The 576,716-nt window shown below is 38.7% G+C and overlaps 14 protein-coding genes and 1 long non-coding RNA gene across 26 annotated transcripts; 8 read left to right on the top strand and 7 right to left on the bottom strand.

The window, feature by feature from the left end:
- The first annotated feature begins 55,118 nt into the window (after positions 1-55,118).
- Positions 55,119-112,760, top strand: klf7b (Kruppel-like factor 7b). Of its 2 annotated transcripts, XM_052148942.1 has the most exons (4): positions 55,119-55,621; positions 89,438-90,047; positions 101,057-101,180; positions 107,493-112,760. In XM_052148942.1, the coding sequence occupies exons 1-4, from the start codon at positions 55,520-55,522 to the stop codon at positions 107,542-107,544; spliced, it is 888 nt and encodes a 295-aa protein (XP_052004902.1). In that variant the 5' UTR covers positions 55,119-55,519; the 3' UTR covers positions 107,545-112,760. The 2 variants fall into 2 exon arrangements, with proteins under 2 accessions (XP_052004902.1, XP_052004903.1); XM_052148943.1 differs by lacking the exon at positions 101,057-101,180.
- A 48,104-nt stretch (positions 112,761-160,864) lies between these two features.
- creb1b (cAMP responsive element binding protein 1b) lies at positions 160,865-179,156 on the top strand. Of its 3 annotated transcripts, XM_052148809.1 has the most exons (9): positions 160,870-161,009; positions 167,468-167,539; positions 167,646-167,754; positions 168,085-168,231; positions 168,434-168,534; positions 168,619-168,758; positions 168,991-169,164; positions 176,746-176,899; positions 177,079-179,156. In XM_052148809.1, the coding sequence occupies exons 3-9, from the start codon at positions 167,656-167,658 to the stop codon at positions 177,221-177,223; spliced, it is 960 nt and encodes a 319-aa protein (XP_052004769.1). In that variant the 5' UTR covers positions 160,870-161,009; positions 167,468-167,539; positions 167,646-167,655; the 3' UTR covers positions 177,224-179,156. The 3 variants fall into 3 exon arrangements, with proteins under 3 accessions (XP_052004770.1, XP_052004769.1, XP_052004771.1); XM_052148810.1 differs by lacking the exon at positions 167,468-167,539 and having other exon boundaries at positions 160,865-161,009; XM_052148811.1 differs by lacking the exon at positions 160,870-161,009 and having other exon boundaries at positions 165,525-167,539.
- Positions 179,157-179,926: 770 nt separating this feature from the next.
- ccnyl1 (cyclin Y-like 1) lies at positions 179,927-193,713 on the top strand. The gene is made up of 10 exons (XM_052148435.1): positions 179,927-180,928; positions 185,479-185,553; positions 185,900-185,934; positions 186,014-186,114; positions 186,359-186,394; positions 186,533-186,584; positions 186,951-187,070; positions 191,095-191,261; positions 192,955-193,117; positions 193,297-193,713. The coding sequence occupies exons 1-10, from the start codon at positions 180,775-180,777 to the stop codon at positions 193,411-193,413; spliced, it is 1,020 nt and encodes a 339-aa protein (XP_052004395.1). The 5' UTR covers positions 179,927-180,774; the 3' UTR covers positions 193,414-193,713.
- A 203-nt stretch (positions 193,714-193,916) lies between these two features.
- LOC127658889 (frizzled-5-like) lies at positions 193,917-198,343 on the bottom strand. Of its 2 annotated transcripts, XM_052148433.1 has the most exons (3): positions 198,180-198,343; positions 197,824-198,040; positions 193,917-197,708 (listed from the first exon to the last, which is right to left on the bottom strand). In XM_052148433.1, exon 3 carries the CDS (start codon positions 197,458-197,460, stop codon positions 195,682-195,684), a length of 1,779 nt encoding a protein of 592 aa, XP_052004393.1. In that variant the 5' UTR covers positions 197,461-197,708; positions 197,824-198,040; positions 198,180-198,343; the 3' UTR covers positions 193,917-195,681. The 2 variants fall into 2 exon arrangements, with proteins under 2 accessions (XP_052004393.1, XP_052004392.1); XM_052148432.1 differs by having other exon boundaries at positions 197,824-198,343.
- Positions 198,344-206,683: 8,340 nt separating this feature from the next.
- LOC127658986 (pleckstrin homology domain-containing family M member 3-like) lies at positions 206,684-269,442 on the bottom strand. Its single transcript, XM_052148580.1, has 8 exons — positions 269,412-269,442; positions 261,182-262,056; positions 255,090-256,031; positions 244,042-244,187; positions 243,533-243,726; positions 224,502-224,565; positions 214,159-214,316; positions 206,684-209,659 (listed from the first exon to the last, which is right to left on the bottom strand). The coding sequence occupies exons 2-8, from the start codon at positions 261,633-261,635 to the stop codon at positions 209,488-209,490; spliced, it is 2,130 nt and encodes a 709-aa protein (XP_052004540.1). The 5' UTR covers positions 261,636-262,056; positions 269,412-269,442; the 3' UTR covers positions 206,684-209,487.
- Positions 269,443-281,890: 12,448 nt separating this feature from the next.
- idh1 (isocitrate dehydrogenase (NADP(+)) 1) lies at positions 281,891-301,600 on the bottom strand. The gene is made up of 9 exons (XM_052148817.1): positions 301,444-301,600; positions 300,179-300,308; positions 291,956-292,247; positions 289,081-289,186; positions 288,613-288,790; positions 287,412-287,563; positions 286,968-287,108; positions 284,409-284,571; positions 281,891-283,009 (listed from the first exon to the last, which is right to left on the bottom strand). The coding sequence occupies exons 2-9, from the start codon at positions 300,298-300,300 to the stop codon at positions 282,916-282,918; spliced, it is 1,248 nt and encodes a 415-aa protein (XP_052004777.1). The 5' UTR covers positions 300,301-300,308; positions 301,444-301,600; the 3' UTR covers positions 281,891-282,915.
- Positions 301,601-307,053: 5,453 nt separating this feature from the next.
- kcnh3 (potassium voltage-gated channel, subfamily H (eag-related), member 3) lies at positions 307,054-457,195 on the top strand. 2 transcript variants are annotated; one of them, XM_052148849.1, is made up of 15 exons: positions 307,054-307,187; positions 395,517-395,750; positions 403,262-403,396; positions 406,972-407,111; positions 407,556-407,808; positions 408,880-409,037; positions 409,254-409,461; positions 415,545-415,922; positions 425,477-425,676; positions 426,939-427,188; positions 445,845-446,059; positions 452,144-452,400; positions 453,244-453,344; positions 453,917-453,969; positions 455,149-457,195. In XM_052148849.1, exons 1-15 carry the CDS (start codon positions 307,112-307,114, stop codon positions 456,073-456,075), a joined length of 3,585 nt encoding a protein of 1,194 aa, XP_052004809.1. In that variant the 5' UTR covers positions 307,054-307,111; the 3' UTR covers positions 456,076-457,195. The 2 variants fall into 2 exon arrangements, with proteins under 2 accessions (XP_052004809.1, XP_052004810.1); XM_052148850.1 differs by lacking the exon at positions 307,054-307,187 and adding an exon at positions 389,738-389,874.
- Positions 447,404-488,112, bottom strand: armc8 (armadillo repeat containing 8). Of its 5 annotated transcripts, none has more exons than XR_007972500.1 (23): positions 488,040-488,112; positions 485,840-485,916; positions 480,479-480,550; positions 480,198-480,340; positions 479,985-480,082; positions 479,737-479,829; positions 479,358-479,438; positions 477,796-477,871; positions 477,140-477,230; positions 476,992-477,052; positions 476,704-476,904; positions 475,732-475,827; positions 475,141-475,223; positions 474,153-474,234; positions 473,986-474,072; positions 473,728-473,820; positions 473,150-473,299; positions 472,873-472,968; positions 469,501-469,596; positions 469,234-469,306; positions 466,961-467,054; positions 462,905-466,876; positions 447,404-447,512 (listed from the first exon to the last, which is right to left on the bottom strand). XR_007972500.1 is itself a non-coding variant. In XM_052148853.1 (23 exons), the coding sequence occupies exons 2-23, from the start codon at positions 486,057-486,059 to the stop codon at positions 466,843-466,845; spliced, it is 2,007 nt and encodes a 668-aa protein (XP_052004813.1). In that variant the 5' UTR covers positions 486,060-486,161; positions 488,040-488,098; the 3' UTR covers positions 462,178-466,842. The 5 variants fall into 5 exon arrangements, 4 of the variants coding, with proteins under 4 accessions (XP_052004813.1, XP_052004812.1, XP_052004815.1 ...); XM_052148853.1 differs by lacking the exon at positions 447,404-447,512 and adding an exon at positions 486,030-486,161 and having other exon boundaries at positions 462,178-466,876; positions 488,040-488,098; XM_052148852.1 differs by lacking the exon at positions 447,404-447,512 and having other exon boundaries at positions 462,178-466,876.
- Positions 488,113-489,971: 1,859 nt separating this feature from the next.
- On the bottom strand, positions 489,972-491,093 carry LOC127659186 (uncharacterized). The gene is made up of 3 exons (XR_007972501.1): positions 490,975-491,093; positions 490,353-490,512; positions 489,972-490,265 (listed from the first exon to the last, which is right to left on the bottom strand). It is a non-coding gene; the product is annotated as an uncharacterized LOC127659186 (long non-coding RNA).
- A 1,938-nt stretch (positions 491,094-493,031) lies between these two features.
- Positions 493,032-503,257, top strand: dbr1 (debranching RNA lariats 1). 2 transcript variants are annotated; one of them, XM_052148860.1, is made up of 9 exons: positions 493,032-493,386; positions 493,587-493,711; positions 494,567-494,647; positions 494,730-494,815; positions 495,340-495,564; positions 495,652-495,729; positions 495,861-496,006; positions 500,529-501,278; positions 503,113-503,257. In XM_052148860.1, the coding sequence occupies exons 1-9, from the start codon at positions 493,190-493,192 to the stop codon at positions 503,126-503,128; spliced, it is 1,704 nt and encodes a 567-aa protein (XP_052004820.1). In that variant the 5' UTR covers positions 493,032-493,189; the 3' UTR covers positions 503,129-503,257. The 2 variants fall into 2 exon arrangements, with proteins under 2 accessions (XP_052004820.1, XP_052004822.1); XM_052148862.1 differs by having other exon boundaries at positions 500,529-501,271; positions 503,113-503,201.
- rab5b (RAB5B, member RAS oncogene family) lies at positions 502,811-510,107 on the bottom strand. The gene is made up of 6 exons (XM_052148867.1): positions 510,014-510,107; positions 508,328-508,531; positions 506,153-506,304; positions 505,515-505,637; positions 505,059-505,152; positions 502,811-504,904 (listed from the first exon to the last, which is right to left on the bottom strand). The coding sequence occupies exons 2-6, from the start codon at positions 508,488-508,490 to the stop codon at positions 504,792-504,794; spliced, it is 645 nt and encodes a 214-aa protein (XP_052004827.1). The 5' UTR covers positions 508,491-508,531; positions 510,014-510,107; the 3' UTR covers positions 502,811-504,791.
- Positions 510,108-510,535: 428 nt separating this feature from the next.
- tbccd1 (TBCC domain containing 1) lies at positions 510,536-534,465 on the top strand. Of its 2 annotated transcripts, none has more exons than XM_052148859.1 (7): positions 510,536-510,895; positions 511,370-511,701; positions 511,865-512,026; positions 524,562-524,928; positions 526,273-526,459; positions 530,013-530,516; positions 533,413-534,465. In XM_052148859.1, exons 2-7 carry the CDS (start codon positions 511,372-511,374, stop codon positions 533,633-533,635), a joined length of 1,773 nt encoding a protein of 590 aa, XP_052004819.1. In that variant the 5' UTR covers positions 510,536-510,895; positions 511,370-511,371; the 3' UTR covers positions 533,636-534,465. The 2 variants fall into 2 exon arrangements, with proteins under 2 accessions (XP_052004819.1, XP_052004818.1); XM_052148858.1 differs by having other exon boundaries at positions 510,536-510,692; positions 533,413-534,464.
- Positions 534,466-536,862: 2,397 nt separating this feature from the next.
- Positions 536,863-539,439, top strand: crygs2 (crystallin, gamma S2). Its single transcript, XM_052148868.1, has 3 exons — positions 536,863-537,011; positions 538,000-538,242; positions 539,063-539,439. The coding sequence occupies exons 1-3, from the start codon at positions 537,003-537,005 to the stop codon at positions 539,333-539,335; spliced, it is 525 nt and encodes a 174-aa protein (XP_052004828.1). The 5' UTR covers positions 536,863-537,002; the 3' UTR covers positions 539,336-539,439.
- Positions 539,440-539,530: 91 nt separating this feature from the next.
- lcmt2 (leucine carboxyl methyltransferase 2) lies at positions 539,531-548,613 on the bottom strand. Its single transcript, XM_052148857.1, has 14 exons — positions 548,501-548,613; positions 547,821-547,945; positions 547,248-547,329; positions 546,952-547,141; positions 546,274-546,430; positions 545,739-545,928; positions 544,188-544,295; positions 543,989-544,076; positions 542,434-542,667; positions 542,061-542,288; positions 541,872-541,969; positions 540,888-541,075; positions 540,422-540,557; positions 539,531-539,691 (listed from the first exon to the last, which is right to left on the bottom strand). The coding sequence occupies exons 1-14, from the start codon at positions 548,543-548,545 to the stop codon at positions 539,536-539,538; spliced, it is 2,025 nt and encodes a 674-aa protein (XP_052004817.1). The 5' UTR covers positions 548,546-548,613; the 3' UTR covers positions 539,531-539,535.
- Positions 548,614-550,776: 2,163 nt separating this feature from the next.
- Positions 550,777-566,565, top strand: gtf2e1 (general transcription factor IIE, polypeptide 1, alpha). Its single transcript, XM_052148864.1, has 5 exons — positions 550,777-550,832; positions 552,738-553,344; positions 563,459-563,660; positions 563,923-564,161; positions 565,216-566,565. The coding sequence occupies exons 2-5, from the start codon at positions 552,897-552,899 to the stop codon at positions 565,674-565,676; spliced, it is 1,350 nt and encodes a 449-aa protein (XP_052004824.1). The 5' UTR covers positions 550,777-550,832; positions 552,738-552,896; the 3' UTR covers positions 565,677-566,565.
- Positions 566,566-576,716: the final 10,151 nt, after the last annotated feature.

Raw genomic sequence — 576,716 nt, 5'->3', positions numbered from 1 at the left:
CAGATTTTTAAAGGAGCTCCCTATGCAAAACGAAATCTTGAGAACGAAAAGAATATTTAATCGAGCACAGGACCATGCTGTGTTTAACAGGAGGAGCCCATTTCCATGTGAAAATATTATGCTGCATATAAACAAGAACATTAAGCGCGGCATTGGTGCGGAGGTGCGGGCTAATAATGAAATGTTTAAGGAAGACCTGAAATGGCCCAATTATGTTGATCACTGGGTGGGTAATGGTTAGTTTGGTATGAATGGCACGATGTATGTTACGGTTCCATGGATGCTTAGATGCATGGCTTGAAAGACGTGCCGTGAACAGCGCATTGCACTGTTTTGCACTGTTTGCAATGTAGTTGGATGTTTAGTCGCACTGCCAGAAAGACTCCGCAGTTGCGGCACCTGGACGGCACGTTTGTGCTGCTTAGGGATGTATTGAGCCAATAGTAAACATGATAACATTGTAAACTTAGCCTCTGTGGATGCCTGAACATCACTGTTTGCTAGTTTAAATATCCAGAACATATGTGAAGCAATGTCAGGAAACATGCTTTCATGTGTGTACATACAACATCATTTAAGGTTGGTTTGTCATGAAATTAGAAGGCAACTGAAATTACATATCCAGATAAATACCGTAGTCTGATGTTTATTTAATTTAAACATATGGTGTAGTGCTTTGTAGATTGTTTTCCAACATAAGGTGAGTAATTTCATAACTCTATAGTCATGGCATGGGGTGACTCGTCTCGTTTGACGAGGACGTATGAAATCATTTGGAGTTTGTGCCTGGGAGTTGGATTTAAAAGATACTATGTGGGGCCATTGCAATAGTGTGATGAATAAAATGTATTTTTTATATTGATTACCTGTAATAAATTCTACAGAAAAACTGAAATATTGTGAGTATGAAGCAAAGTGTCACACTTGAAGAATGGGAAGACAAGAGGTGCGGATCCAAATGCGGTTTTTATTTAACATATAATAAATGAAAGGGTAAACACAAAGCAAAGTCCACGATGGGAAAAACAGGCAACTGAAAACACAATGAAACTGATCAAACACGAGGGAATAAACACTGGAGCAAATAAGAAGTCCACGAGGGGAAAAGTAAACCAACACAAACTAACACAGAGCGGAACACGAGACAACAGGGCATCCACGACGGGCTGGGAAAACCTGGAGAAAGCACGAGAGGTTACAAATAGGCATAAACATGAAACGGTAACGATCGACAACGGAGAGAGGAAATGATGGGGTTTAAGTAGACAGACACAGTGATAACAAAACAAGCGACAGGTGCGGACAATAACGCTGTGACAGTGGTGATGAGGAGTGAGGAAGAAGGGAAGTGTCGTTTTTAACAGAGACAGTGAAACACAGGCGGACAACAAGGAAGAAATGACAGGGAGCGTGTTAGGTGAAACAGAAAACACGGGACGGATAACAAGGAAGGGCGACATGGAACGTGACTGGCGAGGGTGAAACAGAAAACACGGGACGGACCACATGGAAACGTGACAAGAGAAACAGAGAACACAGTGAGGACAACGGGGAATCGTGACAGAATCCCCCCTCAAAAGGACTGGATTCCAGACGGGCTTAAGACACAGACAAGAAACAATAGCAGGGATAAACAGATGTTCAAGGCGAGAGGGGCTAGACAAGGGGGAAAAAAGATGGACCAAAGGGGGCACAAGGGACACAGACCAAGGGGGCACCAGGGACATGGAGTCAGACTACGGGGGCACAAGGGGAAATTAGGCAGTCCAAGGAGGCAAAAGGGGCAAATAGGCAGTCCACGGGGGCACAAAGGGCAGACGGGCAGACCAGGGAGGCCGAGAGGGCAGGTGAGCAGTCTCTGGGGGGGTGTGCAGGGAACCAGGTCGGGTGGCCTGGGGAACGTCCCCCGGGTAGGGACAGGTTTAGAGGGCCTGGGAGCTGGCCACTGGGCAAGGGCCGGTTCAGGGGACCCGGGAGGTGGCCACAGGACCGGGACAGTTCGAGGAGGCCTGGGAGGCGGCCACAAGACAGGGACAGGTCTAGGGGGCCTGGAAGGTGGCCATCGGACAGGGACAGGTCCAGGAGGCCTGGGAGGCGGCCTCAGGACAGGGACAGGTCTAGGAGGTCTGGGAGATGGCTGCAGAACAGGGGCCGGTTCAGGGGACCCGGGAGGTGGCCACAGGACCGGGACAGTTCGAAGAGGCCTGGGAGGAAGAGTGGCCACTAGGGGAGCTGGCGGAGCCAAGGAGGACTTCTGAGATGGTGCAGTCGAAGACTTGGGTGGTGGCGCCGAAGGAGGCTCAGGCAAGGCCCCAGGAGACCCTGCTCGGATATCGGACTGCTCCAAAAACGTAGAGTGTTGAGCTTTGTCCGAAGACAAGAAAAAGAGATAAACGCCAAATAAAACAAAAGACATGTCTGACGAGAGTTTGAAGAGAAGTTGAAGAAAACTTGAAGAGGTTCAGAAGAGAAAGTAAGAGAGAAGTGTAAGAGAGACAAGAGAGCAAGAGGACAAGAGAGTTAAGAGAAGAGAAGAAGAGAGTGATTCCACACCAGATCCTGACTTTTAAGGTAGGAAGGCCACGCCTCCTTTGGGAGGAATGACCCAATGAGGAGCCTCAGTTTTGGCGCAAGAAGGTTCCCTTTGTCTTGTCAAGGCTCGCCATTTGCCTAATTTACAACAGGGTCTGGATGTGGTTTGAATCACTCAAAAGATGGTAAAACATAGCAGAATACATTTTAATGTAACCATATATATATATATATATTCAGCTAGGGCGAGTCGTAAGGTTTAATTTGATACCAAGAAACTTGTATTTGGTACACTTAAAGGTGAATATATAATACCCAAGCATACGGGAATAAAACATATTTCCTTAAAAATAAGCCATTTCTGGGTTTTAAATTAAAGGAACGTGTGTGTCTAAGAAAATCTCACATTCCTTTCTCATCTAAGGAGGGGGGTGTGGGGAGAGTAACAGTGTGTGGGGGTTTTAGGACCCTTGCAAGAATGTGTGCATTGCATTCAGCATTAATGAGTTCATGATTTTCCGTTCATACTCTACAGTTATATGGTCGAACTTGTTAAAGGTTTGTAATCCAATGATTCGAGCAAAAGTAGAGAAGACTTGTCTGTAAGAATAAAAAAAAATAATTAATTTGACCTGCGTGAAGCATTTATCCAGGGTAAGAGGAAAGACGTGTTGTAGTCTAAAGATGAGTAGAAGTTTGTAGGGTTGCTTGCTTCATGGTTATAGGCTTTGCGGTGAAGCAAACTCTGATGATGTGAGGAGAAAAGGCATGTTTGCAGAATGATTATGAATAAGTTGTGATGCAGCGTGTGGTAGAGCACGCCCTAAACAAGCTGCGCGGCAAGGTAATGAGGCTGACAGGTATCACCTGTATGGTAGAAACAGACTAAAATGCTGAGGGTGTTGAAATTATGGTTGAATTAAATAGTTAATCTTTGTTTCTCGCTTTCGAATAAAGCTGTAATTGAGCTCAAATGGTATGAAGCCAGAGCAGCGCCCATTCGCGGAGGCAGCTTGCGCTATGAACCACTCCGGGAAGAAAGTTTAGATAAGGGAACATATGAGCAGTCATAGGGAGCAGCTTCATACAATATTCTGCTTCGGCACAAAGAGATTAGGAAGAAAGATGGAGTAAAAGTATTTCAAGTGGTAGCAGTCAATGCTATAAAATGAATGAGCTGCTGGTGCATATTCTGTTGAAAAACTAGATGATTTAGATGCAAGATCTGTTCTGATGAAGGCAAATACTTTGCAGCGAAGTTGCATCCGATGATCCGAGTCACTTGCATAGGTCAGTTCATGAGCAATGGGTAGGGCCGAATTCCGGAAGACTCAATGCCACGTAGAGGTAAGCACCTGTTTATATACGCTTACTCTGAAATGTGATTAAATGAACTTGCTACTCCTGGACCTAGTTAATGAAAACAATTTTTTTCAGCTCGTCGCAATGCATTCTGGGAGTGAGAACAATACATACAATAATCACTTAGTTTTGGATTAGAGCTATCATTAATGTTGGAATAAGATGTTACAAGTCATTTGCATTACATCATCACATTCCTTTTGATTATGTAACAAGTAACGTGTTAATTGAATTTACACTGAATTGCTTTATCAAAGTACATTTACATTTATTAATTTATTAACAGAAAAATTTTACAGAAAACCCCAATATCCTATGCATGTGTGTGACAGTGTCTACCTTGAAAACAGATTGCTCCCAATATAATAAACAAAACTATCACAGCAAAAAAATAGATATACAGTTGTGGAGGTGAGAGAGTCTGGAAAGAGAGTAAGCTGTAAGGGTTCTCACCTGAGATTAATTGCTGGTAATTGCTTGTTTCTGGATTCACAGTGAGAGACAGGGGAAATAAAAGGGCCAGTCCTCAGAGTGTGAGAGGGAGAGAGCCCAGCTGACAAGCTGTTTGTGTTGGCCGATGCCATTTTGAAGATTTAAGTTATATGAAGCTATATTGTTGTACATTGAAGCAAACATATTATTTTGTCTTAAAAGTGACATTCCTGAGTTGGAATCCCTGTCTCCCACTTCTTAATTCCTTTTAACTTGTTATACTGGTGCCAAAACCTGGGAAAACGAGGAAGAGGATACGCTGCCATGGAGTTGTTGTGACTGGAGAGTGTTTTCAGGTCCCTGGCCAGCATCCACCAGGCCCAACAACAAGCCCTACTTGACCTACGCATGGAGCAGCAGCAGCATTTTGAGGATCACCTCCAGGCCCAGGAGGATGGCCAGCGGGTGCTGCGGAGGCTAGTACCCAAGGAGGGAGTGGCTGGCACCCTTTACCCGGCAGCAGTGAGCCCTCACGTGTTGCTCACAAAGATGGGCCCTCAAGATGATCCGGAGGCCTACCTTGAGCTCTTTGAGCACACAGCCATAGCCCTGAGATCTCCACAGACTACCCCAATCGAGTAGGGATGTACCAGATACTGGTGAGTGTCAAGGAGGTACATACCAATCCTGGCTGGATTCAGGTTGTAATCAAACCTTTATTCATCAATGCTTGGTTCAAAATGGGGCCTTAGATGGAAATAATCAGGTGAGATGCATACACGGGATAGTCAGGATTATTCCGTAATGACTGTCATAATAATGTCCGGGGACAAAAACAAAATGTCGAGGTGGTGGTTAGTCCTCGCCTCACCCATCCACTAATTTTGGGAACTAATTGGCCGGCTTTCTGATAAATATTGAAGGGGTTGTTTGTGGTTGAGTCCTGTAAGAAAGTTAGTCGTGTGAGATGGGCGAAGTGCTGGCTGTGGAGGCGTGGCCTGGGCCATCTGTATCTGCTCCTTGTCAGGCTGAGACCTGGGAAGGGGAGGTGTCATCCTCCCCTGCCCTTAGAGATTTCCGATTTCCATTTAAGCAGTCGCGAGACGAAACCCTGAAGCACGCATTTGACCAAGTGATAGTGATTGATGGTCAATGTCTTCAGCCAGGCATCGACCTCGCATATCCATATTTTTCAATTATAAAAATCAGTTGTATAGAGTGACACAGGTCGCTCAGACAAAAGAAAATACAACCCTGTTGTTGGTACCAAAGAGCCATCAGGAAATGTTATTCCAGGCAACTCATTATAATCTGATGGCAGGGCACTAGGGACAGGGTAAAACACTAAGACATCTCATGGCCCATTTCTAATGTCCGGGCATTCACGGAGATGATCGTGAATGTCAGCAGGTGAATCCGCCGGCCACTCCAAAAGTGTCAATGTGCCCCCTCCCATTGATTGCGGTCCCCTTTGAACGAATTGGAATGGACCTCATCAGTCCATTAGAATGGACAGCTAGCGGGCATCACTTTGCATTAGTACTGGTGGATTATGCAACGCGATATCCAGAAGCAGTGCCTCTGCACAACATCTCCGCACGTAGTGTTGAGTAGTGTCAGTATTATCTTCTGAGTGCCGATTCTGAAAGGAATCCACACTGATCAGGGCACTGCTTTTATGTCACGTACCCTACGCAAGCTGAACGAATTATTGGGTATTAAATCGATTTGGACAAGCGTGTACCATCTTCAAATGGATGGCTTGGCCAAACGATTTAATAAGACCTTAAAGAATATGATTCGGAAGGTGGTGCACAAAGATGATCGCAACTGGAATAAGTGGCTTGAACCCCTGTTATTTGCAGTGCAAGAGATTATTAGCCTCCACAGGGTTTTTCTCGTTTTAATTGTTATATGGGCATATGCCCTGACTGTGTTAGACATCATGAAGAAAAATTGGGAGGAGGGACCTTTACGGAGCAAAAAAGAAAATCAATACGTTCTTGACCTGAGAGAAAAAATTCCACACACTGGGGCGACTGTCACAGGAGAATTTGCTACAGGCGCAAGAATGTCAGTCCTGGCTGTATAACAGGGTAACTCAGCTATGGGAGTTTGCATAGGTAGATAAAGTACTTGTAATTACTCGAAATGACTCGCTAAGTGGCAAGGGCCCTTTGAGGTCACACGGCGAGCTTGGGAAGTTGGCTATGAGGTAGTGCATATTGATAGGAGCGGGGTATGTAAGATTTACCACCTTAACCTACTAAAACCATGGAGAGAGGCAGTCCCCATATCATTGGTAACAGTAGTTCCGGAGAGGGAGGAGCTCGGATAGGAGGTGAATCTAAATGCCAATCAGTTCACCCCGGGCCTTGTGGAGACACCTCTCGCGTTCACAGAGTACAGAGGTTGCCAGGTTGCAAAAGGATTGTTCTCACCTTACCCCGGCTGTAATAATCTCATAGAACACCACATCGAGACAATTGCTGGGGTAGTGGTACGTAGTCATCCCTACCGCCTACCTGAACACAAGAAACAGGTAGTACGGGAAGAATTAAAGGCCATGCTCGATATGAGGGTAATAAAAGATTCCCACAGTGATTAGGCCAGCCCGGTGGTGCTGGTGCCAAAGAGCATTGGCTCGGTCTGATTCTGTGTGAATTATAGGAAATTCAGCGCAGAGTCAAAAGTTGATGCATATCAAATGCCTCGTACTAATGAGCTGCTCAATCGGTTGGGCAATGCATGGTCGAGCAGTCATCTGGAAAGAGAGTAAGCCATAAGGGTTCTCGTCTGAGATTAATTGCTTGTTTCTGTGTTCACACTGAGAGACGAGAGAAATAAAAGGCCCAGTCCTCATAGTGTGAGAGGGAGAGAGCCCAGCTGACAAGCTGTTTGCGTGTGCTGGCCGATGCCGTTTTGATGATTTAAGTTATATGAAGCTATATCGCTGTGCATTGAAGCGAACAAATTATTTTGTCAATAAAATTGACATTCCTGAGTTGGAATCACCATCTCCCGCTTCCTCATTCCTTTGAACTTGTTACAACAGTATATCATTTTGATTTAAAAAAAAAAAAACCCTACAGACCAAGCCTCATAACGTAATGTTTTGTTCTCCAATTTCCCCATCCTGTACTTTAGACAGACCTTGTCAGATCTACTATGAGACAAAGCTTAAAACTTTGAGATCAGTACAGATACAAAATTCCAACCTTGTGATCACAGAAGGTATATGATACCATCACGACAAAAATGTAGCAATGATGGCCATAATGTATCTGGCCAAATAATATGCTCCAGCTATTTGAGATCAATATGTTGTTAATATGAAAACACAGTCAAGCAATTCGAAACGCACGGATAAAAAGCCCATCTCCATTATTGTTGTGTCAAAGAAAGTAATGTACTCTGTAAAATATAGTTGCATTAGTTGCCTCTACTACTGTAGATCACTCTGACCAGGCTTGACATATTCACAGCACTACAACTAGGGAAAGATTGTTGCAATTGTGGATTTACATAGCAGTTTTATACAGGCTATGACAAGTAGTTCATAGCATTGAAAATAAGTCAACCAATGCAATTAGTGTCCAAATGGCATAGGCCCCACTATTGGAGAATTCAGACTGAAGACTATTGAGACTATACGTCAGATTTGCCATAGCACTATTATGTCAGACTAAGACTGTTTACAGTATTCCCAGGATGTGGTGTGTCCGTATAGCTGTTGGATATATCTGCTTCAATGTTCTAAGTGAGTGGCTTAAATAAGCACTCACTAGCAAACATCAGCCGATGCTACATGCAAACTTTCAGAGAAATGGCCAAGCTTCTCAAGACTGGTCTTTAAGCACCAGACAGGGGTCAAATTAAACCAGTGAAGAACCCTTGACTCTCTTCTCATTAGGACGTCTTTCCAAATCCTCAGCATGCATTGATAGGATGCTGACATTTACTAACATAGGTTTGAGGAAAAAAGGAACCTGACTGTGGCTAGGCTTTTGATGATACTGCTGAGGATATTATCTGATCACTTTGAAATGTTTTTCTAACCCCCTTTACAAGTCAATAAATGCATATTTTTACAAGGAGGCCTCAAAGCAAATCAGAACATTTAACCACAGAAACATTATTTTCACCATGCCCTGAAACACTCTGCACGAGTAGATGGATATCCACGGACAGATAATAATCTGACAATTTGAGAACACGGAACAAAGATGAAAGGCTTGCTTATTGTCAAAGCTAATGCTTAAAATCTTGCCATTGCTTTGATTTCATACATTAATTAGTGTCTAGAAATCGACAGGGTGATTGGGCTGAACCAGTGACTGGTCTTGTTACAATGTGCTCCACAACAGACCTTATTTATATATATATATATATATATATATATATATATATATATATATATATATATATATATATATATATATATATATACTTAACCTGTGCACATACATGCCCCTGCTCTCATTCTTTGCTGCCAACACAAAAGGCAGGTTGTGAGAGATGTGATATTTAGAACTAACAGTGCAAGGCTGAGTCTGGATCGTTAAACTCCACAGCAATTAAACATTTATTGTTCAGTTTGTGGGCAGTTTACTTATTTATTTATTTATTTTTTATCAGGAAATCAGTGTGGAATGTTTTTTTTTTTTACACAAAACAGATATGAATGACATTATAATAATCACTACCCCCAAACCCAAACTAACTATTTAAAAAAAAAAAAAAAGTGTACTAATACTTCCTGAAAACTTCCCTGGTGCAAGGCCAAAATAAAAGCAAAGCCCAAAATTGAGTTAGAGATTATTTCACATTCACCTGTTATTAGGATTTGAGCTATTGCTCATCTCTCTGCAATAATTTAAGCATCCAATGTATGGAGGTTTCGCGATCTGATGATGATGCTTATTCTTATTCTTATTCTTATTCTCATCCCATCCCTTAAGTATGCCTGAAGCAGGAAGTCATCGGATCTATCAACCCAACGTTAATTACTGCTGCCCCACCACCCAACTCCCAATAGAACAGCAGCAACATAATTACCACAGGCACCACGAGTCCTCTAGTCCATCAAATTAAAGGAATACCTGAGACATCATTGGTCTTCATGCCATCCAATCATTCCTTTCCAAAAGCTTCCCTTTGGCCAGAGTAAGGAGGTTGGAGGTTTGGCATTGCTTCAAGTGACGTTACCAATGCTTGTGCCAAATGCTCATGTAATTCAATTTCCCATTTTGCTCAAATAGCAAGGACAGCCTCCTCCTAGCCCCATTTAATACTCTAATGTATCTTTTGCACTTACGATTCGGAATATGCATCCCTGGCTCATTATTTTTTATAGCCACACATTCCCTTTGTTCTCTAAGTGACTGTAATCACATTGAGGTCTCTTTTATCAGCAGTGATTGCATTTGATATCTGCATGATGGATAGGGAACATTACCATACATCCACACCCTCCCTTTTAACATGGGCATGAGACATGAAGGTATGAATGCAATCAGAGACACATTTCATGGATCCACAGCATTTAGTGATAAGCAGTCTCCATTGTGAAAATGACAGTGGCTCAAAGAGGTTCATGGAGCCAGTACCTCCATGAAGTTCATCTGTGAAAGGAGTTACAGTAGAACTCTTGCTTTTCGTTCTAATCCCTCTTTTACTGAGCAGCATTTTACAGTCACTGTTTCCATCTTCCCCGTTCACAGAGGTTGTCAACTTTATTGGGTTTCATAATTTTAATCGGATAGATAACAGGGAACAGCAATTCTGTGGCACACTTGAAAAGGATTATGGGTTGAGGAGTGTGTGGTAGGGAGCTCTGACGGCTCCTTGGATTCGGAATTTGCTAATCCCTTTAAATCATCTCTGTTAATCCATCTTCCACTTTCCTAGCCACTGCTTCTTCCTTCAATACACACATATAACCCTGCCTTCCTTTGTACCCCCCAGTGGTTGTCTAAGTGAAGCATTATTTAGTTCACTTAATTATCTCTTTTTAGCATCCTCCATTAGCACTACACTAGGGCAGTGTTTCCCAACCACTGTGCGGTGGCACACTAGTGTGCAGTGAAAGATTGTCAGGTGTGTCATGGAAAATTATCAAATTCCACAAAATATTTAAATAATATTTTTTCGGAATATAAATCGCAGATTTTTTCATCATCTGAAAGGACCTATGACAGTCTGAAGTGATTTATTTACCTAATTTATATGTAACTGATGTTGGCTGGTCAAACACACGCACCAAAACAGATGAAAAAATAGAGATGGCATAGCGACGGTCGCTCATGTGAGTAAGCACAGATTTATCTCTGATTTATGTCTTTTGTCTGCAATCTCCAGGTGAGAGGAAAATCAGGGCTAAAATCGGGTAGTGTAAACTCGGCATTATGTGATTTGTTTAGTTTTTTCTCTCAACAATGTGATTTTGTCCTAGTGCAAAATATAGTCAGGTGTGACTTTATTTCCAGAAAATATGGTAAATAAATACATAAATTAACAAGTCATTTGCTGTAGGGTTGCAAGAATTAATTGGTTTTTCATTACTCAATTCTCCAAATTAGCAAAGTGTATCAATGAAATAAAAGATTGGATGGCCAGAAAGTTCCTTCTACTCAATTCCAACAAAACAGAGGTACTAATTATTGGACCAAAATCCTCATATAATAAGCCGCTAAAATATAATTTGACTCTCGATGGATGTACTGTTACATCATCTTCAACAGCGAAGAACTTTTATATTTGATACCAATCTGTCTTTTGAAAATCAAATTACCAATGTTTGTAGAACAGCATTTTCTGCCTAAGAAATATTGATAAATTACGACACATGCCCTCTGTTGCTGATGCCGAAAAATGAATCCATGCATTCATGACCTCAAGACTAGATTATTGTAATGCATTACTGGGAGGATGTCCTGTAAGATCATTAAATAAACTTCATTTGGTTCAAAATGCAGCAGCAAGAGTACTGACTAGAACCAAAAAATATGATCAGATTAACCCCATTTTATCATCGTTACATTGGCTACCTGTTAAATTTCATATTAATAAAAAAATTGTGTTAACTACATACAAAGCTTTGAATGTTCTATCTTTGCAGTACTTAAGTGGATTCTACTGCATTATATTCCATCACATTCATTACGATCGCAAAATTCTGGTCTTTTAATTGTTCCTAGAATATCAAAATCCATAAAAGGAGGTAGATCCTTTTCATATTTGGCTCCTAAATTATGGAATAGTCTCCCTAACACTGTTGCAGACACACTCACTCAGTTTAAGTCTAGACAAAAGACTCATCTATTTAACCAGGCATACACCTAATTTATCCTTCAACTAACAATTAGGCTGCTTTGGTTTGATCTGCCGGAACCAGAAACAGTGATCATCATCTGTAACTCTGCAATAAATTGAATGGCATATATGCTAATAAAATGTTATTTGTGTCCCTGTTTCAACCTCGGGACTACTATCCTGAGGTCACCAGAACAGGCTGGATCCAGCTTTATTCCTGCTTTGTGTTGGACTCTACTGCTATATGTCGCTGTGTGATGATGACTAATAGCAGCCGGTGCCAGCCAAACATCACTTCAGTCTATTATGATGGACTTTAGATGATCAACTGATGCCAACAATAACCATAAGACATGGGATACTTCATATGCCATTGCCTGAACCTTGAACTTAGGATAGACCTCACCGAAATTACCGGCCAGGTTTAACTGCGATGCACCTAACTGATCTTTGCCTGCATCACCTCGGTTTAATGATGGACTACATTCTTGAAATGGAATACATAGACTATCAATTAATTTCCAACAAAACCCTTCATCAGCCAACTAACAAGGACAATTGTATATATGTGAACTTCTGCAGTTAATTCAGGATGGATTTCAAAGACATTAGTCATTAATCTTACAGTTCATACAAAATCTTTGTTTAAACACTGACCCTAAACACTTACTTAGTTTAATAATTTTAAACCATGACTTGCACTAATACATAACTAATATTGGCATTATATTCATGATGTTAGCCAGAGGGGAACTGGCCCCCACAGTGAGTCTGGTTTCTCCCAAGTTTATTTTTCTCCATTAATCTACATCTTATGGAGTTTTGTGTTCTTTGCCACAGTAGCCTTAGGCTTGCTCACTGGGTTTCTAAATACAATTATTATTTAATTACGTATTTTAAACACAATTCACGATCATATTTCATCAAAATACACAATGATGACTCAAAGACATTATCTATCTGTTAATGCCTAATCTTCTGTAAAGCTGCTTTGAAACGATGTGTGTTGTGAAAGGCGCTATACAAATAAAAATGACTTGACTTAACGAGGAAACATGCTACTAAGACAGAAAGAAAGCATGAACAAGTTCTTGAAGAGGAAAACTATCAATGATGATTATGTGGGATAGTGGTGTGCCGTGGGACTTTTTAAGAAAAAAGGTTGGGAAGCATTAGGAAATTCACACCGCCAAACCTCAACAACAAGTGTTGACAACATAGACATAACATCAGATTTGAACTCATCAATATATGCAATATATGGTGGGACCCTCATGGACATTAAACAGGGGAAAACATAATGAATTATTTAGATTATGTGCTATTTTACTGTCAGCTTTTCCTCTACTGCAATCTCACTGTGCAGTAAATATTCTTTCAGTTGATATTATGACATATTTTTCTACCCTTTTTCAGGTTTTCTAACTTAAGGTTAGACATACAGTATTTTTCTTCAAGCAAACACAGGCCTTCAATAGCACACTGCTGGTGCATGACAGCTTCAGTGTCTTCTGTGTATGGTATGATGATGTATCCCTGTTAAGACTGAACTTGGAGTCTATGATGGCTGTCTAAATATGTTTTCAGACACCTGATAGAAAGGCTGCTGCTCATCACATAATGAATCCTATTGCCAATTAAATGTTTCTTTAGGACTACCTGGTCACAGAACATTTACTGTATTATCGGTTTTTATGAAGGTCATAGACAAGAAGTCTGATGACACTCAATCCAACAAACCAGAGACTTGCATTTCTGCATGACTTTGTATATGGCAGAATTAACCTTATGCAGCAGGACAACTTGATGAATACTCAAGAAAACATCTGTTTACCAAGCTGTAAACCAAAACGTTGCAATGGCCACACCATTTTCCTACTAATGGAATCCCTTGGCCCAGCAGGCATACTCATCCCAATCATTACAATGGTGGACTGATAAACTGTGTACATGGATGCAGATAATTAGGCATCAGATGGCTTCTTTTGATGTTAGAGGAGAATCACCAATACACCAAAATCAAGATCAAAATGAATGCAAAACCCAAAGCTGTAAATTGCTGAGGTCTGGATAAATTTTCAGTTTTTAGGAGAACAATTCCTTTAACAGCCTATAGTCATTAGGTTGCAATGCATAAATCTATATATAATCAAAACTAAGTTTCCTACAAAAATTCACTCCTCCAGGCGGGGTTTCAAAAAAAGCATCATAACCTAAGTAGATTGGCAGGAATGATTGCTACAATCTACTTAGGCTCGCGATGCTTTTGGGAAACCAAGCCAATGTCGGTTGTGATTAACTTCTGTCAAATAGGTCTAATTATAAAACATGTCCATGGGTATACAGTGACAGTTTTAATTTAAGACCGGGTCAGATGGGGCATTAAAGTGGCTCAACATGCTCTCATGGGCTGGCTTCAATTAGGATGAAGCCATACTGGGGATGTCCAAAAAAGAGGACACTATGGTGGTGTTAGGGGTTTAGATAGTCTACGTTTAGTTTTTAATGAATGGCCATAGAATAAAATATAATAACATGAAATAACAACATATGAGGTCGGATGCCATAAAAAAATAAAACTAATAAAAATAACATCACTACACTTCACACTTTTCAATCCTCCTGTTGTGCCCAGGTGCACTTCCCTGAAGATCAAATCTTTATGAAAACCTCTCTCAGTTTTGTGCTTATCACATGATGTTTATTATGGCTATTATGTGAATTGAGACTGAGGGCTTGTTTCTCCCAAAATAATCACACTGGAAGTCAGCATTTTTTTTTCGAAAGTCGATACCCTAGTTTTGGACTCACTGACAAGCGTCATCTCTTATCAGACATTATTGCATTGCCTCTAGAATTTTTTTACTTTCACTGTGGCACAACCAGAAGCACATTGCATCAGCAGCATGGGAAACCCAGGTTTGGATCCTGTGTTGAAACCAGGCAGGATGTAATTGTGATTGTATAATCAATGACAAGCATGATTTTGGACATATCACCCAGAAAATGGAGCTCACACATGCCCATATCCCCAACAACACTACCAGTGGTGGCAGTGTTTCGCATTTCAGTAAGCACAGACTGATTTTAGCTAAAAAAAAGTCAACCTACTCTTTCCGATTTCACTGTGTGATCAATTAGTTTCTCCTCTCAAATGCCCTGTGTTCTAGTTCATTGTATTTTCTGACTTTTATTATCAGAGTTTCTCTCCCATGCACACACATACAGTGTGCATGCACAGAGAGAGTGGTCTGCCGAGCGGAAAATCATGTCAGCCAGAAAATCATGTAAGGACATGTTAAGATGGTTAAAATTAAAACTGATACACAGTATCAAATACACAGAATGTATAATATTCCTAACTGTAGAGAGCACATTAAAGACAAAGCCAATGAAGACAAAGCCAAATCCTGGACATTTTAGACATATTTTGAATTCCCGGCCAGACGCCTTTTTTTGTTCCAAAAAAGAGGAAATAATTGAGAAAAAGCGGACACATGGTCACTCTACTTCAAAGCTAGTGGTAAAGCATCACAATATTAATCTAAATCATGATGGTGTATTTCCGCCCTATTTAGCCGCATAAATCTAGCATACGTTTTAACTTACAACCTATGTAAAACCAAGTTGCAGAAAAATAGTCTCCACTGTTGTGATGAGGTTTCTAATATTGCTGCTGGGGGAGTGACCATAAATTCGGAATCTTTCTCTCAAATGACTGTTGTAATCCACTCCTCTCTATTTTTTCCTTTTTTTTTTAAGTTGTGGAGACATAATAGTTGATTATTCTTTTTTCTGTCGGAGCAAATAGGAACACAAAAAAAGAAATTTGCTATGGCCTCCCATTCAGTGCTGTAGAAGTTTACCCCGTTATCGTTTACCTCTGCATTCCAAAAACAAAAATGGGGAAAAGGTGTATTATTTGACCTCATTAAATTTAGTTTTTTTTATTGGCAAATTAGATTTTGAGATTAGATCTTTTCTTTGGGAGCAAATTGTTGGAGAGGAAATGCAGAGATTAAGCCTATAAATAATTCACATTATTTTGTCAAATATAGAAATCCATTCAAATTGGAGAAATTCAGAGGTTTTCTGAAAAGAGAAAAATGTTGCCGCGGGGCAGGGGTGCTTTGGGTGTTGGGGTGGAATAATAGGGTTCAAACCAGTGTTACTATGAACAAAACTTTAATACAGTGAAAAAGACACTCTATTAGCATAACATATATTAGGGCTGTTGATTTAACGTGTTAATTCAGTGCGATTAATTTGATAAAAAATAACGCGTTAAAAAAATTAACGCCATTAATCGCAATGCCCCCCAGAACGTAATATGGAAGATTCCAGAGAAATGCAAGCTTGTAGTACCACCTGTTTACTCCAGAAGGCAGTAAGTGAAACGTCTAGGTTACGTATGTAACCTCCGTTTCCCGATGGAGGGAACGAGACGTTGTGTCGGAGAAGCGACACTAGGGGTCTCTCTTGAGCGCCGAAATATGCCTCTGACTTATGAAAAAAGGCCAATTAGAAGTTGACAGACAGTATTTGCATACCCCGCCCCCGGACATACGGGTATTTAGACAGGCAAATACGGGAGTTAATTCAGGATTTTTCTGAGGAGCCGGAAATGGTCCGGCCACAACTGTGGCTCGGCTCAGCGACGTGGCGGGGAGGACACAACGTTTCGTTCCCTCCATCGGGGAACGGAGGTTACATACGTAACCTAGACGTTCACCTTCTCTCACTCTCTCGACGTTGTGTCGGAGAAGCGACACTAGGGGGGTCCCACTTAAATCATGTCATGCGCTGAGCCATGTACGTGAACTGCTGATACAGAAGCGGGCAGGTATTCTTACGTGCAAACGCGACCAGCTGTATCAGGCTGCACGTACCGCTTCCCCAATGCCCCATTAAAGTCATCAGAATCCTTCAGGTTATCCAGGTGAAGGGAACAAGGTGATGTACAGGGTAGATTAAGTACCCATAGTGGATTGGGTCGATGAGTTCCTCCGCTGAACTGCGGACCCATGAGGGCTAGAGAGGAATCAACGAGGGATCCGAGAGATGGGATCTCCTTGGAAAGATGGCACACTATTTTACCTTGGCTGAGGGAAAGGGCGCTAGGTGAAAACGATTCACCCGGCCAGTTCGTCAGCATGTTACCTAGTTCTACAGGCTCAGACCTGAGAAAACACGAGACGATACCGACTCAACCCGGAGATTGTAAAATCTCGCGGAGGTATTGGGTGTTGCCCACCCTGCTGCTCTACAGATGTCTGCTAGGGAGGTTGAGCCTAGCGGCTCGAAGGGGGGTCACTGGAGGCCCGTGAGGAGGCCCGTGAGGAGGCCCGTGAGGACCACTGAGAGATCCTAGGAGGGGAACAGGCATGGCCGGGAGGGATTTAGCCTCCGGGCGCCTCTTAGGAACCTAATAATTAAGTTGTGCTTACCCAGAGACTTGCCGTCTACAGTATCGTGGTGAGCCGCGATGGCGGCGACATACACCTTGGGGGTGGAAGGTGACAGCCTCCCCTCCAGCCTTTCCTGTAGGAACAAAAGCACTGACCTAACTGCGCACCTCTGTGGGTCTTCAGCTCGGGAAGAACACCAATATGCGAACAGGCGCCACTTTAAGGCATAAGGATGCCTGGTAGAAGGGGCTCTGTCTTGGTTGATTGTGTCTACGACGGTCGATGGTAGACCGGCTAGCTCTTCAGTGTCCCGTCCAAGGGCTAGTCGTGGAGGTTCCAGAGGTCTGGAACGCAAGTCAAAATCTGTTCCTGCGTGAGCATTTTGAACGGGAGTTTGAGCAGAGCCCGGTTGAAAACTCGCAGGTCAAAGATCGGTCGTAAGCCGCCGCCTTTCTTGGGTACAATGAAGTAAGGGCTGTAGAGACCCTTCTTTATTTCGGTTGGAGGGACAGGCTCTATCGCATCTTTGAGTGAAAGAGTGGCGATTTCCGTGCACAGGGAATTGGCATGTTCGCCGTTTACTGTGGAAAAACAGACTCCCGCGAAGGGGGGCGGGCCTGGCAAACTGAATTGCGTAACCGAGTCGAATGGTCCGGTGCAGCCAGCGTGACGGGTTGGGCAGTGAAAGCCACGCCTCTAAACTCTGTGCTAGGGGCACCAAGGGGACAAGTATTTTGGATGTAAGGGCTGTGAGGGGCGCACATGCCCGCGCAACCAATTAAGCCCGGGGAAGCATAGCGGACCTCCGTGCTCCATTTGCATGTCACATATTCTGCTTCCCACAGATCTCGACCTGGATGAAAGCATGGGAATTTTTTGTGCATATGTTCTGTAAATTTGCACTTTCGTTTGGGCATTGTTTCCAATCAGCTGTCATTTGCTGCTAATATCAATCAACTGTTTGATGCTGAACACAATAGCGTTTTGTGCGTTCGGTGTTCGGAATTTGGACAATAGTTGCTGTAAGACTCTTAATCGACCAATTGGTGTGTGAGAAGGCGGAACTTACAAAGAGGGGTTAAAGCAATGCAAATATGCGTGCACACTCAATGAAGTATTAGATCATAATGCAACTAATGCCGAATCCCGGACACTTTAGCAAATTTTGAAATCCTGGCCAGACACTTTGTTAAGGTCCGAAAAAGAGGACGTATGGTCACCCTAAGAATAGATAACAAGAGGGCAAATCACATATTAGATGGCAATCTCACAGATCCTGTAAACAGTAGGGAGAGGAGCAAGGTGTCCTCCTCGTGCACACATTTATTCATTATAATCCTGTCATCTAATCGTCACTCGAGCCATAAATCACTGCAAACACGGTGTATGGAAATCAGGGAGGCCACTTTTTTATAAATTCTATAATATTAGGGCCACATATCTTGCCCCCACAGAGACTCACACAAACATACATTCTCAGTACCTTTCTCAAAAGCATGCATATAGACCCATAAATTACAGTCATTTCTTTCTCACGCACCTCTCTTCAGATATGACCCGATGTTCCCACTACATCTCTATGGATTTCAAGCAATTTAAGCAACATGGAACCAGATTGGGACTCTTAATAGAAAACAAAGGCCCAGATGTACCAAAATGGATAGAAAATCAGTAGGGGGCTTTATCTAAATGAATAAACTCTCTGCTGGTGGGAGAGTGTGTAAAGTGTGCAATCCTTCCACACTGGAACTATGATGATCTTCCCCCTTTATTCTCTCTCTCTCTCTCTTTACAGGGTATCTGTTTATCCAGGCAGGGTAGCTTTGAACCCTGGAGCCTTTTTAGTTCTGAGGCTTGTGGTGGCATCTGCTAATGTCAATGCTAATGAAATGAACCAGGGGGGCACATGAGGAGCACGGTTATATTTTGGGCAGGATCTCTGCATTTATTTATGAATGCATTTATGCATGAGAGAAAACAAAGCCCCAAATAAAGTCATGAAAGCACCACAAGAAGTGCTAAGTCTGAGACTGGTGCGGAAACCACTTCAATTGGTGGCACTACATTAGCGAAGAAGCTATGAGATAAGCGTTCCTTCAGAGAGTATTGGAAAGCCTTTCTTCCTGAAAATGGCTGCAAGGAACAAAATTATGAAATGAAGAATTACAGAAATAAGCCTGGCTATTGCTTTCATCCAGGAGCAGCTCAGAATAGGGCCCAACGTGACGCACACTTGCTGGGCCCCAGGCACTAAGGTGCAGTCCACTAAACGATTTTGTGGCATGGTGAGGACAAAGGTACAAAGGAGTCACACAATGTCTGAATGCACGCCAGATGATCTCCCGCTGAACAAAGAAAAAATGTGCAGGTCTTACCATCCCCACTTGAGAATCAATATTTTTGTCATGTATTTGAAGTACTTTTCTTTGGTTTTGAAATAAGCAAATGCCAGCTGAAAGCAACACTAACCTCTCCACCCCAGTAGGAAGAATCCTTTTTATTAAGCCTCTTTCCTCACAATCACACCTAGTTTCAGTTCTCAAGTGCATCCCTCATGACCTTGCCATTGCATTCTAGATCAGAGCATTTGCTCTGTTGCTCTGCATAAGTAGCTGGTGCTAACTGGTTCCATTTAGCAATTAGCACCAGTTTGCACAATGAAAGTAACTACAGATCTCCCTAAAATATAAACACATCAAAAGCGATTCAATTAGCTTGCCCACAAAACACAAATGGGAGATCAGAGCATTAGGAAAATTAGAACGCGATGAAGGAGCAAAACAACACGCCGGAACATGTTAATTAGAAACTTTCAGGCATTACATATACGAAGGGAGATGGAATTGACCTGAGATTAGAGGATAATATCAGGCAATTAGATGGTATCTCTAATGCAAACAGCAATAACTCTAATGGTACAAGCCATTCTAGTGACTTAGTGATGTTTGATTGATTGATTGATTGGACTCATTTCATGTGTATGTGATAATCATTGAAATGCAAGGGAATTTGGTTTTGATGTCTGCAAATAAAACGGCCAACTTGTTTAACCTGACATTGTCCTATATTCCTATAATGTTGCTCAAACTTTTCCCTCAATATTACTGCCCAATTTACATTACATTCACATTTATGCATTTTGGCAGACCAGTCCAAAGTGACTTGGTGTCCTTACAAAAGTATGTTATTTTAGGTTAACGTGAAATGCATTTGGAATGTTTGCAGCAGCCTGTCTTGCAGCAATGTAATGAATTGGCCTTACTTAATCTTGTTTAAAAACAACATATCAACACTGTAAATGATAATTTAGAAATATCCATTCATTACCATCTACTACAATGCAATTTATTAACAGTAATGAGCAGTAACTGGGTTGAGCAATGTAGACATTCCCAACACAGCTGCAGCAGGAAGCGATCTACAATGGCATGCTCGTCATAGCACAAGGGCAAGGGGCAATCAGTGAAGAGTGTGTTTGTAGGATGAGTGTGTGTGTGTTGTGAAAGTCAGGAAAAGATTCGTAGAATCCTCTGTTGAAGCTTAGTGAGATGCAGAACAACGCCCAGCAAAGAAGAGCGAACTTAACTCCCAACACGTGGGCAGAGATGAGGTATCTTCTGTGGAAGACCAGCTGACACGCAGCAATACTGGAAGGCAACCACACACCCAACACGCGGGTAACCAACAGGTACATGAGACAGGAAAATGTGGCAGAGAGAGTAAGGTTAGTACTCAACATCAAACAACAACTAGCAAAGATACTGAGAACACGACGGGCTTAAAAAGGGAGTGAATTGAGGGGAACACATGTTGCTCCGTATGCTAATCAGTGGCATGACCAGCGTTCCCCCCGGGAACAATCAATGTTCCCATGGAAATGGCGATCATGCAAGCCGTTCCCATGGAAATGTCGATCATGCAAGCCGACTGCGCCTGCGAGACATGAGGGAGAGAAAATGACAAAACATAAAAAAACACATGTGATTGACACACGTGATTGCAAAGTGGTCTGAATCGGTTTGCAATTAAATCTGAATGTCTCAGAAAGCTCACACATGCGCTGCTGAATCAATTGATGTGCGCTCTCACTTGCAAAAACGTTCACAGATTATTTTAAAATCCAGAAAATAAGGATAACGCTGGTTCAAGTGGATCTACAATGGAAACTAAACCTGCAAATGCGTCCTATCATTTGCCAATGATGAAGAAGGTCTTTATTTATTTGATTTTTTTATTTTCTCCCCTTTTCTCCCCAATTTGGAATGCCCAATTCCCAATGGATTGTAAATCCTCATGGTGATGTAGTGACTCGCCTCAATCCGGGTGGCCAAGGATGAATCTCAGTTGCCTCTGCGTCTGAGACTGTCAATCCATGCATCTTATCACGTGGCTTGTTGAGCGCGTTTCCGCCCGTGGAGGCTTCATGCAGTTCCCTGTGGCATTCATGGCACAACTCACCACGTGCCCCACTGTGAGTGAGAACCACACATTTTAGTGACCACAAGGAGGTTAACCCATGTGACTCTACCCTCCCTAGCAACCAGGCCAATTTGGTTGCTTAGGAGACCTGGCTGGAGTCACTAAACATGCCCTGGATTCAAACTCGTGACTCCAGGGGTGGTAGTCAGCATCAATACTCACTGAGAGACCCTAGCCACCTGAAGAAGGTCTTTATTAAGTTCAACACGTGTGCAACTTGTGAACGGCACTGCAGGTAAACACATTATAACACCAGAGAGTATCACAACATTTTACACATCAAAAAAGTACCATGGCATTGGCATGTTTTTTGGACATGTGCCTATATCTGGGGCGCCATATTAAGTGGTATATGAATAAGTTAATCATATAGTAATGTACCATGGTATACTTTGAATTACCTTGAAGCACCATTTAAATACAGAATAGTACATAAATATGGTAATTGTATATCAAAGGAACACAATATTACCATCTGATACAATCAGATATCATATTGTTATTGGCCAGATGTGCTCACACACACACACACACACACACACACACACACACACACACACACACTAGTGTGCCATGAAAGATTGTCAGGAGATAATTGAAAATGATCAAATTCCACTAAATAAATAAATGCATGAATAAAAAAAATATTTCAGGGATCCAAACTCCTCACCTTTCTGAGAAATGCGCTGTTTTGAAACCATAATCGGTCACTTTTGTGTTTGTAAAGAGCAATGATTAATGCGCAAAAGTAAATGATATATATATATATACACATTAAGGGTCTTTCACATGACTCACGTCAGCACTGTAGAATACATTGAAGTCTATGCAGTGACGCCACTGTACACCAAAGTGTTTTTAACACACACATATTTGCTTCACTAATAATGTCTTTGAGAATACTAAGCAACAAGAAGAAATATTTAAAAACTGATTTAAGAGAAAATTTGTGAAGAGACATTGAATATCTCATAATTTATTTTAATATGACCTTATTGTTTCCGAATATCAGAGCATCCAGTTATTGAATAAATTTAAATTCAACAAGCAAATGCTTAGACCTAAACATAAATGATTCCTTTTATTACTTTCTGTTATCAAAGCAATTGCAAGCTTTTTTCTCTCTTCCAAATACATGTTTTCAATGTTTATCGTGCAAACCTCCCAAACTCGTAAAATCGCCCCTCTGTGACACTTTCTGAAACTTTTGTCATGTGAAGGGCAATGTGACACATGACGCAGGTGTTGAACGGAGCGTTGACTCCTCGACTCAACTCATGTGAAATGTGCTTTACAATGACGAAATAACATTATTGAAACTCAAAATTATTATAAGTTGTCTATTATTGTGGTCTTTTCTGATAAAAGCCATGCTCAGCAGTTTAAATAGGTAACTGTAGGAAAATGGTACTGTAGATCTACTTTGTGTTTATAATTCTTATACAGAAGTCAGTAGATTTGTAGCCATGCAAGTTTTAATAAAGTTTTACAAAATCATTATAGTAACACCTGTATAAAATCTAATGATCATGGCATTTATTTTGGATGATTTACAATTACTTATAACCATGTACTTATTGCTATCCTGTGCTTTGGTTGTATTCTGATGGCATTTTTAATACATTAGACATGACACATACCTCCATAGCAGTAAAGAATATCTTTAATTGGTGTGCAGCAAAACTAACTTGTTGACTGCAGATAGGTGACACTGAGTTATATGAATAAATACAAGATAAGCATATTTCTAATGAGTAAACATAATAATTAAATTAAGAATGGAATGCAAAGCTATAACAAATCATGTACAAATTTAAAATGCATGGGATTGAATAAGAGATAATAAATAATGTACAAGTAAGTGAATTTGGAATTAGGGTTCTTGTTGTTTCATGGGGTTCTTACTCGTCATCCTCCACAACATGGCTCACAGGCAGTGAACAACAGAAAGCACTCCTGTTTAGGGGCATAAAAGGACATGGATTCCAACTCGGATGTAAAGTGAGCATCTGCATAGGTTTGTTTAAAGAACAAGCTCCTGGAGCCATGTTGCAGCTGAATCACTGACATCTTGCCCAACTTTGGTGCCTTCTTGGTCTCAACACTGGAGTGGCCATCCTTCCAATTCAGCACATTAGCATTCTTCATTTCGACCATTTCCACCTTCCTGGAATTTTAGATTGACACAACACTCACAAAATCCTCCAAAGTCATACAACACTCCTCCAGGATGATTTTGCATCTTCTGCTCAACACCATGGTGAAAACTTTCAGCACACATGAAAGTGTGTCCCTTCTGAAAGTATTTTAGAGTGATATCCTCCATAGAGGTGGCATCACCATTAACAAGGCAGACCAGAGAGTATGGCAGGCACCAATTCTTGTTTTGGGCAGAACAGTTGTGCACCCAGAAGATGCTGTGGCCAATTCTTTCTCTAGTGCATTCACATAGGCCACAGAGGTGATCTCTGCTGCTCTTCACCCTGCCGTGCCCTCATTCCAGACCACAGATGATGTTTTTTTTATTTTTCTTGCCTACAGAGGTCTCATGTAATGCCACAATACGCTTTGTGAAGATTGATGTTTTCAGACTAGGCACACGAAACATGATTCATTTTTGAAGGTCCACACTCCTCATTGATGTGTCCTCTGGACAGTCACTCTCCGCATCAGCCTGGTATGTCATCCTGCTCTGCACGGCAGACTCCTTATGCCAATGCCACCTCTGGCAAGCAGTCCATGACATGGCCATCCCCATCATGGTCATTTTTCATGTGCTGATCCTGCAGTAGGCACTCCTCACATTCCTCCTCTCCAAGCTTTGCAAAGCTGATGTTCTTATGCTTCACATCTTTGCAGTAGCTTTCATAGGAGCAGCTTTTGCATTTTTCCAAATAATCAGCATACATGAGCTTGATGTTAATGTGGCTAGGAAGGTAGCAATGATGTGGAGGATTCTCCCTTCAATAGTGGCTAACTAATGGGTGGAAGGATTCAATATGTTCTTATACAGGCTGCATTTACAGTTTTTGGGATCACCTCATTTCCTATCTTCTTCCCCATCACAGAGAGGACCAGGCTGTCATTCGCCGGTTGGTACCCCAAAGTGGCCAAAAAGAACATTTTACAGACCTACTGTGGGACCTGATCGTCATTCTTTAGCCTGTAAACAAGGGACCTGCCACGGTAACTTGTTTTTCCATCCACACACAAAAGTTCCAGATCTCCTTCTAGAGATGTGGCTGGAGCGAGGGTGGGCTCTGGTGCTGGTAGTAGAGCTGTGGCTGGAGCGAGGGTGGACTCTGGTTCTGGTAGTAGAGCTGTGGCTGGAGTGAGGGTGGGCTCTGGTGCTGGCTGTGGTGCTGTGACTGGAGCAAGGGTGGGCTCTGGTGCCGGCAGTGGTCCTGTGGCTGGAGTGAGGGGAAACTCCATAAGAGCAGCAAGGGTGGTGTTAGGTGTGCTGCAGAACAGCTCATTGGAAACTAATGCCAGGAAACTAATATCCAGACAAAATCAAAACTGTCCATGTTTTTAATTTGAGTGCTGGATTTGGGCAATGTCCATAACAATCTTTTTTTTTCTCGCAGTGCTTCTGGACCACAAGAAATATCACCACAAGGAACTGAAAGGAATAGAGCAAATAATGATGATGATGATGATGATGATGATGATGATGATGATGATAATAATAATAATAAAGCATGGAAGGAAATGGGAATAAGAAATAATATTTTACATATATACAATACACATAGGAAATAATATTGTAAGGTCCATCAAACATTTGTATTTACCAATAGGGTATTTGATTAATCGATGTCTATTTTAACAAATTGGGCACAGGCCTACAAGGTAGTGCCACAGCTGGTTAATCAAGGGTTAAGTTTAACTACCATGCTCCAATGCACAGCTCCCTGACTGGTGGACTGGATTGGCCAATCTCAAAGGCTATAATGAAGAGTAATGTGACTATATTAATTGTTTTTCTGAATCTGACCGTAACTGACATCCAGACAAAAAGTTATACTTGTGGTTGGATACCATTTTGAAACCAATTGATTTATTGCAGTTTTCACAACATAAAAGGATACAAGACATAATTTAGCCTAAGTGCTTTTACATCGAATTGAATGAAAGAAGCCTAGCCTAAAATATCGACTTGTGGATTGATGTGAACGCCAGCAAGTAGCAATAATGCTCAGAAATCAGAATGCTTGTGGATTGTTGTGGATTAAACATCTGTGATTACCATGACTTTTATCTGGTTACTAGAAAAGGTAGGATAGATTTAATTGCGAACTGTTACTACTGATTTTATGTGTGATCATGCTACATGCTACGCTGTCATGGCATCCGAGTCCACATTCGTGGAACTAGACAATGTTGACAGCTGTCACTGTCTGAATAATCAGCATTATGGAAAAAATAAAACTTTGAGAATATTTACGATAAATTGCTGGCAAGTTATCTAGTCTTTGCTTGTTTACAGTGCTTTGTTATATGGAGCAGTTTGGTATATTCATTGGATAGCCGAGTAACCTATTTATGCTATAGGCTGCTAGCTAGCTAAATGAAGTAGATTACGATCTATCTATCTATCTATCTAATTCTTTGTCTAATGCATATTTAGTGTTACAAAATTTCTTACCTTGAACTTGATGTCGGAATTTCAAAGCCATCTCAATCATCATTTTCCCTCGAGAGGCCATCCTTAAACGCCGTAGTAAAAACACTCAACAATATTTGATTACTACACATTTATTCAGGTATAGTGTGTGTCAGATTGCCTCAATGACAGATGTATGACAATACACAGGCTACACTGTAATTTAAACACGGCAAACTTTAATGTAAAAACAAAGGCAGAGTACAGTCACTGCATGCCGGCACAGTAACTTCATTTTGACACAGGCTAAACAAAGGCAGAGTACCCTAACTCAATTTGAGTGTTCCAAAGCACAGTCAAAGAGCGGTAATTGGAGTTATGGAGTTCTGCCTTGGTTTCTCCTAGGCTTTTGGAAGTTACTGTTAAGACAACCCATTGTTTTCTCGAAAAAACAACAAATTGGCTCAAGATACTAATCCACATGATAAAGGATGTCTTGAATGTCTCAAAAATATACATAACTAATTTACTGTCTTTTGCCTTTGCACGGCAGTATAGATCTGCTTTGTTCTTTTAATGTTTAAACACAATAAAGTCTCGAGATTTCGGTCATGAATGACTCAAAATGATTCACTGACTCACTCATAGCACATGAAACATTTGTCGCCACCTAGTGACATTTCCAGAAGGGGTCACTGAACTAATCATTTAATAAAATTTAACAAATTCTGGACAATTGTAAACTTGAATAAAAATATAGCTGTAATTAATGCGTTTAGCTTATTCTTTAAAATAAATATCCCCAGAAAAAAAGTCCAGGGACCAGTGATTGTCTTCCCTTTTTCACACATCATGAGTTTGCATCCCTGTAATTTGTTGTAAATTGCAAGAACAAATCTGCAAATTTGTTGTTTTTTCATTACCCACTTAGCGCTCTTGCCACCTGTGACCTCACACAGCGTCTACCTATGTGACTTGGTTTTTTTTTTTTGTTTTGTTTTTTTGCATAGCCAAATTTCAAACATTACAAGTTTTTAATTAATTACGCTGCTGAAAACATGGACAAGACTGACAGACTGAAAACATGGACAAGTTCTTGAAAAGGAAAAATACTGACTATGGTTAGCCTGTGTGGGATAGTGATGTGCCATATAATGTTTTAGTCGTAAAATGTGTGCAGATGCAGAATAGTATCTGTGTCTAGCACAGGATAAAATTAATAGTATGAGTTTTTATACAGGAATGTGCAAAGGAAATTATGTTCAAAGGGTCATGGGTTTGTAGAAGTAATAGTATAAATATGAAAAATAAAACTTATACATTTTGATTTTTCATTTTGACCACATGGGTCTGTACAGGTAGCATGTATAAAATTATATATATATATATATATATATATATATATATATATATATATATATATATATATATACATTTACATGTTTTTTTTGTTTTTTTACATGCACATACATTTCATATCGCACCATACTGTATACTTGTATAGTGTACTGCATTATACTGTACCATGGCATAGATAAACATCATGTGATTAGTATTTTAGATGCTTTGTCTATGACAGTATTATCGGTGCATCTGGTTGAGGAAAAAAAGCACGCTTCTTTAGGCATGTAGCTTGTAGTGTAACTTGCTACTTTCTCTGAAGTGTAGCTTTTAGCTTAGCCTAACACATTTTTTGTTGTTGAGTAGCTTAGCTAGCAAAACATTTTTCAGTAGCTTGTCCAACACTGCCTGAGAGATGGCAGTAATACGTGGAAACTGTTGGAAAGGAAACAAGCTCAGATAAGCTTGGATGAGCAAAAGCATCTCTTTATCTGCTTCGTTTGTGCTGCTCCAGACACACTTGGCTGGACTGCAGTGGTTATTGATGTGGGTAGCAGTGTTTGGTCAATACCTGCAGAAGTGCTCTGGCTGAGATCTCCACCGACTCGTGTAATGTGTAATGTGGCGGGTGGGTTGCAGGTCAAAGTGGTGATTAAACAAAAAGAGATTTCAATTTGGTCATGACTATTTCATTTGAACTGACCTTTAACTTTAAATGTAAATTTCCACACATCTCAACTCTTTAAATGACAGTGAAAACTTGCATAACTAGCATTATCTGACCTGTGAAAATGTGAACAACTCATTTCTTGTTCTTAGGTTTTCCATAGCTTGAAAACTTTGGTACAACTCTACAAGAATCGCAGTGCTCTAGGGTAAAAATAAAGGTGCAATGAAAAATTAAACTTGATTCAGATTTGATCTGACAATGGTTTTGTCTCTGATCAGTGGGTGAATTTGAGTGTGGTGGTGAAGAGTTACCTGTGGGCTGACAGTCAAGAAGATATTGATGGACTGCTCCTTTGATCTGGGCAGTTTTTTAAGGCGCTCCAATGGTTATTGAGGTCGATACCTGGCAGCTAACATTCTGGGTGTTGTTGCCATGGCTCCCTTGTTGAAAGACCAATCCCTAAGCTACCGACCCCTGGTAACCTCAGTACAGATCCCAAAGGTGCCCACATTAGAATGAGAAAATGTTAAAGAAAAAGAAAATCACAAATTAAATCTCTTTAATATCACATTAAGGAGAGCAATTTAAGACTTTTTCTTCTCTGATTTTTCACTTGAGAAACAGTCCCCGGTTATTTTATGTTGAAAGAGATCTCAGTGTCATAAACTGCACTCAGATTTGACAAGTCTACAATCAAAATTCAGAAAATATTAATGCAAACACATATCATTGAATACTTTCAAGACTAAAGTTTCTGAGTTATGCTATCCAAAATTATTTGAAAGGTCTGTAATGTTACTGTATGTCAATAATTGTATGGAATTATAGGAGAAACGTCTCAGACAAAGTTGATACTTGATAGAAACATAACTGAGACCTCTATTAATTCACTTAAGATATGAAAGATGACAAGACACTTCATATTATATTTGCCTTAAAGAAAATAATGGCTTGGCTGTACAACAGACATTTATTTGATTTATTTTTTTGGTACTTTTTTAATGTCATTCCTAATTTATTATTACACAGGTGTTTTCATTTTAATATCAGGCAGTACAGGAAATGATCCCTCTTACAAGACAGGTCACATTAGCATCAAATTAACCTTAAAGTGACAATCTGAGGTTAGAGGACAAATGGTCAAACTCACAGTCTTGTCTTTTACTGACTTTCTCTGTCTGTCCTTCCCCTCCTTCCATGCCTGTTTAATTCACTGTAAGTGCATGGCCTTCTTGGCCCCCTGTGTGTAATCCATAGCCGTTTTTTCCATGTTGTTTCCTCTCTGTTTCTGCTGTTTATTTTTTTTTCTTGGCACAAGAAGCACAAACACACCACTATTGCTGACCCTGCTGACAATGAACTTTCTGACTGTCTCTCTGTCTCTCACATTGTCTTTCAGTTTCTCTCTTCTCCTCTCAAATTCACCCTTTTGAGATCTTGTCCAGGCTATAGCCTGTGACCTTCCCTCTTACCCCTGGGGAGCCATGAAAATGACTCTTTCCCAAATCCCTCCTGCTGAGTGTATCTATAATGCTCTGATGAACTCCACCTATGAATGATTTGCAGCCCTCTCTCCATCAGTAAATATAGGCCTTATCGATCCATGCAAACCCCGTCTTTGCTGCTATTTGTTCAAATTTTTCCCCCATCCACATTAGAAACACATCTGAGTTTCCATTTTCCGATGAAGGGTGATAAGAATCGCTAAAACCATGTCAATGGTCTTTGTTCCAGCAAAAACAATATTACAACTACACAGGTGCCCCATATATTACTTGACAGGCCTTAGGGGTAATGCACTGAATCAATTTAATTCCACACAAAGATGGATGTGGGATATTCCTACTTATTATCTCTGGCTTCTAACCCTATAGAATTCTGTGAAGTATTGAACAGTGCTATTGCAAAAATCTTCTGATTTAAACCAAGGAAACATTATCTAGTTGACAAAGATGAGGTTTTGTAGAAATTGCAAGAATGTCTTAAATGAGTAAGAATGGGTTGAAAATTACTAATCAATCAGTAATGTTTTCCATCATATGCTATCATTTTACAAAAAAAATGCTTATAAATAACATGTATTATTCAAATTGTAGCATCTGGACCAGTCAGACCCATTTATTCATTATTTAATGAATAAGCCAACAGATGTATCAAGACTGTAGCAAGCAGAGGCCCACGCAAGCTCCATTTATGTCTGAGCCCCCACTAATCGTTATCAGCAAAAGAATGCAGAAAGCGTGATTAACTCCTTTTCCCCATAGGAAATGGACACAAAGCCCAGAACAACAGACATTTCTTCATTAAATTATAGAAAAACTGTCTATAATTTCAAATGTATATACCCAGGACATTGTGTATAGTATCATTATTGTCTTGTAAAATGTTTTTGTACTGTATACTGTTTTATGCATGACTTATGACAGGACTACCAGCTAATGTAAAATTATTTAGTGTCATGTTTCCTATCAGATTCTGACAGCATGAATTGTATGCTTGATATATTTATCAGAGCATAAAGGGGCTTAAACTTACCCCAATCATGAAAATTAGTCAGCTTCCAAACAAAGGAACATTTCCCGCTTGGAAATTGCACCTTTTTCATTGGTCAAGCCAGACTCGAGAGGAGGGACCTCCAGCAGAAGTTAAAAGATACATCCTGCCTCTTACTCACTCTCTTTCCCCTGGCTCTTTTCACTAACTTTCTCTTCCCTCTGCTGCTGGTCGTGCTGACCACGAGGCCTGCAGGCCTCAACACCTCAAGCCATGTGCAACCACCTCGACCATAGAGTCAATGAACATCCCAGTTCAACCTAATTTCTTCATTCAACACGGAAGAAATTGATTGCAACTTCAACACCATCAACTCAAGGAACCATCAAGTCTTTCTCCTGCGATTGCATCTGGGCACTCTCTCAACAGCCAAGGCAATTGCAAGTATTGTACCAGTAGCTAACTGAACCTATGTTTAGGATAAGAGGTAAACCCCTTTGTAACAAAAGGTGCTTTTAAATTAAGAGCTCAATGGTTCTCTCAAATGGTAAAAATTACACTTTTCATAACTGCATTTCCCCTATTCTGTTCCGGTTTCATCTTATTTTCACTTTTCCCTTTCCCATGTATGAGTGATTTTGTGTATATGTTTTTGTTTAGATTAGTTATGTGTTCGTATTTTAGTTAAATAAACTTTTGTGTACATTCTTGCAAGTTGATTCTGCTATGCTTGTATATCAATGTAAATGTAACGATTCAATCTCAGCTCCATGCTAAGAAAGAGTTATTTTTGTGTGGCCACGAAAAATATCCTTTCTGAGAATTGATCCCTCCAAAAACCCTGCTAGGAAGCCTTCACGCGCCCCCGGACATATCAGACATCACCCCTGCTGTTACACACAAAAAATACTAGAGCCAAAAATACAGCCTAGCATCCAGATCAAACCACATGTCTCACTTAATAATGAGAGACAAGTGTGCTAAAGCTACATGCTATGTTTTCCCTAGGCATGTGGGACTTCCTACTGCAATGCTTCAGCATCCCCCCATCAAACAATGACACAGTGCGGCATCACCAAGCGACAAACCCACAAAACCCAATTTAATCATTTGTGCAGGGCTTGTTTCCCAGCATGAGCCCTACATCCAATTATGAATTCATTTATTTGCAATTTATTTTATGACAAACATGCACAGCACTCCAAACGTAATGGTACAAAAGTCTGTCATGTGGTGAGCATCTTGCTGAGTGACTGAAAAGAAGCAAAGTGTGATGAGATTGCTCCAACCTGTAATGGGAGTTCGGGGATGCTGGGTGAGTTCATGCTGCAGGCTAATCCTGGAAAAATCACTCAAAAAAAAGTCAAAGAAAAGACAAGAAACAGAAATGGCTTTACTGAAATGAGATCTCAAGGCGTAAAATAGACTGAATAATCATCACTAATAAGGGTCTGGTTAATGCTTCATATAATCTCACCAAATTAATATGTTAGACACAATTGGCACGTAATTAATTCCTGTGAGTACACCCAACAAGATTTATTTTTAAATGTCAATCATGCTGTAAAACCCAGCCCACCAGAAGGATTACAGTTTTTACAATCTATTCTTCTGACCACTAATTGTTGGTGCTGATCATTGTATACCATGTTTGTATAAACAGCTATTACCTGGGCAGTAAAAATCACTGTCGCATAATTCTAATTATATGGTTATGTGAAAATGCATGCTTATATTGACCATATGCACAGATCAGCCACAACATTAAAACAACCTGCCTAATACTGTGTAGGTCCTCCTCGTGCCGGCAAAACAGAGCCAACCCGCATCTCAGAATAGCATTCTGAGATTCTGTTCTTCTAACCACTATTGTTGGTGCTGATCATTGTATACCATGTTTGTATAAACAGCTATTACCTGGGCAGTAAAAATCACAGCTCACAAGGGGTGATCATCAAAAGGAAGGTCATTCTAATAAATGAACAGTCTGCCCATTTTCTTTTATGACTTAATAAAGAATGTCTCAATAGGACCATCAGTATTTGGTCTATCTCACAATATAGTCTCTCACCCTCTTTTTTTTGGAAGTGCCAGGCCTCGTGGTCGTGCAGCGGCCCAGTGTCCATGCGTCTGGCTTGGAGTCAAGAGTCAAGGTTGGGGACAGGAGAGGAGAGAGGCAAGGCGGAGGATGACTGGCCAGCTCAGAGGGGGGGACGGCTTTGATCAGGGAAGATTTAAGTTGGAGTGACAGTCCACCAGTTTACAGCTTTGTCCTGGCCCCACCTCACACGCCATCCGACTGCAAGCACAGGGCGTCAAAGCAGGGTGTGTGTGTGAGTCAGTGCCCCCAGAAGACATGCTCCCACAAGCTAACACTTACACACGTACTTAAACATTTGTTGATTAACAGGCACAAACACATTCACGGGCAAACACATGCAAACAGAAACATGTTTTAATTTAGTTTTGAGTCACTTCTTGTTTAAGACCCACCCACTTCCGGTTACATCAGAATACAGATACAGATCATTATGCCAGAGCATCAGATACAGATACAGATAATGGCTTCACACACACCGCTACTTTCAAGAAACAAAACGTAAATAAAGCAGCATAAAGGTAATCCATGCAACTCGGGAGGTTTAATCCATGTCTTCTGAAGCTCTACATTGTACTTGTACATTGTACATGTGCTCTGTGCATGTGTCAGTTGCTAAGTGCAATTGGGTTCTCTCATGAACACGCCAAGGAGACTGCATATGTCAAGATATATGTTGAAAAGGAATTACATTTTGGTCTGTTTCTCACCAAACCGATCGTATCGCTTCAGAAGACATGGATTAAACCACTCGAGTTGTAAGAATTACCTTTATGCTGCTTTATTTACGTTGCTGCTTTATTTACACCTTTGTCCTATTTGGAGCTTGAAGGTTTTGGACCCCACTGACAAACAGTCATCGTGTATCCTTCAAAATATCTTTGTTTGTATTCCACAGAAGAAATAAAGTAATACAAATTTGAAATGGCAATAAGGGTGTGTAAATCATGATAGAATTATCTTTTTTGGATAAACAATTCCTTGAAATGTTCTTGGGATATTAGCCATCCATTATAATTCTACTTAAATACCAGAAGTAACAGACATCATTGTCTTGCAGTGCATCATTTACACTGGCTTATGCATCTTTTCTTTTTTAAATTCTCAATGTAAAATTAGCGAGAGAAAACGTTTAAACTCACATACCTTCCATGGCAGAAGGATATATTGTCTCTTCTCCAATATTAATAAAATAACAAGCACAGGGGGCTTGGGGTTTAATATCAGTAGCTGGATGACTGTTATATTGCTTTAAAGAATGTATGTGTGTATTTGTGGCAAATGTCAGCACTCATATCTTGAGGCTCAGTGTGGTCCTCTCTTTGGTAACAGCAATATTCTGTATGGTAGGTGAAGGGGGTACAGTTACAACTGCTTTAAACAACTGCGTTCTACCCATTTCACACATGATGATTATGGCAATACTGGAGTTATCCCTTGGTTGAAAATATTTTGGGGTTTGGAAGGGTTCTTATTAAAGGTTTAACCAATATCTTTTCTTAATTATATCATAATTTACTCACCCTCATGTTGTTCCAAATTGGTATTACTTTCTTCCATTGAACACAACAGGAGCAGTCACCATAACATTTGATTGCCTATTTTTCCATACATTAAAAGTGAATAGTGATTGTGGCTAACATTCTGCCTAACATCTGATTTTACAAATGATGTTTAAATGATGAAATCATTTTGAGTGAACTACCCCTACATGAAGTCTAAACAACATACATTTAAATATATACACATTTCAAAAAGGATTTTAAACCTTTAAATGAAGCTAGCAAACAAAAAAATGTTGTTCATTCTGAGGTGGTAATAAAAGCAACAGTAGGATGCTTGAGCACTTTTTATTAGGATCATTTCTGGAACAATCACAAAACAAAAATACTGTCATTATTTATCACGTTATGACAGATTCATATAGCACAATGTTTTCACAGAATACTGGTGTTTTGTTTAAAAAGTCTTTAAAGGTGCAGTCAGTAATATTTTCCTCATAAAAAATTTTTTTTTGTGCTAATGACACAATTTGCGTCACACATACTGTGCGTGGAGCATTCTGAAATGCGAACACCTGAAGTATCCGTTGGCCTTAAGTTCAAGACAACATAAGTGCATCTTTAAGATGCTATTTAGCTCATTCTACTAGGGATGCCAAAAAACTAAATGGTTAATGCTGGATGAACCTCAACAGGCACAGAAACAACATTTTCTTAAGAAAATACTTTTAAGTTAAACCTCAGGAATGTAATTGTTTAATTTGCATACTGGATTCTCCATTATATTGCCTATGGATAGTGTGGCCAGTTAGGATGTAAGTTGGGATGTGGTTACACAACTGTACCAACACAAATATTCTTATTACTGCTTTACATGCCTCTGATCACTACTTTGTTCAATACAACATGACTCTCCCATCTATATTAAAACAGACTCTGCCTTTGGTTTCCTTTCACCATAACCTCCGTTCACTTTCACCCACATGCCTTTTCACCCACTGCTGTCTCTACCTTGCTTCCCTCACAAAAGTTATTTTCTGCCCTGGATATAAACACTGCCACAGACACACTAGGCTCTACTTTAACAAACTGTCTAGACAGCATCTGTCCTCTCTCTTCTAGGCTGGCACGTATTACACTGCCCAGCCCCTAGCTCTCTGACATTCTTCGAGAACATCGGACAGACCTCAGGGCGGCTGAGAGGAGATGGATCTAAAGATCCAGTAGATCTGAGTAAGTATATGTCTCTGCTTAAATCTTTTTCAGATAATGTTAAATTTGCAAAAACTTCCTATTAGCAGGACAAGATCAACAGCACCACAGACACTCGCAGCTTATTTAACACACTCCTCTGTCCTCCCCCTCAAAAAAAAAAACAGACGTCTTCACCAAATTTTTACTAATAAGAATACAGCCATCTGCAATACTTTCTCAGAACCACACCCACCTGTCCCCTTGACCCCAATCTTTCCCACCTTCATAAAGCCATCTCTCTGAGGTCCATCCTACCTGTACTCACACACATAATTAAATCATCTCTACTTAAAGGCATGTTTCCCACTACATTTAAGCAGGCTCAAATAACCCCGCTGCTTAAAAAACCTGCACTTAACCAAACACAAGTAGAACACTACAGACCAGTCTCTCTCATTCCATTCATGGTGAAAACACTTGAAAGAGCAGTTTTCAATCAGATCTCTGCCTATCTATCCCAGAACATGCTGCTGGATGACAATCTGTCAGGCTTCCAAAGTGGACATTCCACTGAGACTGCCCTGCTGTCTGTCACTGAGCATTGAGTGCTGGATCCAGATCATCCATCATGATCCTACTGGAACTTTCTGCAGCCTTTAACACAATCAACCATCAGAACCTACTGTCTACCCTCTCTACTCTGGGCATCACAGGAACTGTGTTTGACTGGTTTAAGTCCTATCACTCAGGTAGGTCCTTCAAGGTTGCCAGGAGAGGTGAGGTGTCCAAGTCACATCAGTTACTAATTGGGGTACCTCAGGGCTCAGTGCTTGGGCCACTTCTCTATATACACAACATCACTGGGACCCATCATTCAAGCACATGAGTTCTCTTACCACTGCTACGCCGATGACATACAGCTCTGCTTGTTTTTCCACCCCAACGACACCACAGTGACTGCTCAAATCTTGGCCTGTGCGGCAGAGATCTCGGCCTGGACGAAAGAACACCACCTGCAACTTCACCCAACAAAGACTGAGCTCCTTGTCTTTCCAGCCAACTCTGCTGTTGAACACAACATCACTGTTAAGCTTGGTTCAACTACAATAATGCCTTCCAAAACGGTCAGACATCTTGGGGTAACCATCAATAACCAACTCCATTTTACAGACCACATTTTAAAGACAGACCGATCATGTAGATTTACACTCTTCAATATAAGGAACATAAGACTCTTCCTCTCTGAACATGCCACACATCTTCTTGTTCAGTCACATTTCATAACTAGAGTGGACTACTGTAACTCTCTAATTGCAGGCCTCCCTGTATGCGCAGTTAGGCCCCTGAAAATGATCCAGAATGCAGCAGCATGTCTGGTCTTTAATGAACCAAAGAGAGCACATGTTACACCACATCTTCACTGGCTGCCGGTTGACATCATATCATATAGACTCTGATGTTGGCATACAGAACAGTCACTGGGTCTGCTCTAGCACACCTAAAATAATTTCTGCAGCACTACGTTCCCACCAGAAGCCTGCTGTGAGCTAATGAGCATAACATAAAAGGCACCAAAACACTTTCCTGGACTTTCGGTTTTATTGTACATCGTTGTTGGAATGACCTTCCCAACTATATCCATTAAGCAGACTCACGCTCTGTCTTCAAAAAATTGCTAAAAGCACATCTTTTCCATAAGCTCTTAACCATGCACTCATAATATATATATATATATATATATATATATATATATTCTTGTTGCACTCTAATCTGTCTTGGATACTACTATTCTGATACTAGTGAAACTTTGTAATGCAGCACTTTTCATACCACTGTCTCCTTAAGATGAATCGCTTATGATGTATTACTCCTCTTTTGTAAATCACTTTGGATAAAAGCGTATGTCAAATTAATAGATGTAAATTGTAGCAGAGATGCTACCAGCGCTGCTCCTAGAGCCTTCTTTAAATATTTACTCTCAACATGGTAGAAATAAGGCACTGAGCCGATGCAATGGGGAAGGTGGCAACCTCCACATGGTATATTCCAAGCATGTTCTGTATATAGATGGCAATTCATTGTAAGTGTGTTGCTGTGTGTGTTTTATCTTGAGATTCCCACATGGAAACATCAAGTTTGTGAGACATTTCAGGATAAAACGTGTGAGATAGAAACAGCGAGAAGGAGAAGAGGTGAGAGATAGAGAGATAGAGAACACACCAATTGTTCATAGACACTTTGAGTGACAAAGATGAAGTACACTAAAATGGGGGATAAAAGAGGGAGAGATATAAGTGAGAATACATGCAAAAAAATTATAAAAAAGTGTGATGAAAAAACACGAACAGAAACATAGTATATGCTTTGAAACAGAAAAGAGTCTAACAGTCTGAAAATTTTATTAAAGGCTTGATATGAAAGAAAAGAGAAAGAGAGAGTTTGGTGGGAAATGTAAGGGAGTTCTGAATGTGTCAGATGGATGGAAGTGATGCTTGGCTGTGTGGCCCACTCTCCTCTCCCCCATAATGCCATGAGCATGACGAGCACTCTCTGGTCAGCCTCACAGAGCATAGGCTATTAATGAGATTACAGCCCAGTGTGCTATATCAATAGAGCTGTTCTGAAAGCTCCTGAGCCTACATGCTAAACCAGAAAGAAGCAGTATACTCCACCTCTGTGTCAATATAGCAGAAACATAAAACCTATTCACACTGCACATGCCTCCTCAGATTTTTGAGTACATTTGATTTTGAACAAAACTTCCTAAACAAATAATAATACAATTTAAGTATATTTTATAACAATTATTGAGGTTAAAAAAGTGTTTGTCCTAAACTCAATAGCAGAAATGACTCATTCACATTTCTAAATTTTAGTAAGTCTAATCAAGTTGCGCGGTCCAGATCATACAACTCAAACTGAAAATTCATCATCTACGTATTCCCTCGTCACACGAAGCTAAACTAAATCACAAGTTCAGTTGCAATTTTGCATTATATTTATATATACAGGGTTTGAGAGGGTTACATTTGAAATGTATTCCACTACAGATTACAGAATGCATGCTGTAAAATGCAATAAGTAACGTATTCTAAATACTTTGGATTACTTCTTCAGCACAGGTAGAGTTTTTCAGTTGTTTTGACTATAAAAACTCTGCCAGTACAGTAAGACTACACATGTTAAAAATACATTCTCTGAAAAACCTAAATATCTTATGCAGTGTTGTTTCAAAAACATAATCAATCTAATTGATCTTGTTTTAAGGATTTATAGATATTTTTACAGGAAAACAATACAAAAATTATTATGAAGAATGGTATTTTTGTCCTTATATCAAAGGTCTTACAAGGAAAAAAAGAAATTATGATTCAATGTGAATTATTTTTATATAAAAAATGATCGTGCCTTGTAACGTGCATGTAAAATGGCTAAAAATAGCATTTTAGCTTAGCGTAAAGCTGACAAATTACACAAGGTTTATTTCTATTTATACTGCTTCAAACATACTTCTCTGTCTGCTCGTATGAATGTAACACATCATAAGAAATAGTTTCATCGCTTTTCAAATTCACTTTGGATCGCATCATTTATATGTATAAATGTTTTCCAACTGATATATATCAGTGTGGTGCAGTGCATAATCCGGGTACCCCTTCAATCCTTAACAGTTGTCTATGAGTCTGTTCATTTGAAGAAAATTATGTAATTCAGACTCGTCTGTAGCTGGACATGTGCAACTGTTCATCGTAGCCTCAGGTAAAGATGGAAGCACGGCATGCAGGAAGGGAAACTTTCATGTCTTGCATTCAAAGCATAGCCCCAACAGGGTCCTGTCCTGTGGAGCACCTATTCCAGTACAGAGTAGTTTCAGTACCCGTAGTGGGTCTGGTCGGGGAATTCCTCCACTGAATTCGTGGACCAGAGGGCTAGGTAGGAGTCATCCAGGAAGCCGAGTTAGTGGGGTCTCCTGGGATAAGAGCGCACGTGATCGCCTCAGTGGAGGGGAAAAACACTGGGTGCAAATGGTACACCCGGTCAGTTGTTCCGCGTTACTGAGTTCTACCGGCTCGGACCTGAGAAAACATGGGACGAGACTGAATCAACCCTGAGATTGTAAAATCTTGTAAAGGTATTGGGTGTTGCCTAGCCTCTGTTCTGCATATGTCTGCTAGGGAGGTGCCATTGGCCAGTGCCCACGAGGATGCCACACTTCTCGTCAATTGTGCTCAAACCCGCAAGGGGGAGGGCACGGCCTTGGTGTGATAGGCCAATGCTATGGCATCAACAAACCAGTGGGAAAGCCTCTGTTTGGAGACAGCGTTGCCTTTATGCTGTCCACCAAAGCAGACAAAGATCTGCTTAGAACATCAAAAGCTCTGCGTGCAGTCCACATAAGTACGCAAAGTGTGTACTGAACACAGCAACGAAAAGGCTTGCAGATGCGGCTCCAAAGGAGGAGATGGCAGGCGAGATGTGACATATGACGAGAGCGCACACCGCCTTGACAATTTATGAACGCTTCCATCGCGGTGCTGTCTGAGCGGATCAAGACATGCCCTGAATTAGCGGAAGAAACCTCCACAGGGCAAGGAATACAGCTAGCAACTCTAGACAGTTTATGTGCCAACGCAGCGGGGGCCCTTTTCAGGAGCCAGCTGCCAATTGCAACCCTGTTTGGAGGCGTCTGTGGTGACCAGAATGCATTGGGACACCTGCTGGAGGGGGACTCCTTTCTGCAGAAAACAGAGGTCTGTCCAGGGGTTAAAAGTCTGGCGGTAGGCGGGGGTGATGAAAAAACGGTGTGTGCCACGGCGCCATGCCCATCTCGGTACTTGAGTCTGGATCCAGTGCTGAAGCGGTCTCATATGCATCAACCCCAGTGGCGCGACATGCTGCGGAGGATGCCATATGCCCCAGGAGCCTCTGAGCCTCGTCGAAAGGATCGGTGTCGAGGCAAGATAGAGATGTGGAAGTACGCATCCTTTAGGCCTACTGCTGCTATCTTGATGACGGACGCATGTTAGAATGTGTCGGATGGTCCTGACCAACCAGCATGATGGATTGGGAAGTGAAAGCCATGTGTCCAAGCTCCATGCGAGGGGCACTAATGGGACGATTGTTTTCGACGTACCTAGTGAGGCATCGAATCAGGGCGGAGCAGGAAGAATGGCATCGGGAGTCAGAAGCTAGAGGTTATCTTGCTCCACCCGGCAGGGGGCGGGTTAGTGACTGAGGACGAGGTCCCGGCATTTTTGGGCCAGGTGACCCAGAGAAAGAGGAAATTACTCTTTTATTGAGAATGTGAGTACCACAGCCCGAAGGGGGTGCAGCAAAGTAAAACAACTGACCTGAGGATTCTCCTCCTGGCCCTCCACCAGGGGACGAGTGGTCTGTCTACCAGCACCAGAGCAAACATCTCGTTCCCTGGGCCGTCCGTCTCAGGAATGCTTGGGAGCCTTCCGGGTCCTCGAGGACATTCGAGAGATGGGGGGAGTGTGCTTCCTGCAGGGAACTCGATGCTGGGGCTGAGACCTGGGCCCAGGTTGGGGCGGAGCTTCGTGTTTTCTGGAAGCCACAGGAGGACATCCTCAGCAAGCAGACAGAGCATGGCCCGCACTGGTGGCGCAGCAGGGCATGATGTGAGAAATGGCCTCCATCTGTTTCTTCAACGTTGAGAACTTCTGGGTGAAGGTTCAGCCAAAGATGTCGTTCCTGGACCACGAGGGTGGCAATCGACTGCCTGAGTGTCCGCGCTGTGACCTTCATGGCCCTGAGGGCAAGGTCAGTTGCTGAGCACAGTTCCTGGAAAACGTCGGGTCAGGACTACCTAAGTGCAGATCTTTGAGTGCCTTGGCCTGGCTAGAGTGGCGTTCCTCTTTAAGAAGGAAAGCCACAACCGCAACGTTACCATTGTAATGTTCTCGCAGTGAGAACACGAACCATCCACAAATGCTGCCTCGGTGTGATCGCTGCCCAGACACACGAGGCAGTGTCTGTGACCGTCAGAGCGGAGAGAAATCGACCGCATCCATGAACTACACAGGGGCAGAAGGACATCTTTATAATGACACGTCCTGAAAAGGACATTCAACCCCGCTGTGAAATAAAGAGAAATAATCTAATTTAGGGAAATATTCTTGTGGCATGGGGGGCGTGGTCATGTGTCGGTCTGCGGGAGAGAGAGAGAGCGGTAAGGCTTGTCACCTGGTTTGGAATTACCTCTAACACCTGTGTCTTGTTATAGTGATACGGAGAGAGACATTTAAGGGACGCCAAATGTTGAGAGGGGGAGAGAGAATTGCCAGAAAGCACGACAGACGGGAGAGTGCGTCTCGATCATGCTCTATAAATTTATATGCACTTATATATCTGTGTGGGAAAGCACGATCAATAAAAGGTCTAAACTTGAACCTGCCTCGTTGTCTCCTGACTCCTCCAGCGCTCCAATCAGACCAGTTCACAGTGATGCCGAGAACCCGGGTTTGGAGGAGAGCGCCGCTATGGAGCCTTCACCGCTGGCCAAAGTCATCAACGCCCTCACCAGCATCCAGCAGACACAACACCATGCCCTCTTGGAGGTTCGCCGGGAGCAAGAACAACGCTTCCAAGCCTTGCTCCAGGCACAAGCCGAGGACCGGCAAGCGCTGCGGAGCCTGATCGCCGGAGAGGGGGCTGGTGCTGCATCCTCCTCGGTTCCCACCCCACCGCTTGCCCTCGCAAAAATGGGGCCAAGCGATGATCCGGAGGCCTTCCTCGACCTGTTCGAGAAAACGGCGGAGGTATGGAGGTGGCCTCCCGAGCAGTGGGCGGCCCGCCTATTGCCCCTACTTTCCAGGGAGGTGCAGCTGGCGGCACAACAACTTCCTGCCGCCAGCCTCCTGGACTATAGCCACTTGAAGAAAGCCATCCAGCAACGGGTCGGTCACACCACGGAGCAGAGTCGACAGTTATTCCACTCATTAAGCTTCGGGAAGGACGGCCGCCTGTTCGCGTTTGTGCAACAGCTCCGTGACGCCTGCCGGAAATGGCTGCTGGTGGGGGAAACCCGCGACCTCGTGGAAGTGGTCGACATGGTGGTGCTGGAGCAGTTCGTCTCTCAGCTTCCCTGAGGCATGTCGGAGTGGATCCAGTGCCACCGCCCCGCGTCGTTGGATGGAGCCGTCCAGCTGGCAGAGGACTACATGGCAGCGTTCCCAGGAGACGGTGAGGCAGTATCCTCTCTGTCTCTCTCCACCCCCTGTGCCTGCTGTTCCCTCCCCTTCTCCCTGTTCCCCTCACTCCCGCCCAGTTCCGGCTCCTCGTAGGTGGGGAGGCCCGCCCAGACCCCGACCCTGGTCCAGAGGACCCTTCCCCTTTTCTGCCCCTTCAAACCCCCCTGTCTCTCTCCGTTATTCTACCCAGGTTGGCGAGCCCGCCCCACGAGTGCAGAAGGAAGACCTGGGCCGGTCTGCTGGAGCTGCGGGGAAGCCGGACATAGCCAGGAGCGGTGTCCAGTGATGGAGGTGGGGACACTGGTTCGGATCCCCGATGCTCCACAGGCCACCCCCGATCGGGCAGGAATGTATCGCATACCGGTAAGGGTGAAGGGGGATACACATCAAGCTTTGGTGGATACAGGTTGTTCTCAAACCTCGATCCACCAACGCTTGGTGCAAGGCGGGGCACTGGATAAAGATAAATTGGTGAGGGTGAGGTGTGTGCATGGGGACATTCACAAATATCCAGTGGTTACCGTTGAGATACGATTCAGGGGGAAAAGGCATAGAGTCGAGGCCGCGGTTAATTCCTGCCTCACCCATCCACTAATCTTGGGAACCAATTGGTCCGGCTTTAAAAATTTACTGAGGGTAATGTGTGTGGATGGGTCCTACAGAGTGGTGGCGCGGGGTGTGGCGTGTGATACTATGGCTGGGGAGGCGGTGCCGGGGCCGTCAACGTCGGCTCCGCATCAAGATGACGCAGACGAGGGTGTTTCCGCCCTCAGGGGCTTCCCTGAAGGGGATTTCCCTCTGGAGCAGTCGCATGACGAGTCCCTTAGGCACGCCTTCGACCAAGTGAAAGTAATTGATGGTCAACAGCTCCAGCCCGGTGTTGCGCTCACATACCCGTACTTTTCTATTATCAAAGAGCGGTTGTATCGAGTGACGCAGGACACTCAAACCAAAGAGGTTACAACACAGCTGTTAGTACTGAAGAGCCGTCGGGAAACACTCTTCCAGGCGGCTCACTATAATCCAATGGCCGGCCACTTAGGTCACGAAAAGTCTTTGAAACGTATAATGGCCCGTTTCTTTTGGCCGGGCATTCACGGGGACGTTCGCAAGTGGTGTTCGGCGTGCCGGGAATGTCAGTTGGTGAACCCACCGGCCACCCCAAAAGCGCCATTGTGCCCGCTGCCGTTGATCGAGATCCCCTTCGACAGAATTGGAATGGATCTCGTTGGGCCATTAGAAAAGACTGCATGCGGGCATCGCTTTGTGTTAGTTCTGGTGGACTATGCAACGCGATATCCGGAAGCAGTGCCTCTACGCAACATCTCAGCACGCAGTGTTGCAGAGGCACTCTTCAAAATTATCTCCCGAGTGGGGATTCCAAAGGAAATCCTCACAGATCAAGGCACAACGTTCATGTCACGTACACTTCGTGAACTATATGAATTATTAGGCATTAAGTCAATTCGTACCAGCGTCTACCACCCGCAGACTGATGGACTGGTGGAACGATTTAATAAGACCTTGAAAAACATGATTCGTAAGTTCGTACACAAACATGCTAAAAACTGGGATAAGTGGCTCGAACCCCTGCTGTTTGCAGTACGAGAGGTCCCACAAGCCTCCACCGGATTTTCTCCGTTTGAACTACTGTATGGGCGCCGGCCACGGGGCGTGCTTGATGTCATACGGGAAGCTTGGGAGGAAGGACCTTCGGATAGCAAAAACCAAATTCAATACGTTCTTGACCTTCGAGCAAAACTCCACACTTTGGTACGGGTAACACAGGAGAATTTGCTCCAAGCACAAGAACGCCAATGCCAACTGTACGACAGGGGCACTAGGCTAAGGGAATTTTCACAGGGAGATAAAGTACTTGTGTTACTGCCCACCTCGAGCTCCAAATTACTCCCCAAGTGGCAAGGACCCTTTGAGGTCACGCGACGAGTTGGAGATCTCGATTATGAGGTTAAGCGAACGGATAGGAGAGGGTCACGTCAAACGTACCACCTCAACCTCCTCAAACCATGGAGGGAGGCGGTACCTGTAGCCTTGGCGATGATGGTTCCGGAGAAGGTGGAGCTCGGACCGGAGTTATCGCTCAAAGCAAATTCATTTACCCCGGTCCCTTGAGGAGACCACCTCTCGCTGTCGCAGCTGACAGATGTTGCGAGGCTGCAAGCGGAGTTCGCAGACGTATTTTCACTCCTGCCCGGTCGCACTAACCTCATAGAACACCATATCGAGACCACCCCGGGCGTGGTGGTTCGTAGCCGGCCCTATCGCCTCCCGGAGCACAAGAAAAAGGTTGTTAGGGAGGAATTAGAGGCAATGCTAGAAATGGGGGTAATACAAGAGTCGCACAGTGATTGGGCCAGCCCGGTAGTCCTGGTACCGAAGAGCGATGGCTCGGTCCGCTTCTGTGTTGACTATCGGAAAGTTAACGCGGTGTCCAAATTTGACGCATATCCAATGCCGCGTATTGACGAGTTACTCGATCGGTTGGGCGCGGCTCAATTTTACTCGACGCTGGACTTAACGAAGGGGTATTGGCAGATCCCTTTAACTCCAATGTCCCGAGAACACCGTTCGGATTACACCAATTTGTAACACTTCCGTTCGGCTTGTTTGGAGCCCCGGCCACGTTTCAGCGCCTTATGGATAAGATCTTCAGACCGCACATGGCATATGCCGCCGCATATCTAGATGACATTATAATTTACAGTAATGACTGGCGGCGGCATATGCAACATCTGAGGGCTGTCCTGAGAGCGCTGAGGCGGGCGGGACTCACGGCAAACCCGAAGAAGTGTGCAATTGGACGGGTGGAAGTTAGGTATCTGGGGTTCCACTTGGGTCACGGGCAGGTGCGTCCACAGGTTGACAAAACCGCAGTGATCGCAGCCTGCCCGGCACCCAAGACCAAAAAGGGGGTAAGGCAGTTTTTGGGGCTGGCTGGCTACTACCGAAGGTTTGTGCCTAGTTATTCTGATGTCACCAGCCCGCTGACTGACCTTACTAAAAAGGGGGCTCCCGATCCGGTCCAGTGGACAGAGTCGTGCCAACAGGCCTTCTTTAAGGTAAAATCTGCACTGTGTGGGGGGCAGCTTTTACATGCACCTGATTTCTCTCTCCCTTTTATTTTGCAGACTGATGCATCTGACAGGGGGCTGGGCGCAGTGCTCTCGCAGGTGGTCAGAGGGGAGGAACGGCCAGTACTGTTTATTAGTCGCAAGCTCTCCTTCAGGGAGACGAAATATAGCACCATCGAAAAGGAGTGTCTCGCGATTAAGTGGGCAGTTCTGATGCTCCGCTACTACCTGCTGGGGCGGGCCTTCACCCTCTGTTCCAATCACGCCCCCCTGCAGTGGCTCCACCGCATGAAGGATACTAACGCGCGGATCACCCGTTGGTATCTGGCCCTCCAGCCCTTTAAGTTCAAGGTGGTCCACAGGCCGGGGGCGCAGATGGTTGTGGCTGACTTTCTCTCCAGAAATGGGGGGGGAGTGGGCAGGCCGGATGTTGCCCCGGCCTGAGTCAGCGGTGGGGGCATGTGGCATGGGGGGCGTGGTCATGTGTCGGTCTGCGGGAGAGAGAGAGAGCGGTAAGGCTTGTCACCTGGTTTGGAATTACCTCTAACACCTGTGTCTTGTTATAGTGATACGGAGAGAGACATTTAAGGGACGCCAAATGTCGAGAGGGGGAGAGAGAATTGCCAGAAAGCACGACAGACGGGAGAGTGCATCTCGATCGTGCTCTATAAATTTATATGCACTTATATATCTGTGTGGGAAAGCACGATCAATAAAAGGTCTAAACTTGAACCTGCCTCGATGTCTCCTACTTTCCTCCAGCGCTCCAATCAGACCAGTTCACAATTCTCTTTTAGAAATGCTGTCGAAGTGACAAGGGGCAAAGCTGCACTGTTGTGCAGAGAAGGAGAAAGCCGCTGATATGCACCATAGATCCAACAGCATACGCTCTTGTAGAGATGAGTTAAACAGTCAGTGAATACAGCTCGCTGATCACACAACCGCTCGGCTCCGAAGGAAAAATCTGAATGGACAGATGAATATTTCCCTCCCTTTATACCTGTATGTTCATGGGAGGAACATGCAAATTCTGTCTGTCAATTTCTCATTGGACTTTTCTCAAGTTCAGTTCACAACGTCGAAGTGAGCGATAGACGGGGAACTATTTGTTTTTGAAGTTACAGTGCATAAAGTATATATATATATATATATATATATATATATATATATATATATAAATTTATATAGATTGACAGCCTTAATAGATTGATATATATATATATATATATATATATATATATATATATATATTAGGGCTGTCAATCTATTAAAAATTTTTATCGAATTAATTACATGGTGTCCGATTAATTAATCACGATTAATCACATTTAATCGCATATACAAATATTTGCTGAGAAAGCCCTCATATAACAATAATGAAATATATAATGATGAAATAATGATACATAGTTATCTTTAAATATTAAATATATATATATATATATATATATATATATATATATATATATATATATATATATATAAAATAAATTCAGATAATTAAAATGTATTACATTCTTGTGGCAGAAGAGTTAATCATTAATAAGACAATACAAAAAGCGGCTTTAGAATACAATGTATTGTTTACTACCATATTATTGAACATAAGCCAACCACCGTTTACACCTGCAACAGACATGCATGTGTAGCGTCTCGTGTGCGTTGCGTCATAAATATAACATTTTTAGGTCACTGTGTTAAATATAGTTTAATACTTAGAACACATCTTGAGATCCCTTATCAAAATCAAATCAAATCAAATCACTTTATTGTCACACTACCATGTACACAAGTGCAACAGTAGGGGAAATTCTTGTGTGCAGTTCCGAGCAACATAGCAGTCATGACAGTGACGAGACACAATGTACTTTGTTGTCATTGTATATAATTATTGTGTACACAACACAATAATTATATACAATGTACAGTAAACAATACACACAATATACAATACACAATATACAATACAATAAGTAGGAGTATATGAAATATATATATATATATACTGTATATACATACACATATATATATATACATATATATACATATACATACATACATATACATACATATATATATATATATATATATATATATATATATATATATATATATATATATATATATATATATATATATATATATATATATATATATATACATATATATATACACATATATATATATATATATATATATATATATATATATATATATATATATATATATATATACACATATATATATACAGTACATATATATATATATATATATATATATACATATATATATATATATATATATATATATATATATATATATATATATATATATACATGAAGTAGTATATTGAGGAGAATATGTTGACAGTCCAGTGTGAAATTATAGATGAATAAAGTGCAGTGCTAATTATTGATCGTGATAGATCAAGTGTTCAACAGTCTGACTGCTTGGGGAAAGAAGCTGTCATGTAGTCGGCTGGTGCGGGTACTGATGCTGCGATACCGCCTGCCTGATGGTAGCAGTGAGAACAGCCCATGACTCGGGTGACTGGAGTCTCTGATGATCCTCCGAGCTTTTTTCACACACCACCTAGTGTATATGTCCTGGAGGGAGGGAAGCTCACCTCCGATGATGTTTCTGGCAGTTTGCACCACCCTTTGCAGGGCTTTGCCGTTGTGGGCGGTGCTATTGCCGTACCAGGCAGTGATGCAGCCAGTCAGGATGCTCTCTACAGTGCTGGTGTAGAACCGTGTGAGGATGTGTTGGTTCATTCCAAAATTTGGATTTGGATTTTGGATTTGGATTTGGATTTGTTAATTCCTTAATTTGGATTTGCGCTCCATCAAGTGTTTTGACAGCAAGAACATAACGCATGTTTGTGTTGTTCTGCTGCTCAAGGGTGTTTTTCTTCACTGTATAAACTGCGCATTGTCACACAGCTGAATTTTCACTTACTGCCCTCTCGAGTAAACAGGTGGTACTACAAGCTTGTATTTCTCAGAAATCTTCCATATCATTGCGATTAATTGCATAAATTTTTTTAACGCGTTATTTTTTGTCAAATTTATCGCACTGAATTAACACGTTGAATGGACAGCCCTAATATATATACATACATGTATATATATATATATATAAAATAATGTTTTTTGAACTTGGGTTGCCTCAAATGCTAAAGTAAAGATTTACCACTGGACTATCAGTGCTCATGCATACAAAATGTAACTACTGACATTGAAAACAGTCTGTGTGCATGTCTAATTTCTAAATAGGCAGTGCATGACACCCTGGCTGTAAAGCATCCACTTGGAGAAATTCCAGACTGCATTAGTGCTATTCTGTTCTGGTTAATTTAAGTAAAGAAAACAAAGCTGCTACTGAATAACAAAGCAGGAATATTTAGCTCACAAATCACATAAGGGAAGAAAGATATGTAGGTGAAGGTATGTAATGGTCTCGGCAGGAATTTCTGGAAGAGATGTAGATGAGTAAGGCGCTCTGATTGTAATTGAGACTGAATTTATGAGATTCTCCTTATCTCAAGTTTCCTGGGCACTCCCGCACACAGTCAGAGGGACTGGATGAAAGAGAGGAGATAAATGTATTCCCTTTATCATCCAAAGTATTATTCCTTGTGCTAAATTAATCATTGTGTTCTCAAGGGTTTCAAATTAGAAAAACTTATTTTCAATGAGGACCTTCTCAGTACCATAGCTTTGTACCCCCCAAAAAAGATGGTAATGGTGCGTGCTGGGGGGTGGGGTACTTTTCATTGTCTTCTACATCCTTTGATCTAAAGCCTCATAAAAGGTGTTCTCTTATGCAAGAGCAAAGGGTGCTAGAAGTCAGGGTCACTTAGTACACAAGCATAGATGGAAAGAGAGAGAGAGAATAAAGAAAAATGTATCTGGATGAGACAGGATAGGGCAACACAGACACTGAGAACTAGAAAGAGAGAGATGGAAATCAAGAGAGGTACAGCATGAAAGCGAGAGAGAGGAGGGAAATCTCTCTGCACGTCTATAAGAGGGGCAGTCTAATGCGAGTGGACCTTTTCATCTCTGTGGCAGTACTCCAGTCCAACCTAATTGGGACAATTCCCACTAGTGATATAATTTAATTCCTACCTCAGCATGACTCTTATGATCTCATGCTGCAACCTCTTACTTCTCCTCTGATTCCCCTTCCCACACTCTGCCACATAGGCGACAACTGTACTGCCAAAAAGGGCTTGATCTATAACCAAACAAAAGTCCAGCATCAAGCATGAGATCAGCAATGACTAATTAATGTGACTGTAAAACACTGCATAGTGCATTACATATAACTTTCAGTATCGCTTTATCATAGCAAGCTTGTGTTTGCAAACTCAGCTAGCAGAATTCATCATCACTAAAAATAATTCTGTCTTTGGCTTCCCTTTTCTTCTCACCAATATTTATGTTCTGCTCGCTGCTCTCCTGTGTTGTGAGCTTGCAGCCATGAGCTCCCACTGTGCAAGAACACTTAAAAGGATGTCAGAGAGTCTAGTGTGATCACAGGTCACAGATGAGAGGGTGGAGGGCTGTGATGTAAGCACTGGAGTCTGGGGGGATATGTCAGATGAGGGGTGTTGGTTGAAGAGTGCCCCAGGGTCGGCGGGTAGGGGTTGCTCAGGGAGTTGGACCGGGTGAGCAGACAGGAGTGGCGCCAGGCTCTCCCCTGTGTGTGTGGAGCAGCAGGGTGCAATAATGGTACAACTGTAGCTGTAGCTGCTAGGATTTGTGAGAATCCCAGTAACACAAGGGAAAGCAGAGGAGAAGAGTCAGCCCCCATGTGTTTATGCAAACAAATCAGTTGCCATGACTATCCAAGCAGCAGCAGATTCACATGATATCACCTTGGCACCAAGAGGGGAAAACAATAATTGTAAGCAAGACTAATTAAGGTTGAAACAGAGCAGGATTATCTACATGACACCTAAATATTGAAGACACTGGTGATGTCGCGATTGAACACCCTGTTTAAAAGAATTGTTCATCCAAAAATATAAATGATGTCATAATTTACTTATTTTAAACCTATATGACTTAACTTTTAAGAATGCTGCTCTTTTCCATACAACAAAAACATTCCATAATTGCATGGCAGACCTTATGAAAATTACGAGTGGTGAGTTTATTCTAAAATAATATTTTGTGGTTTCTTACACATATTGCGACAGTTCTGAAGTTAAATATCTCGTGTGTGGCACTAAAAGCGAGTTAAATGTTCTCCCAAACAGATGAGGTTTTTAAGGTTAATGCTCTAATGAGTCAACCAAAAAATCAACCCTTTAAATCCAAAAATGTATAGCTCCCTACCCTAAACCTAATCGATAGTGTCATAAAAAAGCAAATATAACATGAAAATGCAATCAATGATGCAACCACGTCATTATGTGATACTTCTATTTCCAACTCAGGTGTCGACTCGCATGCTCTTCAGGACTCGTACCCCAGCACTTTGCATCGCAAGTGCATGCTCTATCACCTCGCACTTTGACAACACTCAAACAAGCTTATAAATGTAGTTGTTCATGTAATTCAAATGCTGAAATGTATCACCTTACAAGTCACGTGGAAGATATTAGATGTCTTAAGATAGCACTATGTGAGGAACATGTTGAAAAGTCAGTGTTTATGAACTGATGGTCTTTTACTCATGATTTGTGTGAAAGTGTATAAAAGTAATTGTTGTTGTAGCGCCTCTAGTGTTAATTTTGACAGGAAACTACAGCAATACGTGCAACAATCCATGTAAGAAATGTAGGTATATATGTAATTCTACAAATTAGAATGTAATTCTAATTAGGCCAGTTTTACTGCAAAGCAGACAAAGAAGCATATGACAGGAGAGTTCTGATACCACATGAGTGTTTGGTGTAAAACGTAAGTTGTAATTCCCTGAAAAACTTGCCCGCAACGGAAGCTCTAAAATCTTAATTGTGTCTACATTGTATTCGCTTGTGAAACATAAGACAACCAGTGGTGTTTTGTGCCACTGACATGGCACGATATGTTCTGACTAGTCCAGTTTGAATATGTGCATGTACAAATGAGATTTGAGAGATATGAAAAGGAGACAATTTTCAAAAAATAAGAATTTAAAAGAGCAGTGTGAAAATTATGCCTAACGTCTCTTTTTGTTTTACACAGAAGAAAGAAAATCAAATGAATCTGGAATGACATGAGGATCAGTAAATGATTACCTTTTTTTTTTCTTTAAGTGTCTGTGTGTACATCTTAATGCAGTTTCTTTAAAATGTAACTCTTCAGACTCAAAGGTAAACCTGTGAGGTAGGAACTGCATAGCAGCCGGTGAGTATTGCATCCTAGTCCATGACCTAGTTTGTAATGGCACTTTTCCACTGCACGTTACGGTTCGACTCGCCTCAACTCTACTCGCTTTACTTTTTCGAGCTTGCATTTCCATTGCAGTTTAGTGCCACCTCAGCGTGGGTGGGATTACAGGCTGGTCGTAATAGTTGCACCACCTCTACTGCCGTGACATCATCTTAAACACGACACAAACTGACCAAAACAATAACACGACCACTAGCTGTTAGCTACTAGCTCATTGTGCTGCATAAAGCAATTGTTGTATGGTGATTTTACACAAGTGTAACAGTTAAATTGGCCTGGTTGTTTTAGAAGCTAGCTTCCACTAAATAAAGTGAAGCTTTCAAGCAGAGTATAGAGTTAATGTAACAAAACATACCATACTCCATCGTGGATCAACGCCAGTCCAGGGCACTCTTCGGATAGCATCCACAATTCCTCGATAGTTCTGTAGTCACTTTTAAGTTTTATTTGTACTTTCCCTACACTGTTGGTAGGTCCGGTGGTAGCCGTGAGACACTTCCTGAGAGACTTTATCGTTTCACTCATTGTTAACGAGTGGACCGTCTGCACCTCGTTTATTGACCATGGCGTGGTTTTGCGCACAACCATTTATTTTTCCACAATTGGAAAGTCGCATGAACAAATGAACTGTTATCGCTGTTGCTAACTTTAAAACTAGCGGGTTGATGTCACATCTACTGTGACGATTCTCCCTGACCAATCAGTGATCAACAGGATTTTTTACTTCACATTTTATTATCGGCTTGGCGTGCTTGGATCCTCGACCCAGGTGATACTAAAAAAAGTGTCAGGTACCAGGTACTATCCACAGTGGAAAACCCCAAAAAAGCGAGCACAGTTGAGTCGAGTTGAACCGTGCAGTGGAAAAGCCCAATACGGTGTTGATTTTGCCCAGTGAGGACTAGGTTCTGTGGGAACCAGCTATTTCAGACTTGGCGGGACAGAGGGTTAGCCACAGGAGGGAGTTATGATCCAGTCAACAGGGCTTATACTGCCCAGCTGTGCCACTGAGCCTGGCAACTGAGACTCGCACCTGCCCTTAACCCACTGCGCAATAACACATAAGCACACAACTGCTTCTGCTTTCCAGCATCTTCAGTCCCTAACCAGAGCTCTTTGGCCAATGAACATGAGGCAGGGCTCAGTTGTGTCTCCCAGCATCTGACCCTCTTTGCTGCATGAGTCTGCAACACAGGAAATCACATACACTTTGACATTTATTTGCAAACACCTTGTATACCTTCTAGTGTACATTTTCGTTGGAGACAGAGAAGCTAGTGAGTCTTGCAGAACAGCCTGCAGCCCTCCATCCATCCATCCATCCATCCACCCCTTTACCCCCACTCCAGCTAATTCTCTCTGGCAGGGAGACCTGTAAGAATCAATAGGGAAAATGTCCTGAAACAGGCAATCTAGCAACCATCTGCCCTGGTTCTCCATGAGACAAAGACCAATGTCCCCCTGGGAAAGTGACGGAAGAGACAGAAAGCACAACGCACAAACTCAATTACTCACTGCAACTAAAACACTCTTTCACATTGCACAGTCAGGCTTACACTTTTCGACTGCCTGTCACGTTTACATGTACATAAACATTTCATTTTGTGTGTTTTTGGTGTCATTTCAGTATATAATGTGAATTTCAATCAAAATAACAATGTCAGTGTAATTCTGAATGCAAAGTTGTCTTTCAGCTAACTGTCTGCTGAAACAACATGTCATAATTATGTTTATACAGTTAGACAACAATTAACCTCTTTTGATTGCAAAAATGCTATGAGAAATTGCAACAAAAAAGGCGATTTAATCAATAATTGAATACAACATGTCCTTTCCTTTTTGTTCTGCTTTTTACATTACATCAAACATGTATTTTAACTATTTTTAACTGTATTTTTCCCCACATGTATTATATTAATTTTATTGCCATGTGGAACTAATTAATTTTAAAGAGAACCTTACCAAACTAATAATGGAGGCTTCCTAGTAAAATGAATGGCAAAGAAAACAAATCTTCTAAGTCAGCACTGTATAATTATTACCTTGAAAACATGCACATAAAACATACCGTTTTTAGAGGTTTTCTAAAAGAAAATTTGTTTAAGTGTCTTTATCTGGTAGTTTAAAAAGTGTTTTTAGTGGGACACAGAGCATTTGTCTATGTCGTATAGGCCTACATGCAGAACATGAAAAAACTGTTTGATAATAGATTTGAAAATAATTTTTCACCTGTGAAGCTCATCTCACATACTTGTATTGTGACAACAAATATTTTTCTTTTTCTTGGCTGATTGCTTAAAAGGTTTTACAATGAACCTCATAATTTCATAATCAAGGATTTACCTGTTTAAAATAAATTAGACTGACAAACATTACATTACACAAAACAAGAAAACAGGAGGAACAAACTCCTTAGCCCTGTGATGTTTATTTAAACTAGTGTATCCATAGTTAACTAATCCTATATCTTAGAATGCCACCAACACAGGTTCTACTAATAATATTAAAACATTAACCTAGATTATTTAATTTTGGCTATGATATGGATTTCAGAAATTGCTGTTTTTCCAAAAACTTTTTTTTTTTTTTTTTTACACTGTTTCTGGCTGGTGTGAAAAACATGCCAATGGGTCAATTATCCATTATTCAACAACCAGATCAGAACGGTAAATCAATGCCACAAATTGCAGAAACAGTTGCAAACTTCTGTTTGTTGCGTTCTCTCCGGCTGTAAGAGAGCCGCCAGCGCGTTGCCGCTGCTATATAGCTCTCTAAAAATAGCTCCCCTTTCAATGCCGTCTACGGCCAGATTGACAACAGTCACGAGCCAATCGCGCTATAATATTCAAATTTGGACCCTCCTTTTTGGCAATTTTAGCGCCGCCTTCCTTGGACCCCAGCGAGATCATCAACCCTATTTACCATACATGGTCACGCACGGAATTGATTGACAACAAGCGACTCCCCCCTCAGCTCACTTGGCTTCCTCTCGCTCGTGAGACAGCGTGAGCCCAGCAACTTGCTTTGGTGATACGCGACATTCAAGAGAAAACCTACCTGGAAATTACAGCTGGAAAGAGCCAGAGCAATGCGGAAATAGGTGGACTGTCCGTGTCACCGAGTTTGCATCCCTCTCCCAGGCTGAGGATCTGAGAACTCGCAGGGATTGCAATTAAGTGACAACAATTATTTTAATTTTTTCCTTCCTTTTTTATTATTGCGCTCTTGTATTCCTAAAATTACGTATTGTAAAATACACTTCACTGAGGATTTGTAGTATTGTTTTGCTTTCTCTGATTTTGGCCGAGGGCTAAAAGAAGAAGAAGAAGAAGAAGAAGAAAACACTTGGGGAGCAAAGCAACTTGCTATCTTTTTTCTTCTTCTTGAGCATCAACAATGGACGTGTTGGCGAATTACAGTATTTTTCAGGAACTTCAGCTGGTGCATGACACGGGCTACTTCTCGGCGATTCCGTCGCTGGAGGAGAACTGTCAGCAGGTGAGCGTTTGTGCGTGCTACTGAGTTGCTCTGTAGATGTCGTAAATAATGCGTGTTTGTGCGCATATGGATCTTATGGAGACATTCACAACTTCACTGACAGATTCCGCTAACTGGCTCTTACAACCCTCGCAGTGATGCAAGTTTTTTCTGCTTTTATAAAAGTCATACAAAATGAGCGTGGCTAAAACTATTTATTATTATTATTTAGCAGTAGAGCGAAGTGTATTTGTGTTCTATAATGTAAGGAATAGTTTATAATATGCCTTAAAAAAATTAGTGCACTTAAGGTAAGGTAAGATAGATGCCGTTGGCAGGATCAGATGCGTTTATTTACATTGCACGAGATGATTCATGTGCCTTACTCTTCTTGTAATTGATTGAATGGCGATTTGTTAAGGCGCACATAATTTGGTCGGAGAAAATATGCGCTTGAATAACAAAAAGCGACTTGTCATTAAATAATGCATTCGCATCTGTCAGATTGCTTCATGTTTTTTAGCCAGACGAAATCAGGAGCAGTTCCCGATCGTCATGTATTATTTATTACCTCAACCGCGAGGGTGCGAGTGAGGACGGAGAGGAGGATGCGTTCCAAAAAAATAAATAATAATAATCTAAAATTTTTTGAGCAAAGCTGACGTGCTTCTGTATGGCAATTTGCTGTTTCAAGTTATTAAAAATAATCACTGATAAAAAAAAAAAAATATGTATACATATATATGTTTTACATGTTTATGATATGTAGCCCAGTATCTGCGGTAATTAAGTCCTAAGCGAGATTTACTTGTTAATTAAACAGACGCGCGTTAACACGTCCCTGTGCCATGTTTTTTTTGGGGGGGGGAAGACCAAAGTAAACCAGGAGATTGCAATCATAGTGTTGTTGGGCAGTGACTGGTTTCTAGATGCAGATTACAGTAATATGGCTTTGGACATGCTGTAAATTAATGCCTAGACTTATGATTCAGAAGCTATTATAAGAAGGACTTGTGAAAATCAAAGTGTCGATGCACGCCTCAGCACGCATGCACTGGCTGTCTTCAGCTCATTGCAATTCCATCTGCTCAACTGCATGGAAATGCAGGTTATTTATCGCTGGTGTGTGAACTTGAAACAGACCAGTACTTCAAACGACACGTCTAAACCAACACAGAGATTATCTGGTCAAAATGCAAATGCAGTCAAATTGGCACGAGTTAAAAGGAAAATGCATGTCTGGTGATCTCATCTCAATGCTCAGAACATTAATATGTTCTGCTGGAATACAGACAGGTCTGGTTTATCTGCTAATTATGGTTTTAATCAATTTATAGCATCATGTTCATATCAAACAATTGGTGTGCTGATGTTCATTCCCCACAGTGTGTTGAACTGGCAGTCCAGCACTGATTGGATCATAGTTTTGCCTGCTGTATTACATTTATTTGGTCATGTGTATAAGAGAAAGTGAGAGAGCTGAATTTAGTTATTTTTCATTATTATTTTACTATTGATTGCTTACTGCTCTATTATGTGAGACTCTGAGAGAGAGAGAGAGAGAGAGAGACAGACAGACAGACAGACAGAGAGAGAGAGAGGTAAGATTGGTTTACTGGCCTTGGAATGATTGGAAAAGAAAACAAGCTCATTTTGTTAGTGTGTGCAACCTGCAGATGTGTTCTAACGCCACTGGCAAAGACAACAGAGAGAGTCTAAGCTAGCGTCAGAGGAGGAGGGGGACAACCACATTGAATGGGAAACATAAAAGTCAGATTTAATGGTAAGTGAGTACAGATTTAAAAAGGCTTTCTCAGTAGACCGGTGAATATAATTAAAATGAGTGAAAAAAAAATACAATTTCTGTCAATTTTTTTTGTGACATCACAGTTAAAGTTGGATGTTTAACATGCTGGGATGATGTGAAAGAGTAGCCCTCCTCGATCTGCCAGTGGAAGGTAAACAGCATCCTTTGAGCAGGAGACAAGATGGATAGCTGTGTTCGGCCTCTTGCGACTGGAGTATGAATCAGCCCTTAATGGATGCAATATTGGTCAATTGAGTTTTAGAGCTCAGGCTAAGACCAGGGATGGGACAAAGGGGCCATGAAGAGGAGGGTGAACAAGGTGATGTGCTTGGGGATGATGAGAGGTTGTCTGCCAAACAGTGATGAAGTCTTATCAGGGCCCAACTTGCACTGCATCCACTCCCTACAAGGGACGCCAGCAACTGGCACCGTCTCTCCCAACTTGAACAAAGACGCTATCTCTCACTGTCAAGAAGAGCCAGAGAAGAGAACATAGTTGAACATTGAGGAAAACAGCTCATCAACATTTCTTGGGGCAGAGAAGAGAGGGGTTATTTTGCCAGTGACCCGAAAGTGAGGTTAATTCAAAGAGCGGCTGTTTGTGCAACAAGAGAGCCCCTGTTGCCCCTCCCCCATGAGCAGTGCCAACCAGTACAACTCTCAGAGCTCCTCATTGGAGGCTGGAAGAGCAGGTGGAGTGGCCTGGGGAATGAGACAGAGGCAGTAAACAACACCATTAGAGGCAGTCAAGGCAGTCTGGCCAATTAGCAAGGATCAGCTAAGAAAAGGGTTGGGGAGCTGAGTCTGTATGTCTCATCTATCCATCTGTCCTTTATCAGCCAGTATGCCACGTGGGCCTTTGTTGGGGTGTAGTCCTCTGACAGGCAGGCCTTTTTTTGGACCATAGTGAAAATGGGATACTCTCTGTGTCTTTGTCAACCAAATCAGGCAGGACTGTCCTTACAGTGCTCTTCTCTTTGTCGTTGAAAGCTTTTTGAAAGTTTGCAATCAGTATTCGAAGCTGCACTTTTTTTTATTTATTTTTTTTTTATAGTTTTTTAGCCATGGCAAGTAAATAATCAGGCTCAGATTTTTTATCCATTCCTGAACCATTTGTAGGACTACTAAGTTATTTATTTATTTTTCCTTTTTTGAGTTGTTCTATCAATAGGTTTTGTTGCATTTCATTAAGGGTTGAGAAACAAAATGTGAGATGTAGTGAACTTATACTCTCAAGGCTCACTGACAGCTGGAGGGCAGACGACTGACCCACAGAAACACATCACAGTCAGTAGAACTGGAACACGTCTGAGCAGGGTCACGTAAGCCCCAGAGAGATCTGAGGCAAGATAGTGAATCACACTGCTTGCATATCCTGTGCTGTGAGTTTTCACAAAGGCATGGGTAGTTGGGTTGATGAGAGGTGGCTGGGGTTGAGGCAGAATATGTACATGATTCCATTAAAAATATATTTCCATTGAGTCTGCCTAGTTTTACAAAGGCCCATGGAGGCTCAACACCTGATGACTGGAGTCCACCAACCTCACTAGCCAAACCTTTAACTTTCATTCTAATGTCCCCCATGCAACTTACGGACCAGGCAGTTGGCCTGCTTTTGCTGTCTTTATTCTTTATTGTGTTTCTACACTGTCTACACTGAACTCGCTCCACCTGAAAGCAATCAAGCTTTCTCTTTGCCGCAAACACTGAAACGTGCATTATGTAATACTCTGAGGAGCACAGCTGCTTTCTCACAGTATATCTTCTGACAGCTCAGAGAATACCTAAGCCCTTCTCTGGTCACTTTCCGCAAGTGAGGAAGCTCCAGGAAACCAAGGTGATGGGCAAATTTAATTACCAAGTTCCAACACAGAGTTGATAGCACCAAAATGGCTTTATAGACCAAGATACTATACTAAGGTACATAGTTTATACAGGAAAACATATGTGTGGGTTTGGGCAAAGATGGTTCCTTATATTGCCTCAAAGCCTGTGTTTTAGATTCAACAAATTAACATTTTCCAGTGGTGGTGTCCTCACTTGCTGACTTTACATTGAGGTAAACTCCTTGACATTTGATCTCAAATCTGGTTTACTGGTCCCTCTGCAGAGTGATAACAGGTATCTCAGCACATGTTGATTTTCAGGCATGGCTTAAAATATAAGGACCCCCACTTAAAGATAAATAAGATGTCACAAATGTAATCTTATCTGGATATGCAGTACATCTGTGGAGGCTTGACTACACTGACAACTCATGTCTCCTTTAGATTTGACCCCTGCTGAACCAGGCTCCATCAGTCACTTCTTACTTTTTCTAATCCTATTAGAGAGTTACAGCTAATTTGAAGTTTTTACAACTTATTTGACCCCTTTTAAGATGATTGGTTTCAATTGGATCATCAATTGTCCCATATAATAGCAGGGATCAGCTTACAGGCAACACTTATGAGTCAGCTCTTAATGTATGTTGTATCAGTGTGACATCATAAACCAACCTATTGTTTTGTGTATTTCCTGTTACACTGGAAAATATTTATATGTAATATATGTAAACATGCATACTCATTTTCAGATACAATATACATTTCCAGAACCAAACGTATTTAAGATATTGGGTCTGTACAAAAACCTAATGGGCTCCATTACTGTCTCCTCCATAGACAGCTGCCTTTTATGGCTGCATCCTAACTGAAATGAAGCCTCATAAGAGTTTATTTAGAACACACTTTGTAGGCAGCAACTCCACATGCTATTCAAATAATACTCCTCACGTTCAGCACAGGGGAGACTCAACTCATTTTAATACAGGTGATTTGAGAGGAATGACACCATACTTTGATGAGCATAAATATACGTTATGCACATTTTGGGTAAAATAGTCAGTTTTTAATTATTTTAAACTATTTTTCTCAATACTTCGGAATTGAATGGATTCTAAGTCAATTTACAATCAAAATGTATCTATATTTGTCCACCATTTAGAATAAATTTTTCCACCCAGCTCACCACAGTGCATACTAGGATTGCTACCTTAGAATTAGGCCAAAACAGGGTATCTTAGCAAGCAGCTTCATTAAAATACCTACCTTTTGGAACAGTTTTCGCATCGGGAGCACGCCTATGATGCTTTGAAGTGCTGACACCTCACTAATAGGTTTTGTAACAGAGCCATTAAGTCTACTTTTTAGAGAAATCTAGCATACATACATACAATATATACATATACAAATATCCTGTAAATATATTTATATTGTGTATATATACAGTTACAGTTGAAGTCAGAAGTTTACATACACCTTAGCCAAATACATTTAAACTCAGTTTTTCACAATTCCTGACATTTAATCGTAGAAAACTTTCCCTCTCTTAGGTCAGTTAGGATCACTACTTTATTTTAAGAATGTGAAATCTCAGAATAACAGTAGAGAGAATTATTTATTTAAGCTTTATCACATTACCAGTGGGTCAGAAGTTTACATACTTTGTAAGTATTGTTAGCATTACCTTTAAATTGTTTAACTTGGGTCAAACATTTTGGGTAGCCTTCCACAAGCTTCTCACAATAAGTTACTGGAATTTTGTCCCATTCCTCCATGCAGAACTGGTGTAACTGAGTCAGGTTTGTAGGCCTCCTTTCTCACACATGCTTTTTCAGTTCTGCTCACAAATTTTCTATTGGATTGAGGTCAGGGCTTTGTGATGGCCACTCCAATACCTTGACTTTTTTGTCCTTATGCCATTGTGCTACAATTTTGGAGGTATACATGTGGTCAATGTCCATTTGAGACCGAGCTTTAACATCTTGTAATGTTGCTTCAATATATCCACATAATTTTCTTTCCTCATGATGCCATTTATTTTGTGAAGTGCATCAGTCCCTCCTGCAGCAAAGCACCCCCACAACATGATGATGCCACACCCATGCTTCATGGTTGGGATGGTGTTCTTTGGCTTGCAAGCCTCACCCTTTTCCTCCAAACATAACAATGGTCATTATGGCCAAACAGTTCAAGGTTTGTTTTATTAGACCAGAGGACATTTCTTCAAAAAGTAAGATCTTTGTAAAATCCACTTGCAAACTGTAGTCTAGCTTTTTTTATGATGGATTTGGAGCAGTGGCTTCTTCCTTGCTGAGCAGCCTTTCAGGCAATATTGATATAGGACTCATTTTTACTGTAGAAATAGATACTTGTCTACCTGTTTCCTCCAGCATCTTCACAAGGTCCTTTGCTGTTGTTCTGGGATTGATTAGCACTTTTTGCACCAAAGTATGTTCATCTCTAGGTGACAGAATGCGTCTCCTTCCTGAGCGGTATGATGGCTGCGTTATCCCATGGTGTTTATACGGGTGTACTATTATTTGTACAGATAAACATGGTACCTTCAGGCATTTGTAAATTGCTCCCAAGCATGAACCAGACTTGTGAAGGTCCACCATTTTTTTCTGAGGTCTTGGCTGATTTTCTTATTTTATCTTCCCATGATGTCAAGCAAAGAGGCACTGAGTTTGAAGGTAGGCCTTGAAATACATCCACAGTTACACCTCCTATCAGAAGCAAATTGGCTAATTGTCTGAAGACCTGACATAATTTTCCAGAATTATCTAAGCTGCTTAAAGGCACAGGTAACTTAGTGTATGTAAACTTCTGACCCACAAATGGCATGTCATGCCCAAAGTAGATGTCCTAAACAACTTGCCAACACTATAGTTTGCTAATATTAAATATGTGAAGTGGTTAAAATGAATTTTAATGACTTCAACCTGTGTATGTAAACTTCTGACTTCTATATAACTGTAAAACAAGACAAAAAGTATTGTTTTTCCAGTGTAGTGACTGGACAGGTCAACATTAAGCACTGTCTGGATTTAGTGGACACATTACAAAAGAATTGTCTTTTAATATCTCCCCACCTATCTATTCCCTTCTTTTGATTTAGATTGTATGTGGTGTGTGCAGTGGTTCAGAGCTAGTAACTGCAGCATAAGCAAGGCTAGGTTTCTTTATTGGAGCCCCAGACACGGCAAATCAGTCAGCCACCAGACAGCTGACAATAATTAGGCTGTAGTGAGGTGCAGCAGGGTCTTTCATGTGTAGGGCTGAACCAGGTCTCTCTTTGAAGTGGGGACCTTTCAGTCACACTCTGCTGTTACGTTTGAGTAAGGCTCAGACTATAGCGCTTGTGCAGGCTGCTTCTGATGCAACCTAGCAATTTTAAATTGACGTATAGCATTCCATCTCTTCATTTGAAACAGCTGTCACAAGCTTACATGACTAGCTGTGAAAAATATAGAGGAGAAAAAAAAGCAATTTTCATCTCAATTAATATTCTGAGATTTTACTTATTGTAAGTACAGTCTTATAATAAGCACAGTCTTAGCTCACCCTCATATACACTTTTTTCTGTGTTTACCAAATATCTTGCACCTTGAAATTTGGCAATTGCACTATAATTTATTCTGTGCGTAAGATGCAGATCAAAGAGGTCATCAAACTGGGTGTTGGTAGGTTTTTGAACAGTTAAACATAAGTTTGGTGAAATTAGAAACTCTGAGGATAATTAGCATCTGTAGAGAAAACAGCCTACAACAAATTGCTGAAAAAAATCTCTAAATAGAAACATCTCTTTAGATGTTTTTTTTTTAATTAATGGTAGTATGTGATTTTTTTTTGTGTTGAAATGTTTCACTTTCGAAGAAACCATCAGAATTTTTGCAAACAATCTGTGGTATAAAACACAGAAGTGTTTAGGCTAGAAGACAGCCAGATACATAAAAGAAGTGAGGGTAACAAGGTTTCAAAACTGAAAAATATGCATGTAAAGGAAACAGACCAAATTCTTATAAGATGGAGTAGTTGAATATTAAGCCAGTGTGACTGCAATTCAAGAAATCACTGTAGTTTCCGTCAAGTTCCTGACATTAATGACATCACGAATGAAAATGTAAATGATAAATAAGTAATGATGGGATGAGAAACACTGATTTGCTGAGGCTTTTGCAAAATATTCACCAAACATTTTGAACTGCCTGTTCATTTCAAGTAAGGCAAAAGGGGCCAGTCCTAATTCTGAATTCAGAGTTCATATCATCTGCACTGGAAATTATCTTGTTCTTGATTGGAAGTTCCAACAGCCAATCAAGCACTAATGGGCCATGCTTATCTTCACTAAGATTGTTTATTGTTAGCTTGAAATTGTCACCTACAATACATAGCTGTGGGCACAAGGAAACACTTGGTCACATATGCAGCCTAAATAACTGCAGATGATTCACTGTGTGCATTTGATTCACAGAATGTCACTGATACACCATATATTCTGGAAATCTTAGAAATGTTATTACAGGAATATTTCCTTTTGTTTTTTAGGTAAAAGGTTATGTGTCTTTTGACACTAAGGTCAAACATGCAAAACTGAATAGACCTACAGTACCCTCATCCACCCTTTCATTTTGCATACAGGGAGCGACATGCTAATTGTCCCCACGCCTGCCAGTGATTGCTGATGGAGGTGGTCTTATTATTTTGGGATCAAGAGCTTTTCTGGGGCCATGATTGAGGAGCTGGTGGATGGTGGGAATGGTGAGGGTCACCTGTCTGCCTGCTTCTTAAGAGTCTATCAGCCCTGGGAGATGAGATGCTGCACAGGGATGGACAGAGAGAGTTAAAGTCAAGAGAAAAATTAGTGTTTTGAATGCATCTTTATGCATGAGCCCTGTCCTCCCCTCTCGGTCTCGATAGAGAGGCAGTTTAGCCACTCAAGGATTTGATTAACAGGCCAAGAGGAACAAGCCTTTTTTCCTCTAAGTGCAAGTGCACACATGTGCATACAAATTTAGACTAACAGCCTGATGATATCTTTCACACCACCCAGAAAATACAGAAGATTGGAAATCAATACTTCCTCGTTGCAAATGTTACATCGACATTGTCAGAATACTCAGTATTCCTCAAAAATATTGTACATAAAACAGGAGGGCATATGAATAATAAATACAGGTATTTTGTGCATTCCTAACCAGCTATAAGTAGCCCTGCATACTGCCAAAGCAGATATAAAGACATGACAGAGGAAAGGCAGAAGAGGGATTCATGTGAAAAAGTGAGAGATGTCCCTCATGTTTATTCAAGTGCTCATGAGGTGGGGAGGGGTGCTGATGGTTCCACACTCTCTCTAGTCTCTGTTTGGCCTTCTGGAAATTCCATTTTCGGACACAGTCCAGATGGGAATGTGAATAAAGCATATCCAAGGCTGCTGTCAGATTGTCTTAATCTTTATATTTTGCCTACGACTGAGAAATTCATGTCACGTCACCTTGTTTGAAATCAAAGCACTTAAAATACTCGACCTTCTCTTCCATGTAGGCTACACATCAGAGTTACGCTTTACAAAAAGGTTCTGTTTGTTAACGTTAATAAATGTATTAGGCATCATCAGCTAACAATAAAGAATATTTTTTTACAGCAGTTGTTAATCTGGGTTAATGTTAATTCATGAAAATACTATGAAGTTCAGACTGTAATGCATTAAGTAATGTTAACATGTAAAACAAAATTTGTTTGTAAATGTTGAAATTGAAATTGTAGAATAATAAATGCTGTAAAAGTATTGTTTATTTTCATGTTAACTAACGTAGTTAACTAATGTTAACAAATATAACCTTATTGTAAAGTGCTACCAAAAAAATCTATCTATAAGTGCTATTTTCCATCACTATCAAATTGTCAAGACATGCAGAGATTGTTGCAAAAAATCGTATATATGCTGTCTAATTCCTCTAGAGAAAGTCTTTTGTCTAGTGGAGAATGTGATTTCAGATTGCTCTTTAGGCAGCGCAAGTCTGGATCACCCAACGCATGTTGTCAAGCTGAAAAACAGGAGTGGTGAGCTCATTGTTTGTTTTGGTGGTAGGGACAGACAATGAATAAGAACTGGTCACAAGACCCATTTAAATACAATGACCTACAACAGGGACTTTTCCACCAGGTATAACTAGTCTTTAGAGCATGTTTTGTGACCTAAAGAAAACTTTAAAACAACTTGAAGCAAAATGAGGGATTTAATGCACGTTGACTAGTTTAGAATGGGACGTTCGTGTTTACTTAACCTACGACTGTTTACTAAAATATAGATTTTTGTTGAAGTGTCACAGAGTGATGGAAGTTGCATATGCAGTGATGGATTTGTAGATAAAGGAATTAATTATTTCACCTTTTGATTTGGACTGAACTGTATCCTTTTGTATGGTTTTAAAGTGTAGAACTGTGTGTGTGTGTGTGAATATCATCTGTGGTCTCTCTCTCTCTCTCTCTCTCGGTAACATGACCTGGCGTCGCTCAAGTCTCCTGTTGAACCAGACCAGATTCACTATGCTTGCTCATTTCCAGTAGCTTATACTTTACCTCCTCTCTCTCTTTCATTATCTCTCATACTCAAAAGGCTTTTTCACAATTTTAACTTTGGCCCTCTTTGCCGCAAACTTTTTGAAGTTTGATTTGAAGCATCAATTAAAATCAAAAAAATTTGTGCAAATTAAGATACATTGTGAGGCATATCCAGTGTTTCCCCTAGGACTTTTGCAACAGCAGTGCTGTTGTGCATGCGTCGACCAGCCCGCAACACCGGACCCATATTTATGCACGTAAGTGAAGGACGTTTTAACAAGTACACAAACATTCACACTCTCAACTTGTAGAAATAAAGAACAAAAAATCTGTTGAAACTGATAAAATCAATTGCATCCAGTTTGAACTTGAAAGCATCATATTTTTAAACCCTACAAACTTAAACCATGGCAATCATAGTTCTGCCAAAAATACAAAAGTGACTACAACTATTGTTAATAAAATAGAAAATAAATATGTATATATAAACATACTGGTGTGAACTTAGTCTGGGAAAGATAGAAACATTCTGAAAGCTTTTAACACAGATCTGTATGAATTTCAGTAATTGCAATAAATATGATATTTTGGCATAAAACTATGTTTACCATGGTAAAAAGTTAAGTCAAGCTGACCATTATTCGTCATACTGATGTCTTTCTATGTAGGACTGAACTGTGAAAAATTATTACTACATGACACAACAGTACAGAGGGATTGTTTTTAAGCAACTGGCTTATCCCACTTTCATAGTCAATACTTGCAGATTTCTGCTTATATTTAACCTTCATTAAATTAGTAACTATTTTCCTGACTTACTTGAGGAACTGCTTTTTGTCTTATTCTGAATTTTCCCTGACTTTTTCTCGAGCTGCGAGAAAAAGTCAAGGAAACTTTTTTTTTTTTTTTAAATCTCGAGGTGCTGTTACATGAGGAGACATTGTCTAATACTGTTATGAAAAAAAGACTTGTTAATTTGAACTTTCCCACATAACGCATTGTGTGTGCTCATCGCTCTTCCTGATACTTGCAAAAACTGACACAAATAAATTAATCAAGGAATTTGTCATCTTTCTGTTTGTTGAGTGTACATGGAAACCACAGTGTCATGTGGTTGAGTGACAGCGAATCCGAGAGAGACATATAGGGGAAACACTGTGTAAAACAGTTAAAGGATGGGCAAGGAGGAGGCGAGAACCAGCTTGTCAACATAAATAATAATTTAATGAAAACTCAAACCAAAACCACATAAACAAACACACATGACGGACATGTCCGCTAACGATCTCTCTCTCCCGCATGGCCCTCTGCAGTCAGCCGTTAAACCTCACGGAGGCATAATTAGCCTAATACGGGATCGGGTGTGTAGGATCACGACCCGGCCCCGCCCTCCGCCCTGCCACATTCCTCCCTCGTTCTCTCGTACACCCCCCCCCCTTTCCCTGAGGGAGGGCGCGCCTTCCGCGCTGACTGCCGGCAGGTCATCCCCATCTACCTGGACGAGGGAGGGGACAAGGGGAGGGAAACAGAAATGATTAAAATGGGAGGGTACTCTTGTAACAGTGTAGTACCCCCACAAAAAGCTGTAAAATTTAAAAGAGGATAAAGGCCAACGCAGAGCGACAGTGAGAGAGAGAGAGAGGAGAGAGAGATGAAAAAAAAAAAAAGTTCTCCGATACGCCGCAGCTTGTTCCTCGGTCACTCCTCCACCCTTTATCGGATGACAGCCGCGCCTCTCCGGGCGGATCTGAGGCAGTCCTCCAGCCCCTGGCGGACGGAACACACCGCCGCGTTCTCAGGGACCAGAAGGGGTCTCCCCCGCCCCTGGCAGCGGTTCTCTCGCTCCAGGCGGTCGGCAGTGAGCCCCTCCCCACTTGCGGTCGGCGGTCTTAAACCCCGCCGCGTTTCAGCGGCCGGTAGGCGACTCCTCCGCCTCTGGCAGCGGCCCTGACCGCTCCAGGCGGTCGGCTAGGAGCCCCTCCTCCCCTCGCGGTTGGCGGCCATCGTCCTTGTTCAGGTGGCTGGGCTCCTCGTCCCCGGCAGATGGCCGCGGCTGCTCCGTTGGGGTGGACGGTAGTGGCGAGAACTCTACTACGGCGTATCCCTCCTCCTTCCCGGGTTTCGGCACCAATGTAAAACAGTTAAAGGATGGGCAAGGAGGAGGCGAGAACCGGCTTGTCAACATAAATAATAATTTAATGAAAACTCAAACCAAAACCACATAAACAAACACACATGACGGACATGTCCGCTAACGATCTCTCTCTCCCGCACGGCCCTCTGCAGTCAGCCTTTAAACCTCACAGAGGCATAATTAGCCTAATACGGGACCGGGTGTGTAGGATCACGACCCGGCCCCGCCCTCCACCCTGCCACACACTGCATATCATTAAATTGAGAAAACAATCATTAGATTATACACATTATATATTCTATGCAAATTAAAGGGATAGTTTACTCAAGGATTAGTAATAATTTACTCACACTTGTGTTGTTCTAAACCTGTATTACTTTCTGTCTTCCATGGAACACAGCTGGAAGAATGATAGGGACTGACAATGACAATCCATCCCTAACATTCTGCTAGGAATATACAAAACTCTGTAAATGACAGAATTGTAATTTTTGGTTTAAATATCCTTTTAATCTTAACCTTTTAAATAAAAAAATCACCCTTAATTGATCACCAGTAATTGCATGGGGAGAAAATAAAAAGGGCAGATGCCCCTCTGGCACCCATACACAGGACTAGTGTGTGTACAACCTGGTGGTGTGGAAGAGTGTACAAGCCTGGCTCTTTGCTCCAGTGAGCAGAGATGCTTCATGCAAACACACTAGAGAGTTGATGTTGTGCACTGTTCAGAAGGCAGTACCGCCCCTTCAAGTGCACACTGCAGGCTAGTGAAACACTGTCAGAAAACGTTTGTGGTTTTGCTCCTCAAAAGCGAGTTTCTAAGTGTGCCGTTAAAGGGAATCCTCGCGGCTTTCGGCACTTACCACTCCCTCCCCGTCTGTTACCAACTCAGTGGAGAAAACCAAGCCCATGTTTAACGGGGGTTCTCCACTTCTCCTCCCTGCAGACTCGCCTTTGCTTCCTCTCTGCCCCAAACGTCACTCCTGCCACATGGACAACTGCCAACATCCAACATTTATCAACCAAACAGCCTTACTGTAATAGTTACTCTGGTCACAGCCCCTGGTAATGGCTGCTAAGCTGGTGCAGGCCCCACATTACTTTGTTTTAAGCTTTATTTTAAGCCTTTTATTTTCGGCAGACCAGACCTTCTGTAAATTGTGACAGGTGCCATACTGTATGCCTGATATAGCTTTGGCTAAGAATGCAGGCACTGCTGTCTCTCCTCGAGGCGACTATGATCTGCTCTGCTGTGAGACCCACCTGTTTACCATTGCTGGCATGCTCCACTTTTCCACCAAACACATATGAAGTCCAGTTCATATCACTGAATTTCACTGAATATTCCTTAAATTCAATATATCATTGATTTATTTAAAATAAAAATCAGGAAAGTTTCAAAAAATTTAAGCTTAGAAAGTAAGATGCTCTTGTATTTGAAAATAATCTCTATATATAAAAAAAAGTGATATTGAGATCTTACATTTATGTTCCAGCAGAATCTAGATCTGCCCTACAAACATAATAACCTCCTCAATACATCCAACCTAAACTCTAAAATGCGCTTTTGTCCTGAAGGTTGTGTGCCGAGAGTGCTGCTGAATGCTATTGGGAAGGAGACAGAACAAGCGTGCTGCTATTAGTCGTTCCAGTTAGTTATGGCTCTGTTAAATGGGTCATCTGGTGAGGATTGGTGACCTTGGAGTACTTGTCCTGCTCACTGAGGCATTCAGCTTTCTCTCTTTCTTTTGCACAGAGACACAGACACCCACTTTCTACTGTTTGTGCCCAACTCTCAAGTCTTTATCATCTTGCCATAATTTAAACAAAAATGGTCATAGACATAACACTGCTATTCATTTTCTTGGTGTTTCTGCCATGTTACAGAGTTCTTTTGTACCATTTTCTCAAAGCACCTGCCTGGTATTACTACACTCTCACCATCCAGAGCGAATGCTGTGCAATCAGAGTGCAAAGATTACAGCATTTGCAAGGTGTTTGCAGTCAAGATAGCAAAGACTTTGGGAACGCAAGTCTGCCTTCTCTAAAGGGGAGGGTGAGCCAGTGTTCAGCTATATGGGCCGGCTGCTATTTTAATCTGTGATGTTGCCGGGAATACCTGGGGGAATAGCCAGGCTCCGTTGGAATGGGGGCTTGTCTGTGTTCAAGTGCCAGTTTGTGTATGTGTGTGTGTGTGTGTGTGTGTGTGTGCGCGATAAAATGTAAATGCATAGGTAAGTGCACAGATCAGAAATGTTATTTAAAGATTTGTGGTTGTATATGTTTGTCTACAGCGTCCCTACACTTAAAGACATGCCTACCGGGTACCTCTCTTACCCTTTTGGATTCAGTGGAGCAAGTGATGTATTTGTGTGCTTATAAGCATGGGTCGCTGCGCTGTGCAAACCCAGCAGAGACAAGCCAACTCCCTGCACCCCCTCAACAAGGCTTCTCTGCACTCGTGTGTGCATCACACTGACACTGCCTCTCTTTCATCTCCTTCCCCCTCAGGCTGTCCTCAGACAGGCCAACAGCTCAATTCTACAATTTGCCTGTGACTCATCTCGTGCTCTACAATATTCAGGATGAGATTACATACGTTGTCAAATGCAAAGTGCTAAATGCACCCGATTGCACAGTAGATTCCAGTAAAATTATGAGATAAAACCTCTTCCTAGCAACTATGCTGTCATTGCGTTTGTGACCTTGTGATAATCGGGGGAAATGAGAGTGAGGGCTGAGGAATTTTGGCAAGGTGTGTTGCCAAAGCTCCCGCACCGGGCCCCTTGTGGTGCAAACAGGTGTGACAGCGGCAGGGGCACATGCCGTTCAGCCATCCCACCCCATCTGTGAGCATGGTGGCTTCAAAAAGCCAAACTCATCGGTGAGCACAGAAGCCCCAGAGAGGGAAAACTCGCATCAGAGTTCGACACAGTCAAGCGCAACACTGGATGCCCACTTTCAGTATGGACACTTGGCAAAGATCTCTTTCTGCGCAGCTTCCATTGTAGTTGGGAATTAATAGACTGCAAAGGCATTCATCAAGTCCCAGTTAGGTTTCCTTTTATGTCACTGTAGCAGCCTTGTCAGATGCTGGTAATTGGGTTCAAAGTGCCATCACAGTAAAAGGCTGTGTGGGAGTGAGTCAGATGGGGTGGGCCCTCGCCGTCTCAGGTGACCTCACTCTTGGCCCAGCTGCTCCAGAGTACATGGAGGAGGGAGGAGGTGGTGGATGAGGTCATTCTTTCACTGGGAGTGTGTGGGCAGGATTTGCGTAGGTGTCTTTGTGTGCGTGCGTGTCTGCATGCATGAACTATAGACGCTTGAAGAGATAATGGGCGGAGATTTTTGAGTCTAGGTTTTTTAGGGTGATGCTGAGATAACAAGTAATGAGAATCTTTGCAGAGATTATTTGATATATATTGGTACCAAGACCTCTATTGTTTAAGAACACTTACAACACTGGTCACACTCACAGGGAAAGGAATTTCACCCAGACATAGTCTCGTCATCGCTAAGAATCGCCTGCTAGTTGTCTGTGGTTTGATGCAAAAAAAGGTTTTATGTATTAGTTCATGTTCAAATGCTCCCTCCCACTTCGTCCACCTCTCTCCATTTATGGCTGACTGGTAGAGTGGCAGGGCTTTGTTGTTTGAGAGATGAGCTGGGCTGATAGCCATGTGGAGAAAACAGGACAGACCGGAAGAATTGAGACGTCACAACACAGCAGCGGCTCCTGATTACATATTCTAAGCATGCACAGTAGTAGTATCAGATCATTGGAGGTATCGGTGAAACAGACATATGATTTGAGGTGTCTATGATACACTTATGCTTTTAGCCAGTGTTTTCAAAGCTATTTGAGGGTATTGTTTGATTGTAGAGTGTCCTGTTCTAATCAGTTATGATTAATCCTTGTAGTTCCAGACATCTAGATTAGCAAAGGCTGCGAGATGGATTTTGCTATTTTTTTACTGCAGTAGTCAAAGCCCTAAATCTCTACTCGTGATAGACAACATCTTCATCACTCCGGCTTATATTCTTGTGAAGCATCCAGCAAATAGCAATACTGTGATTTCTGTAAATTGGCCCAGACTTTCAAAGACAGAATTTATGTACACATATCAGCGGAAGGGAATGAAGACTAGAAAAGAGCAAAGAAGTTTGTTGTCCTTTTAAATACCAGTTGTGCATGTCTGTGTAATTACCACAGTGCAGGATAATTATAAAGAGGACAGATGCACGGATGAAAAAGGCATTTACGTGCACTTAAGTGAGCAATGGCAATTAACTGGGAAGCCTATCCCGTCACTGAGAAATTTGGCTGGAAATCCTCGCAGTCAGTTATCACACAAACCAGAAACGGCCTGCCTTCTCCTATCTTTTGGAGTTGAGCTTTACGAACAGGCTCGAGCAAGTGGTTTAATTTTTTAAGCGGCTTTGCTAATCTGCATTCTTCATTTTGTTTTGAGCCTTTCGTGCGTGAAAAATCCCTGCAGCACAAAGACTGGTGGGGCAGCTGCCAGATTGGGAGGGGGTCTTGAATTATTTTTATCATAACTGCCTTTGTCCAGCACTGCAGCCTGATCCAGCAGCTAAGTTGGAGATTGGACATGTTACCATATTCATGTCCCTTAGGGTAGCGTGCCTGCACTAGTCCACACTTACTCTGGCCAGAAAATTTGTCTGGGATGATTTTTTTATGTGTGATCATCAGCAGGATTGCAGCCAGAGCACAGAGACCTAGCGATGTTACATAACTTCTCACTGCTTAAAGTCAAGGCACCATCATAGCATCTGCAGCAAAGCATGGACCCCTGCATCCCAACTACGCAATTTCCTATTCTATTTCCTTTCAGCCGGCTGGCTGAGCCATCGTGCATTCTACTCGCATGGGACAGGAAGCTCAGATATGTGTAGTGTGTTTCCTCTCTGTTATGGCTCCTTGTCAATGCTGTCTCATTCTCCCTGATGCTCGCATCCTGTGGTTTAGTACAAATAATCACCCTGGGTTATATATAGCATAAGCAAACACTGTGATCCAAGCAGGGGTCACACTGGTTTTAAGGTTTCAAGCTTGGAATTAGAGATGTTAAAAGTGCACTGTACTTTGGAACCAAGTCCATACATTTAAAACATATGTAACAATACCAGTCTTTCTACAGCACTGGTAGTACTGGGTACTGATTCAAATCTGACTGCATGTGTGGTAACTTTGAAATGCTGTTATGTGTGCTAGTGCTGTTACAAATGGAGGCAGCGAAGCAGACGAGGAGATGCGGATCCAATCGCAGTTCAACTTTATTAAATAAACAAACAGGCAAAACACAAAACGGGAACAAAGGAAAAACCCTCAATGGGGAAATAAAACATAAAACTAGAAAACACGGGCAGGGAACACATACCAGGCTAACAACAACATTCAACGAACGACAAGGAGTGAACAAAAAGCAGGGCTTAAATACACCGTGAGTGATGACAGAATGAGACACAGGTGAAAACAATGAACAAAATGGCAGTGATGATGGCAGGTGGATTCTGGGAAGTGTAGTTCTAAACAATGACAAGTGAGACAGTGGAGCTAAACAAGGGACAAAAGTGAAAACTATGGAATGCAAAGGTGACAAAATGGCAGACAGAGGGCAACAGTGAAACAAGACAAGGAATTCCTAACAAGTGCTCTGTGAAGAGCAATTAATTTACTTAAAATAACAAAATATCAAATAACAATAAAAAGAGAAATCCACTCATTCCTATTGTCTGTAATACTAATATATTATAATATATGTTAATGTTCTGTATATTGGCATTGATATTAATGTATTATATCTAATAGTCGTGCAGTGAAGAAGACTATGCCAGTAATTTAAATTAGTAGTTTTATTTTACATTTGATTACTCTTTTCAGTGACTGAATACTGCTGTTAGATACCTAAAAGACCTTAAGTAAATGGATCCTATTGTTTTTATTTAATTTGTTAATATTTCCATTAAACAAGTGTGTTCCAATATACTGTAAAAAATTTGTTTTTTGCTATGCTATTGAAAAAAGTATCAAGGATAGTGAAATTTCATTTGTACACTCAAAAATATATTTAAATAAATTTTTAAGATGAACGCATTTTAATATTATAAGAAAATGTATTGTAATTGAATTGTGCATTTTATTACTAAATTAAATTATGATGTTTCTTATTTTGTAAATAATAATTCAATTTAATGAAATTTTGGTATAAATTGAAATGTATAAATACAAAAAAAAAAGAGAGTATTGAAATCGAGTACTGAAATGTTGGTATTGTGACAACCCTACTTTAAATACATTGAGGTCACTGCAATTAAGTGAAATACCAAAAGAACCTGTACTGTACTGTTTACTGGTATTGCATCTTATCTAGCATAGAAGAACAGTCCATTTATCAGAGTCCCTATGACTCTAAGGCCATTGAATAAGATTGGCCTCTTCACTTCTCCCCAGCTGTTCCTCGTCTAGGGGTTTTAATACTGCTCAGCAGAGAAGAGAAAGCAGGGAAGCCTGACAGTGACAGCGAGGTGTAGTGAGCACCCCTGCTGAGTCCTTGGCTGGGGTTCCATACTGCAGAGTAAGGCAGACAATTTAATGAGGGCTAACACAGTGAACCTGAGGTCCTTGGTATATGAAGCCAATGCAGTGACATAACTGAGAAAATGTGAACACTACCATTTCACACCAGTGCTGGAGTCATCACATCAGGGTAGTTTTAGTTTCTCTCCATGTAGCTTCCCGCTCATAATGCATAGTGCACAAGTGCTGAAGGAGGCCCAGCAATACGGGTAAATAAGCAGCTCTCAAGTACTCCAACATTGAGCATTATTCTAGTCTGCTTTATAGTTATGACAAATACATAGATCAAGATTAAGACAAGACAGTCCTTTAATATTCACCACTGAAAATTAAACTTCCCTTGAGAACTCTTGCTTTTTATATGAGGTTGGTGGGACCATGTTTGCAAGGATTTGGGTGATATGTCAAGTTATTTAACAAGAAGAATCTTTGACAGAACATTGCAGTGTTTTAACTGGGCACAGACAACCAAGTGGAGAGACTTCTTTACCATTCCACAATCCACCATTCCATCTTGTTGAAATAAAGACCCCTCTTTATGTCTCCTAGGGGTATGGACCTTTACCGGTGCCTGATAATGGGACTGCAGCTGAAATTGACTCCCTCTGAGAACTTGGCCTATAGTCATGTCTCTCGCCTGTTACAGAATTGTAACAGGAACCCATATACTAATACCCAGAGGTCCATGCATCTTATGAACCAAAACCCCCTCCAGCTCAGCACCCCACTTCCAGAGGCTGCACTAGGGAGAGGCTAGCGTGTGCTTTAGCCTCCCCAAGAAAGTCCATAGCACCCCCATGGCACCCCAGCTAATGTTTGTAACAGCCAGTAGATAATCCTCTGTGTAAAGATTGTATGAAGAAACATTTTTGCTGACAATATGCCCCGTGTCCCGTATTTCTGTCGCCCGTTTAGCAGAATGGTCTCATGAATGAATCATTCAGACAGCTCACACACTGTATCATTTGGAGTGTTTCTCACTCCGTAAAACAGAAATGTAATAAATAGAATAGAAAACAATCAAGTGGAATATTTACTGACATGATACTACTGGCAATCCACTACAACTCTCTCTCAGTAATGGTGGAGCATTGTAACAACTAGAGCCCTTCTACCATGGGAGCCTGCAAAGTTAGCACAAAAAGCATAACGCAGCGGTCCGATATACATTCTTACGGCAGTCCTCTGGCGAGGAGACAAGATACAAGAATATATAAACTGCTTTTGTGAGGAAACCGTGCATAACTTAATTAATTTGCCACCTGTCCACTAATCTTCAACTTGTTTTACACTATGAACAAGTTTACTATGATAAAAATTGTCTGTTTTTTAAGAGAAGTCACAGACAATTTTGCGACATGTAGGTGTCAGTTTACGGCTCTCCCCATTCAAATGGTGAGGGAGAACTTTTGAAAGTGCACCCTTCGTTTGACAGCGATGAATAATGTCTTTATTAACTTCAATGCCTGCATGTGCAGCTTTTGAACAACTCAAGGTAAAGCCATTTTTCAAACCAAACAGGTATCAAAAAGTATCATTGTATGTTTTTTTTACATGTACTTTGGAATAATATGTAAATACCATGGTGTACATCAATGCACCACAGTATTACCATCTGATACATAACAAGACCATGGTCCTGTCACAGCAGGCTATTACATTTTTTTGGATGTAGGATTAGTTGGTGCTGGATGTGCTGTGTGAATAAGTCTTTATTATCGATGCTTTGTAGCCAGGGCTGGACTAGTAATCTGGCATATGGAGCATTTTCCCTGTGGGTCGACGCACTTAGGGGCCGATCAGGGGCGGACTATCCATTAGGAGAACCGAGCGGGCCGGTGGGTCGGCCACGAAACCTGCCGAATGTGCCTCGATAAGCTAAAATGAGCCGCCGCGTTATGTAGAACGGACCACAAAACGATGCCGCGATATGCAGAAAAGGACAGCGAAACCGATTTCTCTTCGAGAACCAAGCTCAGCTCCCCGTCAATGATTTAGCACATCTTCAGCACCAACAATCAAAATTTGCCGGTGCCGCCCCTGCAGCCAGCTCCCTTTTGTTTCCTCCTGTTCTTCCTCTTGTTCTCTTTTGTCTCCTTGTGTTGTATCCCCCCACCCATGTAGCATTATCTGTGCATTGAGTAATGAAGATTAGCCTGCCGTCCAGCACATTACACCCCCCCCCCCCATCACTAGTATCCCTTTCTTAGGCTCTCAAATCTTATAACAAGCTGTTAACCCCCTTTAAAAATGTCCCCTTTCAATCGGCTTGTGATGGGGAATAATCCCACCCAAGCGATTTAATGAAAATCACTGTATCCTGATTAGATTACCCCAGTGCCGCCAGCCAGTGGCCATTAGCCGACCCTGTACACAGATAAACAGCAGCCCTGCTCTGCAAATCCTGTTAAATGAAGACGAGCAGTTTTCTGTGGCTCAGTTTGCCTCTTACCAGCCTGCAGTCTAACTGCCTTTGTCAGTGGGATTATCCCCCATTTGGCACATCTATGGTCTCATTCACATCTTGCGTTTCCCACTCTTTCCATTATTGCGCTTGCCTCATTGTTCTATCATATCACAGAGCATGTTTTTCTTTACCATATTTGGAAGGAATATTTAAGATGTGATTTGTAAAGAGCTTTAAAGGGATAGTACACCCAAAAATACAAAATAAAAATCTGTCATCATTTGCTAACCAGTGTCAGAAATTTACTTTTCCATTAAGTGTCAGTAATTGTCCCCTGATTTTGATTTTCAGTCACATATGTAAGATTATGTGCAGGACATCACAAAGCTATACTTTGTGTCATGTCTTCCTTTAATTTTTGTAATACTTAAATTGAATAAATTTAATTACCATTCATTTTTCATCTGAATAATTAGTCAGAATACTGTATATAATTTTTTTACCCATTAAATTAAATCAACATTAACTCAGTATTTTATTCTATATTATGTATATCTAGGCCTAGAATAGACTATAAAGAACTGCATCATATGTTACAAATATAAAGCAGAGGAACTATTTATGGGGGAAATTTTTGCCCTCACATTTTGGGTTTAGGAAGATTTTTTTCCAAAACCCTTTTAATTTCTGGCCCTATTGCTCACCCTCGTGTTTTTCCAAACTCACACGAATTTCACAAAAGGAGATGTTCAAAAGAATGAATGCCTCAGACACCATTCACTTTCATTGTATAGAAATAGAAACAATAAAAGTGAATGGTGGTTAACATTCTGGCTAACATCTCCTATTGTGTCCCTCTGTAGAAAGAAAGTCAAATGAGTTTGGAACAACATGAGGGTGAGTAAATGATGACAGAATTCTAATTTTAGGGTAAAATATCCCCATCATTCAAATTGCTAAATCAGTCACTTTCACAGACTTTCCCCTAGTATATCTGACCAGGCAATCATCGGTATCATAACGTGAATACTACTCATATTTAACACAATATAAAAAAAAAAACTATAAAAAAATGTGTCTCATGTACCCAATCTTGTTTAAGCAAATTGGAACTCGCCATCTCACAGACTTCACCTCATCCAGTCAAATCACAACTGCACTAGTTCTCTTTTCTCCTCTCAAAACAAGTTAATCTGTGCTCCCTCTGAAAATTAATCAGGTGTTCTAGATTGAGTTGTGTTAAGTGTTAATAGTGACTGTGGTCATGTAGAATCAGGATCAATGCTGCATTATTTCTTTCACAAACATTTGCTTATGAATTTATTGAGAGACACCATAGTGCCTTTTCTGTTCCTTCACAGCTTCTTTGTCCTTTAGTGAAAAAAGTCACACAATACTTTAAAAAGTATTCAAAATACTTAAAAAAAAGAGTTAAAGCAGTGTTTGTGTTCACAGAAATAACTCTCATCTGCCCCATACAAGCACACCCAAAGGCTGATTGGCATACAAGCCGCCTCCTCCATCTTTAAATGGAGGTATTCATTAGCTGCAGCTGCACTATGACAGACTTAAAGTCTCCTTGTGCGGCTTGATGCAGATGGAGAAGTCTGGAGACACTGTCTTTCACTGTCAATCCTAAATTATTGAAGGTGTCCCTCACATCTCTTTAAGTCACCATTTACTCTCTCATTAGCTTTGATGAAACATGGCACTGATACCGTGCCATGCCTGTATGAGAAGGGTCTGGCCTATAAAGCTTACAGAACAACTAAAAACAAAAAACAACAACAACAAAAAAAAAAACTCTCAGATATATAACAGTTCAATTAAGAGGATAGTTCACCCAAAAATTACAAACTGATTTGAAACCCATTTCCTCTGTGGAACAATACAGTTGAGCCTCTGTCACCAATAACTATTATTGTTTAGAAAAAAGAATATGCAATAAATGTGACTGAAGCAAACATTCTGCCTAAAATTTCCTATTGTGTTCCACAGTAGAAATAAAGTCAAAGAGTTTGTGTTCCACAGATCAAAGAAAGTCAACATGAGGGCGAGTGAATGACAAACTTCCATTTTTTGGTGAAATGTCCTTTTAATGGTTGCCCTGCTGTCCGTATTCTGCTAACCCCTAACTGAAATGCAGTATCATATTTAATTATTTACTAATGACGAACAGTGGGTTTGCAGTGGACAACACTTAGCTGTTAAATTAATGCATACTCCACAACTTCTATATATTTGTATTATTACATATTTCATACTTTAAATCTATGCTGGCTTGGTGATCTTTGGTGCCAGGTTTGTCAATGTTCTTAGTTAGATTTAATTGCTTGTTATTAACTTGGTTTTACATCCATATTTTAAGTAATCCTGCCTGTAAGGGTAGTGTGCAGATCAAGTTTGGTTATTATCTTGCATGATTAGCAATGCTCTTTGTTCCACATTACATGCTAACTCAACCGATATATTGCAGAAAAACGGGACACGTGTCCACAGATAAATGGCTTATTAATATTTTAAGTGTCTTGATGGAGTGGATGGCCATGGTGGATATTTCCTTTTTCATTAGGAGGCATACTTAAGCTGACCTCACAAATATTCTTGTCATAATAAACCTCTCAGTTATGTAATGAACACAAAAGGGGCCCTAATGTTCACCAACATTACATCTGTGCCATATAAAGCACATAAAATTTCACAACTATGGCTACTGAATGCTTTCCAACCCCTGTACCACTGAGTGACGAATCTCCCAAATATTTTCATTAGCTTTTATTTTCTCACCAAATATGGTTAGATGAATTCCATTGGCTATCTTAGATGACTAAAACGTTTCTATTTAATGCAAAGAAATGCAACAAAATATTTGACAAGTTACTTGGACATTTTCAAACTTAAAGGGATTGTTCAGCCAAAAATGAATATTCTCTCATCATTTCCTCACCCTCATGCCATCCCAAATGTGTGTGACTTTCTTCTGCTGAACACAAATGAAGATTTCTTTTAAAAATCTTCATTTATCTCAGCTCTGTTTGTCCATTCAATGCAAATAAATGGTTGCCAGAATTTCTAAGCACCAAAAAGGACAAAGTCGGCATAAAAGTAATCCATAATACTCTAGTCATTTAATCCACATCTTTTGAAGCGATATGATAGGTGTGGGTGAGAAACGGATAAATGTTTAAGTCCTTTTTTACTATAAATTCTCCCCTGTAGGTGGCAATATGCACGAAGAATGTGAGTCACCAAAAAGAGAAAAAGAAAATGAAAGTGTAGATTTATTGTAAAAATATATCTTAATTATTGATCTGTTTCTCAACCACACCTATCCGAAGATGTTGATTTAATCATTGGAATCGAATGGATTACTTTTATACTGCCTTAATGTGTTTTTGGAGCTTCAATGTCTGGCCACCATCACCTGCATTGTATTGGCTTACAGAGCTGAGATATTCTTCTAAACAATGTATTTTGTGTCCTGCAGAAGGAAGAAACACATCCACATGGCATGGCATGTTAGTGAGTAAATGATGAGAGAATTACAATTTTCAGGTGAACTGTTTCTTTAAATACTTCCGCAGACTCTGTTCTCAGTGCTCTAGTGCTCACTTGTCTTTCTGATACAGGGAACGCACAATAACATCCCAAGCCCGTTGTCTTTTCAAAATTCGAAACCCTACAATGTGGCTGCCATGGAAACAGCTACCAAGCCTGTTGTGCTCATCTCTGGCCGGGTTCCTGTCTGTCTGTTTCCTCTCAGTTCCCTGTAGAGCTGGTCTATGTTTACCAGCCAAAGAGAGACACAGGAATAGGAATTGCACTGTAGAGGCCCTCTCTCACAAGGCGCAGCTGGAAAAAGCAAGAAGCAAGACAATGAATAAAAATGGAGGGCAGGGAAAGGATAAGGATTTCAAAACAAATTTGCAAATCGCATTACACGGTTAACATGTAATTAGCTTTGTGTGAGAGTGTAAATATTGACACACAGTAATGAGTACATGGAGTTTACACTAATCTGAAACCCAAAGCTAAGCTTAGTCTATCTAGAGAGTGCACTGTACCAGAGTTGGAGAATAACTAACTTTTTATTATACTTTTTTTAGCTTGTAACGCAACTTTTGTATTGCACACGCAGCTTTATTACTGAGCGAGCTGATTCAATAGTCAAGCACACCCTCCTGAATGGTCCTCTCTCATTCTAGTGATTATGTCCATCCGTATCGTCCCTCTCTCATACTTGGCATAATTTTTATAGCAGAATATCTATTTAAATGCTGTTCCTTATTATGTTTTTGTAATTGTTTGGTCATATTTACTGCAAATGTATCTGTTAAAATTTGATCTTGTCACACATTATTTTTGAAACCTCACTGATTTTTTGCCTGAAAAACAGGGCACTTATTAAATTATACAAATATATAAATATTAAATACAAATATTTGTATATTTAAGAATTCATATTTGGATGGTTCATTGCATTATATTTGCATGGTGCTTTTCATGGTCATCTAGAAGAAGAGGGCATTTCAAGCTCTCAGATGCTGTCTTGTGTCAAGCATCTTATTCCTCAATTGAGTCACATAAAATTGATTCTTAACAGATGTTAACAAAGCTAGGATGAGAAAAAAAAATTACTCAATGGGAGTTACGAACAGAAGCCACATCAGGAGATCAACTCCAGGAATTACCCTCATCAATATATAATACTCCAAGATTAGAAACATGATAGATATCAGGCAGACAGATGACTTGCTCCTGATGAAAAGAGCATTAAGTAGCAAGATACCACATGTTTTGATCTGGGCCAGAGAAATATAATGAGATTTAAAATGAAAATCTCGGCCTCATTACTCTTGGGTGGCCTATTCTTTTGTTTTCAGATCCACAGTTCCAGAAGACACTATTAGCAAAAGCATATTTGACTTTCTAAAATATGACTTTGTCTTGACTGCCCCTGTTAGATTTCTTGTGTCTTAAAGAATGGTTTTCTGTGGGCATTGATTTTGGGCCAGTGATTCAATTACTCTATATTTGAGCAAGGTCAAGTTTAGTACACAGATATCTAAGATATTATGGTTTAAACTGCTGTCAATGTCTTCATATTAGTCATGGCAGTCATTACGTAACTGTGCACTCAGACTTCCTTAGTCACAGGTTTGGCAGGCAGACAGGCCACTAAACATAAAAAAAAACTCGAGCATCTCTCAAAGCAGAGGACCTGTGGCTTAGTTCCAGGTACTAATGCTCTAATATCACAGAAAGATATGAGCTTTGCTCAACAAATATGCAGAACTTAAATGTAAAATAGTTTCACTGTGAAGCTTAATCTATATATAGATATAAGAACGTAAGTTAACTTTTTTTCTTCTAAAGGATCTAAAACACTGCAGGTGGACAAAGCCTGCGTTAACACTACATGCAGTGTTTACATGCAAAATTAGTTTGTTGAGGAAAATACATAATGTTACATCCAAACCATATCCAAAGTCATGTCCATTAGCTTTAACACTCATCAATGCTGTTCAACTAGTCAAGCTAGTAAAGGTCAAGTATTTTAGGAATTTGCACGAACAGGAGATATCACCACATGAATGTCTTAACAGAACAGAAACATCATTGCATTTTGTCTGCATTTTGTCCTCATTTTTGACTAACTAAAAGAAGCATGTTTGCCCAGTATGTATAAATTAGCCTGAAGTATTTATTTTTTCCGATTATGATGAACAATTTGAGATGCCACAATAAAGTAGTAGTACTTCACACTGCTGTTCATTATATAAAACTTGACTTTTTTGCAATCAAGTTATGTTGTTTCCAAAGGATTGACCCTTTGGAATGCAGGTGTGATTTTGAACTTGATAACAGGCCGGTGACTGCATTTGAAGTGTAAGCCTGCTGAATCAGAGCATGTGACTCCCTTACAAGTCATGTGAATTACATTTACAGATGTACAAGAAGGATTTAAATATCGTCTGGTTCCCAGGCAACTACAACAATAATGAAACCTATATGTAAATGCAGGACACAAAACCAAGTCTTTTATTCTCTCCAGAGAAATGTGGGGCAGAGGTTTCTTACGCTAAAAAGCTGCTCAGTAAATCTGGCCCTTAGAACGTTTAGGCAGTCGGGCTGCCAGAGCCTCAGGCTTATTTGCAATGGCCCAGTGTCCAGTTTTTCCAGTTCTCCAATAGGACACCATCCTTGGTGAGTAATTGGCCTTTTTTAGTTTTCAGTCATTGTACTGCAGCCCTGGAGAGGCACATTTTAATGCAACGCATGGCAAACTCTGCATTGTTTTCCTTTGGGACTTTGGTGTCTGTTTTGGCAGAGGCCGGATATTACAGAGATCGTTAAATTGATAATTTTGAAAGTGTTGCCAAGGCTCTACTAGTGACTGATATTCACCTTGTATCCATATAACCAATCTCTTCGTCTTCCATGGCAATGCAGCAAAAGCAGCAGCAAAGAATTCGATGACTGGTGGTCATTAGCGTGTCACCGAAGAATGTCAAATGGTGTTTGAGGCTTCGAGTATCATATGTTTTACTAAAATTACAAACATTTTTAGATCAATCTCCACTGCTCAAACACAAAGATAAGTTGAAAGCATCTGATCATAAATGTGTAAGTACACCCTGTAACTACATGCTCACTAGCAAGACATTTTATTCTCAGCCTACAAAGTAAAGCGCTTACCTCATGACCTTTGACTTCAGTATACCAGATTGCCAGTAGCATCTTTTACATCTTAGTTGGTGTAGCTACTGTATACTGACAAGGTTTCATTTTACTTAGCAAAACAAATGCTGCATCTTGGAAGATGGAGCCTCTGAATTAACAAACGACCTGCAATGAGCTGCCAACCACTCTGTTCATCCAATGCACCAGTGGCCAAGGGCCAAGAGAAACGGGATTAAATTATACACCCATATTAAAAGAGCATATCTGTCTTGTCCCTGCTAACAGCTGTCAGCATTTATCTCCCACATGTGTTTGTGCCATTCATTCATTTTGTAATCTGTGTTTATCAGAATGACTGGCCTGAATTGGGACAGAGGGGACCAAGGAGTGGCGCCCAGGCACTAATTGCCTTGCCATCCTAAAGAGTGTGTTTGTGTTTTTTCCAGAGAAGCACATTGTTTTGGCAAAAAGGGGGAGGTTGAATTGTAGGAGGGGGTCAGAGGGATGACACAGGTGTGAAAATAGGGAAAGAAAAGGGCTATTACACAGCAGGAGAGTCTGAAAAAAGTCACTCCATCACAGACTGCTGATTTGGAGGGGGCTAGGGGGCAAGTCTGCTTTATGTAGTGGTACAAATGCAAGAAGTGGATGAAGGGCTTAGGGAGGCCAGTGGACGCAGTGGGATTCTTTTATTTGTCTTGGGTTATTCCAATGTTTCCTCACCTTGTTTGCACTTTGTGGTGAGCAGCACACAAATGCTCTCGCAGCGATTGTTTGTTGTCTAAATGTTGCAGTTAAGTGAGACTGATGGGTTGTGGGAAGGACTGGGTAGCATTTTTAGATGTGTGTCTCTATAGACTCTATACAAGTTGCTGACATCTCTTTTGTGAGACGGAGATTGTGATGAAAGTGGTCGTTTATTGACTAGGCTCGCTTTGATGGGGAGCACTGCAAGCAAGATCAAAGGGATGTGTTGTAGCCGATCAGTATTGTAACACAATGATGTTTCCTTTTCAAATAAGAGCTTTTCTATTGGCTATTAACTGTTTTATTGGGACTCTTCTTCATGCTTTGTTGGGGCATTTGTTAGGGAGTAAGCTTGTAAGCGATTGTAGTTCATTGGTTTTATGGCCACTAATCAATTGGCCAACTATATACCAAGCAAGCTCTTGCAAAAACAGACACACACGCACTGGTCCACAGAAAATAACAATCTGTGCACTGCTCCTTGCTGTAACTGTATTGTCTAAATGTCAGTAATCCAAGCACGGGTTGCAGGGGGATGGGACGATGACAGTAGATGAAGTGAAGAGACTCGGTGTGTGTGTGTGTGTGTGTGACAGCTGTTTTCTTCCACATTCAATTCCCCCTTTCAGGACCCCTGTCACAGTCTCCCCACCATCACTCACCCCCACAATCCAGCACCAGGACAGCAGTAACAGCTCCCCTCATTGAGCTGAGCTAGAGAGGTGCAGGGACCAAACAGAGAGATGGTTAAAAGGCATGCAAAATCCGTGAAATCCTATCCAAGACAGTGTGGGCCTCAGATGACTCTGATGTCCACCCTGCTGTGATGATGGCTAACATGTCATTGGAACAGATAGGATATGCCTCTGACTGCAAAATTGTAGGCAGCTTGGTCTCGATGTCTACACATCTCTGTGTATGGACAGACAGATCCTGGAGGGAGGCCCTTATGGGAAATAGAATTTTGCAACACTTCCTGAGGTTGATGGCGAGTGCATGTCACTTGGCTCAAGAAATCTCCAAGGGTTCCTTGGTAATTGTTGTGTCATTACTGAGGTAATATATATATATATATATATATATATATATATATATATATATATATATATAAACGTTCTGGTGTGCAGACTGGGCAAAAAGCCCTTCAACAAATGAAAAAGAATGCCAATCTTGCAGTTGGATGGTTATGGTCTGGGGGACATATTAGAGTTAATGCAGTACCCTGGGATATTGTTACAAACATTGCAGGGGAGGTAATAATAGCACATTATAGACAGATTTCATTGCCAGGTCATTGACGATGCTTGTGCTCTATTCAGTGTAAAAATGCTAGAGCTTGGGGCAGGTTTACGGAAAGGGACTGTATTTTTGTACTCACATGCACTCATAAAATGTTTTGTTTAATGTGTTTGAAGAAAGATTCATTAATGCAGCACCTTCGGTTCATCAAAGAATACTCTTCTTGTCAAAAAACATTTTCACTATAAAGGGTCCTAGAGCTGGGCATGATTCTTTTAGAGAGTAAAAACAATCTTGATGTTACACATTGTAGGTTTATCAGATCAAAATATGGGTTCTGGTTAGCCCCCAATATTTTGACAACATGCCCTGAACTGACTTATGTGAAAAATACCTTGGTCCTAAGTTAAGCATTTCGGTAAAAAAAAAATCTGCCTTCATTATGTAGTTGACCCTTGCCTAAATCTATTCCAGTGTGATTTGATTACATTCGCTTGTCGTCAAGAGCTACAGCAAAATATGATATGTGAAAATTTGCTTTGGGTAGAATTCATTAAAATTATTCTAATTTAAGAAGATTTTTAACTAGGTGTTTGAAACCAACATACAAAATCTCTGCTAGAGAAAACACATATTTGTGAAATTTGACATTTGACTCTCTCTAACTTATCATTACTGAGATATAGCCCATGGGACAACTAGCCCTGGTCTCCTCTATACATACTACACTTATAACTCAACACTCTTGCTCTTAGTCACAACATCTTACATACAAATAAACAGATGCACACACACGTAAGCATCCCATGAGCAAATTAACTGAATAAAGAGCCTCTCTTTGCTGGGTCGTTTGAGTGGCTAATTAGTCATCAGTGCATGCTGTTTAGGGAGAGAGTGAGAGAAGTGCAGGTGAGAGATTGGTTTGCATCAAGAGGTAGAACTTCAAACAACATCTGATGAAAGCCAAAATGCTTGAATAAAAATCTATTTGTATGAGAGAAAAACAATCATAATTTCAACTCCAAAAGTAGAGCGACCGAGTGAGGGAGAAATGCTGCTTTGTTAGCTGCGGGTGGAGATATAAACACATTAGTTTAGATAATGTGCCGACTTTATTATCCAAGCAAGGAGCAGAGACAGGGAGAGGAACTGACTCGGAGATTGCCGATAATTTCCCCTTTGTGTCTAGCTTGGACTGCAGCCACATTTACTAATAACAGTTTTGCGATTCTCCCCCTCGCCTCTCTCTGCCCGCTCTTTGTCTGACATTGCCTCGCAGCACTGCCTGTGAACCCCCTGGCACTGCATTTATAATAGATGGAAGAGCAGTGATCAGGATATGAAGGGGCTCTCGACACCAGCTAGTCCAAAGATCAGTGAATGCCGGAGCAGAATGAAGTTGATCCACCTTGTCTCCATTTTCGTTTCTGTGATACAACAATGCACCTATAACATGTGGTTGCTCAGAGAAGTGTGAAAATACTGCTCTGAGATTTGTCTTAAAAGCACATATGTCAACTTTATTTGATCCTTCTGTTTTTCTCTCACCTTCTGTTTTTCTCTCACCATCTCTCTGTAGCATGTTGCTTTAAAGGGATAAATCATCAAAAAATGAAAACTCATTTACTCACTCTCATGTTAGTCCCAAACTGTATTACTTTTTTCTTCTGTAGAACACAAAATGAGCTGTCAGGCAAAGTGTTAGCTTTAAACAGAATGCACTATTATTGTATGAAAAACAAATATGGAATGAAAGTGAATGATGACAAATATTATGTTTAACATATGTTTTGTTCCATGGAAGAACGAGGGTCATACAGGTTTAAAACAACATAAGGAGGAGTAAATTATTGCAGAATTCAATTTTTGGGGGGTGAGATAACCCTTGCATGAAATTAGTTGAGTATGTCCTTAGAGCATCTATTAAAGTAATAAGGCGTACCAGAATTGAATAATTCTAGTATAGCAGCTAGGATCTGTCTAACACATGGATAAAAGCCTCAGTCTGTATGGATAATTAATGTGCTTTGCAGGTACTGAGCAGAATCATAAATGGACAAACAGCTCACAGGGAGAGGTTGCAGGGATAAATTATAGCTGGTGCAGTGAACATTTTGTTATTTTATAATAAGTTGAAGGCTCTCCTGTGTTGCATAACATGAGAAAAATTGTAGCAACAGTATTAGCAGTATCATTCTTTCAGTGTCACCAGCAAGGTCAGGGAAAGTGCAGAGCAACCATTTGGCTTCTGGTTAATTAAATGGTCAATATTTGACTGAAGCAGTAGCTGGAACTGTGTTGCATGATAAATGCAACTGAAAGGCCTTTCTGGTGTTTCCTTTGAAAAGGTAACCTTGAAGATTGCCTTCAAATTTATGTTCCAAATTGGTATGCCTTTCTTTCTTCTGTGGAACGCAAAAGGAAGTGTTAAGTGACAGTAAGTAAGGCTCAGTCACCATTAACTTTCAATCTTTTTAATCTTTTTTCCATACAATGAGAGTGAATGGTGACTGAGACTGTCATTCTGCCCAAATCTCCTTTTGTTATCCACTGAAAATTTGTTGAAAAATGAGGAGTAAATGTTGACAGAATTTTCCTTTTTTAAGGTTTAACTATCCCTAGTAGTGCATTTATGGCAACTTTAATGTTCAGCTGACAAGGAAAGCACTTGAAGGTTTAGTCTACTGCCATTTGACTGCAGAATAGCTTCTACTCCAACATACCAAAAGAAAATCTCTTATATCCAAACTGGCCAATGTGACTGGGGAACAGTATTGTTAAACCACTTTCACCACGTCTTGACATCAAAACCACAGAAGGAACTTATAATTTATTTTCTTTTAATCTTTTTATACCCTTTTCTCCCCAATTTGGAATGCCCAATTCCACTACATAGTAGGTCCTCGTGGTGGTGCGGTTACTCACTGATTACACCAATCCGGGTGGTGGAGGACAAGTCTCAGTTGCCTCCGGTTCTGAGACAGTCAATCTGCGCATCTTATCACATGGTTGCTGTGCATGACAGCACCAAGACTCCCAGCATGTGGGGCTCATGCTACTCTACGCAATCCATGCACAACTTACCACGCGCCCCATTGAGAGTGAAAACCACTAATCGCGACCACAGTGAGGTTACCCCATGTGATTCTACCCTCCTTAGCAACCGGGCCAATTTGGTTGTTTAGGAGACCTGGTTGGAGTCACTCAGTACACCCTGAATTCAATCTCACCAGTGGTGAGTAGTCAGCATCAATACTCGCTGAGCTACCCAGGCCCCCCCAGAACTGATCTGAAACTGAAGGGTTTCTTGCATAAATAAATAAATATGGTTTTCTTGAGTTGATTTTTGAGTGTTATCAGTGCATTGTTGTGCATGTAAACGCACTCACTGAAAGTGAGGGAAATAGCTTCAAAGTTTTTTGGTTGTCCTGCCAAATGCTGTCAAATCTTAGCATAGTTCAGGCACACCTGTCTGTTATAGGATAGAGCATAGTCTAAGGCCACGTCCACACTAATCTGTTTTCGTTTGAACCCTCCGTCTCTCAGTTTCCTAACATCATAATTTTCATTGTTGGTTATGGAGTGTTCTCTAGAGTCTCAGTTTTCAGTTGAACAAAAGCGATTCCTTTGTGCATGAGTGGTGTAAACATAGCAAAAATCAATGCATTTCAAATGAAAATGTATTAATATGTATGTGGCCTTAGAGACCCAACTTCAATCATAACTCTTTTTTTTTAACTCAATCTAAACATCAGTTAACATCAATGGACTTCTGAGTATCCTAAGGTTTACAGTCTCATGTTTATGAATTTCCCTTTCTCTTTGCAGACATGTTTGGAGCTGGAAAGGTACCTGCAGACTGAGCCCAAAAGGCTTTCAGAACTCTTTGACGAGGAGCTCGACTGCCTCCTCACACCAGCCTTAATGAAGGGAGACAGTGACGAGGACCTGATGGACCCTTTGCTGCCCAGCTTATCTGATGAGTCCAGTCCACCACCTCAGCTTGTGTCCCTTCCAAAGAATCTCCATGCCCCAGCCAGTATCAAGAGTACAGAGGCAGGGGTGAAAGAGACCAGTGGAGGGGTGAATCCTGCCCAGCTAAATGCTGTCACATCCCTCACACCACCTTCTTCACCTGAGTTGGGACGTCACCTTGTCAAGCCCACACAGACTCTTACTGCCACAGCCGATGGCACACTAACACTCAAACTGGTGGCCAAGAAAGTGGGTCTTGGGGCAGCGAAGCTAGTGGCGACACATTCGCTACCTTCACCATCAAACCACGGAGCACTGAGTGATGGAGAGGGAGGACCGGGAACAGTTGGGAGAGGGGACATTCCTGAGAACAAAAAGAGGGTCCATCGGTGCCAGTTTAATGGCTGTAGGAAGGTTTACACAAAAAGTTCACATCTAAAGGCACACCAGAGGACACATACAGGTGACTTGAACTGCACCAGAGATACTGAATCATATGTATTTTTTCATGTCTCGTAGTATTTAGTATTTTTTCCAGAGAAACCAAACTAAATGGAATACCAAACCTTACTCTGTTGCTTACTTTGAAGCAATGTTGCATGTAATGAGATGAAGTTCAGAAATCTTATTTGCCAAGGTTCTGATACTATGGAAAGGTCACAAGAGATCTTGTGAAGCTAACGCAATTTTTGCAGCACAGCCCTAAAGCAAGAATTATTTTTTCTCTCTTCCTACACCTTAATCTCAAACTAAAATGAGCCCAGACACACCTTTCAAAACCTGCCAGTGCAGCCAGTAATTGCAAGATGATTGATAGACAGACTGGGCTAAATCTAGTTTCCCAGCTAATTCAGGCTTTCATGCTCTAGTGCTGCAATTGCTGCCCTCTTTCTGAACCTGATAGTGTGTTGCACTCTGCATCAGCTCCAAAATCCACTGTGAACGGTGGCCTCAATGCAGCGTATCTGGCTGGCCCCTGTGGCCAGCTGTTGACTCGGCAGGTTCCAGTGAGCGCTAGTGATTCTAGCGTATAGTTGGCACTCTTGCTGTGAATGAGGATGGGGGAAAATAAGATACAGCAAGAAAAAAAGGGGAAATAAAACAAAACCCTGAAGAGACATTTTGGATTGCTGGCTCGTCACATAATGTGTTTATTAAGAGACAGATTAATTCATTTAATTTCTTAATCCTCTTTTTTTTTATTATTATTTGCATAGATTATAAAAAGAGGGATTTTAAATTATAACAGAATTTAAGAGAACACTACATGATACATGACTTTTGTTTAGGAGCACTTGTGCCCCTTTGGGCACAGTTGAAGTTCAGCTTTTTAATGTCTCTAATGTAATATGTCGCAATACAAAAAAAAGTACTTTATTCAGTACAAAACTGAATTAAGAATTAATATAGACTTATAGATATATTTTATATTGGTAACACTTCAAAAAACCTTAATTAACAAACATTGTAAAATGCAGATCATAATAATAGATCACTATTTATTACATTAAAACATTTTTGTGTTACATTAAAAAAGTATTTTATACATAAAATATATGTGTATTAAAAATATATTATCAAAATGTCATAACTATGACATTCACAACTTTTTTACTTTTTTTATATGATGATCTTGTGACAGGAACAGGACGAGATGGATTTATATGCAGGAAAAAGGTTTAATAATACAATTAAATAAAACACAGGGCAAATCCAGATAGTGAGGTCAAAACAGAGTCCAAAGTCAGAGCCAAGAGATCCAATAAACAAACAGACGGAGCAGGGCAGGCGAGGAATAAACACAAGACTGAACGCTAGAGATAACTAGAAGAGTTTCTAAAGGAGTTAGCAAAGCAGGATAACTACATGCAATAACCAACTAAATAAAAGTGAACTGGCAGGGTATAAATAGAGTCAAAAACAGCACAGGTGAAAATAATATTCAGGAGATTCGAGTGTGGGAACTGGAAGAAGTGGGGTGGATTGTGGAACTGGATTCCATGACAGATCTCTTATCCTGACATTTTTGTTCATGTTTTATTGTTACAAGTTATGACAATGTTTTAACAATATATCTTCTCTAAGGTGCACATCAACTATATATACGTTTTAGATGTCTGTATAATCAGAATCAGAATTCTCCTTATTGGCCAAGTAAGTAGCACTTACTATGAATTTGATTTGGTGTTTTGCTCCAAAGACAATTAAACGTGCCACATCAAGTACTCACATATACACAATATACAAAATATACAGGTACATAGAATATACAGTTATTACATACAATATACATAACTCACAAAATAATATAACAAATATAAAAATACATTGGAATACAATGCAAATACAATAGCCATGTGTGTGTAAGTGACAATTGCAACTGTAGTGTGAAGAAAGAATAAATAAATGGAGGCTAGCAACAATAGTATATGAACAGTTAACAAAAAGAGGTCAACAATGCTATAAATGCAAAGTGCTAATGGACGTGAGTTCTTATCCCTTGTTGCAACAAATTCTGTTCTTGTGATTCTGTTCATTGGTGAAGTTCAGTTGTTAATGAGGGCCACTGCTCGGGAGAAGAAACTGTCTTCCTAGATGGCAGGATCTGGAAGATGTGATAAGCAGGGTGTGATGGATTTTTTATGATTCTGTCAACCTGATTCCACGATCTTCTGAAGTCTGTGATAATCTCTACTGTCTTCTATGTTGTTATGGCTGCACCAGGACACCAGGTGATCCACCTCCTTTCTGTATGCAGATTCGTTGCCATTGCTTCTAAGGCCAATCAGCATTGTGTCATCTGCAAATTTGAGGAGCTTTACTGAGGGTTTGTCAAGGTATAATCATTTGTGTAGAGAGAGTAGAGTATTGGAGACAGCACACAGCCCTGTGGAGCTCCAGTTCTGATAGTCAGTGGGCCTGTCATGAACTTTCCAAGCCATACCTGAACCTTGGTGTGGAAGTCACTTATCCACCTACAAGGGTGGCATCAGTAACAGTCAGTCGAGAGAGCTTGGCCTGTAGAGGCTCTGGAATAATGGTGTTAATTGCAGAGCTGTCTACAAAAAGGATCCTGATGTAGATTCCTGGGCTGTCAAGGTGTTGGAGCATGAAGTGTAGACCCAAGTTCACTGCTTCACCAACAGACCTGTTGGCTTTGTATGCAATTTGCAGTGAGTCCAGCAAAGGGTCAGTAATGGCTTTGAGGTGAACCATCACAAGTGTTTTGAATGTTTTCATGACTACTGATGTCAAGGCAACTGGTCTGTAGTCATTCAGGCTTGTTATCCTTTGTTTTTTGGGGAATGGAACAATGGTCGTGGTTTTAAAGCAGGCAGAAACTGTGCAAAGGTCCATTGACTGGTTAAAAATCTCTGTAAACATAAATGAAAGTTGAGAAGCACAGTGTTTCATGCTTTTTCTGTTCTCTGCTTCTGGAATAGCTTGAAAAAGTCCTGTACTTTGATTGTGAGTGGGAGATGGGAGGCAGTAAGATTTGAATGAGATGATGGATGATTGCTGGTCTAATGGGGGTTGCATGGGTGTGGTGTGATGTGAGATATCTATTATATAAATTCATGATATTCATATGTACAGAAGTACTGTCGTTTTGACTGTGAAATCATCATTCCAAAAGAAAGTCTTGTGTTTCATGTGCATTCTTTTTGTGAGCGCATGAGTCCGGTTGTGAGTTACAGCCATACGCGCTTCAGTCGGACTTGTTCATGTCTGGGGCATGGTCTCTGGATCCTGACTCCCTGTCTGGTTCAGTTTTAGTCTGTGTCGAGATTCGGACTCACATGCTCTATGTTCTTTTTTTGTTTGTTCCAAGTTTGTTGATGTTTTCTCCCTCATGTGTTTCAGGTGCTGCTGGCATACAGAATCAGCGTTTCCATGGGAATTCTGATTATGCCAACTTTCATCTGGCAAGCGGCACCTATCCCTTGTTTGTTCCTGCCTATTTTAATCCCCTCGTGTGTCATGTAATTTGCTGGATTGTTGAATGTAGTTTAATGTAGTCTGTAGTATGTTTTGTGTTATCATTATAGAAAGATGTTTGATGTGAAGTAACACTCTCTGCCTAGTTGGCCCTGTCTTATGTATCTGTTTGTCAGCTGATCTTCAATGGAGAATACCTCATCTCTGCCAGCGTGTTGGGAGAAAGATTGCCTTTGTCTGCTGGGTGTTGTTCTCTGCACCTCACTAAGCTTCAACTGGGTATTCCTATGAATTTGTTCCTGACTTCCACTATGCACACACTTGTCTATGAACACACTCTTCACGGGTTGCCACTGAAGCCGGTGCCGGGATCCTCGGCCATCGCCAGCACAGTGATAATTAATACTTATTCTGAATAAATCCTTTGAACTGTTCCTCTGTTCTTGTGTCTCTTTGCCTCTCTCTTGCTCCCTGACAAGTACTTGTTCAGGTCAATTGCAAGTCGTTGGTCAGCTATGGAGTAAGGGGTTTTCCTCTTTTTGTAGTCCGTACATTCCTGGAGATTTTTCCATGCTGAAGATGGGCTATTGGCTGAAAGCTGTTTCTTTATCCTCGCAAGAGTATTTTATTCTTTCTTCATCCTCTGCTTGGCAGCTATGATACCCTTCTCTAATTTGTACTTAACCACTTTGTATAGGTTTTATCCCCACTCCTGTAGGCTTAGTCTTTTGCCTCTGATGCTGTTTAAGTTCTTTTTTAAACCAAGGCTTGTCATTGTTAAATGTAATCCAAGTCTTGGTGGGAATGCAGCTGTCTTTGCAAAGACTGATATTTGACGTCACTCTTTCTGTGTACTCGTCTAGTCTATTCATTGCGTCCTTAAAAATATTCCAATCTGTGGAGTCAAAACAGCTCTGTAGTTATTCTATGGCTCCGCTGGCCCATCTCTTAACTTTAATGATTACTGGTTTGGCAGATTCAAATTTTATGTATGTTGGGATGAGATTAACAATGTTATGATCAGAAAGTCCCAGTGCAGCACTTTTGTTGCGTAACAGTGATCTAGCGTTCTCCCTTCTCTCTTGTTGCATGTGATATGCTGCCTGTAATTAGTGAGTTCTAGATTCAGTTTTGCGCTGTTGAAATCGCCCATAATTATGAGTTGGGAGTCCAGGTGTTGTCTCTCTATCTCTGTTATTTGATCAGCCAGCTGCTGCTGTGCCTCTTGCATACAGGCTTGTGGTGGAATGTAGACACTGACCAAAATAAACAAGGTAAATTCCCGGGCGAGTAAATGGTCTGCAGTTTATAAAAAATGTGACAGTCCTATTAAAATCATATTCTCCTAAACTGGAAACTCTATGGCACCAGCCTTCGTTACAGATTCCTCCACCTCGTGATTTCCCCGATGACTCAGCTTGCCGATCCGCTCAGTGGAGTTGAAATCCCGGAAACTGGAGCACATTGTCCGGTATTGTCTTGCACAGCCAAGTTTCAGTTAAACAACACAGAAGAAATTGAGAAGTCTTTATTTGTTTTAATGACAACTTTAAGTTTGTCTATTTTATTGCACAAGGAGCAAGCATTGAGAGAAGTATTCCTGGCAGCGGTGTATGAAAACCCCACTGCCAAAGGCACACCAAGCCCCCGATCTTCTGCCTCTTCTCCTGTGTCTCACAGCAAGTGATAGAACTGTTGCGCTATTAGATAGGATCTCTAATAAATCTAATGGTACAGAAACATTTGGAGTCGTTTCAGGTGATATTGTGTCCCTGATGCTGAGAAGTGTCTCTCTGGAGTATGATATTGAGTTTTGTCCAGCAATCACAGAATTAACAAACAAAAACATAAAAAACAGGTAAGAGCGTCACACCGAGGCTGCCATCCGAGGCACCATCTTAACAGTCCCATCAGCCTTAAATTTTTTATGTAACTTTAAGACATTATCTGTTAATATTATTAATGTTATGTAATGTTCACAGAGTAGGCCTATCGGTTGCACTTTCTTATACAGTACGTGTACTTTCAGTATACTAACTGTGTTCTTAACCAAGAAAGTACTGTGTAACATTAGGTCAATGCATCTACTTAATATGGATTAAGGTTAGATTTGGGGTAATATTTAGGGTTAGTACCTAGTAATTACTGTAGTTGTTGTAATTATGTAATACATACATATAAAACAACAGTACTGTAAAATAAAGTGCTACTTGCACTTATTGGCTGAAAGGGAGACATTAAGTGTGTGTTAATCAGCTGACAAATTATCAAATCCTACTATGATGAAGGCATGGCTTTCATATTTATTAAAGGGATAGTACACCCAAAAATGAAATTTCTCTTATAATTTGCTCACCCTCATGCATGCAAGATGTGTATGACTTTCTTTTTTCACCAGAACACAAAAGAGATATTAGAAAAAATATGGCATCTGACCATGGTTTTTCCTTGAGCGGTGGGAACAAGTGACGTGACAAGCATGGGAGCAGGCCATGCCAGCTGTGGCCTCTTCTTTCTCTATGTTCCTCCTCATAGAGTGTTAGATGAGGCTGGGGCCATCTAGCTAGCACATGCATTGTGGAAGGTGTTCTTTTCCAGTCCTATTCTTTTAGAGGTAAAAGCCCCAGCAGAGACCACATCCTGCCCAGTCTGGGAAGGTGAATATGTGGCAATTGCAATGGCACAGCGGTCCCAGGGGGGGTCACTAGAGTGACTTGTTCATCATCCTCCAGTACCTGTGCAAGTAGGCTCACTGGGGAAAATGCTTACTTGTGCAGCCCCCGGGGCAGCTGTGTGTCAGTGCATCTGTCCCGAGAGGAGCCTCCGATTTGAGGGTGTACCAGAGTGGGCAATGGTAGTTCTCTTGGGAACAGGTGTACCTGTGCTTTGTCATAATGGTCCCAAATCAGCTGAGCAAAGCCAGTCGCGACAGCGTGTCCGCTGCTGTGTTGAGGCTGCCCGGGATATGAGTGGCATGCAGCGACCTCAGACTCCAAAGGAAGAGATGGCGGGCGAGTTGTGACATGTAATGAGAGTGCACGCCGCCTTGGAAATTTATGTACGCTACCGTCGCAGTGTTGTCTGAGTGGATCAAGACGTGCTTGCCTCAGATCAGCGGGAGAAACCTCCGCAGGGCAAGAAATACAGCCAGCAACTCTAGGCAGTTGATGTGCCAACGTAACTGCGGGCCTGTTGCACACAGCATCCCAACCCTATTTGCGTCTGGACACCTGATGTAGGGGGACTCCTGTCCGCAGAAAACAGAGGTCTGTCCAAGGGTTGAATATGTGATGGGCAGAGGGGGGTGAAGATCACACTATACAGTATGTGCCATGGCGCCATGCCCATCTCACGACTCGAGTCTGAAGCCAGGGCTGAAGCGGTCTAATATGCATAAAGCCTAGCGGCGCGACCGCAACTGAGGATGCCATATGCCCCAGGAGCCTCTGGAACTCTTTTAGTGGGACCGCTGTGCCTATTTTGAATTATGAAAGACAATTCAGCACTGACTGCATGCGCTTGTTTGTAAGGCACACTATCATTGAGACTGAGTCTAACTCCATGCAGAGAAAAGAGATGCTCTTAACCAGGGAGAGCTTGCTCTTCTCTCAGTTGACCTGAAGCCCTAAATGGCTGAGGGGCCTTCGGTACCTCTTGCCAGATGGTAGAAGGGTGAAAAGTTTGTATGAGGGGTGCGTGGGGTCATCCACAATGCTGGTTGCTTTGTGGATGCAGTGTTTTTAATAAATGTCTTGATGGAGGGAAGAGAGACCCCGATGATCTTCTCAGCTGTCCTCTCTATCCTCTGCAGGGCTTTGCGGTCCAAAACGGTGTAAGTCAGGGACAGGTTGTTGGCTCTAAACCAGTCCGTTAGCTGCTGCACCTCCTCTCTGTATGCTGACTCGTCGTTCTTGCTGATGAGACCCACCACGGTCATGTCACTTGATGATGTGATTCGAGCTGTGCATTGCTGAACAGTCGTGAGTCAGCAGAGTGAACAGCAGAGGACTGAGCACACAGCCCTGGGGGGGCCCCAGTGCTCAGTGTGGTGGTGGTGAAGATGCTGTTCCCGATCCGGACTGACTGAGGTCTCCCAATCAGGAAGTCCAGGATCCAGTTGCAGAGGGAGGTGTCCAGGCCCAGCAGGTTCAGCTTTCCAATCAGGTGCTGGGGAATGATTGTATTGAATGCTGAGCTGAAGTCTATGAACAGCATTCGAACGTATGAGTCCTTTTTATATAGGTGGGTGAGGGCCAGATGGAGGGTGGTGACGATGGCATCGTCTGTTGAACGGTTTGGAAGATACGCAAACTTCAGTGGGTCTAGTGAGGGGGACAGCTGTGTCTTAATGTGCCTCATGACGAGTCTCTCGAAGCACTTCATGATGATGGGTGTGAGTGCGACGGAACGGTAGTCGTTGAGGCAGAACACTGAAGACTTAATTGGCATGGGAACAGCCCCTTAAGGAAGGAAAGCCACGACTGCAACAATGCCATGGTCAACACTGCGAAAAATTATTTTCAAGACAATATTTTTGTCTTGTTTTCCAGTAAAAATATCTAAACATTCTTAAAACGGGATTTATTTACATGACGAGCAAACTGGCATGATATTTTAAGTCTAGTTTTTAGAGAAATCTAATCAAATTTAGTGAGATTTATGCTTAAAACAAGAAAAAACTGTCAATGGAGTAAGAAAAACAAACTTAATTTAAAAAGACAATAAGTTTATTTTGCTTACCCCATTGCCAGATTTTGTTTCTTGTTTTTAGTCTAAAGTTCACAAACTTTTGTCAGATTTATCTTAAAACAAGACTTAATATCTTATCCCATTTTGCTTGACATGTAAATAAATCACATTTTAAGAATATTTACATAATTTTACGGGTAAACAAGACAAAAATACTCGCAATGAGTACATGAACCATCCACAAATCCTGCCTCGGTGTCATCGCAACACAAGGCAATGCCTATGGCCTATATATATATATATATATATATATATATATATATATATATATATATACCATTGTGCAGGATGTCACACAAGGATTCATTTGGTAGGAAACGTGATACTAAATAATTTTACATTAGTTGGTAGTCCTGTCATAAGTCATGCATAAAACATTATACAGTACAAAAACACTTTACAAGACAGTATTGATCCTATACACAATGTTCTGGGGATATACATGTGAATTTATAGACAGTTTGTCTATAATTTAATGAAGAAAATTCTGTTGTTCTGGGCTTTGAGTCAATTTCTTATGGGAGAAAGAATTGCTCTGGCATGCAGCTAACCTCCCCTGGAATGTCACTGATGTGCACTAGTTGCTGGACCTTGTAAAGATATTGTAAAGGTGTGATAATGATCAGTGGGGGAACAGATATAACGGAGTTAGATTGGTGAGACATATGTTGGCTTATTCATTAAATTATGGATAAATGTGTGTCTGATTGGTCCAGATGCTACAGAGTTGAGTTTGTGAATTAAAAATATATTTGTAAATATTTTTTTTATTTGTAAATCTAATTTTATTTATGTGTGAATTCATTGAATTTTTGTGAAACCCCTTAAATATATTTGTGGATCTCATTCAATTTGTCTCTGAATTAGAATTAGAAAAACTTCAACTTTCATTTGTTTCTTCAAAAGTAAATCTTAGAAATTTTGGTGAAGCTGGTTTATCTTGCTGGTCAAGCTAGTTTAAGGGATAGTCATAATTTACTTTCTCTCATCTTTTTCCACCCCTGTATGACATTCTATAGACTTTGAAACACAAGTAGAGACGTAATGTCAGTCTCAGTCTCCAGTAACTCGTATGGAACAAAGATGCTGTGAAAGTAACTGGTGACTAAAGCTAACATCTTTTGTGTTCAGCAGAAGTAAGTCGTACAGTTTGGAACAACATGAGAGAAGGTGAACTATCCCTTTAAAAAGCCTGATGGAGGCAACAGCATATGCTGAGGATGAACACCTACAACACGGCATGTGCTGGTGAGCAGCTATGCTCATCTTTCAGCAGGGATGTTCCATGAACTTTACTTTCACACACCATTCCTTTACAGTGCATTCAGTATCAATTTAGTAAACAACTATTTCCAATTGAGCAGCTTTCCTTTTAATGCAGCTTTACTCTGGTTAGGAAGACTGGTGTACACATTGTTTGCCGGAGAAACTGGCAGCTCTTGTGCTGTGAATATGGCTTTGTTTTCCATTAAGCGTCATTAAGACCCCAATTATCATTACCTCCTCCAGATCTGAATCCGTGCCATTGACACCCTCCCTGTTCCCACCCAGGCCCCAGGCTGCAGCCCATTCTATTCCCCAGAAACAGTCTCACTGCGCCGGGACTCTCTCTGTGGGTACTGAGTTCCCACTTCCTCCCACACTCAAGGTCTTATTTAAATATAAGGCATAAAAGTGCAGCATGTGGAACAATTGCCATCTCCTTCCCCATCTGTTTAACTAAATTTAAATTTCAGAGCCCATCCGGAAGGTAGAGGACATTTAGTGGAAATGGTTTCATTCTGGATACTTGACTTTGGGTGAGGAATCAGTTATGTTATGTTGACTGTGCACATTTAGCCAGCCCCTCTACCAATTTAAAAAAGCTAGAAAAAGACCCTTGGACTAAACAGGCAGTGTATTTGTATGAAGGTACCTCATAAAGAAACCAGTTTCAGAAATGTAACCAAGGCAAAATTATGTCACAGATAATGTTCAAAAACAAATTGTGACCTTTAAAAATAACTAAGCAAATATTAAATGACTACAATACTTTTTTTCTTTAAACCAAAGAAAGAAATTGAATTATACATAAAGAAAAAAAAAGGCATTTATGAATTTACTAACCACTTTTAACCACTCCATCAAATATTTTTCTTTAACCAACCACCGTACTGTACACACAAAACCGGCAGTGGGGAAAACATCTATGCTGCCTTAAAAACTGACCAAATTGAGGCACCTTTGACCACATATGCCAAGTTTGAAACCTCAGTTTTCACCCTCCTAACATAATTTTGTTAGTTAAAGTAATATATGTGGGTCACGGAGAGCGTTTTCGAAAAGTTTAAATTTTCAATGGAAAATGCCATTCCTGTGTGGATGTAAAAGTAGGAAAATCAATGAGTTTTCAAACTAAAACAGATTAGTGTGAATGTGGCCTTAGTTCACTGGAATTACGCAAACATTCAATTTGGGTGTGCCTTAATGCCTTCCCATCTCTGTAAATTGCCTAAGAAGGCAGCATTTTTCAGGTATTGGACCCATCCATTGAGATCCCAGGAGATTTGGATGGCAGGGATTGGTCGCATTTTAGAGAAAGAGAAATAACTGATTAGTTGGCTGAGTAACAGGGATGCATGATTGAGAGAAACAGTAAAGAATGATGTGTATTATGGATATGCTGACTGTACCTATGATTGCACAGTGGCTGCCTCGTTCCAGAGGTGCACCATCTGCGTACAGGTGTGTGTGTGTGAAGAACAGGTGGAGCAGGGATTAAATTATGTGCGTTTGTGCGTGCAGGTGAGAAGCCTTACAAATGTTCCTGGGAGGGCTGTGAATGGCGTTTTGCACGAAGCGACGAACTGACGAGGCACTACCGCAAACACACCGGTGCCAAACCTTTCAAGTGCAACCACTGTGACAGGTAAGAGACAAACTGCCAAAGCAGCAAAGCAAGCCTACTCTATATTTATGCACAGATTTTACTGTTTAATTATTTTTCATATTCCCTAACACTTCTACACACTTTTTAACACTAGTAGCCCATTTACAAATTCCTCCAGTTATGAGACCAGAAGACTAAACCCTCTCCCTCAAAAACATTGCCCCCTACCACTCTTACTTTCTCTCTCTCTCTCTCTCTCTCTCTCTCTCTCTCTCTCTCTCTCGCTCTCTCTCTTTCTTGTTTTCCTTTTCTCTAATTCTCTCTGATGGCATGCACATAGCAGCACTGGATTGGGCTCAATTGACGTTAACACGGGCCTAATTCCCTTCTGAATAACTTGTTCACAGTCTGGTCCTGTGATACCCATTACCGAATTACTACGAATATCTTATTCTCACATTCTGTTCCACTTTCCTCCATCCTCCCATTGGTGATGTGTGTGCCCATATTCTGGCTTGAGTGCAGGGAGAATTAGGAGTTGAAATCATGGGTGTGCATTCCAAGGTAAGAGAGTTACATAACAGTAATATAAAAGACCTAAAGTAGAGACACAGGATGAAATGGATGCACAAAGAGATCTGAGAAAGACACAGCATTAATTACTTTGACTGCATACAGAAACATCTGCTAGTAAGTTATTTTTGTAGGAAGTTATGCAGAGTTACAGTAATTCCAATTTGTAGACTATCCATCATAAATAGTTTGCGAGATTATGATGAGTATGTCCCAAATCATTGTATGTTGATTATGTAGATATGTTGATAAGTATTTCAAATGTCCCTGGATGGTGTCCTATTTGTGTACTCTTTGTCTGTGCTTGCTTTTTGGGATAATATCGCACACACATTTCATCTATTCCAGCCTAACATGCTGATAAGTAATCCATTCATAGGTTAAATCCCCTCAAAATTGTAAATACTGTGGCACTAACAAATTGCTCTTTTGGGGTGTCCCGGCCAGCCCAATACACCAACATTGACTCAATCAATGGTGTTTGGGGTTTGTGATAGGACTTCCAGTTTCTCCAACCAATGGCAGATGGGGTAGTTTTCAGGAAACCTGTTTGAAAACCCAATATAAATGTCCTCATTTTTAAATGTTTTATTTAGTGAAGCTAGTGGCACAGAAATTCACCTTTATTAATAATAATGAACCTTAAAGTAATGGACACTAGATGCTAATGCTTGTATGCCAGTGCAAACAGTAATCGAAAAAGGGGTCTGTAGACATTGCATAATGTCACTATTTTGGTTTACTGTCTTGCTACTGTAGATATTCAAAAAGTATGGATTTTCCAATCACTAGTTAAGTACATACTTTTAATGCATAGAAGTGTGCAAATTGATATACAGCCTTCTCACCTCCCCAAGATATTTAAATCTAAAAGCCCATGCTATAGGGAACACAAAAACGTGTGTGTGATGCACTCACGGCCAGGCCCCCAATCGGGCAAATTCATGGAGAGGGATAAAGACGAGCCGGATGCAGCAGTTCAGGAGAGAGAGAGCCACACACAGCTGCCGTGTATGTTTATGATTGTATCATTTCTTCAAGGTTTCATTAAATGGGGGGCCTGGGTAGCTCCCTTGGAGTCACAAGTTCAAATCCAGGGCGTGCTAAATGTCTCCAACCAGGTCTCCTAAGCAACCAATTATCCCGGTTGCTAGGGTGGGTAGAGTCACATTGGAGTAACCTCCTAATGGTTGCTATAATGTGTGGTGCTCGCTCTCGGTGGGGCACGTAGTGAGTTGTGCGTGGATGCCGCAGAGAATAGCATGTGCAACTGAGATTTGTCCTCCGCCACCCGGATTCAGGCGAATCACTACGCCACTATGAGGACTTGCAGCGCATTGGGAATTGGGCATTCCAAATTGGGGAAAAAAGGGGAGAAAAATAAATGTAAATTCTTTAATTTGATTGTTCGTCCGGTTCCCGCCTCCTCCTTTCCTATATTAACCTCCCCTGTTACAGTTTGATGTGAATTGCAAGGCAGTGCGGCAAACATGTTTGTGTGCGTGTTTGTGATAAAGAGGAGCAGAGACAAATTTGCATTAGCATGGAGAGGAAGAGTGATAGCCTGTCAGGTGACAGTATTAGGAAGCTGTCACTCGGGCCTGGCATGCAGGCAGCAATTACACAGTGGAGGCCGCGTGCCCACTGAGCCAGCTCCAGGTGGAAGCACAATTAGACACGGCTCCCTGTCTTGCCATCGGCATCAAACCAACCTTGCCACAGCCTTTTGAAAGTTGTCCTTTGAAGAATTCTCTGCTACTCCATCAACATGAATCTCCGCCGATCCCAGTGGACGAGTCGCTGCTGGGACAGCCTCTGTTCTGCAGACTGCTGCTAACACCTGAATGGCGTCGTTTTCCCTTGAGTGCAGCTGAGCAAGTGAACACTTTGGGGGACGGCATGGGGAAATCTGTGTCCCTACACTCATTACTCAGTGTTTGGCAGCTATTGCATGACAAAAGGTGGAGGAACAGGCTTGGATACAGAAAGCTACATTGACAGTTCACCCTCCAGATGCCAGGTTTAAAGAGGGCATCTTCCAAATTTGAATTCTAGCCTAAACAATTTAGCTCTGTTGCAGAATCCCACACGTAGACCCCAGAAAGCCTTTATGAATTCAACCCTCCTGGTACTCACTTTTATTATGGACTTAATTCTAAACCTTGGGTGAGAACATACATTTTCAGTTCTGCAGTTGCATTTTGGGTAAATGTCAATGTAAAGTGCAATAGCATTACACAGTAGAAGTAGTATTACAAGAGTGAATGGAAATGTTGTAGGGATGCGAAAGTGTCCTTGTGCAGTGTTCTAATTATTCTTCACAGGGGTAACGGCCAAGATTAATGTATTGGCAAGTTGGAAGGAGACAATATTGTATTTTATAGTCTTTTGGCAGGAAGGATGTCCAATAGCACTTCTTCCATTTGCTTCAGTTACTTCAAAGTCCTTAATGTTGAAAGTGTGTCCAGAATTGTCCATTACCTTGAAATGGCCAAGTAACACGTGTTTCTGGATCAACATCTTTGTTAGTCCTGGAACATCATTCATATGAACCAATAAGATTTCCAATTAGAAAAGGATAGGTTTATGGTTAATTGGATCTGTATGTCATGTTTATTCCTTTGTTTCATGTTTTTCATGTCTTTTATTGTCAAGTTTAGTTCCTGTTAATTTCATGTGATTTCCTGTTCCCTCATGTGATCTTGTCATTTACATTTACATTTATGCATTTGGCAGACGCTTTTATCCAAAGCGACTTACAGAGCCCTTACTACAGGGACAATCCCCCTGGAACAACCTGGAGTTAAGTGCCTTGCTCAAGGACACAATGGTGGTGGCTGTGGGGCTCGAACCAACAACCTTTTGATTACCAGATTACCAGTTATGTGCTTTAGACAACTACACCACCACCACTTGTCATGTGTTTCCCCTGTTCATGTGTCTTGTTTTCATTGGTTCATTGTTTGATTACCTTGTTGTTAGTCTTGTCTTTCCATTGGTTAAAGTTAATTTAGTCTTGTTATCTTGTTTATAGTTTAGTCTTGACATTGGTCATCTTTGCCATGTGTTCTACAATTTCCTTGTATTTAAGCCCTCAAGTTTGCCATTGTCTGGGGTCAGGTATTGTGAATGTAACTTTGTTTTTTTGTTCTAGCCAAGACAAGCCAAGTCAAGTTTAAGTCTAATCAAGTCATGTCATGTTACGTTTATGTCAAGTCCAGTTTTAGTCAAATTCATGTTTTTGTTTAGTTCACGTTTGTAGTCAGGGGTTTTGGGATTCCATGTATGAAAAATAAACTACACTTGGGTTCATCTTCACGTCATTGTCTCTGCCTGTTTCCAGCATTGTTACACTGTAATTCCCCTCTGATTTCAGAAATGAAAATTCTGTCAATATTTACTCACACTAATGTCATAACAAACCCACATGGCTTTCTTCTGCGGAACACTAAAGGATATATATATATATATATATAAATATGTATAAAAAGGAAAAATAAAAAAGCAGCCATCACTGATTTCCATAGAATAGCAGTTGATAATGACTCACTTTAAAGCTTATAGCACCCCAACGGGCATAAAAGTTGTCAATGAGACTTCTGCATTACATTCCAAGTCTTTTGAAGGGATATGATCGATCTGGATGATGAATTGACCGAAATTTATAGTAATTCAGTTGTTATTACCTGTCAAATAAAACCATTGATCAACTCATGTAAGCAGAGCCCAAATCAAATATGGCAACACATCGAGTACATCAAACCTCATTGTTTCTTATTTGTCTCATGACCAAACTTGACTGAAGAACCAATGAGGTTTGATTATAATGACATTCTTGAAAATATCCATTTGTATTCCACTGAAAAAAGGTCAAATGGGTTTGGAATGACATGAGGGAGAGTAAATGATCACAAGTTTTAATTTCTGGGTGAACTATTCCATTAATAGCATTATGTTGATGTGTAAGTAATGATCTCTGTCTCCAACCTCCATACCGTTTCTAGCTTCTCAGCAGGGTCTAAAATGCCCTTAATGCCGACAGAGCGAGTTATTGTTCTCACATTTATGCCATCCCGGATGTGAATGATTTTCTTTTTTAAGCAGAACACAAATAAAAAAAAAATTTAATAATTTCACAACTCTGTAGGTCTATACAATGCAAGTGAATGGGTGCCAAAATTTTGAAGTTTAAAAAATCACAGGTAGTCAGTGTTAAAGCAATCCATGAGACTCCAGTGTTTATATCATAGTGGCATAGTAGGTGGTATATCACCACCTACTTGCAGGGAAAATAATTTCTAGACTTAAATATTGATCTATTTCTCACCCACACCTATCATATCCCTTCTGATGTCATGGATTTAACCAATGGAGTTCATTTTATGCTGCCTTTATGTGCTTTTTGAGTGTTAAAATTCTGGCACCCATTCACTTGTATGGATTTAGAAGTTATACACATCTGGAATGGTACGAAGGTGTAGGGAGCCACAATGTTTTGCATTGATTTAGTTGTTGGATATTTTAAGCCGAGAAATAGTTGTGTTCTCATTCTAATGCATGATGCACAATTTTCTGAAGTGTTGTGATGATGGGAATATTTTGCCTTAAATATTGCCCTACAAAGGTTTATACTTTTCTATCAGGCATTAGAAAAGGCCAAACCAATTCTGCCCTACACCAGCCTTCCTTTAATTTGTTGCTGTTTTATTATATTACATTTCTTTATATATATATATATATATATATATATATATATATATATATATATATATATATATATATATACACCCTCCTCCCACCCCAATTTCCATCTTGGCTGCTTCTCATCCTAAAGCTAGTTAACACGAGTTAACACGCTGGCTCTTGACTAATTAATAATGGATACAGCCAGAGGCAAATTTAAATTATAATTCTCCACGCCTTCACGCCTTCACTCTCAGTTTTTGCAGAGTTTTTATTAATTCCAGTTAAGATTCACATTCAAATCTATGAATGTATTATAGTAATCCTCGTAGGCCTATTAATGTTAGGCAGACATGGCATCACAACTATTTTCTATATGCTGTTATGTATTGCACCTACCAGCAGCAGTTGTGCGTGAGCTTAATTGATTATGACACAAAAAAGCCCTCAGCCCAGTACGAGAAACCAACCACTATGGCTCAAGTGCTACATGCAGCTGTACAGTTTAAACAATACCATTTCACCACCAGCTTTGAAATTATTTCCTAATGCAAACATGCTCACCATGATTTGTGCTTGCACTCCCCAAAATTATTTCTCTCACTAGCAAAGGCTAGGCACAGACTTTCTTTCTAACTGCATTGGCAAGAAATGGGTTTGAAACGATCTGTCACCAGTTTTAGAGCAAGAAGCTGGCTTTGCTTAATTTTTTTTTCCTAAACGCCAAATGTTGTTTTCTCTGTTCCATCTGCAAAGCCTGTGCCGGCTGCCACACATCTTCCCAAGAAATTCTTCAGTGCTCTTTAGTACACTGATAACTGTTTTCTACCCTGCTGGGGGGTGGGGGGGGGGGGGGGGATCAGTTTAGGCTGGTTTACTAGTTTTCCAGCCTGGTCAGGCTGGTATTTGGACAAGGTTTTGGAGACCAGCTTTCTAACCCATGAACACCTGCTTGGCTACATGGGGAGACCAGCTAAGTGTCTCACTACCATCTTAGAATGGTCTAAGCTGTTTGTTTTCCATCAGGGTATACTTTGTACATACATTAATTGAATCTAACAGTTCTTTTTATTCTCTCTTTTTCTCTCTGTACAGATGTTTCTCCAGGTCTGACCACTTGGCTCTGCACATGAAGCGCCATATCTAAGATCGAGGGGAAGGGAGAGAGAAAGAGAAAGAGTGAGAGGAGGAATACACTAAAAGAGCGAGATCAAAGAGAAGAACAGGTGTACCAGATGAAAAAATTCACAACAGACATTGGGTGCACACAAGGGGTCTGGCCGCAAACTTCACCACAAGGAATATGCGAGGCAGTGTAGGCAAATGTTGTTGGATTCTACCCACTCCAGCCTTTTCATCAGCGATTAGCCATGCCTTTCCAAGCCCTAGCTTGGAGGTCAGACACTGCCAAACACCACATTTTTTTCCCTTCATTATCTTTTGTACAGTAACTCACCACAAGCATGGGACAAAAAACCTGTGAACGCCACACCATGTACAAAATCCAAACGCACATCTCATTCATCACGTAAGATGAACAGTTCTACTATAGAATAACGCTCATTGTACATTCTGGAACTTCCTTCTTTTCCTTTTCAAACCAAGGACACATCACATTAACAAACCTGCAGCCATGTCATATACAGCAAGCAACCAAACCCAGAAAACAACATTGCCAATACTTTTTGAGGAGTGACCAATGGAACTAGCAGTCAAATGTAATGCCCGGTTCCCAAAAGCAGGCTCTGCGTAAAACTATTTAAAAAATAACGCAGCATCGGCAATGCTCAGGATGTGTGCTGATTTCTTGTACTCTTCTCTGCTCTTTACGTCTGTCACCTCACAGGCTACTGAAACGATGTGCAGCGACACTTTCTTGCCTTTATTATTTTTTAAAGACGTGTTAAAAAAATTGTTTGTTCTCCTGAAATGTCTTAAACTTCTGAAAAGTAAAAAAAAAAAAAATGGCTTTGCATACACAAGCCTAAATGTGCACATATGGGTAATAGGGGGGAATTGTAAGCCCTTCTCAGTATGCACAAGGTTCGACTCAGTGGCTGCTATCTGGCAGTGAAAGCAAAAAGTTTGAAAAAGACAGAAACACAAACCCCAAAAAGATTGGGATTGTTGGCTTGGTATGAAAGGACAGATGTCTTCGGTTTTTCATTTTGCTTTGCTCTGATTTGATCTGGGAAAAGCAAACCGAGCGCAACATGGCATCAGCACAGATCTTGTGTGATGCTCTTGACATTGGAAAAGCTCTTTGGCTTTGTGTTGATACTGGCACCTGTTTGAAAATATAGTCCTCTGTTGAGCCAGGGCTATGGGGGATGAATGGCAGGACGTTTGACTCTCAAGATTGTGGAGCACCAGCTGGGATCAGGATCCAAAAGAACTTGGTGGCATCAGCCCAGACAAACTTTGCCTGTTCCATATCCATTGTCTGTGCTGATTTTTTCAATGTTCTATTTCTTTTTTTCATACAGTCAAAAAAGTAAAAAAAAAAAAAATCAAAAACAAAAAAAACATAAAAACAAAAAACAACTTGGAGGGAAAAAAAAACAGAAAACAAAAAAAATACTTAAACATAATCAAATCTCTTTCACACACAAACAATACTCCGAATGATGTTCATGCTCTTGGCTTTTCCTGATAAAAAAAACAAAAAACTCTGAAAAAGAAAAATGCAGAACAATAATTACCAAGATATTAAACAGCGTTAAACACTGCATGGCAGCCTATTTCAGACAGATACACTCGTCACTTGCACACATACATGCACAGCTTGCCTCTCAGCATTATTTGTTTTTCACCCAAATCTTCACAGCAGTGTTTTAGCAATTGTTGTTTTGTAGGATTGCATTCCATACAGATTGTTGATACATTCTGGTAAATTATGATAAACCGGGCCTAGGTCTAGCTCTGTGTTAACAATCAGCTTCTAAATCATGGGGACAAAATATATATCATTGTCCCCAAGGTTGTGAAGCCTGCCGTGGCATCGCAATCAGGGCGTTTCCCCACCAACCCTCCTCTTCTGCATTGATATAATGGCTGCTGAGGGTGGAGGGGAGATTGAAAGCCATTATGGAGTCCTCGCAGACTTTACTAAACGATCCCAGAGTATCCCTCAGGGGACCATAGCTACTCAATCAATACAAAAACTCTCAGTGCAGAACTGCCTAGGAGTGAAGGATTGGTGCCTTTCTCTTGGTTTGAAGCCTACTAAAGGCAGCTTTTCGGTCGCATTTACAAACACATACAAGTGCACGTGCGGTCACTACATTTTACTCTGAAACATTCAATTGATTTATAACCTGGGTTTGTTTTTCCAAGCTAATTGTCATTTTGTGTAGTGAAATGCAAAGTCATGCCAAACTTTTGATGAAATGGGGGATGTATTGGTTCATGTCCACTAATCAGTTGTGGTTCGTAGCACTTTCTGCGAGGAGCGGCACTTGTATGTGATGATTGTATGTATGAATTTCTGTAAAGCCAGTGAGCAGGACATATTGCTACAGTGTCATAATAGAATTATCAATAACTTGCCACATTTATGGATTTCTGGGACAGTGTACAGCATTCTCAATGTGTCAAACCAATTAGAAAGACTGATATATAGAAAAACAGCTTTGAAATTTTGCAAAAGGGTTAAAGATCCATTTTACACACTGTGTGATGAAAAGCAACATTTATTTCTTACTGATCTGGTCTCCTGTGACTCTTCAGTGTTTTTTTCTTCAGATTGTGCTTCTTCCTTCAGTCACCATATGGGATACAACAGCAGGAAAGCAGATACCAAAAAATAGCATCATATCATTTTTCTGACACTGATGAACAATGAAGTTCACAGTCTTCAAACCAACATTTAAAATATACATATAAATATAGTGTATTTAATTACAGCTCAAAGCCATGTTGAATTCAAAATTAGAAATGAAGATATCTTTTTTTGCCAAGATGTTCCACACATGACCAAATGAATATGGAATAATAGGCCAATCAGATTCATTAGCAGGCAGCATGCCGTGCATATCCCTTCACATATCAAGTGCCATTTGAAACCCCCATTCTCTCACTCTCAGAACAACAGCACAGTCAATCGCACAGGCATCCAATGCATACTTTGACTTTGATATTTACGCATTTGCAAATAAACTGCTGGGTGTTGAAAGAGAGAAAGAGCGATTATACTTTCAATTCTATTCTAAACTCACAGTATAGTATATCCCCAATTCTGTCCTACACCAGCCTTCTTTTAATTTGTTCTTGAGCATCTGTTTGACCATTGGATTGTCTCTAGTATGTGTGCTTGTAAAATATGGTCATGTTGGTTTGAATTTTAAATCAAAGAACCCTAGCCGTGAAGTTGCAAACAGCAAATTATTCTAATCGGTTCTAGTTTATTGCATAGAGTCAGTGGAGGATGTCTTAAGAAGTACTTTCGAGGTCATGCATGCCTTTAGAAACAACATTCTGAACATTGCCGAAACACTGGTTAAAATGTTGATTGTCTTAAAGTGATAGCTCACATAATTCTACATTTTAACACAATTCTGAATTCCGAGTGTTTTACATGACAGTTAAGAATGTTTGGAAGCAATTTTGTGAACTAGTTATTTGGGCACTCTTCCAGTGAATCTCCCTTCCCAAGCTGTTTGCTTTATTGCTTCAAAGAGGCTTATGGCAGCTTTTTCAATTTTATACAAAAAGATGCTTGAAACATCACAAGGGGATATTATGAAAAGGGTCAGAGGTGACTAAGACAACTTTTCTGTTTTTAATGTCCTTTTTTGGAATACCATTTCACTCCATAACTAATACTGGTCATAGTTACCGCTAGTATAGTCTGTTTAATGACACAGCTGTTGATTGTCTACATAACATTTTGTAGCATTTCAAGATGCACTTATCAGAAGAACATGTGAACAACTCTATATTCAGCCTATTCTAACATAAGAATGGTTTATTGAACATTTTTACTCAGAAATTCACTCTGCTTGTTTCATGAATAAGGTCCATTGCTTTCAATCACACTCAATGTATCAAAATAAAGTCTGCTATTCTGTGTACCTTGCCAAAAACTCACTGAAATACGGATTACACTCACTAAGTCAACGAGAAGTGAGAACTGTAAAGGTGGGTTTGTTTGGCCTCATATTTCTTGAGATATGCTGCATCTTTAAGTGCATCTGTATCTGTGTTTGTCCATATTTGATGTGTCAGTAAGTAGGGGACTCACCAGGACTTAACCTTCGGCTTTTTACATTCCTCGCTCCCCACCCCATCTATCCCACCCTGCACGTACAGAACCACAATAAACTATTCCTAGATCAGTTCTTCAAAACAGTCTTGCTTCTCTGCTTTACTTCAGTTCCATTCTGTAGTTGTAGAGGGTGTGTGTGTTACCAGCTGTAAGGGAGTTCTCTCTTATCTATGAATGTCCCTGACATCACTAACCAGGGAGCAACCGGCCAACAACAGACCTCAGTGACTCTATGCTTTGCATGTGCTCTCGCTCTTACTCAAACATGGCTCTTAAAGACAACTGCCACCAGTTGGTAGAGCAGGTACAATTCTGGGGGGGAGAACAGTTATGTGCTATCTTGATTTATATATATGGAAGTTGGACAACATTTTGCCTTATACAGGCTGAAGCATGTCGTTTCTTGCTAGAGCAGGGACCCTCATATCCACAGTCATCTCTTTCCCTTGCCACATCACTAACACTCCACCACCTCACTTCCTGTAATATTCACACTCTTCTTCTCCATTTTTCTATTCAGTTCTTTCCTTGTGTGTTTTTCTTTTTTGGTTCTTTTGCTGTACAAAGTGCTTAACATATTATTATTTGTATGATATAATGTTAGTATGTAATGTTCTTTATTAAGGAAGAAGATGAAATTTATTTTTGTTACTGGTCTGTTTCATAATTCTTTTTTAAATTGGTATTGTAAGATATCTATGCAAGAACTGTTCAGTGGAGCATTTTTATTTAAGAATGTAACTAAGTGTAATAAATGGTAGAATCTGAACACCAGAGTGAGGGAGATTTCGTTACCTTCGGTGGGGTCCTTCAGAGTTGACTCATTACCAAATTATTGGAAAAAAAATCCACAAAAACCAACACCATGTTGCAATGGCTCTGTGTACAATGGCTCAAAATGACTTTTTGTGTGGGTGTGGGTGTGTGTGCGCGTGCATGTGTGTGCGCGTGTTTGTGTGTGTCAAAGGGTTCATTGGAATTGGAAAGCCAAGCACCACCATTCACAACAGAAATACTGTGAAGTTCCATCACAATGTACTTATCGATGAATATCGGTGTATATTAAAGCAATAAGCTAAGAGAGACAGTGATTTTACCACAGCTCAGAGGTGTTCGAAGGTGCAAAGCATACAACACCCACAAAAAAAAAGAAATTACAAGTAAGATTTTTTATTTTTTTTTTGCCACAGTTTTTCTAGTTAAATTTTAATTATATAAAAGTAAGTAAAATCAACATAATTGCATGACAATATTGATTGAAACGAGAGAGTAAATTTAACTTAAAACATTTCAGTAACTTTTTTTCATGGTATTTAAATAAGCTAATATGTATATTAACATTTCACCAAAACATTCCTTATAATTAACTTTTATTATTAACAAGTAAAACATTGTACCACATGACATATGGAAGCTTTCCACAGGAAAGCTCCATACATGCTATGTAATCTATTAGACATCACTGGCAATGACATCACAACATAGAGCTGCAGACTTAACACTTGTTTAACAAAACATGATTATGGTAACAATTAACAGATCATTTTTTGATTATGAATGGGTAATTTTGAGAATGAAATTCAGACTTCACAAAATAAGAAGTTACCAAATGTAACAACAGAATCAACAATACAAATGGAGTAAATAAACATTTAAACATAACCATGCAAGCTCATTCATTATTCAAGCCGGTGCATGCTGGGAAAAACAGCTTTGAAATGTTAAGTAATATGCTGTACTTATTTTATTTAGCAGTGAAATTTACTCAAACGAATAAATATGACAAGGTTTGCTAGTTTAAGTTGATACATGATGCATTGTAAAAATAACAGTAAATCATAATATTTAGTTACGAACTAAAGCATTAATTATTACATGTTCGAATTGAAAACAAATGTAGAATTTTTTCAAGTTCACAATCAAGCTCATTTAATTTAGGAAGTCCTTAATCTCTTCTGATATATTTACTTCAATACCAACAATTAATTTTTTCAGTGCAGCAACAATAGGATAAATGAGACCAATAAATAAATACATGTATTAATAATAATTAATTAATTAATATTAATTAATCTAATAAGTAATATAGTCCATTATTCTTAGGGGTTTCCACTTATTTTGACCAATGAATTTTCATGATTTTTCCAGTCATTTTTTATTACCGTGTAAGGATAAAAAATCTAATAATTTCATATAGATTGCACTAAAAAAGCAATATCTAAATATTAAATATTTTAGATCTTAAAAATTATTTACAATTATATTCACTTTAACATTTCCAACATTTTTAAATATTTAATTCATTTTCACGTTTTTTCCAGGCCTGGAAATCACAATTTAAAAATTCCCTGATATTTCAAGCTTTTCCATGACAGTGGGAACCCTGTTCATTTCACATTCATAAAACAATTACAGTGTGCATATAACAGCTATACAGTGGCTTTGAATATGGCTCATCCAGTCAGAGATACCGTTTTTTTTAAATGACATATAGCATGCAGAGCTGATGGGTTTATTGCTTCTAGGATCAAGGAAATAACAAGAATCTGTAATTCACCTAAATGCTCTTCACTCCCGCAAGTCACTACATGTTGTCCACCGAATGAATGCAAAAAATAATTTATGTATGCATACATTCAAGATGGCGCCGTAGATGCCTGCTGTGGTGTGGAGCTCTCTAGCATTTTTGTTACTTTTGTTTGTTTGTCATGTTTTTTGTCACTCTTTCCTGATCAGTTTCACTAGGGATGAACTGCTAAATATTTGGCAGAGCATACCTGATAATTTGTTTACCAGTGTTTGATTATTCAGATATTTTGTTAGACATATTAGTTGGAGGTGCAGCGGTGCTCTACAAGCGATCCAAAAGATGCACATGAGGGAAGCAAGCCGGCACGCTTGTGAAGCTTTGTCAACATGGCTTCAGGACTCCGCTGACGAGTATTCATCTGCTGAATGTCCGCTCCCTCGCCAAAAAAACAGTCAAACTGCTTCTGCTCACTCAAACAAATAAGAACTTTTCTATCTCCACTGCTCTGTGTTTCATGTCAACATGGCTGAATGAAGCCTCCCGGACAGCACGTTTCACCTGCCGGGCTTCCAGCTGTTCAGAGCGGATCGCATTATGGTATCATCGGGGAAAACGAGAGGCGGTGGAACATGCTTTTACATCAATGAAAGTTGTTGTACAGATGTAACAGTGTTGAAGAAGATGTGCTGTCCTAATTTTGAAGTGCCCTTCATCAACTGTAAGCCTTTTTACACACCACAGGAGTTTTCCTCGTTCATTCTGGTGAGTGTTTATATCCTGCCACAAGTATGAGTAAATGCAGCATTGCAACAGCTGGCTGATCACATTACGGACACAGAGCCACAACACCTGGACTCACTTATTATTATTCTGGGAGATTTTAATAAAGCTAACCTCACCCGTGAACTACAAAATACAAACAACACATCATATGCCCCACCAGAGACAGATATATACTGAACCATTGCAACACCACTGTAATGGATGCATATCGCTTTGTACCACGTGCAGCTTTAGGACTCTCTGTCTAGTTCATCATCTCCCAACCTACAAGCAGACACTAAAAACAGCTAAGCCTGTAGTAAGGACTGTAAAGAGGTGGACTAATGAAGCAGAGCTGGAACTACAAGCGTGCTTTGACTGCACTGATTGGAGTGTTTTTGAAGCTGCAGTCACAGATCTAGTCGAGCTCACTGATACTGTGACATCATATACCAGATTCTGTGAGGATATGTGCATCCGAACTAGGACATTTTTATCATTCAATAACGATAAACCATGGATTACAGGAAAACTCAGACAGCTTCTTCATGCCAAAGAGGATGCTTACAGAAGTGGGGATAAAATATTGTATAACCTAGCCAGAAACACACTGACTAAGAGGCTAAAATAAGCTACTCTGAAAAGCTGACAAAACAGTTTTCAGCCAATGATCCTGCATCTGTGTGGAAAGGCCTAAAAAGCATCACCAAGTACAAGACACTTCCCCTCGCCCAGATGGTGTTTCACCTGCCTGACTGAAAGTCTGCGCTAACCAACTGGTCCCCATCTTCACATAGATATTCAATAGATCACTGGAGCAGTGTGAAGTTCCCTGCTGCTTCAAATGCTCCACCATCATTCTGCCCCCCCCCCCTCAAATAAAATCTAATTACAGGACTATAAAGCAGTTCAATGGAAAGGAGGAGGCGAGAACCGGCCTGGCGATATAAACGATATTTTAATGATTAACTTCAACAAAAGACAAACACACACACATGACGGACATGTCCGTAAACAATCTCTTTCTCTCGCACCACCGTCCGCAATCGGCCTTTAACCCTCTCGGAGGCTTAATTAGCCTGATAAGGGACTGGGTGTGTATAATCACAACCCGGCCCCACCCTCCGCCGTGTCACATTCCTCCCTCGTTCTCTCAGGCAGGGGAGCCTTCGGCATGACGTACATCCCCCTCCCTCTTTCCCTGGGGGTGGGCGTGCCCTAAGCCCCGTCTGCCGGCAGGTCATCCCCGTCTAGGGGGGGTACTCCCTGTAACAGTGTAAAACCCCCCCAAAAAACACTGTAAAATTTAAATGGGAGGGAAAAGGCCAACTCGGATAGGCAGTGAAAGAGAGAGGAGAGAGAGATGAAAAAAAACACTTACTCGCCAGTTCTCCGATATGCCTTAGCTTGTTCCTCGGCCACTCCTCCACCCACTAACGGACGACAGCCGCGCCTCTCCGGGCGGATCGGAGGCAGTCCTACAGCCCCTGGTGGACGGAACGCCCCGCTGCATTCTCGGGGGACAGAAGGGGTCTCCCCCACCCCTAGCAGCAGTTCTCCCGCTCTAGGCGGTCGGCAGCGAGCCCCTCCCTGCTCGCGGTCGGCGATCTTAGACCCCGCCACGTTTCAGCGGCCAGTAGGGAACTTCTCCGCCCCTGGAAGCAGCCCTGACTGCTCCAGGTGGTCGGTTATTAGCCCTTTCTCCCCTCGCGGTCGGCGGCTGCTCCGTTGGGGTGGATGGTAGTGGCGAGAACTCTACTATGGCATATCCCTCCTCCTTCCCGGATTTCGGCACCAGTGTAAAGCAGTTCAATGGAAAGGAGGAGGTGAGAACCGGCCTGGTGATATAAACAATATTTTATTGAATAACTTAAACAAAAGACAAACACACACTTGACAGATTTGTCAGTAAATGATCTCTCTCTCTCGCACCACCATCCGCAATCAGCCTTTATCCCTCTAGGAGGCTTAATTAGCCTGATAAGGGACTGGGTGTGTATAATCACGATCCGCCCCCGCCCTCCGCCCTGTCACAAGGACTTAATGACTACAGAACTGTCTCTCTCACGTCTGTGGTCATGAAGTAATTTTTATTGCTGGACCCCTGCTGGACCCCCCTTCAGTGTGCTTACTGAGTAAACAGGTCTAAGGATGTTGCTGTCAATATGGGACTGCATTATATCCTGCAATACCTCAACAGACCTGGGACTTATGCAAGGATCCTAGTTGTGAACTTCAGTTCAGCCCTCAATAGCATCATCCCTGATCTTCTCTCAACCAAACTGACCCAGCTCTCCGTGCCCACCCCTATCTGTCGATGGATCACCAGATTTCTGAAATATAGGCAGCAGCTAGTGAGACTGGGTAAACTCACATCAGGGACCCTCACTGTTAGCACTGGTGCTCCTCAAGGATGTGTTCTCTCTCCACTGCTCTTCTCAGAGACGGGATTATCCAAGTTTTATTACAAATTAATGACCCTCATCAGTGTCTGTGACCCACTCCCAGAATTCTCTCTATGGGCCATTTTGTGCAACACATCCTTTAATTAGTCGTCACAAGCCTGCCAATGACTAAGCCTCCATTTAGAAGCTCATATCCATGACTCAAGGATTAAAAGGGCTAATCGAATAACTAATGGTTAATTAGAGAGTAATTATCTGAAAGAAAAGGTACATCTACAGCACATTCTCACAGGCTTGTAAATGTCTTCCAGTGAGATTTCCTCCATCAGCCTCATTCTATAATAGCTGATGCTGGTAATTGAAATTCACATTGTCATCGCCTCCAACCAACAACGAATGTGAGATTCATGCGTCATCCCCCTCCTAATACAAGCCTTATTTTTCCGACTCACTGACAGACACTCGCCAGTTTTTTTATTTTTTTATCTCAACAGCAGTAACCTGATACACAGCACATCTGGTGTCAACTGTGTAGAGCACCCAATTGATTGCATTGTTAATTTGTAGAAATGGATGTGCCTGACTGTTAAATAACTTCACCTAAGCTAATCAGGGAAAAGAATGTATTCTGTAGGCTGTAAATTTCCAGCTCAGTCTCTTTGGAATTGTGTCAGTGGCTTAATGTGCATATCCAGCCCCCTCATTCACCAGCCCACTCACCCCCTCTGTTCTTGGCACAGGGGTCGAATCGCTTGGGTGGAGGAGAAGACATTCATCCATACCAAGTTTATTAATGAATGTGTCCCTGTGCCCTTGTGTGCCAAGACAATTGAGCTAAAATTAGTGTGTTGATTAAATGAAAATGATGCCACTGATGTGATTATTGCTTTAATAGGGCTAAACCCCTGTAACTGATGCTAACTAACAAAAGGTCACTTAATTAAGGAAGTGATTGCACGCAACATGCTATCTTAAACCTCTTGATTGTGTAGTAGTAAACATGCTCAGATATTCCCTAAAGACTGCATTCTTGGATTTGGGAAAATGTTACAACAACACGCAAATGCACAAACAACTCTTTGTTAACAAAAACCTACTGTGGCAGTACTATGATACAGTGATTGCATCAGATGGCAATCCCATAGTACTTTAATATACCACAGTACTGAATGATTAACTTAATAATTTACAGTGGTATTTACATGGTTCTCAAATGTAATTCAAAGAATACCATGGTTTTATCATGGCACGTGTCCAAAAAGCTTTCTGCTATTTGTATATATCTACTTAAAAAGCTGATATGAAATGAAGGCTAAAAAAATAAGAATGTGAAATTGAGGTCTTGTTTCACATTTATAAACACTAGAAGTAAAATATGATTCCTTTTATTAATGGTCTTTAATTTTGAGTTTTGACTCAACTAGCCTATGTTTTCACAAGTCATTTACTGCCATGGAGCAACAAAAATGTATTGAAAACAGTGAAAATGTCAAAGGATTCATAAAAATGTTCTTTAAAGCCCTTTTTTAAAAATTAATTGTATAAGCTATAGGCTATAATTTAATGTCTGCATTGACGTCTAAATTGGGATGATCACATTCTGCTAAACCTCTCACCTTAGGATGGCAATAACTGCTCTTTTGTTTAAACATTTCTTCATTAACTCACATATAAAATATCTTATGTTATGGCACAATAAGCAGTTTCCCATAAAAGCAAGCAATTTATTCCTAACCATGGAGGAAGGGAATAATATTAACTGCCCTACAGGAAATGAAATTTGGAGTGGGATGTGGCATTAAATTGAAGAGCTTCATGAGAGTCCCAGCACAGGAAATACTTGCCTTCCTGACAGGCTGGAAGCAGATAATGATGACAAACGTGGTAGTTTAACCAACATGTGCTTTGAACAATACCACCCCAGCCAGTTCATTCAATGTAAGTTTGTTTATGGGCACACATATTGGTAGTGTTATCAAAATAGGGTTTATGGATTGCATTTGATGATAATTTGTTGAAACATGGACAGCTTGATTAAAATTTCAATATTCTGAATGAAGTAAACATTTGACAATGACACAGTATGCAATATTATCTGTGGCACAGACAAAAAGAGAGAGACAAATCCCAGTGAAATGGACTTCCTCCTTTCAAGAATAGAAGGGGGGGAAAACTATGAGCAGCAGTGCAAACACAACACGATAAACACTTCACCTGATTATGAAGCACACGTAGACACACACTCACACACTTTTCTAGTACCATATCTGTTGTGATTGTCTGTCTGTCCTTTGCTACTCTTTTGCTGTAAATAGTTTTCATAAGCCCTGTGCCAAATGCAACCAACAATCCAAGAGAAAAAAATATTTATTGTTTGGAAATCTGAAATCTGAAGTTAGACTGTCTAAGATAAACATCACTATTACAATTGCTATAAGCCCGGGTCACACTCCAAATTTCACTCAATTCATGCATCCAAACGAAGGACACCAGAAACACAAGCTCATGCAAATAAACTTTACACTTTTCATGAAAAAATAAAGTGAAGTATGATAAAACTCTGACCTACAAATCTGCATGACGAGAAGACATGTGGGTGTGACCAATAGAAGGTCAAAACATCAGACGCCAACCTCTTGGAATACATATGTCAAAACTGCATGTTTACATTTTTGCAGGAAGGTAAGTAGATGATATATTTTCATATTTGTAATATAATATTTGTGATATATTAGTTAAGGTCATAAGTCCTTGCATGTGACATCAAAGCCTGGTCTGTGTTTCTCCCCCCAAAAAATCTGCATGCTCAAAGCCACACTAGGCTGCCCTTTTAGTATTTAACTACAGCCATACCGTTTGCCATACCATATTTCTTCTGTTAAAACTCCTGTGTTATTTGAGCTGTACAATTGTTGAAATTGTCATTTTTACAGTCATTTTAGGGTTTTATGGTTTGTTGACATTACAACGTCATGGTACAGGTAACCTTCCACCTTGCATAAAATCCATTCCAAACATTGAAGCCATTTTAAATGTAATATGTTTGAAATATCACATGACAACCATGACAAGACAAAATAGAAGTCAGACAATTTTATGAAATCAAGAGTGTAAAACTTGTGTACATTTACGTGCATCCAACAGCCAAAGTAAAAATTTACTACAAACAAAAAATACCTCTAAATGATCCGTTGGGAAGTTCGTAAAAATAACATCTGGCTCTCTCATCATCTTTGAGTCTGATAGTCCCCCTCAGGGAATAGCAGTGGTGTCTTCACATTGCAGGCACCTTGGTTTGCCATCATGAAATATTGCTGTTTACTTCTACTTAAGATCCAGCAAGGTCAGGGGTCAGCAAGAGGGGTCACATACTCAGAACGTATTAGTCAGATCTTACAGTTTATCTGAAAAAAAAAAAAAAAAAACACTTTTCAGGATAAGAGAAGCAATTAAATAAATAAAATTCCTGCAAAAAAATGCTTTCATTCCATTTCCTCACAGAAAATCTTACTAGCAATCTGAGTCCAGTCCACTGGCCCATACTCAGGATCTCGCTGCTAAGATTTTTGCTCATTTTAAATGAGCTGTTTGGCGTTACTGAGTTCTACCGGCTCGTACCTGACAAAACACGGGACGAGACCGACTCAACCCTGAGATTGTAAAATCTGGCAAAGGTATTGGTTGTTGCCCAGCCCGCTGCTCTGCAGATGTCTGCTAAGGAGGTGCCATAGGCCAGCCAGTGGCTTAGGTGCTGAGAAAAGACTCAAAGCACTTATCTTGCTCCGCACACCCGACAGCGGGTTAGAGACTGAGGAAGAGGTGAGCGAACTGCGTCCGGGGAACCGAGACTGTAAAGTTTTGTGGCCGGGGTGCCGTGAGAATGGCGCGCACCGGCTGGATGACCCAGGGAGTGAGGAAATCACTCTTTATTGAGAATGTTGGTGCCGCAGCCCGAAGGCGAAATCGCCTTCATCGCCAGCCAGGTTGTCCTCAATTTACGACGCGGGGGGGGCGGCTGAAGAGACTTTCTCTCATGAGAAAAGAAAGCCGCGACTGCAATGTTGCCATGGCAATGTTCTCGCACTGAGAACATTAACCATTCATAAAACGCTGCCTGCGTGTGATCGCAGCCCAGGCACGCGCGGCAACATTGTTGACCGTCAGAAGTGGAGAGAAATCAACCGCCCCCAGGAACTACACAGAGGCGTAAAGACATCTTTAAAAAGACGTGTCCTGAAAAGGACGTTCAACGCCTGCTGTGTATAGCTCTTTTATGAGTGGGAACTCATAAAACTATTTTAGAGGAAATAAACTCTTTTTAGGAGGAGAAACACTCTTTTAGGCAATGAAAGCGCTGTCGAAGCACCCAGGGGCGTGGACTGCAAAGCGTGCAGAGAGAGAACGTCAGCTGGAAATGCGGCGTAGATCCAACAGCAGTGCTTATCGCCAGTAGAGGTGAGTGGAACAGTGGTGAACTCAGCTTGCTGTTGCACAACCGTTCGGCTCCGAAGACAAATTCTGACTGCCATACATGCAAATTCTGTCTGCCAACTTGACATTGGTCTCAGGTTTGGCATTGTAGGAAGACCCCTTGTGTCACTTCATTCGAAACAACGTCGAGTGAGTGACAGAAGGCAAACTAACATCCAATGCCAAATTATGTCCAATTCACAAATTAATAGTTTGTTGGGCATGGTTCTTTTTAATGAATCGGCTGGACAGATTGGGAATCAGTTTGAAAACAATGCAAAATTAAATGTTCTTTAATTTTTGTATTGTTTTATAGTTAAATAAACATCCTTTAAACAATATATGTTTATCTTAGAAAAGAAAACAGCATAAAATATTAAATATTATCTGATTTCACAGAATAGCTATGGCAAATGTTATTTTCCACTGGCAAATAGAAACTGGCAAATGGTATTATTTTAAGTATAAATCTAACACAATTTTGCCAGGGTTAGCCTGTGCTTAAACCAAAAATAAAAAATAATTATACATAAATAATTATATTATTTAATCATTTTAATCAATTTAACACAATTTAACAGAGATTTGTTGTATTTTTAGTTAAAGAGAATAAATAAAAATATGTTGAAAATAATTGTATTGTTTAGCTTGTTATTAGGCCCAACTACTTTTCAGGGTATGGCCACTAATTTGTAGATTTAACCAAATTTCTGCATTACATATGCACAACCCTGGAAATAAATAAATATAAAAACAGATATCAGCAAAATTATGCTTCACTCCAATTATTGTTGTCCAGCCTATGTAATGAGACAAAAAAAAAATCCACCACAAATGGACCTCATCGTGTCTCTGCACTCTGCACAATTTTAGATTTGTATCAGAGTACTTCAGTAAATCTGCTGAGATCCACAATTATGTCCTATTTCTTACTCTGCTGAATAGTCACATTAACAAGCATCAAATTGCCGATACCGGTGCTTCAATTGCTATCTACTGACTGCTCTGACTCATTAATGTCATACAGACTATATATCAGACAGTTGCTGGAGTGTACAGCTTTAATTATTCAGGGTAAACACATGCACATCTGAAAAGGACTGAGGATGCTTATCTCTGAGAGCAGCCTGTTGTTCTTCCACTTTCCCTTTTCAGTGCATATGAATTCGGTCCATGTCGGGAGGAAACTTCATCACCCTGTGTCTGTGAACAATCTGTGGATGCCATATCTGTATAATGTTTAATGTGTATGTTCATTTATATCATGTCTTTTATTTTGAAATTCTAGTTCCTGTTTCATGTTATGTGTTCCCTTGTCATGTGATGTCCTGTTTTCCCTGTGCATGTCATAGTCTATGTCATAGTCTAGTCAAGTTTATGTCATAGTCTAGTCAAGTTCATGTTTATGTTTGTTATTGTTTAGATTCAAGTTTTGGAGATCACATATGTAAATAAATTGCACTTGGGTTCCTCATTTCTTTGTCAGTAGCAACGTTACAATCTGCAGCTTGTTCTGCGTCGCAGCTAATCTACATTGATATTAATTTTATCTTGAAGTCTTCTTGTCTGTTAGTGGATTACATAAATTGTTTTCCTTCGCATTCAGTTCACTTTCATTTGCATATTTTACAAACGGCAATGAGTGATTCCTGCTCTTGTACCAAGTTTATCTGACTCGGGTAATGACAATTTGGATAATACATCTTAAATGAGGGATATTTTAATTTCAGGGTCGGGCTCAGTCTAGCTTCATGAAACATGACCTTTAATTGTGGTGTGGGCATATGTAAACATTTAATTTGTGGTGTTTACTAAGGCAAGCAAATTACTATTGCTCAATACTTTCAGATTTGAACAAACCCTAACCCTTAGTATTAAACTTCTGCACGTAATTTGTATCTCACCATTTGTGCTGTGGACATGAATGACACATTAAATTATGCACCTTGATAAGGATAGATGTGCTATAACTTTACTAAGCAATTGGACTCACAATTTACAGATGACGGACAATAAAATGGGACAAAAAATCCCACAGATTCACAATGCAGGAGAGGCCCAAACCATGCCTTGAAATCAGAATATTACAGATACATGGGAGTGAGCACTTTTGACTTTTGCAAGTAACACCTTAGCAACTGCATAGCAATGACCTGATAACCACCACAAATCCTCAAATATGGTAACAGCAGGTTTTACCAAGGCAAGCACCAAGAATATTTTCTTCCTAAAATGTAAAACTAAAATTTATAAAATCTCTTTTACAGAATTTGAGGGTGATATGGGCACCTCCTTTAACTTTAGTTCAAAAAGAGTTGCTTGAATTAGGCTTCAAATAGTTGACCAGCCTTTGAACAAGAACTTAAAAGGAGCCTTTTTTCCCTCACTTCTTTTTTTCATTTTTTCTTTTTTGAAAAAGAATCATAGGATTCTAAAAGAATCACACATAATACCCAAGACATGGTTCCTCTGGAGAGAAAGACTGCACTGCCTATACAGCCACCTCGACCATGAGGTGGAAACAATGTTCCTTTGTCACCAACCTAACCTCAGAGCTGATCCTCATGGCAGAAAAAGTTTAAAAAGAAAAAAAGCCACATTGCCAGTCGTCTTGTCTTTCATCCTGTTTTTCCTCTCACTTATCAAGCCAGAGAGGGGAGAGGAAAGGGAAAACACACACACACACACAGTGGTGACATTCACACGTGTTTCCTTTTTCTCAAGGTCTGTGCATATTGTTGTGGCCACAGGTGTGGAGCAGAGTGCAAAAACTGCTATTTATTTCTTTACTAGCTAGGTCAAATACACTTCACAATACTGGCCTTGGTGATAATTCTGCATCTGAGTCTCAGGACATAATCTGTGGCTGTGCTGTCACACATATTGTTAGTTGAACTTTGAGGCATGACGTAACTGAGGCATTTAAAAAAGATTTGAATGAATGGAAAAAAAACTGCTGAAATACTTTTTTACTAAAAAAGAACAATAGGAAAAGAAAACTTAGAAGACTGCATATATTTTACATTTTTGGAAATCATGACATAAGTTGATCCACACCTTGCCTTAACAGAGATATCTAAATATTAGTGCCAGACTGACATGTATACAGTGTGCGTGTGCAGTACATACTGTTTATGTAATATACTGTATACTGTATATTGTATATACTGTATATGCAGATAAATGAGATGTATATATACACAGTCACTGAAATTAAATGAACACTTCTGATTGGCTGACAGACCTGTTTCAAATTTGTTAACCACAATACAGTTCTATATCACTGCTTCTTTCCTACCAATAAATAACACCTTAAAAGCTCCTGACATTGCACAGACTTATGGTTTTACCTCTTAGCAGGAAGAGGTCTCTATATCACTAAGACCAGAATGTTATGATGAGAGAAAAGTAAACTTTCTTTGAAGAAGTACTGTATAATGAATGCTCCGGTCCAAATGGATGTAATTTTAAATTACTTTAAGGGGTCAAACCACAAGGAATCAAACTTTCCTTTATTTACTGAGTTAATATGAAAACTTCCTGCCTAGTGCAAAAAGATAATTTATTGGAATTGAGCTGCAATAACATTTGACCACTTGAACATGACATTTCTGTATTCAGAAACTTGGCCTGCCAATTCAAGGTAAAGTTGTAAGGCTTGATAGGTACTAATCCAAAACACCAGTAGAACCAATGATAATGTAATGTTTAATGTGTGTGTTCATGTATTTCATGTATTTTATTTTGAAAGGTTTAGTTCCTGTTCACTAGTCATGTGATAGCTCTTTCCCTCCATGTTCATGTGTCTTGTTTTCATTGGTCTGTTAGTATCTTGTTATCAGTTCTGTCTTTTCATTGGTTAACTGTATAGCATATTTCAAATTCAAGTCAACTCAACTTAAGTTTGAGCCTAGCCAAGTTCATGTTTATGTTTCAAGTTTATAGATTTAGTCATGTTTATAGATAGGGTTTTTGGTTTTCACGTTTATTAATAAATTGCACTTGGGTTCTTCATTTCATCGTCTTCATCATTGCCAGCAACAACGTTACAGAACACGACCTACAATGAACCCAGCAATCGAGCTCCTCCACACGTCAGGGGAATCGTCCCCTGGAGGGGCTCTGGCCTGCCAGGTGGAATTTAATGAGGTTGCATTCAAAGACTGTTTCCAATTTGGACTAAATGAGCCTATCTCCACTTTGATGCCAGGCGGTAAGAGTACCCTCACCCTTGCTCAATATATAGACCTCGCCCTGCAGATCATTGGTTTCACATTCACTGCAGGGGAGGCGGCTGCCGAATCGGAGTTCCACGACATGGCCGCCGAGCCAGCGTCCCACATCATGGTCGCCATGCCAGAGTCAGCTGCAGGCCATGTCACAGCCATGCCAGAGTCAGCTGCAGGCCATGTCACAGCCATGCCAGGGTCAGCTGCAGGCCATATCACAGCCACACCAGAGTCAGCTGTAGGCCATGTCACAGCTATGCCAGAGTCAGGTCCAGGCCATGTCACGTCACAGCCACGCCAGATATAAACACCTAGAAGCAAATCAGAACACCCAAGCAGCCATATAGCAACATGCTAAAAAAAAAACTCTGAACACCCAAGCAACCCCACATCAATGTAAGTTTTAGACAAACCCCACCACAATACTCAGTGAGATACTAACCGCCTCCCGCAGAGTTACTGTATCCATATATATATATATATATATATATATATACATACATATTGAATATAAGCCTCAGGGCTTTCACAAAAGTGTATCTTAAGTGTACGTGTCTTTTTCAATACGTTATTCCTCAAGTGTTCTTCATGCAAGTGGCACATCCTGCCGTCAGACGAGCATGAGAGCTGCATTCGTTGCCTGAGCCCTGTCCTGAAAGATTGCCCTCATTGCAAGGGCATGAGTCTCAGGACATTATACTATAGGATCGCCCTTGTTTCTGGGGACGATCCAACCTCCCACGTCCTCCTGACTGCCTCCTCTGTGTTAGATCCCAAGGGTTCACACAGGGAGGCCGTGAGGTAGAGATGGATGTTTTTCAGGAGGACCTCGTAGCAGCGCAAGCCCCACTAGCCCCCTAAAGCGTCCGATATAGCATCCTCGCCTGTGCAATATGCACGAGATGAGCTCAGGCCCTCTGTTGGAGTTTACAGCCTCATTAATTTGGCGGCTCTGACGATGGGGATGACGATGTATCCCTCACATCATCAGGTGTGTGTGTGGTCCACAGAGTAAAAATTATGTGCTGGTAGATCCCAATAAGTGTTTATTAAGGTGCAAAAGCATTTACAGTGGAAATATTTACATAAGTATAAACAATAACTTTAAAGAAAATTGCAACAATGTGCAAAAAATGGCTAAACCAACAAACGGCCCATGTCCACAACACTGTTTCATCAACCTCTTCTCAAAACAGAAAAAAGAAAAGACAACCTGAGCTCTATAAGTACCCTTTTTATAGGGTCTAGCTCCTCCCTTAGAATGAACCAATGTGGGGAAAAAAGAAACAATTACATGTTTAAACATACAAAATGGTGCCTAGAATATCAAGCAGCAACATGCAATATGCAACTAGTCCACTCAACAATTGATAACAGAAGGGAAATAAACAGCAAAACAAATACAAAACCTGCTTTTATAAAAGTTCCCCCTCTGACAAAAATTAATGGTATAGCCCAATTGGATGGGTGTGGCCAATGCTTTAAAACTGGATCAAACCAGGAGAACTGTTTGGCTATACAGCATGTGAACCAGAAAATGAGCAGCAGGCAGGATGATTGTGGATATGTTACATGAAATAAAGGTAACTGACATTTGATAAAGTGTTGTGGCCTTATTTGAATATGTACCTTGATTGTACTGTAAAGAAAACAAAACCCAGAACACAAAACCAACTGGCACAATGACTGTTACTTAACCGCAAACAATCACAAAACACATCTGATTAAAAAAGATTGTAAATGCTGGCATCAAACAGTGAATGCGAGATGTTGATTGTAACGTCATCAGGTTAGCCTGTGACATGGAAAATTTTGCCTTTCCTTCCATCATCAAAGGCAAGGAGCATGCAAACGCCACTAACAAGGAGTTTCTTCATGTCCTTGTAAGGGTGGTTGAGGAGCTTGGTCTTGAGGGATCCCCTCCAGAAGAACCACAAAAATCTCGCCTGGATAAATGGTTTCTGCAAACCAGCCGTCGTCAACAGACCGTGGCTCAGAGACATGCACCATTCTTTCCTGAGGTCCGCATGGAGCTCACAAAGACCTGCCATGTGCCCTACTCGTTGCATACTCAGGTCGGAGGGGCGGCCATCCTCACGATAGTGGATGATGCCGAGGGGAAAGGCTATGCAAAGCTTCCTCCTGTAGAACAAGCGGTTGCAGTCCACCTCTGTCTGACGTCCGCACTGGCTGGAAAGGCTTACATAGCAGCGGAACAAGCTGGTTCAGCACTCCTCGGAATTTCGGTGCTCCAGGTTTTTCAGGCCATGTTCCTCAAGCATATGGATGAGCAAGGCCCCAATCCAGAGCTTTTCAAGGAACTCTGAACTGCTTCTGACCCACAAAAGTGACTTCCAAAGCCATCAAGAAAACAATGAACAGCCTGGTGGTCCTGGACAGGCATATCTGGCTGACGCTTACAGTCATAAAAAGCAGCCCTCCTTGACACCCCAGTGTCATTATCACAAATATGACTCTTGTCCTAATCACCAAAATTTTAGACAATTTTAGGCTTGTCAGCCTATAAGCAAAACAATGAGGGGAAAAAAAAGAAAACCGTTCATAGAGGAAATATTTCAGACTGCCAATGGATAGAGCAGATGTGAGTTCTATGATGCAATTATTTCATTATCTAATTGTCAGGGCACATATAAGACCGACTTATTCCATCTTCCAAAACAAAACAATGCCATGGGCAGGGAAGGGGTCATGATATGTGTAATACATTTTTATATATTTTTTTTTTAATTCAATGCACATTTTCTGCCCGCTTTCTGCCCAATTAACGGCCCAAAAGCCGCAACAAATGTCTAGATTTATGTCTAGTGTTCCAAGAAGTAAAAATCTATATATGTTATGGTTGTTGTTGGTTTTTTGTCAGTAAACTAATCTCATTTTAATTCCTTTTTGTCTAGCATTTGTTTTCTAAGACAATGATCAAATTAAGTGGAGGATTAGAGCTTATCTCTGTTTCTGTAGCCTGCAGAAGTGAATGGGCTCTAATTGTCTCTCTAAATTGCCAGGCTAATTCACCTGTAGCTGAGAATGGTTAGATGTCAGTCTCACACCACCATGACAGACCTGCTATGGAAAAGATGGCCCTAATGAAGATACTGGGTAGAAATATGCATCATGCTGACAGGAAGGAAATACACATCCTGGAAGGATTATCAGTCCCTATAGGGATAAGAGGGCTCCGGGGTTTCAGTGTTTCTCTCTTTCTCTCTCTCTCCTCGGCCTATGTTCTTATGGGCTTTGGGTGCATCTCAGCCCCATTATCGCACACTCAAAGCCTGAACAATTCACAGATTACTGCTTGAGGGTGGCTGTCTTTCATATCACAGACATGCTGGTCTGAATGTTGTCTACCCACCTGAGTATTGATATGAGTGGATTTGTGCATTGTATCAAAGTGAGACTAGATCAATATGAAAGGACATACCAGTACAAGGCATTTTGTAAATAGCAGTTAAGGTTTAAGTTTCCACAATAAGGCTGTCTTTCATATCTTCTGACAAACCTCAGAGAGTTAGTCATGGAAATTGTCATCATCTAATTTTTTTGTACAGTGCATACATATAATGTGGCCACAGTGGGAAAATACATGTTATTTCCTGTTCAGAAGTTAAAGGTGCTGTAGGCATTTTTTGTTTTACCATGCACAAAATGTCCCTGAAACCTGATATCAATGAAAGAGGTTACTTAAGAAATCCCATCCTAGGCTCTGTAAAGATACAAAAAAAAACAGCAATTAACAATAAGTAATCACAGCAAATCTTAATAGAATTTCATACTTTCAATATTAAATGTTGTAATAATATGTCATCTTCTTAAATTATATATATATATATATATATATATATATATATATATATATATAAAAAAAATTGAATTGTAAAATCCTTCAAAACATCATTCAAAAAGCATCCAAAGACACAGCTCTTCCTTGAGCACTTGACAATCCCTTTAATGCACTGTTTTCTTCTTATTAATAAAAAGATAAAGTCTCTCATCCTCCTTGCTAGGGGTACTTCTCTAAACAATTTTGAAATTTGTATTACAGCACTTGTGTTACTACCTCCTCCCTAGGATGATTTGCTTCTAGGTTGTTATAGGTTATTGCTTGTTCTCCTCATTTGTAGGTCAAATTGGATAAAAGTTTCTGCTAAATTAATAAATGTAAACGTAAAATGATGTTCAATTTTCAAAGGGTTTACTAATATTATAATTATTTTACGCATCACATCAGAAAGATACTGTTATATTCAGATACTATAATATAGAGTATTGATTATGTCCAGAAAATTATATGAAAATTATTGTTATTCTGTATTATCCACATTGAAGTACTGCTTAATTACAATTATTTATAATTATGATTGAAGTTTATTCAGATCAACTACAACAGGATAACATTAAACTTTTTGATCAGGTATTACAAATGGCTACCTGTTGAGGTCTATGGCACGACACCAGAAATAATCGACAACAACATTTGAACTCTTATTGTTTATGTTGCTCTTACTTATAAAACCATAAATTGAAACTAGAACTATGGAGTGCCCCTCTCTGACACCCTGGGTTACTCTGTGTCCTCTACTTCTCCCTTGAACTGATTGTTTATGCATGGGACACAACATGGTGCTAATACTCCATGATCCACCACAGCAAACAGTGGGCTATCAAAATATATAAGGAGCCACCTCTGTGTGCACTCTGCCAAAAAAATTGGATTGAGTAAAATTTCTCAAAGGGCTCCCACACTACAGACCAGCCTCCAGAACCCATCCCTAGCAATGGCTGCTCTCTTCCAGACAGCGGGAAGAACAAAAGCCCAGGTGTAGATCAAAGAGACACTTTAAGACCCTGCAAGCCTAAGTGGGAACCTCACGGGATGGACAGACTGAGCCACGCCTGCGTTGGGATTGATCGAGGATCACGAAGGATGCCATAATGTGACTCCAGCTCGACCTCTGGACTAACCTTTAGACGTGTGTGCAGATGAACTACTATTATTCTCTTAGGCTAGTGCAGGTGATTAACATGTCTAATTCCTCAGTGACAGTGTGGCTGAGGAGTGGGAGACGGGGGTGTTTGCTGGCAGAGGAGTGTGAAATCTGCTAATTAACGTGACCTGCCTTTGATCCAAAGAGACTACACAAATGACATCTGAATCAAGAGGAGTGCTAGGCAAATGGGTTCTGCACCCCACCCAGGCGTGCTGGGGATTGGCGTGTGGCTTCAACCCTCCATCATAGAACAGATCCTGCCAAAAACCAAGATGTCACAGGGATCAGCTCCAGTGAGCTATGCAAAATTATTCTGTTCCCTTCTAAGGTCTGAAAACAAACCGGTGCAATATTGCATCTCCTTATGCAAGAGTTTCCTTTTCTCTATCTGCCAGCCTTCCATCTTTTCATCTACCTCAGTCTCCCCCATTCTCCATGAACATGTGTAGACCAGTCACCAAGATTTGCTGCTAGTTTGCACCAGGTCTGGAGCAGGCAGTCCCCTCCCCTTCCCCACAGATGGCCCTAGAGGCCTGACAACGTGTTGTTGTGCTGTGCACTCAAGCACAGTTGATTGAGGGAGGAGGACATGTCTCTTCCTTTCTTGCTTTCTCCGTCCACCACATGGGGCTCACCAAAAAATTCCACCTGCTACTCAAGCATCAGTAGTCACACGCTCCGGACAGATTGCGGAGTGAGAAGTAGCAGGAGGGAAGGGAGGGTGGAATAGAGGGATTTTGTCAGATGCAATTATATTCTATTTTTTTTTTCTCTTTTCAAGAGACTGCTCACTGTAAGCCATGCCAGATGATGATTCTAGGCTTTTTTCATGGCTCCATTTGTGCCTGGCATTGCATATCTAGTAACACAGAGCCAATTCCCTAAGCAATGTCACTGGAACACAAATGGGGTGTCTCCCAGACATGCCACAATAATAACTGTGTACCTGCCCTCTTCCATTCACTATTTTGGTCTATTAAAAATTGTATACAGCTCAATACTTTTCACTGCAATATTTTGTACTGCAAAGCTAATACATTTATGCTAACTGGATATGATAGTGAGGTTATATGGCAACAGTGTATCATCTTACATTGAAACGTTTAACATTGCTTACTTCACTTATTTTAAATAATTGTATGTTGAATATAATATATACTATAATATATAATATTATGAATATAATCTGATCTGACCATTCAGACTGAGAAACATAAAAACATAAAAAAAAAAAAAATCTATTTTATACAAATTCCAAAGCAAATGTGATCTGGATCGGGCTTGTAAAAATCTGATTTCAGCATGAGCTATTTTATCACGATATACATATTTTTGCTGAAATTCAGATACAAAATGGTTTATATATTACATAACTATGAAGGCATATTTTTGAATAATCAAGGAAATAAAAAGGTACTTAATCTAATTTGACAATTATATTTTTGGACAATTCATGGACACAAACCAAAACTTACTATTATTCATAATAATGAATGAATGATACATTTTGCATCAGTGTAAAAACAGCTAATGGCTGTATTATGCAGCACTTGAGTAAAAAAAAATAAGATTCATAACCACAAAACAGGCATTATAAATTCATTTTTGTTTTTGTAAAATAGCCAATACACACACAACTGTGACTGCACATCAATTTAATTCTATTTTAATGGGCCAAGATGCAATATTGCTGGTCAAACGTAACCCATCATACATAACAGCCCTAGGATTTTTTTAAATGTTTGATTTTTGCTGCCAGTCTGAACAAGGCCTATGATTCCGGTTATCAGGTTCATTTGTAACATTGACCTATCCGGAAAAATTCTATTCTATGTTCTATGTCTATCTGCTTTTAAGAATCTGTAGGGGCTGTCAGATCTTTGGCAGGCTGTCGGGAGCAGATTAAGGACATTATCTTGGCATCAATCCGGTCTACAAGCATAGCTTCTGGAAAAGGTTTCACATGGCAACCCTATAGCCACAGAGCACACCGCAGGTGATGATGTTGGTGCCCAGGTTGGGGCTGTGTCTAATAGCTTGTGCCTATTCATAGATGAGACCAGTCTATTCTTAGGGGATGTGCTGCAACATTTAGGAATATTAATTAATGCACAGACTAAAAGTAATAAATTATTAATTAATAGCACAGAAACTCTTGGACCACAGGTTATTTTATAATTGAAGAATCATCTTTACTGTGTACTTTGCTTCCTTTAACTCTCATCACAAAACTAGAGGATCAATATTCAAAATGCTTGATTAGAGGAATTAGATTAGAGTTTTGTGGATTTTAATCTGTTTCTTTGCTTTGAGGTCATCAATATGATAGTGTACTCATAAACATTGACAAAATTAACTTTTGGCATATATATGTATTTAAAATGTAGTCTTTCTCTTCCAGGGAATCAGACCAAAAATATTGGTTACTTGTGCTGCACTATACAGATTTCTGTCCAATCATACGGTATGCTCTCAATGAGGATGTCCTTTACCCTGCAATGGACCAGCAAGTAACAAATCACGCCCTGTGTTCCAAACGGGATAAATCCACCTCTGAAGGGCACTTCAAAGGGAGAACAATCATGGCTGCCATGTTGAAGGGTCATTCCAAACTCAAGAGCTCATAAATAGCAGCTTCGAAGGGCCCTTCAAAACAGGCGTTTCCATAGGGTTCAACTGATGTACACTTTGCTGCCAAGTGGACTGGAACCAGACCATACATCATAAATCTGCAGTTTTGTAAATTAAACCAGCTGCACCTCTCAACACACTCTGGTTCTATGAACAAAAAGTTTACAAAAGGGTTTATATAGGCTTTCATTATAATAATAAAAAATTTAAACACTGAAACCCCTGACTTTCTGTTTGAAACTGGCTTTTGCTATTTTCCTGTAAATTTGCTTGTTCTATTAATCTAATAAAGAAGTTGAAATAAAAGAAATATACCCAGTGGCATTTTATTTAGTTAATAATTGAACACATACTGAACATTTGTAAACTGGTTTTGTTTTTTGTTTCATATTTTTCTTCATATAGTTGTTATGTATACCTTGTCTTGTTTCACTGTTGCCCTTTTGTTTGCCATTTTTGTCACTTTTGCACTCCTTAGTTTTCACTTTTGTCCCTTGTTTAACTCCATAGTCTCCTTGTTAGCGTTCGTGTTCCCTGTCATTGTTTTCACCTGCCCTTGTTAATTTGCCTTTGGTTTCTGTTAATCACCTTGTCATCTAGTTTGTGTTCTGTTTGTTCATTGGCCCCTTTGTCCCATGTTTTTGTATTTATATCCTGGTTTTTGGTTCAGTCCTTATCTGTCGTTGAATGTTTGTGAATGCTGTTACCCTGGTCTGTGTTCCCTGCCCGAGTTCTCCATTTATGTTTATTTCCCCACTGAGGGTTTTCCTTTGTGTTTTTGTGAACACTAAAGTAAGCTGCATTTGGATCCTCAACCTTCATCTGCCTTCATTGCCTTACATTCGTGACAATAGTCTTAAAGGATTTATTTTTGGTTTGCATTTTAAAAATAGTTAATAGTAAGGCAAAATCATCTATTAATTTTTGATTAGGTGCAAGTTATGGTCATTGCCTTTGTGCGACTGCAGCGGCCCTTTGGCTTGGATAGATGTTGTGTGAAATGTGTCCTGAATGACTGATATTTTTGAGCCCTACACTCTTCAAACCTCTGAAACTCTTACTTTGGAGGACAAACCATCTGAAAGGATTAGGACATAGGGATGAGCCCTTCGGAATGGAATGCACCCATTGTTCATGGCTATTACAAAACGAAAGCCTATCGGCTTTTTAAAGGAAAGGGGCATGCCCTTAGATAAGTCCCACTGCAACTTCCTGTTTCAATAGGAAAGATGCCAAAACAGGGCCCAAAACTGTGCCTGTCAGGCCATTTCTTGTGGTCTTTACAGATTAAGTAAATAACTGCAAATGGTGTAACTAAAAGGAATTGCAAAAATAACTTCTTTTTCACTTCAACTGCCCTCCATCCCAGTCTGTCAAACAGGAATTTGCACCCCAAACTCACAGCATTGGTTAAGCCAAAAGCTAATATTTCAGACCATCTTAAACTATCAAATATCAAATCACAGAGCCAGTGTTTATGCTCTTTAGAAAGCCAACCCATAACTGTCTTATTAATTGTATGTGCACAACTGGGAAAGGGAAGAAAGTGTTTTAACATTAAATAATACACTTTATCTTTAAGTAGTGTACTTGAAGGGATTGTAGTAGGTTTGCCCAGTCAAAGAGAAAAAGAGATGATAATGGAAATGTCTTCCATTGGGAAGGAAGATTACTGAAGAATTGCTTCTCATATAAGACAGCACCTTTCTCTGCATCAAACAAGCATGCTGAACCACATAGTCCACAGCGAATGAAAGGTTTTAAGAATATCAGAGTCCCAATACAGGAAACAGTGTACTGTCTGATTAACATGTTTTATTCTAGCTCTTTTTAATTAGGAATGAGCAATTATGGCTCATGAATGCATAGCACACATGGCTCGGAATATGAATATCACATAAAAACCCCAAAGCCCAATGCAGCAATAACACTGGACACACTGTGCTGTAATGTTCCATATGCTAGTTAACAATACAGACAGTAAAATGTAAAGGACCCTCTAAAATAAATCCTGGTGATTAACTGCCTTAGCAAGCAGATTTCAAATTGTTCATTTAGTGATAGTGAATACAGAAGCCAATAATATAAGGCATCTGTTTGGTGTGAGTGTCTTCTCCTAATGAAATGTTGAATATTACACCTGCTGTCTCCTTCATACCAGAAGGGATGTTTCAAAAATATTAGACACCACAGGATTATTATAAAACTAACATTGTATGACAGATGAAATGCAGTCACTTTCCTCTTCGTAGGTCATTTTTGCTCTGCATTGTTTCACTGTTTACTGCAATGTATTAATTTATGGTGTGCCTAGGCAGAGAAAGGTCTGAATATTTCCAATTATTGGGAAAGTGTCAGGCAGAGTAGCAATAATTAAAACCCAGTTGGCATTGAAGATAGTCAGTGCTCGCATAGGTCAACCATCAACATGCTGCAGACCTTTGTCTGCTCAGTAGTCACCACATTTAATTTTTATCTTGATATGGAGCCCTGTGATAATTACCAGGTAGACCAGTTGGAAATGTAGCAGTTGTTACAAAGAAAACATGCCTAAAGGTTGTTGTGTGATTTTACATTTCTACACTTAAAAAGTACCCTGCAATAAAATTTGTAAAGTCTGCTGCCGACCTTCTGTTGATTGCACAGGTGTCTCTTATCACCTTGTAGTTGAATTGCTCTGTAGACTCTATGATAAATAAAGTCAAACCATATTTCTACTCTAGTGATAGCCTTGAATCACACCTGAAACTATATGTGGTGGCGGGAGCATGGCCAAGCATTCATCCGGAGGGAGAGAAAGCGGTATGTGTGCACACACTTGAGGGCTATAATGTCTAACACTGGTTTATGATTGCAGTATGCACTGGGGAGAGTGATAAAAAGGACCATGCCAGAGATGAGGGAGAGAGAGCTACCATCTGAAAGAGACTGTGTTGTGTTTAAGCTAAAGAGTGTTATTTCGAAAATCCCCTTTGAATTTGTTTATTAAAGTTATACCTCCGCGTTGAAGTTTCCTGTGTCCTCCCTTCCTTGAACGTTTACACCATAGTGACAGAAAGCTTTCCAGATACTTTGCTTTCATACTCTGAGATACCCAATGCCCAAATACTGAGCACACAGTCTGCCATTTTCCATAATTTGACAGACCGCACAAAATAACCTTTGAAACACAAGCTCATATATACAATGATGTCACTGAATGCCAAGCGCACTATACAACTTGCAGGAGGCCAAGATGGCGTTGTAGAGTGTGGTTGTGTAATCCCGTAGTTCTAGCAGTGTTAGTAGGAATGTGATTAAATCGTTACTGTAAATGTCAGTCAATTTTGACATTTTGCTTTAGCCAATGTGAATACACAATCATTTGACATCTGTTTTGTGTAAATGGACAGAAAGAGACATGTTTTTTTTAAGTTAAGTCCCGGTTGTCGCCAAAGTTGAGCATGTCCCATAAGATCGGCAGTAACAGGTCTGCTGACCCTTCCATGTCTTCTATTGAGAGCCATGATGACATATTTTGGCAGGCACGTTGTTTCAAGTAAATTTCCTCCCTCCAAGAAGACTAAAATGGAGCATCTCACCAGAGCATCATAATGAGATTCTTCGTGCAATCATGCCAAGACCTCATCTGGAAGGCTGCAAAGGATGAAATCTATATGAAGAAAATTAATCTTCGTGTTTCGGAGGCCTTTATTCCTGCATACATTGCTGTGAGATCAAAATTATGGCTTATTGCAAAGAAGTCATGAGGAGAGGGTATCGAGGCATCTTTCACAGGTCTGATTCCATTAATCAACAGACAGAAAATTGATGCAGAATTAATGCTAAAACTTTGGAAATTGGTAAAACTGTACTAAACATAACAAAGGGAACTTTAACGTCTTAACATTATGCTGGACTGTTTTAATAACCTTGCTGTAGATTCATGTTCTCATAATGTCACGTTCGAGATATTGTGACATTAAAGGTGAATCACCTACTGTCTATACTAGGTAGGTCAGTCAAACTTTCCGAGCCAAAATCGGTTTCTTGTTTTGTTTTCTGTATCTCGTCTTCTGGGTTTGAGTCCCAACTCAACTGTGTGGAGTTTGCATGTTCTCCCTGTGTTTGTGTGGGTTTCCTCCGGGTGCTCCAGTTTCCCCCACAAGTCCAAAAAACATGCAGGTTAAGAGAATTAGAGACTCTAACTTGCCTCGTAGGTGTGAGTGACAGTCCCCCAGCCACTGGGGGTTGTATCAGGAAGGGCATCCGGTCTAAAACCTGTGCCAAGTCCAGGCGCGTCATTACCCATGGGCATCCGGGGCTTCAGCCCCGGATGTTTTTTTTATAGCCCCGGATCTCAAAAAATTGAATTTATTGATAATTATTATTATTTTTTAATAATTTTGTATTTATTTAAAAAAATGTACCGGTCTTTTAATCTATCCTTCGAATCATGTATTAAAGACGATTAAAATGTGTTCAAGCAAATCAAAGTTACTATGGTTACAGAATGCTTGTATTTAGAGTGCGCACCAGAGGAGAGAGCCTGAAAGAGTCATCGGTTAACTTACAGCTTTAGGGCTTGACTGTCATTGTTGTTTGTGGCTTCTGGTGGTAGCTATTATGGACATTAGACACTTTTAAAAAGTAAAATAAGGAGTCATGAACGATACTGATGGAGGCAAGAAGAGTTATCTACTGGCTCGTTCCTCATCATTAAGCTCAGGTCGGTGAAGGCTCTTAAGCAAACCCTGGTCTAACTTACTAGCCCTGTAAGTTACTCACTGTGGTATTAATGCAGAACATGTACTGTATATATAAAGTACGTGGGACCTTACTATTTCGCCTATAGCTAATCCATTTTGTGAGCCATAATCCGTTTCTCGTGAGGAATGTAGATGAAGTAGCCTATACATCTGATTTGGCGATTGAAACACGATGTGTAAATTAACGTTATTCAGGGATGTAGTGGAGGCTAAGCGCACATAAACGCCGTTCACGCACCTCCCAAAATTCGGAAATAGCGTTTACCCACCTCCAAAGTGGGTTTATCCACCTCTAAATTGCGTTTATCCACCTCTAAATAGATAGTTCCTAAGCCATTTTAAATTAAGCTTATGTCGTTTTAGTTTCATATTGTTCATTAATAGTTTCATAGGTTGTTTAAACCTAAGACGAAGTCTTTCATAATGCGCTCCATGCTGCGTGCATCGATATTGACTACTACCAGCTATATACAGCGTGCTGTCTTGTTGACCAATCAGCAGGAAGCAGCAGACTGCATCAAGATTCATCCGTCACTCACTAGCCCAAACGTCTAATGTAAAAATGGATATCCAGCAATTTTTTTAAGCGCCGTCAAGACGACAGTCCTCCACCTCCTGAGGCCAGCAAACGGCCTCGGCTACAATCCCAAAGTGAGTGAGCTCGGAAAACAGTACTAAACTTCATGTTTTTGAGGTTAATTTGGTTAGATTAATAGATAATTAGATTCATGTCACTGACTCAACAAGTCACCTCTACCTTTTCCCATTATCCAATGTTACAAGTAAAATTCAGGATACATTATCAGATAAATAACTAGATGTAATTATATGCATTCTCTGGCATTTAAACCACTGAAAGTTTGTGACAACAAGCTCCCTTTTGTAACTTTAGTCAGATAGCTAGTTAATGTTATCGCTATAGCCGTTCGTGGGTACGGTAAACGTTTCTATGTTAACAGCGAGTTGGACCAATCAGAGGCATCGCTGTTAAGCTTAGGACTGTGGGTAGTAGTGTAGTTTTTCTCCATAAGATTGCGCGGATAAAAACCTATTTTTTACAGTCTATGATAAAAACATGTTTTTCTTGTAACAATGTTGATTTCATACAGAACTATAGCTTCTACAGAAGCAGAAACTTTCGTTTCACAAACACATAGCTTGTGGTCAGTCTACCTCAGATGCAGGGCCTGAATTTCATTCAGAGGGGCGAATCCCCTCTTAGGTTATTCTTATCGGGGGAATTTTTAATTTGAGGGGGGAGTTTAGACTTTTTTTTTTTTTAAATTACATTTATCTCATCTAAATGCTCATCTATAATCACTCATTGCATTTTTACAATGGGGTAATTTTGTTCTTAAGAATTTACACTACACAAGGAAGCTTGATTTCAATCTTTGAATTAAATTGGAAAAAAAAATAGCACAAATAAATACAATAGAATAAAGATACCAATAATTAATAAAGAGAAAAGTTTTTGCTTAGGTCTAACATTCAGAAATACTACAGAGACTGAATAAAGTAAACAAATGTAAAATAACACTGGGTAGTATTTTAGTCCTGACTAAATTAAATACATAGGCTATTAATCCTGATTCCTTAAAATGAAAGCTATGTTTTGTTGTTTTGACAACCAAATTAATGACAGACACATATGGCTGCTGTCACTGTAAGAGCTAGTGCACGGATCCGGTTTTCATTATACTGTCACGTGCGATTTATGCTTATTTAAGACATAACCGACTGTGTTTAGAGGATACTCACCAAGACCGAAATTGACATAATTTTCACATGTTTTTGACTGTTAAAGCTAAGCTGTCTTTTCTCCATTTTAACTTCATTTTACAGACATAGGTGAGACAGACAATTATGCAGAGAGCACAGAGAGAGGAGATACAGAGAGGAGAGAGAGATAGAGAAAGGAGATGAGGAAAGAGGAAAAGAGGAAAGACAAACAGAGAATGAAGAAACAGAGACAGGACAATTCGAGAGAGAAGGAACAGAGAGAGGAGATACCGAGAGAAGATGCCACCCACACATTTGGACTGAAAAGCAACACAGTCAGTTTATTCATTTTTGAGTCTCTTTAACAAGAACTTAGATTAATGTATGAATTGAATAGTGATTGTGTGACCTATGATGAGGGAACAACCAGTGATACCCTTGGTAGTACCATCAAATGATAGCCTATAGCGATGTCATCAGGATACACATACATCGGTAGGCTCCATCTCTCCATTGACTGATTTCATTCATGCTTCAGACGCGTTACGCTGGGGGGCGTTCGCGTCCGTTCCCTTCGGGGAACTAGGGTTACATACGTAACCCGGGACGTTTTGTCGCCGTTTTTTTAATGAAACATACTCTGAAAATGGAGAATTAACAACAACAACTCATTCATTGTTTCATTCCTATCATTGAACTTCAAGTCAGATGACTATGCTGCGTTCATACCGGACGTGAATAGCGCGTCAGGCGCGAGTGCTTTCTATGTTAAGTCAATGCAAAGACGCATTACGCGCGTAAAAAATTCCTGCGGCGCGAATGAGGTGTAGAGCGCGGCTTTGCATTGACTTAACATTGAAATCAATCTATTTCTGATTTCTGGTTTCACAAAATCTATTCGCGTCCGGTGTGAACGCACAGTCACCGTTAGGTCCACCAAACCTAGCTCCTGGAGCAAATGGTGAAACTCCTGAAACCCTCCTGAAGGTCTGGTGGATCCGAGTACAGCGACGATGTACCCTACGCAGTGGTTTCTGCTCTCCAGAGCAAATACGAGCAGTGACTCTCTCGATTAATGCTAATGCTAATGCTAATGCTAATGCTAATGCTAATGCTAATGCTAATGCTAATGCTAATGCTAATGCTCGATAAACATCTAAAAAGATGTCCGCCTCCGCTATAAACACAAAAACAGACAGGGTATATATATACACACAGGATTAACAAGGTGACGGGAAACAGCTGTGTGCAATGAAATGATGAGTGGCAGAACAGAATGCTGGGAAATGTAGTTAAATGTGAATGACACCGTGAGAACGAGGACCTCTAGTGATAACCCAGGGAAACACAACCAGACACTGTGACAAATATAGGACAATAAAACAGAAGAAGAATACAGTTGATAGAGTTGCTGTGGATAGATAAAAGTAGAGGGCTTGAACTTGTCGTTTACTGTTGCTTTACAGACGAGCCAGGGAGGAGAGATGAGGGAAAGACAGGAGAGAGCTCTAAAGAGACAGATTTAGGAAGCCCAGACACAGGTCCAAAGCAAGTTAAAGATGTCCAGTTTCCTTCCAACCATTTTGGACTTCAGAAGAGGTCCTTTCAGAAGAGCTGGTACAACACTTTTAAATGGCTTGAATATTCAGTGAGCCAAAATTCCGCCTTCTGTTTCTGCTGCAGATTGTTCAGCACGCAGGAAGGTAGGCTCAACAAAGACGGTCTGGCCTCTAATGGCTACACCAACTGGAAGAGGGCTTTAGATTCGTTTAGGGACCATGAGAAGACTGTGTTACACAAGGCCTCCATGGTGGCATGGATGAGCTACAAAGCAAGCAAGATTTATGGTGACGTTGCTGAGCAGTTACAAGCTGCTAGTGTCGCTGAGGTTAGCGAAAGAAGGGAGTATCTCCGCCGCATTGTTTCAGTTACCGCCTTTCTAGGCAAACAGGGCATTCCCTTTCGTGGCCAAGGTGAAACGGATGACAGCCCTAACAAAGGGAACTTCCTTGAATGTATGCAGCTGCTGCAAAAGTTTGACACTTTCCTGCAGGGATACAAAGCTCCTGCCAATACTACATACCTGTCACCTTCTTCTCAAAATGAATTAATTGGATGTTGCTCCATGGAGGTGACAGCACAAATAATTAAAGAAGAAAAGGAATCCAAGATGTATGCGGTAATGGCAGACGAAGCTAAGGATGGGCACACAGAACAACTTGCTGTTTGTGTGCGATACGTTTCACTGGAAGGTGACATCAAGGAGAGATTGACAGCAATCACAAATGCTGTCGAGCAAGTTCTTGTCTCAAACAACATTGCTGAACTGAAAGTGGTGGCCCAAACATATGACGGTGCAGCAGTGATGAGTGGATCTGTTCAAGGAGTGCAAGCTCGTTTCCAGGAAAAGCATCCAGAGGCTGTCTATGTGCATTGCTATGCACATGACCTAAACCTGGTCCTTTGCCATACTTGCAAGGCCATTCCTGAAGCCAGTGATTTTTTTGATCTGCTTGAGAACCTCTACTCTTTTTACAGTGTGTCTATAGTCAACCATGATCAGTTTGCTGCCATTCAGAAAGAGCTCCATATTGAACAGGGAGAGCTTGCACAAATATCAAACACCCGATGGTCATGTCAGTTGCGCTCTGTTAATGCACTCCTGAAGAATTTTCCTGCCGTCATGAAATCCCTTCAGATGATCAAAACACCAACAGCACTGGGTCTGCTTTTAAAAATATCTAAACTCCCTGTGGTCTACCTGTTGGTTGTGTTCAAAAAGTTGCTTGGCATCACTGAAGGGTTTCACAAGGTTCTTCAGAAAGAAACCATTGACTTGGCACAGGCAGTGCACTACAAAAATGCTGTCCATGACACCCTGGTCAGCCAGCGAACTACACAAGTGGCTGAAGACATCTATGCCATGACAAAGACAACATGTGAGGAGAACAACATCCAGGAGCCCTCTTTCGGTCCAAGAAGGAAACAGAAGAGGATGGAAGACTTTGTTGTGGAAGTCTCCTGTGGATCCAGCTCAGACCTGCTCAGTATTTCAGAACATCTCAAGCAGAGGCTTTTCTATCCTTGCATCGATCGAATGACATATGAGCTAGGAAATCGTTTTTCCAGTGTTGGGAAAGAGGTCATGATTGGCATTCAAGCATGTCACCCAGCCTCTGATACCTTCCTGTGCATGCAGTCTCTAGAGAAACTGGCCTCACATTACAACATTCAACTAGTTCCAGAAGAGGTCTTGATGGCAAAAAGCTTTTTGAGCAGGAAAGGACCAGAAGCCATCCCAGACATTCTGAGTGTGTTCAAGATCCTTGATCCCATGATGTTCCCATCATTGAAGGTGAGCTTACAGGTGGCCATTACCATTCCAGTCAGTAGCTGCAGCTGTGAGAGTTCGTTTAGTGCTCTTCGCCGACTACATACTTGGTTGAGGCGCACCATGGACCAGCAGAGAATCAATGATCTGGCAGTGTTGTCCATTGAGAGAGAGTTGATTGGAGGCCTTGATAATGACAAAGTGATTGACACATTCGCCCAACTGAAATCAAGAAGCCACACCCTTATGCTTCCTCCCCAGAAAAAATAGAAGTGCCCCCCAACAACACACACATTCCGAGGAATGGACGCTCCCCGAAACCGACGCTGGACACATTGCACCTTTCCCCGAAACCCCTGTTCCCTACTCCCAGAGGAATGGACGCTGGATACAGTGCCCCTCTTCCCTATTATTTATGTTTATAGCTATGTTATTTAAATGTATATAGTTCTCTTTACAAACCTATACAGAGTGCCTGTGTTTACTGTCTGTTGAATGCCCTCTTTACTGGACCTGCACTGTCTATAGTTCCTTTTCCAGACTTATACAAGCAGACTGTTGGAGTGATTTATTTGTGTGTGTGTGTGTGTGTGTGTGTGTATAGATAGATAGATAAATAGATATAGATAAATATAGAAAGATAAATATCTATATACACATTATATATATAGTTTTATATTCATTTTTTTAAATATTATTTAATATTCATGTATTATTTATTTGTGTTTCTGTGAATAGCTGTTACAGTTCTACAAATAAAGCATTCTATCTTTTTACCTATCATTTAAAATGCTAAAAAAATGCACCTGAATGCAGGAAATGAAGTGTTTAATGGCCAACATTTCATGGGGGAGGTCCCCCAGACCCCCCATTTATATTATTATTGCTTATTATTATGTGCCTATGAGTAGAAGAAGTAGTTACCAAAAGCGGGCGGGCGGGCGGGCGGGGGTGGGTGGTGGGGACTGGGCTAAGCCCCCAATGTATCAAGATCCTAGCAATGCCCCTGGCCAAGTCAAATATGCAGATCATGCAAAATATGCATTAGGGTGACCCCTAATGGAAGCAGCTGAAAGAAGAAGTTTAGCCTCTCTTAATGTTGGGAATTTAAGAGATCCTACCAAAACAAAAAGCTCTATTGTTTTTGTACTGCAACCGGAGTAATGCAGGCTTCTTCTGCTTTTTCTTTTCTTTTCTTTTTTTAATTTGTGTGAATTACCAAATTTTGGAAAACTGAGAGTGGAAATTCACTTTTATAAGCCTCTAATTGGTTGTTCTAACCGCTTCACTAGTACCTTAATTTTGAAACATAAATTGACATTTTAGAGTGTCTTATCGGATGTGGGTGGATGGATCATAGTTAGGGCTGCACAATTAATCTTATTTTAACAGCGGTCACAATTTCTGTTTTTAATTAAGCATATCCATCTCCGATATCAGTTAGCTAACAAGCAGAAATTATAAGTCAGATAAAGTTGCCAGTTTTTGGTTATTTTCATAGGCTGTGTCTACAGATGACAAACCAAATCACAAGGTCTTTTATAGTCCATATTCACTACAGCTGACCCTCACATTGGCACTGAGGTTTGACTGGCATGATCTGAATGGCTTTCGATAAGACTGATTTAAGCTAACAAATATTATCTGTGTATTTCTCCAATGAAAATATAACTGGCATTTGTCTGCTTCAGTCACTTCTTACAGTAAGTGCAGTGTACAGTTTAAGTGTAGGTCTTTTTTACAACTTAGTCCACTTTAGACAAAACATCTAGAGTTTATTATCCACTGTACTAACTTTGAATTAATATCCAGTGAGACTTACACTTCACACCTCCTCTAAGATGTAAACTCAGTCTTGTGCAGGGTTTTGGTCAGCACAACATGATTCTCAGGTCCAAAGAGTGCACCTAGTTGTGTAACACCCCAGTGCTGCTCCACAGAGGCCATGCATTATGCAGCGATTGCATTTCTATGCTTCATCCTGTGCGGCAGTAAAAATAGAAATGCAGACCTCGGTGCTCATGCTTCGTTGTTTACGACTGTGCCGTCCTCCCTCGCTCCTGAGCACACAAAGTAATTATTCAAACACCTACACATACATACCAGACATATTAGATCAGAAGGAGTTAGACCCCACAAGGAGACAGTGTCCTGAATGTCAAAGTTCCCAAGTCACCAAGCATTTTATAACTTTCTTATTAATACAACTTACACCTTTGTGTTCCCCCTCAGTGCATGAGGTGTAGAGGAAGGAAATAAATGCAGACAACTGTAAAAGGTTGTCTACATCCACTGGGTAATACATTTTGTTGTACTTTTTTTTTTAAATAACCTGTTTGACTGGTAACAGAATGGATTTACATAATACATATTCAAGTTCATGTCTCTTTGGGAGTTGCGAATGGCTACTTCGATTTAGCACTACCAACTTTGTGTGCATTTTAAACAACAGAGAAGGCCAATGAGATTTCCTCCAGGATTACTAAAAGTGCTCTGTTTACTGTTGTCAGCATTGCAGTTCTAGTGCCTATTACAAGAAACAGCACAATATAAAAAGCAAGTGCAGCTTCAGTGACAGCTACACTGAGGCAGCGTTTGAGCCCACGCATCAATAAAAACTGTGGCTCTTACTTTCTACAGATATCAAGTCTACAGATATCAAGACAGCAGAAACACAAACAAGAGAAAGAGACAAGATTGAGAACTGGGGTACATACCCACTGGATGAAAGTAACAGTCCATCGCTTATTGATGGAAACAAACTTTTCCTATAAAAAATTAATTGAGGAAAAATGAACATATCATATGAAAATAAAAAACTGCAATTTTGATTAGAATATAATTATTTGCATTACTCATATATACTATATACAATTATATATTTTTATATTTATATACTGTAGTATACACTATATCACTGACATACTGTTAAATAGGAGGGTCCCTAGTAGTGTGCTCATCTGAGAAATCAGAAGCTCAACTTGCCACCAGTTCCTTACTTCCTCGTACAACATTTGCTGAATTTTAATTTGGTGATGTGCAGGGTTTGCAGTATTGAAAAGGCCTTAATGTATCCTTCTCTATTCTTTGCTCTGATGGAGCACTCTCACTGCACCATCAATGGAACAGTTCCCCCAAACTCATGCACTGTAAGTGCTGTTTATCCTAATGGGTCCTCTTAGGCTGGGAGGACGATATAACGGTGCCAGACTCAGACAAGAGACTGAGAAAGAGTGAGCGTTCACTCGTGGGATGATGCGCAGCAGGAGCTCAAAAAGAGAAGAAGGTGGAGGAGGGAGGAGGGGGAGAGGAGGAGGGGAAGCAAGAGAGTGTGTCAGTGGCCAGCTCTGAATCTAGTTCTTTCTCAAGGTCAAACTCAGAGCCGGGTACCAACACATAGGAAGAGTTATACAAATGGAATGGCGAGAGAGAATACAAACAGCAGTCATATAATGTGCATACTTACACAACCACATTTACTCACGAATCACAGTTGTGAGAATAGCTTTACAAAAGATACTTTCTTTTGGATTTATATTTTCAATAAATTGCCTATTGCCTCTGTGTCTTATGGGCGAAGGAGCTTGCACAATGTGGGTAATTTTAACGTGCTGGCGCTGTATGGAGCTAAGTTCATGACTAAAGTCTTTGAAGCATAAAATCAATGGGAATTCCTCTAATAAAGAAAATGCATTGTATTATCAGTGCTTGCATTTAAATGTGTTGCATTTACAGTGCCTACATTTTGTGAGGCTGAAATTTAATGTATTTTTAAGCATTTCACAACTAATTTCATTACTAAAAATTTGAAAAATAAACATTAAACTTACAAAGTTCATTTCCAAAATATTCAGTTCATTTGAAAATACCATCAAGATTTTTCAAAAGGTAAAATTCAGCCCGATCTATTTAGAAAAAAATTCGCTTCCTCAAATTCAGTGGTTCAAATTTGGTTTGGAAATTCAACATTCCACACCTGGGAATGGCTGGAAAGTCTTCATAGACCCTAGAAGCTTGCACCCCGATGGTCGACCCACAGATGATAAATGAAACATTGCAAATGCACATTTGATGAACAAAGCAGTGATTTGGTAAATACAGTAGATCGTAGCCTCCAGCACAAAATAATTACAATAAGTATTTAATAATGTAGTTAATTCATTTGATTATTTAAGAAAATATCTTTGAAAATTTCTCAGAGACCTAAATTACAAGTATTTATAAAGTTATACACAAATCTATGAATGAGCAACACATACGATCAGATTTCAGCACTTCACAATGGACATCATCTCTTAAAAAGGTGTAGATGTAGGTGTAGGTGTAAAAGTGCAGGTTTGGGAAATGCACATGAAAAAGGAAAGAACCTTCGCTAACTTCACATGTAAAGAATGCTCTTAAGAGCTAAGACCCATAGTTATCGGAAAAGCATGCAGCCTTTGTTTCTCATGATCAATGCACTTGGCTGATAGCGCTCTCCGTTTCAGTTTTAAGTGCTTAGAAGCAATGGTAGCTTAGAAAGAAATGGAATCCAAAGAAAATAGTTCAAATCAAGGTACATAAATTAAGAGAAATTTCAAGAGATAGATTGCCCTGGCTCCCTCATTTCACATGCGTTTTGTGGGTCGTGGTTTCAGGGGCAGTCATTGCCATATTTACATTGAACAAGAACTCCATTGCACCAAGTCTTATACTTGTATTTACTAAATCCAATGTAACTAAACACAAATTTTGTTATCCAAAGTCGTTTTGGATCTGTTTTACTTTACCTCAAGGAGAAGTGCCCTGTCAACACTCTTTAATTAAGATGCAGCTGACCACAGATTTTAAGCTGGGCTCACTTTTTGTTTTGCACTTCATATAGTAGTTAAATAAAATCAGCAGATAGTCAGTTAAATAATAGAAGTCCATTGAATCATAATCGGTTGTTACATGAGATAAACAAATGATAAAATAAAAATGGTACTTGTGTTTAATTGTTGATTTGTTTGTCTTTGATTTGCCTACAAGAAAACCTGATGCAACTTTATTTATTGTTTTTAATTTCATTAGAATTAAGTGAAATATTTTTGGGTATGGTTTATGATTTGCATTGACAACATGTCATCTATTGAAATCAGTTCATTTTAAAATTAGGTTTAATTTTGCAGTTTATTTTAACCTGACAAATCTACTTGTGCACTCATATGCTCCCATGCCCTGGCTTTCAAATAATATCTCTTTATGAGATTTTCAAAGGGTCGTGTAGTTCAGGAATTTTAGTGACATGTATCTTTTCTTCCATGTTTATATTATAAATTGTTGTATGATTGGCTATGAATAATAAGACTTTCAATGACTGCTCAGAAAAATGTTAAATATATTTACCTCTCACGGCACCTGCTTGCGCGCAGCCTCCATGCCGCTAGCAAAACCGCCCGCGATTTGCCATTTTCCACGTGCCTCTAATTGAAAATGAATTAGATACTCGTAAAAGTGAACGTTCTAAATGCTTGCTAGTGTGTAACGGCCTTTAGAACATTCACTTTGAAGCATCAAGTGTAAACAGCTTCAAGCAGTCACGGCACATTGCGCACCCGGTGTAGACAGCAAAAATGATTATGCCAGACAATTGAACAGAAGTCAGAAAAAAATTACAGGCTCAGATAAAAGAGGATGTAGTCAGCCTATTACTGCTCATATGTGGCTGTTGTTTGTGTATTGGATGTTAAGTAGCCTACTGCGATAGAGACAAAACGTGATCAATTATCTGCAGAGTGAAACAGAAATATTCAGTGAAAAGTGCAAAACAACCAATTTCAATTCACCAAAACCATTTCAATTTTCTTATTTGAAATAAAAACTATTGTCTAACTACATCTTCTAACAGGAATATGATGTTTATCATGTGAACAATTTTACATGCAACAAAATGTAGTTTATTTTTATTTGCAAACTGTTAGTATATTCTTGCAGATTTGATTGTGTGGACCAGTGCTGCTCGTTATAGTAACATCGTTATATTTGTGCATAACTTTAAAAACATTTGTAATTTACCACCCTGGACATGTTTAAATATATATTCATCCTAATTAACTATATAATTACATTTTGTTTTGCAATAGTTTTGTGCAGAATGATTGTGTATTTCTTTTACACAATCAATGCTTCGTTCATCAGGTGTTCATTTATGTGCATTAGTAATGTTTACATTTCACAAATTGCTCTGTGGGTCAAGATGAAAGCTTCCAGGATCAATTAATACAGTGGAGGTAGTCCTGCCAATGACATTAATGGAATATAACTCAACTTGTTTTTGAGGAGTGCCAAACAAGGAGGCATGTGGAACATTTAAGGACATTCACCAATCAAGAGGTCTGCTCTTTATTCCTAGAGGTTATAATGGTGACAATGGTGGTGCTGCAAAATGCGTGGTGCGGGCGAGAGTGCCCGGGTGTCAAATGTCTTTTTTTGTCAAAATTTGTTCTGCTCTCTCTGATTTGATTTTATCTATTCATCCATATATATATATATATATATATATATATACATATATATATATATATATATATATATATATATATATATATATATATGCATAATTATTATTATTATTAACCTTGGCTGGGTTTCCCAAAGCACTAAGTAGTTAGAAGCACTTAAGTAGTAATTAATCTCTAAGGTGCGTTTTCCAAAAGCATCATTATTTAAGTAGTTCGTAAAAACGTTTGTAAATTAACACACTTGAACCACTTTTAAGTCCATCTTTTTGGCATCTTTCACAATTCATCAAAGACAATGGGACATTTAATAAAATGTATTAATATATTTTGATCATTGGAAAGCCACTGAAAACTATTTCAGAGGATAAAAAAGTGTTGAAAAAATCACTATGAAATCAATAGTCAGTCTCCGCAGTCTGCGTATGATAGGTCTGAATTTACAAGACATGTAATACAGCACAACATTATATTAGCTTTCATTGATAAGCATAATTGTAATGGCAATAGAAAGACAACATGTTCTTATTAAACAGATTATTTAAGAAGACATGTGAGTAATGTGACCACACAGTTTAAAAATTTAATAAATATGCCTAAATAAATCATTAAAATATGGTTAACAGAGGAGATTAGAGCAAGAGTGTGCAATGAGAGATTCCCCAACTTCATCCAACTCTTCTTTTTTCCTCCAATGGCTGGTTCAAACCTGCTCACCTACAGTCTTTTTACAAGGCAGTAACAAACTGCATGATGCATAATAATGCCTAATTTCTTTAATTAAATTCTGTAATAGTTAGGTAATACATTTTTGCATCTCTGTCAAACAACTGCATGTTTGTCAGTATTTCCAACACTTTGAACTGGACAGCTCCTGTAACAAAGCACTTAAGTTCTACTTTATAACAAGTAATATGGGTAATAAAATAACGAGCGACATCAGTAAAGATGATCATTAAAACTTAAGTTGCAACGTTATTGGAAAACCCAGCCCTTGTCTATTAAGATGCTCTTAGCTCTGTAGGATTACTCCAGAGCACTTGTAAATCTACGAGCATTTTCAAGTACTACTTAAGTTATGATGGCTTTGGGAAACAGGAGGCACAACTAAGATGAATTGTAAGTTGTATCCTACAATCTAGATTACGATGCTTTTATGAAACGATATATGTGTTCTTCTAATAGTTTATTTATATTAATAGTTGACAAATAATGTATAGTTAATATAATAACATTATAATGAATATAATATATAATGAATGTTAATAATACGATTTATTAAAATGGTTGCATTTATTCTTGTAGTTTATTACAAAGCAGGAAATAGGAAAATGCATATTCCTTGGCATGTTGGAGTTTCAGAAATGGCTAGAATTTATCTGAACATGAATATTAATAGTAATACAAGTATGTAATTATTATTTCAAAATGTGGTATGGATATGATATTGATTATTTTGCACTCTCTTTATCATCTTTGATTATCATCTGCACTTGCATGATGCCTTAGTAAAGTAAGACAAATTATATCAGACAATAGACATCCTCTGTTTGATAAATTTGAGATATTACCCTCAGGTAGAAGATTCAGGATGCCAGCAATTTTTAAAAACAGGGGGAAAAATTCCTTCTTGCCACACACAGTAAAATTATTAAATGATAGGTAGTGTGGGTGTTCACTGAGCGGGTCTCAGTGAAGATTAGAATTTGTTTTTATTTATTTTATATATAAATCTGCATATTTGTTACATGTATATTGTTGGTCTTATATGTACGCATGTTGAAACACAAGCAACAAAAACTTCCCTAAGGGGATAATAATAAAGCAATCAATCAATCAATATTTTAGTTTCTGTAATTGTAAATCACTAAACAATTAAGTCAAGAATGTTTGAAGGTGAATTTAATTTGGTCAATGCTAAGGGTTAGTCTCAGTCTCAGACAGCAGGAAATGGCCACAGACCATTCACAGCAAGCATGATGTAAAATGCTGCATAAATTGCAAGAGCTGTCAGAAAATCCATTCTCATTGGCTGGCAGCTCTTATGAGGTACAAAGGTTTTCATCCCTTTACCAGATAACAAAAGGTTGTTTAGAAGTTATCAGGCTACAACAATGAGCACCTCTGTGGAAGAACTATAGTCGAAAACTACTTGACTTTTGATTAGATTTGCCAAAGCTTGCAAAAAAAGAAGCAGTTAAGAGTACTGTTATAAACAGATTGTTAAAGCAATTATTTGAATGAGCTACCACTTTGTTGTACGACATGCCACATTAAAAATTCTGGGTACCTCCAAAAGAAATTGCATAAGGCCTCTCAATGGACCAGTCCTGAATCATTGCTCATGATTGCTGAGTCATTGCTGATGATTGCTGATGATTGCGTGTAGGTAGACATAGGCATAACAAAGTAGGGTGACCACAGTTTATTAAATTAAGATACAAATATTCCATTAATATGGTTTGCTGGAACAAATATATATATATATATATATATATATATATATATATATATATATATATATATATATATATATATATATATATTGTAATATTGTACCTGTTACGGATCCACCTGACCTTCCCGCAACAAACACTCAACCGTCCCGCTCCCCCAATACTAATCACCCTCACCTGCCTTCAATCACCATGTCAATTAGCTCCTCTATATAACACTCCCTTCATTCTTCATCTGGTATCATTGCAGTATGCTGACTCACTTACCGTCTATTTAGCTGACGCATCAGATGCCATTCCAGTGCGCTCCCTCAACGATTCCTCTCCAGCGATATTCAGAAGTTTATTCCAAGTCTCCTCTCCTGCAACTCCTTCCCTTAGTGTGATTTTCCAGCCCAAGTAATACTTCAACCTGCAAATACAATAACCACCATCAGGTACTGTTGTCTGTTCCTGAATCGATTTGCTCATTTTTCACTGACCTGCTAATTGCTGTCTGTGTTTGTGTTTATTCCAATTAATACCTTCATTTGGGTTCACCATCTTCATGTCTGGGTTACTGTCACAGTACCATGGTAAAAACTGAGCCTTGTTTATTTGCGTGTCCTGAACTACGTCCATATCTGTGTATTAATGTCTGGCACTGAAGTAAATGGTTCCAAAATAAATGAGAACTGCTACACAGTCGAGGACTTTTAAAATCAGAAATGTAATCGACCGACATAAAGATTAAAATGAACTTCTCTAGGATAACAGTATATTCATTTCTAGCAGGGACATATTTGCCTATCTTCATTTGTATAAGTCAAAACTCTGTTTTCAGCTTCTCTAATGTTAGATAAAAAAAAATTAAAACCTGTTCCTGGGATAGGCAATGAGTATCTTCGCGACTTTACGTAGGATAAGTGGGAATAAATGTATATTTTACAAAAATAAAAAAATATGCATATGCTTAAATGTTTGAAATTAGTTTTGTAGACAAAAATATAATTGTTCCACCATATAAATGTATTTCATTATAAAACTAAAATTGTATTTTAAAGTTTAAATTAATGACTTGAAACAAATAATAGAAGCAGCCATTAAGTGCCCAACATAGATGAGAACTCCTTCAATACTGTTTAAAAATCATCCTAGGGTGATACCTCAAGAAGTTGGTTGAGAAAATGCCACGACTACATTTCTGCTAAATCTAGACAAATTGTGGCCACTTTGAAGATGCTAAAATAACAGTTTTGATTTATTTTGTATTTTAGTCTCAACATAATTTCCATTTCTATTCCATAGTTGTGATGACTTTACTATTATTCTAAAATGGGAAGAAAAAAATTATAATAAAGAATAAGTGTTTCAAAACTTGTGTGTCTAGACAGGCCCCATTTCCAGCAGCCATCACTCCAACACCTTTTCCTTGAGTAATCAAGTTAAATTGTTAATTTGGTACAAGAAAATCCCTTGCCATTATATCAAACACTGCTGAAAGCTATTTGGTTCATTAAATTAAGCTTAACATTGTCTTCACGTTTGTTTGAGTTGTCACAGTGTGCAATCGATGTCTTAAGGTCAAAATTGGCAAAAAAGAAACTGCTTACTCCAGAAACTCATCAGTCAATCATTGTTTTGAGGACAAAGGTGTACACTACAGACAAATGACAACTGACTCTAACAAGGACAGAAAGAGATGTGAAAGGCCAGATGTACTTCTCTTGTTTAGTTGTATATCAAAGTCTCTAGTTTGAGAAGTAGATGCCTCAGCTGACAGCCTCATTGAATTCTACCCGCTCAACCCCAGTTTCATGTACAACAGTAAAGAGAAGACTCCGGGGTGAGGGTATTATGGGAATAATTCATATATAGAAATATATGTATGTGAGCGCATGCAATGTGAATCATAATAAGGGTCTCTAATGTTGCCAAAAGTTTGTTTCTTTTGCTGGAAACTGAATGCACACAGAATTATCATTTTTCTATTTCATAAAATGCATCACATTTCTTTCCCTAAATGTTTTTGAATCAATTAATTTAAACCCTGGAGTAGTTCTTTTTGTCAATTATTGCAAATTGTCCCTTAATTTACCAGTGCATTTGTCTTCTGGATTTTGGAAAATAAATATGTAAAATGTAATCACATTTTATGACAAAATGTTAAGCCTAATATTTGGATAAATGAACTGAATGCAATATTTGGATAAATGAACTGAATGCTAAAAGTGTCATTTAATTTGTTTAGGCTAATAAATTCAGTATAAATTTAAGGCAGGGCTAAATAGAAAATAAATATAGCACTAAAAATGTTTACATTTGTGAATGGAAATTGTTGTTAAATTTGCAAATTAATTTCACTTTTTTTGTGCTTCAGTTCTTGAACACAGCTTTCCTTGGCACACCCAAAGCCTTGTTTCTGACTATGGCTTTCTAATGACCCAAATATATCAATACAAGTTATTAAACATCCTTAGTCTCAGATAAAATGTGAGAAAGATAAATTTAAGTTGCACTTACAAGCGGTTCAAAGCCCTCTTTAATTTATGGAGTTTTTACTTTGCTACTTTGATGCTTTTTGGGAAATGCGACAAAAAGAATAGTACTAATTTAGTTCTAAAACTAACATTTTACGTAGTGCCTCGGGAAACTCAGCCATGGACAAATAAGTGAAATGAGACAAAAAAAAGTTTCCAATTTGGGACTGGTCACCCTACTGCTTTATACGTAATGTCTACCTAGCAATCGGATCGTGTAAAAATAAAATATGTATCTATTTTCTACCCATGAACAATTTTGAAAAACAAACTATCAAAACATATAGGGCTGTTCTCTTTACCTGTATCTGTGGTCTTCAGCAGTCAACACCCGATTACATTGCACCACCTACTGATGAGAAGAAATAGCACCAGGTTGAGATTGTGCATCGGTACTATTCTGCTTTTCCTGCATTTCCCAGATGTGGAAGGTTGAATTTCAAAACGAATTTTAACCACTGAATTTGATTAAGCAAATTTTGTTAAGTGAAATGGAATGAACTGAATATTTTGGAAACTAACTATGGAAGGTAAATATTAATAATTTTTAATACTTAAATTAGTTGTGAAATGTTTCCAAATGAAATATTCGATGCTTAAAAAAAATACAGCCATGTTAAATTTCAGCCTCTCAAATTGCAAGCACTGATAATACAATGCATTTATTTTTTCGAATAGAGCAATTCACCACGCTTCAGAGACTTTAGTCATGAATTTAGCTCCATAGCGCTGTGATAACCGAGCAAATAAATGTTTTTAGTGATTTCAGCATATATCATAAGTTTTTTTTTCCACTATCATCACTCTATAGGTCTACTCTCAGCCCACGCATCGTCGTAAAGATAATTTCACATTTTGTCACTTTTTCCCCTGAAGACATCCAAGCACAAATTCATGGGTGTTCATTAACGAGATGGTCAATTCCCCAAACAATGTGCTTTATGTCAGAATAAAAAGCTGATTTTATGGCTTGTAGCAGTAAAGTGCTATTAAACAGATAAAGCACACCAAACGGGCATCTGGAGGATTATAAAAAGGGCTGCCACACGAATAAACTCGCACACCCCCGAACCCTATGCACTGAGAGAGCGGGGTTATTGAGTGCACTTTACCAAACTGTGTAAATGCTGCCCCCTTGAGGTTGACTTCAATATCAATATGGCCCATGCAACACTATACAATTGTCTATGTAGAGCAAGTTTCCCCAAATAGTTTTGACCAAGGGCAAAATTCTGTCAACAATACAAAGCCAATGGACACCGTTTGTGCTGCTGCTATTATTATTATTATTATATTTATTGTTTTTATTACTATTGTTTTTGTTTTTTTTAAATGTTCACAATATTAGTAGCCAGTTTTATTTATACAAAAAATTCTTAATTTTAAGTTTTTAATGAACAACCTGGTTCTCCATATCCATAATCCATGTGGATTACAGTACCTTTTGTTATATTATCCAGGCATTAATCCAGAAATTATAAAAAAGTAGTTGGTTTAGGGAGACCATTTGGAATATAGAGCCCTACTCGTAGTACAATAAATGTGCAAATAGATTATCTACTCTCAGAATGCATCAACACCATTGAAATAACATAATGAAACCATTATGCCAAATTAGGTAAACAAATGCTTTAACAGTGTTCAAAATATTAATCTCAGCTGAAGGTGCATGAAGGAGACCACCTTATTCCTATGCCCATGATGCTTAGCGGGAAATGTGGGGAGTACTTCTGCAAAGATGTAAAAACACTTGTAGTTGCATGGTAGTTCATTTATTTATTCGTTGCAGTGTTGATCATTCATACTTCTAGATGTGTGAGCACAGCCTGACGGAGCTTAAGAAGGACAATATACGGATAGCCATCTTTTGGTTTGGGAGGACGATTTAAAGATGTGGCCTCTGGATGTATGTAGAGCTACGAGCTGCACATTATCCCTGAGCACTGTGAGGACATTGTAACGTGTTCTAGCCGATAGACTTGAGCAAAACATAATACAATACTCACTAAGTTTGTTTATAGCTGGTTTTTGTTTTTTCAAAGATTCAAAATAAAATGTCTCCCATCTCAACATGACTGATCGCACATTACATGTTGGTAATATGTCTGTTTCTAAAACCATTTGTAGCATTTGCTGTAACACAGTGCCATACTGGATTATTGAAGAACAACAGATATTGTAATGAATGCACGTCACAGTACTGAGATGTATCTCGGGTGATCCGATCATCACGTGGTTAAGCGAGAGACATCATTGTTGGTCGCACAAATGCATCTCCCATGTGCACTTGTGATCGGATTTCTATGGGAATGTTTCATGAAGAAATATAGCATCACTACATCATAAATTAATAAACCAAAAAATAAATGTCTCAAAAGCATGCAAAAATGGTGCACCAGTTACAGCTGAAATTTGTATCTACTGTAAGCGCACACGAAGACACTGAATATGATCCGTAATCCTCCATATAGACAGAGGAAACCCTGTAGAGCTTTGAGTCTTTTCTCAAGAAAGGTTCACTGCTGCCCTCGTGTGTTCGTTGTGCTTACAAAAGCAGCTTGTAACTTCTCAAAATCGGAACCTTGTGCAAATCACAATTTGAGGGACATGTAATTGCATCTTAGGTAATCGCAATATAATTTTGGAGATGGAAATGTTTCATATTAACATACAAATGGAAAGAGATTCACAAATAGAAAGTTGGTTCACAAATAAATTGAATGAGATCCTCTAATGTAAGGAGTGTCACAAATGGTGAATTCACAAATAAAACAAGATTTGCAAATAAAATTATTTACAAATATATTTTTAACTCAACAACTCTGTCCAGCATTCATTTGTAAATCGTGCAGTTATTTGTGGATCGCTTCCTGTGCATTTGCAGATGCTAACACACATTTGCCAATTTTTAAACAAATCTACAAAGAGGTGGATTCCAACCATTTTCTACTCAAGCCAATCAGATAACGGCCACATTACTCCGACCAATCATAGCAAGTTCTATGTTCAACCAATCATGCTTTGTTTTACAATCAAGGTGGGATCCGTGTTACAGCGCTCTCATGAGCATGGAATCAAGCACATAAGCTCCAAGGCCACAAACTTTTAAAGAAACCGATGCCATCAGAGGAATACTGTGACTTAAGTTCGTATAATTTTCTCTCTGCTATAAAAGTGTGTAGTGTCTTGTTAAATGTTGTCAGCTTAAAATTGCCCATTTGTAGAGGGTCCTGATCATTAGCTTTATAGCTAACCTGGCAGACTGTATGATTCTGCTATTTTTATTTGAACCAAGTTTCTTGACTGAAATGTGTCGTCAACCTTAACTCTTAATGTCACACTGCAGATCCAATCAGACATACTACTAGACACAACAAAAGATCAGTAGTTCACATAGAGACTTTTATAAAACATTTATCATATTAGACGATCTTAGGAGCACAAACCATAAATGAATACTCTATATTACACAGTGTACAAGATGTGCTATGCCAATCATTTAGTTTCACATTATGTTAATGTATTTAATAAAAGCAGTTGTAAGGTAATATTTTGCGTGAATGTTTTAGGAGGTACTATTATGGAGTCCTTTTCATAAAATACAGCTTCATGTTCTGACAGTGATAATTGGCTCATTGGTTATTGCCTTCTTTTTCAGACGTTTCCCCTGTTTATTGCCCATCAACTTTGAGGACTTGACTCACCTGCTCAAACTCAGTGGTTCCAGCTCCAACACAGGACACTTTTTTTTTTTTTTTAATGTGTAATATGAGATTATTTTTCTAAATACAGAGTTTAAATAAACCGTAACTATCTTTGGGTTGACTTACTTAAAAATGACAATTGTGTCATTTACTCACCCTCATGTTTTTTTTTTTTTAAACCTGTACTATTTAGTTTCTTCAGTGGAATATAAGAATACATTGTAAAATGTAGATGCTGCTAATGAGGCTGAAATGAAAGCGAAGCTGTCAGTCCCTATCATTATTCCTGACATCTCCTTTTGAGTTCCCCTCACAGTCCTTCGGGTTTGGAACAACATGAATGGGGGTATAAATGATGACTAATTTTATCTGACAAAATATTTTTTGTATTTTAGTTGATAAATCTTGAATTTAGTTCTATCAAGGCATTTTGATGTAAATACGTTTTGTAAATAATTGTTTGTTTAAAAAAAAAAAAAAAGATTTACACTTAAAAGCAAGTCTGTTGACTAAAGGTATAACTTTGTCTTTTTGTTACAAATTACAGGTTGTCATGCATGTAACTACAGAAGACAAGACATTTGTGTACATGTATTCACACACACACTGGCATTGAACATTCCAGCTGGAGTGCTTGCATTTTGCTCGAGTTTGTTGTACATGAACATCTTCTTTGGTCATGGTGTTGTATCAGTTGTCTGGGACAGATACTCCAAGTCAGGGTAAGAGCATTCTGCACAAATGATTGGAAAAAATAACAGTAACCCATTAAAAACAAATCCATTACTGTATAGAAAAGAACATGTTACACAAACAAGATTGGGCCATGGATCTTTGTGATGTATTACCACCAGTAGCTCAAAAGTTCCACAACTGTTTCCATCTTTTTGTGATGTGGAGCAGAGAGCACCGGTTCTCCAGTATCCTTGCAACTCTTATTATTGCCCTCCTGTATCTCAGCCCATATACTTCCTTAGTAAGTGTGAGTAACACTGGACTGGTCTGCCATAACACTTAAGTGCCAAAAATATAAATTATTTGAAATATTTCTTCAATTAATTGTTTTTAATACATTAACAATGTGAAACCAAATTATTGGCATAACAGCTCTTGTACACTGTGTAATATAGGGTATTAATTTATTACTTTTGTCGTGTCTAGTAGTATGTCTGTTTGGATCTGCCATGTAACTAGGAGTTTCAGTCAAGAAACTCGGTTCACATTAAAATAGAAGACTCATACAGTCAGCCAAGATAGCTATAAAGCTAATGATTAGGACACTCTACTAATGGGCAGTTTTCAGCTGTCGAAGTTTAACAAGACCCTACACACATTTAGAAGAATATGAAAGTGTTAGTAAATAGTTTAAAAAAAAAAGGACTTAAATATTTATCTGTTTCTCACCCACACTTATATTGCTCCTGAAGGTATAGCTTTAACCAATGGGGTATGGTGTGTCCACCGTCTCAGGCATGGGAGGCAGGTGCACTAACAAGGAGGCTAAATGCTACAGCCTTTAGAGTTGGTCACTAGTGCGCCTCTCGAGGCCAGGGGAGTGAGGTTTACACAAACTATACACACATACCAGCTGGCTACCGTTATAGATGGATTAATTTTATACTGCCATTTTCATGTGCATTCTTGGAGCTTCACCATTCACATGCATTGTATGGGCCCACAGAGCTGTGATATTCTTCTAAAAATCTTTGTGTTCAGCAGAAGAAAGAAAGTCATACCCATCTGGGATGGCATGAGGGAAAATGATTAGATAATTTTCATTTTTGGGTGAACTATCCCTTTAAGTTGACTTTGGTAGACTTAGTAATTTATCGTTAATTAACTACTAATTATGAAACACACCTAAATGTATATTTTGCGAGTGTTTAATTACAGGCCCACATTTTTATTGTCTTATGTCTCAATAACATCACTTGAATCTAATTGTTGGTTCTCAGATATCTCATCAATTGTATCAAAATAGTATGACTACTCATGCATCATTAATAAATATGTGTTAGAGATTAAATATATTTAATTTTATGTCTCTGTATTCCAAAATTGCTTGCATTCACAAATGTATTGTGTTCACAAAACTCATGTTGAAAAGTCCTATTCGGAACATTTCGTTCAGTTTCGGCCACATTTCGTTAACACTCGTCTTTTTCCGCCAATCACTCGGCCACTCTCGCTCAGTGAGTGCAGTGGGGTTGATGATGATCGGATTTTCGTTTCGTTCTCTGTTGTTGTTCTCGGTGACGCGACGGAGGTGTAGCCTGACGCGGTCTCTTACGTGTCGGCCTGAATAAAAGTGGAGCTCCGAGGGCTCGAGAGTGACGGGGGAGCCTGTATCGGTAAGAGAAGACAAGTGTCCGGAGGGAAAGTGCTCGTCTCGAACGGCACAAGGGTTTGGTTTAGGTTCGCCCCTGTGGAAACAAAGAGATCATGGCGGCTGTAGTTGTTGCAGGCTGAGGGAGGGGAGGTAAACGCAAGACAAACTAATGTGGGAAATCTTCATGCATGGGTTGAAAATTACAAAAGAAAATGCAATGAAACATGGATGCTCAGCCTCTCTAATTGTCTGTATGATTGTGCACAGAGTAACTATGTGCGCTATATTTTATTCTTGGATTTTTTTTTCACGTCCTGTGAAGACCAAATATGTGCTGCTGCGTGAATTCAGGGTGTAATACTCTTATATCATACTAGGAATAATTTATCTTCTCCAGTGTCCTTGATAGATCGTGCGATTTATTGGACGCGCTATTGATTTTGCAATCCTCTAAGACTAGGTTATTATTGTTTCATGTTTTCATGAAATGTAATTGCCAGAAAGCTGTAGCTACACACCCTCAAACAAATACACACTCTAGTTATCCCTTTGCCTTAAGCACGTTGCACGTGGCTAATAACGAAACATAATGTTGTATTGCATATTTTCATATTGTACTGCACAAACCTATCCAAGTAAAAGTTGTCATGATCATGCATTTTGAGGTGAAAGTTGTATTGGCATTACTACTGGTCTGTTCACTCTGTATGTGTGTGTGTGTGATTTTAGTAGGCTGCCATTGGGATTAGTTATTAGTTATTTGAATGCTCTGCAGTTCCTTGTCCTAGATTAATCTTCAAGAATTTGAAAAGTAGAGGGAGAACTATACATGACCAATCAAACAACAGATAGACTTATCGTCATGAGATCACATTACTGTCTTTTCACGTTTCCTGCCATGCTAGGCTTTCTCTCTCTGTCTCCCTCCCTCTACCCCGTTTCATTTTTATTTCCAGTATTGGCATGATTTTTCAAATAAAAACAAAAGTAACAACAACACTGACTGAGGTGGTAATTTAAAAACAACAATATGCAATATAGGCTAAAATATAATACAATAAAACACCTTAGAGCATGCAGCTTTTATATATATATATATATATATATATATATATATGATATATATAAAATAAAAAAAAAAAAATGATATGCAGTTTTTAGAAAATCTCGCTCTCTCGGCATTTTAAGCACTTCCCTTTTCTCAAAACACTAGCTTTTTCTTGTCTTTATCTTCAGCAGTAGTAGTGTTAGGCTTTGTGTCAGTTAAATCTGAGTGCTGAATTCTTTCACAGGTTTATTTATAATTGAACGGACGTTATAAGTTCTTTTCACACCGCGCTTAACCCTGGGTTATCTTCATTCTAAACCAAGTTTTTAACCACGGGTAAAGCAACTTTTAACACTTGCAATTTTGAAAGGGGGTTAGCACCGCTTTTTACCCTGGGTTATGATACCCTGTTTTATCGCTGGGTTAACCATGTTTTGCGTTGCCAAAAGTATACAGTGTGAAACGGTGTAGTGTTCGAATGTTTGAGAAAGTTGTTCAGTAACAGACAACCAATCATATCCTACCTCATTAAATATTTGTGCACTTTGTGCAGTCGCTGAAACATTCACCCGCTGTTACCGTTCACCGTCTGAGGGAAACCGTTAAAGTGTCCAACTGTGGTGACAAACGCGATAACTGCCGTGATGAAGAGACAGTTTTCAGAGCATATTTCAGAAGACGAAAGACAAACAGCTGATTTGCTTGGCAACATTTCCAGAGAGGAGCAGAGCAGCTCCATTGACAGGGTTGCGTGTCGGTCGCGAGCTGTTTTTGTCCAATCAATGTTATCGACACCGCAAATATGCAAATAAATTAGATAACCCAGGGTTTATAAATGTACAGTGTGAAACATCGGAACATGAATACCCAGGATCAATTATTAATCCAGGTTAAAGTATGAACAGTGTTGTATGAACATGAAACTGGATAACCCAGTATTCGGTTTACCCAAGGTTTAGAATAACCCAGGGCTAACGATTTCAAGTGTGGAAAGCCCTATAGTGTAGCATTTATAGTCCAACATACCAATATATATTTATACTGAACTCTGCAAAAGTTTTAGGCACATGTGAAAAATTTTGCATAGTGCGGATGTCTTTAAAAATAATGCCATGAATTATTAATATAAATGAAAGTTTTCATTTATCAATTAACGTCATACAAAGCTAAATTAATATTTGGTGCGACAACCTTTACCTTCAAAATAGCACCAATTCTCCTAGGTACACCTGGACAGTTTTTCTTGTTTGTTGGTAGATAGGCTGTTCCAAGCTTCTTGGAGAACTTGCCACAGTTCTTTTATTTAGACTGCCTCAATGATGTTGAAATACAGGCTCTTGGAGGCCATACCATCTGCTGGATGACTCCTTTTGCTTCTATTCTATTATATTATATTTGCAAAGAGACTGTTGAAATCTAAAATTGATATCTGCTACTGAAACACTAAAAGCAGAATATAAAATAGGCATCTTAAGATGATAAAGTTTTTGTGAGAAATCTTAAAACTATATATACAGATATATATATATATATTTATTAGGGGTGTAACTATACACTCAGCTCACGATTCGATACGTATCACGGTACTGGGTTCACGATACAATACGGTTCACGATATTTTGAACAAAATTAAAAAAATGAAACAAATTAAAAAAACAGATTTATTTCCAAAGCATTAACATTTTTCAATAACTTTCTTTGTTGTATTTTAACCTTCTGTATGTAAATTAACAATTGACTAGGTGTCACTGAACAATAAAACTGAATTTTAACATGAAATTAGAATTAAGATAGCTGAAACCTAAGAGAGAAATTCTTAAAGCAGTAAAAGTGCAAAAATAAAAAACAAAACATTAAAACAAATATTGTCCTGTTCAAGTAAGTTCAACTCAACACAAACAGCTTGTGGGTTTGTTTAGGTTACTTACAGTTACAGTACACCAACATGCAAATGGAGTGACAAACACTCACACAAATGCAAATGCACAGTTTCTCACACACTTAGTAATGCATATATACCTGCTCTAACTGGTTCGATTTGTTCTTCAACTGGAGGAAAACCTCTTCGTGTTGTTCAGGGAGTAAGTGGGGCAATGATCAAAATCTGGGGTCCAAGGCAGTACTCTCTAACAGATAATTCTGTTCCTCTGTGTGTCTGATTGAGAGGTTTTGCAGGATGGCTGTATTCATGTTAGCTATAGTTGTAGAGTATTTCTCGTCATGCTCTGTTTGATCATGGATTTCAAGGGCACAATGAGTGACAGGGCGCTCTCTTCATTAGACAGGACGGTGGTGACTTTTTTAAGTTTAAGAAGGTTTACTATTTCTTCAGCATCACTGATGTCGGCGCTATCCAGAGTATCAGTTAACGGGCATTTTTGCGCACCTCTGTGCTCAACAGGGCAGACGTTATAGCCACTTGTTGCTCGAGATAGCGTTTCAGCATTTCCATTGAGCTGTTCCATCGTGTAACAACATCCATGATAAGATTATGTGATGCGATCTCAAGCATCTTATACTTTACCAGGAGCACAGCTGTTGCTGTGGCACTGCGGTGAAAGAAAGCCACGACTTTTCTCACGTGACAAAGCAAGCGACTGACACGGAGCATGCAATCTTGCTTGCGACGCAAGATTCAATGTGTACAAACCCCTTAATATGAGGAGACAACCCAGCTTCTCTCACTGCCACCTGTGATATATGTGATGCAATGATTTACATGTAATGTTTACTGTGAAATGAGAAAATGAATTTGGTTGTAGTGGAATTTTATTGTAGTGTGTGTGTAAAGAGCTCAAGGGCTGCATCTGTAACTGTTGGCAGGCTTCTGGGTTTGGAGAGGGGCGTGTGTCGCGGTTCATTCTTCAGGAACCGTGACACAGGATCATGGATGTTTGTATCATGATTTTGGTTGTGGTTCGCATATCGTTACAGCCCATTATATATACTAGGGCTGCACGATTTGGGGAAAAAAGTCATGTTGCGATTATTGAGGCTAATATTGAGATTGCGATATAATAAACAAATGGTATCATGAGTCAATTTGCTTGGTTATCAAGGAAAATGCACAAATAGATTACTGATAATGCTGAAATGTGTATTTTTCAACTCAAACATACAAACTAGCAAAAAAACAAAATGTATTTGGGCACATGTATACCCAAATACTTGAAACTATGTGAAGATGCTTTTAAAGGCAATGATGCCAGTGGGTACTATGTGGCAGCACTATTAAGCATTAGGCATTAATTCACTTTTATTCAGATTTAATTTATAGCCAGGGGAATAGAATTGGCCAGGACATACAGCAGAAGTCATTTGCGTATAAAGACAATTTAGGGACAGTCTAGGAGAGGATCTAAACAACAGTTGAAATCCCTACCTAGAATAAGTTGACTAAAATTTAAATATGGAAAAATGTCTCATTATCCCAATTAGGGTACCAAATGAGCTCTGTTTATCTGGCCTGTAAATATAATAAAGCACCCATTAGGGTCTGAAATGACCTTGGAAACAGAAAACTTATTGTGAACGAGAATAGCTACACCCCGCAACTTACTAGGGAAAGTAGAGTGGTAAAGCTGGCCTACCTAGCCCCTTTTGATCTTTAGGTGGTCTGCTGGCCTAAGGTGAGTTTCTTGAATAAAAGCTACTTTGGTATTTAAATGTTTCAAGTGATTAAGAATTTTATTAGGCTTTACCTGTGAATTAAGCCCTTTAACATTCCACCTGGTGAGTCTTAGTGCACCACTAGGTGCTTTTGTTTTGCTCAGTGAAGACATAAAACACTGTTATAAACAAAGTGACCACCCCCAACAACCAGCATCCCTTGCTTGTAACACATTAGGACGAAAAAGTTTACACCCAATCAGTGACAAATGTAAGTGAAAAATAAAACAACCTAAACCCACCCCTAAACCCTGTTCCAAAAGCTTCCAAAAGTTCAGCATCAGGAAACACTTTACCATTTTAATCAGAAAACTCCTAGACCTCCCTACATTGGGCAACAAAACGTCATGAACATATTTATACCAAAATTGTTGGATACCACAGTCGATTGTGTAAACAATTGACTAAGTAGTCAATTGACAGTACACAATCATGGAGTATAATAGATAGAACACTAATAATAAAAAGCAGAAGCATTTTAAAACTATGTGCAGAAGTCAGGTGGACTGTAGAAGAAATGGACGTTATCGTAAGTGCTACAATGTCTTTTGTAGCTGAGATGTTCCACAAATATCAAGAACACTTTATCAAAAAGTTAGCGTTTAGACTAAAATAAAGTACCTAAAATAAAAATACCTTTTACATTTGCCCATTTAAATTACCATTACTGAAATGTGGTTAACCATACCAGCTTTTATGCCAAAGGAGAGGAAAAAAGGCCAGAGAAAACTAAAAAGACCGGCAAACTGGCAAATAAATGAGGGCAAGTTGACACCAAAGTAAAACAAATGTCCATCAACTCCATTCCATGTCCAGTATTTCAACATAAACCTTTCTGTGTCAAGACTCCGAACAAAGTTATTGGCTTCAATAGTAAACAGCAACCATTTCTTCTCACTGTTTGAAAGTGTAATGCACAGTCTGGCTGGGAATAGATGAGCAAGCTTGAATATTTGTAAAGTTACAACATAGTGTCTTTGAACTCGGCATGCAGCTTCAGAACGCCAGGGCTGTAATCCTCGAAGATCCAGATCCTGTGTCCTTTATACGCCTTTTTTGCAAGACTTGTGAATGACCATATCCTTAACTTGAAAGAGCTGAAATCGTAATGGGACAGGTCGCGGTCTCTGCCCCGGGGCAGGTTTGGGCGCAAGGTTTCGGTGAGCTCTGTCCATCTCGGGTGGTGAAGATAGAACCTGAGGGCCAAGAACCTCAAGGAGCTGGGAGAAGAAAGTTGTTTGATGCCGACCCTCAATGAACTCCGGTAAGCCCACAATACATCCTGCCATCAGCTACGACCCTCAAGGTATGAAACGTTAGCCCGCAGCCACTCATTATCTTTTTGGAGCAAAGAACATGTGGCCTCAAGCTACTCGAGACATTGGCCCACCCGCTAGACTTGAGGGATCCGATGCGTTGATCATGATCTGCAACCAAGGATTTTATATTGTCCAGCTTTGTTGCCAAGCTCTCGAAGATAGGCTCTGAGCTCGTCATGCAGGGTGCTGATTTCAGCTAACGTTACACTGGCCCCAGACGATGAAGTGTCTTCTCGGTCCTTTTCCACCTTTTTGCCCCTTCCCTTAGACATTTTGTGTGAAATAAAAATTCAAGAAACTGTTAACAAACAAAAGCTCCCTGAAGAAAACTAAAAATAGTAAGGTTTAAAGAGAAGCAAGTGAAAAGTTAGAGGGAGCGGGTTGCGCACACGTCGTCTACTCGGGTGCCATAAACGGAAGTCCTTTTCTGTTTCTCTTAAACAGATTTTCCAAGTAGCAGAGAGTGTGGACAGGAGTTGGTGGATAGTGTGAAGATTCTATCAAGGCGTTCCTCATGTTGGTTTATATGGTTAAATTGCAATAACACATACAATTTTAATTTGAGACTGTAATGTAAGCTATAATGAGCAAGTCCCTCTTCTTCTGCCTGCTTTCTCACCAGCTCGATTACCATGGAGACGGGAGCCGATGCCCAACAGGGCGCAGAAACTGCTGTCTCTGAGACTGAGTGCCATCAGTTCACCCAGGCTCAAATCGCCACTCTTGCACAGGTAGGAACACAATTGATAATTCACTACACCAGGGATAGTCAACTGGCAGCCCTTGGGCAAAATCCAGCCTGCCGATCATCTTTATCTGGCCCTCAACTGATTATGATCTCATCCCCTCACTCTGAAACATCAGAGCGAATTCCAAGTTTGCAACTTGTTATTATAAGCTCTTTGAAAATGTGAATGCTTTTTTCGGAAGTCCGTACATTGTAATTACAGTAAATGGAATGTATTTCGAGAGCTGCTTAACGTTCAGTCAAAAGCCTCTTTATCTAACATTGAGAGCAGCGACAGGACTGTGTTTGAATGTGTGTGTGTGGTGTTGGGTAGGTGACAATGTCTGCAGGACATGGTAGCGCCACAGCACCCACAGTCACACTGGTGCAGCTGCCCAATGGTCAAACGGTGCAGGTTCATGGAGTAATCCAAGCTGCTCAACCTTCAGTCATTCAGTCGCCACAGGTGCAAACTGTCCAAGTAAGACACCTTAACACCTCCAATATATCTCTAAATGTTTGTGATGTGTTTTCTATTAAATTCTATTTACCTCACAGAATTAAATTAATGTGTAATTATGTGACATTTGTGCATACGTAAATACCTAAATTGTACTTAAATAATTTCTTATAATAGTATATTATGTGTGATTTTGCATGTGCAAATTATGTCTGTTGATCAGATTTCCACTGTAGCAGAGAGTGAAGACTCGCAGGAGTCAGTGGACAGTGTGACTGACTCTCAGAAACGGAGGGAGATCCTTTCTAGGCGGCCCTCGTATAGGTATGTATGTTTGTATGTATGTACGTTTTTCAAGGGTTTTGCATCATGTAAGAAAATGTTCCTGCTGCTATCTGTGATCTATAGGAAAATCCTAAATGACCTGTCATCAGACACCCCAGGAGTTCCAAGAATCGAAGAGGAGAAATCTGAGGAGGACGCTGCACCTGCCATCACAACAGTGACTGTGCCAACCCCAATATATCAGACCAGCAGTGGCCAGTACAGTAAGTCAAAGTCTGTTTGTTTTCTGAATTTCTGTGAGATAATTGGAATTTGAAACTGCATCTTCCACATGAGCATCAAGGCTCAGTGTGTCTGCTCTAAATGCTAACTGATATATTTATTTTTATATATATATATATATATATATATATATATATATATATATATATATATATATAGTGCCATGTTAAAATGTAATCGATTGTGACCTGTTTCATGCTGTTTCTTCCTTAGTTGCCATTACGCAGGGTGGAGCAATTCAGCTGGCAAATAATGGCACAGATGGATTGCAGACTCTAACCATGACCAATGCAGCAGCTGCACAGCCTGGAACCACCATCTTGCAGTATGCCCAGACCAGTGATGGTCAACAGATACTGGTGCCCAGCAATCAAGTGGTGGTACAATGTGAGTTGTTGTAACTGCCTCTTATTTTTTGACAAGAATATAAGTATCTTGAATGGATGTTCCTTTAAGGTGCAATATGTAATATATTTACTGTACTGTTAAAATTATTATAATATGTTCTCTGAGATTTAGGAAACACGCTAATTTGAAATACTGGCTTCTCCGAAAACAATGGTACAGCCAGTCTATTCTACTTTGAAATGTCTGATCCGGGCCAGAATTTCTGTGTGTTTTGGCCTGTGTTATCCTGCCCACTGCCCATTGCCCATTTCCCAATAGTATTTTGACACCCCGGGTTGCCAGATTTGAAACAAGTTTGAGGGCAAACACAGCATGCTGCAGCCATGGAAGCAAGCAATACATTTAGCTAACATTGACAGAGTTATAAAAATCTCTATAAAAACTTGTTTATAGTTTGCAAACAATAAAAACATTGCAAACGTATACATTAGCTGAACAACTTAGTGTAAGGCTTGTCGCTTGCCATTGTCAATTTGCTCGTTCCTGTTGCATGTCCTCAACCTGTCTCCAATATTTTGAATTTGGACTGCAGTACCCATGTTAAACACTTGATGTCAATGTTACATATTGCTCCTTTAAAGAAAACATGAAATAGTAACATATTGAACTTCTGTAGTGTGAAACAGAATATTCAACGTGTAATATTTGTTCAAATGTTTAAAATACTCACTTTTACAAAATTATAGCCACATGGCATAAACATTATGCATGTAAACATGATTTTAGTGTGATAAAATCACTTGTTAACATTTTCTGTGTAAATTTATAGCCAATTTTACAACTTTTTTGCCATGACGATGTAATGTCAACAAACCTTAAATGACTGTAAAAATGTACATTTAAACAAATTTATAGCTCAAATAATACATGAGCTTAACAGAAGAATTAATTTAAGTGCTTTTATAAAATTAGAAGCTTTACATTTCTGCCTTTAAAACAATAAAAAGGTTGCCACACTTGCTTCCATTTTAAGTGCCTCACTGTAACGTCCATTTTTTCTTTTTTAAATGAAGTTTCATAACAAAGTTTGGGAAGTGCTTGTTCATTTAATCCGACTAATCACATCGCCAGAGTAAGCATATATAAACAGCTGCTTACATCCATGCTCCAGCATTTGGCCCCACCCAGTTACCCACGACAGATCCACACGACAGTTTTGAATGACACACTACACTGCACAAAGCATTTGCCGTCATCAGATAAGCTGTTCCATCGCAATCGTAACATTATTCACCAAGCTGCCACAGCAGCCACTATTCATATTTCGCGGCTACGCTTGCTGCCAATGTAACTGTTCTTCTCAGTTTCCTCATCAAAGCAGACCTGGCTTCAAGGTTGCCTCCCACACAGGCCACTTTACTGTATACCTGTTGTACAGCCCCCCCCCCAGGTCCTCTCATCCTATTTCCACCCTGAACGGTCCCTATAGTATGTGGCTGCCTCAGCGAATGGGTGCTGCTCTGGCTTCATGCCACTTGAGCTCTATTACAGCTTTAATTTAATGTGAGCAAATCAAAAGATTAACAATTTAATTCAAACATTATTCCAACTCCAGCATTTCAATCCGGTTCTCCCGCACAGGTGATTCCCATCAGCCTGATTGCCTTGCAGTGCAGCTGATTTAGGATGTGTTCCATTCAGTGATCATTCCCATGCCCTATTCCCTTTGAAGACTTTACCATCAACCGTGAGATATTTGGAGGGCTAAGAAGTGGGGGGATCAACATTTCGGAACTAAATTTTTAAGCCTTTATTATCAGAAATTCCGTTTGAGGTTATCTTTCAACATGACTCTCATGATTGTTCTCCCTTCAAAGTGCCCTTCGTGGCAGGGGCAATAATGCAACAAGCGAACTTCCTTTCAAATGACTGTACTCTAATTAATTGATTTCCAAATCAGTGCAGACATTTTAGCGTGAGCTTGCTGTCACAGCAGCATCTGCTCTTGACCATGCTACAGCTCACTATGGCTATATACAGCTTCTGTCCGAACAGACCCGAGCAGAATTCAGCTCCGTAAGCTGAGGGTCACACTCTGCGTCACCACTCGTTCATGAATCATTCCGCAAACATTCAAGCTCACCTCGCCACACAGTTCTGATAACTATGAAGCAAGCGTGTCTACAAACTTCTAATCATCTCTAGACTATAACATGGCTTTCTCTCCTTCCGACCAGGACATATGTTTCATGCAGGTTAAATCAATCCATCATTGAAATTTTACTGACAAGTCTTCTCCACTTTTGCCCGTTTGACAAGGGAAAAAGTAGAGAAGCTTGAACATAGAACTTAATTTCTCTATGACTTTAAAGTGTTTCAGCAATCTCTCATAAATTTGCGCTCCACTCAATCTTAAATAAATTTTTGCTTCATCTTCACAATATTTAGCTTTTTATGTAGACTTTATTACAGGTTATCAATATAAATAGTCATATTTATTCACCACACAACTGCAAAACGGCAGCCATATAGTATTTATTAAATCCAATTCTCAGGCACAAACTCCAAATGATTACTTATGTCCTCCCACAAAACTAGATGAGTTACCTCAGCCACCAATACAGAGTTAATTTAATTACTCGCATTACGTTGGAGAACAATCTACAAAGCTCCAAACCATATGTTAAATTAAATAAATATCAGACTATGTATTCATCTTGGTACTTATTTTCAGGTGCCTTCTAATTTAATGACAAATCACAACTTTAAATGACGTTGTACGAATGCATGTATTCTGACATCGCTTCACAAATGTTCCAGATATTTAATCTAGCAAACAGTTAAATTTAAGGTGTCTGCAGACACTACATTTAATTATGTCTCCCTCAACAAGCATTTGTACAAGCGTGTTCACAGGTGTCTTGAAACAATTTATTGTACCAAAAAATAAAAACGTCTGCACCCAATAATCCCAAAGTTCGAAATATCTTCCTGGAAGTGCTTTTACAGGGGATCCCTTTTTTCAAATGTGGATCAACTATTCGTCTGTTACTCCAATTGGCAATGCCGTTTAATGCTAGACGTTTCTGAAAAATGCATGTTTTTCATATTTCTGTTTACATTTTCCGTAATTGTTATATTATCCATAAACCCGTCCCTCTATGAAGCAGCAAGTATTGGTAGCCCTGCTTCCAGTGTTTCCAACAATGTACACCCACTATCAGAGTGCTGGGCTAGACCATTATCTCAGCAAAACGTAAATGCCTGCCCAACCTTGAGCCCCGGCTAGCCACAATGCTAGCTGCGGACCGCTGCGATCTGTGTCTGATCACGCTTCAGGTTCCTTCGGCCACATTCACTAATGGCTCTAATACCAATCCACTGCAACATCAGCATTTTACCATGCTTCTGCCAAAGCCTCTTTTGTCTATGTTTCACCGCAGCCTTAACAAGCCCTGACTTTGCAACTGCAAGCCCTTTTCTCCTCTAACTCATACGTACCACCATGGTACCTCACTGCAATGACATCACAACCACTGTACCTCTGCTATTGGCCCAATACATCGCCAAATCAACGCAAATGTGCCGCAATTGCGGCATGTCTTTCAGGCCATGTGTCTAAGCATCCATGGCTTCATAACATGACGTGTTTTTCTGCTTAATTGTCGTATATTGTGCCATTCATACCAAAGAAACCATTACCCAACTAGTGATTGACAACAATCGGGCTGTTTCAGGTCTTCCATAAACAGTTCGCCATAAGCCTGCATATCTGCATCAATCAATTTAATTTGAATATAGCCTACTATATGCCCTCCCGTCGAATGTCGTGCTTGATGAGTTCTCGTTTATATGCAGCATAAACTTTCCACACAAAAACACGGGCTCTTCCTTTTAAATGCCGTGTGGTGCTGTGCTCGAGGATTCAGATTTTTAAACGCAGCATAAATCACTTTCACAAGAATCACGTGTTCTACAGTCGAATGCTGGGTGGGCCTACGCCTGTAGATTCAGCTGCTGGCAGCACTGAGAGAGCTCAGTAAAATATAGAATAAACCGTTCTCACATGAATCGTATGCTCTCCCATTGAAAGCAGTGGAGATTCAGCCCTTTCATACTGCAAAGGCTCTCGTTTTAAAGCAACATTAATCACTTCATTTGAAGGCAGCACGGGCTATCGCATTCGAATGCAGTGAGAGTCACCACATGCAGGCTGTGGGCAAAGAAACACAGACATTGGACAACATATAATTGGAAAAGAGTGTTATGGATCATAAACCCATTGAGCTTTTGTGGGATCAGCTAGACTGTAAGGTGTGTGAGAAGTGCCCGACAGCACATCTATGGCAAGTGCTACAGGAAGCATGGGGTAAAATGTCACCTCAGTGTCTGGACAAACTGACAGCTAGGCATTTTAAAATGTCACCTCAGTGTCTGGACAAACTGACAGCTAGAATGCCATGGATCTGCAAAGCTGTCATTGCTGCATTTGGAGAATTTGTTGATGAGAACATGTTTAAGAAGTTGAAAAAGAAATGTTTTCAAACTTTAATAGAAATGTTTCACATTATTTATGTCCTGACTATACATTGTGATCAGCTGAATGTCACTTTGGTGAATAAAAGCACCAATTTCTTTCCATAAGAGCAAAATCTGTACATTATTCCAAAAATGTGGCTGCTAGTGTACATGCATACAAGGGCTCTCCCGTTCGAATCGCAGTGAAGGTTCTCCCGTGCGAATGCTGTGTGATCAAACTCACGCTTATTTGTATCGTGAGCTCTCCTGATCATACCACTGCAAATAATCCCCTGTTTGATCGCAGGATGGGCTCACCAGCTTCTGGTGGTTCAGCAAAGATGGCGGTGAAGCAACCTCTCTCATCAACAATCCGCTGGAGAACAGAGTAGAATATTTTACAGTTCATGTAATCCCCCCCTCTTATAGGTGGCCACTGGACCTTGATGTGGCATCCATCAATTGCCTCAATGACCCCATCAAGGCCACAGAGGCGGTGGAAGGCAGCAGCAGAAACAGCTTTTTCACACGCATTTGGCCAGTAGATAAAGTTTGGCCCCATGCCCGTCATGATGGTCAGCACTTGAAGAATTATTTGATGCGCTGACGACTGTGACACATCGAATTTGTCAGACATCTCCCTAAAGCTGTTTTGATTTGCCATATAACAGAAGAACATTAACACCTTCTTGGTAAGGCCATTCTCTTGCAACTTTGTCATGAAGTAGTAAAACTGTTGTGATCCTCAAACGATGAGCAAAAGTATTGTCATCCATGTTCAACATGACCTCCCACTCTGTTCCCGTCTTAAGGATCACTCGCTGTGTGGCTTGCAGCACAACTGAGATCAGTGCCCTGATGAAAGAGCAAAAAAAGAGCCAAAAAGTAAATAACCCAGTTATAGCTGCCATCACTGTAGACTACTGTTTTTGTTGTTAGACTATTGTTTTGTTGTCAATTTCAGCGGATCCAAGGGCTATATAAAGGGAGGTTACTAGCTTACACAGTTTTATTAACAAATCTAAAGACCTAATAATGTATCGAGCATATTTAAGTTTAAGAAGTCAAGGGCTACTTTACTCTTGTTATCATGATTTAACAATTTTGTCCCTATGTTAATATAACTTTGCTTCCTAGATAGCCTTCTGGTTAGAGAACATTAATTCGGAATATAGTAAAATTTTATCATTGTGTACTAAAACCATTCAACAGGTGACGCCATCGCCACCACCCTCCATCTGACCCTCACCCACCTAGATAAAAAGTACTCATACGTTCGAATGCTGTTCATAGACTTCAGCTCAGCATTCAACACAATCATTCCTCAGCACCTGATTGGAAAGCTGAACCTACTGGGCCTGGACACCTCCCTCTGCAACTGGATCCTGGACTTCCTGACTGGGAGACCTCAGTCAGTCCGGATCACCACCACACTGAGCACTGGGTCCCCCAGGGCTGTGTGCTCAGTCCACTGCTGTTCACTCTGCTGACTCACGACTGTGCAGCAATGCACAGCTCGAACCACATCATTATGTTTGCCGATGACACGACCGTGGTGGGTTTCATCAGCAAGAACGACGAGTCGGCATACAGAGAGGAGGTGCAGCGGCTAACGGACTGGGGTAGAGCCAACAACCTGTCTCTGAATGTGGACAAAACAAAAGAGATGGTTGTTGACTTTAGGAGAGCACAGAGTGACCGCTCTCCGCTGTACATCGACGGCTCCTCTGTGAAGATCGTCAAGAGCACCAAATTCCTTGGTGTTCACCTGGTGGAGAAACTCACCTGGTCCCTCAACACCAGCTCTATCACCAAGAAAGCCCAGCAGCATCTCTACTTTCTTCGAAGGCTGAGGAAAGCACATCTCCCACCACCCATCCTCACTATATTCTATAGAGCAGCTGCATCACTGCCTGGTTTGGGACTTGCACCGTTTCGGACCGCAAAGCCCTGCAGAGGATAGTGAGGACAGCTGAGAAGATCATCGGGGTCTCTCTTCCCTCCATCAAAGACATTTACTCAAAACACTTTATCCGCAAAGCAATCAGCATTGTGGACGACCCCACACACTCCTCACACAAACTCTTCACCCTCCTGCTGTCTGGCAAGAGGTACCGAAGCATTTGGGCCCTCACGGCCAGACTGTGTAACAGCTTCTTCCCCCAAGCCATCAGACTCCTCAATACTCAGAGACTGGACTGACACATGCGTGTCTTGAGTTGCTCTTTAATTATTGTCACTTTATACCTGGCTGCTACCTCAATAACTGCTATGTCCATAGAACATTATCTCATAGTATGTTATGTTTACATTTGGCATTTTTAGAAACTGTCATCTTTTTGCACTACTGTGTACTGGTCGGCGCTGCACTGTCTCTCACTGTGCCCATTTTCCTGTTAATTTTTAGTAATTTTATTGTACTATCCTGTACTTTTTGCACACGTTTGCACGTGCACTTTAGGTATGTTATTTAGTCTGTGTAGTCTCTTATGTGGTTCTGTGTTTGCACTGTGTAGTTTTATGTAGCACCATGATCCTGGAGGAACATTGTCTCGTTTCACTGTATACTGTACTAACTGTATATGGTTGAACGACAATAAAAACGACTTGACTTGACTAAAATGTATGTTGCACATAAACCCCGTTATACGTTTGTATTTCCATAGGGCATTACCATTTGTTTACACTGCTGGTTCAATTAAAACGTGGTTAATATGTTTTGATACAATCAAATACACGGAAACATTAACATACCTTCTCTGCTTTCTGTCATCTTCCTTGAGGTCTCTTAGGTGAATGGCATACTTATTTTGCCATTTGTATAACTCCAATTTACTTTCCTGGATGTGTCCATCTTTTTTTCCGACTTGTCGTTTTGTGCGTAAATGGAACGCATCCAACCCGGATTTCTTGTTTGTTTGTTTTTACGGATATGACGTTGAACCGAGTCCAGAGCTCCGACTTCCGAGACAAATGGAATAATGTTTTAACGTTTAAAGCTTTATTAATCCCCATGGGGCAATTCATTCAGACTGTCATGCAGCATAAGTTCACTTCTGTTATTGCCTGGATTGATTGTTGGCTATTACATCTACCCTACAGCTGCTTCTGGAGATGTTCAGGCCTATCAAATCCGCACTGCACCCACCAGCACTATTGCCCCAGGTGTGGTCATGGCCTCCTCCCCTGCCCTGCCAAGCCAAGGAGGTGCTGAAGTGGCCACACGCAAAAGGGAGGTTCGTCTCATGAAGAACAGGTAAAAACACAGTGCAGCATCCTTTAAAGTTATAGTAAAGCCAAATTAAATCAACCTTATTACCATTGGTCAGAAATTATGGGCCTTTTGATACTCTTGTTTTTTTGTTTTTTTTAAGAGGCTTAACAGCCATCACAGAAAATCTGCTCCGTTGACCTTAAATTCCTTTCCCCCTCTAGAGAGGCTGCACGTGAGTGCCGTCGGAAAAAGAAGGAATATGTCAAGTGTCTGGAGAACCGTGTGGCCGTTTTGGAGAACCAGAACAAAACACTTATCGAGGAACTCAAAGCTCTCAAAGACCTGTACTGTCACAAATCAGAGTGATAACTGTTTCCTTTCATTCTGATGGACTTGTGTGTACAGAGACTAAAGGGCAAGTCAGCCAGATGCGGACGCATGTTTTCTAAATGTTTTCATATTTTACATTGCTGCAGATTGCCTGTATGAACACACAAATACGTGAGGGAACAGAACAAAAGCCCTCCTTGCCAAAAAAATCTCTTTTAGATTTATTGGATCATGTCAGTAAAGACAGATAAATGCTGAAAACTTGGTTGTGGACTTAAAAACACAAGTACGTTCCAGCCATCTTTACTCCTGAACTCAAACCACGACTTGGAGGAGGTTTGTGGGGCAACTTTTAATAGAGGTTTTAAAGGATGAAAAGGAACATGATTTAACTGAAATCTCTATAATAGGTATAAATCATTGTGCAAGATTTTCGCTTCACTAAGAATGGAGTTAGCATCATTCCCTGTTGAAATTCAAAAGGATTAACGTGTCTGACTGTTACTTTTATTTTGTGGATTGTGCTCTTTTGTTTTAATTTCATGTTTTATCTATAATTATCAACAAGCTTTCAAAACTATATAAAAGTATGAACATTGATTTAGAGAATATATGTCATTTATTAACTGGTATATTAGTGTTGTATACAAAACATGATTATAGAATGTATATTTTGATTTTGAACAATTTTGCTCATTTTAGATGTCAAACTGAAAATTTGCCAACTAATTTAATTACTAACCATCCTGCCATTGCAGTAGCAACAGTTGCACAACCACAGTGGAAAGTGGTTATTGTATATGTGCCATTTGGTCACTGACACAAAAAATATATAACGGTTACAAACAGGAATTTCACACACCAACATAAATTAGCTTTTTTATGACTCTTATCAGGTTGAGACATTTCTTCAGCTTTATGTTGAATGAATTTGGCAGATCACTTTTGTGTTATCCTTTGTATATCGTAGAACTATTGGATGGAATAATGCATTCTATCTCTGGCATTACTAGGCCAAAGCATGTTTATAAACATTACATTATTGATTTTTTTTTTATTGTGATATGGTAAATTTTTCCATTTCATGACTACAAATATCACTACAAATTGATGTCTTTGTATTTGATAATGTGATCACATATGTAAAGAATACATGTGACTAGTCTTATTATGGCATAAGCATTTTGGCAGCTATTTCATAAAAAAAGACATTTACAAATGATTTCTCTTTGTTTCTTTTCGTCCTTAATTTGTTTGTCCAAGCTTTTTTATTTCACTAAATGTTGGCCTTTTATTAACATTTGACTTTTACAAGTTGCCTCAGTTAACACACAATATTTCAGTCCTGTCTTTGAACTTGGTGGAGGATTCAAAAGTTTAAATAGCAATGCTGTTTAACAGCAAAGGGATAACACTTTCACTGACTTTTGACTGGAATATGACATTTTGCTGTATTTTCTGCACTGAGGACTGAAGACTAGTAAATGATAAGTTTGCATATTACATAATAAAAATGCCTGTTAACAATTCCAAGACAAATTGCTTTGTAATGAAATGTAATTTTGTCATCTTTCCTGTCTATAATGTCATTTACGTGCCCAACTCCAGCATGACAAATTAGAGAAGCAATCTCTCCACAGCACAAACTCAGCCCAGGTCTGCACTTTAGCTGTGCTTCTACAAGCTGACACCACCTGCACACTGAACCTGATTTACTTTGCAAAACCGATTATTTTCTGAAACGAGAACTCCTAATTCTGAATTGGCTCATTTAAAACTGTTCATGAATGTATTTGTCTCAACTTTTTGTATGATAGCGTTCACCTTTTGGACACTATTTACAGTGATGGTATGGTTTTATAGTGTTTGAAAAGTCTAGATATGTATTGTTTATACTCTTGTGTTACACAACTTACATTTTTAAAAGCTTTGCACTCTATAACTATCATTACAGTTGTGTATACTTGTTGCCCCCTTTTTTTTACAAAACAATGTAAATCTTTAATAAACTAATAATTATATTACTGAGATGAGTCATGTGGTATAAGTGTACTCTTTTATGCTGGGATTTAAGAATGAATGTGATCATTGAATTATTTCAGCTTTGATAAGATTAGGAATATGTATTAACATTGTTTGTTTTTGTGTTTCATGTTGGATGTATTTTGTATTAAACTTAACAGAATTATGAAATTGACACTGTGTTCACAGATTCACTCATTTTAAGAAATAATTTGTTTAACTTCATAGGTCACATTTATTACAAGGACTGTGTTCGGAAACTCATTCTAACATTCCATTCTTACAATTATGAAGAATATAATATGTATACTGTGCACAGAACGCAAACTCTCTGTATGGACAGACACTACTGAAATCGTAGTGTAGGCCTACTGCTTTTTGGCAGATGTCATCCAGTTATTTGGATGACTTCTGCCAAAATGTGCAGAATATAATCAGAGCACACTGCATGGAACTTCAACACAATGCACCTTATATTTCCAAGGTGATGAAATTTTAAATTGTACGCAATAGTTATTTCATACAGTGCAGTGAGCAGTACACTACGATTTCAGTGTAAATGGGCGGGGTTTAACTGTCTGGCCCGACGGTGTAAGTGACAGGATTATTCACCAATCCTTGAACAAGTGTTTATTTTGTTTGGATGGCTCACCCAATTGCAATTGTTGGAATGCCAAAAGGGGTCGGAACTTTAATAGCGTCACTCGGAGCAGATGGCGGAGGTGGCGGGGAGCGGGTGCTGCTGCTGCTGCTGCGCTGGCCGGCGGGGAGGAGGGGATAACGGGGGACTCTCCACTCCAAAGGGGCGGTGGACGAAAGCTAATAACTTCAAACAAAACCCGAGCTTGATTTAATCTGGACAGAACTTTATTAATCAGCTGCGTTAAAAGGCTCATATTCTAGCTCTGCGGGCTCGAAGGCCTGAGGATTTGAGTGATTATTGGATAGAGTTTCAGTCAACACACAGACAAGCCCTTTAAATGACGGATAAATGCTCGGAAGACTATGCTGTAAGGGGTGTTTCTTCTGTTGACTATCTGAACTGTCACACCGGGTTCATTTATGACGGATTCGGACATTTAAACCACTGTTAAAAAGAAGGTTTATCTCACTTAGCTTTGCGGTTCTAAACTCGCTCATTCACAATTAATCTATATTAGCAGTTAGCATACACGGCTAATTTAAAGAAATAAATCCGTATTCAATAATCTCGGATCGATATTTTAAATTGAAGTGCTGTCAGTCCCGTGTTTTATATCCGGTTGTATTTATAACTTAGGTGCTAAAGACAGATCTTCTGCAACACTGTTTCTAAATTCATGCAGTTCTAATTAATGAACTGGCACAGTAGAGCCTCTAGCATCTCGAACAATCAGACAGTACACGCAGCAAATGCTGACTCTGTTCTGTGTGTCCATTTAAGCTCTTCATGGACTTACATTTAGGTTGAGTTCATTCATTGGATCCATTGATTCACATCTGATGACAGAAGTAGTCCAGTTGTGAGTTTCACAGCTCTGGGTCACAGAGGAACACTTCTGAGCAGGTAGAGTGAGTCTGTGATCATGGGGAATACAGTGTCCTGTTGCGTGTCCCCCAGTGGAAGCCCAAAACTGCCCCGACATGTGGAGTGTCTGGAGGAATATCAGATCAATACAGACCTGAGTGATGACACCGGTCCATATCTGCAGCATATCAGTGACCGAGAGGTTCCCGACGGTAGGTTCTGGTGGGTGGTGAGGTCTCGAACAGTAGTTATTTGTTAAAGTTCTAAGGTCAGGGGTCTTGGTTTAGGCCTAATTTATCCTTGTGATTGAAGATATAGCATCCTGCCGAGTTTAGGTCCAGCCCTGATCAAACACCCCTGAACCAGCTTATCATGGTCTTTGGGTTTACTTACATTATTGAACAGGTTTGGAGTTAAATTTACAAGAAGGTGAATCTCCACCAGCTAAATTGAACACCTCTAATTTTGGACTGATCAACTGAAAAGTTGCAGATTAAAATCCTTAAAGCTTTGAACTATTAAATATTATCATTGTGTCCCTGGTCAAGACACAACCTCAGGATACTCTCGGGTGACTACAGTAAGTCACTTGACAATTTTCATTTGCCTTGATAGGGTGGCAGTAAAATATTCATTTTTATACTTTGTATAAATATACTATGCTTATTTTTATCTCGTGTGCCACAGCTTCTTTAACAACTATGAGGCTGTGATCTGGTTCCTTTACCTCCACGATTCCTTTACATCTCACGTATCAGGTTTCTCTCAAGAGCTGAACATATTTAGTGCTCTTGGTTTATTCTGAACAGGGCAGAGTAAAGTCTATGGCATTTTTTGTCACAATAACAGTTATGCTAGACCAAGACAGAGACTCTGGGATGGTGTATGTGATGCCTCCTTTTATTGTCTGCCTGCTGTTTATATAGCCCGTGCTATTTTACACTCAGTGGAGACCTATGTAGTCCCTCACACACAGAAATAACTTGTGTGTGATGTACATTGCTCAGTTTAGAGCAGCATGTCTTCACTGGTTCAAAGCACTTTTGATCCCTTATGATTGGATTATTTCCGGTCATGTTTTGTTTGGAGTTTTATCGGACATGAGTATAAATAAGATTCCAAGGTTAACTGGCAGAGACGATCTTAAATGTGTGCCATTCCTGGCATCCCGGTGATGTAGATCTTTGGGACAGATATGTTCCCTCTCCTTATCCCTCTCTCACTCTTGCAGGTACACATGTGGCACATTTCTTTCATGAGCTTAAAGTTTGAAGTCACTTTAAAATTTCTAGGATAAATTCAGTTGTCCTGTATTTAACTGTTTCACCATATTCATATAGAGAATTACCTTTCTGTGGTGTGCCATTCTGCACTAGAAATTCGTTCCTTCCCTCTGTGAGGACATCTGGCCCACCCTCAGGGGTTATTTTTAACTCTAGGGGTGAATGGGAGTGGCAGCTGAGTACACCAGCTCTGGAGAGATTGCACCTGTAGGTGCAGAATGAATGAATCTCGGTTGTTCAGCACATTAAAGCAATAAGGAATGAGAGGCTTGTGTTACAGTGATTTTTACCACTGTTAAAGAGTGTTCTTAAGCGTGAAGTTCTACAGCCCCCTTAATGGAATGTTCTGGGTTTAATACAAGTTAAACTCAACTGATATAATTTGTGGCATGATGTCGATGACCACAAAAATAATTTCAACTCGCCCTTTTATTAAAATAATTTTTTTTTTTTAAGAAATTTGGTTACAGTAAGGTGCTTACAGTAGTCCAAGTGAATAGGGCTAGTCCATAAATGTTAAAATACACACTGTTTTAAAAGTATAACCACAAGACATAGCCTAAATGTTATTCACGTTAACATTATTTTAGTGTGATAACATCGCTTACTTACCTTATCTTTGCAAAGTTATATCAAATATTGCAACTTTCTTGCCATGGCGAGTTAAAGCCAGTAAACCCTGTATTAAATTTTATCACACTCAAATCATGTTAACACATATAATGTGTGTATTAAGCATTGATGGACTGGCCCCATTCACTGTTAGTGCCTTACAGTAAACACAATTTTTACTTATTTTTCTAAATAATTGAGGGACTAGTTGAAATTGTTTTCTGCTGTAAAAAATATGCTGCAAATGCTGTCGATTGAATTTAACTTGTACTGTACTAAACCTGGAACATTCATATAAATGTGGTACAATCACTGCATCACAGCCTCTTGTGGCTTATTGCTATAATTAAACAGTGATAAAAGACACCATAATACATACACTTCTAATACATTTCCTAATAATATTAATTATCAGGTAATATCAATAACAAAGTAATATAGTTAATTAGCCTAACTGTATGCTGTTTATAGTTGCCAAGCACAACTTCTTGCATTAAATTCAATATAAAAATTCAACCAATTATCTATTTTAAAATGGCTTCAAACATGGCACATACAATTTTGTGTCATAACTTCCCATTTTATATTTATTTTTAATTAAAATGTTCATGTTGTTATCTGTCTTATAAATGAAACATAAGCAGATTTACATCACGTAAAACCGTTTGTATGTAAACTGTCCAGTTGAATTGAATGCAACAATTTACAAATGATTTACACAGAAATTAATTCTGCTTGTGTTTCATGAATAATACATGCCCAATGTGTGCACCGCTAAGAAATTACGCTGTATTTGTGCGCATCCACGTTTGCAAGATGGTGCTAGTTTTGAGTTTTATCATTGAGCTAGCAAAAAAATGATTGGCTCTGACCTTGGATGTTGACTAAACTTCCTTGTGACATGGTGTTCCTGCACCTCCCTGTCAGTCTGCATTCTCTCTCGCTCCTGCCCATTGATCACTCTGGGGAAGGAGTATACGCCTCAGCTCCAACAAGAGTTCAGTCAATAAATGTGTCTTTAGGTTAACCTAAATGGACTTGTCACTTTCAATTGGCCATGCCATTGTTTTTCTCTGGTTGGAGATGGCTGGACTGTGTTATAAAAAGATGTCAAGAATGGAACTGCGAGGTCCTGAAGCCGTTTGGAGGCTTTTATTTATTAGAAGATCTGTTTGGATGTACCTGAATTTAGCCCTTAGAAATTATCTCCATTAAGCAGTGATCATAGTTTAGTATAGGATTTTGGGGTGGCCTTTCGGTGAAAATAAATTATGCTTCAGACAAGAAACATACAAACCATACTAAAAGGGATGATGGAGTTATTTTCTAACATTGTGCCATTAAACCAAATGTCTAAGTTTTCAAGTTGCTAACTATAAACACGTCGATAGTTTAACTTCCTCTTCAAACCATTGTTGACGTCAAAGAGAAGAAGACAATGCCTACTAATGTCTAATGTGTTTAGATTGCTGCTTTGCTTTGACAAAATTTGGAACTCAATAATGCACAAAATTGAGCTTGAATAACTAGCATTTACACAATTGCACAATCCTTCAGATAGCTAGATACACATATTTAAAAATCATGTTATAGAGATCATACTCACGAAGAGCAATTCAATATTTTAAGATTTAAATCATTTTCATGATTTTTCCATGCTTGGAAATCCCTCATTTAAAATTCCCTGACATTTCCAGGTTTTCTATGATCGTGGGAACCCTAGAACTTGCACAGAGTATGTTTCGGGTCATACACTTAAGAGTAAAGTGAACCAAAACTGTTTGCCCAGAACTCCATTAAGCTTCTGCCTTGCACCTGGGCTACACCGCTTGCCAGTTTTGCAGCTCCCATGACATTGTTAGGACTTCCAAACATCTCCTTGGATTGTGTTTACTATTCAACTTAGTAGTACAGGCTCAAATTCTTTGACACTGTCTCTGCTGAATTCCAAGGAAATGCCTCTTCATTGGCTAATTCATGCCATGATCTGGGCATAACCCTAAATCCTAGTGAGATCACTTAGACAGTTAGTAGAACATCTTGTGTCTATGTTTGATGTTTGCACAATTTACTACAACAAATCAACCAAATCTATCTTTTAGCTACAGCAACACAACGAGAATGAGTGGTGTCTCCTGGGGAGATCAATTACGGTATTGGTCTTTTTGTGTGCTCCTCCTGTAAAGTGTCTGTCTGTAGTAAAGTTCTTTCTGATGCATTGGCACGGTTCCTGTGCTGCATGGCAGTTTGGGCGTAGCACAGGGAGTGAGGTCCCGTGTTCTCTTGCTTTGCCCATACAATGGGCGTATTGTGCCTGCTGTGCCTGCCCCCAGGGTCAGAAGGGTTGCAGCATGCCACTACCAGTCAGTCTGCATGCTTTGAGTAGGACGACACACCCACTTATTCCCCGTGTTGGGGAGTTGTTTTAATACATTGTGAAAGGAAGTTATGTTTACGTAAAAAAAATGAAAATATATAAATGTGTGTCTGTTGAAAAGGTAATGAACAGTCTTCTAGTGCCTCTTCATTTTAGTTTTAGTTTTGACTTATATTATGAGTATGTAAAATGTTTGAGTGAGAGAGAGAGAAGAGCAATGAGATCGGAATAAGTTGCAGGCAGGACTCAAACTTGCTGACCACATGAGCACCACGTGTCTACAGTATTTGTGCTGACCACTGCACCAAGTCATTGATAATCTAGTGAGAATAAAGTTTGAAAGTTGAACGTTTTTAGTACCAGAATAAAGACATTCATTAGTAACTTTTTCACATTTTATTACAGTGTTTTTATATTTGTAATTGTCCCCATCTCTTGTTGATTGATTGATTGATAGATTGATTGATTCTATTTTAATTCTGTCTTCTAGATTTGGCATTAGATTCCAACCCCTCAGATCATGCCCGGGCCAGCACGATTTTCCTTAGCAAGTCACAGACAGACGGTGAGTGTTTCCAACTTGACAACATCATAATCCTAAACTTGCTTTGTATCCATTGTTTTGAATGATCTTTTAATCTTTTACTGTTCTGTAATAGTCTGGTTATTGTAAATCATTTAATTTGAGATCTTATAAGTGGTTATCTGAGAACCACTATCCTGACCCATGCTGTTATAGATGGCAGGTCACTTTGTTAACTGGACACTGTCACAGCTTGCCAATATTTTATTTAGTTTTATTTATTATATATATATATATATATATATATATATATATATATATATATATATATATATATATATATATATATATATATATATATATAAAACCTCTTCCTTTCTCTTTTCAGTTCGGGATAGGAGGAAAAGCAATCACATAAATCATGTAAGTATTTACAGGTTGAAACTGGTCGTATGCTGGAACGTTTTTTTGCAAATGCATTAAATGTTGGTATTTTCTGTAGGTCTCCCCTGGTCTGCTCTCAAAGAAGTACAGCTCCTGCTCAACGATATTCATTGATGATAGTACAGTTAGTCAGCCAAACCTTAAAAGCACAATCAAATGGTCAGTAATAGTCCACTGTTTTATAATTGAAAATCTTTGGGGAAACTTGTAAAAGACTGTTTATAGCTAGACACACTATTCTACACATCGCAGTGTTCCAACATTGTGTGATCGCTTCTTAAATATTTGTATATACCATTCTATGCATGAAATAATAATTAGCAAAATGATAAGGTAGAGTACTTTTGGTTGTGTTTCTTATCTTTATTTGCATGATGACCACCTTTCTGATTTCTGTTTGCAGTGTTACATTAGCAATATATTATCACATTAAAAACAGGTAAGTTTCACTGTCATCCCCCCCAAACCCATTACTTGATCTAGCAAACAATTTGACCTACCTGAATATTTTATGAAATTTTGCATGTAAAATGTTAATATTTTAGTGGTTTTAAACAATTTCATTAATCCATTTTAGGGACTCTGATAGGTCATTGGAAATCTTCGATGAAAAAATGCATCCCTTATCTGTAAGTAACTCCACTTACAGATCAGCCACAACATTAAAACCACGCGCCACGAGATGCGGCTTGGCGCTGTTTTGTCGGCACGAGTGGGACCTACACAATATTAGGCAGGTGGTTTTAATGTTGTGGCTGATCGGTGTATATCTTGTTTCAGGTTTTTTTACTCAAGTTACTGGCACTCTTGTAGCAGATGATGAAATTCACACATTATAGTCCCAGTGAAGCATCCTAGTGCTGTTATACTAAAATCAGCTCACTTGGAATGCAAATAGTGCAAATCAGATAAGTGGACTGGAGCTGTAAAATAAATTTTTTATGGATTTTGTGTAAATATTGGTATATGATGTGTAAATATTCTACCTTTGGCAGAGGGAACAGGTTCCTGATGATTACTCCCGCACAGACCCCGAACACAAACTCATTTATCGATTTGTCCGGACACTGTTCAGCGCAGCACAGCTTACGGCTGAGTGTGCAATCGTCACTCTGGTAAGAGAATATTATCCTGCCCGACTTTGATTCCGTATTAAGGGGTATTCAAGTCATGTTGCATAGCCACATTAATGCATGGGCTTACCTATGCTTAAGCCCCAGGGCCCCTGGCTGGCTGCAGTCATGGCATCTGCCACCCTAGTCTACCCTGTTGGAGGACGTGTATATAAACATGTTCAGCGGGAGACACTGATATTAATATGGAGGCGGTGTGCAACAGTGAAAACGGTCCATGTAGCACATGGTCATAAGAGTAACAATGGTCTGCCTCTAGCCCCACCACACCCCATGTAGTGTGCAAAGACTTTTACCCAATATCTTAATGTGTTCATATTGTACAGTCTGACAACAATCGTAAAGGACTGTAAAACTCATACAGACTGCACTTGGCATTAAGCCTGCAAATCAGATTGGAGCTGCTGATTTTGAGCTTACTTTTTTGTTTGCAACATGTATCAGATGATCAGTAAACACATAGACTGTGACAGGCCTTATTCTACTTTGTGTCATGAGGAAACCATAAGCACCTTTCACGTAGAGATCCTGGGATGAATCCCGGAAAAGTCATCACTGGATCTGTTCTGGGTCTGCTAAATTTTGATAATTCACACTGCCCAGCTTTCCCGGAAACTGTGCGTGCATTCACACTCATCCCATAAAAAATCCCAAGACAAAAGTGACATCACGATGTGATGTCTATGTACAGTGTCTTAAGTATACTGATAATCCATATTTTTTCATACATTACCACAAAAAAACTAACAGTTAATTTAATCATCTGCACTGATTGTCCCAGTGTGAGATTTGCATGATAGCCAATTTGATAGATTTTATTCAGTTAAGTTTTGCCTACTTTTATAAATAGCTAATGAGATCATTTTTATATTGTTAGATTTTAATTGTTTTCGGCCAATAAAGAACAATAAAGATTGAAAGTGAAAGTGAAACCCGTAAGTATGTGTGTGTGTGTGTGTGTGTGTGTGTGTGTGTATATATATATATATATATATATATATATATATATATATATATACACTCACCTAAAGGATTATTAGGAACACCTGTTCAATTTCTCATTAATGCAATTATCTAATCAACCAATCACATGGCATGGCTTCAATGCATTTAGGGGTGTGGTCCTGGTCAAGACAATCTCCTGAACTCCAAACTGAATGTCAGAATGGGAAAGAAAGGTGATTTAAGCAATTTTGAGTGTGGCATGGTTGTTGGTGCCAGACGGGCCGGTCTGAGTATTTCACAATCTGCTCAGTTACTGGGATTTTCACGCACAACCATTTCTAGGGTTTACAAAGAATGGTGTGAAAAGGAAAAACATCCAGTATGCGGCAGTCCTGTGGGCTGAAAATGCCTTGTTGATGCTAGAGGTCAGAGGAGAATGGGCCAACTGATTCAAGCTGATAGAAGAGCAACTTTGCCTGAAATAACCACTCGTTACAACCGAGGTATGCAGCAAAGCATTTGTGAAGCCACAACACGCACAACCTTGAGGCGGATGGGCTACAACAGCAGAAGACCCCACCGGTACCACTCATCTCCACTACAAATAGGAAAAAGAGGCTACAATTTGCAAGAGCTCACCAAAATTGGACAGTTGAAGACTGAAAAATGTTGCCTGGTCTGATGAGTCTTGATTTCTGTTGAGACATTCAGATGGTAGAGTCAGAATTTGGTGTAAACAGAATGAGAACATGGATCCATCATGCCTTGTTACCACTGTGCAGGCTGGTGGTGGTGGTGTAATGGTGTGGGGGATGTTTTCTTGGCACACTTTAGGCCCCTTAGTGCCAATTGGGCATCGTTTAAATGCCACGGCCTACCTGAGCATTGTTTCTGACCATGTCCATCCCTTTATGGCCACCATGTACCCATCCTCTGATGGCTACTTCCTGCAGGATAATGCACCATGTCACAAAGCTCGAATCATTTCAAATTGAGTTCACTGTACTAAAATGGCCCCCACAGTCACCAGATCTCAACCCAATAGAGCATCTATGGGATGTGGTGGAACGGGAGCTTCGTGCCCTGGATGTGCATCCCACAAATCTCCATCAACTGCAAGATGCTATCCTATCAATATGGGCCAACATTTCTAAAGAATGCTTTCAGCACCTTGTTGAATCAATGCCACTTAGAATTAAGGCAGTTCTGAAGGCGAAAGGGGGTCAAACACAGTATTAGTATGGTGTTCTTAATAATCCTTTAGGTGAGTGTGTATATATATATATATATATATAGGGTTGGGAGGGTTACTTTTAAAATGTAATCTACTTCAGAATACATGCTGTAATTTGTAACGTATTCCATTAGATTGCTCAAGGTCAGTAATGTATTCTAAATACTTTGGTTTGCTTCAGCACTGGTAGATTTTTTCACTTGTTTTGACTATAAAAACTGCAAGTACAGTAAGACAAAATACACATGTTAAAATTATATTCTCTGAAAAACCTAAATATCTTCTGCAGTGTTGTTTCTAAAACAAGATTTATCTAACTGATCTTGTTTTAAGGATCTTTAGATATTTTTACAGGAAAAAAAATACAAAAATGATTATCAAGAATATGATTGTTGCCCTGATATCAAAGGTTTTACTAGAAAAAATAAATTATGATCCAACGTGAATTTTCTTGATAAAAAAATATGATCGTGTCTGGTAACTTGTGCATGTAAAATGGCTAGAAATAGCATTGTAACTTAGCATAATGCTGACAGTTTACACAAGATTTATGTCTATTTCCTATACTCCAAACTTACTTCAAACTCACTTCTCTGTCTGCTCGTATGAATGTAACACATCATAAGAAAGTGTTTCACTGCTGTTCAAATGCACTTTGGATCTCATTATTTATATGTATAAATGTTTTCCATCTGAAAGGACTAAATATTAAATTAAACAAATGACAATAAAATGCAAAGGAATCTTCTCAGTGATAAAAATACTTTGGAATGTAACTGAATTCTAATTATCAATTATTTAAATTGTAACTATAGTGGAATACAGTTACTAATGTTTTGTATTTTAAATACGTAATCCCGTAAAATGTATTCCGTTACTCCCCGACTCCACAACATTAAAACCACCTGCCTATATTTATTTATATATATATATATATATATATATATATATATATATATATATATATATATATATACACAAATATATACATATATAGCATATTATATTAACTTGTCACGGTGCATATTATTAATATTAAATGATAGAAAAAAATGACATAAAAAAACTAAAGATTTTCATACTGTCTTGCAACAGTTAAGATGTGTATTTGATTCAGTAATTGCTTTTGTAATCTAGATTAAATTCTTAACTGTGCAGCATTCCTAAAAACAACATATACTTGGAAAACTGACTTAATGTTCACACAATGGCGCAAATGTTTTTGTTTTTTTTAACCCCTGTGCACCGTAAACCATTAAATCTCTATTCTGCATACATACTTTCTCCTTCTCATAATAGATACGTTATCACTATGACATGCATCCAGGCATTGGCTCTGCCTTTTGTTCACACAGGCACGTTCTGGGATTGATCCCGGCAATGTTCTAGGTGGCTCCGGCTTGCATTCACACAGAAGGCTCTCTGGCATATCCTGGGATCAGAGCTTAGTGTGAATGAGATTATATAGTGTTTTACAGAAAGCAGGCAACTTTGGCTTTTGATTTGTGATTGAGGTGCCTTGGATAATTTTCCTGATGTCCGCTAGAGGGCAGTATAACTTCAGGGAATTAATCATCTTTTTTCTGTTCAACCTGTTTTGGACCCAAATCAATTCCTACCTCATCTATAACCTAAAATTAAAGCATGTAAAACACGTCTAAACTAATTTACATTCAGTCACTCCATTTGATAGTAAATAAGTATAATCTAAGATTTTAATAGTGATTTGCGAACTCGCACAAAGGCGCATACTTTATCGAAAGTTGCTTTGGTAAGAAGTGTTTGAAGAGAGCATACATGTAAATGTACACACTGTCTTTGCTACAGGTATATTTGGAGAGGCTGTTGACGTATGCCGAGCTGGACATTTGCCCGTCTAACTGGAAGAGGGTTGTGTTGGGAGCAATCCTGTTGGCCTCGAAAGTCTGGGACGATCAGGCTGTGTGGAACGTAGACTACTGTCAGATTCTCAAAGACATCACAGTTGAGGACATGTGAGTGAAAAAGAGGGCATAAGATAATATGATCACTTCCTCAGGGTTCCCACATTAATGGAAAACCTGGAAATATTAGGGAATTTTAAAACTGATTTTCATGGAAATGGAAATACATTATATCTAAAAAAAAAATGTGAACAGTGAGTATTTATTTATTTATTTATTTATTTCTAGTTTAAAGTTATGCAATCTTAATATTTTTTTAAGTTTTTAAATCATTATCCAATAATCCAGAATGACTGGTAAAGTCATTAACATTCATTGGTCAGATGTAAGAACCCTGCTTTTAGTTATGTTAAAATATTATAACTCATTTGTATGGTGGAAACCTTGTTAATCACAAGGCCTTTATATACAGGAAAGTACCATGCAAAATGTGCCAAACTGAGACGTACTGTGTCTCAATTCACTCCTCTGCCAAGTCATTCCCATCTAAAACTACTACATACTCTACAACATCCAATATATCTTGGAACAATCATGGAATATTTTCAAAAAAGTGTAGCGACACTTCACTTCAATACCTTGTTTTTATTTTGTTTGTTTGTTCTCTAGTCTCAATATCCATATAAATGACACAGACAGGATTTGTTTGTATGTGTCTGTTTTTTGTGGAGTTCTACCTGATTGTTTATGTTAAAGGCCATGGCCCTCTTCTTTCCTCTCTGCCCCTCCACTCTATTTTCATCCCTTTCATTGAAGCCGTCTTTGTGAGCCTCTGGGCTGGCGGGCTTCAAGTGCTCTCAGAGCTCCTCTACAATGGTCCAGGCTCTCGCCCACTCCATTTGTTGCCCCTAGCGACCAAAACATCACCTCCACCACTACCCATATCCACCTTAACCTTATGTCTGCTCTTCCCAAAACATTTGGGTGGCTATCTGCACAGTGACAGTCTCTGTATCTGCTTTCAGATGCAGCAGAGCATCTCTATGATAGTTTTGGGGTCTATTGTTTAAGTCTATTGTTTATAAAGATTTCTTTCTTTTACTATTATAAAAGGGTATTTGAAAATGATCATGCACATGAACTATGATTTAAAGTGAAGGGAAAGTGTAAGTTTTTAGGTGTTTCACTGGTCAGCATTACATATTTTTTCACCATAAATCAATTAATAAATAGTCTAGGGGATGACACATTAATTTTAAAAAGTAAAAGTATTCCATGTAGTTTCTCAAAATATCATAATTTTTGTGTGTGATTAGACAAGAATGAAAACATTCTCTATAAATTTGTTTTAGATGAAGTTTAGAAAGTCACATTGCTGTTATTGCTTGACTTGTCATGTCAACTACCCAATAATTGGGATTGTGTTCAAATCCATTCAAAAAAATACTTTGTATTATGGCAGCATAATAGGGTAATACTACTATGGTAATTTGATATATACCATGGTACTGTTTGGTGATCATATCCATGTACCATGGTACTTAAATATTACTGTAAGGTACTTCAAGGAATACCATTATTGTAGTGTCCAAACATAATGATATCACTATACTTCGTTTTCCAATAACTTCTCCATGGTGTTTTTATGGTAACATGGCACTTTTTTGTAAAAGTAACACTTACCTATTTGATTTGAACAGAGATGATTTAGTCTTGGTTCAGCTTCTGTTGTATTTGAACTTTATAAGGAAGGTCATAAAAGATACATTTATGATTAATCTAATCTCTTTGATCCGTATATCAGGAACGAAATGGAGCGACATTTTCTGGAGCTGCTGCAGTTTAACATTAATGTCCCAGCCAGCGTCTATGCCAAGTATTACTTTGACTTGCGCTCTTTGGCAGATGACAACAATTTGAGCTTCCCCTTGGAGTCTCTGAGCAATGAACGAGCACAGAAATTAGAGGTGGGCAGCAGATCTTCTAAACAGTTGGTTGAAAACTTGCTGGACGTAAGGTCATATACATCCTCTGTTAATTGGTCTATTTATGTGGAAGATGAAAAAAAAAAAAAAAGTTCAGTTGTTCTAAAAAGAGAGGAAGGTTCTGCACATTAACTTGTGTAAATGTATTCTTTACTCCATAGGCAATCTCAAGACTATGTGAGGATAAGTACAAGGATTTGAGCAGGGCTTCCATGAGGAGATCATTCAGCGCAGACAACCTAATTGGCATTCGCAGATCCAATGCCATTCTCTCTTAGAGCTTTTCCTCAGAAACATCACCGTTCCAATCCAGAGCTCAATGGACAAAACTTGTTCTGCAGTATCTCACCACCTTTGGTTGCAATGTTACACCAGCCAACAGACCCTACATACACTTTACCCAACCAATGCAGAACAACATGGAGACAAAAACAGACTGAACTATTTTTTTTTTGCTTACTATGTAGGCTGCTAGCTGTGAACTTTGTCAGTTTTTAATTGAAATCATTTGCAGGAGTATTTTAAATAAACACTAATCATGTAACAGGTCTTTGAAGAATGTGTTTTAAAGGTCACTTGAACCAGCAGTTACTTTAAAAAAAAAATAAAAAAAAAAAAACACTGGGATTTCAATATCTAAAGCTTTCGAATTGTTTTGGACCAGATCTGTTTTAAACAAAGTAAATGATAAACTGTGAGTAAAGTATGTATTTGTGACAGTAGAAAAATAAATAAATACAAGAAGTGAAATAGGCTGAAATAGTTAAGTGCTAAACCAAGCACCAAAAGTACACAAATGCTGTATCGTTAGGATTTGTTTTAGAAACATTAACCCAAATTTGCATTTCAAAATAAAGGGAAGCACAATAAATGATTGAACAAACATTTTATTTGCAGGTTCACAGATTGTTTCTCACTTTTATTCTCTACCAGTAAGAGAAACAAAAACAGGTTAAAGACACTTTTCATAAATATCTAAGAATCTCTTTGAAATTGTAGCACTGAAGATGATATTTTTTACTAAACAAAATATGTACAAAGTTGCAGTCTGGACTATTAAAAAAAAAAAAAAAAAAGGATGCATCTTTTACAAGATTTACAAATGACTATGTACACACCCAGACTCGCAACAAAATTGTAAGTAATGCAGAGTAGTCAGGATAATTGTTCAGCTTAAAATTCACTTTTTTGAAAAGCATAATTAAAAAGAGGTCAAGTTATTTCTACACCAGTTTGTAAAGTAAAAAGAGGCAAAAATACTTATTTGTATCTTAATGCTCAGTTGAAACTCTTGGGGGAGAAAAAGAAATAATAAAAAAAAAGGCATTTACAGAGAGCTACAAAACCAACACTGCTTTACAGATTCTGTCAGCTAAATATACATATCCAACACCAAGGATTCAAAATTAATAAAGAAATTACATAAAAAAAAATATTTAGAGAGACACGCTCTTAAATGTTTTAAAATGTCATATTTGGTTGAGAGTGCTGTTAGGTAAATTTAGGATGGCTGCTGGGATAACAATTAAACTTAATTAGACAATTGAACCACTGAGCACAAGAGAAGTCAGGCTCCGATTAAAGAAATAAATGCTCACCTAACTGCCCTACTGATCTTACATTTACATTCTACAATTTAACACTGCCTAATAGATGCTACCCAACAATATTATCAGTGGAAAAATAGCTCTGATAATCTTTTTAAGTAAGATCTTCTAAGAGACAGAACAGTCAGTGTGATCCTGTTAAGAACTGCTTGCAACAATGATTAAAGTCATGAATTTGAACTTTCATACCTGTTAGACAGTTGCATGAACACTAAATTAAAATAAGCATCTTCCTCTCTTTTTTTTACAAATTGTACTCACTTGTGCAAAATTTTTTATAAAAACGGTTATTCTTACTGATAAAAAACACATGCACGCATCTCTCCACGTTTACCTTAAAAATACATTTGTAAAATTAGATGACTAGGATTGGTGTTAAAATGCTACAAAACAACATCCTACCCACATCCTGTAAATATGCTTAAGTCACAAACACAACAGAGTGACTGTTACCTGCAATATCACAATATCCTCGAAAAGCACATTTACAAGAATACACAAATAAATTAAATATCTCCACAACGTCCTGAATAGAAAAGTGTATCATTTCATCTGAGAAATGTTGTGGTCCATACCAAGCCATTTATACGCCATTCATGAAATAAAAGCCACAGATAACAACATTTAAGATGCTTGTGACAATTGTAATAGGTACATTAATCATCTTTAACCTCACATGCACTTTGTTTACACAAAGTATCAACATTTTCATTGTTTTACAAATTATATCCATGAATGACTAATGAAATAAACAAGAATCTGTAAAAACCCTTCATAGTACAACTGTGCCTTCCATTATCACTTAATGTGGAACATGTAGAACTGTTGGTAGAAGGCTGAATAGACACCTGCTCACTCAGAGTCACGACCTGCAAACTACATGCGTCACTCGCTTGAAGGTTGCAGGGTTTATAAAATATTGGGCTATCTAGCCAATGTTTAGACATGTGATGAGGGTGCTGTTTTGTGGTAGGTCCCAGTGGGTGCTGTTCCAGCTTGGGCTGTTAAAGCAGTACTGGCCTCACTGTACAAGGACGAGCCCGATACGGGTGGCTTTCGGGTTCTACAGGGGACAAAACGTGCCACAAAGCGCCTCCATGATTCTAGAGTCTTCCCTGACCAAATCCATACACCTGATGTTATGCCTACAACCAGACACATGAAATATTTTAACATAAAGACAGCATAGTCCGGGCCCATGCCCAGTTGCTGGCGCTCGGACAGGCAAGAACAGGCCAGTGCCCTCTCCCATCCTGGTCTATAATGTTGCTCATACACCAGGCATGCCACCACAATAGTTGCGGGTACTGTGTAAAGGACGGTAAAAAGTCCAATCCGGATCATTAGCTTTTCCAGTTTGTCAGTCTTAGTTCCTCCCTGCTTAATGACACTACGGATTCGGAAGAGTGAAACGAAGCCAGCGAGCAGGAAGAGGGTCCCGGTGAAGAGGTAAACAACCAGTGGGGCCAACACAAAGCCACGTAGGCTCTCTAGGCTCTGGTTGCCAATATAACAGATGCCAGCCACAGGGTCGCCATCCACCGAGCTTAAAGCCAGCACAGCAATGGACTTGACGCTAGGCACTAGCCAGGCAGCAAGGTGGAAATACTGGGAGTAGCCTGCAATGGCCTCATTTCCCCATTTCATCCCAGCAGCCAGGAACCAGGTGAAGGAGAGCACCACCCACCAAATGGAGCTGGCCATTCCAAAGAAGTATATGAGCAGGAAGACCAATGTACAAAGGGCTGGACCCGTGGTGTCATAGAGGATGTGCTGTTGATCTCCAGAGCCCTCGCAAGCCACCCGCTCATGGCCTGCAAGCAGTCGTACAATGTAACCCAGCGATACAAACAAATAACAAGCAGCCAAGAAGATTATGGGCCGCTCAGGATATTTGAAACGCTCCATGTCAATGAGAAAAGTGGCCACAGTGGTGAGCGTGGAGACAAAGCACAGCACCGACCAAAGGCCAATCCAGAAAGTCGTGAAGGTGCGCTCATCCTGGGAAAAGTAGGGTTGGTGGCATGGCAAAGCACAGTTGGGCAAAGAGCCAGTATGTACACGGTTATATAGAGTGTGTGCTTCTTTTCTGATGGCCACCAGGGGGTCTCGGCAACGGCACTCATGATCACACTTCTGTGGCAGTGCAAATTTTGCTGTGGCTCTATGCCGTGGTGTTCCCTTGGGGGTGGGTTTGGGGAAAGGAGGAGACAGAGTTGTGGTCTCACTGCTGTTTCGGTCCATACAAAGCCGATCTGTATCGCCCAGCATGGGCAGCTGCTCGCAACTCATCCGCTCTGGCCACTCGAACCCATACTGGATCATAAGAGGGGAGCAACCCCTCTTAGCCCGCTCACACACAGATCTGCATGGCGGCAAGGGCTTTTTGTAGTCTTGAAGACAGATGGGAGTGTACATACTGCAGAGGAAGAAAAGCAAGTCTGGGGAGCAACGAATCCGGACAAGTGGCCAGAACTGGTGCACCTCCAATCCAACTTCCTCCTGGGTGTCATGATTGAACTGGTTGGGCATGTAAGTGTGATTGTATCCAATGCCTTTGCACATTGGTACAGTGATCGGCTCACACACTATATCCTTAGAGGCAGCATCACAGAGCTGTGACAGTTGAGACGGCAGCAGAACACATAGCCAAAACCCAACCAGGTGCATCCCTGAGGTCGCCATGGTGAAATTATGTTTATCTGCAGGTTTCCCCATACTGAATTTTTTTAAATTATATAAATTCTTTAGTATTTTATCAGCTCAGGTTTTTCCCTCCCCTTCTTATTTTAATTTATTGCTGCTTTTCGGAAAGAAGAAATCCCAAAGGAAACCTTAATTGCTCCAGCAGCATGTCCACAGTCCACAAGGTTATAAATCACACTGAAGTTTCAGTCCAGAAAATGCGCGCGCTTGATTCCAACTGTGCTCGTGCATTTCAAACAGGCCATCATTGTAAACGCGGGCTGAAAATAAGAGTAAAACAATGTTTGTTTAATTAAACGGTTCAGTGAAACACCATTCCACTTTATTTTAGAGATAAATTGATTCATAAAAGTAGAATTTAACGTCTGAACTTACCGTGGTAAAGGACGCGCATCCGTGCACTGATTAGTGAATCATTCACTAAACAGACCGTGTAAAGGGCGAAAGTTCATTTCCCGCAGAAAATGTGTAACAAAGTAACATTTTAAGTGTCGGTTTCCTTTCTGCTCTGCTTTAAATTCCACATGGCAGGTGAATTAATCCAATGTTCCGGCGGAAGGTTGAACGATTGACAAACAAATGACGCCAAAGGCTAAGGGAAAAAGAGAATGGAAAAGAGGAAAAATAAAAAGTATTAACTAAAAAAAAAATAATAATAATCTTCAAGAGTAGCCTATCATCAAATAGTCTAAAGTAAAAGTAAATAAAATAAATAAATAAAGTAAAATCACCTCTCGCATTAGTGTCCTAGGGCAACAGGTTTCAGGTGCTTCCTGCCATGTGTTCTTTTACGCACTTTGAAATGTATGAACTCCACAATTCTAGACGACACTCTTTTCTACCTTTTTTTTATGAATAATTTTTCCGCAGTTGCTGAGCATGTGATCCTTACTGTGGGTTGTGGAGCCAGTAATTACTCAGTCCGTAGAGGTTCAGTGGAGTGAAAATACTCCACCCGCGATGACACGCCCACAACTTTCAGGCCCAACCCCTTTTCACTAGGGGCCACTGACAATCATCTTTGTGGAAAAAAACTGCCTCATCCATTACCTCATGTACGTATGTGCTTGGAATCATACTGTATTTACCTCTGCTGTATGTATTGTATATAGTCTGCATCTGTCTGTATGTCTGTCTATCTATCTATCTATCTATCTATCTATCTATCTATCTATCTGCTTGTCTGTCTGTCTATGAATGCAATTCTGTGTAACAGGTGTTATTTCCTTGTGTGAAATTTATATTTTTACCACTCTTAGTCTTGAACGAGGACATGGTTTAAAAGTTACAATATCTGATGCAATCAACCCCTAAAATTAGTTTATAAAGTTGATTGTTACATGCAATTTAGAATTAATGGCTTAACAGATCACCACACACAAAACTGTAGTTAAAGCGCACTGGTGAGATGCCACATGTTACTCTTTGTACAGTCCTAGGAACTGTACAGAGGATGTTTAAATTAGTCATTTGAGATTTGTTGGAAGTGAATGGCTCTTTGCGTGTGTGTGTGTGTGTGTGACACTAGGAAAATACATTTTGACAGAGTCTTTTAACTTGAGCAAGTATATCCTATACTATTGTGTTTACCCTCAGGTCCCATTCATGATAGACGGAGCTGTGCAAACACTCAGATAATGACTCCTAACGCAAGCTTAATCACTCATGCCTCCATTAGACAAAGACACCCAGAGGTCCTTGCCACACTGTTACTCTGTTCATATGTAGTCCTATGATGCTCACTCTAGTTCAGATTTCAGAGGTCGTTCGCATATTTTTGTTAGTTCGATTTGTGTAAGCATGAGCCTACAACTATTGTAAAGCTTTTTGATTGCAGGTTTGGAATCACACATGGTGCTGTGGATGGCACTGCTGAAATTGAATAGCTTAATGTATATACAAAAGTATACAGTATTTAGTTAATTGTAATTCTCTCTCTCTCTCTCTCTCTGTTTAGATTTAAATGATAAAAAAATAGATATGCTGAAGACAAGAAATATTTGGACACTTTCAGTTATCAAACATTAATTATCCATATCTATAGTTAATGTGATGAGTGATTACTCTGCTAGGACACCTGTGTGAACTTCAGGGTAAATTATCTCATACATCCTCCAAAAATGACCATGTGGGACCAGTTAGAAGTCATCGCAAAAATAGCTCAGAAAATGTAGTTAGTAATTAGAACAGCTCTAGCATCATTTGTTTACATATGGCACTTGGTGTGATATTTTGTGATCGCATTCAAAGATATTCAAGTGCCCAAATTCTTTTGTGGGACTCTGTATGTACCATAAATGTATGGCCAAGCATAAGTTACAATTGATACAGTACAGTGAAATTGTTAGGCAATAAGTTAAGTGTCAGTCTTTCCTCTTAAAACAGCATATCAACTACACATTAGTATTGCCACAATACAAAGTGTTCTGTGCACTCAGACAGATCAACTGATCGATTTTGGCATTCTTAAGGGTTGGCACTCTCTTTCTCATTGTTGGTTTAGTATTCCGTAATCTCACAGCATTCTATAAGTCCAAAGGTCTCTAGGGTGTGTGTCAGTATGTGTATATTTAAAAGTGCAAGTGACTGATCGGGCAGCTCTGTCAGGTATTTCTAATGCCCATATAAAGCTCAGATTACATGGGCTAATAGAAAGTCTGAATAGCAGTGAGTATACAAGTCTACATGCCAAAAACTTACCTGGAAATCAATCACTGAGAAGCACGCAGCCACAAATGGCTGTTTGCATTATGTTTTCTGTGTTACGCTTGAGATGTTTGATTGTGTCTTAAACACTATGGCAACCAAATCAGTCTCACCAGCCATTTGTGCACCTGCTCTTTCACTGGTTATCAATGCACATTGTCACACATTAACTCCACCGCACCTTTAAGGGATAGTTCACCCAAAAAAAATTCACCTATCTTCTTCTTGTTCCAAACATGTACAACTTTTTTTCTTTATTCCGAGGAACACAAATGCCAGACACAATATTTCAGTCTCTGATCTCCTATCAATATAATGTGCTTATGGAAACAGAGTACATTATACTTACGGTATATTATAGTAATTTACAAGAAATTACTAGTATGCATGGTTCAGTATGTATTCAAAGTAACTAATATTTATATACACTCACCTAAAGGATTATTAGGAACACCATACTAATACTGTGTTTGACCCCCTTTCGCCTTCAGAACTGCCTTAATTCTACGTGGCATTGATTCAACAAGGTGCTGAAAGCATTCTTTAGAAATGTTGGCCCATATTGATAGGATAGCATCTTGCAGTTGATGGAGATTTGTGGGATGCACATCCAGGGCACGAAGCTCCCGTTCCACCACATCCCAAAGATGCTGTATTGGGTTGAGATCTGGTGACTGTGGGGGCCATTTTAGTACAGTGAACTCATTGTCATGTTCAAGAAACCAATTTGAAATGATTCGAGCTTTGTGACATGGTGCATTATCCTGCTGGAAGTAGCCATCAGAGGATGGGTACATGGTGGCCATAAAGGGATGGACATGGTCAGAAACAATGCTCAGGTAGGCCGTGGCATTTAAACGATGCCCAATCGGCACTAAGGGGCCTAAAGTGTGCCAAGAAAACATCCCTCACACCATTACACCACCAACACCAGCCTGCACAGTGGTAACAAGGCATGATGGATCCATGTTCTCATTCTGTTTACGTGAAATTCTGACTCTACCATCTGAATGTCTCAACAGAAATCGAGACTCATCAGACCAGGCAACATTTTTTCCAGTCTTCAACTGTCCAATTTTGGTGAGCTCTTGCAAATTGTAGCCTCTGTTTTATATTTGTAGTGGAGATGAGTGGTACCCGGTGGGGTCTTCTGCTGTTGTAGCCCATCCGTCTCAAGGTTGTGCTTGTTGTGGCTTCACAAATGCTTTGCTGCATACCTCGGTTGTAACAAGTGGTTATTTCAGGCAAAGTTGCTCTTCTATCAGCTTGAATCAGTCGGCCCATTCTCCTCTGACCTCTAGCATCAACAAGGCATTTTCGCCCACAGGACTGCCGCATACTGGATGTTTTTCCCTTTTCACACCATTCTTTGTAAACCCTAGAAATGTTTGTGCGTGAAAATCCCAGTAACTGAGCAGATTGTGAAATACTCAGACCGGCCCGTCTGGCACCAACAACCATGCCACACTCAAAATTGCTTAAATCACCTTTCTTTCCCATTCTGACATTCAGTTTGGAGTTCAGGAGATTGTCTTGACCAGGACCACACCCCTAAATGCATTGAAGCAACTGCCATGTGATTGGTTGATTAGAAAATTGCATTAATGAGAAATTGAACAGGTGTTCCTAATAATCCTTTAGGTGAGTGTGTATAGGTATATATATATATATATAAATTATAGCTTCCCTGTTGCATCTTACATACAGTAGAGGTATTAAAATATTACAATATTACGTGATTTAAAATGGCCCTCAGTCCAGATAAGGGAGCTTGGAGTTATTTTAGTTGAGCAGTAAGAGTGTTGATGTCATTGTGGAGTGACTCCATCAAATTATGTTGATATGAGGTGTGGCACACAGCCTTCTGTTGTGTTTTGTGATATCTTCTGGGTATGAGAACATATGACTGTTGGTTTTTCCTCTTTTTGTTTTCTCCACAACCTCCTACCTTTCTTTTCATGCCTGAACATGTGTCTGGGTGCATGTCTTTATCTGTTTTTCAACTCCATGTATGCGCATGGATGGATGACAATTTATACACCATCACAACATGTGATGTAATCTCACCAAATGTAATTTTTTCCATCTTCATTTGCCTTCCATTTCCTATCTCTGTCGCAAGAAGATTACATGAAATGAGACACTGCTGTTGTATTTTAGGACCATTATGCCAATAGGGACGGATATGGAATTGGAATTGATTTTGTTGGTTATATTAGCAATTTAATGTTAAAATAGTAAAATACAGATTAAAATTCAAGATTGTTTATCCAGTTCGGCTTGACCCTCTCCAAGCAGGATTCGAACTGGTGTCAGCCAGCATAGGAAGCAGCCTAACGAGGAGGCTAAAGACTACAGCCTCTATCATCAGTCGCTAGTGTGGCTCTTGATGACAAGGAGTGAGGTTTTACACATACTGCACAGCTATTATTTACCAGCTGGTTCTCGCTACACTCACCCCCCCAAAACCTCACTCACATCCGGGTCATGGCACAAGTTTAATCGGTCCTGCTCGACCCACTCCAAGCGAGATTCTAACTGGTGTCAGCCGACATACGAGGCGGGCACGCTAACGAGGAGGCTAAAGGCTACAGCCTCTAGCATCAGTCGCTAGTGTGCCTCTTGATGCCAGGCATTGAGGTTTTATACATACTGCACAGCTATTATGTACCAGCTGGCTCTCGCTATACTCATCCCCTCACAACCTCACTCCCATCCGGGTCACGGCACCAGTTTAACTGGTCCTGCTCAACATGCTCTAAGCTGGATTGGAACCGCCACCAGCCAGCATGGGAGGCAGAACACATACCGCACAGCTGTTACGTACCAGCTGGCTCCTGTTACATTTGCAATTAAAAAAATGAAATAACTTTTAACAAACTTGTGTTGCCCTTAAGTTCACACATCTAAACATCTCCTTGGGGACCATTTTACTTGAAATGTGTATACCGTCTTTCTTTTTTCTTTTAAATGGCACACAAATCTAATGCAATAACATTCATACAAGTGTGTGTGTGTTATATATTTTGAGAGTACATTCAGTGGCCCAGTGTACTATTTTGTGGCTATATGTCTCTATAATATAAACCTGTGGTTCTCAACTGGTTTTACATTTGATATCAAGTGCTGATCCAACACAACAACAAAATTATTTATTGTACAATATATTATACAAAAAAGTTGAGATAACATTGAGATTAACTATGAACTGCACAGACCCAACAAAATGAAAAATTATTAACAACATGCTGCATAGGAAATTATACAATGAATGCTCTTTTGTAAATGCAAAAACAACAGCATAAGTGTGATTAACAAGCCTAAAATATGTAACAAATACTGGGTCAAATACTTTATTAGTATTAACCACATTACAAGTAACAGAAGCATTTGACACAATGTTTTCTCCTTCCTTTTAAAAGTTGATAAGTCCATATATTTTGGTATCCTTTAACTATTATCAATTATATGGTCAGTTGCATTTTTATTATTTGCATTTAGCATGTTTTTTTTTTCTATGCTGTCTGCCTCCCAACCAGAAAAGAATAGCAGCTAATATTTTGGGTTATGTCCCACCAGTTGCGATTGAGAACCACTGGTGTAAATTATCTCTGATTGCTAAGCATTGAGCTTGAGGGCGAAACTTGTGTAACACCAGTATATCAAGCAGATCCTCCATTTTACATTTTGTCATTTAGCAAACGCTTTCATCCAGAGTGACTTACAAATGAGGAACATAGCAAGCATGAAATAAATGAGCATGAAAAAGTGGAAATTGAAAAGAAGCACATCCATGCACACATATTCCATCTGATATAGGCTGAAGTCGAGGCTTGTTATTTCTCAGTTTTGATCTCAGGTCAGCTGTAACAGCAGCTACTCCCCCATGTTAGTGCAGCAGGTGGACGTTAGAAGACTGCTGTTCTTTTGTAAATGTGGACTGGGGTTGTGTGTGGGGGGGCAGTTGAAGCAGAAATTCTAACCTCTTTATACAAGAACCCGACCCTAGTGTTCCATCCCATGTTACTGTTGTCTCCACTCCTCCTGCCTCCATTCTGCTGTCTTCTTTTTCTCCTTAAACCACCCTTTTGTTGTCTTTTTCTGACGGCATTTCTGGCCCCTTGTTGTCAGAGCCCTAAATGAGTCTTGACTGGCCTGTGGGCCACTGGAGTAGCACAAAGGAGAGCGTTCCCCTCGCAACAGTGGAGCCATTGTGGCTTTCAACAATGCACTAATTGGCAACGACAATTAAGCACGACAAACACTCAGGTTCAATTTGCCCACTCCTCAATACAAATCACAGGCAAATGAGTCAGACCGTGCACACGCAGCTCACACACACATTCACACGGTCTCGCTAAAATAACAGCTAACCTCATATGCATACCACAACTACCAAATATACACTCCCACCCCTTCTGTGAGTTCATGTTAGGTGCATAGGGACATGGAGAGTCATACTGTGAGGACAGTGGAACAAGAATGAAGTGTTGAGCTTGTCAGGACAGGAAAAAGCCACTGAAGTTTGATTTTTCTTTATATCTTTTTACGATTTTTATAATGACGAAAATAAAAAAGTTCTGATTTGATATTCAATAAACTTGGAATAAAAAGCAGCTTTTTTCATTTGAGGTAGACTTAGACTTCTCCACAATTCAACTATTGTTCATTGTGTGTGATAAAAAAAAAAAACAAATCCCTGCATATCCTCAAAAACATCCCCTTGACACAAAAAAATCTTCACAGTTCCAAACAAGGAAGCAGCAAGTTCAAATCTGTGTGAAAACACACGTTTTAAAGGAATCTTCAGTGTTGAGCTGTCACACATTAAGACCGTAATGGAGTTTGGGATCAGCAGGACGCCTCGATTTTAAGCTGATGCTCGACAACCCAAAAGTCATCAGCTTTAAGAGTTAGCGAACAAACACATCAGTACAAAAACACACACACAAAAGAGGAAGACTTGGCATGTTCCAGCCCATCGGCAGTGGCTAGATCCTGGTGGATTATTCTCTGTCAGAAAACGGCTTTAGAGCTCTCTAAGGCCAGGACAAATTACTGTTCTCTTTCAAGAGAAGAAAAAGGGAGGGGAGAAGGAAAAAAAACATGAGGGAAGTGTTGAAAAAGTAAACTGGGGAGGAAGCGCCTGGGGTGGCCGGCCATTAGCTTAACCGAGACATCACTCAGGCAAGAATTTAGGAAGGTTTGTGAAAATTTATGAAACTAGCCTGGCTCCCTACACATATAAAACTAGAAAAATACCACCATTAAGCAACTCTACCCCACACAAGAGACATTTTCTTTGACACAAACAGCACAACTTGTAGGCAAATTGTCTGATGGGTTTTTCCGCACCCCTTTGACTGGAAATAATTGGTCCTGATCATCATGTTTTTTTTGGTTGGTTTTTTTTTAGAATTTTGTTTTGAGATTTTTGCCTTTATTTATAGTAGAGTAGAGTGTACTCAATAAAGTAGGGTTGAGAGAGGATAAACGGGACATGACCCAGGTAGGAAAGGGCCTCAATTCCTGAGCATCTGCAAAGCCCACTGCACCACAGCTCTGACAATCATCGACTGTTTGTAAATAATCAGCCGATATCCGATAATTGCTTTTATCGACTGATGCAGATGTTTGGATGATACGTCAGTGCTACTCTATTAATTAAATGGAAATATGGGAATTATGTAGCGGCCAAAACAAAAAGTTCAATCAAAACTCTTCTTTTAAAGTATTATTCTGGGTTCAATACAAATTAAACTCAATCAGCAGCATTTGTGGCATAATATTGATTACCACAAAAATGTATTTGGATTCGTCCGTCCTTTTATTTAAAAATAAAAGCAAAAATCAAGGTTACAGTGAGGAACTTACAATGGAAGTGAATGGAGCCAATTGTGGAGGCATCACGCTATTCTCCGTGGCACCTCACCAAATGCCCCGCTCAGAGTGAACCACATTATAGCGACCACGAGGAGGTTACCCCATGTGACTCTACCCACCCTAGCAACTGGGCCAATTTGGTTGCTTAGGAGACCTGGCTGGAGTCACTCGGCACACCCTGGATTCGAACTTGCGACTCCATGAACGGTAGTCAGCATCTTTACTCGCTGAGCTACCCAGGCCCGATCTTTGCTCTTTTTTTTTTTTAAAGAAAATGAGGGGCAAGTCAATATAATTTTGAGGTAATCAATATTATTCCACAAATGCTGTCGTGTGTTCAAACTTTTGTCTGGTAGTGTATGTTAGACAAACATTTAAAATCCCTTGAAGAAAATACTGCCATGGTAACTATTTTCAGTAGAGCCATGATATCACTAGACAGAATTTCAAATGTTTATACGTGCTTAGCAAAAAATTAGAAGCCTCATGCTGTGGTCTGCAACAGGTCCAGTGGTTTTTGGTGCAACTCCAGACAGAACCAGATACAAGCATGTGGTTTTTAATTTGGTATTAGCTTGTGGGTCAATGCTTGGATCTACTCTGGTGCACCATGATCCAAAAGGGAACACTACGAGGATACAGTTGTTCCACGGCTGCCAGTCTGAGGCTCACCTTGGGTTCTGATCAGAAAACTATTTCAAGCAGAATGTTAATTATTTCGAAAAATTCTAAAATAAATAAATAAATATAATCAGTACAGGTTAGAATGTGTTAAGTCATTTACTTTATTGGCATCAGTTGTAAAAAAACAAACAAAAAAAAGGAACCCACACCAGCAATAAAGCACAAATGTCTGTGGTTGCATAAGAGGTGGTCTGTAGTGAAGAGTTTGCAAAATACAAAAAAGAGCACAGGCAACTCCAGAAAATAATAGAAACACTTAAATTGAGGTAAAGAATATAAATACAATAAATATTTCAGAAACAGAAAACTGATATGTTAATATAGCGAGATCAACATGATGGCTGAAAAAGGAACATACACCTTCAACATGTATATGAAAATAAAAGACCGATTTGACTGAAAAAAAAAAACCAGATCCCTTTTTATTTCATTAATCATGTCTCCATGTGTTCAGAATCTCTGATTTCAAAGTAGCATCAGAGCAGTGTGAACAACCCAAGTCATATTAACCATTTCATGTAATACATCTAACTTTCAAAGCTAATAGATCCCAAATACACCATTACTTTCTACAGAATCACAGTTTTTCTGAGGAAACTGTAAAACAAGGTGTATTTGGCTTACTTCAAGCTTAAATGGAGAAATGGTGAGATCTCTTATGGGAAAACAAGAGATCACCAGATTCCAGGACCCACAGTCAGGGGCAATTCCATTTTTTAGTAAGGTAAATAACAAACCAACATATAAGTAATTATATTATGATATATTCTATAGCCTGATATTCTGATTAGATTAAATACGGAAACATTTTTCTCCTACAAACTGAATGATTATAGTTTATTAATAAGTGAACACCAACAGGCCAAAGCATTGGCTTTAAATTTAAGGCAAGCAGAGAGATACAGATTCAATAAATAGGATCAAATGTTAAGCAGCTGAACACAACCATCCATTAATTCACACCCTCCTATCAAACAACAACTAGACGTAAACAAACACTGAATCTCATTTCAAAGTAAACTTTTTTGTATTCTTTGTTCAAATGTAAACGTAAAACATAAACTCTTTTGAAATGAACATTTTCTTACTATAGTATATGTAACATGTTATCAAATCATATTTACTTTGAAGCTGACGTACTCCCACTTCATTCGATAAATGAAAAAGTGTTGGTCTGTAAAAGACTACATCTCAGAAGACGTTTCCTCATGGTGTCAAATATCAAGCATTTAGCTTCAGTCAGAACGCTTACCATATTGTTCAAGTCCAGTACAAGGGGTAACACCTACTGTAGAAAACCGATGAATACACTTTATATCAACAGAAACAGAATGAAGCTGAAGGTTGTTTATATCTGAAGCTTCAGTTTGCTGGTTAGGTGTCCAGTGGAATGCCAATTTTCATAATCTCCTACTGTATGCATAAACAGACAAAAAAATATATAAAAGAAAGCCTAGAAACATCACTCAGCTAAGTAGGTTTACAATGAGGGTGAAGGATTTGGTGGTCAGTATTTCTTTTTTGCATTACAGGTTTGTCCAAAGAACGTGAAGTCAAATAAGGCATTAAAAGCAAAACAAGGGATTTTATTGCCAATTCGAAGTTCAAGTAGCGAGGAAACTTACTATAAACGCAAACCCAGAGAGACGGATCCAGAGCAGAGGTCGGTTAGACAACATGAATTATTAGCTCATCCACAGCATGTTTTCTTTACATTCCTTGTTAAAAAGACCTTACAATGCTAATCAAAGCCCGAGAACTCAGGACTGTAATTTTGGGGCTTGGTGGCCAAGGATACTTTGTAATCATAGCCCAAGCAGTTAGCATGAACAGAACAGCATGGTTCGGCTTCTTATAGGTAGTGCCACTGAGTGTTGATAAACACCCGCGCAACTCTTCAACTCCAGCTGGAAGGGGAAAACAAATGCCAATCTTCCTTCACACTACACCCCCATTTGCAAAGGTGAATGTCAAATACATATATGGCAACATATGATGACCCAAAAGCACAAGCGACCTGAAAAAACAAAACAATACTGAAATTAAGTAAAAAATAATAGCACCCAGTCATGACCAGCTGACCCTTCACATCAGTGGTTACTCTTTCCTTCATAACTTTAAAAGTGAAATAATGATATCATGTGAACGAGAATTTGTGGTTTATGTAAGGAAGCAGATGTACCAAACCCAGGTAGATAAGCAAAATATATTTCAATTTTAAGGATGTTTGATTTGTTCACTCTTTATGCACCAAGGCATCGGAGGTTAACTACATCATGGAGGGAAACCAAATGTAGCAACCAGACCACCATTTTTGCAGAACCATTAATGGATTAGTAGCTCTATTTGTATCCATAAATTGGTTTGAATCATCGCTCTTGAATTGTGTCTGCCAGTGAGTGCATTATTTTACATCTGTCAGTGAAAGCGTGTTTATGTGCAAGTGTGTGACCGTTCTGTTTCTGCATTTGTCGGTTGGCCCTGGCTGTCATTTGGTAGATGAAAGGGAAGGGTAAATTGGTATCATTATGAAGCCTCTGCTCTTCGGGAGCATTATTGTCTCGGTGCCCATCTCTCTCAGGTAAGGGAGAAAGTAAAAAACAAAAACTCCTCTGCTTCTGTTTTCAACAAACAGAGAGCACTCCCACCGGGGATCACAGAAGCTTGTCTATCTTGAATACAGCAGCACTTGGATGTTATTAGTGCAGTGGGCTCTCCCATGCAGCTTGGCTCTTTGGAGAGCTGCAAGGCTCTTCATAAACAGTCTCAGGTGTCCAGCTCAAAGCAGCCCAGCACCTCATCATCAGGACTGTCGTGAGGGCAGTGCCTCCTCCAGAATGACGCTGGTTTCTTATGCAGTTCTCTGCGCACACATCGTGGGCATGGCTGGGCTCGCATCCGGCACGCGGCGTGGAAGACAGCTCCGCAGCCCTCGCACCTACAGTCAAAAAATAGAAGAACTTACAGTATGTACTTTTGTGAGGTCAGCTCATCCTTGTGTTTGTTTTGAGTATAAAAAACATGACCAGAGATTGGGCAATCGATCGAGACATATGCCTCAAAAGTCACTCAAGTATATTTCCATCTGGATCCTGATGTTCAAGAATACAATATATTTTAGAATACAATAAGAGCTATTTGATGAAGGACAAATAGAAAGTTAATAAACTTTCTAAACTTCTTCAGAAGGAATATAAAACTCATCATTTACTAGGACAATTAGAAGTTCTGTTTTCTTCTTGCAATGTACCAGCATGGACAGTAGTTGTCCAGTGGCTCAAGATTTTTGGCTTCCAAGCCAAGAATAAATCCCAAGATCACTGCAGGCATAGAGGCTGGGCCATATAAACCAAAGATACTCTTGGTGGTTTATTGCTAAAATGGTCTAAACTTTGCCTAAAACCAGTAATTAAAAAAGGCCTTATTCTTGATAAGAATTTTAGAAATTCATTGCACTTAAAAGGCCTTGAAAATGAGCCGAACAAATTTGTGTGAATCGTTCATAAATCCATTCTCGCATAAATTGATGCACTGAATGTGATGATATACGTAACAATAATTTTACTAATTATTTCCACAGAAATGCATTCTGTTCATCTTTAATGAATGAGGTGCAATGTGATTTCCTCTTTGTAGAGAACTTCCAAACTCTATTGTATATAAACAGACCATCAGAACTGAAAACTTCTACTAATTATAGGCAAGCCCAACATGACCTAAAGCACGCTAAAAAACTAAACAATACTAGTTGACACCACAGCCTCTATAAATAAACAATACTTTCTGACGGTAAAGATCCAAAAGCCAATGGTGTATTTTCTCATCAGAGAGGTGTGGTAGTGGTGGTGGGTTGTGGAATTTATTAATTTACAGTGGGGCGTGGAGACACCTTCTGCTCATATGACTGCATGCTAGTGCCATACTGAGCATGTATTGTAACAGAAACATCATCAAATGCACAAAAACACACCCAAAACTTTAGATTAACTGCTTCACTGTGTATCCTGTTTAGTTTGTTTAACACCTGGATCCAGCTGGACTAACAGACACCGCAGACTCAAATTGTCTAGACAGATGTGACCAGGTCTATCACTGAATCAAGTTACACGAATAGTAGGGCTGTTAAAAGATAAAAATAAATAAACAAACAATGCTTTTCTGCTTTAAAATGTGCCTCATAATAAGTGCTATAAAATTTATAAAAATGATCTAATAATCAAATTTTTCTTTGTTAAAACATTAATGCATTCAGTTTTAAAAGAAAAAAAAGTGATATGTGTACTGTAAGTGTTGGGTTCTGCAATTGATGTCGATGACACTGGTAGCAGAATATATCTGCATATACTGTATACATATAAAACACCAGACAGCGGTATATTTCTGTAGCAGTGCCCTTTACGCCTCTCTTTCACACTAAAATAGAGTCTGGATTTAAAACTCATAGGAAATGCAACCCTGACCTCAATACAAATCTTCAATAATTAAAATTATAACTTTACGTATATTACATATACTTTATGGACTTAATCTTTTATGTTTTTGCCACTGGTCAGCAGTCCTACACTTCATTATCATTATTTAATTAATCTCAAACTTAACACGACTTGAATTGAATGCCCTTACTAAAGATTCCGTGCACCTTGGGTGATCAGATCGATTACATGTGGTCAAACGAGACACTGCTTTTTACACCTGGCCATTTAAATAAAATGAGTGATGTTTCTGAGTGTTCAGATTTCCAGGGAAGGGTCTCTGATTTGATGGCAACATACATTAATCACTATGTCAGTGAGTTACTGCGTGATATCAAAGGGATTGTTCACCAAAACAAATGTAATTCTCTCATCATTTACTCCCACTCATGCCATACCACATGTGTATGACTTTCTTTTGCAGAACCCAAACAAAGATTTTTAGAAGAATATCTCAGACAATGCAAGTGAATGGTGACCAGAACTCAGAACAGAAGGTCGAAAAAGGACATGAAGGCAGCATAAATGTAATCAATACGGCCCCAGTAGTTAAATCCATATCTTCTGAAGTGATATGATGGGTGTGGGTGAGAAACAGATCAACACTTAAGTCCTTTTTTAATGTAAATCTACACTTTCACTTCCACATTCTGGTGTGGAAGTGACTTTCCCTTTCAATATCAGCCACCTACTGTTGGAGCTGGTCAAAGGTAGAGATTTGCAGTAAACAAAACAAATAAATATGAATCTGTTTCTCACCCACACCTATTATCACACTTCTGAAGACATGGATTTTACAACTAGAGTTGTATGGATTACTTTTATGATGCCTTTAAGTCATTTTGGGAGTTCTGGTCACCATTAACTTGCGTTGAATGGACCAACAGAGCTGAAATATTCTTCCAAAAATCTTCATTTGTGTTCAGCAGAAGAAAGAAAGTCATATTGTGAACACGTCCGTTAAGCAATGGAGGAGTCAGGAGACAGCGAAGCAGGTTTGAAATCAGCTGTTTAATTTTTATGCTGAACATACGACGGTCACCGCCGTAGAAACGTAAATATACATAAACAATAACACACTCCGCATGTGGAGCTCTCTGGATCCACTCTCTCTCCCTCACTCAACACTTGGGGTCCCTTTTAAATGTCTCTCTCCGTATCACTACAACAAGACACAGGTGTTAGAGATAATTACAAACCAGGTGACAAGCCTTACCGCTCTCTCTCTCTCCCGCAGACCGACACACGACCATGCCCCCCATGCCACACATATACATCTGGGATAGCATGAGGGTGAGTAAATGATGAGAGAATTTTCATTTTTGGGTGAACTATCCCTTTAAAAGCGCAACAAAATCAGAAAAGACAAAGAAAGCACAAAAGAACAGCAACATTTCAAACAGAATTCTCTGTTAATTTAGTAGAGTACCTGTATCAACTGAGCTTCAGATGTGCGTGCTTGTCATCTGCATCCCTGCATGTTGATTTCAGACACTTTAAGGAGGTCTGTGAAGTACTCATGCTTGTGTATGTATTTGCTTTTTAAAATGTTCCAATCTTTTTAAATTTCCCTTTAAAGCGCTTGCAACTGACAAAGTTTGAACCCTTGCCAGGTCAGGGTTGGTGCTTCGCTGCTGTCTGGGAAACATTCAGGATGGATTCGAATTGCGTTTTTTTTAGAGGTTATGTTGTTTTCGTGATCTGAACCCAAAACATTTATCACAATACTCGGTTTACACCTATATTTAGTGCTGTCCACACGGATATTTCGAAACACATTTTAATACTAGGTGCAAACAGGGTCAATAATCTCTGAGGCTTTATCAGAGTTTTATGACACTGGGTGCGAAGCTACTGAATATTTAAATACCAGAGTCTGTTCTGGTAACTACATTCTCCTTCAATGGGAAGTCTAAGAGATTGTAGTCACACTGATGGTTTGAAGCACAGAGTGGTTTATCAGCTACAGTCGTAAGCAGGCAGCAAGCAGTAAACTAAAATATGTTGAGAAGCTAGAGGGATTAACTGTCCCCTTACACATGGTGGCCTATCACTGCTCCATCATACCTCACAGTGGCCGCTGGGTGTGACTAACATAAGACAGGGGCAGGACAATTATCAGCAAAGAGTTGTGTACTGCTTGAAAGACATCTGGCACTATGGAACACTTTGGAGAGCTGTGGGATTACCAACACAATCATCTGTAATGAAGAAAATGTTTGACATGATCTTTACCTGTGGTTATTCTGCCAGGGGACTAGTGTGGACTTCAGACATCCACGAAACATGACCTTAGCACCAGGTGCTTTGCAGATCCTACTTGGTTTGATATTTTGCTATCTGTGATAGGGACCAGAGCGGTCACAAGCAGAATCACACACGAGAGAAGGAATGGCTTTCCAAAAATGATCTTTTATTTAAAAGCACCCTGTTTTTGGTACTTACAGCAGTACCTACTCCCTTCCCTAAACAATTGAGGCTAGATTATATTTGCACTCAAGCAGTGCTGGCATAACCTTGTCCATGTGCTCAAAACACTTGTCATCCATCTTTTTTCCACTCCCCTAGTGATGGCTGGTCTAAATACACAATTTTCCTAATTTTGCATATTGGAACAAACCATTATTTTAAACAAAATTATCCCTCACCTCCCCATTTTTAAATACAAATCTTTGTTGCATAAATACATAAGACAACATAAATGAATACAATAAATAGGATGGATAAAAACCTTTGCACAATTAAACCCCATTAAAATTGCAAAATGGTGAGTAAATCAATAAGTCCATGGAACACAGTAAAATTACATGATGGAGACCAATTCACAGGCTCTCCATCACAATATCTATAGCATTGAAATTCATACATTTTAAGTGGGGCTTAAGAGTCCAAATAAATTTAGGGGTCACTGCATGCAGCATCTCTTCCTTTAGAAGTTAAATACAGTAAGAAGTAAAGATCTCACCTTCTGGTGGCATTCTCCTGGAATGGATAAATGACCTTGCCATTGTGGCACAGCTCACAGATGAAGCCCTTCTCTCGGCACAGACTGCAGTTGTAGACATGAGAGCTGGCAAACTTGATCACCTTGGAGAGGAATGGTGCAAGCTTTCCATCTATGACCTAGAACAAGGTTGCAAAAGTGGGGTTATCCATAAACCGGCAAACATGGAATCTACAATCTTTTTAAAATCTCTGCTCTGATTGGGGGCAGAATCTGCTTAATTCTGCTAGATGGAAATAAATATGAAAGAATTTGCAAAACAGAGTTGAGAGTACTTTACTTATTTGTAGCTGAAGTTGATGCAATTAGCACATGTATTTAATAAACAAACATGCAAGGAGCAGGGGATGTGTACAAATTTGAAATTATGCTTATTTGAATCCTGCGCAAATATGCAGAGCATTCTGCTGAATTTTGCAGGTGTAGATCCTGTGCAGGCCCATCTTTGGGAATAGTGAAAGTTTAAAATGTGACCCTATTGATTCAACTATCACATGGGTATGATCAAATGTGTTCATGAGATGAACTCATAGATGAGAGGAAAACATTCTAACAGTGCATGCTAAAATAAACTCCATTATCAAATGGACAGTAATCCTCCTGTTAACAGTTACATGGATGAGATTTTAATTGACTGGACAAATACTTCAATGGAGTCACGTGGCACCATTCGAGGTTCGGAAGTGTGAACGGCGAGCACTGCGCACTTTGCCATCTTTAATACTTTTTGTGTCATAAACCGGTGAGACTCGATACACCCTGATTCTTAACTGTTCAAAGAATTCAAAATCCTTGGCCTCTGGAGATTAAAAGGAGGAAGGTTATTTCTTTTGTTAAACATAAGAAATATGATATAGTGTTTCTTCAAGAAATGCATCTTTCCCCACAGGAAGCTTAAACATTTGGGAAGATATGGGGTGGGCATGTTTTCTTTAGTGCTGGCTCAAGGTAAGAGCAGGAGAGTCATTACATTGATAAGTAAACATCTACAATTCAAACGCCTCAAACAGAGTAAAGATAAATTAGGAAGAGTCATTATTGTTTTAGCAGAAATTCAGGGGGAAAGGTTGATTTTTGCTAATAATTACACACCTAACACAGATGATCAGGGACTTTTTTATAGATCTTGAAGGGATGTTGCAAGCCGCTGGCATCCCTCATGATATAATATTGGGAGGATACGTTAATTTATTGATGGACTCAATCCTTGATCATAGTGACGCAAAAGTGTGTAAGCCCCCTAAAGCAACATTGACGCTTTACAGGATGTGTAAAATCTTAGTCTTACAGATATTTGGAGACTTTTGAACCCAACTGGTAGGGACTATACATTCTTTTCATCAGTCCAGAAGATTTATTCTAGAATAGATTTTTTTTTTAAATATCTAATCCCTCATTTCATCTGTTGTTGATTGCTCAATTAGAAACATCTTCGTCTCAGATCACACCCTGGTGAGTTTAGAGATGTTGCCACATACGGAGAAAAAGAACAGACTTCAATGAGGGCTAAGGAAAAAAACTCATCAGGAATCCACATGAAAATGAATGAATGCTTAGAGTGTGGGGGGTTGGTTACAGATCAAGGGTGCGGTAATTCCTTTTGGGAGACTGTTTGCAAAAAATAATATGTGAACGCCATTTATCGGCCAGAATAGTTAAAAATCGGCATGGTCTTTAAAAGCAGGGCACTTAAGAAGGTGTATTGTAGGCAGCTGAATGAGGTAGGGGAAGGGGCCTAGACCTCCAGTGCATATTCACCAAGGGAGCAGAGACAAGTGGCTACACCTGGCAGCACTGCAGCACACCAATTAAAGGGTCTGCCAGCATTCTTCAGCCCTTCCACAAGGAGCCAGCCAAAGAATGGAGGAGGAGAAGAGGGGACAGTGGACGAGAGAGGAGAGCTTGGGAGTGTGGGATGGGAGGGCTTTGGGGGAGAAAGAATAAAGGAAGGACCACCACAGTCTCCCACGAAAGATGCACACACTCACACACATATGGAGAATGGGTTGAAAAGGGGAAGGTATGTGTGGGAAAAGGGAAGATACCCTTTATGGCCATGGGTGCTATGACTGGAGGAATTGTTTAGTTCAAGATTTCTCAATCCTGTTCCTGGAGGACACCATCACTGCACATTTGGGATGTTTCCCTTATCTGACTTATCCGTTTTAAGTCTTGGAGTCTCTTTTAATTAGCTAATTAGTAGTATTAGGTGTGTTAGATATGGGAAACTTCACAATATATAGTTTTGGGGTCTTCCAGGGTTTTGTCTAGAAGGGAAACCTCGATCTGGGAAAAGTCTAGCAAATGTTGCATGCAGCATTCACACACTGTTTACTGTGTTTATTTGGAGACAAACATTTTACACCTACCTCTAAACCTAACCCTAACCTTACCTAAACCCCAACCGTAGTAGCAAAACATGACTGTCGCAAGACTTTCCCTGAGGGTTCCCTTCTAGGCACGACTGTTCTCTATTACCAGGATTGAGAAACACTGTTCTTACATCAAAGACACTAGTAAAAATGTTTAATATCTTGCTTTAACACATTAATAACGGGTGCAAATAATTGATCCAAGTACATACTGTGCACTCAAATGTGTTACATACACTTTCAAATGTATTTTCAAAAATGTTTAATGTGATTATTTTTCAGTATTAGAAAGATGTGGAACCATTCATAGCATTCCACCAAAGCAATGTGTAAACCAAAGGGATGCATACAGAAGGGCTCAGACCCACAATGCTATAACCTAGTTACTGTCACTGCCCAATAAACACAGAGGTGATACTGTTGGCGAGATTTCTCAGTATGGGCAACAAGAGAGTCCTTCACCATCCATCCATCAGGGTGTTTTCAGTACAGACATCTCTTTTTTTTTCTCTGACCAGGCTGATAGAAGCCTGGAGGCAATACCCTGCCTTTTCCCATGCTGAAGAGTAATATAGCAAGGCATTAAGGAAACGCTGCAAGCCACCAATCAAAGCAGTGGGGCAAGCACACTTGCTGTCCTTTGGTAAAGATGATATATACCTCCCTTGATCAATGGTGTCAGAGTGAAAAATTAAGCATTTCAATAATTTAGTTGGGAAACTGAGAAATGGCCAGTTCAGTTATGTCAGGCTTGATGGGGAGGGACTGTGGAGAACTAGAGGGCTGTTAAGGAGAGTTATTGACAAAGTAGTGAAAGTGTGCGTTTATGTGAACAGCTAGGTGTTTGAGAGAACCTGAATCTGTGCCATTTAATTTCAACTGATTCAAGAATAATTACAGTAATCTTATATAAACATAGCAATATAACAATATATGGATGCATGTACCAAATAGAGATGGGCGACATATAATCATATTTTTCAGCCATTTGACAATACTCAATACATTTCTCGATACATGTATTTGCTCTAAAATTATTTAAAGCGTCTTTTACAAACATAAGGACCATTATTTCAATCAACCAACCAAGTAAATTTAAAATGTTTAATGTAAAACCTAAAACACAGGAACATGTGTTGCAAGTAATCAAGGCATATTTCCCTGCACTGTTTTTCACTAAATCAACACAAAGAACAATGATAATTAATAATTTTCATTCATGAACCACAACTAATAATACATCATAATAAACATAAATGTTTACCAACCAATATTATTTAGTAAATATTTTATACATGAAAAATGCCACATGGGGACATTTTTGACTGTTGACAAATGATCCACTGAATTAGTTTTGAACCATTGAAGTTTAAATCAGAGATGCTAAAACATCTAATCACTCTCATACTCATGAGTTACAAAGAGGGAACTAGGTTTCTAGGAAACTCAATGGCTAATTTAAAAATGGTCAAATCATTGCGTAATCACATATTCCTAATTTTATATCGGTAGCAAATTCATTACAAATATATCATGAATATTCAATATATTGCCCAGCCCTAGTACCAATTATGCTCTCCTAAACATTACCATGAATGAATCAATAAAAAAATTATAAATCAGAAGCAGACACTGCTTACTTTGTCCATGAGTCTTTCAAGAGACTCCCTTAATGCATTGAGGATAGGGGCAGGTCAGATGTGCCTGTGAAATTACCTGTTGCAGCTCCTCAGTTGTTATTGTTCAGAAAGACAAGTAAGCCTATTTATCCACTGCCTTTCATACACTGAATAAAAAGCTCTAAACAATGCAATAAAAAGTTTGGTTTCCTTAATATATAACTCGTTTATTTTATACTGTGTAAAATAATAATAAAGACAATTATTAGTGTGTGTTGTAATGTAATTGGAGTTCATACAATTGTTTTAAATTTAGAACTTATCTTGACTAGTCTATAAAACATAAAACACTAATATCTTAACTTTAAAAAATAAAAGTGCTTGAGTTTAGCCACAGACAGACAATGTAAAAACCCTACTACTGATTCTTAAGTGTTTTTGTTTTGTTCATTGTATATGAGATAAATATATAAGGTAAACTGTAAAGTTCAGCAAAGCACTTCTTCGCCACTTTTTCTTGCTGGAAAAGCTGATATTTTTTCTGGACTGCCGTCTGTTGTTTATAAAAGAGCGCAACCGCAGTATGCATCAAGTATAAATGCTTCGGGCTGCCGAGATATGCAACCGAACACACTCTACGGTGCCAGATGAAAGTATAAACAAGGCTTAAAACAGCATCTTTGTGGCTGTTGCAGGGGGTATGGGTGACGTCAGCCAAATCTTTTGCTCCTGTCTTGCATGTGCTTTGTCGTCAACTGCTTAATCCCCTAAAACCACAGTTTAGCACCTACTTCTTCATCCCTTTCTCAGCCCTGGCCCTAATGTCCTTGCCTGTTCCATTAAACGGCAGAGAAAGGGCCCAGATTATACAGATAAAAAGAGTGTGAGCTCTGTTTGGATAACACCCTCCCTGCCAGGGCCTCGTAAAACAGGATTACCACCAGCGTGTGCGAGGAAGTGAAAGAGAGAGCCAGCCAGCCAGTGTATCGTGTGAGTGAAAGGTGGTCACGAAAGAAATGGCATGAAAGTCCATCCTGTATACAGATGGACATGTGGGTGATCAAATTTGGTAATATAAGAACATATTGAAGGTTGTTGTCTCAAGGACGAGCACTAGACTGAGATTTATAACTTCTGATTTTAAGCACCTGATTGTTGCTGATTTTTCTTCACTTGGGGATCACAGAACTTAACAGCATCACAGGTGTGCCTCTGAGGGTGTTGGGGTATACATGTGAAAATATGCATCTCTGTGTCTGTGAATGTTCCCCACAAGCTTCTGAATACACCTTTAAACTAGGGATGGACGCGAGTACTCGAGTACTTGGACGAGGCAGCAATGATCGATCATGAAAACGTTGATCGATGGTGATCATGTATGATGTGACTTTTCATTTAATTTGAAATTCAATGACAATTACCTGAAAAACACAAACGTGTCAAAGAGGGAGCTTATTTTTAATTTTGAGATTGATTACATTGTGATTTTGAGGGGTACATTGATTGTCAGAGATGTCTCTTAGCAACCAAACTTATATACGACGCTGCAGTGCTATCGTTAACGAAATTACTAGTGTAATTAACCATGTTTTGATTACCTGTCTCTGCAAAACGTTTGCTAAACAAGTTTTATTATCTTTTAATGTAAGAACTTTGACTCGTTAATGGATATTATAAAAAATAAGAGGATAAATAAAAATAAGAAGAGTTTTCAAGATAGAAGTCCGACGTGTCATTCCGTTGCACTTTTCCCATTTGAAAGTTGGAAATACCGACTCAGTGTTGAATGAAAGCTTCATAATTAATCACAGCAACAACAATACGGAGCATCACGGCTTTCCCCACTGGAGCGAACATTTGAGGACACACACACACACACACACACACACACACACACACACACACACACACACAAGGCAGTTGACTAAATGCACTGCAAGTGTTTCAAACTGCTAGACAGCGCAACAAAATGGAACAGAATGCAGCATCTTCAAAACTGAACTTCAACTTAACACGCATATTAAAAACACAATGTTATGGCATCTCCTGTTAAGCCAAACTCGATTTGAAAATAGACAGTTCAGACAGTCGCTATAAAAACTGGTGTGCGCTTACTAAGATTGCTTCAGAAACCTGAAGGAAGAACAGACAGAGACGTGCATTGTGCACATTCTTTTATTGAGTTGGGCAGCGAATCTTCACATAATGACAAAATATGATGCATTATATTTTGAATATGCAATCTTTTGTACATTTTGTAACACATTATTTTATAACAGCCCATAATAATGAATAGATGATACACTGGAACAACAAGATGCAATGCAGCAGCCAAAGACTTTTGTCAGACATATTATTATATATAGCTATATATGTTATGTACATGTCATTGCCCCTCAAGTACTCGACAAGTACTCAAGTAATTAGTCTGAGTACTTGAGTATACAAAATGACCAAAATGCCCATCCCTACTTTGAACCCTTTCGTTATTTGGAGATTGTTGGCAAGACTAAAGTCGTTGCCTTTGGTACAATGCATCCAATACAATTAGCATGTACATAGCACTCTACTTGTGGGCCATCTTGGGGCACTTTTGGAAACAATTTGAACTCTTCCACTAGTGATGTCAAACAAAAGGCAGTTACCAAACAAAGGTGGTTTCTGGTCAAGACTAATGCAAACAAATATGTCCAATGGGGTAATTTTATTTCAAATAGACAGGCAAAAACTCTGGGCTAATTGTTAGAATGGAGTAGGGGAGAGGCATTTGTTTTTGGTCAATAATGTTTGCCGTATTGCTGGAGATAGTTCAGCATTCAATGATCTTGATACAGAGGGAGAGCATTCCAGAGCCACAGAGGACCGGGCATTAAGTAGCAACACTAAAAGAAAATGGCTCCTTAACAAGGTAAGCCAATTAAGTAACTGAAAGAGTGAGTAATCTGGCGTGAATGGGAAATGCCTCAAATTTGGGCCTTACAGAGGCAGTGAAGGAGGGGCTGAGGCAGTGGGGCAGAGTATAAAGCCCTTGCAGCAAAAGCGATGAATAAAAAAGTACACAAGATGAGGGACAAACTACTGACAAAGTACGAAGCCCATTTATGAACCAGTGAGTACTTAGCACTGTGGTGGTGTTTAACTTCAAAGAGGTAAGAATGAGCCAAATTATCATGACAAACTGAATTTCTCCTAATTAATCTGACACTGCATCAAAACACTTCAAATATTCCTTTTTTTAAGTGTTTTTAGACTGTGCTCATTAACATTCTACTCATGAAACAAGGACCAATACTGAGAAAGGTAGACTGTTCATCAGACCCCTGAAAGTATGCACATTGTGGCAACAACCACCCAGAACACCCTATTTTAAAATCCTATTTTATAGTACAACCCCAATTCCGAAAAAGTTAGGGCAGAATGCAAAATGCTAATAAAAACAAACATTTGTGATTCGCTATATTGAAAGCACTACGACTACACATTATATGATGGTTTACCCTGTGACGTTCATTTATTTTAGTAATGTACAGTAATTTCAAATCAGATGATTACAAAACGCTCCACTACTTGGAACAGTAGAGAGTTTTCCACTGTGAAACATCATTATTCATTCTAATAACACTTAAGCATTTGGGCACTGAAGACACAAGTTAATTTGATAAAGTGGTATTTTACCCCATTCATCCATTATGTAGGTCTTTAGCAGCATAATTGTACAGGGTCTTTGTTGCTATATGGTGTTCTTCATAATGTGGCACACATTTTCAGTTGGAGACAGGTCAGGACTGCAGGAAGGCCAAACAAACACCCACACTCTCTTCTTACACAGCCATGCATTTGAAATCCGGGCAATATGTGGCTAAAAGTTGTCCTGCTGGAAAATGCAGGGATGTCCCTGGAAAAGACGGTGCTGGATGGCAGCATATGTTGCTCCAAAATTTGTACATGTCTGTCTGCATTCAAGGTGTTCTCACAGATGTGTGAGTTACACATGCCATGAGCACTGACTCATCTCTGGCCCATAGAGACATTTGCTTTTGGACATGATGCTAATAACAGCTTGGATTGCCCTTTTCCTCTTTGGTCCGGAAAACACGACAGCTTTGACCAAAATACACCGTTCCACTGTTCTACTTTACATCTAAGATGAGACCGAGACCAGAGAAGTCATCAGCGCTTCTGGACAGTGTAGATGTAGGGCTTCTGCTTTGCATAGTAAAGTCTTAACCCACGTTCATGATATCATTACAGATTAATTATGTTTTTTTTTTAGACAGTGATGTCTGAGGGATCAAAGATCACGAGCATTCAGAAGTGGTTTTCATCTTGCTCTTTACGCACTGGGATTTTACCAGATTCCTTTAATCTTTTAACTATATTGTGCACTGTAGATGGTGAAATGGCCAAAATCCTTCCAATTTGAAAAACATTGTTCTCAAAGTGCTGGATTATTTTCTTAAGTTTCTGATGGCAAATTGACAAGTCTTGAACGAACCTTGCTCTTGAAGAACTAGGCTGTTTTTGTAGGTTCCTTATATAGTCTACTGTACAGTACTATGACACAACTGCCTCACCTGTTTAACATCTACTGTTTCACATCGCCATGTTATTTCAACTCGTCAAATTGTTATTAGTCTCAACTTTTTTGGAGCGTGTTGCAATCATCTGATTTGAAATTACTCCAAAGAAAATATAAAATTCACAGGGTAAAACATAATATAATGTTTAGTTGTAGTGCTTTCAATATAGCAAGGGTGAATATAAATTGAAAATCACTCCTTTTTCATACTGTCCCAACTTTTTCAGAATTGGGGTTGTATTTTTACTCTATGATTTGTTTTGTTTTCATTGCACACAGCCAAGCTGAAAATGGTAATACAATTGCACAATTATCTGTAATGCCAATAAAGCACCTTCAATATGAAACTTCAAACTTCAGAGAGATGAAGAGAATGAATAAATGTAAAACAAGGCCAGAAAAGCAGTGTCAAGCAATGGGATATTAGGGAAGAATAGAATGGAATGGAAGCAGAGGGAGGACTGTCACGCTTTGTTTTTCTGCCTGTTGCCCCTGAATGGCAGTAATTAGTTAGCTGGGTGGGGGGAACACTGGGGTGGAGAGGGAGTGTGTAAAGGGACTCCAGCCTCCCACCAGGAGACAGAAGGGAGAGGGGATGTGGGACAGGAGAATAGATGTTCTGAGAGCAACAGAAAAATAAGGGCAGGGGTCATTTCGAAGAAGTAGAAGTGTGACAAAAATTTGGGCACAATAGTATGGGGAAGGGGAGGGAGAAAAAGACATATGGGAAGATGAGAGGACTATTTCCTGTATCTCTGTATATAAACCCATGGCTAACGGTTCTTTTAGTTTTAGACCTAATTGCAGCATGTAAAAATGCTAAATATAATAGTGAGAATATCTGTATCATCCAAGATAAAAACATTTTTTTACATTATAGACAACTTTCTGATAAATCTGATATTGGAAGCAGATAGTATCAGGGGTTATTTTTCCAATTTAGAAATTAAACTGCTCTATTCCAGGTTTTCATAGAACTAAACAGGTATCCATCTTTTTTATTGTTCATTACAATGTGTTAATGACTGATGCCAACTGAAGCAGGTAAAATTATATATAATTTTATAGTTCTAAAATATTTACAAAATCTATTATTGAATGTGTGCACACATGTATAGTAGCTCAAGCTTTGTATAATGTGTTAGGGTTTTGAGAGAAGGGTGTGAAAAACACACACACAGACACTCTCACAGCCACTCGACTCCAACTGCCTGGCGAGGCTGAGCAGACACATACTCTGCATGGTGATGATGTGTGCTACAGGTGTGTGCCTATAAAAATGTTTGTGAAAGTGATCATGCTTTTTTCAGGGTTTCAATTGGGATGAGGTTTGTATATTCAGTGGCGCAAAAAGTTTAGACACTCTAACGAATTCAATTACTTTCATACATTTTTAAGTGTGACTAAATATTTTTTGGGGCCACTGTACAGTATGTACATATTTAGGCCTGCATTGAATCTGTGACAGCAGAATTACATAGAAAGCTACGAACAGCTGTCATTTTGAAGAACTGCATGTTTGTTTATTTGACATTTTGGCTAATTTGGTAATTATTTTATTTGACCAATAAGAGCATATTATCAGCTCCATTTTACATATTTAAATACATTCCTTAGATTGTCCCCCAACAATCAGTGCAAAAATTTAAAAAGAGGCGAATATTCCATGTGGGCCTACTTACATGAATAGCTGTGTATAAAGAGATGTTTAAGAGAGGAGAGAAATAACCTTACCTGCTGCAGGTCTGCCAATGAGTAGAGGTGTACATGCTGTAACAGGTATTCCCTTGGAAAGATTCTGCACAAACAGCCAGAAAAATACCATTAGCATGAAAAGCACATGAATATTACCTTAAGTCATAAATCAAATAAAAATAGGGATGTCCTGATATGATATTGGGTCTGATACCGCGCTCATGTACTGGTACTCATACTCCATTACCAAAAAACGATAACATCTGATGTACGAATGTAATTACGTAAACATAAAAAAATGGTATCGGACTCTCTATAAGTATTAGTACTTGTTCCAAAAAAATAATGGTATCGGGACAAATAAATAAAAATAACTGCATTAACCTGCACACACGCACATATTGCACACAAATCCAGGGGGAACGCTAGTATCCAGCCATCCTGCCTCTGTATCCATGACTACATGTGCCCAAATTGCTCGGAAATAGGGATTAATTCAATTGAATTGAAAAAAGGCTGTAAAATCACTAAAAGCACTACCCCTTATTATGGGTGAAGTGGGGTGGCTCTCTCTCTCTCTCTCTCTCTCTCTCTCCATCTGGCTGGCTATTATGTCCCTCTTCACCTCTCTCCTTCCATGAGCCTACTCTCACTCTCTCCCTCTCTCATTCACCCATGCCTGGTCACATTTCAAACTCAAGGCCCCACAGAATCATCCAGAAAGACGGGATGGGAAAGCAACAGGCCGTGAGAGAGGACAGGCGGTTGAGGAGGAAATGAAATGAAAGACTGATATCTGACATTACAGAAAATAAATCATAATAGAACGAAAGAGAGAGAGAGAGAAAAAAAAGATACTGTGGACTCTCAGCAGTAGTTTGTGTGTGATGTAGCTGTTAAGACTCAGGGCTGGTAATCGAAGGAAGGTTGCTGGTTCCATTTCGGCATAAAGTGAGCCACGAGCGATCTGCATTGTGACCATCAGTAAGACACTAAACCACAGGTTATACCAATGGGATTGTCTCTGTAATGAGTTAATGATGCCGTTTTATTTAAAAAATGTGTGAATACAAATTCCACCGGTCTTGATCGTAAAGCAAAAAGATTTTTGAATACAACGTTCCCTAGAATACTCAATTTGTTTGTGGTCAATTACTGTATGCTTGTATAATTACTGCTAAACTGTATATTTGACTGTTGTCATCACCAGTTTCCTACATTGTGCTAGTTCTTTGTCTCGTCGCACTCAGCCGTCCTCTTTCTTTTCAAATAATCTCAGCTCAAATCAATATTTCATGTCCATTTATTTATTTCACACTGGCATTGGCATGGAGCCATGTAATAAGGAGGTAATGTACAGTCAGCCGCTCATTATCGCAAAAAGAACCCCTTCAAGATGATACAAGACTACTTTGCGTAGGGGTCTTTATCACTGTGTTAAGGTTCATTTTGCAATAATGACCAGCTTACTGAACATTAGCCCTCACATATTCTGTTCCAAGTAGATATGCAGTAAGCAAACATGTAATTTAGTGCATCATCTGGAAGGCACTGTTATCTAATTATTGTGCACAAACATCTGATATACTTCTTCAAGATCAGGGAACACTTTAGAAGCTCAGATATCTTCCAAGATGATATCAGAAGAAAACACACACACCGACTCGGGGCGACCAACGTGTTCTATCAGAGTACTGTGGGCTCTCAACAATAATCGCACCTGCTACAGCTCAACTAGTTAACCAATTACAACTGCCCTAATAGAACAAATTATCGTTTTAATGAAATGTTCATCATTGCAGATGCAAATAATTCACTCAGACACATTGCCAATGGTGTATTCCCACCCCAGAGAAGCATCCTCATGTTATAAAGCTGTCTAATTAAACAGGATCCTCTCTTTCTTTACCACAAGAGGCCTGATAATTGGATTGTTTAGTACTGGAAACCAGTTACACTTCTCAGTGCATTTTCATTCCTCCCCACTAAAAGTTCCTCCATAATCTGAGACAGCCTTGCTGGCCACAAAGGTAGCCAAGCGACAGCAGAGAGGGATTTCTTAGGCATTCTGTAAAAGGGCTTCAAATGACATGATTGATATGGGGGAAACTATGCCGAGTAGTTCTGAGCTGTGATGGAGAAAATTTAGGGATATTATGTAGACTGACACCGTGTCCTAACTACACGCGACGCGATAAAATTCCAGCGACAGCAAGTGTGTCTGTCCACACTAGACGCGACGCGACTGTGAGATGCCACACGTCAATCAAAAATCACAGCCATTCAGAACAGCGTGTGGGCGGAGTCGCTCTGTGTGCACAGCTCGGACTACTGTCATTGTCATTGCGACTCCCCACCCTGCCTGTATTTCAGTAGATTGTCTGGAATGACACCCCTGGATACAGGGACACAAATCGTCATGCCTATTCACTCTACTTTACATTGAAAATAAAGCGGAATTTGTTTTACACAGGTTGATGCGTCATTAGTAGCCTACTATAGCTAAATGCTTCATTCATTCGCTGTAGATGAAAGTCTAAACTTAACTTACCATGTGTATTCAATGCTTCAGCTATACTTCTCCAGACGGAATCCTTTTTCCTGATGTCTTTGTGGAATTTGTGGGATTTATCGTAGAGAATTGAATGCCTTTGAACTTCGACAATCAGTTCCTCGTCGTCCATGTTTGATGATTAAATATTCATGACACGCAGAACTTCCATCCAATGAGATCTCTGTGTGGGCGGATCTGTCAGCCGCGACGTCGCAGAAATAGGAACCGTTTCTAAATTAGAAACTTTGCGCGTCACCGTAGCGTCTGGTTAGGACAAAAACTCTGATTAACATGGAAAAGATACCTTATATCACGTGTCGCAGCGTCGCGTGTAGTTAGGACATGGTGTGAGGCACATATAATTTTAAATGGCAGGAAGCTGTATTTTGAGTCATCATAATTAAGACATTCGTATTGATGCATGTGGGCCATATTGCACACACAGCATGAATTGCTGGACATTGGAGGTGGGGGAAAAAACTGACAATTCAAAGTATTGTGATAATTTACCTCAAGATACCAAATCAATATTTTAACACCAAGAATTAATTATGTTTTTTATATTTTTTTGCTCTTTTTTTATATTATCCACCACCACTTAGAGCAAGTGTGTGAGAAAACAAAATGTACTGTGGCATTAGTTCAACAAGCAAATTTATATTTGAACAAAATGCAAGCTCAGAATAAGATAAGGATTTAACTTGATCATTTGGAAAGACAGCCATAAAGATCCTCAGAAAAGTTTTAATTTAATGATAACCAAGCTGGGATTAAGGTATGCTACTGCCTTTATTGTTGTTAACTGACGTGCCTATGCTCTACACCAAGGCTCTATGCTGGAGTGAAACAGGAAGTTCAGCATTTGTTATGCAAAATGTCCAAAAAACACTGAGAAGAACAGCCTGGCCTCATGAAATTTACGTGAGCATTGCAAAGTTTTTGCAAAACTGAAATTACATGCTTCACTACACATTTGGCTGCCTTTTTCAAGTGAAATGTTCAGCAGGGGGGGCGCCAAAACAGAGCGAAATGTGTTTGTAATCAGGTGATCTTTTGGTTAACCTCCCTAACCTAAAACTGTATTCTAAACCTAAACAATAACATCCGAAAAGATAAATGAGAGTTTCACAAAACATCCTTATTCTAGTTCCTTATCCTAGTTCTTAAAGTAAAAGTGTTTTGATATCATACGTTCTATGAGACAAGGTTGAATAAGAAACGATTGAGAAAAAGATTGCAATAATCACAATTTTTAATCACAATACAGTAAATATAAGAAAATCACAATATTATTATATCACTCAATCGTAACTCAATATCGATATATTGTATCACCATGTCCCTGTTGATTCCCATCCTGGACATCACCTTTGTCATTTGCTTTGGAGTTTGTGGAGGAGCTCAGTTTTTCTCATTCACTGCAGTAATCTCATAGCTGGCACAAGAAAAGCATGGCGTTATTCCAGACAGCCCATTCACAGCTCATCCCCAGGCCTCATTTAGCCAAGCCATCATTACTACACTAATCTAAATCTAAACTGAGGCACAGAGGCAGGAGGTGGAATGTTTACTAAGCTGGGGATGAATTCTCTTTTCATTTGTTTATGGAAAGCTTAGGGTCAATAGACTAAAGTTGCAGCAGGTGTCATTAAGTACAAATAAAGCAGATGAAAGATGCTTTGTTACTATGTGTTTGACATATGGCATGTCAAAAATGATACTTTATCAAGAGCTGTGAAGAGTTATCTGAGGTTTTTGAAATGGACACTCTTTGCAACTGAAGAGGGAGTGAGAATGTGTTTCCTTGAAATGGCCATACTGTACTGTTCTAAGAGGTAGGAGAGCTTTGTGTTCCAAATGCACTAATGAGAAAGAGCGAACTCTGCATGATGAGACATCTTAAGGATAATTATTCCACAGAAGTGTTTACACATCACTTTTTACTTGTGAGACTTGGGGCCAGTGAGGGGTACCAAAGCCTAATAAAAGGGTCTGGAATCCACAGAACACAAAGCCCACATACCCACAAATCTGATAGAAAAAGTGAGGTATTACTAAAGAATTACTTGTCCTAGGAAGGCTGACAAAGAAGAGATATTATATTGACAGGATTCCATAGTCTAATCCGCTATCTCCTGTATTTCAAGATGAAATAATAACTTAATCCTTGTGGATTTGTTGTTGTGCTTATTTGGCTTGCTTTGTCAAGCTTGTTCAAGTCAGAACTGTGTGTGAAAAGAAGCCAGGATCTCGCTCTCATTTCGTCTCTCTGGGTGTTTATTTACCTCTGGTCATGATGACAGTAAAAATGTATTTCCTTCCTCCTCAAGCTTAAATACATCTCTACTTGTGGCAGAGCACAATCTATCAATCTTTTGTCCTTTCTCAGGGTAAATATACTCCTCGAAGGAGTGTTCGCAGTGGTGGTAACCAAGAGATATGGAGCTTGTTGTCAAACAGAAGAGTGCCAAATGCTGCCACCGTTATCAGTGGGTGGCATGTACATAATCAAAGGGCAATGTTGATTTTGCTGCTGAGCATGTTGGCTAATGCTTCTGCTAAAAGAAGGGAGTATTTCTGGTAAAATCTATGGACTTTTGTTGGTTGAATGCAGTTTGGTGTAATGTTACCAATTTGTTGCACGCATATACCACTTTGTTGCACGCTTGTTTGTATGACCTCTGAAACCTTTTTACTTGAAGTGTTATTCAACTGTTTGTCAAAGTTTGTGTATATCTAAATAGAATATAAATGTAGTCAGTGCAATGCAAAGTGCACTGTCTCTCTGTCAGAGAAATAGTTAACCAAACATATAAATGCTGTCATTTACTCACCCTTTTGTTCTTCCAGAACCAAATTACTTTCTTTCTTTCATAGAACATACACACAAAAAGAAAATATTACAATGTCCAAAGTGCTCTTTTACAGACAACAAAACTAGAGACTTGAGTTGTTGAGTTCCAAAAATAAAAAAGCAGGATAAAACTATTAAAGTAGCCCATACAGCTCATGTTGCTTTGTGTGTTATTCACTAGGAAGTTTTCAAATCTTATTTGCGCTCTGCAAGATTTAACATCAATGATATCGAACGTCAATAGTTTTATTACTAGTGTTTTGCCATTGATGTCAAACTGAAAGTCAAATTGAAACATATCACAATTTAATGAGATTTTAGAAATATGGTGGTAGGGAGGATTTTCAGCAAATAACAACTTGTTTTTTTGGTCATTATTGAGAGATTGACAGTCTCCGTTTCAAAATAAATAAATAAAAGAACACACTGGACATTCTGCAAAATATCTTCTTTTGTGTTTCACATAAGAAAGAAAATCATACAGGTTTGAAAGATCCAAATTGAAACAACAGCAAGGTGTATGGCTTAATGATTATGACAAAAATCATAATTGATATGGTTATCGCTATTATTAATTTCCAACAAAAGATTAAATTACTGCGACGTCAAAAAATAGGCAACCGTGCAGTTCTCCAGATCAGAAGATTTCAATGGTGGCTATGAAATACGCTCCAGTTTATTATAAGCATCTCTTAAACATAATAATGTTTGTTAATGTTAGGCCTAATAAAAGTTATTTTAAAGGGATATCTATGGTATAGAAGAAATATACAGTATGTTGTTCTTTCCGAACTATTGACAAAACCAGTTTTTACTTGATTCAATATGCCTGTGTGACATGTAACAGGGTGATAAATACACATCCCCAACAACCAATTACCAAAACTGGCATCTGACATGTAATAGGTGTCTTCTCTTCTTAAATTATTGGTCCATGTACAGTAAATAATATGATATATTCAATTTTCAAACTTAACAGCCGATTTAAATTGAACAATTTACTTACTGCATTCGGTAAGCGCTGGGGTTGCAAGACGGGTACCCATTCATCCCCTTAGATCTTCAATGGTGATCTTGCTCATGTAAGATCATCGTTAGATAATAAATGCCCTCTGCGGCTGCACTTTGGAAATTAAAAACAACCTTTTGCAATCAGAGTTTGTGCAATTCGTGAAAATGTTAAATCTATCAATAGCAGCTGCAGGGCAAATGGGCCTTATTATAGCAGAAGTGATAACAATGACGGTGATTCATGAAATATGCCATATTCTTTATATTGGCTACACCTCAGAAACAAGCTTAGAACAGTTAAGCTGAATTACTTTATTCAGCTATTTTATGCAAACCAAATTCTCACTGTCCTACAGTATTTATTAACATGACAAAACTAAACTGTTATTAAATTTTTTATATAGCAACTAGACAAACTCTCCCATTACAATGACTGCTGTCCCTCAATGCAGGTTTGTACTGTTTGAGCCCCGCAGATCTACGCAACCTCACTAATGCTCCACACAGAGTTCTGCACTCTCACGAATGTTCTCATTAAAAACAAAGTGGTATAATCAGTATAATAAATCAATTATTTACACCACATCTATGCCTTGATTAGAATAGGAGAGCTTTAGTTTTGTTGCGTTGCTCATTTGCAGTGAATTTACCTCTAAATAATTCCCAAATTTATTCTACTGCTTATTTTCAAGTGTCAGGTGATGTTTTTTCAGTATCCATTTTCGTGTGCCACCACGAACATAAGTGAAACAAAAAGCAAGCATCTTGGCCAGCGTGAGAATAGTTAACCCCCCTAATCTAGGCTTGAACCCCTTCAAAGGACTTCAAAACAAGATGTTGGTGGGGGGGAGGGGTCATAGAATGTACTCATAATGTGTAGTTTTAATTGTAAATACAGCTACAGCAATGACAGGCCTAAGCACCATGGATCAATTTCCACCCGGTGGCTTTCGGAAAACAATGCAAGGTGGTGCATTTGGCATTATTCTAAACAATTTTAAAGCAATCTGTGTAAATATAAGTGGACTATTTTAAAGTATGTTTTAAGAGCCACACTTCCTGCTGCCAGGTGGTGGAGCTATAAACTTAACCCAAAATAGTCACATCCATGTGATTAACCCCCAAGACTAAACATACTGTACATCTCAATTTTGATCTAAATCACACATTGAACACAGAAGATATGAGACACTTACTTTTTCGCTATTCATTTAATGCCACCCCATGGCAGCACCGTAAAAAATATATTAATAATTTAGCATCTTCAATGTCTTGGCATAATGTTGGCTAAATGTGGTGATAGTCTCATGAATCCCCTAGGAGGAGTATTTAAAAGTTCAGAGACTACAATATAAAAAAAATCGAAAATTGCCAATTTCCAGTTGGGTGGAGCTAATAACTATTATTAAGAAAGTTCTACAGCTTGATGAAAACTATATATGTACCAATTTTGGTGTCTGTAGGTGAAAATGCGGGTACTACAGAGGCAGTCTTACATGCCCATTTTAAAGGGCGCACTACAGATCCCCCTACACACCCTTACGTGAACTTTTGCCCAGCCCTAATGGCCAAGGACTCTGATGTGTGTGCAAATTTATTTTGGAATTTTAAGCATACTAAGTGCCTTAAAAAAACACCCAAATATAAGAAGGAATAATAACAATGAATGTGTTGCCATGGCAACACTATTAAAGATATAAAATATTTCTGCACATTCAGTGCTTGGGCCCTAATAATAATACAAATAATAATAATCATTAGAAGAACAAAAGGGCCTAATCACTTTCAGTGCTTTAGCCCTAATAATAATTCTTAGAAGAAAAATAGGGCCTCCACACTTTTCAGCTCTGCTTGATTTTAAATTGTAATCTGGTCCACCCCTAATATGGGCCATACCATTGACATTTCCTTAGCAGTTCAAGTGAATGTGTGCAAAAAACCCTGCTCATTCAAGGACACACATTCATTCCGTGCATGACAGAGTGCAGCGAATGTGTCTAAAATGCTTGTGTACAGTTCAGATGAATTATAAACTTTACCCTCTCTAACTTAATGCTCAATGAATGAAGCAAGCTGTCTGCTGAAATAATGAAAAATAAACACAAATCTAACAACAATGCTGAAATAAAAGCTTGCTTTTTACCTGTCAATCAGACACGCTTGGAAGTTAAATTTGTTACTATAGCAACAATAATAGGCTGTGGGTGCGTTTTCTTAGAATCATCATTGGCCGGTAGAAAGAAAAGAAACAAAACTGTGTGCTCTAATTGAAATTAAAATAAGATAAATGTTCTAACATCATACAGAATAACATTATTAAGAATTATGAATAAATTAAATCAACATATTTTTCTTATTTAAATATCCTGATTGTAGTGTTTTAAGAAACAAAATTTTTTTTGAATGGAGAATAAGTTAAATTAAGCCCTATAATGATAACGAATTATAGCAAAATAGAGTAATATTTGCAACAAATAAATAAATCCTTCCTTTTGTACTGAGATTTCAATTACCAGTGAAAGAGAACAAAGAGGGAAGTTTTTTTACTATTTGGTGAAGAAAAGTTAGTTTAGGAATAGCTGAAAAAGTGCATGATAATATTTACAATTAGGTAGTCTATCCATGGAAGTATTGTTTGATTCATTTTTATTAAATGTATCGGTAACTTGTTACAATAAGTTTGTGCCATGTGTATACAGTACATTCAAATAACACAATTAATTAACATGAAAAATGAACAATATTTTTTTACACCATTTCTAATCATGGTATATGTCAATTTCTACATTTACTAATACAGTTTAATATTAACAATTAGTAATGTAACATCATCAAGAACTAACATGAACAATGAATATTGTATGTATAAATGAACAAACCAAGAATTCCGAGATGAACAAATGCGTGGAAAAATAATCATTGTTATTTCTTGTATCCTAATTTGGAATATATACGTTACATGTGCATGTGTTTACGTATATAATCTTAATGTAAAGTGTATATATTAAACCCCAACAACAACACCCCCCACTCAACCGCTGCAAAAACACGTTGTCAATAGAAACCACTGATGCAAACTGACAAATTGAACGCTGTAATCATCAGCTTTCAAGATTACATAATTGTGGCAGCCGTAATAGTAATCACGATTAGTTTTCCGATGAATTGTGCAGCCCTATGAAGTTGAGTTAATAATAACAGAATTTTCACTTTTGGATCAACTAACATTTAAGATGCAAGGGTTAGTTCCAAGGGTTCCCCCAGCAGATCTTGGAGGTGCATTAGATCAGGCTTAACGGTGTAAGCTGTGACAGCTCTTCCCCTTCCTTCTTTGGCTTAGTGTAAACACTCTTGGGCCTCTTCAGAACCGCTGATTAGCACCGAGCTGGGCAATGGATGGCTAAGGTAATATTTTAGGTAATACCCTCATCAATCCTGTATTGTTTGGAAAAGCAGCACATTAGCCGATGCCTGCTAATAGCCTGGCCATAAACACTAGCCCGCTAGTGCTGCCTCTTGCTAAGGTCACTACTGCTACACCCAGTAAACACAGCGGCCAGATAAATTCACCTCTCAGTAGGCAGCTGGGAGAGCTCCAATGAGATGGACATTGGAGAGGATTTTTAGGAAAATAGATTTCTGAGTTTCCCTATGCTAGAGCCCTCACTTCTGCACTTCAAAAGGCCATCCTGGTTCTACGTCACCATGGAGTTCAAAGGACCAAATACATAGGAAAGGGTACAGGCCCATTCAATAATTCAGTGATTCAAACAACAAACAGTGTTCTGAACATGTAGGTAAAAGTGCATTAGCGACACGATTAAGGCAACATCTGAAGTTTCTTTTATTTTGTGAAACATTTTTAGCATGCTACTTGATTTCAATAGAAAAGAGAATAAGATGGAAATTTATTTATCACAAAAAGATGTTATTCTCAATAGGGGAAAACGTTTCATGAGCCTTAGACTAGAAAAATCTCTCTCTCAATCCTTTGCTAGGTTTGTTTTGCTCAACTGCAGCTTTTCTCTTAAAGTGATAGTTCACCAAAAAAATTTTAATAATTCCCTTCATGTTGTTTTAAACCTTTATGAATGTCTTTCTTGTGTGGAACACAAAAGGGACAGACAGCCTTACTCACCATTTATTTTCAGTTACCAGTTTTGTATTTAAAATGAAAATAACTGGTAAATGACTCTAATATAAAGCCCCCATCTTGTGATCCACTAGAGATAGAAAATCATCATGACCACAATGGTGAATAAATGATGACAGAATTTTCCTTTTTAGGGGAACTATCCCTTTTTAGAACAATTTTATCTTTCCAAACTTCCACTTAACCCTCAGTGAACATTTATCTCTTTTGATGATTAACTGTCAATAAAAAAGAAGGGAACCATTTGTTTGAGAAATGGCAGTGGTAGCTTTCCATTATGTGACATTTCATCACACAGCTGTACAAGCTTTCTTCTCTTCTGGTGTGAATGTTTAAGAGAGCGGGAGCATTTTCGTGGTTTGAGACTGACCCTGGTAAGAGCATGAAGCATTCATCACCTAGACAAGCCTTTTAGGGCCAAGACCTTCACATAAACACAGTTCCTTCACATTGCCGCTGAACCTGGCCTTTAGGAATCTGCTAAAGGAATCTTGTTTGCATTCCCAGCAACCAAATGTATTCCTTGTAATGGAATTCAAAAATTCATCATGGTTCTAAAGGTGGCAAAAACTTATATGAATACATGGTGGCTGCAAGCTAGCTTAAGTGTACACATTGGCAGTTTAAATGCACCAGTTGTGGTCAGCAGCAGAAGACCTGCAGTATTACACTGCATTTCTTCCAATTTTTTAGGTCTCTTGCAAACGTTTATTACAATAACCCACACAACATAAAATTGATTTGCAAACAGGAAATCACCCTGAATAATTTGATTAGAATTATACAGTAAGTGCCTTCGGAGTCACTTTTAGCTGTTAATATCATGAAAACAGTGCAGCGATTAAAAGTAATTACTCCGAAGGCACTTACTGTATAATTCTAATCAAATTATTCAGGGTGATTTAAATAAAGAAAAAAGAAAGAAAAATTACACAATTTATTTGCTTACAAATCTGCAATGAAAGAGAAAAATATCAGCGTGTATCCATGCCAGCCTGAACCAAGCACTATAATCAAACTTGCAGCACTACAACTATGGCAAGCTGTTTTGACATTTATTCCTTAAAACTTACTAGTACCTATTTTTATGTTATTAGTAATTATTTTTTGTGAGTAGTAATTATTCTATTAGGCACTTGTACATATTTAATAGAGATTAGTACTTATTTATTTGATACTACTACTTATTCTAATAGTGTCTCGTATCTATTTAAATGTTACTATCCTAGAAAATATAAGTACTAGTACTTCATTTTTAATGACTAGTAACTATTTAGCCCACAGATATCACAAACTAGTAATAGGTACTAGTATTATTTCCAAAGTACATTTGCATACTATGCAAATAGTATGTTAAATATAAATGCAACATCACTCTCTTTCTTAGAAGAGTAGTATCACTTTAACACCCAGTGTGCCTACTGAAACCTAGTGGTAGAAAACTGAAACATCAACGCTGCTGAATGAACAATAAATTAATGATGAAACAAATTAAACAAAATCAATTTTTTTTAATTCTTAAATTGATAATTATTTGCACTCCATCTGACCTGAGATCATTCTATATGACATATTCGGACTATATGTGTCAGCGCCTCTTTGATTTATATGCAGTCAATCAGTAATGAAGTAGGCCTATACAATGGCAAGTAAGTTAAAAAATGATTGGTTCTATTCTCAATTCAGTTTTGTACTGGTAGATAAACAGTATACTTAACATTTGATATCATAAAAATTATTCAATTTTAGTTTGTGGCCATTCATACAGGACACGTTCTTGCCTTCTGTCTGCATTGTTTTTTAATGGTTGGTCTGATCTATGTTAGAGGTCTACACTCTGAAGGGGCACAAATTTGAGCCTGTCTCATAATTAATAGCCATTATAGGTTTTCTACACTATATGGATGCATTCTTGTAGGCTACAGATGTTTTTGCCACTGCTGTCCATTTATGGAACTCGCAATAACATTTGTAGAAATTATGATACTGATTATTAACCCTCTGGGGTCGACGGACACGACGGCGTGTCCTGCTGGATTTTTTTCGTCATTACAGCGGAAACAACGTAAAATAGTAATTTTGGGGCATACAGATAATTGTAAGACATCATTAGAAACTATAAAAGGTCTACTTTTATTTGTGTACACTCAAAACAACAAAACCTTGTGCTTTTGTAAAATAAAGAAAATAAAATGGGTGAGCTTACAGCGGTCTCTGTGTTCGTGAGCATATTTCTGAAACGCGTCACAAAAATGAACTGAAACTTATCACACAAACAGGAAACATATGAAGAAAGCTTAAAATGTCTACTTTTAAATAATAAATTATTTAAAATTTTAAAAAAAATATTCTCCTGCAATGTAATCTTTATGAAACAAAGCAATGTACAATTTCTCCTGGCTCACCTAATTATCCCTAATGTGATCACACCCACGGGCAGAGGGCAATATTCATACGGTAATGTGCCTAGGCGATCAATGCAAATGGTAAACGCTCCCGACTGTGTCTTAAAAAGCATCAAGTTCATTCACTTTTCTGCACGTTTGGAAGATCGCAAGATACACAAGTGAGGAAACTCCTGGATAGTGACGAAGATTTCACATTTTCCTCAGAAGAGGAGCGGGACTCCGATCAACGTTTGCATTTTGTAGAGTAACTTGATCCAGCCAAGGATACAATTTCGGATGATTAAGTCATTTATTTTCACTTGCATATTACTTGACATGCTATTTTATATAAACATGTACATATTTTACTAGTGTAACTGTTTCCAGACTTGCCAGGCAGGATTCAGAGCATTGAAATATGACTCCTAATAAGCAAGTTTTAGTTACATTTAAATGCTGTTTAGGCTAAAGCAGGCATTTCAATTGTATGCTGTATGATAGAAATATGATATGTAATATGATATACAAATAATATGAATGTTTAGATTATATTTTAACTAGTGTTTATGCTGTCTCATTATCATCAACAAAGCTTACGCTTGCAAATATGTGTTCAGGTGTAAATTAGTAAAATGCACTTTAAATATGCCCATATTAGAAAATCTGCATATTATAATGATTTAAGGATTTTGTGACACTGAAGACTGCAGTAATGATGCTGAAAATTCAGCTTTGATCACAAATAGCATTTTACAATATATTCAAATAGAAAACTGTTCTTATAATTGTAAAAAGTGTTCACAATATCACTGTTTTTACTGTATTTTGGATCAAATAAATGCAGTCTTGGTGAGCAGAAGAGACTTCTTTTAAATGGTAGTGTAGGTCTAAAATTAAGTAAAGTCTTTATGTAAAGAAAATGTATAATCACATTACTTCTTTTAACTTAAAATTTGATTTTGATCATCAAGTCTCCTCACATTCATTATCTTTCTGTCTCATTCCTCATTGATAGGCCCAGGGGAGGAGCCTTTGTCTCCTCAGGTGTGAATTACATCAACATTCATGATAATTCACACCTCCTCGCATATGACCTTTCGAACACTAAAAGTGTCTTACAAAGGTTAAATGACTAAATTGTTTTGTATGAATGAGTGATCAGGGTGGTTTTCACATCATTTTGTAGCAAAAACTCTAGGCTACAAGATCCAGTTCTCAAAAGTCTTGTGGACAAATATTTAGTATGTGTTATATGGCCTTATTTCAATTACTTAATTTATGTATTTCTTTTCAAAAACCATGCATAAACGTTATTTTCTCAAAAATACAAACATGTACACACATGTTGCTCACATATTATTGTAGCCCAGTTTGTGCTGAATACAGTGTTCTCAGACTTTAGCCATTAATATGTTTTTAAGCAATTGAAAAAAGTACAAATGTCAAGGCATGTCAAAACTTTTCCAGGGCCTAAAACACCCTCAGACCACAGAGGGTTAATTCATCCATCATTGAAAACCCAGTTGCTCCTGCACCCGGTCCTTAGACATCCCACAGATCAGAATTAATACGCTATGATGTTATGATGTATCAATATTATGACATAATTGATGTTGAGACCCCTGCATTCAGTTCCATTCCATTTTGATCTGTCTTTCTGTTTTGGACACAAGAAAGCATATTGTCTGAACAGCCACACAGTTAAAGCAGATTTTGAGAATTATTGGGTGTGAAGATTTTAGGTCTTTCAACTTATAATTCGACCAGTAGTGTCCATTAAGTAACATTAACATTGAGTAAATATTTATCTTTCAGTGTTTACTTGATCCTGTCCCTGCGCTGAGTAATGCACTACTCTTCCTGTCTGTCAATTTGTATCCTTGTTACCATACCTTTTAATTTGCTGTATATGTATCTTTTACTTCAGTGTTTTACTATATTTAATTGTCATGTCATGTTCTAGTTTTCCTATTCTTGCCATGCTCCAATACAAAATAAATAATAAAATACTAACATAATGTGTTTTCTTTATAAAGTAATAATAATACAAAGGCAGCTAATAATACAAAGGCAGGCTAAGTACAAATAGAAAGCTAGATGCTATTTACACTAAATAGCAACAAAAAACATCTTCTTTGCACTAACTGTGAATAGTGTTAGATATTATTTGCACTCTTGATTAAATACTAACATGCAGTATAGGCGCATCAGTGCAGCATGTTTATTGTGTTTATTTGAGTCCCACAACATCCCCTACCCCTAAACCTAACCTTACAAAAATTAACCATGGTTTTACTGCAGTAACCATATATTACCATGGTATTTTATAGCAAAGTAACCACAAAATGAAACATGGTTACTATAATATTACTGTAGTAGCATCATGGTTAATTGCAAGAAAACTACGGCTTCCACCAAAAAAACATGGTTAATACCATATTATTAGAAAACAATGGTTAATTTTACCCAGATCATCCCTTCCTCTAAACTCCCCGACCTTCACACTGATCGAACTATTGCCAGGCATTCAACCTTTATATTCATTTATATGCATTATTATAAGTAGTATTAAAGGAAATATATAAAGTAGAGACAGGAAAAAGGATGGGGAAAAGTGGGGAATCCAATCCGGGATTTCTGCTTCATAAAACATTGATTTAAAACTTCACCATTAATATGGCACTTGGGGGTGCAGATTGTCTTTAATTTCTGTGTTTCCACCAGACTATTTGAGTGTAAATTGTGCTACTGTGTGGCAGCTGCTATTTACACCTAGTGCAAATAGTTACTCAATAATAGAACTAATAATAATAATTAATATTATTATAATTACACTAATAGTGGTTAGTGAACAATTTCGTATGTACCCATCCTGTTAAATGATGGTCTGGCATTTTATGTTGATTCATTCAATGCTATGAACCTGAATTTTGTTTTTACTTACAAATGTGATTTAAAATGCCGAGAGGGCTTAGCTGCAGCACAGATTGTTTTTGTTTATGGAAAAATTGAATGTAAATTCTTTTAAAAATTATATTGCACATTTTATGTAAAAGACCCATTGGGAAAGATTCGTTTTAGACCTTTAATAGTTGTCTTTTATATGCCAAGCTGTGTTTATATATTTTTGGTTAAATGCACCCCTTTATCCCTAAACAAATATAGGGACTCTTATTTTGAAGTGTCTCCCCGTTCTCTGTTCAGAGACGGGTAAAAGTTTAATTTGATTATTTATATAATGATATAACATCCATATTTTCAAAATCAAAAGTCAGTCGAATCTTGCCCTTCATTACAACGGGGTACTACATCTTACATAGTATAACTGATGCAACAAACAGCCATATTCAATTAGTTTATCTTTCTTTGTGTTTTCTTTGATGCTATATTAACATTTTTAGAGCAGGTTAGCTATAGCCTATAATCATTTCAAAACAATCCTTTCCGATCTATATGGTAATATAGATGTGGTAAATCTATGTAAAATACCACAAATATGTTAATAGCTGAAAGGCTCTCATGTTTATACAAGGATCAGTTTGAATAAAGATATCCCCATACACATTCTTACTAGTCCCATTTGTTGTTGGATATCTCCAACTTTAAGATACTAGAACTTATTCTGTTTTTGATATCAACTGTTCACTTCTGACTAGTATATATTTCTATAGTTCCTAGTGCTTATTTATTAGATACAAGTACTTATTCATTAGGTACTAGTACTCTTTTTTTATACTGGTACTTATTTATTAGATACTAGTGCCTATTTATTAGACACTAGTGTCTTTTCCTATTGTTACTAGTAACATTTCGTATCTTACTAGTAACAATTCGTTTTTTACCCATAAAATGTAATGACTAGTCAGAGTAGCAACTGTAGAGTAGAATTAAAAATCTTACAAATAACATTTGGATTAAGTACTTGTATCTAATGAATAAGAATTAGTATATATTAAATATGTACTAGTATCTAATGAATAAGAACTAGTATATTTTGAACGAGTACTAGTATCTAATGGGATAGGTACTAGTATCTAATAAATAACTACTAATTTCTAATAAATAAGTATTAGTATCTATTGAGTAGGTACTAGTACTTATTGAATAAGTACTAATAGCTATTGGAATACATACAAGTAAGATGTGTATAGGTGATATCTGAATCACAGAACTCCATAGGAATCAATGGCAAAAATGTGAAATGTATTACTAGTAACAATGGAATAGTTACTAGTCACTACTAGAATACATACTAGTATCTAATAAGTACTAGTACCTAATGAATAAATACTAATGACTAAGTACTGGTATCTAATTAATAGGAACCAGTATCTTATTAAAAAAGTCCTAGTATCTATTGAATAAGTACAAGTATCTATTGAATAAGTACTAGTATCTAATGAATAAGTACAAGTATCTAATGGAATAGTTTCTAGTCACTAAAAAATAAGTACTAGTAACATAAAAATAAATACTAGTAAGTTTTAAGGAATAAATGTCGAAATAGCATGCAATAGTCAGAATGGCAACTGTAGAATAGAATTAAAAACTTACTAGTAAGATAAAAATCTTACAATCAATTTTCAAAACAAGCACAAGTATCTAATGAATAAGTACTAGTGTCTATTGAATAAGTACTACTATCATTGAATGGGTACTAGTATCTAATGGGATAGTTACTAGTATCTAATGAATATCTACTAGAATCTAATGGAACAGTTGCTAGTCACAAAAAATAATTACTAGTAACATAAAAATAGATACTAGTAAGTTTTAAAGAATACATGTCAAAATAGCTTGCCATACTACAACTGGGAAATGTTTTAACACTTGTGCACTCATATCAATGAACTTGCTTCAGACAAAGTGTAAAGTTATCCTTCTGAAGCTAACTTATCCTACTGACTTCCTTATGCTACCAACTGTTTTGATGCTCTAAACAACAATGCAATTTGTAAATAATTATAACATCTCTCACAATGGTTCTTTACAAGAAAAACCTGCATATATGGGTATAGGTCAAACAACCAGTCCCATCTTCTATAGTCTCCCCAGTGAGTTTTGCTCGAGCTTCATGTTTATTTGTCTTTGTGACGGGCGGAGGGCGGGGCCGGGTCGTGATTATACACACCCAGACCCTTATCAGGCTAATTAAGCCTCCGAGAGGGATAAAGGCCGACTGCAGAAGGTGATGCGATGAGAGAGACCGTTCTATGTCTGTTTGTGTCTTTTGATTTAGTTCTTTATTAAACTATTATTTATGGTTCCCACCTCCTCCTTTCCATTAATACCCTTTACACTGGTGCCGAACACCCAAGAAGGAGGAGGGATACGGCGTAGTAGAGTTCTCGCCACTACCATCCACCCCAATGAATATCAGAATTATGACTCTGATATTGTTAGCCCTTTTTAAATAGTGAGAAACCTCACTTTCACATGGGTCAAATTTTGTATAAAATTATAGATATTTACTTCTCTAACTGGACACTTGAAAATCAAAGAATTTGCCTTTTTTTTTTTTTTTTTTTTTTAAGTTGAGCAGCATTATTAACACTTCAAAACCTTATAATAAACTACACTTTGAAGAAAACACTTATCTTATTTGTAAAAAGTGCAGCAAAATATTTTTAGTTTGAAGGAAACTAAGGAGCTTTAATGTTGACAAGACTTCAGTCACTGTTAACCAATATATCAAGAAGACCAATAAATTAGCATCAGCTGACAACTTTGCCAAATTGGCTAATCAGTTTCACAAGCCAGATTTTTACTCTCTGGTGCATATTGTTCCTTATTCTTGCAGAGAACTGCCACTTAAATGTGAAGGGAGCTTTTTACTGAGATTTAAAATGACCAACTACAGTTTTATTTCTTATGTGCACTGCAAAAAATTATGTTCTTAATCAGCATTTTTGTCTCATCTTCCAGTGAAAATATCTAAAAATACAACAAGCTACATTTTGCTTCTCAAGTGAATGTATCTTTTTTATAAAGATGTTTAATAAGGAAAGTTGACCCATGAACATTGTGTCACAAAATCAACTTTTAACTGTTTAATCTTTCTTTAGCCACACAGTCTTGCTTCAACCTAAATTGCCCTCCGTCTTCACTTACCTGCGACGGAGGTCTTCTGCCACTGTGGCACGGCAGCTGAAGAGGTAGGCCCTGAGAGACTGCAGCTGCTGTCTCAGCTTGAGAATGGCCGCCAGCGCCTCGCAATGCTCATACAGACATGGGTTCAACTGCTGGACGTCTAATAAGGGCTCCTCGAAAACAAACTCCAGAAACTCCTTCGCTTGTTTCGAAACCTGAGCCACACAAAAAGTGTGTTTAATTAATTTAAAAGGACATTTTCACACCCTTTAGCTTTTATAGCGGAGTCTGTTTGACTTCTGAGTTCGATTTGTTTGGTTGATGTTAAAGCTGCGATCTGTATTTGAAAAGGACTCCAGTGCAGTTTGCAATTATTGGAATGAAAGTAATTATTATGCTACTGTTTTCTATTTGCCCAGAAATTTCAAAGATTTAATAACCCTAAGACATATTCCATTCCTTTCACATCTGTTGTGGCCTTTCCAAATGATTAATGATATTGAAGATATGAATTGAGTCTTTACACATACCTTGTGTTTGTTAGTGTCCCAGTTATGCAGAAGACGAGCAGGAATGAGGAAGAGGTTGTCCTGGTGACAGCTTGGGCAGTAGTACCATCCACTGTAAGAACAAACTTTGGCCTTGCCCCGTGACAGGCCCACAGGCCTCTGACATCCTGAATCGAAAAAACAAACCAACAATAAAATGCAAGAAACCTCACCTACAAACACACAAATCAAACCTGGGACAGAAGAGATCAAGTTTATCATTAGCGATTGCCAAACTACCCACAGTCTCAGCTAAAGAAAAGATAAATGACCCCCTAATCTACAGATGTGGGCTCAACTCTTTTAAAACTTGACAATCATTAGCGGAAGAGGATGAAGTTATTGTATGTTGTGCTAATGTGTCAAGGTTTACGACACAACCCTGGTTAAACATAGATAAAGCCTTAACTATGACCTAAAAGATTACACTGCACAAAACCAGCTAAAGTGACTGTTTGAATCACGGATAAATACACAACAGGAATAATCTAAATGGCTCTTAGAGCTTAAAAGGCTGAACTGTAAAATACTGAGCCCAATTAATACTAGAGATGTCTCCAGCTTTGCTTTGTCTTGTAAACCTCTTCTTTAAGTTGTCTCAAACAGCAGAGGGCCCCCAGAAAAGGAACCAAAGGAACCAAAACAGGTGAGAGTAAACATGGCAGGTGTTCCTTTTCCTAACCATCTGGGAGAACCAGAGCAGAGACAGTGGGGAGGTAAAAATTAAGAAAAAGAGAGAATAAAGGGAAAAGGCACAGATGGATATGGATATGCAAAATCTTTTCATGGGAGTGTAGGATCAGCTACACTTCATAGAGAGAGGAAGAATTGTGGACAAGATGGGAGGTAGGATAGAGAGGACAAAAACAAGCCAGAAAACACAGTCTCCAAAAGAGGGAGGCAGAATGTTATTGGCACCAATATATGTAGAGGGAGACACTGATTAGGCCTACAGTGTGTACAGACAATGCTGTAGGTCTATTTTGGATGCATTGTTTGCTGGCTGAAAAGGGCCAAGCTAAAAAAAAAAAAAGCTATGAAATACGTGCATTTCTAACTAGTTACCAAAAATGGAACATTCTTTCATTATTTACTCACCCTCCAAACATGTAATATATATAATTGTATATATACACACACCGATCAGCCTCAACATTAAAACCACCTGCCTAACATTGTGTAGGTCCCCCTCATGCCACTAAAACAGCGCCAACTTGCATCTTAGAATAGTATTCTGAGATGCTATTCTTCTCACCACAAGTGTACAGAGAAGTTATCTGAGTTGCCGTACACTTTGTCATTTCAAACCAGTCTGGCAAATTCTCTGTTGACCTCTCTCATCAACAAGGCATTTCCATCAACAGAACTGCTCCTCACTGGATATTTTTTGTTTTTGGCACCGTTCTGAGTAAATTCTTGAGACTGTTTTGTGTGAAAATCCCAGGAGATCAGCAGTTACAAATACTCAAAACAGCCCATCTGGCATCAACAATCATCCATGCGATTATCTAATCAGCCAATCGTGTGGCAGCAGTGCAGTACATAAAATCATCAAATCAACCATCAGAATGGGGAAAATGTGATATCAATGTTTTTGACCATGGCATGATTGTTGATGCAAGATGGGCTGGTTTGAGTATTTCTGTAACTGCTGATCGCCTGGGATTTTCATGCACAACAGTCTCTAGAATTTACTCCAAATGGAGCCAAAAACAAAAAAAAAACATCCAGTGAGGCGCAGTTCTGTGGATGGAAATGCGTTGTTGTTGAGAGGTCAACAGAGAATGGCCAGATTGGTTCGAACTGACAAAGTTTACAGTAACTCAGATAACCGCTCTGTACAATTGTGGTGAGAAGAATATCATCTCAGAATGCTGTTCTGGCGCTGTTTTGACGGCACGAGGGGGACCTACACAATATTAGGCAGGTGGTTTTAATGTTGTGGCTGATCGGTGTATATACATACATATATATATATATATATATGTTTACATAGAACAGCGCTCCGTGATCACTCGTATTACTAATACATTACAAAAGCTAGGAAATAGCTTTAAACAGCTTTATACGGACACCTTCAAGATTAAGGCTCATCACTGCTGAGACACAATAGACTGATTTATTACAGAACTCAAGGTACCTTTTATCAGAGTTTCCACATTGGATACATACTGTTTAAAATGGCAGAGGACATCGCTGTTTCTATAGTGAATGACTCTTGCGCACCGGCTAGCGCGAAATAGAGAGGAATACCCCGCTTGAACGTCTATTTTCCACTGAGAAAGCTGACCTTCAGAAAGCAGACAACATCTCTGATTGGGTGTGGCAACAGGTGATCGCACACACTCCATCTCTCTCTCTCTCTCTCTCTCTCTCTCTCACACACACACACATCCATCCATCCATCTATCCATTTATTCAATGACTTGTTAGAAACAGCACAAGCCGTGATACTATTTCTGAAGTGAACTTTTTGAATTACTAACAGAGGCTTGGAGATATATATATATATACACACACACACACAATATGGTTATCTCACGATTCAGTTTGATATACTATATGAGGTTTTCAATTCAATATTATCTCAATTCGATAAAATAACAGTTAAACAACAAAGTATGGCATAACATTTTTTTGTTTTTTAGATGTTTGCGCAAAATCCACATTATAATTTCTCATCAAAATAAAGTTCTATAATACACAATATAAATCTTCAAAGTTTTAATAAGAAGTTTCTCATATACCTTCTACTATAAGAAAAGATCACAAACAAATAAGCCTTCAAAAATAGCGGGTTACATTCAGGCTGATCAGGTGCAGAACGAACAATAGAACTGAACAGAACCTGTCCTGAAAAAGTATGTGAAAGTGTTTTTTTTTTATATATATATATATATATATTTGTTTGTCTTGATTATTATAATCACATTTTAACTTTTTCAAAATATAAAAACAGACAGGATGTTAAATGACAAATTTTTCAACAAAAGTGGAGTGTGGGATCTAATCTTTTATGGACACACATTACATGGTTAAAAATGGTCCGTTTTAATCTCAAGCACTTTTCAACAAAACAAGCCAATTTTCCAGGTAGGTCTATTCCAGTACTTCAATTTTTAAGAGCAAAATTCAAGCACGTTAAGCGCTTTGCATTACCACATTTTGGCCATATAAACAACAAGCCTGACATGAGATCACTCTATGTTAGCTTTACTAACATTACTTTAAACACCACATATTTCTTAATTTCCTTCTAGGTCAATACATCAGTCCAAACAATTTGTTATCATCCCGAGAGGGATGGCTTAAAGGATTTTAAAACAGAATTGTGTCAAACTTTCAGCCGTTATTGATACATGACAGATTTGTACTTTTTTTAAAGGGCAAATGTTATTCTATGAATAAGACCCTGGACATGCCAAGGAATACATCGCCAAAGTATATTGCCATATTGGACCAAGAAAAGAACATCCACTATATTCCATTTCCAAACCAATACGTAATGGGTTGTTCTAGCTGAGTTTAGGCACTAGCATCATGTGCTGCACTGTGCTGCCAATATAAACTTTTTAGGGGCAGGGACCCCAGACTATAAAAAGTCAGAGGTGGTGTACCCCATGCCACAGCTTTATGGCTGCCTGACATTTGGGCTGAACCACGAACCATGCAGCATGGTGTCGTGTCAGGGCTGCCTTGTAATCAGCATACATCCAGAGTGCAAACCCACAAACACCACCCTATTCTAAAAATACCATATTGTTGGACACTGCTCTTGCTGGGGAGACTGTTATTAAGAGAGATCTAGTTGAGGCTGTGTTTTTGGCAAAAGAAAAAAAAAAAAGAAATTGTGCATAAATTAAAGGTAACATAAGTAACTCAAAGACGAATGTGTTTGTATACATTCAACAGACATTTTTGCCAGTAAATAACGTCATGGAAGAAAGAATCATACAAAATACAGCATCTAACAGAACACACATTTGACATAAATAACCCTTAAAACATGTCTGACATTAATGTGGTCTAAATGTATGAAGTCAACTACTTTTTAAGTCTCTCATGGAAGTAAGAACCATTTAAGTAACAAAAGCTATCTAACAGCGCATCACAAACACTTAACAATTTTGGAAGTGTGGAATGAATATAGAAAATATTTTCTACAATGTGAAAATTCAACAAGTTAGAATGTGACATGTTCCTCAAAAGATTTCAACAGATTCCAACGTATATTTATCACACAGAATCTGAATGTGAAAATGTTTTACAAAGCTTTTTAGTTAACTGCCTAATCTTTTTCCACCAAGCCTGTTATGCTAGAGAGATTCTGGTCAGTGGTGTGAGTTTGCACATCACAGACAGACAGAATATATCCCTGTATGGCGGTGGGAGGTGCAGTGAATTCTGAGGACATCAAACCAAAAGGTGAAGCCAAAGGATCCTTCTAATGCTTCAAAAGAAATTCTAGCAGGTTGGACCTGTGGCCTTGTAGTTAGCATGCATGCTCAGACAAAATGACCTTACTGTAACAATTAAAAAATATTCATGGCACCACTTGGTGTTCCTTACCTGCCACACTGCTGGAACCCTCTGAAGATCCTCTAAGACACCCTTTAAAGGAGCCTCAAATATCCTATTTATGTACTCAAGTAACGTAGATATACAGTCTAGGACTTAAAGGACTTCATGACCACAGACATCAGAGCGATGGGTCTGTAGTCATTAAGTCATTTGAAAGACTGGTGTTGGCACACCTGAAGGACATCACTGGACCCTTTCTGGACCCAGAACAGCCAGGCACAGGAACAGTTTTTTCCCTCAGGCCATCAATCTCATGAACAGTTAAAACTGCCCATTGAGCAATAATTATGTGCAATAACAAGTGTTGTCAATTATATTTATTTAACATATACTACATCTTCTGCACAAAAGATTGCAATTGTATACAATATTTGTATGTGTCTTATTGTGTATTTCTATATAAACTTTATATTCTATTTACTTTTGTTTTTATTCTTTCTGTATTGTTGTTGTATTGTTTGTGCACTGGAAGCTTCTGTCACCAAGTCAAATTCCTTTTTTGTGTAAGCATACTTGGTAATAATGCTCATTCTGATTCTGATTCTATATTTGAAGAGCCTCAAAGCCTTTCTTTGATGGTGGGGTTACTGAAGGAACCATAGACAGTCCTTAGAATTCTTCAGATTTCGTGCAGGAATTTAGAGTTTCTGAGAAAACTGAAAGGATTTCTGAAGGATCTCCAGAGGATTCTGCTGTTGTGGCAGCTGAAGAACCCCAAATGGGGTCAATAGAATCTTCACATTTTTATATCACATTTTGAAAAGTGGGGCCAACCTGGGAGTGTGGTAAAGACAAGAAACTATGCCAAATAAGAGGCATTTGATGTGTTCACTATCCCCAAAGTTCCCCTTTTCATTTTCAGCAGCACCCTGTTGGCCTACACCGGCAACTATTTGCAGGGAAAAGAGAGGTGAATCAGAGGTGCCACTTGCACAATGGTTTTCTATTAGAATAGGCATGTCTGCTCTAGAGGAGATGTTCGGTCCTTTTTCGCAGAAAATGCCGCGACTCGCGCCACTTATAATGGCCCGCATAGTTCCATGGGACAAAAACCCCAGGGTGGGGCTTTGTGGCTCCACAAGGCCCCAGCTTTGAAGTTCCCTATTCAAGCTGACAACCACTGCAAAAAATACGTGAGGGACAGACATAAGGCTGTGCATGTGTTTGCGTGCGTGTGCTCATACATGTGTGTTTGCTTGAGACAGAAGCACTGCCCATCTTTTTTATGTAAACAGGAGTCTCTTGGTCCCCATTCTCTACCTGACCTTGTACTCCCTCTTTTGTCCCACCTACAGCTGGATCTTTCCATTTGATCTGCTGTCCTTGTTCTCTCTACAGGGTACTATTTTGGAGGTGTGTGAAAAAAAACCCAAGCCGCAAGATAGGGTTCAAGCAAACTATGTGATTTAGCTTGAGAAAATGAGAGTGTTTGAGTGTGTGTATGCTTGAGAAAGAAAAGGGAAGGGTCTCTCTTCTGCTTCAAATGGATGACAAATTTGACCCTCTTAACCAAAGTCCTGTTATTTTGTGGGGTAGGTGGGGGTGTGAGGGCAAACCAACCAAAAACACTGACACTCATACACATGTAATGGATGGTCAAATAGAGCATCAAAGGAAAAATAAAAAAATTTATGATTGCAATATGAATAATGGGTATTGTATTAAACTATATTTTAAAATTTTCTAAATAAAATTTGAGTGGTGTTTGTCCAAGATGGTAAGGTGTTTTGGGAGGCTGCAAGGGCTTTGATAAGAAGTTGCTTGGGCATTCTGTGCAGTTGCTAGGTGGTTGTCAATGTCAAAAAAGCCCACCGCTTAGGATCTTGGGTCCCTCTTTTAATCGAAGTCCATGAGATGCAGGATTAGTTATATACTGAAGTTTAATACATAGGGTTAGAGGTTTTAAGCAATATTAGCTAATAGTGTGAGCAATAATTAAGCTTTCTTGACTAACCATACCAAAAATATAAAAAAGTGAATTTATCATTTTAAATAATTGTGAATTACTTTGGAATTCTGGTAGATGTTTTAAGATTGTTAACATATTAGACATCTAACACATATGCTCTAAGATTTAACAGACACAACAGATGGCAAAAGCTTGAAATACAACCAATTCAGGGACAAGTGTCCTTTCTTTTCTGTTGTGTTGCACTTCAGTTCAGTTCTTCTCCTCTTCTTCAGGATCTCAAGGTCAGCTTCAAGTAATGTGAAAGTATTATGGCCACATTCAGTACCTTCACAAAGGACACAGCTGATGGAACATTTTGTGGATGCTGGCAAACCGGGGCCACAAGGTATTTCGAAGTGAACTGGGGATAGAAGATCCCCACAGATTGGGGAAGTTCATGGGTGTGCCAGCTGAGCCTGAGACTACACACACGTAACATTACAGCTTCTTGGAGAATAGGTAAACCTCTCGTAAACCGGTCGCGCTTTTCGACTTGAGAACCGAACGGTGACAAAATGGGATATGTGGCTACATGGTAGTGTAGCATGGTATGCGACTACCTCACATGCCCAAAACAAACATGGCCTGTTGCAGGGTTTGTGTATAGAACTTTTACTCCTGTTTTTTGAGGACATTTTTAAACATACAGAGAATTGCAATCCAAAGTTACTACATAGATCAACATGTCAGAGACGACATCTATGCTCAAGACGACAGTCAACATAATAACTTTATTTTGTATGAACGTTTAATGTGGTTTAATTTTTTAAGTATTATAAACTGCAACAGTGGAATCATCATTATCTTTGATGTAGAAGATGGTTATATTGAGATTTTTGCAATAGCATATAATATTTTGTTTATGTCTTGATTTAGAATCCCATTTTCATCTGTTCTCACACAAACCGAAATGTTTTGCTTCAGAAGACATTGATTAAACCAATGGAGTCTTATGGATTACTTTTCTTCTGACTTCATGTCCTTTTTGCAGCTTTAAAGGCTGTACCACTATACAGTTGTATTGTATGGACCTATAAGGCTGAGATATTCATAAAAAATACGGAACGGCCTTTTCTGCAGTGGAAACACGCAGAAAAGTTCGATAGCACAGGCCAAGGAACCCTCCCCTGAATCATATCAGTGGAAAAGAGCTAACAAATAGCATGCATTAAAAGCAAAGTGTCACCCCCATCATAAAGAGTACAAAATATGGAGAAAGAGAGAAGAAAGAATGCTCAAGACATACACATCTGTAAACTAAAGAAAAGCATTGTGTTGCAAAAGAGAAAAGTGCAAAGAATTAGAATTTAGACAAAACAACCAAGTAGTAACAGTGAACAGAAACAAAGTTCAGACACCTATAAAAGTTCCACGAAGCCAAACAAATCAAGGAGGTAAAAACACATATCCTCTTGTAGTTTGGGTATGTAAGAGGGAGCTGAAGGAAGAAAAGAAAAAAAAGAGAGAGGCAAGGCTGCCTAGAGCAGGGATGCCCCCGGCTGATCTGTTCTTTTTAGGCCGACACGTCCCATTCAAAAAATCACTTTCGGGGCCCTGAATCAAACAATTAGCTTCCGCACAGATCGCAGGATCCAGGGAGCCTTTGATTCTACAAGGGGATTTTTTTTCCGCTTTATATGGGCCAATTATCGTCAGGTGCCCGCTGTCCTCGTTTGGTGAGCCTTTCAAATATCGTGCATTAAAAATCTGGTTGTTACAACCGAGGAGGGATGCGTTTCATTCATACCCATTTAGTGGGTGGAAATTTCACACTAGATTGAGAATTGAGAATGTGTGTTAAAGATGATTGAGCCTGATAAATAATATTATAAAGACAACTCCATAAATATCTACCTAGCCTGTGAAGCCAAACATCGTAAAGCCACAGACTCTACCAGTACAGGCAGTATGTGACTAAGCAGGTGCTTTATTGTAATAAGACAAAAATATCAACCAAACAGCATTTGGAATTGGGTGAAAATTCTCATGTGCCAAATTACAGAGTATGTTGAGAGTTTGCTTTGAAAAATTATACTTGTTTGTTTGTGGACTGATATCATGTGGCATATGTTGAAAATAACCCTTTGGATTATTGACGCTAGAAACCGGATTCATTTTAATGTGTCTCTCGACGTGATTCTATGATCTGTGACCCTTTTTTTTTCTACAACTGCTCCTTACAAAATGCAACTTTGATCTCTGCAAAGCACTTTTCACCAATTACAGATATTATCTGTACTATTTAAGTGACCACACTATATAAAATATACAATTAATTTATTTAAAAAAACAGAAGGAATTAACAAAGATGAACTACACTGAATATGGATAAAATCTGTTCACCCAACTTCTGAATAAAGGGTATTTTGAAATACAGTGCTTGATTGACTCTTTTGTTCACAAAAAAACAGATACTTCAAGGGTTAAAACTTCCATCAAAATAGGGTTTCCAATGAATCACTCTTTAAATTAACCTTAACTTCTTTTAAAGTACACATTTGTCTTCACTTAGTCTAACAATATACCAGTGCAATTCTGAATCTTTGAATGCTTAGTAAAGAAATAAAGAAAGTAAACAAACTTTAGTTTCAATCAGATGAATCACAGAGTAATAAACCATGTTATCACTCAACAATTGAAAAAACAACTTATTGTGGGTCTACCATGCACACACACACACCACACAAACCCACCATTGCAGGCAGAGTGAAACGCAAAATGTCCGCTTCGCTCAGTAAGAGCACAAATTAAATAAACAAAATATACCCGAGTGAGCTTGACCAGAGTTAAAGTTTCCCGTCACCCGTCAGATCCATCCACGTGAAGCTGTCATCGGTTAGCAAACTCTGTGATTCTCCTGTGACGCCAGAGGAACTCCTAACCACTCTGCGATTAGTATAGCTATATGGATTCCTCCTCAGCGGCTCTGTCACTCTCGATCAATGCATTAACAGTTCAGAGCAATCATTTAGATCACCTTAGATCCTCTCAAATTCAGCGATGTAACATGAACATGCCTGAATAGGGCTGGGCGATACAGCAAAAAAATTTATCACGGTATAATGTTTCATATCATTTGGTATAGATAATTATTGATACATTTTAATAACCCTTTTCAAAGCTTACACACAATGGTGTTTTGATGTTGGCTTACACACAATGGTGTTCTGATGTTGGTCAGATGTAAAGAAACCAAAAAACTGTCACACTGTCGAGCTGACGTGTCCTTTTTTTAAATTCATAATCTCCTCATCGCCGGCAGGCACGGCAGTCATTTTCGCATGTGTTCATGTGTTCTGATGTCACATGGCGATGGCGCAACCGAACCCCACAGCAATGCAACTTGTTATTGGCTGTTTGCTTGTCACTCGTAGCACGCTCCTTTATCAAGCCAAATGATAGGCTGTCCAGGGACGGCGCATGCATGAGGGTTGTTCATGCAAACAAACTTCGTGTCTATTTACATTTGAATGCATTTAAATGAAACTATCGAGTGTTATATTGAAATAATTTTATATCGTTATCGATAAAGGTGTACCGTCGATAAATACCGATACCGTTTATCACCCAGCCCCATGCCTGAATATGTACATTTTTGTTAAACAATGAAAACTCTTATGTCACAAAGCAACACATTTCTGCAAAAAATTATAATAAAGCATAATAATGCAGAAATGAACCCAGGGTTACAGTTTGAAGTAATTTTATTTTACTTTAGAGGAAAATTCCTCTAGTTTTTAGGGGTTGGGAGAACTTTCTGAATAACATGTCTGTTGACGTTCATATGGATTTAAGTCAAAGATCATTGTTATGGAGTTGATATGAGTTTGCCGCTTTGGAGCTGTGATGTCAGATCCAGGAGTATAGAAAAAATGTGACCCCACAATAAAATGCAACATCTCAACATAGTTCATTAATGAAACAGAAAGCTTAAGAAGTTAGCCCTGTTTACACCTGGTATTTATATCCATCTTCGGTGATCCAATCACAAGTGGTCAGCTGAGACACAGTACAGCACTGTGCCATGTATATTTAAATGGAGCCATTGTCATTCTTTTCTGGACACACCCACCTCTTTTTTATGCAATTGAGGCCAATTATTGATTAAAGCAAATTCACAAATTCCAGTGTTATTTTGCCTGATACAATTAAATAGCGCCCATGGAAAACGTAAATAAAAAAAAGAAATTGATCAAGGCAGCAGAAATTGCAGCGTGGCAAAGATTTTTTGAAATGTATTTGAACCTTGCATGTTCAAACCTTGAGACACCAGGTCTGAAAATGCTACTACTTGCTTCTTTTAAGCCGCTGTCTGGGAGCATTTCTGAGCATAGGGCACCACTGCCTGTGCAAATTTGTGACATTTACATTATTCCTTTAGCGAATCAATGATAAAAATAATGCATACATCGCAAACGTGCAATCACTAAGAGGAAAAGTATGAAAGGCAGAGCAACAACATTAACTGATACAAAACTAAGTGTAGAAATGTGTTTACCTGCACAACGAAAGCTCTGAGCAGTGAGACCCTTTTCTACAGCCAGGAAGGTAAGGATGCCTAGAAAGCTAGTGGTGACGGATTGCCGCTTAGCTCTCTGGGCCTCCCGGTGTTGTCGCTCCCTGGCTGGCTTACTCCTCATCAGCACTCCGGTGGGGTCTGACTGATAATCCTCCAACTGCGGCCTCTGAGCTGTAACAGCGGTGCGCAGTGCCTCCAACCAGTCCTGGGCTTTGGGCTCGCTCTCTGCCCGCAAGCGCAGCACATCATCAGGGAAGACTGCTTGGAAATGAGCATTTAAGCCTTCCTCATCCCACTGCACAGCTAGACATGACGCCAGCCGGTACCGCAGCACAGGCTCCCACACAGGGCCCCTTCCCTCTGTTGGGAAGGCCTGCAGCTCGGTGCGGCTCAACACAAACGTAAAGGCTCTCCAGTTGTTGAGGTCAGTAAGTTGGTGCAGAAGGCCAGCCTTTAGAACATTGGCACAGTGCTGGGTGAACAGTGGTAGGGCTGTGGGACGTACCAGCGGTCTAGGGGTTGGCACAGAGGCTGCATCTGTATCGGGCTTGGCGATAGGGGAGGTAGCATGAGCTGGCTCCACTTCGCAATGTGCTGGACGGGCAGCCAATACGCGTTCCCAGAGGAGTCTACGCCACTCCAGTGCCTCCCACTGGCATGATGCACGTAACTGCACACGGGTGCTGTTAAAGAAAACTGCCTGCAGCACGCGTCCATCCTGAGGCTGGGGCGCGCTCACCCCTTGGCAGTGAGACAGTGAGAGGGCAGCACATAGCTGCTGGTTGCCACTGCTGTCCAGGCTGTAGAGACGTAGCTCACAGGGTGTAAGCTCAACATGGCAGGTGCTCCAGCGTCCCCATGGACCCTCTCTCTGATCCAAGATTCCCTGCTTCACCAGACTAGAGTTGCTCTCCTTATGAGCTGGAAAAGAAAAGTCAGAGAGAGCACCTTTACAGCAAAGAAGATTCATGTTTTTTCCACAAAAATAATTCTTTGAGTTTTTGAATCACATTATTGGCCATGCAAAACGATTTGACTATTATTCGGTCAGGACGCCGTAGAGCTGATGATGGAAGAAATAAATTGTCAATAAACCATATAAAAAAGTTACTTTCAAATAGATTAATCACTCTGGTATTATATGAAGAGGAATTAAACAATTGATTATCATTAATATTTTAATACCAAAGTAATACAGATACAGTCTCAGCTTATATGAGCCTTCTTGAAACAGACGGGGAGCACAGAAGATTGAATGGAAAAAGCACACTTTAATTTAACCCCAACTTTTTCCAAGCTAAGTGGGCACATGTGCAACAGTACTGTGCAAATGTTTTAGGCACAGTATTTTTTATTTTACTATGTTTATTGCAACAATACTTTTAAATCTGCAACTGTATAATGGGAGTGAAACAGTCCCCTATTGTAACTTTGACACAGTTAAACCAATAGCAAAAAAGTGGACCAGAGTGGCAGAGGAAAATTTTAGGCAATATTGTGGAGTAATGAATTTCTTATGAATCGCAAGCTGCTGAGCAAACTGTGTTAAAGCTTCATGAAACACTAAAACACATTTTTAGAGATGTTAACGGATGGGTCATGTTGCAGGCCATGGAAGACAATTTTAGCAAGCATTATTTGTTTATTAAGGGAAAGGGGTTAATTTATGGAATATTTATTTGTCACCAACCCTGTTACGTGAACTTGATATATGTATTAGATTGACATTAAGATTTGAAAATAACATATGTCAGCGGTGCCTCTCTATATTATTAATAAGACTTGCACTTTCAGCAGCACTGGTCTCAAATATCTGTTCAAATGGTCCAAAAGTTCCACATGTTAATCTCTGAAGCCCTTTGTGAGAGATGATCACAACATCCATGACGAATGATATTGTGCTACGTGATAACAGTCTGTCCAGCCACTGCAAAGCAGGAAGACCCATTCTTGTGCGCCTGGCTACTGTGCAAACAAAACGGCAGAGAGTGACCCCTAATCTTCGGCACTCCTTTTCAGTCCTTCCTTTCTCTGTCCATTTCTTTCACAAACTCCCTCCTTTATCTCTTTTCCTCTCTTGGTCCACAACACCCCTCAACTTACACTTCCTTGGCTAAAAAACTGCCTGCTTTCCTCTCAACCCTCGGGAAACTGCTGGGTGCCCAGGCCAGCTGGGCCTGGGCTCTGGCCTCTGGCACAAACAAACCCCTAGAGGCCAAGAGGAGGGTCAATTAAAAGCTTTAAGTCTTATCTCTAATTTACCAGTCAAAACTACATGTTCTATAACATCTGTAACATATAATGGGCAGTCTCCTCCCTCTTGTGCTGATAAACTGTGTGCTATGTGGTTTGGGTTAATTTGGGTAGTTTCAGGGGTGCCAGCAAATGCAGCTGATGTGCTTCAGCCTACCGGAGTGTTGTTGTGGATGTCTGGGGGCTCCTTGCCCTCTGAGGGCTTCAAAGCTGAATAGCTTGCAGCTATGGAAAGAGTCACTACTAATTTCATGGCAGAGAGGATGTGAGGTGTGCTGACATGACCCAATTAGCAAGCTAGTGCTAGGCCTGTCAGCGTGCAGAGCCTGTACCTTCCAAGACCTGCCATCTGCAAGTTGCTAAAAGACCCATGTGGCGAGTATAAGACTGGACATGGTACATAAAACCAGAAATAGTGACTGAGATCACTGGTCATGGGCACAAGGGAAACAGTCAGCAGTGATGACTAAAACCACTCCAAGCTAGAGAGGGAAGGGCAAATGAGGATGAAGAAGCAAAGAGAAGAAACAACACCATTTCAAGTACAGCAAGTACATCCTAGTGAACAGAATCAAGTAGTACATTTGTTTGATTTTCTCTTACTACCTGCAGTACCAGAAAAATCTAGACAATTAACAGGGTAAAAGTATGTTTTAAAGTGCTTTTATGAAAATGGAGGATTTTTGCATACAGCAAATTTTCTCTCAAACCAACACTAGATTAAAAATTATAACAAACTGGTGAGGGGTTAATCAGTTTTAGTTCGGTGTAACAGTCAATTAAGTTACTTTGTCTCCCCATTAGTTTTTCCCAAAACCCTGTAATTTGCTTCATTTTCAGCACAAATCCATCTTAAGACCATTGCTCAACCTGCGTAACTGTATTTAGCTAATAGTATTATTGTATTACTACATAATAGTAATACTGCTTAAAATCTAATAAGCATGTAAATTTGTGAGCATGACTCATTGCGATTCAGTATTCAGACAGTCTGTCTGACTGATTGGACAGACAAAGAAAGCCTTAGGTCTGGCACCTGTGCACAGCAGCAGTCTGTTAAAACCAACATCGCAGCCACATCATTGCTAAATATCGCTCTAAAATATCGAGTTGCCACATGGGCTGTACACAAACATAGAGAGAAGCACTCTCGTGCAAGAGTCAAATCATTAGATGACGTCTTAATAAACAGTTGAAATGTTGAGTATAATCTCCACTTTGCAGCAATTTAATGAAAGAGAATAGAAAAACTACCATAGTAACAAAAGAGAAGACAAACTTGACCAATATTTACATCCACATTCATCCAGTTATTATATGGTCTAATATTTTTAATCCTTCCAGAAGGCCAGGGGCTGCAATACTCTTTTATTTCAAGAACAGTAAAAGGTCAAATGTGGTTTAAAAAGTGTCATACAGATATATATTTTGTATTACGGTGATCTATAATCAGACATAAGGATGAATGCAAAGGTAAACCTTAAGTCAATCATTGTGCTAAAAAAAGTTGAAAAATCGATGTTGAAAATAAGAATGAAGAAAGCAGACAATACTGACATTGACGCTCTTAATGAACTTGAGTGCCAAGTCAAGCATAGCACATAGCAGAGACCTGTGCAGTGAGGGGTGTAGGGGTTTCTCCATTCTTAATAAGTAAATCTATCAGCATTAGAAACTGGGTGGGTTGCCAATATCTTAATGTCACCTAGGATTCAGCTCTGTTCAATCTCAGTCACTCAAGAAACAGAGGGCATTCTAGCATGGAACCTCTATTTCATGCCGCTCCCTTTGGCACATTTTGCAGTAATTACCAATTTGCCCTAATAGTTTAAACACAGAAGCAAGCCATCAAAGAGGATTGGTATCAACTGCTGTTTTGTGGCACCTAGTATTGTCTTTTACAATAAGTTAATATAGAATTACATTAAACAGACTACAATGGATATAAAAAGCATTAAAACAGAGACAATTGGCATTGGAAAAAATAAAATACTATAAAACGACCTTAAAAAACATTGGTATTGAAAATCAAAATGATAGTAGTGCAAATTAAACAGGCTATGCTCTTTCTCCTCCCCCAACTCTGCTGTAATGGCAATTGTTTTACACTTGCATTTTAATCCTAATATGCTCCTGGGTCCCTATTTATTTTAATAATTTTTCTGGGACCTTCTCTTAAAAGTAGAAAAAAAATAATTTCAGTTAAAACATAGAAAAAAAAAAGCCAAAGCATAAGCAACCAAGATTGAACCTCTTGCTTACTATCGGGAAAAAAAAAAAAAAAACAGATTCCTACAAAGAGCACAGGTGAGCGATGTTGACAAGAGATGTAGACACAACAAATCACAGGTGTGAGGAGATAAAAGATCAAATATCAGATGATATAATAATAAAGTATAAAAAGTGGTGAAAAAACTATTATTGCAAGTGGTAGGGCTGAACAATTTGGACAAAAAAATGAAATTGTGATTATTTTCAAACATATTGCAATTGCGATTTGTACTGCCATTTAAAAGAAAACATAGTGTTTCCTTTTGACCACAATTAAGTCATGGGCAAACATGCTCAACTGCCAGTAAAAACACTGTTCACACTTGTTCCTCTTAAAAAAAACAGACTAAATAAATTAAAATACAGTGAAACATTGAGAGGGAAAAACAGACTAAATAAATTAAAATACAGTGAAACATTGAGAGGGAAAAACCAGATTCAAATGACATTCACATTGTATCTTTTAACTATGTACCTGTTTTTTGTAGAATTTGTGATGCGGCCCAGATTTCATCATAATTTTTTGGAACTCAATAATAATTTTTTATTAAGGTAAGAAATTAGAAGTTAAAAATAATTTCCTAACCTGGATGCGGCATAGCTATGCGGGCAATTATTTTGGCAGAAGCTTTTATTTTGGCGGTACACTGAAGGAACACATGAAGGAATAAAAATTCTCTCATCCACACTTCAGTCCACAAAAACCGTGTGCTATGAGGTCACTTCAGATTTGGATAGTAACTTTTAACGGCCAAGCATATTTGTAATTACACAAATGTACAATTAGTAATTCTAGAGCGCTGTAAATTGAAGGTGCTCTCTGTAATTCAATTACAGCCTTTGCGGTTTGATAATCCCACTACATCATATTGCGATTTCTATTTATTTTGATTAATCGTTCAGCCCTAGCTAGTGTCCTCTTAGTTATGGACAGAAGCTATACTGTAAACCAATGAAAGCTAAGCCACGACAAGTGGCAGCACATTTTGACAGTTGCTTGGTTCTTATTTCTATGGCATTGCTCTGGGCAGCCCCGTCCGCATAGTATATTAAACATCAAATATTTTATGAACAACTATGATTGCGTGACATTGCACAGAATTTTCAATGTCGATGTATACCAACAAAATACTCATCGCTAGAATCTTATCATGTCTCGCCTGATTCAGTGACAGGGTTTACAGAACTCTTTTACACTGAACAATGTATTAAGGAATTGTCACACCAAACACGTCATTGCATCCACCTGTGCTGCTGCGCAATTTATATATTTTTTTATGTGAACGTGCATTAGATAAACATCTTTAACTATTCTACCACGTCTTTCTGTTTTATCAGCATTACTCAAGACCACTGTGTTTTTTTTAGATGCTGTGTAAGTTTAAAAAGAACATCAACATATCGAGACACCTGCTTTCCATTTAATGTTTTGTGCCATTTAAAAATTTGGCAAACATCACCAGCTTTTGAACTTTTTGAAACTGTAATTAAATTCACATTTCAGGATAAAGATAGAAAAATATGTATATAGAGTGTTTAATTCTTACCATCCATTTGTTCGTTCAGTGCCATGTTCTTTAGTGTGTTCTTGTCAATGGATGATATCCCATTATCTGTGTAACTACGGTTGTTGACGTCTGAACGTGAGCGATTGTGGCCACGTTTGAAGCCGCTGCTGCATGTGGTTGTGGTGGAGTTAGTCTCTTTGGCATGAGCTGCCAAATCATTGGTAGATTGCGCCCGGTTCCTTTTTCCATGTCTAAGACCCAGTACACTAAAAGATGTCTGCTCTGCCCAGGCCATATTGCCAGGTGATATCTCAGATTGCTTTCCTGTTAGTAGCCCCCAAACCCCACTGGAGTTCAGCTTATCCATGGTGGATGCCTCTTTAAGCATCAGTGGGCGTACCTGGCCATCTCCATGGTTGTCATCAAGACAGTGAAGGTAGTCCTCAGTGGCCTCGAGGGCAGGGCTAATGTCCTCCACCTCCAGACCCTCCATCACCTCCACAGTCTTGTTCTCACAAAGGGACGGAACAAGTGGACAGGTCCTGATGTGCACAAGGGTAGGTAGGGCAGGATCAGGAAGCCTCAAGGCACCGCAGATGGAGCATCTGCTGTATGGACCCAAGAGGAAGTGTGACGAAATAGATGGTCAACCACTTCCAGGGCTGTCATATTATTTGCCAACACAGTTAATCAAGCATCTATTGAGGACTGACTATTGAGCCAGCCTTCAGTATAAGCAATGGGCAAAGTGAGTCCAGCAGATCCCAAGTGCAAACATGGAGCTGTCTAGAACAGGTGCTGCCTCTAATTCAAAGCAGCACCTCACTTAAATCATTGCAGTCTGTAAGGCAGTAATTTTGTGAGTGATAAATGCAATGTGGCACCAGGACATCCTTCCCCAGGCCTCGAACATCCTGAATATAGACAAAAAGAGAGAAAAGCATTACAGTCAGTAAATACATAAGTAACATAAATTTAACCTATTTTGAGAAAATAGTATGACATCAGGAACTGTAACCCCCTTAAGAGCCTCAATTATGGAGTTAACACTTTCTTGGAAATAAGCCAACTACACCATGAAAACTTTTCTGACAATGTGTCACAAAAGATGCCCTAACATCGTAGCTCAGTTCCGAAGCTACCTTGTGCCTACATAAGCAACTGCATAAGACAGCATTGAAGCTGAAATGAAACCTCAAAAAGTGACTTCATCATTTGGAACACTTTATATAGGCAACTATGCCTATATCTAACAGCCACCATAAATAGCCTACTAGCACTACCCACAAGAAGCACATGAGAGACATGACTCACAAATGAGAGCACTGGAATCTAACGTTAACAGCATATTGCTAAGCTAACAATGCAATGACCTAAGCATAAAATATACATAAATATTGGGTAAATACATTTTTATTAGATTTAACTATTTTTATGAATACTTCTTGTTAGTACTAAATTAAATATAAGTGGGCTATATCTATAGAGACATTTCTCTAGACTCCATGAGCCATCACTGTAGAAATTGGTCAACAAAACAAAGTATCTGAGAAAGCAGTGTGTAATGTTGCTGCTTACCTTAAATGAATCAGACTCTATGTCAGGAGCGTGCACATGATACCTTAATCTGTCTACGCAGGTAACTCACCAAGTTTTGGAAAAAGCTATTAAGTCACTACACTCCATAGCAAGGTACAGTAAATTTCATGCTACAACCTGGACTGCCATGTTTGTCTGTTCAATACCCTATCTTACTCTCTAAGCTTTAGGCGCTCAGAATAACCGACATCATCAGTGGAACTTTACAGCCTCGGGTGAGGTTCCCTGCATCTTCTTTACTTGAGCACAGCTTGTTTCTGTTTCATTCCACATGATAATGCAACCTCTCCTCATCTTACTCTGGTCTACCTCCTCTCACACCAACATCGATTTCCTGTGCCTTCGCGTTTTAGCTCAGGGTCTTTCACTTTCTTTAAATCATCAATTATTAAGAAACTATTACATCATCTCAAAGACTTACCAAACCCATGGGGAAATGTGGAGAAAAGAAAGGCAGATAATAAAAGCAACATGGAAACAGCTGATAGAGTGAATTGAAGAATCTGTTTTTTTCTGCCTAATTACTATGGGACAATGGTAGCACATCCATACAAATGTAAATTCTAAGCTTTCTCACAATTAAGCTTTCCTTATAATTTTATCTCAGAGGCAGTAAGACAATGTAAAACATATGGAAATCACTGTAAATCTCTTAACGAAGAATTTTAAAAGACTTTGAGATTGATTAGCCTAGGCAAGCAGCCAGCCTTGAGAACTGGACCTGTCATTTTGCTTTATTAAAAATCCAAGACAGCGTTGTTCTCACCTCTGCTTGTAGTCTAATTATTCTGACAGACATGTAAAGGCCCTTCTCTGCTGTTCTTTTTTGAGCCATCTCACAGCAAGTATCAGTCTTCCTTAATCCTTAGCATCAGAGGCACTTACAAAGCAAACCTAAGGACCTGGAGGTACTGTAGTGTGTGTGTGTGTGTGTGTGTGTGTGTGTGTGTGTGTGTGTGTGTGTGTGTGTGTGTGTGTGTGTGTGTGTGTGTGTGTGTGTGTGTGTACATGAACCCTAATGTGAAAGAAGGAGTAGAAGTGTGCCCTCTTAAATGATGTAAAAAAACAGCACTGTATTGCACATGCCAGATATGTTGTGCTGTTATTTTCAGTGTATTCTGTTAATTGCATGTTTGCTTCTAATTCTACTTCTGAAACACTGCAATAAATACAGTTTACTCTAGGCCTATATAAACAGAAGAACATTATACAGTAATAGTAACAGTAATATGTATAAAGTCATCATTCACCAAGAATATAAAGTCACAATATCAAAGCTTTTACTCGGGAGAGTGGCCTAGATTGCTTTTTATTAAAAATGTTTTGGTCTTTCCACAATATTTTCAGTGAGTCCACTGTATTTTGACTGGTGGGCGGAACTTCTGCTTGGCTAGCAGAAGTATTGTTTTGTGTGCAGTCGTAGCAGTTATTAGCTATTTCTTACTGTGAGATTCTTGCTTTTAAAACATTGTAAAACGTTATGATCAGAAATCACTCACAAAAATAGCACTCCACCAATGATTCTCCGTCCACCCTGCTGCCTACAGAAGGACTGACTTCAGACCATCTGTTTGGAAAAACCAAGGAACAATTTGTTTGTGTGCTCTTTTCACTTTATTGACAAAAAGTCAACAGCGGAGAATACTTATTCTATCCTCCATTATGGCTGACTGTGATAGAGCACCGTGAACTATAAATATAACAACTTAATCGCATAATTCGGGCATTGGTGTGTGTGTGTGTGTGTGTGTGTGTGTGTGTGTGTGTGTGTGTGTGTGTGTGTGTACATATGCTAAACTTTCATTAGAGACATTAAATGTATGTTCATTTCTATTCAGCATTGGCCTTTGCATATGCTTCACATGTTTTGAAGATCGTAACAGTCCAACGATGGGCAAGCAGGAGGCGGGAACCGGCTGAACAGTCAACATAAATGTTTAATGATATAAAATAGCTTAAAACAACATAAAACAAATGAACAGGCACTAGATATGAGGTTTATTAGGTAGATTTTTGTGAATACATGCCCATGACATGTGGTTCTTTCTGTATGGCACAGTTTACTGTGTGACAGCTAGTTTATCTTTATTTCCTTGACAAGAAAATTAAAGTCACTCTGTCTCTGAATAGTGTTAGTTGTTCTGGCAACACCAAATATTTAAGCAGTAAAATACGTAGATTATTTGAGTAAACTAACAGTTATAACACTAGAATGAGCATACTACACACTCATCTCCCACAAAATAATTTTATTTGATCTAAACAACAACAACAGCAGCATGAGCATATCATCTTGTGAATGAGGATCCTGCTGTCTCTGTAAGTACACAAGCTCGCTAGAACAGAATCTTCAGGTTCTGACTACAATCAATATCTGATTTAAACAGAATTATCTACAGTCCTCATTATAATATGCCCAACCTTTACAGCTATAAACAACACTGACAGGCATCTGAGCTTTTCAGGTTAGCATGTTCATATTTTCTTCATCACTACACAAAGGCTCAACAAATGACTAAAATGCTTCTAATACATGATATTTTCAGAGACTGAAAATCCTCTCATCAGTTACTCACCCTCATAACATCCCAGATGTGAATGACTTTTTTTCTTCAGCAGAACACAAATTATGATTTTCAGAAGAATATTTCAGCTCTGTAGGCTCATACAATGCAAGCATATGGGTGCCAAAATGTTGATGTTACAAAAAGCATATAAAGGCAGCATTAAAGTAATCCATAAAACTCAAGTGTTTTAATACATATTTTCAGAAGTGATATTATAGGTGTGGGTGAGAAACTGAATCTGGGGCATATTGGTTTTATTTATTTCGATCTTCAATGAAGAATTTTTCAGAAATTATTATTTAATCAACTATCATCATTTATTAATTCATTTCACATTTTATCTCCGTTACAGTCAGGCTTTAGACCTAATTTTTCTACTACGACTGCTCTGTTAAAATTTACGAATGATGTGTTCTCGTCCATTGACAAAGGCCAAGCAACAGGTGCCATTTTCATAGATTTTTCATGAAATCATTATCTTCTTCTTGATAAGTTGTATTCTATTGGTTTAAATAGAGATGCTCTTCTCTGGTTTAATGCTTATCTTCACAACAGACGTCAATGTGTTGTTTTTCAAGGTTTCCAGTCAGATTATGTAATTGTTGAAAAAGGTGTTCCACAAGGTTCCTCTCTTGGACCATTACTTTTCTCTATTTTTATTAATGATTTACCTCAGATATGTTCAAACTGTTCGGTGCATCTTTATGCTGATGACACGGTAATTTATACCTCTAACTCTGATCTGTCACAAATTCAGAACTCTTTACAACTTGACTTTAATTTGGTTCAAGAATGGTGTCATAACAATATGCTTACATTAAATAAGAGGAAGTCTTGCTGTATGATGTTTGGGTCACGTCGTTGCCATTCGAACACTTTTGATTTGAATATTATTGTTGATGATGGCTTATCTCTTGAGACTGTCAATGCATTTAAATATCTCGGCCTTTGGATCGACTCAGAACTCTCTTTTAAGCCCCATATAGATTATATTATTAAAAGAATTTATCACTGCCTGCGCTTACTTTATTACTCAATTAATTGCTTTACATTTCAAGACAGGAAAATAATTGTTTCTCAGTTAATATTTCCTCTTATTGACTATGCTGATACTGTTTACCAAAATACCTATGATATTTATCTTAAGCCTCTTAATGTTGTTTATAATTCTTTGTGCAGATTTGTGCTAAGGTGTCCATATCGTACTCATCACTGCCATATGTATGAATTGCTTAATTGGTTGCATCCTAAATCTAGAAGACAATTTCATTGGCTTTTGTTTATCTTTAAATGTGTTTATTTTGTTTGTCCTTCTTATTTGAATGAACTTTTGATTCCATATAGATCTCCCTACTCTCTTAGACATTTGCAACATCCTTTTTTCTTTGTTCCAAAAACTGTTAGTGTAGTTGGACGTAGGTCATTTCTGTATAAAGCCCCTTTTGACTGGAATAATCTTCCTGTTTCTCTGAGATCTATTACCTCTCTTAATAGTTTTAGGTTATGCCTATTCTCTTATCTTAAAATAACTTGTCTATGTTTCTGATTTTATTTTGTTTTCTCTCTATACCTGAGATTCATTTGAGGATCTTTTGCTGATATTATGTGGCTCTATGTTGATGCTGTATGATGCTGAGATTTTGTATTGAAACTATGTTGCGGGTGTGGGAAGCCCACAAGAGTGTGGGAAGTAGGTTGAGCTTTTGTTTTTGTAGTTTTGTTTTGTAATGTTGTTTTGCTTTATGTTGTCTGTGCTGTATATTGCTTATGTTTTTAGGACCCCCTTGAAAATGAGATGTTACATCTCAAGGGGCTATCCTTTCAATAAATTCTAATTCAAATTCAAACAGTTAAATATTTAAGTCGTTTTTTGCTTGAAATTCTTCTACCTGCCCAGTAGGGGGTGAATCACCAAAAACACAAGAAGAAGAATGTAACGTGATCTAATTCTCACCCACACATATCATCACTTCTGAAAAGTGTTTTCCATTAATTGACTAGACTCTGGCAGCCCGCCACAGTCTAATTTGCCCCACCACGGTCTCATAATGAACCAACATTTTTTTTACACTTCTCATCTAAAATATTTTTGCAATTCTCAGTCTCATAATAACATTAAAGGTTATCCAGTCAGCTCCAATCAGTTCAGTCAGCTCCTCACCCGCTGCTGTAAACTCAAGCGCTCACACATACTTTATTTGGTTGAGGAGGACGACAAATGCAGTATGTGTGTTTGACAGCAGAGAAAGGGTCACTAAGAATCTTAAAGCCATGAATAATGTTTTTAAGTGATACTTCAACACATGTTTTTTTTAACAGGGGATTTTTTTTATCCACTTTTTGGTAACACAGTAGTTGTTGGTGTACGTGGGAAATATTTATTTTGTTAATATTAGAGTCCTGAATGGCTTAATTTGCACCAATTTAAACACTGGCTTTACGTGACTCCACATGGTAAGTGTGGCATTTGGTAGTAATGGCATTTCATGGAAATTTGGACCCTTTTTTTACTTGAATGAAAGTTGTTTGGTAAATTATGGATATAAAAAAACAGAATGATCTCAGGTCAAGTTGTTGAAAGGGTCAACATTTACAAAGAATACCCCATTAAATTATTGCAGTGGTTAGCAAACTTAATGGATTATTCTTCTACTTTTTAGGGATGTTTTAACATGTTTGCAGGCAACACAGGCCTCCTGTAAAAAATGGTCCTACAATAAGTTTCTCCAAACCCAGGAAAATTAAATGTACAGATTCCTAATGCAAAGTTTGCCTTTAGAGTTGACCAATATAATATAATAATAAATCTGTGTTTACCACCTCGTTTACCATGCTTTGTGTCATCACCATTTGTCTATACAATGTGTTTGATTAAGTTGTATCCTAGAACACAAAAATCTTAAAGCTACAGTAGGTAGTGTTTATTCATAGAAACAATTGTTTTCTATATATACATTGTGTCTAAGTTAAATGAGGCCCTGTGAGAGTTTAGTTAGCACCACAGACTCTAGCTCTGAGTAAATATCGTGGGTCGGGTAGTGTCAATACAGCTAATTTTAGCCAATAGCTTTTGGCGAGGCAGGCCTTGGCTCTGTTTGTGAATAGCTGTCAATTAAACCCTGGCTGGGGGTAAAGAGCATCATGAATATGGAGAAGAATTGGGGGTCTCACAATTCAATTTATTTCAAATTACTGCAGCTTTAAGAGCACACATTTTTTTAAAAGAGCACAACACTAGCCTCTAAATTTTGCTCTCAAAGTCCACCAGATGGAAGTATTTAACTTAACTCGGGGTAGCATGCCCTCGGACCCCTCTAGAGGGTCGGAGGTCCAACCCCATAGCCTCACAAAATCCTGTGGGAAACACTGCTGAAGATATAGATTTCACCACTGAAGTCATACAGATTACTTTTATGCTGATTTATGTGATTTTTGGAGCTTCAAACATTTGGCACCCATTCACTTGCATTGTATGGACCAAAAGAGCAGAGACATTATTCTAAAAATCTTGATTCGAGTTCAACAGATGAAAGAAAGTCATACACATGGGATGGCATGAGGAAGAGTAAATGATGAGGGAATTTTAATTTTTAGGTGAACTATCCCTTTAATCTAAGAGAGGCAACCCCTAAAAATCCCTCAACAGCATTTAACTTGATAATAATCATGCACAAATGTATTTAACTCCTTCATTCAGAGAGACAGTTCACCCATGTCCAGCTAGATAACATCAAATATCATAGACAGGATGTGCTAACTGACACATGCAAGTAAGCTGCAAGCAAGAATAGCGGTACAAGAGCCAGGATGAAACAAAATCTCTAGATCTATATGTACCCGTTTTGGGGAGTTAAAAAAAAATGTTGTTCATTTTAATAGTTGCGGTTTCAATGGATTCAACCAATGACTTCACAACATGATGCTAACTAGCACTTAGCTACATCCTCTGCCAATGACATTTGTGTCATCTGACTGAGATTCATTTACACACCACTGTTATACCACACATTTGTGTATCGATGTGAATCAGCGGCTCACTATATTAAAATGTGAGAGCAAGAAAAGAGAAAACAATCCGTTATTTGTGTGTGAAAATGACTCACCCGATTCTGTTTACAATCTGTCAGATTCAGTTCCGTCAACGAAAATGCGCTGCGGGTAAAACAATATCCTGATACATGGTTCCGGCTACCGTCATTCATTAGGTGAAGCAAACTTGGAGTACCATCTCTGATACTAATTTTAGAGCTCCTTTTCTGATGTGATCACTATACCATGATACCACTACAGTACTTTATTGTAAGGGAAGTAGGATTTTACGACATTGAAACTATACAAAATGTTTTGCTTGTTTGTTTGTTTGTTTGTTTGTTTTTCGTTGTTTTTTCTTTGTTTTTTATTTAGTAAAATAAAGTCTAATTAAAGTGAAGTCAACCAAAGTGTAATTACCCTATAAAAACTACTGTGGCTGTACCATGGTTCACTAGTGGTATCTGATTGTACTTTGATATTTATTTTTTTCATGTTTAGCCTATTTAACATATGCATAGGCCTATACAATGGAATTTAAATGATACTAGAAGGTACTTTGTACTTTGAACAATCCCATGATATTTCCAGGATAGTGTCCAAAAACTGTTATTAAACTATGTTAGTAACTATGTAAGTATTACTATGTCATTGTCTTCAATTGGTTCAAAATGCAGCTGCCAGAGTTCTGACTAGAACCAAGAAATATGCTAATTTTAGCCAAATTTTATCATTGGCTACCAGTTAAATTTCATATTCATTTTAAAATTCTGTTAATTACGTACAAAGCTTTGAATGGTCTCGCTCCGCACTACTTAATTGCCCTTCTGGCATGCTATATTCCATCACGTTCATTACTATCACAAAATTCTGACTTCACGATCAGAATTTTGGATCAAAATCCACAAAAGGAGGTAGATCCTTTTCATACTTGGCTCCTAAACTATGGAATAGTCTCCCTAACACTGTTTGAGATGCAGGCACACTCCCTCAGTTTAAGTCTAGACTAAAGACTCATCTATTTAGCCAAGCATACACCTAATTTATCCTTCAACTCACAATTAGGCTACTTTAGTTAGGTCTGCCAGAACCAGAACAATCCATCTATAACTCTGCATAAAACTGAATGGCACCCACTCTAATATAATTTTTTTTTGTTTCCATGTCTCAACCTTGGGATTTATATCCCGAGGTTACCAGAGCCAGCCAGATCCAGCTCCGTTCCTGCTTGGTGTCGGACTCCACTGCTACGTGCCGCTGAAAGATGACGACAAACTGCAGCCGTGGACCAGTCAGACATCACTTCAGCCTTTTGACTTCAACTCCAACTGTAAGACATAGGATACTTCATATGCCGTATGAACTGTGATGCACCTCATTAATCTCTGCCTGCATCATCTTTGTCTATTGATGGACTACACTCCTGAAATGGAATACATAAACTATCATTAAATGCCAACAAAGGCCTTCATCAGCCAACTGACAAAGGACAATGCATCAATGTGAACTTCTGCAGTTAATCCAGGATGGATTTCAGAGACATTAGTCATTAATCTTAAGGTAAAAAAAAAATGATCAGCTGAGGAGAGGGATAAAACGAGCCGGATGCTGCAGTTTGGGAGAGAGAGAGCCACACACAGCTGCCGTGTGTGTTTATGTTTGTATCTTTTTAAGTTTTCATTAAACATTATTTTGACTGTACAACCAGTTCCCGCCTCCTCCTTGCCAATTTTATGCCTGTTACATTTGTGCCAAAACCCAGGATGGAGGAGGGATGTGCTGTCGTGGGGTCCTCGCCACTGCCATCCGCCCAAAGGATCAGCCGCCATCCATGAGGGGAGGAGGGTCTCACTGCCGGCCCCTGGAGCGGTGGAGCCACTGCCAGGGGTGTAGGGTCTCGCTACCGGCTGCCAGAACGCGGAGGGGCGTTCCATCTGCCAGGGGTTGTAGGACTCGCTCCTATCCACTCGGTGAGGAGTGGCTGTCATCTACCAGAAGGTGGAGGAGTGGTCGAGGACCAGGCGATGGCGTGTCTGGGAAACGGCGAGCATTTCTTTTTATCTCTCTCCTCTCTCTCTCTCACTGTCGCTCCACCTCGCTCTTTCCCTCTCCACTTTTCCCTACCCTTGTCTCCCTCTCAGGTATCAAAAGGTGGGGAAAGGCCTCGGAAGGGGGGGGGGGGTATGTACATCACGCCAGGGGGGGGGGAGTGTGTCGAGGAGGAGGGCGGGCCAGGCTGTGAGTGCGCACGGCCGGCCCCCAATTGGGCTAATCAGCCGAGGAGAGGGATAAAGCCGAGCCGGATGTGGCAGATCGGCAGAGACAGAGCCACACGCAGCTGCCGTGTGTGTTTATGTTTGTGTTTTTACATTTTCACGAAACATTATTTTGACTGTATAGCCGGTTCCCTCCTCCTCCTTGCCCATTTTACACCTGTTACAGTATTATAGTTTCATTTTTTGTTAATGCATGATTTCCTGTAAAGCTGCTTTGAAATGTTGTGTGCTGTGGAAAGCGCTATACAACTGAAAATTACTTAACTTTTTTCAATCACTCTCTCACAAACAAATGCATACCAACATCACGCACAAACTGTACATATATCACAATCATTAGCAACCCACGTGGGCCTGAGATACAAAAAGTCACAAAAGAAGTAATTACAAACGCATTACTATACATTCTTGTTGTCGACATTAAGACTTTGTCCGATAATGAAGCTAAGAGGTTGGCTATGAGTGGCAGAGATGAGATTTTTGTGCCAATAGCCAAAAATCTTGTAGTTCTTGAAGCCAGCCCTGCATCTATTGTTCGGGACCCGGCAGAAAAAGAAACATTATTCAAGTCTTTTTCAGGCCACAGACAGAAACACAGTAATTATCGTGGGCTCTGGGCTAAACCTGCGACCTCCCCGCAAGTCCTCCTTTCCCCCTCTCCCCCACTACCCTTTCTGAGAACTCATTGTCTTGGCTTGTTTAAAGAAAGGCTTTGTTAATGAAGGAGGAGGGGACATGGGCTAATGGGCTCAAATAAGTTCCTCTCTGCGATATTGTTGTGGGATAATTGCAGTTCGAGCCCCAGCTGTAAACTTGTGGGCACCATATTGTGAATGACCTATAGACCTGAATGCTTATCTGCCCCAGAAAACTCAGAATTTCTTTCCCCCTTCTCTTTTTAATCTTGAGTCTATTAGGACAGTCAGCAATTGGCTGCAGTAAGTGTCATGTAGAGAGGAAGGTGGGGTAGAATTTGAGAGGTTCTTTTCAAATGGGGCCAAGCAATCAGTGTTGAAATGAAAAAAGCATATTTGGTAAAAATACATTTGAAAAAATGTATCTGTATTGAATGTGTATCTAGAAATTTTGTTTTCAATTTTGATTCATTGCATGATTATGTGTACCACTGCAAATGGTACAATGTTTATTTGTGGTAAACTTGCAGTTAATTTGTGGCACACTTTTTGTTTGAAATTGCCACAGATTATGGTGAACTTACCGCACATCTTTGGCAACAAAGGACAGTTTATCTATAGTAATATGTACAATCAATCTCTGCTGTTAAAATGTATGATAAAAACAATCTAAATAAAATTATACAAACTAAAACAAACTAAATAATAATAGAAAATACTATAATAATTCACCAGCTGTTTTTGGGCTACATTCCATTTTATTTCAATAATTGTATTAATCATAAAATAGTAACATTTCTGGGGGAAAAAATGGTAAACTTAGCTCTAAATAATGTTTATTTATTACATTTTTTATCTGTATTGTTACAGAATGCTTTTAATTCATGAAGAAGTGAAGTAAACAGCCATCTATGTGTTATCTAATGTCCATTTCCCCCCACTGATAGACAAAACAAGAAATCACATAATTAAATAAAGATGTCTATATTTGTATGGAACAATGTAGTTGATGCATTCATCATAATTTGCTCAAATTGGATGAAAGTGTACTCCATCATAGTCTCTATCATTTCAACAAAAACTAAAGCACAGTGAAGTGTTCATCGCCATGAATAAACAAGCTTGAGCCATATCACAACTATTCCTTTATCTCTTTGAAATGTATCCCTGTATCAGCCTCCCATCTCTCTCTCTTTTGCTCATATCTTGACCCATGTGCCTTTTCTTTTCCTTGTTTGTGTTTTCTCTGTCTATTTGGATTCTGTGCTCCTGCGCTGATGACTAAATTATGATTGGGCATAAGAATAGCAGGGCTTTCATCTGCCCAACGTTGTTCCATGCTTTACTCTCCTACACAAAGAGCCCCTCTACCTCTGCTCGGCCTGTTTTTGAAGAGTCGAGTGGATATGTGTCCCCATGGAAACCACTGCGTTCCCTTAAGAGGTAAGGTGTACTCTCAGAGAGAGAGAGAGAGAGAGAGAGAGAGAGAGAGAGAGAGAGAAAGAGAGAGACAGCACTAAGCTGTACCTCAATCATTAATCTGTTTATTAATTTTCAGTGTTGGTGTCTTTGTTATGGCTCTGAAAGTACAAAAATGCTGGTGTGCTCTGCGTAAATAATGTGATCTATTTTTGTAATGTTTATTATTGGATAACAGAACTTATAGTATTTATAGGTGGATCAAAACATTGGTTTATGTACAAATATCTATCATCAAATATGTTTCAATCAGCATCCACACATTCTGCACCTGTTTCCTATGCCAGATGTATGGTCTTCCACAAATCAAGTCAATGGGTGGGCTATCCGGCCATTCAAAATAATCTGAGCAAGTTTTTGGAATGCAGTAGTCCAATAACCACAGCTCATGCATGTTTCTACATCATTAACATTGGAATCACTGTCGTGCCTCCAATTCAGATCTTTATTTAATCTTTATTTTAGCAAAGCCTATGAATGAGTTTCCACTCACACAGGGAGAATCCAATTATCACGGCCCAATGGTGACCGTCTGAGGGATGATCTCTCTCGCTCTCTCTCTTCAAAAGTACTTACAGTAACAGTAACAAATAACAATAAAAATAATATTTAAAATAAGGTGCCAGGTAATGAATAAATAAAATTAAACTATAATAACAATATACAATATAAAATAATATAAGCATTTAACAAGACATTATTAGCATAAAATAAATACAGAAATACTGTGAATGATGTATATTAAGGCAGTAATTGGTTTCTGATGATGTGCACTTCAAAAATGAATTTAGCTGCAACTGATTGTTATGAACAGAAGACAGCGAAGGCAGACGAGGAGACTGGATCTAAACGCAGGCTTACTTTATTTAACAAAATCAAAACACACAAAGGAAAACCCTCAATGGGGAAATAAACACAACACTGAGAATACGGGCAGGGAAAACACACCGGGCTAACAGCATTCAACGAAAGACAAGGACTGAACCAAAAACCAGGATATAAATACACAAGGACAGGATGATTACAAATGATACACAGGTGAGCACAATGAACAAAATGGCAGTGATGATGACAGGTGGATACTGGGAAGTGTAGTTCTTTTAAACAATAGACTAGTGAGACAGTGGAGCTAAACAAGGGACAAAAGTGAAAACTACGGAAAAAAAAGGGACAAAAATGGAAACCAAAGGGGCAACAGTAAAACCAGACAAGGTAACCCTAACATAGCCCCCATCTAAGGATCGGATCCCAGACGATTCTAAAAGAAAAAACACCAAAAGACAAAAAGGAACCCACAGAAAACAAAATGATGGCACCGGGGGCACAGAGGGCAGACAGGAAGTCCAATGGGGCACAAAGGGCAGGCAGGAAGTCCAACGGGGGCACAAAGGGCAGGCAGGAAGTCCAACGGGGGCACAGAGGGCAGGCAGGAAGTCCAAGGGGGCACAGAGGGCAGGCAGGAAGTCCAAGGGGCACAAAGGGCAAGGACAGGTTCAGGTGGTCTGGGAGCTGGCCACCGGGCAAGGATAGGTTCAGGAGGCCTGGGAGCTGGCCACAGGGCAAGGATAGGTTCAGAGGACCGGGGAGGAGGCCACTGGACAGGAACAGGGTCAGGGGGCCTGGGAAGAGGCCACAGGACAGGTGCCGGGTCAGGAGGCCTGGGAGGAGGCCACAGGACAGGGACTGGGTCAGGGGGCCCGGGAGGAGGCCACAGGACAGGGGCCGGGTCAGGAGGCCTGGGAGGAGGCCACAGGACGGGAACTGGGTCAGGGGGCGTGGGAGGAGGCCACAGGTCAGGAACAGGGTCAGGGGCCCTGGGAGGAGGCCACAGGACAGGGGCCGGGTCAGGAGGCCTGAGAGGCGGAGCCGTAGGAGGCTCGGGAGGCGGAGCCGTAGGAGGCTCAGGAGGCTCTGGGGGCAGAGCAGTAGGAGGCTCTGGGGGCAGAGCAGTAGGAGGCTCTGGGGGCAGAGCAGTAGGAGGCTCTGGGGGCAGAGCAGTAGGAGGCTCTGGAGGCTCTGGGGGCAGAGCAGTAGGAGGCTCTGGGGGCAGAGCAGTAGGAGGCTCTGGAGGCTCTGGAGGCGGAGACGTGGGAGGTTCTGGAGGCGGAGCCGTGGGAGGCTCGGGAGGCGGAGCCGTGGGAGGCTCGGGAGGCGGAGCCGTGGGAGGCTCGGGAGGCGGAGCCGTGGGACGTTCTGGAGGCTCAGGAAGCTCTGGGGGCAGAGAAGTAGGAGGCTCTGGAGGCAGAGCCGTAGGAGGCTCGGGAGGTTCTGGAGGTGGAGCCGTAGGAGGCTCGGGAGGCGGAGCCCTTGAAAGCTTGGAAGGCGGAGCTCTGGAAAGCTCAGGAGGCTCGGAAGGCGGAGCTCTAGGAAGCTCGGAGGGCGGAGCTCTGGAAAGCTCAGAAGGAGCTGACTCTTGGACGGGCACAACCACTGGCGCTGGCTTTTGGACGGTCATGGCTACTGGCGCTGGCTCTTGGACGGTCATAGCTACTGGCGCTGGGACGGACAAGACCACAGGCGCTGACTCAGGGACGGTCGAGGCTACAGGCGCTGGCTCAGGAGCGGTCGAGGCTTCAGGCGCTGGCTCACTGACGTCGGAGGCTACAGGCTCACTGACGTCGGAGGCTACAGGCTCACTGACGTCGGAGGCTACAGGCGCTGGCTCACTGACGTCGGAGGCTACAGGCGCTGGCTCACTGACGTCGGAGGCTACAGGCGCTGGCTCACTGACGTCGGAGGCTACAGGCGCTGGCTCACTGACGCCGAGGCTACAGGCGCTGGCGCCGTGGCAGGCTGGCCTCTGGCTGCTGGCGTGGCAGGCGCTCGGCTCGCTGGCCGTGGCAGGCGCTGGGCTCTGGCTCGCTGGCCGTGGCAGGCGGAGACTGGGGAGCAGAAGCCTTTCCTCTTCTCCTCCTCCGCCGGCGGACGGCTGGCAACGCTGGCTCGTTGGCCGTGGCAGGCACGGAAAGCCCAGAGGCGGAAACCGGGATCGAGAGAGGTGGTTCCCCGGCGGCGAGTTCTCCCAAGACTAAACTCACATATTCCCTCCACGTGAGGTCTCCGGAGTTCGGCAATTCCCTCAGCTGGTATGTTGGTAGCCCGAGCTGGTAGATGGTCTTTAGGGATGCGTCGTCGAAGGCGGTGTGGGGGGCAACAGCGGAAAAGAAGTGGGAGAACTCGCGGATGGTCAACTCCGCCTGGGTCAGTTCTATAAGGTAAGCTGCTAGATCCATTTGTGGTCTTTCGTTCTGTTATGAACAGAAGGCAGCGAAGGCAGACGAGGAGACTGGATCTAAACGCAGACTTACTTTATTTAACAAAATCAAAACAAACACAAAGGAAAACCCTCAATGGGGAAATAAACACAACACTGAGAATACGGGCAGGGAAAACACACCGGGCTAACAACGTTCAACGAAAGACAAGGACTGAACCAAAAACCAGGATATAAATACACAAGGACAGGATGATTACAAATGATACACAGGTGAGCACAATGAACAAAATGGCAGTGATGATGACAGGTGGATACTGGGAAGTGTAGTTCTTTTAAACAATAGACTAGTGAGACAGTGGAGCTAAACAAGGGACAAAAGTGAAAACTACGGAAAACAAAAGGGACAAAAATGGAAACCAAAGGGGCAACGGTAAAACCAGACAAGGTAACCCTAACACTGATGCATGATTGTCCTCCCACAGTAACACCAGCATTTGAGCTGTTTCTGCTGAACTGGAAAACTGTGGTATGAGGTTTAAGAGTTAATCAAATTATTTCTCTCTCACCTCACAAATTTCTCACAGTGAAGGAGAAAGTCTGTCTCTGTCTCGACCTCACCAGGGTTACAGTGAGCACAGACTCGTTCTTCCTTTGGAAGACATGTTTGTGTGTCTCCCTTTTTCTATGGCCAGACTGTGATCACTGAGCCTGTATTTGGTGAAGATTCATTTCTGTTTTGGATCTCTTACAACCCTATCTGAGGGTTGTCCCCCCCTAAAATATCATTAAAATATGTGTATTGTAAATAATTTAATGATATATTCTTAAAATAATTGGTTAAGAAATAAAATAATACAAATGCAAACGGGGCAACAATAAAAAAACCTTGTTGTCCCCTTCAAAAATTGCTCTTGAGAATTGTTGTTTATTGTCCCCCCCAACATTTTGATGAAATTTTTGCCCCTGGCCCCAAACATTCCAATTTGTTTTGCCCAGGGTCCAAATATGAAATTTTGCTTTCTTTTATGATTTGGTTTAATCTGATCTGGTTTTGTTCAGCAGTGCTGGTCTGAAACTGTCGTTTGTTAGCTGTTGGTGGTTTGTGAGTTTCAGAGCCAGCTGACAAAGAGGACTAATTTTAGGCATCAACTATTGGGTTTTAAGGGCTTTGTGTCGCAGTGTGTTAGGGGAATGTTAATTTAGTTATGTCCAAAATTTGAGGGTTGTTTTTCAATAAGTATAATTAGGGGGGTATCTGCCTAGTTCGGCCCGGCATGCATTAGTAGGTGTTCTTCTCTGAACTCTTAGAATGTTTCTACAGAATTCTGCATGCAGGGATTTTATGGGGTGTTTGTCCCATCTAGAGTACTCTGCCAGACAGAGTGGACCTCAAACCTCACTTCCGTACAGCGCAATAGGCATAATAATACTATCAAAGATTTGACACCAAATTGTTACAGGAATGTCTTTTTGGGTAAATTTGCTCTTAATAGTATAGAATGCTCTTCTAGCTTTCTCTTTTAGTGTATTCACTGCCAGACCAAAACCACCTGAAGCACTGATTTTTGGGTGTGTTCTACTGCAGTGTTTCCCAGAGTGAATGTGTATCTGGTTTCCTGTAATCTGGCTTTTTTCTGGAAGATCATTTTAGTTTCCCTTTTTTTAACTGACTGTCAGGGCCCAGTTCTGACAGTAGTTCTCCAGCAGGTCCAGGTGCTAATGTAGCCCTTGTGAAATAGCTGATAGCAGCACCAGATCATCTGTATAGAGAAGAAATTTAACTTCAGAATTATTTACAGTAAGACCGGGTTTTGCAGATTGTTTCAGTTGCACTGCTAACTCAGTAATGTAAAAGTTGAACAGAGTTGGGCTCAAAATGCAGCCCTGTCTCACTCCTCGCCCTTGAGTGAGGAATTCTGTTCTTTTATTGCCAATTTTAACTCTGCACCTGTTTTCCAAATACATAGATTTGATAGTGTCGTACATGTTAACCCCAATGCTGGATGGTAGACGTTTATAATATAGACCATCATGCCATATGGAATCGAATGGTGGTTTGGTAGGAATCCAATCTGAGTCTTACTCAAGACATTGTGCTTGGTAAGGAAGGCCTGTATCTGGGCATTCAGAATACAACAGAAAGTCTTCCCCAGATCACTGTTAACACAAATGCCTCTGTAGCTTTTGGGGTCGAATTTGTCTCCACTCTTATATAATGGGTGTATTAAGCACATACTCCAGATATCAGGAAAGTAGCCAGTTTGCAGAACCAGACTGAACAGTTTTAGCAAGGCCTCCTGCATTACTGCAGGGCTGTGCTTCAGCGTTTCTGTTCTAATGTTGTCTAAACCACATGCTTTTCTGGAATAGTTTCTTTAGTGCATCTGTCAATTCTTCTCTGCTAATCTGATAGTCTGAACGGTTTTGGTTATTTTTATTGTAGATTCCAATTTAAGTTTTTAAAACAGCCTTTCCATAATTCTCAGTTTTGTATGGTTATGTCCAGGCTGTTGTTTATTTAGACTGTTCCATTTTTCCTAGAACAGATTATCATTAATTGAGTCTTAAATTTCATTAAGAGTGTGATTTAGATGTTAGGGCCTGGGTAGCTCAGCGAGTAAAGATGCTGACTACCATTCATGGAGTCGCGAGTAGCCTCCACATGCGCTATGTCTCTGCGGTAATGCGCTCAACAAGCCACGAGATAACGTGCGGATTGTCAATCTCAGACTTGGAGACAACTGAGATTCATCCTCCTCCACCCGGATTGAGGCGAGTCACTATGCCACCATGAGGACTTAGAGTGCATTGGGAATTGGGCATTCCAAATTAGGTAGAAAAGGGGAGAAAAACAAAAAATAAAAATAAAATAAATAAAAAAGGTGCGTGGTTTAGTTGTTGTTGCTTTTTGTAATCCCTGAGTGCTTCACAATTATTTTGTCTGGTTTCAACTTTGTGCGGCTCTCTGAGTTTTTGGTTTGAGAGCTGTCTTTTAATATTACATTCTTTATCAAACCGTTTTTACTTTAGTTTTCTTGTTTGTACGGAGTAGGTTTGCCTTGATTGAGCACATTTATATTAATATGATTTATTTGTTGTAATGCTGAATTTACTTCAATCTTGTTAGCCATAAACTGTGTTATTTGAAATCTATTTATTAGGTTGACATTTCTTTGGAGCTAATTGCACTAAGGAATTCGGACTCACATTCTGGGGACCATTTGTATGTTGGGTTTAGTTTGAATAGGTTGCTGGGCTCTTGGTCTGTTCTATGGTTCTGAGGTCCATGTCTGTAATGGTGTAGTCAACTACACTAGCCCCAAGAGCTGAGCAGTATGTGAATCAGCCTAAAGAATCCCCTCGGATCCTACCATACAGACCCAGGCCTCGGCAGAGACACACTGACTCCTTGCCGTTTTTGTTGACAGTGCTGTCCGGATTGTTCCATGTTGTAGTGGTGGGGGTTAGATGTGAGTTGGTTTTCAGTATGTGGTTATTCCCATGTGTATATATAATGTCCGATTCTGAACCTATCCTTGCATTTAGGTCCCCAAATAACATCACATTCCCCTGGGCCTGGAATTGGCTGGTATCCATCTAAAGCTGATCAAAATGACCGTCCTTGTAGTAGAGACTCTGATGGAGATATGTAGGCTGTACATATGTAAAGGTCCTTATCACAGTCTATGATGCCATTTTTGAGTTTAAGCCAAACATGTGTTGAGTCTTTTTTCATGATTGATATGTTGTTTTTTAAAGTCTCTTTGTACCAAATGATGACCACACCAGAGTCTCTTCCGTGTTTCACATACAGATTTTAAGTGATGGCGATACAATATCCCCTATCTTAAAGGGCAGTATCCCTGTATCCTAAAGGGCAGTGACTGCCCACGTCTGATCTGCACCAATGTTTCTTGCAGAATAATGATGCCTGGTAATAACTGTTTTTCAGAAACTGTTTTTAAAGTATTGGACCCTAAGATTGTGGAATAGATTATTAATTGTGCACATGCACAATTGTCATAATTGTAATTGATTAAATCATGTATCCAGTGCCAGCTTGTCCTCGGTCTTTTATTGTCATGTGTGAAACAGATGGAAGTACTCCACAAGATGCCCTTTATATTTGCAGAAAATTTGACAAAATTGTGCAATCATTTTGAAATACTTGAATATATAAAATACTACAAATATTAAAAGTATATAATACATATATATTAATATAATACTTAAATATAAATATATACTGTAATACATTAATACTGCACTCTAAGTGTAGGGGTCTATGCAAGCCACCTACTGACAGCTGCCCCCCACTTTTGCCTGATTCTTCACATAATGTGAGACTCCACACAACAGGCTGACAGAGCTTGATGCCATTGTGCTGCCATCTGCTGAATGAAATGTACAAAATCTAAATTCTTCTAAATTCAAAATAATTATGGTCATTACCTAAAGTAAACAAACACTGGATTAAGTTTAATAAACTGTAGTTTTAGCAAATTCGTTGCCATTGAATTGTCTGAAACACTTAACAATAAGGTTCCATTTGTTAACATTATATTGAATAACATTAGTTTCCATGAACTAACAACAAACAATACTTTTCCAGCATTTAGTAATCTTGGTTAATGCTAATTTTTAAATATACAAATACATTTTTACAAATAAATTTGTAATAGTTAATTCACTATGAACTAGCATGAACTAACAATGAACAATTGTATTTTTATTAACAAACATTAACGAAGATTTATAAATGCTGTAAAAATATACAGTATTTTTCATAGTTTGTTCATGATATCTAAATAATGTTAACGAATGGAACCTTATTGTAAAGTGTTACTGAATTATCCAAGTGGCTGCCACATGACACACATCACATAAACTGACAGATTATATCCAATAGCCACACACCATCAGAATAAACAGCGACAAAACACGTTACATACTCTTCTTAAAAAGACTTATTTATTATTGTGGTCATAATAACAATAACACCAGCACACAGACTAAGATTAAGAGAGACATCCAGAAATGAATTTGAAATTCAGTGACAGACAGTGGCATTGAGTGTATTTTAGTGACAAAAATAATAAACTGGAATGTCTACTGATTCTAACTACCAGCATTTAAGTGAAAATCAGGTATTTTACTGTCATGTTTGTATTTCCATTGTTAAGACCTAATCTCATTGCTCTTGACACATGCTTCAAGAGTGACTGTATGAAGACGAGACAGTTACACACACAGAGCGATAAGGCAGCAGATGTTCAAGCATATAACAGGCTGGACCCTGCACTAAATTTGTAGAACAAAAATACAAAAACAGCACTTAACAATAAGGTTTATATATATATATATATATATATATATATATATAAACATGAATTAACTTGAACTAACAATGAACAGTAAATTAATGTTGTTTGGTTACTTTATACATATACTAATGAATTTTTAACATTAACAGTTGAATATGTCAACATTAGTTAATGCATTATGATTTCACAATAAACACTAGTACATTTATAAATTAACATTAACTGAGTTTAATAAGTGCTGTACAAAGCTGTTCATTGTCATTTCATAATATCTAATGCATTACCTAATGTTAACATTTAACCTTAACCTAACATAAACCATATTGTAAAGTGTTACCAAAAATATTTATGCACTACAGGGGGCTGCGATATGGAGGGGAAGTTTCAAAAGTATTTCACTCCCTTTATGAATTTAAAAGAGTGTTTCCAACTTGTTTTTAAAAGAGTTATGAATGTAGCTCTTTCCATTTAAAAGGCACTTTCAGGTCCTCCAGCGGAATGTGCACTTGCTCCCCCTTCTGGATTTGGTGGTGCAGCCCATAACTTCTCTGTCTTTTGGTCAAAGTTAGACAGGAGACACGGCTAACAGAATCTGCAGCCTGGCATGGGTTGAGAGCTGCGTGTCTGATTGTGAACACCCGATAGCTTTACAGTTTGGGTTGGCTTGACATCTTGATCTTCAAATTCTCTGCCAGTTTATCCAAGAACTCAAAGGTGTTGAGGTAATCGGCGCGTTTGACACTATGGAGAAATAAACAGAAAAAAATTTGCCCATCGTCAGCCCTTTGCACACTGTGAATGAACTTTTGGTTATGAATTACTAATGTAATTCCTGTGGGTGGCTTTATATAAAAAGTCCCTTTCTGGTATCCTTACAAATATCATGTAATAATTACAAGGTTTACTGCTGTCACACAGTCATGACAGGAGTTGGTAAGCGATTCTATCACTTCATTCTCATGTTAACATAATGTTTTAGTCATCTGGCTATACTTTTGAAATCGTGTGCATTTGAATGTTTTTCCTGGTTAAATGCCTTTCTCCTTTGACTTATATTGTAAGTGCACAACTCTACACACAATTATTGTTTTTACACAAATGAGGGATGAGCCAAAATATTTGCTGCGATAATCATGTCACACTCACTGTCGAAAAAGCTTGTCCAACTTGAAGCATAAGGAGGCATTATTTTGCCCACCTTGCTCTTTAAATATAGCATCAGTAATTAAACAGCTTGGTTAATAAGATGAGCACTTGGACCTACTATACTATTCTACAATAATAGGCTACTAAAAATAGAGTGCACTGATGCAATATCAAGCTTTTAAGTCCCCTATGATTTGTCACTGAATTCACACCTTTAACACCACTCTAGTTAAAGGAATAGTTCACCCAAACATGAAAATTGTCTCATCATTTACTCACTCTCATGCCATCCCAGATGAATGATTTTTAGAGGAACATCTCAGTTCTGTAGGTCCACACATCAGGAAAAGGTGACCAAAACTTTGAAGCTCCAAAGAGTATATAAATGCAGCATAAAAGGTAAACCATAAGAGTCCAGTGATTTATTCCATGCCTTCTGAAGCGATCCAATCAGTTTTGGCTAGGAACTGACCAAAATATAACTCCTATAAATCTTGACATCAGCAGTGTCCTTGGCAATCGTGATTTCAAGCTCGATTACACTGCTTGAAATCATGATTGAGCCAAGACATTTCAATGGCAAGATGTATAGTGATTTTTTTTATATACTTTGGTATGTTTTAACCCAAAACGCATTGGATTGCTTCGAAAAGACATGGATTAAACCAATGGTATCATATGGATTACTTTTATGCTGACTTTATGTGCTTTCAGAAGCTTCATAGATTTTGTCACCATTCCCTTATACTATATGGAGCAACAGAGCTGAGATATTCTTCTAAATATCTTTGTTTGGGGTTTCTAGAAGAAAGAAAGTCATACACAGCTGGGATGGCATGAGGGTGAGTAAATTATGAAAATGAATTTTTATTTTTGGGTGAACTATCCCTTTAAGAAACCAAATATTTTTCTAATGAACCTCTATCAAAATCAAACGTTTTAGAGTCATTGAGTTGAGTAAATGTTTTGAGTGTTGAGTAGATTTTGGACGTACTTAGACATGCCCTTAATGCAGATGGCCAAGTCCTTGGTCATGAAACCGGCTTCAATGGTCTCGACACAAACTGCCTCAAGTGCCTCAGCAAACACACGCAGCTCTGCATTCTTGTCCAGCTCAGCTCGGTGCAGCAGCCCTCGTGTCCATGCAAAGATGGATGCTGATGAGACAAAATGGTGATGCAAACAAGTTGTATTGTGCAATGAGCTCACACATTGAGGGTGGGTTTTAAGTGTCACATTTTACATTCACATTTTAAGTGTCATAATGTGACGTGTTTGAGTAAAAGTGAATAATCAGTGGGAAATAATCCAATATATAAATTGTTATATATTGAAAACAATATATTGTTAAGTTTCCAGCCCTTGCAACCTTACTTTCTTCAGTAGAAAGTATAGAAATGTTTTTCAAACAAATATTTTTTTCTTTAGAATAACGTTCGCTGAGGAATTCTGCACAAAAAGACCAGGGACTACTTTACTACAAATGTAAATTATGTAAGGAATAATTGACGATGGACTGTTGAATTATCGAAAAATAGTGCACACCCAAGGTGGTAATGGGTGTGTATTATTTCTCAATAGTCCTCTTATACCACGGTTACAACACCTTAATACATCGTTAAGAATTTTCTGGTTTTCGTCACTAAAATGCTCTTGTGAGTGGAACTACTTTCTTTTGCTACGGATTCAACATCTTGTTTAATACAGCTCAAGCCTTCATTGCTAGTTTGAAAACGTCACTTCATTTTCAAACTAGCAATGGAGGATAGCGAGGCTATCAAGTAACAAGTTAGTGCGTTTGTGCATGTTTGTGTGAGTTTGTGTGTGAGCTTGTGTTTGAGGGATCGAAAGTGAGAAACTCAAAAACTGAGAGAGAGATCGGCTGTGGGATTACCTTTATTTGTTGCAGCTCTTGTCAGATGTAACATCGCTTCAAAATTGCCAAAATCTAAGTTTAAGCACTTCTCAGCAGCAGCGAGTGTCTCCATATTTCTGATGAAAACCTAAACAACTGTTTTTAACCCTACTGAGATGCCGGTGATTGCCATGAAGGTTCTCGAGTAAGTGTGTGCATAATGCATATATGTATGTGTGTCCACGTGTGTGAGAGAGATTAAGACGGGGGGAGGGGGAGCGCGAGGGTGTTTCCCACAGATATTTCTGATAATATAGAAACTGCTGTATTGATCAAGTGCAAGGGAAGACAGGGAAGAGAACTAGGCCCTGGATTTTACATAGAAACTGGACCAAAAGTTTTTGAGTGTGGGGGATTTGTGTCACATATCTGCATATCGTGGCCCCCTTCAGCATAACGCGGCTGCCCATTTCAGTTTATTGCATCGCCCCTGTTTCGGGGCCAGCCCACTGGGAAAAGTCTCTGTTCTCCTTATGGCCAGTCTGCCTCTGATCAAGTGTATCTATCTTTGATACAGCACCGCGCTACCTCTCCCCCTCTCTGTCACTCGGATGCACGCAGGCACGCACACACACACACACTATTTGTTTCTTCAATGCCGACATTCAGTGCATCCTACATTGTTAGTTCTAACATGATGTTGTTGAACTGGCAACGGAGGATGCACTGCATTTCGGCATTGAAGTAAGAAGGCAGTGTGTGTGTGTGTGTGTGCGAGTGACAGAGAGGGGGGGAGGTAGTGTGGTGCTTTCCATTAAAGCTATGTGAGGCTGATTAAGATGAAATATTAAAACATAAAATGTTTCACAAATAAAAAGTTATTTTGTATAATAGAAACTGTTGTGTTGTTTAAGTCACGGGGGGTGCAGCTCTATTTGTTGGTCACAAAATGAGTCTCGATGTGTGTATGTGCGTGTGTGTGTGTGCATGTGCGTGCGTATGTATGTGTGTGAGCGTTTGTAAGTGCGGGGGTGACGAGGGAGCTTTCAACCAAAATTTAAATAAACGTAGGATATTATATACATTGTTTGACGTTCTTAACCAATTTACTTTAACCAATGTCTTTGTTTATATGGTTATTTTGCTGTGGTAGCATGTACTGTGTGTTTGTGTGGGTGTGTGTGTGTGTGTGTGTGTGTGGGTGAGACGAGAGCGAAAGAGAGAGAAAGAGAGGGAGCCCAAGGATGCTTTTCAATCGAAATTGAAATAAAAATAGGATATTACAGATATTTTTGCCATTGTTATCTAAAGTACTTAACCAATGTCTTTGTTTTATTTAGTTATTTTGTTTTGGTAGCCTGAAGGGACCTTTGAAATAAACCCCCAAAAATTGCTGAATTAATATGGAACCATTATGCAGTCAGACCTTTAACTACTTCATAGCCGTGCGTTTACTTGAAAAATAATTGCACACCTTAAAACATCTATCAACCATTCAGAATCAAACATTCAACAGACCCGTGGTATAAGAAGTTATAAGTAAATAGGGTATTCTTTTTCATTTCACATTGTCTTTATGTGATAAATCTAGTTTCATTTTGCATTTAAACAGGGCATGGTGTTTTCAGGGCATTTTTACAGTAAGGGTAGCAGTACATTTACATATGTATAACAAGCAAACAAAGTGTTTTCCCTCACCGATGGGGTTGGTAGAAGTCTCCTTGCCCTGCTGGTGCATCCGATAGTGCCGTGTGACTGTGCCATGGGCAGCCTCAGCTTCTACTGTGCGCCCGTCTGGACACAGTAGCACGCTGGTCATCATACCCAGAGACCCATAACCTAGAGATAGAGACCAGGGAGTTACTATAAATGTCCTAATTTTTTCACAACACTTTTACAATAATTACTGCCATTAAGCAACTGCATGCTGGAGCTACAGGCCAATTCACATTTCACACCAAGTCACAAAAAACATGCAAAATAAGATTTAAAAACAACAATGGATCTTAAGAACTACTTCACAGTGAAATACACAGCAATGATCCATAATTTTTTATGGATATTTTTTTCACGTTTGATGCCAAACCGTTCAGGTATCTTAACTTGTTTTGTGTAATTTATTTACATGTTAGTTTTACTCACCCTGAGCTACGGAGTCTGACTGCACATCCCCGTCGTAGTTCTTGCAGGCCCAGATAAACCCTCCTTCAGACTTCATAGCCTGAGCCACCATATCATCAATCAATCGATGCTCGTACCAGATTCCTTTGGCCTCATACTGAGCCTTATACTCTCTAGTATAATCACACACACACACACACACACACACACACACACACACACACACACACACACACACACACTGTTGTGTTTCCATGTTTTATGGGGACTTTCCATAGACATAATGGTTTTTATACTGTACAAACTTTATATTCTATCCCCTAAACCTAACCCTACCCCTAAACCTAACCCTCACAGAAAACTTTCTGCATTTTTATATTTTCAAAAACATAATTTAGTATGATTTATAAGCTGTTTTCCTCATGGGGACCGACAAAATGTCCCCACAAGGTCAAAAATGTCGGGTTTTACTATCCTTATGGGGACATTTGGTCCCCACAAAGTGATAAATACACGCTACACACACACACACACACACACACACACACACACACACACACACACACACACACACACACACACACACACACACACACACACACACACACACACACACAGCTTGTTAACTTATAATTCAAATGTTTTTTTGTTTTTTTATAAATTGGAATTCTGTCAGTTTATTTAATATGTGCATACATGATGTATGAAGTAGATGTTTGCATATTGATGTCAAAACCAGATAAAAAATTCAGATAATTTCAAAATCTCATGTAAACAGTTTTCTTCTGTTGTCTGCAAATTGACTTCCATGTAAAACAGCTCTTTAAAGTTAGCTGATTTTGACAGTTATCAGCATTTGAGTACAGCTCAAAAAATAACTCAAGAGTAAATTAAATCTATGGGTCTAATTCATGAAACATGAGCAGAACAAATCAGTGTAAATGGATTCTTATGTAAATTGCCCCATTGAATTGAATAGTATATTATAGTATACAATATGAGAATAGTTTTACAAACGATTTACACAAACACATTTCTTCTGCATGTTTCATGAATAAGGCCCAGTGTTTGTCTTTAAGTAAAAAATCCCCCTACGCAACTGTATTACTCTCTGGCAGAATTAAAGACATTTAACAAAGTAGTTTCATCAGTGGAATTTGACTGATTAGTTGTTTGACTTTTTTTTTATAACTTTCTTGGATTAGACTTAATTTAGACTCACTTTTCATAGATCTCCTGGAAGATGTCTTTGAAGCGGCCATCATATTTCTTTAGGATGGTGTTCTTGGTGCTGAGGTACATCGGCCAGCCTTTGGTCAACCCCATCTGGAAAGAGCTGTGAGCGAATTCCCGGATTGACTTGTCTGTGTTGTACATCCCCAGAGCAACTCCACCTGTACCTATAAACATTAATATAATGCTGTGTCATGTATGCGGCAATTTAATTTCAGACAATTATATTTAGAAATCTCTAGGCATCAACAATCTCAATGTTCAAACAAGTGTTAGTCTGCTGTGGTGAAATAATCATACCAGGACATTTGGAAACCTTTGATCTATGGAAGTTAATTTTTAAGGACTGTGCCACAATACATATTTTCAAATCAAATAAATGTATTTGCTTCGAAACAAGAACATTTTTAAACATCAACTATTAATCATTATTTCAGTATTTTACCATGAAGGCTACCTTCAAATTCATGGACAACAAACTTGAGCTGCTGTCCTCCATTCTTGGGTGTGTATGTCATTTCAACTTTCCCAGGACCGGGCACAACAAAATCTGTAGCCTTATACTGTAACAGTGAAAAGGACAGGTTATCTCAGGAGATATGTTCCATGGCATTACCAAATAAAGCAATAAGCCACTAAAATTCATGAACCACTTTACTTTTACCACAGTTAAGGGGATTTTGTTAGGTATGCACTGGTATGACAATTGTTGTCAGATACTGATTTTAACAAAATATTATGAGCCTATACTGATACTGCTCACCTTATCTTGGCACCAGATCACTGTTTTGCTTAGGTATTAAGCTTTAAAAGAAGTACAAAAGCTTTTTTTTACTGTTCTAACAATAAATAATTTCTACTGAACATGGATTGGATCTGCTGAACACAGGACAGCCCAAAATTTAAAGAGAGCAAACAATGAAAGATAAATAAAAGATAAACATATTTAAAAAGATACAAAAAGTAACTACCTCGAAAATATAATGGAAAAGTTAAAAGTTTTAACTTGGATTATATTGGTATAATGGATAAGGCTGTAAAACCATTAGAGGGTGCCACTTGCTCACACAGTGTTGACTGAAGTGCAGAATGCAGACTATATTTAGAAACATATGGTGCTTCTCAATCTTATGGCTGCAGCCTAGTTAATCTGGATATCTCGGCTGCCACGTCATCAAGCACCGAAGGCCATCTCAATTGTGAGGACTTTTAAGATGTAGCCATGCAAACTTACTAGACCGCCTCATTCATAGCACTGAATGCTGAGGAGGAGCCTAGCCTACAGCCCCAGATGTACTTGACAGAGCATGCAGCCTTTCATTTGAGAAGCACCAATAGCCTTTTAAGGTTTAATAATCGGGCAAGGCCATATTGCGATTTCAATCTTAAATCAATCAATCATGCAGCATTAATTGATATTATACTGAAGTCTCAGAAGTCAAATTCTGCTGGTTTCAAAATCTTTTGAATGGCTTCCCTCATCGTGTAGCCTATCGATAAGTGCCACTTTCACAAATGTCACATTTGTTTATGGCAGTTTTTCCACATTAATAATAGAATGAGAAATAATATAAATGAAATATTGCATGTTCCTAGGAGTGCCAACAACATATTGTGGCTATAATTATTTCTGGTTTGTGCATTTGAATTCACATAGTTTTTACAAAGTGTGTTACTAATTAATTATAAATAAACTATTGTTTTTTTAAATGGCTGCTTTCATGCTTATAACCAATATGCCAAAGGTTTTAATTTGGTCTATATTTGGTAAGTAAATATTGGCAGCCAATACATCGGTGTGTCCCTAGTTTTTATTTCTGATGCAAACCCGTTTTAATGTGGTAAAACCATTGTAATGCACAGTCTCACATGGATCATTTGCTTTTATAAAAACACCAATGCTAAATAAATAATTGTCATGTATTAATAACAATAATCAGAAAATAAATTTCACCAAGAATATTTTTCATTAACCTGTCAACTGTAGGCTGTTTTCGATTGGTAAACAATGTACCAACTTAGAGCATTACTATAGAACTCAACTGATGTGCTGTCTCAGCTGTACATTTATGAGCCTTTATTTTTTACAACAGCTTTGAATGTGGCTCATTCAGTCTGATTTTATAGTCTTTAAAGAAATAATTCAAAATCTTAAAGGGATAGAAGTAAATGATGACAGAATTTTCATTTTCATGCAAGTTATCCCTTTAACCATCTGTAATTTATATTGAACAACAGCCTAAAGTACTTCCTGACAGCATATATACAGTGAAGAACAGTCTCTCAAAATCTCTTGTTCTTTGAGTTCCAAAGTTCTTACTTTCTGATATTGTTGTATCATAGCCCTGCTCTGTAGAGTCTGACTTTCTTATTGATTTACTACAATACAATTATTTATTTGTCAGTAATTATGTATAGTTGTGCAGAGATTAATACACTGACACTATCAGTTCACGTCACCAGTCTCAAAGATTACAGAACAGATCAAAATACATAAATATTACAGTGCAAGAACCTTTCAAAATAACATGAAGTCAAATATTTATGGAGGTCTGTGGTCCAAGGAACAGCTCCAGCTACTTAATGACTAACTCCATCTGTTTCCATCACAGACAGTAACATTTTGTATTCCACTCGTCTTTGTGTTAAGAGTGAGAAGAAATTGTAGAAAACACACCAAACAGACCTATATCATGTAGTTGCACCACTTAAAATTGATGTTAACATTTCATAAAGTAGAAAATCCTCAAACAAATGTGTTGAAAGAGACCACTTCCTTAAAAAAATACTGTGTTGGTACCATGGTTCAGTGAAGGTACCAGCTACCATGGTATTGTTGTTTGATTACCATATTTCTATATCATTATACCTAAATAATACTGTAAGGTACTTTAAAGAATATCATGGGATTACCATCACAGTATTAATAACATGGTTTCTAAAGGTATGTTTTTATGCTAATACCATGGTCCTTTTTTGTAGAGAAATATGTTGTAGGTAATTGCTAGGGCAATGCTAGGTGGTTGCTAGGGTGTTCTGGGTGTTTGCTAGGTAGTTTCTTACTGGCCCAATTCAAAAAAGCCCACCCCCAAATATCAATGTTCTGGTTAATGGATATGGCTTGGTCACTCGTTTAATATAAGTCTATGGGAGTTATGCAGCAAAGTTTACTTAGAGTTTGTTCTAAGCCCCTAAACCTAAGTATGAGAGAAAGTAACAATGCTTGCCTTAACAAACACCACTAATTACAATCATATAAACTAGGCTCAGAGATTAGATCTAAATAACTGATATTCTAACTCAAGCATACTGCAAGTGCAAGAGCTCCATACCTGGTCTCCATGTGCATGTCTGCCAATGATAATAGGTTTGATCCAGCCTGGAACCAAACGGGGAATGTTTTTACAGATAATAGCCTCTCGGAACACAGTGCCCCCAAGGATGTTCCGGATTGTTCCGTTGGGAGAGCGCCACATTTGCTTGAGCTTGAACTCTTCCACACGCTTCTCATCAGGCGTGATGGTGGCACACTTGATGCCAACATTGAAGCGTCTAACAGCCTCCGCTGCCTCTACAGTCACCTTGTCATCAGTGGCATCACGGTTCTCCATTCCCAGATCATAGCTAAAACACAGAAGTTTTATAAGTTTTTACTCCTCTATGTGATCTTTTCCATCCTGTGTTGACATACAAATTCCATGATTATGCATTTCCTTAATTGTAAAATTTTGTAAATTGCGGTTTCTCCTTCAAGCACACTTTCAATGAGGTTAATGGGAAACTAGTGCCATGGTAATGTAGCACAAAGACACTACTACAGCGAACTGAATTCGACAACATATTACACAGACTATGGTTTAAACTGATATTGTAACAGCAACAAAAGAGGAGAGTAAACCTTTAGCTAGACCCAAACAGAATCCACACATTTTTATATCACATTTTCTATGCTGATTGTAGGGAGAAAATACACAATATTCATTAGTGCCAAAGACATTATGCGATTTCTGGCTAACAAAAATATAGTGTTTGAATTCAGTCAGAGCTCTTGGGGGGGGTCCCCTAATACCGACCCATCCAGCTAATCTTAGTCACCTCTTTAAACACACTTTATTACACTATTATCTCCCTTCTCTTGGGTTTCTCTAAGAAAAGAACAAGGCACCACAAGTTTACCCAACCACAAACATCACAAACATACAGTAGCTTAACTGATACAGCTGAACAGAGCTTTTGTGCTAGAAATGCCCAATGCTTGAAATAGTTTCACTGTTGCCTCGTGTTGTTCTCTGCTGTAACTCGCTATGTTGTCTCTGATCCATACTATGTTCATTAAATACACTACATCTCTGAACATGTCACTGCATTGACAATCAGCAGCCTTAATAAAATGAATGCAGTAAAAGATGACAATATCATGGGAGAAAAGAGTTCGAGGTGACAGAAAATGTTTTGATAAGCACTAAAGCATGTTACTGTCAACTCTGTTTAAAATGAATAATTACGCCAGACACAGGCATGACTCCCCAAAAATCTACATGGGAATCCCTACCAAACATTCACACAAAAAGTCAATCTACTTTATTAATATGAGCTTTTTTTATATTTTAATGAGTCAGACTCACTCATATTGTTACGGCTGTGGGAAGCAGGAGAAGGCAGACGAGTGATTTGGATCCAAACGCAGCTTTATTTATAAATCATAAACAAATAAACACAAAGAAAAGTCCACGCTGGGAAAAACTAAACTAAATCACAAAAGAACACACGGCAGGAAGAACATAAACGAAGGGAAGGAATTAGGGGCATAGACAGCGAACATCCACGACAGGCAGGGGGTAACAGAGAGAGAACCACGAGAGAACATAGGAATCGACATGAAACGCCAACGAACGACAAAGGAAAGGGAAAACAACAGGGTTTAAATAGACAGACACGGTAATAACAAAATCACGAACAGGTGCGGACAATAACACAGTGCAGGCAGTGATAAGGGCCGGGAAACATGGGAAATGATGTTTTATACACAGACAGTGAAACACGGAACGGACAACAAGGAAAACGTGACATGGAACGTGGAAAGTGGCATGTGAATCAGAAAACACGGGGCAGACAACACAGGAACGTGACACATATACTATAATTTTTAGAATTTAAATTGGTCACCGTGGCTGAAATGCATAGTGTTATAAATAAGATATTTTTATTCATGTATTACCAATTTTTTTTCTCTCTTGTCACCATTGTTTATCAACATGGCTTGCTTATTTTAAGTGGGCATCCCCATTTTCCAGGGTCAGTCCCAGTTTTTGACGGTCTATTCCTGACTAAAGCTGTCCCCGGAAATGTCCCCGGTTTTACTACGCGTTAAAAACAGCCCGCTAAGTGAAAATACATGGCAAGAAAGCCCCTACTGAAGCCTACCGGCAACAAGTTCAATTGTGTGCTGTTTATTTCGACCAACGGATGGGACTGCTCTCTATAGCAGCTTTAAGTAATCCATCTCCCTTTACTGATTACTTGTTCACACCAGTTTTGCCATTAAGAACCGGGCCAAGAAGTAAACCTTTGCAGGGTAAACTTTGACAGCAGCGAATGTGAGTGAATGAGAGATCACAGCACATATTATTTTCATTCACCCATTTGCTCCAAGACCAAAAGAAAAAATCCAATATTACATTTAAATGACTTTCCAGAAGAGTTAAAAAATAGAGAATGGTTGATTAAGACAGATGGGAGAAGATGCCAAATTTATTGCCACTCTCTCAGCAGCTGTAATAGAAACCCCCTCGCAGCTGTGGTAATTTGTTTTTTTTTACTAATTCAAGGGGAATATAACACAAAGCATAATGTTATAAATTTACACTCAATATTTAAAAAAATTTAAATCGAGAGATTTACACTGATAAATAAGGATGAAACACGTCATCACAGTCTGTGAAAAGGTCTATTGAAAAGAAACATGATCCTCATTAACAGCTTCTAGGTGAGGCACATACTAGCTATGTTATAAAGAAGTTCTATTGTTATATGTTATATTAAATTAATGCATTTAAAATAAGAATACAACATTAATAACATGGAAAAATAAATGAAATGTATAATAAAATATATGAAAAGAACAACAATATATTTAAGTCAGCACATCAAAGCATAGATTACATTGTGCCTTGCTGGGAAACAAGTGACTGAAAATAAGCATAATAATGCATAAGAGTTGATCAAAATACAAGGTATAATTAAGAAAAACAGGTCCACAAGAGATAACTGATAGAAACAATTGTGTGATAGTTATTATTAGCATTATTATACAATATTGAATGTCTTTGTGTCAAGCCTAGAAATTGGAAAAGATCCCCAACAATATCAGAAATTAATCTCAGGCCCTGATATTGTCTATAGTGTAAGTTTTTCATATGATTTCATTTGTAATGCTGAGGGAAATGGTAGTCAAATGAGCTCATTTCTTTTGATATTCCTCTGCCTGTTTGCAGCAAGCAAATTAGCAGCCTACCGTCTTACTTTTAGGAAAGTGCCAGGTAAAGGTGAAGGAAAAGAGGAGAAGAGAAGGAATTTTAGAAGAGAGTAAGGTAACACTTTATTTTAATGTGTCCTTGTTACACATATTACATGTATTTACTATAGTAATAACATTCAATTATGCATAATTAAAAGCAACTAACCCTAAACCAAACCCTTACTCTAAAATACAGTAAGTACATGTTATTAATTAGTAATAATCAGTAAGTAACAAGGACACATTCAAATAAAGTGTCAAAAAGAGTAAGAAGAGTGATGCAAAGAGTGTGTCCAAGGGCAGGTGTCCCTGTGCTGTGGAGTCAGCTGCAACAGTTCCTATATTCAATCATTGTTTAGTTCACTCTTTTACCACAGTGTCATATACTGTATACAGTGCAGAAAAGAATGAACTCATGTAACAGAAGACAATTAATAACAATCAATAATAATGTTAATAATGATCTTTACCTACATATCGTAATTTAATTGAGACACATTCAACAGAGTATGATAAACTATTGTTCATGGCATTACTACATTCACCATGGTCAATATACATAACATCTGAATTGTCCCTCTTTTTTAAATCATAGATAAGTAACATGTGAAATTTCAATAACATATTTACCACTAAACTAGATATGTCCCAGTTTTTCACATCAGAAATCTGGTCACCTTAATTTTAGGACTTTGACGAAGAACTACTACAAAGATTTTTGAGCATAGCATCAATGTAATAACTTTATAACTGTTTGATTGTGAGCTAGCATGCAATGCTAGAAAAATACTGGCAAAACTATGTGCATATTTACTGTGTGCATATTAAGTAACCTCTAGTGATGGTTTAGTTCTAAGATAAAAGATTATTTAATGTTAGTAATTTAGGTGTAACAACAATAATGTTGTTATTGTAGAAAAATTATATCTTAGCATTGTTGTGAGGTGAAAATAAGAGGTGCGTCCCAAACTGCACACTTCTGCACTATTTTAGGTCATTTTGAAGTGATGGTGCACTTTTTCAACTGTCAAAATAGAGTAAGGAATTTTGGACATTTTGTGCACTCAGCTTGCTGTACATAGCGGAAGGGGTGGAGTTACTGGCAGCGATACTGATCTGGCAAAACAATTGTAAATAATGGAGAACAAGACAACAAGTGAAACTTCTGTGAAGACAGCACCTTACAAAAGTGAGTTAAAGGCTTTACCATCACACCATGCTGTGCGAATATGTATTATATTGAGATAAACACTGGCAGCCAAAAGTTTGGAATAATGTACAGATTTTGCTCTTATGGACAGAAATAGGTACTTTTAGTTCACCAAAGTGGCATTCAACCGATCACAATGTATAGTCAGGACATTAATAACGTGAAAATTAATATTACAAATTGAATAATTCAGAACTTCTTAAACTAGTTCAAATAGTTCTCATGAAAAAAATCCTCCATGTGCAGCAATGAGAGCTTTACAGATCCTTGGCATTCTAGCTGTAAGTTTGTCCAGATACTCAGGTGACATTTCACCTCACGCTTGTACACACCTGTAGCACTTGCCATAGATGTTGTCTTGTCGGGCACTTCTCACGCACCTTACAGTCTAACTGATCCCATAAAATCTCAATGGGGTTAAGATCCATAACACTCTTTTCCAATTATCTGTTGTCCAATTTCTGTTTCTTTTCCTACTCTAACCTTTTCTTTTTTGTTTTTCTGTTTCAAAAATTGCTTTTTATTTGCATTACTTTCCATAAGTCCTGCACCCCTGAGTCTTCTCTTTACTTTTGTACATGAAACTGATGTTGAGCAGGTAGAATTCAATGAATCTGTCAGCTGAGTAAGAGGTGTCTATTTCTCAGACTAGAGTCTCTGATGTACTTATCCTCTTGTGAGTTGCACATCTGGCATTCCACATCTCTTTCTGTCCTTGTTAGAGCCAGTTGTTATTTGTCTTTGAAGACTGTAGTGTACACAGTTTTCTTCAGTTTGTTTTGGCGATTTCAAGCATTGTATAGCCTTTATTCCTCAAAACAATGATTGACTGACGAGTTCTGTCAGCTTTTAAATGGTAAATACTTCCGTGTAGTAAAAAAACATTAAGTGTTCCATTTGAGACGATACTACACTTTCATACACTACATGGCTGAGTGCATAGCACATTTTGTAAGTGCATTGTGTATAGTGTGTCATTTGGGACACAGCTATGGTTTCATTCAGTCACTGTCTGTAATTTCTTCAGAAAACAGCATGTGGCGCACTCAGGCGTGTTTAAAATAATCAGACATAAAAAAAAATCTGGTTTGCATTATTTATGAAAAATGGACAGATAATGTACAATGTTGCGAACATTTGAAAAACAAAATCTATGGTTTTATGTTTCTAGTATTCTAATTTTGATGAAACACCAGGAGACCCTCTAGGTTACATCTTTTAGGCCTTATGTGGTGGTGCCTTAATCTCAGTTTGAACAGTGCACACATGTCTTCAAATCTATGGATATACAAGCATCCTCAAAATACAGTTGTCAACACTAATTTAAATCCAAACTTTCAGTAGTACTCTTAAAATGTTCCACATCCCAAGCAACTAAAAGACCTCATCTTTCTGTGGAATAAAGGAAGAGTATGACACACTTCACACACACACACACACACACACACACACACCATAGAGAGCGCATCCCTTGAGATACAATACAGAACTGCCTTTAGGTGAAATAATTCTTCCATACTTTGTTTGTTCCCTATCCTGGTTCCCTGGCTATTGTGTTTAACAGGCTGTGACCTTTGGTCCACTCTCCCACTCCCTGGAGTGGTGTGATAAGGATTCTAGAAAGATAAATCCAAAGTGTTTATTTTTTGAGAAAGTGTATAGACAGACAGTCATATCATTTCATTTGGTTTTGCTTCAGGCTTGTCTGTTTACCATGGCTGTGGTTGAAGGATTTGAAGTTAAGGAGACAACTTATTAGCTAACCATTCCCTCCATAAACTTAGCAATTACATACTCAAAAATGAGTAGATATGTTTTGTTCAAATTGCAAAAGGCTATGAGCAGATTTACCATTATGTATGACTTCAAAACCTTTTACTAGATTTTTGTGGTATTATAAGAGCATTCTGACAATTATACATACAAAGTTTCATGTCAATATGCAGAAGTGTTCCTCACTTCCTCTTTGGTGTCTTAAACAGAATTTAGTTAGGCTGTTTATGGAGAATGGTATCGAAAATATCAGTTTGGTGAGTTTAATGAGGCGTGGTTTGAATAAGCCAACTGCAGTGAAGAATCAACAAACTCTGTAGGATGATTCCCAAAATAAAATGGTGCGCAAATCTGTTCAAAAGTGTGGACAGGGTGTATGGAAAAAATCTTGTACATTTGGTAATCATAGTATTATGCAAGCATCTTGAAATCTACAGAGAATTCATGAGTTTCAGTCATGATGAACACTACATAGTGATTTCTGGGAATTTTTAAAGGCTTGGCTGAGTAGGTCACATGACTCTCAATAAATAAACGATCTATTGTTTGCATAGGGCTTAGATATCATTTGTTATATGTGTAATATGCAAGCAGCAATCACATACAAATCTATCAAGACAATCTTCTACATTCTACATCCACAGATTAAGAGTAAATCTCTAAAGAGAAGTCCAAAGTTCTGGGGGAAGTGACAGAATGGACGGGCATTAGAAGAGAGATGACACCTTGTTTGCTAATATATTGATAACGCTCTTATCAGACAGATAAGGCTTAGTTTGCACTTTCTGCACAACTCCAGGTCAAGTTCATGCACCATGTAATATAATTTATTTACTTTACCAAAAAACAGAGGTCTACAGTTATAGAGGTGCTTAGATCAAACTTTAACCTCAAGCCCAAAGTTCAGATGCTGACTATTCATGATGAGGACAGAGAGGACACTGAATGGGTTATTATGTAATAACAGTTGTAACTTTCTCCTGTGGGATGATAACGCTTCTCTTTGGCCTTGAGCTTTACTACATTGTGTCAACGACCTGAGAAATCTGTATGGCCAAACAGAAAAAATAGTAAATGTACTACTTGGTAAGTACTTAGCGTGAATTGCACACTGTATTGTAAATAGCTTTTTAATAGAATATTATAACAGCTTCCCTTACAAAAATCATCCCTAAGTAAAAATACCTACAAAATACCAAATATTAATGATAACTTGGTGTTAGCCATTACTGTAATATAACTGACTATTTCTTTTATTAAAAACATTTTTGAAAGTTATTTCAGTGCTTGAAGGAGATCCTATATTAATTTATAATGATTTTACAGTAGTGACAGCAATTGTAGTAACTCTTGAATTTAGGTGGAAACTATGGTTACCATGGTACACTTTTGTTAGAGACTAATTGGCAGTTGAAGTGATGCTTAAACCTTAATTAATCACAAGGGAAATCAAATAGAATGAGAGAAACACACACATGCTGTCTCTCTCTCTTTCTCACACACACACACACACACACACACACACACACACACACACACACACACACACACACACACACACACACACACACACACACGTTGTGTTTCCATGTTTTATGGGGACTTTCCATAGACATAATGGTTTTTATACTGTACAAACTTTATATTCTATCCCCTAAACCTAACCCTACCCCTAAACCTAACCCTCACAGAAAACATTCTGCATTTTTAAATTTTCAAAAAACATAATTTAGTATGATTTATAAGCTGTTTTCCTCATGGGGACCGACAAAATGTCCCCACAAGGTCAAACATTTCGGGTTTTACTATCCTTATGGGGACATTTGGTCCCCACAAAGTGATAAATACACGCTCACACACACACACACACACACACACACACACACACACAGACACAGACACAGACACAGACACAGACACACAGACACAGACACAGACACAGACACAGACACAGACACACACACACACACACACACACAGACACAGACACAGACACACACACACACACACACAGACAGACAGACAGACAGACAGACAGACAGAATATAATCTCACCTGTGCAGGTCAAGCTCCAGGTAAGGAAAGATGAGTTTTTCTTTTATGAGCTCCCATATAACTCTGGTCATCTCATCTCCTTGCATCTCAACCACGGAACCAACTTTGATCTTCTGAGACATTTTGGACCCTGCAAGATTGATGACGGTTAGATGTGTAGATCTATAGGTGTAGACTATAGTAGTAGTACTACCCCCTGAAGAATGAATAGATTCCATTGAGAGAAAAAAGTTACATAACCAGTGACTCTGCATTTTTTTTGTTAAACCAGATTTAACAGAGAAACCGCTTCTGGAACTGACATTCCTGATGCAGCCTAACAAGCACAAACTCTGAGACTTTAAGATGGAACAGTATTATGACATAGTATATACTACTGTATTAAACAAACATATCAAATTGTGTTGTGGTATGCCCAATGTTTAGTTTTTTGGACATATAGCATGACAATGTCATGGTTTTTGGACATGCACTAAGCAGCTTAAAATAATAGCATGGTAGAACCATTTAAATGCTATGGTATATGAATATGTAATCATTCTGTGCAATGGCATTACCATTTGACACTATCACTGTACCATGGTCCCAGTTTTTGTAGGGGACTTTAAAGACATAGACAACAGTTATTCTCATGTCTATTGCAAGTAATGCAACAACACCTGACAGACAGGCCAGTAATATGACACGGCCTTTCATCCAACGATATAGCGCTACAATGTACATTGGTGTCAATTTAACCCGCGTAACAGTTTATATTTGTGACAATATAACAAAAGTATGAGCGTCTTATTGTAGTTAAATAAACAGGTGTTGTGTCGAAATCTCAACGACACTAAGTGAAAGGGGTGGGTGGGGGGGTTCAACACAACATCGGCATGTTACGTAATAAAAGCATTTAGGACAAAGGTGAAATACAGCTCGTGCAACACAATTAACACCCATAACTTAATTTGATGATAAAGAGTAATATTTTGTATCTATAATTGGGATTGTTATTAATCGACTGATCCTTAACATTGTATCAATAAATTAATAATTAATAAGGTTTTATGCTAAATACTGTACATTCGTTATCTTTGTCTACTTCTTTTTTTTTTTTTTTTTTTTAAAGAATGCGCTACTTTATTTCCAGCAATGGCTATGTCCTCATACCGGTATAGGGCTTTGCTGGAAACGTCAAATCAAACGACAGCGGCAGAGTGATTATATATTTACCAGCTATTTTGAGACATTCGAGTCTTTGCAACTCAATGTACAACGCCTACCTTTTTATTTCTTGAGCCTGTGCCGGAGTAAATTAGGAGCTCTAGTTGTCTGATGTGTCCTGAAGAGGCTACGAGGCTTTTGGACTAGACTTGGAAGGCGTCGTTTCCTTCTGTTTCAGCTGAGCGGATGGTATTGGCTCCCCCCAGATCTGCTCATACATGAACTGCTCAATCATATAATCCTCCACCAATCAAAGTGTATACGGAACTAAACTCACACAATGGCTAAGTGCGGAATGGCATACTACCATACTACTCATACTATTCTTGCTATGGACACATATGGCAAAAGTAGTAAGAGTAGAATGGGTAGTATGCACTGATCTATATTATATTATATTATATATACTGTCCATGCCGCTTCGGAATGGACAGTAATTTACATCTGAATAATGACACGGAGAAACTTTAAAAGCGATCGAATTAAAAATGCAGTGAAAAAAAAAAACGTGAAATTTCATTATTTCAGATCTGACAACGATCTGGTAAATATTTCAGAGACAACATCTGGGCTTCTATTTGAAGTTCATGTTCATTGCATTCTATCCACGTATGTATTTCTACGACCCTTCCTTGAGGTGCGTACTAATGCGCATACTTAGAAGTACGTTCTTTAAATAACAATAATAAAAATGCAGCAATTGTTGGGACATACTTCCACGTAATAAAACTGCTTCTAGGAACACACAAAAACCCTTTGCCACATATATGCTGCCAATTTTTTTTACCTAGGGTTTTATATTGTTTGTGTGTCAAGTGTTACTGTTTAAAATGGTTTATGTCGAATTTGGTGCTTTAGTTATCAATCATGCATCCTCCAACCCAACACTAACAAATTCAGACGATACAATTACAATGAGGAACTGCAGAGAGACCCAACCTCCAAAGCGCATGATATCTCTTGAGCAGGCCATACTCTTAATCCACCTTTAACAAGCACGATAGTCTTCATGTGCTAAACGATACAAACTCGCTTCTGGGTTTGCGTGAGCCGTAAAGCAGAGCCCAGTATTGTGAGTGCAGAAGTGACCGCCAGATGTCGCAATTTCATCACTTACAGCTTGCAGTCCGAGTCAGAACCACTTTTAATCAGACTATCCCAGTACTGGTGTAGACTGTAGTAGGCGTATAATGTAATGGTTCAGGATTCCTGAAATCTGCCTTTTTTTAGTAGATGGTTTATAACAATGTCTAAGGCAAGGGAATCCTGATTATTCATTATATATGATTACTTAGCCTGATGTTATTTCATCCAAATCCAAGCCTGCCGGAATAAAGGGGCTAAAACCAGTCCAAGCCAATTGGCTGACTAGATTGCTGATTTTGTATTTTATTTTGTATTTTTTTAAGTTGGTAGGGCTGCGAGACCATCGTAAAGGTGAACTTTACAAGTGCTTTTTACCTAATAAAAAAGTTTCACTTCTAATGAAATGTGTTTTTTGAATGAGTAATTTTGAAACATATGTATAAAATCATGACCACTCAAATGAAATGAAGACTCTTAGTAACCTTAGTAACTTAGTAACCTTATCCACAACATTCCTGTGTCCCATGATGCTTTGCAGGCGATGTGGGTGGAACTTCCGGTTAAGCGCACACAAACATTATTTCACGTACTATCGCAGCATTAAAAATGACAGAAACTTGAGAACAATAGATCACAGAATTATAACAAGGCGATATTGTTCTTCCTCACCTATCTGTTAATGATTATGGGCTTGAGGATGATGGCAAAATATTGCAAATAGAAGCATTTTAGTTATTTTGTTAAGTCTTTATCCAGCGCTGAAAGAACCTGAGCAGACTAACCTTAAAAGCTAGCCTATTGGTGGCTTCAAAGCTGTAAAGTTGAACATGTTTTAGGACAATCAGAATACAGTTAATTTCAATCACGATAAAACATCTCACTACTGTACATGTCTCATCTAATAATTATGGTCTTCCACTTTAGAATTGATCCATTTAGCCTCAAAGCATGAAAACAGTTGAAAACATTGTCACTACTCAAAGACAGTTCAGGAAAAACACAGTTCCTTTTATACTCAGCAATAATGCCATTTCAAAACATTCACAAACAGATGCTAAATAGAAATGAACAAACTCTCAAAATGTCTAATGAACATTCTGCACATGTACACACACCTGTAAGCACAATAATGCTATTGTTTATATGTAATTCATTGTGATTCATTTCTGGACGTCTATCGTAGCTGGACTGAAACGGTGGATAATATAAGTAATCCCCGTTGTTGACGTCTTGCCTATAAAGTGAAAAGAGCACACAAACAAATTATTCAAAGATTTTTCAAACAGATGTTCCTAAGTCAGTCTTTCTGTAGGCAGCTGATTGAAGAAGCAGCATCTGGGACTGGAGTGCTGAGCTTTGCTAGTGGTTTCTGATCATAACATTGCTGTTTTAGATAAAACTTTAGTTTCGCTTGATTTTTAGGATAACCATTAAGTGCAAACATTGGCAGGAACATTTTTAAGACATCTTAAAACATTTAAAAAGCAAGAATCTAACTGCATGACACGCAAGCAAGCAGTGACCGGTTACACACAAAACGGCAACCAATCGCATTTCAGCTAGCCAACATGAAATTCCGCCCACCTTGTGAAATACAGTGGACTAGCTGCGCTGAGAATATTGTGGTTAAAAGCTGTTTTATTGTACATGGAGAGGGTCCCCTCATGGGGGCTGTCATGTTGAGTCACATGACCAGCCAAATACTACTTCCTTAATCTCAGTAACCGCCCTGTTATTGGACACTTTCACTCTTGGATTAAATGAATCATGGCTGACTGTGAATAATGAATTTCTACAATGGCATCTGTAACTGAAAACTATTGATTTTCTAATGATGCAGCAATTTACTGAGTGCACATTTTAATCAGCTACGAGCAGCCAACCCAGTTTAGGCTGTTTTAGCTGTTTTGTTTGTTTGTTTCAGAAGAGAATGCATGATACATCACTTCAGTCTATTATGATGGACTTCAGAGGATGAACTGATGCCAACTACAACCTGCTTCACATCGGTCTATTGATGGACTACGATCTTGAAATGAAATGCTTAGACTAACTATTGCCAACAAAAGCCTTCATCAGCCAATTAACAAGGACAATTGCATCTATGTCTTACAATATCTTACTTCTGCAATTAATCAAGGATGGACTTCAAAGACATTAGTAATTAATCTTACAGTTCAAACACAATCGATGTTTAAACACTGACTCTTAACACTTACTTAGTTTAATAATTTTAAACCATGACTTTAACTGTACATAAGTAATATTTACATTATATTCATAATGTTAGCCAGAGGGGAACTGGCCCCCACAGTGAGTCTGGTTTCTCCCAAGGTTATTTTTCTCCATTAATCTACATCTTATGGAGTTTTGTGTTCCTTGCCACAGTCACCTTCAGCTTGCTCACAGGGGTTATAAATACAATTCTTATTTAATTATTTTTAAACACGATTAAGAATCATATTTTATCTAATTACACAATGATGATTCATCAACATTATAGACATTACAGTTTTATCGTCTGTTAATGCTGATCTTCTGTAAAGCTGCTTTGAAACGATGTGTGTTGTGAACGGCGCTATACAAATAAAATTGAATTGAATTGAATTGAAATTGAATTGATACAGTAAATAACAACAACAACATGCTCAAGGCATGATACTGCAAGCACAGAATTGCAAGGCATTGTAAAGTCTCATGTATTCAAGTATAAACACAAGTAAATTCTGTAAATTTTACACTCTGTAATGTCCTCCTCTAGATTAAAGTGATTGTTCACCCAAAAATTCTCTCATCATTTTCTCACCCTCATTCCATCCCAGATGTGTAAGCTGTCTTTCTACAGCAGAACACAAACAAAGATTTTTTTTAAGAATATCTCAGCCCTGTTGATCCTCACAAAGCAAGTCAAACCCAGTCAATGCACAATGCACAAAAAAGAAATAAAAAAATAAAAAATAACAATGATGTTGTTTTTACAAAAAAACAAACAAAAACAAAAAATGGCAGCTGTGGTTGCCAGAATAATGATGTAATAAATACAGTAAACATTTAAACAACTTTACAGAACAACCTGTAACTTTTACAGTTTAAAACTCTTGTAATTTACATGACCATGCTGGCATTGAAAAAAATAAATAAAATAATCATAAACTTGATATTAACCTTTTGAAACTGTAAAAATCTGTTTTTTACTTTATAAGGTATTGTTAATCAACATAAAAATGACAGAAGGGCACATGATGACATGAAGTGCATCAATAGTGTCTCTTCCAGGAGCAGCGACAAATAAACATGTAGAGACAGTGCTCAGTGTCACTCACAAACACTAAACACCATCAGGGTAACAAATGTGAAATTTAAATAATGCAGTAAAAATTAACTAAACAACATTAAATATAAAACAGAACACCCCAATGTATGTAACTGATGTCAGAAATAAGAAGAAAAATAACTATTCCCATAAAATATAATGAAATGTAATGGTCATGCAGGGAATTGTTGGAACACAATTTTAATAATAAATTACATGTACTCTCTTGTTAAACATAATGTACATTTTTACCATTAATTATACAGGAAAATCATACTTTTTACATACATTGTATTGTAAAAATTACAGTATTGTCTTTTAAAACATATTACAATGTTTTACTGTATATTTTACAGTTAATACTCTTTATTTAATTAACGTTTTTGTTTCTGTAGCATTTTTACAGTCTTTTGTCTTTTATGGATAAAATTACAGACATTTTTTACAGTGTAGTGACCAGAACTCAAAAGCTCCAAACAGCACATAAAGGCAGCATAAAAGTAATCTATATGACTCCAGTGGCTAAGACATACATCAAGTTACCTTGTATACCTCCTACTTTCTTTTATGCTTTTCTCTAAAACCTATTTTTAAACTCCAGTATTTTTCGAATTTACTTCCTGATACACACATGGTGCGTTTGTCATTCAACATAACAAAATACAAAAGGCTTAAAACAATAGTCAGGGTATCATTAAAAAAACAAGATACAGATGGAACAAATCATTACAAATACTATTTGCAACAGTTATCTTTGCTGGTTTTACACAATAACGTGCGTATAATTTGGTTTGTTGCACAACCATTGTGAATAACGAATCTTCCATTAAAACAAGACAATAAACTGACTTTCACTTGAGTGAAGTGGTTCTGGCTACCTCACGAGCCTATGCTCACCACGTGACATGACATCTGCTGGTTATAGCAACTAGAGAAAGCCCACCTAGAGAACGCCAGTAATATAGATGTAGAGAGACGGATCCTGGAGTCCACACGGAATTAGTGCGCAGTCGCCTCGCCAGTCTCCAGGTCTGCCCTTACGCACAGGTTAATTTCTGCTCCAAACAGCTTTAGAGAGACACACATTTGGATTTTCGATCTCTTTGTAACATGATATAAAACAGATACGCGTGCTTTCCTTTGCGGGATATGGTCACTGTTGAGCTGCCAAAGTGGAGCCGCGCGTATCACGGATCGGGGCGCTCCTGCAGGGTCTAGGATGCGCGCCCGGAACATCCCGATTCTTACCCGGGTTCGGGGCTGAGCAGGAGTCCACTGCCGAAGCAGGGCGCAGAGGCGGGAGGAGGACGCAGTCGACTCGCAACAGAATGCCCGTGATGAGAGGGCTGCTAGCCCCGCAGAACACTTTCCTTGACACCATCGCCACCCGTTTCGATGGCACCCGTAAGTGCACAGAGCGTACCAACTTACCATTTTTATTTACAGAAGTGTCAAATGCAAATACAAAGTGCCTTGCGCGAATTTCAATATCATTTCCAAAGCTGTTTGCACCAGTTCGTAAATTGCAACAGTTGAATCTCATTCATGCATGCATGTGGAAAACTGAAGTCATTTTATTCTCAACATAGGTTGTAAATAATTACTGAAGGCATCTACAAGACGGCAGAATATTTGTCACATAAGATTATGTTCTGGGTTATACTGGTAGTGTATGAGAGACCATGTAATGTTTGAATATTCATTTGTCAACGCAGGACTATTTTATTGAACTGCTAACAGGTTAATACTAATATTGAAAAAAGGGAATAATAAATATCTATATTAATAAACAAACAATAATATACATTATTATAAATGTTAATATTGAATACAAAAATTAATGTCCAGGTTGTTTGTCAACTATCAGCTCTGGTTAATGCTCAATTGAACTTAATCAGTCTTAAAGATTACTAATTATACTTGCATTTCACTGTCTCACTGAGTGTGGGTTGTGTTATTTGCTCACTGGGGTTGTTCTGTGGTCTGCTCTGTTCCTCAGCATCTTGAGTACATGTTGTCTCAGTTTATTCTCAGCGTCTCACATAATCATATAATTGTGAGGAACTGTAAAATCAGTGCACTGTAATATGGTAAAAAAAAGAGGCTGGATTAAAAATCTTTTAAAGAGGAAAATAGGTAAATCTGTCACTACTCCAGCACTGCAGATGATTGTGAGAAGCTAAACTTGTCTCGCAGAAATTGTCAGGACATAGACTAGCATTTCATCATTTAAAGCCACTGCTCTGTATCTTATGTTTAGTTTGTAAAATATTTTTTGAACAGAAGGGATGAGTAACTGGTGTGCGCTCCAGGTGCGCAGTGGGTGTGTGGATGGACGGCAGGTCGCTAACATGGCAATGTGGCTTGAGTCTTTCTAAAGGAGTAGGGATCCTTAATAATTTTAATGGGGGTACTGTCTAGTGGTTAAATATATGGGCTGGTATCTGAAAGGTTGTAGACCAACTGCTCAATAGTTTTTCCATTCTTATGCTATTGTGAACTTAAAGAAATGAAAATTCTGTTATATTTTACCCACCCTCATGCCATTTCAAACCTGAATGATTTTCTGTCTTCAGTAGAACACAAAAGGAGATGTTTACAGTATGTCCTTGCTGCTCTTTTTCATGCAACTGTAGAAGACTGTTACCAGCGGCTGTTAACCGCCAGCAAGGCCAAAACGCACAGGAAAGGTTACATAAAAGTAGTCTGTATGTCTTGTACACTATACAGTATATTTCAAGACATATGATAGCTTTATGTGAGGAACAGACCAATATTTATACTCTTATTCACAGAAAATCTTGCCTTCCGCTGTAGCTCTTAAATCTCATTCACACATTCAAACCAGGTGTGTCACGATTGGTCATAAGACACAGGAGTCAAATGTTCTTGCATGTCTTGTGACCAATAAGGAGATGATTTTTTGGGGTTTTTGTGTGTGTGTGTGTGTGTGTGTGTGTGTGTGTGTGTGTGTTTTTTTTTTTGTTAACTTATCCTATCAGTGATGAACCAGTTAACATAGATGGAGCTGGTCTGTGTCAAGAGAAAAAGCATCATGACCATGAATAGAGAATCACAGCCAATGTGAGATTGCAGAACTTTGGAACAATGAGATTTCACTGTAGGCGGGGCTACTCTTATTGACGGCGTAACAATTTTAACCAAGTGACTGACAAAATGTCCTGTCATTCGTTGCTTGCCTTGGTCAGGGGAGGTTATGACAAAACCTCTAATTAACATGGAAGAGATGGAGAGATGCAACTGTTGTGCCTGGTTAGGACATGGTGTGAGAGTTGGCTGGTTCTTAAATGGATAGATCATCCAAAAATATTTGCTCTCATCATTTGCTCACCCTCATGCCATCCCAGATGTGTATGAGATTCTTTCATCAGTAGAACACATACAAAGATTTTTAGAACAATATCTCAGCTATGTAGGTCCATACAATGCAAGTGGATGGTAATCAGCATTTTATAGCTCCTAAAAGCACAGACAGTCATAGTTAAAGTAATCCATATGACTCCAGTGTTTAAAATTAATGTCTTCTAAAGCGATACGATGCTTTGGATGAGAAACAGATCAACATTTAAGTTCTTTTCACTATAATTGTTTCATTTTGGTCACTGTCCATGAGGGGAATCAGTTCACGCTGCTTCACCTTTCACTTGCATTGTATGGACCTACAGAGCTGAGATATTCTTCTTAAAATCTTAATTTGTGTTCTGCTGAAGAAAGAAAATCATACACATCTGGGATGGAATGATGGTGAGTAAATTATTAGAGAATTTGAATATTTATTTGAACTAACCCTTTAACTGAAGATGTGCATTATCAAAGGTTTTATTCTGCTGTTTGATGGCAGAGAGAAAGAGCGAGAGGGGCAGAGAGAGTTCTGCTGGCTCGGTGCCATTTGAGAGGAGTTCAAAGGCAGGCCTAGAGAAAGGGCATAGTTGCTGTTTTTGGGCTCTGATTTACACAGGTCTTCATTAATACTGTGGGGTACATTCAATTGACAGATTCTGCTAGGAAGTGACGGCTCAAACTTCAGACGGGTCTGTGATATTCTCAGAGAATGAATTCATAATGCGAGGCTTGCTTCATTATTCTGACTGACCTTACACCCATTCAAGATACATTTTGTTGTTGTTGTTGTCTCCTCTTGAGCATGAAGATATTATACAAACCCTCCTCCATCTGTTGTGTTGATCCATAGACATCACAACTTACTGCACATTTAACCCTTGACTATGGACGTGAGCTAAAAAAAAAGCCAACCAGGCAAAGCGTTCATTTTTAAGAGCTTCGCTTTCACAGAAAATGCAAAAAGGGGTAATTCCTTTTTTTGTCATACATATTTAGTCAAATAATCATCCATAGTAATCAGCACATTTCAGACAGAATAAATGCAGGCCATTCCATTCAATGAACACATACCTAATTACCCCCTCCCCCCCAGCAGAATGAGTGCAGTCATCATAATTAACTGCCGCCAGTGTCAAGAATTCATCAGGTCCTTTGTGAGCAATGTTAAATCACTAGATGAGAATTCAACCGATCAAAAACATAAGAGTCTTGGACGGACTCTAGAGTAGACACATGTGTGTAAACAATCACACTCTCACTAAATTTCTCATTGATTTGCATCCTGTCAAAAGGCAATCTACTGCATATTTGATGTGCTACCTCATGTCTGAAAATTTTGCTGATTTTCTTAAAATTAAATGCCACTTGGTTTGATTGTTTGATGTCTATTTCAGTGATATTCATTTATTTTTTTGCACAGCTTAAGAGCCCAACACAAATATTGTAAGGCGAAATGCTAGAGTGATTATGCCAAGATGTCAGTCACGTTAACTTTGACATCAGCGGAGACACATAAGCTATGAAGTGAACTGTATGATCTGAACTCAATCAAGTCAATATGGCAGCATGAAGATACAAGGATGCAGTAAGGATGAGTAAATCATCCAATCAACATCTGTGTTGTTTCATAAATTCGTAAATTCAAGCAAATATATCAAAAAGATATCCACTATTAGGAGACTCTTTAGACAATGTATTTAACATGTTCCTTAAGTGCCAACTCATGCACGCTCACGTTTGTGTTTTAAAAATAAGGTTTGCCTTTTTTAAACTCTATATGTATATCTGTAAAAGAAAAGCATTGCTCAATAATTCATTGAATATAGCTGTGAAAATGAAAAGGAGATAAATAGCTTTAATATAAGAAGGGAAACTGTGAATTTGATGATTTTCATAATCTCTGTATTCTGGTCAAACCACTGTTCCCATATTTATACGGCCATAGGGGCTCGATCATGCCAGAAATGTCTTAATTGAGCCAAGAAGTCCTTATATTAGTGGATCGTTTATAATAATTTTGTCCATCTGCTCTCTGTAATTACACACTCCAACACAATCACATTGCTCCCACTTGAGCACATCAAGTCTGCTGCAGACCCCCCTTCTGTATTTGTTTCAGTCAGCCATTTTGGACAGTTTCCTTGCACCTGTTTGAAGCAGTCAGATGTAATCTGTTTTCTTCTTCTGTTTTCTTCTAGTCCTGCTTATCTCTCGCTCTGTCTGTTTGTATGTCTGTCGGTCTGTCTCTTTCTCTTTGGCTGGTCATTCATGGTGTTTGCTAAGGCTAACTTTACTTTTACTATTGGTCATACTGAGGGTTCCACGGTAACAGGGTACAGGGTTTAATGCAGAGTTTAATACACCTACCCCAAAGTATTAAACTTCAGTATGCAACTCATTATGCTCAATTTGTGCATCAAAAATAAATAAATCGTGCAGCTTGTTAAGGAAATTTTCACTATTACTTGTCAAAGTGATTGGACTTAAAACAATCACTCAAAATTACTTTGGTTACATTGAAGGAGAGACCTGTGCCATAACTAGGCATCATAATATCATAGTGACTTGGGGTGGCCTCTTTTAACTTGGGCCAGTAAGAAACCACCTAGCAACCACCTTTAGCAACCATGCAGCAATACCCTTGCAAACACCCAGCCTAGCACCTAGGGTTGTAATGATTCTCTCTGACAATGATTCAATTACAATTCTTAACCTAATGATTACAATGCATTGAGAAAGCTGAAATTGAGATTAGATTAGATTATTTTAAAACAGTTCTCAATTATTTGTAAAAATATGCTGGTATTTGGTATTTAGACAGCACAGAAATGCACCAGACTTGAGCACAGTCGCAGATGAATTTAAGATCAAGGAGGATTGGCTTATACTGTATGTGTGGCTGCATATATAAACAAAAAAGCATTACATGATATGCATTATAAATATTATTATGTTACATGTAGACATAATATGGCACACATAGATATGTTACATGCATAATAGATAAAGGACAACACAATGTCTGATGCAACATAATACACACACAGAAAGACAGTAAACCGTGAAATAAGTGTAATAGATTTGCATATCATGTTACGTTAAGATTTATAATGATTAAAGATGAAATGTCGTGTGCAGGCAGATAAAATTAATGTCAAATTGAGCAGGATCATAGAATGAAAACTATCTATTAGTAGTGTGTAAAGGCAGGACATACTGGATGTAGTTACAATGCGAAAGATAAAAATGTTCTATCTTTTCGTGGCTGCTGAGTGTCATTGACCAATCACAGGTGATTGTTATCAGCTGGTTAGTTCCCCTCAGAATCGCTCCCAGTTCCCTGTACCATGCACTATAAAGACAAATAATGAACTAGGGTTGCAATGTTATGAGAATTCATGGTACGATGATCATCTCAGAAAATATCACAGTTTCACTGTATCACGGTATGCGGTATTACACAATTATTGTTATCAGTTACAATGACCCTTAAAGGGGTGAAAACAGAAGTGTTTTGTTTTTGTTGTTGTTGGTTGAACAAACGATTTATTATAATTGAAACTTGAAACTTTTATTGAAATATGTGTAAAAAAGTCTACCCTTTGAAAATAAATAGAATAAATAAGAAAGCTAACAGAATTATAATAATAAACCAAATTATAATCATTAGAAATAAATAGCATGTTACTATAACATGTTATATAACTAAAGCATGTTAGTTTACATGTTAGCATAGCATATTAAATTAATTACTAAATAAAAAATAACATCAGCTGTGTGAGCTTTTAAAGTAATGTCCTATGATTATTAACAGTTAACATATACTGTAGGTGCATGACAGCACAGCCAGACTGCTCCTGTCTGTACCTTTAACTCAGATTTTACATTGGACATCAAGTGGCGACCCACCATAGTGAAAACATAACCTGTATTTAATGTATCCTGGATTGCATTTCCTATTATGTTGCATAGTTTTGTTCATGGTTTTCAATTACAAGGACATGCATCATGTTACATTTTTTTTTGTCAACAACAAAATCTACAGGAAGTTTTCTCTCCCCCCTTTTAAAAATGTAAGAGCATATTTACTTAATAAGAGCCTGTTATTATCCCGTTTGTTTCCTAATTTCAAACATAAATCAAACAAAACATACATATTACACAAGAGGAAATGCTCCTCATTTCCATGGATGGGTCAGTCTAGCTAGTTTTAAAAAGTAATATTAATAATAATAACAAATTATAGTATTTATGAAAAATAAATACTAGCTGAAACACATCTTGAAACTTTAACTACAACTGCCACTGTTGATATAAAATGAGGTCTAATAGATTCTACCTTTAGAATATTTAATATGAAACTATAATATTTTGTCAAAATATAACAGTTACTTTTACTCATGTAATATTGTGAAACAATTTTGTAAAGGTGATGATGCAAAAAAAAAAATTTTTCCGCATAGCACAGTGTTGCTCTTTTCCTCCTCAGTGCTGTTTGGCATGTCGGGACTGCCTACTGTTTGATGGGTTTGACTTGACTTCCTAAGTAACACTTTAAACTAGAAAAGTCTCACTAGAATTGAAATTGGTTACATCAGTTTTGAGGTCTGGTCTCCACAATATCGTGGGAAGCCAGCGAGACGAGCAGATCATGATCGTGAGCTGGTTCCGTTACACTCGTGCGAAAGTGCAGATGAGAAGCCTTTAGATGATTGCAAGATTATCATTAAATCATCCTCGGCAGTCCTAAAGATGCTACTACTTGAGCGGCCGCCGACATATCTTCAATGGGAGAACCATTGCATTGTTCTTTCCCTGCTGTCCGCAACCCAGTCCGAATAGACCTGCGACCCACCAGTTGAGAAACACTGCTTTAACTCACACTCACTTGTGTCAGATCCCCTCACCTCACTTGTCTCTGGCATTTTCTACACTGCATGTGTGTGTGGTTTAAGTTGACAAGTCTGACAAGCAGTCGAGGAGGAAAGGAGATGCGAACACGCAGGTGAGATTCTCCATCTGGTTGCATATTTTTTCCTCAATACCTTAGATAAGCAAATGTACATGGTATGATAACTGTCAATGTTACCGCTGCAACCCTGAACTAGTAAGAGTTTTCGTTTAGACAAGTCAAGTCAACCTTTATTTATAGAGCACATTTAAAAACAACAGAAGTTAACACAAAGTGCTTTACAGATCAAACAAACAAAATGACAGAGTGATATAAAAACAGCCAGTTTACAGCCAATGTCTGCAGAGTTGTACTCGTGGTTACACTTTTTTTTATGGAGAAATACATTTACATTTATGCATTTGACAGACACTTTTATCCAAAGCGACTTAAAGTGCACTTATTACAGGGACAATCTCCCCAGAGCAACCTGGAGTTAAGTGTCTTGCTCAAGGACACAATGGTGGTGGTCGTGGGGATCAAACCAACAACCTTCTGATTAACAGTTTAGTGCTTTAGCCCACTACACCACCACCACTCCAGTTGATGAGACTCTTTATGGAGATACAGATCAATATTTACATATAATCTGGGAAGAATGCAACAACAATGAACTTACTTTGATCAAATGGATACAAACATTTTTGAATAATGATAGAAAGTCGAATTCGACAGCTTCCATCCATTCATTTTATCTTATGTAGGTTCTCAGGGTGAACGCCATGTCTGTTGCGAGAAGATTCATGTCATAGGAGATGGGTACTAATATAGTAATGATATTCGATTCTCAAAGGGTTAGTTCACCCAAAATGAAAATTCACTCATGATTCATCCTAACCCTTTTGCCATCCCATCCTTTTACACAGAAGTGTATGACTTTCTTTCATCTGCTGAACACAAACAAAGATTTTTAAAAGAATTTCTCAGCTCTGTAGCTCCATACAATGTAAGTGAGGGGTTCCAATATTTTGAAGCTCCAAAATCCACAGTAGGGCAACACAAAAGTACTCCAGTAGACTCTTGTGGTTGAATCCATATCTTCTGAAGTGATCTGATAGGTGTGGGTGAGAAACAGATAAAAGAGATATTTAAGTCCTTTTTTATGATAAATTCTCCTCCCTGCTCAGACAATCTCCACTTGATTATCGTTTTGGTGTTTCACATTCTTTGTGCATATCACCCCCTATTGGTCAAGGAGGAGAATTTTATATACAATTATTTAAATATTGTTCTGTTTCTCACCCACACCTATCATAATCATGTCTGAATACATGGATTTAACCACTAGAGTCTTATGGATTACTTTTATGCTCCATTTATATGGATTTTGGATTTTCATTTTTGGGTGAAATATTCCTTAATTCAGTTCCTTATTCGATGCATTGAAACTTCTTTGATAGATCGATGCACCATGATGATACTAGCACTCTAGCATTGCGGTTGTCACGTTTTCTTGAAGAAAAACAAAACTAAAAAAACCTAGTTTCTCATGCTTATTTAGGGTTTACATATTACACAGATTTACACCAAATGTTGTACCTTTAAAAATACCATCTTTAGAATCTACTTGGCAAAAGAACATGAGCTGGTCAGACAGTGTTGATATTTCCAACTGATAGTGACATTGGATGTTATAGAGTAGACAATTACATACATAGACAAATACATAGACAATTCCATCAAAAAATGACCATGGTAACATGGTTTCCAAAATATCTAGTTTAAAATCTAAATAAATTAATCTGTGATCTTCTTTAAATGGCTTCAGAATCGAAACTGTGGTATTTTGGCAGAACCTATGGTTACCATGGTGAATTTTTGTAAGGTTTGCATAGACTGTATCTATTTATGGAAGCAGAAAGGGTAACGGAAATTAACAATCTCAAACAGTTTTTGGTGTTTTAGTAGCGATTCAACACAGGCTATGGCGGTCTCAGGAAGTTAGCATGACGGTTTAGAGGAAACAGGTTTTCTACGACAGTTTTTTGTGGCTTGAGTCTCTCCTCAGGGCTGCATTCTGACTCCATGGTTAGGCACAATCTGCCCCTCATTATACAAAGCAGACAGGAAAACATTTGCCGCTGGAGAGACAACAAATCAGAGAGAGACAGGCTGTGAATGACCAGAGAGACAAGAAGAAGAACATTCTGTGCCAACACAACTATCAAAAATGTACATCTCTGCCAGAAGCCTTTGTGAATTATGAATGTGAGGTCTGGGGTCCAAACACAAACCTAGAATAATACAAATCGAAACCAATTATTAAATGGATAGTTTTTGCTCTAAATTCTAATTAGATGAGCCAATTTTAAAGCCAGATATGCACACATCTGTGACCGCAAATGTGGCCTACAGTTCAGCTAATGAACTATATTACTTGGTGTAATAATTGTCAATTATTGAACCTTGGTATCTTTAATAATATTGATGTTGCCACCATTTTATAAAAGCAAAATATATATATTTTTTAAAACATGAAAGAGTTTGTGCTACAGTGATTTTACAATTTGTAATCATGTATAATACAACTTCTGCATGGTAAATGCATCATAATTCACAAATTCTCATTGCTCATTTCTTTAATAATGCACGCAGATCAGAATTATTAGAATACCCCTAGACAGCAGAGAAACATGTATATATACATATATATAAATGGAAACACACTATTTAAAAATGTATATTTTTATGCTGCCTTTTTAATATCTTCTGTTCATGAAAATGACCTTCAGATTAAACACCTTCAGTTTACTCATATCAGTATATTATAATATTATCTCTCAGTGTGTGTGTGTGTGTGTGTGTGTGTGTGTGTGTGTGTGTGATTTGCATAGGCCTATGTATAGAGAAAGAACTCCAAAATTGAAAAGGGAAAATTCAACATCACCATACCAGTTTGCTCACTACAACCCTGGAATTACATTTTGATCTGGTGTGGCATTGAGTTTTCAGTTCCCTCTGGACAACAGCCCTCAAATGTTTAGTCTTTTCATGTATTAAAAATGATGAATAATTTTGCCAAATTGATATCGCTGCTTCGAGTCTGTTCAGCTACTTCACAAATATATATTCACCTGGTCTGCCTGTATCAATATTCATATTCTGCAAAATATACACTTATTTGAAGTGTGTAGTTACATTAGTTTGAGATTAGATTCAGATTTTTACAGCTGCACCTGTTAAATAGCCATTTTTAGCTTGAGTTTCTCTGTGATTCAAGTTGCATCTTCACAGATGGTGGAGGGAGGTATTTCTGAAAGAGGCTGAAAGGGGTGTGTGAGGTGACTGGAAAAGTGACAGTGACAATCGCAGGTTTTCAACCAGGATGAAAGTCACTGTCATCCACAAGAGAGAGAACTGTGCAGCGATTCACTGAAAATGTGATCTCTCACATAAGGAGATTATTATAGTATAGGAGAGTGCTTTAGCAAACACTGTTTTTTCTTGGGTGTGACATGAGAAGACATAACATAACAGTTGCTCCAAAAATTTGAATTATTTGGATATTATGCTTCTTAAAAATATCTAAATGTCATTGCATTAGGAATAATAAAAATATACAAATTAAAAAAAATGGCATATGCACACAAATCATTTTCACATTTTTAAGTGTGGCAAGAGTCAAAATGCTTTCTTTGACCACTGCATATATTGGCATTGGTGCATTTGAGGTTTGATACATTTTTTGGTATAAATGTTTACAAGAAAGTGATTATCATTTTACTAAGTGAAATTGTGCATTTAGGATCATTTGACATGTTTTCAGAACATTTGTAAGTAAAACTCCCTTTGTCGGGGTGATACGGTGGTAGTGTGTGGTGTTTATCCTGGGGATAATTTTCTTCCCTTTAGTGTTTCATTAATAGTTACACTGGTGAGATGTGTTACGTAACATAACCTGCTGTTGATTTCAATTAGACCCACGGTGACTCCAAATGTCAGGCATCTCCTGCCTTTTCTACCCACGCTTCCTTGCTTTGCATCCCTCACTCAAAACGCCCCTCTGAGGACCCATGGCGATGTGTTATTCTGAATGACATGAGCCATCGTGTCAGGCACTCAAACTGAAGCACTAATTAGCTTTAGCAGTGAATTACTCCTTGAGAGTAATTCCTCCTTGCTTCAAGACATCTGCTTTTCTTGTATTTTAAGTTTAGGGCCATAAATATTGCATTTATGAGTCAGAGAGTCAGTGAGTCTGAAAATCAGTTAAAAATAGCATTTAAAGGATTACTATTTTCCCCATTTTCAATTCAATACTTTTCCTTATTACCTCAACACACACACACACACACACACACACACACACACACACACACACACACACACACACACACACACAAACACACACACACACACACACACACACACACACACACACACACACACACACACACACACACACACACACACACACACATAAACTCCGCAAACAAATAAATATCCCTTTTACAGGACATTGTATTTTCAAAATAATTTTATACAAATCCAAATAACTTTACAATCTTTATCGTATAGGGTTTAAACAATGTTTTCCATGCTTGTTCAATGAACCATAAACAATTAATGAACATGCACCTGTGGAACGGTCATTAAGACACTATAAGCTTACAGACGGTAATTAAGGTCACAGTTATAAAAACTTAGGACACAAAAGATACCTTTCTACTGACTCTGAAAAACACCAAAATAAAGATGTCTGGGGACCCTGCTTTGTGTGAACGTACCTTAGGCATGCTGCATGGAGGCATGAGGACTGCAAATGTGGCCAGGCAAAAAATTGCGATGTCCGTACTGTGAGACACATAAGACAGCACTACAGGGAGACAAGAAGGACAGCTGATCGTCCTCGCAGTGGCAGACCATGCGTAACAACACCTGCACAGGATCGGTACAACCGAATATCACACCTGCGGGACAGGTACCTGATGGCAACAACAACTGCCTGAGTTACACCAGGAACGCACTATCCCTCCATCAGTGCTCAGACTGTCCGCAATAGACTGTTGAAATAGAAATGCTGGCCTAGGGCTTGTAGGCCTGTTGTAAGGCAGGTCCTTTCCAGACATCACCGGCAACAACGTCACCTATGTGCACAAACCCACCTTCACTGGACCAGACAGGACTGGCAAAGTCTCACCAGGGGTGATTGTCGGACTCGTGTTTATTGTCAAAGGAATGAGCGTTACACCAAGGCCTGTACTCTGGAGCAGGATCGATATGGAGGTGGAGGGTCTGTCATGGTCTGGGGCAGTGTGTCACAGCATCATCGGACTGAGCTTGTTGTCATTGCAGGCAATCGCAACACTGTGTGTTACAGGGAAGACATTCTCCTCCCTCATGTGGTACCCTTCCTGCAGGCTCATCCTGACATGACCCTTCAGCATGACAATGCCACCAGCCATACAGCTCGTTCTGTGTGTGATTTCCTGCAAGACAGGAATGTCAGTGTTCTGCCATGGTCAGCGAAAAGCCCGGATCTCAATCCCATTGAGCTAGGGCCAATCCCCCCAGAAATGTCCGGGAACTTGCAAGTGCCATGGTGGAAGAGTGGGGTAACATCTCACAGTAAGAACTGGCAAATCTGGTGCAGTCCATGAAGAGGAGATGCACTGCAGTACTTAATGCAGCTGGTGGTCACACCAGACTGTTACTTTTGATTTTGACCCCCTCCTTTGTTCAGGGACATATTATTCCATTTCTGTTAGTCACATGTCTGTGAAACTTGATCAGTTTGTGTTAGTTGTTTTATCTTTTTATGATCATACAATATTTACACATGTTAAATTTGCTGAAAATAAAAGCAGTTGAAAGTGAGAGGACGTTTCTTTATTTGCTGAGTTTGTATATATATATATACTGTATATATATATATATATATGGTAAATATATAAAGCAGAAGGCAGTTTGTGACATTTTAATATTTTAACATTTGAATCTTCTTTTTAACCGATTATTTGACTGGACTGACAAAGAATAATATATTTTATTAATAAAATCATAAATAATAAATTTTTGCCTTATTTTTGAGGTGATAACTGGACGCCACGTGCACAAATTAAACCAAATAATATCATGTGACAATATATGTTAATGATTTTAACTAGACTTGTTTACATATTTCCATATTAGGCCAATTTATTCATTTGATTTTCTATATATTTTAGTAATGACACTTGTATTTTTGGGTGCTTTTGATTCTTTTACTCATCCTTTGATTTTTTTGTTGTCTTATATTTTTTGTGAATCACTTTGTATGAGATGTTATTAAAAGGTGTGATAAATATTGTTATATCTGTATGTTACAATTAGGCCTATGTGTCAGAACTAGCCTTCCTCATTTGGACTCTGATTCACTTCAAGTCCTTTTCCCTCTTTCATTCTTTGCCGTACTTTCTCCCATATTTTATCTATTCATATTATCGTCGTGAATAACTGCTATTTCTCAACAGTTTTTTATTATGCAAGTTTTTGATGTAGATGTGACTCACCAACCTTATTGAGAGCCATCCATCTTTACCCCGTCTTTCAATGTATTTACACAGCAACAATCACGGGAAACAATGTATAATGCACGCAAATGTTATATTTGGTGCACAGCTGACAGCGACTGATTGTTAAAACAAAAGTATGCTGGTGTGGTTGCCAGATATTCAATCTGGCAATCATTATACATGAATAAGATGTTGTATTTTTGTTTTAGTGCCTGACATTAAACGTTTGTTGATCATCGTCCATTTTTTTAAATATCGTAAGATTCTAAGATTTTAACCTGTGATTGTGTTTTGAAATTAGCGCAATTTGGTATGAAACCCTGGCAAAGCAGCCGTCATGTGCTGCTGCTGATCTGGGGAAGAGAGAGTGAGAGTGCAGCTTGTACAGGTGCTTGAAAATATACGAGGGCTGAATACAGTTTCTGTATTTTTTTATTCTGAATACGTAATGCTGTTACATGTATTCCGCTACAGACCAAACCTGAGGGTAACATAAAAGTATTGCCTTCTCTCTGTGGCCAGTCTGCCCCTGGACGGGTCAAATAAAGTGGCCGGTGTAACTCCGCAGCACATAAAAAATTTTTAAAAAACGGGACATCCAACCTGTTGCACATGTGCAACATTTGTTCACAGACAAGGTAATTTGGTTACTTAGTACTTCAAAACGTGTAAGTGCTTACTTCATTACTAAACAGAATGGTCATTATAACTAATGCTAGTTTCTGTTTGAGAAAGTACATTTTATTGTTACAAAGCTACTTATCTTGTCGATAATTAAGTGCAGATCTTCATTGCCAAATCTGTGTTCACTCTGTATATGAAGTTTTTTTATTAAGATTAAAAATTATACCTTGACTTTCCATGCACTGTGAGCTATTTGATAATGATAACCAATAGCTAAAAAAGCATAAATTTGTTCTAATTTAATATCCTATTTCACTCAAACATAAGTCACAGAAATAACATAGGTTGCAAATAGGGGGATTCTCATTGACTTCAAAGGGAATCTATGTCTAATCTATGAATCTATGTCAGAAGTTTCCATACACCTTAGCCAAATATATTTAAACTCAGTTTTTCAAAATTCCTGACATTTAATCGTAGAAAACATTCCATGTCTTAAGTCAGTTAGGATCACTTCCTTATTTTTAGAATGTGAAATCTCAGAATAATAGAAGAGTATTTGATTTTTTTCAGCTTTTATTTCTTTCATTACATTCAGAGTGGGTCAGAAGTTTACATACACTTTGTTAGTATTTGTTAGCATTGTTTTTAAATTGTTTAACTTGGGTCAAATATTTTGGGTAGCCTTCCACAAGCTTCTCACAATAAATTGCTGGAATTTTGGCCCATTCCTCAAGACAGAACTGGTGTAACCGAGTCAGGTTTGTAGGCCTCTTTGCATGCACACACTTTTTCAGTTCTCCCCAGGAATGTTCTATCAGAGTGAGGTCAGGGCTTTGTGATGGCCACTCCATTACTTTGATTTTGTTGTCCTTAAGCCATTTTGCCACAACTTTGGAGGTATGCTTGGGGTTATTGTCCATTTGGAAGACCCAGTGTTGACCAAGCTTTAACTTCATGGCTGATGTCTTGGGATGTTGTTTCAATATATCCAAATAATTTTCCTTCCTCATGATTCTATCTATTTTGTGAAGTGCACCAGTCCCTCCTGCATCAAAGCACCCCCACAACATGATGCTGCAACCCCATGCTTCACGGTTGGGATGGTGTTCTTCGGCTTGAAAGCCTCACCCTATTTCCTCCAAACATAACGATGGTAATTGTTGCCAAAAAGTTCAATTTTTGTTTCATCAGATCAGAGAAAAGTTCTCCAAAAATTCTGATATTTGTCCCTGTATGCACATGCAAACTGCTGTCTGGCTTTTTATTGCAGTTTTGGAGCAGTGGCTTCTTCCTGGCTGAGCAGCCTTTCAGGTTATGTCGATATAGGACTTGTTTTACTGTGGATATAGATACATGTCTTCCAGTTTCCTCCAGAATCTTCACAAGGTCTTTTGCTGTTGTTCTGGTATTGATTTGCACTTTCTGCAACAAACAACATTCATCTCTAGGAGACTGAACGTGTCTCCTTCTTGAGCGGGTATGATGGCTGTGTGGTCCAATGGTGTTTATACTTGCGTACTATTGTTTGTATAGATGAACGTGGTACCCTCAGGTGTTTGCAAATTGCACCCAAGGATAAATACCAACACCTTGCACATGGTAGCTCTACTGCAAATTTAAGGGATGAAAGTTTTTATGTCTTTCCAAAGCATTTGATCTTTACAACTTTATGAATGACTCAGACTTCATAAAATAGAATAAGAAATCACTTTGCTAACCTTAAGTGTCAAGTAAAGTAAAGAAAAAACACAAAGCCCTCACTGTTCCCCCGCTCCTATGCCACTTGCTGTGGCCAGGCCTTGTCGATTCAGCCAGTAATTGGCCCCGCATTGAACACGGGCAGACGCTTACCACAGCAGATGGAATTCACTTGATTAAATATCCACAGCACCATCAGGGCTAAATGCGCCATGAACTGTTCCTTTTTAATACACACACCAGCACATGGGTTAAAACGACCTGCAGAGCCAAAGGCCCTTTAGAGATCATTGCAATGGTTTACTTTAGATTTTTGAAGAAGATATACAGTATGCAATAACCTTTGTCAAGCTCTAAGACCCTGCCATGGGTCAGAATGCACAAGAAAGTATGACAGTTAATTATGAAAACACTAATAAGGGAAAAAAGGGCCATACCACAACAGGTATTAAGGTGCACATGTCTCAATATTCAAATTAACTGTTGATCAATATAGGTTTTTCAATGGCCGCTAATTTTATTTTTATATATGATCCCACCAATTTTTTTATATTTGGTAACATACTTGAGTGAAAGCATAAATCATGAATTCAGTACCTAAAAAGCCTGACTGTGACTCTTCGCTGTCCATGGTCCTGTAGAGAGAAAAAGCTTGCTCTGGTATTTAAGAGTGTGAACTTTGTTTGTAACATGCATGCAACTTTTCATTAAATATGTGAGTTGAACATTTTTGTACAATATGCAAGTATTATATGAGCTATGACCTATGACTTTCTAAACAGTGGCTGGATTCATCTTGTTATTTTCTAACTAGAGAAAATGTTATGAATATTTTGCATCCCTGAAAAGGCTTCGTGGAATGTTCTTATGAATATTCATATATTGAAATTAGGAATGTTCTTACAAACTTCTTAGAACTTGAGAACTTTCTAAATTTAGTTTTCGTTAATCCGGCCTCAGATCTCTCAAGACACAATGCTTTTTTTTTAACACAATCTTTTCTGTCCTAGTGAGTAGTTGAAATATATATTATTTTCTATTTATGAGCCATATTCCCTGAGAGATCAAATAAAACTTTACCCATTAGATCAGTTATTGCTCAGTTACGGTTTATAATACACGCTGCTCAGGTCAGGCCATGTGCTCAGTGAGTTTGACTTTCCTCTCATGAAAGCTTCTAGCTCTTTTAACTGCTGTTTATTGATAAAAGCTAAATAGTTCTAGAGGCATTATAAGAGCACATCAAACAAGACTTTCCTTTTAAAGATACATACATGGTAGGAAAGGATTTTATTGTGCCACTTTGTTGAATGTTCATATTAAGCATGAAAAAAAATAAAAATTGCAGTGGCTATAACTCTAAGGTCATTTGAGGATTGTGTGTTCAGGGATAAAGTTACCACACAGTGTACAGCATATATTTAAACATGAAAATTCTCTAATAGTTTTTATGTCTTCTTTGAATTTCAAAGAGGTTAGTATTTGATGGCCATATCCAGTCGTGGCATTTGGGTCCAGTCAGTTACTAATCAGAGACATATATTATTTATTAGTAAAAATTAATGAATGCCATATAATTTTGGAGCTTGATTGTTTGTGTGGTTGCCAGTATCAACACTGAATTTATGATGTAAAAAATTACAACTTATAATTATAGACCTTCAATTAATTTTGTTCCATTCAAAGCACATGAACGATACCTTAATCATGTGACTTGTTTAAGAGAAAAGTGCAGTTATATCAGATGAGTTTTAGATGGTAAAACTGGCAAAAAGTTCTTATAGATTTAATGAGGGACATGAACCACAATATCATATAATTTTTTTTTTTTTAGAGGGGGTGCCAGCAGTACTAGCTCACTTGAGCTAGATAGATAACACATGACCAAAAAATAAGACCAGGATTTAAGATTTTTAGGAAAGTATCCCAGGTTTTTAGCGTAATCCAATGCAAGTGAATGGACACCAATTTTTGATGGTTCAAATAGCACACTTAGTGTTATGAACGTAGAGACGAAGGCAGAGGCAGACGAGGGGGTTTTGGATCTACGTGCGGTTTTATTTAATAAGAATGAAAATAAACAGACAGGAACAAATGAGACAATCACGATGGGCAAACTGAAACTAAAACATGGAGACATCAAAGGAACACGGACTGGATGAACACGGACTGGATAACCACGGCTGGAATGAACACGAGAAACATCGAGACAGACCAAACATGGGCAAAACGTCAACACAGTGGGAACATGAACATTCAACGAATGACCAGGAGTGGAGAACAAACAGGGTTTAAATACACAAGGACAGGATGATCACAAATAACAAACAGGTGCGAACAATAACACAAGGTTGAGGATCGGGAACCATGGTGACGGTGACATGAAAAACACGGGGCAGACAACCAGGGAATCGTGACAGAGTGTTGGGGACCGGAAACCATGGTGATGGTGACATGGAAGACACGGGACAGACAACCAAGGATCGTAACACTTAGTCAGCATCAAAGCAATCCACACGACTCCTGCCAATCAAGTAATGTCTTCTGAAGTGAGTCGATACATTTGTTTGAAAAACGAATTGCTAATTGAAACTTTATAAACGTAAAAAAATTGCATCCTGTAAACACTCAATGCCTCACATCGCTGTTGTGTGACATCATCATGCTGGCATGTTCAAGTGAGAATTCAGAGGAACATCACACAAGAGTTAGGTCAATTCAAACTAGGGAGGGGCATTCATCAATAATTTGGTATTGGAATATTTAAGCTCATAAAAATTTATATTCAAACATTCTATTATTTAAATTAAGGTAATTAATGAGAAAGTGACGTTGTAAAAACATTTTTTGTCATAACGTTTGCATGACCATTAAAAAAACAAGCTTCTAATTATAATTAAAAAAAACTTTATAATTTCCTGTTTTTTTATTGTTTTTTATTTAAACAAGCAATGCGTGAAAACAAAAAAAGAATAGAATGAATGAAAGCATTCAAGCTCACACAAAGCGAAGAAAAAGAAACTGCTAATGAAGTAGACTGATGTAGTTAATGTACAGGACACGCGCCATAGCATGTGTTCAGGATTTAACATGCATCTCACTGTATATATGGCAAGCAAAACTTTGTGAAATTCGAATAGTATTTTTACTATTTGAATAATTATTGCAGAACGAATATTTAAATATTTGCACATCCCTAATTCAGCTACAGAAAGCTGGCGGAAGTGCCGATTTAAAGTTCCATCCATCCATCCATCGTCAACCGCTTATCCTGTGTACAGGGTCGCGGGGGGCTGGAGCCTATCCCAGCTAACATTGGGCGAAAGGCGGGGGACACCCTGGACAGGTCGCCAGTCCGATTTAAAGTTAAAAATGTTTAATTAGCAATTTGTTTTCACACAAATGTATCAATTAACTTCAGAAGACAATACTTAATCGACTGCAGTCATGTAGATTACTTTGATGCTGCCTAAATATGCTTTTTGGATCGTCAAAAATTGGTGTCCATTCACTTGCATTGGATGAAGCTAAAAACCTGGGATACTTTCCTAAAAACCTTAAATCCTGTTCTGATGAGTCAATTTTCATTTTTGTGTGAACTATTCCTTTAAAGAATATTTCAGGTTCAATGCATACTAAGCTCAATTGACAAATTGTGGCATAATGTTGGTTACCACAAAAAGTAATTTAGTCTCATCCCTCCTTTTCTACAGTGTCACAGTGTCTCACTTACAATGGAAGTGAGTGTGGCCAATTTTTGGAGGGTTTAAAGACAGAAATTTGAAGCTTATAATGATTATTTTTTCTGTTAAAACTCATGAATTATTTGAGCTGTAAAGTTGTTTAAATCATCGTTTTTATGGTCATCATATGGTTTGTTGACATTACTTCATCATGGCAACAAAGTTGTAATATTGGCTATAGCTTTACACAGAAAAGTTTAATAAGTGATTTTATCACTCTAAAATCATGTTTACATGCATATTGTTTATGTCTTGTGGCTATAATTTTGAGAAAGTGAGTATTTAACATAATAAAATTGGCCCCGATTCACTTCCATTGTAAGTGCCTCACTGTAACCCAGATATTTGCTCTTTTTTAAAGAAAAGGAGGAGCAAGTCAAAATTATTTTTGTGGTAATAAACATTATGCCACAAATGCTGTCAATTGATCTTAACTTGTGTTGAACATGGAATATTCTTTTAAAAGATGATGTAACATGCTACTGTAAAAATTCCCCAGAGGATATTCTGGACATTTGAGTACGGATACCCCCCTAAAAAGACACCAGGGATTCTACCACATATCATCATGTGTTCATTAAGAAACAGAGACCTTTTCAGTTGGTTAGTGAGTAGATTTCAGCAACCATAGATACAATAGAGTCCACTGAAATCTTTTTTTGTCCTTAATTAAAGTGCCCTGTGGCAGGCTTCGAAAGGCTGTAAGGACTGTAAAGAGTAGAGTGTTTTCTTTCTCTGCATCTTCTCCTCCCTTCCTCTTACCATTCCTCTCCTGTCATTGGTCAGACTGTATCTTGTTCTCTCTTTTTAAAGTGTATTATTTTGACCCATTGTGCCCTTTTAAACAGAGCAAGATGGGATTAGTAATTCATAGTTTAAACTTAACAAATCCTGTATTTTAAGATTATGTTTTCCTATAGCCTACTATATATTTTAAGTTTTTCACCATGTTGCTCAGGATTATATATATCCATCCATCCATCCATCGTCAACCGCTTATCTTGTGTACAGGGTCGCGGGGGACTGGAGCCTATCCCAGCTAACATTGGGCGAAAGGCGGGGGACACCCTGGACAGGTCGCCAGTCCATCGGATTCTATATATATATTATAAAATTGTATTTTATTGAGTTTAATTTAATTTAATTTTAATTTACATTCCTTTTTCAAAATCTTTTATGTTTGCAAAAAAAATCAAATAAAATAAAAATTACAGAAAAGTCATACTGTATAACATAGTAATAACTATTACTTTAAGAAATAAATTCTTTAGGTTAACTTTACTTTCTTCTAGTTATTTTTGGTTTGCTACACTGCTGAAACTCAACTGCATCTTGGCAAGTCATATTTCAAGTATAAAATGATCACAAGGTTGACAACAGTGATGGTAGTACATATGTGACTGACAGAGAATCATAGATATCTTTCATCTCAACTTTTCATTTGGATGGGACACACACACACACACACACACACACACACACACACACACACACACACACACACACACACACACACACACACACACACACACACACACTTCACTATGCATCTGCATGTGTGTGTCTATTCCCTCAGGCTGTGTGTAGACTGAAGTGCAAAGGCAAACACTTGTTTTGGTTCTCTGGAGCTTCAGCATGGAACAGTGATGTAGTTGGACGTCCAGGCCAGAGTATGATTCAGGAAAGCTCCTATTCGAGCCAGTGACAGAATCAAACGAGCAAGTCTGAAGGATAACGGTCAGTCCTTCACTGTGCAGCTACAACCAAATAGTCCTATTTCAAATGGCTTCTACCATTTATGATGTGAATTGAATAAGCAGAATGTGCATTTGGCTGTCATCAATACTAGCATTACCTTACTTTTCAATTAAAATACATTTTCAGTGTTATAATGTTACAATGTAGTAATTTTCCCATCATGTGTGATTTTCAGTAAATTGTGAGCCGCTCTGTGCATCGTGTAGTAATCCAACCTTTTCCTCTCTAGCTGTTGGCTAGTTGTGCTTACTAATGGTATCCCTTTCAGTTAAATTCTTTTTGTATGAAACATTTAAACATTTTGCTGGCAGCATCCATCCGATGTGAAAAATCTCATCAGGAATATTAAAGGGATAGTTCATCCAAAAATGAAACCTTTATGTTATTCCAATAGGAGTGTGCAGCGAAGCCATTATCTGTATATGTATTTGCATTTTTTCATATGACAAAATTATCTGTAGAACCGAATGTGCTTAAACTGGAAGTGCTTAAAAAAAAAAAATGAAACACCCATTTTTAAATGCTACTCTTAAGTTTATATTTTTTATTAATAAAATATGCCTTGTATATGCCTTTTCATATTAGCCTAATAATAATAATTATTATTATTATTAATTAAATTAAATGATCATTAAAAAAATCTTACCAGATGAAGCTGAATTTGTTGGCCACATTAACTGGAATATGTAGTTACTGCAACTTTGGCTTCTCCTGGTATTTTTGATATTAATATCTGCCTGAAACAGAATTTTCTTTTGTCTGTGCATGCATAACAACATTATTCTGGAGGCAGGAGGTGTCAATCAAAATGTGAAATGTCAAGCAAAAATCTTTGCAGTGAATAATAAATACAAATTCAAACATTAAAATAAATTAAAATAAAATCAGTATAGCCTACAAACAGGTGAAATCCCATATGTCTATCAGGAATGACAGGACACAATTATTTAGTTAAATAAAAATAATAATTATAATAATAAAGTTAGTGCCTTTTCAGAGCTCAAGGACAGTTAACATTCTCAAATTTAGCTCAGTTTAAAGAAGAACAAGAAGAAAAAAGATGGAGCAATTTTCAGTTTATTTGTTTTTACATAAGAATGAATATTCCAAATAGCTGAATATTAGGGACCATTTAAACCTTTTTTTTTATTTTTTTTTATAAATAAAGTCTTAACCAGATAATTCCTTAATCACTGATGTGAATATATATGTGGTCAAATTTAAGATGCGGATAGACGAGCTCCGACGTGAATCATCACTTCAGGTCAGGAATTTATCATCGCGTTGAGGTTTAGCTATCAATGAATACATGAGAATCACGTGTGAATTGTGTGATTCATTAACATACACATTTCAAGAAGTGAAAAGTGTACATTATGTCATATCTCAGTTAATATTACACATGGCAAGCTCCAGACATGCACAATTAATGGAGACCGCAAACTGAGACGAGACCATGGCCATCCGATCTAAAATCACACCATGTGCATTTTCAGTCATAAGGTTTACACTTTAGAAATATTGGCTGCACAGGTTCATAAATACATTGTAATTTAGAATATGTTCATTTTCAATGTCACTTTATGCTTTTGTTTCTTGGATTATCAATCAAACTAATATTTTTTATTTTATTCAGATGATACCGTTATTTGCTTTGAAGTCAATATTCATGCCTTTCTGAATAGGGTGTTCGGCTTCGGGCACATCCCTATGTATGAATTAATTTTTTCTTTGGAACACAAAAGGAGATGTTGCGCCGTAATGTAGGGAATGACAACATTCATTTTGCATCTTTTTTCTATTCTATGAAAGTGAATTGTGACTAAGTCTGTCAATCCCTAAATTTCAGCCTAACATCTCCTTTTGTGTTCAGTGGAAGTACAAAGCCTTTTATTTTGGGGTCAGCTGTCCCTTAACTCAAACACAGCTTTAATATAATGTTGCTTTCATTATAAGAGAACCTCAAATAAGTGTAGAGTGAGAATTCATCTTGCTTAATCTGGCCCAGTCAAGTCTATAAACCATTTTTCTTAAGAAAAAATCTTGTCTACTTACCATTCAATTTAACTTAATTAATTTAACCATGATTGTAGTATTGTACAAACACAAACTTAAAATATCAAGGTCTGGTCAGATTCATTCTGATGGGTGCTGTGTGTGTTTTATTCTCTTCTCAGTTTAAGGAGGTGGTTAACTAAATAGCGTTCTTGGTTGTTCATCCTTTTAAAAGTATCTTTTTCCACAGATCTATTCTCACTTACTTATCTTAATTACATAAACAGTAGAGGTAGTACAATCAGTCCAATAGATCTATACTCTGTTCCAAATACATAGTGAGCTGCCTTCCAGCATTTTGAGGCATCATAGGTGCACTCCTGATGCAAAGGCTTATCGATAATGGTAGGGAGCACAATTATACTGCCTTGTAAGATATCTCGTTTTGACCCAAATCTAAGACAGCATTGCACGAAAGCTTTGCAGAAAAGACCATCTCATCTTTGCAACAAGCCACGTGCAAAAAATAACCCAATATGACAGATGGAGTCGAGAAATGCCAAATAAAATGGTTTGATCTCATTAAAAAACTATTTCACCCAATTATTTGTGTGCTCTGTATTTTTCTACTTATTACAGTTTCACATTAGCTTAGCAGCGAGTTAACGTTAAAGCCATCTTTCCAGGGAGCCAGTCCATATTAAGCTAAATTAATGAAACTCACAAAACACAGCTTAAACATGCCTAAGATGGTTATCTGGTCTTAACTGGTCTCAGTCAGTCTGATTCATTCTGCTGGTTTTAAAAGGGTTTTAGGCACTATTCAGCTGGTCAGGAGACCAGCTTAAACCAGCTAAGACCAACAAACCAGTTTAGACTGGCTTAAGTAGGTTTTTTTCTTTTTCTGCAGGGCATTTATTATATAATGCCTCACTACTTCTGCGCTGCTTTCCGACATCATCAGTTTACCTAAGAATCTCTTGTTTTTCTTTTTCTCATCACACTTAATTTAAAATCAGAAATCTGAAAATTTGCATACAATTAAGGGATTTATTTAAGGTAATATCATTTGACCTCATTTTTGCAGAAAATACTACTCGATCCACCACTGAGCGAGGCAGCTACCTGCACTAATCATGTGAGTTACCATGGCAAAGCCCATGTCCAGAGGGACATGACCACACTGTGTTTGTGATGCGTGTCAGTCAAGCCACTGCGGGAGGTTCCAATCAAGCCCCTTACTTCAGACCATGTGCAATCTCACACCCTCTACTCTGCATTATGGAAAGAAAGCTGCAGACACAAAAAGACTGAAATTGCAGACACTGATTTCTTTTGGCCTACACAATGGCTCTTTGTTTGGCTGCCTGCTTAAAAGACAGCGCATAACAGTTTTGTCAGCTACAAGAACTGTTCAGCACCTCTCTAAATTAATCTGATCTCAGGGGAGAAATAAGCTTCATTAGTTCACAGCACACTTTTATTACAACACATTTCACTTCAAGAACGTCAGGTATTACAGCCACCACAGCTCATTAATATCCAATAAATAGCACTAGTTATGAGCACATTAAAGGCTCATCACACATCATCTGGGGAATCTGTCAATTATTCTTCTTCTAGTAGGACATTGTCAGAGCCATGGGCCTGTATTGCTCATTGTTTATGAAAAAGAGCTTGGATCCCATTTTCCTTCTCTAATTTTCTGTCTACCTCCAATGCCATTTCCAATGGACCCATTTTGCATTTCCGGGTTTGGAACATGGACTTGAACCACAGGGTAAATGGTGCCAAGACCACAACAAATGTAAATTTTTTTGTGTTCCTTTTTGCTCAGTTATAAAGATTTTTATATATATATATATATATATATATATATATATATATATATATATATATATATATATATATATAAATAAATAGACTGCACTATTTTCAAAACAGGAACAAATAGAGAGAGAGATGGATTACAACATTCACAGGAGAGAAAAATGCCGAATTTACTTTTACTCCCTCAGCAGCTCTATTTGAAACTCCATTGCAGTAGTGGTGACTAGTTTGCTCCATTTTTATTTATTTATTTATTTATTCCAGAGTAATAGTATAACCAAAAATACAGTGATATAAATACAAATAACTTATTTGCATTCATAAATTATAATAATAATAATAATAAAGGTGTTTGTTATATTTATCTGCTAAATTAAGGGGAAATATGTCATTGAATTCTGTGAAAAGGGTTTGTAAAGACAAAAGCCCACAAACAAAATAAAAACAAGCATATTATGAAATAAACAAGAAAGAGAGTGTGTCCATCTAGCTCTGGCTTTTTTTCTTTTTCATCTCTCAAAGCCTGGGGAAGGAGTATCCCTGCAAAGGCACTCCTAAAAGACTCCCCTGTGTGAAGTAACTGTGTGACTGTGCAACAAATTAAATAATTTATTTAAGTTTACTAAGGCTTCATCTCTCTCTCTCTCTCTCTCTCTCTCTCTCTCTCTCTCTCTCTCTCTCTCTCTCTCTCTCTCTCTCTCTCTCTCTCTCTCTCTCTCTCTGCCTGTTCAGCTTTTGAGTTTTCTCTGATCAGGTCATATTCAATTGGTTCAGCATATAAGAGTGTCCCAAATTGAGGTTTGAGACATGCTCTGTAATTCCCTCTAATGAGGTTTAGAATTAGTAGTTCTATGGAACAGTACAGAGGAGAATCTCCAAAACTAACCTCATTTAACACAAACAAAAAAAGTGAGGAAGACACAGGGAAGGTTAGTAAAGGACGGTTGATTCATGCCTTCATACTGTAATATTTAGAAGGTAAAAGGAATGGGAGCATAGAGAAGAATTGGTCTGCCACTCTAATTTGGTTCTCGATGGGGCACCTGGAGGTGAGAGGATATACTCTTAATGACACTGCTCTGAATCATGGAGAGCACAGGATATGCTGAACCAATCTTTATGGCAGTTAAACACACACACACACACACACACACACACACACACACACACACACACACACACACACACACACACACACACACACACACACACACACACACACACACACACACACACACACACACTACAAAAGAGCATACCATAATCTCTCCTCTATGATGTAACATGATAAATGTTGTGTGAGCACCAAGCACCTGTCAGAACACATACATCACACTGTGACATTACTGCACTGTGCATGCACAGTTGCATTTAAAGAGTGACATGCGAAAATGTAGGTGTAAAAGAAATGTCAGAGACAGTGGCACTTTATCACCCATGCCTTTTTATGCCTCCCTTTGATAATAGAGCACTTTATTGCCATATGTACATGTATATTGGAATTCTTAATTGCTTTGGCCTCATGATACATACAAGACAGCAGACACATCACAGTACAGTATAGACAATGCAAAAACATGAGGTAGAAGTACTAGAAATAAAAATGTACAGGAATACACTGCAAAAAAAGACAGCATACCAACTGACAAAATGCAATAAATAAATCATAGAATGTAGTTTTTATTAGTAGAAAGTATATTATCTCAAAAGTAGGACTCTGTGTAAAATACAGTAATATTGTGGTAGTGTGCTATGCAATGGATTTGATTAAGGTGTTAAGTTCCTTAGTCATATCAATATAACATGCAATTAACTGTTTAAGATGGAAACTTTTAGGCATGCATTTCCAATAGCCCAAAGACATTCAGTCCTCTCACATTACATTGCATCTGAAAACAATTTCAGATGTCTTTCTGACTCACCTTGACTCACATAGTTTACATATATTTTCTCTGGCTCCTTCACCATGGAGACAGCAGGGCTCCACAGGGCTCTGGAGGCTTGGGCAGGTGTATCTGACTGGCCTCCTGTGAGGGAAATGTTACAAGATGTCTCCTAATGGGAGTGATACTCCTCCTGGGACCCTGCTTCACAGCACCCAGTCTCCCCCTGAACCATGGAAGTGTGGGAGGATGGGTGGAGATGGAGGAAGAGATGTGAAGTGGTGTGAACGCAAAGCTGGGAGGGAAGAGTTGGAAAAAAATGTAGAAAGGCAAGATGGTGAAGGGGTTTGCTGAGATCATATCTGTATGAGAAAACAGCTGTCTTATTACACCACTTATACTATATAAGATAAAAAACCCAATTGGGGTTCTATATCTGTTTTCAACTTCATTAGAAATAATGCTAGCTCAGAGAGCATGAGGTTATAGCTTGCTTCTCAGGGAACACACATACATAGTCTTCAGATATAATGAAATGTTTACCTTGAATGCACTGCAGTTGCATATGTAGCCTAAAATATATATATTTTTTGTTTTTGTACTTTGTGTACTTCATGTGGTAACATCTAAATTAACTGGTCTTATTCTAGTCAAACTATTATTTAACATCACTGAATAAATATTATATTATAAAAATCAAAAAATATATTAGGTTACATCAACAAAACTTATCTTAAAAATTAAATAAAGTAGAAATAGCTCCTTAAGGTTACAGTGGCAGTCTACCAAAACAAATTCAGATATTCTTTTGCAAAATCCTTATTTTTGAGTAAAATATACGCTGTTAAATAATTCTGTTTATGACTATTTTTCGATAAAATTATATTAGTTAGGATATTTATTCAGCCTCGGGGAAGACCCAGGATTAGGTGGAGGGATTACATTTCCACACTGGCCTGGGAACGCCTCGGGGTCCCCCAGTCAGAGCTGGTTAATGTGGCTCGGGATAGGGACGTTTGGGGCCCCCTGCTGGAGCAGATGCCCCTGCGACCCGACTTCGGATAAGCGGTTGAAGATGGATGGATGGATGGATGGATGGGTATTTATTATATTACTCTATATGTTTTCCAGTTAATTTTATACCCCTTTAATTTTGATTTGTTTGTGCCACTTTGTGTACCTTTTCTGGGGGTTAAAAATTCCACTGTAACAAATATTGATTAGCTTTCTGACATGTTGCGTGCATTACAGATTTGCTGCTAAAGTAAACTAAACCTGGTTTGTATGTGTGTTAACGAAACTGTCAAATGAACAAATCCTAAACATTCCTGGTTGTTTTATCAGTTTGCTACTATTTGGTTATTAAAAAGAACTTTCTTTTTGTCAGAGTACTTAAATCCTCTGTATACTCAAGTGCTCTTAAAGGGATAGTTCACCCAAAAAAAATGAAAATTCTCTCATCATTTACCTACCCTCATGCCATCCTAGATGTGTATGACATTTATTCTCCTGCAGAACACAAATTAAGATTTTTTGAAGAATATCTTAGTTCTATAGGGCCATACCATGCATGTAAATGGTGACCAGAAATCAGAAGGTCCAAAAAACACATAATGTCAGCATAAAAGTAACCCATACAACCCCAGTGGTTGAATCCATATCTACAGAATGATATGATAGGAATGGATGAGAAACAGATTTCACTATTTGAGTCCTTTTTTACTGTAAATCTCCACCTTTGACCAGCCCCAATCAGTAGGATACTGAACGTGAAAGTGAAAGTCAATTTAGCATCAGGGGTGGTATGAAGGTGAGTAAATTATGAGATAATTAGAATTTTTGGAAGAACTTTCCCTTTAAGATAAACTCACTTGGCTCTCTGAACTGAATAACTGCTCTGACCGATTTAGACTGGTTCATTGAAAACCAAATCATTCAGACAATTTAGCAAATTGAAACAATGAATGAAAATAACTGTTTGTTGGGAAATCTATATGTACTACTGTGACCAGGTTCGTTGAGCAATGGAGGAGTCAGGAGACAGCGAAGCAGGTTTGAAATCAGCTGTTTAATTTTTGAGCTGAACATACGACGGTCACCGCAGTAGAAATGTACATATACACAAAACAATAACACACTCCGCATGTGGAGCTCTCTGGATCCACTCTCTCTCCCCCTCTCAACACTTGGCGTCCCTTTTAAATGTCTCTCTCTGTATCACTACAACAAGACACAGGTGTTAGAGATAATTACAAACCAGGTGACAAGCCTTACCGCTCTCTCTCTCCCGCAGACCGACACACGACCACGCCCCCCCATGCCACAACTACACAACAGCACAAATATTTGCTGAAGTCAATATAGTGGCTACATTACTCCAGATTACATTGTTCATTAGAAATCGTATTGCACATCAATCTGATTCCATATCTTCAAAATTTAAAAATCGAATTATTGCAAGAAATCACAAAGTACTTTGGGTGGTCAAAAGCTAATAGTTTGATTTGAGGCTGCTTAACACAAAAAGTATCATTTGCAAAACAAGGGAGACTCAGTAACTGGAAAATTACTGAGATCGCAATTCTAGGGAAAGCCACTTACAAGGCAGGTGACTAAAGAAACATATTACAACACAATTAGCCCTCCATTCAGTTACAACAGCCAGAGGCATCATTCTCTCCCATTGCATCTCAAATCACCAGACAGGTACACCAGTTTCCAATATCCTCAATCTTGTTTAACCAGTGCAAGTTCTCCCATTTGTGCTTCATCATCATCCATCTGTTTAAAGCACTTAATGTCCTGTAACAAAGAGTGCATGACCCTGAGCCTTTTTAGCCGCCACATACCTGGCAGCACTGTCAGATATAAGCAAATCCCCTGCAGGGATATGACTTGTGTTTTTCCATGTCACGCTCATATACCCATGTATCTCATTCTTGCTCTGGCACCAGGGGAACAGCCGGGCACGTCACCACCAATGAAAAGCTAATGCAAGACTAAGAGCAGGGCCTTAGGGCAAAGTGTAAGGTCTTAGATGCAGCCTCAAATCCTGCGAATGCAATGTGATTGAACAGATTGATTCCTGCGGCAATGCTCAATCCTGCTCTGTTAATGTGGCTTGTAATGGAGGTGCTCCTTTCAGTGCCCCCGGGGCCAGTAGATACAAAAGTGCTCCAATTTGGAAGCCTGTTTCCGAGCTGATGTTTAATGCTACCTGGAGAATGGCAGGTCTGGAGAAAGATGATAACCCTCTTAAACAATTATGTCAAGGCAACAGAGGCCTGAGCCATTATTTTGAACCCATATTGGAGTTCACTAACAATAAAGTACCATGTTTTTTATTTTTCCCTGTGCTTTTTTGGATACGGTACCATGGTATTCTTTGAAGCATTACCATTCTTCACAATGTCAGTTCCTGCACTGGTGTGTGACCCCCAGAAATATGGGACTTGTTTTCTGCTATCTTTTTTTATAGGTACTCAGTACCTATTTTGTGAGCCATTCACCTGAGAAATAAATTTAATGTAATTAATTACTATGGAGCTGCCCGAAATCTATGTCCTGACAGGCTGATTGGCTGATGGCACCAAAAGAACGTGCACAGTTCCAAGCCCTTTGAAGTCAATCGTATGCTTTTAAGAGCCCTCCAAAATATTGGAACTGGAAAAATAATCTATGATATAATTAAATATTTGCGATTTATTTGTTGCTTGCAAATAAATGTACTTAGTTAAAGAAGGGGCCCATTCTAACCAGCCAAACTTTGATTCCTTGCTTTGAAGTATCTTGGAGTACTTACATGACATGTGCAAAACCTGATGATTATGATATAACCATGATCCTGCATGTGAAGTTTCACAGAGCATCATAAATGCTTTAATGAAGAACCTTTTTTGTACAAAATGAGTAGACACAGTTAATGTCAGAAATGTGCTTATTTGATTACTGATCACATAATTGTGTGGAATCTGAAATATTTCTTATATCATGTCATTGTAATCATGTAATCACTAGCACACAAGCAACAGCGAGAGAGGAGCAGGCTATTTTATTTTATTTATATGATGTTTTCGCACCTGCACTCCAATCTACATCTTGATGTAATCCTTCCTCATGATCACGCAGTGACTTCATCAGCTGAATGGGAGGCTAAACACTATTAAAGTGTGATGAGACCGACATCACGAGCCGATCAACTATTTAGCTCTTTTTCGGTGAATCGCACCTGCAATTTATATTTTTAAAAACTTGAAAAGATTTTTGAACTCCACGATGTGGGTTTATGTTTACTCTTTTAATCATTTCATGTAATTTTGAGTGTGTCTATGGTTTAAGGAGGTCGTACCTGTATGCTGCATTGGAAATCTCAAGGATTAAGTGGTGCTTTCCTTATTACATCACGTGTTGTTCTGAAAGCAAAAAGAAACAAATGAAACACGGAATGTAGGCTGTCATCCGCGTAGCCTGACCAAAGCAAAGTGGGCGTGTTTACTCTTGCGATTAACCGAAAAGTGAAGCGCTGCCGGCTAAAATGTAATTTTTTTTCTTTAGCCTCCCATTCAGCTCATGAAAACATGCAAGATGTAGACTGGAATGCAGCTGCTGAATTTATGAAAATACAATTGTCTACTCCTCGCTCACCTTTGCTGGCGTGCCAGTGATTACCTCTCCACTAGGTTGCCGACTCCTGCCATAGTACAAGAATATGGTAATCATTCCATACATTAGATGCCAAAATCAAGCAAGTTGAGCTCCACTTTGCTCTTTATCTATCAGTCTTGGGATTTTCCTTTATCTGAAATTCAATACTCAGCAGGAAACCGATGGAGTGCGTACTCCAGGTAGGGAATGAGGTTTTTCCCTAAGTGAAGGAGTTCAAGTACCTGGGGGTCTTGTTCATGAGTGAGGGGACAATGGAGCGGGAGGTTGGCCGGAGAGTCGGGGCAGCAGGGGCGGTATTGCACTTGCTCTATCGCACTGTTGTCACGAAAAGAGAGCTGAGCCGAAAGGCAAAGCTCTCGATCTACCGGTCAATTTTTGTTCCTACCCTCACCTATGGTCATGAAGGCTGGGTAATGACCGAAAGAACTAGGTTGCGAGTACAAGCGGCCGAAATGGGCTTCCTCAGAAGGGTGGCGGGCTTCTCCCTTAGAGATAGGGTGAGGAGCTTAGTCATCCGTGAGGAGCTCGGAGTAGAGCCGCTGCTTCTTTGTGTCGAAAGGAGTCAGTTGAGGTGGTTTGGGCATCTGGTAAGGATGCCCCCTGTCCGCCTCCCTAGGGAGGTGTTTCAGGCACGTCCATCTGGGAGGAGGCCTCTGGGAAGACCCAGGATTAGGTGGAGAGATTACATCTCCACACTGGCCTGGGAACGCCTCGGGGTCCACCAGTCAGAGCTGGTCAATGTGGCTCGGGATAGGGAAGTTTGGGGCCCCCTGCTGGAGCAGCTGCCCCCGCGACCCGACTTCGGATAAACGGTTGAAGATGGATGGCTGGATGGATGAAATTCAATACTGTTTACTTCACTTAATCTTCCTTCATTGTCTCCTGTTCCTACCTGTTCTCACGTGTTTTTTCTTTGCATATCTCTTATTGTCTTAACTTACCCGCCCTTATTTTCACTGGTCTTCACATTGCCAGGGTTTACAGCTTCAGACTTCATTCTGATAAAGACAGCCTGCTGAGCTGTAAAGAAGCACCCATGGTTCCTGCTGCTCAGACTCAGCTTTGAAGCAAGTACCGCTCTGCCTCCCCTTCTGTGCACAGATGCCCAAAATACCAGACAAAATGGTGTAAACATTTAAAAACAAAACAGAGGGATGGAGGGGCTGCTTCACTCTCTTTCTTTCCTTCATTCTCCACTCTGTGTCAGTCTTTCTATCCTTTATTGCCCTCCCTTTGTGTGTTCAACTATCATTTGGGTTTTACATAATGTCCTCCCACTGTTTATGAAATACTATTTGAGATCTGCCTATTTGGTGATATCTGCTTTGAGTCATGTGAATCTTGTGTAAAAACAGGGCACTCTTTTGGAGTCTGGTTTTGATCACTTTGTCTCTTGACTCAACCTTAAAAACATTTAGATGTGTTCTGCTGGGGTACAATAAAATCAAATGACGTTCACAAGTGAACATTTTCATGTAATCCTTAAATGAGAGCACATTTGGCTTACTGTCCATGATAGAGGGCTCAACTCAAATTCTATATTTCTTCCTTGAAGCATTTAATAAAAACATTATTTATCTGTAGACAACCTCTGAAATTCTAAATTAGAGTGACAATACAACACTGAACATAAATGTATATTAAGTAAATATAACTAAAATCATAAAACATACTATTTTATGTAAATAGCATCGACTTTTGCACAGGTAAATCTGTGAATACATCCATCCAGCCATCCATCTTCAACCACTTATCCGAAGTCTGGTCGCAGGGGCAGCTGCTCCAGCAGGGGGCCCCAAACTTCCCTATCCCGAGCCACATTGACCAGCTCTGACTGGTGGACCCCGAGGCGTTCCCAGGCCAGTGTGGAGATGTAATCTCTCCACCTAATCCTGGGTCTTCCCAGAGGCCTCCTCCCAGATGGACGTGCCTGAAACACCTCCCTAGGGAGGCGGACAGGGGGCATCCTTACCAGATGCCCAAACCACCTCAACTGACTCCTTTCGACACAAAGAAGCAGCGGCTCTACTCCGAGCTCCTCACGGATGACTAAGCTCCTCACCCTATCTCTAAGGGAGAAGCCCGCCACCCTTCTGAGGAAGCCCATTTCGGCCGCTTGTACTCGCAACCTAGTTCTTTCGGTCATTACCCAGCCTTCATGACCATAGGTGAGGGTAGGAACAAAAATTGACCGGTAGATCGAGAGCTTTGCCTTCCGGCTCAGCTCTCTTTTCGTGACAATGGTGCGATAGAGCGAGTGCAATACCGCCCCGCTGCCCCGATTCTCCGGCCAACCTCCCGCTCCATTGTCCTCTCACTCGTGAACAAGACCCCGAGGTACTTGAACTCCTTCACTTGGGGCAATACCTCCTTCCCTACCTGGAGTACGCACTCCATCGGTTTCCTGCTGAAACCTGTGAATACATTTTTCATTTAAATGATAAAACTGATTACTTAAATGCTGTGGATAGGCAGTTGGGTGAGCGTATTTGATTTGATGTGATTACAATTCAATTGGCCATATTGCTGCGTGCGCAATAATGTGACATTACAAAAAGCGATTTAATGTTTTCTGACAATACACTTGTACTCAATGGAAAAATTATTTTGTTACTGGAATACGTGGAAGATTATAGCTACATGTACTTTTATTTTGTTACTCCCAAACACTAATAAAGATTATAATAGAATTTATGTGTCTGACAAGATTAGATGAACATGCTCTGCTTGAACTTTCGTTTAGAACTCACTACAGCAATAATGACACTTTGTCAAAGTAATGGAGTGACTGTACTCATCTATTCACTTAAGATACAAAGTGATTTAGTCAAAGAAGTTCTAAGTATATTGCTATTCTTATAAGTCTCGATGAACATGTTTCATGTTAGAATGTATTTGTATGTGTGTGTTTGTGCATTTGAATAACCGCTTCAGTCTATTTGTGAAAAAAAAAAGGAATGAGCAATTGTGGAGAAGCAGAGAAAATTGTTGAGGTTTAGCTATATTTCTGTGATGGCACAGATTCCCTTAAAGCAATTTGACTGAAGTTTGTGGGATTGAGGAAAGCTGATTTCATGCTGAGATGGAGTTGGATGTTTAAAATGAATATTTAAACTTATTTTAAGTAGTAAGTATTTCAAGTAGTAGAGGAGGAAGAAAGACAGAAAATGAGGAAGAGTAACTGATACACACTGAATGTCCACTTGTTGTAGAATGATGTGTGATAACAATAATAGGTATTAATTAAACTCACCATCTGATCATTTGAAGTCTCAAAGTTGCTATGATGAAAATGAACACACCATGTGTACAACTACTATACAACATCAAAGCTGCTACAGAGTGTTCAGAAGATCCGGTTAGTGCTTAGGTGTCATCAAGGTAATTTCATTATTTATTTTGCATTGCAGTAATAGCTTGTAACACAGTTAAAGGATGGGCAAGGACGAGGCGAGAACCGGCTTGTCAATATAAATCATAATTTAATTAAACTCAAACCAAAAGCATGAACATAGACACACACATAACGGACATGCCCATAATTCTCTCTCTCTCGAACCATCGTCACCGGCAGCCTTTATCCCTCGCGCGCCTCATCAGGCCGATTGGGGACCGGGCGCGTGATATTCCGACCTGGCCCCGCCCCCCTCCGCTACACATAGTTATAGCACACATTCGAGTGCTGTTCTTCTATGTATATTTACTTAACTTTTTTATCTCAAATGTATTGAGGATGATTGTTGAAGGTAAAGTGTGTAATTTCTCCGACCAATAGCATCACCGAGTGAAATTGCCAAAATATTGATTATTTTCAAACAGGCTTCATGAACACTCCCCTGTCTTCTATTGGTCAACCAAACATATTGTACCACCCCTATGTCATGCTACTGGTTTAGCCAATATTGCTAATTTGGGCTGGTTGGAATGCTCAAACAAAAAGAGTGACGATCACACCACAGAGCCACAATGTTTATACTCTTCAGCAGAATCATCATATGAATGTATTACTTATAGTTCATTCTGCATATTAAACTTGAACAGGAAAAAGTACTCTCAAGTTGAAATGTGTGATTTTTTGGATTGTAAAACATTTGCCTAAGTTCCCAAACAGCTAGCATCTTCCACAAGATACAGCAATGTTACAAATGAAGGGCAACAGAATATTTTCTGGAGGGAGCACTGTTCATTTTGCCTGTTGCTATGGTCACAAGGTGCCCCTCCTCCTCACATGACTGCTACACTAGAGCACACATGTTGGTGGCATTGGTATTTCTGTGGTATATATGATAGTAAACATTGACCCGATGCTGCTCATTGTCAGTTTATGTAAGACAAGCGGTGAGAAGATGGAAGGGCAACCCGCAGGTGGTCCTGGGATGTCTTAATGGTCAGGCATGTATGACTCACATTGGATGCCAGCACTTCGTCTGGAGGCTGGAAATCGATTTCTTTTGTTCTCCCAGAAGGCCGTACAGAGGGGATTAACTGGCACAGGACAGTGGGGATGCGGTCTTTGAGGCCTAAAGCTGTTTCATCTGTCCCTCAGTCTAAAAGTCTGTCAGGTTAATTCCTCTGATAATTTCTTGGTTTATTCATTACCTCGTCTGCACGCTAAATATATCACTACAGCACTAGTTCTCAACTGGTTTAGCTTCAAAACCCAGATTTTATAAAATCAGAACTTTCCTTTTTTCCCTTTTTCTTTTTCCTTACAAACTAAAGGCCCTGGTACACTCACAGTGAAGTAGAATAAAGACAAAAGAATGATGATGGGCATATCTTACTTTGGGCAGATGTGTGAATAGCTTTTGCCTGCAGACAGCACATGAGTGCAGCATCATATAAAACAACAGAGTGAATGGGAAACCAAGAGTATTTGAGTAGATTTTATTCCTTTTGTAGACCAATTAAACAAACAAAAACAATCACATGACATGTTCTTGGGAAATGTCTCCAAGTGAATTATCGTACATATGTAGGTAAATTTGCACTATTTGCTAATATTTGCTATTAACTAATCACACCAGTGTGTTCATGTTGACTGATCTTTACTGATTAAACATTGTAACTGGAATTAGCTGTCAGCTTCAAAGTAGGTGGAGCTCCAGGTCACAGTTACAGATGACATAATGGACCAATCTCAGTAAGGTGTTTAACAGTCGGTTTTCCTAAAAGTTTGCCCTGGTGAGCACCTTCATTTTTGGCAAATTTTGATCTAATTGACGTCACACCTGTTCATTTTTTCGATTTCGTATGAAGTGTGCAGGGACCAGGCCCGCCGTCAGGGGGGTCAAAGGGTACAGATGACCCAAGGCCCAGGGGGGCCCATGCAAAGGTCTATAGTTGACCCTTAATGGGATCAGGAATAACAATTTACTTACTGACTTATATCACTGAAAACAGAATGTACGGTATATGTATTTACATGATAAATACATTAATTTTTATCATTAAAACACATTTCAACTTGTCATCTGATTCTGATCCCCATCCCCCCGCTGTTATTGTGTAAATGGTGCAGTCGAAACACCTGGCCAATCAGATGTGCGGAACACACACGATGTGCATTGTGCAGCTAATGTAAAGTGGGGACTGACTAGGGAGTAATAATGCCTCACCATCTATCTAATTAAAAAAATAAACATTGCCATTTTCCTGCCTTGTATGCAGTAGGGATGTAACTGTTTCAAGGTTTCACAATATACATTGGTTTTAAAATGTATGGTTATTATACCGCTCAAATCTTCTCATTGACGGTATTGCATGAGGATAAAGACAGATTTTTTCAGAACTTTTCTAAAATCCTAATCAGTTTAATTAAGACAGAATCTGCAACATTTACACATCATCATATAAACTTGGCTAGATAAAATAAATCTTTAAATTGCACCTTCCTCATGTTGCATTTGACTGTCACTAAATTTTAAAGGTGACATGCAGGTGTCGTGAGCGCTGCGCATCACGAGCACACAGAAGTCCAGCACGAGCGCAACATATACAGACATGTCCGGGTGAGCCTGAACCTTTATTTCAGCTGTCTGGGATTACTTGGCTATGTAAAAGACCCACGAAGCACCATCAATGTTGATGGTTACCCAGTCTGTAAAGTTTGCTGCAAAAATTATTGGCTCAGCCGGGAAACACTTCAAACCTTAAGCACCATCTCCGTGAGCACCATCCCACTGAATTTGCAGAGATGAATGTATGTGGAAATACAGTACAAAGGATAATAAATTATAGCCAGTTTCATAAAAACACAAGATTCAATGTAGTTTTATTTGTAAATTATTGTACTAAATAGGGTTTACAAAATGCATGGCTTTTGGTCTTCTGGAAATTGACATTGAAAATATGCATGCAAGAAATTGACAGTGAAACTGTGGCAGAAATTGTCAGTATTGGACAAAATGCCAATAAATAAACTGCACATGAATAATATATTTTCAGTGTTGTAGAATTTAACTAAATCACAAATGCAAGCAAATGCATATTTGAAGTGTTAACCCGGGCAATAATCATTACAACTTATTACAATTCAATGTAATAAATAATAAAATAACAATAACAAAATATTTGTCGTTATAATCATCTGACTACTGTATATGTTTCTTTTTCTTTTTTTACCTTGTCGGATTAAGAGAGTGTCCTGATGTTCAAGATCAAAAGTTAAAGGATTAAAGTTGAAGAAATCCAAAATAAAGTTCAAGAATTGGTTATAACTGAAACATTTATCTGTGTTTTATCAGAAATAGCCTATTTTATTACCAAATATTGAACTACTTTTAATATTATCAATGCACCTAAATACCGTGAAACCGTAATACCGTGGTCATTTTTGTGACGGTTATACCGTTACACCCCTATTAGGTAGCAAAGACAATTGACATCAAACACTGCCCCTTGATGGCAGCCTTCCCTGCTTTCTTTACAGCCAATGAATACAATTATTTTATTGATATTTTAGATTTGTTTCAGTGAGATATTGAGTTTATATAGTGACTTTGCTGTTGTAAACATTACTGTTGCTACTCTAGAAACAAGTCTTTAAAAAAAAAATAAATAAAAAAAAAAAATATATATATATATATATATATATATATATATATATATATATATATATATATATATATATATATATTTAGCATTTATTTAGTAAAAATCTAAAAGTTTTGGCAATCCAGGTTGGCAATGAGCACGCACAAGCACTCCGCACAGTCTAAATTTCCCAATTTGGAAAATGTTGTCCCCCTGTCCATAAATCCTGATGGCGGCCCTGGCAGGGACTTTAAAGTACCCTGGGAGAATGAAGCCTGAATTTGCAATATGCACAACATTGTTTTAAAATTAGCTAGTTGAGGAAATAAATAAATACAAAATGTGTTGTAAACAATTATAGAGCTTGTGATGATAATCACAAGAATGTGTGTGGCAAACTGTCCAGTGTTACCAAATCACAAGCTTGTTTGCATGTGAAAATAATGACTGGCAAATATGCTGCAAATTTGTGGCAAGTTTGTGTCTAGTCTAAATCTAGTACTCTAGATTTTTTGTAAGCATTTTAAAAATGTCAGGGATGTGCGCAAAAATAAAAAAATATATCTCAAAACAAAAGCATCTCAAAGATTATACGATTAGTTGCATTTTATAATTTGGATTTAGCACTGTTTTACATGTAATCAAAACAGACTTCTGGCCCATTTTTTGCCAACCCACCAAATTTCATGAAGAAAGTAATGGAAATAAGAAAGTGTGAGAATCAAAAATTTGAACTATGCCATCAGAGATTAGCTCCCTCAAATCGTAGTGAAGCTCAGCCACGCTAAATGCTCCACAGCCAGCTATTACAATCAGTCCTCACTGGGATTAGTGACCTCACTTTGTTAGCTCTAATAGTTGCCTGGAGACAATTTATCAACTGCTTAGCCCAACAATGCTCTAAGCCCTGTTTATGCTGCAGTGCCGTTGGGAAGTAAAATCTCATCTATGCTAAAATATCTATCCTAAACCACAGCAACAAGCAACAGGACATTTTATTGCTTACTTAGTTTCCATTTCTGTAGCTTTGTGCTGGTAGCCCTGCCCACTCTGAAATCTCATTGATCCTAGATACTGCTGTACATAGCTGTATATTAAAAAATATGTTTTCCCATTGCTTGCAATTGTGCTTCATCTACAGGGGCAGTAGGCTTCAAGCACAAGTCTTCATCCCTCCATCAGCGCCTTATCCACCTCACAATAAAACAAATGGTCCAGGACTCTTTCATCAGTGCTCTCTGGCCGTCTGGCACCTGCTCTCTCTTTTTGTAATAGTCTAAAGATGTGTGTTCATTCATTCCTGCTCAATGCATTCTTTTCTCATTCATTCGGCATTTTGCCTCTTCTATTTACTGGACTGCATTGCTTTGTATCTCCATTTATATTGCTCTCATCTCCATCCAGCTGTATCGGTCTTGTTTATTTTATGCACAGTAATCTTCAATAATTTGTCCTTTAACTGTACTCTCTCACTCTCTCAATGACTCATATCCTCTATTTAGAGGAGACAGAGCAATATGAGAGCATGCTCCTGCCCAAATTAAATGGCCCTTTATCAGCTGTTCACACTTATTCTGGCTCTATCACGCCGATGAGATGCCTATGGTGGACTCTCGCCTCTTGCTCTCTCAAAATAGTAATAAAGAACGGATAAATAACTTGTTCTTTCTTCAAATTCTTGTACATACAGGACAGGATATGTATTTCTGGTCAGATTGTATTCTCAGAAGACAATGTTATACTGTTTAGGAGGCTGAGAGTTCACTTAAGAGTCACCTATAGCTGATGTGTAGAATTTTTTCATTCTTAAAATTCTTTATTTATCCTTTTATTCTTGTATTCTAGATTATAATTCAGAGGCAACTATAAGTAAGTCATTTGCAGGTTGATTAAACCTTAAAGTGTAACTTTGTGGCTCTGTGGCACTCTGAAACTCCTTCTCTGTTTATTTGCATGGCCCATACGGCCTGACACAGAAACACTGACTAACAGGATTATCTGTTTGTTCAACCAATGGAAGATGGGGGGAGTTTTCTGGAATTTATATGAAAACTGTAATTATAATTGTTTACTTCCAGTCACTCTGCAGTGCACGTCTATGAGAGGATCATGCTTACGTCACGCGAGAGGCAGTATGAACTGATTTCCCTTATGAATGCCAATTGAGCTACCAAATGGAGCTACCAAATGGAAACAATTATAGTGAAAATGACTTAAACATTGATCTGTTTCTCACCCAAACAATCGTATTGCTTAAGACATTAGAATCTAATGGATTTATTTTACTATGACTGTCTATGCTTTTTGGAGCTATAAAGTGCTGATGACCCTCTACTTGCATTGTATAGACCTACAGAGCTGAAACATTCTTAAAAAAATCTTTGTTTGTGTTCTTCTGAAGAAAGAAAGTCAAACACATCTGGAATGGCATGAGGGTGAGTAAATTATGAGATCATTTTCATTTTTGGGTGAACATACCCTTTAAGTTCATATTCAAATCTCAGATGTTGTAACCCGCACACACAAACACAAGACGAGACAGTCACAATGTCGGAGAAAACTGCTTTATTCCAACAAAGCAGGCAACAGTACAAAAACAGGGCAAATCCAGTGAAGAATGGTCAGGGTGAGCGTTAAATCGAAGCCGGGGAATCAAGATAGGGTAAAGGGGCAAATCCAGGAGAGAGTGGTCAACGAGAGCGCAGGGGGTCAAAGCCGGGGTAATCAGAATAAGAATAACAAGTGGGAGCAAAAGACAGGGGAACAAGGGGAGCTGGCAAGCTAAGAGGTGAACGAGAGGAGGTCAAAACTAGACGAGACTAGCGGGGGCAAAGACACGGGAAACTAAATACAATAACCAACAGGAGTGAGACGAACGGGTTGTGAAATATATAGGGGCGAGTGCAGGTGTAAACAATGATAGGTGATGAGACGAGTGCAGGTGAAACTAATGTGCAGGAGTGCAGATGACGCGAGTGCAGGTGGTCATAATGTTCTGGGGGATTGGAAACGCGTGAGAAACTCGAGGAAGGGAGAATAACCTACGAGCATGTGAGTGAGTAGGAGCAAAGTGGGCGTGAGGGCTCGAGCGAGCAAAAAGAGCGTGAAAAGCTCGAGGGGGCGGAGCGAGGTAGTGAGGTCGAGGGAGTGAGTGTGTGTGCGACGAAGCGGGGATGGGGCAGAGGAGCGGGGTTCGTGACAGATGTTTGCAGACTTTGCTATCTTGGCAAATCTGAGCATACCCAATGATTCTGCTATTTCTATCTATTTTGAAACTCTAGAAGAGGCACATGTTAGATCACTGAGGCTTTTATCTCAGTAGTAAAATATGAGAAGAATGAAATTTAAGAAACATTCTCTATTCGCTTTCCATTTAATCTCTATGCTGCCTTGGAGAAACAATTGAGATAACAATGAGATCTAATTTGTAATTTTCCTATTCTATGGAATCAGCATGGATCGTATTGTTCTTTCTATAATTTCATTTAACATCCACCCCCTTGTTTTCTTCCTTCTCGCTGCTCTGAGTGTCCTTACGTCCTCTATTTTCTGTTTTTAATCACCTGTGTCAGATATTCTGTCACTGAACTCGTCCCTGTATTGATTTTTGTTACCTCAACAGTTAGTACTACCACTGTACACTCTCATTCTCATAAAAATTCATCCACATGCTTTCAACACGGTCTGGACAGGTCTCTGCATCTTCTTAGCCAATTAGAGAGAGCTATTGGCAAGAATGAGTGTCTCCAGGAAATATGTTGATTGAGAGGCTTTTACAGTATGAAGAAAGAAGCTCTAACGATGAACTGAGAAAGATGATAAATAAATTATGACACAAGTCAAGGCTATTGATTAAAAACCAAGAGTTGTGCACTTAGAGTTTTTCAAATCCTTTGAAATGTTCCTCTGCTTTTGGGTCCCTTTGTCTCACTCTTGCTCTCTGACAGAATAATCTAGCCAAGTATGGACAAGCGGAGGAATCTAATCTTCGCTCCATCCACTCTCAGCAGGGAACCCATTGATCATGCCACTAATTAGCATGCTAGCAACACCTCTAATTAACTCCTTACTTAAACATTTACATTTACATTTATGCATTTGGCAGACACTTTTATCCAAAGCGACTTACAGTGCACTTATTACTGGGACAATCCCCCCGGAGCAACCTGGAGTTAAGTGCCTTGCTCAAGGGCACTATGGTGGTAGCTGTGGGGTTAGAATGTATGACCTTCTGATTAACTGCCCTGTGCTTTAGCCCACTGCGCCACCACCAGATTATTGTTTGATGTGGAGTAACGTACCTCACTCTCTCTGCCTATTTGATCCTGTCTCGTGTATCTGTTTGGTTGCCCATCTCTGCCTGCGTGTCTGGAGTGTGGCTACCTTCCCACTTGCTCTATGCTTGTTCTCTGCCCTCACAAATCTTCAACGGAGCATTCCTCATCTCTGCTTGTGTGTCGGGAATGCGATTACCTTCAAATCAGCTGGGCATTATTCTCTGCACCTCACTACGCTTCTACGGAGGATTCCTACGGATCTGCTCCTGACTTCCACAAAGCACATTCTTGTTCTGCCCATTGTGCGATTATGGAGCACACTCATTCACAAGACTCCTTTTCTCTACTGCATCCCGTACAGAGATCTCTAGTCTTCGCCAGCTCAGTTAACATTATCATTTTAAATAAATCCTTTGAACTATTCCTCTGCTTTTGGGTCCCTTTGTCTCGCTCTCGCTTTCTGACATGTTCGTTACTCCTTGTGGTGTTATCCATTCAATCAAACTGGATTAACATTCAGTAATTTGTTTGTTGATTGGCAGCTTTCTTTTTCGAATTCTGAGATTGAAGCCTCACTGATTCTCTGGAGATTTTTATAGTTGGCATTTTCATGAGAATGGAAAATGAAAAACATTGTTTCAGGATTAGGTTAGCTTCATGCTTGGCTACAAGCACAGATTTTTTTGACAGATGAGGATCCCAATTCCCATTTTAGTGACTCACCAAAAGGATGTTTGGTTCTCTTTATCAGTTAAACAACAGAGAGGCCACATGTTATTTCAATAAATAAATAAATCAGAGTGATGCCATTAAGAAGCTCATCAAATATCCACAGCTATGCCCATAGACCTCTCTGTATATAAACGTTTTCTAATTGGTTTACAAACTACCCCAAGCCCATTTATGAGTGATATGTTACCTTAATACTCATAATTCCCATGTGGCGATTTGTCACCTGAATGTTCAACACATTGACAAACTTGCCACAGCATGTTTATATTTAAACTCGATAAAACACAGAAGATTACATTTACCCAACCCAATTACCACTCCACCTCACACTACTTCTGGGGAGCAAGGGAACGATATAAGTCTGCCAGCCCTCACCACAGGGTTTCAAATTACATTCAACCTGTCACCTGTTCCTGCAGCTGAGGGCCACAATGTGAGGGCAAAAAAACAAAACTGGAATGAACAGCAGGCAGCCAGGAAGAGGGTTACAATAGAGGCAAAAAAAGTGTGCCACTCTAGGGTGAGCTAATTTGTTAAGTTTAGATAGACATGCAGGAATATTTCTAACAATTTCTCTTCTCAGAAATCTGTCTTAGTAGTGCCCACTTCAGTTTTAAGTCTCATTCAACTAGTTCTACTCAAGTCGCTTCCAGCCCCCTCATTTATTTCTTGGCAATATGTGATGTTATTATTGCTTCTTTTGTAGTACAATTTCTGCTTTCTTTCTACCATGGTCTTTGCTCACTCACAGTATGATCTTGTTCCTTTCTCCATCAGCCACTTGAGAACATTTCAGTAAAGGCAGATAGGGGGAAGTCTTCTTAGTCTTCTTCAGATATTTGATGCAAGACAGCCATGCCTCTCTCTCTCTCTCTCTCTCTCTCTCTCTCTCTCTCTCTCTGCTCTCTCTCTCGCTCTCTCTCTTGCTTTCATTCATTTTATTTAAATCTCTGGCTTTGTGTAATTTTTGTGTATATTTCCTCAACTACTGCATTTGCAATCTTAAACCATTCTCTCCTCTGCTGTCCAGGCATGCGTACACATGTGTCTGCCATTTTAGAACCACATGACCAGCTGAATACTACTTGCTTAATCTCAGTAATGGCTTGCTATTGGACACTTTCACTCTTGGATTAAATTAATCATGGCTGATTGAGAATAGTGAATTTCTACAATGGCATCTATCTATTTAAATAATTAAAATGACTACACAATTCACTAACAAAATATTCTTCATATGACAAAATACACCTTTTCTGATAAACCAGTCCTGACAGATCTCCTTTAGCCACTAATAAAATAATGATACTTTATACTTACATTTGCCATTAACAAAGATACTGTAGGTAGGCTTAATTCTCAACAGATTAGTAACTAGTTCGTCATCATTTAAATCTATCAAATCAAACTTTCATAACATTTATAACTACATGAATGTATTCATGGATGGATTCAGTTTTAACTGTCTATTAAGATCAGTATAATGTAATTATGCTTCATGGGTTATTCATGAAAGTTATAGTTAAAGTTAATATATTTTATATTATGTAAACTACCATATAGAAGCAATTCTGCATCTGCATATGCTATTTTTTTTTTATTGTTTTTCTATGAAAATATACACCAGATCAGTGGATCCCAACCTTTTTACCCTGAAGCCCCCTCTACATATATATAAGTCTACACATACAGTATATCACCACCATGGATGTGTTCTCTCTCTCCTTGCATGCTATGGGTTTGCTCATGTGCGTGCATGAGAGAGCACTATCATCGATGGCCATGAGAAATTATGAATACAATTATTTTTTGGAATGTGCATTGTCATGGATTTTGCATAAAAGTAATAGACATGATACTTGATGAATTTCTTAGTGGCTGACATATATACCAGTCTGATGTAGAGCCATACAGCTGCTTAATGGTCTCATTATAAAGCATCAACAAGGTATGCCCTTTTACCACAAAGTGTGTGGTTATGATGTTATAGAATTTTCATGACCATTGAAGATCCAAGAAAAAGATACCCAAAAGCTCTTGTCCATCACGATATATCATGATGTTTTAAAATTAATTTTTGCTTATAACATTGAGTTAGACTAGGATGCTGACATTCCATTTCCTGTCTTGCGCATTTTATGGATTCACACATTTTTATTTGACTCACTATTTTTCTCAGAATCTTGCGTGTGAGCTTTAGATTTATCCACCATTATTCAGTATGCTATCCATCATTTTGACACATAAAAACAAGCAAGAAACTCTGCTTAAACCATCTTCACATGTTATATCGACCTCTGCATATGCTTGAAAGAAAGAGAGGGAGGGAGAGGATAGCGCTCGAAGCCATGTGAGAATGAAAAAACTGGCTTTTAATGCAAAAATAACTAACGTGCCTCTTTTAAAAGTATTTTATTATGATGGTAGGTTTGCAATAATAAGTTCATAAATTTGGGTGTTAGATCAGCTGTCAATCACGCTGGTGTGCCCAAATAATTTTCTGCATTTGCAAGCATTTGTCATTATTATCTTTACTAAAATACAAATATTTGGGGGACCTCCCAAGTCTATTTTTGACTTCTTATAGGGGGGTTCCTTATGCCTTATGGTGCCCCCCACCCCCCCAATTCAAGCACTGGTCAAAATTATTGTGCTGTCGACATACCTTAATTTGTATTTAACACAAAATAACCAAAGTATTTGGAGTATGAAGTTTGAAGTACAACGCTTATGTTCTCTTCTACCTGTTGGTATTGCTTTACCTGTGCTGACATTCATATTCTGCTGTTGAGTGAGGAGTAGATTTAACTGATAGGACATGAGATCTGCCATTTGTCAAAGCAGATATAATTGACCTGTGATTGGTCCCTGTCTTCATGTCATTGCACCTCGCTGTGCTGCTTCTCCACTGAATTACTTTAATTGAGAACCTATACAAAATCACATGCATGGGAGGGAACTGACTCTCTCCCTTTCTCACACACTCTCACTTCATGAATGAAAAGTGCAGGTGTTGAAAAGCTCTCCCGATCTGACCTTGTCATTGTCACGAAAGACTTGAAAGGTACCATTGTGTGCCTTATGTCTCTCCATGCCGTTCTACATTTGTTATTCGTTCCCTCTAGGTTAAAGCTGGTGTCTCATCCCACATTGACAAGCATTACCTGGCTATTAATTCAACTGGCTGACACATCAAGGTTAGATATTTAGTCACTGTCCAGCCTGTGCTAACCTGATGGCGACAGGATATTTTAATTTTCAGTTTGCTGTAAACCTGAAATTTCAAGATTGCAACTTCTTGAGACTTGAATGCCTGATGATCATACAAAGCTGCTCACTTTGTGTGTAACTACGTAATCAGATACTGCTGACAGATAGTTTGTTGAGTGTATTTTGTAGGTTTAAATTGGTCATACATTGAATTATGTTTTTAAAGAAAATAGAATGATGTAGGCTACTACATAGAGTATAAACATAGTGTAACATGCTTGCATAGTATAACTTAAAGGAATATTCTGGGTTCAATACAAATTAAGATCAATCAACAGCATTTGTGACATAAAGTTGATTACCACAAAAATACATTTCGACTCGCCGCTCCTTTCTTAAAAAAAGCAAAAATCTGGGTTAAAGTGAGGCACTTACAACGGAAGTGAATGGGACCAATTTTTGGAGGGTTTAAAGGCAGAAATGTGAAGATAATAATTTTATAAAAGCACTTAATTCTTCTGTTAAAACTCTGTACGCTGTAAAGGTGTTTAAAATAATTATTTTTACAGTCATTTGAGGGTTTGTTGACATTACATCAACATGACAGCAAAGTTGTAAAATTGGCTGTAAATTTACTCAGAAAAGGTTAGTAAGCTTTGTTATCACATTAAAATTATATTATGTATGGCTATACTCAGAGGTGTAGTGGTAAAAAAAGAGGTGGGTAAACTATAAATTCTGGTGGACCATGACGTGGTCACCCGGTAAGGTGGGCCACTGCCTACCGGTGTATGTGTATCCTGATGACATCGCTATAGGCTATCATTTGATGGTACTACCAAGGGTATCACTGGTTGTTCCCTCATCATAGGTCACACAATCACTATTCAATTCATACATTAATCTAAGTTCTTGTTAAAGAGACCCAAGAAGGAATAATATGGTTGAAATCTATAAAGTTTACTAAATGACAAAACAGAGAGAACAAAAATATTTAAGAGAGATAGAGAGGGAGGCTTATATCCAGGGCTTCCAATGCAATGCACTTGTACATAATGATTAGGGATTTGGGATTATTTTCATAGTCGATTAATCTGTTGAATATTTTCTCGATTAATCAATTAGTTGTTTGGTCTATAATATGTCAGAACAATGTGGATCAGTGTTTCCCAAAAGCCCAGGAGGATGACGTCCTCAAATGTCTCGCTTTGTCCACAACTCAAAGATATTCAGTTTACTGTCACAGAGGAGAGAAGACACTAGAACATATTCACATTTAACAAGCTGGAATCAAAGAATTTTTTACTTTTGTCTTAAAAAATGACTCAACCCGACTAATTGATTATCAAAATAGATTAGATAGTAAAATAGTGCAGATTAATGACAGAAGAATGAATCTGGTGCCACATATTTTAATTTTAAGAAAACTCAGTTTCTGTAATTAACAGAAGAAAGACAATAGAAGTTCCATTTTGAACACAAAATAATATACAGTGTGACATGAATCTAATTATCTATTAATCTAACCAAATTAACCTCAAAAACATGAAGTTTAGTACTGTTTTCCAAGCTCACTCACTTTGGGATTGTAGCCGAGGCCGTTTGCTGGCCTCAGGAGGTGGAGGACTGCTGTTTTGACGGCGCTTAAAAAATTGCCGGATATCCATTTTTACATGAGACGTTTGGGCTAGTGAGTGACGGATGAATCTTGATGCAGTCTGCTGCTTCCTGCTGATTGGTCAACACTGACAGTAATGCAGCCAGGGTTTCCCATACGTTCATTTATTTGTGGCGCCCGCCACAATATCAACGCTGACCACCACACATTGATTTTCGATTTATTTTTTATTTTTACTAAGCCTATTTAAAATCGTATTTGATTGCAGAGAGCCGTAGACGCATTCGCAGCAGCACTAGGCTACCTCTCGCTCGTCCCTCTCTCTCTCTCTCTCACCCGTACCTCTCAGCTCTCTCTCCATCATGGAACACCGCTGCATAAATCTGTCCAACACAGCACTGTCAGTTATTACTTATTAGCCAGCATGCAAGGAGCCTAGCTAATAAGGAGATCTAAGTTATTGTTAGAATACAGCTGGATTTTTGAGGTCAGCACGCTGTATATAGCTGGTAGTAGTCAATATCGATGCACGCGCATGGGAAACACTGGCAGCAGCGCATTATGAAAGACTTCGTCTTAGGTTTAACAACCTATGAAACTAATAATGAACAATATGAAACTAAAACGACATAAGCTTAATTTAAAATGGCTTAGGAACTATCTATTTAGAGGTGGATAAACGCAATTTAGAGGTGGATAAACCCACTTTGGAGGTGGGTAAACGCTATTTCCGAATTTTGTTAGGTGCGTAAACGGCGTTTACGTGCGTTTAGCCTCCACTACATCCCTGGCTATACTTTTGAAATAGTGAGTATTTTAACATTTAGGGATTGGCCCCATTCACTTCCATTGTGTCTCATTTGAAGCCAGATTGTTTATTTTATCTTTTTTATGAAAAGTGAAAAATAAAATAAATATATACATTTGTGGTAATCTTATGCCACATGATGTCAATGTATGCCTAAATTGTGGAATATTCCTTTAAACATTCTCCCTAGTCTGACCATCTATTGAAACAAACTATAAAAACAGCCCACATTTCCATGCCAACAACATTTAAGCAGAACTTGGCCTACCCAGTCAAGCTGAGGCAATAAGGAGAAAGTAGAATTTATATTATTCCCAAACACAAGAAGAACTAACAATAAGAGTGAAATTTGTGAAAGTCTGCAAAACATTGTGCGGTTCCTGGCTGTGTGTAGTACAGTGTTAGGAAATCGTGTCTCAAGATTATTTTTAACAAAATACCTCCTAATTTCAGTGTGATTTTAACCATTTGTGCAGCACATTTCAGTGTGGATTGTTGTGTGAACCTGTTCCACTTTAAGTATGGGCTGCAGCAACAAATTGGACCCAACAGCATCTGCAGCCTGTGAGTAAGTCCAGCAAAGTGTCATTACACAAAAGGAAAAAGGCTGAATACAGAGTCTGAATATTTAAAGTCTCAAAGGCACAGCAGCAGTCAGTGTTGTCTATAGATATTGTTGGTCAGAAAAAACTAATGGTCAAAAGTGGTCCTCTGAGAAAAATTGAAAAATCTAACATTTTACGATAACACCTTTACTGTGCAATGTTGATCTTTTTCATTGTAGATGCAAAGAAATATTTGTTTTATTTGTCCAGTTTACTGAGCTAAACATTTTTTAAATAGATAAAAGCTTTAACCCAATGTTTCGTCTGAAAAGAGAAATTTAAAATCACTTGTATTGGGTGCACAGTCAATAATATAATTGTTTTTTTTTTAATGCCAGGGACATGTGTGGAAAGCTTTAGATCTGAGTAACAGAAGCAGCTTGAGAGAGTGAGTGAGAGTGAGAAATAGATACTGAATTTAAGAAATCGATTAATTCAGTTTAAAGCAACAAACAGTTTTAAAAACAATATCATGATCATCTTAAGAGGCCCTTTAGTCCAAACTAGATTCTGTGCTGATAGACAGCCTCTTAAAGTTACTTTACTTAATATACATGTTGCTGTACTAGTGAGTTCAGTAGTTGGTGACTCACTCCAGGCCATTTTTAGGGCCATTTGATCTCATCCAATTTCAAGGGCCATTCCTTTTGGTGAGATTTTCATTACCCGTCCCTCTCTCGCTCTCTCTCTCTCTCTCTCTCTCTCTCTCTCTCTGCCTCTAACTACTATAAGGCAATAGCATTCACCCTTGTGTTCTTAATTACTTTAAGCCGTATCAAAATAATATGCCACTGATATCCTTTGGCCTGCTCTCAATCACATCAGGGATCAAATACCTGAAATAAATTACATAAATCACTAAGTCAGTAATCAAACTCTGCTAATATTAGTTGTCAATGTCAAAGAATAGAATTCTTTTTAAAGTATAGTTGCTGTGATTTATGTAGAGGAGGAAAGTTTAATTGCTCAGAGCTTGCTCTCTTAAAACTTAGTATATGAATTATTGGAGATCTTAGTTATGTTATTTTGAGTAACTTTGTCTCAGATGTGTCTCCTAAAATTCCTTAGGAGAAATAAAAATAGAACAATATGATATACAGTAAGAGTAGCTATAGTACTTTAAAATCTGATTCCATTGCTCAGGTAATTTGGTATTGAAAGATTTTGATGAATAATAATTGTAAAAAAAAAGCTTTGTATTTTCTCTGACTGAGAAGCATACTTTGTTTTGCATACTTTGCATTTAATGTGACATTGTTGAGATCTCTTCTGAAACTCTAAGGAGCCACATATGAGATTACGTGAGTAATGAGTCTTTTCCTCTGGGTAAAGAATCCGGAGACACAGGAGAATTAAGCAAATATTGCTTTTAATCTCAATTTAATCTTATTGCTGTCTAGAGGAAACAATAGAGTTCTCATTCTCATTTGTCATTACAACACAAGCCACTTTCCTACACACAGTCCCAGTACTTTTCCCTTAGTAACTTTCTACATGAGAACTCAATAAGAGGAACGGAACACTCAAGGAGACTTTTCCCTCTTTTATTTCTCTCATTATATACAGCCTCCGAAGGCAGCACTTTCCAGTTATCATACGCAGCCAACAACACTAACAGAGGACACCAGGATTGGAGCTACACTTTTGTTAGGGCTGTTTTACACAAACTGTTTCATCAGATTAGTTTAAATTGGGTGCATGAGCTGTACGTGCTGTGTCCTGAAGCCGCAGTGAGGGGATTGACGAGGCACTCTAACCACACAGCACATGCTGAACTCAATGGAAAACATTGAAAATGATCTATAAACCTATTTATCCACATTATCGTTTAAGATAAATGCTTTTATTGAGTTCCTCATGTGCAAAAGTGATGGAAAGTACTAGTTCCGGGCAAAAGTACCTTTAAAAAGATACAATTAAGGTGGCTTCTGCAAGAATTTTTTTTTTTAAACCCATGGTGACCCAAGTGTGTGATGGTTGTTTTATCTTACTGGGATCATATACAGAATAAAGATGACAGTGTTACCCTGGCTACTTCTTGCTTTGCTACCACAAGTTAATGATCAACCTGGTTTTAGTGCTTGTGGGCAATCTAATGAGCAATTAATGTTGAATTAGAGGGCTTATAGTGTGTGTTTACTGGACCTCTGTGTGTGTGTGTGTGTGTGTGTGTGTGTGTGTGTGTGTGTGTGTGTGTGTGTGTGTGTGTGTGTGTGTGTGTGTGTGTGTCAATGTGTCTGTGTAATTGGATGTGAAGAAAGACTATTAAAATCAAACAGATAACACACACCTTTGACTGTGGTTCAGTCAGTTGAGTAGGTGCAATTCTATTTTTAGTCATTTGTCTGTTGAATATCTCCATGTCTTAGTAAGAAGGAAGATAGCTGTGCTGAAATGTTGGATGCAACATGAGATATTCAATGATAATAGGATAATATGGCATTGATTAACTGCTTACATTTTGTTGTTGGGGTGGCTGTGGCTCAGGTGGTAGAGTGGGTCGGCTGCCAAACGCAGGGTTGATGGTTCGATTCCCAGCCCATACGACTCCACATGCTGAAGTGTCCTTGGGCAAGACACTGAACCCCATGTTGCTCCAAATGGCAGGCTAGCACCTTGCATGGCCGCTCTGCCACCATTGGTGTGTGAATGTGTGTGTGAATGGGTGAATGAGATACAGAGTAAAGTGCTTTGGTAACCTCTGAGGTTAAAAAAAAGTGCTATATATGTGCAGACCATTTTAACACCACAATGGCAAAAAAATCTATATATTTTTTTCCTAACTTATTAATGTAGTCTGAACATCACTTGTAGCTTCTGTTAGATAAAAAAAGCCTACTTCTGTTTTTGAGAAAACAGAACAGTGTTTTGATGCTCAGTTTGATTGCTTGAGTTTTTACTGTATAACCCCCCCCCCGCCCCAACCCCCAATAACCATCAAAGATCTGTACAGCATGCTTGAAAAGATTGGCACAAGTGGTCATTTACTGGAAACGAACAAGAGCTGAACCCTCATCAAGAAGACATCAAGAAGACAGAATTCCCCAAAATAGCCTGAATAGCAAAGAATAGCCTGAGACACTTCTAAGCTGCTCCAATTTCTAAGGTGCTGTAGACATGCATTGTATCATTTATTGCTGGTCCAAAAAAGGTTAGCTCTACCAAGAAAGGGCAGAGATTATGAATGATGTGAAAGCTGGAAGATAATAAAGGGGAAATGGTAGATGTGAAAGGGAACAAACATGACTATGAAGGGACCATTCTAACAGTGTTGCTCTAAGGGCCATTGGCTCGGCTTTCCACAATAGACACCAGTCTGAGAGCACTTAGGTGTGGTATATGAAGTGTTTACGGGTGGTTATAAACTCTGCTAAATATAGACCCTAATTTTAAATATCTGAATACTCAAAATGTTGTTTTGGATGCTGGTCTCCTGCATGAGATGCTGTTGTGCTGGTGTCCCTAGTTGTCTTCTTAACTAGCTTAACCAGCAAGATTTCTCGGTCACAAGCTTAACCAGGAGGATTTTGCTGGTTGAACAGCCTGACTAGCACCAAATCAGCACTAACCAGCTTAAACTAGCTTCTGTGCCAGTGTCAGGTTTTCAGTGAACTTGTGCTGATCGCTTTTAAAACGCATTGCTGATTTGTCATGAATCAACAGGTTTGGAAATATAGTGGTCAGTTTAGCTGCCCTGTACTCATTAAATTGATAATGGATTTAGTCACCATCGGTGCCATGAATCATTCTTAAGACCCTTGCCAGTTTATGTAATTAACACTTGCCCATGTTTTGCTTTTTCTCCCAGCTCCTTTATCTAATTCACCAGGGAATACTGGCTTGAGACCATTGTTCCTAGCCAGCCACTCTGCACCTGCAATTGATGAAAAGGGAGCCTTTATTGCCTCTCCATTCTTTTGTTTGCTTCTTTCATTCAAACAAAACTGTAATTGCTGCTAACTAAAGAAAGCCTTTCAATGTTATCACATCATGGTTATAATCTGCAACGGATATTCACATAATAAAGTAAATAAAATCAATGGCTGCCGTTCTATTTAGGGCTTTTATCTTTTCTATAAATCAGTTCAGAGTAATGTGGTCTTTATCTGGTGCTAACATTAAAAATATATATATATCTGAAAAAGTGTGAACTGGATCTGGGATTAGCTTGCAGTGTTTCACTCCTAGCAGTATGTAGACACAACAACTCATGCTGTGGCTACAAATAGGATGTACATGAAGTACAAATTTAGCACAGCTTTCATAATTTCATAATACCAAGGATTGTTAAAGCTTTAACAGGTAAATAAAAGCTAGAAAATTCTGCCCACTTGCAAAGTATCCCATTCAAGTTCAGATAAGTTACAACACATTTCTTAAGGGACAGTTCACCTAAACATTTCTCATTATTTATCATATATTTCCAAATAATGAAGACTTTTTTCTGTGGAACAGAAAAAGAGAAGTTAAGCAGTCTCAGTCACCATACACTTTCATTATTTGAAAAAAGAAGCAATGAAAGTGAATGGTGACTGAGAATTTCTGCCTAACAATTCCTGCATAAAATCTGCTTTTTATAAATAAAAAGGATATCCTTTACTTTCCCTAATCACTAGTGTTAATGAAAATTATACACCCTGCATGGTGTTTGTGCACATACTTATGTGCACTGTGTGCATGCACACAAGTGCACATTACAGATTGTGCTGTAAGCAGTGACAGTCTGTACCTGTTTCATTTAAGCCCCACCCTCCATCCCCTCACCATAGCAACCAAGAAAAACAGAACGGGTACCTGTCGCTTGGCAACATGGCCTGGTATCTCCAAGCTTTAGAAACAGAGAGCAGATTAACAGAGAGAAAGTGTGATAGCTGCCAACAAGCAGCGACATTAACACTCTTTGCATGTGGGTGTCTGTGTGCGAACATGTGGGCATGCAAGATACTTTGTGACAAACACTAAACACAAAATGTTCCTCACCTGAACCATTTAGTCTGTCCCAAAGCAGTGCTTTTCAATTGCTATGATCAGATTCATACAAAATGCATTAGTTTCCATTTCATTCAGTTGCCTTGAGGTGACTGCAGCAGAGCTCATGGGCACTGTTTGATTTATGGACCACATGTCTGAATACACATATTGTTAAGGGATCTGTGCGTACAGACAGCGCATTTAATTATACTGTACCTGCTGGACCAGTTTAGGTGTTTTAAGGTTATGAATCCCTGGTTTAATAGGGGAAGAATGACTTCCTTGTGCTACTGTATACATCTACACATAAAATAAAGCCAATTTCCTGTGATAACTGTTTTAGGAATGTTAACATATAGGACTTGTTTTTTTTTTTTTTGTGGCAACTATTTTGTCCAATACTTTAAAACTGGTCAAGATACAATCAAATTATCTTCTTGTGTAACACTTAAAGGGATCATGACATATAATTTTATTACCTTTCCTGAGGTCCGTTTATAATGTCAGTAAAGTTTTTTTTCCACCAAAACAGTCATAATTTAATAATATGATCATTTTCCACACTGTCTCTGGCCCTCTGTCTAAAACACTTGGTTTTCAGCTCTCTAAAATTTCAATGTAAATTGCCACTGTTATGATTGGCTAACATCGCGCAGCCCCTCAAATTTAGCCATATTTGAAAGTAATCTGAAGAAAATACACAAACTTTACATTATAATTTATAAAACTACATTTCAGGGTTAACACATAATGTATGCCCAACATAATTCATCTGAATGTATCAAAATGTTCCCTCAAGCACAGCACCTATCAAACAGCCATGACATTTGAAACATTCTTGAATGAAACTGTTTTCTCACGGGTCTGGTAGAGTTTAACTGCCACATCTTTCAGTTCCTTTGCAAAGCTTGAATCATATTGTGACTGGTTCGCAAGCAATCCGCTCTGATATGAGCCGGAAATATACAATCCACGCTGAAATGTTCTGATTATGTAAACATAATAGAGTCCATGGTAATGTTGGGTGCTTCAACAGGCCAAAGCAAAGATGCTGATCTTCACAGGAGCGACATCTCACATCTTCCGTGTTTGTTTACACACAGAACTGCATGCGTTTGTCCTAGTCTGTGGCAGCAGCAGAATGAGACGCGTTTTTATAAGTTGTGTTTGTACCGCTCTTAAAATATGGCACACATCGCTGGAAACACATAGAAATGATAAAAGAGGTCCATGTAGTGCATGCTTTCAAAAGGCCAACAATACAATATAGCACAGATGGGTGCAATAATGGTCCAGGCCACCTTCAAAACAGCAAGAAACAGCACAGCTGAATGAAACATAATGGGGTCTCCTTTTTAGAGTTCTTACTTGACATTGCTTCTTTTAAAAGTGGCGTGAAATGCATGATGACGGTCAAAGCCATTTATCTAATCTAGAAACACATTTAAATCCAGAAAGACACATGCAGGTGTACTGTGTAAGTCCCCTTTGGATGAATCTCCCATGAAAGGCCTTCCCTCTTCACCTGTGTGACTGACTGAGCAGTGAGCAGAGAGCACCAGTGGGCAGGGCCAAGGGTTTAATGACAAAAAAATATGCGTTGTCTTGGTGATGAGGCAGTCATATGCAGATGTATTTGGTCCTTGTGACGTCACAAGTTATACAAATTCCAAACGAGACATTTCAATGAGTCTGAGCTGGAGTGCAAGAGTGCTGTTGTACCGAATATCAGCACTGCTGTGATTCAACCGCATGTGATCTTACAGTTATTATTGAGTAACTTACATTTTAGTCAAAATATGGCCAGTTATTTTGGCCATTAAATCCTCAAAATATTACTATCGAGTCCAACTTACTTTATACCTTCAGAATGACTGATTGCTCTCTGCTTTTTCCTAAATAATCCAAATGATGTGCCATGGCCTCTAGTTCTCGTATTGTTCATATTTTGTTAACTGATTGAAGTTTGATTTACATTTTCATTATTAAAATGGACCTATTTTAAATTAGTTGCTTAAGGCAGCTCATTGAATAAATAATGACACTGATCATGGGAGAATTTTTGTTTAGGATTATGAGACTGTGACAGGGCGGAAGGCAGTGCCGGGACGTGATTCTACACATCCGGTCACTTATCAGGCTTATCAAGCCTCCGAGAGGGATAAAGGCCGACTGCGGACGGTGGTGCAACAGAGAGAGAGAGAGCGTTTACAGGCAGCTGTCCGTCATATGTATGTGTCTGTGTCTTTTGGTTAAGTTCTTAATTAAATATAATTTATATTGTCAAGACGGTTCTCGCCTCCTCCTTTCCATTAATCCCTTTACACTGGTGCCGAAATCCGGGAAGGAGGAGGGATGCGCCATAGTGGAGTTCTCATCGCTACCATCCACCCCAAAAGAGCACCCGCCGCCATCTGCTGGAGGACGGAGGAGCCCGGCCACCTGGAGGCGGAGGAATGGCCTCTGACTGTGAGGATAGGAGGGGCTCCCAACAAACCGCCTGGAGTGGTTATCTCTGCCAGGGGCGGGGGAGACCCCTACCGTCCACCAAAAATGCGGCGGGGCATTATATCCGCCAGGGTCCGATCCATCAGGGGAGGCACAGCTGTTGTCCATTAGAAGGTGGAGGAGTGGCCGAGGACCAAGCTATGGCGTATCGGAGAACCTGCGAGAAAGTGTTTTTTTTTTCTCTCTCTCTCTCCACTCTTTCCCACTGATGGTCCATGTTGGCCTTTCCCTCTCTTTTTAAAAATATTTAGTTAATTTGGCACAATCGGCGTTACAGCGTGTAGGTGCCACATCCCCTTGTCCCCTCCCTCCTCCAGGTAGACGGGGATGACCTGCCGGCAGACGGGTGGAAGGCATGCCCCTCCCCAGGGAAAGGGAGGGGGGTGTAAGTCATGCTGGGGGCTCCCTGGCCTGAGAGAATGAGGGAGGAATGTGATAGGGTGGAAGGCAGGGCCGGGTCGTGATTCCGCACACCCGGCCCCTAATCAGGCTAATTAGCCCTCGAGAGGGATAAAGGCCGACCGAAGACAGCAGTGTGTGAGAGAGAGAGAGAGAGAGAGATTTATGGACAGCTGTCCGACACCTGTGTGTGTGTGTTTGGTTCAGTTTATTATTAAAATATTATTGATATTTTCAAGCCAGTTCTCGCCTCCTCCTTTCCATTAATCCCTTTACAGAGACATATACTATATGATATATAGGGATTGTGTTTGTATAGCTAGCCCTTGTTGAAAACCATTGAGAACTATTGAATGAAATGTTTCCAGTATCATGTCTGTACTGTAAAAAAAGGAAAATTACAAACACAACTGTTGAGTAATCAAACACAGATCCATATTCTTATCCAAATGATGTGGCATGTTCCTTATGGTAACATTAATATTTCTTTGAACAAGAATTACACTCACTGTACACTTTATTAGGATAACCTACTTATTCATGCTATTATCTAATCAGCCAACCAGAATGTGGAAAAATGTGATCTCTGTGATTTCAACCGTGACATGTTTGTTGGTTCCAGGCTGGTTTGAGTATTTCTGTAACTGCTGATCTCCTTGGATTTTCACATACAACAGTCTCTAGAGTTTAGTTAGAATGGTAACAAAAAACAAAAAAAAACATCCAGTGAGTGGCAGTTCTGCAAACGGAAATGTATTATTGATGATAGAGATCAACAGAGATTGGCCAGACTGGTTCGAGCTGACAGAAAGGCTACAGTAACTCAGATAACCCCTCAATTGTACAATTGTGTTGAGAAGAATAACATTTCAGAATGCACAACAAACACACACCTGAAGGCAGATGGGCTACAACAGCAGAAGGCCACATCGGGCACTTTATTAGGACCACAGTGTTTCTAATAACATGCTCGATGATTGTATATCAAACAAGTTTTGTCCACCATATCAAACTAGATAATTGATCAAAGCTGTCAATCCATTATTTTTCTAAATCCAGTAAATTGATTTGTCTTACTATTGATACAATCCTCAGATTAAGAGAGTATTGTTGGTTTCATAAATCTATTGCATTTACCATTATCTGTTCCAGTGCTCTCATTCTTAAATCATTATTTTCCCTTTACAAAAGGCTTCACTACGATGCTGCGCTGCTAAGCGCTACGGGGAACAATCTTGCATTGTGAGCAGCTGTGAATTTGTGTGAAACACGTCATTGAACATTGACCTGAATTTATAGCCTCGGCTGGTGAAGATCATTAGATGCACCTGTGGCCAGGCTATAAAGTAGAGGCGTCACCAGCGTGTCGACAGATATTTTTCATTCAGAGCATACTATGCTGTGTGTCTCACAACCTGCTAGAAAACTTTCTTCCCTCTTTGTTAGGAGTTAGAAATTGTTAGGCAGTGCGCAGAACTTTCTTTCTTTCTCTCTCTGCTCTGAAAGAGTATATATATTTATATATAAAAAAAAAGAAAAAAGAGAGAATGACGGAGAAACAGAGCAAACGATGCGTGTTTCCTTGTCAACGTCTCATGAAGAACAAGGACACGCATGAGTTTTGCTTTGTTTGTTTGGGGGAAGAGCACGCGGCTCTCGCGTTGGGGCGGGGTGGGTGCGCGCATTGTGACCTTCTTTCGGTCGGGATGCTTCGCGCTCGCCTCGCTTACTTCCGAGAGCCAGCACCGCACTTCATTCGTGGGGTCTCGTATGGATCTGGCTGAGGAGCGAGAGACGGGTGCGTCCCTTTCGCCGCTCTCTCCCCAGATCCGGCTGGTCCTTCCGTGTTCTTGAAGCGCTCCGGCCTCTTCAGTTCAGGAGGGGACCTCGATTCCCTTGGGTCTATAGATTTCGAGTTACCCACATCAGAGCACTCAAAACATGATGCAAAATCCTCTGAGGAGTTACTCGATGTGGTGACTCGTGCTGTGGCCAGACTTCAATTAGACTGGCCACGTGACCAAGAAACCCCCAAACGCTCCAAATTAGAGGATAGATTTCTGTCTGAAAAAACCTGCTCTCCCCTCTAAGCCATGCAGGACTACCTCCATGCTAGTGGGGAGGGCTTATCAAGCGGCAGGTCAGGCTGGTGCTGCGCTGCACACCATGGCTGTGTTACAGGCGTACCAGGCTGACCTGCTAAAAGATGCGGGTGAAACTCTCGACGAAGAGGCCTTTTCAGAGCTTCGTCGAGCTATGGATTTGTCTCTCCACGCGACCAAGCAGTCAGCCCGTGCCTATGTCCGCTTTAGTCAGTACGGAGAGGCATTTGGCTTAACCTGTCAGGCATCCGAGATAGGGACAGAGTTTTCTTAATCGATGCCCCGGTTTCGCCTTCTGGTCTCTTCGGAGACGCCATGAATACGGTTATCTCCAGATTCCAGGAGGCGAAAAGCCATGAGGAAGCCTTTGGGCAGTTTCTTCCTCACCGCACTCAGGAGGCGGGGCCGTCAGCCACCCAGTCTCGCCCCGCCTCTGCTAGGGCTCAAGAGGCTCAAAAACAGAGCGTGGCGAGTCGTGCTCCCCCTCCGGGTCGTGCTCCCCCTCTGAGTCGTGCTCCCCCTCGTAGGGACTGGGGACAGGTTCGTCGCCCTCAGCAACCGCCCAAGGAGGACCTCAGGGCTGTGATCTCTAAAAGAAAGAAGCCCTGACGTTCTTGTACCCAACTTTGTGAGGGTAGTTCCCTTCGGGACGGGGCGCGTGTATCATCCACTTCGGCCCTCCCGATACCCTCACGAAACCTCTTCACTCCCGCCGCCTTTGGTGTTTCGGGTGATAGAGGCTTCCAACAAAGAGTTGGGTGTACCGTTGCTTCCTGCCTTAGTCCAGGACACGGAACACTCAACACCCCCTCAACAGGAAGTGTTGAAATTAGTACCCATCTCAGAGAACCTGGCAGCGTGGAAACTTCTGCCAGGTATTTCTATGTGGGTTCTAAAGACAGTAGAAAGAGGCTACAGAATTCAATTCGCTCGCCGCCCTCCGCGTTTCAACGGCGTGGTTCCCACTACCGTAAGACCGGAGCAGGCATGTCTACTGTGGAAAGAACTGCAAAATCTCTTGGCAAAAGGGGCCATAGAACATGTTCCCCTTCCAGAGAAAGAGTCAGGCTATTACAGCAGATACTTCCTGGTTCCCAAGAAGGGTGGGGGGTTGCGTCCGATTCTAGATCTTCGAGGCTTGAACCGCTCGGTCAGGGTGTTCAAGATGCTAACTGTCAAGTCGGTCGTGTCTCAGATCCAACATCTCGATTGGCTGGTCACGATCGATCTCGTGGACGCATATTTCCATATTGGAATTCTGCCACAGCACAGGAAGTTCCTGAGGTTCGCTTCGGGACCTAAGCCTTCCAGTATCGGGTTCTTCCATTCGGCCTAGCCCTATCACCCCGCACATTCACGAAATGCATGGATGCAGCACTGGCTCCTTTGCGACTACAGGGCATCCGCATTCGGAATTATTTAGACGACTGGCTGATACTATCACAATCTCAAGAACTGGCAGTTCAGCACAGGGATATCGTCTTGGCTCATCTAGGTTCTCTGGGTCTGAGACTCAACGTCCAGAAGAGCGTGGAAATTACCTATCTAGGGATTATATGGAACTCGTTCATGATGCGGGCACAGTTGTCTCCCGCTCGTGTTAGCTCCATCCAGAACTCCCTGAGAAATCTCAGGCTAGGTCAAAGTTGCACTGTTCATCAGTATCAACAAATACTAGGTCTCATGGCGTCTGCGTCCACGGTGATTCCTTTGGGCCTTCTCCATATGAGACTGTTTCAGCTGTGGCTAAAAGCCAGGGATTTCATCCAAGGGCCAGTCCCCTAAGGCAAATAAGGGTTACGCCACGAGCTCGCTCCTTTCTATGTGGCTCAGACCCCGGTTCCTTACCTTGGGTCCCACTTCGATAGCGCCATGTCGTCGCAGGATGCTAACGACAGACGCCTCCCTGACGGGTTGGGGTGCGATCTTAAGTGGTCGTCCAGCCCAAGGGGAATGGGAGGGTCATCAGCTCGATTGGCACATCAACTGCCTCGAGCTGATGGCGTATTTCTGGCCCTGAAATACTTCCTCCGACATCTGAGAGGCTGCCATGTCCTTGTGCGGGTGGACAACACAGCAGCAGTCTCCTACATAAACCGGCCAAGGAGGTCTACGCCTCGCCACCTGAATTTGCTGGCACGTCGGATTCTCCTATGGGCCCAGGGCAAGCTGCTGTCACTCAGGGCAATTTACATCCCTGGACGCCTAAATGTGGGAGCAGATTTGCTGTCCAGACAAAACATACCGAGGGGCGAGTGGAAACTCCACCCCGAGGTAGTACAACAAATTTGGGAGAGATTTTACAGAGCAGAAGTGGACCTCTTCGCCTCTCAAGAGACTGCGCAATGTCCCCTCTACTTCTCTCTGAGTCACCCAGCCCCCCTGGGTCTGGACGCGTTGGCGCATACATGGCCCAGAATGTGTCTGTATGCTTTTCCCCTGGTTTCTCTGCTCCCGGGAGTCTTAGCCAGAGTTCGCCAGCAAGGGTCTTGCCTCTTACTGATAGCACCTCACTGGCCGAACAGGATTTGGTTCTCAGAAATTATATCTCTCCTCGACGGCTCGCCTTGGCCGATTCCGGACAGGAGGAACCTTCTGTCTCAGGCACAGGGGACGATATTTCATCCCCGGCCCGAATTGTGGAAACTTCATGTTTGGCCCCTGAATGGTACCAACTGAGGAACACAGGGCTATCGCCTGAAGTTATCGAGACCATTCTTAGTGGTAGGGCTCCCTCCACCAGAAGAATCTACACCAATAAATGGGGTGTCTTCGAAAGGTGGTGCAGTTTACATGGTGCAGATCCAGTTAACTGCCAAATTGTTTCAGTTCTGGACTTTCTGCAATTGTTTGTCTGCTTTGGGGGCCGCAACAGGGGGGCAGCCGCTACCAAGCAGACTATGTCACATTGGGTGAGGGATGCTATTGCCCTGGCCTATGAGGCGCGCGGTCAAGCTTCGCCAGTAGGTGTCAGGGCTCACTCCACCAGAGGGGTCGCCGCCTCTAAAGCCTTGGCTAGAGGGGTCCCTCTGCAGCAGGTTTGTGATGCGGCAGGCTGGTCCTCTCCGCACACATTCATCAGATTTTATAGTTTGGATGTTCATGCTACTCCGGGCTCTTACGTCCTTGAGTCAACATCCCAAGCTCATGCCTGAACGGGTTTGTGACGCGGCAGGCTGGTCCTCTCCGCACACATTCTTCAGTTTTTTATGGCAGGCTCGTGCCTGAACACATTCGTGATGCGGCAGGCTGGTCCTTTCTGCACACGTTCATCAATCTTCATGGGTTAGATGTTTCTGCTACTTCGGATTCTTACGTTCTTGAGTCGACATCCCAAACTCATGCCTGAATAAGTTTGTGACGCGGCAGGCTGGTCCTCTCCGCGCACATTCTTCAGTTTTTATGACAGGCTCATGCATGAACAAGTTTGTGATGTGGCAGGCTGGTCCTCTCCGCACACATTCATCAGATTTTATAGTTTGGATGTTCATGCTACTCCGGGCTCCTATGCCCTTGAGTCGACATCTCAGCTCATGCCTGAACAAGTTTGTGATGCGGCAGGCTGGTCCTCTCCGCTCACATTCATCAGTTTTTATGACAAGTTTGTGTTGCGATAGGGTTCTCTTCGCACACATTCATCGAACTTTATGGGTTAGATGCTTTGCTACTCCGGACTCTTATGTTCTTGAGTCGACATCTCAGCTCATGCCTGAACAAGTTTGTGATGCGGCAGGCTGGTCCTCTACGCACACATTCATCAAAATTGAATGGTTTAGATGTTTATGCTACTCCGGGCTCTTATGCCCTTGAGTCGACATCTCAAGCTCATGTCTGAGACCTCTCGCGTTTTTGTGAGTACACTGCACAACCGTAGGGGTCCGGACAGCCCCAAGTGTGGCGGTGTGGGTATTGCGTTCCCCGTAGCGCTTAGCAGCGCAGCATCGTAGTGAAGCCTTTTGTAAAGGGAACGTCTCGGGTTACATGTGTAACCCTTGTTCCCTGAAAAAGGCGGAACGAGATGTTGTGCTGCTTTGCCGCACTGGGACGTCCCAGGACTGCTCTTCAGAAAAAGGTATCAGTCGACACGCTGGTGACGCCTCTATTTTATAGCCTGGCCACAGGTGCATCTAATGATCTTCACCAGCCCAGGCTATAAATTCAGGTCAATGTTCATTGAAGTGTTTCACACAAATTCACAGCTGCTCACAATGCAAGATTGTTCCCCATAGCGCTTAGCAGCGCAACATCTCGTTCCGCCTTTTTTCAGGGAACAAGGGTTACACATGTAACCCGAGACGTTTTTGTGCTATAGTGTCATTTGGAACGTTGAAGACCTGATTCAGAACTAGTGTTGACTTTGTCTACAGACGTAACATAATTTTTAACGTATAGGTTGTGTTTAAAACAAAAAGGAAGGTTAGTTAAAGGTTTCTGCTTTATAGAGATTAAAGATAATTTCAGTGCTAGAGTTGCTAACTTTGTTTGACTGAGAAAGGATGTGAGCATAAGTATCTCAAGCGAAATGTGTTTATGCCCTTTTGTGTTTACCCTGTCCATTTTTGGCATATTAATACATGCGGGTTTGCTTTAGAGCATATGTAGGTCTGTTTTTGTCTCTATTAATGCTTTTAGGAAATGATGTTCCCAGTTCTTGTGTGTAATTGAATGCATTCATGACACAAACATGCTGTTGTTTATTTGTAATTACAGAAGAAGATCCATTCGTGTTCTTGCAATGAACAGTTCACCCACACAATCCTCTATATATTTTTTTCATCTCTCGTCACATCCTTAACATTCTGACAAGCCTTGTCATTTCCATACTGGCTTCCTGTCAACGTGTGTCATTCTTAGTCTTCCCCTACCTCACCATCTGCCAGACATCATTCCCCCTCCTTAAGCAAAACTGGCACCCGATGGACAAAGATGTCCTGAACATTGCCTGTCAGGCTGCCCAGCCTACATACAGCTCTTAGAGAACACATACAATTGCAATACTGTGTGTCACCTCCAACATGGCATAGATTTGTAGCTATTTTCATCTGCATTTGAAGGTGTTGACCGAGCATAATGTTTCTGTTAGAATTCTGTCTTCAATCCATTTTAATGTGCAGAGACAACTATAAGTACGTTATATGTTGTCTTCTTAAAGGAAGTACGTAAAGAGTGGCACTTTTAAACATTGCTCTGTTTTTTACTGTATGATATGCCAAATACTGACTCAACCAATGTAGTTTTTTATTTACTGTATATATTGTTCTGCATGTTTCATGAAAATGTTCCACAGACTTACACTAAAGGAGATATCCAGACTTTATCTAGACCAGAATATCATAGTGACTTAGGGGCTCTTCTGACTTGGGGTAGTAAGAAACAACCTAGGAACCACCCAGAATACCCTAGCAACCACATACAACATGCTACTAACAACCACTCAGAATACCTAAGCAACCGCATAGTAATGCCCTGGCAACCACCTAAGCATTTTTGAGTGGGCAAACACCACTCACGTTTTCGTCAAAAAATTTACAACATCTAGTTTATTTGATTTGTTAAAAAGAGATTTACATTTTTGAAGAGTATTTCAAATCCTCTGATTTCTGAAGGCATAATCGGGCCCTCTTACAGCAAGAGATAAAAGCAAAGATATTAAATATTAGGAGATGCAAGTTTCCTCGGGCAGCCACAGCTTGAGTTTCTTAAGTATATCTTTGGAATTGAGTTTTCCTTTATTTATTTCTGGTTATGATAATAACTGTATGGCCTGCAGCTTCCAAGACGTGGGAACACATTTCAAATGGGTTCCATTTTTTCAATACATCAAACAATGGTTAAACATACTGTGACAGGGAGCGCCGTCACCTTTGGCTGCGCTAGCACTAGTTCACACACGCATGAATTCCTCCCACATTTCCCTCTGTTTACGTGACGGAACCGTGGATGCACACATGCTCCGTTAGTGCCCCTAGATTCAAACATGCTACATTTTACACATAATTTACATTCCCCAGAGAGCCATTACCCCTCTATAGAACACCCACACGTAGACACAACGTGTTGTTTGAATGAACCTGTTCTTTATTTGTTTTTATCTTTGTGCTCTTTATTTGTGTACTGGCACACAAGCTGAGTATTTTATATGTATTATATTGAGAAGTATTATTCCTGTGTTATGGTAAGCAATATGCGTTGTTTATGGTTATATATGTGAAGGATATATAATGATATCTGGGAACTTTCCGACATGGATGGTGTGGCCCAAAGTGGGCAGTATTTAAAGAGTCCTCCATTCACTGTTAGGAGAGTCTCAGTTTGAACTTTAATGTGGAAGGATGTATTGGGAGACTCTTGTAAAATCCAAAAAAAAGAAGTTTGGTTTTCTTACCAGTTTGTTTGTTTATTTTTGTTTTCTTTTTGCTGGATTTTTTGAGATTACTGAAAATAAAACATCACTGCACGTATGTGCTAGTGCGGCTGAGTCATCATTGCAAGGGTATCCGTCCGTTCACACTTACCAACTTTAACTTTTAGTTGGCTTAATTGCATTGCACTAATTTTCCAGTGAATGCACTTTCACTGGTTTATGTGTGCGGAACTAGAGTGCTACTTTCCTTATTTATTTTAAGGTACAACAGATTCTCCCTCACAAGATTCTTCCTTTTGCATTTCACACTCTCCCTCTCTTAAACACTTTTCAGTTTGCTCTCACACACCCTCACATGGCTCAGCTCCTTCCAGAAATGAGCACTCTCTACCCATCCTACATTGGATGTAGATGTCATTTCAAGAAATTGTATCTTCTCTTAAGGATCTGTTGTTGCACATTATTTACTGAATTACACACACATTCAGGCTAAAATTTTTACAAATTTGATCAATATTTAAGCTCCTGTTATATGTTATACTATACAGCATTAAAATGATAACTCTATAATTGATAACATTATTTGATAACAGTTCACCCTTAAAAAAAAAAAGTCATTATTTAATCACCCTTATGTTGTATCAAACCCATGTGACTTTTTTTCCTAATGCAGAACACAAAATTAGATGTTTTAATGAATACTGGATTTCTGTCCATATTTTCAATAAAATGGCAGTGGATAGTGCCAGTGGAAAAAGGACCCAAATATATAATAGATGTAGTCCATGTGGCTCGTGCATCGAATCCCAATTATTTTATGGCATATGATTGGTTTGGGTGAGAAACAACCCGAAAATGATATTATATTTCAGTGAAAATCTTGATGTCAGTGGCGTGTTCATGAATGCTATGAAAGAACTTCTCTCATGAAGTGAAATATTACTTCGATTTTGGGTTGATTCTCACCTTCAGAAGACAAGCAGTATTGACTACTTTTAGGATACTTTTGGGTCTTTATTAAGCTTTAAATTGAAGCACTATCCACTGCTGTTGTATTGAAAAGACAAACAGCGATATTCATCCAAACATCTTCTTTTGTTTTCCACATAAGCAAGGAAGTCATATGAGTTTGAACGACATGAGCGTATGTAAATTATAACAGAATTTACACTTTTGGCTGAACTATTCCTTCAAGGCTTTTTATATTATGTGCTGGTTGAACGGCTTTTAACCCTGTACAAACTATATGGTGCTAGAATGTTACGGTGAGTTCTTTAGTTACAAAAAATCATTCATGAACCACAACAAAGTTTGCCTTAATATTTATGTGCTTATTACATTCACAAAAAACTTTCATTAGCTGTTTAGATTTAGTGCCTAAGGGAAATTTCAAACATGCTGCTTGTATAGTCAATGATATTAACCTTGTTAATATGCAAATAATAACTTCATCCAAGGGTTTAGTAAAGTACACTGTGAAATGTCAAAACAAAATTACTAACCCAGGGTAAATGATGAAAAGCATGCAATTTGGAACAAGTTAACCCAGGATTAAATTAACCTGAACATTAGACAGACACATAGTAATGTCTGATGGTCAGGTAAGACAAAAAAAATCAATAATGCTAAAACAGAGATGCTTGGTGACCAGGTCAAACAATGTAAAAAAGAGGCCAATTTTTATGTGAAGGCAAGAGCACAATGGATTGATAAACAAACCAAAACAGTCTGATGTGTTACAATAGGGATTTATTTTGCCAGATGATGGTGATTGCTTTTTATTATTTATTATTATATTTATTATTATTTTCAATTGGTTGTCTTGTTATCTTAGCATTTTGACCTGTTGTGTTCCAGCGATTTTAGCTACTTATAGAAGAGGGATTAGGTAGCTAAATTGTGTAACATTCAGGGCTCTATTTTCTATGCAACACCTCTTTTTTGTGAGAGTGCTAATTATAAGTAAACTTTTCGTCCCAGCACAAAGCCCAAGTAGGCATGGGTGGAAGTGTTTACACTATCTGTGGGTTGATGTTCACAAACTGTGGATGTAGTCTATGTTATTGAAGTGCCGCAAAGTGCAGTTTCCTATTTTCCTGAGAAATAGGTAACTGTGTTTAGACATTTCAGAAGCACCATTTCAGGAGCTAAGATGATTCGTTCTTGGCGCAAAGTCTAAACTCAGTTCCTGCATTTGCAGTTTGGAGATTCCACCAGCAGGTGGTAATAAAGTTAATGTCCAAACACTGAATATACAGTGGAACATCAAATTATGTCCCTGACTATCATTGTAGCCATTTTATTGTGATCTTTAAAAGGACCCAAAATTGGCCTGTGGAAGAAGTTGGAGAGGGTAAAATGTTTGGATTTGGGGTGGTGGTTATTTATATATAATTTTTTTAGACCACTTCGCTTGAAATGTAATTTGAATTAGAATTTTTTTGTGTGTGTGTTTTTCAGTAAATTAATTAAATTTTAAACCAAAATCAACTGATAACAGTGAAAAATAATGTTCCCTTGATCCACAGCCCAACCTATAAGGCCGATACAATCACTGTTAATACTAGCCATGATTTGTGTGTCAGTAAATCAGTTTGATTAATAATGCTTGCATTTTCCATAATTTAACAGAGCCTTCATTCAAGTCCTGACAAGAACCACATTTTCCATGCATATAAAAGGAGTGTGCCACTAGAAATATGCCAGACATTTAACATTAGCCCATTAGTGCTCTGCGGGCACAATTTCACCAAACCCACTTGCGTCTAGACTCTAGACAGAAATATACGACAAACTAACCAATAGATGTAGTGGCGTGGGGTGTAAAGATGGTGTGTGAATATGTACTATCGTCCTAGGGGCCGCGGATCGAAACTGCGTTTTGTCCCACTCTTTTTCCATCTTTTTCCATCTCCACTCTGTGGGAAATTAGCAAATTTATTTAAAACTGTCAGTATTCATCACCAATAATATGTAAAAATGTTCTATGTAAATTAGTTTAATTTAATCTCGGCTGCATTCGGCCACCATTATATTAAGGATATATGACAAATGATCAGACTAGAAATCTGAATAAAAATTCACCACCATTAAATATTTTATATAACAGGCTCATTGTATCTGCTCACAATTTATATATGAGAAAATTTAGCTCAAGAATGGAATTATTCGGGGAATATTGAAAGAATTAAGGTGTACGTCGGATCACTCTGCCATGCTGAGTTGATATGACACATCTGTTAACTCTTTAGAGTAATACTATTCTCAAGCCCATCAAAATAGTATCAAAAATATGTTGAAATAGTATTAAAACTTGGAGCATAGACCTTTAAGAATCAATTGACGAGATTATTTATCAAAATATACCACAGTCAAATCCTCTTTGAATACAAACAAGACTGTATTTCTCATCTACAACATAAAAACTAAACTAACAAACATAAATAAAAAGGATGGTGAATGAGCTGTAACAGAAGGTGAATGGAACCTGTTACAGCGGAAATGTAACTTTATGTGGTCCATAGGTCAAGCCTTTGAAAACCATCAATACTTAATTTATTGTACCTCGATTTGAAAACAGGTTACCCGAAGTATTTAAATAAAACACCAGCCCTTTTTAGCAAAAGTCTGGTGGTGTACTTGCATTTCGTTGCATTGTGTTTTGTTTTGTTGCATTACTTTGCTTTTTTGGATGTTTGGCTGGGTAGGTAGAAAGTTCTGGTTGTTCTCCATCTTTGTTTTTGAATGCCAGATGGTTTGGTATTGGAATGATCAGGTAGGACTTTGAAGTGAGGCCTCCCACAAGGGACACTCGTGAGTCCCTGTCACGTGTATGAGTCGTAGAGCAGAGTAGAGAACTCCTCTTGGAACTTTGCTTTCAAGCATTCCTGAACTTTACATTGTGCGGAACCTGGGCAGAGGGGCACCAAAGCAAAGTCAGCCTATGAAGGGCTAAGAGGAGAGCAAGAGCCAAGAGAAAATTGGAGAGAAGAGAATTCATCCTAGGAGGGGAGGTTTTGTTGAGTTGAGGTTGGCCGCACCCTAAAGGTGTCTTGAGCCAATCAGAAATGTTTTTTACGATGTCACTTGATCCCCTCTTTCCATCCTTTTTCAAAATTGATTTACAATCCTTTGTGTAAAGGCCTCTTAAAATTCCCACTCGAAAAAAGTACATGTTTTAATCATACATTTTATATCTTAAAACAAATGATAACAACAAAATGAATTCACCCATTGCTCTCCTCATGTAAAGGCAAACTCTTACATTCCAAACACGATACATTTGTTTTGAAAAATAGTTAACTACTCTTAATATTTCCTTTAATATTAGTTAAAATAATAGATACAAATTTATATATAAGTTGATTTCATCGCAGTGATTTGGTCATGGTGAATTTCGAGGTGTGCAGAGAAGGATTTGATCTGGAGGTGGGGTCTGTCGATCGCATGAAGCCATGGTTACTGTAGTAAAACCAAGGTTATTTTTCATAAGGTTCGTTTAGGGGTAAGGGTTGATGTAGTTTAAAATCTGGGTGCAAATAGTGTATGAAACTATTTGCACTTGGGTTGGGTACTGGGTGTAAATAGCATATTCCATTGTGCAAATAGGATCTGCCTAACAAATAAGACCCTCAATGTTGTCTGTCAGAGAACTCAGGACAGTTATCATGAATAGTAGAAAATCTACTGCGCTGTTCCTTTAAGGATCACAGAATTGAGCTAATTTGAATGAAAATATTAATCAGTCAGATGATTCATTTTCTGTTCTCTCTCTCTCTCTCTCTCTCTCTCTCTCTCACTCACACACACACGCACGTGCACACGTACATGTTGGTGAGGCTATCCTTATAAGAAATCTCCATAGACATAATGATTTTTATACTGTACAAACTAAAGATTATATCCCCTAGCCCTACCCCTAAACCTAACCCTCACAAAAAAACGTTCTGCTTTTCTGCTTTCAAAAAAAAACAAAAACATTATTTAGTATGTTTTTTAAGCAATTTGAATTATGGGGACACTAGAAATGTCTTCATAAACCACATTTACAGCATAATACCCTTGTAATTACCAGTTTGTAACCTAAAATAAAGTCCTCGTAAACCACCCAAACCCACACACACACACACACTCACAACCCATACTTATATGCATATGCTTTAACACCATGGTTATATTCTCTTCTCACATTCGCTCACTCGCAAACTCACATAAACTCTCTCTCGCTCTCTCTCGCTCTCTTTCTCACTCTCTAGGCTATAATCAGCAGTGAGTGGGGGCCGTCCCCATAGTTCTTCCAGGGCTCTTGGGGCCAGTGACAGAGCTTTGTGTTTTAGAAAGAAAGAGAAGGAACGAGAGAGAGACCTGGGCAGTCAGCTTGGTAATTATGTTGCCAAAGTGCCACGCAACTTGCTGTGGTACAGCACTAATAAATTGCCTGCTGTCTGCATTTTTTTTTTCACGCTCTGTTTTTAGAATGAGACGAGGTGGAAGAAATGGCAAAACAACAAGTTGTCGGTATTTATATATCCCCTTCAGTCTTCAGATATTATGGATGGTCAGTGTTACGATATCATAACGATATACTTGAACACAAAAGGGGCGAAATCACTAAACAGTTGATCCACTTCTGGGCAGTGTTTTACAGTGCAAAAACCTGCTTTTTATTCACTGATTACCTACAGTCCAGTTTAATCTGGTGCTAAATGTGCTTTGCAAGTGTTTTGCAAGAATTATTAAAGGCTGAAGTGTGTAAAATTCTGTGCCACTCGCACCAGAAAATGGAATTGTAAAACAAAAACATCGTTGTCCGACAGATTTCCCGAACACTCCACCCTTCGGCCATTGATTGAACAAACAGATAGTCCTGTCCCAAACTCACGCCATTGAAAGAGTCAATGTTGCTGTGTTAGGCTGGATGGGCCGCTCAAACAAACAGAAAAATTGTAATAGTGCCACAGCGACACAGTGTTTAAATTTTTTGAGGAAATCAACCTACCTACTTAGTTACCTCTGCATACTAAACTGGGTTAGGAGACAATATTTTAACATCAAAAAAGTTACAAAATTCAGCTTCAAATTATGTAATTTGCTGGAAAAATTTATATAGTGTATTAAATATAAATTTTGTGCATTAAGAAGTACATAAACCAGTAGTTCTCAAAGTGTGAGGTGGGGGGCGAGATGGTATTGTAAGGGGAGTGCGGAAGACTGACTCGTTCTCAAATCACATTCACACATTCAGCAAAAATAGTCAAAATACACGCAAGAACCAATGTGTGCAATTTCTACACCTCTACTTTTTCTCCTGCTTTGTGTAAACTTTTGGAAGGTTCTGCAGCGCAAACTGCACAAAGCATGTAATAGTGTAAGGTGTGCTCTCAGCTGCACTTATGTAAACAAAGATGTCTCGCTTGCCAGTTTCAAATGTTGGAAACGATGAATTAACACTGATATTTCGGTATCAAACACTATCAAAAGGCTTTCGAAGATATATAAGGCACAAGAGTTAAGGATGACTTGTATGGTACTTTTGGAAATTGGACAGCCTGTCACCATCCTCTCATCCTTCAGTCATGTCGCTGACATGTATTATCTGTTATTTTTCTCAGTGCTGGCTAGGATGGGCCAATCACATAAACAGTCGTTTATTCTTACTGAAAGTTTATTGTAGTTTAAAAATGGTTTTATATATACTATTGAGGCAGATTCAACTTCACAGGTATGAATCCTTGCAATTAGTATTATTATCTTTGGAAAAAAAACAACAAAAAAACGATCCAGTGTAAATGTCTTTATCGAGAGAACAACTGTCTGCTACTTAAATGCAGATGAATGGAGAATTTGGTTTTGCAGTGTGTTCATGGCCAGGGGTTGCTCCTGCAGCAGTATAACTTTTTATTTATTGATTTTTTTCCTTCTGTTTTTGTATGGCTGTTAATCTTGTGCATTTTGATCACTTTTGGCAAAAAAGCGGGACGTGACCAAATACATTTGAGAACCACTGACATAAACTATGACGGAAACACACTTACTAAATAAACTCCAATAGAATTTATATAGACACACAAAAGCTTATCATGTAAAGTGATTTTGCTCCAACAGTTCATGCGATTGAACAATTTGCTCATAACTGGATGGCAGAGATATCTTTGCATACAGTAGCTTCTCAAATATTGCTTTGGCTCCGGTATTTCAGAATAACCGAGTTTGCAAATACAAACTTGAACTGTATGGAAGAGCACGTTTATTGACAATTTTGGTTCATCTTACACGTAAAGAAAAATATCTTCTAGATCCACATGGCGAAGTCAGAAGGATGGACTAATGCACATTCATAAATGATTTACTACACCTGCCATAAAAATTATTGGCTGTCTAACATTAGCCTACGTCCCAGAAATATCCGATGTGCTATCACTCCTAGACATAAGACATTTGCCATGATTTTGTTCTCTTGAACACATGGTATGGAAATGCTGCTTTATTGGCGAATAGTTTTTGCAATATTGTGATTTTTCGTATATATTTAATTTGCAAATTGAATAGAAACTTATTTATCGTCATTCATTTCAGCACAAACACATGTCTCCTTTATAAACAAACAAGACTTGTTATAGATTATCATCGACTGGCACAGTTACCATAATAGGGAAAAATAATGTTTTTTTAAGAGAGATGTTTCGGTACATTTTCTATTGATCATGTTGTTATTTATGAAATGAAGATGCTCATTTCAAAAGACGGAGAATAATATTTTAACTGGGCATATATCCAGATTTGTTGTGTAGTGAAGTATCGCAGTAGTCTGCTGCATTCTCCATAACCCAGCACTCAGTGAAGTCATGCAAGATGTGAAATTGCGCAAATTGCATTCAGCACTAATTTTGTGACTGCTGTTAACTGATCAGCATAATTTTGTTGAATCGTGAATCTTGTTAAAACAATGCAATGAGCGCAAATAAACAACAATATCAGTGGGAGCAATTAATTCTTAGTGAATTTCCCCCCAAAACATTTGAGTGCACATGAAATATAGAGGTTATCTCACCTAATCGGCACATCCAATTTGGCACCACAACACAGATTTCATATTCCACTTATTTATTCAATATTTAAACTCCCCTCTGTGCTCATCATCTTTGACACAGTTGGTTCAATCAAAGGCTCTTTGATTCTCAGGCAGAGCCAGTCTCCGAACTTGAGGCACAAACTCCTCTGGCCCAGGAGGGCACAACACAATGGAATTATGGGTTAAGAAAAAAATCCAAAACCTACAAAAAATTCAAAAGCTACAATTTTCTTTTGTGATTTTGTTAATATTTGAATATTCTCTGAAATGTGCTCTCTTTAGTCATGAAATTTTTGTACAATAAAATATATGTATTTATTTTGCCCACTGTAACACCCCTTGGGTAAACAATCTGAGACATAGAATTGCATTATGAGAATTTTGCTTAAACTAGAAGCATTTGTGTTCACATATTCGTGCGAACGATAATTTTATTAGTTTATGTCAGTCTCACATGCATACGTGTGTTAACATTTGGAGTAGCTGACGTTTGCAATGTAATGTGATATTCTTCCTCGCTGGGCATGTGATTATTCGTTGTATACATGCAAATGTCAACATGACCACGCATGAATGTAATCACCCTGATCTGCAATTTACATCTCTTCATCCATTCATGCTCAACGTAGAGTTCAGTATTCATCAGTATTCAATACTAATTATGCTACATCTACACTGGAATCACCTCTATATGCCACTTACTAGATCATTATTGTCAATGAAGGAACTGCTTCTGGTTCATTCATTTTAAAGGGTGTGGGGGAAGGTGAACAGGCTGGTCACAATTTGGTGACTGGGATGGATTGTTGACACAGAGAGGCTGGTTGACTGTTCGAGACCCTGCAAAGGGCCTTTATTTTTCAGTAAGCATGAGTAATCTAGGATGCTTTCGGTGTGTATGTGTGTGTGTGTGTGTGTGTGTGTGGCCAACTTCAAAGACTCTCACAACAGAAAAGGAAGAATGGCTTCCATGCTGTGCAGCGAACTCAATTCAAGTGAGCTCACCATGAACAGGTGCCTACTTCCTATTTGCCAAGATTGTGTATTAAGTGTAGTTTAGGAAGCTGAACACAACTATTATTAGAGTGCTGTATGACATTTTAAAAAGTCTGCTTTGATTGCTTAGCTCAAATAAAGTGTATATGTTTGTGCAGTGCAGGTATGCAGTGCAAATACTGTATGTTTTGGCAATCAGTAATGCATATTGTTAAGCTATATGAGCAAAAAATAAATAAAAACTGAGATTCAACAGAAGAGATATACTTAATATCTACATATTTCTAACTGCAATCCATTAGGCCTCCTTTGAGTTTCTGAGTAACTTATCTGAATAGGAAAGTATGCTGTTAAACACATACAACTTCTGTGAACCGCATACTGAAAGGTTCAACCTGTAGTTTTTAAAACAATGTCACTTTAAGACCAGGAAACAGATACACAGACACATTTCTCAGAGCATATGGGCCACAGAATCCCAAAGCATGTTGATGATCTTGTCAAGAAGTCTTGTCAGATTCATACTTTGGGACTGAATGCTGGACAAAAACTACATTGCTAGTGGTGCACATATGGCCCTTCAAAAGACAAATGCTGAATGTATTAAACATCCCATGTGACCACAGATCAATTTGTCAAAATGTATTTTTGGGAAAAATGTATATATGTCTTTTATACTGTTACCAATGGGCAGCGGTGAAGTGGAGTCAATAAGCAGGGAATGGTGAACCTTGATTGGTTGACTGATAGACTGGTGTTATGTACATCACATTTGCATTTATTGAACTTAATTTAGCTTAATAATTATAAAATGCTTAATAATACAAATAGTGTCTGGAAATTATAGTAGTGAGTTTTTTTTCCCCCGCATTGCTGTTATGAACATTTTTGGGGAAATATGCTTAATTGACATGAAAATAATGACACAATGTAAAAATAAATAAATAAGAATAAAATAAAATAATGGTCCTTAAAGAGGTGTAAAATATACACTGTAAAAAGTGGTTACCTGCAGTTGCCACCTTAAGGAGCCATTGTGCTTTATGTCTACCTCATCTAACCCTTAATATGAGTTTTGTTGGTGCAACCAAATGTTTTTAGGTTGATTCAGTGATGTTAAAAAATACTTTTGACTTAAATAAAACAATGTTACCACATTAAGTTACCACATTAAGCAAGTTAAGTTAACATTTTTGTTTCCTTTTGATTTTGAGGTGAAATATGACCTGGAAGTTTCTTCATGAGATTCAACCATTAATAGTTTGAACACATTTGGCTTGAGACCAGAGCGGTTGTGAAAGAGACACAGTGTCATGTATGCGATAGTCAGCAGTGTTGCTAGACAGACCTCTAACAATATTCCTAGCAACCTTATTGCTGAGATGTCTACTGTTGCATTGTGTAATGCCATAAAGGCCTTATGGCAATTAGATGTGTCTGTTAAAGGGGGAGGTGTAAAAGATATATATGCTCACAGTCACACTTGTAAACAGTAGCAGCAAATTAATAGTGGTAATCAGCTGTGATCTGAGTGCCAGCTGTTAACTGAAGGTTCCTATCTGACTAAGCAATAAGGATCTGTACTTTCCAACTTGGTAGATCTTCCTGGACAGAACAGCACAGCTGTCAAAGCAATCCATCAGGCAGTCAGATTGAAAAACAAAATCTTTACAGTTAACACTAAGGAATGTAGGAGGAGACCCTTAGGCTACATTCACACTGCAGCTGAATATGGCCCAAATCTCCCTCCCCCCAACCCCCTCATTTGTGACAGTTCGATTTTTTATTGACTGTGTACACAGCAAAAATCACACTGACACTGGAATTTCCAATTTGGAACTTGACATTTCCATAATTGCATGCTTGATTTACCATTTGCAAGAAGAAGAGCAAGGACAAATTAGATATCTCTCAAAACCACTCGATTTTGTCAAGTGTGACCACAGGTGATTATTTCTACACTGCCAATGAAAAATAATCAGCCTCAATATGCAAGTATGCAAGGTCAAGAATGCAAATAAAAGAAGTAACCATGGCTGCATCACATTCCCAATATTCAGAGTACCATTAAGCAGTCTAATCTTTGCTTCTCATGAAGGGTGTTTTACACTTTAGACCTTTTCAGACCAGTAGAGCACAACAGTGCCTGTCACCTTTTTTTAGCCATCTTGGTCCTGGAAGTATTTTCCCCATAAATGATTTTTCCATAGGGAGCTTACCTATGAAACAAGGCAACCAGCTTTGAGGTGTATCACAACATTACACACTTTGATTTGAAGCAAAAATGATACAAAGACAGGTATAATAACGTACAATAACATAATTGAATTAAAAACAATGGAAACACATAGAACTATTAATTTAAAGTTTTTGATTATAAGTATAGAAACAATACATTTTAAGTTTAATGCAAAATTCGAATACATAGTTCATAGTGTATCTTGGGGTGAGCAGTCACTACAGAGCTCTTTTGGCTTGCTTTGTTTACAATTGGTGGAGCTTTCACAGGATCATTTTATTCACCACAAATTAAGCTATTAAACTTGTAAAAGTTGAAATAACTAGAATGAGGGCTTCAACAAAAGCATATTAACTGCAGAGAAAAGTAAAACAAGTTGCTTCTAGCAGTTAACACTATTACTCCAGAGAGTTTAATTTAATTTTCAAATTTTTTATGCTTCTTGTGATGATACCAGCACTACTAAACAACTGAAACAGTACAATTATTTGTGTCAGATGTCATCCTCATCCTGGAAGCGATTTTGGTACTTTGTTTTTTCAACAGAACGAGCAGTATGGCTGGTGGCATTGTCATGCTGGAGGGTCATGTCAGGATGAGCCTGCAGGAAGGGTACCACATGAGGGAGGAGAATGTCTTCCCTGTAACACACAGTGTTGCTATTGCCTGCAATGACAACAAGCTCAGTCCGATGATACTGTGACACACTGCCCCAGACCATGATGGACCCTCCACCTCCAAATCGATCCCGCTCCAGAGTACAAGCCTCTGTGTAACACTCATTCCTCCAACGATAAAACGATAAAAGTATGTCCGACCATCACCCCTGGTGAGACAAAACCGCAACTCGTCAGTGAAGAGCACTTTTTGCCAGTCCTGTCTGGTCCAGCAAAGGTGGGTTTGTGACCATAGGCAACGTTGTTGCTGGTGATGTCTTGTAAGGACCTGCCTTACAACAGGCCTACAAGCCCTAGGCCAGCCTCCGTCAGCCTATTGCAGACAGTCTGAACACTGATGGAGGGATAGTGCATTCCTGGTGTAACTCGGGCAGTTGTTGTTGCCATCCTGGAACGGTCCGAATGTGTGATATTCAGATGTACTGATCCTGTGCAGGTGTTGTTACACGTGGTCTGCCACTGCGAGGATGATCAGCTCTCTAAAATATCTGTTAGAGGTTGAAAAGGATAACAATATTTTTTGAAAGTTTTAGTCAGGTTTTAGAGAAAACCACAGAACAAATATGGCAGAGTATTCTGGAAAGTGCTAAATTTTAATTTCTCTGCATTTGGTAAAATTGATCATCCGTTTCAATCAGTACACTGAAGAGATGGGTGGGAATATCTGGGGTGGTTTCGACTGGTTTATTTCCTACTCGTCGAATAAGAGACTTGCAGTGTCTGTTGGAAATGAGGTGTCCTCCTCTTCAACTATTAATTGTAGTGTTCTGCAAGGATCACTGTTAGGGACAATATTGTTTTCTTTGTATATGTTACCTCTTGGATATGTAATTCAGCAACACAACATTAATTTGTATTGCTATGCAGATGATCTACAATTTTATTTATATTTGGATCCCAATAATCTGAATAGTTTGAAGGTTCTTCAGGCATTGTTTTCCATATGCCAATTCCCATATGGAAAAACAAATGTTTTTGTGCAGAAAAATGGAATTGGGCTTTTTGCCTTGCTGTGTGACCATTCTTAGGTGTATTACTGTATATAAGAGAACGTAGATATTTTTCTAATGAATGCCAATTTCTGTGAGCAGCAAATTATTGGCTTTTGCTAAATTAATTTAAATTTCAGCAAAAAATTTTATTCATTTGAATATATAATGCACAAAGCAGTACCAACTCTTTCAGTAGAAAGTACTGTGGAATTAGTCAAGTCATTGAAAATGGGCCTTTGTCTTGAATGATACCTGAACATAATAAAAGTATAATTTCCACCAGAATGACTTCACAGCCATGCAATAGGTCATTGCACAAGAGGGTAAAAGTGCTGTTTGATGACACCTGAACTTATCCAAATATCTGCACGTAGCCAACTTGCTTAGACCTATGTTCTTGAGTTCATAGGGCATTGTTGCAGAAATACAGAGAAACCTGTAATATTCTCTGGCAGTATGCCTGAGACTACAAGCCTTTTGTATTACTGTATGGCAAGTGAACTTCTCTGCACTCAGTGTATTGGGAGGCAACTGCCAACTGGCTAGAGAAAGAGAGAGTGTTGCGATTGGCTTAACAAACATTAATGGTAAATCAGTGACCTTTTTGGAAGCAAGCATAACAAACACATACTATTAAATATATGTATTGATTTAGCATACACCATTGCAGTAATCATGTAGCAATTGCAGCTTGTCTGCTGTTATTCGAAATTATGGTTCATACACTGCCATCTTTTCGTATTTCCAAGTGCACAAATCTGCTTCAGTTATTGGATTTCGAGTCCATGTGACACTCATCAAAGTCTTTATGATTGACGTATCATTTCATACAATCTGTCAGAATTCTTAAGATGGTACTTCATTCACTGCATGTGAATGCTACTGTAGATAGTGCAGAGCTGGACACAGGATTGTTTAGTACTTGGGGGATTTATAGCCTTCTTTTCTGCTTAATTTAGCTCAACAAGTCTTTGTGATGTCATAATCAATCAAAAATTCCTCATTTTACAACAGATCTCTTCTTTTCACTCTCTAGCTATTCTAGCTTAAGTCCCCATAGGCACTGGTTTGGTACGCGCATGTGCGTGCATGTGTGTGTGTGTGTGTGTGTGTGTTTTATTATTATTAAATTTTTTTGATCAATTATGAAAATAATTTAGTATGAGATGTTGTTATAAAGCACTGACCACTACATTGCTCTGTAGAGCAATGTAGCAACCTGTGAGTCATGAAGATATTATTTAAGATTAGGCTGGGTTTAAGTGCCATGACAAATTGCACAATGATGATAGATAATGGATTGTACCTTGTGAAAATTTAACCAGAAACCTTCTGGGTGACAGCCCTGAGATTTAACCACTATGCCACCCCAACCCACTGAGAGTATGTTTAATTCTCTGAAGCATCTTGGTAGGTCAGGAAAGGACACCATTGTCTAATTCCAGCTCAGATTAATCCAGTTCCAGTCTGAATTGGAGAATTGAAGCTCTGGGTACCCTCAACTTGTTTTTTTGTACCTGATTCACAAACCAAGCACAACAAACGATGAAACACAAATTCAAACACTGTGGAATAGTTCATTATTCATGGGTAGCTGCAATTGGATAACATGTTGTTTTATTCATCAAGGTCTCTTTGGTTCTACTGCCCTGTAGCAAGATGTCTCTTTACGCGAAGCATTTCAGAGAAGATCTGAGATTAAATCTCTTCTTGCATATCAACTATTAGTTCTTTGGTATAAGTGAAGCCGAAACACTCATGTTAGTCTTTGCAGCCATCACAGTTCAACTAATGCATAAGTCAATACTGTATCTCTAAATTACTAATGCATGACCTATAGAATAAAGAACTAACTAATTAATATTCATAGTATTAAAAAATTAAAACTGGTCAAGCATTACATTATTTTTAGAGACCAAGAATGGAAAAAACTTAAAGCTGATGTGTGTAATTTTTTGATAAAATTCAATGTTTTTAATTAATCCTCGTATCCCAGGATAATATACAGAATCAAATAAAAGTAAGCCATTCCTTGGTTGATTTCCCTGAAAAGTCTAAACACTGTCTCTCTGTGGTTATTTCAGACATTGATCTGTTTGTTTGAGTGGCCCGTCCAGCCGAACACAGCGACATTGGCTGAAACAATGGCGTGAGTTTGAGGCAGGACTATCCTTCTGTTATTAGTTTACAAAGGCAGATGGAGGGTATATTTAAAAAAATAAATAAATAATATATATATATGTACCCAATCCTACTTGATTGGATTTATATATATATATATATTATTTATTTTTATTATTTATTTTACAATTGCATTTGGTGACGCTAGTGTCACAGAAATTACACACTTTAGCTTTAATACTCCAGTGTCTTCAGTTTGACATGAGTAAAACAGGTCAAGTAGGATTGGGTACATTATAGGCATTCATAAGTGTACATGAATGGTCTTAACTTGAGGCTACGTGATGACATGATGAGGGTATAGAGCTTTTTTTCTTTATGCACACCATCAATAATAGATTGTAACAACATTCATGCTCAGATCATAGGAGTGTATGAAGCAATGAGGCTTCACACAATCTCATTGTCAGATAAACTTTAAAGCATTTATCATCACTGCATGTTTAGTTTGATGACTTGAAAGAATGATGCTTGCACTTTTGAATGATGCATTGTTACATATTACAAACATAGACTTGATTTTAAAATTTTCTGAATAACATGCGACTGGTGCTTGCCAGTATAAAATTCGCTGCCACAATGATTGAAGTTTGTGATTGTTGATGTTCTGAGTGGTTTTTAGCATGTTTCTAGGCTGTTATGAGTGGAAGCTAAGTGATTGCTTATTGGCCAAGAAGAGTCAAAAGAGCCCAATCCCAAGTCTCTATACTTTGGTCCTTAGATATGGCGTGGTGTCTTCCTTTAATGTATTTGTAAGGGTTTCTTCAAATCCCTAACCCTAAGGATGACAGTAATAAAAGAATACAAGCTAATTCTGTTATTTTTGAGGGGGAAAAATGAATGAATGAATGAACAAATTAATGAACTTGAATACATTTCTTTGTACAGAATGAACACATCTCATGCAAAAGCAGCTCAGTTAGATGCTCTGTAGAACTTGTCCATTTTTCTTGCATGTTTTTGCATCCTGTCATAGTGATCAGTGCAGTTTTTGTGATGTTAGGGTCTGGGACTCCCTAGTCTAGTTATTTAATCACGTGTAAAAATGTATATAATACTGTCATTACCTGAAGCAAATTTTTTTTAAAGTTGCTTGATGCCCAAGCACAGACCCCTGGCAAAGTGCAAAGAGCAAAGTACAAACTGTCTGTTAGTTACAAAGTTAGTTTTAAGTCATGTTGACAAACAAAAACTTTTCATCCAGAATTCAGGGGGAATAAAATGGATTTTGGAAAATTAATACAGTCTATGAGGGAAAAAGCCATGACCAAGCCGAGCATCTGTTGGAGAGAAAGACAGGTAATTCGTTTAGCAGTCTGTGAATCCATACAGAGTAAATCCCAGTATCTAGCTTGATATATTGAAAACATTAACATGTTAAATGTTAATAGTTCTTTTATGAACAACTAGCATGCTATTGTACATTATGAGCTTTAATTTTATCTCATTACTTATGTAAATATCTGCTACATACAGTCTTTGTTTGTCTGGAAGAAGTGAAGTACATGCCGAAACAATCACTGTTAATATTAGCCATGATTTGTGTGTCAGTAGATGAAAATTATTAATAATACTTACATTGTCTGTAATTTAACAGAATCTACATCCAAATTCTGAGGAGAATCACATTTTCCATGTGTAAAAAAGGATTGTCACTGTCATGCTGTCTTGTTTTATATCACTGGTGATTGAGGGAATGAACTATAGCCTATAATAGGATGCAAACAGGGGCCCTATGGCTAGCTCATGAATATTATTTAGATCACGTGATCTACAGCTCTACACAGGTTAACCAACATCATAATAAACAAACTAATATTTATGAGCCATGCCCCTAAACATTCGCTCATGACCCAGAGAGTCTCAAACTACCAAACATACAGTATTTGATCACAGAAGACTTGCCAATGGCACATATGTCGAAGCTTGTCCCATAAAGTACAAATAGTAAATGCACCAGCCCTTGAATGGCCATTAGTATGAATGTAACACAGACAGAAAGCATTTTGTTTAGACTGCGAAATACGTACAAAAATAGCCCACACCAGTGAGGATAGATAAATTGACCATGCAATCATGTTAAATCTACTAAAACTGTCAAGCAGAGATCTATATAAAATTAAATGACACTCACCACTATCATCAAACCACTTAAAGTGCCCTCTTCATGGTCTTCTTGAAAGCAAGCCCTCAAATATGTCTTTGAAACTCAAAAGGTGCCAGGGATCATCATGCTCTGTTATTTTTATAATGTGAACAAAAATCCTTGCGTGATTTCTTTTCCCGATGTTAAAATAATGTCTCTTATTGCAAAGACAATTATAGCCTACAGTAAGTAAGTCATTTGTAGGTTGATTTCCCACAAAGAATGTAAACACTGGCTCTGTAGCGCTTTCAAAACTTTGTTCTCTGTCTCAAACAATTGCATGACTTTGGAGCGGGAGTACCTGTAATATGCTGTTTAGCTGTGAATTTACTAGTTTTTGCAAACAATAGCAGACTAAGAGTGGCAAGAGTGTTCAGAAAAACTGTTCAGATTTTGTATTTTTTTTTTACAGATTTTGGTGGTGCCGAAATTACACAATTCATATTTAAATGTATATTTGATCTTGTATACCCGGGGCCAGCTAGTGGTGGGGTTCGGGGCTGCAGCCCATGTTGACCATTGGGTTAACGTGGCCCTGGATGCAGACAGTGGAATAATAACTGAAGAAAACCTCAGAATTAAATTGCACATAATACAGCCATTTGCGCATTGTGCGTGTGATTTCGCCAAACCTACTTGTGCCTAGACTTAGAGCATGCTTGCACTAAAATAGCAAAATTTCATGGCCATGCCCACTGACTTTGCGCTAATGACTTATGGCTGCGCTTAACACTAACACTCTTAAAATATGGTAATTAAACTGGTGAACCGAATCAGAATTGTTGTCAATATATAAATTATATTCTCTTTTCCATTTCTTAAACTTGATTAATGAGTCGGAAAGAGTGAGTGAGTGAGATAAAGATAGATGTAGCGAATAAATGCAGTCTAGTTAAGTTGTCATAATACACTACCATGATGACACCCTCTCCTAGCAAAAATCAAATTTGAAATTTATTTGCAGATTCTTGCAAAAATGGCAAAAGATCTAGATTTTATTTACTGCATCTGTTGTGTTATAGATTTCTCTATTCAGGTACATCACTGAGATACTTGCAAATCACTTTAGATAAAAGTGTGTTTCTCCGTCTCAAGGGTCCTGCAATAATCACGCTTTAATATAGGACATGTTCCAATATAGCAACAGTAGGAAAATATATTATGGCCTTTACAAAACCAGTTGTTAGTGAGATTCGCTTCATTTGTTACTGAGCAGTAACTAGAATAAACATGATGTTTCAGCCAGATAGAAAAAATGGGTCTTTAGAAAGCATGCAGAGGAAACATATGAAACAATAAATACAAGGAAGATGCCACTAATCACCAACAAACACATTCCAATTTATTTTTTTACTTCTATTGAACCACCTGGAATCACCCCTCATATTCAGACAGATATAAGGGAGGAGAACGATATCAGCCTGGGCTCTGAATGATAGATTTCCACCTTCACTTGTATGGGCAATGTACTGATTGGTGTGAGTTCTCAGACACATGTGGGGATAATGGCTGTGACACAAAAAAACAGGAACCACAAAAAGTGAAACACCAATGTCACTCTTATTAATAAAGGGTCCAGAACTCAAGAAAAGCTTTCTATACATATGTCATAGAAGAAATGTTTCTTTTGTGGTCAGATATGGTAACATGTGACCACAAAGCTAACAGAAATGGAAACAAATGTGGTCTTTGAATTCTCTCTCTCTCTCTCTCTCTCTCTCTCTCTCTCTCTCTCTCTCTCTCTCTCTCTTTCTCTTTCTCCATCTATATATATATATATATATATATATATATATATATATATATATATATACAAATATATAAAGATTAGAACAGAAGAACAGGGATCCCTGCAACAGATGTCATTGGCCCAACAAAGTCCCCCATTGAACATCATGTCAGTCTGAGTTTACATAAAGAGACAGAAGCAATTGAGGCAGTCTAAACAGATAGAAAAACTGTGGCAAATTCTCAAAGAAGCTTGGAACATCCTATCTGCCAACCACCAAGAAAAACTGTGTCCAGGTGTCCCTAGGAGAATTGGTACTGTTTTAAAGGCAAAGGTGGTCACACCAAATATTGATATAGCTTTTTTCATGTTTACTGGTCTTTGTATGACATTAAGTGATACATTAAAACTATTTATGGTATTATTTTTGAAGTCATCACCACTATGCAACATTTTTCACAAGTGCCTAAAACCTCAAGGACATTATTATAAAAATAATAATAATCTACAGCCAATTTTACAACAGTGAAAAATTATGACAAACCTCAGGTCCAGCAATGAACCATTGAAGAGCCTTTATTATAAGAGTGCTGCTGTTGTTAGAGAATAGATTGTTCGATGTTAATTAAACAATATTATACTACTGGTATATCAGTCTCTCACGCTTTAAATCATCACACCCTGTCCTGTCTTTCTCAAAAGCGCCACTGACTTATTTGTGCTATTGTTTAGTGGATGTGATTTGTAGCCTCTGTCCCCCATTCCATTATAGTTCACAAATGAACCTGCAGTTCATTACCCCATTTTAAATAACACAATCATAGATAAATCTACTACCGTTCCCAATCCTGTAAAATATTAAACGCATAAGACCTCAGCGAGAGATATGGGAGGGTAGCACCCACCAGTCAATGGATCAATATTTGCACCTTGGTTCGAAGCAATAAATATTTGATTGCCGATAATATGATTTTGACTCCGTAGCCATAAGGAATGATTTAATGAGCGCTTATGAATTAAGGGAGAAAGAGTTCCACTCTATTTCTCATGCATAATGTCTCTTTTCTCTCCATCTCATCTTTATACTCTCTCTCTTTTGATGATGCCATGCATCAGAACACGTGCAGTCTGAAGTCAAGGCATGTTTCTGCAGGGTTTGTAAAGGAAATGTGTGGAATAATACAGGGCTTTAGAGTCAGTGCTTGTTCTACTCATTTCATCATTCACACTTTAAGATCACAGTTTCATTTTGACTGTTTGTCATTTTCTGCTGTTTGAGAATTAGTGTTGTGAACTGAATCTCGTTAAGAACATTGCAGCTTTCAAGTCTAATAATGTCAACAAAGAGGTTTATCTTGCATCCATACATGATACATACTGTATATGCGAAAACAAGGCCAAAGTAAGGCCAAACAGGAAATAGCTACACTGTAAAAAAAAAATTTAATAAATAGCTACACTGTAAAAAAAGTTTTTTTTTTTTTTTAAACTGGCAGCTGTGGTTGCCAGAATAATTATGTAAAAAATGTAAAACTACTGTTTTACAGTATATTTTACAGTGCAGTACCACCTTAATACACTAATCTTCTGAAACTGCAAAAATCTACTTTTCACTTTATAATACATTGTTAATCACTGTTGTAATTACAGAAGGGCACAAGTTCACCAATAGTGATCATTATAACAGCAATGACCAATGAACATGTAGAAACAGTTCTCAGTGTCACTCACACAAATACCAAACACCATCAGGGTAACACATGTGAAATAAAAATTATGCAATAAACATTCACTGAAATACATTAAATATAACACAGAACACCCCAAAGTACATTACTGATATTAAAAATAAGAAGAAACATAACTATTCCTATAAAATATGATGAAATGTAATGGGCCATGTTGGGAATTCTGGGAACACCCGATTACTATTTTTTTATCATACTATTAACAATAATTGCTATAAAAAGTAAATGTACTCTCTTGTTAAACATCATATAAATTTGAACCGTTAATTATAAAGAAAATCATACTTTTTACATCTATATATATATATATATATATATATATATATATATATATATATTTAAATATTTCATGGAAACTACTCGTTAACCAATTTATGTTTATTTTACAGTAGCATTTTTTAATTTTTTACAGTGTATGTAAAATCTCATCAGAAATATAACCATATATTCACATATCTCATTTTTTTTTTTTTTCAGATTCATCCAGCGTTTACCATTTACTTACCTCATTACTCACACAATTATTCCAGTATCCCTCCTTCACCCCAACTCCACCTTTATTTCTAAATATTAGAAATATCAGAAAACAGTACCAAATATCAACTAAAACTTCAACCACACCTATATATTTTTCGCTTGAAACACATTGATTTTGCTATCATTACACTGGTGTTTTCCTCCACTGAAAATTGCAGCAGTCAAAACAGATTCACAGTAAGGTAAAGTTAGTGTCTAAAGTTTTGTTGAAACTGACGTAGCCAAGGGTGGGCTGGGGTGGACCAGGGCCCACCCAAATTAGACCCAGGCCAACCCAGAATATTACAGACATTTTATGCCTGTATGTAGTCTTTATTTTTAAAATTGTTTTAAAAAATGCATCAATTCAGATTTCTGAAAGTGTGAAAGAACTGTCTGAATGTGCTGCCTTTTGTTATAAAGGAAATTGTGTTCAAAAAATAAAAAAATAAACCCATCCATTTTAATTGAGGCCCACCCAAAAGTAATTTCCTGGCTATGCCCTTGGTTGAAACCTTAAAGCATTGTTTATGCACCAGTGAGTCCGGGGTAAGTTTGATAACAGAGCTGGGGGAAAGATCTTTAGGAATTCACTGCAATGAAGATATTTCTGCTTACCTTATGTTTTTCTTTTCACAGTATCCCTAAATGGTAAAATTATGTCCATCTGAAAAACAGTGAACTGTGTAGTCAATATTTCTTTCTCTATATATTGTAGAAAATGTTGATTGATGAAAGAACTTTGTTGGATTTCTTATGCAAGGCTTTTATTTATTTCTCTCTGTTGTTATTCTTTACACAGACAGTAACTTTGTGCTGGGGAATGCGCAGGTTCAGTCTCTCTACCCCATTGTGTATTGTTCTGACGGATTCTGCGAACTCACTGGCTATGCTCGGGCAGAACTCATGCAGAAGAGCTGCGCGTGTCATTTCCTGTATGGACCGGAGACCAGTGATAGGCTGTTGGCACAGATCCAGGGCGCACTGGACGAAAGGCGGGAGTTCAAGACAGAACTGGTTTTCTACAAAAAAGGAGGTAGGAGACACTGAAATTGACAGAAAAGAAATGAAAGCATATAGCGTGAGAGACTTCTTTATTAATCAAATGGAACAATACTATCCTGAATATTATGCAAGATTAGGATTAGTGTGTTCCACAAATGCTATGTCAAAGAAACGTGTATGGTACAAAGTTTCTGGTGGATATTTGATGCATTTTGGGCTAATAATCTTTTGGGAATCAAACAAATGAATGTTCCTGATATGTCACAACGGCTCACCAACACAAATCAGGAAATGAGTGAAACATCGACAGTGTCTTATATTTCAGACTGGTTGAGGTTTAATGAAACTTTAAACTCTTCACGCCAAATGAAGGGTGTAAATGGTTATACTTTAATTAGTCTCATATGGACGTCATTTTTACATAAATATGACATTAAAAAGGTGTTTCTGTGACATTTATCTATCACAGTGTGATTCAGCTCAAGAGTGACTTCCTAGTGCTTGGATTTTAAATCTTAATTGTGGCATACCTGCATTCAGAGAGGAAGAAAGGTTATCATATTTAGAAGTTAAAGCATTTAAATCTAGAGTTGTGGGACTCGAGTTCGGACTCTGACTCGAGGTCCGAGTCACAAGTCCAAATTTAATAGACATCGACTTGTCACGGACTCGGATGCATTTTTACTTGGACTTGACTCATACTCGAGCCTTTCGAGTCCATGGCATTTGTGATGCAATGAAAAACAAGCAAACAAACAAACAAACAAATAAAATAACATAGGGTGACAATGCATCCTCTTTTCCGCAGACTTGTCTTCATTTTCAGACCTAAAAAAATCGTCTGGCCGGGATTTAAAAATTGCTTCTAAATCTCCGTGATTTGGCTGTCTTCATATTGATGTGCTCTCACAGTCAGTGCTATCCTACATTCTGTGTAGTTGATACTGCGCATCAGTTTTCACAAGTATATGTCCTTACCTGTGATTATTCTGTTTGAGAGCAGCAGCGCACACTCTTTCAAAGTTAACTCTCTCACTTACCCTCCTGTGTTGTATGTGTGTGCGGGAAAGAGGTCGACATTCGCCAGACGTGCTCTTCCGCTCTCATAAAGAAATAACAATAACATAAGTTCATTTTAAAAAGTATGTTTCCCAACTGTGCAAATTATTAAATAGAACACGTTTTGTCAGACTCAATGTCATTTCTAACTGAAAATGTTGACTATATCGAGACAAAATCTAATTTACTATGTACCAGGAACATTTAAACTAATATGACGGATGGAATAGACCATGATGGGAATTGTACAACTCAGTCCGTCACATATTTGTAGCACAACCTCTGTGCATTACCTGTAAAGTTGGCACTTGCGTTTTAGTGGCATAAAGTCAGAAAATTCAATGAAGAACACAAGTGAGGGGAGAAGTTTTATACATACTAAATATAATGTGAAAAGAAATGTCAACCCAAGGTGAGTTTCATCTGGACTTTAGGGAAGTAGGCTACACCTGGACACAGCAGGAGGACTGAACAGTGTGAAGTGTAGTACTGTAGTATAAGGGTTGGGAGGGTTACTCTTAAAATGTAAACCACTACAGATTACAGAATACATGCGGTAAAATGTCATTTTTTCACTTGTTTTGACTATAAAAAATCTGCCAGTACAGTAAGACAAAATACACATGTTAAAAATACATTCTCTAAAAACCTAAATATCTTATGCAGTGTTGTTTCTAAAACAAGATAAATCTAATTGATCTTGTTTTAAGGATTTTTAGATATTTTTTACAGGAAAACAATACAAAAATATTATCAAGAATACGATTTTTGCCCTATTATCAAAGGTCTTACTAGAAAAAAGAAATTATGATCCAACGTGAATTTTATTGATAAAAAAATTATGATTGTTCCTCGTAAAATGTACATGTAAAATGGCTAGACAATTTACACAAGATTTATGTCTATTTCTTCTGCCCCAAACTTACTTCAAACTCACTTCTCTGTCTGCTCGTATGAATGTAACACATCATAAGAAAGTGTTTCACCGCTGTTCAAATGCACTTTGGATCTCATTATTTATATGTATAAATGTTTTCCATCTGAAAGGACTAAATATTAAATTAAACAAATGACAAATAAAAAGTAATCTCTTTTGCTATCAAAATACTGTTTGAATGTAACTGTATTCTATTGACCAATTATTGAAATTGTAACTGTAGTGGAATACAGCTACTTATATTTTGTGTTTTAAAAACGTAATCCCATTACATGTATTCCGTTACTCCCCAAAACTGTGTAGTATACATTTTTTTTGGACATTATTAAATGATTTAATTAAATGTATTAAACATATTAAATGTATTTGATTAATTACATTATATGTATTTCGCCCATAATTTTAGATAAAACTAAACTAAATTGACAAATTGAAAATTAAGTAGAAATAGAAACTAAAGTTCAAAATAATCATAACTCTGGTTTTAATGACTAACACAGCTTTCACTTTCTTTAGTCTATGTTTGAGTGGAGGGGAAAAGCAACAAATAATTGAAATGTCAACAGAACACAATAAGAATTGTGTTGAAGGACAATTTGTTTTATCTTCATACACCTAAAGCATATACAGATTAATTTGGACTTGGACTGGACTCGGACTCGGCATGTTATGAACTCGGTCTTGAGTCAGACTCGGACACTTTTGGACTCGGACTGGAATCGGACTCAGTTGTTTAAAGACTCGGACTTGACTCAGACTCGACTAAGGTGGGGTGAGAAAGCATGAACCAATTGTACTGAAAAGAGAATATGAAGTTATTTTTAATTTGCTCAACCCACGATTACCTTGAAATAATAATTATTTTTTGTTTCCAATTGAGAGCTCTTGGCTTTTTTATGAAAAACAAATAGCAAACACAAATGCAACCTGAGCTTGTAATAAAGAAATGTAAAATGAGAGCACATTTACAATAGCTCACTTTGAGGGAATTTGTGTGCCCTCCCCTCACAGTACATAGTCAAACAAATACCATTTCATTCTAGAAAACCAATTTATATGACCAAATGCCTGTCTTGTTCTTTAACGCATGTCTGAAGCAGCTGAGCATAGATTCAGATAACATAATTCAACAGCTCTCATTCAATTCTCTCCCACAGTGATATCTCTGAAAATAACATGAAATGGCTTTAAACCAGCCTGGGATAAACAACGGATCATAGATGACAGTTGTTTTCTTGTCTGATGGCTTGATTTATTTGATACACCGAAAGAGCACAGCATGCCATATATAGTAGTTAATGCCATCCGCATATTTACCCATCTACAGTCAAGAGAACGTGGTTCTAAGTAGCAGGAGACCATGTGAACTGTTGCAAACATATGGTGTTGACCTCTCTTTCAAACCCTATCAAACAGGTGGGGAGAATTTGCCAGACTTTCGGGGCAAAATGTTGTCCAAAACACAGCAGTGTGGACAATCGATTTCTCACCTTATTCAGTTAAATTTAGCATTTGTGCAATACGCATATGAGCAAATATGCACCCTGATGCCTGAATTCAGAAAGCACTCAGTTTGAGAAACGTTGTTTCTGACTCATTCATTTGGTAGTTTTGTAAGAGATACTCAAATGCTCGTTGTTGGTTGATTTGTATTTTAGGCATGGGAAAAAATGAGGGATTTATAGAGAATAGGCAATCTACGTGTTCTTTCCCAACGTAATGGTTGATGGTTGATTGTCTGAACAATCTGCTACAGTCCCATGTAGTACTCCAAATGTTTCCCCCATCACATTGGCTGTATATCAGTCACAACCATCTTGCAACTTTGTCACGGAGGAAAAGAACTTCAAAACCTTTTGGTACTTCCAGATCACATCTCACGCAACACTTGTGGTTTCCAGATTCAGGGTGAGGTTGCACAGAATTCAAAGGGAATAGAAGATCATAGTTGCAAGACTGTAGTAAATTGCCTTTGTTGCACGGCTGCCATTTTGCATCGAGCAACTGTCAATCCTCTGTGTTTATAAGATGAAGAGCTCAACTGGCTGCCAAACGCAAACTCCTGGTATGACACTTATCATTTGAACATAACCAAATAGAATATCCTACAAGATATTCTAAATAAAGAATATCACATGAAGACAGTGGTGAAATGCAGACTCATATTGCAATGCTGAAATAACCAGATAACTAAATTGGCTTATGAATTACATGATTTAAAGGGATAGTTCACCCAAAAATGAAAATAATGTAATCATTTACTTTCCAGACACATTTTTCCTCCATGGAACACAAAAGGAGATGTTAGGCAGAATGTTAGCCTCAGTCACATTTATTTCCATTGTAATTAAAAAACTAAATATGCTGAACATTCTACCTAACATCCTATTCCTTGTTGCACAGAGGAAAGAAAGTCAGGCAGGATTCAAGCAAGATAAGTGTAAAAGAATTTATATTTTTGGTGAGCTATCCTTTTAACTCTTTCCCCGCCAAACACAGAATTTTCCGGGTAGCCGTGTTTTAGGTGGTATACGGTAAGGAAGACCCGCACGCATGTTTTGAAAGAGTACGCAACTCTTTGATCAAAGAAACAGACTGCGATCGTCTCAAACGTGAAGTGGAACACCATACTAATACTAAAGCACATGTTTGATAAAAATGCCTTTTTCTCAGCTTTTTGTCCGAAATGTTGTTTTTGACAAAACCTACCTCTGTTCAAGTGGCAATAAAAAAAGAACAAATGAAGATAAAATAAAATAATTTTTTTTGCCTAAAAGCAGAGGCTCAGATCTTTATTTTGATATATATAGCATCTTCATATATTCATGGAAGAAAATATTCTGCGGGCCATTAAAGTTTAGCGAAAATCGTCAAAAACCCTGGCGGTGGCTGGCAACTTTTTTTAAAAACGCTGGCGGGGAAAGAGTTAATCAACTGTTTTCTAATATTCTGATTTTTGAATATGGTTCTCATTTTATATATTGGGCTAATCAATTTTTCCAATGTTTTGGTTTATGTGCACTCAAAAAAAGAAGAAAAAAATGTTATTTACTAAATTGTAGATTTTAAGGTTCAACTGCCAATTCTGGGGTGGTTTCCTCAATGGGTCCTTTTTTTTGTACCTTTAGTTATTTAATACACATTTATAACATGTTTATAATGACTACTTATAACTCAGTTTGAGTACATAATTTTACCCTAAGGACCTATTGTGTACCTTTAAATGTGCATTTATATGTTTTGTTAATTTGGCCACAAAAATGTACTTGCATAGTTCTTTATTTCTAACAGTAAACAAAGCTCTTCAATGGCAGCCATTCACATGGGTGCCAATCATTACAGTAGCCTGATTATATGTGCAAATTCACAGGAAGCCTTAATTGTATGTTTATTGCTATAATGAACTACTGCATTAAAAGCAAAACATCTGATGCATTTTAATATCGCTCAAGAAACTTTTGGCAATGTTTCAAATTATCAGCAATGGGCAGTTTGCATGCAAAACAGTTCTTTAAAATCACCAACAAATAATGCACAAGCCTGCTTTGATGTACAATATTAGATCATTTACTGTATTAAATAAGCTGATCCAAGGCTGACCCTTAAACCAATAAACATCACAAAATTGTGCAGTCAGTTTAGTAACTGGCTAATCATTAATTGTTGATTTTAGCTGTTCACATGGTACACAAAACTTTTTTTGATCCCATTTTTCTCCCAATTTGGAATGCCCAATTCCCACTACTTAGTAGGTCCTCATGGTGGTCACCTCAATCCAGGTGGCGGAGTCTCAGTTGCCTCCGATTCTGAGACCAATCTATGCATCTTCTCACGTGGCTCACTGCTACTCTCCGCAATCCACGCACAACTTACCACATGCCCCATTGAGAGTGAGAACCACTAATCGTGACCAGTCACTGCTTTTTAGTTCTTATGAAGTGGTTTGTTTTAAATATATCTCTCGTTTTATTACATGACCTGTGGTCTCAGACTGCTGGTTCAATGAAATACATACTTTTTTTTATTGAAGGTAGATTTCTTTTACTTCCCTTGACTCAAGCAATGTTTAATTAATGAAAGGGCTTGGTGATTCAGTCTCTCTCTCACACACACACGCACGCGCGCGCGCACACACACACACACACACACACACACACACACACACACACACACACACACACACACACACACACACACACACACACACAAGTGTGTATCATTAGGGACGCCAACCTCTAACCAAGCATATTTTACCTCTTTCTTTCTGTTTCTCTTCATCTCAGTTTAATGAGGCATGATGTTGAGCAGCTGCAGAACCTGCAGAAGACACACATTTGTGCATACAAAAACAAACACAGACATTAAGACACACAACAGTGAATTCTATGCTCAGCAGTCAAGACATGTCCTTTTCAACTGTCAACACCTTTAATTGCACACTACATTGCAATAAATGTCATAAACGTTTTTGTGAGCACCGGCAGACCCATGTACAAATGGATGGATGGATGTAATTGACAAACTTCAATGGAAAATTGGATATATAGAGAATTCCTTTTCTGGGAAAACTGAATGCTTAGAAATACAAATCAAACCAGACAGAGTAGAAAAGTGCAATAGATTCTCACTTTATGAAGAGATGGTTTTGCATTTGTGTCACCAAAGAGATATAGCTTTCTCATATTTTTCATGGGAGGCAGTGTCTCCTCAAAAAAATTGAGATGAGAAAATAATTACATTTACATTTATGCATTTGGCAGACGATTTTATCCAAAGCGACTTACAGAGCCCTTATTACAGGGACAATCCCCCCGGAACAACCTGGCGATAAGTGCCTTGCTCAAGGACACAATGGGGGTGGCTGTGGGGCTCGAACCACCAGTTATGTGCTTAGACTACTACACCACCACCACTCCTAAATAATAAAAAAAAAAAAAAAAAAAAACAATACACTAAAAAATATATTTTTTAATCTAAATAAACTGTCCACAGTGACACCGCTGTATAAAGTTTCGGAGTGAAGCAGTATCTATTTCCCGCCTTCTTCACGTTTTGTAATGTGTGAATATAGTATTAACATCCAAAAATATTTTTGGACTAAAAAACCCAAACACATAGACAGAACTTTGCCTGTTTATTTCAGAAGTCCTTTGCACACTATTGTTGTATGTGTATGTATCCACATTTTCCTGTACTGCGAGATGTCTTGATTTGTTTAATTTCTATTTATTTTGTGCTATTTTCTGAGTCTGGAACTGAAAAAATTATTTTTCATGTTTCCCGTTTTAGTCAAGGTACACATAGTAACTCATGGGACTTCAAGTCAGGGCCGCAAACAGAGACAACCTCCACTTACACCCAGATCTGATTTAGACTGAGAGAGAAAAGTAGACAGAAATGTTCTTTCTCATCAAGCCATTTATGAATCTATACTACATTTTAAATGTAAATGTCTGGTCTAAATATGTGGTTCAATAAATAGGTATCCAAAAATGTGTGTTCGTATTGAAGGTTAACCTCCAATGCCCGACATTGTGTTGTGATAGGAACTCAGTTCTGGTGTCTTCTGGATATCGTGCCCATTAACAATGAGAAAGGAGAGGTGGTGCTCTTTCTAGTATCACACAAGGACATCACAGACAACAAGAAAGTGCAAGATGAAGAACAGAGCCCAGAAAGAGGTGAGTGTTGATACCCACATGACCTGATTTACCCAAATAGGATACAGCTGTGTTCCTATATTGACATCCTTTGTTTGAATCAAACAACCATAGCAATCACTATCCATACCCCTAAAATCAGAGGGAAATGAGAGGTTGATAAGATTGCTCATTGCCTGAAATCTGATTGGTTGATATAAATGTTGTTGCAGGTCCAACAAAGATGTTGAGTTCGGTGAATTACATTAAGTGTCCTTTCATGGATGTGAATTCAGACACTAACAAGGACATGCAGAACTCTTTAACTGGTACAACGGGCCATGCGTTCATTTCCCAGGGAACACACAACAGGTGCTGGAGGCAGTGGTTCTCAACCAGGGGGTCGGGGCCCATTAGGTGGCCTCAACACACTTTAAGGGGGGCCTCAAGATCTCTTAAAATTATTTAAAATAAGGTAGATTTTTTAAATTTGTATATAGTTATTATACTTCAACTTACTGAAAATGCATTAATTTAATTAATTAATTAAAAGTTATAAATCCCTTGAACAGCTTGATTTTTATGAAGAACATACCGTTGTAGACATTTCTGGAATCAAAAAATGTATCATGATCAATTGCTTTTAATCTATTTATGCTTGTAGTTTCTTACATTTAAAAAATGTGCGTACCTTCCAACCCATCTGCCAGCAGGTCATCCCCACCTTCCTGAATCTGGGAGGGGACAGGGGGAGGGAAACAACAATAATTAAAAACACAGGGGATACACCCTGTAACTGTGCAGTACCCTATAAAAACCAAAGTAAAATTTAAATGAGAGGGAAAGGCTAATGCATACGGCGTATGAGAGAACCGGCAAGTAAGTGTTTTTTCTTCTTCTCTCTCTCTCTCTCTCTCTCTCTCTCTCTCTCTCCTCTCTCTCTCTTCCGCTGCCGTTACGTGTTGGCCTTTCCCTCTCGGAGGCTTGATTAGCCTGATTAGGGGCCAGATGTGCAGTATCATGACCTGGCCCCGCCATTTGCCCTGTCACAGGTGCCTTTGAATATTTATCCGACAATGGGGTGTCTTGGAGACATAAAGGTTGAGAACTACTACTCTAAGGAACCTAGAAACCAATACAGAAACCTATAACGTAACATCAAGCTTTTTGATCTCCAAAGTACCTTGTACTGTAGTTACATCAATAAACCTCTTCAGCGAAGAAAAAAAGTGTACACATACATGCACATTACCCAAAACGAATTCTGACGTATCATAAACTGGATAGATCTGTCTTTCAGTGTCCACCATTAAATTGAATTGGTGGAAAAGGAAGAGACCTTTGATGATTCCCACATACGGTAACATAAGATCATCAAAATCTATGACTGATTCACATTTGCATGATAAAAACGGACACCAGCAGTTTTTTTTTGTTTGTTTGTTTGTTTGTTTTTTTACAGACAGTAAATTACTGCATGTTGATTCAGTTTCTCAAAAAACCTTAAATAATGCAGGTAAGCTTTCATATATCTTTCAATACATTTACAAAACACAGGTGCAACATTTTGTTTAGAACAAATAAAACAATGAAGTAAAAAAAAAGCAAAACAAGAGATGCATAATGTACAGTATTAGAGGCATACTACAAATTACTAAATGATGTACAGTACCGGTATAGAGACAAAGTGCTCTATAGCAAAGAGAATGGTTTCAAAAGAGCAAATTATCCATATATACAGTGACTCTTGCAGCTTTGCACTGCATGCTCTTCAAATCTTATTACAAAATAATTATGCTTATCTTCTCTGTAATCCACTAATATTCACATGCATGCACGCACACACACACACACACACACACACACACACACACACACACACACACACACACACACACACACACAGACCTATCCATGTCATATAGTAACCTCTTTATAACCTCTATTTCTCATTCGTTTTCTTTCTTGGCTACTGAGTCATGTTTTTTGGATGGTTGAAACAGGCCAGCATCTCATGTGGTGATTGCTGTTACAGTAATACAGACACCTCTCCTCCCCAAAGAGAGAGGGGATGGTAGACTGATAAAGACAGAGATGAAAAGACACATGCAGAACACAGGGAGTGTGAGAATGAAAGCTTGGCATGGAGATTCCTTTAGCTTCCCTTTTTCAAGTGGACTGAGCTTCATCCAAAGCGCTGTTGCTGCTACTGAATTTGGCTGTGAGCAATGCACCAGCACTAGAGATTATATACATCTGGTAAAATAATAAAACAATTGTGTTCTTTTCAAAATGAGTAATGGAGGGTACAATGTGGGGAATACAGTATATAAATATATTGAAACATTTGTAAGACTGTCTTTCTAAACTTCTGCTGTTTCTCATTCCATTTTCTCAACAGAACAGAGACAGTACATCATCTTAGAGAAAAGATAGAAAGTAAAAAGATACAAGCCAGACTTGAATTTGTAATAATAGTGCACCAAATAAATAACAATTCTGTCATCATTTATTCATCCTCGTGTTGTTCCACACTTGTTTGACTTTCTTTCTTCCATGGAATGCAAAATGAGTAATAGTGACCAGAGGCTCTCCAACTCCAAAAAGGACAATAACAACAACAAAATCATAATTTTTAAAGCATAGGTACACCAAAGAAAGTTGCATTGTGAACTTGTCTGGTCACCAAGCCGATATGCTGCAAAATCAGCTCTCTTTCAGAGCATAACTGACTTTTACAGAAATAGCAGCCTTTGAGAGGGGGACAAGCACAAGAAACTGGGGTACCATAGAAAACATCTTTTCCCTTTTGAACAAGCTTCTAAAAGGCTTTTATGGTCTATGACAAATCTGGCTGTTTGTTTCCCTCAGTGTAATCATGCAATGCTCTCAGTTATTGACACGAATAGCTGTTTCTTTTAATTTTTTTCAGTTACAATGTTATCTTTTGATGGCTTTTTCTTTTGTCATATTTACACAACCTTGATCAGCTAATGAGTGCAAATGCAATTTGTTTTCAGCGTCCAGAGCTTCTTAATGTTAGATGTAAATGGGTAGGAAAATGAGGTGATTCAGACCTCTTGAGTAATTAGAGTTAAAGGTGCACTCATTAATGTTTTATGTTGTCTTGGACTTGCTGACACCTAGTGGTGTGGATGCAGCGTCATGCAAAAGCAATAGTGTTTGCTTGCCAATGCCATGGTAGAAATTTGTTATTTTCAGTCAACTCAAATTTATTCTCTGAGCAAAATTAGTGTTCAGTTATCCATGTGATCAGAACATGGCTGCCCTCTGTGAGGCAGCCCACTTACATGTAAAATAAAAAAGGTTACTGATATGACTGGAGTCTTCATCTCATGTGATTATACCTGATTTTAAACGTATTCTTCAAAAGCAAAAATTAATTAGAGGTAAAAAAAAATTACTGAGTGCACCTTTAAGTGTTATAAGTTGTAATTGTTTTTGGTCTTGGGTAAAGTAATGCTAATTTCTGATCACGTATTAGTGTTTTTCTGGTTGGAAGATGTTGGAATTGGGTAATGTTACATTGTGTTGAGACAAACAATTCTGAATTTATCTAAACTAAAACAATATGTATATGGTCGTTTCCTTCTCAGATGAGGAGACGGGGTTGGAGGTGCATAAGGTCACACGGCCTCCAGGATTTAATGCCAACCGGCGGCGCAGCAGAGCTGTTCTATACCAACTGTCTGGACATCTGCAGAAACAAGACAAGAGCAAACTCAAGATCAACAATGTAAGAGACAAGTAAACATGCACTTAGACTCTCAGTTACACAATCGTACACTAGTAACTTATGTTTGTTCGCAGCTCCTCCAGTTTAACAGACCACGTTTGTGCCTGGTTACCTGGCCAAGTACAGAAGATGAGAAATATCAGATACCTCAGTGTTTATCTGCACTATTTTGAAAAGAACTTGAGAATGGTTAGAATGCATTGGTACAAGTAGTATTGGTAGAAGTATTAAAGTGACCTTGTAAAGCTACATAGTATTCTGTATTCAGCAATGGGAAAAACTCATCACTGAATGCATTTCTAGCCATTTGCTGCTTTTTCTACTCTAAGGAATTTATAAGTTCTACAATTAGTTAGTGACTGAGTGGCGCACACCATACTGCCTATGAAAGTCTTAATTAAAACTTGCGAAAATTAAATTAAACATTTCTGAACTTTCATTTAGAACATGTTTGGTGAAAAGCCACCCATCCCAGAGTACAAAGTGGCAGCCATTCAGAAGAGCCGATTCATTCTCCTCCATTACGGGACCTACAAAGCTGGCTGGGATTGGTTGATACTGTTAGCCACCTTTTATGTAGCAGTTACTGTTCCCTACAACGTCTGTTTCACCGTTGTTGGTGGGCGCGATGAGGGTCCGACCCCTAGAAGTCCACCGAGTGTGAGTGACATCCTGGTGGAAATCCTTTTTATGTTAGGTAAGGCTCATCCTACACAATTTCCACTTTGTGTACAGCATTATCAACTCAGTTTAACCACAAATAAGAATGCATATTTCATTCAGCTGATATTCAACAGATAAATAACAACAGCTAAGCCTGTCATTGTTTATTCAAGGAAGTGTGAACAAGCTAGGAAGTGCCATCTCAGTAATGGCACCCAGGTGACTCTAAATGTCTTTTGATCTTGCAGTCAGGCATGTGTTGAAATGAAGTACCCAAGCCTGTTGCTTTCAGACTTCTTTAGTATCAAAACACACCATTCTGTTATTGGTATGGAGAGCCAGAATTGTCTATGCCTTGCAGAGTCAGACTCTCTTTTATGTCACAAAGCAATTACATGGCCAAATAATTAGCTGGTGCTGGTATCTAGTACAAATCACTCCTAGATGTTAACTAGCAAACATTATCAAAACCCTCTCAATTACTGAAGCCACAAAAATGAGTAAAAAGTAAAAGCGCAAGTTAATCTGAATGGATTTTTGAAGGACAGTTCACCAAATTCCAATGCTGATTATATTTATTTTACAGTTCAGTTCATATTCAAGCCCAATAGACAAATTATTAGATTAATAGACATTACTTGAATATTAGAAATCCAATAGAGCTTTGCAGTGTGTGGAAAAGCATCTAGTATATTACTGTCATGCAGCGTTGTCCTCACCTAGCATTGCTTATGAGCAGTTAGTGTTTAATGACAAAATCTGTTCCTGCTCATTAAACACAGTTTCATAATGCAGAGTGAACTCTTTGTTTCTTCAAAACATGTTCTTGCACAAAAAGTTGCTTTCAGTTGGTATGCTGTCCTGAGAATCAGAGAATCAACCTCCCAAGGCTATTTATGAATCTTTACTGAGTCTATTTTCAGTTAAATGCCATTTAATGCAATTGCAAGTAGTCGCTAGTATGTTTTAGTATGTAATAACTGTTAGTCAACCAGGTAATGATAAAATAACTTTTTCCTCAATTTACTTAAATTTAGATGTTTCTTTCATTAAATTCTGTTTTCTGTAATAAATTGGTACTGTTGATTTTATATCTTTGTGGCAGACATTGTGCTAAACTTTCGCACCACATTTGTGAGCACATCAGGCCAGGTAGTGTATGATGCGCGTTCTATCTGTGTGCACTATGTCACCACCTGGCTCTTTGTGGACCTGATTGCTGCGCTACCTTTCGATTTGTTGTATGCCTTCAATGTCAGTGTGGTAAGTATGTTTTTTTTGTACTCCATGTGTTATAAAAGATAATTTTTGTGGCAGTTGATTTAAAACCTATATCTGCATGTTTTAACAGTTTTAATGGGCCAAACCCAGAGCCTTGTGGGATGCCACATTTCATCTGATGTTGGACATGCAATCATAAACAATTATCTAGTCTATGATTTACTTTTTGAGATTTGCATTCATTCTCTGTGTGTTTAGTACTTTGGGGTTCATCTACTGAAGACGGTTCGACTGTTACGGCTTCTACGCTTGCTGCAAAAGCTGGAGCGTTACTCCCAGTACAGTGCAGTGGTACTCACCTTACTCATGTCTATGTTCGCCTTGCTGGCACACTGGATGGCCTGTGTCTGGTACATCATCGGTCGCAGCGAGATTGAGAACAATAGTCCTGGTTCCTGGGACATTGGTGAGTACCACGTCTATGAACAGTCTACATAACTGTTAGAATTTAGAGAGCCTAGTAAATGCATTACAGTTCAACTCAGAGTTTGATTTCAATCATAGAGATTCCTCTGGTATTCAGATTTTTACAATGCAGTGTTTATCTCTTAAAACTGGATGAGACAAAATATAATTTACTCCCAAAGTTTTCAATTTCATAAAACAATTACAAAAAAATATGGAATCTCTCTACTGGAAAATAAATGGAATCATACCATAAAACAACCTAAATGAAAAGGTCTATATAAAAATATATATTTTTTTAACCATATTTTTCTATCATCTCCTATCTCTATTTGGCAGATATAATATTAGCATACTGTAAGCACAGCTGTCTTACAGTTTAGCCTCTAGCCTTGTTATATTAACCTAAATCCCGTCTTATTTATTTTAACATTTGAAAGAGTTCCTTTCACAGACTCTCATACACATAGAATATTATTAAAGATGTTTGTCCACTAATATACTCATTACATCGTAAATGGACAACAACCTCAACATGTGCCTTAGAAACGGGTATCCTATTATATTTCTCTTGTGAATGTGACTTTTTAGATCAAATGTGTAAATTGATTGCGGAAGGTGTTGCGACGAGAGAGAGATCGTTTATCTTCAGCTGACCGTCATGTGTGTGTTTGTGTCTTTTGTTAAAGTTTTCAATAAAACTATTATTTGTATTGTCAAGCTGGTTCTCACCTCCTCCTTTCCCTTTATATCCCTTTACACTGGTGCCAAAACCCGGGAAAAGACACAAACACACATGACGGTCAGCTTACCGTAAACAATCTCTCTCTCGTCGCACCACCTTCCGCAGTTGGCCTATATCCCTCTCGGAGGCTTAATTAGCCTGATAAGGGACCGGGTGTGTATAATCCCGACCCGGCCCCGCCCTCCACCCTGTCACACAGGTGAATTAATGGATCAATTTGACATGGAACTGAACATCTCTATCAAGCTCCCACATATTGTCTTTAATGTGAAAGAGAAAAACCGACCAAGATGCTATAAAGATCATAATAGGTGAAGTCTCATATATGCATTTAAAAAGGTTACTGAATCAAATAGCTTTTTAGCATTTCAAACTGATTTGAGTTATTCTAAATTAACCAAAACCAAAAAATGCCCCAAAGCATGAATCGATCAAAAGATTCACATGCATATATGCTTGGGAAATCAAAATTCCTGGTATTTAATGAGTGTGGCAAATCAGCAGCAAGGCTAACAGTTGATACAAGTGCAAAGCCACCTGAAAATGTAGGTGTGTGAAAGATTTGAGTTGGCCAGCATCAGTCACCCAAGGCACAACTATACAGCCACATGTTAATCTAAAAAGCAGGGGCACTACACAGATATCCAACCTCTGCTGATGTGCCAACAAGATCACCCCCACCCCCATTTACCTCTCACCCAGTTTTACATTGCCTAGCCATTGAATATTAAGCACATGAGGCTGTCTTGACACGTCTAGTTTTGCTAGTGTGAAAATGCAAGTTATGATGGAATATTTTAGCAATGTATATTCAAGACACATCAAGTCAAGTCATTTTAATTTGTATAGTGCTTTGTCTCAAAGCAGCTTTACAGAAAATCATATTATCCATTAAAGTACACATTTATTAAAGATTAACATGCCTCAAATCTTTAACAGTATAATCAACTGGAAAAATTTGTCAAATGGAGCTTGTGGAATATTAAAAATGTACCAGATTTACAAGGAATTGTTTAAAATCTCCTAAGTACCAATTTCACACTGGGTCCTTTCAGCTGTTATTACCTGCTTTTGCACAACACAGAGGCAAGGTCATTGATAGCTGTTCTCTTGAATAAAATATTGAAGACATTTTGAGTGTTGGTGTTTATGTGTGTGCGCACACTATTGACCCAATACAGATGGGAGTAGGGAAATAAAACGATGTAAATTGACTGCAGTTCTGCTATTTTCTCCTGCATCAATAATAAAAGGCTTGCCTGATGGTTCCTCTTGGAGCTGATGGAACTCTGGTTGCTCTATCCCGATCTCTCCTTCACTCTTTTTTTGGCCCGTGTCACTCCCTTCACTGTCCTCACCTCCCTCAGTTAATGGCTTGCTGCCTCGCAGACCTTTAGGGACTATAGAGTATTTTGGAGTTGGCTCCATAAGCCCAACCAAATAAAAAGCAAAAATCCACTCCTTTGGGGTTTCTTTGTCAAATAAAAAAAACATCTTGTCTGATTCTTAGAAGAAGTGGATTTAAAGTGTTTTTTGAAGAGACCAGAGACATCGCCACTGCTAAAACTATTATGCCCTTAACCTCCTTTCTCATTTCAATATCCGTCTCACTGTCACTTTTTCCTGAACCATAATCACTTTATGTTTTGTGTACTAATTTGAAAATAAGATACAAAAAAAATGAATTTGCAAAATCTTATTAATTTAGCCAGTTTTTTCATTTCATATCATTATACTTTTTGCTTAATCTTATGTTGTCTCTTACTCTTGCTCCGATTCTTTTGCCTTCTGTTTTTTTCACTACCTGTATTTCACTGAGGTCTCTGTTCAAATATTCTGTAAAACCCCCATTATTTATCCCTTTACCACAGCTAAGAGTATCCTCAATATGCCCTTCAGATACTCCTTGACCTTTCTCTCTGCCTGCAGCCCTATCTTTACCTCCTTCACATATGTCATCACTCATGATGTTACCATGGGCTGCTCTTTGTCTCCCTTGCCATGACATGAATGAATAATGTGCCCTTATACCCAGAACAACAATCCTACATGTTCTCCAGTGTTGCTTATGTTGTTATTCAGGATTAGCTTGCATATGCACTTGTCCTTTGAATGACACTACAAGTGTCTGCAGTGGTAGTTTACAACCCAATGTAACTTCTGAGGTTAAGACAGTATTTTTCCATTACAAGACAATCATCTTCTCAGAATTTCATTTTAAATGACCAGCAGGGCATTTTAAAGCATCATTTTTCTAGTCTGCTGCATCAGAGCCATTATCTTTTTAAAAGAATCTTCATCAATTCTATTTGCAGCAATTATATTTACATTTGCGCTATGCATATTAGAGGCAGTTGGCTCGTCAAAAGCTGGTTGATGGCTGTTTTTCACAAATTATTCTCCACTTGATCATGAAGTGTGATCTCTACAATACAATGTCATTGTTTAAATCCCTTTTTTTTACTACACAAACAATGTAACAGAAAAAGTGACAATATAGTTTGACTATAATATAACATTTTATAATGGCTGGGGGCAATTTTAACATCAGTTATGAGTAGAAGTAGAGAGTAGAAGTGTATTACTGATGTAATAAAATCATTGTAATACAAAACTATAATGAACATTATTTTATTAAAGTATCTAGTTGAAAACAGGTCTTGAATTTTAAGCTGATCTGTATTTTTGATTTAATGATTTAACCCATTTCAAATAATATTATTATTTTAATAATAATAATATAATAATATTATATGTGTAGTTAAAGGAATAGTTCGCCCAAAAAGGAAAATACTCTCATAATTTACTCACCCTCGTGCCATACCAGATGTGTATTTCCCAAATTAAGATTTGTAGAAGAATATTTAAGCTCTGTAGGTCCATAAAATGCAAGTGAATGGGTGCCAATTGGACCTACAGAGCTTAAATATTCTAAACATCTTCATTTGTGTTCTGCAGAAGAAAGAAAGTCATACACATCTGGGATGGAATGAGGGTGAGTAAATGATGTGAACATTTTCCTTTTTGGGTGAACTAATCCTTTAATATATGCACTGTCCCACTTTTTGAGACATTATGCAGGTACATTATAGTTAGACATTTGTTCCAGACAACAACAACAATTAGAACAATATAATAGCATAAAGTAATTTTACAGTTTACATATAAAAAAAACAATATTATTACTTTAAGGTTCTTGTCCTTACAAAGGGAGAATTTATAAATTTTTGTTCTGTGACCTTGTGTAATCTCCGTTAATGCCAAAAAGAGGTTTTTACGTTTAAATAAGTATTTTTACATAGCCAATAAAATTACTCATACTTGTGCTGAAAACAAACGTGAAAGAGAAAAGGGGGTTCTCTAAAACAACCCTTATTGGAACTACCGGTAAGTGATTTTTCTTTATTTTTTCTACAACCACAGAAAGAACAAATGGATGTAGATATTAACTGAAGCAGAAGGCAATAAAGAGGACAAACATGAATATGCGAGTAAAGCAATACAAACTGAAAAGAGGAAGATTGAAAGAGAGACTGAGATGGTGAATTACTGCAGCAGTTTGGAGTCAATCTGTTTGAATTCTTTTGCTTGTTAGCAAGGCAGCACATATCAAACGATTGCAATCAACAAAAGGGGGATTTTGATGTGTTTATATGCCTGGAGAAGAATCGCCCATGTTTCTAGTGCATGTGAAAAAGAGAGAAAGACCATGTTAACTGAAGCTAGTCACTGTGTAAATTCAGGTCCAGTTTTTCTTCCTAAATGTTGTAATGTTAGAATGTGTATGTTTGAGGTGGAGGTTTTTAAAATGTGTGATTGGTCCTCAAACCTCTGAGAAACTCTGCTTCTCCGGCATCTTTTTTCCCTCAAACTTTCTTCTGCCTGTACTTTTTTTTCCCTCATTTAATTTATTTCCTTTCACACTCTTTCTCTCTCTGTGTCTTTCCTGTCAGTTTTCCTGGTATTCTCTGAAAATCACTTAAACCACCACAGACAACCTACAAGCTAGAAGCCTACAGACAAGCAAACAGGGAGAGTTTGGGAAAGGAAGAATAAATCCAAATTATAATCTTAAGAGTTTCAGCCTACTACAATCCAAATGACATTAAAAATGCATGTTCAGCACCATGGACAAGGACAGTCGCCTTCTCTCTGCTTAATTCTGAGAGTGACCTAAGCACCTTGTACAGAGGTCACACACACACTGCATAGTTTTGGGAGTTAAGACCACTTTTAAATATGGCAGTAAATCTCCGTAATATTTGTTCTGTGTGTGTATAGAATACTTTACTCTCTGCCAACAGCTGGTGTGTGGTGAGCATACTGGCACACTATGGCTGCCGTGCCGTCACATCATCAAGGTGGATGCTGCACACTGGTGGTGGTTGAGGAGGGTCCCCTGGTCACTATGTAAAGCACTTTAAGTATAGCATCAGAAAAGCGCTAATAAATGTTCATTCATTCATACACGAGTCAATCTTGAAATTGCAATAGAGGACATTATAACCATAGCCATGGATTGACATCTAAACAAGAAACAGGAATGCCAACATTTTTGGTTTTAGATATTTTTATTGAAAGAAATATTAGTGATCGGAGGCATGTTCATTTTGTCACTTCCTGAATGGTTTGTAGCCTGAAAATATTAGAGAAAAGTAGTAGACAATATCATGTTTTGATCATGTACAAGTTAAGCTCAATCGACAGCATTTGTGGCATAATATTGGGCACTTACAATGGAAGTGAATGGGGCTGAATTTTGAAAGGTTTAAAAACAGAAATGTAAAGCTTAAAGTTTATACAGTAAAAGCACTTACAATAATTCTTCTGTTAAAACTCATGTATGATTTGAGCTGTAAAATTGGTTAAATCGGTGTTTTTAACTGTTGTTTTAGGATTTTAGGGCTTATGCCATTATGTTGTCATGGTAACAAAGTTGTAAAATTGGATACAGCTTTACACATAAAAGGTTAGTTCGTGATTTTAACACACTAAACACAAATTGTTTCGTGTTGTGCCTGTACTTTTGAAACAGTGAATATTTTTACATGTACCGGTACAGGTTTGCCCCCATTCACTTCCATGGTAAGTGCCTTACTGTAACCTAGATTTATTTTTTATTTATTTTTAAAGAAAAGTAGGGGTAAGTCAATACAAATTTTTGTGGTAATCAACATTATGCTGCAAATGCTTTCAATTGAGCTTAACTTTTATTGAAACCAGAATATTCCTTGAATGGAAAATTTTTCAAAGCTTATAGGTGAGTATTATAGAGACTTTTGGTGACCAAAATAAATGGCTCATACCCTCTCCTTTATGTTTTTCTCATTTTTTTGTAGGCTGGCTACATGAACTGGGGAAACGTCTTGGCACCCCTTACTTCCTGTCCCCACTTGCCTCCCTCATTCCTGATTCGCTGCGCCCCACCATTTTAGATAGATTGGTAGCCAATACAAGCCAATTGAACACCACTGATCTGGTGGGACATGACTCTGTGTGGAACTCGAGCCAGTGGAATGCAACAGGGACAGGGCCGGTGGGCACTACAATTCCAGAACAGACTGGAGCTGTACTGGGAGGCGGGCCCTCAATTCGGAGTTCGTATGTGACGTCGCTGTACTTTGCTTTAAGCAGTCTGACCAGCGTGGGTTTTGGAAATGTCTCGGCTAATACCGACTCAGAGAAGATCTTCTCTATCTGCACCATGCTGATTGGAGGTAAGGACTAGAATACAGGATTTACATGTTGACTTAATGCTCATTTAATGGTGCACTCAGTAACTTTTGTTGTTTGTGTCATCTTTGATTCAATCAAAATCAGCTTTCAGTTACAGATACCATTGTAGAAATTCATTATTCATAGTCAGCCATAATTCAATTAATCCATGATTTAAACTGTCCAATTTCAGGGCAGTAACTGTGATTAAGCAAGTACTATTTGGCTGGTGATGTGATTCTAACATGGCTGGCCCCGTGAGGGGATCCTCTCCATGTAGAAGAAAACTGCTTTTATAAGGTTACTGATATGACTGATATGAGTCTTCATCTCGTGTGATTGGTCGTGATTTTATGCGTATATTTCAAAATTAAAATGAATTTCTTTAGGAGTAAAACTTTTTTTTAAGGAATAAATCACACTATCATCATTTACTCACCCTCATGCCATCCCAGATGTGTGACTTTTTTTCTTCAGCAGAACACAAATGAAGAGTTTTTTATAAAAATATCTCAGGTCTGTTGATCCATACAGTACAAGTGAAAGGTGATAGCTCCGAAAATCATATAAAGGAAACATGAAAGTAATTCAAATGACTCCAGTGTTTAAATACATTTTTTCAGAAGCAATATTATAGGTGTGGGTGAGAAACAGAACAATATTGAAGTTCTTTTTTCACTCTAAATGTCCACTTTAACTTTTACTTTCAGATGTGAAAGTGAAACTAAACAGGCACCAGATGTGACTTTCAGATGTAAAAGTGAAAGTGGAGATTTAGAATAAAATAAGACTTAATTTGTATCTGTTTCTCAACCACACCTATTATATCGCATTTGAAGATATGGATTCAACCACTGGAGTCTAATGGATTACATCTATGTTTTCCTTGATTTTTGGAGCTACAAAGGTCTGCTCACCATTTACTTGCATTGTATGGACCCACAGAGCTGAAATATTCTTCTAATTATTTTTGTTTGTGTTCTGCTGAAGAAATACACATGTGATATGGCATGAGGGTGAGTAAATGATGAGAGAATTTTCCTTTTTGAGTGAACTATTCCTTTCACTACACATATAATTATTTTAAATGGGTTTAGTCCTTTTAACAAATATATATCAGCTTAAATGTCAAGACCTGTTTTCAACTAGATACTTTAATAAAATAATGTTCATTACATTAAGATTCAACTTTCGATTCAGTAATACAATTTTCTACTCATAACTGGTGTTAAAATTGCCTCAAGGATGTCATGAGGATGAGTAAATGATGAGATAATTTTAATTTTGGGGTAAACTATCCCTTTAATGAGAAACACATTTAGTACTGAGTGCACCTTTAAGCAGAAGCTTAAACCCCCATTAAGAAACAAATTGGAATTGCTGTGTTGTAATTGTACTTATACCACAGGTGTGTTGAATGCTTGATTCTGATTGTTTGAAGGACATTCTAAGGTGTGCAATTATTTTTCAAGTAAACACACGGCTAAGAAGTTCCAGGTCTTGACCGCATAACGGTTCAATATCACTCCGCCAAATTAACTGAAATAATGGGAAAGTTATAGGCTAGCCTACAGTACAGTCCACCACAACATACAGATCAAACAACAAACAAAAATATCATACATCAAACATAATGACAGACAATTTCGATTTTCCAGAAATAACTTTTAATATTCTGGGAAAGTATGAAAATTTCAACAAATGGGCGGCAGCTGAATTGGACAGTCCAGATGAAAAAAGTTACAAACGAAAGAGAACATCAAAGGGAACTGGCACCAGCAAACAACATAAAACAATCAGTGATGAACAGCTAGACAGGCTTGAGGGTGAAAACATGAAGTAAACACCAAAAAAAAACAACAGCTTGGGCAGTAAATGTTTTTAACGAATGGCTTAAAGACAAAAATACTTCTGTGGAAGAGGTAGGGGGTCAAACGCCCTAACTACCCAGCTGCGAGCTTTCTATGTCACAGTCAGAAGCACAACGGGCACAGAGTATTCAGTGTCATATATTATTGTAGATAACAGGAAACAGACAGACAGACACACACACACACACACACACACACACACACACACTAGCTTGTTTCTCCAAGTGCTTAAAAGCAGCGTATCCTCTGTTGCTAGTTCTAACATGATGTTTTCGAATTAGCAACGAAGGCTTCAGCTGAATTAAAGCAAGATACACTTGATCAATACAACAGTTCCTACTATTATCTGAAATATCTGTGGGAAAAACCCTCACGCTCCCTCTCTCTCTCACCCTCACCTTCTCTCTTTCTCTCTCTCTCACACACACACACACACACACATTATATGCGTAGCGCAAAAAAGTTCTTGAGATAAAACCCTGAAAGATGTGTTAAGGTGTTGTAACCGTGGTATAAGTGGAATAATTGACTCTGGCCCACTGAATTGTTTAAAAATAATGCATACCTGAGGTGCGCGTCGTGACCGCATTACCACCACAGGTGTGCATTATTTTTAAACAAATCAATGGGCCATCGTCAATTATTCCTTACATATTGGATGGTGGATGACATATTCTATTGTTTATTTATAGTTTACATTTTACAAACGTTTTTCACAATTTGTTTTATTTGAACCTGATGAAGCCCTGCGTGCCTAAACACACTAGTTTGGTTTAAATGAAGTGTCACTTCCTCACTTTAGACCAATGATTAACTCAGAACTAAATCATTTGGATATATAACCCCTCACATATGTGAGGAAATCAAGAAAATTACCTTAAATCAACATAATTGACACAATACAATTCTTGAAGTCCAGGCCTGTAACATATGTAGTGAATACAGCATGACACAATCACGTGAAAGATTGCCTGACCTTGTCCATGCATTGATCATTTAGAACAATGACAAGGAGCACATAAGGACTGCAACATAATCAAATTTCAAGCTGTGGGATACTGTCCTTACTGATGGGGTAGAGATAAATCACTGATGTATGCCTGGATGTGACACACTGGACCAGCCTTGAGGTCTTGAATGTATTTTTGTGGCTAGAACAAATGAAATGTTGTTGTCAAGATACTGGCTTAAGAATTTGGGGACACAATTATGATAATCAGATAACGAGATGCTTATAGAATTACATTACTAATGGGGACATCTGTACTCATTCAAACAAGAACCATTCTTGTTAGGCTGAAAATGATTTCTGCCTGATATGTGAATGTCATGTATAATGGGGCACGGATATACTTGTGCTTGTACTTTTGAATCCTGTCCTCACCTCCCTAATCAATATGTTGAAGTCATAGCTTAATAACCTCTTTTAGCTTGCGGGGATCCCAATGTTCACTTACTTCATTATCTTTCCCACCCCTCCTAGACAGGTTCATTAATATTCAGAGAAATGATTTTGTCTCTCAAAGCAGTGCCTATTGATGATGCTTAAAATGTGCAAGCAAGTGATAATCATGGTTTCACCTTCCTGCAATACAAATTGACAGCACAATACTTAATAGCATAAGTTTGAAATACACAACACAACACTGTTTGGAACTGGAACTAAAAACAGAATGTGTTTCATTTCGATCCGTTCTGAGCAAAAATAGTATTATTTTGTTCCGGTTCAGAGGTTCCTCAGCCTCCTTTCCAAAAGTTACCGGTTAGAACAAAACAAAATGATTTGCCAATTGCATTGTTGCCAGATCTCACAAGAGAAACAAGCAACATGGTCTAGAAAAACAAGCACAAAATAAGCCACTACCCTCTCCAAATTAAGATAAAATAAGCCTTTTTTCCTGTGTGGTGGATTTATTGGCATAGAAATCATAACAAGCAGTTGATTAACAGTTAAGTATAATTTTAATTACATTTGCTTATCATTCAGAACCTGGCAGCATCAAATCTGTATTAATGCATCATCTCTAATAAAAATTATTGATTTAGCCGTTTCCTTCAGGATTAGAGCACGTTTAATGTTTTCAGGCAACATGAAGTTGTGTAGTTCTACAAATTTTTCTATGATATTCCCTTTGGCTTTTAGTTCCATGAAAAAATTCTCAGAATGAAAATTAACCTGTTATAACCAGTTATCAGCATTTAAAAATTACTTTTTCATTCCGGATCAATTTAAAATCATTTTGTTTTGGTTTTTGGTCACGTTCTGCTAAAATTTCATTAATTCATTTTCGCTTATCATTTTCACAACTGTTTTTAGTCTCTGGTTCGGAATACACAACACTTGTTTACAAACCGGTTTACATTATGTTTGGACTTTTGAGTAAGTATCGGCCAATTAATCAGAAAAAAAATGTATTTGCTTATATCTTCGAAACATCTTGATTAATTTTTGTCATGGGGATCTGTAGATGCAAGTTCTGTGTATATTGGTTGTACGATCTAGGAGGAAAACGAAAAGTGGGGAAAAAAATACAAATACACAATACTTTCTTTAAACATCTACATCTAAATGTCATCTCTGATAAACTTGATTAAAGCAATAGTTCAGCCAAAAATGAAATTCTTCCATTATTTACTCACTCTCATGTTGCTCCAAACCGGTATGCTGTTATGTATTCCCTGGAACACAAAAGTTCCAGAGAATACATAACTTTATTGAAGAAGTGTTACACAGCTTTTTCCATACAATAAGAATCACCTACGGTCTCATCGACTTAACATAAACGCCCATCTGTAGACTATAAGATCGCAAGTCTACACAACGTGCACCATATGGGACAGGACCCAAGTGTGCCATAACGGACTGCGTTTTTCCAAAGGTTTAAACTTGCTATAGGACTGAATTTCCCAAAAGGACCAAATTGCTGCATTTGTTTTACTAAAGTACCCTTTAGAGAACCATCAGTGGCTATTAAGTTCTGGGTCCCATTTGACCCAATTTACATTTAAACTTCATTTCCCAAGGGCTTCCATTGTTAGAGAGCCAACAATTGCGTTGACCAAGTTATCAATTTAGCTTTGCTACTTATTGATTATCCTTCTCCTCATCAGGGCACATTTCCCAAGTGGTGGATCTGGTTTATTGTTTAACTACCTCTAAATCTTCAACCCTAGAGCAGCAATGCCAGTTAAGTAAGTAGATTAACAGTGTTCCAGCATATAGTTATTGACATTAATAGACAACTGTCTACCAGGGGGATTCAACCTTTTCATGAGGGTAAATACAGATAAAGTGGGACAACAGGTGAAGTGAGAACTTGTGCTTTGTGCTTAAAGGGAAAGTTACAAATTATAATTCTGTTATCATTGTACTTACCCTCATGTTGTTCTTTCTTTCTTGGAACACAAAAGGACATGTTAGGCAGAAACGTGAACATTCTGCCTAACATCTACTCAATGTTTTGTTGGATGAAAGAAAGTAAGTCAAAAGGGTTTGGAACAACATGTGGGTGAGTAAATTATGAAATATTTTCATTTTTGGGGTGAACTATCCATTCAAAAAATTTTCCTTTTGTCTTTGTAGTGTATTAGAGATCTTTATTTATTTAAAATACTATTGTGTGAGGGTCTCAGCCATTTGGGATCATTTTTAAAACAATGGCAATTGCAAATCATCAGAAAGTGTCCCGCTTTAACTATATTCGCATTAAAAGACATAAATCTGTTCCATAGGTTTAGCAGTATCCTCCATGATGTGTCCAATGACATGTTGCATAGTTTGTTTCATTGTTCATAGTAAAATTGGTGATTTTAAATTCTGTCTACCTTTGTTTTTATGATCCAACCCATAACCCCCACGTTAGAGTTTAGTGTCGCATATTTGACATCCTTTTTATCTTCTGTTCAGTTTTTGAAGAAGAAAAATGCTTCAATTGGCCACACTAAGCTGTTTTCTGCTTACTTGTTTAGCACTGGGATTAGACTAAGTGCAACAGAAATGGAGACGCTTGTTACCTGTTGGGACAGCCATAATGATTTTTGCTGCTGCATGTGCATTTGTTTGCTGGAGAGAGAAGTCATGACAGTGGACTGAATTTTAAAGAATGACCTCTGGGGCATGAGCAGAGAGACACAGGCCCCATAGCACTTAAGAGCGCCGAATGAGGCCGGCTGAATCCATGCACACTCACATCGGAATCAATCTGTCACCAAATCCTACCACTAAGGGCCATTACTGCCCCATCCAGATGACAGCTATTTTCCTACATAGACACAGAGATTGCACAGAGGGAATTTGAGAAGCACATCTACATTGATATTCGTTAGACTAAACAACCATACTATTATGCTCACCCCCTTCCAACCAATAGGAAATTTAGATTTTTCAGAGGATGGTATTTATTAGCTGAAACCAGTGGCGTAGCCAAGGGTGTTCTGGGCCCATCCAAATTAGACCCAGGCCCACTTAGAATATTAGAGATTATTATTTGACTTAAAATATACTTTATATAGTGTACATTCTGATATCTGAAAGTGTGAAAGAACTGTTTGAATTTGTCGCCTTTCTGTTGTTAAGGACAATTTGGTAAAATAAATTTTGGGTGAAAATTTGGCCCATCCATTTTTATTGAGTCCCACCAAAAAGTAAATTCCTGGCTACTCGCTTGGCTGAAGAATGATGATAGAATAAACATTGTCATAATTTTCTCACTCTAATATTGTTCCAAACCTGTTTTACTTAGTTTTGTGAAATACAAAAAGAGATTTTAGGTAGAATATTACAGGTAGCCTCAGTCACTGTTCACTTTCATTTCATCGTTTTGTCTATGCGATGAAAGTAGATGGTGACTCACATTTCTGCCTAAAATCTTATCCTGTGTTCCACACAAGAAAGAAATAATACAGGTTACAAACAACCCATGAGGGTGAGTAAATTATGCCATACTTTTTGGATTAACTATACCTTTAATTTGTGATGTTTTATTTAAGTGTCTAACATGTTTGTTCTGAAATTCCCTGAGAAAGATAAATAGAAAGAGTCCACTGTTGACAATGGATAAGAGTATAGAGCTAGAAAATTAATGTAGATAGTAGAGCTCAGATAATTTGGTATTTGGAATTTGCTGTTTGAATTTATATTTTTTTATTAAATTTTTTAATTTAAATCTTTGACTTTGGTATCTTGGAAAATCTGAGCAAAGTGTGAGTCATTGTTTAGACAACTCCAGAGGAGATGCATGTGAAATGACTAGGGTCTGAGAAGTTGGAGACTTCAGCAGAAGTCTCATTTTGCTCTCAATTTAATCACATTGCTGTCTTAGAAAAACAATTGAGATATTAAAGAGAGATCATCTGTGATTGTTGTTTCCTGCGGGCATCAGACGGTAGCTTTTATTCATTCTTTTGGCTCCCTATTTGAAGATTTTCATGGATTTCAGCACATCCAAGCACTTAACGGTCACACAGCCCAGGTGCAACCACTTACACAGAGCACAGTGCTTGAGTAGAAGAGAGGCATGCAATTTCCGCAACAATTTATACTGCAGACTTCAATTAGCACTTCCATAAGTACTCTCCAATCCTTCTTGATTGTTTAGACTCGTGTTGGCTAAGTTCACAAGGTTACATAAATAAATGGTATAGTGTTTTGCTGTGGAGAGAAAACAGTTGATTTTACTTTGTTCGGTTTGTCACACTGAACTGAACCTCTGCTGAGGAAACTATTAGCTTGCTGTCCTTGTCTTGAGATCAAGAAGTAGATGACAGGCATGAAGGATGAAGTTAAAACTTGAGGTGATCCAATCACTAAATACAGGTGTAAACATGGTCAGACAAGTACACAAATCTTATATAATAATCCTGTCATGATCACATTTATCAAAATGCAGATCAGTTGCACTTCATCTACTAGACCTAGAAGAGCCTAAAAGAAGGAATATCAGCAGTCCTCTCTCTAAAAGTCCTGTTTCCTTGTTTCTCCATGGCTAAATGAATGACTACTGTTTGAAAGTCTTCAAGAGCTGCAAGTCTGTTTGACATTCCTGCAGACATATTATTAGTACAGTACATACATACACACACACATATATATATATATATATATATATATATATATATATATATATATATATATATATATATATAAAATATTTTACATCTTAAAAATAGGTTAAATGCACTTGAGAAAAATAATGTATATATAAAAAAATCTTGTTTTCAAAGAAAACAAATTTAGTGAGGTTTATGCTTCAAACAAGAACAAATATATTTGAAACAAATTATACTTTTTTTAGGCTACATTATTTAAGTTTTTTTTTGTTAAAAAAATAAAATGTTATTAATGAGAGAGTGCAACAAATATTCATCTTCCAACCCATGTCTTTACCCAAATACACTTTTATAATCCTATAATAATTATTTATATTTTAGAGCTGTCAGGTGCTGTTGGATTTTGCAGGAAAATGCATACATACGTCATTCGCCTTGTGTGTTGGTGTCATATCCGTACACAGAGAAAATAAGATCTGGATACTGTAGCGTGTGTATGGTGTGAGAGTAGTATGAAGCTGAAAGTTAGTTGTCTCAAAAATTGACCATGGATCATTCAAAATGGCAAACTTCTGGGAATCACCGGTGGTAAAAACAAAGAAATCCCTAACAGAGCAGAGTCTACAAACAAAAAGGGAAAGTGACAGAGTTCATAATAAAATCCGAATCAACATCGGCTTGGCTTTTCAGAGGTGGTGACAACTCTGAGATCTGAAAAGATTTAAAAGCGACCTAGAGATGGTGCTTTTCTTACTCAACTTGCAAGATATTTTATTGATATGGTTTATGTATAGTTGTGTAATCACACACACACACACACACACACACGTCTGTGTTTGTGTAGTGAAATACAATAATTATATTATAATCGGTGCAGAACTTTTCACTTGCTACCACACATGTGTATTTTTCTTTATAACAGCAATAATTTATATAAATAGATCATTTAGTCCTAGGCTTGCCAAGTACATGTGAGTCTTGAAATGATGTTGACCTCTGGTTAGTAACAATAACAATCTATTAGTTACTACCGTGGCCTATTTGGCCAGAATATCCTGCAGTTATAAAAACGTTACACCATTTGGACAAGCAATCATTATGTCTAATGCTAACGAACGTTACCTAACTTAATTTATACTTAATTTATTTCAAAACATCAATGTTTCCAATAAGTCAAAACAACAGCATAAGATATGGCACTAACCTGCTCAGATGACATATGTTCGGACATCTTTCATTATTTATTGTCCATTCGCTCTGATAAGTTGTACTGTATCCAGTGTACACTGGTGCCTCGAACCACATTCATTTGCTCAGAGGAGTAGAGATGAAGCACAACTTACGTCAATACCAAAACAATGTTCTTCCGTAAGACACATGTAGTATTATTTTTTAACCACTAGAGGGCCAAAAGTTACATAGTGTAGCTTTTTAAGCATTAACCATAATTTTAGTTCCTATATCTTCTGTCCTTTTGATCCTTCAGTAAATTTATCTAGTTTAAATATGTTTAGATAACGTTGTCTACTGGAAAACAAGACAAAAATGCTGAGAAAGAAATGTTTTTGAAAGAGGAGTTGATCCGCATAATGCATAACAATTAGAATCTTTGAATTGTTTGTTGTGTCTCTCCCCAGCACTCATGCATGCTGCAGTCTTTGGGAACGTGACAGCCATCATCCAGCGCATGTACTCACGCCGCTCGCTCTATCACACCCGCACAAAAGACCTCAAGGACTTCATCCGTGTGCATCGACTGCCCAAGGCCCTCGCTCAACGCATGCTGGAGTGTTTTCAGACTACATGGTCTGTCAACAACGGCATAGATGTCAGCGAGGTAGGAAGTCAAAAGTTCAAGGCAGAGCCTCACAGTATCCAAGTTAGGAGAAGATTTTAACATCAAATTAAGCACTAAAGTTTAATACATAGGGTTAGGGGATTGTTCAAATCCCAAACTTGTATTATTATGAGTAATAGTGATGGTTGCCTTGGCAAGCACCACTAATGAATTAATCATTAGAATAAATCATGCTGAAACAAATGTGAATAAGTGCAGTTGGTCTGTGCAGTCCCATAGATCCTACTTATTGAAGAACATTGTTGAAGTTGTCTGCATTATTTTGCCTGTCAATTTATAATTCATAAGCAAAAAATATTTTATTTTTTTAATCACTTATTAATGTGGCTACTCCAGCAATCTGTAAAAACAAATGGACTAAAGTGAGGTCTGAATTAAGTGCTGAATTGTGTACTGATTGGTGCTATATGAATAATAAGAAAAGCAGTTTATGATGACCTCCAGGAGGAAATGCCTTTAACATTTACAGAGAATGCATTTTGCATTTATTATTTTGCTGTGCGAATGTTATACATCTTAATAGGTGGTGTTGAAAAGAAGCTCCCACTGAAATGTAGCCTTTAAAAATAAATGAAGTCTGATAAACTCTTGTAATTAAATATGACTGAGTTCTTTGCTCCCTCTAATCCAAATCATTTATTTTTACAGCATTATTGAGTTTCTTGATATACAATCATCAGTGTAATTTGACCCATTTTTTTCTATTACCCTTTTACTTTCCTTTTCTCCCTTTCTATTTCTCATCCTTTTATCATTTAATTTATTTTCTCTTTCCACCTGCTTCTTATTCATACTGTATCTTTTTTCTGAACAGGAACAATCAGATTCCATCTTTCTCTCACAACGTATTTAATGAGCCTCTTTCAAAACACTCATTACATAGCGCTTAACTCTCTCTCTCACTCTCTGCTTTCATATCCAATATTCTGCATTATCTCCCATCAAAGTCCAAGTATAAGAGTATGTTACACCCTGTTTCTATGCTGCAGTTGCTTCTTTGACGATGGTGTTTATATCAAAAGCTTGTTTATGCTTCTAAAGAATCAGTAGATCAACAGTAGGGTTTGTGCAGTGTGCCTTCTACATGTTTACTCTTAAAATAAAGCTTCCAATTAAAACCAAAAAGGGCTTCACAGCCTGATGCTATTGGAGTACCTTTAAAACCTTTGAAGTATGTATGCGTTTATTCTGTTCCTCTGTCTAGTTTCTCTAGCCCCTCTCTCTCTGTTTGTCTTTCCCAGCTCCTGAAAGATTTCCCAGATGAACTTCGGGCTGATATTGCCATGCACCTGAATAAAGAACTCCTGCAGCTGCCTCTGTTTGAGTCTGCCAGTCGCGGGTGTCTCCGTTCCCTGTCCCTCATCATCAAAAACTCCTTCTGTGCTCCAGGAGAGTTCCTCATTCGCCAGGGTGACGCTCTGCAGGCCATCTATTTTGTCTGCTCGGGCTCCATGGAAGTGCTCAAGGATAACACTGTGCTGGCTATATTAGGTGGGTTTGCACACACACGCACGCATGCACTCACGTGCACGCAAACACGCACAGACACACACACACACACACACACACACACACACACACACACACATGTTGTGTTTCCATGTTTTATGGGGACTTTCCATAGACATAATGGTTTTTATACTGTACAAACTTTATATTCTATCCCCTAAACCTAACCCTACCCCTAAACCTAACCCTCACAGAAAACTTTCTGCATTTTTACATTTTCAAAAAACATAATTTAGTATGATTTATAAGCTGTTTTCCTCATGGGGACCGACAAAATGTCCCCACAAGGTCAAAAATTTCGGGTTTTACTATCCTTATGGGGACATTTGGTCCCCATAAAGTGATAAATACACGCTCACAGACACACACACACACACACACACACACACACACACGTTGTATTTCCATGTTTTATGGGGACTTTCCATCGACATAATGGTTTTTATACAGTACAAACTACATATTCTATCCCCTAACCCTAACCCTACCCCTAAACCTAGCCCTCACAGAAAACTTTCTGCATTTTTACATTTAAAAAAAACATGTATGATTTATAATTTATCATATTGACCAACAAAATGTCCCCACAAGGTCAAAAATGTTGGTTTTTACTATCCTTATGGGGACATTTGGTCCCCACAAAGTGATAAATACACACACACACACACACACACACACACACACACAGAGAAAGAGAGAGTGAGAGAGATAATTAGAAACTATATTAATGAGGGCTTTTTTTATCTAACAGACACAATAGCTTTCATTCCAATATAATGATATTAACTGCACCCTACCCCTAAACACAGTAGTCACACATATTCAAACTATGTTCTATTATTATTAACTATTCTGCACATATATTACTACTTGTCAGTCATACTGGCTTACTCAAAAGCTTGTATATTATAATTTTTTTCAAAGCACCGGCACACCGGCACTCTCACTTTGCTCCACAAATCTAATCCACCCACTATCTCTATTTCTTATTGTATTGAGGTAGGAATTCCCATATAATTTTCAAGTCTATTGAACAGTCACAATCCCCCTCCCCCATTCTCTCTTTCGCTCGCTCTTTTACACCACATAATCAACTCATTGGATTAATTTACTCAATAATTGTCTTTCTTTATTATGCATATTAATGGCATATATTACCTGTGAGATGCAGCTACTGTTGATGATGAGGCTAAATACAGTTTCTCAAATGTGCATGCCAATGAATTGTCTGATATGCCAAAACATGCCAACATACAAGCTCTGTTACAGAACCTAGTAGCTGAATACATTGTAGGCTACCTTCTAAAGGGCTGTTCAAACAGTACACTGAACATATACTTGTGTTCCAACTGCGCTATTTTTTAACACAAGGTGTCCTGTGCGAACAGCTCCTGAGGCAGCATTCTAATTCAAATGAAACCCTTGATTTGCAAGTCTGTACATGCTCATAAATCCTTGCATCACACGGTTAGCGCTACTCATGCTAATCACACAGGAGGCTCCATTCACATTTGATTCCTATAGTTTGACATAAGCATGTTAATGCTTCAATACTCTAATGAGCATAACAAAATACATAGCACAAAAGACTATTGGGTAAAATATATATATTTTTTCTTTGATTTAACTATTTATTAATTTATTTACTTAATCAAATATGAGTAGATTTATAGTCTGCATTTTTCTCAATTTGTTTGCCATCTTGATGGAATTTTTCACTGAGCTTGTTGTAATTCACTCTGGAAATGTAATTCACTCTGTGAAGGATGCATGTGATACTGCCTTAGAACTTGGCCATGAAAGGTATTTTTGAAGGCAGCATAGTTTTGCAGACTACCTTTCAGAACAGATTTCACATTGGGTCCAGAGCTACAGTGTCTAATATGTAAAAACTCCCATTTTATCTGGAAACCTGAGAATATGAAACCTGCACCCTAATGTTATTCTATGCTCTCATGCCATAAGAGACATTATCAATCCAGCTCACATGTACTATATATATATATACATATACACTGTGTGTGTGTGTGTGTGTGTGTGTGTGTGTGTGTGTGTGTGTGTGTGTGTGTGTGTGTGTGTGTGTGTGTGTGTGAGCGTGTATTTATCACTTTGTGGGGACCAAATGTCCCCATAAGGATAGTAAAACACGAAATTTTTGACCTTGTGGGGACATTTTGTCGGTCCCCATGAGGAAAACAGCTTATAAATCATACTAAATTATGTTTTTTGAAAATGTAAAAATGCAGAAAGTTTTCTGTGAGGGTTAGGTTTAGGGGATAGAATATAAAGTTTGTACAGTATAAAAACCATTATGTCTATGGAAAGTCCCCATAAAACATGGAAACACAACATGTGTGTGTGTGTGTGTGTGTGTGTGTGTGTGTGTGTGTGTGTGTGTGTTTCCATGCACAGCACAAGAAAAGGTCAGTGTTTTGTATGGTATTGTGGTGGTTAATGAATTGGGTAGGCAGATCAGATGTGAACCTCAGCAGAACAGATAAATGAGGATTCGTGATTTTATGTCCTATTGTGCCCTTGAGTGACGCACTTAACCTTCAGGTTTCTCCATAGGTGGGGGATTGCACTGGCAGTAACTGCGCTGTAATCCTCTTTGGATAACAAGCATCTGCTCATTAAAAAACAAAAAACAAACTCAATGTATATAGGCCTTCTTTCCTCTGTGAATCTTTCCTACATGGCATGCATTGGCACATTGCATAGTGATGATGTCATCTAATAGCTATACACACACAATCATTCAATATGTATTGCAGGGACACTAGGGCTAGTTGTCACACTTTACACTCCAGTAAATATTTACGAGGGTAGGTTTGTTTGTTTTTGACACAAATCTTAAAGTCTTGGCTACAATGAAACTACTGAACATTTCTACTTTGATTTCCCAGGAGAAGGATACATTTCATTTAACACTCATTGACTCTATAGGTAAATATTGTCATGTCATATATCCTTGCCCTAAGAACACAGTTCAGCCTATAAGTTAAAATCTACCTTCATTATATAGTTGACCCATGCCTAAATGTATGCCAGTGTGGTTCCTTCGTTTACCCAACAACTATTACAAAAACATGATGATAATGGAATTTTAGTATGGATAGAATTCACCAAAAAATATTCTTATTTAAATAGTTTTGAACCAACAGGCTAACGCCTTCTAGTGAATATTTGCATTTAAACTTTTGGCTCACAAGTCACAACCTTAGTTATATATAGTTATAAGAAATATGGCCAGTATGATAAGTTCCAGGTGTGACAAATTGCCCTGGTTTCTCCTCGCAAGTGTCCTTCATTTCATTAACAAAACATCTGTGTGTAATGTATTAAAAACTGGACTCATTGTTGCTAAAATTATGGAATAACTTCTGAATTTAAATATAAATTAATAGATAAAAATGTAGGCATTGGTGATAAAATGTCTATGCTGCAATAGACGTACTGACACTGACGCCTTGTAATAATTTAATTATAAACTTTACCTTTCAATATCATGCAGTTCTATTCAATTTGCAAATTAATGTATAAAAACAGAATTAAATAAATGGAAGCAAACAGACAAATAAAATAATATAACAAAATTAACGCAAAAAAAAAATGCCTTTCTGCTTCATGTAGAAAAATACACAGCTCAAATTCCTCCCAAACAACCTTGTTGAGAAGATTTTTTTTTTTTAGAAAAAATATGACAGCAGGTAAAACTGCCTTCAGCCAATAGCAGCAGGAAACCAGGTGAATAACCTTAAAGCCTAGATTTGTGAACTTGAAGGTGAACATATTTTTTAAGCTGCTTGGGTAAGAAAGCTTTTCCTAGAAACCTAATGTAAACAATAGCTCAAATAAATTATTGCATATGCAGTTTTATCTCTGCAGTGCAGTGATTAAAGGAAGGTTAACCAAAATGTAATTCTGTCATCATGTCTTCAGCCTCATGTCATTCCAAATCCGGAATATTTTCTTTCTTCTGTGAAACACAAAGATGATTTGAAGAATGTTCAAGAATTTTCATTTCAGGTGAACTAATCCTTTTAAGTGCACTTATTTTTTATGGCTCACATATGTCAAGGCGATGAAGGTTACACAATTTAAAATTCAACCATATTCTAAATGGCATATGTTTTTGCCTTGCTCATTTGACATTTGTATCTCCTGCATGTATATTAGATATGAAGACAGACAGAAGCTGTGCACAATGTTTGTAGTTTGTTGGTGCATTACATATGAGGCTTGATCTTTGGGGTTTAGTTACTGTAAATACACAGACAGGAAAAGTCTGATAAATCTTAATTTCTGTTTAATCCTTGGATTTTTATTTCATAATCCTTAAGTAATGTGATGCGCCAGACCATATGGACCAATAAAAAAATAATGCTCTTCTATTTGACATGTATTGTCAATGCAGTGCTGTCAGAGATGGCCCATATGCCTTGAATATTTATGTAGTAGATTTCCATCAACACATCCTTGCTGTAGTCTTTCTGTGCCTATAGCTTCTACTTACTTTTTCATTGTGTTGTTTTAGTTAGTGTGACACCCTGGTCCCTCGGGTGAGACTTTCAGTGTGATTCCTGTTGCTTCTTAGAAAACTGTGTGACAGCAGCTGTGACAATAGATGGACCATAACAGTTTTACTGTTTGTTTTCACCTTTCATCTGAGAATAGACCAGCTGTAGCCTAAACAAACATGTGGCATGCTCTGTGTTTAGTTTCTAAAATTGTTAGGAGCCAGACCCATGTGCAATGGTAATTGCATTGAACTCCAAGGTACTTACATGTCCAAACAACTACTGTAAGGCCTTACCAAGGTATTATGTCCAAAAAAACTATGGTAATAGTTAGTGGCAGATGAGATGAATCAGCCGTGAGTTTAAAGTATATGCTCTGCGTAACAAAAATGGCCGGTTCCCAATTGGAAACCAGGATGGGCATTTTTCAACTATCCAGTTAAAGTAGGGAATCTCTATCTAGTTGGCAAATCAAGTAAAATGGTTGAAAAACACCCATCCTGGTTTGAAAACAGCCACTGATTGGGAAACGTCCATTTTTGTTCTGCAGAGACACCAATCTCATGAGTTTACCAGAGCTTGTTCACTAACAGTACAGTGGAGTCAATATTGAAAATCTGGGACTCAAATTCTAATTTAATCTAGAAATTAATACAGTTTTAGTGGGTAAAACTACATAGTGATGTAAAATAATAAGTAAAAATAAAAAATGTTTAAGAAGCCCTTTTTTTTTGCGTCACTAATCAATTAAGCAAATTTGTGACAGTGGTAAGGTCAACTCCTTTTTACAAAAGATCAGATTTCCTGGCTTCCACTGAAGCACACAAGATGCCCTTTAGAACATTCTCATTTCATGCTGGGATAACATGTATCATTAGGTGTTGCAGAAAAATGTGTCCACAACAGATTGAGTCCATACTGTTATTCAAGCAAAAGTGGGACATAGTATGACATACCAAATACTAAGTTAAAAATGTAATGTTTATTTTTTTAATTCAATGTGTCACTCTCTTTTAATGTGATGAATTTTCACATGTGAAATGACTTCACAGATCATTAGAACCTGAATAATACATTATATATATATATATATATATATATATATGCATTTGTGCATGGAACTACTTTTTTACGCGACGGATCAGAATCTTCCATTGCTGGTTCAAAACAAATTATGCGTCCAAGCCTTCATTAGTAATTCAAAAATGTCACTTCAGAAATAATATCACGGCTTGTGCTGTTTCGAACAAGTTATTGGATAAACAAGGATGGATGGGTGTGTGTGTGTGTGAGAGAGAGAGAGAGAGAGAGAGAGAGAGAGATGGCGCGTGTGCAGTCACCTGTTGCTACTCCCAAGCAGAGATGCTGTCAGCTTTCTGAAGGTCAGCTTTCTCAGTAGAAAAATAGCATCCAAGCATGGGTAATTCTCCCAATTTCGCAGTAGCTGGTGCGCAAGAGTCAATCACTATAGAAACCAAAATGTCCTCCCACAGCACCCATTGTGTAATTAATCAGTCTTTTGTCTCTCAGCTGTGATGAGCCATAATGCTGAATTTCATAATGCTGAAAGCGATCACAAAGAGCTGTTTTATGAAAACAGCTGACGTGGATTCACTTCACGTCACCTAACTGGCTCATATTACACACAAAAATTATCTTTTGCCACCACCTGCTGGCTAACGTATGTAATGTCAAAAAAAAAAAAAGTCAAACAGTAGCTTTTAACACATATACAATGCTCTTCCACTTTAGTTTAGAACGTACTGATGTATGTGGAGTACTGATGGTGTCAGACTATCAGTGCTCATGGAACGTCTCTCGTCCAATCATATTCGAGGACCGTAAGAAACTGTTGTATATATATATATTTAATATAAATAATGTGGCCTAAAATGCTTCTTATCCTTCATACTTAAGTCTACATTTCTAATTCAGATTTTAACAGATTTCCATCATAAATAAACAATTTGTCATATCTAAACACCCTCTTGTACAGTCCTTATAGTTAATCTGGATTAAAGGCTCTCAAAAGGTCACAGTAAATGATACGCCAGAGCTCTTGCCGAGCTAAAGGTTCCTGTGTGTGTGTCTTTCTTTAACGCCTGGACCCTGTTCCTCTGATCAAATCAAATATTGGTGTGCCGCTAGGCCACATCAACCTCTCACACCCTTAATAATTGATGGTCAATAAATTATTAAAACGCTTTGACTATTAAAACAGGCTGACACATAATGGGGAGAGTCATAGATCTCCACACACCCATGAAAAATAATGTGGGTCGGAAGGGGATGAATTAAAGAATGGGAAAACGAATATGCAGTTGGGGGGAATAGACACTGACAATGCGAATGTGCAAATACAAGCACACTTTCTTTACTCTGCACAAAGCTCTTTTCCAAAACCTAGTGAGCTGCATGAAAGGCATCATAGGTGCACTCCTGATGCAAAGGCTGTTCCAAAATACAGGAAAAAGAACAATGCCGCCTTCTAGGGTCACATCCGATGTAATATGCTTTGTTTGAAAGCACATTGATTTAGCTCGTTCGAAAACACTCTCCATAACTGCATATTTTTGAAAATGATTAGGAAACTGAAAATAGATTTTTAACGAAAATTAATTAGTGTGGATGAGGCCTTAGATACCTAATTTTGGTCAAATTCGAATGTATTCTACGTGCGGAAAGGTAATCCCAGAAAGCATTACTATAAACTCTATAAAAAAAATCATCCAAGATTCAACCACTCTATTTACTCAGTTGTTTTAATAAATATCATATGTGTGAATTACAATTAATTGTATTAATTACATACTGTATTTATACATGTCTAACAGTAAGAGTCTTCCGCATAACTCACGCCGGGGCATCAGTGCACCACTTACATTTTTTTTCAAGCACCACTCGGACCTCTACTTGACAAGTGTTGCAGATAGTAACACAGAAGGGCAACGTTACGAGTTTGCCAGGCATGAAAGCAGGAGGTGTAGTACACAGTAAACTTTAACAGTATTTGAGGAAAATAAAAAAGTCTCTTCAGTTGCATTGATACATTAATTGCAGAAAGTAATGCAAGGACTCATTTATGTTAAAGTCTCAGGATGTTCGTGGTGAATTAAAATGAGTTAGAACTGAGGTGTCTGGATGCTTGGAAACATGTATAACAAGGTATATTTGAATAAATTATGAAACTTCTCTTCTTACTTTAAAATTTTGACAGTTAATTAATCCAATTTATCTTGTTTTAAGGATTTTTTGATATTTTTACAGGAAAACAATACAAAAATGATTATCAAGAATACGATTTTTGCCCTAATATCAAAGGTCTAACTAGAAAAAAAGAAATTATGATCCAATGTGAATTTTCTTGATAAAAAAATATGATCGTGTCGGGTAACTTGTGCATGTAAAATGGCTAGAAATAGCATTGTAACTTAGCATAAAGCTGACAGTTTACACAAGATTTATGTCTATTTCCTATGCTCCAAACTTAATTCAAACTCACTTCTCTGTCTGCTCGTATGAATGTAACACATTATAAGAAAGTGTTTCACTGCTGTTCAAATGCACTTTTCCATCTGAAAGGACTAAATATTAAATTAAACAAATGACAATAAAATGCAAAGTAATCTCTTCAGTAATCAAAATACTGTTTGAATGTAACTGTACTTTAATTACCAATTATTTAAATTGTAACTGTAGTGGAATACAGTTACTAATATTTTGTGTTTTAAATACGTAATCCCGTTACATGTATTCCATTACTCCCCAATCCTGTCTACTAGACATCATTAGTGAGGCAAAAACGGCATATATGGGTTCTGTGAAACATAGCAAAATGTATGTTACCCACCTATCAAGAAGAAAAAGAGCAACTTCTGGATCTGTCTTCAAGCTTTTTACCTCTCGGAGGTCTCTCCACTGCTGAAAAGCCTTGCTGATACGATGAGTTGGCTGGGAATAGGGTTTGAAGTGTGTGCCGAGGTGGAGTTACAGCAAACAGGAAGGGAACTGCTCAGGTCTTCGGTTACATCCAGGGGGTCTGAGACATATTTCGTGCTTTTACAGCTTCTAAAGAAAGCTCTGACTTTACTTGCTAGACTCTAAAAATGACTCTAGACCAGGAGTAAATCACTGGCACGCCAGCAATGGTGAGAGTGTAGTAGACTATATTTTATTTATATAAATTCCGCACCTGCATTCCAATCTACATCTTGATGTAATCCTTCCTCATGATCACGCAGCTTGTTTTCATGAGCTGAATGGGAAGCTAAACAAATAGTTAAAATGTGACAAGACTGCAGTATACCCAACAGATTTGTGCAGCGCGTGCAAGCAATTCACACATCACAAGCCATCAGCCCTTCACTTTCGGTTTATCGTGCGTGTAATTGCACCCAATTTGCTTCAGTCAGGCTGTGCGGACGACAGCCTACATTCCATGTTTCATTTGTTTATTTTTGCTTTAAGAACAACACGTGATGTAAAAAGGAAAATAACACTATTAATCCTTGAGTTTTCCAACCCATCATACAGGTACACCCTCCTTAAACCATAGACACACTCAAAATTACATTAAAGGAAACATATTATGCCCTTTTTACACAATGTAATATAAGTGATCAGGTGTCCCCAGAATGTGTCTGTCAAGTTTCAGCTAAAAATACCTGACAGATCGTTTATTATACCATGCCTTTTTATCCCTGTTTTGTAGCCCTGTTCTAAATGGGCTGTTTTAGTGTCTGTAGCTTTAAATGCAAAGGAGCTGTTGCTCCCCACACCGCTTTTTTGAAGTGGGCTGTGCCTTTCCTGCTGGTACCATAGATACCTCAGCGACAATAAATTAGCTCCCCGCAACTCCAAACAGACTGGCTCAAAGCGGATAACTTAAACAGTAAAAAATTATAAATAACAAGGAGAACAATCTAATATATATATATATATATATATATATATATATATATATATATATATATATATAATAGGGATGTGTGTAGTATGAGAATTCGGTGTAAAACAGCAGCACATAGTAAACAAACTTCCAGTATCCAGGACGATTGGTGTCAGTATGGAGTCCAAAACCACAAGTACCACTTGTACTGTTACGTAAGAGCCAACTAAAATCTTCCTGAGTGCACTTTTATTTTTTCTTAGTTTCAGGTCTCAAGGGAGCATCCAGGCATCAAGGGAGCATCCCACAAAATGGTCCAAAGTTTATTATTGACATTTTATAACAATCATGATTACGTTGCCACTACTAGTCACTAGGAATAAATTTCCTCCTGCTGTTGTTTTGAATGAGTTTGACAACTTTACCATATGCAGGTTGACCAGTAATCATAGGCTGCCACTTCAAAAGTTCAGCTGCAAATGGCCAAAGTTGAAATTATTGAACTTTTGAGCACCACATTGCAAAGCTTGACAGTAACCCAATGCTTCGCTGGAGATAACACTGCAGCTGATGCTTCTCTCCATAGAGCTCAATGTATATGGCAATGCTAATGTGAGTAATGTGGGAGCTCCTTTAAAGCCAGCCTGCGATGGCATGAAAGCACTGAATTAAGTTACCTTGAATGTTAAAATAAGTTCTCAAAACTAGGAGTAAGACATGTAAACAAAGACAGCAATGTACTATGTTTGTTTATGGGCATATTACGTATGTAGAAACATAGTCAGTTTCAGGGCCAAATCCAACACAGGATATAAAACAAACAGCGGTCGATGGGGTGTAGATAAAAAAAAGATAAAACATTTCAGCACAATAGAACACAGTAAAACGAAAAACAGTACATGAAATGAAATATGGTACAACAAAATATGGTAGAGCCTAATGTCAAATGAAAATACAAATTAGCCTACCGACATGCTTAAACACTCACAGTATTATATGCATTTTTAACCAGGCTTTAAGGACACGTATAACAGTTTAAAACAATAAAATACAGTATCTCATTACACATGTTCACTTAATTGAAAAACACTCTGGGCTATGAATAAATATGTTTAATAAATGTACATACCCAGTCCTCGCATGTGCACAAAACGTTGTTAAAATCAACACATGCGATTCATATGCATCTTTCAAAAATATCCCATAACAAACACTCAATTTTAACATACAAATCTTCTGGACATATGAACATATTTAATGCAATGTATAAGCTTTTTGTATAAAATTTAATATTTACCCAAGAATTCTCAACCAATTAACAAAACTGGGAGCTCTCTTGCACAATACATGTTATTACTTTTTTAACCAGCAGACATGCACAATACGAGAGAGTGCTGGAAAACAAGTGTCGCAAAAATGGGGCCATGTCAAATTTATGTCTAGAGTTAAATTTCTCCACTTGGCTACATATAGTATGTTACATGCTGTGATTCTACAGACTCACAAAGCTAAGAAATCTCACCTAAATTTCCTCTTCAGTGTCGATGGACACTAAACTTGATCAAACTAGTAATTCTTTCAACAGAAGAGGAAATAAGAAGAGCTATGAATGAATGTACAAACACATAGCTTACCTGCATTCCCATGCACTTACTGTCACTGAGATTCTGTTTGTTTTAATGTTTGAAGGATGAGCGTTTGATGTTGAAAACACACAACTGCACATACGCAAAGTACTGGCACTTTCCTGTGGCGTTATTGATCTGACAGCTTGACCTGGGAATCCACAGGGGGCTCCGGAGAATGAGAGAATGAGAACATGAGAGAGATAAACAGTAAGAAGGCAAGGAAAACGAGAGACAGAGAGAGCAAATAGTGAATGACTAATAAAAAATGAAAGTGTTTGTGGCAAAGGTTCGTGTTTGGGGCAGATAAAGGAGGAAGCAGAAGCCGGTTTCCACAGTCCATGTTCATGAGTCATGTTTATTACAAAAGAAATCCCTTTTCAGCATTAACAAAACCAAAATTCTGCTTTTCAGTATAAACACACAGGTTCTTGCATTCTCTAGGAAACAGACATACAGTCTCTGGTGGGTGCCACTCTCCCTCTTTCGGTGGACTGGGCCATCTCTTATCTCCCCCGACTCTCACTGTGCACATAGAAACAGTAATTCAATTATTAAACAATTCATCTCAGGTGGATGTCCTTACTGCTTTCTATCTCCCCAGATGGGCGCTCGACCACGCACTCACCTCCACATACATCCACTGGCCGACTCAGGCCGAGGGAACCATCCGGACTGCCTAACCTTTTCTGGAGAGGATGTCCATGACCCCTGGCCTCGAACTTAAATGGATAGAGTGCCAGATACCAATGGGTGATCCGGATATTGGTATCCTTCATGCGGTGGAGCCATTGGAGCACGGCATTGTCCGAACAGAGATTGAATGCTCGTCCCAACAAATAGTAGCAGAGAGTGAGGACCGCCCACTTGATGGACAAACACTCCTTCTCTATGGTGTTGTACTTCGTCTCTCTCATAGAGAGGTTTCAACTAATGTACAGCACTGGGCGCTCCTCCACCACTTGAGATAGAACAGCAACAAGCCCCCTGTCCAATGCGTCCATCTGCAAAACAAAAGGGTGAGAGAAATCAAGGGAATGCAGAAGTGGCCCATCACAAAGTGCATCTTTTACCTATGTGAAAGCACGTTGGCATGGCTCCGTCCACTGGACCGGGTCTGGAGCTCCCTTTTTATTGAGATCAGTCAGTGGGCTGGTGACGTCTGAATAATTGGGCACAAACCTTTGATAATAACCAGCCAGCCCCAAGAACTGTCTCATCTCCTATTTTGTCTTAGGTGTCGGGCAGGTTGCAGTCGCTGCGGTTTTATAAAATTGGGCCCAAACCCCATGTGGAACCCCAGATACCGTACCTCCACCCATCCAATTGCACCTTTCATTGGGTTTGCTGTAAGTCCAGCTTGTTGCAGCAACCTCAGAACGGCTTCCAGATGCTGCATGTGCTGCTGCCAATCATTACTGTAAATAATGATATCATCCAAATAAGCAGCAGCATACATTGCATGCAGTCTGAGGACTCTGTCCATCAGACACAAAAATGTAGCCGGGGCCCCAAACAAACTGAACGGAAGGGTCACAAATTTGTGTAATCCAAACGATGTGGTTGTTTATTCACGGGACATTGGTGTTAAGGGTATCTGTCAATGACCCTTTGTTAAGTATGGTGTCGAGTAAAAGTGAGCCTTGCCCAACCGATCGAGCAGTTTGTCAAAACAAGGCATTGGATACGCATCAAATTTTGACACTGCATTGACTTTTAGAAAATACACACAGAACCGGACCATCGCTCTTAGGTACCAAAACAACTGGGCTGGCCCAATCACTGTGGGATTCTTCTATTAACCCCATATACTGAGCATGGACTTTAATTCTTCACGTACTACCTGTTTTTTGTGTTCGGGTAGCGGTAGGGCCGGCCACGTACCACTACCCCGGCGGTTGTCTCGATGTGGTGTTCTATGAGGTTAGTGTGGACGGGGAGAGGCAAGAACACATCAGAAAAACTTTTTTGCAATCTGGCAACCGCTGTACATTGTGATGGCAAGAGATGGTCTCCACACGTGTCAAGAGTGAACTGATTGGATTTTAGACTAACATCTGGACCGAGCTCCTCCCAACTACCATCGCCAAGGATATGGGGACTACCTCTCTCTATGGTTTAAGTAGGTTGAGGTGGTAAATTTGACGAGCCCCGCCCCTATCCATACGCACTACCTCATAGTCGACTTCCCCAACTCACCGTGTGACTTAAAAGGGCACTTGCCACTTCACAAGCCCTTGCCATTTCGAGCTCGATGTGGGCAGCAATACTAGTACTTTATCTCCCTGTGTAAACTCCCATGGCTGAGCCTCCCTGTTATACAGCTGGGAATTACATTCTTGCTCCTGTAGCAAATTTTCCTGTGATAGACACCACACACTGGGAGTTTTGCTCTCAGGTTAAGAATTTATTGAATTTCATTTTGGTTCGTGAAGGTCCCTCCTCACAATTTTCCTTCATGATGTCTAACACACCATGGGGCTTATGTCCAAACACTGTGGAGGCTTGTGGGACCTCTCGTACTGCAAATAACAGGGGTTCGAGCCACCTATCCCAATTCCGAGCATCCTCGTGCACAAACATACAAATCATATTTTTAAAAGTTTTATTAAATCGTTTGACCAAGCTGTCCATTTGTGGATGGTACACGCTTGTCCGAATCAATTTAATACCTAATAAGTCATACAGCTCGCGTATCGTATGTGACATGAAAGTAGTGCTGTGATCAGTGAAGATTTCTTTTGGAATCCCCACTTGGAAGTTTATTCTGAAGAATGCCTCTGCAATACAATGTGCTGAGATGTTGAGAAGAGGCACTGCTTCTGAGTATCACTTTGCTTAGTCCACCAGAACCAACACAAAGTGATGCCCGCGTGCTGACCATTCTTTCTTGTCAAGAATACTTTAATGTCAAATACACTATGTGAGCTGTACAAATTATTAGATATTAATTTGATTCAGACAAACGTGTACCATCCACAAATGGATGGCTTGGTCGAACAATTTAATAAAACCTTAAAAAATATGATTTGTAAGTTCATGAAAATGTTTGGAATTAGGATAGGTGGCTCGAACCCCTGTTATTTGCAGTATGAGAAGTCCCGCAAGCCTACACAGGGTTTTCCCCATTTGAAATATTATATGGGTGTAAGCCCCGTGATGAGTTAGGCCTCATGAAGGAAAATTGGGAGGAGAGACCTTCACAAAGGAGCTCACCAGCTCATAAGTCTGGCATGTCGCACACCAACTGGCTAACATCCCCACGAATGCCCGGCCAATAGAAACATGCCATGAGATTATGTCCGGGCCCATGTCCCAAGTGACCTGCCATTGGACTATGATGAGCCACCTGGAACAACATTTCCCGACGGCTCCTTGGAACTAACACCTGGGTTGTATCTTCATTGTCAGAGCATCCTCCGTTACGCCATACAACAATCGTTTATAATTGAGAAATAGGGATATGTGAGTGCAATGAGTGGCTAAAGGCATTGACCATCAATTACTTTCACTTGGTCAAACGCGTGCTTAAGAGTCTTGTATCGCATCTACTCCAGAGGAAGATCCCTAGCGGGAATTCCCCTATGTGCTGGGGAAGTCGAGGCTTATGTGAACCCCCCCAACCAATATTCACAGGTTTTTGGTACATCCCAGCTCAATCAGGAGCGGCCTGTGGAGTGTCGGAGACCTGAATCAACATCCCCACCTCCATCACCGGGCACTATTCGCAGAGGTGACCCAGCTCCCCGCAACTCCAAACAGACTGGCTCAAACCTCTCACCCACACTAGTGGTGGCAGCTTCCCCCACCTGAGAGGAAGAATGGGTAGAGCTGGGGGAGAGAGAAGCAGGATGGTTAATACACCCCTGAGGCTGGGGCACCAGTGTGGTAAAGGTTCGCGTTTGGGGCAGATAAAGGAGGAAGCGGGAGCTAGTTTCCACGGTCCATGTGAGTCACGTTTATTACAAACAAATCAGAAACCGCGTTTCTGCATAAACGAAACCAAATTACTGCTTTTCAGCATAAACACTCTCTATGAAACAGACACGCAGTCTCTGATGTGTGCCACTCTCCCTCTTTCAGTGGACTAGGTCATCTCTTATCTCCCCCAACTTTCACTTTGCACATAGAAACAGTAATTAGTAACAATTCATCTCAGGTGGATGTACATATCACTTTCTCTTTTCCCAGACAGGCGCTCGACCACGCCCTCACCTCCACAGCGTGAAAACTATTAGTCATGACAGACAGCAATAAACCCATTCTATGAACCACAGAAGTCTCTGAGCTGTACTGTTGGAGTGGGAGTGATTGTCTTAATTAAAGTGCTGATATGAAATTGCTTCCTCTACCTAGATTCATGTCTGCTGTTGCCTAAAATTTGTAGAAAGGTTACATGTGGTATTGGTCCATCGAGCTACTGCCTGTCAGATTTGTGAGAACTCAGCCTGAATCAGAGAAACAGAAAAAGATAGAAGGTAAATAAGGACAAGGAAAAGAGGAAAAAATAGAGATGGGGAGAGGGAATATTGATTCAGTCCACTAACAAAACAGGAATTCCCCAGATGGGATAAGTATCCAATTGAGACCTTGCATGCAGAATTCTGTGAAGAGGCCCTTTTGTGTACACTGAAACACCAAAGGTAATGCATGCAGGGCAGAATTAGGCCAATATTAACTAATTATAAAGATACAAAACCAAACAAACCCCCACTCATAACATTATAAAGCCCTGAACACAGAAACCAGACCCCTTTTTGAGATGGTCCATAGCTTTAGTCCTGATGATTCACTAACATCAACTAATCCCCATTATACTCCAGAACAATACTGCCCAACAAGATTAAACAGAAATGAGAAACAATTATACTACCTATTTCTGGAAGAAAGAGGTTAATAACAACAACAGAGTAAAATGCAATGTTATGTTAACTACCTAGACTCTTTGGACACAGCCTCACTATAAAACAAGAAGATATTGGAAAACAGCTGCCACAGTAAGAAAGACTGTCCACTTTGCCAGTATTCCTTAATGCTTATTCTTTAGCGTTTATTCTTTTTTGTTTAATCTTTCTTTTCAATTACTGTGCATATTTTGTCTGGTTCTTTTTGCACTTTTTTCACAATTTTCTTTGCATGTTGCAAATGCTTTGGCAAAACAAATGTGCAATTCTTATTCATGCAGATAAAGCACAATAAAACTGAAAGAGAGGTGATATGGACTGGCAAATCAAAGCTGTGGTGCAGATAAGAGCAAGAGGCAAATGAGCAGTGTGAGAAAAACAGAGATGGCTTTATGAAGTGCTAAGACAGAAGGCTTATTTCAGCCAAAGGAAGAAATTGAAAACACAATGGAAAAAAAAGAATTGTATCAACAAGGCATTTCCATCCACAGAACTGCCCTTCACTGGATGTTTTTTGTTTCTGGCACCATTCAGAGTAAATTGTAGAGACTGTTGTGTGTGAAAATCCCAGATCAGCAGATACAGAAATACTCAAACCAGCCCATCTGGCACCAAACATCATGCCACGGTACCACTTAGATCCCATTTTGTGAACATTAACTGAAGCTCCTGTCCCGTATCTGCATGATTTTATGCACTGCACTGCTGCCACACGATTGGCTGATTAGATAATCGTATGGATGATTGTTGGTGCCAGACGGGCTGGTTTGAGTATTTCTGTAACTGCTGATCTCCTGGGATTTTCATACACACAAGTCTCTAGAATTTACTCTGAATGGTGCCAAAAACAAAAAACATCAATTGAGGGGCAGTTCTGCGGATGGAGAGAGGTCAACAGAGAATGCCCAGACTGGTTCGAACTGACAAATCTACAAAAATCAGATAACAGCTCTGTACAATTGTGGTGAGAAGAATAGATTGGTGTTGGTTAGTGCTGTTTTGAAGGCACGAGGGGTACCTACACAATATGGAGTGGAAAAATAAAATAAATAAACCTTGTGTAAATTGTCAGCTAAAATAGAAAATGCTATTTCTAGACATTTTACATGCATGTTACCAGGCACGATCATATTTTTTATCAAGAAAATTCACGTTGGATCATAATTTCTTTTTTCTAGTAAGATCTTTGATAATAGGGCAAAAATCACATTCTTGATAATAATTTTTGTATTGTTTTCCTGTAAAAATGTTCTGCATACATGTGCACACATGTGCATTCCATCACCCTCTTGGCACATGTGTAATTACCACAACTGCTTACTCGATGAAGGATGATAATATGGACTGGCAAATATCTCTCTCCACTCTTCCACTCTGTCTTCCAGTGCTGCTGAACTCAGTTGTCTCTAATGTGTGCCAACCAGTGTGCTTTCCCAGAATGCATTGTTCTGACACAAACACACACTTCAGAATTTGTCACTGCTCTCATAGTCCCTTTGCAAACCTGAGCATATTTTTAGAACTTGTGCTACCTTGTGCTACCTATCTGAGTCTTATTTTCAAACCAAAACAGAAAATGTTGCTCATTACTTTAGAATCTAAATTTGATTGACACTCGCTGTATCTCTTTGTTTGCATGTCTAAACAAGTTTAAATATCCTGCCAGGATCTTGCATGCATAAACACATAAACATACAGCTTTAATGTGTACTTTATGAATACTGCATGTGACAGGGCTGCACAGGCAATTACATTTTGGCTGATAACAAAAGCAGATAATTGTTCAATAATATGGCCAGTAACTGATAAGATGGCCGATATTTTAAATCTATAATGTTTTTTAACAAAAAATAAAAAAATAAATAAACACATTATTTGAAATGTAAAATCAACTATTGTAATGTACAATAGTAAAGATGTATAAATGTTTAGCACTTTTGAAACCTGGTATTGAAAAGTGTTTAATGTTCAAACTGGAGAAAATATGTTCTAAGATTATCTGCTTCCAAAATCGGCCTGATCAAAATGATACTACCAATTGTAAAAAACAAAAAAAAAAACAATAACGGCTGAATTCACAAAACAGTTTAGCCACTTTTGTTAGAAAACTGCATCTTATTCACTTAATACATTTATTTATCTCATTTAAGCAGATGCGGTCAGCACTGAAACTGCATCTTGAGTATTCTAAATAATTCATTGTCATTTCTTTCCACTCCTCCTTTTTATTTAGACTCATTATAGCTGGTGTATTCCCTGGTGCAATAAATATTGCGCTATAACCACATGCAGAAAGAAGGCTGCACTTTTGAAACCATTTTCAGTTTTTTTAACCATGGCAGTAGTAATTCAACAATTAATGATCAAATGACGAAGAGTGTTATAACCTGATTTATACCAGATGGATGGTGTATTCAGGCTGACTTTTGGCATGTTAAAGAGATGATTCAGGAGTCTGGATCACAGTAGTGGAGTGATGCTGAACATTCCTGGCAGAGTGAGCCTGATCGCAGGGGTCTGCTGAATCCTCCTCTATATAGCACTCAAAACTGAACTTAAAGATCAGAAAATTGTGTTTAGCACGGATTTTGTGGGCATGTTTGCTGCGTTGCCTGATCTGCAAAGAATGTGCAAAAACTGACATTATAGTAAACAGACTGACAACTGAACAAACTCACTTCTATGTGTTTTCCTCACACAGGAAAGGGGGACCTGATCGGATCAGACTCGCTGACGAAAGAGCAGGTAATAAAGACCAACGCAAACGTGAAAGCGCTGACATACTGCGACCTACAGTATATCAGCCTGAAGGGACTGCGAGAAGTGTTGCGCCTCTATCCTGAATACGCCCAGAAATTCATCAGTGAAATTCAGCACGACCTCACATACAACCTGCGGGAGGGCAGCGGAGCTGCCGTGAGTAATGCTTGCATGCACACATGATGGTATTCAGGGCAAAGGGCGACAACCCCACAATATTACATTTGATTCTATGCCTGTGCATGTGAAGTTAATGGTGCGCATGTATAACACTTTATCGAACAAATCATGTGCTTGAGGGACTGAGGCATTTTTTACGAAACTCGAGGCCAGGAGTCAATGCACTGCCTCGGTCTGGATTATCAATTGTCTGGTTGGAACAGGCTTTGGAGCAGATACAAGTCCTATAAATAGTACATAATTAAAATAGGCAAACACGATAGTCCACTTTCATCTGCATGCAAACAAATAAACTAGTGTCATGAGCAAAGTTTTGGATAATTTTCTCTGCTGTTGAGATGAGCTTTGTTATAGCTATTTATATACACTCACCTAAAGGATTATTAGGAACACCATACTAATATTGTGTTTGACCCCTTTCGCCTTCAGAACTGCCTTAATTCTACATGGCATTGATTCAACAAGGTGCTGAAAGCATTCTTTAGAAATGTTGGCCCATATTGATAGGATAGCATCTTGCAGTTGATGGAGATTTGTGGGATGCACATCCAGGGCACGAAGCTCCCGTTCCACCACATCCCAAAGATGCTCTATTGGGATGAGATCTGGTGACTGTGGGGGCCATTTTAGTACAGTGAACTCATTGTCATGTTCAAGAAACCAATTTGAAATGATTCGAGCTTTGTGACATGGTGCATTATCCTGCTGGAAGTAGCCATCAGAGGATGGGTACATGGTGGCCATAAAGGGATGGACATGGTCAGAAACAGTGCTCAGGTAGGCCGTGGCATTTAAACTATGCCCAATTGGCACTAAGGGGCCTAAAGTGTACCAAGAAAACATCCCCCACACCATTACACCACCAACACCAGCCTGCACAGTGGTAACAAGGCATGATTGATCCATGTTCTCATTCTGTTTACGCCAAATTCTGACTCTACCATCTGAATGTCTCAACAGAAATCGAGACTCATCAGACCAGGCAACATTTTTCCAGTCTTCAACTGTCCAATTTTGGTGAGCTCTTGCAAATTGTAGCCTCTTTTTCCTATTTGTGGAGATGAGTGGTACCCGGTGGGGACTTCTGCTGTTGTAGCCCATCCGCCTCAAGGTTGTGCGTGTTGTGGCTTCACAAATGCTTTGCTGCATACCTCGGTTACGAGTAAATAACGAGTGGTTATTTCAGGCAAAGTTGCGCTTCTATCAGCTTGAATCAGTCGGCCCATTCTCCTCTGACCTCTAGCATCAACAAGGCATTTTCGCCCACCGGACTGCCGCATACTGGATGTTTTTCCCTTTTCACCCCATTCATTGTAAACCCTAGAAATGGTTGTGCGTGAAAATCCCAGTAACTGAGCAGATTGTGAAATACTCAGACCGGCCCGTCTGGCACCAACAACCATGCCACGCTCAAAATTGCTTAAATCACCTTTCTTTCCCATTCTGACATTCAGTTTGGAGTTCAGGAGATTACCAGGACCACACCCCTAAATGCATTGAAGCAACTGCCATGTGATTGGTTGATTAGAAAATTGCATTAATGAGAAATTGAACAGGTGTTCCTAATAATCCTTTAGGTGAGTGTATATATTTATCCTGTTCAGTGGTTGCTCTATCTTAGCTCTTGAGTTCCTGCACTACTCAGTTATGCTTGAAGTTTCTTCAACTTTGTCTCAGATGTTTCTCCTTGGAGATACAAATCTATGACAATTGTTGGCATACAGTAAGAGTATAAAGCTATAAAATTATATGGATTGCATATTGCAGATAATTTGGTCTTGGAAGAATGTGAAAAGAAATGTTTCTGTTTAATTTGAAATATCTAACATTTGATTGCAGTCTTTGTATCATGGCAAAAAAATGTTGTTTACTGTAATTGGTATATGTCTCGTCACTGTCATGACTGCTATGTTGCTCGGACCTGCATACAAGAATTTCACCTACTGTTGCACTTGTGTACATGGTAGTGTGACAATAAAGTGATTTGATTTGATTGATTTGATTTGAATCTGAGCACAGTTGGAGACATTATTGAGATCCCTTCTGCATCTCTAGTCAAGACACGTGAGATTACTTAGGTCTTATGTATGTGTCCAGCTAAGCTACTCAATTAATTTATGAGATGTGACCTACAGACTGGAGATACAGTGTTTGTGTGCGTGTGTGTTTAATGCTGTATTGCCGACACCCATCTCCACAACCAGCAGAATACAAAATCGATCACCCATCTGTTGGCTTAAGCATATTTCTTTCCTTCTCGCACATTCTCTAAGTCTGTGTCCTTTCCCCAACATAAAGCCCAGACCCCATCATCTTCAGGATGCACATGTGTGCCTGTGCACGTGTCCACTCTCAGTCTCACACACACACACACACTCTCCCAGGCTTGAGTGTAACTTGTAGGGACAGGAATAGCAGCAGACTGCGGTTTGGAGTGTGTGCCGATGCTAAGAATAGCACAGGGGGAAGGCGGGGACTCCGCACTGACTGGGTCCCCCATGCCTTGAGCTAAGATTGGATCGTGGAAGATAAAAATAGCACTAAAGCGAGTGGTTGGGGGAATGAGTGAGGTGCCTCATTTTTCTTCTCTTGTTTTTTCTGCAGTGCTGCTTTCTACAAGGTGTAACATGCAGCTTTCACTCTAGCTGGAGAAGGAGATTGCTATTTGAGGAAAGAAAATGAGAAATAGATAAAGAGAGGGAGAGCTCTGAGGAGGAAATAGTAAAATGGAAAGCAGAAAACAGAAATTGCTTACAGATGGTTGGTAGAGAGGCAGGTACATAATGTAAAAAATAGAAGAAAATACGAAACACAAAAATAATACGATTTATTATTAAAGGTGGTGGCTAAGGCAGAATCACTATTGCTTTTGCAAATATGTGGGGTTAAGGATTTGAATAAACCCCCAATGCTTAGTAATAAAATTCAATGCGTAACTCGTCCCGCACTTCTTTTTTTTTTTTGCTGTGAACAGGAATGATACCTCAAATCAAGCAGCATGTTGAGGAGAGTTGTGCAACTATTTTTATAAGGGATCAAGAAAGCAATTTTCACCAGATGATAAAACAGGCAAAAAAAAAAAAAAAACTCATAGACATATATTAAAGGAGGAACCAGAGCCATGCTTGGGGAGCAGAATGGTCTTTTTGACTAGTATTTGGGCCAGTAAGCAATGCAAAAAAAACATTCAGAGTACCTTAGCCTGTGCATGGCAAAGCTCTGGCAGCCACCAACAACATCCTAGCATTGTGGGAGTGATTTTTGGATCGGGAAAACACCACTTCAGACAATTTGAAAATGATACATAATGGTTCACCAGTAATGCTCATTTCACCAGAGTTCCACGTATGCAACCCCAGAACACATCCACACATATTTGCACATAATTGCAAAGTTAGGTGAGAAAAAGAGTGTCATTATTGGGGGAGCATTCTTATATGCGTGTTTGTGTTGTGCAGCAGGGCTTAAAAGAATGGTAATATATTCCTTCCACTCTCTTTCTTGTTTTAGTTAGCTTTGATTGACTGCATTTGGTGACTAGAAATATGGAAGTGCCTGCATAAACACCTCTCTCTCTTTCTCTCTCTGGAGGAGTGAAGAAAAGAAAGTGAAAACTTCTTTGGAAACACTAATTTAAGGATCTCTCTCACATACACTTCGTGCCACTGGGGTCTGTGTTACTAAGATTGGATGGAGAGGGCTAAAAATAAATTGCGCTTTAGGTGGGGTATGGGACTGCAGATGGAGCGTGGGGGTGGAGATCATGAGAGGACAAAAAAATGATGCAAAGAAAGAGGCAGGGTGCAGAGAAAGGGAGGGGGGTTGCGAAATAAAGATGGAAAGATTTCAGTCAAAGCGAATAGGGAGAGAAAAAGCAAAGTGATTAACAGAAATGGTTCAAGGATGGGGGAAGCACTGCATGCATCATAGTTTGCTGCATTATTGCTTGGTTTTGGTTATGTGATGGAGGGAGTTTGGTAGAAATATTGGGATGTGGACTTTGCTTGTGTGTTGCCACCCCATAGCAATGGATGGTGATTGACAGTCTTTTACAAAACAAAAATAAACAATGCCGCCCCTCCGCTCTTCTGCCATACCATGGGATCATTGAAGCCATCCTTATGACATTCTAAAAACATGCAGTGCAGAAAGAGTTTATCAACAAAGAAATCTAAATCAATTTTAGTTAATAAAAATAATGTTTTGTAGGTAAAAATCAATTGAGATTTGTTAATCTTGGACTATTGACAAATTTGCAGAGAACTGGGTTGAAAGTGGAGCAACAGGGTAGAGAAAAAGGCAGAAAAACAGAAAAGAGCCAAAAAAATATAAAATAAAAAAATCAACAGGATGTGTTATTGTGCCACGCAGTGGTTGTGACACTTTACTACCCATTTAACAAAGGATGCACACAATAAAGTACTATTCAGGACCAAGAATATTCTTATTAAATTGAATCTGTTTTTATTAATTAATTCATACCTTTGCATATTAAGAAGGTAGCCTCAGTGCTTGCAAGGCAGCAAAATATTAGTTTTAAAGTTTTAGGTAAGCTTAGATTTTAGGCTTTTGTTCTGTATAAATGAAATACAGCATCAGAGCCACTTTGCCATTGTCATGGCCCATGGCACTTGATTCTCTTTTCTGTTGACTGTAAAAAATAATCAACACAATGCAACATTGTCTTAGTTATGTAACTTTGACTATTCACAGTGTTCTCGACTAATCGCTGGGCACCGCCATGATGACTTGGATTGCCGCTAAACGGTTTCTGGTTCTGGACTGCATAAGAAGCAGTATAAAAACTACCAATTCTAACAACCATTTTAAGAGTTAGTCTGAGAAAAATGAGTTTAAGCTCAACTTGTGCAGTAAGAAATTATAGTAGCTTATGTTATCAATGCAACTCATCTCTGTCCACTGCCCTCCATCTGTGAGGATGAGGATGATGATGAAGAGCAGCACTCAAGTCTGTGTTTCTTTCATCTGGCAAATCTTAACTGCTTTAAGAACAGAGCTGAATGGAGGGTGGGGGGAGCACAACAAAACCCCTCTCCTCTTTTATAAGACTGATAAGATATTTGCTGAAGAAACTTCCCCATGGTTGCCATGGGAATTTCAGAACAAAAACATTCCGTTGTTCTCCAATATAACCATCTCTCTACAGTTAAAATTATTATACTAATCATGAGGCATGTTTCTGGCCTACCATCTCACATGAAGCTTAATTCATGACATTTGACATGGACTTTGGACTTTTCTTATTTCACTACTATCCAAATATACAGCCGTGTGAAGGATTTTTACCTAAAATGTACAAATGCATCTTATGCAAATGATTACCCTGACAAGTACTGTATGTTTGAGCCTCTTTTGGGTGTGAACAAAGCAAAGGGGTTAAAAACCAGCATGGACAACCCCCCTCTCTCTATCTTCTCTGCTCTATGGCTTACACACACTTTGACATCTGTCCCGGGAAGTCCATATTCTCCATTGTGGGAGGCCTCACTTCCGGGGCTCTGCCTGGCCATTCCATCACCCATCCACCAAACAAAGCAACGCAAGTACTTCCTGACTTTCGCTGAAATCTGGTGCTTTTTTAAATATAATTTAATAACCCAATCTCAAATCACAGCATACAAAATGAAGTTCTCAGAGTTTGTTCAAGGCGAGGTCTATAGACTCCATAAAGTTCATTTTCCAATCATCTTCTGTAAAAGCTCACTTACCAACCCATTTTTATATTTGTTTGTCTATGTGTTAGTTTAGTTAATAAAGTCTTGTTTATATTCAAAGAGATGTTGACTGTGTATTTTATTAAATTGTATTGCTCCCTGTCAATCCTAAGCTACATGCTCATAAACAGTATTTCAATCTATTTGTAATATTATTTTTAATGGCCATGAAAGTATTATTACTGTAAGAATTAATCTTACGTTCCAATCAACTAATAAATAAATAATAAAATAGTATATGCACTGTATTGGAAATTATTCATTACATTATACACAAACAGGAGTCTTCTGTTAAATCACTAATAGAATCTGCTCTGTCTCTCAGCTGGACTGGGAAAGCAACGGTGGTCTGGTGAAGAAACTGCCCTCCATCCGTGAGGATGAGGAGAATGATGAAGAGCAGCACTCAGTGTCAAAGGCCCCACGTTCCCCTCTGCGCCTGACCCGGGGCATCAGCTCACCCCTACGATCGCCATTCCTCCCCCCACGCCCCTTCCGCCCTCCGTCAGACCACGCAAGACCTGCCACTCTCCAGATTCCTGTGGTCAGTTTCAGCAGCGCCCCTCCAGAACTCAGCCCCAGGTGTGAAATACACACACACACACACACACACACACACACACACACACACACACACACACACACACACACACACGCACACACACACACACCAACAACTCTTTCTTCAACTGAACAGAATGAGTGCTGATGGAAATCTGGGATTGAAAATCTAAATTTAAACTAGAAATGTCTTGCTTCCATTAAAGCACAAAAGATACTCTAGACTTTGTAACATTCTCAAATCATAATTGAATAATAACATAGGTCATTGTGTGGAGTCCATGCCAGCTTGAGTGTATGTCATTGAAGCTAAAGTGGGAAATATCAAATACTATTGACAAAGACATTTTTATATAGATATTTTATTATTATTAAACTTTTCTCTCTACTTGTTATGATGATAATATATTTTTTTAATGGGAAAAAGTCTTTATTAAAATATAAAGATGCAAAATGTATATTTAATAAAACACTGGGGCACTCTTGCATCACATCTTAATGCAATGAGCTATGGCCCCCTGGTGGCTCTCAAAACAACTTCACTGATTCATAATTTTGAAGTATCCAGCTACCATGACAACCAGTCTGGGAAGAATGGCTGCTTGCTCCAATGATTGGCCCTTCAATTTCACACTTGGAAATCATGGCTTATCTAAGGCTGCAATTTGGTGAGAACAATGTAAACAAATCCATTTGAGAGGATAGAGAGATATCAGTTTTTTGATAGATACTGTATATTTTATTGATGTACATTTCATCCATTTGGCCACACAAATGTTTCAGTAGTTTAAATCCCCTACCAACTGTCAGCTCTGGATAAACTGCACATAAACAACATAATGCATTCTTTTCATATTTCTATAGATTTGTGGATGGCATAGAGACAGAAAGCAATTGTAGCTCAACACAAAGGTTTGAGTTCGGTGCCAGCCTACCTCAGAGTGGCCCTCCATCCCCTTCTCCAGGTACAAACACACATACAACTACAAGCAGCAAGTATCTTCTGGGATATGATATTATGAATTAAAATTTTCCAAAATGGACTGTAAATCGTAGTCTCACATAGTTACACTATTAACTATTGCTCCATATTACAGCTTACTCTGGCCATGAATCAACCATTTTGATTGCTGTAAAGCAGCTATCCACATATTGTATTTTTATATATGAAATTTTACTTTATAAAATTTAAAGCAAAGTAGAATATCTTGTTGCTCAAGAATATGTGGTCTCATACAAAAATCAAAGTTTCCATTTCATAAACCTCACAAACACGACTTTGTTCCTGTGCACTCCACCTCCCAGAAATTGTGTAACATCAGCCAATCAGATTGGAGCTTTCAGTTGTAATAAATCTCTTGCCAATTGTGTGTAATATCAATTTAATAGTCAGCTAATGGTCCGTAGTTTTGTCTTTTGAGAGTAGGTTAACTTCACTACATCCACTCCTCCCTCTATACATTAAAAAGATGTTTAGCAGTCTTTACAACCAACTCAAGATTAAAACATTCTCTGTTTCATGTGCGTTTGTGTGCAGTGAACCAAGAACAGCTGGAGACCAAACAGAGCATCACCAAACTGAGTGAGGAGGTGAGTGCATCAAGCACGCAAACACATTCAACATATTAGCATGCATAAAAGCCAGTAGAAGCCATGCATTACATCTGGGTGTTGTTAGGCCAGTGGCTTATTGTTTTTTAAAGGGCATAAACAGCACTATGTTAAGGGACACATATGTGTGTATAAGTAAGGGATAATGTACAGTCAGCTAGTTTTTAGCATACGTGAAACCCTGAGAGAGTGAATAGGATGCAATGTCAGATTATTTTGTGATGATCTCTAGCTGACTGCACATTATACCACTTATTACAGGGCTGTGTACAACTTTTTTTTTAAATAAACGTGAACTATTAATTTGACTTTATATTATTTTATTATGTGAGAAGAAAAAGACCACAGAGTGATGAGTGAGACATGAAACTAGCACAGCTATTTAGGTAATAGAATGCCTGGGACAACTTTCTGACCACTATAATGCAACAGCTGACCAATAAGAGTCAAGAATTCCAGAGAGCCATAAAATAATTACACTTATTAATAAGTTTATTAGCTTGTAATGATGCAATGACGCAACTTCACTGTGCATTAAAGGGGTCATGACATTAGTTTTTTCCCTTGAGGTTCACTTATATCTTTAGTAAACTTTTTTGCACATATTTGTAAAATATGATCACTTTTCGCACTCATTTTGACCCTCTGCCAGGAATTTTTGGTTTTGGTACTGCTTCTCCTTGAAGATTTGACAGTAAACACCCACAATTATGATTTGCCCTCTGCTCTTGACTGACCTGCCAGCTCACTGCTCACCGCTACTGGGCAGGGCTACGGAAATGATAACGTGAAGTCGGCATTGATGTGTTGCTATGGAAGCGTTCAGATGCAAATGTCTACCACAGTGGGACATAACAATGTGGAGGAAGTAGAGGATGAGTCGTTTTGGCTGCTTGGTTTCAACAAATGCTCTTTTTGCAGTGAGGAAGTTTTGAATTCTGAAACTTACAGTATGTTTTTATAGTACAATGACCTCGTATATTTCAAAAGATCAAGGAAAATTGTATTCCACATGTCTTGACCACTTTAATATACAATTCAACTTATGTGCGATTACAAGTGTGCATATATCTGCTATTTTCAGAAGCTTCATACGTGGCTTATCCAATCAAAAAAGATTTTAGAAAATAACTTGCATCTTCTTGGTCATATTCACAGATGACTAGTCTCTCCCAGCAAGTGTCTCAGCTGAGCAAAGAACTACAGGAAATGACACGTCTCCTTCGATCCTTGCTTGTCATTGGATCACAACCCCTCCTGACAGCCCTCAGTCCAACAATGCCTCCGTCTCCCAGCAGTAGCAGTGGTCCAACAATATCCACACCACCAGCTCCTTCCCCAACAGCTCCACCGTCCTCACTGCTCATGCCTACTTGCTCCCTATTGGACAACACAGACACTAGGGGCATTGCCTTACCCAGCTGTCTCATACCCACTAGTCCACCGCTGAGATCCCAAGCACAGGCTCAGGTGTCTCCAGTAGGCTGTACAAGGGGACCTTCCTTGCCAACCCTTTTCTCTCCAGTGACTGCCCAAACAGAGGGGCCAGGGCCATCTAGCCAAGGCTATGCCCAGGCAGCTCAGGACCAGACATGCCAAGCCACCCATCCCTCTCTCACATTTTCTTTGTCACTCCCTTCGTTCCGATCGCTGTCTCATTCCTGTTCTCCCTGCCAGGGGCCTCACCTTTCCCGACCTGCCTGTCACAGCAGAGGTTTGCTACCTCCATCCCCCTCACAAGACAACCCAATTCAGCCACCCTCTCATTGCTCAGCACCTCCCTCGATCAATAACTCCCCTTGTGACCACATGCTGAGGATTAGCCCCTTTCTCCCCTCCTCATCTGCTCCTCTGATCCAGCCACGGTCGTGCACTCCTCCCTCCTGCCCACACACCTCCCCACACTTGCCCTGCTCCCTGGACTCCCTGTCAGAAAGCCATGTCACTTTGGGAACTTCATGGCCCCAGCAGAACCCCAGGCCTGGTCCTCCTCAGTTAGAGTTTGAGATGCAAGAGTGGTCAGCAGGAGGGAGGCTTTTCACAGAGCATATCAGCTTCATAGATGAAGAGGGACCACCACTGTGAGAGATAGAAAGACTGAGAGAAACCTGGATACTTATAATAGCAAATGAGGATAAGAGAGTCGAGAAGTGGGCGAGTGCAATGACCCCAACACACCTACAACCTGAGATAAGAGACAAAACTGATTGCTGTTCCTTTAGGACTACAGATTGTAGCTCTGTTCTAAACCCTAGTGAGCTGCCTACCTAGACAGAATTTTTAGGCATCATACCATCATCATACATATTATTGGCTGTTAGAAAGAAAAAGTATGCTGCCTAAGAGGCTGTTCACATCAAAAGCATTTTGTGTCCATCTGCGCTGTTTTTCCATTGTTTTTCTCTGTAAACATGCACTAGACGGTGTCTTTGACCGCTGTGCCGGGTCTTTCATTGTCTCATGCAGGAGGGCTGCGTTTAATACACAGCATGTCAGGTTGAAAAGAATGTGTGACAGTGTAGGGTTTGGAACAGAGCCACTGTTATACATCACTTCAGTACCCAATACCAGTAAGTCACTCCCATTTGAGCACAAATTCAAGAAGTTCCTCTTTAGCAGGGCCTTCACAGGCACTGTAATCAGCACAGTGCATGGTGACTTGAACTGTGAGGGTCCCACTGCTGTCATAAAAACCTTGCTTTGACAATTTCACATAACAAAGTGGGATTTTTTTATGCACAGTTATGTGCATGGATTTGCACTGGTCACGTACATACCAGAAAACAAGGTCAATTGTCAGCTGGTGTTTGTTATTTCTTGCAGATTCTGTATTATCAAAACAATCTTTTTACTCTATGAATTCTTCATCTTCTGAAACAAATTCACACTTGATTTTCCAAACTTGTTAAATTAATGAAGCTGTCACACCACAATATCCATAACACTTTTGATTTGTTTCCTCCAGACTGTCCAAGGCCAGTCAACACATTCAGTGACCATGAGTCAACCATGAGGACCTTGGGAATTGCCTGTCCTCTACTTCTGGATTATCCAATTTTATCAATTTAGTGATAACTTATATTTAAATAATTTAAATATTATTTAAATTAAAAAAATAATATTATATTTAAATAAACAAAAAAGAATGGTTTAGAACAAGCATAAAGGGTAATACTTGACAAACACACCAGGGTCCAAAATGTATCTTTTGCCATACATACACACACATATATATATATATATATATATATATATATATATATATATATATATATATATATATACAGTCAGGGTTGGGGAGTAATGGAATACATGTAACGGGAATACAAAATATTAGTAACTGTATTGAACTACTGTTACAATTTAAATAATTGGTAATTAGAATACAGTTATATTCAAATAGTATTTTGATTACTGAAGAGATTACTTTGCATTTTATTGTAATTTCTTTCATTTATTATTTAGTCCTTTCAGATGGAAAACATTTATACATATAAATAATTCAATCCAAAATGCATTTGAACCACTTTCTTATGATGTGTTACATTCATACGAGCAGACAGAGAAGTAAGTTTGAAGTAAGTTTGGGGCAAAAGAATATAGAAATAAATCTTGTGTAAATTTATTTTTTATGCTAAGCTAAAATGCTATTTCAAGCCATTTTACATGCATATGTTACCAGGCACGATCATATTTTTTTAACAAGAACATTTACGTTGGATCATAATTTATTTTTTTCTAGTAAAACCTTTCATATCAGGGCAAAAATCGTATTCTTGATAATAATTTTTGTATTGTTTTCCTGTAAAAATATCTGAAAATCCTTAAAACAAGATCAATTTGATTAATATTGTTTTAGAAACAACACTGCAGAAGATATTTAGGTTTTTTAGAGAATGTATTTTCAACATGTGTATTTTGTCTTACTGTACTGGCAGATTTTTTATAGACAAAACAAGTGAAAGACTCTACCAGTCCTGAAGACGTAATCTAAAGTATTTTGAATATGTTACTGACCTTGAATAATCTAATGGACTATGTTACAAATTTTATTTTACATCTGTTGTGGAATACATTTCAAAAGTAACCCTCCCAACCCTGTATACAGTTGAAGTCAGAAGTTTACATACACTTAGCCAAATACATTTAAACTCAGTTTTTCACAATTCCTGACATTAAATCGTAGAAAACATTCCCTGTCTTAGGTCAGTTAGGATCACTACTTTATTTTATGAATGTGAAATGTCAGAATAATAGTAGAGAGAATTGTTTATTTCAGCTTTTATTTCTTTCATCACATTCCCAGCGGGTTAGAAGTTTACATACACTTTGTTAGTATTTGGTAGCATTGCCTTTAAATTGTTTAACTTGGGTGCAACGTTTTGGGTAGCCTTCCACAAGCTTCTCACAATAAGTTGCTGGAATTTTGGCCTATTCCTCCATGCAGAACTGGTGTAACTGAGTCAGGTTTGTAGACCTCCTTGCTCATGCATGCTTTTTCAGTTCTGCCCACAAATTTTCTATCGGACTGAGGTCAGGGGTTTGTGATGGACAACTTTGGAGGTATGCTTGGGGTCTTTGTCCATTTGGAAGACCCATTTGCGACCGAGCTTTAACTTCTTGGCTGATGTCTTGAGATTTTGCTTCAATATATCCACAACATTTTTCTTCCTCATGATGCCATCTATTTTGTGAAGTGCACCAGTCCCTCCTGCAACAAAGCACCCCCACAACATGATGATGCCACACCCATGCTTCATGGTTGGGATGGTGTTCTTCGGCTTGCAAGCATCCTTTTTCCTCCAAACATAACAATGGTCATTATGGCCAAACAGTTCAAGGTTTGTTTTATTAGACCAGAGGACAATTCTTCAAAAAGTAAGATCTTTGTCCCCATGTCCACTTGCAATCTGTAATCTGGCTTTTTTTTTTTATGGTGGTTTTGGAGCAGTGGCTTCTTCCTTGCTGAGCAGCCTTTCAGGCTATATTGATATAGGACTCATTTTTACTGTGGATATAGATACTTTGCTGTTGTTCTGGGATTGATTTGCACTTTTTGCACCAAACTATGTTAATCTCTAGGTGACAGAATACGTCTCCTTCCTGAGCAGTATGATGGCTGAGTGGTCCCATGGTGTTTATACTTGCGTACTATTGTTTGTAAAGATGAACGTGGTACCTTCAGGCATTTGGAAATTGCTCCCAAAGATGAACCAGACCTTTGAAGGTCCAAAAGGTTTTTTCTGAGGTCTTGGCTCATTATTTAAATTTTCCCATGGTGCCAAGCAGAGGAACTGAGTTTGATGGTAGGCCTTACAATACATTCACAGGTACAACTCCAATTCAGTACACCTCCTATCAGCTATAAGCTAATTGTCTTAAGGCTTGACATAATTTTCTGGAATTTTCCAAGCTTCTTAAAGGCACAGTTAACTTAGTGTATATAAACTTCTGACCCACTGGAATTGTGATATATTCCATTAAAATTTAAACAATTTGTCTGTAAATTGCTGTGAAAAATTACTTGTCAAAAAATAGTTTTAATGACTTCAACCTAAGTGTATGTAAACTTCTGGCTTCAACTGTATATACAGTTCTGCAAAAATGTAAGGCACTTGTAAAAAATGTTGCATTGTGAGGATTTCTTCAAAAATAGTGCCATAATTAGTTTTAATTTTTCAATTAATATAATTCAAAGTATAGTATACATTGAAAAAAAGCTAAATCAATATTTGGTGTGACAAACTTTGCCTTCAAAACAGCACCAATTCTCCTAGAGACACCTGGACACAGTTTTTCTTGGTTGTTGGCTGATAAGATGTTCCAAGCTTCTTAGGGAATTCACCTACAGTTCTTCTATCTATTTAGTCTCAATTGCTTCTGTCTCTTCATGTAATCCCAGACTGACTCTATGTTCAGTGGGGGTCTCTGTGGGGCCATGCCATCTGTTGCAGGGCTACATGTTCTTCTATTCTATTCTATTTGCAGAAGGAATGCTTGGGAGTCTAAAATGTATATTACCTATTGACACACTACAGCTAAAGATATAAATAACCATCTTAAGACTAATGTTTTTCTTAAACATCTTATGTGCCCAAGACTTTTGCACAGTAATATATATATATATATATATATATATATATATATATATATATATATATATATACACACACACACACACACACACACACACACATACTGTACTGTATATGTAAACCAATCAGCCACAATATTAAAACCACCTGCCTAATATTGTGTAGGTCCCCCTTGTGTCGCCAAAACTGCTCTGACCCATCGAGGCATAGACTCCACAAGACCTCTGAAGGTGTCCTGTGGTATCTGGCACCAAGACACAAGACATTAACAGCAGATCCTTTAAGTCCTGTAAGTTGTGAGGTGGGGAATTGTTGGTCCAGCATATCCCATAGATGCTCAATCGGATTGAGATCTGCGTAATTTGGAGGCCAAGTCAACACCTTCTGAAACATTTTTGCGGTGTAGTAGGGCACATTGTCCTGCTAAATGAGGCCACTGCCATCAGGGAATACTGTTGCCATGAAGGGGTGTGCGTAGTCTGCAACAATTTCCCAAGCAGGTTATCCTGCTGCCATCTCTTCCCCAGGTAAACAACGCACACGCACCCAGCCGTCCACATGATCTAAACGAAAATTGTATTCATCAGACCAGGCAACACTCTTCCATTGCTCCATGGTCCAGTTCTGACACTCAAATGCCCATTGTAGGTGCTTTTGGTGGTTGACGGGTAAACATGGGCACTCTGATGGTCTGCGGCTATGCAGCCCCATACGCAGCAAACAGTGATGCATTGTGTGTTATGACACCTTTCTATCATGGACAGCATTAAGTTTTTCAGCTATTTTTCTGTGGGATTAGACCAGATGGGCTACCCTTCGCCCCCACGTGCATCAATGAGCCTTGGGTCCCCATGACCCTGTCGCCAGTTCACCGGTTGTCCTTCCTTTTACCACTCTTGGTAGGTACTAACCACTGCATACCAGAAACACCCCACAAGACCTGCTGTTTTGGAGATGCTCTGACCCAGTCATCAAGCCATCACAATTTGGCCCTTGTCAAAGTCACTCAAATCCTTACGCTTGCCTTTTTTTCCTGCTTCCAACACATGAAATTCAAAAACGGACTGTTCACTTGCTGCCTAATATATCCCTCCCCTTTACAGGTGCCATTGTAACAATATAATCAATGTTATTCACTTCACCTGTCAGTGGTTTTAATGTTGTGCACTGATCAGTGTATGTATATATACACACACACACACACACACACACACACACACACACACACTGCATTCATAAAATACTGAGACCCCTTCATTGTTTTCACATTTTGTTATGTTGCAGCCCTGAGCTAAAATGCTTGAATAAATTTTTTACCACATCAGTCTACACTCCATACCCTATAATGGCAAAGCAAACAAACAGATTTTTGATAACACAAAACTAAAATATCACACTGACATAAGTATTCAGACCTTTTGCTATGACACTTGAAATTAAGCTCAGGTGCGTTCCATTTCTCTGGTTCATCTTTGAGATGTATCTACACTTCAATTGGAGTCCACCTTTGGCAAATTCAATTGATTGGACATGATTTGGAAAGGCACACACCTGTCTATATAAGGTCTCACAGCTGAAAATGTCAGAGCAAAAACCAAGCTATGATGTCAAAGGAACTGCCAGCAGAGCTCAGAGACTGGATTGTATCGAGGCACAACACTCCACCAATCTGGGCTTTATGGCAGAGTGGCCAGAAGGAAGCCTCTCCTCAGTGCAAGACACATTGGAGACACAAAGCCTGCTTGGAATTTAAATATACACTCACCTAAAGGATTATTAGGAACACCATACTAATACTGTGTTTGACCCCCTTTCGCCTTCAGAACTGCCTTAATTCTACGTGGCATTGATTCAACAAGGTGCTGAAAGCATTCTTTAGAAATGTTGGCCCATATTGATAGGATAGCATCTTGCAGTTGATGGAGATTTGTGGGATGCACATCCAGGGCACGAAGCTCCCGTTCCACCACATCCCAAAGATGCTCTATTGGGTTGAGATCTGGTGACTGTGGGGGCCATTTTAGTACAGTGAACTCATTGTCATGTTCAAGAAACCAATTTGAAATGATTCAAGCTTTGTGACATGGTGCATTATCCTGCTGGAAGTAGCCATCAGAGGATGGGTACATGGTGGCCATAAAGGGATGGACATGGTCAGAAACAATGCTCAGGTAGGCCGTGGCATTTAAACGATGCCCAATTGGCACTAAGGGGCCTAAAGTGTGCCAAGAAAACATCCCCCACACCATTACACCACCACCAGCAGCCTGCACAGTGGTAACAAGGCATGACGGATCCATGTTCTCATTCTGTTTACGCCAAATTCTGACTCTACCATCTGAATGTCTCAACAGAAATCGAGACTCATCAGACCAGGCAACATTTTTCCAGTCTTCAACTGTCCAATTTTGGTGAGCTCTTGCAAATTGTAGCCTCTTTTTCCTATTTGTAGTGGAGATGAGTGGTACCCGGTGGGTTCTTCTGCTGTTGTAGCCCATCCGCCTCAAGGTTGTGCGTGTTGTGGCTTCACAAATGATTTGCTGCATACCTCGGTTGTAACGAATGGTTATTTCAGGCAAAGTTGCTCTTCTATCAGCTTGAATCAGTCGGCCCATTCTCCTCTGACCTCTAGCATCAACAAGGCATTTTCGCCCACAGGACTGCCGCATACTGGATGTTTTTCCCTTTTCACACCATTCTTTGTAAACCCTAGAAATGGTTGTGTGTGAAAAATCCCAGTAACTGAGCAGATTGTGAAATACTCAGACCGGCCCGTCTGGCACCAACAACCATGCCACGCTCAAAATTGCTTAAATCACCTTTCTTTCCCATTCTGACATTCAGTTTGGAGTTCAGAAGATTGTCTTGACCAGGACCACACCCCTAAATGCATTGAAGCAACCGCCATGTGATTGGTTGATTAGAAAATTGCATTAATGAGAAATTGAACAGGTGTTCCTAATAATACTTTAGGTGAGTGTAAATACCTAAAGGACTCTCAGACTATGAAAAACAAGATTCTCCGGTCTGATGAAATGAAATGAAAACTGTTTGGCCTTAATTCCAAGAATCATGTCTGGAGGAAACCAGTCACTGCTTACCACCTGCACAATATACCATCTCAACAGTGAAGCATGGTGGTGGTAGTATCATGCTGTGGGGATGTTTTTCAACGGCAGGGACTGGGACTGGTCAAGGTTGGAAAATGGCTGTCCACCAATGGTCCCCATTCAACCTGATAGAGCTGGAGAGGATCTGCAAAGTATGGCAGAAAATTCCCAAATGCAGGTATGCAAAGCTTGTCGCATCATACCTAAAAAGACTTGAGGCTGTAAATACTTCCAAAGGTGTAGTTAAGGGTCTGAATACTTATGTCAGTGTGATATTTCTTTTTAATAAATTTGCAAAATTATCAAAAATCTAGTTATTGCTTTGTCATTATGGGGTATGGAGTGTAGATTGATGTTAAAAAAAATGAAGGGGTCTGAATACTTTCTCAAAGCACTGTGTGTGTGTGTATATATATATATATATATATATATATAAATATCTCACACAGTATATATGATACTCGCCACATCATATTGCAGCACCAGTTTCTTCGTGAAATAACATATTATACACAACATCTACTCCTCGAATGTATTGCCACATGAAGGTCTGGAATTATGAAAGTAAAACAACTTTTACTGTCCTGGCTAATCTGTTTATGATACATTTTCTCTTGCTTGAAATGTTTCAATGGCAGTCATAGTCTGAGGCCATTTGTATTGTACTGATTCAAGTCAATACATAGTTCATGTTGCATATATATATATATATAAACCATTTGTATTTACTACTTCGCAAGTGTTAATTCTGGACCCTATACACAAGCATGACATACCAAGCACTCTAGCATGCAGTAGCCTCATTAACCATCTTCTGTTGTCCATGTTGCTCTTTCCCCCTTTTAAATAAAACAGAAAACAATCATTCTCAAGACAATCATAAGAATACAAATAGGAGCTCAACAAACAGTCCTAAAGTCAAACCATCATAACATTTAGAATAGTGATCAGTCAATGAGTCTGCACTTAAGAGGTGGTGTGCAGTTAGTTGTCAGTTTGGACTATGATTGGTGAGTTGGAATGTAATATGTTGGACAGCCCAAGTGGTTTGCATATATAGAATAAATAGACACATACACAGAGCTTTAGCCATCCTGCCTGCGTGCCTTCCTTTAAGACATAGCTCTTCCCATTGTTCAGCATTCACAATACTTATCAAAATCTTTGGGTTATATCACAGCAAAGAACACTGCACTTTTATTTCCCCGTCTATTTATTTAATTATGTTATTTATGTATTTATTTATCTATCTGCAATCCTAATAAGAAAAGACTCTTGTGAGAAAATTCAGACATTTCTTGAGGCTGGTGCCCAAGAAGGCAAAAGCTTCTTAACTAAATCACAATACTCTTTGATTTGGACTATGGATCAAGATCACCCCAACATCGCTACTATACAATGACCAGCACCAGTTTTATTAGTGGCCAAAACAAAGCAACAATGTCACCTCTTTCTACTATTGTTTAAAGTTGCCAGATTTGGCATATCTATTAGAACTAGAATGACATCAGCTTGATTTATCAGTTTGTTGAGGTCTATCCAGACTCATGGCATGGGTGCACCGTAATGGTAAGGGGCCCATTATTTGTAACACAATAGAATGCATTGGTTTCTATTTATCTTTACCTTGAACACAGGGCAGGGGGTCTGAATATGGATAGAAGGGACTGTGATGGATGTTTTGGGTCTGGGGATTAATGCATGTCCAATTAATTTGCATGAAAAATGTGCCTGCATATATAGGGGAGGGATTTGGGGTGGGTGGGGGTGCTGCACGACCCAGGGCATACAGGGTACAGATGTATTTTATTAACTGTAACGAGCTTTATGAGAGACACTTACCAGGATAATAAAACACTGATTTTATATGAATACAGACTTCTGTGCTCATTCTAACCCCCCCACCCCGTCTCATTAAAATAATTCAAGAAACACACTCACCGACCACTTTATTAGAAACACTATGGTCATAAGAAAGTGCCTGGCGTGGTCCTCTGCTGTTGTAGCCCATCTGACTCAAGGCTTGACGTGTATTCGGAGAGTTATCTGAGTTACTGTAGTCTTTCTGTCAGCTCGAACCAATCTAGCCATTCTCTGTTGACCTCTCTCATCAACAAGGTGTTTCCGTCCACAGAACTGCTGCACACTGGATGATTTTTGTGTGGTTTTTTTGCACCATACTGAGGAAACTCTAGAGACCGTTGTGGTTGAAAATCCCAGATCAGCAGTTACAGAAATACTCAGATCAGCCCATCTTTCACCAACAATATAGCCACAGTAGAAATCACTGAGATCACATTTTTGCTCCATTCTGATGGTGGATGTGAATACTAACAGAAGTCCCTTAACCATATCTGCATGACTTTATGCAATGCACTGCTGCCACACGATTGGCTGATTAAATAATTGCATGAATAGATTGGTGTTATATGTGTTCCTAATAAAGTGGGTGGTGAGTACATGCTACACCTAATTTTCATCACTGTTTTCACTGCTGTTTTTTCTGAGTATGGTGAGTTTCATTATGTAATCTGTGTGAATATTTAAGTGAACCTAGGACCAATTCCTTGATGAAGATATGTTGCTGCGGTCCCAAAATTTCTTTTAACTTGTATTTTTGGGCTTTTTTGATGTGTTTATTGACAGACAAGGAGTCAGGATTCAAATCTGTGTCTCCAACATGAGTACCAATTGGCCCAATATGTCTAAAGCAAAAATACTAGTCACTAAGCCATGGCTTCGACAAGTTATTCCTTCCCAACTCAAGAAAAAAAGACAGAAATCAGTGGAGTGCTCCATGGCATATTTTGGAGTGGAAACATTCCCTGTAGCGATTCAAAAACAGGGAGTTATGGGGGTAGGGGTATGGTTGTGAGGAGACTTATTCTCATAGATTAAAAAGAGTAAAACATTTTAAATAAACAGTAGTAAGTGCAAGCAAACTTGCACCTTCTATTCAGGGTTGAATGGTTTCTATGAAATGCTCGGTGTCAGTATAAGACCCAACATGCTGCCTCTTCACATACCCATATCAGCTTATATTACAGAGGAAAACACAAAGGGGAAAAACAACCTGAAAGGGTAAATTAAAATTCCCAAAAATATATTTATATATTTATATTTAAATATTTACGAGGTATCCACAAAAAAGAAAAGAATCAAGCAGTCTTTTTTCCTAACCTTTCCTTGTGTGAAAGTCCTAATTTAAAATAATAATAATAATAATAATAATTAAAATAAGGAGACTAAGCTCCTGTTAGCTTAGCACTGTGAGGTCAGTCAGCATTCTCCAAAGGGAGTCCAAAGCGTCAAAACCTCCAAACCACCAAATGGCGCTGCAACACACTTTGAGGTTCTTTCCTTCACATTACGTCAAAAAGCAAACAAACAAACAAACACAATTTTTTCCAAGAGTTCCGCCGAAAACATTAAGCCAACGTAGCTGAAATCCCCACTGGAGCTGTGGCCTCTGTTGACCGCATCTCTGATTTGCGGAGTTGCTTGGGGTGTCTCCACAACAAAAGGTGTCTTGTGCAACAAAAAATTAAAGAAGAGCAAAAATGAAACTCAGATCTAAAACAAAACCACAGGAGACGTGATCCTTCTAGAAATTGTTAGTTCGGGCCTAGTTGCGGCTTCCTTCAAGGTCATGCCAAATACTGCTGCATTGCAGTTTTTGCCCTGAGAGAGAGAGTCACATCATTACTATGGCAACAATCAGACAACAGATGCAACTGCCAAAAGATGAATGAGTCTGTACATCACCTGTCACAGAGGTTAGGATCTGACGCTTGGGTGAGTTTGTGTAAGATATCCACAAAGCCCATATCCCTTAATTTGTCTTGTCTCTCTTGTGAGCCTAGGGGGAACAGAGAAAAAGAAACTTGTAATATGTTCATTATACAGAGAATCCTATTTTACTCAAGACCAATACACATAAAGAATATGCAAGTGTGGTGTTCACAAAAAATGTTTTGCACAAATATTATGCACCCCAAATCAAATGCAAAACGGTCATCATTCTTTGAAAAAGGTTGGAAATATTAATGGGATAGTTCAACCAAAAATAAAAATTCTCTCGTTTACTCACTCTCATATGCCATCCCAGATGTGTATGACTTTCGTTCTTCAGCAGAACACAAACTAGGGGTCAATCCAATATTCATAATATTTCTAATTATCAGACTTGTTAATTTGTCTGATCTGATTGCTGATAAATTTGAAAAAGTACTCCGTTGTAGGGATGGGCGGATCGATCCTAAAAGTACCGATACATCCGATACTGATGTTGTCGAAAATAGCGATCCTCAAACAAAAATATTGATTCTAAATAATGTATTTATTTTTTTAACTAGGGGTATTATTATTTGGTTACCACAAACAATAATCATAAGCTTCAAAGTGAAATAAAATGGATTAGGCTATATTAGCAAATACTTGTGCAGGATGGGAACTGTTCTTCCACTTATCTTAACATTCATAAATGCTGAAAGACACACACAGACAAGCGCTTGCATCGTCACAAGACTCGTTCAAACAATAGGGATCAGCGCCTTGTAGAGGTAATGATAGAAAATCAGAGAAATAGCTTCTGGTGTGTAGTCTAGGCCAGGCATATATACATGTCATATGCCCTCCTAGCCCTTTTAGGATTTTGCGTATGCACACATGAAATAACTGATGATACGTGTGGCTGCCAGAACAACAAGCATTTGACTCATGCCGCAGCACCGTTGCGTGAAATGTGTTTTATTGTTATTATTTTTTTTTAATAATATTTTTAATTTACAGAGATTCTCTCTAAACACGCTCAAAGATGCACTGACTAGGGAGCACTGGCAAGACAGTAAGCTGATCCATCAATCAGAACGTTCATTTCACATGTGATTGGATAATTGCTAACCAATAATATTATCCGTTTCAGTAAGGGACAGGACATTTCCAGCCTCAGACACACAAACCATCCCTGCAGAAACCATCATTTGCACTGCATATTTATTTCCCTGCTAAATGTAAATATATGTATATACATTTAAATGTAACTTATGCAATTAAACTTATGTTATTACACCCCTGACGCATTTCTTCTAGGGCTGTCAAAGTATATGTTAACATATGAGATTAATAATATACTTATATTGAATTATCTTTCTGTTTCAATAACGTCATTACATTTAACCAATAGTGCTTTTTTAAATATTTAACACAGGCACCTGATTTGAAATTAAAGGGATAGTTCACCCAAAAATGAAAATTTCTCATCATTTACTCACCCTCATGCCATCCCAGATGTGTATAACTCACTTTCTTCTATAGAACACAAATTAAGATTTTTAGAAAACAATTTCAGCTCTTTAGGTCCATACAATGCAAGTGAATGGTGACCAAAACTATCAAGCTCCAAAGCAGCACATATAGCAGCATTAAAGTAATACATGAGGTTTAATCAATGTATTCTTAAGCGTTTTGGCTGATATAATTCCTTTTTCACTGTACATCTTGCCATTGCAGTCTCTAGGCTAGATCACGATTTCAATCTTGATTACACTTCCTAGCACGATATTGTGCTCTGCATGGGTCAAGCAATAGGAAGTGTAATCAAGCTTGAAATCATGATTGCCAAGGAGATTGTCAAGATTTAAGTTATATTTTGGTCTGTTCTCAACCAAAGAAGATGGATTAAACCACTGGAGTGGTATGGATTACTATTATGTGGCTTTTATGTGCTTTTTGGAGCTTTAAAGTTTTGGTCTGAGATATTCTTCTGAAAATCTTTATTTGTGTTCTGCAGAAGAAAAGTCATATACATGTGGGATGTCATGAGAGTGAGTAAATTATGAATTTGTATTTTTGGTTGAACTATCCCTTAAAAATAACAAAATCATAGCCAGACTCTAATTTATCAGTTAGCGATCAAGAAATTCTGTAAACATAATTTGTATTAATAAATGAGAGCCAGATGGGACATTTGACCATTTAAATCCCACCATCTGACCCTTTAACATCTTCGCATAACCTGTATGTCATGAGATCCTCACCGTCCTCCTCATTCCAGATGAGGTTGGAAATGCAGAAAGTGGCGGCCAGCTGCAGCTTCACGTTGGAGTGACCCTGAAACAAAACAGCAGGTCAAAAAAAGAGGGGGCAGCTAAGAAACAAGCAACAGGTAAATGAGAACAAGGCAGAAGCTAAAGAAAATAAATGGTGCACAGAAAGAAAAACAAAAAGGTAGTGTGACAAAGACTTATTGAAAAAAATCCTTTAATGAGAAGCCAGAGGAGCTAATGCAATTACACTGACATTACCATGTAATATTTTATTTTTTGGAGCATATCGTCATTGGTCATAATGAGCTCCTTGGCAGTGTTTCCGTCAGCGATGTTGGCCAATATGCACAAGGTCTGCAATAAAACATCAAAGCCATTGTTATATAAACTTTACTTAAGACTATTAAATAAAAATCTGCACATTTCCTACAATATCAAAGAATGACAGGTGTAGCGTCATTCAGAACAAAGTCTGGTCAAAACAAGGTGTTTTTGAGTTTGTTTCAGTTGTGCGTAACAATTTTCCATGGCGAACATTCAGGAATATTTCTTACAGGCTGCTAAACACCTTACAGCCATTGGTCCACATCATCGGTAGGTGTGACATGGAGCTCCACCTACTTTGAGGCCGACGACAAATTCCTGTTCAGTCAGTTAGAGATAGTTCACCCAAAAATGAAAATTCTCTCATTATCACTCAACCTCATGATATCCCAGGTGTGTATGACTTGCTTTCTTCACCAAAATGCATTTGAAGAAAAATAGAAAGATATCTTAGTTCAGTAGGTCCTTAAAATGCAAGTGAATGGAAATTTTTCTTTTGAAGCTCCAAAAAGAAAATCACAGACAGTCAGCAGAAACTTTATCCATATGACACCAGCTGTTAAATGAATGTCTTCTAAAGTGGCATGATCCCTTTTGGTGCAAAAAAGGTACATATTTAAGTACTTTTTTAACTCTAAATCATGCTCCCTCGCATTGGCATTTGAAACACGGAGAACTGACGCAAGTGCGTCACAGCTGGAAGAGCAGTGCTGTTTACACATGAGAAAGAGGAACACTGGACAGTAGCTTGGTTGGTTTTGGTTTAGATCTTTTTCATTACTCACAATGGTGCATTTGTGTGCTTATCCTGATGTCTCAACCGAGTGGAGAACATGGGATTACCTCTGTATCATGGCAACATGAATACATCACACACGAGACCGCTTGGACTTCACCCTCTCGTGAAACATTAGATTATATTTAAAAAGTACTTAAATATATAATTTTTTTTGCACCAAAAATGATAATGTCACTTTAGAAGTAATTTAACCGCTGGAGTCGTGTAGAAGAAGTTTATGCTGACTGTCTGTGACTTCTGGAGCTTCAAAAGTGAAATCTCCATTCACTTGCATTTTAAGGACCTACTGATCTAAAATATTTTTCTATAAATGAGTTCTGGTGAAAAAAGAAAGTCATACACACCAGGGATATCATGAGGGTGAGTAAATAATGAGAGAATTTTCATTTTTGGGTGAACTATCCCTTTAAGTCAAGTCATTTTTATTTGTATAGCGCTTTTCTCAATACACATCGTTTCAAAGCAGTTTTACAGAAAAACGTATCGTAATGTCTGTAATTTCTTAAATGTTTTAAGGCCCCAGCACACTCACGAATAAGTTCTTCTTAGTCCTTCGCTCAGAGCCAAAAAGAAGTTTGAAACAGCAATGGCATAGTTTGTGAACATTTGCCGTATGTGTGCTGGGGCCTTAATACATTTAAGAGATTACAGACTACGGTACATGTAAACATCAACAAATATCACATTACAATGTGTTATCTATGACCTCATGCCTCATTCCATGAGTAGAATCCAAATGAGATCACACGCTATATGCACCCTCTTTTATTGTAATTCATGATAACACTGATACTGCTGCAAAGATGGGTGTATAATAGTGTGTTAATGGGCAAAAACAGACAAAAGAAAGCTGATGGGCATACCGTCTTTTACTTTGGGCAGATGTGTGAATGCCTTTTGGCTGCAGATAGCACATGAGTGCAGCATCATATCAAACAACAGACTGAATGGGCAACCAAAAGTTTTTGAGTAGATTTTATTCTTTTTGTAGACTAATCAAACCAAAATAAATAAATAAATAAATCACTGAAAAATGTCTATAAGCGAACAATCATACAGATGTAGGTAAGTTTGCACCAGCTCGCTAATAACTCATCACACCGGTGTGTTCATGTTGACTGATCTTAAAGGGATAGTACACCAAAAATGAAAATTCTCTCATCATTTACCTTCTAATGCCATCCCAGATTAGTATGACATTCCTTTTTTCAGCAGAACACAAACAAAGAATTTTAGAAGAATATTAGGGATGTCCCGATCAGCTCCCGATCCGATACTTGCATTTGTCTAGATAATATAGCTGCAGACTGTTTTTTGTTTGTTTACAAATATAACAAAGTAAATAAAATGTCTTCAGTTTAATGCACTCAACTTAGTGCAGCTAGCATTTTTTATAAAACTTACATATAAAATCAACTTCTAATTAGAATGGTGTAATGGCTTATTTAAACTTTAATATTCAGGTACAAAAATAAATGTCAAATCCACTGAGTTCTGTATGGATGAATATAAATCTTACATACATTTACAAATGGTGTAAACAGCTTGACTTGAATAATCACAACTAAAAATGAATTCTAAAAAACTAATTCAAAATTTCACAATTCCACTTAAAAGTGGAGTAAACAGTTACACTTGAACAGGCCCAAGTTCAACAATAACAAAACAGTTATTAATAGTTCTGTTGTCAATATCAAAATGCCATTGTGACATACGGACAACCAGTAAAAACCATGAGAGCATCACACACCGCAGAGATACATTCAAAAATAAGACAAATATATTCATAACAAGCTTTATAACTGCTCCAGTGAGAAATCATTAATATCATTAATTTCACATCTGAAAGTAAAAGGTGAAGTGGAGATTTGGAGTATAAAAGGACTTTAATATTCTGTCTCACCCACACCTATTCAATTGCTTCTGAAGATATGGATATAACAATTGGAGTCATATGGATTATGACTCCAATTCTTTGTGATTTTTGGAGCTACAATGGTCTAATCAGCATTCACTTGCATAACATGGAGATATTTACTAAAATCTTTGATTCTGTTCTGATGAAGAAAGTCATACACATCTGGAATGGCATGAGGGTGAGTAAATTATAAGACAATTTTCATTTTTGTGTGAACTATCCCTTTAACAAGTGCTTCAACAAAAATGCAAGCTCCATATTTCTGCCTTAAAATGCTCCAGAATGTTTTACCCCTTGACTGCCCTTGTAAGTGCATTACTTTGAACAGTTTTTGATTTATTTTATAAACTGAAGGACAAGACAAAATTATTTGGGACAGAGCTTATTTTGTATTGAATATTTTTATTAATTTTTTATTTTGAAAATTCATTTTCAAATTGAATTTGGAAAATGCCTTTAATAAAACAGCAAGGAAATATAATGTACTTTTCCTGCTTCAGTAAGTCTTCCTCAAGACCCAACAATCACAAAGCCATCTCATTGTCTAATCTGGTCTGCTAAATCGCTAATGATTGTGTGTGTGGCTCACCTGCTCTTTGACCTCTATGCTGTGCTCTCCCTCCAAGATAAGAGTGACCGCTTGCATTATCTGTTTCCCATGTGAGCTCATGATCTGGTCTATATGCTACCAAACACAGAGAGAGACAATTAGTGTGTGTGTGTGTGTGTGTGTGTGTGTGTGTGTGTGTGTGTGTATACAACATGTGCTACAGAAAGCTGATAATCTTGTTAGACTCTAAAAAGCTCTAGAAGGGACATGTGCAAGAGAGCATAAACAAAAGGGAGTATATCTGTGTGCATTTTACTGGTCTGGTGGAGAGCAGGTTTCGTAGCAGCCCCAGTGTTTTCATGAGCACATTTGTATCAGGATCAGACAGCAGTCTGAAGAGCTGTTCTGTGCCTAGAGCTCGAACAATCTCCACCTTCACCTTCTGATCTGCCTGGAAAGCCATATTCTGCACAAACACACACACAAAAGCTATTGATAATATACACATGTGCTTTAAGCAGAGATGTATACATAACACAGAGCGTTTTTATATTAGAGCTTTTTTTGTACACCCGTGCCCATGGGACATCAAAAATTGTTTGGATGGTTGGTGCATAATTTGTTTGACCATCAAACAATCATAATCATTTCAGATGAATCATCATTCCAGGTGAGTGGAAAAGGTTTACTCTGGTCGATAGAGAAAATTGAATGCTTGTTAGAAATATTTATTGGAAAACAGATAAAGTGGTAAACTCCTGTCGTAAGCACTCAAGATGGTAGTCTCACTGATGACGCCAATGTAACATGTCAGAGGCAAATAATACAAAATGAAAAGATTCCTGCTGTGTGCTAAAATTGGGAAAACCACTGTGAATTTAGTTGGGCTCTTACCATGAGAGCCCAGATGCCGTTGACTCTCAGAGCTGGACTGACACTTTGTGTGAGGCTGCATAGTAACTCGATGACACCAGATTCTAATATAGGCTGTAAACAAAAAACACATAATCAATTTAAAAGCCCAATTTCACTAGGAATGAAAATATTCTATGTAACACAACCTAGTTTACGAAGTAAAAGCAATAACCATAGCAAACACCACACAAAAAAAAAAGCTTAGCCCTAAAGAGTGTGTATTTGATTATGCTTTACCTCCTTGCTGGGGGAAAACTCCAGCAATAGGTTGCATAGTGTTGAAGAGGCCATAACCAGCACCTCATCTGGTGCGTTCTGTAATAACTACTCAATAAAACAAACTCACATTTAGTTAGGGTTCAACTAGGGTTCAGTTTAAACTTAACATTGTCTGATCATTGTACCTTCATTAGTGGCTTCCATACGGCGTGATCATGGAAACTTGTTCTTAGCTGTTGTACGGATCGTGATAAACTGTGTAGACATCTACAAGAAATATGAAATTTCAATTTAGTCAATAACCAATTGCTGGTAGTATCAGACCAATATATCGGCCAGGCCTATTAATTGGAAAATATTTGGCCCTTTTTCCATTATCGGTATTGGGCGATAATGATGTCCGCTTGCCAGATTAACAGAAATGTTCACTTTCCATTGTTTCAGTTCCAAAATCTATCAGTTCATTTGTCAATGGATAGTCAACAATATCTGTTTTCAAGGTTTTTACTTTTCAAATTTTAGTAAATATTGTATACAATAAGTGTTTGTTTCACTTTAGAAATGTTGTGTAAATCTGATTTGCTGGTTAAATTGTATTATCTATTTCAGCATCTGCCATCCTGCTTGCTAGATATCGGTATCGCCAATTAAAAAATCCTTTCAATTAACCCGATTTTCATTCACAATGCTGCTTTGGTTTTCCACATTTTAAATTTTTATTTTCTGCTTTTTTCTCCACAAGCCCAATTCCCAATACTCTCCAATTCCTTGTTGTGCCGCTGTTACTTGCCTCAATCCAGGTAGCGGAGGACAAATCACAGTTACCTCTGCTTCTGAGACAGTTGGTCAGCACATCTTATAGTGTAACTTAGGCGCATTACAGCGCAGACGAACCACGTCTGGAAGCTCACCCTATTCACCGTGGTTCACACCTGTGCCCCACCGAACCACCATATAGCAACTACGAGGAAGGTAACCTACATGACTCTACCCTTTCTAGCAACCAGGCCAATTGGTTGCTTAGGAAACCTGACTGGTGTCACTCGGCAAACCCTGGATTCGAACTCACGACTCCAGGGGTGGCAGTCGACATCTTTGTACATTAAGCTACCCATGTTTTCCAAATTTTTAACAGTCAACAAGGAAGATTGAAAGTCAAAATGTGCATCATACCTGACTGCTGCTAACCGTACTTTTATACTGGATTCTGATAGGCCGCTAACGATCCTATCCATCATGTTCTCCGTCTCTGTGATCTGTAGTAGGAAATGAGACGAGTGGTTACACATGTCTACATCCTGATGTGATCTGATATAATAAGTGTGGGTGAGAAACACATACATTTTTAAGTTCTTTTTTACTATACATCTCCACTTTCACATTTTCAAATTGAAAGTGGAGATTTATGGTAAAAAAAAAAAAAAAAAAGACATAAATATTGATCTGTTTCACACCCACACTTATTAAATCGCTTCTGAAGAAATTGATTAAACAACTGGATTCTTATGGATTAATTTTATGCTGCCTTTATGTGATTTTTAGAACGTCAAAGATTTGGTTACCATTCACTTGCACTGTATGGACCAACAGAGCTGAAATATTATTCTAAATATCTTTGTGTTCTGCTGAACAAAGAAATTCATACACATCTGGCATGTAAATGAGTAAATGATGAGAGAATTATAATTATTTGGTGAACTATCCCTTTAATCTGTCCAGAAGAAAAGTCTCATAAAGGTGCAGATGAGAACCATTATGTCTCACCTTCTTCCTAATGTCCTCGTCATTGGAACCTAGCGAGGCGTAGAGTTTGAATGCTGCCTGTCTGAGCTCATGTGCATGTTTCAAGTCATGGTCCAACTAAAGAAAGACATAGAACAGTCAGTTAAATGGAGTCTAGATGTTATCAGAAAAGCAGATGGTAACACATGGTATTAACATCTTGGGTAAGTTGATCACAAGTGGTCAGCAATAAATACAGCTAATACATTTTGTTTTGTGTGTGTGTGTGTGTGTGTGTGTGTGTGTGTGTGTGTGTGTGTGTGTGTGTGTGTGTGTGTGTGTGTGTGTGTGTGAGCGTGTATTTATCACTTTGTGGGGACCAAATGTCCCCATAAGGATAGTAAAACCCGAAATTTTTGACCTTGTGGGGACATTTTGTCTGTCCCCATGAGGAAAACAGCTTATAAATCATACTAAATTATGTTTTTTGAAAATGTAAAAATGCAGAAAGTTTTCTGTGAGGGTTAGGTTTAGGGGTAGGGTTAGGTTTAGGGGATAGAATATAAAGTTTGTACAGTATAAAAACCATTATGTCTATGGAAAGTCCCCATAAAACATGGAAACACAACTGTGTGTGTGTGTGTGTGTGTGTGTGTGTGTGTGTGAGCGTGTATTTATCACTTTGTGGGGACCAAATGTCCCCATAAGGATAGTAAAACCCGAAATTTTTGACCTTGTGGGGACATTTTGTCGGTCCCCATGAGGAAAACAGCTTATAAATCATACTAAATTATGTTTTTTGAAAATGTAAAAATGCAGAAAGTTTTCTGTGAGGTTTAGGTTTAGGGGTAGGGTTAGGTTTAGGGGATAGAATATAAAGTTTGTACAGTATAAAAACCATTATGTCTATGGAAAGTCCCCATAAAACATGGAAACACAACATGTGTGTGTGTGTGTGTGTGTGTGTGTGTGTGTGTGTGTGTGTGTGTGTGTGTGTATGAGGTGTCAGGTCACCCTCTTAATATCTGTGATGGCGCTGACAGAGCTCGGGTATTTAAAGTAGTCGGCCAGCATGGACACGAGGTGATCGGTGACACTGGCAATACGCTGTAGTTCTATGTCGGGCTCCATCAGGTAGGCCAGTGTCTCGGCCCCCTCCACCCGCTCCTCCAGTAACCGTTCTTTACTGCACATCCGCACAAGGCACGGCAGAGTCTGTCCACATACACAGAGAAAGAGAACAAGTTTCTATACATTTTCATGGGACTTTTCTAAGATAAATGCAGATGATTTTAGAGGTACCTTTAGTACAATACAGCTGTCATCTGTTCTGATGGCTCCTGCTCGAGACATGTATGTTAAACTGTGAAAGGGGAGGGGGGGTGTTGTTGTTAAGAGCTGAAGCGATGAGACATTTTCACAGATAACCTGGAGTGAGAGATTCACTCACCATTTGGCGGCTGTGAGTTGCATTTCGATGGGTTTGTCCCTATGCATCATTCTAACAAAAACCTGAGAGAGCTGCTCTCCATCTACAATCACTGTGGAACACACACACAGACAATCATTAATATTCAAATATTAAATTCATATTTAAAGTAATGATTAATTGTCTCAATTTGCAATCACACACACACACACACACACACACACACACTTCAATAAAATGTTCTTCAGCCTTGTACCTAATGAGCCAGGTCTGATTTAAATCACAATATTGCAATATTTGATTTGAAGCAAAAATTTTCCTTTCAATGGTAATAGTCACTTCTGATTTGTGAATTGCTATTCAGGATTGTGGGTAGTGTAGTATTTCATGAATTCAGCAATGACACTTACTAATACATAAGCATATACCATCACATAACGACCTTGAAGCTCAAAGTAGGCCTGTCTTGAAAGGTTGGAGATTTTGAATGGGATTTTAGTTTTTTACATCCATAACCCTACTGTTGCACTCTATACTTTTACTTCATTAAAACAGAGATGGAATGATTACATTTGAGAGAGAAAGAAAAAAAAATAGAATACAGACTGATACACAAGTGGCAGACGAACAAACCAAAGGATGCAAACAAGGAGATAATAAGAGAGGGGCACACTCACCATTCACCAGTGTCATGGAAACCTGAGCATTCTCATAGGCCAAGACTGAGACACATTTCAATGCCTGCATCTGTACCTGTAGTGATGGAATTCAAAAAATGTTATTGTTACTCACAGTATACTCACTAACATGCATGACAAATGAATTAATAGATGTACAAGAAGTACAAGTATTATAGATGGCTTCCTTCTCTATCTTTGTGTCCTTGGAAACAAAAACTTGATATAGGTTGTATCACGGGGCATCAAAATTTCCTTGATATTTTAAAATGAAAGAGCTCAATATACTATGAAAGCTGAAACTTTCAGAAATCAAAACTTCCTCCCCAGTCCAAAAGGACCATCTATTAAAACTTAACAGCAGTATCATTCTGAACTTCCACAACTCTTCATATATTTCGGAAAAATCCCAAATTTAGAAACAAGTGGCTGCAGTTTATTTTAACAAGGTCCCTAATCATGTTAGTCTGATATTAACAGTTTCAGCAGCACTTTCAACTCAGATTGGTTAGTGAATCTGTTACAATATAATGCAGGTTTTGCACAGAGTCTGTTACTGAAGGATGAAGTTAGAAACTGTATTAAACTAAAGCAAACCCAAAACTAGTGAGTAAGTGCAGCAAAGCGCTGTTACTTATTTCACATGTATTTTACCAATTTCACTTCATTTCTCCCTTTTAAGACTTAGAAAGCGGGTTGAAAATGGTCATGAAATACTGAAGTATGCCACAAAAACTTTAACTAACTTTATAAATAGATCTCAGGGAAAAAATACAGACATGATTTTATTGATCTCATTGATCTCTGCCTGCATCACCTTTGTTTATTTATGGACCACACTCTTAAAATGGAATACATAGACTATCAATTAATTGCCAACAAAGGCCTTCATCAGCCAACTGACAAAGCACAATGCATCTATGTGAACTTCTGCAGTTAATCCAGGATGAACTTCAAAGACACGTAGTCATTAATCTTACAGTTCATGCAAAAATATTTGTTTAAACACTGGCCCTTAACACTTAGTTTACCAATTAAACTAGTTTAAACCATGACTTGAACTGCACATAATTAACTAATATTGGCATAATATTCATGCTGTTTAGGCAGAGGGGAACTGGTCCCAATAGTGAGCCTAATTTCTCCAGAGGTTATTTTTCTCCATTAACCAACATCTTACTGGGGTTCTAAATACAATTATTACTTATTTTTATAAACAATTTACAATTACACAGTGATGACTCTTAAGACTTAACAGATCTTTTGATAACATTTTCTGTTGAAGCATCATTTTCTGTAAAGCTGCTTTGAAACTATGTGTGTTGTGAAAAGGGCTATACAAACAAAAATAACGACTTGACTTAATGATACAGTATGACCCCTTTAAAAAAATTAACATTTCAGATTTTCGCTATATATTGCTGTTTTTGCCTGTCCCAACAGAAAAGTAAGGGAACTGAGTGGAAAACAGAGAATGAGAAAGACAAAAAATCAGTTTAAGCAGAACTGAGTGTACAGTATGTGGGATATGGCATAATAATTTGTTTTGTTCTGTTTTGTACCTTATAGGAGGGAGAGATGAGCAGAGGAGCGATGTTCTGGATGGCACCATGGTTAAATAAAACCATCTGATGTTCTGGAGTCTGGACACACAAACAGAAATATTGAAAAATGTAAATATGTAGATGCCGGAAAACGGTCAGAGGTCATGAAATTACTTAGCTAATAAACCATTAAGCCATTTTTTTTTTTTACAGTGATTTTACCCAGGTTAAATAAATAAAGGTTAAATGTTCTTCTAAAAATAAAATCTGTCATCACTTGAATCATAACAAAGGATTCAAATGTGGCTAATCCAATTCAAATTTAAAGCTGGAACGATCAGTTTTATAGATCTGAATACCAGTATATTTAATGTGTCATAAACTTGAGTTGTTTTACCTTGCAGCAATGGGCGAAGATTTGGGTGATATATTCTTGTGTGTGCTGTGATCGACTCAGCAGGGACATGAGATGGGGGATCACAGTGGGGTCCTGATGCAAAAAACAAAACAACTTCTGTTTAATCATATGCATATCTTATTTTGTATCTGTGTTTACATGCATCTATTAATGTGATTTAGATTAATATTAATAAAGGTGCTGTGATAGCGACATTTAAGAAATTTGATGTGGGGCTTGAGTCTTACGGTGTAGAGCAGCTGCACTGGGGTGACTGGGCTGATGAAAACAGTTCTTAAACAGCGCAGACATGCCTCAGTGAAGATCAGATCAGAACACAAGAGGCCTGCCGAAATACAAAAGACAACAGTGCATTTCTTACTAGAAATCAGCAAAAGAGAAATGGTGGGAGACTGATAGAGTGAGTGATGGAGAGAGGGCACAAGGTAGAGAGAGGGAACCTTGTAGCAGGGCTGGGATGATGTGACAGTCCACAAGGGACTTGATGTTGTTTTCGGTACCCATGGCCAGACTCCCCAACACAACCGCACATTCGGTCCTCAACTCGAGACTGGATGAGCTCTGCTGGAGAAGGTACAGGAGTCTACACACACAACACACACACTATATTTAGATCATCAGTGATTACCCTGGAAAACATCACCTTGAAAAAACATCATAGAACAGCAAAAGAGAAAGTCAAATGTATGAGGGGTGACAGGAGTGAAGTGGGCCGACCTACCTCGGCACGGCTCCCAGCACAATCAGGTTGGCTTTCTGCTTGTTGTTTCCGATAACGGCATTCTTCATGTCACTGTCAATACAAATCCAATCACGTATAACACAACTCACTGTACAAAACACAAATTGTGACAAAAAAGAAAACACATGTTGGAGGTGCTATTGTTAAGGTAAGCCGATCTAAATAGATCTCTGGTTCTGTATCCCAAGCACAGGCAAAACGATCTGTATTTACATAGTTACTCTGTATTTGAATGATCTGACAATTAAAGAGACTGATAACAGTACAGCAAACAGCAACACCTTCCTGGCAGAGATCTCATGACTCATTCTGGTCATATTTAGCATATACAGGCAGTAGCGCTAATGCTGCCTTTAAGTCCTCATGTAACGTTCCTACTTCTGAGTTTGGTCATTCTGTAAGTGTAAAATACATTTTGAATTTTTATCTCTTTCGCTTCCCGACAAAGACAGGGTGTTTTTTTTAAGTGCTGATGTGAAGGGGAAAGGATGAACATTAAAGGGAGAGTTCACCCAGAAATCTCATCCCAGATGTGTATGACTTTCTTTCCTAAACTGAACCTAAAAATAATTTTATACGAATATTTCAGCTCAGTAGGTCATCACAATGTAAGTGGATGGGTACAAAAATGTGAAGTTACAAAATTCATATAAAGGCAGCTAAAAGTAATCTATAAGACTCCAGTGGTTACATCCATATCTTCAGAAGTGACATGATCGATGTAGGAGAGAAACCGATCAATTTAAGTCTTTTTTTATTATAAATGCTCCCCCTTCCCTAGTAGGTGGAGATATGCACGAAAAATGTGAATCACCAATAATAAAAGAAGAAAGTGAAAGTGGAGAATGATAGTAAAAACGTTTCCCACCCACACTTCTTATATGGATTTAAACACTGCAGTCGTATGGATTACTTCTCAGCTGTCTTTATGTGCTTTTGGAGCTTGAAAACTTTGGTAAAGTTTGGATTGGAACAACAGAGGAGAGCTGATGGTTTTATTCTAAAATTCTTTGTGTTCTGCAGAAGAAAGTCATACACATCTGGAATGACATGAGGGTGAGTAAATGATGAGGGAAGTCTCATGTTTGGGTGAACTATCACTTTAAGTATGAAATTGATGCTTTATGAAAGCATCTTTTCATTCTTCTGCTGCCACTGTGAATGATGGGAAATGTAGTTTAGTAACACAAGCCTGTTACCTCCCTGTAAACCGGATAAATGAGTAGTATTGTAAGACAACCTTTATTGATATTCTTTTTTAATAGTACAAAATGCACACAAACAAAACTGTACGGTACACAGCAGTTAGTTTATTATCTAAAAATAAATATTCCGGGTTTAATAAAAGTTAAGATCAACCGACAGCATTTATGGCATATTGTTGATTTCCACAAAAATTATTTTGGACTAGTCCATCTTTTTCTTTAAAAAAGCAAAAATCTGGGTGACAGTGAGACACTTATAATGGTAGTGAATGGGGCCAAACCTTAAATGTTAAAATATTCAGTGTTAAAAAAATACAGCCACAAAACATAAAAAATGTGTGTGTTGTTAACATGATTTTAGTGTGATAAAATCACTTTCTAACCTTTTTTGTGTAAGGTTATATCCTATAACTTTACAGTTGTATAATTTTACAACTTTGCTGCCATGATGACTTAACAGCGCAAACATTAGAACCCTAAAATGACTGTTAAAATAACAATTTAAACAACTTTACAGCTCAAATAATACTCAAGTTTTATCAGAATAATCAATGTAGTTGTTTTTATAAAATCATTAGCTTCACACATTTCTGCCTGTAACCTTGATGTTCACGTCTTTTTAAAGAAAAGGAGAAACTAATCAAAATATTTTTTGTGATAATCAATAATCAACAATGAACCCGTTTACACATGGTATTAAAATAAGTTTTTGGTGATCCGATCACATGTAGTCACAGTCAGCGCCAAATACAGGTCTAAATGGGGTCTAAAACATTTTGTGATCGGATCACAAAAACTACACATGAATATGGTCAAATGTGACCGTAATGAGGTGTGAACATTTAAACTTTGTTTACTTTGTCAGTTACGAGTGGCATTAAAAGGAAACAACCATCCAATCAGAACATTTTAAAAAGCGGATACAAACAAGAGAACTTCACGGATCTTCTTCAGTGTGTCTGAAAACAACATGCAGGGACACTTCTAAGAAGTATAAATGTTTGCAGCTTAGGTTAATGGTCTGCATTTGTATAGCACGTTTTTAACCTTAGCGGTTTTCAAAGCGCTTCACACTGTGACTCAATTCACACACACACACACACACACACACACACACACACACACACACACACACACACACACACACACACACACACACACACACACACACACACACACACACACACACACACACACCCGAGGGCAGACAATTCTGCTCGAAATGTTGCGTTTAAGCTTAGATAAAATTTCAGCTGAGAAATAGCACACTTTTTTCACACTTTGTCTTTTCTAACTTTGTTGCGGTTTATTAACATGCAGTAACACACAGACATAGTGATTGAGTCCCTCACCTGACCACATGTGATCGGATCACCTGAGACGCATCTTAATACCAGGTTTTAAAGCGGGACATAATATCACCAATGCTATCAATTAAGATTAATTTGTATTAAATCCAGAATATTCCTTTAAAGAAAATATCATGTTTTAGGTTATAACTATTCATTTATTTTTTAGTATCGAAAACATATTTTTTTGAATATTAATAATTTGTGAGTCAAAAATATCAAGATGTTTTTTACACCACATGACCCAAACAAAATGTGCATTTTCATAAAAATTTAAAAATAAATATCAAATTTTAAATCTTCAGGCTCAGTCTTGAGGGTCTCAATGTGTCCGCTTTGTTTTATGATTTTTATGGTCAACATGAACAACAAAATGGCTACCTACATGCTGGTTACACCACATGACTTTGATTTGGATTGAACACAATTGTTTCACTGCTTTTTTTTTTTTGATTATTCTGCAGTCATGTAAAAACAATTTTTCAAGAATTTCAGCTTTTAATGAGATAGCATTTTTTTTTTTTATGTATTTTTAATTTAATAGATCTGGACAAAAAAATGGGTGTCACATCACTAACCCTTATACATGGCCATATTATGCACCTGTTACCCTCTGATATTGTATTGTATCATGAATTTTGAAAACAGAATCCACGTTATACTCTAGATTGTTCACTCACTGTCACACACATGCATTTTTTCAACTCCAGTATCTGAACTAGTAAGGGACGTTTGGGCTGTTTCTATGTAGGGTGGTTAAACAGTGGTGCAAAAGGTTGTTTTACACAAAAGTGTTTTATGGGCGAAGCCCTGAAAAAATGGTTGGAGTTAAAAAACATGTACATGCTAAATCTGTACACTTTTTCTAGCAATATCTAATCATCTGTTCTCATCTTTTTAAAAGAAAGACTTTCCTCTATTTTTGAAAGTCTGTGAAACTTTTGAATACTTGCATTAACTTCCGTGGCATAAATTTAATGTGAACACTAGAAAGAACAAGTCAACCCATCGCTAAACTGCGACACAGCTGTTGCTTGTGTTTTCAGAAAACCGGCGCCATTTAGTAGTGGAGAGAGAGCTCACGCGCTCAAAGTTGCTAGATTGTGCAACTTAATCGTCACCCCTGACAGAATATTTCCAAACTGTGTAAGTGTAAAGATCAGATTGGGGGATTTCACCACTTGAAATCTGGCAACCCCAAATGTGTCAATCTAATTCTGAGTAGGGCTGTGTATTGATAAATATTTTATGATTCGATCTGATTCTGATTCAGAAACTCTCGATTCAATTCAGATTCAATATCGATTTATTTTATTTATAATGTCCCTTTTGCATACATATTAAAGAAATGATCTTCCAATAAATGCTGTTAATTATAAAGGGGACCTTTTGACTAGGTGCATTAGGAAAATAATAATTTGATCACATTTTGGGTTTTTAGAAATTAACAAATAAATGCATTTAATCAATATATAAGATGTTATATTTCATATATTATTTTTGTTACATATTTATTGTTTAATTGCATAATTTGTAGGTATTTACATTGATTTGTTGAACACGTGCTAAATTAGGTACGGTCTCTTTAACAAAAAAAGTTTTTTCTGTAAACTGCGCCTTTAAATGAGCACATATTTACTAGAGAGGACTCAAATGGCTTTACCTCATCTGTGCGATGCATGATTAGAATTAAAAGTTTTTTTAAGTTGTTTTTGATCAACAACTGACTGTAAAGAACAGAAAGGGTATTAAAAGAGACAGTGTTCAATGACAAATGGTTGCGTGGATCTCGTCATGGACACAAACAACACAGAACAACTATTACTCTCAACACACTGTGAAAGGATCTCGCTGCTGAACACTTCACAACTAAACAATTACTGGTGAATGAAACTTTAGTCACTTAAGTCACATAGCATGAAATTTGGTTGCAAATGTGAGTGATTTCTCGGGATTTAAGAATCAATATCGAGACTGTTCATATGAAGATTGTGATGCTTCAGAAAAACAATACTTTTACCCACCCCTAATTCTAAGTGGCTAATTGCCATTATCTGTTATTTATCAAACATAGAGAATTAAAGATTTTACTTGCATTATTAATTTGAATACATGACACAATTAATCAAAAGGGGATGGTAAGGGGGGATGGTGGTTTTACAGTGGGGATGGTTTTTAGTATTTTTTGCAAAAGGGTGATGCATCCCCTCGCATACAATATAAGATTTAATATTATAAAAATGGTTGGAGCTGATATGTTATTGTAGAAACACAAACTGAAAGAAGAGCAATGTGCAGTCACTTTAAATAATAAAATATTCAAAGAATTTGCATAGTTACTCTAAACAAAGGCCAAGTAAAATTACCGTTTAAGGTCAAGTGTAACCAGAATTTACATTCTGATGCATCAACAGTGGCAAAGTTTGTTTGTGGCAGTCAGGAAGCATCAGGCTAACAGAAACCAGAGCTGGGGCTCAGAGTATAAAAATAAAAATAAAGATGAAGAGACCCGAGAAGCAGCCACCCAGACACGGTAATCACAAGCACACAAACTAAAGCACAGCACCAGAACAATACAAACAAACTCACACAGATAATGTTTTTCTAAAACAAACCCTAGAACACTCTTGCAAGGAACAAACTCATGTACACACATCTTAGGTTTAAAACACATCCTCACTGCGATAGCGTTCACCTTTACAGAAGTGACACAGAACACAGTGATCTGTAAACACAGACCAGATAACTCAAACACACACACGATGGACACATGGTTGTGTACTCACATTACTCCTTGCAGCACGTTCTGTGGGTCAGGGTCAAAAAGCCGGTCAACATAGTGGCGACTCGTGGCTGTGACTTCCTGCATGGTGACAAACGACAACACAAAGATGATTCAGCAAACTCATCCCTCCTTAGGCATCGAAACAGCCCCCAACCCTCATCGTCGTCCCATAGCCTGCTCTCCTCGCTCACAGGGTCATAATATTCAATCAGCCTGTTCATCCATATAGTCACCAGATGTTGGTGGAAGTCTCTGGAAGGAGAGTGGAAAGCGGCCACCACTTCACACACTGCAGCTCACTCGTGCAAGACGTCAATTTCAGGCTGGAGAAATGTGGGAATGATGGTCAGATTTCACCCCAGAAAGTGTCTGTGCAATCAGCAAGAATTGCCATAAAGGTTATTTAATGTTTCAAACCATCCACTGAAAAACTGTATCAGCTCTATGGATTGAAACATAGCATGATAAGTGATCTGCAGTATCACTTTCATCAGATTGCAGAATGTTAGCTATCTGCGATTACCCACTGATGAAATTGGAAAAACGTATTTACATTACATTATATGATAAACATGAATATATTTTATTCCCTTTGTAGCCATAGTGGGTCAAACATTCAAATTCCTGTGATCTACCCCAATCCCCTTCTCCAGTTTGTTCTGCTAAGTAGTACATTCCCATTGGCCTTTTGTCAAAGCAACACCTATGACCTAAATATGATTGCATCCCTATAAACAACCTCTCAGGTTACGGATTCAGACCTACTGTATACTGTACAATATAGAAGAAATGGAAAACATCCACTACAATGGAAAACATCGCAAAATCTCTTTTTTTGTTCTGCTTTTCTCTGTCCCCACATCCTCTACATTGGTAACAAGAATACTCTATGAAAGTCATCTTTGTCCAAAATGTTTATTGCATATAGTCAGATTCATTTTCCTCAGTGCACCACCCACCCCTAGAATACTGTGGCGACTATTAATTCAGAAAGGACTTCCTGATTAATTAGAAGTTTTGTATGGCAGAAATGGGATTTTAGGCCATTGTTTAGATAAATAATTATAGGATAAGTATTTAGTTGTTCACAATTATTTGGCTTTTTCTGAAAAAGATTTCGATAGAAAACAATGACTCAATCTACAATTTCAGACGGTAATAAAATCTACTTAAGCAATCACTAATCAATCTTGTGTCAAGGCTGACAGATTCTCACAAGCATGCTAGGGAGCTACTGATGACAGATACAAGCTTACTGAGAAGCATCACTGAGAAATACTACAATCACATAGATATTAACAGACACACACTTTCCACCTGGGAGTTAAAAGATGCATTGCTCAAACAGATGACAGATGCTCTCTATATATATAAAACAAATAATGGGATCTCAGGAGAAAAAAACTAAATCAATGAATTTTCCTATTGATGTTGATTATTTGTATGTTTTATTGTATGTTCTTGCAGGGGGCAAATTGTCACTTAAATAAACAATGTTAATATACTGGACAACATTCCCCTTTCTGAGATGTGCATATATAACAAAGATTAAGCCTCCAATAATACCTGTTATTATGCTTTGCTTAGGACAGCGGAACAAACAAAAATAAACTGAAGGGAGATAATCACTTACTTTTGAAATTAATAATATTATTTACAATTCTGGGACCCCACACAGCAGAACTAAGGTTTGAAAGATCTCCTTTACTAAAAAGCACAAACATTCTTTAACGAAACTTAGTATTCCACGAGAATACCATGCTACATGAATACGGTAATCATTTAGTACCGATCCATAGATCAAAGTACCACGGTACCACCATACTAAATATGAGGTGATCAACATGTGTCAAAACACACAGGACAGACTTCCATGGCTGTCAAAAGAGGGGCGTAACCACAACACTAGCCTATTCGGACCATCATTTGATCACCTCATCAGAGAATAACAAGCAGATGTGAGTTGTTTTTGGAGCCTGAGCTCTAAATATAGGTTGAAAACTAAATATCACTTTGATTTGACAGCTCAGAGCACAACCAGCTCTGCTGTAAGCAACATAAACACAAAGTCGGCCATGACAAAAACACACCATGTAATATCAAATCGCGCACTAAAGTCTATCTAAAATGTTTAATGTATATCTAAATGATCCTGAAGTGAAAATGTGAGGGTTTTATGCGGTATAATTAGAAAGACTCACAGATAACACGCTGATGCGTAAAGGGGCCTCAAGCAGGCACGCCATCATTCACACAGCGGAACATTCACAGCGGCACTTTCCACTCAAAACACCCTCGGCTGAATATTCACAGCTGTATATTCCACACACACTTGAATCAGCAGACCATCTAAAGGAGCACTTTCCACATCTTTAAGAGCAGACTGGAGTAGACGATCACTATTTATTTGTTATAATGTTGAATTAATAACGAACAAAATAAAATATTAAATAAAACTACGGAGGAATTCAAGCATGAATATTAATGAGGAATAATACGTATTGATTAAAACATGAACTTTTAAATACAATTTAAATTTAATAAATTGATTAGTGTTCCAATGGAACTAACACTTTTGAATCCAAAGAATAGTACCTGGAATAAAGTATACCCAGCAATCTCTGTTAATTGAATAACAATATATGCATTTTATGTTATCCACAAACATCCCCAGATAGCAATAAGTCGGCGGTCCGCCGGCGGCGCGCCGGCGGCAGTAGAAGCGGCAGAATGGCGAGATCGCAAACACGTTCGACGGCGGTCCGCCGGCGGCAGCCGCTTTTTAAAAGCGGCAGCCGCCTTCCTACCGCCTTCGTTCCGCGGACGGCCCGCTGGCCAGCCGCCGCTCCGCCGCCGTTATATCGAAGGCGGACGCCGGAGGCAAACCGCTTTTTCGAGCGATCTGCCGCCGCTTATTGTATATATATATATTTATTTATAGCATGCAGTTTATCAAGAATAATGATTGATCAAAGCAGACATATTTCCATTTGCCGTTTTTATTCCACATTTCAAATTACAGTAACTGTCATTGAAACAATATGTCAGATCACTGAAATATAAATAACAGAAAAATACAAACATATATACACCCAAAGAAAATGCAGGTTTCCAATTAAATTTTGGTAAAAACAAGCAAAAAAAAAACACTTTTGTAAAAAACACTATTGTAACACTTACAACAATTGTAAATAATATAAAGAGGTCAGCTCTGGGATGAAAAGAATTACCAGTAAACATAAGCAATGAGGATATTTGGTACCAAATAAAGTGCAGGATATCAAATAAATTGAGGTATAACATCATATTTACAAGTCATTTCTAACAATAGGATAAGTGGTAATAATTTAGAGTAAAGCTCTGGAGTAGAATATGCCATTATAACTGCAATGCTGACCTGTGGCACAAGGATTTACAAGCTATATTTAACAATAGAATAACAGTTAAGCACTGTGACGGAATGAAAGTAGAATTTTTGGTACTAGTGAAAGTGCAATATCAAAAGGTATGAAATAGTATAACCAAGCTATTTTTAATAGAATAACAGTTAAGCACACTGATGGAATGAAAGTAGAATTAACTGGTACTAGTTAAAAGTGCAATATCAAATATCAGAGGTATGAAATAGGATTTACAAACTATAATAGAATCGTTAAGCACTGACGGAATGAAATAAGCCAATACTAAAGTCACGGTAAGTAGAATATTTGATACCAGATAATGTGCAAATATCAAGTATTAGATGTATAATCTAGGATTTATAAGCTATATTTAAAAATAGAATAGTTAAGCACTGTAACAATGAAATAAGCAGCAAATTGTATATTAAATAATTGAGATCTTTGGTATCAAAGAATGTGCAGGATAATGTAAAGTTTTACATTCAACTTAAACATGACAATAAGTGGGAACAAATGCAATTAACAGCAGAAAATCTGGCTGTTGAGAACACAGTCAATCACAATGTCTGGAGTGGTTGGGGTCTGGTTTTCCTCGACCTCCAGAATGAGGCAGTGCAAATTGGCACATCTTCAGTGATTCCTCGTGTGCCTGTATAAAAAGACAAACCATCCCATATTCATCCAAGGAGCTGCCCTGAAGGCAGGGTCATGAGAGGAAAAAAAAAAAAAAACATCCCATATTCATCCAAGGAGCTGCCCTGAAGGCAGGGTCACGAGATGGGGAAAAATAAAAAAAAAAACAGCAATTTCTAGTGAAGAGTGTGGATTGAGTGAGTTTAGTCTGACACTTTTAGCAGGGGTGTCGGTAGTCAGCCTAGGTTTGAGGGGTCGGCTGTGGGTCCCTCTCAGCTGTGCGGCGCCTTTTTCCACCTTCACGGTCAGCTGCTCCTTTCAGGTAACGCGTAACGTTAACCTGGATCGCCTCATCAGTGGCATCCTGGGTTGCCGAGTTCTTCCGGATGGCTCCTGTAGAAAATAAAGATCTGTCATTCCATTTGATTGGCATAAGGTCATACACATCTACTTAAATATAAAAAAAAATAGCCAACTTACTTTGAACAATGGTCTTCAGGAACATGTCTCTAAAACATGCTTTTTCCCCTGCACCAGTCCAGGTTGTGTTAATGGAAAGGCGATTAGAGAAGATACTCTCAAGCATTCGCCACACAGTTGTCTTGAGGTCCCTCCCACACTTGATTGCCAAAAACCGAAGCTGAAAGAAAAAAAAAAAAAGGGTTACAAATTACATTTCTCTGAAGCTTCTCATAAATTTAAAATGTGACCGGCTGTGGATTCAGACTGTAGAATATGCAGTGTACAATCTTAATTTTAGATAACCCTATGGCGTTATACATATATACATCAACAACCTATATACATCATTGTTTTGTTAGAAAAAAAACACACAAGTTATACTTAGTCTTTCTAGATGTAAAGCTTTGGCTAACTACTGTATGTAGTTAATAACATTTCTACATGTAATGTTACTAGCAACATTGCTTAACCTCAGTGTGTACTGTAAGGAGGGCAAAACAGCACGTGTTAGCTAACACTTTCTAGCCACTCTAGCTACTGGACTAGCAGCATACTGCAAGAACAATGGTGACTAACTTAGATATTTTAAAAACAATGTAAACATAATATTGCGTTACACAAAAAGGAAACATGTACTTACTTAAACGATGGTAGTCGATGACTTTGCTAACTGTAGGCTGTTGAAACTAGTACTGAGTCTGACTGTAACTCGTGACTGAATGGCAAACTTCTTCTTCTTTCTTCTTCTTTCTTTTTTTTTTTTTTGTTTTTATGGCGGTTGGCAAACCAACTTAACGGTGCATTACCGCCACCGACTGGGCTGGAGTGTGAATCAAGAGATATTGGAACTTAGCTTAAAAAAAAAAATAAAATAAAAAATAAATAATTAAATCCTTTTGTCTAAGTCTATGTCTCTCAGATACTTAATAACAAAGTGATAAATGTTACTAGATGTTTTCCCTAATAAACCTTGCATTGTGAAATTATTCTGATTGATCATGAATGGCAAACTGAACCGAATGTGCTCTAGTCATATTGTTACGGGAGGGGCCTGCCTCGGTGGGTCCAGTGCGTCATCGAGCCACCGTTTTAGCCCCGCCCAAAAGAATCCTGAACACAGCACTGGTGCAAAACTGTTTAACGGTTTAACTACACAATTCAGTACTTCACAGTCCACAGTGCAATGTGTTTTAGCAATAAATTTTTACCATGTATAGTGTGTTTGGATTATTTAATTTTTATTGCCTTTACAGGGACTTTCACACTTTCTTAAACATTAGTACAGGTCGTAATTGCAAATGAATCCCTTACCTGTAAAAGGTAAAATAACAAAAAAAAAAAAAAAAAAAATCGAGGTTGGAAAAAAATTACAGACAAACGAAATTTCTGCGCAACTGTGAAACCAGGGGAGAAAGCTTTTTCATTGAGTTTATCCTTCACGTCAAAACGGGGACAGATGTCTTTCACTGTTCACTGATAGTCAGGCATTGGTGAAAAGTCTAACTTCATCAATTTATTCTGCTAAATTTTTCATACCCTGTATTAAATATCTATTTTTAAACCTAATCAGAATCAGAAAGATATTTATTGCCAAGTAAGTTTTACAAAAAGGAATTATTCTTGGTTTATTGGTGCATGTCTCAATGTGCATCAATCAAAGAAATATAAACAATTTTCACCTAAGTGCATAAATAATTCAATATATTTTACATATATTACTGTATAATCGCTTCAGAGTTTCAAAGTAATTTAAATGTCATTTCCTAAACCTTACCTTATCATGGAATCAAGAGTCAAGAATCTGTTATAAACCCTAATGGCTTTGGAGCAAAAATAATAATAGCCAAATGGCTGGTCGATTTTGAGAGTCAAGCTGTGACTGTATTTCAAAGCGGCTTGCCGCCGGCCGGCCGCGGTCGAATTGCCGCCGGCCGGCCGCGGTCGAATTGCCGCGAGGCAACCGCCAGAGAAATGACGCGGGCGGCCCGCCGTCTGACCGCCGGTGGCATCTCGCAAGAAATGGGCGTGACGAATTCGGCGGCAAACGCTGGATCACCGCCAGTGGGACGCACCTATAGCCGACAGCTTGGGGACAGCGGCAAAAAGAAGCCGTGCGGACATTTTTTGCTATCTGGGTCTTTGATTAGTCCATCCCGGCTAGCGCTGAAATAAGTATCAATTTCCACATGATACGACCGCAGACCTTCCAGCCGCAAATAATTCAGAAAGCTTTGATTGTCATAATGTTTCCCATTCATTATTTGCCAGAATTAAGAACCCTCAACAATTGAACATAGGAAAAGTGAACATTACAAAGCATGCAGTCAGGTAGCTGTTAACAGGCTCTCTGGTGCAGTAAATATAATTGAATACATTTTGCTGAAGGAAAATATTATTATTAGGTTGCTGTACCGTATATTGACATATGGAGAAACAAAAAGATATTTGATATTTATAGTTAACAAGTATTCTAACTAACGACATTGGAAGTAATATTCCCAATTGACAAGTGCCTTCCACATAGAGACTTCCTACAGGTAATGAGTATGCAATGATAAACGGTTTATTACCAGGCTTTATTATTATTTCTTAAAATGATCAGTAAATAGACATGATGGAAAGTGTGGATGGGGAATAAATGACAATCCAATAAAGTACACCGGTCACATGATCGGTTTGCGCATGTGCAGACTAGCATGTTAGTACAGGGAGGCAGAGTGACTACTGAAAGATCAACGTTCATCTGTAAAACTATTAGAATGTAAATGTAGAATCTCCTTTGTCGTGGGTAGCGTGTTTTAGCGTGTTTTATCGTGTTTGAGTGTAATGTTTTGATATGAATTAGAGCTACAAAGATGAAAGTTGCAGTAGAAGGCTGTTGTCATGGAGAGCTGGATAAGATCTATGAAAGCATCAGTTACCTGGAGAATAAAGAAGGTGTGAAGGTGGACCTGCTGCTCTGCTGCGGAGACTTCCAGGCCGTCAGAAATGAAGGAGACATGAAATGCATGGCGGTTCCTGCCAAATACAGACAAATGCAAACGTTCTACAAGTGAGCTAACAGTTGGTACTATTCGATAGTAGAAAGACAATTATTATTATAGAAACATATACTACACAGACGTATACACAGAAATATATTAAACATTTATGGATTCTGTGATATCCCTCTTTACCATAAACTGCATTTGCTTGCTGTCTAAATTCAAAATCAACCTCTTTTTCTCATGCCATCTCAATGGGTTGCTAAAGGTACTATTCTGGTGAAAAGAAGGCCCCCATTCTGACCATTTTCATTGGTGGAAACCACGAAGCATCAAACCATCTGCAGGAGCTTCCCTATGGAGGCTGGGTGGCCCCCAACATCTATTACCTGGGTGAGATCTTTGCCCTAGACTCAGAATGGCAAAAATTCCTCAATGTGTAGTTAAGAAGACTAATAAACTGCTTTTAATACTTTTTTCCATCAGTTTCTTTTATTTTTCTTATTGTTTATGTTCTTGATAGCACTTTGCACTTGTTAGTGGACTTAAAGGAAAATAGTTATCTAAAAAAATGAAATTCTCTCATCATTTACTCGCCCTCATGCCATCCCATATGTTTATGACTTTCTTTCTTCTGCTGAACACAACCGAAGGTTTTTTAGAAGAATATCTCAGCTTTGTAGGTCCATACAATGTAAGGAAATGGTGACCACATTTTTGAAGCTCCGGGAGCACATTCAAGCAGCATAAAAGTAATACATAAGACTCCAGCGGTTGAAGTAATGTCTTCAGAAGCAATATAATGGTTGTGGGAGAGAAACAGATCAATGTTTGTCTTTTTACTATAAATGATCCTCCCTGCCCAGTTGGTGACCATATGCATGATGAAGGTGATTTGCCTAAAACAAAAGAAGAACTCTTAGGAAAGAAGAGTGGATGTAAAAGTAAAATTGGAGATTTATGACAAAAAACGACTTAAATACTGATTTGGTCAATATTGCAAGTCTTTGAGTGGTTTCTCACCCACACATATAATGAAACGTCTAAGGAGATGGATTTAACCACTGGAGTTTTATATGCTTTTTGAAAAATTCTGTCACCATTGTATGGACCTACAGAGCTGAGATATTCTTCTAAAAGTCTTCATTTGTGTTCTGCAGAAGATCTGGGATGGTATGTGGGTGAATAAATTATGAGAGATTTTTCTTTTTTGGGTAAACTATTCTTTCGATGTTATTTGTTCCTCAGGTTATGCTGGTGTTGTACGCTTTAGAGGTGTACGGATTGGTGGTCTTTCTGGAATCTTTAAATCTCATGATTACAAGAAAGGTGAGATTAAACAACTCTAAATATGTTGTCTTGTAATACCCAAATATGAAGGTTTATAACAAAGTCCTACATGGAATCTTAGGACACTTTGAGTTCCCGCCATACAATCAAGAATCCTTGCGTAGTGTGTACCACGTAAGGAACATTGATGTCTTCAAGCTTAAACAGGTAAGCCTTTGGAAGGAGAGGCACATCAATAGATAAAAAAACATAAATATTCACAAAATACAAGGAATGTACAGATAGAGAACAAATAAAGTTTTAAATTTTTTTTGGTTATACCTCAATACGGTTTTGTTTATTTAAAAAAAAAAATCACACTAAAGCCAAAATCTGAAATTTTACATTCAAGGGAAATCAGGCGTCAACACATCGCGATTTACAGTAGAGAGATTAATACCCATTTAATACTTTGGAAACCTGTTATAGAAAATTATTTTAATGCTTGAATTGCAAAAATAAATAAATCCTGAAATGATCTGCTTCCTGATTAGACAAATGCTGATAATAAAAAATGAATAAAAAAAATTGCTAATATTTGCAGATACCAAAATACTAATACTTTTTTTATGCACTTCAGTTTTACTATTAATATAACATTAATATAATATTAATATATACATGCTTGTTGATTGTTCTAGTAGAAAGATTGTTTTCTTCTTTTCCATGTATAATACGTAACACCACTCCAGATCAAGATGCCCATAGACGTGTTCATGACGCACGATTGGCCACGAGGCATCTATCACTATGGCAACACAAATCAGCTTCTGCACAAGAAGAAGTTCCTCAGACAGGAGGTGGAGAGTGGGACCCTGGGCAGCCCGGCAGCTGCAGAGATCCTAGAGCATCTGCAGCCGAGTTACTGGTTCTCAGCTCACCTGCATGTGAAGTTTGCTGCAATAATGCAACACCTGGTGGGTCTGATGTAAAAACCTGAAGTAGACATCAGTGTGTTTATAATGTATTAAAAGTAAATAACCTCACACTACTTGTCCCAACAGGCTAAGAATAATGCTGCCCCAAAGATCACAAAGTTTCTTTCACTTGACAAGTGCCTTCCACATAGAGACTTCCTACAGGTAATGATACTGCTATTTATATTCTATTACAACGATTACATATTTTAAGATCTCCCACTTTGACCAGAGATTCTTTGGATCCAAGAAGTAGATGTAGTTTTTGTGAGTGAACAAGCGTTTTGATATGACAGATCGTGGAGGTAGCAGACAGACCAGGCTCCTCCGAGCATCTTGAGTATGACCCAGAGTGGCTGGCCATCTTGAAAGCAACTGACAGGCTTCAGAAACCATCCTGCAAATTCTGGAACCCTCCACAGAACAATGGCCTACATACCCGGTACAGAAACTTTTAAAAAGACCACATTTATTTGAACAACAGAGTCAGATTAAGGTCCGTATTCTTTTTTATTTGTTTGAGTCTCTTGTAAAAAACCAAAACTGGAGATGCTCTCTCTTGCCATTTATTTCAATAAATTTTTAGTAATTGTGCACAGTTATCCTTAATGTCCTTTACAACAGCATACAAAAGCACAATGGATAGCAAAATTTAGGTCTTAAGTATTATATTATTGATTTAGGTTTAATGGGGTAGTTCATCCCAAAATTAAAATTAATTTATTGTATACTCACCCCTGTGCTGTTATAACCCTGTATGACTTTTGCATATTATATGGCATATTCTTTTTTTAATACAAAGGGAGAAATTGTGAAAAAATGTGTGCTCCGTGATGTCATACAATGGCAGTTTATGGTGACCACGTCTTCAAGCTTTTAAAGGATGCAAAAGTATAATTCAGTTCAGTTCAGTTCAAGTTCTTTATTCAGTCATGATGTTATTACAGACACAATATTAATCACATCAACAAAAAAAACAACAAAAAATAATAATAATAATAATAATAATAATAACATTCACTGCTGAAAAGGAGCATGAGGAAGACCTAGTCTTATAATTACATGCCCCTTTTTTCAATAATTTTATCTGACACAAAACAGATGGCTCGCCGTTTTTTTTTTTCTTTTCTTTTTTTTTCTTTTCCTTTATCTAGGTACCATATTACTTCACATCTAAATAATTAACAATTTCAAATTTGTCAAACATTGGTTCTTATGCTTCACTGCCTTCGTATGTTCTAAGAACATTTTTTTTATACATTTTATTGAATTGAACAATCGTGTTACATGTTTTTTGCACAATGTCCAAAGAGTTCCATAAATTAATCCCAATTACAAGAAACCCTTTTTGTTTTTGTGAGGTGCGTGAATATGGTACACAAAAATTACCTTTTCTTCTGCTGTTACTGTCTGTGATTAGCATGAATTTATTTTGAATATGTATTGGCACCAAATTATTTTTCACTCTCCACATAATTTGTAGTATTTTAAATTTGAACAATTCTTTTAATTTCAAGGTCTGCAATTTTATAAACAGTTTGTTTGTGTGGTCTCGTAAACCTTTATAAGTCACAATTCTCATCGCTTTCTTCTGAAGTAAGAACAGCCTTTCTGTATAACTGGTGCAAGCATTACCCCATACTTCGATACGGTATGTTAAGTATGGAACAATTAAGGATATGTATAGAAGCTGTAATGAAGCTTCATCCAATATGTGTTTAACATTATAAAGAATACCAATATTTTTACTAACTTTACCTTTGATATGCTCAATATGAGGCTTCCAGCTAAGTTTGCTGTCTAAGATAACTCCCAAAAATTTGATTTCTGAGACACATTCAATATTTACATTCTCAATAACTAATTTTGTGCATCCCTGTTTTCCCTTTTTTCCAAAAACCATATAATTTGTCTTATCCCAATTTAGAAACAATTTATTATAATCAAACCATTTCTTTAATTCTATCATTTCCCTTTCAATAGTGGCCATTAATTCATTTAAATCTGTCCCAGTCTTAAACACAGTTGTGTCATCAGCAAACAACAAGAAATTCATATCTTTAGAAGCCTCAAATATATCATTAATAAATAATATAAAAAGTTTAGGGCCAATTACTGAACCCTGGGGAATTCCGCATACAACAGTTTTACAGCCCGAGTTTTGGTTTTTAAATTGAACATATTGGCTTCTGTTACTTAAGTAGCTTTCAAGCCATTTATATGTCTGACCCCTTAATCCATAGTGTTGTAGTTTTGTCAACAATAAGTTATGGTTGACAGTGTCAAACGTTTTCTGTAAATCCAGGAATATACTTACAAAATACTGTTTTTTGTCCATTGCAGCAAGAATTTCTTCAGTTAAATGAATTAATGCAACGGCAGTTGATCTATTGGATCGAAATCCGTATTGATAGTCAAAAAGTAAATCATTTTTTTCCAAAAATAAATCTATTTTATGAGTAAACCATTTTTCTATTATTTTAGAAAACTGCGAAACAGTTGAACCAGGTCGATAATTATTAAACTCATGTTTATCTCCTTTTTTAAAAATAGGTATTATCTTAGCAATCTTCATCTTTTGAGGGAAAACACCTGAACTAAAAGAAAGATTGAAAATATAAGTTAGAGGTTGAAGTATGCAATCTATAGTTTTTTTTACAATGCTCATATCTATTCCATCACCATCACAAGATGTTTTAGTTTTGCACATTCTCACAATATCTAAGATTTCAGTTCCGGTGAATTCATTAAGAAACATTGACTGTAAGATTCTACTACCTCCTGTCGCACTACTACACCATGCTACATGATTGGATTTTTCAAGACTTTTCGCAATATTAGTTGACTTAATTCAGAAGTCTAATAAATTATTCCATGAGACTAATTGGCATTCTGAAAGCATACGACGAGGTTTGGTGAGAAACAAAGCTTAACTTAAGTATTATTTAGTGTAACTGTTGACCGACCATTGATCTCCTCGCATTCATAAAACTGCACAAGAGCTGCAGTTATGCTGCAAGATGGGGCATTCAAGTGAAAACTCATTTTATTTATCTAAATACAGGTCTGCCACTATGATATTAACTACAGAACACAACACAGCTGCACATAAACCAGAGAACCAAACTTACTAAATATGTCTGAGTTTGTAGTCGGAGAATAGATGCATTTCTGTGCTCAGCCTTATTTATTTGAAACTGAGTTCTCAATCAAGCAGAGAGAGATAGACAGAGAAGGCTGAAGGCAGCCACCATGTCCTAACCTGATGGCAAACAACATGCAATAAAAGTTATATTTTCTATATTAATCAGAGTTTTTACCATTTCGCAAGCGGAGGCTGCTTGAACTTGCTCTCGTGTAGTCATGAACACACAGAGGAGATCAACGGACGGTCAACAGTTTCACTAAATAAAATAGTTTCTCATCAAACCTCATCATATGCTTTCATAACAATCATGAGTCTCATGGAATAATTTATTAGACTTCTAAATTATACTTTTGTGTGCTTTTGAAGCTTGAAGAGGTGGTCACCATAAACTGCCATTGTATGACATCACTGAGCACAATTTATTTGACAATTTCTTCCTTTGTGTTCAGAAAAATAAAGTCATGTGGGGTTATACCAACACAGGGGTGAGCAAACAATGACTACATTTTCTTTGTTGGGTGAACCATCTCTTTAATGTTTGTAATCCCCCTCACTCTCACTATGGTAGTCAGCGTCAATACTCGCTGAGCTACCCAGACCATTTTTCTTTCTTTTTAATCTTAAAATAAATCTCGAGAACATGCTATGTTTTAATCTGTGTCAGCCCTCATTACCAAATATGCATCTTTAACATCAGCAAGGACACCTACTTCATTTGCTCCAAGATAAATTAAAACTAATAACTTAAAGGGATATTTCACCCAAACATTTTCATTTTCTCATTATTTACTCACCCTCATGCCATCCCAGATGTTTATGACTTTCTTTCTTCAGCAGAAAATAAACAAAGATTTTTAGAAGAATATTCAGCTCTGTAGGTTCAAACAATGCAAGTGAATGGTGCCAAAATTTTGAAGCTAAAATCCTCATAAGGGCAACATAAGAGTACTCTAGGCGACTGGTGGTTAAATCCATGTCTTCTGAAGCGATGTGATAGGTGTGTGTGAGTAACAGATAAATATATTAGTCCTTTTTCCTTCACTTTCCCCTTCTTCTGTTTTTGGTCCTCATGCAAATCGGCCCCTACTGGGCACCCATTCACTTCCATTGTATGGACCTACAGAGCTGAAATATTAGTCTAAATATATTATCTGTTCTGCAGAAGAAAGTCATTCACATCTGAGATGCCAGGAGGGTGAGTAAATCATAAGAGAATTTTTATTTTTGGTTGAAATATCCCTTTAAGTTAAAAATAATATGCCAGCTGTCTTATATAGATTTCTCAGAATATTGGTTTAAATCGAGTTAACATGTTTATGTGATGCATTTGTAATCAGAGCGATGTTGCATTTGAGATGGCAACTCTGATATTCTACTTGAAGCTGTTAATGTTCTCAGACCTAGGAAATTATTTGTTTCTATGGCAACACTCTTAACCCCAAAACAGTTTTGTTGTTGATAACAGCAAAATATAATTCACAACATGAATTCTCCTCTAGATTCTTGCTAAATATTTTAGAACAAAGCGCTCCAGGTAACAGTGACAATAAAATGTTATATCAAACAGGAATACAGTACGTGTTCACTACCTTCAACAGTTCTTTTTATATGACATCAAAACAGTGTACAACTTTTTACAAGTCGGAATCTTATAATTACGGCAATTCCGTCATGACATGAAAGCACCACATGACCGAATCCATGATTAATTGTACGTTTTATGTGCATATGGTCAGTGTTTGCATACCAATGAATATGCATGTTACAAGTCTTTAGGCATAAACTGATCCATTGTCACTTTGTTTTTTTTTTAAAGGTGGGACTTTAGTGCCTCAGAGGAAGCTATGATGGAGGTTGTGAGCGATTTGAGTGGTGACCTCTGTATCCCTGAGAACTTCAGCCTGACAGTTCCCGCCTATGACCCCAGCCACCCTCAGCCCAATTCCCACCCAGCCTACTCCACCAACCCCCAAACAACAGAGCTATGTGCTACCATAAGCCTGACGGACATCTATGCCATAGCTGGACGGGGTGGGCAAAGTTTCGAGGAAGAGGGTGCCTCCGGTGTGACTGAAGAGGAGGATGAGGACAACCAGAGCACCGGTAGCATAGATGAACCCAGTGAATATCCCACTGACACCTCTGTCCTCTCCAGTTCCTACAACCCAGATGAAATTACCATCGAGGACGAATGGGATGAAGTGGAGGAGGGGGTAGGATGTACCGAGGAGAAATGGACAGATGCAGTTGTTCCTGAAGGGCGAGTTGGGGGCCAGGACAGCGATAGAGACAGCAGCCCTTCACGAGAGATGGCAGGCAGACTAAGCTTACCACCCCCATGCGTTGCTCTTCGCTCCCCATTGTCTCTCTCTCTTCCCCCTCCCTCTCACTCAGCATCCCTCTCTCAGGGCAGCTCAGAGGAAGAGGGAGGCTTCACACTAGCCAGGGTCCCCAAACGCACCAGCGGGGAGAGAGCAGGTCCAGTGAGTCACTCTGGTGGCACACCTCGAATCAAACGAAGAAACCAGAGTATCTACACGGCAGCTGAGGATGAAGAAAGTGAGGGGTAGATCAATTTAATAATTTAAAGATCATAAAATTAAACATTACATAGAATGGTTTGCCACAGTTTAGAGATTTAAAGGGATAGATCACCCAGAAATAAAAATTCTGTCATTTTCACAACATGTTGTTCCAAACCTGTACAATTTATTATGTTCCATGGACCTCAAAAGATGTTAGGAAAAATGTTAGTGATTGACCGCCTCAGTCACCTTTGCATCTTTTTTTTTCCAAGTCATGTGTTTAAAACTTTCGAGAGCGAGAACATGATTTTCACTTTTGGGTGATCTCACCCTATTGTGTACGCTGTTATTTTGAAGCAAAGGAGCTTTGTAGTTTACTTTGTCCAATGTCAGGGACTTTTTTTGGGGGGGTTTGTTGCGTATTGTTTTTTTATCTTCTATTTGGCATTCTATTTGTATTTTGCTTTGTGATGGGTTTTAATGATGTTCTGTTCCTTTTATTTTTAGCCAAAGCTACCATGTCACTAGTTGTTTCCTCTGTATTGGCAATTCTTTTATTTTGTTGTGACTGACTCTGCTTTACCATTCTGTTGTAAATACATTAGAGTACAAACATTATTTGTCATTTTTTTTGTATGTTGAAATACACTCCTATGCCAGTTCAGGGTTCCTACTAGAGGTGGATGATATATTGGTTTTAATGATTAATCAGTGCCGATAGTTGCTTTTTGGAACTATTGTTATCAGCAAAAATCTCTGGCAATAGTTGCTGATAGTTTATTCATCATTTCAAAATAAGCGTTCCCAGTGTGTTTTGGGCTTATTATACTTCAAAGTCCCATTTTATGCACCAAATCAGAATTTTCTTTCTGCTTATTTTGGTTGAACAATAAACTGCATCTGGGATTTTATTTATTAAGAACTCTGTCTGTGTCTGTCATAGTAATAATATGATATATTTTTTTACATTCTATAAATCAATTTGAAATCTATTGGCTGATTAATCAGTTATCGGCCTTTCCCACCACCTTACTTATTGTATTGGCAAAATCCAGTATTGGTTGACCTCTAGTTCCTACTCGTTTTGATTAGTTAATTACCACAACTCTAAATTGTTTGTGAATTCTTTTTTTTTTTATGGCATTGTTTGCAAAGTAATTTTTTTGATCATAACTAAAAAAAAAAATGTATACACTTTAGAATTGTCCATAACATTTTAATTAATTTGACATGACTATGGGAACCCCTTCCAGTTTTATGTCCAGAGAAAACTATTAGTAAGCTATTGGTAGGTTAGCTTCTTGAAGAGTGTAAGCACTGTGGCACTTTCAAAATATTGCTTAAACGTCTGGCTCAACCAGTGGTGTGAGTCTAAGGCAAGACTTATCTTTATGCCCAAACAATTGCAGACAGTGGGCAGTAGGAGTGCTTTGTCAGACTGTCATGTGCACAGCAGGGCACCTTTCTCCAATTCTTTGAAGTCTGTTCTCATCTCTAAATATTACAATGATATGCCACATGGTTGATGGATTAGATCAGGGCTAGTCAACAAACCAAAACCACGTTTCATTCATAGCAGAACATCACAGCTTTATTTAATATTTCAATTCTGTTAACAGGAGATCAGATCTTTTCCACAAAAAAAAGGTGGACCTGAAGAAACATAACAAATCACTTGTAGCTGTGTGACACCTTATCATGATACCTAATTCATTCCCTACATGACCATATAAATGTATTGGTAACCCATTAAATGATTGACTAAAATCAATTTGAAATAAAATTCATATATATATATATATATATATATACACATTAACAAAGCATACATAAAACAGAAAATCATATATGACTCCTCTCTAATTATTCTTACAGGTTATTGACTGTGTAACCAGTCCTGCACGAGCCGCTCAGAGCATGATTCAAACCAGCGTCTCCGGCAATGGAGGCATGCGTGCTACAAAGGAGGCTAAACACGACAGCGTCTAGCATCAGTTGCTTGTGTGCCCCTTATAGCCAGTGGAATGAGGTTTACACACTGCACAGCTACCTACCAGCTAGCTTACCAGCTTACACTCACACCCCTAAACCTCACTCCCATTCGGGTTCACGGCACCACTGTAACCGGTCCTGCTCGTCTCGCTCTGAGCGGATTTCTAACCGGCATGGGAGGCAGGTGTGTTTACAAGGAGGCTAAAGGTTACAGCCTCAAGCATCAGTCACTAGTGTGCCTCTTGAAGTGAGGTTTACACACTGCGCAGCTGGCTACCATTACACTTCAACCCAACATCTCCAAAATGCTACTTTTTAGGCGTGGACACACCCCGGACAAGCCCAAAACAAAAAACATGGAAAAAACGGAGTAGGCACTTGTTTTTTTTCCGCCACTTATTCAGGGGCTTTGCGACTTGACACTATTTGCCGTTCCAAGATACCGTATAGTGTCAGATGTTCAATCATTGACGTTCTAAGCAATTGATTTGTGGGTGCTTGAATATTTTTGTTGCTTTTGAATGTATAGACTAAGTCTTTGGCCTGGTATTGCATGACCTCCACATCCAGCCAAATCAATGCGTGATATTCTGCGATTACTCATCTTACACATGAAGCGAAATGGTTTTCTATCAGTACCATCTAGTTGGCACCAGTATGTTATAAATTATTTGTTGACTGTGTCTCAAACAGTAGTTTACTCAAAGCGACAGTAACGTAGAGAAGGCATCTTAAAGCTTTCTGTTGTTTTGTGAACTCCAACACTGAAAATCAATGGGGCAGGGAAGACAACATTTCAAAATCTCCAATACTTTTTGGGTCTAGGAGGAATTACAAGTTACAAAAGGGAGACCGATTAAAACACAATTAATAAATAAAGCTGGAGGCTAAAAAAAAACAAGCTCAGAATGAACAAATAACTTCTACTTCAGTGTTCCTTCCATAGTTTAAAAATTTAGTAGCTGTGGCTCTCACGATTGCTCACAGTTGAAGCATTATAAGAATGCTTGCATGTTTAATTTAGGGTTATAATGTGCTGAATTTCCTCAAGTCATACATTTTGTGTCAGAATCTGAGAGCTCAGCATACAGTTCCCCAGAACACTTGAAGATCTCCGGGCTGTTTTGGAATAACAGGTTGTTGTAAGGGGCATTGTGGGCCATCTCAAAATAAATAATTCTGTTCATTTTGTTTCTTTGTGTTCTAGAAGTCTCTTTCTCCATCCTTTATCTTTATTTATTTAGTGAAAGCCTGGTGCTTGCATAATCAAAATGAACAGTGACTGAAATTATTCTTGACTTAAAAATAATGAAGAATCCAAATTTACAGCCAGATATGACTGTATGAGTCCATCGCCAGTCCGCTTTCGGTCCCAACCATCAAACCCTCAGTCTTCCTGGAAAAATCTCGTTATGGCATCAATGAGGAATTTTCCTCGCCTCTGATTCCTTTCTTTTCTCGCTCTCTTTCCGTGTCTGTCTTGGGAGATGAAAGGGTGAAGAGTGGGATTTTGGGAAGGAGAAGGTGTCTGTGGTTTCCTGTGCTGGAGTGTTGATGAGCCTTTAGTTTCCACAGCAGTTTCGAGTGGACTGTGTATCTGGGTCCTGCAGGTTTACTCCACGATGTCGGGCAGCATGCGTGGGGTTTTGGGTGTCTGTTTTTGGCATCTTTTTTGCTATTGATCAATAATGATAATAAAATATGTTTTAAAATGAAAAATAAACAAGGAAAGAACTATTCCAGTAACATCTGATAACAATAATCAACATACAAAGGCAAAACAAATGTTCTGCCTGTTTTTGGTAAAGAGAACAGTGTTTTTTGCTTACCAATAGCCAGGAACAACTCATTTACATTCATTGCAGTCTTGGCAGAGGTTTCCATGAAAAGCAAGCCTGTGTCTTCAGCATACGTTTGAGCTTCCTGTACAGAAATAGGAGGGGCTCTGGTTTACTCCACAAAAGACTTAAGACAAACAACCAAGAGTTCATGTAATTATTTGGGCTGGCAAAGATAACTTTTGGGATTTAATTAATGTCTGAATTTAATTATAATTGAAGCTTAACAAATATGAAATATCGATTATGAGTGAAACACACCATTGATGGTATCAATGGTAGAAAGATGGTCTTATATTCGCAAATTCAGAATTTTTGACTATTTGCAAAATTTGCACAAAAAATAAATAAAAAGGAAACCTCGCTCTTGATACTGAAACCACAAAGAGCTACAGGTTATATATGTCCAAATGACATGTAGAGAGTAAAGAGAGAAAGAGAGATGACCTCATACTCGACCAGTCTCTTGTCTGCTAGGTCAGCCTTGTTCCCTGCAAGGGCAATGACTATGTTGGGACTGGCCTGCCTCTGCAGCTCTTTCACCCAAGCCTTTGCTCGCTCAAATGTTTCCTGTAAGCGGAATGAGGTTAACAAAGTGGTTGGTGCAGCCAGTGTGTGTTTTATTAAGAAGTGAATTTCCTGAACACAGATAAAGCCTTGTCTTAATAAAATGTGTCATTTTAGTCATGCCATACTGTCTACCCTTAAAAAATATATTGTGAAGGTATTATGGTTTCAGATGGTAATAACAGTGTTTTGATATATACAATGTTCCTGAGTGATTATCAAATTCATATGCCATAGTATTTGGAGTACATGGTACACTAAGGTACTTCAAAGGCATACTGTAGAACTACGGTACTATGTTCAACAACTTTTGTTGTTAGTGTATTTTTGAAGAGAGAGAAAGTGACATATCTCTAAAATAATCAAATGTTATGACAACAAAACCAATACCTCTTTAATAATTAGCTAATTTGTTGTTGGCAAAGGCTAATAAACAAACTATACACTCTACCAAAAATGTAAGTTTTAAAAGTCAAAACCATTTCCAGTATTTCGTGAGTGTACCACAGTTAACTTACAGGCTTGGTGATGTCAAACACTACAATGGCCGCCTGGGCTCCGCGGTAGTACATGGGAGCCAAGCTGTGGTAGCGCTCCTGTCCCGCTGTGTCCCAAATCTCAAACTTCACTGTAGTATCGTCCAGACAAACAGACTGTGCCAGGAATGCAGCTGAAAGCACAGCAAGGAAAAACAGCTTATGCCAGAGATTCCAAGTCTCAAACTAATAAGTTTTGTGTTTCATATTTGGTGTTATCTGTTCTTTGAATAGAACAGAATAAAATCTTATTAGTATTCCACTACTTATTACTAGAATATTATTCTACTGATTATCCTTTAAACATGGATGTGGACTGACAAGTAAAACTCAGATTTCTTGTCTGATGCACAAACACAAGTTTGAGGGCACATGAATTGAAATGCGGCAAATAACTTCGCAACCGTAAACAGCCTGCGGTTAGGCTAATGAACAATATTCCTTGGCAGATTTTTTTTTATTATGATTATTTTTAATACACATTTTATTGAGCAATGATCTTTCATAATATTGTTGTAAGTGCTCTTTTATAAAAGTAATAATAGCCTCAAGGCTGTGTATTACAGTGACTTGCTTAGAATACCCCTTCATTATGATAACATCACTACATATGTCCTTGAATGGCTTATTGCTTTAACAAGATCTCCAGTTTGGAGTTTAATATTAGTGTTGGATTTTAACCATTTGTACACTATCTGTCTGTATCTGGCTTTATTGGAGCCAAAGTCTACAAAAATGTTTGTAAACTCTAGCATGTAGATTAGAGATAGTGACACCTTGATTTGTCATCAAACACACACGTGATGATAATGATGATATATGGGACTTCTATAGCTATGATTAGTGCATTATGCTCTATGCATACACCCAATGAGTGCGTTTACACTTACGTGCCACTGATAATTATGAAAAATCTGTCCAATAAAAAAAGGCAATTGTTTAAGGGTTTACATACAATTCAATAACATAACAATACAAGGAGACTTTAAAATTAATGGGTTTTTCCTCTGTTCTTGATGACAAAATGGTTACAAGTGCGCTGTGGAATCTTTTTTCAAATTCCGTGTTTTCCATTTTATTTTTCCTGAATTCTGTATTCAACAGTTTAATTAAATTTTATGATAAAAAATATAAATAATCAAATGAATTCATTAAAACTTTAATCAAATGAAAACATAATACATTTTCAACATAACTTTGCATTATTTTTATCAAATGACGTGCTATTATACAGATCCTTAAAGCACAATTCAAAACAACACTGGAATTATTTTTGTAATTGTATAAAGTGCTACATAACAGAAAATCTGAGATTTTGCTTACATTTATAATAATAATAATAATTATTATTATATTTTATTACAGTGATTACTACATTTCAGCAGAAAGATATTTCTGTCACTTTTTTCCCATTTTACATGTCCATTTAAGCAGAACTTTTATTTTGCCCTAAGACTGAGTGAAGCCCTTGTGATTTTGATGGCAGTTTCTCACTTCTGAAAAAGGCTCTGTGTGATTATTAAACAGCAAATGGCTGTAATTTAATTAAATGTAAAGACTCTATGTGTTGCATACTTCAAAGTGAATGAGCAATCTGCTCTCTATCATCTACACAAGAGAGAGCATGATGATCATGATGCAATGATTTCAGTGTATGAGCGGCTGGCTTCACACATTAATTTTATGCAGATTCTACATTTATATACTTAAATAGCAGACTTTAGCAGTTTAATAATCTCACATGGACGTATTGTGATTTTAATTTGAATAATTATGCATTTATACATTCAATTTAATCTAAAATATGTCAAATTCTATGACGTTCCACTCTTACATTTCATTCTTTTGATTGGATTCTGCAATTCTGTCAGTATTTTGTTTTTGTTTTAGTTTTTTTTCATCGTGGAAATCATAGGCCCCTATGTTACAAAGTAAGATGTGCACACTGAATAAGCTGACTGGGGCAAATATCTAGGTGTGCCATGTGGTGCCATGTGGTACCATGTAGAGGTCATGGGCTCAGTCCCCTGGGAAACATAAATATCTATACACTAAAGGCACTGTAATTTGCATTGGATGAGCATCTGCCAAATGAATTACTGTAAATATATTTAACTATTTTTGACCTCTACCTGGTAAAGATCACTGCTTCCTCACCTCCAATGGTGGTCTCCTGAAACTCATCAAACTGTCCCTTAACAAAGCGAAGCACCAGACTGGACTTGCCGACGGCCATGTCTCCCAGCAGCACCAGTTTGAACTGGCAGATCTTGGTCTGCGGTAGGCTCCCATTGGCCCTGCCGGTCTCACGGGTGCTCATGATGGAGGAAGGGTGGGCGTCCTCCCTGGTTGCCTGGTAGTCTATGAAAGCAGCAACTTAATTAATGGACTCAGTTTTCCAAGTACTGGACCCTTATTTTAAAAAAGACAGCAGTCAGCCGCTGTGATGTTACACAATAGTCAAATGGAAGTGGAAGAGGAAGTGACAAAGGGAACTTACACAGCAAAACCCTCCAGTCAGATCTGGTAGAGCGTAACAATGTGGCAATTACATAAACTCAAGAGAGCTTCAGGTGTGATTTGATGGGTACAGCAGGAAAAAATCAATTCAAGCACAATGCAATCTGTTGTATCATTTGACTGGTATAAATATCATCTTGGCATCTCAGAGTTGAAAAGTTGTTTAAAGTAGAAGCTCTATGACAGATTGGACACAAAAATGCTTTAATGAACAGTTTCTAATTAAGAATTTCTTTCTTTTTACAAATCTCTCTTGCAATGGATGCCATCCTTAACAATGACCCTAACGTTGACCAGGTCTAAAACTTCCTCACCTATTTGAGGTTTATGAGTCAAGAGCAGCTCTTCTCTGTGCGTTCTGAGTTTGAATCAGTATTGCTTTGCAGTATAAACATTTAAAGCTTTAATATACATAGGTTGATGCATGCCTTCTCACGCAAAAACTTACAGACAAGAAAAAGGGTGATTTGGGTCGCATTTTACATGTACATTGTGAACAATGTGTCCTTAATATGTAATATCTTTGTTGAATGCTTGTAATTACTCAGTTTAAATGTTTTTGTTAACCTTGTTTTAACAATTTTACTTTTACTGCTTTACATTGACATTGTAATGTAAAGTGTTACCATGATTTGCAATTGTTCAAGTCACATACTGCTAAGACGAAACAAAGGTGGAAAATGCATATTAGAACATTAAAAAAAGAGCCCTCCAATTTTGCAGAACACTACAGACAAATTATATTTACATATTTGAATGCATAACTCTAATAATCAGGTGTTCATCTATGCGTTTTGATTCACAATTCCAATAATCAGGTGTATGTATATGAGATTTGTTACATAACTCTAATAATCAGGTGTTCATCTATGCATTTTGATTCACAATTCTAATAATCAGGTGTATGCATGTGAAATTTTATATATATATATATAATCAGGCGTCTGTCTCTGTGATCTGATTTGTATTTTTAATAACTGTATGTATATGTGATCAAATTAAAAATGATAGTAATCAATTGTATATCTGCGTGAGCAGGTGCATAACTATAATAAGAAGCTGTCTATATATGTAATCTGATGCATAGCTCTAATCATCAGGTGTATGTCTATGTGATCTGATGCATAACTGTAATAAACAGTTGTATTTGTATGTGATCTGATGCATGGGAGGCGCAGTATAGACCATTCACATGACTCGTCTCGATCCAGGCGAGCCAGCACAAGCGGGCCGAGCACTGCCATGAGCTGTACATTCGAATATGATCGCACTCTATTTGGATACACAGAATGATATAAAACAAACTTCATTAGTGATATTTACCTGTTGTTGGCAGTTGCGGTTGTTTTGTATGGTGGTTGTCCGGTTGATCTATCAGCTGGTTTTTAGACTGCAAACACTTCCTACACAGCTGCGCATGCGCAGTGTGTCACAAACAGGAGTACTCTTTGACAGAAGCTTTGCTTTGTTGTAATTAAAGAATAAAAGTATCAACAATCTAAGAACTTGCAGTTGTTTGTTTTTGTTGATGTTTTAATGAATGATCTTGCAGTTGAATTGTATGAATATTTGCATTTCATTTGTTGTGGTCACGCAGCATCTTATATACTTTCTTCATACTCAAATTAAAATAAATTAAAATATATTTAATTTTAGATTACATTTAGTTAAAGACAATTAAAGCTAGTTTAACGTATCTTATAACTCTTAAATCACGCGTTTAACTTTATTTGGAAATCGTGCGACGCACTTCTATAAGATGAAAGAAAACTTTAATTTTGAAACAATGCAGCGCTCAAAACGGAAAGCTTTGTGTTACGTCACTTTATGACGTAAAACATGGCAACCGCTCACGAACAGTTGTGCAGTTTTCTCGTTGGTGTTTTATTAGAGATCATATTAATGCAGAGACGTCACAAGTGCTGAAGGCTTTAACGACTTTATCTTTCGAAGGTTTTTGGTGATTCTCTGGTCTTCCAACATAAGATGACTTTATGAAAAGGTGAAAATAATGATGAAGTTCTGAGTGATACAGAAGCGCGCGTTCACGAAGCGTGACCGTTTGCTGTCGGATCGCGCGCGTCAATCTAGACAGCGTCTCAGAACATTAGCAATTTAAATATTTATTTGATTAAAGTGTATACATTTTTAACACATGAACCACAGGTGACCACCTGTTGCAGCCGCAGGAATTTCAGTATTCTGGTAAGGCGAAATGAGGTTGACCCATACTCATTTTGTTGGTGTTGTTTTGAAAAACACGTTGACAAACTTGTGATAAAGTTTGTTGGTTAGCATCATTATACTGATTGTGGGATGCTGTGATCGTCATTGAAACATAGAAGGTTAATTTTAAGATCGCTGTTGCATGTTTACATGGAAAGTTGCGTGGTTTCACCGGCAAGAGATATGATTCAGCGTGTTACCATTTCTAACCATTTAGTTTGTTACTATCACTAGCCATATCTGACGAGTCTTTGCATCTTGTTACTAATATCTCTGACAATCTCTCTAATTAAACCGTTGTTTCCATTAAACGTTTTTCTCCATTTTCACATGCATATGCTAAACTTTTTACTGACTGTACTTATATCACAGCCAATTTATAATGCCCCACACTGATATTAGGCTAATAATTTTCTAAATATCTCTTTTTTTTTTTTTTTTTTTTCTCCATAGAAATGGACAAATACACAGCATGGATATGGCCACGTCTGGAGCCCTTTCTGATCGGGGTGCTTCCAGCTGCACCCCCAAGCAAATTCAGCATGCATTATCTGCGCAAGATGGTCTGTTATGTCCGGACCCGGGACGGCTGCTTCCCCAGGCTTGGCTGGCACATGTGGCGACACATCGCCTGTGGCAAGCTGCAGCTGGCAGAGGAGCTCGCCTGGCTGTATTTTGAAACCTTTGATCTTTTGATCCCTCATTCTGCAGAGGAGAGATTGGAATGTGCAGAGGCTCTGTCTCAATGCCAGACACTTCGGGAACTTGACAGGCAGCGTGGTAAGGTAAGAACAAAATGTTAAAGTGCTGGTAGACAGTACATACTTGATGGATTGTTACTGTTTAGTGTTAACTGAAGAATAAAATCTAAAGTCTGGAGATCTTGCTGTATATTTGATAAGTACTGATGATCTTCATTCTGACTGTTTTCTGCTTGTCTTCCTTTAGCTGTCAGTAGACACTCTGCAGTTCCTGCTGTTCCTGTATCTGCAGCAACTAAACCGAATCTCTCTTCGCACCTCACTGATTGGAGAAGAGTGGCCAAGTCCCCGGTCACGATCTCCCTCTTCCTCCTCTGAGAGAGAAACCAAAATAAGCTCCCAAAATAAGGTGAATCTCTCAAAAATACCTACAAATCAAAAGAAAAAAAAAGAGGAACTATAACCGTATTCAGACATAATTATTTAAATGTGTTTTTTAGGAGATTAGGGAAATACAATTTTCACAGATTTACTTTGTGATTTTAATCCCAGCCGAATCTGTCAAGTCAGGGTTTTTCTTCTAATAGGGGTTTTATAAAGTAATGTATCATTAATAAAATAAAATAAATTCAATAAATTAATTATTTAAGATTTATTTATAAAATAAGTAATTTTTAATTTAAACAGATAAAGTTTAAAAGATAGCTCCCACCTCTGTTATAAACACAGAGATCTTGGTCCCATCTGAGTCAGTACATGACATTATAGACGTCAAGAAATAAGAATTGTAAATCAGTTTTCATTTAGAAAACTAATCTAAACGGTATAGGGCTAAAGAAAATAAAGCACATTTTTAGGGCCTTTAAGAATGTCTTATTTTTTTATTATTTTCCTAAAAATTGTGCACAATAATTGATTGTAATACTGTAATCAATATAATCATATCCAGACACTGTGATTTCATTTCACTGAAATCTAGGAAAGAAATTAAATGCATTCAATGCAAAAATTACAACCGTAATGTATATATACTTGATAATAACAGGGTTTGACAATAAGGATGGCAGTGTGAGAGAGCTTCGGGCCAGTTGCTAGAACTGTCACTTGCCCGATTGGCCCAGTGCTGCATTTATAACATTAGTGCAAGCAAACAACAAGTGAGAGAGCACAACAATTACACTGAGCGAACGAAGTCTTCTAACCAAGTAGCGAGCGCGTGTATATTTAGCTCGCAAAGATCAACACTCATCGCACAAGTCAAGTTTATTTATAAAGCACACTTAAAAACAACAAATGTTGTAACCAAAGTGCTGTACAATTTTTTACAAACATTAATAACAGAATTTAATAGAACTTATAAAATGTTAAAAAGAACAAATTAATAAAACATTATAAAACCTACACAGAAAACTATTAAAATTATCAACCAACATTATAGGCTAAAGAGTACAAATGTGTCTTCAATTTAGATTTAAATATCGGCAGTGTGGTGGAAGACCTAACAGTAAATGGGAGTGCATTCCACAATCTGGGGGCCGCAACTACAAACGCCCGATCACCTTTAGTTTTCAACCGGGAACGAGGAACAGAGAGGAGTAACTGATTTGATGATCTAAGAGACATAGGTGCAGAATGTAGATGGAGTAAATCAGCAATGTACTGAGGGGCTAAGCCATGCAATGCCTTATAAACATACATCACAACCTTGAAATGTACTCTGTATCGAACTGGAAGCCAATGTAGGGAAGCGAGAACTGGTGTAATATGGTCTCTTTTCTTGGTACCAGTTAGGAGTCTAGCTGCTGCATTTTGGACTAATTGCAGACATGAAAAAGAAGATTGAGACAGACCCACATATAAGGCGTTGCAGTAATCCAGCCGGGATGTGATAAGAGCATGAATTACTATTTCCAAGTCCTTCTTTGAGAGAAACTGTTTTAATTTAGCAATGGACCTTAGATGAAAAAAACTTCCTTTAACAACAGCATTTATCTGCTTATCAAAAAATAAGTCAGAATCAAAGATGACACCCAAGTTCTTAACTCTCTTGTGCATGGTTAAAGACAAAGTACCCAACTGATTTTCAATATCAGCGATATGTAGCGAAGAGCCAGAAGCAATGACCTCGGTTTTATCCTCATTAAGCATGAGGAAGTTTTCAGATATCCATAATGTAACTTCCTCAAGACAGGAGATGAGATTACTGATAGAACAACAATCGTTAGACCTGACAGGAAGGTAGAATTGTGTGTCATCAGCATAACAATGATAAGCTATACTGTACTTCTGAAAGATGGAGCCTAAAGGAAGCATATAAAGAGAAAAAAGCAGAGGACCCAATATGGAGCCTTGAGGAACGCCACATGTGAGCAGTGTTGGGGAAGAGAAGTGATTATCAATATTGATAGAAAAAGTTCTTTCCTTAAGATATGATGAAAACCAGTTTAATGCAACTCCCTTGATGCCAACCACCTTCTCAAGACGATGTAAGAGAATGGAGTGATCAATCGTGTCAAATGCTGCACTGAGGTCTAGAAGGATTAAAATGGCCCCGTTTCCAGAATCCAGGGAGACTAATATGTTATTTGTCACCTTTACTAGTGCAGTCTCAGTACTATGCAGTGCCCTAAAGCCTGACTGAAATTTGTTGAATATGTTGAAGGTGGTTAGATAAGAATTGAGCTGCGAATAAACCACCTTTTCCAAGACTTTGGACAGAAAGGGCAATTTTGATATAGGCCTATAATTCTTAAAAACTATAGGATCAAGGCTAGGTTTGTTCAGCAAAGGCTGAACCACAGCATGTTTAAAGCTGGCAGGGACTGCTCCATTTCTCAAAGAACTGTTGATTATGGCCAGCATAATGGAGGCAACAGTACTAAAAACATCTTTGAGAAGCCGTGATGGTATGACATCCATGGGAGAATTTGTAGGTTTCATTAACAAAATTATATCCGACAGTTGAGCAGATGAAACAGGGTCAAAGTGACTAAAATAACTGGATGGCAGCGTGGGATCAGAGTGTATCACAGCTTGGCCCATGACATGTGTTCTAATGTCTTGAATTTTGTCAATAAAAAATTCAAGAAACTTTTCACATGTCTCAGGGGTTGCATCAGGATAGCCCACAGGGGCAGGTTTTAAAACAGAATCAATTGTATTAAAAATTATCTTAGGCCTATGGGCATTTTTAGCAATTATTTCAGATAAGTAGTTCGATTTTGCAGTCATGACAGAGACTTGATACTGCTTTAAGGAATCACAAAACATTTCAAATGAAACCTTAAGTTTATCCTTCTTCCACTTACGCTCTGCCTTCCTACAGTCCTGCCTAACAGAGCGAGTATGCTCATTAAGCCAAGGCTGGATGCCTGACTTATTTTTAGATCTCCGTGACTTTAAAGGAGCAACCTGATATAAAATGGCAGTGCAAGTGGTGTCAAAAACTTCAACCAACTGTGAGGTGTCTGAAGTACAAGTAATGACATCAGTGATATGAGACAGATGAGCAGAAGCATACACCTCTGAAAACTGCATAACTGTGGAAGAATGAATAGCACGAGAGTGGTGCCGGCGCACAGGGTGTAGAGGTACAGGATGTGGCTGCACAGACTCAAATAAAACAAAACTATGGTCAGAGATTCCAGAATCTACTACTTCAAGATTGGTCACATGAAGACCTGATGTTAATACCAAATCAAGAGTATGACCCTTTACATGAGTAGGTCCTGAAACTAACTGTGTGAGATTAAAAGAATTCACCATACATAAAAAATCCTTGACTAGAGGTTGCGTTTCACAGCACACGTGAATATTAAAATCTCCCAGAATTAACAGCTTGTCAAAACGGGTTACCAGAGATGATACGAGATCTGAGAATTCACAAATAAAATCCTTATTGTATTTAGGAGGTCTATACACTAAAGCACAGAGAACAGGACATATTGGATTAATTTTCATCAGCTGCACTTCGAAACTTGAAAATCCATTTACCGGCAAAAGTCTGCAATGATGATGATTCCTGAACACAGTAGCTAGACCACCACCGCGGCCAACAGACCTTGGAGAATTATAATAGGAGCAGTTAGCAGGAGTCAGTTCACCTAAAGGGATGACATCGCCATTGTTAAGCCAAGTCTCTGTCAAGAATAAAAAGTCCAAATCCTTAGAGATAAAAAAGTCATTCAAAACAAAGGATTTGTTAGAAAGAGACCTGGCATTAATTAATGCCATTTTAACAGGAGAGGAGGCTGTAGTTGAAGGTTTCATTGTGGTTGACTCAATTTTCACAGGAGAGTATTCCAGTATGCGAATATGATCAAAGTTGATACCATCGCTCGACGCAGCAACCGAATTTAACCAAATTGAAGGAGTACAGCTGTTCGAGGTGAGGCAGGTATGAGATTTCTCATAAGTGCGACAAGACCCCCGATGAATATAGCGATTGCGACGTACAATCCCCAGATTAGCGCAGACTTTGTAGGTTTCCGCAGGCAGACGAGAAAAAGAGTTTAGACGCAACAGATCCGAAGTAGTGTAGAAATACATCCTGTTTGTGCCGATGCACGGCAGAGCAGACAGGTAGTGTGAGTTTTGCCCTGTGAAATGCCAGTCCACTAAACCTGCAATAAAACCAAAAAGGAGAAGCCAGAACCAATCCATCCACCTGGTTACGACACAGCAAAGTCAGCACCGCAAGCAGCGATCGTGCAGACACTGAGTGAACTCTCCTAGTACGGTCCTCGCTGTTTTCCTAGTGTCTTAGCAGCAGCTATTACCAATGTGTAGAAAATAGATGGAAAAAAACCCACTTAATGAATTTCGTAGCAGGATTGCAAATCTTACGCAACATTTTAAGTATCCCTGCACATTCCGTGTTCACAGTGCATGAAATGTTTCCCCACATTTTTTGTTTTTACATGTTGGTGAAAAGCTAGGGTGACCATTAGGGATGACGTCGACGCAAAATATGCGCGTCGATTCGTCGGATCCAAAACAAAGATGGCGGCGCCGGCGAGTATTAGTAACACGAGTGGCTCCTCAGACTATCAGAAGTGCAAGGCGGCATGCACTCGTTCCTCTAAAGTATGGGAATTCTTTAATTTAAAAGGAAACAATTCCGTGATGTGTCGTCTTTGCAAAATGGAGATGGCCGTCCATTCTAGCACCACGGCAATGCACCAGCATCTGAAGAGGCGCCACCCGGTTGCAGCTGCAGATGACAGAGCACCGTAAGTTTTTTTTCAACTCCCCACTTTGCACTCGATGTTGGAGTAGGCTATAATACGTTGTCGACACCTAAAGTTTTCAGCTATAGCTATTAATAATGCGCTTATAGCTATGAATGAATGTCGTGAAAAATACATAGAGGACACTGACAACGCGCTGACAGACAGGACCAAGCAGGTAACATTTAATAAAGTCTCAACTTTCAAATTTGGTCATTCAAAGAAAATTAAACCATAAATAGGCCTACTATTTTGTGGCTCTTTAATGTGTCGTGACAGATTGCCTCAGTTAATGCTGCTCGTGAACCGATCATCTGTTCCTTGGTTAATTTATAGCATCAAATAGGCTAAACATGAATGTAGCCTACATCAGAAGGACTGTCGTTTTATCCGCGGAAAGATGTCAGTACAGTAGCCTACAATCCATAATTCAAATCCACCGACGTTAATCTTCTCTCTCCTGACTACTTTGTCGGACAAAAATGGCGTATTATGATTGATTGATCAGATCGCCAGTCAATCAAACTCCCGGCAAATGTTTTTTTTTTAACATCTTATACACCCCCACCCCCAATGAAACCGGTATTACCGGTGTTGTCACAAGTCGATTAATCAAATCGAAATCGAATCGGACTGAAAAAATGAATCGTTAGATTAATCGATGCATCGAAAAAATACATCGCTAGATTAATCGTTTATCCCAGCCCTAGTGACCATACGTCCTCTTTTTTTTTTCCCAGACATGTCCTCTTTTTCGGACCTTAAAAAAGCATCCAGCTGGGATTTCTAAATTTGTGAATTCGGCTTTAGTTGCATTATGATGTACATCTGGTCTAATACTTCATTGTGTGCACGCATATTTGCATTGCTTTAACTGCGCTTTGTAAGTCCTGCATTCTCGGACACCAATTGGTCGATTAGAAGAGGCTTGCAGCAAGGCTTGGTCAGCCTTGTTCCCTGCGAGGGCAATGACTATGTTTGGACTGGCCTGCCTCTGCAGCTCTTTCACCCTAGCCTTTGCTCGCTCAAATGTTTCCTGTAAGTGAAGTGAGGTTAACAAAGTGGTTGGTGCATGAATGCGCAAAGCGCTGTTGTGTTCGGCATCAAACCGAAAACCCATAATCTGCCCAACAGAACTCTTTGCTTATAAACACGTGTAAATGGCAGGATTCAGTTTGGGGGGGGACATTGCCTTAAAAACATAGTATATGTAAAAAAGAATTGTCTTCGGGCACATGTTTAAAGCCATGATAGTAAAAACAGCTATTTATAATTTTTGTGTTTGGGCCTGTGAAAATGTTAGCAGGTCCAGTAAAAATCTGAAGCACTGTCCTGACTGGGCCAGTAGATAAAATCCTTGAGCCCTGAATAACAATTTAACAAAGAAAATATAGTAATATAGTGTTGTGGTGGTGGGGCAAAAGGCCCATTGTTCTTTGTGACAAAAATAATGTCACAAAGCACAATTGGCTTAATGGTCCTAAAGTTGCTTAATTTTCTTTATGCAAAATATTATGTTATTTTTTCTTTTTTATATTGGGAGGAAATATGACCCGGACAAAGCTATTGACAGGCTACATGAGATTGATTTGTGTATGCCCTCTGAAATGTATTCTATAGCTTAAACTTATGTACAGGGCCCAGAGATAGAGATAGATAGATAGATAGATAGATAGATAGATAGATAGATAGATAGATATACATACAGTGGATACGGAATGTATTCAGACCCCCTTACATTTTTCACTCTTTGTTATATTGCAGTCATTTACTAAAATCATTTAAGTTAATTTTTTTTCCTCATTATTGTACACACAGCACCCCATATTGACAGAAAAACACAGAATTGTTGACATTTTTGCACATTTATTAAAAAAGAAAAACTGAAATATCACATTGTCCTAAGTATTCAGACCCTTTGCTGTGACACTCATATATTTAAAGGGGTCATGACATGGTTTTTTTTATTGTATTATTATGTTCCCTTAGGTGCAATTATAGTATTAATATATTTTTTTTTAAGAAAAACTTTTAAAATCTAGTGATTTATGACCTTTTCCCACCCTGTTTCTCATCCTCTGATTCAAACAGTCTGTTTTGGAGGCGTTTTCCATTTAAGACTTCAGTGTTAACGCCCACTGTTATGATTGGCTAACGTCAGTGCCTATGTATCAATTATTGAGCCCCCAGCCAGAACAATATGCAAGTAAACTAAGTAAAAACACTGTGATTATTCATAATGAATGAAATTGCGCTTTAAAAAGTAGTTTAAAGTTTAAAATAGATTACTTACAGTTTGCGTCGTCGTTGTTCCCAGAATAGTCGACACGGACTTATCTTTGAGCAACAGTTTTCTGGCAAAGCCAGCATCATATTGAGATTTGTTCTCAAAACAGTCATCCTTAAAATGTACAGAACAAGCGCTTAAGTTAACCTTGCTGTGACTGGGGCGTCCGCAAAAAATAAACTGCATCCATTTTTCCCTGGCGTCTGGATCTTTCGGCAGCTAATTCAGAGATTTTGTTTGACCACAGCCAGGAACAGCACATCTGTGTGGCATCGTAATTTTCCTGTGCACAAGTAGTCTCTGTCAGAGCTCGCTGTCCATCGACTGAACACTTGTGAGGCGTACGGCGATACTGAAATGGCGTAGTTGTTTTGCGCTTAAAGCGTAGTTATCTTGTGCTGGAGGCGGTCATATGCAAACGCTGTTACGTCACTTCTAACCGACCGTCACTTCTAACCATGAATCCAGAGCGAGCTGTATTTTGAGCTTGATTAAATAAATTATTCGTTTAGAATGGGGAGGGCGTCTTAAAATATTAAACTTGCAGGACGTTTTAATGATACAAAGACCTCTTATATACCAAAAGATCAAGGCAAATTTGGTTTCTCATGTCATGACCCCTTTAACTCGGGTGCTTTCCATTTCTCCTGATCATCCTTGAGATGGTTCTACACCTTCAATTGAGTCCAGCTGTGTTTGATTATACTGATTGGACTTGATTAGGAAAGCCACACACCTGTCTATATAAGACCTTACAGCTCACAGTGCATGTCAGAGCAAATGAGAATCATGAGGTCAAAGGAACTGCCTGAAGAGCTCAGAGACAGAATTGTGGCAAGGCACAGATCTGGCCAAGGTTACAAAAAAAATTCTGCTGCCCTTAAGGTTCATAAGAGCACAGTGGCCTCCATAATCCTCAAATGGAAGACGTTTGGGACGACCAGAACCCTTCCTAGAGCTGGCCGTCCGGCCAAACTGAGCTATCGGGGGAGAAGAGCCTTGGTGAGAGAGGTAAAGAAGAACCCAAAGATCACTGTGGCTGAGCTCCAGAGATGCAGTCGGGAGATGGGAGAAAGTTGTAGTAAGTCAACAATCACTGCAGCCATCCACCAGTTGGGGCTTTATGGCAGAGTGGCCCGACGGAAGCCTCTCCTCAGTGCAAGACACATGAAAGCCTGCATGGAGTTTGCTAAAAAAACACCTGAAGGACTCCAAGATAAATAAGATTCTCTGGTCTGATGAGACCAAGATAGAACTTTTTGGCCTTAATTCTAAGCGGTATGTGTGGAGAAAACCAGGCACTGCTCATCACCTGTCCAATACAGTCTCAACAGTGAAGCATGGTGGTGGCAGCATCATGCTGTGGGGGTGTTTTTCAGCTGCAGGGACAGGACGACTGGTTGCAATCGAGGGAAAGATGAATGCGGCCAAGTACAGGGATATCCTGGACAAAAACCTTCTCCAGAGTGCTCTGGGCCGAAGGTTCACCTTCCAACAAGACAATGACCCTAAGCACACCGCTAAAATAACGAAGGAGTGGTTTCACAACAACTCCGTGACTGTTCTTGAATGGCCCAGCCAGAGCCCTGACTTAAACCCAATTGAGCATCTCTGGAGAGACCTGAAAATGGCTGTCCACCAACGTTTACCATCCAACCTGACAGAACTGGAGAGGATCTGCAAGGAGGAATGGCAGAGGATACCCAAATCCAGATGTGAAAAACTTGTTGCATCTTTCCCAAAAAGACTCATGGCTGTATTAGATCAAAAGGGTGCTTCTACTAAATACTGAAGAAAGGGTCTGAATACTTAGGACCATGTGATATTTCAGTTTTTCTTTTTTAATAAATGTGCAAAAATGTCAACAATTCTGTGTTTTTCTGTCAATATGGGGTGCTGTGTGTACAATAATGAGGAAAAAAAATGAACTTAAATGATTTTAGCAAATGGCTGCAATATAACAAAGAGTGAAAAATGTAAGGGGATCTGAATACTTTCCAGTGTGTGTGTATATATATATATATATATATATATATATATATATATATATATACATACATACACACACACACACACACACACAGGTGCTGGTCATATAATTAGATTATCATCAAAAAGTTGATTTATTTCAGTAATTCCATTCAAAAAGTGAAACTTGGTTATTATATTCATTCATTACACACAGACTGATATATTTCAAATGTTTATTTCATTTAATTCTGAAAACTAATGAAAATCCCAAATTCAGTATCTCTGAAAATTAGAATATTACTTAAGACCAATACAAAAAAAGGATTTTTAGAAATGTTGGCCAACTGAAAAGTATGAACATGAAAAGTATGAGCATGTACAGCACTCAATACTTAGTTGGGGCTCCTTTTGCCTGAATTACTGCAGCAATATGGCGTGGCATTGAGTCGATCAGTCTGTGGCACTGCTCTGGTGTTATGAGAGACCAGGTTGCTCTGATAGTGGCCTTCAGGCGAGTTTGCTGGCCAATTAAGAACGGATACAAATCAAATCACTTTGTCACACTACCATGTACACAAGTGCAACAGTAGATGAAATTCTTGTGTGCAGGTCCGAGCAACATAGCAATCATGACAGTGACGAGACATACCAATTACAGTAAACAACGTACTTGCACAAAACAATTTACAAATCAAATGTACACATACTTACACAACACAATAATTATATACAATGTACAGTAAACAATATACAATACAATAAGGAGTATATGATATATATATATATATATGAAGTAGTATATTGAGGAGAATATGTTGACAGTCCAGTGTGAGATTATAGATTAATAAAGTGCAGTGCTAATTATTGATCCTGATAGATCAAGTGTTCAACAGTCTGACTGCTTGGGGAAAGAAGCTGTCATGTAGTCGGCTGGTGCGGGTCCTGATGCTGCGATACCGCCTGCCTGATGGTAGCAGTGAGAACAGCCCATGAATCGGGTGGCTGGGGTCTCTGATGATCCTCCGAGCTTTTTTTCACACACCGCCTAGTGTATATGTCCTGGAGGGAGGGAAGCTCACCACCGATGATGTTTCTGGCAGTTCGCACCACCCTTTGCAGGGCTTTGCGGTTGTGGGCGGTGCTATTGCCGTACCAGGCAGTGATGCAGCCAGTTAGGATGCTCTCTACAGTGCTGGTGTAGAACCGTGTGAGGATGTGTTGGTTCATTCCAAACATCCTCAGCTGTCTCAGGAAGAAGAGGCGCTGGTGAGCCTTCTTCACAACGGCCTCAGTGTGGACACCGAGGAACTTGAAACTGCTGACTCTCTCTACCGGTGCTCCATTGATGGTGATGGGGCTGTGTTCTCCGTCTTTCCTCCTGAAATCCACCACAAGCTCCTTGGTTTTACTGATGTTGAGGGAGAGGTTGTGCTCCTGACACCAGCGTGTCAGAGTGTGCACCTCCTCTCTGTAGGCTATTTCATCATTGTCAGTGATCAGACCTACCACCATCGTATCGTCAGCAAACTTAATGATGGCATTGGAGCTATGTGTTGCCACACAGTCATGTGTGTACAGTGAATACAGTAGGGGGCTGAGAACACAGCCCTGCGGGGCTCCAGTGTTGAGGGTCAGTGATGAGATGTTGCTGCCCCTTCTAACCACCTGACGTCTGCCTGACAGGAAATCCAGGATCCAGCTGCACAGTGAGCTGTTTAAGCCCAGAGCCCGGAGTTTCATATCAGGCTTGGAGGGCACTATGGTGTTGAATGCTGAGCTGTAGTCTACAAACAGCATTCTCACATATGTGTTCCTTTTTTCCAGATGGGAGAGAGCAGTGTGTAGTGTAGATGCAATGGCATCATCAGTGGAGCGGTTGTTGCGGTAGGCAAACTGCAATGGGTCCAAAGAGGTGGGCAGAACAGAGCAGATGTAATCTCTGATTAACCTCTCAAAGCATTTGCTGATGATGGGGGTCAGAGCAACAGGACGCCAGTCATTTAAGCAAGTGATTGTGGCTTGCTTCGGTACAGGCACAATGGTTGATGTTTTGAAGCATGTGGGGACTACAGACAGGGAGAGGGACAGATTGAAAATGTCCGTAAAAACACCAGCCAGTTGATTCGCGCACGCTCTGATGACGCGGCCCGGAATGCCGTCTGGACCCGCGGCTTTACGGATGTTCATCCGTCGGAAGGATGGTCCTTAAACCAGGTACTGGTAGCTTTGGCACTGTGTGCAGGTGCCAAGTCCTGTTGGAAAATGAAATCTGCATCTCCATAAAGTTGATCAGCAGTAGGAAGCATGAAGTGGTCTAAAACTTTCTGGTAGACGGCTGCGTTGACCTTGGACCTCAGAAAACACAGTGGACCAACACCAGCAGATGACATGGCACCCCAAACCATCACTGACTGTGGAAACTTTACACTGGACTTCAAGCAATGTGGATTTTGTGCCTCTCCTCTCTTCCTTCTGACACTAGGACCTTGATTTCCAAAGGAAATGCAAAATTGACTTTCATCAGAGAACATAACTTTGGAACACTCGGCAGCAGTCCAGTCCTTTTTGTGTCCTGACACTGTGTCTTGTTCAAGAGTGGCTTGACACAAGGAATGCGACAGCTGAAACCCATGTCTTGCATACGTCTGTGCGTGGTGGTTCTTGAAGCACTGACTCCAGCTGCAGTCCACTCTTTGTGAATCTCCCCCACATTTTTGAATGGGTTTTGTTTCACAATCCTCTCCAGGGTGTGGTTATCCCTATTGCTTGTACACTTTTTTTCTACCACATCTTTTCCTTCCCTTCGCCTCTCTATTAATGTGCTTGGACACAGATCTCTGTGAACAGCCAGCCTCTTTAGCAATGACCTTTTGTGTCTTGCCCTCCTTGTGCAAGGTGTCAATGGTCGTCTTTTGGACAGCTGTCAAGTCAGCAGTCTTCCCCATGATTGTGTAGCCTACAGAACTAGACTGAGAGACCATTTAAAGGCCTTTGCAGGTGTTTTGAGTTAATTAGCTGATTAGAGTGTGGCATCCGGTGTCTTCAATATTGAACCTTTTTACAATATTCTAATTTTCTGAGATACTGATTTTGGGGTTTTTCGTTAGTTGTGAGTTATAATCATCAATTAAAAGGAATGAACACTTGAAATATATCAGTCTGTGTGGAATGTATACATTATCCAAGTTTCACTTTTTGAATGGAATTACTGAAATCAACTTTTCGATGATATTCTAATTATATGACCTGCGTGTGTGTGTGTGTGTGTGTGTGTGTGTGTGTGTGTGTGTATGTGTGTATGTATAATCGCTTTGTATCTATATTCTGTAGTAATTTTTTTTTAATTATTATTATTTTTTATTTTTTTGTATATAGCTTCTTTGTGAAATTAACTTAACTAATAATTTCACCTGAAATGCATAGTAAGGTGTATGTATTTATTAATTGTGTGCTACCAGAACTGGGACGACCAGGCTCATCTCACTTTCATTCAGACGCACCTGGCCGAGATTCTGGAGTTACTAGTGGAGCCAGGGCAGCTGAGCAGTTCAGGACAGATACTGCGTGACAGCCAGCTTACTCCAGAGGCCATGAAGTGTCTCAGCCTGCTGCTGGAAGGATCCGTGAGCCATGGCCGCACCGTACACCCCATCCACAAACTTCTCAGCCGTGCACCGCTACAGACACAGGCTGGATTCTCCAAACTCAGCCACACCTACTCTCTGCAGCAGTTTCAGGTGTTTCTGCGGCAGGCCCTCTGCCTCAACCCGTTTGGCCTCTCCACCTGTCCACAGTCAGGAAAGAAACTGGCTTGGGCCCTTCAAGGTACATTAGAAGAAATAAACAAATTCCTCATATTTGTATTTGGTTTAAAGGGGTCATGACATGGTTTTTTTTATTGTATTATTATGTTCCCTTAGGTGCAATTATAGTATTAATATATTTTTTTTTAAGAAAAACTTTTAAAATCTAGTGATTTATGACCTTTTCCCACCCTGTTTCTCATCCTCTGATTCAAACAGTCTGTTTTGGGGGCGTTTTCCATTTAAGACTTCAGTGTTAACGCCCACTGTTATGATTGGCTAACGTCAGTGCCTATGTATCAATTATTGACGCCCCCAGCCAGAACAATATGCAAGTAAACTAAGTAAAAACACTGTGATTATTCATAATGAATGAAATTGCGCTTTAAAAAGTAGTTTAAAGTTTAAAATAGATTACTTACAGTTTAGCGTCGTCGTTGTTCCCAGAATAGTCGGCACGGACTTATCTTTGAGCAACAGTTTTCTGGCAAAGCCAGCATCATATTGAGATTTGTTCTCAAAACAGTCATCCTTAAAATGTACAGAACAAACGCTTAAGTTAACACTGCCGTGACTGGAACGTCCGCAAAAAATAAACTGCATCCATTTTTCCCTGACGTCTGGATCTTTCGGCAGCTTATTCAGAGGTTTTGTTTGACCACAGCCAGGAACAGCACATCTGTGTGGCATCGTAATTTTCCTGTGCACAAGTAGTCTCTGTCAGAGCTCACTGTCCATCGACTGAACACTTGTGAGGCGCACGGCGATACAAAATGAGCGTAGTTGTCTTGCGCTTAAATCGTAGTTATCGTGTGCTGGAGGCGGTCATATGCAAACGCTGTTACGTCACTTCTAACCGACACGTCACTTCTAACCATGAATCCAGAACGAGCTTGATTAAATAAATGATTCGTTTAGAATGGGGAGGACGTCTTAAAATATTAAACTTGCAGGACGTTTTAATGATACAAAGACCTCTTATATACCAAAAGATCAAGGCAAATTTGGTTTCTCATGTCATGACCCCTTTAAATTAACCTAAAGGGGTCATGTTACCAATACCTTTTTTATTTCAAATAAAAGAGCTCAATGTACAATGTAAACACACTGTAACTATCAGAACAAATAACTGGCCACATTTACATGTTAATGATTTCAAATGCTAAGAGGGTGTTTGCATACAAGTTTAAAAAGCACAGCAGAGTCTGAGGGAGGGTGAGAAATGTTTGTGAAAACCTAAATTATGACTTATTTTTTTGGTGGCATTTTAAATGGGAAAAATTATTTTTAAATCATTTAAATTTAATGTTAACCCTTTCAATAGTGTGTAGTGTACTAGTCTAATCCTTCAAGTTTTCTTTTGTAGTAGAGGGCACCTTGAAGAGAGCCAAAATAATCAGAAACACCCACATGGCTCCTCCAGGAAGTCGACTGGTGCTTATGTTGCAGGTTTGCAAACAGACGTTGGCCAAGGACTCTGAAAAGCTGAATGATGCCAACGTCAAACTGCAACGATGCAGTGAGGCTTTCATCTACCTTCTCTCCCCTTTGCGGTGAGGAATCACTTCAGTGTATTCATTGGGATTATGAACATATAATAAAGTAAAAAGGGTTGGACTGGTAACAAGAAGGTTCTGAATTAAGCCTCTTTAAAGCTATCAACGTTGTGCCCTTGAGAAAGGCACTTAACCCTATTTTCTTCTGGTTAGTAACTACACATTTACAAAATTGAATAGCCGTTAAATTATCTTGGTGACTAATTGGACTTAAGGAAACCCAGTATAATTACGCTGTTTGCGTAGCACACACCACCCGACTCGTCATTTTTTTATGTTTTGAGACACACTGGTGGCTAGAAGTTTGGAATAATGTACAGATGTTGCTCTTATGGAAAGAAATGTATACTTTTGTTTAGAGATCCACCGATTGCAATTTTCTTGGCCTATTCCGATTTTTTTATTTATTTATTTTTTTTTGCTTGCAAGTGTGACCTGCCGATATCAATTTTTTCCGATTTTCTTTCTAAGAACTATTATTGACCGCATATACAAATAAAATCTACCTTTCTTCAATGCAACGTTTTATTTTCATAGTAAAATAAATTATTAAACATTACAATTTCCCCCAAACTGCACCAAGTTACAGGATCTTCTCTCACTTAAACAACTCTCAAAATAAAGTGAAAGAGGTAGAAATAACAATTAACTGCAAATGAGTTGCTTTATATAACAACTTAGGTTAGATGTCCAAATATCAGTTGTAAAACTGATTGCTGCTTCGGGAAGGGCTTGTAACCATACCCGTCAACACTCCCGGTTTTCCCGGGAGTCTCCCGTTTTGTTATTTCTCCCAAAAAACTCCCGTAATTTGTATGGCCCAAACCAAGTGTGCCGCACAAGCCCTCAAATGTGAAGCCAAAACCTCTCGATCACACCCCGGTGACTGGTCCTAGTATAGGTCATAAACCCCGCCTCCCCATGTTATTCAACGGGATGTGAGACCAACTAAACAATTAAATTACACTTCACATATCTTTTTTTCCAAAGATAGTTTCTGTCATTTACTGTAGTTTCTATCACGTTGATGTAATTTCAAGTGTTTGTTTTTAAAATAAGTTTGTTTTTAGTTAGTTATTTGATGCTATAAAAACAGTGCTGTGACATCATGATTGACAGCTGTGATTGACAGGTTCTCTGAGTGAGGTAGTCACTGAAGCACCAACTGACTTTTTTTCGGGATCTTCGGAGAACTGAGGAGATTGGAGCTTTAAATGTAATATCTAAATTTCTATAATTAATTATTTCACACCGTCAAAAGTGCAGGGGCGTGTGCTTGCGATTGATTCAGCGAGAGTGAGGGCGGGGCCTTGATTTTGCGGCTTTACTTCCTGCTTACTACTGCGCAGGTCTGGTCCCGAAATCGCAACTGCGCAGACTCAAGTCCCAAGATGTCAGCGCCATATCGGGACACTGGCGGCTTCAGTTCTCACCAATGGAAAAGAGCGAAGGGCGTCGTCCATCTTTTTTTACAGTCTATGGCCCAAACCACGTTATATGAATAATCACATCAATATATTATTCCAAGGTGGTCCAGTTGCCAGATCTTGAATGAAACGCATCCTACTCACACAATCAACACATCATACAAATTACAAATAATTTGTGACCTCAACCTGGCAACCTACAACCCATTTGCGCTGTTGATATCTGCGCAGAGGGCAGGAGAAGACTGAGCTGGTGCTCCGGTGAAAAAAACTAAATATACATGTACATTTAACAACAGCTGGATGGAAGAATTTAATTTCATATCCCGAAGCCATATCGACAATGCCCACGCCTTTTGCAATGTGTGTCGCACTGATTTTAATATCGGACAAAGTGGGAAAAATTACGTTACTCTGCACATTAAATCACAACGGCACAATTTGTATAGTATTTAGCCTGCCTCTGCCATCCAGCACCCCACTTCCCCTCTCCCGGATTTGTGTACCCAAATGTTGACAGATAACAGGCTGCGTGTGTGACATGACACGAGATTAAACAAATCGGGCAACGCGACATTGGAAAATCGAGGAAATTTTCAGATTTCTGATCCCTCTGTCCTCAACTATGGAGAACATCTGGTCATCCAGGGCCATAAATTCCATAATTTTCCTCGTAATTGCTTTGGTCTTTTCGCTGCTCATTCCAAGGAATGATAGGAGAGGCTGCTGACTTGTGGCTGGCTCTGAACTCTGGCTAGCTTTAGCCGCTTTCCCTTTTTAGCTTCTTTTTTAAAATGGGCATTTTCAGCTGGGTGATGGTGTTTTAAATGTCTAATTAGTTTTATTGTTCCGAAAGTTATTTTGGTGGTTCCCCCCACGGTTTACTTTGGCCTTACAATTATTACACATTTCGAACTTTATGTATTCTTCACAGTGATGATTGTCCACGCCAATGACATGTTTACGTGTGGCTGTGACGTTATTGCCTGCGCCGCTGGCAACAAAACGGACTGGCTTGGAATCGGAAAGACGTGAGGCTGACCGGCCGGTCACCGGTCAGGCCGAGCATGCGGAAAATCGGCTAATTCCGGTCCCTGGCCGGTCTGAATGCCATGAACCTTGGCATTCAATTGATCTTAATGTATAGTCAGGACATTAATAACGTGAAAAATTACTATTACAATTCCCCCAAAAAAACTACTTCAATGAGTTCTCATTAAAAAAAAAAATCATCCATGTGCAGCAATAACAGCTTGGAAGATCCTTTGCATTCTAGCTGTCAGTTTGTCCAGATACTCTGGTGGAATTTCACCCCACGCTTCCTGCAGCACTTGACATTGATGTAGCTGTCTTGTCGGGCACTTCTCACGCACCTTACAGTCTTGCTGATCCCACAAAAGCTCAATGGGGTTAAGATCCAAAAACTCTTTTCCAAATATCTGTTGTCCAATGTCTGTTTCTTTGCCCACTCTAACCTTTTCTTTTTGTTTTTCTGTTTCAAAAGTGGCTTTTTCTTTGCAATTCTTCCCCTGAGTCTTCTCTTTACTTTTGTACATGAAACTGATGTTGAGCAGGTAGAATTCAATGAATCTGTCAGCTGAGTAAGAGGTGTCTATTTCTCAAACTAGAGACTCTGATGTACTTATCCTCTTGTTAGTTGCACATCTGGCCTACCACATCTCTTTATGTCCTTGTTAGAGCCAGTTGTCCTTTGTCTTTGAAGACTATAGTGTATACCTTTCCATGAAATCTTTCCAAGAAAGCTGTTTCTTTTTTGCCATTTTTGACCTTATTTGAAAGAAATATAGCACAAATACACTTTTCAAGCAAAACATTTTTCAGAAAGTTTGTTAGATTTAAAATTGTAAAACAAAATTATTTATTATTCAAAATTATGAAAGACCGGTTATTTGACCACTTTCTAGTTGCCAAAATTTGGTGCAATGTGATGAACAACATTTGTGCTTGCTCTGCTTGGACATTTGTGTAAACTTGAGGGGAACTGAGCCTGACTTCATACGTCTACTAAAAATGACCTTAAGACCAGCTCCTTAAAAGTTAATTATTTTTGTGTTTGTTCAGTACTGTCAACGTCCATGCAAAATTATATCCTTATCTTGCAGGTCTGTGATCTTGGATAAGTGCAGGAACAGTACAGTGGTGCTCGGCCCGGTGGGAACCAGTATCCACATTCAGAGCTGTGAGAATGTTCGTGTGGTGTGCGTCACCAGACATCTAATCGTAGCCACCTCCTTTAACTGCACAATCCACGCCCTCACCCCTACTCGACCCCTTCTCCTTCCTGGCAATGTGTCTGTCACACTGGGGCCCTTCCACACACATTACCCCATGCTAGAGGACCACATGGCTAGAGTAGGTCTAGCAGTTGTTCCCAATTTATGGGACCAACCGCTGTTGTTTGGGACAGAGGGTTCCACTCCAGACACTGGCTGCTACCGCATCCAGCCCCCCTCTGAGTTTTATCCACTGGTGATACCTTTCCAAATGGAGGGGGATAACTGTGAGATTCCTTGGGGCCTGCCGGCTGATTATCAGAAGGCCATGGAGAGCCGAGAGATGGCGGTACAGGAATGGCAGAAAACCGTGAAGGATACGCACTTGAACAAGTGAGCCCACATTTCTGTTTCTCACAAGGTTGCAGTAATGTCTTTATTCATTTTCAGATCACAGCAGTGTATACTCTTGGATAGAAGGTTTAGTGTTTCACCGAAATGAAATTTCAGGACACATTGTGCACTTTATTTGGAGCATTTTAGCTTTGTTGCTTTGGTCACTGTAGTTTCGATTGGTACTACAAGGACCCTATCATTTTCATATAGTCTGTGCTTTTTAAAATGAAAATGCTAATGCAAGTATGCAGTGTGTTATTTATTTAGTTGATTATGTCTTTTAGAGTAAAATTATTAGGGATGTCCCGATATATATATATTTTTTTTTGAGAATGAGTACCGATACTTTTTTTTTCTTTTTCCATATCAACTGTTAATTTCAAATGTATCATCAAAATGGTGTTTAAATAAATTAATTCTTTCAAACTTCAATCAAATTAAAATATAACAATTTTCAACATAATATTGTATGATTTTTATCTAATGAAGTGCTTGTTTACAGAACCTCACAGCACAAAACAAAATACAACATTGGAGTTATTTTTTTGTCAAATAATGTGCGGCATAACAGCGCATCTCAGATGTTTGATACTGCTTAAATATAAATCAGTTACTACTGATTTATTATTATTATTATTAGTAGTAGTAGTATTACAGTGAATATTACATAAATTTGCAGTAGTGATATATTTCTGTCATACTTTTTTCCTGTAAATATACCTTTAATTTTGACGGAGCTTTTATTTTGAAGTTTTTGTGTTGTTTTGACCAAAGAGCTCTGACGTTTGACAGCAGATTCCCACTTTGGAAAAGCTGGTCGCTACATGACAAAGTGATTATTTAACTGCAAAAGGCTGCTTTTCAATTAAATAAGTATGTTCTCTGTACAGTGCATCCTGAAAGTATTCACAGCGCTTCCACATTTTGTTATGTTACAGCCTTATTCCAAAATGGACTAAATTATTTTCCTCAAAATTCTACTAACAATACCTCATAACGACAATGTGAAAGAAGTTTGTTTGAAATCTTTGCAAATTTATTAAAAATAAAAAAATGATAAAATCACATGTACATAAGTATTCACAGCCTTTGCCATTGAGCTCGGTGTTTCCACTGATCATCCTTGATGTTTCTACAACTTGATTGGAGTCCACCTGTGGTAAATTGTTGATTGGACATGATTTGGAAAGGCACACACCTGTCTATATAAGGTCCCACAATTAACAACAGTGCATGTCAGAGCACAAACCAAGCCATGAAGTCCAAGGAATTGTCTGTAGACCTCTGAGACAGGATTGTTGCGAGGCACAGATCTGGGGAAGGGTACAGAAACATTTCTGCAGCATTGGAGGTCCCAATGAGTACAGTCGCCTCCATCCGTAAGTGGAAGAAGTTTGGAACCACCAGGACTCTTCCTAGAGCTGGCTGCCCGGCCAAACTGAGCGATAGGGGGAGAAGGACCTTAGTCAGGGAGGTGACCAAGAACCTGATGGTCACTCTGACAGAGCTCCAGTGTTTCTCTGTGGAGAGAGGAGAACCTTCCAGAAGAACAACCATCTCTGCAGCACTCCACCAATCAGGCCTGTATGATAGAGTGGCCAGACTGAAGACACTCCTCAGTAAAAGTCATATGACGGCCCGCCTGGAGTTTGCCAAAAGGCACCTGAGGGACTCCCAGACCATGAGAAAAAAAAATATCTGGTCTGATGAAACAAAGATTGAACTATTTGGCCTGAATGGCAAGCATCATGTCTGGGGGGATGTTTTTCAGCGTCAGGAACTGGGAGACTAGTCAGGATCGAGGGAAATATGAATGCAGCAATGTACAGTTGTATCAATGTACGCTCCCCATCCAACCTGCTTCTAGCATCATACACAAAAAGACTTGAAGCTGTAACTGGTGCCAAAGGTGCTTCAAAAAGTATTGAGCAAAGGCTGTGAATACTTGTGTTTATTTATTTTTATAAATTTGCAAAGATTTCAAACAAACTTCTTTCACGTTGTCATTATGGGTTATTTATTGTTTGTAGAATTTTGAGGAAAATATGAATTTTATCCATTTTGGAATAATGCTGTAACATAACAAAATGTGGAAAAAGTGAAGCACTGCGAATACTTTCCGGATGCTGTGTAGGTTATTGTGCCATTTATGAACTGCTAGTTTTAGTTATGAATGTACTTTTCAATAGGGATGCACAATTAATTGAATAAACAATAAAAATTACAAATACAGCTGCCTTTAAATAATCTTGAAAAGTTTAAATTACTGCATTACATTGACGTCTTCTCAGGTTGTGCAAAGAAAACTATGTATTTATAATGTATATTTTGCAGCAGGGGAGCACTAACTAATCACAGACTTGTCTGTTGCTGGCATGTATTGTTTTGTCAAAATTTAAATAACAATTTTCTTCTTGGAGGGCCCATGTGAAGTTGACCATTTAGGCACAATCTTGATTTATTGATGTATAAAAGTAATTCAGAAATGATTCTTAGCTTGTTTTAGGATGTGTAGTCTACATAAAAAATATGGCATGCAGATACCCCAGGCAAAATAAGTATTTATGTGAATTCTAATTATTGAAATTATAATATCATGGGAAATAATCATTTATGATTGATTGAAATGTGTTTAATGAATGTTGGAACGTATTTTTCTGACAAAGATGAAGCCTAGTCCAAAATAAGTTTAGGATTATAAGTAGCGGTGCACTTGAGGCTGATAACCAATCACAGATATTTTTACACTCTGATCATCTGATATCGATCCGATAGATGTGAAATTGCAATGTAACCCCATTTTAGTCTTTAAGACTAATCTTAACACGTGGGATAAGCCTGTGCCATTTAAGACCTACTGTAGTGATGTGTTGTGTCTGGGTTTTGTCTTTAGAGTTCAGAGACGGCAGTTTCAGGAATTAGTGGAGCAGAAGTTTCATGAGTGGTTGCTGGAGACAGGACAAAGACAAGAGCTAGACAGCCTCCTCCCTCCTAACCTCACCCCTCCCACCTCTGTGGACCTTTGGCCGTCCAGCCACACCTCCAACTCTGGACTGCACCCACTGAAAGATCAACCAAACAAACAGCCAATGGGACAGGCACCATCTGTTTGCTAATAGAACTGCTACAGCAATCAAAAGTGTTTAGATTCTGTTGCCCTATTTTTCATCAAAACGAATTCACACACATTAGTGTTGTCAGGGTACAAAAGACTGTCAGAATCTTTGTTGCAAAGCGCTCAGTCTGTTACTGTATAGACAAAATGCTGTATGATCGGGTTTTGAAAGGGACGTTTGCCTTCTAATTGTACTTTAGAGAAATCCATGCTGGACTTGTAGTTTGTAGAGTTACTGTTTTGTATATTTTTGCCCCAAAATGCATTGTTAATTTCCATTATAAGACACCAATAATTTCAGAGGTTGACATGCAAGAAAATATCACCATAAGCATTATTATTTATTTAAACTAGGTAAGGGATCCATTATTCCCCTCATTTCAATTTAGAGGGAACAGGGATGAGATATGTTCATGAACTGTAATTCTTGACAGATGCGTTGTGCGCAGTTGTATTTGGTACATGATTTAAACATATGCTGGCAGAAGTGTTCGCAGCTATTGTTTTTTTTACTGTCTGTTTTGTTCACAGTGCCTTACACTGTAATTGCACTATTGCTGTTTCCTCACAACATAGATGCCAACAATGCTGTCACTTAAAATGTCTCTTGAAAATAAACATGTCTAAGGTGAATATTTTAAAAGTTTGAACTGACAAATTTTATAGAAATTAGTTTTTTTCTGTAGAATCATTGTTATAGATGGCTTGACTTAAATATAACAATAAATAATTTTTTTTAGCTAAACGGGCGGAAATGATTTTTGGCATTTTGGACCTCATGAAAAGTACATGTACATCATGTGTAAACATCTAACAACATTTATTTTATTTTTTTAAATTGAAAATTAGGTTACTGCATATTACAGGTGAAACTCAAAAAATTAGAATATCGTGCAAAAGTTCATTAATTTCAGTAATTCAACTTAAAAGGTGAAACTAATATATTATATAGACTCATTACAAGCAAAGTAAGATATTTCAAGCCTTTATTTGATATAATTTTGATGATTATGGCTTACAGCTTATGAAAACCCCAGATTCAGAATCTCAGAAAATTAGAATATTGTGAAAAGGTTCAGTATTGTAGGCTCAAAGTGTCACACTCTAATCAGCTAAACACCTGCAAAGGGTTCCTGAGCCTTTAAATGGTCTCTCAGTCTGGTTCAGTTGAATTCACAATCATGGGGAAGACTGCTGACCTGACAGTTGTGCAGAAAACCATCATTGACACCCTCCACAAGGAGGGAAAGCCTCAAAGGTAATTGCAAAAGAAGTTGGATATTCTCAAAGTGCTGTATCAAAGCACATTAATAGAAAGTTAAGTGGAAGGGAAAAGTGTGGAAGAAAAAGGTGCACAAGCAGCAGGGATGACCTTAGCCTGGAGAGGATTGTCAGGAAAAGGCCATTCAAATGTGTGGGGAGCTTCACAAGGAGTGGACTGAGGCTTCAAATGTCAGTATTCCTCTTGTCAAGCCGCTCCTGAACAACAAACAACGTCAGAAGCGTCTTACCTGGGCTAAAGAAAAAAGAACTGGTCTGTTGCTCAGTGGTCCAAAGTCCTCTTTTCTGATGAGAGCAAATTTTGCATCTCATTTGGAAACCAAGGTCCCAGAGTCTGGAGGAAGAATGGAGAGGCACACAATCCAAGATGCTTGAAGTCCAGTGTGAAGTTTCCACAGTCTGTGTTGGTTTGGGGAGCCATGTCATCGGCTGGTGTTGGTCCACTGTGCTTTATTAAGTCCAGAGTCAACGCAGCCGTCTACTGGGACATTTTAGAGCACTTCATGCTTCCTTCAGCAGACAAGCTTTATGGAGATGCTGACTTCATTTTCCAGCAGGACTTGGCACCTGCCCACACTGCCAAAAGTACCAAAACCTGGTTCAATGACCATGGTATTACTGTGCTTGATTGGCCAGCAAACTCGCCTGACCTGAACCCCATAGAGAATCTATGGGGCATTGCCAAGAGAAAGATGAGAGACATGAGACCAAACAATGCAGAAGAGCTGAAGGCTGCTATTGAAGCATCTTGGTCTTCCATAACACCTCAGCAGTGCCACAGGCTGATAGCATCCATGCCACGCCACATTGAGGCAGTAATTAATGCAAAAGGGGCCCAAACCAAGTACTGAGTACATATGCATGATTATAATTTTCAGAGGGCCGACATTTCTGTATTTAAAATCCTTTTTTTTTTTATTGATTTCATGTAATATTCTAATTTTCTGAGATTCTGGATTTGGGGTTTTCATAAGCTGTAAGCCATAATCATCAAAATTATATCAAATAAAGGCTTGAAATATCTTTGCTTGTAATGTGTCTATATAATATATTAGTTTCACCTTTAAAGTTGAATTACTGAAATTAATGAACTTTTGCACGATATTCTAATTTTTCAAGTTTCACCTGTATATACACTGCATACTACCCTTTTTTAAGTGATAGGTGAAAGTATGCAGTTTGCATTGATACAAGTTTAATTCTGTAGAATGTTGCATGTTTAATTCAGGTAGTGGCATTCAAATATCTTGCAAATAAATACAGGCATTGTTCATGTTTAGTACAATTTTTGTGTTAACTTGTGACAGACTGGTAAAGTAATAAGTGAAGAAAGATGGCACATCTGTTATAGCTTCCTGTCCATTTATCACACTAGAAATTGAAGGCCAAGTCGAGCACATTGCATCATGTGATAAAAAATTCTTGACAAATACTGCATATTTTGACAAATGTAAATTGTCATACATGTATTCTGTGCATAAAATAGAAAATAAAACGACGAAAAAACAAATACAGAACATTGCATAGTAAATAACTACATTAAAAATCTTTGTGACCGAATAGCAATGCCTTGGTAGCCACCCAGAACACCCTAACATTGTGACATCGAGTTTTCCATAGGCTAGCACCACTCAGATTTTCTCCAGAAAAAGTACAAATGTAGTTTAGTTAGTTAGTTCATTTCTGTTAATGACTGCTGTTGAAAAGAGCTGAGCCAGGGTAATGGGTGCCATTCAGCATGCATCTGGGCTCTTCATTTTGCAGTGCTGTTGGCCAGTTTGCTGTGTTTGTTGTGGTTCAGATTGGTACAGTTGTTGGGTGCAGGGGTGTTCCAATGAGGGCAGTGCAGAGAGGGCGTGTGAATGCCCATGGCAGGCTGGTCATTATGCTTTAATCCTCTTGCACTTTTCTGGAAAAATCTGAATAGTGCTAGAATCACTGACTCGATTTTTGGAACTCATTGTCATGACAAAGCAATTATCTGGCCCTCCCCTTGACACTGGGGGCTAAATATTTAAGCAGCCCCATACACATTAAATCTGGGCTTCAGATAACTTCCCCAGGCAAGCCTAAATACAATATTCAAGATGGGCAAGGTGAGTAATTCTTTCCTAAGGAAATCAGAATATAATGGAACAGAGGTTAAAAAAATCAAAGCAATAGTTTTGATACTAGAGGCAAATTGTAACCAGTCGAAACCAGTATAACGCTACCCTCTGTGCATAAATGGTAATGGAGGGCACGTATTATTCGATTTTGTAATTATTATTATGTATAGAATCATAATGGGTACAGAACACTTTGTTTAGCTGTATTTATAAAGTTAGAGTTGCATTTGTTTCTTATAGCCTTATGACAGACATTGAAGTTGAGTAGTCTTTATATTTAGTTTAGTAGATGAGTTCGTTGATGTGTTGGTCTCAAATCACATTTATATTAGAGTTCTATTAACTGCTATCAGAAATTATTAAAAAGGTAAGAAACCCATTATTTTAGAAGAAAATACATTAAAATTAAAATACAGCAAGATGTAGATACCTCATGACACCATTGGGAATTTAAATGTAATTTGTATGTTGATAAATGTAATGCTTACAACAAGGATTTTTATATTTAAAAACCATTTCTGATTTGGAGAAAACTTTTTCTAATTGTCTGGGACTGCAGTCAGATTCCTTTGTTAGATGTGTGTTGGGCAAGAGTCAGTTGATGATACTTGACAACAAATTTGTATTTAATTGCAGTTTAGACCAGTTTGGACTGCCTTAAATTCAAAGAAGATGGTTTTGCATGGGAACTGTTGGTCTGTTATTGGCACAACAGACTGGCTGGTGACTGTTACTGACCAGCCGACAATTTTAGCCATGCTGGATCAGCATGAACATGGCATGTCCAAAAAAATGCTGTATATTATACTGGCAAACAGCAACATGTTTTACATTTATTTTAATGGTTTTTAAATAGTTATAGCTGATCAATTAAGCTGGTTACTAATGGCAGGTAACCCAACAGGAATAGCAGACAGTGAAATCTAGAACGGTCTTTTAAAACAATGTTGTTCCATATCATCTTGGTGTCCTTCAGATTGTGTTTTTTGAGGACCAGAACTTTCAGGGTCGTTGCTATGAGTGTGAAAGCGACTGCTCCGACTTCCATACCTATCTGAGCTGCTGCAACTCTATTCGCGTGGAGAGCGGCGCCTGGGTGGTTTACGAGAGGCCCAACTACATGGGTAACCGGTATGTGCTGACCAGGGGGGAGTATCCTGGGTATCTACGCTGGATGGGCCAAAATGACCATCTCAGTTCCTGCAAAATGATCCAATTTGTAAGTCAAACTATTGTTGCATTCAACACTGTATGTCATTTGTAATTGTGTATTGATGCTAAAGCTTTTGTCTAAGACTTAAATGGTGTATAGAGGGAAAAAAAAAAAAAAAAATCACACTTCAGTTCAGAATAATTCTCTTTAATTTGGAGTTTTTTACATAAAAGGTAATCTTCTCCAACATCAACTATCATGTAAAAAAACTAATACTGACCTGTTGAATCAGATCAGTTTTGCCCTTAAGGTTAGTATAAATAACTTATAAACATCAATACTACAACTTAAATATATTATCTTGTAGATTGCTGCGGAGCAAACCAATGGATTCAAAAGACCTCCAAGATCAAATAAAAAGACAAGATAAAAATGTATTTGCAAAACATGCATAAAAGGTTAGTTCACCCAAAAAATGAACACAAGTAGATACATTTTGAAGAATGTTAGTGTTCCTCTATTCACATATAATTAAAAGTGGTCGGCGGCTGCTAGTCCCTAACATTCTGCCTAAAATCTCCTTATGAGTTCTATGGAAGAAATGAAGGTGAGAAAATAATGACTTTCCCTTTATTTTTAATTAAATAAAGAATTTTCATTTTTGGGTGAACTATACCTTTAAGAAGATCTGCGTGTATTACGTAACACCAATCATACTGTATATAATACATTGCATATAATAAACATCATATCTGACCTTCTTTTTCCAATCTTCTTCCTCTTCTTGTTGGCTTTTTACCCCATTTACTACACAGTAACCCTCTCCAACCCCATATATAAACATTTCCATAACCCATCTTACCCCTTCCATCCACTTCACCTGCAGACAAGTGGAATGCAGTACAAAGTTCAATTGTACAACAAGCCTGACTTCAACGGCCAGACCATAGAGACCACAGAAGACTGTCCTTCTATGTTGGAGAGGTTCCATCTGAGAGAGGTCCATTCCTGCAAAGTTCTGGATGGCTTCTGGATCTTCTACGAACACCCCAACTACCGTGGCCACCAGTACTTCCTAGAGAAGGGCAACTACGGCAAACCATTGGAGTGGGGTGCGGTCTGTCCCACTGTGCAGTCTTTCCGTCGATTCACAGAGTGACCTCGAGTCATATCTGATATCCCCATCCCACAATATTTGGACTATTTGGCTATGACACACAATGAAGTGCTGCCTGAAATAAAATTTGGTTGGTGACTCACTCAGCAGAACCTTGGTTTCTTGTTTGTAGTTTGATTAAAATTTTTATCCAGGATTGTCAATATTGTGTACTCATTGTAGTGGTCTGACTACTATGTATATCATAGTATTGGTCTTAGAGACACAGTTACAGGGTGGACATTGAGATGAGTTCCAAATGAGAAACAGTTTCCACCTCCACCCATGAGCATCATTTCATACCCTTCCAGCACCTCAGAGCAGAATGAATGCAGCATAAGAGGCCAAGGCACACATGACTGAAAAATGAGACAGAAAGAGAATAATCGTGATGAATGTGTAATTTAAAATGTATTTGCTTGATGGTGATGTCACACCACACGTTTGAATTATTTAACAGCAGTAAAATCACTGTAATGTAAGCTGCTTTTAAAAATTGCTTAAACAGCAATATGATAAAAAAAAAAAAAAAAACACTTATAATAAATACTCTAGCTCAATATATTAATATTAAAAATCTAATTAAAAAAATTCCACCAAGCAATAGACCTTATTCACACTAGCGCCATCTTTGATTTTTAATGGGAATGTCAATGAGGCTGAGAGGGATAGACGTCTCTTTAAGGAAAAAATATATTTTCAAGAGCACTCCGTAGACAAAAAAAAAAAACTCCAGACAACATGTGATATGGAAAATCAGTTATGATATAGGAGCTTTTTATAGCGTTATACCATTCGTGCCATTGAAGAGAAAGTAAGTCTATCCTCACAGCCTCGTTGTCATTCCCATTAAAATTAAAAAGATGGCGCTACAGTGAATAAGGTCTATGTAGTTTATCATCCTAACTGTGGGCTGTTTCAAGCAAAATTGCAACTTCCTGCATTAATATGGTTAGGTCACGTGTGCATTTATTGCCTATTATACAGCAGCTTTGAAAGTGGCTCATCCAATCAGATTTTAAAGCCAAAACTATTCATTTTAAAATAAACTATTAACCATTGCAAGAGTCTATGAGCAGAGTAACTTACTGTATCCAGCTGGATCTCCACACAGCCCCCAGTGTTTAGATTTATTACAGCAACTCCTGGTACTCCATCAGCCTGATGCCAAACTCCACCAACCACAACTAACTTCTCATCAATTACATGGGCTGTGTGGGAGTATCTAGAAATAGAGGGCAATACTGTGACTTCAAACTTTTATAGGTGGCACACATGTCTCTTAGACTGAAATCATTCTTTTGACACATTGTCATTTCTCAGACCAAATTTAGGTTGTCTTAAGGGCTGAACAGCAAAAAAGGTAATAAAATGATTAGATTGTGGGCAGTCAATATTATAGATTGGATCTAAAATCATATTGGTATTGTCTGCAGAACGAATACAGCCTTAGACTACTGCTATTCCATCACATCACAAAATAACCTAGAAAAACACATTTGTTATAAATTCCCAATTGTCAAATACAGTTGAAAAGTAGGGAGTGGTTTTGAACCTGGGCACTGGGGGTGGGTCTAAATGTATTCTCTCCCAGCAGAAACCAGATAACATGGGTCTCAGGTGGAATGCATCACCGAGAGGTCTCCCTTCTCTCCCCAAACCCCCAAATATCACAAGCCCTCCTCTATAAGGACACGCTGAATGAGAATGACGGGCTTCCGGGGCAACACCATCAACTGGAACCTGATTGAAACAGACAAAAGACTCTCAAAGAATGCAAAGTGGGAATTTGTGTTAGAAGTTGCATTACTTTGACTGGATACAGTATATGAGTGCTGTCCCAAAACCTAGTGAGCTGCCTACCTAATCATTTTAAAGAATAGTTAACCCAAAAATGATTCTCTCAACATTAACTTACCCTCATTAACTTGTCCACAGAAGCGTTACGATAGTTGTGGGTGGGAAACAGATCAATATCTAAGTCCATTTTTACTTTAAATGATCCTCCCTACCCAGTAGGTGGCGATATGCAAGATTAATGTGAATAGCCAATAACAAAAGCAGACTGTGAAAGTGGACATTTACAGTAAAAAAGGGGCTTAAATATTGACCTGTTTCTCACCCACACCTATCTGAAGACTTGGATTTAACCACTGGAGTCGTATGGATTGCTTTATGCTCCCTTAAGCTTTTTGAGCTTCAAAGTTTTGGACCCTGTTTCCTTGCATTTTGAGGACTTTCAAACTTGAGAAATTCTTCTTCTTCTAAAAAGCGTTATTTTAATTTTTGAGTGAACCATTCCTTTAAGCCATCAAAGGCATGCTCTACTATTTTAACAAATACCAAAAATCTACTATTTAACATATTTGTGGAAACCTGTTGTTTTCTTTTTCTTTTTTCATCAAACCATTTGTATCAACTGAGCGCTAGTCAAAACTCACGCACTTTGGAAAAGAGACTGATTCCAGGATTGAACAGTGTAATATACAATTCTGTTTATGATTTCAATAGGTTTGGATATGAGAAATGTAGTTCATGCCTCAGTCCAGTGCTTGTCCTCCAAAGACAGGAAATGTGTGTCCCCTTGAACTGGTTCCTTCTCTGTACGTCCTCCATACACAAACAGAAAAGTCTTCTCTGGAACAATAAATTAATAAAACGTTAATTGTATGCTCCTTACAATAAGGAAAAAATGGCAAAATATACTAAAACAAACTAAAACGCTCACCTCTATAACTAATTAAGGTTGATGTGTGTCGCCATCTGGGCTTTGGACCACTGCCGGTACATACCATGTTCTTAAATGACAGTTGTACTTTGTTTTCGGATGTGTGATCATCTAGGGCAAAGGTTACTCGCACAATGCTGCCTAGCGGATTGAGTGGAGAAGTTCTGCCACCGAAGAGGACAGCTCCTCCACCAGGGACAGAGGTCAGTGACTGATAAAGACTCACCACTAGGGGAAAGAAATGCCATAACCACCATCATGCGAGTCCACCAGTCTCATGATGATAAGAAACAGTGGGTAAAATTAATTGTAAAATGACTAAGGCTAATTCAACCAGGCTGCCAATAACAAAAGAGAGCCTAGGTTAAATCACCATTGTCTCCCTGAGGCTCTACACAGGCACATTTCCAAGCAGCCTGCTCTTTGATCAGGACCCTCGCTGCTGTGTCTCTTCCTCTTCTCCCACAGCCTCCAGTGAGAAGAATGATTCCAGGGTGCAGCACTGCAGAGGCCATACCCACAGCCTCCACACATGCAGACCCACACATGGGCTGCACGACCAGTGAAGGATGCTCAGCCCTTTGAGTCATGTGAGGAATAGAGGACACTAGACATGACAAATGTGAAAAAGAACAAACCGTTGAGCACATTGTATCAAACATAATATCGTGCAAAAAAGCAAAGTACATTTAATTTATTTTTAATTTTTAATTTAGGACTACTATACACATACAGATGTATATTCAAATCATAGAACCCATCTTTAAAGATGAACATTAAGAGCAAGAGAGAAGAAAATTAAATGAAGAGAAAACAGACATTTACATAACAACATACACAAACACAAATACAAAGGACCAGAGTTGGAGTCATACCAGCCCACGTAAAAAATATTTTTCATTCTCTTTATTAGAATATTTTGACAAAAACCGTGCCTTCCACGACAATCTCCCATTCATTCCAATGGGGAGTTCTGCAGAGCTTGTCAGAGCGAAAGAATGTAACTAAGGGGGGCGGAGTTTAGGGAAGGGTCAATTATTAGCGGTGCTTGCTAAGCAAAGCAACACTATTATAATCTCACATACATATTATTATTCTTCCTTACAAAACCCTGGCACCTAACTTGTTCCGCACCATTTGTTGTAGACCTACAAATGGAGGACACAGGTGATATGACGTTTCTAAGGAGTGGGGTGTAGTGCCAAAAAGTTCCATACATTACTATGGAAAGGGATTTATTTCCTACTATGACAAGACTAACAAAAATTTGTCTTATCAAATCTCCCAATCAGAATGTCGTAGAGACATGGGGGCGGCCTAATTTCACTCAGGCTACCAATAAGTCTTTAAGTATCATATTGGAAACTATCTAGCCATGGCCTAACAACCATTTACAGCACCCTAGCAACCACCCTCATAGACTTCCATTCAAAATGGCTCAGAAGGATATCTTCAGAACAGAATTTCGTAGAGACTTGGGGATTTGCTCATCTGACTCAGGAGACAAAGCATTTTTTTATGCAACACCATGGAAACTACTTGGCCATGCCCTAGCAACGAGCCCCATTGACTTCCATTAAAAATGGCTGAGAGGAATGTCTTCGGATCAGAATGTCCTAGTGACAAGAGAGTTGACTTGTTTTACTTTAGTGAGCAATCAGTCTTCAAGTATCCACTTGGAAACTACTTAGCCACACCCTAGCAACCATTTAGACCATCACAACAACCAAACTGCTTTGACTTAAATTCAAAATGGCTTAGATGGTATCTCCGGATCAGAATGTCGTAGAGTCATCAATGAAGGCTTGTATGACTCAGGCCAGCAAGCAGCCTGTTTAGTATCACCCTGGCAACTGCAACCAGATGGGTTACCTAATACCCAAAACCTCATGTAATACACATGACAAAAATTTCTCACTGGTACTTGCCTTTTGGTGATGTGAGAAGGGCGTTGCTTGTCAGAGAGCCTTTGGAGGCTGTAAGTATGAAGTAATGGGAACATTTCTCGTGCCATTCCTGATACCACAAAAATGACAAAAGATATAGGATCAGGTATGACAGGTTAGATTCAGTAGTTATACTGAGATGATGAAAGAATCTTTGTTGGGAATGGGGCTGTTTTCGCACCTCAAACTCATCAAAAGGCTCCATTCTCTCCACTCTCTGCCTCTCACCATCAGGAAGAAGTTCAAAGTAGAACTGATTCATATCCATACAGACACATTTCTCCCAGCCCTGTACAGAGAGTTAAAGATCATTATCCATCCATCCATCCATCCATCCATCGTCAACCGCTTATCCTGTGTACAGGGTCGCGGGTAAAGATCATTATATTTAGTAGTAATATCAGATATTCCAGTGAGCTGATGAGAATAATAATGTATGTTGTCTCTAAAATGCATGTACGTAGAAAATAAATTTGCATCATCTTGTTGGCTTGACGTTATCCCTTATGGCATGGACACATATGAAAAAAGTTTTCAAAATAGTAAAGAAACTTAAATTAAAAGGCATCATTCTATAACCTAACCTTTTGTAAATAATATTACATGATTTGACTATCTTAATTTTACACCTTTTTCTTTTTTATAAATATAGTTGAATTTGTCAACTGCCTGAAAAAAAAATACACTGTCCCTTTCGGCAGGTACGTAAATTCTTTGTAATTTATAGTTATTTTTGTGTTTACTTTTTACTCATTTTGTTTACTCAGGTCAAGCATTAGAGCAAGGCCTAACAAGTGTGCAAAAACGCAAAACAAAATAAGTAATAATAATTCTAATTATTTAAAAAAGAATGTTTGTCCCTTGATTTCATGTCACTGGTGTATCAATGTTTGAAACTTGTATGTTGAAAATAAAACAAGTTCCTTTCAAGGTCAAAGTTCAGAGTTCAGAGGCTACTGAATTGTGCATATAGTTATTTTTCCACCATACTGAAGTTATTCAATTTCATTTCAAGTAATTTTTTCACATGGTTCATGTAAAAATGTAATTGGTGTTACATTGTTTAATGTTCCTGTGAAATATATTTTGAGGAATTGTTTTTTATTTAATGGTATTAATTATTGATTTTAGTCAGATCAGTTGTGAATGTTTTGTGATGGACACTATCTAAGAAAAACATCTTGCCACTGGTGTTACAACACTTGACTCATTTTTAATACAAATTTAACTAAATTAAAAACAAAAGTCAAGCTGTCCTTATTATGTCAAGATGTTCAAATATGGTTTTCCTCAGCTTTTATGGGCAAAAACTGAACTGAACTAAATTGAAAATGTCAATATTTTGATAGTCGGCAGAGTAAAAAAATTTTTTTATGTTTCAAATGATTTTGAGTTTAAATAATTGTATTATGTGAGAAGAAAAAGAATGCAGGGTGAAAAGGGAGACGTGAAACTAGCACATCTATGTAGAAAAGTTGTGTGGGCCAACGGTCCATCATAACGTTTTGCAGAAATTAAGTCTAAAGAACACCTGTGTCAGACAGACACTTTTGAAGCGTCTTACTTTGGTTATGTCACATCATGAACAGTTTTTTAGTTCGCTGTGTCAAGTTAAAGTAGTTTGAAACTCAGAACATCCCGTCTAGATATCCCTGCGCTTGGTTCTGCTGTGTTTGATCTTTGCTGATCCATTATTAGCAAAATAAACTTTCTGAAATACAAAATGAGATACCTTCACAATAAACCTCTGTGTCTGAGCAAAAGTGTCTGGATACTGTTTGAGAGCATGTATTGTAGAGTTGAGCTTCATGAAGTGGTTCTGCATGACCCGGCCAAAAGGGTCATCTGGCTGGATTTGTTCGTACATCACAAACATAGATTGTGGGAGAAGCTTGGCAGTCCAGCCGATCACAGCATCTGACCTGGAACGAAACCCGAAACAATTACTTCCAACACACTAACGTGAATAAAGCTCAATTTGATCAATTCAAGGTGATTTTGGTCTCTTGTGCTTTAGTTTTTTTTATTAAACAGGAACAGTAGAGTGTCAGAAACTTTTTGGAGAAAGAGAGAAAGGGAATGGCATTGGAACACATTGCAAGTGTGACTCGAACCTGCATCAACTGGATGAGAACCAAGGCTCAATGTGTCAGGAGCACATGTGCCAATTGCTATGCAACACAGCACCAATCAATTCAAGTTCAATGCTTCCTTCATCCAACTCATGAACCAAAGATGCACACACACAACACTGTGTTTGTCCTCACCATTGTGTTTCCATGTAAGTCAACACAACCTCTGAGAGGATGAGTGTGGGAGCGTCCCACTGCAGTCCAACTCTGCTCAGAGTCACCTCCACCTCTTGCTCCTTCCTGACATCCACACCCAGAAGATTATAATGACCACTTTTGAGAAATACATCACCTATACATGGACAAGAAACACAATTGGGTCTGGGCAACAAATTATTCTTGAATGAATAATATGGGTTAAATAAAAGATAAGCTCTATTCACAACATCTGTCATGCTGTCAATTACCTCAGAAAAAAAAAATCATAACTAATTTTCAGCAATGCATTTCATGTACAAAACAAGTCTATTGGGCACTGCATTTTGAAGGGTTTATAAGCAGAGTTTCAAGTACAACGGATTTTTAAAAGATTTATAATTTTAAATAATCTTTTGAGGTGGGACTACTTTTCTAGGCGGATTATTTTCTTGTCATGTGTTATCAATGCAATTCCTGCAGGAGGAGTTTGCCCTATGGAAACAGTACATAACAGATATTTATGTCATGCCCCTTTTTTGGTGCCCTTGTGTGTCTCATTAACCTATTAGGATCTAATGGCATCAACGGCTACATTGTGTAACAAAGTGGTTACATGTTTTTTCTTCCATGCAATCTAATGATGGCATGAGCAAGTTTATCAAGTGAATGTCATACTAGTCTGCTGAGTTAAGACAGTCTCCCAATCTAGCAACGTGTCTTTCAGATAAGCATTGCTACTGATCAAGGCTGCTTTGCGCTGGGCAACTTCTGGAAAGTCAACCTCATAAACTGTGACACCTTCAAGGGCTCCTTCTGCATGCAGCCGGAAAAACAGGGAGTCAAACCCTGCCCCTAGAGACAGAATCTGAGATAGAGAGTGAAAGAGACTATATAAGGGATGATACAGTATAAGGGTATTATTTTTGTACTGTAAAAACACACTTACACAAAATGTGGACATTTCATCATACCTGTCTCCTCAAGCAGGACTTTGTGACACGTAAGAACTGCTTCACACAGTGATCAATAGCTTTCCAACGCACATAATAACCTCTGAAAAACATACCAAAGCATAAACGTAGCATCTGTTTTATGAGAATATCATCACTAGAAAGAATAAGAGGTATCTCTTAAACATTTACTGGTAACACTTTACAATAAGGTTCCATTCTGTAACATTACTTAACGCATTAAGTGAGCAAACAATTAACAAATATATATATATATATATATATATATATATATATATATATATATATATATATATATATATACATATTTATTTATTTATTTTTTACAGCATTTATTAATATTTGTCAAAGTTAGTTAATAAAAATACAACTGTCCATTGTTAGTTCAGGTTCGTTCTTTGCATTACATAACTAATGTTAACAACTACAGCTTTTGATTTTAAAAATGAATTAGTATATGTTGAAATTAACATGAACTAAGATTAATAAATGTTGTAAAAGTACTGTTCGTTGTTAGTTCATGTTAACTAATGTTAACAAATGGAACTTTATTATGAAGTGTTACCCATTTACCTATTGATCAGTGGAGCTCTTCTTGACACCTTGCACACAAAATGCTTAAGGAAGTCATCGTGGAAGTAACCTTGTGCGGCAGAGGACACTTTACTGACCACACTGCTGTCGTTGGTGCCCTGCACCTGAAGGACATAAGTAAAGACACACTATAATGAATGTTTATATAGATCTACTGTCATGGTGGCCAATTCTGTGACCAGTTATATAGTACAGAATACTGAACATGGTTTGTTCTATTGCATATACAAATGTAACATTTCATTTCTTCATTCTACTATATTATTATTGTAACAATTACCATTATGTGTTAACATGTTTCTTAAAAAAGAACAGTGGTGGTAAGCCTACAAGATCTAACTACCATGACTGTGATTAGTGATGATGATCTTTTCATAATCATATGCATTGCTATTTAAATGGAACTGCAAAGGCACTTCAAAGAAGCTGTTATTATTCATGGTACGACATTCATGTAAATAAAATACATGGTACTACAGACTTAAAACATGTCCAAAACAAACATGCTACCATCATGGTACTTGGTAGGCTCCAAAATACTGACACTTGTTAGTGGTTAAACAGCATTTTTAATGTCATGTTTGACCACTTTAAAGTTTAAAGATTTGCGCTATTTGTTCTGTGTTAGTGATACAGTACATAAACATTGACAGACTCACAGCAGCATCCTTTACTTGCTCCCTCTTGCTGTTGCTCACCGGCATCTCTCTTTAAAAACGTGGAAACGAAGAAGAATCAAAGCGGAAGCGGGTTTGGCCGATGCACATTATTCTTCTTCTTCTTCTTTTGTTTTTTATGGCGGTTGGCAAACCAACTTAACGGTGCATTACCGCCACCGACTGGGCTGGAGTGTGAATCAAGAGATATTGGAACTTAGCTAAAAAAAAAAAAAAAAAAAATAAAATAATTTTAAATCCTTTTGTCTAAGTCTATGTCTCTCAGATACTTAATAACAAAGTGATAAATGTTACTAGATGTTTTCCCTAATAAACCTTGCATTGTGAAATTATTCTGATTGATCATTCTGAGAGACTGAAAAAGCTGGTTTCTTTCTTGACTGTATTTTGTGCACTGAAATAAAATATGCTCCACAGTTTCTGAATGAGTACAATGTTGGCATTTCCCTGTTGGATGTTTCCCTATTAATTTCAATGAAGAATTGAGCCCTGTGTGTCCTATTCTTAACCGTGTAATTATACTTTCCTATCTTCTACTCCTACACTCTATCCTTCCTATACCCACTTCTGGTTGTATATTATATAAATGTCTCCCTTTATCCTGATCCACCCAATACTCCTGCCATTTTGATCTTGCATATGCTTTAATTAATATTTTAGCTTCAGTTTTGCTATATGGAACTTGTAATATTCTATTATGTTTTAGTGTTTGTTTTGCAAGTTTATCAACCTCCTCATTCCCTTTCACTCCAACATGTGCAGGTACCCAAAGAAACCTAATTTTTAAATCCTTTACATTTAACTTATGTAAAACCATACATATTTTATGAATTATATCATTTCTTATAGATTTCCCAGATTTCATGCTTTCTAAAGCTGAATAACTATCAGATATAATCACGGAGTTATTTAAATCATTTCCCTCTACCCATTCCAGGGCCAACAAAATTGCAACCAGCTCTGTTGTGTATACTGATAAATCATCTGTTATTCTTTCCTGACATATTACCCCATTCTTTGGAATATATACTGCTGACCCAGCATGTCCTGTCTTTGGATCCTTGGAACCATCTGTAAATATAAATGTATATTCAGAAAAATGCATATCCAGATAACAATTAACAATATCCTTCACTGCTACTTCCTTTGATAAATTTTTGATTTCCTTATGAATGCCTAAATCTACATCTGGTATAGGGAAAAACCATGGAGGAATAGGAGGGACTGAAACCGTTGAACAGTACTGTAACTTATGTAACCCTATATTCTCAGCTTTCACATCACCAATCCACCCAAAACTTCTGTAATTGGACTTACTGTGTTCCCAGCAGTCTTTTAAGATAGCTTTAGCTGGGTGGCTATCAACTTGTCCCCTCACATTAACCCAGTATGCCAACATCAGTTGTATCCTTCTGATCCTCAAAGGCATCTCACCCATTTCCACTTGCATAGAAGACACTGGGGATGTTTTAAAAGATCCACTACATATCCTTAGAGCCTGAGCTTGCATGACATCCAATGCTTTGACATTAGACTCTGCTGATGACATATATACTATACACCCATAATCAAAGACAGACCTCATTAGTGCCCAATATATATTTTGTAATGATGCCCTGCTTGCTCCCCATGCTTGTCCTGATAGACATCGTAGGATATTAACAATCTTTTTACATTTATTAACCATTTTTTCCAAATGAATCTTCCATGTCAACTTTTCATCAAACCATATCCCAAGAAATCTAATAACTTTCACTTGCTCAAGAGGCTGAGTGTACAATTTTAAGGATACAGGTGTGATCTTATGCTTTTTTGAAAAACATATGACTTGTGTTTTAGACACTGATAATCTAAATCCCCATTTATTTGTCCATTTTTCCACTTCCTTAATTGCATCTTGCATTGCACATTATTCTATGACAAAAGTGTTCCTGATATAACCGCACAGATAATTTTTTTTAAAGGAATTTTGCAGTTAAAATACAAATAGATATTTTTTTAGATCCCGGTGGTCGGTAAATTAAACACGGACGCTAAGAATTTACAAAATAGACTTTTAACACATCATTGTTGTATTTTATTACATTTTATTGTCATATAGAATACAAATTTGTTTAAATTTAATTATTTTAATTACAATATATTTTATATTTTTTTATTATCTCGTGACACTTTAATTAGCATATTTTAACAATTATTTTATATTTTTAACCGTGACTTTATAGAAACAGCTTATGCTCTGCGTCATTTCCGCTGTGCGTTAACGTGATGTAGAAGCAGGAAACTTGTCCTCATCTAAAGAGGAAAATTAAAGGTTTGATATGTTAGATTTATATCTTTGCGCTTTGCATGTTGTTTATTTTGTTGGAGGTATATGCAGATGTAACTACATCTGTAATGCACTGACTGAGGATAGTCTAATTTTGAACTCTCAAAGATATAAAGCTTCAGATGGTAATTAACTGTACTGTCACATTGTTATGGGGAATAGAAATGCGTATTTAATACAAACGTTTTTATAGAATGATGTTGTTTAACGCATTAATTCATTAGTGTGTATTTGTTGCTGGATTCTACGTTCAATAACATATAAACTAAGCATCTCTTCTTTGTTGCTATTGAAGTATCACTATAAATCAGTGTTTAAACTACAGTTATTGATACTGGGTGACTGAAGACTGCTTAGTCTGTTAAAGTGATCCCCAGCTTCTGTTGGTTTTATACTGTATATAGTTTCTAACTGGTCATTTATAGATCTTGGCTGGTTTAAATGGTTGAGCAGCTGGAATATCAACTGATGGACCTGGTAGATCACATTGTTCAAGCTGGTAGACAAAACAGCTTGTCATTCTGCCATGTTCCGAAAACCAGCCTGCCAGACCTGAGCTTGTGTTAAAGTAATAATTCACCCCAAAATAAAAATTAGCTCATTATCTTCTCATGCCATCCCGGATGTGAGTTTCTTTCATCTACAGAACACAAACGAAGATTTTTAGAACAAAATCTCAGCTCTGTAAGTCCATACAATGCAAGTGAATGGTAAACAAACTTTGAAGCTCCAGTAAGCACATAAAGGCAGAATGAAACTAAGTAATCTGTTTGATAGTTTGGGGAAGGAACAAAGGCTGTATACTAAGGAGGTTCCTAATTAACCATTCGCCTCCTGGCGTGTCGGTCAGAACACAGGATAGGATTCAAAGAGTCAGGTTCCATTCAAAAGGGGTTTATTTACATAGAAGAAGCCACAAGTCACAGGCACATGACAGGTTGCATATTTAGGTAGTCAGGTTGATATGAGGGTATAGGAGAGTGTTTGAACAGGTACTTGTGTGCACATGTCTGTGTGTGTGGTTAGTCACTCATGGATGCACACTTTAGCACCCACAACAAGTAATATTAGCACATATCACGTGCATGTATTTCGTCTGTCTTGCTCCGCTGTATAATGCCGTTGATTGACAGGTGCTCTAAGCTTCGCCTTTCCAACATAATCCATACAACTCGAGTGGTTTAAAACATGTCTTCTGAAGCAATCCATGAAAACATATTAAAATGTTACTCGTTTTTCACTGAACATCTTTACCAATGCAGTCTCTTGGCATGATTGTGATTTCAGGCTAGATCACACTTCCTAGAACTTGAAGCATGTGCAGAGCACTAGATGGTGTTAGGAAGTGTAATGAAGATTGAAATCATGATCACCAATGAAACTGCTGGAGTCAAGATTTATAGTTAAAATGGAGAAACTTTTTTTTCTATTCTCAACTAAAACCGAATGGATTGCTTGAGAAGACATGGATTTAACCTTTGGAGTTTTACATATTACTTTTATGCTTCTTGTATGTGCTTTTTGAAGGTTCAAAGTTTTGGTCACCTTTCACTTTCTTTTTATGGACATACAATGCTGAGAATAAATATTTGATAAAAAATATATTTGTTTATGTTCTGCAGAAGAATGAAGTCAAACATATCTGGGATGTCATGAGACTGAGTAATTGAGAGAATTTAAATGTTTGGGTGAACTATCCATTTGAGACTTTCTGACCAAAGCAGTACATTTTGGCATGCTGTAAATGTCAGTTTTGCACTGTTGACCCCTCTTACAAACAGAAGTGTTTAGATTTGCATGTACATTGATTAATGAGGCATTGAAGCCATTAATTAATTAAATGCTCTGATTTGCAATTGATCTCTTTTTCTGCTCTCCCACTTTTCACAGACCTCCATCCTAAAATAGAATCTGAAAATCACCCAACAAGCTGAGGCTCCTGTTCAGTCCTTCCTATGAACACATCCTACTTTGTTTTGTCACACCTCCACTTTAGCTGCCTTCTCCTGCTTTTGCTCTTCCTCTTTTTCTCCATCAATCCTCTCCGTCATGACTGAACCAGAGCTGCTCACCGAGGTCCCTGCCTCTCTGAAACGGCTGGCCAAGCAGGTTGTGCGGGGTTTCTATGGCATCGAGCACGCTCTGGCTCTGGACGTGCTGATCCGAAACCCCTGCGTGCGTGAAGAGGACATGCTGGAGCTGCTCAAGTTTGACCGAAAGCATCTGCGCTCAGTGATGAACACACTCAAAGCCGACAAGTTCGTCAAGTGCCGCATGCGAGTGGAGACGGCGCCTGATGGCAAGACGACACGGCACAATTACTATTTCATTAACTACAGGCTGCTGGTTAATGTTGTCAAGTACAAGCTGGACCACATGCGTAGGCGCATTGAGATGGATGAACGGGACTCGACTAACAGAGCCTCCTTCCGCTGCCCCTGCTGCCTGAACACATTCACTGACCTGGAAGCCAACCAGCTGTTTGACCCCATGACTGGTGAGTATGAGGGGGAGAGGGGAGAATAAAAACAAGGTAGGAAGACAGTGATACGTCTGCTATGTTTCCATCCAAGTTGCACATTTTATTTATACGAAAAACCAAATTATCGCAAAAGCAATGTGCGAATGAAGCCGTATTTCCATCCCATGTGTTCAAGAGAACAAAATCTTTTATTAATAAAATAGTCATGATTTAGAACATGCAGACAAAACACTGTAAAGAACTTTGTCTCATGTCTTGGAGCGACAGTGCATCACACAGTTCTGGAAGCACTATATGTGCATGTTTCCTCCTTCCTTTTGGCTTTGCAATGCACAGATCAATTATATATTTTTCAAAAGCGTCAGTGAACCTGCTCTTTGACAAAGTTTGTATTTGACTTACTTGCTCTGCAAACTCTTTGCAGGCTTTGGATTTTCAGGACACCGTTAGACACAGACTAGAGCAACATTTCAGATGCGACAATTGGTTATGTCCTATTCAGTAAATATTTTTTATTCGTATCTTGTATTCCTAATAAATTCAATAGGAGTTTATTCTGAAAACTTGCTTCCACAATAGTTGGTGCACATACTCCTCAACCGAGCGTATAACATTTTATGTGCATTTTGGAGATTTTATTTGCATCTTAGTGTTTTTTCGTCCAGCAGTTTTACGTGATATCCCAAAATGTGCATACAATTATGTAGATGGAAGCTAATGGTGAGAAATTTGGAGTTTAATTGGTTCCAGGTTGTTATAAGCACTTAATTGTTATGAGCACTTAAAGGGTAAGTTCACCCAAAAACAAAAATTATCTCATTATTTACTTAAACTCATGATATCCCAGGTATGAATGACTTTCTTTTTTCACCAGAACACATTTGAAGAAAAATGGTAAAATATTTTAGCTCAATAGGTCCTTAAAATGCAAGTGAATGGAGATTTCTCTTTTGAAGCTCCAAAAATCACAAAACGTCAACATAAACGTCATTGATACGACTCCAGAGGTGAAATTAATGTCTTCTAAAGCAACACAATCTCTTTTGGTGCAAAAATAAAATAAAATAAAGTAATTTTAACAAAAATGCATGCTTCCGATCAGCAGTGGTACTCCCATGTGACGTAATCACATTGGCATTTGAAACATGCTAGAACTGAGGAATCGAGAAGCAGCTCTGTGAGGAGAAACACTGTACAGTAGCTTGGTTAGTTTTGGTTAGGTATGTATTTATTTGTTTCTTTGCTCACAGTGGTGCTTTTTTTGCATATCCTGGATGTCTCAACTGAGAGGAGAATGTGAGAGTATGTCAGTAACATGGAAACATGAATATGTCATGCTTGGACTCCACCTTCTCGTGAAGCTTACGCAAAGAGTTGGATTGTAGTTCAAAAGTATTTAAATATTTATATTTTTTCACACCAAAAGTGATCATATCTTTTTAGAAGACATTCATTTTACCATTGAAGTTGCATCGATGACGTTTCTGCTGACTGTCTGTGATTTTTGCAGCTTCAAAAGAGAAATCTCCATTCACTTGCATTTTAAGGACCTACTGAGCTATGATATTTTTCTTCTAATGTGTTCTGATGAAGAAAGAAAGTCATACACACCTGGGATATCATGAAGGTGAGTGAATAATGAGAGAATTGTCATTTTTGGGTGAACTATCGCTTTAATAAGCTGGAAAAAATAAACATAATTTTAACTTATTTAGCACTTAATGAGCAGAATAAGCTGTCTTTTCAGAGATGTTTGATGAAAAGACTTAATTTAAAATGTCAAGGTGCATAACTTAATGGGTGTCTTTCAACAATAAGATTGCTGAATTCCATTAGTGTAACCCCAGGGTACTACTTAATCAAAATGCATTTTCTCTGATGTACCTTTTTCCTGACATTTGTAAGAGGTAGACATGTTTTTTGTGTGTTGGAGAAAGTGAGCAATGGACCATTTCCCCCTTATTTAGCAGCATAAATCTAGCAGGATTTTTATATTTGCAGTTTGTAATTATTTATTGTAAATTTATAACATTATACTTTGTGTGACATTACCCTGGAATCAGTTTTAAAAGATGAGTTACCACAGATGCAATGAGGTTTCTAGAGTGACAGTAAATTTACCATCTCTCTTCTGACTGTCATAATCCAGCACTCTCTGTTTTTTTTTTCTTAATTTGGAAAGTTGTGGAAATGTAAAAATGGCATCTTTTAATTTTGGAGCAAATGGATAGCAAAATGTATATTTGCTGTGCTCTCCCATTCACTGCTATCGATGTTTACCATGCAGTTGTTTACTTGTTTACTTCTGCATTCCAAACCCCGGAAGTGTGAAAAGGGTCCATGGGGCAAAGTTACTGTTGTGCGATCATGATGTCAAAATCAAGTTGCAACCATCCACATTCTAAATTTATTTGGAAAGATGTTTCTATACAGGTCTGTGTTTGCTTCTTTTTTTACTAAAGCCATTGAATGCTAACAATATGCTTATAATATGCATCTAGAAAGTATTCACAGCGCTTCACTTTTTCCACTTTTTGTTATGTTACAGCCTTATTACAAAATTTATTAAATTCATTATTTTCCTCAATATTCTACAAACAATAAATAACCCATAATGACAACGTGAAAGAAGTTTGTTTGAAATCTTTGCAAATTTATAAAAATAAATAAATAAATCACACAAGTATTCATAGCCTTTGCTCAATACTTTGTTGAAGCACCTTTGGCACCAATTACAGCCTCAAGTCTTTTTGTGTATGATGCTAGAAGCTTGGAACACCTATTTTTGGGCAGTTTCTCCCATTCTTCTTTGCAGGACCTCTCAAGATCCATCAGGTTGGATGGATGGAGACTTCATGGCTTGGTTTGTGCCCTGACATGCACTGTGAACTGTGGGACCTTATATATATATTCCAAATCATGTCAAATCAACTGAATTTACCACAGGTGGACTCCAATCAAGTTGTAGAAACATCTCAAGGATGATCAGTAGAAACAGGATGCACCTGAGCTCAATTTTGAGTGTCATGGCAAAGGCTGTGAATACACATGTGATTTTTTTTTTCCGTTTTTTTCGTATTGTCTGTAAAATATTGAGGAAAATAATGAATTTAATCCATTTTGGAATAATGCTGTAACATAACAAAATGTCGAAAAATTGAAGCACTGTGAATACTTTCAGGATGCACTGTAAAAATGGGCTTTTCTCTGATTTCTGAATGCTTAGTCTAATTGTTAGAACAATTTAGTCAATTTAGATCATCACTTGATCCACACTGAGGCAGCAGAGGTTAAAAGTTGCACTGCATTCAGAAGACTTTTATGTCCAAAGCATCTGGGATGATATTAGATGAGTTTTTAAATGCATGCCATTATGAATTGCATTCAGATAAAACACACTTGGAGGTCGATGTTGAATTACTTGACTTTGCTGACAGTATTCATTGTCAGAAAGGATATAATATTTATTTTCAAATGCTTAAAAATAAACAGGATATAATCTCATAGAGGCAGCTGTAAGGATTAACACATCACACTGACGCCATCATCTTGCCTTTCTTTTTTCTGGCTTACTGTTTTACACTTTTGGCTTCAATGGCGGCTGATTTATGTACTTGAAGCACACACAAAAGTGTTACTTTTGACGTGACTTGTCTTATAATGAGTAGATGGTGTATTTGTCTCTGTTGAAGCTTTTGCTAAACCCAGCACAACAAATACTGCTCTTGCAGTCTTGAGTAATGTATAATTGATCTAGCCTGTGTGTGTTCGGAAAGGATAGTAATGAAAAGACAGCATAAAACCACATAACACTTCCAAGTGTATGCATGTATGCATTCTTAAATCCATAGTTCACCCCAAAATGAAAAATATGTCATCATTCACTCACCTTATATCATGCATATCATATCAAACCTGGATGACTTTTCATGTTATGTGGAACACAAAAGGAGATGTTAGGCAGAATGTTAGCCTCAGTCACCATTCACTTTCATTGTTTGGAAGTGTAAGCAATTGGTTACTGAGGCAGTCACTTTATGACATTCTGCCTCAGTTACTAATCATTGATTGCTTTTAACTGGAGGGTATTGCTTTAGAAGACTAGACTTAGACATGTTTGCAGTTTAATTAATTAAAAAAAAAAACGTTCTGGGTTACAGCCCTCAATAGTCTCAATAATTGCCATCAATGGAAAAAAAAACAATTGCCCCCAGAATGCTGTAGTTACAGCATATACCAGCAGGGGCTCTCTGGACCATGCTAACCAGCCAAACCTTTACCACTTGAAAGTCTCTCCCACCTTGAATCTGCCTCTGACTTTTTCTCTTTCATCATATATTGTGCACTCATTTGTGATTGTTACTTGCATTTGTATAGATGCGGAATTTGACAGAGGGCATATGAAGAGTTGATTTGTATTTGATAGACAGGAGGCATTCTTCAGTAGTGTGTGTTTTTTCTCAGGGCAGTGGGCGAATGAGAGGAAAGAACAGAAATGAAAGAGAGAGTGATGGATGGCAGAGAGCAGTGCCAAAGGTGAGTAATGAGCGATAAAGGAAGAGAGAGGTAGGTAAAGACCTGTGTGGCACGTGTTCACCCTCACCTCTACTGAAAGCAAACTAGCAGGCAGGGAGGTAAAGCTGTTGCTAGGAAACCCATCAGGAGTACCAGCAGACAGACAAGGATGAAACAGAAGAGCAGAACAACCACAATGAAGAACCTAACCCTGCTTAGACCCTGGGATTATATACACATCCTTATTTCCATGTTCTCTCCTGGACTCGATTACAGAAGCTCAGATTTGCCATTATATAGCAGCTATCTCTAAATCCATTTGAGTAGTATCTGCGAAAAAGCTCCTGTTTAAGTCGCATCCTCATTGATGTAACCTTACATTTAACTCAAGATTGTGCAGCTACAGACCTAAAAGTATATAACATGGGTGTCATGATACAGGTGGTTGTTTGTACTCTGGGTAGACTTAAATGTACAAATGGATGTTTTGGGATTGCCTGTTGCCCCCCTGAACACATGTTCCCTTTATGCTTAGGAAGGTTAGTCGTGTCTTGAACAGGAGAGGATATTGATCTGATTTGTCAAGCGTATCTAGGTCCATCTTTTGGAGAAAAAAAAATTGATTTTTGAAAATCTCTTTGATTGCGGAGGTGTCAGGGGAGATAAGGAAATCTGACTGGGTTAGCCATGAACGGTAATAAGTCACTGATCCTATCACGGCACGTCTTAACTCTGTCTTAATTCTGTTATCTCTGTCTCCCATCCTTCTATATCACACGTGCAAATGAGGAACGTAACCACTATAGACATTGAGGGGGATGCAGGAACCCCAATATTCAGATTAGAGTTCAAACTATATGGGTTTTTCAATGGCCCATTCTTAAAGGTGCTGTAAGTGATTTGTTTTTTCCTTGGAAAAGTATGCAAAAAATGTTCCTACTCCCTTAAAGATGTTAATGAAATAAGTGTCCTGAGATATCTCACGGGTCTCTGTGACAACTGTACACTTTGTAAACAGCAAACAAAATGTTTTATTTATTTATTTTTTACTTTTCACCTGTCAATCATTTTGCTCATTCTCATAGTGTTGTATTTTAAGCAGATCGTTGAGGCTATGAGTCATAATGTTTGTCAGTTGAGGGCGCTATTGTGCCACTGTTGAATTTGCCAGCCACAGGAACTTGCCACAGTTCTATGTATTTAGGCTGTCTCAGTTTCTTCTGTCTCTTCAAACAAACCCAGACTGACGCAATGACATTAAGATCAGGGCTCTGTGTGGGACATATCATCTGTTGCAGAACTCCTAGTTTTTCTTCTATTTTCGTCTTTTTGCAGAAGGAATGTTTTAAAGTCTAAAATTAAAATTGACTTTTGACACACGAATGCAGAGGACATGAAATAACCTTAAGACAAGTGTATTTGTGAAACAACTCATGTGCCTAAGAATTTCGTACAGTACTGTATTACATATGGTATGCTGTAATTTACAAAGATTGCTCTCACAGTAATGCACTCTATGTTCAAATCTATGGTTTAAGTCATTGCACTGGAATAAACATACATTTTGAAGTTTGGATTTTCTGTCGCACTAGCACCACCAAATAGAACTGCAAAATCTTTTCAAACAACCCTAAACGAATATGCTCCCTATCAAATAGTCCAGCCCCCAATTCACACCATTGGTTGAGTCAGTGTTACCGTGTTGAGCAGGATGAGTCGCTCAGAACAAACCGAGGAATTTTTATATCGCCAAGAGACAGAGTTTACCGTTTTCTAAAAAATTAAACTATGAATGGTTTCATTATAGTTGTCTCTGTATATTATAAATAAATTATGATAAATTATTTTAACACTGAAAAAGTTACACCCTTCATCTTTAAAATACACAGCTTTAAATGTATATCTGCAAAGCTATATCCAATCCAATCTTCTTTTATCATGACTATGTAATGTGACTATTCCTGTAACTTTGACATACTTGCAAGGGTGAAATGGCTGCAAAAATTATATTGATATGTGCGACAAAACGTTGTTGAGCTGAACAAATCAGGAAATGGCTATAAAAAAGTAGTTCAGCGGTTGATGCCAATTTCCACTATCAGGTCAATAATAAAGAAGTTTAAATCAACTGGAAAAGTAAACAAACAGCCTGGAAGAGGATGTGTGTCTATACTGGCCCCACACAGTGAGGAGGATGGTTTGAGTGGCAAAAGAATCCCTGACAATCAATCACAGTTGTAGAATTGCAGACGTTAGTTGTTTCTTGGGGTCAGATAATTTCAAAAACGGATGCCATTCGCATAACCACATAACCAACCTGTTTAGTAGAGTTGCCAAAAAAAAGCCTTTGCTTTCATCAACCAACAAACTCAAGCCTCCTACAGTTTGCCAGATGTTATTGGAACTTTCAATGGAATCAGGTTCTGTGGTCAGATGAAGTTAAAGACAAAGAACAGCAGTCCCTCCACTAAAAGACAGGTTTATTCAACGTTACTGGTCAAATAGCACACATTTTGAACAGAATAACTAATACAAGTGCTCAAAAGTTCACGTTGTATAATTACACTTTTAATGCCTTGAGAATGTTTTGCCCAATAGACTTCCATTTTAAGTGCATTACTGTAAACAAATTTATTTTCTTTGTTTTACAAATTTTAGAATGAGTCTAAATTCTTTATGTGGTTATCAACAGATACAGACTATAGAGCTAAACTTAAACCTAATTAATGCAGAACATTTCTTTAAAGTCATTAATGCACATTCCTTTGAAGAAAAGAAAGAAAAAGACAGTATAGACAGATTTTTCTTGTAGTTGCATTGCCACAAACACACAACAGGGCAAACCGCTGTAATTGTAATCAATGTGGTGCATTTTTCACTGTTGCTTAGAGGGAGAAACTTTTTCATGAGGGGGTATAACAAATTTAAAAATTATGCTGAATTCATCTTTTTAAGGGCTCGCCACAAAAGTCCTTTTGTTCTTTGGCATTGACAAATGAACAAAGCACCATCCTACTTTCAAAAGAGCTCTGAATCACTGGAGAGATTACTATGTAATTTTAACCAGACCTATTCATATCTGATAGATAATACAAAAACTATCGACACAAAGACACCAGCCCACTTTCGTCTTAACAGAAAGCCCTAATGTATGTCTACACACTAACAGCTCTGCGTCGTGTTCCTTTAGATCACTTTGACAATGTGTGTGTACATGCAGGGCTGACGCACACTTTGCCTGAAAACAAAGACACGAAAGTGATTGTGTGCACGCGAATGTGCCATTTTGCTAATTTTCCAGGGCTTCTGACAGGTTTGATAACTCTTCTGAATTCTGCTGGCTGGGTGCCTCTTACTTCATTACCTCTAATTGTATACGTGTTTTTCTGGTATGCGAAACAGAAAAGAGATACTTTTTATTTTTTCGTGCTAAGCTATGGCTTGCGTTTATCTTAATTTTTCCAAAACATTCTTTGCAGCTTCGATGGATAATACATCAGTGTCAATTATTCCTTTTGTCAAAATAATATTTTTTTTTCTCTAGACCATTTGCTGTTCATCTTGTATACATACATAGTGTGCTGTCACTTTTGAGTGTGCCTTTGTGTTTTTCCAATCATGTTGCCCTATTACTCTTACTCCTTCACAACAAGATGTTTGCATGTGTTTGAAAATGCATCTCTTGATCTCACGTCAATTTTTCAGATGTTTAAAATGCAGCCTTTTACCTCGCTTGTGCTTTTTCATTCCTTTGTGTGTGTGTGTGTGTGTGTGTGAGAGAGAGAGAGAGAGCGAGGGAGGGAGGAAGGCAGACTAACTGACTGACTGACTGAGAGGGTTGCGGTAAAATTGTTCCCTGCTCTCAGGGCTTGTCGATATTTCCTTTAGAGCTGTGTCAAATGCGACGCAGACTTGTCTTTATCTTTCCTTCGCCATAATGCTATTTATTTCTTTTACACTCTCTCCCTCTCTCTATAAAATTGTTTTCTTTTTCCCTCTCCATCCGTGGATTGGCAGAGGAGACATTTGTAGTAAAAGGGCCTAGCCAGAGGTGATTTTTTTTTTTTTTTTTTCAAGAACACTTTCACAGATTTTGTTGTCAACTTTCCAACAAAGCTTTTAAAATGGAAATTGCAATGGATCTTTTACTTTTTTAATTCACCTCAAGGCCACAAACTCGTAGGCAATTTTGACATGCACTCAGCACAACAACATAATTATAAAAATATAGAATAATTTCAGTGTTAAAACAATAAAGCTGGTGTGTGTTCCTGATATCAAAACATGAAATGAAAATATTTTAAAGCATTTTTGTCTATGACTGTTAGTTTTGAGGACATCTATTTGCGTACTTCTTAACACTGACAACTTGCTGTTTTGGCAGAAATATGCATTTAAAATGTAGTCTTTATCTTTTGGGGCAATGGCCCAAAAATGTTGATGGCTCATGCTGTACTACAGGGTTTTCTTTTTTTTTTTTTGTCCAGTCAGATGCTGTAAAAATGTATAATACCACCTGCGACCAACTAGCAAGCAGCAAATCATTGTTTACGACTGTGATGTAACTATGCCTATTGGCTAATTATAAAAAAAAGGTACAAGCCTTTCAATATGTCCCACCTAGACAACTTGTATTAAGAAGGTACTGTTCTTGGTAAAATCATTAGTAACATAAAATGACATCAGCACCATCTGTGACGGACCACATTAAATGCTCTCATTGAGCATACATATGTAAAATAAATACCTCTAATCTATAGTCATCTAGTAACCTGTACACATGCACACAGACCAGGCCCTGCTGTGTGTGTGTTCTCATCAGAAGGCTGTAAACAACGTCTGCAGCAGATATATAATAACGTCTAAGCAGATCTGGCAAACCAGACTTGCTTCTCTTGCAGAGGAACTTCTAGTGAATGCTGGAGGTGTTTGTGTGCATGTCCTTGTATCTTGTGTGATTGTTCTTCCTCTTTCTGTTCCAATAATATTAGATGATTAGCAATAATTTTGGCCTTTTCCCTTTAATGGCATTGAGTTGTAACTGTAATTGGACCACACCCTGCAACCTGATATTGGTTGTCTTTATTTTACTTTTGTTTTATTATTATATCTCCTTTTTTCACCAAAGCCTTTTCTTTTATGGAAGAGTGTGGAACAGGGTCAAAGCATCAGCTTTGGGGGTCGGGATACCACAATTTGGAGCCCCTGGCTCATGAGGAACAAGAGATATAATGCCCCTGACAAGCAAATCTTTCCTTGGTCCCTGCCTTCAAACCATCACCGAAAGGCGCCATATATGTTTGAATTCATTAGTGTGGTATAGTGGTTAAGGTTCATGGATGTAACCAGAAGGTTGCTGGTTCAATTCCAGCAAGGAGCAAGCCTTGAGCCATCAGCATTGTGCTCTTGAGCAGTGCGCTTAATCCCAGGTTGTTTTGGATTGTTTCTGTCATAAACGTATAGTGCCGCTACATGGCACCATTGTGTGAAAGTCACAGAAAATTCTACCAGCCCGGTTTGTGTGGCAATACAAATTCTAGTCTATATGCCATTAATGTGTCCTTTTACATTAATGGATTATGAATTAACGAAGACCTTCTGCTCTTTACTGCAGGGACGTTCCGATGTACCTTCTGTCAAACAGAAGTAGAGGAGGATGAATCAGCCGTGCCAAAGAAAGATGCTCGCACTCTGGTGGCACGCTTCAATGAGCAGATAGAGCCCATCTACGTATTGCTACGAGAGACGGAGAACATCAACTTGTCCCATGATCTCCTGGAACCTGAGCCATCAGAAATCCCAGCCCTAAAACTGAGGTCAGCCATTTTAATTTTCAAATTGGCCAGTCATCTTAATTCTGTATTTAACAAAATCTTTGTATGGCTTTAGAAGACTTATAATATAGTGCATGAGTCATATCGATTACATTTACTATGGTTTGTTTTTGTCAAACGATTCATAAAGAATGTCCAGTTGAAATCAGTTGAGATATGTCATCTCAACAAAAATGTAAATGTCTATGAAAAGGCATTCACCACCCTTTCAGTAACCCAAATCCACCTCTGTTGCTGTTCACAGTCGCGAACGGGCTGCCCAGTCCACAGCAGGAGCTGATGCAGGGGCACCTGGTCGGGAAATGTGGAAAACAAAGGGCTCGTCGTATGACCTTTACACACAAAATGTGGTCATCAGCATGGAAGACCAGGAACCTCAGTCTGGCCAGACAGCTGAGGGCAAAACCCCCAAAGAGAGGCCCGTATGGCTGACGGAAAGCACCGTGCAGGGGGCCTACAGTGAGACAGATGCTTTGAAGAATGGTGAGTCAAATCACCTATATTGTACCTTATGTGAAAGCTATTTTTTTATACCCTTTTCTCCCCAATTTGGAATGCCCAATTCCCACTACTTACTAGGTCCTCTTGGTGGCGTGTTTACTCACCTCAATCCGGATGGCGGAGGACAAGTCTCAGTTGCCTCTGCTTCTGAGACAGTCAATCCGTGCATCTTATCACGTGGCTCGCTGAACATGACTCTGCGGAGACTCTCAGCATTGAGAGCGAGAACCACTAATCGTGACCACAAGGAGGTTACCCCATGTGACTCTACCCTCCCTAGCAACCGAGCCTATTTGGTTGCTTAGTGACCTGGCTGGAGTCATTCAGCACACCTTGGATTCAAACTAGAGACTCCAGTGGTGGTAGTCGGCGTCAATATTCGCAGAGCTACCCAGGTTTCCTTTTTTTTTTTTTTTTTTTTACAATTTGGAATGCTCAATTTCCAATGCGCTCTAAGTCCTCGTGATGGCATAGTGACTCACCTCAATCCAGGTGGCGGAGGACGAATCTCAGTTGCCTCCGTGTCTGAGACGTCAATCCGCACATCTTATCATGTGGCTTGTTAAGCGCATTACTGTGGAGACCTAGCGCGTGTGGAGACTTCACGCCACTCTCCGCGGCATCCACGTACAACTCGTCATGTGCCCCACCAAGAGCGAGAACCACATTATGGCGACCACTAGGAGGTTAACCCAACATGACTATACCCACCCTAGCAACCAGGCCAATTGGTTGCTTAGGAAGCCTGACTTGAATCACTCAGCACACCCTGGATTCGAACTTGTGTCTCCAGGTGTGGTAGTCAGCATCTTTACTTGCTGAGCTACCCAGACCCCCCTGTGAAATACCATAACTGTGCCAACAAGTTTGGTGCGGAATCGCATGGTTGCGAAATGAGAAGCATTCAGTCCAATGATGGATAATCAGCTAAAGATTGAGTGACCTTCAAATCAAGACAGCATCTCATTGCCTTTTTTCTTATTTTAGCTACTATTTGTTCTGATTGTTTTTTTTTATATACATTTTTCCACATCAGCTGGTGAAGACTCCATAGTAACCCAGGACAACATGGCTGGACGAGGAGCTGCACAGGATGAGAATGAGGAGGTGATGTTGGCTCTCCTCATTCACGAGAAAAGGAGTGGAGCCGGACCAGGAGGTGCCGTCGTCTCCAGATCGACCATTCCTGCGGCTAATGCCAGTGACTCTGACAGCGATACCAGTGAATCAGATGAGGACTCTCTGCCCCAGGCACCAGCCCACACAGTACACCGTGCCATGGCCCTGCGGCCTGGCAGGCATGCAAAAGAGGATGATGAAGATGATGATGATGAGTTTGAGGAGGTTGGGGATGACCCAGTGGTTATGGTTGGGGGAAGATCTTTCTCTTACAGGGAAGTGAGCCAGAGACCCGAGCTGGTGGAACAGATGACCGCTCAGGAGAAAGAGGCATACATTGAGATGGGACAGAACCTCTTCCAGGACATGTACTTCTGAGTAGATCACTTCTCAACTATCTGCATCACATTGTCTCTTTCTTTCTTTCTGCATCTCCCCAATAACTGTTTTTAACAGGATGCATTTTTGATCAGTCTCCTTTGCACACTTTTATCTCAAACGGTGTTGTGTGTCTTGCCAGAGCTGAGAAGTGTAGTGTTATAGCGTTGACTGTTCATCTCCTCTCTCATCCGTCTGTTACAAGACCTTTTGCCATATGCACATACATAATATACATACTCTGGTGCCAACAGACCAAAGTATCTCAGAGTTGTAAACAAGAGTATCATGCACATTGGCAGACAGGCTCACACTCATTTTTTCCTTTTAATGGACTTTTGTTTAACAGTCTCGCCACATTCAGAGACTTCCAATCAAATGACTGTTGCTGCAGAGAACGCTGAGACAATTTCACTCAAAAGAAAACTCCAAACAGAAAGGTCCTGGGGCTTTCTGACGTGATTGACATTTAAATGACGGAGAAAGCTTTTTTTTTTTTTTTATTGTAGTGGCAGACTCACTTAGGCTCTTTTGAGGGTTTTTTTTTTCTTTTCTTTTTGCTCTGTTACAGAGGCATTTCCACATCTCCTTGCTCATTTTTTTTTGCTCGTATTTTTCAAGGTCTCCTCTTCTCAACAGTATTTAGAATGACTTGCAGCTAGAAAGGGAAGAAAAATGAACTTCCTGTAGGTGACTGTCTTGAATTGATATTAAATGGAATTATGATGAGACATGTTTGTTTAGAGTGTGATTGCTTTCCTTTCACAGCAAAGATGAGCAATGTCTTACCTGATCTCTGACTAATTGGACATTATTCACTTCAGTTTGTTTGTCCATGAATGGAAAATTATGTTTTTCAGTTTTGTTAGACTTCTTAAAGCAATAAAAAGCTGAGTGTGAAGTCTCCTTATTCATGAGTGTGTGCATGTGTGCGAGAAAGCACTAACTTAAAGCTTTTTTTTTGTTTTCAACCTTTTCACTTAAATTGTATCTAATCTGAAAGGAAAATAATGTAGAATGGAAAATAATGTAGGTGGTTTGAAATTACCTCTATTGTGTGATAACATTTTTGAGTCTCTAGTGATGTGCTTCGGTGCAGCTGTGTATGAGATGGTGGTCGCATGTTACTGTGGTGTGTTGACGCACAGCCAGAGAAAACCAGCAGTGATGCTGTCACTTCACATTATAACTGCAGCCCTGCATGGAGCCAAATATTGGGTCTTTGCAAGTCGGAGTAGAGTGCGTGCAGAAAGATTGGTGGGAAGTGGTTCTGTGTGGACCGATGAACTGAAAATCACTGGAACCACACATGTATATGATTTATGTCATTTTGTGTAAGTAAGGGATGTCGTGGAATTTCTCTGATGCTACATGAGACAATATTTTGCTACGTTTGACAGTTAGATAGTTGCCCCTAAATTAGTTTTTAAATATTCCGCTGTCATTTGGACTGCAGGTTAAACATTTGCATTGCCCTCACAGCCCTAAAACAATAACAAGTCAGTCAAATTTCATAAAACATAAATGTGCACCACCAGCAAGCCTCATATTTTGTGAAATGCGAAAGAAGACTGAAAAAAACTGAGGGTTATGTAAAAAATGTACTGGGGTAATGTATGGAGTACAATAGAGATTAACTTGTTTCGAACCCTAAACATTCTTTTGTTACAAGGCTGAGAGTACTGCAATCTAATTAGTGTTTGAAAGCATGCTCAAATTAGCCAAAATTGATTCCTCCTTGTGTAACAATTTGTGAATGGACACTTCAATGCAAGCAGAACTGTATATTGTGTAGGCCTATGATTACTTTTTACAAGGAAACATTTCAACTAAATTCACTTACCATGTCCAAACCTCTGTTTAACATATAAATGAATCTAAAATGAAAATAATTTTATTGGATTTTAAATATTTATGAGATTTATTGTTGTAAATCTCTGCTCGCACCCCATTTCTGTGCTTGAATGGGTTGATTTGGCAGACCCTGACCCATTCCGTTTATTAGTCCCATTCACCACTCATACCTATTTTATTCCTGTTTATAACATCAGCGGTGAATGAAAGCCATTTATTCAGAGAATTCTCGACTTTTCAATGTTTGTGAGGTCAAGGTGTTCTGCTGTTCCCATTTGTTATTTTGTTTATGTTGACCTAATACAACTATTTAATTTCATATCATTCAGGTGCACTTTCTACATACTTCAGTTATGGTTTTTAAAGAATAACAGATGCATGACATTGCTCAATATCTGTTGTTGGTTACTTTGCAAATTAGTCCCGTTCTTAGCATTCTTTTGGCCCTGTCATCACTTTAATGCAGAAAACATGAGAAAGATGAATTTTTGGATCCGATAGCCTTCTCTATTAAATTAGGAAAGTGCACACACCATCATCTGTCAGTCATTTAAAAGCCATTAGCCATCTCCTGCAGCTGCTTCTGCTGTGTCCTATCTCAACATGTTACTCTTTAACTCGTGGCCAATTTGTCATTATTTGCGTTGTATTGTTTACCTCTCTCTGTTTACTTCCAAACACACTAATTAATGTTTCTTTCATGGAAAGATGTGGGTGAGCTGGTAAAGGGGGTGTTGTTTAGGGCTAATAAGATAATTATAGCCCCGTTAACATATTTCAAATATGTATATTCATCTTACAAAGACAATGCAAACAATGAATAGCACATATGTAGGACAAACTTGCATGTTACAAATGTGTTCCTAAATGTCTTCACAAATTTCTGTGTTTGATTCGATTTAATGTGCAGATTCCATTCAAACTTACAATATATCATACTTTCATAATTTCTAAATTATGATTTAGGTATGTTATATATTTTTTTATATTACTAAAATGATTCCATTCAGATGCTAAACAACAAGTGTTGTCACTATAGCTAATATTTGCATACTGAATTGCAGTTGGTCTTCTTCCTTGCATCTGTTTGCTTACTGAATTGTTATTGGTCTTTTCTTATTCCAAGCACTGGTATTTCTGAGTGTCTTATTGCAAGTGTGCGCGTGTGTGTGCGTGTGTGTTAGAGTGTCACAACAACATATCAGTTTGTCCCTGGTGACACATCCGCAGGCCAGCATTGTTTGTGCCATGAATTCATCTCACGAGGGCCATTCCTGGTTCCATCACATGCAGTGGCCCCAAATGTTATCTGGACACTTTCTGGTAGTCAAACCAGTTGGTTAAATGTAATCTCAAAAAAAGGTCTTGCATTATTTTTTCAACTATTCATAATTATTTATTTGATATTTTGTTATCTAATGCAGTGTTTCTGAATACTGATTTCTGCAACAACAGTGTTTTTGAGCTGCTGAATCACATAATATTTATAACACCAACCAATATTGACAGAATTTCTATGTCTGACCTGGGGAGTGCGCAACAAAACAGATGTAGCATCTAAGAGTAAGCTGGAAACCTCAATTTGGTTCTAAAAATTGTGATCACTTTAGGTATGTAGCTTCAAGGGTTAGTATGCATGGCAACTAATACAGTGAACATACTTTAACATACTACAAGGCAGATTATGTTTGGTTTAATTTACTGAAGGTAAACACCATGCTTCCAAGGATGTTGCCACATATGTGCTTTTGTTTTGATGAGGATCCAGTCAGTGAGTGTTGAACAACAGATTATGCACAATACTATATCTTTAAAACATTATGATTTAAAGCTATCTCTATTTTGCCTAAAGAACCTTTGAGAATGTTTTTCTGTGATCACTGTGAACATAGGGCCCTATTTTAAGAGCGCTAACACTAAGCACAGCTAATACAGTAGAGAATGCCATGCGCTAAGGCTTGTAGCAAGTAGGTTTGACAAAAGTGTCAGCACAACGTACAAATGGGCTGGATTAAGTGCAATTGAATTCTGAGGTTCTTCTCTGGGATTTCCACCATCTGCATCCTATTATAGTCCATACCCCATCAAGCACCAGCAATAAAAACAAAGACAGCACATTCATAAGAAGTTGGTAGTGTAAATGGACTGTATGCTATGAATTAGAAGAATATAAAATGTGCATTAACTGCGTCCTTAATGAATGTCAGCTATATTTCTATGACAGTGACACGCTCCTTTTACACACATATAAAATGTGATTCTCTTCTGAATTTGGATGTACGCTCAGTTAAATTATAGGTAATGTAAGTAATATTCATCATTTTCATCTACTAACACAAATCATGGTTAGTACTAACAGTGATTATATGGGCATGCACTTCACATCTACCTTTCAATTTTGATTTATTTAAACACACACACACACATTTCTAAATTCAAATGACACTTTAAACGAAACCAAAATGTATAATCAAAAAAACGAAGTGGTACAAAAATCATACCTAATCCAAACATTTTAGTCACTCCTTTCACCGGCCCCTTTTGCAGTGGACTTTTGCTTTTCCTCTGACCCCTCAACAACAGGTGGAAAATTACATTTACATTTATGCATTTGGCAGACGCTTTTATCCAAAGCGACTTATAGAGCCCTTATCACAGAGACAATCCCCCCCAGAGCAACCTCGAGTTAAGTGCCTTGCTCAAGGACACAATGATGGTGGCTGTGGGGATTGAACCGACAACCTTCTGGTTAACAGTTATGTTCTTTAGCCCACTACGCCACCACCACTCCACACTAATGGGAGGAGGATTGATGCCTTGTTTGGTCTGCCATACATCTTGTATGAAGACCCATCAAATGTCATCAGGATGTGTGAGGAATGAACAGGTGTGATGTAATTTCAAACCAAATCTGGCAAAAACTATTTATCATTCGACCAGACATTGTTTTCACTTTTGGCAGTGAACTGCTAGTAGGATGACTTGAATTGAACGCGGGTAAGTTTTGTCCTAAGTAAGGGTATTTGGTATGCTAAATTTAGATAGGAACCATTAAAGTGCTGATCTTCTCACACCAATATATGTAAGGGAATTTAGGGTCTTGAAATATGTAAGCTATGAACTAAATTAAACTGTCCTTATTCTACATTATTATGTAATGAAATATACAATGGAATTAGTTTCATTCGACAATCATTATAAATTAGATAAATGACAAATAATGAAATTATTTGTGTGAATAAAATTCTCCACCATTAAAATCTTAATACAACGTATCATTGTATCTGCTCACAGTTTCTTTGGAAAGGAATTAGCTTTAATATGGGAATTATGATCAGTTCTCTTATTGGAGTAATATTATTCTCATGGCTTATTGAAAATAATTTCACACATATTTAGGTACAGCTTTGAAGCGAAATCTTCTTGCATGTCGTGGTGTTTCCTTGCGTTCTTTGTGTTGCTTGGTTCTTGGCTCTTGTTTTAAAGTTTGTCCCGTCACTGTTTTGGAACACTGTAAGATCAGTTTTTTTATTGTCTGGATGAATGATGAGGTTGGCTTTGAAGCGAGGCCTTCTCATGGTTCTTCTCATGAACTGAATAGAGTGAGAGGCTTCCTCTGGACTTCCTTGGTTTCCTTGGACCTCACATGGCATGGAGCTGGTTCTGACGAGATCCAGAGAAGACCACGAGGGAAGAGTCAGTGGGAAGTCTGACAGTCAGAAGAGTAGAAGAAGAAGAAAGAGTTCTTCCTGTTTGGAAACATTTGAACTGAAATTGGCCTCATCCCCAAAGGTGTCTTGCTCCAATCAGAAGTGACTTTTCTGAGTCACATGGTCGACTGGGCTGTCCTTTCCAACAGTTAATTTTATGGTCCTTTGTTTCGGAGTCTTAATAATTTCCCACTTAAAAATAGTGCATGTTTTAATCATTAACTTTTATATCTTGCAAAAGGTACAATAGGCATGATAGTCGTTGTCATCAGCTTCCTCTATGTAACCAAGTGAGTGTTTGCATGCCAAATTTGACATTCTTTCATGAATATTATACGTGTAGTTAACAAAACCTGAAAATCCCTGGTTAAAATCAGACTGGTTAATTCCTTGGTTATACAACATGGATAAAATATTACACACATTTAAAGAGGTACATCAGGCTATAATCATTCATTTGTCAGTTATACGCAAGTTAACGCATTTCAAAGCAATTGTCAGAATTACCTAGCAAGACTAGGTATTGTATAAATCTTGGATTTAAATGCATTCTGTAGATTTTAGAAGGTTAAATCGGTAAAGTAATGTGACTTTGTGTAGAATGTTCATGGATTAAGATGAAATGTGTTAGTATTAAAGTTGTGTAAATCTGATGGTCTTTTGGAAACCTTTCAAGTAAAAGTCTGTTTAAACTCTGTGTGGAAGTTCAGAAGGTCATGCTGATGGGGCCATGCTGACCAATTACCCTTTTTGGTTTGAATTATGGTGTTTAGAGTGTCTGGACCATTTTATTGTCCAAAGACTTGCCTTCACTAGGACTGTTGATGCTTGGTCCGTTAATGTTTGATGTTGAGGAATTCCAGGATTAAAAAGGTTGGGTTTTTCCAAGATTCAAATCATATTGTTTTAATTCTTCTGCATGTACATGTATAATACTACACATATCCCCCTTTCGACTGAAGATGTTTGAAGTCTAAGCAAACATCTGCAATCGCTGGAAAACAAGCCGAAGAAGACAAACACAAACAACAACAAGACAACACCGCCATCAAAGCTAAAGCACTGGTGTAGAATAATTAAGTGGTTCAGAAACCCGTAAAGGGTAATTTGTTTTTTCTTGGGGTGAATCATCATGAAAACTAGCGATCGTTTATGAAATTAAACCGATTAGAGTCAGTTCGCAATTCAGAACCAAAGGTGAAGGAGTACACATTTAAAACCTGGAGGTTTGACACTCTTCACTCGGGAAGTATCGAAGGCTAAGTCATTACATGAAGGCTTGCACTCTTTTGGAAATTGATCTGCATGGTTCAATATTGGAATGGAATGCAAAGTTGTGGGCTACTCGTTTGGGTCAGTCAGTTTGGTTCACATGCGGTTTGGCGGCACCCCCCTGTGCTATAGGTTTAGTCAGGTCAGTGTGTTGAGTGGGCATCGTCATGTACTGGTGGATTTTCTTACTGATTTCTTTATTTTCTGCAAGCATTTTACATATGTCTGTGTTTGTTTTAGGCTCAGTACCCTTAACACACTCTTGAGTCAGCTGTAACATGTAGTGGTATCAGATTAGTGTCATCAGTAATCGGTGTCGGTATGTCAATGGCATGTGGAGGTGACACATGTGCAATGTGAGAGTTAGTATCAACATGAGATGTGCATACAACATTGAAAGTCTGTTTTACTGAATTTACAGTCTCTTGTAATGCCAACAGTTCACCCATACCTTTATGCTCAGTTTCAAGCAAGAGTTTACTGGCCATGAAGGCATTGATCTACTCAAATCAACCATAACTGTCCTCCAGGTCTAGTTCAGATGGGTCTTTCTCAGGTATTGGCCCGATGACCTTGGTGATTCAGAAGAGTTCATCAGCAGGTAGTGTGAACAGGTCCTTCCTGATGTCCCACACCAGGCGTTTCCTTGTATGATCTGACATGATGTCAGTCTCCGTCACAGCCTCAATCTCAGGACAAAGACAGCTGTCTGCTCAACCCTCCGGGTGCGTTCTGTGTCTCGTTGTTGCAGCAGCTGCCGGCCTCAAGCCCACGTGCCACCATATCTCTGGCCCCACTGTTCAGGAATGTTTGGATCAACCTCCTCACTTCACGTGGATTTGATCCTGGATGAGCTCCCAAGAATCTGTTGCAGGCCCTGACTCAGGAGACCTGGCTGACAGATTACTGTTACCTGTGAATACAGGGGAAAATTAAGAGACCGGGAAGTCTTGTCTGCTCTCTTTGTTCATCTGTTTATTTTTTAACAATCAACTTCGGTTACAACAGTCATTTTTCAGCTGTATTAATGAAACATTTCTTTAGTCTCAGTATTTTAAGTTTTTCTCCCTTTTGTTCACATCTCAATAAACGGATTTATCACTCTAATTTTTTTAATCAAAACAAAACTCAAACAATGCTCAAATAATTACATCTGTCACACGGCTTACATTCTTAGTACATTCTGACTGTTCGAATGTTATCACATTTCAGAAGGTTGTTCTAATAAATGTGCATGTTCTTTACCTGTGAATACATGAGAAAATGAAGAGACCGGGAAGTCTGCGTGCGAGATATCCTAACAACCCGTCAAAATAAGAGTCTTTTCTCATATTGTCCATATAAAGATGACAGTGCTTTTCAAAAGTCCACACATCAGCATGTATATAAAGAAAACACAGTTATCATTTCAATACACTTATAGCAGTACTCACCAACACCAAATACAATTGTGTACACATTTTGTGCGTATCACACATAGATCAGCACTTTGATTAAAAACATGACTGATTCAGCTAATGGTAACTTGTGGAGACAACCTCAAACCACGTGGCGACAACCACAAACCCCAAACTATCGCCCCAGCAGCGGGAACCTGGAATGCGCAGGGCATGGACTGGATACAGAGCATTTAGCCTCTGATCCTCTGCAGAGGAAAAAGGGAAAGGGTGAAAAGTAGAAAGCTCCATTACCTCACATGAGAACACTGGGAAGCATTTAGGCATAAAGGCCGGGATGGGCCTAAGGAAAACCTTATCTCCGCTAAGGGAGAACTTAATGCACGAGGAATGAACAGAGAGTGCATGCAAGTCACCATAGAGAGGTCCCACTCAGGAACAGTTCTCCTAGTTCACCTTGAGGGCACACTTCATAAATCTACGAATGAGGGGGTGCTGCCCTGCCGTTGAGCTGTCAAACCCAAAATGCCAGGTAGATCTTAATAGTGTAAAAAGACCTGCCCTTATCCATAAGGTCTTGTATAAAACACAAAATATCAGGGACTGAACACTGATATGATGTGGAACCATGCCAATCATAGCACCCTTCAAACACTTGCCACTTACAGTCACATAAGGACCTTGTGGAGGAGGCCCTAGTATTCTGTATAGTGGTGACACTGCTTGTGTACTTTTTCTGACTGTAAACACCTCAAGCACAGGGAGGCTCCCTGACATGAGCTGGACGGGGAACACACATTGTTACTGACTAAATGCAGATCTTGAAAATATTGTCAATGACCCATAAGTAATAGACCCTCCTGCTTTTGGACAGAAATGGCAGTTGTATGCATGGACTCTCCAACAGAAAAATGACTGATTTCCAATCAATCACCAGTAGATTGTTGGCTGCAGTGAAAAAAGTGAAGGAAATAGCTGCAGGCAGCGCTCCAAGCCTCCAGCAAAGATATATAGAGCCCTTAACCTAATCCTTTACTTAACCCTAACTGTGTGTGGAAGTGTCACCCCTTTTAGAGTTGGCCCAGCCCCCTTCAGGAGTAACCCAGCACCTTATGGTGTTACCCACCCTCTTTTGATATTCTGCTATCCTCTTTTGGGCTGCTGCTATTTGGTAAAATGGCTTCAGTCAAGTCAGACAAAATAAAATGATCTACAAAAATGAAATGAATAATGAGTTCTAAAAGAGTAAATTGTAAGGAGTAAAACATACTTTTAGCTTTGGAAATGTAATTACAGTAAGTACAATTATTAAGTTTAACATGCACTTGTATGAAGTATAAAAATTAATTAAATATGAAGTATAATTACTCAAGCACTTTACATCCCTGCTCTTGTGAATTTTTCTTCTGTGAGTTTTTCTATATAAACAAGCAGCTTTTGCTATTAGATCCTGATGAGGAAACAACACACCCTCTGAATAGGAAACTGTCTATTCATTAAGCTTGTTACCCTTCCCCTCCTCTTTTGGCTCTTTCCAAGGTTAGTATTCTATTCTGTAATCACATGACCCAATTGCACTGCATGTTTAATTTGGCAATATTACTTCAGGAATGTCAAATTGAGCACATTGCATTGTGGGATACAGTATTCTTCACAGTGTTCTCTGGTTATATACTGAACATTTTGGCAAAGCTATTTGGTCATCTGGGTGTTCTGTGCACAAAGTAATTTGGTAGTATGCTATCATGAACATTACCATTAGAAACATGTACAGCAATTCGTTAACATCTTGTAAGGTGACTGATTTGATAACAATAGTGATGCATAAGCCACTTGTTTGATGCTGACAGCATTTCAGGTGAAGGAGACCAAATTGCCTACACTGCGTAAATATTACATCTTTAAAAACACATATTGGGCTTTTGTTGTGTTCAATCTATTTCTAACAAAAAACAAAAAAGGAAATATGTTATCTGTGCATTAAATGTTGCATTTCCTATTTTCTCTGTTTGGATCTTATCTAGATACCCTCTTTAAGGTCTAATTGATACCAGTGTGCCATTATGTGAGTCAGTGGAATGGTTCTCATGTCAAGTCATTGTGTCACATGTCGAGATGAAGCAAGTCTTACGCTTTTGATGTTGACTGAATCTCTCTGAAAGCAGCAGCTGCCTGCAGCTGAACAATGCTAATAGTTTTGATATATCTTGTCAACTCATACTTGCTGTGCCTGAAACACAGAAAGAGTAAAACAAAAGATTAAAAGTATTTGTAGAATGTATAAAACATTGACCAACCGATAGGACTCAGTTCTCAAATTTACACAGAAGTCTATAGAGATTTTTTTGCCAAGGAAGGAGCACTTGTGTTAAAATGAATGGTAGAAATTGGAACACCCAATATGGCAGATGTAAAAAAAAGTCCCACGGCTGACTTACAGGTAAAAGAGCCAATCACTTTTTTAGACATTGTCAGTCAGCTTGAGAACGTACATGTGCATTAGCTGGACAACCCCGGAAAATAGCTTTTTTTAACTTTATTGATGATTTTTAATATTTTTTTTATAATAATCTAGATTGGGACTTTGATTCATATGAGATTATACTGTTTCTAATGTAATGAGTTAATTTATGAATGCTGATAGTTCTATTAAATTATCTAATACATTGGCATTTTATGTAAGATCTTTACCTTTATCTTTTATATATTATATGTGTGTGTGTGTGTGTGTGTGTGTGTGTGTGTGTGTGTGTGTGTGTGTGTGTGTGTGTGTGTGTGTGTGTGTGTGTGTGTGTATAAGGACACCA

Source organism: Xyrauchen texanus, chromosome 18 (genome assembly GCF_025860055.1).
Source record: "Xyrauchen texanus isolate HMW12.3.18 chromosome 18, RBS_HiC_50CHRs, whole genome shotgun sequence".
NCBI classification, from domain to species: domain Eukaryota; kingdom Metazoa; phylum Chordata; class Actinopteri; order Cypriniformes; family Catostomidae; genus Xyrauchen; species Xyrauchen texanus.
The sequence above is the reverse complement of the archived record's forward strand: the minus strand, read 5'-3'. Positions and strand labels throughout refer to the sequence as shown.

Bases quoted from the DNA above. Each gene is read 5' to 3' on its own strand.
- klf7b (XM_052148942.1), top strand. From the start codon at position 55,520: ATGGACGTGTTGGCGAATTACAGTATTTTTCAGGAACTTCAGCTGGTG. The intron at 55,622-89,437 runs GTGAGCGTTTGT...TTCTCTTTGCAG, and splicing joins TGGAGGAGAACTGTCAGCAG to ACATGTTTGGAGCTGGAAAG. The intron at 101,181-107,492 runs GTAAGAGACAAA...CTCTCTGTACAG, and splicing joins AAGTGCAACCACTGTGACAG to ATGTTTCTCCAGGTCTGACC.
- creb1b (XM_052148810.1), top strand. From the start codon at position 167,656: ATGGAGACGGGAGCCGATGCCCAACAGGGCGCAGAAACTGCTGTCTCT. The intron at 168,232-168,433 runs GTAAGACACCTT...TCTGTTGATCAG, and splicing joins CACAGGTGCAAACTGTCCAA to ATTTCCACTGTAGCAGAGAG. The intron at 168,535-168,618 runs GTATGTATGTTT...TGTGATCTATAG, and splicing joins TCTAGGCGGCCCTCGTATAG to GAAAATCCTAAATGACCTGT.
- ccnyl1 (XM_052148435.1), top strand. From the start codon at position 180,775: ATGGGGAATACAGTGTCCTGTTGCGTGTCCCCCAGTGGAAGCCCAAAA. The intron at 180,929-185,478 runs GTAGGTTCTGGT...TCTGTCTTCTAG, and splicing joins TGACCGAGAGGTTCCCGACG to ATTTGGCATTAGATTCCAAC. The intron at 186,395-186,532 runs GTAAGTTTCACT...AATCCATTTTAG, and splicing joins TATTATCACATTAAAAACAG to GGACTCTGATAGGTCATTGG.
- LOC127658889 (XM_052148432.1), bottom strand. From the start codon at position 197,460: ATGGGGAAACCTGCAGATAAACATAATTTCACCATGGCGACCTCAGGG.
- LOC127658986 (XM_052148580.1), bottom strand. From the start codon at position 261,635: ATGGAGGGTCTGGAGGTGGAGGACATTAGCCCTGCCCTCGAGGCCACT. The intron at 244,188-255,089 runs GTAAACACATTT...TTTTCGATTCAG, and splicing joins TCAGAGCTTTCGTTGTGCAG to GATGTCAGAGGCCTGTGGGC. The intron at 214,317-224,501 runs GTAAGGTTATTT...ACCTTGTTCTAG, and splicing joins CATTGGCAGACCTGCAGCAG to GTCATAGATGGAAAGCTTGC.
- idh1 (XM_052148817.1), bottom strand. From the start codon at position 300,300: ATGTCTCAGAAGATCAAAGTTGGTTCCGTGGTTGAGATGCAAGGAGAT. The intron at 292,248-300,178 runs GTGAGATTATAT...TCTGTGTTTTAG, and splicing joins CTGGAGCTTGACCTGCACAG to CTATGATCTGGGAATGGAGA. The intron at 287,109-287,411 runs GTGAGTAAAACT...CTCTATCTCTAG, and splicing joins GTCAGACTCCGTAGCTCAGG to GTTATGGGTCTCTGGGTATG.
- kcnh3 (XM_052148849.1), top strand. From the start codon at position 307,112: ATGCCCGTGATGAGAGGGCTGCTAGCCCCGCAGAACACTTTCCTTGAC. The intron at 409,462-415,544 runs GTGAGTACCACG...ATTTTTTTGTAG, and splicing joins TCCTGGTTCCTGGGACATTG to GCTGGCTACATGAACTGGGG. The intron at 453,345-453,916 runs GTACAAACACAC...GTTTGTGTGCAG, and splicing joins CCCTCCATCCCCTTCTCCAG to TGAACCAAGAACAGCTGGAG.
- armc8 (XM_052148852.1), bottom strand. From the start codon at position 488,087: ATGATGGCGTGCCTGCTTGAGGCCCCTTTACGCATCAGCGTGTTATCT. The intron at 476,905-476,991 runs GTACCTCTAAAA...GTATGTGGACAG, and splicing joins ACAGCTGTATTGTACTAAAG to ACTCTGCCGTGCCTTGTGCG. The intron at 469,597-472,872 runs GTGAGCCACACA...GTTTTATTGCAG, and splicing joins GCATAGAGGTCAAAGAGCAG to ACCTTGTGCATATTGGCCAA.
- dbr1 (XM_052148860.1), top strand. From the start codon at position 493,190: ATGAAAGTTGCAGTAGAAGGCTGTTGTCATGGAGAGCTGGATAAGATC. The intron at 493,387-493,586 runs GTGAGCTAACAG...GGGTTGCTAAAG, and splicing joins CAAATGCAAACGTTCTACAA to GTACTATTCTGGTGAAAAGA. The intron at 494,648-494,729 runs GTGAGATTAAAC...ATGGAATCTTAG, and splicing joins ATCTCATGATTACAAGAAAG to GACACTTTGAGTTCCCGCCA.
- rab5b (XM_052148867.1), bottom strand. From the start codon at position 508,490: ATGAGCACCCGTGAGACCGGCAGGGCCAATGGGAGCCTACCGCAGACC. The intron at 505,638-506,152 runs GTAAGTTAACTG...TTCCGCTTACAG, and splicing joins TGTTTGACATCACCAAGCCT to GAAACATTTGAGCGAGCAAA. The intron at 504,905-505,058 runs GTAAGCAAAAAA...ATTGATCAATAG, and splicing joins TGAGTTGTTCCTGGCTATTG to CAAAAAAGATGCCAAAAACA.
- tbccd1 (XM_052148859.1), top strand. From the start codon at position 511,372: ATGGACAAATACACAGCATGGATATGGCCACGTCTGGAGCCCTTTCTG. The intron at 512,027-524,561 runs GTGAATCTCTCA...GTGTGCTACCAG, and splicing joins AAATAAGCTCCCAAAATAAG to AACTGGGACGACCAGGCTCA. The intron at 530,517-533,412 runs GTGAGCCCACAT...TTTTGTCTTTAG, and splicing joins AAGGATACGCACTTGAACAA to AGTTCAGAGACGGCAGTTTC.
- crygs2 (XM_052148868.1), top strand. The intron at 538,243-539,062 runs GTAAGTCAAACT...CTTCACCTGCAG, and splicing joins CCTGCAAAATGATCCAATTT to ACAAGTGGAATGCAGTACAA.
- lcmt2 (XM_052148857.1), bottom strand. From the start codon at position 548,545: ATGCCGGTGAGCAACAGCAAGAGGGAGCAAGTAAAGGATGCTGCT. The intron at 544,077-544,187 runs GTGCGAAAACAG...TTGTGGTATCAG, and splicing joins AGCCTTTTGATGAGTTTGAG to GAATGGCACGAGAAATGTTC. The intron at 539,692-540,421 runs GTAAGTTACTCT...CTCATTTTTCAG, and splicing joins TGGAGATCCAGCTGGATACA to TCATGTGTGCCTTGGCCTCT.
- gtf2e1 (XM_052148864.1), top strand. From the start codon at position 552,897: ATGACTGAACCAGAGCTGCTCACCGAGGTCCCTGCCTCTCTGAAACGG. The intron at 553,345-563,458 runs GTGAGTATGAGG...TCTTTACTGCAG, and splicing joins GCTGTTTGACCCCATGACTG to GGACGTTCCGATGTACCTTC. The intron at 563,661-563,922 runs GTCAGCCATTTT...TGCTGTTCACAG, and splicing joins ATCCCAGCCCTAAAACTGAG to TCGCGAACGGGCTGCCCAGT.